Raw genomic sequence first — 441681 nt, 5'->3', positions numbered from 1 at the left:
TTCCACAAAAAGATTTGCCATCTCCTTAGACTAGCAGCTGCTACAGTCATGTGTCTGCCATGTGTCCTTAGACTGTCTAATACCCAGAGCTAGTAGAATAGATTATTTAGGCACAAAAACAAACAGAGGGGTCAGACAGAGAGCTATTTTTCCAATGAAAGAATTTATACATTTTATAATACACAAACATGAAAAATATTGCATTCAGGGGTTGCAAATGAAAGAAAAATCTAGAGAAATGTAGAGAATAATGAAAACTATTTCCAAGGTCAAAACCATCAGATCTCTGCCAGACTCTTTTTTCACTTATATCAAAGTGAGACTTTGTCTCTGTGTGTGTGTGTGTGTGTGTGTGTGTGTGTATGTGTGTGTATGTACTGTGAGGGAGACAATCTTCTATTTGTGTATCTGCATGCATGTTTGTCAGTGTTTGTGTGTCTGTTGGGTCTTAAATGTAGAATACAGAAAGGGGATAATTGTGGTATAAAATGAAGAAGTCCATTTCTGTTGGAGTCTGTCTTCCATTGTATAAGAAAAAAGAAATATATTCTGATTACCAAAAGCTCTGAACAATATGTGAAATAATTGAGTGATTTAATGTCTATATAGGTTTTTAATTTTTATGAAACTATTTTATTACAAAAGAAATATATGTTTACTATTTTGTTTCAAATAAATAAACCCAACCACCCATTGATAATCACTTGATATGTACATTTCCAGATATTTTTATGAATATATGATATATATCCTTCCAGATATTTTTGTGAATATATGCATACATATTTTTGAAAAATGAATTTTTTTTTTACTTTTTTTTTTGAGATGGGCTGTCACTCTGGTTGCCCAGGCTGGAGTGCAGTGGTGCAATCTTGGCCCACTGCAGCCTCCACCTCACAGATTAAAGCAATTCTCCTGCCTCAGCCTCCCAAGTAGCTGGGACTACTGGTGTGTGCCACCAGGCCCAGCTAATTTCTGTATTTTTAGTGGAGACGAGTTTCACCATTTTGGCCAGGCTGGTCTCGAACTCATGACCTCAAGGGATCCACCTGCCTCGGCCTCCAAAAGTGCCGGGATTACAGGCATGAACCACCATGCCTGGCCCTAAATAAACCATTTTTTAAACAATGTAGCATGGAGTCAATAAATACTTTTTCATTCTATCCCTAATACATAGCACAGCATAGAGTACATGGTAGACATTCAGAAAGTATCTGTTAAAGAAACAGAGAAATACTTTGTGATCATCTATATAAGTTCTTTGCCATTTTCCCTAATTTCGAATGTTTTTGTACTTTTTTATGAATTCCGTATGAAGTGAGGATTTTAGCCCTTTGCTAAATATGTTCCAAATACTGTTTTCCCCTGCTTATACTTAAACTTTCCTTTACCAAAATAACAGAAAATAATACTCAAACATATAGTTAGACTTAGTCAAATGAGAAATACTTCAGATTTAATGCAAATGGTACTTTATAAAAAGAAGAGAAATACTTCAGATTTAATGCAAATGGTACTTTATATGAAATTTTAAAGAAATAAATGAAGTAAATGCAAACTACAGCAGTGAAGTGCTGAATGTTCCTCAGTAGAGTTTTTGCTCTATATCTTTTTTATTTTTATTTTTTTGAAGCAGAGTCTTGCTCTATCACCCAGGCTGGAATGTAGTGGTGCAATCATTGCTCACTGCAGCCTCAAACTCATGGGCTCAAGCAAACCTCCTTCCTAAACTTCCAAAGTAACTAGGACTATAGATGTGTGCCACCATGCCCAGTTGATTTATAAAACTTTTTTTTTGGTACGGATGGGGTCTTGCTATATTGCCCAGGCTTGTCTGGAACTTCTGGTCTCGAGTGGTGGTCCTGCCTTGGCCTCTGAAAGTGCTGGGATTACAGGTGTGAGCCACTGTGCCTGGCCTCTGACTATTTAAATAAAGATACAGGAATGACTCGTAGATAGTAATGTAGAATATATCTAAGAGCAGCAAATTTTTTGAGTTAGACAAATTGGTTCTTATTTTATTTCTGCTCCTGGGCAGCTGAGTGATAAAGTCACTTGATGCCTCTGAGCATCTGTAAATTGGGGACACTCAGGCCTCTCTCCCAGAGTTGTGCCTGAAAGTGCTCTGCAAATGGTCTCTGTGTGAATTCTATCCCTTGATGGATATTTCCAAATTAGATACGTATTTTTAAATATGAGGACAAACTACTTTTTGAGCCCCAGGACTTGCTGTGGTTCTCTGCCAAAAATTTGAAGATAACATGAAAAATTGTGCGTGCGTGTGTGTGTGTGTGTTTTGGTTTTGCCATAATTTTTTAACACCTGGGTTTTATACTGTCATGTTTTACTCCTCTTAGTGAGAAGGCTCTTTGTTTTCTTCCTCTACTGACTCTGTTGACTGAAAGCAAGTACCATGTGCTCTTAAGTTTCCCCTTAAGAGAATTTTGGTATCATGAAATGGAAGTACTAGTACAGTTTAAAATGGGAAAAAGCTACTGAACAATCCTTTAAGGATTTAAATATACTCCATTAACTTTTGTTCAGTAAAAGAATATCATCAAATGATGTAATCCACTATTGTTGTTACTGGTTTTTTCTAGAACATTACTGAATTAGAAATCTAGCTTTATGATTACTGTGTATTGCCGTCAGTCTGTAAAACATATGAAGTCTGTCGAGCTCTCAAATGTAACTGTTGTACAAAGTCTACATCTCATGGCAACTTTCACAAAGTGGTGTTTTCTCAGCATGCAAATATCTGTTCTGACACTGATCTTACTTATAGGGATCTTCTAACATTTTGTCTAAGCACAAAAGCTTTCACTATTTTCATGAAATAAATTATAGACCTGTTGGGGGGATCTAGTTTATAAATGATTTTCTTGACAACTAGCTTAATATTATTTTCTTCCTAAACTGAGGATGCTTTCTCTTTGTCTAGCCAAGATCAGAATACTACAGATTTGGATTTAAGTGAGTGGGAATGAAGCTCAATACTAATATACTGTATGCTACCAGTATAGATGTTTTGGTTAAAATATTATTAAAACAATATGATAAAAATATTTTTATTACAAAAATTAGTAGATTTTTTGTTAGAGCAACTATTGATTAGTTTATGTTCTCCTTATCAAAGGTTTACAAAGCCGTCTTGGAGAAGCAGGTTCCTATGGGAACCTGGTTAAATCTCCCAAGCTAGCAGAGTGTTTTTACTACAATAAGACAGTGATTAATTGTGTCCCACTGGGCACTGGCCTGATAAGGTAAGAGACTGACCCTGCCTCCAAAGAATTATTGCAGTTGTCACAATTTTCTGCTTTTTATCAAGAGGTTAAGTGACCTAGGAATTAGAATTCTAGAATTGTAGAATTTCAGAGTTATAAGGGACTTTAGAAATCGTAACTCACATTTTACAGATAAAGTACTGTAAAATAGTGTAAAATACATACGTGTTACTTGTTAATTAACTATTTTAAAAATCTTGGTGGCCTTTGCTATAATGTTTGAACATTAGGGAGTATCAGTAAACTACAAAAATTGTTTTTTCAAATTCTTGTGGTGTGGATTCTTCACCTCATCTAAGTAACTGAAGTGATAAAAAGGAAAATATTTTAAGAAATAAAGATGAAAGTTATATGAATCCATATATGTGATAACATGGCTTAGAACTACACTCATACCACACACTAGCACATGTAAAACTGGTGAAATCTGAATCAAGTCAGTGGTTTACAGCAATGTCAAGTTCCTGGTTTTGATATCATACTATAGTTATATAAGATATAGTTATTGGGGCCGGGCACAGTGGCTCATGCCTGTAATCCCAGCACTTTGGGAGGCCGAGGTGGGCAGATCACTGAGGCCAGGAGTTTGAGACCAGCCTGGCCAACATGGCAAAATCCCATCTCTAAAAAAAATTTTTTGGCCAGGCGCGGTGGCTCAAGTCTGTAATCCCAGCACTTTGGGAGGCTGAGGCGGGCACATCACGAGATCAGGAGATCGAGACCAGCCTGACCAACGTGGTGAATCCCCGTCTCTATGAAAAATATAAAAATTAGCCAGCCATGGTGGCACACGCCTGTAATCTCAGCTACTCTGGAGGCTGAGGCAGGAGAATCACTTGAACCTGGGAGGTGGAGGTTGCAATGAGCTGAGATGGCATTACTGCACTCCAGCCTGGGTGATGGAGTGAGACTCCATCTAAACAAAAAAAAAAAAATTTTTTTAATGTAGTTACTGGGGGAAACTGCATGAAGGGCAAATGGGCACCCCCTACTATCTAAAATAAAATTTAAAAATATAGATAGCTACTATGAAATTGCTTTATTGACATGATTAAATATAAACTATAGGTGGTTAGAATTTAATATAAAAATAATTACAACATGAGACACTGCTTTAGCTTTCACCCCTTTGATCATTCCTCATGACTCCCTAACTGTTAATATTTTTATAAGTTTTTTCTTCTTGACGCTCTTCATAGAAAACTGAGTAATATCCATGGTTTCGGGGGCTGGCTCTATGTTGAAGTCCCCAGATCTTTCTGTCTGGCCCAGATGTCCCATTCAAACTCCAGCTCTTTACTAGATTGCTCTTGCTAGATCTTTGCATGGTGTCTGACACAAAGTAGGCTTTCAAGAAATATTAGATGGATGAATGAATGAATGAATAACTTTTAAAATAACTATATTTGTACTTGAAACTCTCAGAGTCTTCTAAATTCAAAATATAGCAAAACAAAACCAGTATTTCTTCCCACTATGCTCAGCCACCAAACTTGCTCATTCTGGCAATTTCCGTAATTCTCCCATTTCTACTATTTTCCAATCCAACCAAGCCTTTAAAATGTAAGCTGCCTTGGACTCTTCCTTCACTTTTATTTACCATATATGTCTAAGCAGTTATCTCTTATGTCCATTTTCCTCTCAAATATTCTTTATATTTGTCCCTTCTGTTTCATTTCTATGGCTACTGTGTTAGCATTTTTTGTTGTTGTTGCTAAATGTTTCTGATTTTTCTCCCTGCTCTTAGTCTTGATTCCTCTTCAGTCTATTTCGTGCACTAGTTCCTGGTAAATGTTTCCCATTGGCCAAGTCACCACACTAAGAGCATGATCATAATCCTTGATGCGACCTATGGAGTGCTCACTGTATACCAGGCACTGTGATACTTACTGTACATATATTATCTCATTTCCTCTTTATGATAGCCCTGTAAAGTAGGCATAATTTATCCCCATTTTATAGATGAGAAAACTGAGGGTCCAAGAGATTTACAAATGTGCCACATTGTTTAAGTAGCAGAGCCAGGATATGAACTCAAGTTAGCCTGGTTACAATCATTATGAAACACCATTCTCCTAAATATAAATACATTTTGTTCCTTCATTAAAATATACCCAGCAGAACCTCAACCTGGCAAAAATAGAAGCTCAGTGAATCGCCGGCATTGAAAGCACTTTATTAAATGAGTTGAACTGAGCAGGGCGCATGCTGAAAGCTCCCACTGACCTTCAAGCCTGCGCCTTCCGTTTGTTCCAGCTCACAGTGCTCCACTCCCACCCCTTTCAAATCTCAGGGAGATTTTATAGTTATGTTGTTGCATTCAGGTAGTAAATGAATAGCCTTTTCTTTAGTAATTGAGTTGAGTTTGCTGTAATAAATAAATAATGATAATTTTGTTGTTGCTCTCAGGTAATAAGTAGTAGTCTTTTTATTTTTGTAATTGAGTCCAGTTCGATGTAATAAACCAAATGTTAATCTCATTTCATTTAAAACTTCTTCCCATTCCCCGTTGAGTTTTGCTGCAGGCTTGGAATTCTACAGTGGAAGAGTGAGGGAACTTTGGTCAGCTGCTTTTTCTCTCCTCAGCTCCCCTTCTCCCTCATCGGTTTCTGCTTTTGGCCTCTTCAAAGCTGCAAGAGGGAAGGAGAAAAGGTAAGATAGGAAAAGCTCTTACTTAACTGCATGGTTATGACTGACATTGGTGCCCTTAGGAGTGGCAAATAGCCCGAGGTTATTTGTCTCTTGGAAGCCTTCTGGGAACCTTCTACTGCATTTCTGGCCAGATAACAATCTAGTCTCTGAGCCTTTAGGAGTCTGCCTGACACTGCCCCTTCAGATGGAGCCTGCTGTGAGATTTTCAGACTGGCTCCCTTCACAGATGCTTGCATCAAGTCCACAGCTTACTGTGAACTTAGCCTTCCCTCTCTTTACTCTAGACCATAACATGCTCATTTCATTCCAGCCCCACTGTCTGCTTATTTTCCTCTCGCACGTTTCCTCCTCTCTGCCAATCTCCATGTAATTCCCATCTAATCACAGTGCACACCTTTTTCCATGAAACAATGCCTTATTTATTCCTTCCCATAGTGATTTTCCCAAATGAAAGTCCCAAACACTCTAGTATGTACCAAAAGAAAAAAGAAGAAATCAGTTTTACTTAAGAAGCTTGAGTACATATGTTAAATATTGACCCCAGGGTACACATCATTTTTAACATTCCATGTAATTAAATATGAAGTAGTAGGCATAGGCACTTCTGCTGCTTACTGAAACACATGATTGCCTCAAGGAAATGTACTTGTATAATTGTTTGAGCTGTGAGCTGCTTTTTTTTTTTCATGGAATGTCATTTTCATGGAATGTCATTTCATGGAATGTCATTTTCACTTGAAAGAATGACTGACAAAAACACCCAACTATGGTTATAGGGAGCTGGGTATTTGGCAGGTATTTTCTCGAATGTAAAAGAAGCGAGTCTGTCATTTCAAGGAAAACAATTGACAGTGTTTATTGCCAATGATAAATGTGAGCTTTAAAGCAAAAATTAGAACTTGGGAAAACTTGCATCCACAATGATGAGCTTGACAATTTGTGGTGGTTTTGTAGCTGTGGCTACACATTCTTCAATACAGCACTCTACAAGAGGCGGAGGTTACCTTCCCTCCCCTTGATTGTGGAGTTGATTGTCTCTAGTGATGAGCTATCACATTGAGATTAGTTATAAAATGACTGTGGCTCCCATCTTGAGTGGACTATCTTGTTCTCTCTCTGTCTCTCTCTCTCTCTGTGTGTCTCTCCTTGCCACCCCTGTTTCTTTTGAACTGCTCACCATGGGACAATCCGCCAGGTTGTGAGGTGGCCCTGAGAGAGAGAAGCCAGCTGAGGACACACTCAAGCAGTAAGGAACTGAGGGTTCCCAGCAACCATGGGAGTAAACTTGGGAGTACATCTTCTGAAGCAGCCAAAAGGCACACGAGTGAGCTTGGAATTGGACCATCTCTTAGTTGAGTTCTAAGAAGACCATAGCCCAGCCAACAGCTTGACTGCAACCTCTTGAATGATTTCAAGCCAGAACCACCTAGCTAAGCCACTCTTAAATTCCTTACCCAAAGAAACTGTGAGATAATAAAAGTTTATTGTTTTAAGTTGCTGAGTTGGGGTAATTTGCTATGCAATGATATTGAGAGAACCAATATTATTCAAATAATCAATGCATGATGTTATAAAATTATGCATTAGTAAATGAGCCATTCAATGTGGAGGATAGATTTATAAATTTTAATGTAACAGAGCATAAAAAGTTCATTGATACGGTATTTAGGTTGCACCTAATCTTTAAGAAATTACCATTTTGTTTTGTTTTGTTTTGTTTGGAGACAGGGTCTTGCTCTGTCCCCTGGCTTGGAGTGCAGTGGTGCAATCCTAGCTCTTAGTTCACTGCAACTTTGGACTCCTAGACTCAGTGCTGCTCCCATCTCAGCCACCTGCACACCAGATTAATTCTTTTAATTTGTTTTAAAGACTGGGTCTCGCTATGTTGCTCAGGGTGGTCTCGAACTCCTGACCCCAAGCAGTCCTCTTGCCTCGATCTCCCAAAGTGCTGGGATTAGAGGCATGAGCCACCGTGCCGAGGCATCATTTGTTGCGTGTTGCTGTAGGATCAAGGAGTAATGCCCACTGTTATCTGGAAAAATATTACAATACTCCTTTCTTTTACAATTACATATCAGTGTGAAGCAGGATTTTCTTTATGTATTTCACCCGAAACAATGTACTGCAACAGCTTAAATTCAGAAGCAGATATAGAAAACAAATGTTTTCTATGGTACTAGACATTGAAGAGATTTGCAAAAATGCAAACAGTACCACTCAGCTTACTACATTTTTTATTTTAGAAAATAGTTATTTTTCACAGAAAATGTTATTATTTTGTTAGTTTTAAATGAATTGTATTAGTTTTATTTTACTATGTAAAAATTACCACAAGATTTAGCAGCTTAAAACAGTTGATATTTATTATCTTATTGTTTCTGTGGGTCAGGAGTCCAGGTGCAGCTTAGTTGGGTATCTCTGGCTCAGGGTCTCTCAAAAAGCTATAATTAAGTGTCAGTGGGGTGACAGTCATCTTAAGGCTTGACTGGGTGAGGATCTGTTTTTAAGCTCACTATGTGGCTATTGACAGGACCCAGGTCTTCATTGCTGTTGGCCAGAGACATTGGTTCCTTGCCACATGGATCTTTCTATACGACAAGTCTCAACATGGTAGCTGGTTTTCCTTAGAGAGAGATGGGGATTCAGAGAGAGAAAGAGCAAGCAAGACAGAAGCCACAGCCTTTTTGTAACCTAATATCTGAAGTAACATGCCATCATTTCTGCTGTATTCAAGGGAATTAATAACTCTAGCCCACTCTCAAGGGAAGTAGATTACACCAGGGCATGAAGACCAGGAGGCAGGGATCACTGGGCTATCTAAGAAGCTGCATATCATATGATTTAACAAATATTTCATACATTTCTCAGTGTCTGTTTCTAATAAGATAATTATAAATAGATATAACTCACATAAACAGAAGCTATTAGGGAATTCTCAACAATATATAAGAGTGTAAGCGTGTTTGTTTGTTTGTTTTTGAGTCAGGGTCTTACTCCATCGCCCAGGCTGGAGTGCAGTGGTGCGATCTCGGCTCACTGCAACCTCCACCTCCCGGGTCCAAGCAATTCTCCTGCCTCAACCTCCCAAGTAGCTGCGAGTGCAAGTGCGTGCCACCACGCCCAGCTAACTTTTGTATTTGTAGTAGAGATAGGGGTTCACCATGTTGGCCAGGCTGGTCTCAAACTCCTGACCTCAAGTGATCTGCCTGCCTCAGCCTCCCAAAGTGCTGGGATTGCAGGCATGAGCCACTGAGCCTGGCCAAACGTGTTTTTAAGACTAAACATTTGAGAACTACTGCTCTAGAAATACAAATATTGACTTGACATGGTAAAGCTGCAGGACATTATTCAGGAGTTGATAATATGTGCCTTACTTTTATTATTATTCAAAACCATAAACTTTTACCTACAAAATAGTATTTATAATAGCACTATGAGATACAGAAATTCACACTGAAATATAGTAGCCTTTGTCACATGCATGTATACAGTAGATGTGATATAAAGACTTCATACTGTATGTACTGTATATTTTTTCACATCTGAAAACACATCATTTAAATTTTTTTAAATGATGCCTATTCCATATATTAAATGCTTAGATTGGTAGCTTTCAATAATTAGTGATTTTATTATATTATTATTTTGTTGGATTGGTGTGTTATGTAGCTTCCTCTGGTGCCATCTCTGGGCTAAATCTAGAGTTGTCTTGGACAAATAAGAATTATCCTGCCCTCCCTGGTAGAAAGGGGAGGGCAGAGAGCTGTTCTTGTGTCTGTTTGTTTTTAATTGACTTCAGTTCAAAATAATTCTTATGTCAAAGTGACATATTTTGAAGTGGCATATTCTTCAATCCTTCACATGTAAGAATTATTTTTGTACAAAGTAATTGAGAAATCTCTAAGATGATTGGTTGGTATTGGCTGAAAATAAATTTAGTTTCATGGAAAATTTAGATAAATTCACACATAGTGAATTATGTCATGTCTGGGCTCCCTCCTGAAGAGGTATCATCATCAACTTGCTGGCAGTGTTGCGTTTAAAAGAAAGGGTGGGATGCATCCTTTAGCATTTTTATTTTTAGCACTGTTGAGTGAACACGATACTTTTCTTTTTTATAGTTATGTAGATTTACATAAAATGACCAGTTTTCTTTTTCATTATGTTTCAACATTGTTGGTTTGACCAAGGAAATTTGCTTTAGTAGCTAGGTGATTAAGTAATATACTCTATGACCATAGCTGAAGGGATTAAAATACAACATCTATACTTTAAGTCATTCTCTGCAGCGGTTACCATCTAAGTAGATAAATCTAAGACTTCTAACTAAAGATCATAACAATATATGGAGCTTATATATACTTACATATATATACTTAAAATGTATGTAATACTTATTTATTTGCCTTTTTTTTTTTTTGAGACAAGGTCTTGCTCTCTTTCCCAGGCTGGAGTGTAGTGGTGTGAGCATGGGTCACTGCAGCCTTGACCTCCTGGGCTTAAGTGTTCCTCCCACCTCAGCCTCCAGAGTAGCTAGGACTACAGGTGTGTGACACTACACCAGGCTACTTTTTTATGTTTTGAAGACATGGGGTCTCGCTGTGTTACCCAGGCTGGTCTCAGAATCCTGGGCTCAAGCAATCCTCCTGCCTTGGCCTCCCAAAGTTCTGGAATTTACAGGTGTGAGCCACCTGGTCTGGACTTCGCTTTTCTTGAAATGCTTCAATTATATTTTGCCTATTTCCAACATGGAAGATTCTATCAGGAGATACTCAGCTGGACATTGATGACTACAGGTTGTTAAGATCCAAAAAAGAGAGAGATGTCAATTTAAAATATATTTATAACACAAAATTTTCTAAGGCTAAAATAAGACCTATTTTTTTAATCAGGGGAATATTTAATATTATATATAGTTAACTTTTTCAAGTGTTACAGAATGTAGGTATCAAACATTCATCTCAAAATGTGAGCAAGTTACTAATGAAAGAAATGGTTTTTCAAGGTTTTCTTTATAGTTTTACAGCATATGTGTGTACTTCTAACATATTGTTTAGTTTTACATGTTTTTGACCTTCATATAAATAAAATCTTTGCTTTTTTTCTGTACCTTGCTTTTTCTCGTTCAAAATTATTACATCCCTGAAATTTATTCATTATGTTGCATGTAGTTATAATTCATTCATTTTTATTGCTGTACAGCAGCTATTATGGATATATTATGCTTTATTAATTCTACAGTTGATGAATATTTGGGTTGGTTACAATTTCTTAATATTTCAATTGTAGCAGTGAACATTCTCATATCTAGGTCTCCTGGTGTTGGTGGGGATATTTCTAGATTTGGAAGCAGTGATCACAGCTATGGGTATCTTCAGTTGTACTTGATGATACTAATTGTTTTTTAAAGTAAGCATGCCAGTTTACATTCTCACTACCAGTGCATGAGCATTCCTGAGCTCTACATTATTGCTAGCCCTAGATATAATACAAAGATAATGAAGAAAATGAAGAATGCAAGGAAAACTTGATGAAAATACAATTTGTGGAAGATTTTAACATTTCTTTTTCAGTAATATATTTAATAGGCAAAAATTAGTGAGCTATAAAAGAATTGAATAATACAATCAATAAATTCAATGTATCGTATTCTTGCATTATTTGACTAGAGTAATATGTCTCCTTTGTATGATTTAGAACATTTGTGAAAAAATTGGTATGTAGTTGGCTACAAAGAAAACCTTAAAATCAGAAAAAGTGGAGATTTTATAGACCATATTCTCTGATCTAAAAGCCAATCAAGTAGAAAGAAATAATAATATAATATTAAATCTTAATTACTGGGAAGTTATAAAATGTAATTAAGATAGTCCTTGGAGCAAAAAGAAATCAAAGGAAGCATTGAAAAGAACTCTTCTTTCAAAAATAAATGGGATATAGTGAAAGGCATATTTAGAGTACTTTCATTATTAAAGAAGACAAACTAAAAGTAAGGGAACTTTGTACTTAACCTTAAATTCTTCCTGAGCATAGATTAAAGAAAAAGGAAAAAATATACAAGATCAGAAATAATATAGATCCAGAAGACTAAAAATTAAATGCAGTTCTGTGGCAATATATTTGAAATTTTTGCATGAGTATTTCTTAGTAAGACATAAATCACCAAAACCGGTCCCCAAATAAGAAAATTTTAATGTACAAATTGCCACATGTGAAAATTTGAAAGTTGGTGATACTAGCTTCTAAAAAGATATCAGGACCAAATATTTCTACAGCTGAGTTCTAACTAGCATTTTTTAAAAATATGTAAATTATGTCTCCATTTTTAAGAAAGAAAAAGAAATTTGAAATATTCTGATGTTAGTATTTCAGGCACCACTGAAAGATGTAAACCTTTTCAATTCATATTCACAAAAATTTAATACCAATCTGTTAAGTACAAAAAAAAGCCATAGACCAATCTCACTTATGAATATAGTGGCAAAAATTATAAATGAAATCTAGCAAGATATCAAAGGAATACACTGTAATCAAATACAAATTCTTTTTTCCAAAAATGTAAAGATAGTTTAAATATCAGGAAAGCCAGTACATACTTTGCTATGTCAACAAATTGAGGGGCAAAGGTGATCATATTCATAGATTATGAAATGGAAGTTGATAAAATTCGATAATCATTCCCAGCAGAAACAAACAAAACCAAAATCGGCATAGAAAGAAACTAAATATGACAAAGATTATTTAGAATAATGTTTGGTGTTGGCTTCAGTAAACAGTATAATATTGAAGTCATTTCATTTTAATTGAAAACAGGAACAACATAGGTGATCCTGCTGTAATAATTATTCAGAATTGTGGCCGGGCGCGGTGGCTCACGCTTGTAATCCCAGCACTTTGGGAGGCCGAGGCGGGCGGATCACGAGGTCAGGAGATCGAGACCACGGTGAGACCCCGTCTCTACTAAAAATACAAAAAATTAGCCGGGCGTGGTGGCGGGCGCCTGTAGTCCCAGCTACTCGGAGAGGCTGAGGCAGGAGAATGGCGTGAACCCGGGAGGCGGAGCTTGCAGTGAGCCGAGGACGCGCCACTGCACTCCAGCCTGGGCGACAGAGCAAGACTCCGTCTCAAAAAAAAAAAAAAAAAAAATAATAATAATAATAATAATAATAATTATTCAGAATTGTTTTAGAAGTTCTAGCAAACACAATAAAATAGGATAATAAAATAATTGGCATTAACATGGAAAAAGAAGAGATAAAAATATCTTTTTTTAACCCCTTGAAGATACTGAATTTGTAGAAAATCTGAGAAATTAGCAGAAAAACTGGGATTAACATAAGGAAAAAAAACACTACTACAAAGAATGAAAGAGTGAGAATCTTGCCTTAACAGAAAGTAAAACATACTATTAAGCCACGGTCGTCAAATCAGTATTTTAATGACATAGAAGGAGACAAATAGATCAGTGAGACAGCATAGAAATCCCAGAAATGGTTCCCAACATATATGTGTGTATGTGTTTATATATAAATGTATATGACAAAAGTAGTATTTCATATCAATGAGAAAACGGTAGTTTATTTAATCTGTGGTACTAAAACAATTGGATATTCAGATGGATGGAAGTAACAGCCTATTAAAAATAAAGCGTTAATGGAAGGAAATGTTGAAATAATAAATGAATTTTTTTTTTTTTTTTGAGACAGAGTCTTGCTCTGTCGCCCAGGCTGGAGTGCAGTGGCACGATCTCGGCTCACTGCAAGCTCCGCCTCCCGGGTTCACGCCATTCCCCTGCCTCAGCCTCCCAAGTAGCTGGGACTACAGGCGCCCGCCGCCACGCCCAGCTAACTTTTTGTATTTTTAGTAGAGATGGGGTTTCACCAATAAATGAATTTTTAAAGAAAAGAAACAGAAGAAAATTAGAGAGACTACATGTATAACTGAGGGCCTAGAAAAAAACTCCTTAAAAGGAAAATCAGAAGCTTTAAAAAGAAAAGACAGTTTTATTTGACTATATATAGATTTAAAAATAAACCAGAAATATTGTTTGTCTTTTAAAAATGTGTTTCTTAAAAGGTAATTTGCTTTCAATCTATAAAAGTATTGGCTTCACTATAGTTTGAGAAGCTCTTATTTAGGCTATTCATCTATCTCCTATATTTCTGGGAAACTGGAAGATAAATCTAAAAGTTAGATCATGCTGGAACTTTTTTGGCTGGAATATATCATAGATGGTACGTACTTCATATTGCATTACATTAGGAAACCCATAATATCTGTTTGTCCCATATTAGTGATATCAATATTGATCACTAGATTAGCATGATGATGGCCTGATGCTTCCATTGCAAAGCCCAAATCATCACAACCAAGACCAGTAGGAACCAGCTCAAGCTGGCCTGAGTTTCCTTTTAAAAGGACTCCATTAATCTTTTTGGCATAAGATCTCCCTGGCTCACCTTGTGCTCATCCTGCCCCAGACTTGGTATCACATATTTCTTTAAGGAGTCCTGGTTCATTGTACTAACAAGTGGTATTAAAGCCCAGAATTTAGATACCAGGGTCCTCTTTTCTTTTTTTTTTTTGAGACGGAGTCTTGCTCTGTCACCCAGACTGGAGTGCAGTGGCGCAATCTCGGCTCACTGCAAGCTCCGCCTCCTGGGTTCACACCACTCTCCTGCCTCAGCCTCCCCAGTAGCTGGGACTACAGGCGCCAGCCACCACGCCCGGCTAATTTTTTGTATTTTTAGTAGAGACGGGGTTTCACCGTGGTCTCGATCTCCTGACCTTGTGATCCGCCCGCCTCGGCCTCCCAAAGTGCTGGGATTACAAGTGTGAGCCACCGTGCCCGGCCAGGGTCCTCCTTTCTACTGGGTTGGCCATGATTCTAGCCATTTCAGCCTGTACATCTAGGAAAAATATATTCTTAAAAATCATGAGTTTATGATGATATTTCCAATTCTGTTTAACATTATAGCATTTTACATTCTTCTTTGAACTTCTTTTTTTTAACTTTTATTTTAGCGGTTCATATGTAGGTTTGTTATATAGGTAAACCCTTGTCACAGGGGTTTGGTGTACAGATTATTTCATTACCCAGGTATTAAGTATAGTACCCAATATTTTTTCTCATCCTCTCCCTCCTTCCAACTTTCACCCTCAAGAAAGCCCCAGTCTCTCTTGTTCCCCTCTTTGTGTCTATGTATTCTCGTTGTTTAGTGCCAACTTATAAGTGAGAACATGTAAAATTTGGTTTACTCTTCCTGCATTATTTTGCTTAGGATAATGGCCTTCAGCTCTATCCATGCTGCTGCAAAAAAACATTATCTCATTCCTTTTTTATGGCTGCATACTATTCCATGGTGGGTATATACATTTTCTTTATCTGGTACCTCATTGTGTTTTTGATTTGCATTTCTCTAATTATTAGTGATGTTGAACATACTTCCATATGCTTGGTGGCTGCAAGTATGTCTTCTAATTGGGTCTTCTCTTACACTGAAATTTTTTATTCCTAACATTATTAACCCAATAATGTGTTCGTCCTGCACTATAAGAAAAATAATTTCAAATAACAAAACCAATATTAATATAACAAGAAAATGACTGAATGAGACTTAACATGTCTTTTTGGTTTATTGTCCTTGGAATGTCTTGTACTGTGTTTTAAATTCACTCCAAATCCTTTCTAGGTGTTATTATATAACGAATTTGATATACAGCTTTAAAAAAATTTTAGGGATTGCTTTTTAAAAATAAGCATTTTTGAAATTGTTTACATGTATATTCTTTTGATCTCTACTGCATTACATATCTACATTTACCTTACTCATGTATTTATCAATACTACCCCCAGAAACCTGCTACACGTTTATTTTCTAGTCTCAGAGATGTACAATAATAGACTGTCTGCAATTAATTATATACAATAATGGACTGTTTCCAATTAATATAGTCGGTATTATTTACCAGAAAACAGCAGAAAGGGAAATGTTCTTATTGTGTCTGTTTTCTGGTCTTATGGAGCTCATAGCGTGTTGTTGGGATGTGTCACATGAGCCAGTATTCACTATAACGGGTTACAGTTTTTAAAATGTAGTGCTTTGTGGGAGAAAAAGTTTTCTTTCTGTAATGTTTGATAAAACGTGTGTGTCTATGGGTATTTATATATGTGTGTCTTATGTGTCTTAGGTGCTTGCATTTACATATATGTTAATTGACTCCATAATGAATTTTTTAATGATAAAATTTTTCAGCTTGGCTGAGATGTAACTAACAGATTTTATTGTATTCATTCAGGAAGGTTTTTAAAATTATTATTTTTATATATTTAGGGAGTACTAGAGCAGTTTTGTTATATGGATATGTTATGAAGTGGTGAAGGTTAAGCTATGAGTGCAATCATTACCCAAATATTGTACATTGTACCCATTAGTTAATTTCTCATCCCTCACCCCCTTCTACCTTCTCACCTTTCTGAGTCTCCAGTGTCTATTATTCCACTCTCTATGTCCATGTTTATGCATTATTTAGCTCCCACTTATAAGTGAGAACATGCAGTAATTGACTTTCTGCTTTTGAGTTATTTCACTTAATATAATGGCCTCCAGTTCCGTCTACATTGAGTAAAATGCATGATTTCTGGCCAGGTGTGGTCATACCTGTAATCCAAGCACATTAGGAGACCAAGGTGGGAGGACTGCTTGAGGTCAGGAGTTCAACACCAGCCTGGGCAACATAGCCAGACCCCATCTCTATAAAAATTTTAGAAAATTAGCCAGGCATGATGGTACATACCTGTAGTTAGCTACTTAGGAGGCTGAGGTGGGAAGATCATTTGAAACCAGGAGTTTGGGGCTGCAGTGAGTTTTGATCACACCACTGCACCAGCTTGGGTGACAGAGAGAGATACTGTATCACAAAAAATAGACAAGATTTCATTCTTTTTTTTATGGCTGAATAGTATTCTATGGTATATACATGCCATATTTTCTTTATTCAATTACACATTCATGCACACTTAGGATGATGTCTTTGCTATTGTAAAAAGTGCTGCAATAAATGTAAGAATGCAGATATCTTTCTGATATAATAATTTCTTTTTCTTTGGGTGGACACATGGTAGTGGGATTGCCAGATCGAGTAGTGGTTCTATTTTTAGTTCTTTGCGAAATCTCCATACTGTTGACAATAGAAGTTGTACTAATTTACATTACCACCAACCATATGTAAGTGTTCCATTCTCTGCATTCTCACCAACATCTGGAAAGATTTATTGAGTGTCTATCATGTAAAAGCACTGTCTAGGTATTGGAAATACACCCTTGAACAAAACAAAGACCCAGAACTCAGGGAACTTATATTCTGATAGGGGAAACAGACAACAAATAAATCTGGCCATTTTTGCTTCCTACCATCTAACCAACTCTCAGCAACTCCCAAACATGGGTAACAATGCTAATGTTGCCGATTCTCTCTTCTATATAGCCTGTTACTTTACTATAACTATTTGAAGACATCCGTTAGTCTTTCCCATCGCCTGCTCCTTATTAATGGTACCCAACTGGAATTGTAAAATATGGTAATTATTTATGAGCTATGTAGCAGGTATTTATTTTTGCTATTAAAATGATTATTTGCCTTGCAGGAGAATTTTATCTAGGGCTATTTTTAAAGAATATGCTCCCCTAATACATTCTAAATGATTCAATTTACAAATTTCATATTTACACACAAAAGTCTTCAAATTCTTATTAGAATGAGAAGGTCTATACATTTTCTCTTGTGACCCAGGATTTCCCAAGCTTGGCCAACCTATGATTCAAAGTGGGATCACAAGAATAATGATAACCTGGATTTCACTGGCTTCGCCCCACCTGCAAAACTTCAATCTCTACAAAGGTCTGAATCTGCTGTCTCCTAAGTATTTTTGGGAATTCCCACAGGGTGTCTAATTATCAGGAACAAATCTGGTAAGCAGCCTGGCGAGTGGCATCTGCTTGGCCCTTTTAATTATTTCTGTGAATACCATCATGTTTCCTTTGGGATCTGCTTCGGTTTTGGCTATTTTGTGGACACAGTAGGTACCACTACTGATGTAGTAACACTTTCAAAGAGACAGAGTAGGTACGACTACTGATGTAGCAACACTTTCAAAGAGCCAGAGGCAAAGTCCGAGAGAATGCCTCTTTTCCCTTTTTTGTTTTGCTGTCCGTGAAAGGAATACCCTAGTTTTATAGCTAACTTGTGTCCACTGCCTTAGAAAGTTTAGGAAGACTACTTAAGGCTTATCTTTTCCTCCCATCTACTCCTAATCCCTGTGGAATGTGAGATCGAGGATAGCTCTGAGGGACATACCCCAGGCTGTGCTCAGAATCACATCTCTCCTCTGATTATTAAGGCATTGCTACCAGATTGGATTTTTCAGAGTGGGATGCCTTACTGAATCTGAGTTACCCCCCAGGAGGGTCCTGCAGTCTCATGCATGTAGGATTTCATCAGGTTGCCCCATCAGTTCTCCAACATCAGGACCTGTTTGAGTCTTCAATAGTAGATGTTGAGACTTCTTCTGCACACTCGATTGATTTATATAAAACTTTTCACTAGTCTCTAAGGAAGGTGATACACAATCATACTTTCAATTCATGTCATAAACTTGTTATTTAATTAATTAGACATAAGTGAACAATCCTATGGAAATAATATTTCCTAGTTTTTTTTTTAACTTGGAGGTTTTTGGGGGCTTTTTACTACTAGATTCCTTTCTAAGTCTCATTTGTGTACATATAATTTTGGATGGTTATAAACTATATTGTTTTACATAATTTTTTGTAAATTAGTTTTACCTACATAGTTAAATATAGAATCCACATTTTACAAACGTAATGAATAGAAACTTTTCCATAGTCTTGAGGTAGCAACCATTTAATGAATGTTGGGTATTTGAATTATTTCCATTCTATACTATTCAGAATAGCCCTGCATATATCATATAATGACACAACTATCATTATAAAAACTATTATTGACTGGGCACGGTGGCTCACGTCTGTAATACCAGCACTTTGGGAGGCTGAAGTGGGTGGACCACCTGAGATCAGGAGTTAAAGAACAGCCTGGCCAACATGGTTACCTGCCTCTACTAAAAATACAAAAATTAGCCGGGTGTGGTCGTGGGTGCCTGTAGTCCCAGCTACTCAGGAGGCTGAGGCAGGAGAATCACTTGAACCTGGGAGGCAGAAGTTGCAGTGAGCCGAGATCCCGCCACTGCATTTCAGCTTGGGTGACAGAGTGAGACTCCATCTCAAAAGAAACAAACAAACAAATGAAAAAACTATCATTGAGGATTGACAATTGATATTGGTGGATATTGGTAATACCAATGTATTTGTATTGATACTTTTAGATTGTGTTCAAAACATTCCTAACTCACAGGATTGTTAAGTGAATTAAAAAAGATAAATGATGTTAACTTAGCCCCTAGCACAGTTACTAGTACTTAGTTGGACTTTAATCTATATCAGTTCTCTTCCTCCAGATAAAAAGTTTTAAAATTACTTTGACGTGTTTAAGCATTTGCCACTCATTTAGATGTGCATAGTCACAAAGCGTGCTGTGAGCTGGAGGACATAGTACTGGGACCAATAGAACTGATCTGTTTATCAGGTTAACATCCAAAGGGGGTTACTTTGAGTCCAAATCCTTGATCTAAGGCCAACAACAATTCTCAAAGGAGAAGTCTCACGTGGCAGATAGGTTTTGAGGATTGGTAGGTAATACATGAAGTGAGGAGTATGACTTCATCTCTGATGAATTTGAAGTAGGTTTGAGGGAAGGATCCAATTAGGAAGGTTGTCAGTGTTCCAGCCAGTTTGGTGCAAATCAAAATACTGAAACCCAGGTGAATCGGGCAAGTCCAGCGTTGACTTTTACTCAGGTTTTCAAAATTTCCAAAACCAAAAGGTCAGTGCATATTTAATGAAACTTGCCACTTATTGGGTATTTAATGTTCATCAAGTATTGTTTCCTTTTTAAAAGGTAAGAGGCTTATAGAACTTATGTAATTTGCCCATGGCAAAGCCTGGAAAGTGATAGAATTGAAACTCAAACCCAGATCTGACTGCCCCCAGATTTCTATATTTCTATCACTAAGTTTATACTGTCTATATGTGAATTATGTAAAATGTTCATTTTCCTCAAAGCTGTGTGCAAAACAAAGGTTCTGTTCTTCTGTATTAAAGCTTTTTAAGTACAGATAAATCTGTATAGCTGTTATAAAAATTATTTGGAGATATTTTTAATTGTTTCCTAGTTTATTTTATAATTATGGGGTACTCTTATGCACTCTAAAGAATAACATAATGAAGAATTAACAAGAAAAAACAGACATTGTTATTTATTTTTTCTGTTTATTTTTATCTGAAATAACATAAGATGCATAAGGTTATTGGCATAAGAAGATAATTAAACACAAACAAAAATATTATAAGATCATAATGTAAGTGCTGCGGGGTGAGATTTTCTTATTCCATCACCATCTGTCATTTTTCACCACTCTACTTCTGGGGAGAGGGCTCTTAAGTAAGAAAAGACAAAAAGGACGTTGTTAGCAAACACAAAGAGTTGGTTATGCTTTAAGTGTGGTAAACATTAGCCGGAGAAATGCTTTTCCTCTAGATTTGTTAATTTTATAGGATGCCTAGGAGGGAGAGGACTGATGAAAAGAGAAGAAAATTGGGTAAAACCAGTTGGGCAATGACATCGGAATCAGTGGATAAAAAGAACTAGGGGATGATGGAAGGGAGGAGAATGGAGAACAGGGAAGAAGACCAGAAAGAGAAGGATCTGCCAGGTGTTCCTCTGCAGTGGACGCTGATGACCAACTATCTTGCTAGGACAGATAAAGTATTTCATTATCTCATAGACTCCCAGCATGTGTATTCATCATTGTCTAGTATGATTTTCTTTCTACCAATGGATTGCACTTTCCAAATCTTAAGGGCATTGTTATCTTAAGCATGAGAGTCATGAGAGGCAAGCAGGTTCTATTTTGGTTAGGAGAGGTGAATGTGGTATGGTGGAGGGTGTTCTAAGGCAGATTGTGGACTAAGAACACCATGAAAGCTGGGGATTTTCAGGCTTCCCATGCTAGAGGAATCCTGGGATGAAGATTTCTCTTTCCCAAACTGTTCCCACGAAGAAACTTTCAGCAGCCGTGGCTTTATGCTTGCTGAAGAAAGTGGTCTAGCTGCAATTAAATATGAGGGCTTCAAATTAGAATGGGATTCAGGTTAACCAACTATTTCATTCACACTAAAATATAACTAGGCTGTCGGCCGGGCGCGGTGGCTCACGCCTGTAATCCCAGCACTTTGGGAGGCCGAGGCAGGCGGATCACGAGGTCAGGAGATGGAGACCATCCTGGCTAACATGGTGAAACCCCGTCTCTACTAAAAATGCAAAAAATTAGCCGGGCGTGGTGGCAGGCATCTGTAGTCCCAACTACTCGGGAGGCTGAGGCAGGAGAATGGCGTGAACCCAGGAGGCGGAGGTTGCAGTGAGCCGAAATTGTGCCACTGCACTCCAGCCTGGGCGACAGGGCGAGACTCCGTCTCAAAAAAAAAAAAAAAAAAAATATATATATATATATATATATATATATATATGTATGTATATAAAACTAGGCAGTCAATCAAGTCTGCATGGTATCAAGTTCTTCTCGTATTTGGTCAGGGGAGCTAATGGTCATCTGACGTGTGAGGATACTAGGAGGGTAAAAGATGAAGAAAAGAGATTGAGATTATAAAGCAGAGAAACCAAAGACTTTACAGTTTTGCCTGAGTTTGACCTAGTGATCCTCACTGGTGAAGCAAAAACAATCTATTCAGAAGTCTTTCTGAATTCACTGCTGGTGTTTCTTTTCTATTTGGCATTATATATAAAGCATTTCTTTTAAAGCACACACCAGTTTTTTTTCAAATGGACCTTTGTTCTCAGATGATCCATTATTTGTGGTATCACTGCAGAATTTGGGACAAATTTCAACTTATTTCATAGAACTCCTTAGTGTACTTTATTATTCAATCCCCTCACTCCTTCCCTTATGCCTCCAAACACACTCTTCTTCCTCTCACTGCCAGAGTGATGTCAGAAGATTCTGTAACAGGTTCTCCGAAGCCTATTGTGCAGTAACAAAGAATTTCAGCAGTGAGCTGTGAGTTCTGTCCTTGCTGGCTTTCCCAAGTGGAAGGCTACCCTCATCTTTTACTAATGGCAGACTAGGACAAGCATTACCTGGGCCTGCAAGCTTGTTAAGCACTAGGAACCCAACCAAGAACTCACCATGCCAATCAAACCTGTTGGAGGGATATGTGGGCAGGTGTTGAAGAACTTTTCTGGAAGAAGTACACACAATCTTGTTGTAATGGGCGTATGGGTGTGGGAACAACTGGGAATAAGATCCCCTAGGGTTCCTTTACTTTCCCAGTCATCTAGGAATTTGATCAAGTGTTTCATGTTCTTTTGAAACATTTAGGGGACGTTTTCAAAGTTTTCTTTTTCCTAACCTCTTTTTGTCTTAGTTGAGGGGATCCAGAAAGCAATCATGGACTTTGTAGATGAGTTTAAAGATGAATTTCCCACCATCCTAAGATTATCACAGTCTAATCAGGTAATGTGATTTTATAACCTTTAAAAGGAATAGAAAAAATACATTCTATTTTTAGTATCATACCAATTATTTAATGCTTGATTTTGAGATCAGTGCTCAAAACTTTAGAAAACACTAATTTTGCCTCAGAAAAACAAATTTCAAATATTACTCATTAAGAGGGGTCTTTGGGAAGCAGAGAGATTGTGGACCAAGAAGTGAGGTAGATTGAGAATTAAGTTTAAAAACAATAACTATGTTATTAGGGTAAACACCTGGCAGTCTCTCATCACTAGAATTGCAATGCAAAATCAGAAAAATACCTAGATACACTTTAGCAAAAATCTATATCAATTAAATCAGTGCAAAAACTTGAGATAAATTGTAACAATGGAAAGATAAATACAACATGGATGTGTGTTTAATAAGGAAAGAAAACAGTAGTATCAATTTAAATGAGGTATACATGTATATTTTTTAAACCTCTGTTCCAAAAAGGATTTGAAACAGATAAAATATTGGGAGTGAAGGAGGAGGGAGGTGTATATTTTGAAGAGACATAAAGTCAGGAAAAAGTAACAACTTGTTTAGGGAACACATGTAACCTAATTTACTCAAAGGAGTAAATTAAAATTAAATTAAACCTAATTTACTCAAAGGAGCTCTTAATGGAAAAATGTGGTTCGGTCATTTTGATCATAGTTGGAATAGAATATGCTGTGAAGGTACATGGTACAGTAACAATCCACTTATCCAGAAGTCAGACTGTTGGCGATGTCAAACATGAGCTGTATAACCAAAACCTGGCAGTTAACAAAAAGCACTCTAGTAACACAGTAATCACAAAGTATACATATTTCATTGCAAAGGAGGGGTATTAGAGCTAACTTTAACCATGCCTGCAGACAACCAGCCATCAGACATTTACTAAACACCTCACTATTGCTTGGGACTGGAGAGAGGAAATACAGAGATAAACAAGACTCGATCCTTTCCGCCAATCAGCTTAATCTAATGGAGATAGAGTTGTAAATTAGTAATTGCATTAGAATATGGTAAGCGTTACATCTCTATATCTAATTTAGAGGAGTGAATGACTCTACTGAGGAAGGTCAGAGAAGGCTTCATGGAGGAAGGATGCTTTTAAGTTGGGTCCCAAAGGATGAATAGTAGTTTTCAAGGTAAAGAAAAGGGTGGGATCAGTGGGTATGGGCAGGGGAGCATATTCCATTGGCAGTGGGGGTTAGGCCAAAAAATAGGAAACAGCATAGCATGTTTCCAAAATGTCAAATAAATATAAATTAAAGGCATGTAGGATAGAAGGGTTGAGATAGGAAATAGTAGAAAAAGGGGTGGAGGTCTTTGTATGCCATGTGAAAAAGACTGGACTTTCCCTTATATGTAACACAGATATCAGTCACAGAAACATTTTGGGCTTGGAAATGACATTCAGTTTGCACATCGAAAATACTTTTTTAGTGGTAATGAGATCCGAATGGAGGCAGAGCTTCTAGGAAGATTTTGTTGCAAATGACAGCTAAGAACAAGGACATTAACATTGGGAATAGAAAGGGTTGAGCACAAGAGATATTTAGCATATTTTGAAACTGACAGTGTGGGGTGAGAGAGAATGTGTAAAGGTTGAGGAAGATTCTGGATTTTGTGGGTGGCTAGAAGAATAGTGATCCTGTTGACTAGGACCAAAGACAAGATGAGGAAGAGCAGCTTTGGAGATAATGAGTTTGACTGGATCACAGTTTAAGGGGTCATGCCACATCCTGTCCAAGCCTTGGAGTTGAGTTATAAATTGCATATGTAGGTTGGAAGCTCAAGAGAAGTCCGGCTGAAGATGTATATTTGGGAGTCATCAGTGCATAGTGAGTTGTTATAGTGTATAGTTAAACCATGTATTTAACTAACTATAGTGTACATTTAAACCAAAATGGCAATCATCACTGCTCAAGAAGATTGTGTAGTAACATTAGGGCATAGGATAGAACCCCCGACAATGCCATTGTTTAAAGGGTTAGCAGGGCATCAGAGAAAAGAAGAGAATGAAGAGAATGAAATTCTATGAAAGCCATAGAAGTGGAGAGAAAAAGGAGAGAGGAATTAGCAGCAGTCAGCATCCTCAAAGACGTCAAGTATGGGATACATTTTTTAAAGTTATTTTGCATGTCAGTAAAAATTTAGCCAACACTAAGTGGATAAAATTTTAGTTACCCAGAAAATTTACTTATGTGGAACCCCTCATTCACCGATAATGGTTGCTGTGACTTAAATTCTTATTTAGCAAAAATAATTTTCTGTTCTGAATAGAAGGTAATCGTTATATATGCAGATGATTCAAATTACTGAGCCCATACATTTCTAAAAATAAGTTAACTGGGCCAGGCTTGGTGGCTCAGGCCTGTAATCCCAGCACTTTGGGAGGCCAAGGCAGGCGGATCACGAGGTCAGGAGATGGAGACCATCCTGGCTAACATGGTGAAACCCCGTCTCTACTAAAAATACAAAAAATTAGCCGGGCGTGGTGGTGGGTGCCTGTAGTCCCAGCTACGCGGGAGGTTGAGGCAGGAGAATAGCGTGAACCCGGGAGGGGTAGGTTGCAGTGAGCCGAGATTGCGCCACTGCACTCCAGCCTGGGGGACAGAGCAAGACTCCATCTCAAAACAACAACAACAACAACAAAGTTAACTGATAATGCATTCTTATTTACCATTGAGTCGGATGAGTTTTAACTGTCAGGACCTGCTGAACTCCCTTAGCTATAGTAGAGTTCTGGGACTTGTAGAATGGACTCCTAGATGGTATAATAGAAGACAATACTGATTTAGCCTGTAAGATAATAGCCCTGGGGGAAGTGGACATTCCCAGTATCAGTCATCATAGGAAGAGGCGGTCATATTAGATACAGGACACCAGAACTTGGAAGGTTGGTCTTAGTGTCAGGGGAAGCAACTGCTTTCTGCCTTTGGCCGGCCCTCTCTTGGGTCTAGTGTTTGAGGAGGGGTGATACTAAAGTGTAGGAATCTGCAGGCACAGTGCTAAGATGGCATCCAAATGCTGGTCAGATCAGCTAAGCATGAGAGGTAAGGCTTAAGAGTTTCTGAGGGCAAACTGGGTTTTCTAATGCTGTATCTTAGACTTGGCATCCAGTTGCTCCCCCTTTTTGCATTCCCCTAGCCTTGGTATAAAGTCTTTTGAAACACTGGAGACTATTTTGGCTATGCTCTGGAGTAGGAAGGAAAGAGATGGGCAGATATACATGCCTGGTCAATGTCAAATAGCTCAGGCCAGCACAGTAGTAGTTACTTAGAAGGCTCAGGGTGAATCCTAGGAAGCCAGAGACAGGCATGGAAAACCTTGTTATCATTTTCAAGTTTTGATTCTCCCACCATTGCTGAAATCAGAGAAACCGGGGTTTTATTTAATCAAAGAAATGGCAACTTCATTCATTCATTTCTACCTTCTGAATAGCCTCATCATTAGAACCATAAGCATAGTTTATGGTGACATCAATTGAATATTGTGATCCCCAAAGATAAAGCTGTGAGTTCCTATTTCCAACTAATTGAAGTAATTTCCTTATAGAACTTTATCCAACTCAAATAGGAACATAATTAGTTACTTTATTTCTCATTTTCAAAACACTTAATATTGCTGTTTTCCCACTATTTCCTTTGAAGAATGTGTTGCTGAGATTGGCAAGAAACTTGAGTAGTTAGGGGATATTATCACATATTTGAAGTTATTTACCCTTCAAATATAAATTATGTGGAAAACATTACTAATACTCAGTTGTTAAGCAGATTATTTTTAAAAGGTTAGATTGTAAGTGCTGCAAATTTTTTTTATTTCCAGGATGATCCATACTTCCCAAACAGTGAAAGGAATGGTCTTAAAAATTCTTAAAGGGCTTTATTAATTGGGTTGTATCTTAAAATTCTAAATTTTGTGATTAGTATTTAAATCTCCCCCCCCTGCCCCCAGGCATGTATTTATTTAGGAAAAGGCCATCTTGCTGGCCTAGAACAAAAAAGGATTTGATGGGAGTGACGATGGAATTTTTATAGAGGAATATACCTAGAATACAACCAGAATAATGATTACTAAATCGTTCTTCCTGGATAGATTTTGAAGGAAATTTTCTTTTTGAGGCTAGGAAAGTTACTTTTATTTTATTTTACTTATTTTTTTGAGATGGAGTCTCACTCTGTTGCCCAGGATGAAGTGAAATAGTGCAATCTCCACTCACTGCAACCTCTGCCTCCTGGGTTCAAGCTATTCTCCTGCCTCAGCCTCCCACATAGCTGGGATTACAGGTGCCCGCCACCATGCCAGATTAATTTTTGTATTTTTAGTAGAGACAGGGTTTCACCAGGTTGGCCAGGCTGGTCTCAAACTACTGACTTCAAGTGATCTGCCCGCCTTGGCCTCCCAAAGTGCTGGGATTACAGGCGTGAGCCATGATGCCCGGCCAGAAAGTTAATTTTAGAATCTTGGCTTGAGATGATGGCTTCTGGGGTTCAGTTCTTTCCACCCCTTCTGTCCCAATCAGCTCAGACAACAGCCTTAGTATCTACTTCCTTAGTAAAGAGTAATTTTTAAAGTTTTACACTTCAAATTTCAAAAGATTTCCATATGATGTATTTAAAATAGTAAACCTTTAAATTATGTACTACAATTGGGTATCTAAAAAATTTTAATTTAGATGCTCATTCTTGGAATAAGAGAAAAATATTTTAGGATAAATAGGGTCAATTTTTGTGAGTTTTTAAATATGAAGGATGAATATATCTTTTTTCTGTTATCTTGTACTTAACCATATACTACAAAATAGAAGTTGTAGACAGGACATATTAGAATCCATGCCAAAAATTTTGGAGTTTTATGCCCTTAGATGTACTTTTCTGAATTCTCTATGCTTTTTTTTTGTTGTTGGTTACTGTTAATGTGTGAAAAAACTGCCAAGAAGGCACCAATGATGTTTGGAAATTACCTGTGATGGCATTTAGGTTTCTGAAAGTAATGAGACTATGACTGTCACTAGAATGCTAATTCAATTATATTTTTGTCTTTGGTGAGTTGTTTCTTGTGGAGAATTATCATTATTGTGAAAGTTATAGAATTGTGCACTGAAAACTTTCTGTGTGGTTTCTAATATTTGGTATTTTTTTGATGTTTCTTAAGATTGATTTGTTTTATTTTCTGATACTCTTCATTCATTAATTCTGACAAAGATAGAGTGCATATTACATGCCAGACACTACTTTGGCTCTGGAGAAAAAGAAGCAAGCTAAATGGATATAAAACACTTACAATTTATATTCCAGTCAAGTAAAAAACAATGAACAAGGAAAATAAACAATATAGTACATTAGTGTGAGTGTTACGGAGAAGAAAAACTATAGCAGAGAAGAGATGCAAAATCAAGGTGCAGGGATAGAGAGCACAATTGATGATTTGGGTAGAGTGACCAAGAAGGTCTTAGTGGGAAAGCAATTCTTGAATGAAGATGTGAAGGAAGTGAGGGAGTGAACCTTGGGATGCTTAAGGAATCAAATAGCATAGCTAGTGCAAAATCCCAGACACCTAAAAACTTCAACAAGTTGTAGGGAAGGGAAGAAAAGAGAAAAAGATGAGGCTGAACAGGTGAAGAAAAGACAACGTTTGTAGGGCCTTGTGGATCACAGTATGTACTTTGGCTTTTACACTGAGAGCAACTGGAAGCCACTGAAACAGTTGAATAGAAGGAAAATATGATCTGACATAAGTTTTAATTAGATCTCTCTGGCTGGTGTATTGATGAACAGAATGAAAATAGGCAAAGGTGGATGCAGAGAAACCACTTAGGAGGCAAATTCACTAATCTGGAAAATACATGATGGTAGAATTCAAATATAATAGACTGGGTACTGTACTGGGGGTAATGAGAAGTGGTCAAATTCTGGGACAAGGTAGAGAAAGAATTTAGTAAGATTTTCTGACAGGCTAGTTTGACAGATATAGAAGAGTAAAGTTCAGCATTATAATTGCCAATGACAAAGAAATGGGCATGGCTGTAGCAAGAAGAAAATAAAAAAAGAAAAGCAAGATATATATTTAAAGAGTAGAGCTCAAGTGGAGAAATCAGTTAAGAGAATTCTTGTTTACTTAATAGTTCTTTAAAAATTCAGTGTGCATTTGGTACAGTGTACACTGCTCGGGTGATGGGTGCAGCAAAATCTAAGAAATTATCACAAAAGGACGTATTCATGTAATCAAATACCAGCTGTTCCCCAAAAACCTATTGAAATTCAAAAAAAAAATTTTTAAGTAAAAATTCAGTGCACAAAATATGTAAATCTAGGAGGAAAATGAAACATTTGTATCTTCTGGCTGATTACTTCAATTCTTGATATTTATCCCAGGGGGAAATATATATATAAAGATTTAAAGTCTGGGTGTGGTGGCTCACACCTATAATCCCAGTACTTTGGGAGGCTGAAGCAGGCAGATCACCTGAGATCAGGAGTTGGAGACCAGCCTGGCCAGCATGGTGAAACTATATCTCTACTAAAAATATAAAAATTAGCTGGGCGTGGTGGTGCTCGCGTGCATTCCCAGTTACTCGGGAGGCTGAGTCAGGAAAATTGCTTGAACCTGGGAGGCAGAGGTTGCAGTGAGCTGAGATTGTGCCATTGCACTCCAGCCTGGGCCACAAGAATGAAATTCCATTAAAAAACAAAAGATTTAAGTACATGGCAGGGAATTCAAGGAGTTTCACTGGGGGACAGAATTATTGGACGTTGAATATATGCATGACACCATGCACAATGTAGTTATATAGTAGTCAGTCTCTGCCAGAAGTAGTTTTAATAATGCATTGGAGATTACACATCAGTTACTTTTCAAAGGCCTATTTTTTCAGAAAAGAGAACCTGCGCAGAGAACATCCAAAATCAGGATGGCTATTGCTTTAGCTAAGATTAATCGAGCAACATTAATTCGCGGATTAAACAGCATATCCAGATCCTCCAAATCCATGGCCAAACTTCTGCATCCTCAGCTTGCATGCAGACTTTTAGAGCTAAGGGACATATCTGGTCGTCTGCTGAGGGAAGTTAATGCGCCGAGGCAACCCCTATATAACATGCAGGTAAGGGAATACTGCATATGCACAAGGACCCCTTTTTAAGAAACTTTTAAATTTGCAAAATTTGAAAAATAAAATGTGGTGAACTTGATTGTCCTATGTGTAAAACAGATATACTTGGATAAGAGAAATGAATGGTTGGGCCTTTTTAAAATATAATGCAATGTGGACTTTTTTCTACCTTATTGTTTAATTGAACTATATGAAACTGTCCATTTCAAATGGTGCAACTTAAATATATGCATGTAAATTACCATTTATGTTAAATCTAACAGAAATCTTACAACTAGCCTTAAAAATTATTGTGTTTTGTTCCTTTTTCCTCATAACTTTGTTTTGTTTCCAAGGCAACCTTTGTTTGACATAATATATTGAGTATATTTACCTATAAATTCAAATTATGTTTTCTACATTCTTATTGAGACTCTGTTATATTTTGTTGAGGACAACAACTCTTAAAACTTTTTTGGAATCAATTTCTTGCTTTCTAAACTTCACGGCACAGAACTCAGAGTTTTTCAATTTGGGCATTATATAAAGCATCCTAAATGTCACTACAAAAGATTCAGAATTTTGCAATTCTGGCATCTAAACTGCAGGACACATTAATTTGAACTCTTTGTTGAAGGAGAAGAAAATGAGGCTCCAACGGAGTTAAACCAAAAAAGAAGATGTGTTAGCTCCCTTAAGCAACCCAGAGCTGTTAAGATTCCCGACATGGCTGGATACAGGTATTCAAACGATACCTTCCGGATCCTTTCTCGCTTTTGCCCAGTGTCTTGGTTCTGCTTTCTGTCTTGACTCCATTATTAGGCTGACTTTCTCCTCATAGTTGCAAGATAATTTTTGCAGCTGTTCCTTGGCTATATTCTTCCAGGTTCAATTCCAGCAGAAAAAAAAAGAGAGAGAAAACCCCTGACCCCAAAGGCAAAGTCTCCAGGTTCATTCCAAGAGCATGGCTTGTGTTCTCAGTGCTTACCTCTAAACCAAGGACATGAGATGCATTCATTGGCCTAGAACTTGATTACCTGCTTATCCCTAGAACTGGCATTGGAGCTCTGTCACCACACGACCTGAGAGTGGTGTGGAATGGGGGAATCCTCAAACAAAAATCTGGGTTGCTTCAAGAAGGTAAAAAATGGACCCTGGATAGCTGAAATCAATGAATACCCTTTATGTTGGAGTCTATCTTTAATGAAAGATTTTGACATTTCTAGAAAGCCATCATATATTTTAGCTACAAATTGCCTGAAAGCAGCATTTATAAAAGGCTCTTTTATAATTTCTGATGTCTGAGAAAGTAAAAAATGGTTTGTGTTTGCCAACCACTAGATTCTTTATGAACTACAAACCTTAATCCTGTATCTTTAGATCACTGAAAATAAACATAGCTGTGGCTCATGCCTGTAATCCCAGCCCTTTGGGAGGCCGAGGCGGGTGGATCCTTTGAGCTCAGGAGTTTGAGACCAGCCTGGCCAACATGGCAAAACCCTGTCTCTACTAAAAATACAACATTAGCCAGCATGGTGGTGTGCCTGTAATCCCAGCTACTCAGGAGGCTGAGGCAGGAGAATCACTTGAACTGGGAGGCAGAGGTTGTAGTGAGTCAAGATTGTACCACTTCACTTCAGCCTGGGCAACAGAGCAAGACTCTGTCTAAAAAAAAAAAAAAAAAAGAAAGAAAGAAAAACAAAAAAAGGAAAAGAAAAGAAAAAGCAAAAAAGAAACAAAGGTAAACCATATTATCTTAAATCCCCACTGAAATATCTTTCTAAACCTAATGTTTTGACTTCATGTTTCTTTCCTTGCATTGTCAAACCTATAGTTTTTTATAGAGGGTTGGTAGAAGAAATGTCTTTTGAAGAATATTCCTGTATTTAATATGAAATCATGTTTAAAGACACAGGCCATTATGCTATTCAGGGTCTTCCTTTTTGCTTCTCTGCTAAGTCAGAACTGTGAAGGATCTGAGATCTTACACTATCCACAAACTAACAAATTAGCCTGCCACAATTGTACACACACATATGCGCATGCACACACACACACACACAAAACGAGCCTTGGGCCCACGAACACATGGTTTATTATTCACAGCAAAAGCGTCAGCCAGAGCAGTATCTTGTGCTGGTTCCCTAAACTTAAATTCCTTAGGGCAATGTGATGTGGGCCAAATGTTGCCTGTGCACACAGTATGTTGCATCACAGGAGAGAGGAACCTTGAAATCAGGAGACCCTGGGGACTTTTTATAGGGACACTGGCACATCTCCCTAGCCTCCTCTCCAAAAAGATATGCAGATGGAGAGACAGAGAGAGGGAGAAAGAGAGAGAGATTAATTATTCATTACCCTGGAATATAAGTACATGTTTCAGGGAAAAAGGAGTGGGCTTTATTTTTAGTGGCCTATGACATGTTCAGGGAGATACATGTTTCTCTAGAGGGATATACTTTTTTCTACTTTGCAAGGCTGTTTACTATTCAAACATGTCCTTTGCTCAGAAGGGCCAATCTGCACAGGAATGAGAGAAATCCATGGAGACTTATCTCCCAACATTCATGAAAATTCAGTGGCAAGAAAAAAAATCTGTCTTTCCAGTTGAATTTGTGTGTTTTTATCCAGTAATGAGAACTAAGAGATATAATCTGTTTGCCTTTTTACTTTGACTGATAATGAGTTTCTGAGGTAAATTTAGAGATCAAGTGTGATAACTAATTCCAGGAACCTAAGAAAAACAGGCTTAGGGACTAAGTGACTTGTGCAAGGTCAAGATGTTAACTGTGACTATCTTTGCTGACATTAATTTAAAATCCATGACTATGAAATCTCTTCTTTGCCCTTATTCTCTTATGTGATCTATATTGCATCTCACTTATAATTTTCTTATGTTATAATTTTTACTGAAACTTGAAAAGAAAAGAACTTCAGAGTTTTGTTTCTAAAAAATAAAAAACCTCTTTTGGCCTTGGTGGTGAAACTGTCCCTCTAGAGAAATTGTGCTTGTTGCTTCAGGGATACCAGCAACCTGAGACCAATCTTTATGTTTTTTTCAGCTTAGGATTCCCTGCATCACACTGATAGGGTAAATTCAGATCCCTTTATAAGGGGAAAGCTTGGAATTTTAATCTCTCATGGGAGTCCCACATGGAGACCAGCTTCCTTACTTTCTTACTGTACTGGTGGATGCAAGTGTTTGAGTCCCAATTTCACCGAAATTGCAGTTCTGCAAAGGCTTGATCCCCACCTCACATCTATCCAAGTCTCATATCCAGTCTCTGTATTAATACTCAAGCACCCAACCATTACTTTAGGGTCCAGTAACATCTCCAGAGTTCTTGGGATATAAGCTCACACACTTGCTGCTCTGGTTTTTTGTTCCCTTTTTGTTCCTGGCATTGGGGATGGGGGAAAGGTCCCTTTCCTTTTTGTAAGCTCAATTTTGTATTACATCTTTTGAATGTCATTTTTATAGTATTTCTAGGTGTTTTTTTTTTTTTTACTTTTTTTATTATACTTTAAGTTTTAGGGTACATGTACCCTAAAACATTTCTAGGTGTTTTTGTGTGAGATGCTCCACATTAGCTCAGTCTGCCATGTGTATGGAACCAGATGTTTTTCAGCTTTACTTCTTAATATCTTCCAAGTTTTAAGACGATTAAATTTTTTGGAAGTGAAATATAGTTCTACATTTTTATTTAGTCAACAAATAGCAGCCAGGTGCGGTGGCTCATGCCTGTAATCCCAGCACTTTGGGAGGCCGAGGTGGTGGATCACCTGAGGTCAGGAGTTCAAGACCAGCCTGGCTAACATGGTGAAACCCTGTCTCTACTAAAAATACAAACATTAGCTGGGCGTGGTGGCAGGCACCTGTAATCCCAGCTACTCAGGAGGCTGAGGCAGGACAATCGCTTGAACCCTGGAGGTGAGGTTGCAGTGAGCCAAGATCGTGCCACTACATTCCAATCTGGGCAACAAGAGCGAAACTCCATCTCAAAAACAACAACAACAAAAGTTATTGAAAAGCTGATATGCAAAATCACTAGATTAGGTACCAGGGACTCAGAGATGTCTCACCTTTGCCCTATGGATTGTGGGGCTCACAGACAAATAAGCAAACAGTGTCAGTAGGATGTAGCAAGTGGATGATCAAAGTATGCAAAGTGCACTACCGAAGCATCAAGAAGAGACATAGCATTCCAAAGAGTGGTCCATATAGACACTCTAGAGATAGGATACTGAATCTGAGTCTTGAAGGAGGAGGAATTAGCCAGATGAGAAGTAGGAGAATCATTCCAAGAAAAGAGCAGTATATATGAAGACACTGAGGTGAGAGAGAACATGACTTACTTGGAGAACGTAAGTAGTTCCGTATGGCTGGAGTGAGACAAGTGAGAACAGTCCCAGGTCAGAGGTTCCAGGGTCCTTGGAGGCTGGGGGTTAGGAAGAAGCTTTACGTGGGGAGTATACAGTAGCTAGGGTTGATAATCAGAATTGCTAGTGAGGGAAAACTAAGTTGTAGTAAAAGTTTCTCAAATCTCAAAGGCTCAGTGAGGACAGAAGCAGAACTGACTATGAGGACAATGGCCTGGAGAGTCAAAGGTACAACCGGAATGTATGAGATGTGGCAGAGGTCAATGGATTGGTCTGTAAATGGAGTGTATCCATGGCACCACAGTGTGCTGAGAGGAAAGTGCAGTAGTATGAGAAGCCACATTAGACAGAGTTCAGCTTATCCAGAGTGGATTCCAGCATGAATTCTTTTAAGAATTGTCAAACTGCCTGTCTCAGATGGAGCTTTGTGTGGGGAAGTAAAAGGGGTGAAAGCTGGAAGGACTATTCAAGGGGATATGCTTTGTGGTTGCATGAAAGATACTCTAGGAAAACTTAGCTGTAAGAAGGTAAGTGGCCTGGTTAACTTATCTGAAGGTATCTTTCAAATATCTTCTGGATGTGTTCTGTCTGGTCACTGTTTTGTGGATGACAAATGATGAAAAAATGCATTTGTAGCTGGAACACCTTAAATAGCTCTACCAAAACTCTCTGTTATATGGTTGAGAATACCAGTGAGGCAGGTGACTTCTTTTGGAAACAAAGAAATAGAGGAACATTTTCATTAGGACACAAACAATAACTAGAATAGTGTTTCAGCTCTTCGACATGGGGAGTTCTGAGATGCAGCATCCAGTAATGGTCTCCTCAAGGTGAAGAATGGACACTGGCTCAGGAGCTCCCTCTGCCATCCACCTGGGCCTTTCTGCTTGGATGTTCAGCTCTAGAGCATGCTTAATATGTCATAGCGTATTGAAATGTCGTGCCAAATAGAAGCCTCCCAAAGACCCAACTGGCAGGAATGGCCTAAAGCGATTCTAATGGCCTGAGACATGTGCACAGATGATTGGGGTCAAGCCTTTCCAGCTTGCCACCTTGTTAGAAGAGGGTTCTTTTGCACTTGGCTCTATGGATGCTGAATAAAATTATTCCTCAAACCCCTCCAGGTTCTGCAGAAATGAGACTGCAGTGATAGGATTGTGGCTAGTTCTATAAAAAGCCTCAGGAATGGAAAACTCTTAGTAGAGAATTTCCTGGTAGTTTTCAACATCTCCAGTGCCAGTACTTACAGAATGGTGCATCTGCTTAGCCTTGTGAGTTGCCTGCCTGAGTGGAGTCCGCAGCTGCCCTAGGCTGCAGTGACCTAGATAATCGCCTTGAATGCTGACTTCAGCCAAGACACGTCAGCTCCCAGACATCGTTGTTGATTCTGGCAGGCCAATGCAGAGCCACAGGACCAAGAGCTCTTCCTGTGATAGACTCATCCCTATAATGGCATTAGAGTTGACTGTTTCTACTTTGTATACACACTGCAGCATGGTATAGGATAAGATAGGGACTAAAGTGAAGAAAATCCTCAGCGTTTACAATGCCTGGGCTGTAGGTGGATCCCAGTGAACTTGTGTTCTTTTTTCAGGATAAGGATCAGAAACTTACCTATGTAAAGTTTCTTCCTTACACCACCCTCTAAGTTAGACTCCAATTTGGGGTTTAAACTATAAACCTCACAAATATCAGGAAGTTCTGTAGGTCCTACATGGGCCTGCCATGAGGCTAACTTGGCTGGTATAATCTAGACCCGGGGAAAGAGGGTATTTTCTAGATAGTAGAACTCCTGGGCTCTTGAAGACATACAGTACTCGTCCACGTTGGCAAAGGGATTAGGACATTTGAGCCTTTACAGGACCACTGGATTAAAAGCTTGTTTAAGAACAATGTTCTACAGAATGTTAACACTGGGGTTAATAAAGTCAGGTAGCTTTCTTTAAAGTCAGGAGTCTTTCCTGTATTCAAAGGTGTTGTGAGTTGCTAAGCAAAGACACATTCGTGCAGCTTTTCCAAACTTAACAGGAATACTTTTTTTCCTGGACCTCTCTATAAGTAGCAGTCAGTGTTTCCTGCAACATTTGTCTGAGTTAGAATTTCCCCTATGACTCCCCTTGTAACTCTCATCAGGGTGGTTTTGGACAATGTAAACTACACGGGGCCTGGTAATTCTCCAACCTTCAGGTCATGTATAAGTGAATCTTTACTGCTCACTGTTGGGTTTTTTGTGTGATTTATCTTAATGGTGAAAATAAGATGAACACACGTACTTCTTTTATGAGATAAGGCAGTCAAAATTATGTGGAAAAAGTTGAATTAAAGGTTCAAAATGTTTTTACTGCTCAAATATCCATGTATTTTACATGTTTTACATGACCAAATTTAAAAAGAAATATATGAACATAACATTGATACCAAGATATTTTTTAACTCAAATATGCACATAAAGTGAAATTAATATAACAAGGTTGAGATAAAAATTTTGAAATAGGCCAAGATCATCTAAAGACTGCCACTTACCAAATTTCTCCTGTTTTTTATCTTAGCTTTTACCATACACTATTTCTGCTCAAAGCAAGATAAAAATGAAACAGCATGGTTTATAATACGAAAAACATGTTTTTTAGGTGAATCATAAAGTTGAAAAATGGCTACTTGCCAGAAGCCACATATATTTTGGAGGAAATATATTTTCTTGTTACAGGAATAAAAAGTAATTATTAAAAGCATTAAAATAATTAAATATGACCCTTAAACAATATAAAGATTAATTATTCAGAAGCATAACATATATCAAGTACATAATTTATTTTGAAACTAATCAGCTTTAATTACTTTTAGGTGAAGGACAGAACCTGAGAAAGAAAGATGTAATAAAACAGAAAGAGTAATTTCTCATGTAGACACCTGTATTAGTCCATTCTTGCACTTCTATAAAGAAATACCTGAGTCTGGTTAATTTATAAAGAAAAGAGGTTTAATTGGCTCATGGTTCTGTAGGCTGTACAGGAAGCATGGCAGCATCAGCTTCTGGGGAGGCCTCAGGGAACTTACAATCAAGGTGGAAGGCAAAGGGGAAACCAGCACTTCACATGGCTGGAACAGGAGGAAGAGAGAGAGGTGGGAGAGGCCATACACTTTTATACAACCAGATCTCATGAGAACTCACTATCCTGATGACAGTACCAAGGGGAGATGGTGTTAAACCATGAGAAACCGCCCCCATGATCCAATGACCTCCCACCAGGCCCCACCTCCAGTATTTGGTATTACATTTCAACATGAGATTTGGTGGGGACACAGATCCAACCCATACAACACAACTTTTATTTTTATTGTATATGGCCTACCAATGATTGAACATGGACCTCCCACTATGAAATCATATATTCACAAGCTCAAGAACCTTTTCACTCTGCTAGGAGGTATATCTGCTTTTCTTCCTCCTAGAGAGTCTGCTCTCTACTTGTGTATTTGTCTCCGTGTAGCCTAAAAGTGGGATTCAAAGGCATGCTATCAATTTGATTCTTTCTAGAGAGAAAAAGCAGCAGCTGCTTCATTTCCTGGAAACTCTTTCGAGAAGCCAGGAATTCTGGGAAATGCTGCAGGTGACCTATGGAGGGAGTGGGCAGAAACTTTCCCTACCTATCCCTACATCTAGGAGTTAGTACGGCCCGAAGAGAAAGGAAGAAGAAAGAAAACAGCCTTTCCCCAACCCCCAGCACCCCCACCCCCCACTCTTAGCTACTAGGCTAGATCCTATTCTTGGTTTCCTTGTTCTGTAAGTCACTTAAGAGGGAAGAAGGAAATTGCAGTGGGCAATTTTGTTCTGCATTCAGTAGTGGCAGCACTAAGCAAACACTGAGCATAGTAGAACAGGATGTACACGTATTTTAATAATTTCATTTTCAAAATACCATATGTACTTTCAACCTAACATAGAAAATATAGAAAACAAGAAAGAATTTAATTTCTCTGAACCTGTGTTCTTTTTTTTTTTTTTTTTTTTTGTATTTTTAGTAGAGACGGGGTTTCACCGTGGTCTCGATCTCCTGACCTCGTGATCCGCCCGCCTTGGCCTCCCAAAGTGCTGGGATTACAAGCGTGAGCCACCGTGCCCGGCCTGAACCTGTGTTCTTATTTCATAGGTTAGAGGATAAAATGAGACAATGCAAGGAAAGCCAGTAGAATAGAACCTAGCATGTAATGAGTGTTCTACAAATGTTAACTATACAAAGCCACATAACTAAATCATAACAGCAATTAAAATTTTGGTGCATTTCTGTCCAAACTTCTTCTATGCAATGTTGTGTTTATTTTCATCATAAAAACATGGGACGTAGAATTTTTAAGCTTTATACTGAAGTATACAGAATCATGCACAAATTAAGTGTATAGCTCCATAAATTTTCATAGATTGAACACATCTTGGTAAGCAGCACTCAAGAAATCTCATGCTGCCTTACAGTCACTAATTCTCACCCTTGCTAGGATAATTGTTTCCTTTTCTTCCAAGAGCATAGTTTGGCTTGTTTTTGTATGTTATATAAATGGAATCAATCATACTTGTTATGCTTACTATTTTGAACCTTGATCTTTCTCTATTATTATTACTATTATTAATATTCCCTCTCTAATAAGGGACTATTAATGTCCCTTAATACTACCCATGCACAGACATTTTACTAAAAATTTTACAAATATTTTCTTATTTATCTTTACAGCAAATCTATGAGATAAACATTAGCTATTATTCTCAATTTGGAGATGAGGGAAACAAAGCTTAGAGGAAAGAATTAATTTGTCCAAGATTTCATTACTCAAGAACTCTGGGGCTAGAGATTAACTACATCTATTTACTCCAGAGTCCATCGCTGTAATGCAGTCCTTTACCACTCTTCGTGAGCAGTAGTGAATCCCATGGCAGCATAGCTTAACGATCAGGTTAACAACTTGGGCCCTGGAGTACAATTTCCAGTTTAAATCTCACTTTGCTACTTACCAGCTATATTACCAGGGGCAAGTTGCCTACTTTTATTTTTTCTTCTTTCCAGTTGTGGAATGAGGATAATAATAATACCAACTTCATAGGATTGTTTTAAGAATTAAATGTGAATACTTATAAAGTACATTGAACAGGACCTGGTAGACAGTGCCATATAAGTGTTCGTTCAACAAAAAGTTATCACATGTTCTTCAGAAGTACCTTTTATTTATTCATTTTGAGATGGAGTTTTGCTCTGTTGCCCAGGCTGGAGTGTAATGGCATGATTTCAGCTCACTGCAACCTCTGCCTCCCAGATTCAAGCAATTCTCCTGCCTCAGCCTCCCAAGTACCTGGGATTACAGGCATGCGCCACCACGCCTGGCTAATTTTTGTATTTTTAGTAGAGATGGGGTTTCACCATGTTGGTCAGGCTGGTCTCAAACTCCTGACCTCAGGTGATCCACCTGCCTCGGTCTCCCAAAGGGCTGGGATTACAGGTGTGAGCCACTGTGCCCGGCCCAGAGGTACCTTTTAAAAGGCTGCATACTATTCACAATAGCCTAGATATAGAATCAACCTATGTGTCCAACCACAGGTGAATGGATAAAGAAAATGTGGTTTGTATACACAATTGAATACTATTTAACCATCAAAAAGAATTCTGTCATTTGTGATGGCAAGGATGAATCTGGAGATCACGTTAAATGAAATAAGCCAGGTGCAGAAAGACAAATACCACATGATCTCACCCACACGTGAAATTTTAACAACAACAACAAAAAGTTGATACATAGAAGCAGAGAGGAGAACGGTGGTTACCAGAGACTAGGTAGGGAAAGGGGAAAAGGGAAGGATGGTGAGAGGTTGTTAAATGGGTACAAAATTACAATTAGATAGGAAGAATAAATTCTGGTGTTCTACTGCACAGTAGGGTGACTACAGTTAACAGTAAAATATTATGTATTACAAAATAGCTAGAAGAGAGGATCTTTTAATGTTCTTACCACAAAGAAATGATAAATGCACAATGTGATACAGATGCTAACTACCCTGATTGGATCATTAAATAACATAGACTTCTATGGAAACATCAAATTATACTCCTTAAATAGGTACCATTACAATGTGTCAATTAAAAATACATAAAAGGTTTGAAAAAATAAAAAGATTGCATAATATACCACTGAGTGGATATAACATAATTTTCCTAACTATTCTGGAATCATTGTTTTAGTTTTTTCAATGTTATAGCTCTTTAATGAACATTGTCTAATGAATATTATGTGCATGTTTTTACTGTGCATTTATATGATTTTATCAGTTACAGCCTGTACCTTTTGGAAGTTCATCGAAGCCATTAAGTTGCTTGGTTCTTACTTCAGAGGAGCCTGGCTGTCACTTCACTGCTGAATGGAAAGGGAATGTTTTTCCTAAAGTCCTCATTTCATACCTTGCTCAAGGCAACAGAGGTGGCCCATGAGACAGTATAACTGAGTATGTTAAAATGTTATGTTTCAGGCGGGTACATCTACTGCCAGAAACTAGAAACACAGGAGAGGCAACTTCATCATTGGTGTTAAACTTCTCTGTGTTTCATGAGAGCCTATTGCATATGAGCACAGAACATTTTCTGAAGCTTAATGATCATCTAAGTTTAATGCTGGCCTTCAGCAGTCTCATGATTAACATTTCCAAGCAGGTCATTAATCTCTAGGAAAAGCTTATTATTTTGATTGCTGTTTACTTAATTGAGTTTGTGAATAATTAGTAAAGAATGATTACATGAATTTGAACAAAGGAAAGACTGTTTTTCTAATATGCACAGCAGCACCTCCTAGTGTGCACAGTTGGTAATTGGGAAAAATTAGTCATTTAGATCGCAGAAATGCAAGATTTTTATAGATTTGTCACAGGTTTTGATTAGCACAAGAAAGTGTCTTCTTGTTAAAAAAGGAAAAATAAACAATTTTCACAATGCGAAAAAGCCTGGATAGCTCTAAAGTAGAAGACTTTCTTTAGAAAAAAATAAATTCTCATTTTATAGTAACATTGTACAATATGACATTGAAACATTGAAAATGTTTGCTTAATTAAGAAAATCTTTTCTGTTTTTGCAGGTCAGAAAGGGTTCTTTGTTTGAAATCATCTCCTTTCCAGCAAAGACTGCTTTAACTAGCATAATATATGCTTCATATGCAGCACTAATTTATTTGGTAAGTTAATTATTAGAATCTAGAAATAAATCTACTTATGTAATGTTAATAATACTGTGCAATAGTATACTGTACAATATTTAATGTTACCATTCACAGTCTCGTTACACAAAATAATTTTATATTAAAAATTTCCTTTTCTGATGAGCCAGGTCAATCCACCAAAACCCAGTTTGCTTAAATAACTAAAATTTTATTTTTATAAAGTTTATTATTACCACTTGAATATTTTTGATCAAGAATTTTTAGTTTTACTGTTATTTAGCTACAGCTGTTTTGTTTCAGCCATTGTACCATGGTTGGCTAAAGTTCAGTATTCTAACATTTGGGGTCTCTCACTTTGGGGAACACAGGTATTAGTATATTTTGGATTACAAGTGCTATGCATGAGAAAAATATAAAAGATTTTTTAATTATAAGGGTTTTATTTTCTATTAATAGCCACTTAAAAAAACTGTAACACACAAAAAGGAAAGTGTACAGCTTAATGAATTATCACAAAATCTATTAATCTCTATACTACCCACGTCAAGAAACAAAACATCACCATAATTCCAGAAACCTCTTTCTTGCCCCTCACAATCACTACCCTTTCCTATACAGGATGTCACTGTTTTGACTTGTACTACTACTGATAGTTTGACTGCTTGAATTCTATATAAATACAGTCATATATTACGTTCTTTTGTGTTTGTCTTTTGCCCAACACTGTTTTAAGATCATTCACTGCCTGTAGCAGTAGTTTGTTCATTTTCACTGCTGTGTAGTATTCAACTGATTGACTGTATCAGCGTTTATTTATCCATTCTACTGCTGATGGACATTTGGATTATTTCCAGTTTTGGCTACTATGAATAAGGTTGCTATAAATATTCCTGTACATATCTTTTGGTGAAACTGCTAGACCATAAGGTATGCATGTGCTGATACCTAGTAGATATTGCCAAAGAGTTTTCTAAAATGGTTTTTTAACAATTAACACAAATCTCAGATTTTTTAAGTCCAAGTTGCTCCACATCATTACTGACAGTATTGTCAATCTTTTCCATTTTAGGCATTTTTGTGGGCATGTAGTATAATCACATTGTGGTTTTAATTTGCATCTCCTTGACTATTAATGAGATTGAGTACCTCTGCATATATTAGTTGGACATTTGGATATCCTCTTTGTTAATTTCTGTTAAATTCTCTTCTTGCTTTTCTATTGAGAGATGTCTTTCTTAAAACAATTTTTGATTTTTACTTTAAAAAACATATCCTAGGAGCCTGTCCTTTTTTGATTATATATGGACAAATTTCTTCTGTTAATCTGTGACTTGCCTTTTCATTCTTTTAATAATGTCTTTTAAAGAAGAAATTCTTAGCCAGGCATGGTGGTGTGTGCCTATAATCCCTGATACTCAGGAGGCTGATGGGGGAGGCTGAAGCAGGAGGATATCTTGAGCCTAGGAGTTTGAGACCAGCTTGGGCAAAATAGTGAGATCCAGTCAAAATAAATAAAAGCATATCATAATTTTAATGTCATCCAATTCATTAATCTTTTCCTTTATGTTACGTGCTTTCTGTGTCAAACAGAATCTTGACTTACACCTAAGGTCATGAAAATATTCTCCTCTGTTATATTCTAGAAGCTTTATTAGTTTAACTTTCACCTTTAGATTTATAATCCATCTTGAACTAATATGAGGTAAGAGTCAAGTTTTTCCCCATAAGTATCCAATTAATCTATTTTTTTCTTAAAAGAAGCCCCTTTTCTATTGTCCTAGAATACTTTTTTGCATAAATCAAGTGTCCTTTATACATAGGTCTGTTTATAGATTCTCCATTCTATTCAGTTGGTCTATTTGTCTATTCTTGCACCAATTGAGCACTGTATTAATTACAGGAGCTTTATATCTTAATAACTGGGCGAATAAGTCCTCTTTCCAGTTCATGAATATAATATATCCTTCTATTTAGTTTGGTCTTCTTTAATTTCTTTTAATCATTTTTTATGGTTTTTTTTGTTAGCATTCTTACACATTTTTGTTAATATTTTATATCAATATCAAAACGTACAAGAAGTCCCAATTAAGAGCCAAGCAGGTGTGTGTGTGTGTGTATAAGTTGACTAGATAGTTCTAAAATATATAGGGAAGTGCATAGGGTCAAGACTAGCTAAATATCCTTGAAAAAAGGTAGAACTTACTTTTAAACATATTAATTCAGTTTTTTAAAAACTAAATTTATCAACTATTTTGCCATTGTTTTAAATTTTCAAGAAGTGCTCAATATCTTAAATGTGAATCTTATACAAAATTGGCATTCAACTAAGCTAGGATGCAAATACATTGCACAAAATGAATAGGATGTCATGTCTATGGGGAAATAAAAACTAGACTAACACAAAAATTAGATTTCAATTTCTCAAAGGCTGTTGAAATCATCTCACACAATTTATCACGCCATGAACTTTATAAGCAGGTAATAGAAACAAATTTTTGGTGATCTGATAATTGGTCATATATGTATCTAAGGCCTGGGAGAGGTCAGGTTATAATTTTGGTTTTGAAAACAATATATATGTTAGATGTTAATGTCCTATGAGTGGAACCATATCAAAAGAAAAGACAGGTAAGTCAACAGAAATATGAAGAACAGCAATATTTAAGTGAGCTAAAAAAGAATCTATTTGGGAGACAAGCAGCAACAATCAGAAAGGCAGAAAGAAAATCAGGAGAAATAGTGCCAAGGAAATAGAGACTCAGGATGTTGTGACAGTTAAGTGTCAAATACAAGCAGAAAAAGTCAAGTAAAATGAAGATTTGAAGTGTCCATTAGATATAGTAGTAAAGATGTCGAGGTTAACCATCTCAAAAATGATTTCAGTGGCATAACTGGATAAGGAAGACAGAAACAAGCAGGTTTCAGAGTGAACAGAAGGTAATAACATGGAAACAGACTCTGGTTTGACTAAGAAGACAGTGTGTAGCAGTCAATAGAGAAGCAGATTCCCAGAGATTTTTAATTTTTAAATATTAGGATGGAAGATACTCAAGCATGTTATAGATTGCAGGGGAAGATCCAGTCAAGAGTAAAGAGGCTGAAGAGACAAGGAATAATTGATAGAGAAGATGGTAGGATGTAGGTTAAACACAAAGATAGAAGGATATTTACCTTGATCAAGACCGTTCATTTCTGAGACTGGGAAAAAGGTGGTTAGAATGTGCACAGATATAATTTTTTGTTGGTGAGGGAAGAGAGAACGTTTCAAATAGAACTTTCCAACCTTTTTCGCAACATGAATTCATAGAGAATGATTGTATTTTGGATAAATGGATGAGGCTGTTTATAGCTAAAGGTCATGACTTCAAAGGTTTCTAGTGCTGGGTCTGGATACATAAGAGTGCAAGTAACAAAGCATATCTGAATGACAGTACCTTAATCGATAAAGATATTTAAATATCTTAATTAGAAGTTGGGAGTTAGGCAGTTCCCAGGTTTGTACAGTTACATCCGAAATGTTATCAAAGCCCAGGTCTGAATGTCTGTGCTTACCCCAAATTCTTACGTTAAAATCTAACCCCAAGGTGGTGGTATTAGCAAGTGGGGCCTTTGGGAGGTGATTAGATAATGAGAGCAGAGTCCTCATGAATGGGATTAGTGCCCTTAGAAATGAGGCCTGAGACAGCTGCCTTGTTCCTTCCACCATATGAGGACATAGATAGAAGGTACCATCTATGAAACAGAAAACAAGCCCTCACCAGACACTGAATCTGCCAGTGCCTTTATCTCGGATTTCCCACTCTCCAGAACTGTGAGAAATAAATTTCTATTGTTTGTAAGCTACTCAGTTCGTGGTATTTTGTTACAGCAGCCCAAAAAGCCTAAGACAACAGGGTCTTTCCCTCTTTTTCTTCTAAAAACTTTTTAGTCCTTAGGTTTGTTGCCTCATGATCAAGCATCACAATACTATCAGTGTTCAAAGAAGGAAGAGGGAGATAGGTAGAGGGAAAAGACAGTCTATATAGGAGGAAAAACTTTTCCAAAAATCCTTTCTGAGTTCCGTCCCAGCAGACATACCATTTTATTTCATTAGTTACAGGGTAGCTAATGAACTAACCGCAGGGAAGTGAGGGAAAGTGTCTGTGTTCCTCAATTCTATAGCAAGAGGCAGGCAAGAAGGAGGAGGCAGGAGGCAGGAGGGCAAGAGGAAGTTGAGGCTGTTCAAGCCTGAGGACCTCAATCCTTTTGCTGTTACCTCTTTAGGAAAACCTTCTAAGTGTTTATAATCCTTTATATTACCTTGAGGCATTTCTTTGGTGAAATAAACTGGTTTAAGTCTTCTCATATTTCATGAATTTTCTTTTCTCATTGCTTGCCTTAAATACTTAGCATCATGATCATCGTCATTAGTAAACGTACAGAGTAAGTTTAATTAATGCAGTCCTTAGTGGTTCTGAATTTTTGAAGTTATTTTTCTCTGTTTTATTTTTGACACTCCTCTCCTTAAAGTACTGAGTGGCATTTTTGGAAGGGACAGTGGATCACGTATTTGCTCAGAAACCACTGATAGTAGTTTACTAAATTCTGATACGTTGATATCCTTTCATTGTACGTGTAAGTATAAGCAAAGTCTAGGGGGAAGAAAATTAAAGCAAAAAAACTACTTTGAGAAAAACCATGTTTGAGGACAAATTCCATCTCTCAGAAAATGTTTCATTTAATTACATCAGGAGAATAAAGATGTAAAACATCTAATGAACTGGGGGAAAAAGATGTAAAACACATATTTATTGAAGCATACTAGGTTTTAAATTGCTGTCTAGATTGTAATGTATTATTTAGAACAATCTCCCAATGCTTATTATATTATGTACTTGAAAGTCCTGAAAGTGCTTTTATTAGATTATGTAGATTAAATGACTTTATGTGAAACACTATATTGTATGTTTTAAATCTGTGGTTAGTAGCTTAAGAAACTTTACTTTTCAAACTCTTTTTATTGTATAGGCAGTCTGTGTTAATGCTGTGCTGGAGAAGGTAAAGAACATCTTCCAGGAAGAAGAATCCGTAAGGCAAAACAGAGAAGAGAGTGAAAATTGTAGAAAAGCCTTTTCTGAGCCTGTGCTTTCAGAGCCTATGTTTGCTGAAGGTGAAATCAAAGCAAAACCCTATAGGTCATTGCCAGAGACGGCAGACATTTCAGATTACCCCAAGCTTCTTGCTAATAAGCAGAGTAATAACATCCAAGTTTTACATTCTGTGTTTGACCAATCAGCTGAAATGAATGAGCAAATCTGAATACAGATATCACTGAACAGAACTTGAGTTATCTATTTAATGGCACAGTTCATCTGACAAAACTCAGAGTCTAGTTTACATATTCTCTGCTTTCTTAAAATTCTTAAGAATTGCTCTGCTTTCTTAAAAAAAAAAGAGAAGGGGGCTACTATTAAAATGTCATTTTCTAGTATTTACATGATAGAGTAAATAAAATGAATATTGATGTGGAATATATGTACTGACTACATACTTTTAATGAACAAGAAAATCCATCCTCTGGTGGGTTAGACTTTACACTGTGGTTTATAATATAAGCATATTTATAATACATTAATGTTTTTATTAAAGACTTGAGTGTCAAATTCTTTACTTGGGAGAAAAAAAAGCCCCATCAAGATGCTGCATATCAAAATAAAAGAATATTTTTTATATGCAGACTGGAGAGTTTGAGTCTGCCTATTATTATTTTGTAAATCACTTGTAAAGTTATGAAGGATTTGCAATTCACAGATGTCATAAATTTATAAGACAAAATATTATTTACAAATGTGATGAGAAGATTTCTGTATATGAAGACAATACATGATATGATTTTTATTTCTAGATTTAGAGATACAAACTTAGAATGAAAAATCAAGTGCACACTACTCATTATTGCCAGTGGCTCCTATGAGAAAATATTTTTGTAATTATTCCTGCAAACCAGGGCTACAGTTTTTGCCTGAAGAAAGTACTTTGATTTCTTCTATACACTTTATATTCTGGACACGTGTTAAGACCTGACTGGGCATTGAAGGATTATCACATGATAGAATAGACTGGGATGTACCTTCCTGAGAGATAGTACATTTTCTGTACTTAGTGAGTAGCTGCTACCACAAACAGTATCTATAAAAAGCCCAAGGCTGGTTCATTGGTTGTCTGAGAAATGAGGACCAAGTGCTACTCATGCTATCCAAACTCCAACAGAAAAGGAAGTGTAATAATATGTAGTAAAGGTCCCTGTAAGCAGAGTCTTTACTATACAGACCTTACTCATTCACTATTTTTATAATAACCAAGGGAAAGAGTCCAGGTCGGCTCCTTAGAATGTTAAGTATTAGATTTAGATTCTTAATTCTATTCCTCTAAAAATACTACTATGCTTTGAGACTAGGTTCCAATCTTCACAGTTCTTCTCACTCTGAATTCATCATCTACTCATTTTAGCTATTTCTGGTCCCACATAGTGGTGATTTTTGCATGAGTACTGACCATGCAAAAATCACCACTATGTGCTGCTGATTTCTGCATGGTGGGGGTGCTTGGGGTGTTATTTTAAATGCATTACAACTGGTATGGTATGAGCATCAGGCAACTGAACGGTACTGACCATAAATAACTGACATGATAAAACCAGGGTGAACCAACTGAACATCAACCTTGCCTGGGAACTCCAAGGAACAAAACCCTAGATCTCCTCTCTATAATATTTATAGGAGACACTTAGTTGTGCACACATTCACAAAGTTCTAAAACGTTTTTAAAAACCTTTATTTGAAAATTTCATATAGGCATTCAAAGTACATTGGCTCACTGAATAGGAGACTTTACATCTCTCATGGCTGGGCAGCAGCTGTGTCTGGCTTCCTTACTTCAAGATCTGCCTTGATCACAGATCGCTTAACAGTGGTTAAGTTTCTTATTTTCAAGTTCAGCAGGTAAACTTATCTCATTTTTGGAGGCATTTTTTAAGTATAAAAAGTCTGCTATGTTATTTAGGAAAGTTGCACAGTTCAGATGTGAACATTTCAATGTATTTAAACTTTCCTAAAAATGTAAAAATAATAATCAAATAGCAGAGGTAGGGAATCCATAGAGGTATAAATAAAACAAGAATGGAAGAATGCTGATAACTGTTAAAGCTGAGTGATGGAAGTTCATTATATAGTCTGTTTATTTGTATATACTAAAACTTTTCCAGAATTAAGTCTGCTACATCAAACAGGGATTTTTTTTCCTATTTTAAAAATTATATTTTTTAAATTAAAATTTTTCTCACTAAACCTTAATTGTTACCTATTATTTGTTTACTCCAAATTTATTTTCATCCTTCTTAAACAGAACATGCCAAACCTATAACCTTCAGGTTCTAATTAATCCAGAAGATTCGATAAAATGTATTCTATTGATCCTGATGATAATCCTTACATCATACTAAGTATGTGTGCTCTTAAACCTCTCAAATGTATATGATTTTTAAATAGTTGTGCCTACGTTGAAAAATTTCATCACCTTTAAAATTGAAGCAGAGTTATTCTAAAAATGTTTTCAACATACACAATATTTTTCATTTCTATATATTTTTTATCAGGAAGGACTCTTAATTACTTTGAAGTCTCCAGTGGCATAAAAATCAGAGTCACACTTAAAAGGTTCATTAGAAAGAGTCACATAAATATTTCCATTGTCTACTGTCACTGTGTGAATCCTTTGCTTTATTCCTTTGGAGCACCACTTGGGTTTTGCCGATGGATCTTTAGGGTTTATAGACTGGTACAGACCTTCTCCTGTTGCCAAAGTAATTTTGTATTTATGCCAGGGGCAAACTATACACGGTCGTCCATCAAAATCCTGGGGAAGAGAATAACTCATTTAATATTCTGACATGTCAAATGTTCTTGATACACCATAGACTCTGAAGAGAATCTGCTGCAGAAGAACCAGGTTAAAAAACAGGTTAGCTTTGCTTTTTTCCTCCTATGTACAAATTATTCAGCATAAAGCAGATCCTAATCTGAGAAGAGTCATCAAGCTCTTTTACAGTTGATTAGAAAGCCAGTTAGAGCTCTATCAGAAGACTGACATGCTCAGGCAACTAAACCATGTGACTGAAGCTGTGCTGTTATCTATTAGATGTTAATGTCGCCTCCTTGACAGAAATGGGGCAAGAACTTCAAGTGCTTCTATAGGAATTTTCACTAGCTTCTAGAACTGTAAGGTTCAGATATAAATTCAAAAGGAGTTACTAAAGGCATGAGTGCATATGATAATAGGAGAGCAATTTGTGATCCAAAGTAGTTAATTCTCACTTTTTAACTGTCTTGGTGAAGTGCTTCTCAAACTTTAAAAAATATAGGAAGCACCTGGATCTTGTTTCAATGCATATCTCTCTGTTTAAATGTAGTAGGTCTAAGGGGTTGGGGTGACAAGATTCTGCAGTCTAAGAAGCTCCCATGTGATACCAAAGTTGCTGGTTTGTGGACAACAGTTTGAGGAGCAAGGTCTTCAAGCTCTCATGGACTGAAACTGGAGAAAATTCTATGGAACTATTATCAGCTCACAAATGTAAGTGGGTGCTTTCATTTTCCCCTCTGTATCCAAAAGTGCAGGAATACTGATTTGTACTTTCATAAAACTGTCAGCAAAGATTCACATTTTCATAATTTACATTACATAAAACTGTCAGCAAAGATTCACATATGTGGGTTTGGACAACGGGAAAAAATAGAAAAAATAAACACATACGTTCTTTAACATGAGGACAGGTGTGTACACTCATCAAGTGTAGAGAGAGTGGAATGCTAAGTTCAAGCTTGTACTTTGCATCGATTAGAGAGAGAGAGACCAATTTCATGAAGAAACAAGAAATTAGGTGACTAGTTTTGGAATCCCAAGGAAGCAAAGACAACTTCCCGTATTCCTCCTCAGTTAAGACTACAGTGTGGTTTATTTCTTTAAAAATATATTTATACTATATATTTTCATTATAAAAGTAATATATACTCATTGTAAAAATTCAAATTTTGCAGTGTATACAGTAAAAAGTGACTATTCTTTTTGATAAAAAAATGAAATCTCATAAGACTATTATCATCCTATGACTTGCTTTTTTCAGTCACAAATACATTGCTCACATCTCTCCATACCCATATAGATCTGCCTCATTAATTTAATGATTGCATGGTACAGTTATTCCACAGCATGCCTGTATCATAATTTATTTAACCAGTTTCCAATTGTTAAAACATTTAGGTTGCCTTCAATTATTCATTATAATAAATAATGCTACAATGAATCATTCCTATACAAATACTTAAACATCTGTGCAATTATGGCCATAGAATAGATATAGAGTATAATTGCTAGGTCAAAAGATATGCATATTTCTCATATTTATCTTATGAATTCCCAGAATACTTGAAATTATATTCAAAGCATTAAAATATAGTTCAAACCAATTATGAATTATTTTTGAATATATTGGCTGAATTTGCTGAAAATAAATTTAATTTTACATACCTCTATATCTCCCAAATGTAAAGGTCCTCCTGAGTCTGAAAAGGAATTGAATATTACCTGCAGTCACTAAAAAACTGAAATTTTGATAGTTTTATGGTTTAAAGTTTTACAAATGAAAAATAAAATCTTACGGTAACAGCGAATATCCATAGCATGATATTCTCCCTTGTGGTAGAAAATGACCACTTCTCTATCATGGACAACAGCTGTCATTCTTTCGGATTTTTTAATGTCATCTTCTCTGCCCACACAGACAGGAGAATATTCCCTCTTTTCAGGATCTTGTGCAGAGCCATCAAGATTCATGCTAGTTGAACATAAAGAAGGAAAGTTACAAGAAGTATTCACTAATTTGGTTCCAACTTAATGGAGATAACCATAAGAATGAATAGTTTGGACTTTTCAATATTTATGGAGGCACTTTCTGTAGCTATATAAAACATTTATAAATACTGGATTATTATTATTATTTTGAGACAGAGTCTCACTCTGTCACCCAGGCTGGAGTGCAGTAGCATGATCTCAGCTCACTGCATCCTCTGCCTCCCAGGTTCAAGGGATTCTCCTGCCTTGGCCTCCTGAGTAGCTGCGATTACAGGAGCCCACCACCACACCTGGCTAATTTTTGTATTTTTAGTAGAGACAGGTTTTGCTGTGTTGGCCAGGCTGGTCTCAAACTCCTGACCTTAAGTAATCCGCCCACCTCAGTCTCCCAAAGTGCTGGGATTACAGACGTGAGCCACTGCGCCCGGCCATAAATACTGGATTATATTAAGTAGGTAGTCATTACTTTGCGTTAGAGACTCAAAGACTGCCAAAATTAGGGAGGATTCCTCACTCTGAGGCTAGAGTTGTATTACATTCATTTCAAGGTCAAGAAGGAAATTTCAGAACTTGTAAAACATAGAGATTTAAGTTTCACTGTCCCTTTATTTCCTATCAAATCCAACACTAAACAACATTCAGTTATCTGCATTGTTTTCAGCCTTCTGCTGAAGGCAGGATTCTTTGATTGGCTGAATAGTCTTCAGCCTCTAGGCTAAGGTGGTCCACTTGGTTTTGCCTGGAGTACACAGTTGGCTCTTACAGGCACAACCAGATAGCTATTACAGCAAGAGAAGATGGGTATGAATGAAAACCTTTCATTTTCTTACCTCAGATAAAAACTGGTCACTGAGATGACAGCTGAGCTGAAATGCCCAAAATGCAAATGAACTAGACATGCCAACAGCTGGGGGAAGAGAATTCCATACTGAAGGAAGAGCAAATACAAAATCCTGAAGGAAAGAAAAGGCTTGGTGAATGTGTTCCAGAAGACTGGAACATAATATGCAAGATTGGTAAATAGGCAGGAGCCAGGTTGTGCAGTGCTGTGTGTGGATTTTACTCTAAGAGCAAAGGAAAGCCACTAAAGAGTATAAAGCAGGAAAGTGTGACTTGATTTCTTTTTGAAACAACGCCCCAGCTCTGTGGAGAATGGATTATAGCAAAACAACAATGGATGCCCAGAAATCAGAAAGCTAGGGGTCCATGAAAAAGATGGTGGCTTGCCCCAGGGGGTTGACGCTGTAGGGGATAAAAAGTAATAATAACAGTAGCAGTAGTAGCTACAATTATATTGTGTTAACTATGTGCCACGCACTATTCAAAGGCTACATTTATTTATTAACTCCTTTAATCCTCCATGTTACTAAAAAGGTATTATTATTTTAATTTTATAGTACAGAGAAGTTGGGTTGATGAACTAGAATGAAGATGCTACAGAAAAATAAAGAAAGATGACTCCCAAGTTTTAGGTTTGTGCAGCTAGGTGAACTGTAGTGCCAAAGACTGTGAGGAGAAAGGCCAAGAAATGAATGGTATTTTTGCAGGATGGAAAATCAAGAGCTATATACATTTTACACATATTGAGTTTAAGGTATCTCAGAGACATCCAAGTAGAGATGTCAAGTCAGCAACCAGATATATGAGACTAAAGTCGAGAATTTCTAGAGAGAAAAACTGGGGAGTTTCCAGGTTATAGAATTCTATGGACTCACTTGGAGAGGAAGTGTAGATAAGGAAGAAGGTCTAAGACAATTCCTGAAGCACTTCAACATTTAGAGGGCAGGTGGAAGAGAGGTTGTAGAAAGACAAGATCAGTAGAGTGTCCAATCTATTGCTAATCAAATGTAATTCATTCACAGCTTTCTTCTCTATCTTATATTCTCCCTGAATTGCAAATAGGTGGTAACCTAGAAAAAAAAACGCAGGCAATGAGGCCAAATAAATTCCAATGCTGGTCACGTCTGTGTACTAAACAATAAATAATACATGAATAAAACTCGAAGTTCCTAGGAAACTGTCCTGAAACTTTGGTTGTTCTATAAAGAGTTGGCCTACCCTGTATCCTTTTCTCTTTGTAAGTTCACTTACTCCCTATACATCCACCCTCCTAGAAATCAAATACTGATTAGCATCCAAGTAAGACCTTATATTCAGAATACAACCATTACTACTCTCTTTTCCCTGTATTTCTAAAGTTTGTCTCCTATTCCACTCTTTAATATCCTTTTGGCCAAATATAGAAATTAAAAGGTGGGAAAAAAATCAAGACTAAGAAATATCTCAATATTATTTTTAGGAACAGGCTTAAGGGTTATAGGTTTGATCCTGTCCTTGAATCAAAATAATGACTCAGGCCAGTGGCTCACACCTGTAATCCCAGCACTTTGGGAGGCCGGGGTGGGAAGATCAATTGCCAAGAATTCAAGACCAGCCTAGGCAACATATCGAGACCCAGCTCTACATAAAAATGTTTTTTAAAAATTACCCAGGTGGGTTGGTACTTGCCTGTAGGGTTGGCTGCTTGGGAGGCTGAGTCAGGAGGATCACTTGAGCCCAGGAGTTTGAGGCTTCACTGAGCTATGATCATACCACTGTACTCCAGCCTGGGCAACAGAGTGAGACCCTGTCTCTAAAAATATTTTTTTAAAAAAAGAAGTTTGCTGTGGAATGCTCAAGATATTAAACACACACTTGTCTACAAATATTTAACAAAATTACAAATCAGGTGTCAACTTCAAATAAATATTCTAACTTTAGGAAGATACTTCATCATTCACACCTTCTTCAAATATAGTAATATTGTAATATCTCACAGGAAGTTAAACAACATGATAATATACCTTTCCTTGATCAACAGGAATCTGCATTGTAATTCCACCCAAGTCTTAGGTTACCATTTTACATAAAAACACATATATCCAACTTCTTTTTTTTTTTTTTTTTTTTTTTTTTTTTTTGAGATGGAGTCTCGCACTGTAGCCCAGGCTGGAGTGCAGTGGCTCCATCTCAGCTCACTGCAAGCTCCACCTCCCAGGTTCACGCCATTTTCCTGCCTCAGCCTCCCAAGTAGCTGGGACTACAAGCACCCACCACCACACCCAGCTAATTTTTTGTATTTTTAGTAGAGATGGGGTTTCACCGTGTTAGCCAGGATGATCTCGATCTCCTGACCTCATGATCTGCCCGCCTCAGCCTCCTAATGTGATAGGATTACAGGCGCGAGCCACCGCGCCCAGGGCTATCCAGCTTCTTTAAAGAAGGCATTTGTACCTCGGTGTACCTAGCTTAGAATGGTTACACACTATGGGCTAGTCCCTTCCCAAAAAAAGGGAAATTGTTTTCATGGAAGTGCCAAGTGACTTCAGGACTTCTGCAGATAATTTTCCTGATGGCTTCTCTAAATATTTATTTAATCCTGTATAATTGATTGGAAGTTTTAAAATGTTAGCTGAAAAACAGCATGGTTTATTTAAAAAGTAAGTTTATGGCCGGGCGCGGTGGCTCACGCCTGTAATCCCAGCACTTTGGGAGGCCGAGGCGGGCGGATCACGAGGTCAGGAGATCGAGACCATCCTGGCTAACACGGTGAAACCCCGTCTCTACTAAAAATACAAAAAATTAGCCGGGCGAGGTGGCAGGCGCCTGTAGTCCCAGCTACGCGGGAGGCTGAGGCAGGAGAATGGCGTGAACCCGGGGGGCGGAGCCTGCAGTGAGCCGAGATCGCGCCACTGCACTCCAGCCTGGGTGAAAGAGCGAGACTCCCTCTCAAAAAAAAAACAAAAAAAAAAAAACAAAAATTAAAAAAAAATAAAAAAAAAAATAAATAAAAAGTAAGTTTATAAAACAAAAATTATTAAGAGTAAAATCTCTGTTGGTGTGTTAGGAGTGAGCTTTAGAAAAAGAGAATTTATAGGTCACTATTTTGAGATAAATAGTTCTGAGCCACGTAGAAGACAGATATCAGATATCATTGTAAGTATGGGCTCCAAAATTGAGGTGTAGGTAGAGAGGTATATGTGTGCATGTGTGTTGATGGGGAGAGGCAGGGGCTTTGAATTCAATGTATAAAAGAAGGCATTACACACATCAAGCTTAGAAAATTATAGGGATGTCAAATTTGTACTCTGAAGTTTGCATTTTTAATTCTTGCTCTAACTAATAAATTTTTTTTTAAAAAAAGGGGGATAGAAAAGTAATACATATTGTTTTTAAAAATTATGTCACAATAAAAAAGCAAAAGTTTATTATTTTAAAGCAAAGGCAAAGAGGATCATGGCCATGATTTTCTGGGTTAGCTATGGCTGATAGGAGGCAGGAATACTATTTCTGAATGGTCATCTGGTTTTATTTGATTTTGGCAGGTACTCAAAGAACACAAATTGCTCAGGTGGTAGTATCTACCTTCAGAGTTGGGCATGCAGCCTTCATCACATTTTGTGACAGAACAGAGGGGTAATAATAAGAAAAATGGGGACAAAGGAATGAACTAAAAGAAGGGGAAATAGGCTAAAGAAAAAGAAAGAAATGTGGAATTTGCATACATATAACTGACAAAGGCTTGAGATTCAGAATATATGAAAAACTCCTATAGGCCAGTAAAAAAAGAACAAATAATCACAGAAAAGTGGGCAAGACATGAACAAACATGTCACAAATAAAGAAATCTGAATGCCCAATATATGTAAAGACTCAACCTCATTAGTAGGAAAACGCAAAGGAAATGCAAAGCCAAGCCATTAATGTGACACTATTTTCTATCCACCAGGCTTACAAAAAAATTATACCAAGTATTAGTGAAAATATGGAACTGCTAGTGATAACATAAATTAGTGCTACCAGAGTTTGGCATTACCTAGTAAAGTTAAACATAACAATAATAATCCCACTTTGGGTATATGCCACAGAAATGCGCACAGGTACACCAGGAAACATACATAAGAATAGTTATAACAGCAAAAAACAAAAACAACACAAAACCCATCAACAGTAGAATGGAAAATGTGTATGTTCATTCAATGGAATGCTGTACAGCAGTGAAAAATGTATCTCTACATCAAGTTGGCTTAATTTCAAAAAACATAATTGCAAGTGAAAAATTTAAAAAGGAATTCAGAGTATGTTTCTGTTTTTATCACAAAAGTGGCAAAACCAAACAGTATATTATTCATGGATACATGTACTATAGGGTAAATATATAAAGAAAAGCAAGGGGATAATAAACATTTCTTAAATGTCTAAAAATATTTACTTATTTCTTAAAATTAAAATTATTCTTTTCAAGATTTAAGTTGTATCCTAATCTATATTTATGTAGCAAATGACCCCAAACCCAAGAAAAATGGAATAAAATTGCCCTTTCTATCCTCAGAGAATGTGCCTGTGCATAGGTCATGAATGAAATATTTGAGAATTTTGTACAGCTAATTTCAATACTTGGCACCAAAGGAGAAAATAAATGAATAGTTCTTTTTTTTTTCCTCCAGGCAAAAAATAGAAAAGTACTACTATCAAAAAGTAACAAAATACAAGAGATGTAGTATAATATCAATAGTTAATTATGTTTTCCCAACTTCCAAATAAATGAGAACCAAATACAGGTCTTTCTCAAATTTGAGTCACTACAAACTTACAGTCTTTGCAAGGTTTGCCTCCAACCCGAAAAACTGGTGAACTTTTACGGGGCTGATAAGAAAGGAGCAGAGAAGACTGGGGCTAAATGATAAAGGTTTCAGAGAACTATGATTATGGCCTTGCATTTTGCTTAGAAAAGTATTATTTTATATGCCAACAGTTTCCTCTATGTATCTTAAATGGTACTATTTATAATATCTGATGACTTTTTGACTTTTTACATTTAACACCCATATTATTCTTACTATTGTGAATATCATGATCCATTCAGACAACAGGGAAAGCCCATGTGTTCACCTTAATTATCGTTATTTTGATGAACTATTCATAAATTCCCAATATATTTCGATTTTAAGTCTACTTTAAGATAGTAGAATCTTAACTGAATGAAACAGAAAATTAAAGGACTCGTCCAATTTGGGGACTAGATGAAAACATCCCCCTGAAATATTTAGGTGTTGTGTTCCATGTTCTCTTCGAGAAAAATTTTTGGCCTGTCCCTAAAATTGGTTTCTAAAGGTGCTAACTCCATATAAAATTACAAATTAGCTAAATGGATACTCGGTCACTATTAGATCCCTTTCCAACATAAGAAATAAATTCAAGTGGAATTTTTAAAAATATTTAGTGTAACTCAAATTTCCACAAGACACGGGGGACAAAAGAAACATGAAGTGAAACGTACTTACTTGTCACTCTTCTTGAGCCATGACTAAGGTGCTTTTACCAAGTCTGGAAACTTTGCCTACACATTATCAGAATGCTTATCTCAAGTATGACACCCTTGCTTTTATGTGCAGGGAAAAGAAATGCCTTAAAGAGTAGTTTTGGTATCTCTCTGAATGGCAGAATAATAATAGATAAAGCCAGCTGTCCTTCAGTAAATGCCTACTGCTTGGACCCATTGAATATAATAGTTCATTAGTCTTCACAAAACCGCCAAGGGGTAGGCATTAGTTTCATTCAGGTAGCAGCCACGTTTTTATAAGAACATGGGGCTTGCAAGTAAACTACCCTGAAGACACAAAAAACCTTTTAGCAAAGCAAATATGTATATTGGTGATATATATAGTTTGATATTTGTCACCAAAGATGGTCCTGAATTTTTTTTTTAAAAAAGGAACGCTAATGTGCAACAGCTATGTTCACGAATGTTTACAATTGAACGCTTGCCCAATAATTTTATATAAAGTCACAGAGCTGCTCTGGAAATCAGCACCATCGTATGATGTTGAACCGTGATCACGAGTGAGCTAGACCTGGGTTTGCATCCCAGTTCTGCGTGATTTGGGGCAAGTTGCTTAACTTCGCTGTGCTGCAGTTTCTTTTACGGTAAGAAGGGCCCGCCACATATGGGTGTGGGTAAAGCACATAAATGCTTTAACACATGTCAAATGTTTAGAGCAGGCCTAACCGCAGAAAACGCTCACAGCGCGTTAGCTGGCACCTCTATCCAGCTCTGGCAGTTATCCTGCCTAACTTCAAGTTGTGTTTAACATTTCGGTAAAGACCACCTGCAGTTCTGAGACTGCACGTGGCTGTCCAGGTGCTGTAAATTCTCGACACAGACTCCAGGAGACTAGCATCTCCAGGAAGGCCGGGGCTGCGGAAGCCCTGGAGCAGCTTCTATACTTCAGAGCTTTCATGGCACAAATGCCATGAAAGCTTGTTAGAAACGACCCGCGTACCCCCCTGAGGTGGCAGGTCTCAGGTGTGGCCCAAGTTTCAAGGTGAACAAGCTCAGTGGGTATCCTGTGCCTGGGCGGAAGCCTGCTCTGGCGGGTTAACCGTTAACTAACGCTGAACTGAAACCCAGGAGGGCCTCAGGACTCGCAGCGGCCGGGCCATAGCCGGAACGCGGAGTCCACGCCCGCAGCCCGGCCGGAAGCAGCTGGTCCCACCAGCCCGCCCCCTGCGCGGCGAGAACAGAACTTACTGTCCCCGAGTCCTCGCTCCGCCTCCGCGTGACGCTACTGCACGAGCCAGAGCTCCAGACACGCGCGGCGCCTCGACAGGGCGGGGCGAGGCCGTCCACGTGACCCAAGAAGGCCCGTCCCCGGGACCGCCTCCATGGCATTTGCCGGCAGATGACCCTGCTTGATAGAGATCTCTGGCCAACAGCGCCGAGCCAGCACCTTCAAACTGGTAGGCATACTCGTGTGCTTGACAAATGTGGATAGCATCAGCTTGCTTTTTAGTTGTTTGTTGATCTCATTACATTTATTTCAAATTTTAGATGCGCCCAGCGACTTCATTCAGGAATTTACCCTATAAAAATATTCGCAGAAGGTCGTCGCGATGCTGGTAACCCATGTATAAGGATGTTAAGGCCTGGCGCGGTGGCTCACGCCTGTAATCCCAGTACTTTGGGAGGCCGAGGCGGGTGAATCACCTGAGGTCGGGAGTTTGAGACCAGCCTGACCAACATAGAGAAACCCCGTCTCTACTAAAAATACAAAATTAGCCAGGCGTGGTGGCCCATGCCTGTAATTCCAGGTACTCGGGAGGCTGAGGCAGGAGAATCGCTTTGAACCCAGGAGGCAGAGGTTGCGATGAGCCGAGATCGCGCCCTTGCACTCCAGCCTGGACAACACGAGCGAAACTACACTTCAAAAAAAAAAAAAAGAAAGTTTATTGCAGTGAAATAGTGAAAATAGCTAAAGTGATAACACGGAGGAATGGTTCAATAAAACACAGCACAACAGTACAGACATGTGAATTACTTCGTAGCTGTGTACTGTATACTGAAAGGACAGGTCCATGATGTAATGAATATTAAAGGCAAAGCATAGAATACTATATGTGGTGTGCTCTAATGTAAACAAAAATTATTTTTTGAAATACAAACATGCAGGTATGTACATAAACTTTTTCTTGAAAAATCAAAAGAAACAATAGTGGTTGCTTTGGGAGGAGACGGAGAGTTTTCACTTTCATATTATGAACTTTGCAATTTTGCCTTTTTCTCATTATACTTCCCTGAATTGACAACAACAACAACAAAGAAAACCACCAAAACCCTCATATTTGTGTTCCGAGCTGGGAAACTAGATGAGCCTAAGTTTTTAAAAGTTTCCTTGACTACTTTCCAATGCAGTGGTTCTTAACCCTGGCTATGCCTTAGAGTCGCTTGGGAGTTTTGAAAAGTCGTAATGCCCAGTGTGTATGCCAGACCAGCAAAATAAAACACAGATTTATTTGGGGTGGGGAGGGAGTGGGCAGATTCAATATATGTTTTTAACTTCCTGAGTGATTCCAGTGTGAACCCAAGGTTGAACACTACAACTTGTATTTAGTATGGTATCTCAGGCTCTAGGGTGGCCCAATGAACTGGGGCAGCTGAAACCCAGGAACTTTGTCCATTTACCTCAGTGTGCTATATAAATGCCATTTTTTAAATGAGCCTCAACATGTAAGAAGTTGAATAGCTCAGAATAATTTGCCTCCAGTGCTAGTTTCTTCTGATTTTTTTCTCTTCAGTACAGTTTTAGGGTGATCAATAATATTTTATTGGGTCATTTCCCTTTTGGCCATTTTTTTTCACTGACCCAAACACAAATTAACTAGTTTTGATGTATCAGTTATCAAAGAGATAAAATATATTTTGATTTATTATAATTTCCATTATCTGTCAGTCATCCCAAATGATTTTATTGGCACATGGAAGGTGTTAGCAGTCCCCAGCTTGTCATCGAAGGATTAAATAAGGTTTGCCATTTTAGAAATCCTTTTTTGCTTTGTCATATTCTGGGCATTAGAAAAGGACACATCTTAGATCCATCGACCTTAAATTTGATTTTGAATAAACTGAAGACCTCAGTAGTTATACATGCATATGCACACAAGTAGGATGAAAGAAGAGAAACTTTCTTTTATCTCTACCAAAAGTAGTCATATGGTTAGTCACGTGATGTTTGGAAAGCTATAATGGAGGTCAGAGTAAACTACCCTTCTCCACTTCCCAAGTGCATACACACACAAACGCACAAAACCATTCACACGCAGGCATGCACATTAGGTAACAGCAAGAACCCATCCAGTCTATTTGGAAGTCATTATTGTTCAGAATAAAGTTCATGATATCTACTGTTATTTTGCCTTTTTTTTAAATAGAACAATGTGAGCAATGCTACCACTAAGTTTCACCTGTGGCCATCTTAGGGCATGTACTACCTTTTCTTTCTTTCCTTCATTTGTTCTTTTAGCCTTTCCTTTTCCGCGCTTCTAACTTTGGCCTATTAGTGACACCTAGTGGTTCCTGTGGCCAGCTTTCCCCCTGATTTTGGCTCTCAATATCTTCATGTATGGTTTCAATTGAAAGTCGTGAGCCTAGTCCCTCTGCCGTGAGCATCCAGGCTATTTCTAGGCAGACCTTTCAGGCACCAAGACTCCTCTCTTTGAGAAGTTAAAAACTTGCCTTCAATCCTAAGCCAAAATCTGTCTTGACCGCTAGTGAAGGCACCTGTGTGCTACTAGTTTCGCTATGGGGAAGTTTGAAGGGTGTCCACCAATCTGGATTTCCTACTCCTTCACACCAGAAAAGGGTGATAATACTGCCCTTACTAGGCCCTGGAACTCAGATTACATGACAGTGAGTGTGGCTCTAAATACCACCTATGTGCTTATGACTCCTAAATGAATGTCTCCAGACATACGTTTGTTGGGGATGCCTACTTGACATTTCTATGGGGCTATTGTGGCAGAAACAGTGGTGTTCACCAAACATCCCATCAACTACCCCACATTTTCCAGCTCCACTTACAGTTTGTTGCGGCCACATGGCCAGTTTTGAACAATGGGCTGTAGACTGAAGCATAGAAAAGCTGAGATGAGACTTCTCCAGTTGCGTCTTTTTCTGTCATAAGAATTAACAACATTCTGGATGGTGGAGCCTCCACCAGCCTGGGTCCCTGAGTGACTATGCAGAACAGAGACCACATCTCCCCGCCAATTTCCTAACTTCCACTAAGCCGTGAAAGTCATAACTTAAGTGAGAAATAAATTTTTATTATGTTAAGGCCCCTGGAATTTTAAGGTTGTTTATTATTATAACATACAATAGTTTAACCTGATAATTCACAGCTATCTCTAATTTCATTGTGTTCAGAATCGAAATACTAGTTCTCTCCCATAAATCTGCATTTCTTTGTCTTCTCCATCTCTATAAGTGACAACACTGTCCATCTTCAGGCTTAAAGGAGAAATCTGGATGTCTTCCTTGACTCCTCCCTTTTCCTTACTGCACCCCTTCCTGCCCGCCCATACAGAAAGGAGTTCGCATAGCTGACCTGAGACTGCTATCCTTAAAAAGTTCTGCTTGAGCTTGCAGTGAGCCGAGATCGCGCCACTGCACTCCAGCCTGGGCGACAGAGCAAGACTCCGTCTCAAAAAAAAAAAAAAAAAAACAACAACAAAAAAGTTCTGCTTGTAAGGTTGGCCCTTCGCTGACATGTGAGAACTTGGCAGGTAAACAGTCCCTTACTGTTGTGCCAAAGCCCTATTAACCCCAGTAGGAAAGGAACCAGGTTCAAGAGGCCGAAGAAGAGACCTAGAGCCAGCAAACAAAACATGGTGTTTTATTAGGTGCTTACGGAGTCCAGTGGTGGTGGGCTGGGCAGGAAAACTGCAACCGCCTGCAACCATCATGCAGTTTACATGGTATTTTCACTTTATACCCTCCCCCTAACAATCTCCACCTGGCAACCTTCATGTATCCCCAAATTCAGGGCCTCAGTCCCCTGTATTAGATGTTTCTCATAGGTAAAGAATGACTCTCCAGTTTGGCTACTCCCAGATTCCCTAGGTCAGAACAAACATTCAGGTGCATCTGCCATACGGGGTCATTCTGAGGGTATGTATAAATTATTACTATCAGGTGAGTTTACCCAACACCTACACCTACACATATAAAGCTTTCCCTAAAATGATAAAAGTGACTCACTGTGCCTAAGCTATTTGTACAAACAATGTGTTCTATGCTGATCACTTGCTTTCCTTCTGAGATTCTAGAACTTGGTACCTGCTAGGCAGAGGTGCCTGTGACCAACGCCAATTAAAAACTCTGGCTGCTGAGTCTCAGTCTTTCCCGAGCAAAAACATTGCAGGCATGTTTTTACATTTTCATTTCTGGAGGAAGAATGCAGTCTGTGTGACCCCTCGTGAGAGGGAGAACACTTAGGAATCCTGCACACGAAGTCTTCCATGCTCTGCCTGACTCTTTTTCTTTACAATCCAGCTGTGTATCCTTACTACGTTTCTGTAATAGCGTAACTGTAATGAGTCCCAGAATCTAGTGAATCTCTAAATGCGAAGGGGTCTTAGGGACCCCTTGATATCCCCCCATATCTAATCCAGCACTGAGTCCTGACACTTCTTCCTAAAATGTATCTGAAATTACACCGCTTCTTACCTTATCTGCTATCACCACCCTGAAGGTACCATCATCTTTTATTTGTGTTGGACTTTCCTTCAGAGGGCCCAATAACACCTTTCTTTTATTTTCTGCCTGAGTTTGGAACCAGTTGAGAGACACACAAAGAGATCAAGGTGTGAGCTCTATTTAATTATGAACATCTCAATTGGGGTGGCTTAAACATGCAGCCAAAGGGACTAACAGCCTCCTGAATTAAACTTATGTATCAAAACTCTCTTAAAACTTTCCTCTCTAGAGGACAGACTAGATTGTACCCTCTCTACAGGTACACAAATCTGTAGAAAGAAGAAAGGAGCTAAGCTGAGCATACCAGGAGAAGTGAATGAAGGGAGATTTGAATAGCTGAAACACTTCTTGTTCACTCCTGATTTTTATCTTCCTGGTGGGACTCCAAGTCCTGAGTATTAAGCAAATGATACACAGCTGACGTAAGTGGGGGTGTGGAGAAGAGAGTCTGATCAGCAAACACCACCAAACTTGCATTGAGCCTGAAGCAAAACACCAGCCATTTGTACCAAGCCAGGCTTAGCAAATACACACAACAGAGGTATGTGGGCCCAGCAAAGGCAAACCCCAGAGGGCTTTAGGTGATGTGGGCCTTGGGTGCAAGCTGCTGCTCCTTGACCTTGAACAACATTCAGAACATATTCATTCTGCTATGCTGAGTGTTAGCAGAGATAGGGAGGCCACAAAGACCTAAGAAAGCAGGTATAACTAAGACAAGGTCTAAATTATGTCTTTAAGGACTTTGGCCTTTCAGACAGTAGTGGGTAGAGTCAGATTTGCTGCAGTTAGAGGTAGTGATATTGATGAAACTGAAGCTTCAGGTTCCCATACTTGCATGGGGCCTTTCCAAGATCCTAAGGTCCTGAGGGACACTAGTAATGTGTTCACATGGTCATATGCTCTCGCTCTCTCTCTCACCCCTACCCCTCATATATATAATTATATATAATTTGGTAACAAACACAAAAATACAGAAAAGTACAGGGAAACTCTATTCCCAAACACCCATTTGAAAGTATAGTACCAATCTGATGCCCCATCAGTCCCTAATGCTTTAGTATGTATTTTCTCCAAATCTGGACATTCTTCTACATAACCACAATACAACCATCCAAATCAGGAAGTTAACACTGACACACTACCATCTAATCCTCAAATTCAGTTCAGATTCAAGATTGTATGTTTAGTTGTCATGTCTCCAGCTTTCTTCAGTCTGAGATATCTCCTTAGTCTTTCTTTAACATTTATGATATTTGCATTTTTGAAGATTACAGGTCATTCATTTTGTAGAATATCCCTCAGTTTGAGTTCGTCTGATGTTTCCTCCTGATTAGACTTGGGTAATGAAGGCACATCACAGAGACTGGACTTTTAGCCTCGTTAGGCTGCCCCTTGATTCCCTTCCCACTGGGCTCGAGCTGGCCGTGCTATGTCACCACACCATGTTGCCATCTATCCCACTAGGGCTCTGACACTCCTCTGTGAGCCACCTTGGTCACTCCTCCTTCCCATCCCCCTAGCCAGCATGTGTGTCTACCCCGCTGTGTCCTAGCTACTGGCCTTAGCACTGAATTGTTCAGAAAGGAGAAAGAAGACAGGGAGGAATAATGATGATAATGTTTTTGTAAAATGTGTAAAAGCAAGGTAATTTAACTTCTGTGGATCAAGGCCATTGTCTGTTTTCCTGCTGTCACTCAGACATTTTGGGGACCTGGCTAAGGGGCATCTGAGTTGGAAATACATTTAGTTTGGGTTTAGTGGGATATAGTTTTATGGTTTATTGCTTCCAAGAATTCTCCAATTGCCCACCGTGGTGACTTTCCCTGTATGCCCAAATGACAGCGAGGGCGAGGGTTCTCTCAAAATGTGAAGGTGGGACAGTGCCCAACATGGAAGTATGTGAGTCCTAGAGCAGAAGCCACATTTGAAATGGATGGAGCCAGAAATTAGGCTGTCGAAAATTCTATCATCAGATGTTCGGTAATGTAAATATGGGATTCTGTTCTCATTGACAGTACACATGAAATGTGCTTAATAATGACATCATGTAAACTATAAACCCACCACGTCTTTTTTAATGGGAATCACATGAAATAGAATTTATCAGAACTCCTATGTCTAAAGTACACAAACCTGTACCGGGTCTAAAACTAAGTTTGTTTTATGCTTCCTGTCAATTAAAAAAGATTAATACTGTAGGAAAGATTGAATTATCTATCTGTTCCATTTATATAAAATATCATAAAATTATTGCGTGAAGGGATGACTAGAGAGTAAATGGACAAGATTGTAGGCAAAAAGTATTATAGAGGTATGTCTGGCAATTAATGTTTGCTATTATGGTCATTTAAAAATATTTGTATTTTTTGTGATTATTCATTCTTTCTAACGAAATATTTGCTTTTACATATATTTTTAAATGTATTGTTTTGTATCTTTTTCTTAAAGAGAACCCTTCCCCACACTGTCACCTAAATCTATACCCCGCTGCATTTAAAATGTAAGGTGGCTGAGCTCTGCGTGTGCCTACCTGGAAATTGTCTATGTGGGGATGGGGAGGCAGCACTGCTTCAGATTTCATTCTGCATTCTGGGCCAGAGAGGGAACTGTGGAAGGACAAACCCTGGATTCCTGTAGTACGTCCACATGCTCAAAGTCACTCCACATCATCCGTGGAGTCAAGAGAGCTCTGGAGAAAGTGTAGCTCAAGGCAGATTGTTCAGCCTGCCACTGAAAACAGCCACTGAGGCACAGGATTGAAAACACGCTCCCAAGAGAGCTCCATGTCACTAGATAGAGATCTTGCTCAATTAAGTACAAGGGCTCAGAATGGAAATGGCGATGAAGAGAATTTTAATTGGTAAGACATGAAAGACAGTTGGAGACTGGGGCCTCCACCTTTGTAAATTTCTAAACTTGTTGGAAGGCAGAATGACTCTATTGCCTGTGTCTATGAATGGCTCTTCTTCTGCCCACTCTGTCCCCCAGATGTGTTCAGCACGATGCCCGAATTAACCTCTTATGAAAAGATTTCTCCCAATTAGTTTACCTGCACAGAATATAGGTTTGGATTGCCTTCACTGACTGACTGACAGCCACCCTGAGGAAGTTGAGACACAGAGTCTCTCCTCTCAGATTCTAAGCCTATGCTAGAGTTTTTGGGTTCTAGAAGTACATCTTTATTTGGCAATCGCTCCAGGGACAGAGAATGGTTTGTTTCCTAACTTTGGTGGGTAGGTGAGAGGCCAGTGCTACAATAATGTTCTGGCTTCTGCTGAGACTTTTAACACTTTAAAAGAGTGAGTGAGGCTCCTCAGAAAATGGAAAATGAACAAATACAACTTCAGAGCTAGACTGCAGCTGCAGCTGCTTAAGGCTTCAGGAGCCCCCCAGCTGAGGCTGTGCAGAATCAGAAACAGGAAAAGCTCTGATTCTTTCCGTAGAAGTGCAGAAAATTTTGATTTTTGAATTTGACCCTTCAGATTTTGATAGCTTTGGGCTTTACCTTGCAAGAGAATTTAATCTCTGAGCCTCAATTTCCCCCAGACATTAGTTTAGAGCCCAGATATGATGTTTTTGGGTTTTGTTTTTTAGTTGTTGTTGTTTCATTTTCAACTGGGCCCCTGTAGCCCCAAGAGAGGAGAACGTCCAAGAGTGGGAGCCAAATTGAAGTCCTTTCACATGAAACTCAATGGGTAAGGCATGCGTATTTCCATCTGACCCTCTGCTAGGGCTGGTGTTTCTGGCATGTGTGTGCCTCACTGAGTGTGGAAGGTTATTGTGAAGATGGCAGAGGCTGCTAGAAGGTGTCCATTTGGAGAGTAGTTTTGCCCATTGACCTTTAAAGGCTCTGAGAGTTTCTGCTGTAAAGAAACCTGGTTGAGAAGGGAAGAATAAATGAGAAGACGTCATGGGAAGACATTCAGAAAAATCCAGAATGTGGAATATTCTATTAATACAAGATAACTGGCTTGGTCTCATAAAAAACACAGTACTCTTTTTAAAAAGTTCAGGAAGACTTTTAAAATAAAAGGCACTAAACAGACATAACAATCAAATGCAATGTGTGAACTCTAATTAGATTTTAGTTCAAAAGAAAAAGTTATCTATACAAGTAGTATTGAGAAAAAAAGGGAAAATTTGAACATGGACTGGGTATTACATGGTATTATGGAAAATTATTGTTAGTTTTCTTAAGTGTTATAATGCTTCTGTGGTTATGTAAGAATGTCTCAGGAGATGCATGCTCAAGTATTTGGAGGCGAAGTGTAATGTTATCATGAGTCTGCAACTGATTTTCAAGTTATTCACCAGCAACAACTATATACATATATATAAATGAAGATGGAAAAATGCTGAACTTTAGTGGTTAATGTGTGGGTGTTCTTTTATGTTACTCTAAGCTTTTCTGTAACTTTATAATAAGAAGTTAAAGAAAAAGAAGCGTATTTAACCTAGTGTTCCAAACATTTGACTATGAAACTCTTTGTTCCCCTTATAATAACATTAACACATTAAGCATCTTCTGCTTCTTGGAGTACACTCTGTGGCTAGGGCAAGCTCTTAGTAGCTGTATTTAAAAATATACAATAATGATAAATGCTAAGTGAAAAATAAAAATCTTCTTGAAAATTCAAAATGCACTCTAAAATCCCATTTCAATAACTCAGAAAGAGCAGGTCTAATGCTCTTGACATAGTGGTGTGACTTCATTGACCAGACAGATGAAGGTCAAAGCTTGCACAATGATTCCTGAATGTCTAGTAGGCATTACCCAAAATGTCTCTCTTAGTATAACCTCGAGGATGATGATCCAGGCTAAAGTTTTGTTTATTTGTTTGTTTTTGCTTTTGTTTTTGTTTTTGAGATGGAGTCTCGCTCTATCACCCAGGCTGGAGTGCAATGGCATGATCTTGGCTCACTGCAAACTCCACCTCCGGGTTCAAGCAATTCTCCTGCCTCAGCCTCCCAAGTAGCTGGGAGTACAGGTGCACACCACCATACCTGGCTAATTTTTATATTTTTAGTAGAGACTGGGTTTCTCCATGTTGGTCAGGCTGGACTCGAACTCCTGACCTCAGGTGATCCACCCGCCTCAGCCTCCCAAATTGCTGGGATTACAGGCATGAGCCACCACGCCCGGCCCTGAAGTTTTAATCATCTGTATGCTTCTGTGCATAAACGACTACAGGAAATAATAGGTCACTTAGAACACTTTCAGGAAGAGATGTAAAGAAAAATTTGCAGGCATAATTGATGCAAAGTACACAGAATAAGATTAATAAAATTATTATTTATAATTTTAATCTGAATCCATAGCATTTATAAATGTGTATCATTCCTTCAGTGGAGATTTGGGGATGTATAGTTGATTTTGATGTCATCTACTTTCTCTTTTTCTGGTAAAAGTTTTTTTTAGGGAATTCCTCTTGGGCAACACTTCTTCTACATGGTCTAGGTGGGCCACATATACACCCCTGCCCCCACCCTTTCGTATAAAAAGAGTGTACACATAACACAGATCTGACCATGCACCCAATTCAGTGCAGTCAATTATAGATATTTTGCTTAAATTATGTGAAACAAGGCACTTCCTTTCTATTGGCTTCATTAATCTGGTTGTATGTGTTGTTGGAAGCCCCTTCATCACTAGGGAGGTAGGCTGTCTAAGAATGAAGCCAATCCAGAGCAAAGGAGACCTGAGAGATGGGGAGAGACGGATTCCTGATAACATATTTTCTGCACCTGGATCCAGCTCTGCCTGAAGCAATTTTATGTTCTTGGACCTTTTGATTTCAAGAACCTATAAATTTCCTTTTGGTTTAAGTCAGGTTGACTGGATTTTTGTTCGTGACAACTAAAAAGTCCTGAATTTTATTAGGAAAATATAGAAAACTCTCTTTTATTTTCCCCTTAAAGAGTCACTAAATTTGGGCCAGGTGTGAGGGCGCATGCCTGTAATCCCAGCACTTTGGGAAGTTGACGTGGTAGGATCATTTGAACCCAGTAGTTCAAGACCAGCTTATACAACATAGCAAGACTCTGTCTCTATAAAACATTGGAAAATTAGTCAGGCATGATGGTGGATGCATTGGTGACAAGCCAGTTGCAGTGGCTCATGCCTGTAATCCCAGCACTTTGGGAAGCTGAGGCAGGCAGATCCTTTGAGCTCAGAAGTCCCAGACTAGCCTGGGCAACATGCAAAACTCCATCTCTATTTCTTTATTTAGAAAAAAAGTCACTCAATTTGAAATTTTCAATTTCAAAACAAAATTTGAATGTATCAGTCAGTATTTTTTGTGACTTAAAAAAAAAAGCACTGGTTCTTCAAATAGCCAAATATCAGCAATGGTAATAGTAAAAACATTTAAAAGAGCATTTTCCTCATCACTTTTATGAAATAATACAATTAAGAACTGTAATTAATATGACCGCTGTGGGGGAAAAATAGTGTTCTTTCATTATTATTATAACTGCCAACGTAATCTTCATGGAATTTTGCAGCTGTTTATAGGATAAAGTATCCTGCTTTTTGTACTATACAATATAAATTTTAGCTGTAATCCCTGTTTCCTCAGCCCTGTAAGTCTAGCTGCAAAAAAATTATTTTATTAAAGCATCTACTTAGCCATTCCAGCCCAAATTCACCACTCAGGGAATACTAGCTTTCCTTTAAATTCCTCCAACGATAGCTTGATAAACCCAGGTGGAGTCACGTGTGTCTGTGGCTGACTTGTGTGTCTCTAATACTGTTGTCTTGGGGTTCTATAGATATTTTACTGAAACACTCAAGGAAGATACCGTGGTAGATCTGGATGATGACAATTTGACCAACAGACATTGAACTGATTTAGACTCACTCACTCCTCTAACCTTCGGTCCTCGTATTACTGGTCTCTATTTTCTCTTCCCTTAGGATGAAATCTTGACCTGAAGGTCCCTTATGCAAATAACCCCTGGAAGATTGCCCCTTGCCAGTCCCTCAGGCCTGTCTGCCATATTTGAAACCTGCCGTAAAAACTCCTTACAGTCTCAAGGTGAGAAGGGATGGTCAGGAATTACTTTTTAAATAAGCATTTTAATTCTAAGGGTTGATGTGGTAGCGTTAACCTATGATGGCAAATTCTTTGACACTCCTTCTATAAGAAGGTGGGGTGTGTGTTCCCTGCCTTTGAGTCTGAGCTGGTTTGTGCCTGCTTCAACCAAGAAAACAAAGGAGGTCATGCCAGGTGACTTCTGAGTCAAGGTTATACGAAGCCAGGGGGCTTCTAACTTGTTCACTAGGACACCTGCTTTTGGGAACTTGAGCTGCTTTATAAGAAGCTTGACTCCTCCGAGGCCACCCTGCAGTGAGAAAACCAAAGCCACATGGAGGTCCACGTGGAGGTGTTCTGGTCAATAGTTCCTGATAAGCCCAGCTTTTGAATACCCCAGCCCAGGCACCAGACATATGAGTGAAGAAGCTCCTAGGTGATTCCAGCCCCAGCCATTTCAGTCTTCGCTGCCAAGGCCCCATGTATCATGGAACAGAAACAAGCCAGACTTCTGTACTCTGTTTAAACTTCTGCTCCACAGAATCCATCAACATAATAAAATAGTGGTTATTTTATACCGCAAGGTTTGAGATACTATGCTACACAACAGCAGATAACTGAACACGTTGATCCTGAATAAAATCAGGGTTCGTTAGCAGGGCAGGAGACTAATGGCTGCTAACGTGGGCAATATAGAGCCTGCCACATTTCTGATGGCTGCTCCTGAACTGATATCTGTGGACATGAGGTTTCTTTAACACTCCCAGCTTTTAGATGGAAAAAAAGAAAGAAAGAAAGAAAGAAAGAAAGAAAGAAAGAAAGAAAGAAAGAAAGGAATCTCCTGAGGTTAAATAACTTCCTTAGGGGCAAATATAAGATATATCCCACAGGCATGATTTGGCTACAGCCACCTCTCACCTCTGAGAAGTTTCACGTTGTAGACATGGGTTCGCCTGAATTCACACCAACCTGCCCTGGAACACACACAGGGTCCCTGGGACAAAACACTGAGGAAAAAAGCCATACCCTCATTGAATTTAACAACTTAAAATATTATTTGAGATGAAGGCTAATCTGGGGCCTAGCATGATGGTTCTTGCCTGTAATTCTAGCCCTTTGGAAGGTCGAGGAGGGAGGATTACTTGAGCCCAGGGGCTTGAGACCAGCCTGGGCAACATGGCAAAACTCCCTCTCTACAAAAAAATACAAAAAAGTAGCTGCACCTAGTGGCACACGACTGTGGTTCCAGCTACTTGGGAGGCTGAGGCGAGAGAATCACCTGAGCCTGGGAAGTTGAGACTGCAGTGAGCTGAGATGGCACCACTGTACTCCACCCTAAGTGACACTGTCTCAAAAAATAAATAAATAAATAAATCTGTTGTAACGAACAGACCCACAAAAGTCAGTTGGCTTAAAGAAGATATAAAAGCATTTCTTTCTCATGTAATCTTCTTGCCTGTTTAGGCTACCTCCACTCCACAAAATCCTGGAGTAATCCAGACTCCTTTTATGTTGTTACTCTGCTAGCTCCCAGTGTTAGCAGCAGCAAATCTATATGGATCTGCAGCAACTCGATTCTTGCCTCCTCAAAGGAAAGAATTTCGCCAAGAGGCATAAGGCAGAGTGAGAGGCCGAGACAAATTTTAGAGCAGGAATGAAAGTTTATTAAAAAGTTGCAGAGCAGGAACAAAAGGAAGTAAAGTACGCTTGGAAAAGGGCCCAGGGGGCACTTGAGAGATCCAAGTGCCCCCATCAACAAGTGGGTGAAGGATATGAACAGACACTTCTCAAAAGAAGACATTTATGCAGCCAACAGACACATGAAAAAATGCTCATCATCACTGGCCATCAGAGAAATGCAAATCAAAACCACAATGAGATACCATCTCACACCAGTTAGAATGGCAATCATTAAAAAGTCAGGAAACAACAGATGCTGGAGAGGATATGGAGAAATAGGAACACTTTTACACCGTTGGTGGGACTGTAAACTAGTTCAACCATTGTGGAAGTCAGTGTGGCGATTCCTCAAGGATCTAGAACTAGAAATTGACCCAGCCATCCCATTACTGGGTATATACCCAAAGGATTATAAGTCATGCTGCTATAAAGACACATGCACATGTATGTTTATTGCAGCACTATTCACAATAGCAAAGACTTGGAACCAACCCAAATCTCCACCAATGATAGACTGGATTAAGAAAATGTGGCACATAGGCTGGGCGCGATGGCTCACGCCTGTAATCCCAGCACTTTGGGAGGCCAAGGCGGGTGGATCACGGTGTCAGGAGATCAAGACCACGGTGAAACCCCATCTCTACTAAAAATACAAAAAATTAGCTGGGTGTGGTGGCGGGCACCTGTAGTCCCAGCTACTCGGGAGGCTGAGGCAGGAGAATGGCGTGAACTCGGGAGGTGGAGCTTGCAGTGAGCCGAGATCACGCCACTGCACTCCAGCCTGGGCAACACAGTGAGACTCCGTCTCAAAAAAAAAAAAAAAAAAAAAGTGTGGCACATATACACCATGGAATACTATACAGCCATAAAAAAGATGAGTTCATGTCCTTTGTAGGGACATGGATGAAGCTGGAAACCATCATTCTCAGCAAACTATCACAAGGACAAAAAACCAAACACCACATGTTCTCACTCATAGGTGGGAACTGAACAATGAGAACACTTGGACACAGGAAGGGGAACATCACACACCGGGGCCCCTTATGGGGTGGGGGGAGGGGAGAGGGATAGCATTAGGAGATATACCTAATGTAAATGACGAGTTAATGGGTGCAGCACACCAACATGGCACATGTATACATATGTAACAAACATGCATATTGTGCACATGTACCCTAGAACTTAAAGTATAATTAAAGAAAAAAAAAGAGAGAGAGATCCAAGTGCTCTGTTCAACACTTGACTTGGGGTTTCTATACATTGTCATGGTTCTGAGATTTGTGTTTCTTCTTCCTTGATTTTCCCTTGGAGCAGGCTGTCGGCATGTACAGTGTGTTTACTGAAGTTATGCACATGCTCATTTGAGGCATTTTTCCTGTACCAGTCAGGTGTTCCTAGAGGAAGGTCATATACCAGTTCAACTCCCCCATTTTGCCTTAGTGCACATGCTTGAGCCCGCTTGGCCAACTCCTGAGATCTTTTTCAGGAAGCAGCTGATCACGAGTTCAGGTGTTTTCTATCTACTAAGAGCCTGCCTTTCTCTGGTGGCAGGTGTGCCCAATTATTATTTTAGAGAGACAACAAACACCTGACTATCATCTGATGATCACCTGACATTCCTGGCAGGGGGCCTCTCCTGCCCTGTTCTTGTTTGCCTGGCTACTACTCTAGCACTAGCACGCTGTCCTCATCTGCATGGTTGAACCTGAGTCACTGCCACAGTGTGTGACTGTCACATCATGTGTTCTGGCCAACAGGAAAGGGAAAGAGAACATGAAGGAGGCCAAGCCTGGAAGACACACTGGTAACTTTTGCTCATATCCTGTTGCTGAGAACTGAGCCACGCAGCTATAGCTAAGTAAAAAGTAGGCTGGGAAATGTAGTCTCTGGCCAAGCAGTGCATAAGAAAGGGAGAATGGATTTTGGTGGAGAGCTGACATTCTTGTCAATTTCCAGCAAATGAATCATTTACTTGGATTGTTTGGGGGTTGAAATGATGAAAATTCTTAACATAATTGTATACTGTTTTTCTAAAAATGCATTTTGCTCTTCAGGTAGCCATGTTCTATCCAGTACTCTCTCACTGTGTGTCCTGGCTGAGACTTTATAACAGACACATAGGGTTGTAAAGCAAGACCTGTATCTTAAGACACAATTGACTTCTTGGCTATTATCTTTTCAGAGGAGGTGGGGAAGCACATGACACAGGCTGAGCAAGTTATCTTTAGCCCCAATTGTTTATCTGTATCCTTATGTGTAAACTGGAGATGATTATGATACATGCCTTTCAGGTTGCTATGAAGATTAAACTAGTTAATGGTTGTAAAGTGCCAAGCATATACCCGCTTCATAGAAATCATTTAACACATTTTAGCTATCAGGATTATGTTAAAAGATAAACTTTGGCACATTACAATTTTCGAGTTTATTTAGGCAGACAGTGATTCATGAGTCAGGCAGCTCCAAACTGGCAGTGGCTTGGGCTCTTCTGAAAGGGTTCAAGGGGAAGCCCTTTATAGGGTGAATGCAGAAGCAGAGCAAAGAAATTATTTGATTGGTAAAAGTTTAAGCAGTCGTTTCATTTGGATTATACCAGTGGGAAGTTCAAGACAATATGACTAATGCCCAGTCGGCCTCCTGTAATTGGCTGAGCTCAAGTTTCATTTTCTTTTAAATTCTAAGTTAGCTTCTGGTTTGCTTAAGTAGGAACCCAGGGCATCAGAGCCACATCAGTCTAATGGCTTCCTATTTAATTATTTTAACAATTATTATTATTCCTATTGAATATCTTGCTTAATACAACAATACTAGAACTGCCAAAGTATGTCAATAGCAGGAGTTTCATCACAAGAAAAAAAGGGGATTTAGTTAGGGTGTGACTCCATCCCTTGAATTTAACCTTCCCCTTGGAGCTCTCTCATTTCATTATTGGTGTGAAATCTCATCAAATTATATGATAAGCAGTTAAACATCCCAATTTGACATGTTATTGGAGACTAGAATCCAGGTCTTCTGAAATCTGTGTTTTCTGACTCCCTTTTTTAATGCATTCACCAAAATTTTACCAGCCTATCCATTATTTAGTTACCTTTTGCTGTGAAACAAACCACCCTGAAACTTAACGGCTTAAAATGATTTATTATGTCTCACAGTTCTGTGTGTTAGCTCAACAGTTCTTCTGTTGATCTCCCCTGGGCCCACTCATGCGGGTGCATTTATTAATAGCTGGAGAGTCAGTTGGAGGCTATGCCCAGCTGGGATGGCTGAGTGGTTAGCCCTCTGTTTCCACATGATCTTCATAGCATGACAATCTCACATCAGCTTTTCTGAAAGGGCAAGCTGTCATGTATAAATGTTTATTGAGTTCCTACTTGTGAAACATCTGTACACAATGCCCCATTGGGCAAAGAAGGTCACATGACCACATTCAGACTCCATGTGAAGAAAGATTACCCAAGAGTGGACATTAGGAGGAGCTATTCATTGGGGGCCATTACTGCAATAATCTACCTAATATGGTTTGGATCGGTGCCCCCAACAAATCTCATGTTGAATTATATTCCCCAGTGTTGAAGGTGGGGCCCTGTGGGAAGTGATCAGATCATGGAGGTGGAGTTCTTATGAATGGTTTAAAGCCATCCCCCTTGGTATTGTATAGTGTGTGATTTCTCACAAGATCCAGTTGTTTAAAAGTGTGCAGCACCTCCCCACTCTCTCTCTTGCTCCTGCTCCAGCCATGTAAAATGTGCCTGCTTCTCCTTTGCCTCCTGTCATGATTGTAAGTTTCCTGAGGCCTCCCCAGAAAAGAAGTCACTGTGCTTCCTGTATAGCCTGCAGAACCATAGCCAATTAAACCTCTTCTCTTTATAAATTACCCAGTCTCAGGTATTTCTTTTCTTTTTTTTTTGAGACAGAGTTTTGCTCTTGTTGCCCAGGCTGGAGAGCAACAGCACAATCTCTGCTCACTGCAACCTCTGCCTTCTGGGTTCAAGCGATTCTTCTGCCTCAGCCTCCCAAGTAGCTGAGATTACAGGCATGTGCCACCACACTGGCTAATTTTGTATTTTAGTAGAGATGGGATTTCTCTGTGTTGGTCAGGCTGGTCTCAAACTCCCGACCTCAGATGATCCGCCCACCTCAGCTTCCCAAAGTGCTGGGATTATAGGTGTGAGCTACCATGCCCGGCCTCAGGTATTTCTTTATAGCAGTGCAAGAATGGACTAGTACAGAAAATTGGTATCATGAGTCAGGGATTGCTATAAAGATACCTGAAAATGTGGAAACGGCTTTGGAACTGGGTAATGGGCAGAGGTTGAAACAGTTTAGAGGGCTCAGAAGAAGACAGGAAGATGAAGGAAAATTTGGAACTTCCTAGAGACTTTTTGTGACCAAAATGCTGATAGTAATATGGACAATGAAGTCCAGGCTGAAGAGGTCTCAGATGGAAATGAGGAACCTATTGGGAACTGGAGCAAAGGTTACTTTTGTTATGCTTTAGCAAAAAACTTGGAGGCATTGTGCCCCTTCCCTATGGAGCAGTGAAACTTCTAACTTGAGAGTAATGATTTAGGGTATCTAGTGGAAGAAATTTCTAAGCAGCTTAGAAATGTGACCTTGCTGCTTTTAACAACCTATGCTCATATGTATGAGCAAATAAATGACCTGAAACTGGACCTTATATTTAAAAGGGAAGCAGAGTGTAAAAGTTTGGAAAATTTGTAGCCTGACCATGTGATAGATAGAAAAGAAAAGCCCATTTTCAGGGGAGGAATTCAAGCAGCCTGCAGAAATTTACATAACTAAAAGGAAGGCCAGAGCTGATAGCCAAGACAATAGGGAAAAGGCCTCAAAGGCATTTCAGATCTTGTGGCAGCCCTTCCCATTACAGGCCCAGAGGCCTAGGAGTACTGAATGAATTCCTAGGCCAGGTTCAGGGCCCCCCTGCTCTGCACAGCCTAAGGACACTACTCCCTGCATCCTGGCTGCCCCAGCTCTAGTCGTGGCTAAAAGGGGCCCAGATACAGCTCAGGCTGCTGCTTCAGAGGGTGCAAGCTGTAAGCCTTGGTGGCCTCCACTTGGTATTAACCCTGTGAGTGCACAGAATGCAAGAGTTGAGGCTTGGGAACCTCTGCCTAGATTACAGACAATGTATGGAGAAGCCTGGATGTCCAGGAAGAAGCCTGCTGCAGGGGCAGAGCCCTTACTGAGAACCTCTACTAAGGAAGTGCAGAGGGGAAATGTGGGGTCGGAGCCTCCACACAGTCCCCAACAGGGCACTGCTAATGGAGCTTTGAGAAGAGGGCCACCATCCTCCAGACCCCAGGATGGTAAAGCCACTGACTGCTTGTACTCTGTGCCCAGAGAAGCCACAGACACTCAATGTCAGCCCTTAAGAACAGCTGCAGGGGCTGAATCCTGAAAAGCCACAGGGGCAGAGCTGCCCAAGGCCTTGGGAGCCCACCCCTGGCATCAATGTGCTCTGGATGTGGGAAATGGAGTCAGTCAAAGGAGATTATTTTGGAGCTTTAAGATGTAATGACAGCCCTGCTGGCTTTTGGACTTGCATGGGGCTTGTAGCCCTTTTCTTTTGTCTGGTCTCTCCCTTTTGGAAGGGAAATATTTACCCAGTGCTTTTACCAATATTGTATCTTGCTAGTAAGTAACTTGTTTTTGATTTTATAGGCTCATAGGTAGAAGGAACTTGCCTTATCTCAGATGAAACTTTGGACTTTTGAGTTAATGCTTGAAGGAATTAAAACTTTGGGAGAAGTTGGGAAGGCATGATTATATTTTGCAATGTGAGAAGGACATAGGATTTGCAGGGGCGAGAGGTGGAATGATATGGTTTGGATCTGTGTTCCCACCAAATCTCATGTTGAATTGTATTTCCCAATGTTGGAGGCAGGGCCAGCTGGGAGGTTATTGGACCATGGCGGCAGAGTTCTCATGAATGGTTTAGTACCATACCCCATTGGTACTGTGTAGTGAATGAGCTCTCATGAGATCTGGTTGTTTAAAAGTGTGCAGCACCTCCCCCACTCTCTCTCTTGCTCGTGCTCCAGTCATGTAAGATGTGCCTACTTCTCCTTTGCCTTCTTCCATGATTGTAAGTTTCCTGAGGTCTCCCCACTGTGCTTCCTGTACAGCCTGCAGAACTGTGAGCCAATTAAACCTCTTCTTTATAAATTACCAAGCTTCAGGTATTTCTTCACAGTGGTATGAGAATGAACTAATACACTACCCCATCACATTTTATTATTGTCACTTTCCAATCTGGCCATGGAAAAGGGCAGCATAATAGCAATAGTTGGTCCTAAGTTTTCATTCAAAAGCTACTTTTAAATGAAACATGTATCTGTGGTAAGTGATATATATCTATGTATGTAATAAAGGTCATATAGTGCTTTGCATAGAATGAATCTTTATAAGTATCAAATAATTGAATGAGTTAATTAATAAAATTAGCAATAGAAAGAGTTTGCAAATAATATTCTGTAGCATTAATAATTTTAGGTTGAAGCCAGGCACAGTGGCTCATGCTTGCAATCCCAGGTACTCAGGAGGCTGAGGTTGAAGCATTGCTTGAGCCCAGGAGTTCAAGACTGAAGTGTGCTGTGATTGCCCCACCACACTCCAGCTTGAGTGACACAGTGAGACCCTGTCTCTAAAAATAAAAATAGTAATAATTGTAGGTTGATCCATGCTCACCATAAAAATTACAGTTCTTTGTAGAATACATAGCTTTTAAAATGTGAGAGTTGTAACTCTGATTTTCTCTGATTTGCCCCATTGTGCCCAATACAATGTCCAATGTAGTGCCTTGGTACATACTGGTTGATGGACTAAATAAAAGTATACTTGGAATATTCCTATTTTTTGATAAAGAACATAAGCCATTATGCAATAGGCTAAAATGGGACTCTCTTTTTCTTGCCAAACTTCTACTTCAGTTAGAGATTGCTTGGTGCTACAAATAACAAAAAATTCAATTCAACTGCTTTAAGCAATAAGAAATTGTATTGGCTTATTTCCTAGGACATCCAATAGCCAGGCCTCAGTAGCGTTTGATCTTGTCAGCACAGTGAGTTCATTAAGGACCTAAGTTCTTTTCATCTCTCCACTTTGCCATATCCACAATGTTGACTTCCTCTTGTGGCTGGCTTCCCTCTTGGTGAGAAGTGGCTGCCAGCAGCCATTAGGGTTACATGCTCCCTCATTTACCTTTAGTGTGAAGAGACATTGAACATGCTAACTTCTATGGCTTTCCCAGAAGAGTTAAAAGGTTCCTTCCTAGATTCCCTAAAAAACTTCTCTCACTCTCATTGCATCCCATGACCATTCCTGAGCAAGATATGGTGGTGAGAGGGATGAGAAATTACTCCAATGGCATGGCCTAATCAAGTCACAGTCTTGGAGTTGGAGAGCACTGAGGTTTTCTCAAAGTGCTGACTGTTTATAAAAGGTATAGACATTCTAATAAGAATCTGAGAGCTGTCAGAAAAGGAGAAATAAATGCTAGGAAGGCAATGAACAATGCCCACTACTCCTTCTGTAAGGCCCAACTCCCTACTTTTAAGTACTACCATTGCTGCATTAATTTTCCATGACAATTCTCCAAGATCTATTGCTTTCCTTCATGTAATATTATTCAATTGGATTTTTATCCCTCAGAGCCCGGTGTTAGAAAATAACATTAGCTATCATGTATTGAGGGAATCTGAAGAAACAAACCTAGATTCCCCTTACCTCCACCCAATCAAATACTTTGTGTACATTATCCTACGAAGGATATAGTATTAACTCCCATTTTCTTGATGAGAAAACCAAGACTCAAAAATATTCAGCAAACCACCTGAAGTCACACAGCTACCAACTGTACAGATGAAAGTCAAGTTCAGGTCTTTAGACTCTGAATATTCTACTCTTTTCACTATATTATATTGTGTCCCAACTCAGCAAATATATTTTAATTTAAGAAGAACAATTCATTTTTATTATAATATTTTCCCTTTGATCAAGTCAGAACATTTTTAGGAATAGAAGGCAAACTCCTCAAATTTTCTAACATCTTCTGTGTTTCTTAGGACATACCTTAGAAAAAAATGCTTTAAATCTGTCTTCCACAAATGAGCCAGACTATTCTATTTTTTGAATATTGTTTATAACTAATCGCTAGTGTGGTTTATTACTCCTGGGTGTTTTCTGCATTCTTTCCATTTCAAATTACAACATAAGTCACATTTACTTATTATGGCCTTATGTTACTGAGTTTTTTTTTTTAAGGTGTAGAATTCTTTGCATTTAGTCTTTAAAGTTCTATAAAATCAGGCCACCACATTGCTCAATTCTGCTAGTGATGTTCACATCTTCATCTGTATGAAAAGTGCTCCCTGAAGTCCTGTGTGCAGTAGTTTGGTTAAAATCTAACTCCAAAAAATGTACAGAATAGAGGAATGGTTTATCTCTATTTCATAGGGCAACTTTGATTTCTTCCAAACTGCAAGTATGTAGATCTGGTTTCTCTTCTAGTCGTTTCCTATTTGGGTGATAACCTAGAAAAGAGAGCAATTTCAGGGTCAACCTGTGTATTTGCCTTTGCTGTGTGATGTGAATATTATGTTCTACTCTAGCAAGAGTCTAAATCTGAATAACCTTCAGGGGCCTCCTTGACTAGGACACAGCTGAATCTCTGTGTTGCCTATAGAGATGCAGATTAGGGTCAACACTAATAGGATGGCCATCCTGAGGGAATGTCTCAAATTTCCTAACCTACAAGTGCCTCCAGGGATGGGAACCAAGTCATCTAGTTATATATTCAAGTTTCAGATATGGTTAAAATTAGAGGAAATTCCTTACTTATAGAAGAGAAGCATTTCCGTATAAATTGGGCTTAACTAAGTCTACAAAATCTAGGAAAACATCAGTTTAATTGGACTTCAAATTAACTTCTTGAGTTGGTATTCTATATTTCCAACCCAGGTGAAGAATTCTCAAAATTCCTAGGTAGAAATCAGCTGAATTCCCCTGTTGTATTGTAAAAACCAATCCAGATAACACTTTTGCAAAAGTTTAAAAGTTTTAGTCTTGCCTTTTTAACTAGCATTTCCTCTTCTTTCTTTGCTGTAGAGCCTCAGTTTTTTCATCCCTCCCTCGATACAATTCATGTGCTCAGTTCCATGTTCAAGCCAATCCTGGTGGCCCCATTTCTCTTGCAATGATAGGTCGAACTATGGACATGTGATATAGTTCTCGCAAATGATCCATTTAGGAGAGTCTACTGGGGACTTCTGAGACATGTTGTTTCATTTCTATAAAGGGTACAAAAAAGAGAAATCCTTTTTCTTCTGGACATTGTTACATTTGAATGTGATGCCTGGAATTGCAGCAGCCATTTTGTGACCTCAAGGGGAACTGGCCTGAGCGTCAAGTCCACCACTCAAGATGGCAGATTGGAAACAGGAAAAGGATTTGAGCCCTTGTATGAGTGAGGCTGCTCCAGAAAAACAGAACCAATAGCATTTATTTAGATATATAAAAGGAGATGTATTATGGGAATTGGCTCATGTGACCATGAAGGCCAAAAGGTCCTACCATATACTATCTGCAAGTTGGAGAACCAGGAAAGCTGGTGGTAAAATTTAGTCTGAGTCTGAAGGCCTGAGAATGGGGGCTGTGGGGGTTTGTGCTGCTGGTATAAATCCTGGAGTTTGAAGGCCCAAGAACAGGAGTGAACTGTCCAAGGATAAGAGAAGATGGTTGTCGCAGCCCAAGAAGAGAGAGAGAGGATTCAACTTTCCTCTGTCTTTTTGTTCTATTTGGGTGGGCCCTCAACAGATGGGATGATGCTTGCCACCTCTGGTGAGGATTGATCTTCTTCACTCAGTCTACTGATCTGAATGTTAATTTCTTCTGGAAACACCCTCACAGGCACACCCAGAAATGATGTTTTACCAGCTATCTGAGCATCCCTTAACCCAGTCAAGTTGACACATAAAATTAACCATCACAGCCCCTGATTATGAAGTTGAGCTACTTACTTAACCAACCCTGGCACAGCCCTACCACCAGACTTCTTGACATGTGAAATAATAAGTTGAAGCCAGCTGAGTAAGCTTTCCTGTTACGGTAGTCTTAACTGCAGAAAACAGAAAACCTGTCTCAGCTGCTTTAAATTTATTATCTCTGTTGAGAGTATTCGAAGTGGTCCAACTTAGGAATCATATTTTGAAGACTCTCTGAGATTCTGCCTTGACTTCTGCATCTAAGAATTCCCCCCTACCCTTCCATTTGGTGATCTTTCATGCCATCATTGAGATGACCTTTCTAAAGTTCAAATTTGGTCAAATTATAACTGATTAAATTCTTCAAAGGCTACTTTTTGCTTTCTTGGCTTGGCACACAGACCTGTCTTCACTGGCTCCAGGCTGAATTTCTCTGACCACATATCTCATTAGATCAGGCCCCAAAGGCACCCTAAAGCTATTGTCATTACTTGACTATGCTATGTTCTGTCTCCTCTATGCTTTGCAGTGCTATTCCCATTGCCTAGAACACCTTTCCTGACCTGAAGGGTCACCCCCAAACCAGCCTTCAAGAGCTTCTTTTGGCGTGTCTTTCCTAATGTCCACTCATAGTCCCCTAAGATTGTCAGATTCTCTTCAGTGCTTCCGGCACCCTGACTGGATTCCCCTGTTATAACACAGGTGACACTGCAGTGTAATTGTCATTGTTTCCTACACTTGACTATAACGTCTTTGAGGGAAAAATGTGCCTTATTCATCTCAGCATCTCCAATGCCTAGCTTATTAACTGGCACAAAATAAGCAGGTAATAAATGTTTATTAATGAATAAATAATGCTATAATCTAGACTTGGATTCACGAAGGCAACTGTATCCTCTCTTTGGCTGATTTATTCCTGGTATTTTGCAGACCATTGCATCCTCAACAGGGTAAGGAGGAGCAAAGAGAGGAGGGAAAAGCTACAACTCTGTAACATCTGTTGTCAAAATTTTGGAGGAAGGTAAACCAAGCTTAGTAAAGATTTTCTTTCGTATATCTTTTATCTGTTCTATCTCTAACTCACATGATGAATTATTCAACAAATACATATTGAGAGCCTACTACATGTCAAGCATTGTTTAAGCATTTGGAATATATTAGTGAACATAACAGCCCTCAGCATTGGCTCTACAAAGAGCTTTAAACAATCATTTCCCCTTTCTGCATCTTAGGCCTGCATTTGTGCATCAACAAGAAACACTATAATGGAAAGCCTTGGATCCTCATATAAAAATCACTGATAAACACATGGATATATTGTTCATAAGTGCTGCCACTTCTGTCTAGAATCAAGAACAGTTGAGAGGAAGAGGTTATTGATCAAATCTGCTCCTTGACCTTGTTCTCAGCTATCCACACCAAAAGGCATTGAATTCATTTTTTTAACAAGGGAGTTTTAGATACACATGCAGCATTCTGAGGTTTTGACTTCCTTCCTAGCTGCAAATCTCTTTGAGGCTCCATCTGGGACACTGAGCCCCACCCATATGCACCACCTTGAAGCTTCCTTTCTCTGGTTTGCTGGGGACTTTGTACGGAGAGGCTCCATCTGGGCACAGCATTACACCTTTAGAGGCTGCTGGGGGCACAGGGACGATTTCCAACAGAAACCAAGTATATTTGAAAGACACCGAGTCAAGCTTTTGTTTCCTTCCTACAACCTCGGCTTCTGTTGAAGTGGAAACTAGACTGGAAATAAAGGCCACACTGATTTTCTTCTGAGAAAATACATTAGCATGTTAAAAAAAAAAAAAGTCCCAATTGCTCCGTGGGAAAGGCTTTTATTTTACAAATACTCTGTGGCTCTGAAATGACAGCATGATTACATTTCTGACAGCACTGGTATAATTCTCAGACTCCCCAGGGAGAGCAACGTGGGGATTTTCCTCCTGGAAAGAAAAGGCAAACTTGCAGGTGCTGAAGGTACATTTGATTTAAGCACGATTCAAAATAAGTAAATACAGATGATAACACAGCAAATACCGAAAGCTGGGTAATTTAGAAAAAATAAATGGTATTACCCAGAGCACTATAAACGCGTGAAAGAAAACTGCAAAAATAACTGTTTTTGTTTTTATAACTTCCCAGTGGCTCGCTGTCTCCAAATGGGGAGATATGAGAGGAACTGTAGGGAAGAAGAGAAACTGGAAGAGCGTAGGGAAATGTAAACATGAGAAGGGAATAGGAGAGTGGAGGAAGGGGACAACTTCAGTGTCACTCTCTCACAGACTCTCCTGCCCCTTGTGATCTGGACAGACCCTGGCAGGCCTCGAGTTCCCTGGAGGTTGCGCCTCAGCGACAGATGACCCGTCTCTGACCACCGAACACCTAGAAGGCGCTTTCGCAGGAGCAGGGCAGGGGTCTGGGGCGCGGAGGGGGTGGGCGCAAGCCGCCCTCGTCCAGCGCTTCCCGCCGAGCATGGTGATAATGAGGGTGGGGCCAGCGTTGGCGGTAGAGCGCCTGGTGGCCCCAGGGCCCCTCCTCGTCCTCCGCGCCTCCCTGCGGCGCACAGCACAGAGAGCCCAGGCGCCTCCGCAGCTGTCGCCGGAGCCGGCAGTCGCCCGCCTGGAAGAAGAGGTAGACGAACGGATTGAGAGCGCTGTTGGCCACCCCCACGACGCGCAGCGCCGCCGACAGGCCCTCTCCCTCCCAATCTCCCGCGGGCCCGGACGACCACGCGGCCGCCAGCCGGGCGGCAAAGTAGGGCAGCTCGCAGCCCACGAACAGCAGCGCCAGCAGCAGGCTCATCTTCAGGCTCTGCACCTTGGCGCGGGGTAGCGCGCTGGGCGCAGGAGCTCGGCCTGGGCTCGCCCACCAGGGCGCTGCAGCCGCGGGGGCCTGCGGCCGGCGCCGCCACCAGACGGAGAGTAGGTGGCTGCAAGCGACACCCAGGACCGTGACAGGCGCGGCGAAGCCCGCGACGGCCTCGTAGAACGCGTAGACCTGCAGGTGCCAGCGCGGCAGGGGCGCGAAGATCCCGCGGCAGCGACGCTCCCCTGGCCAGGCGCGGGCGGCCGGGGGCGCGCCTGGCTGCGGGGACGTTGGCGGCGGCGGCGGCGGCGGCGGCAGCGGCGAGGGGGAGTCCCCGCGCACCACGAAGGCCGGGGGCAGCGCCAGCAGCAGCGCCAGCAACCAGCCCAGGGCGGCGAGGGCACGCGCGGGCAGCGGTCGGCTCTGCGGACGACGCACGGCGCGCCGGCGCTCAAGGGCGATGAGCACCACGAGGTGGGCTGAGGCGCCCCGCCCGGATGCCTGCAGCAGCTGCAGGAAGCGGCACGCCAGGTCCCCCGTGGCCGCACGGGGCTCGCCCAGCAGTTCCCAGGCCAGCTGCGACAGCGCCGTGCCCCCGCACGCGTACAGGTCCGCCAGGGCCAGCTGCACCAGCAGGAAGTCCATCTTGCGACGCTTGGGGCCCGCCCAGGGCCCGCCGCCGCACAGGCGGCACAGCACTGTGGTGTTGCCTGCCACCGCCACCACCAGGATGACCCCCAGGAACACCAGGCGGACTCGGCGGCTGGGCGGCCCAGAGGCAGGGGCTCCCTGCCCCAAGGTCAGGTTGAGACCCCAGCCCAGCAAGATGGGCACGGAGAGGTTGGGCGCCGGCGGCAGAATTGAGGGGCTAAAGAGATCCTCCATCCGCCCCGGAGGAAGAGGAGGCACCGAAGAGGGCAGGCAGGACGCGGGAAACCAAAGTGGAGGCGAGGCGGCGCGGGGAGCGACGCTGGTTCTACGAGTTCCCAAAGTTAGTTGAAAAGGCACACGCACAGAGAGGGAGAGGGATTCGGGCGGCTTTGCGCTTAGTTGTTTTTGTCGATTGTCCTCGTGATTTGTCACTCAAATGTGGGTTGTACACTCGAGGAACACACATGATTTCTGTTCTCCACCTTCCCCGCGTCTTCCCTCCCATTCCCGGCGGATACTCTTCCAATCTCTGCAGCGGCCCCCGACGCTACCCTCGCGGAAGCCGCGAACCCCTGGGCTCTGAGAACCTCATTCGTTCTCTATTTACGTGTAAAGCACAGCAGGACAGAAGGTCGCTTTGCCTGGCCATTGTATACGGCCAGTGTTATCCCAGCACCCACACGAGAGAGGACCTCTTGACTGAGATTGTACCACACGCCCCCACCACCCCAATGTGATTGCCAGTAGGAAAAAAATAGAAAAGACGTTAGTTTTGATTTTAAAGGTTTGAAATGCCATGGATCTGCACGAGCATGAGAAAAACAGGAACACAAGAAACCTAACAGCGTTTTGAGCAAAGAGGAGACCTATTAGCTGAATTTTGATCAAGATGTGTCTTCTGTGTCCAAGAATGAAAGTGTTAATTAGAGGGTACTAAAGTCAATGATGTTGCTTTTAGGAGTGGCAGTGGTTTGCAGATCGTTCCAAATACTTCTCATTACTAGGAGCAGTGGGTCACAGCTGCTTTCTTGGTGATGTAAAATTCATTTCATTAGTCTCAAGAGGGCGTTAATAGGTTTTATGCAAATGGTAGTGCATTTATTGCTTTTCCCCCAATATTTTCATCCAGTGAAGGATGCGTCATCACACTCCTCATTCTCTTGATTCTGTTTTCTAGCAGATGGGAAGTTGCTAGGAGGGGCTACGCCTCCAATAAGCCTAGAGAAACGGTGACTAAGAAAGTGATAAGGCGGCCAATTTTTTAAAAAAGAAATCCAAGTCACAGGAAATGGTTTAGATTAAATGTTGCTGCTTTCATTTTAGCCTTGCCCCCTCACAAACACATTTTAGTTTCCCTGTTGGAAGCATCAATTTGTCTTTTTCTGCACCCTCCACATTAATCATGGTGAAAGTAGAATTTCCTGTACTTCCTGGCCTGGGGGCCAGGGAGGTATTAGTGTTATCTGGGGTTCACATTCCCATCTGAGGAAACGTTTGGAACTTTAAGATTCATGGCCTAGGAAGATTTGGTGGGTTCCATGATAGTCCTGCCAGCTGCTGTAGGAATCCCATTTCCCAAGCTGTTGTCCTTTGGCCAGAAACCTTGGTTATCTTCATCATCATCTCTGTGGTGCCTCGCTCTGGTCTGACAGGTTGTAGTTATCAGTGGGTATGTGTTGAGTTGATGAATTAGTGGATACATGATGCTTTTCAGATAACTTTGAGCATAAATGCCTGCCTTGACTATAAATCCATCACCTAAAAAAAATTCCTTTTATACTATGCCAGTATTGTCCAGAGGAGCCCAAGGAAGCTCTGTGGAGACATAGGAATAAGTGTTCCTGGTGGGACATTTAAGAAAGAGCTAGAGTGATAGCCTTGGAAAATCTAAAATCCTGATTTGATTTTCATACTCTCCCTTTAGAACTTTTTGTCCAAGGCCTTTTTCTATGCACACACATCATCCCAGTTTATAATGCACTTCTTCCAGGGAGACTTCTCTGAGCAATGCTCATCATTCAGTGATTTTCCTAGCCAATATCGTTTCAGTGTTTCTCAAGATAGTCTATCATTTGTCTCAAATTTGTTGAAATGCTCTTGTATATTAGCATTTCAAAATGACTATAGTGAAATTACATTTCACAGAACTTTAGTGAGATCTGATGAAACATTGATTTTCAACAAATTCTTTTTTTTTCCTTTTTTGAGACAGGGTCTCACTCTGTTGCCCAGGCTGGAGTGAAGTGGCATGATCATAGCTCACTGCAGCCTCGACTTCCTGGGCTCAGGTGATTCTCTCACCTCAGCCTCCCAACTAGCTGGGACTGTAGGCAGACACCACCACACCCAGCTAAGTTTTGTATTTTTTGTAGAGGCTAAGTTTCGCCATGTTGCCCAGGCTAGTTTTAAACTCCTGGGCTCAAGAATCTGCCCACCTCGGTCTCCCAAAGTGTTGGGATTATAGGCATGAGCCACTGGGCCTGGCCTAAACTAATTCTTATTAAAATTATACATCAAATAGTTTTGAAAGTTAAATGGAGCTAGAAGGCTGATAACATAAAGAGTTCCCTCTCCCATACATCTCCACTTCTTTATCCCCTCTTTCTAGTGGGAACCAGTTTAGACTCTATTTGCTCTTTCTTCTGGCATTGACTTAATTCATAATAGTAAATAATATATGTGTAATGCTATTTATTGATTTAGCAAATTGATATATTATCTGTTAACTTCTTATTAAAGACTTACCTCTCGCACCTCTGTCACTACTGTTTCCATTTCCCATGCCATTAGAACAGTACTATAATTTTGGGTTAGGCTTATATTTGGTGTTTATATTATTATTAAATAAAAATATTCACAGTTGAGTTGTATATTGTGAATATTATTTTTTGTTATTTTTAAAGTTAATAACTGCCTTTTCTTACTTTTCATTGTTATCATAGCTAATTCTTCCGGTACCCTCAGTCCCCCCATACAATTTCCGCAAGGTCAGTTTCAAAACGTAATATAGCAGCTCCAATTTGTTTTCATGGAAACCTCTTTACCAGAGACTTTCATTTTTCTCTTATTTGGGCTAATTTCTCCCGAGGCCTACTGCGTAACTACCATCTGTGGACCTCCATTTGTTGTCATCATTGAAACTTTCTGCCTTTCTCTTGGGTTGCAGTTCCTGTTTCTTGGATCTCTGGTCTTTCTCCTTGATTTCTTCCTTTTTGGTAGAACACATCATCTAATATTTCATAAGGTTTACAAGGTCGTACAAAGCCTGAGAACTAAGTGGTAAGAGACCTCACTGTACTCATTATCTGAGTCATGCAGATTCTGTCTGGACATCTTGCCCTCTGGGCCAGCGGTCATCCTGGCATCTCACGTCAGCATCGTCCTAGGGATTCCTTTCACTTATTTCGTGCTGGTTCTCCTGTTTTCTGATTTAATGGATTTTTTTCATTCCTGGTTTATTTTCTTGCTTGGGAAGAAAGCATCTTTCAGTGACTTCTTGAGAGAGGGTAACTATTTAGGATCCTACATGTCTGAAAATTTCTTTATTCTACCCTATTGCCTAACTGATTATTTGGCTGGGTTTGGAATCCTATTTTTGAAAATCTTTTCCTTCTGAATTTTGAAGGCATTGCTCCATTCCCTTCTAGCTTCTAAGTGTTTGTGTTGAGAAGACTGAAGCCATCTGATTCATGTTTTGCTTAGATATGATCACTGTTTTTTCCTTTCTAGAAGCTTATTATTATTCTCTTTTTTCTAACCAATTTTACAAAAATGTTTTTCTATAGGTTTATTGTTATCTAATGTGCTGGGCATAATCAAAGATAATGAATTATATTTAATTGTAATACTTATTTAGTGGCCTTTACCTAAACAGCCTCCCAACCTGTCTTTTTCTTTTTGGGCTGCTGACATTTGAAGAGTCCATGACACATGTTTAGCGGAATATCCTTAAAATTGTATTTGTTTCCACATAATTAAATTTGGATTTGACTTTTCTGGCAGGAACATTACATAGGTAACACTGTCATCAGTGTATCATTTCTGGGGTGCATAATGCCACTTTGTCTCAATATAGATGTTATCTCAATATAGATGATATTAAGTTTGGCATATATGTTTTGAAAATTCAGTAGTTTTTAATTAAATAAGCATACATATTAATTGCAGAAAAATTAGACAATGCATATTCACATACAAAAAAACACTTAACATACTGCTCAGAGAAAACTGTTGTTAATACTCAGTGATATATACTTTAGGCTATAATGACTAGATCTGTATATTACAGAAATAGATTACACTGCATACACCATTTTATATCCTGCTTTCATTTCACCTAAGATTGTATTTGGATCACTTCCCATGTCAGTGAAAATATGATATAATTATCTGTTTAATGTTGAATGGATTACAATTATTTAAACAGCCTCCTATTTTTAGACGAAGTTTTTCTCATTTTCACTTTATAAATAATTCTGTGAAGAACATCTCTTCACCTACATCCTAGCACATGCATTCAATTATTAACTTATGATAAAATCTTGTCATTGGAATTGCTGAGGCTGAGCACACACATTTTTAAAGCATTTTAAATGCATTTTAACATATAGTACTGAGTTATCCTCAACAAGGGACGCAAGCAATGTATGTGTCTTTTTCCCCATAGCCCCAACAATATGAGCATCGTCAGCGTTTGTCATTCTCATAGATGAAAACACTTCATTATCTCTTCATTTTAAAAATTGAGATATACTTTATATATCATAAAGTCTAGAATTTTAAAGTATACAATTCAGTGCTTTTTTGTATATTTACAAGTTTGTGCAACCACCGCCACTATCTAATTCCAGAACTTTTAAATCATCCCCAAAATAAACCCATACACATTATTTTCCTCTTCCAGCGCCTAGAAACCACCAGTCTCCTTTGACTCTATGGATTTGGTTATTCTTGACATTTCACAGAAATGCAATCATATAATGTAGCCTTTTGTTCTTGATTTCTTTTGCTTTGAATAATGTTTTTAAGTTTCATCCACATTGTAGTATGCAATAGTATTTCGTCATTTATGGCTAAATAATATTTCATTATGTGGATACACCAAATTTTGTTTATCCATTTATCAGCTGATGGATATTTGGGTTGTTTCTATTTTAGGCTGTTTCCATTTTGGTTGTTTTCATTATAGTGAACGATTCTGTTATGAATATTTGTGTACAAGTTTTTCTGCGAATGCCTGTTTCACTTCTCTAGAGTATATTCCTAGGAGTGAAATTGCTGAGTCATATGTGAATTTCATGTTTAACTTTTTGAGGAACTGCCAAGCTGTTTTCCATAGAGTTTGGGCCCTTCCCACCATTATTGTATGAGTTTTCCAGTTTCTCCCTTTGTGTAGATGCAGTTTCTCATTTGGGATCGTATTCCTTCTGCTTAAAGAATGTCCTTTAACATTTCTTATAGTTCAGATCTGCTGGCAACACATTCTCTTGGTTTTCTTTTTTTTTTTTTTTTGTCTTATAAAGTTTTTATTTTACCTACATTTTTGAAAGATACTTTTGCTGGGCATATAGGATTCTAGGATGAGTTTTTCTTTCAGTACTTGAAAGAAGTTGCACATTGTCTTCTAGTTTGCATAGTGTTTGATACATTTTGCTCATCTTTGTAATGATGTAATTCTTATCTTTTTGTTTGTTTGTTTGAGACAGAGTCTTGCTCTGTTGCCCAGGCTGGAGTGCAGTGGTGCGATCTTGGCTCACTGCAACTTCTGCCTCCCGGGTTCAAATGATTCTCATGCCTCAGCCTCCCAAGTAGCTGGGATTACAGGTGAGTGCCACCACGCGGCCAGGCTGGTCTCGAACTCCTGGCCTCAGGTGATCTGCCCAGGTATGCCTCCTAAAGTGCTGAGATTACAGGCATGAACCACCGTGCCTGGCTGGTTTCTTTTTTTTGGAGTGTTTCTTTTTTCTGTGGTTGCATTCAAGATTTTCTTCTTATCTTGGCTCACTGCAACCTCTGCCTCCTGGGATCAAGTGATGCCCATGCCTCAGCCTCCCAAGTAGCTGGGACTACAGTCATGCACCACCATGCCCATCTAATTTTTGTATTTTTATTAGAGATGGGGTTTCACCATGTTGGCCAGGCTGATCTCAAACTCTTGACCTCAGGTGATCCACCTGCCTTGGCCTCTCAAAATGTTGGGATTACAGGCATGAGCCACCGGGCCTAGCCCTTTGTATATATTCTGCCTGGGCTTCTCTAAACATTTAGATTGGTAATTTGTTGTCTTTTATTAATTTTGGAAAATTCTCAGCAATTATCTTTTCAATTATTTCTTCTGACATTTTATCTCTTTCTATTCTCCTTCTGTGACTTGAACTACATGTATATTATGCCATTTCATACTGTCCGACAGCTCTTGGATGCTCTACTTTTCTCCACTTTTTCTTTTTCTCTTTTTTCCCCTCTCTGTTTTGGCTCTCCTCAGAGGGGCTTGCCACCTTTTGAAATTCAGGATTTTATTTTGAAAATTTTCTATTCTAACCTGTAGTCAAGTTTACTAATTCTTTCTTCTATTTCTAGTCTGCTGATAAGGCAATTGAAGGAATTCCTCATCCATAATAACATGTTTTTCATGTCTGGTGTATCCAATTTATTCTTTTTTAAATCATTTCCATCTCTGCTGAAATTCTGTATATGTTCATGCATGTTGTCCACATTTTCCACTAAATCCTTTAACATATTAATCATAGCATTTTTAAAGTTACTTTGACAGTTTCAACCTCTGGGCCATCTCTCAGTCTGGTTCTGTTTACTGCTTTATCTCTTGAAAATTGGCTTCTTTTTTTTTTTTTCTTTTTAACTCTTTTGCCTTGTAAGTTTTACTGAATGCCAGACATTATATATAAAAGAATAAGAGGCCGGGCGCGGTGGCTCACGCTTGTAATCCCAGCACTTTGGGAGGCCAAGGCGGGCGGATCACGAGGTCAGGAGATCGAGACCACGGTGAAACCCCGTCTCTACTAAAAATAGAAAAAATTAGCCGGGCGTGGTGGCGGGCGCCTGTAGTCCCAGCTACTCGGAGAGGCTGAGGCAGGAGAATGGCGTGAATCCGGGAGGCGGGGCTTGCAGTGAGCCGAGATTGTGCCACTGCATCCAGCCTGGGCGACAGAGCGAGACTCCGTCTCAAAAAAAAAAAAAAAATAAAAAAAATAAAAAAAAAAATAAAAGAATAAGAGTGACTGATGTAAATAGTGTTTACTTCTGAAAATGGCCATGCCTCTTCACCCATCAGGCTACTAGGGTGGTAAATCTAATCAGTAGTTGAGTTAGGTTTAGATTTTGTTGTTACTATAGTTATCATTATTATACTACTGACTTCATATTCCTCCATACTGACATCTTGCATTTCCTATGAGGTCTGGAATGGTAGAAGGTTTTTCCTCAGTGTTTCTGCTCCATCCCCAACTTTCAGCTGGCCATTCCCACTTGGCCGCCAGAGTAGGGGAGGGAACGGGGATGTTTCTCTCAGGGCTTTGGCCCCTTTCCCAGAAGTTCTGTGCTGTTTGTTGCCCATGATGGGGGCAGGGTGGCTTTCTTGGCCTTCCTGTTTCAACCTTTGTCTTATGCAGGCCCTGGGGGCCTGAGCCTCAAGCGTGGGAGTTTCTCCATAATCCTGTCCCTTCCCTCTATGGCAGCTGAATTCTGTCTTGTAACTTCCAAGAGCAAGTTTCTTGGTTCTGTCCCTTTTGTGAGAAACCTTTGCATTGTAACAAAGATTCTGGGCATGAATAGGTTTCTCCATCTTGCCCAGCAGTGACAGCTTTTGCTGTAACAATATATATGTACACACACAGTGCGTACATACCCCTCCCCAGTGACAGCTGACCTTTTGCTGAGGACTGGGGGTTAGAGTGTTTTCTGATCCTGCCCTGGTGGCAGATGTGTTTTGCTTTGTATGACAAAAAGTCCTGGGTTTTGTGCTTGCCCTCAAGAGGCAGCCACTCTCTGTCTGTACACCCATCCCACTAAGGGGGCTCCATCACGTCTTCTGCTCTGCCCCTAGTCTTTCTCTTTAAGTACCATATTAAGTCCATGAAAGAAATCTGGTTAGTCGGTGGGCACACCGTGTGTGGGGGGTTCCCGGAGTTTCTACTGTTATTTTCACATGCATTTGGCCTTTAAGTATATGTCAAAATATCAGTTGCTTTTTACTCACTTTTTTGGCTGCGAGTTTTTCCTCCCGTGTTCTGTCAAAGGTCTCACCTGTCCTTGGAGATGCTTGCCACCTTTTCAAATTCAGTTCACCTGTTGCCTGGCAATCTCCTTTCTCTGATAGGCTCAAGAAAAGTTTTGATTTTATAGATTTTCTGGCTTTATTTTTTTCTTTTGGTTGTTGTTGTTAACATGGGAGCAGTATTCCCTTGCATCTTTGTCTATCCTAAGTGGAAATACAATTCTCAAACCATTATTTAAGGATATCAAAACTTCACTGTAAATATTGCAAAATTTATGCATATTTTTTTCTAAATTTTAACATTGAAGAGTTTTTAAATTTCCTTTAATAATAAAAAGTTTAAGGCTAAGAATATTATTCTGTGTATACTTTTGGTTGTATCATATATTTTTCTAAATGTTCTTATTTTTGTCTTTAGCCATGCCATCCTGAATGACTGATCTAAATTTTCTCATTTTTATTACTTTTAAAGTAGCATATAATTATAATTTTTTGACCCAAGAATTTTTTAAGACTCGGCTTTTTAATGTTAAAATTAAGAAAAAAAAAATTGGCTTAGGCCAGGCTCTGTGCCTCACACCTGTAGTCTGAGCACTTTGAGAGGCTGAGACAGGAGGATTGCTTGAGTCCTGGAGTTTGAGACAAGCTTGGGCAACATAGGGAGACCCTGTCTCTGAAAAATAAAAAAATTAGTCAGGCATGGTGGCACACACCTATAGTCCTGGCTACTTTGGAGGTTAAGGTGGAAGGATTGCTTGAGCCTGGGAGATTGAAGGCTGCAGTGGGCTATGATTGCACCACTGCACTCTAGCTTGGGTGACAGAGTGAGACCCTGTCTCCAAAAAGATTTTTTTGGCAGTAAAAATTCTACCTAATGAAAGTTTAATATACATAATTGTAAATAATACATACATAATTGTAAACAATATATATGTATACGCACACAAATGCGTATGGCCAGTGTAGAAGGGGGATAATAGTTCTAACACGGGTCTGGATGGTCTGCTTTCCACATGAGCTTCTTCTGCCTAGTTTGTGTTGAGTCATCTCTTTTTTGCTTCATGGCCCCTCATTACCAAGTTCTTAGTTTAATTCAGTGGTTTATAGTATGTTTTAATAGCCAGTAATATTAATCCCACCTCAATATTATTTTCCCATAATTTTATTACTTATTTCAGACATTATTTTTTCCATAAAAACTATAAGACCATTTCATTCAATTTAAAAAATCAAACAAAAATATCTCTTTTCTGGAATAAAATCAGGATTGCACAAAATTTATACATTAATTTTGGGGAAGTGATATTTTGAGATTAGATATTCGCATCCAAGAACATGCTGTCATTGCATATTCATATTTTGTTAATATACTTCAATAGAAGTTTATAGTTTTTGAAATCTAGGTTTGTATACCTCTCATTAAAATTTAAAGTATTTTCCATCCTGACCAACATGGTGAGACCCTCATCTCTAGAAAACAACTTAAAAATTAGCCGGGCATGGTGATACACACCTGTGGTCCCAGCTACTCAGGGGGCTGAGGCAGGAAGATCACTTGAGCCCAGGAGGTTGAGACTGCAGTGAGGGAGCTGCGTTCGCACCACTGCATTCCAAACCTGGGTGACAAAGTAAGATCCCGTACCAAAAAGAAATAAATAAGTAAACAAATAAATAAATATGTATAGGATAACATGAATGTAATATTTTCTCTAATTTCTGTTTTTACCTAGTGATTGCTCTTATAGATACATGTTGAGTCAACATCTTGTTCTTGTTGCTCAGGCTGGAGTGCAGTGGTGTGATCTCGGCTCACTGCAGCCTCTGCCTCAAATGATTCTCTTGCCTCAGGCTCCCAAGTAGCTGGGATTACAGGAGCCCACCACCACACCCAGCTAATTGTTTGTATTTTTAGTAGAGATGGGGTTTCACAATGTTGGCCAGGCTGGTCTTGAAGTGTTGACCTCAGGTGATCCACCTGCCTCAGCCTTTCAAAATGCTGGGATTATAGGCGTGAGCCACCGCGCCTGGCCGTTGATTTTTGTATATGCAGCCATTTAACAAATTCCATCCATTCCAGTAGTTTTTATGAGGATCTCCTGGGTCTAATAAATTGAAAAGCCACAAACAGTAGAAAGAATACAAAATCCATTAAAAAACAAAAACCAAAACAAGATAAGGCTCCTAGTCGATATAGACGCTTCTTTTCTGAGGATGATAGTTTGAATAACAAGGTTCCAGACTAGTGGTTCCCAGATTTTGCTGCACCTTAGAATCACCTGGGAAGCTTTTTTTTTTTTTGCCTTTTTTTCTGTCACCCAGGCTGGAGTGCAATGGCATGATCTCAGCTCACTGCAACCTCTGCATCCTAGTTCAAGGGATTCTCCTGCCTCAGTCTCCCAAGTAGCTGGGATTACAGGCATGCGCCACCATGCCCGGCTAATTTTTGTGTTTTTAGTAGAGATGGGGTTTCACCATGTTGGCCAGGCTAGTCTTGAACTCCTGACCTCAGGTGATCTGCCTGCCTCAGCCTCCAAAAGTTCTGGGATTACAGGCTGGGAAGCTTTAAAACTCCTGCAGCCTGGGGTAGGAGCCAGGCAATAATAGTTTTTAAACATCCTCAGGTGATTCCAATTTGCAGCAAAGTTGCGAACTATTCTAGCCCAGCATTGAGCAAACTATGGCCTACAAGGCAAATCCTGCATTTTTGTAAATAAAGTTATATTGGAACATAGCCACGCTCATTTGTTTACATATTGTCTTGCTGCTTTCACACTTCAGCGGTAGAAATGAGTAGTTGTGAAAGAGACCGTATGGCTCCCAAAGCCTAAAATATTTACTATCTAGCCTTTTTTTTAATAGAAAAAGATAAAATCAGGATGAGGTGTAATCTCACTCCAGTTAGAATGGTTATTATCAAAAGGACAAAAAATAACAAATGCTAGCAAGCATGAGGAGAAAGGGGAACTCTTACACTGTTGGTGGGAACGTAAATTAGTTCAACCATTATGGAAACAGTAAAATGGTTCCTCAAAAAACTAAAAATAGAACTATCATGTGATCCAGCAATGCCACTATTAGGTAAATATCCAAAGGAAAGAAAATCAGTACCTCAAAGGGATACATGCACCCCATGTTTACTGCAGTACTATTCACAATAGCCAAGGTATGGAATCAACCTGTGTCCATCAACAGATGAATGGATAAAGCAAATGTGGCATATATACACAATGGAATACTCTTTAGCCATAAAAAGAATGAAATTCTATCATTTGCAGCAACATGGATGAAATTGAAGAACATTATGTTAAGTGAAATGAGCCAGGCACAGAAAGATAAATACTGGATGTTCTTACAAGTAGAAGCGAAAAAAAGCATTGATCTCATGGAGGTAGAGAGTATAGTAGTGGTTACTAGAGGTGGGGACAGGTAAGGGGAGAGAGGAACAGCTAAAGATTGGTTAACGAATACAAAAGTACAGTAGGATAGGAGGAATACATTCTAGTGTTCTATAGTACTATGGAGTGACTGTAATTAACAATAATTTATTATATATTTTCAAATAGAAGAACAGATTTTGAATGTACACAAAAAATGATCAATGTTTGAGGTAATCGGTATGCTAATTACCCTGATTTGATCATTACACCTTGTATACATGTATGAAGGTGTACTTTAGTCCATAAATAGGTATAATTATATTTATTTATTTATTTATTTAATTATTTTGAGATGGAGTTTCGCTCTTCTGCCCAGGCTGGAGTGCAATGGCGCAATCTCGGCTCACGGCAGCCTCTGCCTTCCGGGTTCAAGAGATTCTCCTGGCTCAGCCTCCTGAGTAGCTGGGACTATAGGCATGCGCCACCACACCTGGCTAATTTTGTATTTTTAGTAGGGACAGGGTTTCTCCATGTCTCTACTAAGACATGGAGAGGCTTGGTCAGGCTGGTCTCGAACTACTGACCTCAGGTGATCCGCCAGCCTTGGCCTCTCAAAGTGCTGGGATTACAGGCGTGAGCCACTGCACCTGGCCAATAGGTAGAATTATTATGTGTCGATTTTAAAAAGATAAAACAAAGGGGGATAGTGTCTATTTGTTAGCTCTTTTGTGCAAGATTTTGCTACAATTTACTGTTTCTAGAAGGCTTTGCTTTATTAAGAAAACTACTCCCTTGGCTGGGCTCAGTGTCTCATGCCTGTAATCCCAGCACTTTGGGAGGCCGAGGTTGGCAGATTGCCTGAGGTCAGGGGTTCAAGACCAGCCTGGCTAACATGGTGAAACCTCATCTCTACTAAAAATACAAAAATTAGCCAGATGTGGTGGTGCACGCCTGTAGTCCCAGCTATTTGGGAGGCTGAGGCAGGAGAATCGCTTGAACCCAGGAGGCGGAGGTTGCAGTGAGCTGAGATGGCACCACTGCACTCCAGCCTGGGTGACACAGCAAGACTCCGTCTCAAAAGAAAAAAAAAGCCTATTCCCTTTTACTTCCCACCCTGCTACAGCCCAAATTTGTTGGTTTTCTAAACTAATGTGATATTTGAAAAGCTGTAATTCCCAGTAAATTAATTCAACAAGTATTTACTAAGCTTCTACTATGTGTTAGGCATTTGAGATACTTTATGGAGAAAAGGGACAAAATGCCATGCCTGTTTGGAGCTTTTATTCTGGTAGCGTCAGGAAGGGTAAAAGACAGCTCAAACACATTAATTATGTAAAACACACACTAAATTAAATGGTAATAATTTCTATGGAGAAAAATAAAGCAGGAAAATCCTTGTGAGATGGTGACATTTGAGCCTTGACCTCAAGGAAATAACAGTGAGCCATGAAAAAATCTGGAGGAAGAACTGCACTCTAGGCAGAAAAAACTGACAAGTGCAAAGAGGTCTTGGTGGTGCATGCCTAGTATGTCTGTCTGGAAAGCCACAGGGACGCATGTGGCTGGAGCACAGTAAATCAGGTAGGAGTATAGGAGGAGAAGTGGTCTTAGAGAGAACATGCTACCAGATTATTTGGGGCCCATAGGCTATTGTAATGACTCTGGCTTTTACAGAAAAAGATGGGAAACCAGTGGGAGCTTTGAGTATCCAGGGGTGTGATCTGTATTTTGACAGGCTCACTCTGGCTGCTGTTGAGAACAGACTAAAGAAGGCCAAGGACAGACTCATGGAGACCTCTTAAGAGTCAACAGCAAAATTCCAAGCACAGATCATGGTGGATTAGAACAAGAAGTTAGCGGTGGAGGTGGTAAAAATGGAAGCCCAAAGGTTATTCTCATTCCGGCTTCTAATTAGTGTCAGTTCCTCTCAGATTCTGGCATTAGATAATTGTCTTGATTTTGTAAGTTTTTCTTAATTTTCGGTTTTCATGATTGTTAGATACCATTCTGAATTAGATATTGTCCTGAATATTCAATTGTACCTAATTATGATCCTACACTTAATATGCTTAAAACATGGCAGATGCTTGGTAAATTCTTAAAATGAATGTGTATCTTAAAGGGTTTGGGTAGAATAAAGTAGATTTATCTTCACAAGCCTGTTTTCAGGACCACATTTCTATTATTATTGCTTTTCTCTCTATTATTAGCATATACCAGAGATGGATGGTGGATTTATGTAGTTTAATTTTAACCTTAATACTCAGCCTTTCTTTTTAAGGGTTTCACTTCAGAACATGTGTGTTTGTGTATGCATGTGTATATACATATGTAATAAAAATCAGATATATTCAAAAGTAAAATTATTTCTCAGAAATTCGTAATTACAAAGGTAAGCTCATATAAATTCACTGAAGAACGATAAACAAATAAATAAAGGAGATGAACTTACTCATGAAGAAAACTTCAAAGACAGTTTGAAAAAGTATTAAGTTGGGTAAAATTATTTGCAGGTAAGATTTTTACTTGGAAAATAATATTTCGCTTGAAAAACCATTACTCACTATGAAGTGATTCAGAATAAAATAAATATGTGGAAATGGAGTGCACATATAAACAAGAAGATCTTCTCTTAGAGGATATAATGGAAGGAAGATTCACTTAAAATCACAATAACTGATAAAACAACTGGAAATAAACCCACCTCTGGCTATACATTAGAATCATGGCTGGAGGGATTGACCAGCAAGACAACAATAATAGCATAGCAGGCCCAGGCTGTCTCAGAAGCTCTAATCAACTGGTGTAGGGTAGGGCCTAGGGGGGTATGTTTTAAAGTCCCTGCTTTTCAAAAATTTTTCTGGAGAAATTGATCTGTATGAAGAAAACTTAGACTACTACTGCGGGATATAAAAGAAGACTTGAATAAAGGGGAAAACATAGTAATTCTTTAGAATAACTATCATAAAGAATTAAATTCTCTTTAAAGTAGGTTATACATTCAATGATTTCATTTAAAAGGCCAACAGGACTTTTCATTTTTGTTTCTAGACAAACTTATTCTAAATTTGTATGGAAAAATCAAGAGTTGCTAGGAAGGACAATTCCGAAAAAAGAAAACTATTGCAAAGGGACTAGTCCTACCAGATACTGTCTACCAGACTAATAAAATAGACTTGTCTGGCTGGGTGTGGTGGCTCATGCCTGTAATCCCAGCACTTTGCGAGGCTGAGGCAGTCAGGTTGCTTGAGTTCAGGAGTTTAAGACCAGTCTGGGCAACACAGAGAAACCCTGTCTCTATAAAAATTTAAAAAATTAGCTGTGTTTTGTGGTGTGTGCCTGCAGTCCCAGCTACTAGGGAGGCTGAGGTGGGAGGATCACCTGAGCCTATGAGATTGAGGCTGCAGTGAGCAGTGATTGTGCCACTGCACTCCAGCCTGAGTGACAAGGCAAGACCCTGTCTCAAAAAAAAAACAAAACAGAAACAAAAAAATAGAATGGTCCAATGCAAAATAAAATGTTCAAGAAATGGCATAAGTATAAATGGGACTTTGGTATAGATAAAAATGGCATTGCAAATCAATGGGGGAAAAGATAACGTATTCAACCAAAGGTATTATATGATGAAGTGACATTTTTACCAAAGGGAGAACAGACAGTTTACTCAATAAAAGATCAATGGGTAGGCATATTTAAAAAAACAACTAAAGTTAGATTTCTAATATGTTTAATACATTCCAGCTAGGTCAAAGATCCAAAGGTTAAAAATAAAATTCTAAAAGAAGATAATTGGAGGCCAGGCGCAGTGGCTCATGCCTGTAATCCCAGCTCTTTGGGAGGCTGAGGTGGGCAGATCACCAGGTCAGGAGATCAAGACCATCCTGGCTAACACGGTGAAACCCTGTCTCTACTAAAAATACAAAAACTTAGCCGGGTGTGGTGGTGGGTGCCTGTAATCCAGCTACTCGGGAGGCTGAGGCAGGAGAATCACTTGAAACCGGAATTGCACCATTGCACTCCAGCCTGGGTGACACAGCGAGACTCCATCTCAAAAAAAAAAAAAAAAAAAGACAAGTGGAGAAGGCCATTCTAAATATAATACAAAATCCCAAAAGCCACAAAAGCAAAGATCTGTAAATTTTGTATTCATATTTTTAATTGGCAAATCGTAATTGTGTATACTTATGGGGTACAAAGATTCACAAATTTGCTTACATGAAAATAAAAATTTCTACATATCAAAAAATACCAGAAAAAAGTCAAAAGACAAATGACAGTGACAAACTGGAAAGAAGATATTTGCAGGATCTCTTACAAAAAGCTAATATCTAAAGCACACCTGTAATACAAAACAAAGACCAACAACCAACAGAAAAACAGGCAAAGAATAGAAATAGGAAAGGCCATGGTAAAGCAGATTCCAGCGGCTGTTAAATACATGAAAATATGATCTACCTTACTCATAATAAGAAAAATAAAAAGAGAATATTTTTATCTGTTAGGTTGGCAAAGGATAAGAAGACATGCATTGATGGTGAGATTATCAGTGTACCTTCTTTAGAGGTAATTTGTAGTATGTGGTGTAATTTTGCTAAATATAGTCTTGACTCAGTAATTTCACCTCTAGATATCTACTGTTAAGTGAAAAAAAAGGAAAAAGAAGCAACATGCAGAACAATGTGTGCAGTATGTTACCGTTTGTGTAGGGGGAAAGGAATATATATACATTTGTTTATGAATCTGTGGCCAATCTCTAAAAATGCGTAAGCAGGTGGTTTCGGTACTTGCTTCTTGTGGGGGGGAACTGGATGGCAGGGAAGAGGGAAAGGACAGAGACTTCATGATCACTGTTAACCCTTTTGTACCATTTGAAGCTTTTACCCTGTATATATATTACCTATTAAAAGAAAACAGTAATAAAATCAGGTACATCCAGGGTTTACATCCCGTTAAATACTCCAAATACTCCCATCAAATACATCCAAACAGTCCCATCAAATACAAATAACTCATCAAGCACCATCAAATGCTCACATACAACTATTTTATGACATGTATTATTATTATTACAATATTTTATATTCTCTATTATTTAAAGGAACATAACTGTTACAGTATTTGCTTCAATCCTTTCGATACTTCCACTAAATTGTTAGAAATTATACAAAGGTCTAAATAATAACCATTTTTGAAAATATGTGATTTTATAATCATTGGCATTTTATCTTAAAATACACTACATTCTTACAAAGTAATGAAAAATTGGAAATTATTATTATTATTTTATTTTTATTTATTTTTTCGAGATGGAGTCTCACTCTGTTGCCAGGCTGGAATACAGTGGCGGGATCTCAGCTCACTGCAACCACTGCCTCCCAGGTTCAAGCGATCCTCCTGCCTCAGCCTCCCGAGTAGCTGAGACTACAGGCGTGTGCCACCATGCCCAGCTAATTTTTGTATTTTTAGTAGAGATGGGGTTTCACCATGTTGGCCAGGATGGTCTCGATCTCTTGACCTTGTGATCTGCCTGCCTCAGCCTCCCAAAGTCCTGAGATTACAGGTGTGAGCCATTGAGCCCGGCCAAAACTTGGTAATTATTAACACTGTTTCATTTAAAATACATAATTATGATCTTGTAATATATTTATATGTATCTCTAGAACATTATTTTTAAACTTTTTTTTCAAACTGCTCTTGGATTCATATGGGTTTTAAGCCACTGATCGATTGCACTTTCATACTTCCTTGGTTCCTTCTGCCAGTCTTGATGCCACCTAAGATTTGCTATAACGTTTGAATAATTCTGTCCTATACTTTGTTTCCACTTGATAAACTGCTCTTTATTATACTGGTGGACAGAAGCAGAAACTTTAGGGTAGTTTATAATGGAACGAAGCTTCTGATCCAAAGAATAAGTAATTTCTGGAAATTTTACAGCAACATTTGTTAATTCATCTGGATCCGAGGAAAGATCTGAAAGAAAAAAATTAAGTATCTGTCAAAATAATGACCTACTAAAAAATTTTTTAGAATGTCCTTATGACAGGTAATGTATTAGATTTTTTTTTTTTTTTTTTTTTTTAGATTTTCAGTTCCTGTTAGTGTAATAAAATGAAGGACAGTATAAATGGTAAAATAACATACCAGGAGTTAAACACCCTATGTTGCATGCCCAAATTCCCTCCTTCCTACCATTGTCCAGCTATCCCACTTTTTTTTTTCTTAAATGCCAGAAAAAGTCAAACTTTTATCATTAGTAAGCTGGTTTAGAACAAGTTCTTCCTGTTTTTTATGTCCTGCCTACTTTGACAGGCAGAAATGAATATAGTAATGCTTACACTGTACCATTTCAACAGCCTCAAACTTTCTACAAATTCTTTATATAGACAAGTCATGTTCCTGCAACTTTACTTAGTCCTAGTTTTCTTTATATATTAGTACTTATGCTTGGAGTTTTGAAAGTTACATTCATCAGTGCTGTGCATTTGAACAAACAGCCATGGAAATACAAACTTCTCAATCACTGCCAGCAAGACAATAATGATAAATATTTCAGATCCATAAACATACTTTTTAGATAGGGTGTGGGAAGACAGGGATATAGCTAGGATACCAATCTAATTGGAAAAACAGCAAGTCAGAGATCTTATGACAATTAACTTCAGATAGTAAATGAACACTGAATGTTGAGGGAAAAACCTCTATGGGCCTACTTAAGTACATTAGCCAAGAGGCCCCTGAAGAGATATGAGACTTTACCAGGTAACTTCAGATGGCATATCTTTAGGAAAGGGAAATCAATAAGCCCTAAAAAGTACAGAAAAGGCTGATTCTCCACTTCTGACATTTTGATAGTCACATCGGTTTTTTGGTAGAACATGGTATAAAAAACAAAATTTCAACAAGTTTAAAGATCAAATTGACTTTTATTTAGTGATTCCTGAATTGGGCAGCAACCCCTCTAAAGATTTAGAAAAGGCGTTCTGATGAGCTGAGCAGAGAAGGTGGGCTTTATAGGCAGAAAAAGGCTGATGAAAAAGTCCCAGAAACATGGAACAAAAAGCAGATTCGTCATTATAGTGTTACTTTCTTTATCCAGTAAAAACAGAGGAGACTTCCTTATGCTGGTTAAGGTAAAATGAGCCCCTTCGGATTGGTTATTGTGATTCTCCTTTTTTTTTTTTCTCCTAAAGTTCAGCTTGATTATGGGGCACCTACTGCCAGTGACCCCATTCTGGTTTGATTTGGTCTGTTGAGCCTGGTGTAGCAACTCAGTTCAAAACAATGGCCTCCCATAAATTTCATTTGACAATGGCCAATGAACAAGCAAGAGATGCCCATTACTCATCAGGATGAAAGTGTAAAGACTTCCTTTTTCAGCCAAGAATCCTCCACTCTTAAAGTGAAGGGAGTTGGCCAGTTTGGCCCCCCAAGTATTATTTTGATAATAATTTTGCTATTTGTAACTGGGAAGGAGCCTTATGGAGAAAGAAATATTACTAATGGCTTTAGCACATATTTTATATACTAAATGGGGACAAAGGATAAGTAAAACCCTAAATCTAAAAATGCTGTTTAAAAATTAATTCATAGAGTAGTGAAGCTGGCAGACATTTTTTAGAAGCTGTAAGAAGCATCAATTTTGCAGTCATAGCTTCATTGAAATCTCAGTTCTGCTACTTCTTAGCTGTGAGACCTCACACAGGTATCCAAATTTCCCTGACTCACAGTCTCCTCTGTAAAATGAGGATAATGGTACTATGTTGTGGGGTTGTGGGGGACGTTAAATAATATATGTAAAATGTCAGGCTTCATAAGATAGGTGTTAATCCTTCAGAACAATGAGGTACAATGAGGTGTTGACTTCAAATTGGGAAAGATAACCATGAGTACTGAAAGATGCCCTGATCGGAGAAAACTGGTTTCAGTCATGAGACCCAGATCAAAAGCCTTAGGACACTTTCTCTGAAATTCAGCTGCTGATCTGCAAAGAGGCTGTTCCTCACCTGGGCAACCTTTTGTAGATCGTCCTAGCATGAGAAGCAGCAGATATTCATTTACTTAACAAGGATTATTGGCTATCTTGAGCAATGCTACATAGGGCAGTTCATTACACATAATATTACACTTAAAAATATATTAACAAATTTACCAAAGAGTTGAGGCAATATTGAAGCGCCATCCGAATAGGCTATATATTTCCAGTGGTTAGTTCGAAGCATGTAGGTGGAGGCATTCACATTACATCCATGGAATTCACTCAGAATCCAGGGTGGATGCAGGTTTTTGACTTTATGTTCATTCTTAAATGTTTCTGATGATAATGGCAACAAAGAGTATCCACTCAGGTTCTGAGGCAGAGGAATTCCAGCAATATCTATGTAACAAAAATAACCAAATATCTTAAAATAGCTCATTCTTTTAGTAGCTGCACATCCACAAATGGCATCATTCACATTTTTTTCATACCAATAAATGCCATGGAGACTGGAGATTGTATATGGATTTTGTAAACAGGCTGCCAAGATTCACATGCTTACCCCACTGGCCATGTGGACTTCAGCAAGTCATTTACTTATCTCAACCTGAGTTTTCTCATCTGTAAGAAGGGGATGACCACAGTACTTGTATTTATTAGGTTCATTTTAGATTTAAATAAGGTACTTTATGTAAAATTCTAAGAACTCTGAGGACAATGCCTGACAGATAGGAGCCTTCAAGAAATAGTTAATATCACTAGTCCTTTTTTCTCTAAATGATTAAATAATCATAGTTGTTTCTCAAAGTTTCTTTCATGGGATATTAACAAGACTTATACAAGGAAGGGGTTTAGTAGTCATACATGTTTGCAAAACAATGGTTAAACAAAATTAAATACATAAATTTGTTGTAGATGTAAATTTATTGCTAATGTATATGATAAACCTTCAGGAGTGGTATATAATATACCATGTGCCCCGAAGTTATTTGATAACAGAGCTTTTTAAACTCTCAGGTAGCATCTTGAGGGACTAGCATCTTGAAAAACATACTTTCAGGAATTGTGGATTATATTTATAAAGGGAAAAATAATTTTTAACTTACCAAATATAGACATATAGAACAATAGCATGAGAAATGTTCAACTGAAAAATATCATATACTTTTAAAAATTGCTTTCAAGGTAATTAGACCTTAAACTTCCCTCTTCCTATAGAAAAATTACCATTAATTATGTCTGGGTAATCAGGGTTGTTCCAAAATGAGTCTGCAGTTGTCTTCCCCAGCCCTTTTCTGGTTTCAATGTTCATATTTTATGTATAAATATTTCCAATGAAAAATAGAATTATATCTGTAATGTTAGAAATGAAACAAAATCGAATAAGAAAATTAATTTAACTTGACTGTCTTTGACAAAAACAGGTTAATTAAAGGACAATAGGGAAGTAGACGAAGACCGCTATAAATCTTCTGAAGGTCGTTGTTTCATATATAACTTGATAAAAAAAAGTTTGTATCTTCCATTTTCCTTGGAAGAAGACTATCACAAGTATTAATTTTCTGCCAACCAATCAAAATTAGTGGCTTTTTTGTTTAGAGATAAGGAAAGTAAGAAGAGAGGAGTATTTCAGAGATGACTGGTTAAAAACAAAAAGAGGAGAAAAGAGGTTAAAGAGGATGTGCCTGGGAGAGAAGTCTTGCCTGGGTGAAACTAACCGTGCTCCAAGACACAGAGACTACCTACTGTTAGCAATGGAAAGAAGGCAGTGAGGGAAGAGGCTGGGTAAGGGTGGTCTGTGTGTCAGCCATTGGGAGGCACCACCAGCAAGGCATGGGAAGAGAGAGAAGTCTTTAAGGAAGGTTGGGAGGCAGGAACCAACTGGCACATACTCATGACTATGGGAAGTTCTTGTATTCAGCACTTTACTAACCTTTAATGCTTAGAAATGCCTTATTTTAGAACCATTCTTAATTTTCCTAAGGAAGCTTGGAAGACTAAGAAGCTTATGTTTCTCCTGTGTTTATGAGAAGTCAGTAGTCAACTGGGTAAGAGTCCATTCAAGGTTCATTTTCAAAATTCATTCAGCAAACCGGGTGCTGTTCTAGCTGTAGGGAAACAGCACTAGACAAGGCAGAAAAGCTCTCCCAGAGTTAACATTCTAATGTGGGCAGACAGAAACAGCTGTGTCAGATGGTGGTAAGTGCAATGAAGAAGAAGAAAGCAGGGTAGGGGAGATAGAGAGTAATGGCAGGCATGTGGGTATGTGCTGTTTTCTATAGGGTGGTCAAGGAAGGCCCCTCTGAGAAGGTCACATTTAGACAGTGTCCTGAGGAGGGGCTAGAGTGAGCCCTACAGTTATCTGGGGAAAGGGCATTCCCCCAGGGGAATAGCAAGTGTACAGTCCCCAAGGCAGGGACCTACTTGGTTTATTCCCCAAACACCAAGCAGGACTGTTTGGCTGGAGCAGAGTAAGTAAGGGATGAAATTATAGGAGATGAGTTGGAGAAGTGAAGAGATCATGGTGGACTCTCAAAGCCTAATTAAAGACACTGAATTTTTACTCTAGGTAAATCAGTAGAGGGTTTTTAGTAGAGGTGTGACAGTCTGACACTAACAACGGAATGGTGAATTGACTAAAAGTGGGTAAGGGCAGGTCAGAGAGAGTTAGGAAGCTATTGCAGGAATCCAGGCAAGAGATAAGGGGAACTTAGGATTCCAGTCTATTATTGATAGAATAAAATACCTTTGTAAATTGATAAAACCCATATGAAATATCCATAAAATTTAATAAATACTTCAAGTATTTATTGGTTTTTCTGTGCCTCAGAAAATTGGGTTTTCATTTTTCATATATTTATCAATAATTTCCTTAAAAGCACTTTAGCTTAGACTGCTTTTCAAAAAGCTGTTTGATTTTTATTTAAAATCATTTTTCGTATTTATTTCTCCTGGCAAACCTGTCATTCTAACTCCATTTTAAATAAGTTTCATCTCTGAAGGGAGTATAAGCACAGACTAGAAGTAACTGCAGGGTTCTTAAGAAAGAGTGACCTAAATGTAAAACAGTAAACAAATGGTAAAAATGCAGGCCTGGATATGTGTGATGATCTCCTGAAGAGAGATGATATTATATTTCTTCCTGACCATATCAGTACATAATGGATTTGAGTGCTTTGGCAATGATGCAAACTAAATACACATTTTTTAGAGCATATCTAAGAAGAATGAAGCATATTAATGATAACCATACCTAACATTTAAATTGTTTACCATGTTCCAGGCATTGTTCTGAGCTATGAAATAGCCACTATTACCCCCATTTTTTTTTTTTTTTTTGAGACAGAGTATCACTCTGTCACCCAGGCTGGAGTGTAGTGGCATAATCTTGGCTCACTGCAACCTCTGCCTCCCAGGTTCAAGTGATTCTCCTGCCTCAGCCTCCTGAGTAGCTGGGATTACAGGCGCACGTCACCATGCCCAGCTGATTTTTGTATTTTTAGTAGAAACGGGGTTTCACCATGTTGGCCAGGCTAGTCTTGAACTCTTGACCTCAAGTGATCTGCCCGCCTTGGCCTCCCAAAGTGCTGGGATTACAGGCATGAGCCACCACGCCTGGCCTATCCCCAGTTTCATTGATGAGAAAATTGAAGACCAGACATGTTGAGTAACCTGCCCAAGGTTACACAGTTGGTAACGAGTAAAGAGGAGTTTGAACTTAGGCAGTCTGTCCTTACAATCTCTGTACTTTTAATACTACACCATAAGCCTTGCCTTACTGTAGTTGGCCAACTTCATAATATTCCTCAGCCAATAAAAACACAAGAATCTATGCAAAACACCTATCAACCCCCAGGCTTCCACTAAGGTCCTGTAACAAGAAGGGTTTTGAAATTTAAATCACTAGCAATGAAATATTCTTTTAACTACAACTGCATTTTTATATAATTACATTCTCAAAATTAAAAAAATCTAGACTTATCTTTCAAGTGGAGAAAGGCAGGTGTTTTACAGAAAGACTATTACAGAAAACAATTCACATGAAAATAAGCTTAAAAATAAAAATCAAAACAATTTTAACTACAAAACGAGACACCTTTAGTTCTTACTGAGCTAAAGGATGCTGATACTAAGTATTAGAGAAGAAAATATTTTGGGAAGTAATTTTTAAAGAATCTCAGAAATAATATCAACTTTAATATTAATATTACAAAGAATTCCTATTCATAAATGTCATTTTCCTGCTGGTATTAGGACATGATAATGTAATAGTATCCTATCACACTAGTGATAGAATTAGTTTATTTGATCCAAAGGCACAAATAAACTAAGCATATTCTTCCTTCTTTATCATAAAATATTTTATTTAAAAAAACACACTTTTAAAATACCTTGTAATGACTTGTAAATTCAAACTTTTAAATAAAGCATTGTTGCATCTTAAATTTCAATAGCCTCTTGATAGTAAGATAGGTTTTTTAAAACAGGAATTCCAGTTGGTTTTTCCTATTCAATATCTTTCTATTGAAGGTAGAATAACCATCTTTTATACATTTCTAAGATCCACAGAATGGAAGTGAGGAGGAAATATTGCTTGAGCTTTTGGCTTGAGATATATATAAATATATATATATATATATATATATATATAGATACAACAAGTGTTTTTTTCTGTTTAACAGACATTTCAGGATTTTAATTTCATTTTTAGTTTCCAGAAGACTCAAATATTGTAAAAGTCAAATACACTATAAGCAAAGTTTATCCTTGAAAAATCAATTTCAAAACAAATTTTTCTCTTTATATCATTTTTCTTTATAAGCGTCTCCTCTGTGTGTGTAAATGGGATTCATACAAAATAATAAAGCTACAGCTAAACTAATAAAGAAAGGACTTTGAGAGCTCTAAGAATAGATACTGGCTTATATCTATTTTAAGCTCCTAATTGTTAGAACAAAATAAGAAGTCCTTTGTAGATGTTTTATCAAAATATGTATAAGTTTGTTTATTAAGCAGAGGTGAAGTAGAACATACTGTCTCACAGGTCTAATTTTAGAGTGAATCACTAATAAAGTAGCTTTAAACTCTTCCAGCACTGAAGAATTTTGTCTTAAAAGGTTGAATGATCCATCAGATTAAACGTAGACCATCAGAATGATCTTTGTTTTGTTGGCTCCTAAGGCTGTTAAATAAAGAACAGCCTCAGTTTCCGCTTGTTAATGCTGGTGTAATTGTTAATAGTACTCTAAAAACCTGCTAATTTGGACAGTAAATTAGATGGACACAATATCTAAAAAGGAAACAAAACAAAACAAAAACATCAATTTGTACAGTTTTAAAGCCTTCATTTTCTTTTTAATACATGGGGGCAATTTTCACACATTTCACTTTTTAAAATTAATTGACTTTTTTTTCAACGTTTTAGATTCAGGGGGTACGTGTGCAGGTTTGTTCCCTGGGTATATTACTTGATGTTGAGGTTTGGGATAGGAATGATTGCATCACCCAGGTACTGGGCATAGTGCCCAACAGTTTTTCAACCTCTGGCCCTCTGGCCTCCTCCCTCCCTTCCTCCCTCCCTCTCCCTTCTAGTAGTCCCCAGTGTTTCTTGTTGGCATTTTTATGTCCATGAGTAACCAATGTTTAGTTCTCACTTATAAGTGAGAACATCCGGTATTTGGTTTTCTGTTATTGTGTTAATCTGCTTAGGATAATGGCCTCCAGCTCCATTCATGTTGCTGCAAAGGCCATTATTTCATTTTTGATGTCTTTGTAGTATTCCATGGTGTATATGTGCCACATTTTCTTTATTCAGTCCACCACTAATGGGCACCTAGGTTGATTCCATGCCTTTACTATTGTGAATAGTGCTGCAAGTGCATGTCTTTTTGGTAGAATGATTTATGTATTTTTTGGTATGTACCCAGTAATGGGATTGCTGGGTCTAATGGTAGCTCTGTTTTAAGTTCTTTGAGAAATCTCCAAACTGCTTCCCACAGTGGCTGAACTAATTTACACTCCTACCAACACTGTAGAAGTGCTCCCTTTTCTCTGCGCCTTCACCAACATCTGTTGCTTTTTGACTTTTTAATAATTGCCATTTTGACTGTTTTGAGATGATATCTCATTGTGGTTTTGATTTGCATTAGAATTGACTATTTTTAATCCAATCCATTACTACTAGATATTCATATTGTTTCTAATTCTAATGGTAATAAATATCCAGGGAGATAAATATTCGTGTATATCTACACGTTATTTCCTAAAATTAGGATTTCCAGCTCAAAACGTATGCACATCTCTAAGAAATTTGAAATGTAATGCCACATTTGCCTACAAAACATTTGTATCAGTTTATATTCCCAGTAGCAGTATATGAGAAGGACTATTTCTTTTTTTTTTTTTTCTTCGAGATGGAGTCTCACTCTGTCACCCAGGCTAGAGTACAGTGGCGCGACCTTGGTTCATTGCAAGCTCTGCCTCCCGGGTTCACGCCATTCTCCTGCCTCAGCCTCCCAAGTAGCTGGGACTATAGGCGCCCACCACCACACCAGCTAATTTTTTGCATTTTTAGTAGAGACGGGGTTTCACCATGTTAGCCAGGATGGTCTCGATCTCCTGACCTCGTGATCCGCCCGCCTCCACCTCCCAAAGTGCTGGGATTACAGGCGTGAGCCACCGTGCCCGGCAAGAAGGACTATTTCTAATATAAGATTTTCTAATTCTTCTTAACCTTTGTAAACTTTATATGTGAAAGAAAAATATTTTTCTGTTTTAATATTTTTATGACCACTGACTTGGATTCTTTAAAAATATATTGGCCATTTGTGTATATTTTCTGTTGTGAATTGCTTATTTCTTTTGATCCATCTGTTAAGGTATTCCTCTTTTTCTTACAGATTTATAAGAGCTCGATGAATATTAAACCTTTATCATTTATAAAAAAGATTAAGTAAATAATTGTGTTACAATGTTGTCTCCTGGCTCCAGCATAAGGCTCTTGTTGCATCGTTCTCTTTCTACCATTACCACTGGTTAACATCTGGTTAATAGAATGTTTCAGTGTTTTATATAAAGATCCATCCACAGGTATTCTCCTCCACTCGCTCTTCCCCAACTAAAAAAATCATTTAAATGTAGCTTTCCCTCTTCTGATAATAAAAATAATATTTAATGTGAAACATATTATAAACTGTGCTAAGCCACGAAGATATTAATTTTTCAGTTTAGAATTGGAGAGATTTATTTTTGACTTTATTTTGTTTACTCTTATTGAGGAGGTCTAATCAACATATGATCTAAATGCTGTTAATAAAACATATTCTGCAGGGAAATGTGACTTAGAAGGAGTCTATTACCAAGAATCTTATGAAAAATAAAAATCTATATAAAACTATAGTTTTAGAAAATTATAATAATTGACAAATTGCAGGAAAAAAACCTACAGTTGCAGGGAATTTACATCATTTACAGAAGAGTTGGGACGGAATTTAAAGGAGTTTTTGAGACAGTATTTTCTTAGCTAGAGAAATTCTTATTAGCAAGTAACATAAATTAGGCAGTGATAGGTAGATGCATGAGAATTTCCCCATTCTAACAAATTTTATTTAGTATTTTCTTATATGACCTGTTAAATACATTATGAAATCTGCTAGTTTGCAGATGACCTTTAACTTTTTTTTTTATTATTATACTTTAGGTTTTAGGGTACATGTGCACAATGTGCAGGTTTGTTACATATGTATCCGTGTGCCATGTTGTTTTGCTGCACCCATTAACTCGTCATTTAGCGTTAGGTATATCTCCTAATGCTGTCCCTCCCCCCTCCCCCCTCCCCCCACCCCACAACAGTCCCCGGAGTGTGATGTTCCCCTTCCTGTGTCCGTGAGTTCTCACTGTTCAATTCCCACCTATGAGTGAGAACATGCGGTGTTTGGTTTTTTGTCCTTGCGATAGTTTACTGAGAATGATGTTTTCCAGTTTCATCCATGTCCCTACAAAGGACATGAACTCATCATTTTTTATGGCTGCATAGTATTCCATGGTGTATATGTGCCACATTTTCTTAATCCAGTCTATTGTTGTTGGACATTTGGGTTGGTTCCAACTCTTTGCTATTGTGAATAGTGCCGCAGTAAACATACGTGTGCATGTGTCTTTATAGCAGCATGATTTATAGTCCTTTGGGTATATACCCAGTAATGGGATGGCTGGGTCAAATGGTATTTCTAGTTCGAGATCCCTGAGGAATCACCACACTGACTTCCACAATGGTTGAACTAGTTTACAGTCCCACCAACAGTGTAAAAGTGTTCCTATTTCTCCACATCCTCTCCAGCACCTGTTGTTTCCTGACTTTTGAATGATGGCCATTCTAACTAACTGGTGTGAGATGGTATCTCACTGTGGTTTTGATTTGCATTTCTCTGATGGCCAGTGATGATGAGCATTTCTTCATGTGTTTTTTGGCTGCATAAATGTCTTCTTTTGAGAAGTGTCTGTTCGTGTCCTTTGCCCACTTTTTGATGGGGTTGTTTGTTTTTTCTTGTAAATTTGTTTGAGTTCATTGTAGATTCTGGATATTAGCCCTTTGTCAGATGAGTAGGTTGCAAAAATTTTCTCCCATTCTGTAGGTTGCCTGTTCACTCTGATGGTAGTTTCTTTTGCTGTGCAGAAGCTCTTTAGTTTAATTAGTCCCATTTGTCAATTCTGGCTTTTGTTGCCATTGCTTTTGGTGTTTTAGACATGAAATCCTTGCCCACGCCCATGTCCTGAATGGTATTGCCTAGGTTTTCTTGTAGGATTTTAATGGTTTTAGGTCTAACATTTAAGTCTTTAATCCATCTTGAATTAATTTTTGTATAAGGTGTAAGGAAGGGATCCAGTTTCAGCTTTCTACATATGGCTAGCCAGTTTTCCCAGCACCATTTATTAAATAGGGAATCCTTTCCCCATTGCTTGTTTTTGTCAGGTTTGTCAAAGATCAGATAGTTGTAGATATGTGGCATTATTTCTGAGGGCTCTGTTCTGTTCCATTGATCTACGTCTCTGTTGTGGTACCAGTACTATGCTGTTTTGGTTACTGTAGCCTTGTAGTATAATTTGAAGTCAGGTAGTGTGATGCCTCCAGCTTTATTCTTTCGGCTTAGGATTGACTTGGCGATGTGGGCTCTTTTTTGGTTCCATATGAACTTTAAAGTAGTTTTTTCCAATTCTGTGAAGAAAGTCATTGGTAGCTTGATGGGGATGGCATTGAATCTATAAATTACCTTGGGCAGTATGGCCATTTTCACGATATTGATTCTTCTAACCCATGAGCATGGAATGTTCTTCCATTTCTTTGTATCCTCTTTTATTTCATTGAGCAGTGGTTTGTAGTTCTCCTTGAAGAGGTCCTTCCCATCCCTTGTAAGTTGGATTCCTAGGTATTTTATTCTCTTTGAAGCAATTGTGAATGGGAGTTCACTCATGATTTGGCTCTCTGTTTGTCTGTGATTGGTGTACAAGAATGCTTGTGTTTTTGTACATTGATAGACCTTTAACTTTTATGATGTATAAAATGGCAAGAAGTAATAATGGTATCTTCTCAAGATTGTAGAGTACAAAATTTGCATTGTGGGCAAATATAAAATAATGTTTAAAGAAAAATGACTTAAACCATGCATTTTAATTAACTAACATATATGATGACAGAATGTCTAACAATTGAATGGGGCTCACTGCAGACAACTTCCTATTGAGGGAAAAATGGAGAAAGAATCACCCCAGCTTTCCATAATCTTTTACAATACCTTTTTGCAGTTCTGGTCACTATACCTCAAGAAAACAGAATGAGGCTAAAAAGTCAAGCAAAGATGACCCAAGGAAGATTTTCTTTGGGAACGGGGAGGGTAGGGAGAGTTCTACATGAAGAAAAATTAAGGAAGGAAATTTTAAAGAATATAGGCATATATTCATAAAACTGTAGATTCATATATATTCATAAAACTCTAAATATGCTAATAACAGAGACCCAAATATACATAATTCTATATAAACTTCTTTAAAAAACACAGAAATGAGGAAATGTAATAGTGATCGGCTAGAAACTAATGGAATGAGAAAGTGGCCAAGATATGGCTGAGTGTGATCATTAATTTGGGATAAAGGGAAACCAGCAAATGGTGACTAAGAAACAGAAGAGATTAAAAATTCAAGGAACTAGCCGGGCACGGTGGCTCACGCCTGTAATCCCAGCACTTTGGGAGGCTGAGGTGGGCAGATCACAAGGTCAGGAGTCTGAGACCAGCCTGGCCAACATGGTGAAATCCCGTCTCTAATAAAAATACAAAAATTAGCTGGGCATGGTGGCAGGTGCCTGTAATCCCAGCTACTCAGGAGGCTGAGGCAGGAGAATCGCTTGAAATTGTTAGGCAGAGGTTGCACTGAGCCGAAATCGCGCCACTGCACTCCAGCCTGGGCAAAAGAACGAAACTCCGTCACAAAAAAAAAAAAAAAAAAAAAAGTTCAAGGAACTGGAAAGAAGTATGTTCAATTATATGAGAAGGGATATGAAATAAAAAAGGAAAGGATGCTGGTTTAAATTAACTCTAAATAAATTTAGTTAAATTAAGGGAAGAACTTTGTGGCAGAAGGAACAAGATAAAAAGAACTCTGATTTCTCTGATTTTAAGATGCATCTTTCTTTCACATTTTAACATTTCTGAAATTAGAGAACATATCTTGTGCTATTTTTTTCTTTCACCAAAATTTATGAATTGATGGTACTTTTTGCAATTGATGGTGCCTTAAAACAGAGAAACTAGTGTTTAAATGCTAATGAATTTAAAGTACTCTGCTAAATTAGATAGAAACTAGAAGTTAGTTCTATGATTTCCTTTGAATTTGATTATGTCGTTATTCTAGTATCTTCAACAAAAACTGCTAACCACCCTTATCCGTATGTTGCTTTTCTAGACATATGGCTATGCTTGTAGACATTAAGACGCTAGTAAAGCAAATAGTACAGAACTATCTAAAGGGTCTGAGGAGGAATATGTTCATACTAGTTTCAAAGCGGATAGAATAATTCGGAAAGAAAATGCTTACATTTTCGGGAGGTGGTGGTAGACAATGAAATGATGTACAAGGCATGTCTGTGAGGTTATGAACCCGGATGCTTACATGGCTTACTTTACAGTTGTATCCTGAATACAAACCTTTTGAGGGAAAATGACTAGAGTAAGTGAAGGTCACAGGGACATGAAAAACAATCTCTTCATTCTTCAGAGTACAGATTTGACTCACGGTTAAATGAGATGCTCAGGGTTATAAACAAGTCAGCAGGGCCTCTGACGACTAACTGAAAGACTGATTAACTGACCTCTTCAGGTGCATTCTCCAGCATTATTACAAATAAATATTTACAGAACTGCATTACTTACCAAGCATGGTAGGGTAAATATCCACAAGAGAAACCACATTTGATACTTGTAGGCCGGCTTTAATTCCCGGTCCCATCATCAGAAGCGGAACATGCGCACTAGCCTCGTACATGCTCATTTTATAAAACTGTCGATGTTCCATGGCCAGCTCTCCATGGTCTGAGGAGTATATGACAATAGTTTTCTGAAGAAGATCTAATTGATGAAGGGCCAAAATAATTTCACCTGCAATAGAAATCATGATAAACTGATTAAAACTTTCAGTTCATGTTTTATTCTATCACATTAAGTTTATAACCACTCTACCCTATAAGCGTTTGTCACTATGCTTCTTAACATCTGAATATTACCTACTGTTCTCAAGTTAAGTCTAAAGTTGACAGTGGTCTGTCTACTGCTTGCTCTTCAGCTGACTAGAGGAAGAAGAAAATATAATACCCATGGGAACTCTTGCTCAAAGCTGCTTATCTGGGGATCATGCCGGCTTGTTTTCTAGGTTTCTACCAGAGAATAGGGGAAAAAATCTTCCCCTTAGTGCCTTGAATGAGAAAAGAAAGATCAGTCGGATATGAGCACTTTACATGTCTCAGATGATAGAAAGATTGGTATCACCTCTGACCCACAGCTTCTGTGCAACAGGAAGTGGTAAGAGCAGTCAGAACTCCTCTTCTCTGCTACTTTTTCTCCCAAATCTCTAAGCAATCACCAGATCATGCTCATTAAGTTGGCTGAGGATTATGGAAATCCCAGCTTTGAAGAAGGGCTGGAAGCAGACAGGTAGTGTACAAGTTTGATTTAGTATCTTCTTGGATAGGGAATAATGGGACAGTAAAATTCCTCTGACCAGTTCCTGTCTCAGTGTTCTCGAACTTTCTCCTACTGTAATTAAGAGAATCACAAGAAAGCACAGGCCAGAGAGAGGGGTCATCCCTATTTTGGCAGTTCCTGAATCTGGGTAGAAGAGTCTATATTAATTTAAAAACCTACAGATTCTGAGGTGTAATCAGGATTGACACTCACTGCTCTATGGAGTTATTCGCAGAGTTGAGACACTCTTGATTTTTCAGCTAGACAACTGGAATTACTTACTAATCGGTCTTGCCCCTACTCCTCTTTCCCCTGCTTGTACTATCCTGGTGTCTATCTTTCTAAATTATCTAATCACTCCATCGTGTCACATCCCTGCTTGAAACTTTTTCATAGCTGCCCACTGTCAAATTCTTTAGCATAACAAGCAAGGCCCCTGTCCACTCTCCACACTCAGCACCCTCGGCTACCTGCTAGACCTTTACCTCTCAACAATCCTAACCTGCTCAGAACCTCCTAAACACGCACCATATTAGTTTATGCTTTCTTGCCTCTGCATATACTCTGCCATCTATGGTGAATGCCCTTTCTCCCACGGTCTACTTGACAAATTCCTCTTCTTCCTTTATGACCCAGCTCAAACATGCATTATCTCTCTGGCAAAGCATCATTCCCTGCTCTTCTAGGTAGAGTAAATCGCTTTGTTCTTCAGGATGCCTACAACTTGCATATTACTGTAGTTACAACAACATATTGTAATTCTTAGCATTTATGCTCATTCAGTAAATGTTTACCGAGTGCTTACTATATGCCAAGCACTACGGATACGATGCTAAGCACCTAGGATGCAATGTTGAATAAGAATGATTAAAGACTTAAATGTAAAACTCAAAACTATAAAAAACCCTAGAAGAAAATCTAGGCGATACCATTCAGGACATAGGCACAGGCAAAGATTTCATGACAAATTCGCTGAAAGCAATTGCAAAAAAAACCAAAAATTGACAAATGGGGTCTAATTAAACGAAAGAGCTTCTGCATAGCAAAAGAAACTATCATCAGAATGAACAAGCAACCTACAAAATGGGAGAACATTTTTGCAATCTATCCATCTGACAAAGGTTTAATATCCAGAATCTACAAGGAACTTAAACAAATGTACAAGAAAAAAACAACCAACTCCATTAAAAAGTTGGCAAAGGACATGAATGGACACTTCTCAAAAGACATTTATGCGGCCAACGAACATATTAAAAAAAAGCTCAGCATCACTGATCATTAGAGAAATGCAAACCAAAACCACAATGAGATACCATCTCATGCCAGTTAGAATGGCAACTATTACAAAGTCCAGAAACAACAGATGTTGGAGAGGTTGTGGAGAAATAGGAACACTTTTACACTGTTGATGGGAATATAAATTAGTTCAGCCATTGTGGAAGACAGTGTGGCAATTCCTCAAAAATTTAGAACCAGAAACACCATTTGACCCAGCAATCCAATTACTGGGTATATACCCAAAGGAATATACATCATTCTATTACAAAGATACATGCACATGTGTGTTCACTGCAGCACCATTCACAATAGCAAAGACATGGAATCAACACAAATGCCCATCAACGATAGACTGGATAAAGAAAATGTGGTACATATACAGCATGCAATACTACGCAGCCATAAAAAGGAATGAGATCATGTCCTTTGCAGGGACATGGATGGAGCTAGAAGCCATTATCTTTAGCAAACTAACACAGGAACAGAAAACCAAACACTGCATATTCTCACTTATAAGTGGGAGCTGAACAATGAGAACACATGAACACAGGGAGGGAACAACACACACTGGGGCCTGTCAGGGAAGGGAGAGCATTAGGAAAAATAGCTAATGCATGCTGGGCTTAATACCTAGGTGATTGGTCGAGAGGTACAGCAAACCACCATGGCACACGTTTACCTATGTAACAAACCTGCACACCCCGCACGTGTACCCTGGAACTTAAAATAAAAATAAAAATAAAAGAATATCCCTGCCCTTATGAAGCTTGTGTTCTTCAAGGGAGACAGATGGTAAACAGACAAAAGAATTAGTACTACTATGTAAACAACATGACAAGGTATAAAATAAGCAGAATGATGGAGCTGGTACACTGAGTTAGAGTGGTTGGGGAAGACATTCCTGAGGTAACAACTGAGCTGAGAGCTAAAGACAGAATAAGCCAGCCATGTAGAAAGCAAAGGGAAGGGTGTTCCAGGCAGGTGAAACAGAAAATATAAGCCCCTGAGGTGGGAAAAGACCCTAGAATGTCTTTAATTTTTTTTTTATTTGTTTTTGAGACGGATTCTCGCTCTTTCACCAGGCTTGAGTGCAGTGGCGCAATCTTGGCTCACTGCAACCTCCGACTCCCAGGTTCAAGCGATTCTCCTGCCTCAGCCTCCCAAGTAGCTGGGACTACAGGTGTGCACTGCCACACCCAGCTAATTTTTGTACTTTTAGTAGAGACAGGGTTTCACCATGTTGGCCAGGATGGTCTTGATCCCTTGACCTTGTGATCCGATTGCCTTGGCCTCCCAAAGTGCTGGGATTATAGGCGTGAGCCACAAATGTCTTTAATTAATGAGTGATTTCTTAATAGTATTCAACATACTATACTCCCCTAGTGCCCAACATAGTGCCTGACAGCTAGTAGGTACTTAATGTTTGTTAACAAACACAATGAACAGTATTAAATACTATTTGGTGACAAGACTGGTGTAGATTTAAAAATTTACAGGCCAGTCGCGGTGGCTCACGCCTGTAATCCCAATACTTTGGGAGGCTGAGGTGGGCGGATCATGAGGTCAGGAGATTGAGACCAGCCTGACTAACATGGTGAAACCCGTCTCTACTAAAAATACAAAAATTAGCTGGGCATGGCGGTGCATGCCTATAATCCCAGCTGCTTGGGAGGATGAGGCAGGAGAATCGCTTGAACCTGAGAGGCAGAGGTTGCAGTGAGCAGAGACCCCGCCACTGCATTCCAGCGTGGAGACAGAGCTAGACTCTATCTCAAAAAAAAAAATAAATAAATAAATAAAGATACAATATATTCCATAAACTTTGTAACTTGTTGTAAGCGAGTTGCTACATATTTTTCTTCTCCGAAAAGACTTCAAGAGTAGTATTCCCACACTCCCTACAGCAACATTCTTTCATTTTAATAGATACGGATGAAGGAATGGCTACAAACTTTCAAATGCAATTTCTAGTGTGCAAATGGGAGGACATTCTCTAACATCAGAGAATATCAATGAAATACAATTTGACAGATGTGCTCATGATTAAAGAAAATTACTTAAGATCTTATTTGCACTGAGTACTTGGAAAGTCCTTATGAGTCCTTAAATATATATATATATATATATATTTTTTTTTTTTTTTTTTTTTTTTTTGAGATGTAGTCTTGCTCTCTCACCCAGGATGGAGTGCAGTGGCACGATCTCCACTCACTGCAACCTCTGCCTCCTGGGTTCCAGCAATTATCCTGCCTCAGTCTCTCAAGTAGCTGGGATCACACGTGTGCACCACCACACCCGGCTAATTTTTGTATTTTAGTAGAGACAGGGTTTCACCATGTTGGCCAGGCTGGTCTCAAACTCCTGACCTCAGGTGATCTGCCTGCCTTGGCCTCCCAAAGTGCTGGGATTATAGGCATGAGCCACTGCACCTGGCCAATACATTTTCATACTTGCTATATTATAAATAAGTTGTCCGTATGGCCCTTTTGCTTCTTGCTGTATACTTTTCTATTTTTACCCAATGAATTTATTTTTTAACAAAAAACATTCACTTGTCACTTCCAAAGTTTACTCTGTACAGAAAAGGTGCTACCTACATTTCACTAGTACAATTATGCTTCATTCCTAAGTGCAGCAAAATAAATGACATTACTTCATGAAAATAACTTTTGTTATAAAACAGATTTTTAAACCAGGGTTTTTCCACACATGAACTAGAAACTTCCATAGCTCTATAAGTGAACAGGCCAAACATTCTTGACAGTCATGTGATGAAGGCAAGTTTAGTTTTGAGCTGGTCTTGAGCTTGAATGAGGGAAGAAAATTCAGTATGATTCTGGACCAGGAATATACATGGAGAAACTTTAGTTAAGCCATGCTCTCCCCATGCCTGGGGAGAATGAATTTGTTTCATGGTTATTATAAGTTTGGGGGAGTCACAAGATTCTACAAGTAAATTTTCTCATCTCTAGAAACCTAAGCTGCCTTACAATTACCCATCACATGTGTACCTGTGTTTGGCTGAATATCGATTCCTGTTTAAGGACAGTAAAACGTTTCAAGTAGATGATAGCCTTCTGTGACCCTTTCTTTATGTATGAATAAATCTGAGCATTTATGAATCTGAGAATTTCTGAATTATTAAGATATAAAGAGCTTTTCATTCTATCAATAACTCAAGTTACCAAGTTTTGATAAGGGTCAAGATTCCCATAGTTATAAGCAACTGTTGTAAGAAATATCTGAGGCCGTTCATGCAAGTCACCAAGCAGCATGATCACAGACTGTTGGAAAAATATTATACTTTTTCTTCATGTAATTGCTTATTAATCATACCACCTACCAAGCATAGCATCTGTCTCAGCACACATAGCATAATAAAATGCTCTAATATTCTTAATTTCTTTTTTTGTAAATCTTCCAGTGCAGTTTTTTGTATAAGAAGAGTAATAATCTACAGGGTGCATTTCTGACAAAGGTGACCACTTTGGGATTTTGATGGCATCATGAGACACCTAAAAAAGGGAGAAAAAACTTAGTTATGCTAGCAAAATAGTGCTATTTCTTTCCTCCAATAAATATGTATGGTGAAATCAACAATGTTTAATTACTTAGAATAGTAGAAAAGAACAGCTGTAAATATGTAAATAAAATAGTAAATCAATACATAAATTAGGAACAAATTGCTAACACTGTCATAACAACAAAAGGTATATATCAATATCTGTATATATACCATGAGATAGTGGTAAAATTTTAAAAAATTATACAGGCCAATGAAAAATATGAGCTATATTAGACAGTACATGCGAATCCAGAAAAGTATCCAAGCACTTTAATATATAGTCATGTGACCAAAACTTCAGAATCAACAACCTAAGAATATAGATTCCTTTTCTCCAATAATTCACTAGTAAAAATGATAATATCTAGTGAGATAGCCAAGCACTTGTCAAAAACAAATATGACTTTTTAACACATATAAATGCTTACGTACAGTGTTGGTAAAAAAAAAACAATTAGAACTAGATCTTTAATTCATATATATTTTAGTCATGTAACTTTCAAAAAGTTCAAACATTTACTTAGTATTTGGTTGAAAGTCATTTAACTCATGTCATTTGGCTAGTACTAACTCCAGACAAATTTTTGAAGATGAAACCACTTAGAACTTTTAAAGAAGATATAAAGTATCTAAAACACTGATATTATTTTCTTTAAAATAGGATGGACTAAATAGTGTTTCTGATTAGTTTTTTTAAACTAACTTTTATTTTTTATTTCCACAAGTTTTTGGGGAACAGGCGTGGTTGCATGAATAAGTTCTTTAGGGTGATTTCTGAGATTTTGGTGCACTCATCACCCAAACAGTATACACTGTACCCAATTTGTAGTCTTTTATCCCTCACCCCTAACCACTAGTCCCCAAAGTCCACTGTATTATTCTTATGCCTCTGCATCCTCATAGCTTAGCTCCCACTTATGAGTGAGAACATACGATGTTTGGTTTTCCATTCCTGAGTCACTTCACTTAGAATAATGGTCTCCAATTTTATCCAGGTTGCTGCAAATGATTCATTCCTTTCTTAAGGCTGAGTAGTATTTCATGGTATATATACCACAATTTCTTTATCCACTGGTTGAGTGATGGGCATTTGGGCCGGTTCTATATTTTTGCGATTGTGAATTGTGCTGCTATAAACACGTGTGTGCAAGTATCTTTTTCGTATAATGACTTCTTTTCCTCTGAGTAGATACCATGTAGTGGGATTGCTGGATCAGAAGGTAGTTCTACTTTTAGCTAAGGAATCTCCACAGTTTTCCATCGTGGTTGTACTAGTTTACATTCCCACCAGCAGTTTAAATTGTTCCCTTTTCACCACATCCCTGCCAACATCTATTATTTTTTGATTTTTTTGATTATGGCCATTCTTGCAGGAGTAAGGTGGTATCACATTATGGTTCTAATTTGCATTTCCCTGATCATTAGTGATGTTGAGCATTTTCTCATATATTTGTTGGCCATTTGTATGTCTTCCTTTGAGAATTGTCTATTCATGTCCTCTTTCTTCTTCGAGATGGAGTTTTGCTCTTGTCGCCCAGGCTGGGGTGCAATGGCGCAATCTCGGCTCACCGTAACCTCCGCCTCCCAGGTTCAAGCGATTCTCCAGCCTCAGCCTCCTGAGTAGCTGGGATTACAGGTACACACCATCACACCTGCTAATTTTCATATCTTTAGTAGAGACGGGGTTTCACCATGTTGGTCTGGCTGGTCTCGAACTCCTGACTTCAGGTGATCCACCCGGCTCAGCTTTCCAAAGTGCTGGGATTACAGGCATGAGCCTATTCATATCCTTAGCCCACTTTTTGATAGGATTTTTTTTTTTTTCTTGCTACTCTGTTTGAGTTTCTTGTAGGTTCTGGATATTAGTCTTTTGTCAGATGTATAGATTGAGAAGATTTTCTCACACTCTGTGGGTTGTTCATTTTGCTGATTATGTTTTATGCTGTGCAGAAGCTTTTTAGCTGAATTAACTGATTAGTTTTTAAAGTAACTTAAAATTGATTTAAGATTACACATTTCAAAATACAGGCAGACCATGCATCATGTGGTTTGATATGCATGAATTTCAGTTATCACAGTGTTGTTAAATAATACCAGTCCCCTAACAAAATTACCCCAGTAGACTTCAGTTACCAGGGTATGTTAACTGTGAATAATTGCAAGAAGTACAAACTTTCACACTGATATGCTGCTAGCTCTTTAGTATAAATCACTGAGTATACAACAGATATGACATTCAGTGACTAATCATATTGTTTCTTTTAAAATGTGTCAGTGATTAGTTATCTGGTACATGCACAGACAACAACGCATGTACTTGTATCCTAGTGATAAATTAATGTGACACTTTATAAAAAGGAGTAATGAAGAGAAGTCAACAAAGATGAACACACAGTAAAAAAAGGAAAAGTGACAAGGCTGGAAGTGAAATTCAAATCAGATGTAAATGAAATTTTAGAAGAAATAGCTGAGCTGGGAATGTTGACACTGCTGTCATTCAAGAGACACTAGAAATGTAGCCAGAGGAACTTAGTGAGGGCACATTTACCAGCATAAATGAGGAAGGTTGTTGTGAAGAAAAGGATAAAGATGTCCCACAGAAAGTGATATTGGCAAAAATTTTTCACATTAAAGGAACTTGGAGATATATCATTACATTGAAAGTGCAAAAGTTAAAATGTTGGAAGGTAATCCAAATTTAGAAAGAAATAATGACAATTTGCCAAGTCTTAGAGAAGATGCTTTCTCTGTATCATAAGTTTTATGATGAGAAGGCAAGCACTCTTCAAGCTACTGGTAAGTTTTTTTAACCAAAAAAATTCCCGCTTTAATTCTCAATGTTTCTAGTGTTTTCATTATAGTGCACTACGTAAATATTAGTTTATTTTTTCTTTTTCAATTTTTAACCAAAAGTAACATAATTCAAAACATTTTGATAAATGTTTTTAAAGGTGCCAGAAAATGGTCATTTTCCCCACTTATTAAGGTTGTTTTATATGGTTTCAGCTTGCATGGACATTTTTACGGTCTGGAACGGTGCAAGGTGAGAACTGCCTACATTTCTAAGAGAATGCCTTTTAGTTTCTCTTTTTATAGACATATCCTTAGCAAAAGTATTCAATCCAGGAGTAGGCTTCTAATTTTTAACACTTATTTCTGTAAAATTGTCCCTTTAGTTTTTATCACACTAGTTATTGGTCAAGTTTGAATGTACAATTTTCAAATTTTTCTTTAAAAGTGATAATAAAAGAAATAATGGGCGAATACCAATAAGCTACATATATAAATCTACTTTTGAGCACACACAATGTAGTTACTTACTTTTTCAAGCCAATAAAGAGATGTGTGAAATGTTGAAGAGCCAAAATTTTCTCCAGAAGATGGTGAAGGGTAAGGGTGCGGTAAATTTAATCCCAAATAAAGAACAAATGGTTCACTGTAATTAATTGCTTCCTTTCTTAGCCAATTTATTGCTTTGTCTGTATTCTGCCAATCCCTTTCCATCACTCTGACTTTAGTCCTGTTATGGATAAGATTAACCATGGGCTTGCCTTCTTGTCTGAGTAAGAAAGCAACATCTCTTGTCCACGCTTCCACACGATTACTGAGGGAGCAAAAAGACACGTATATTGTCAGGCATATTAAAAAGTTTTAAAAACATACTAAGCATACACTAAGAAAACAACATGGAAAACAATTTTTAGACTCAGTTTTGTAAATGTTCAGAATAACTATATTAGATCTCAAAAAGAAAGTTATTGAGCATTACAAATTAAAAAAATAGAAAAAGAGCCAAGAATTGAATATTCACTTACATGTTCTTTAAAACTATGAAAGATTATGTAGAATGGTTAACTTTTCTTACAGCAAGATATTTAAACAAAATGTTTCAGATTTCTAGTATTTCTCCTTATTTACTGAATTTTCTAACATTTTTCTTTTTTTCACTTAGAAGATATTCCTAACCAAAGCTACTGTAAGTTCCTTTTATCACTAAATATTTATAGTTTTAACAATCTACCTACCATGTATACTTCATCTGTTGCTGAAGTTTCAGGTTTTAAATTGTTTCCAGCTCTATCTTTTTTTTATTAAAAGAACAATTTTAACTATAATCTGAGCTATCTAAGCTAATAGTGATACAAATTTCATATCCATTTTAAACCAGAGATATTTTCTTTATTACTGATTTACAAATGAAATAATTCAATTAATTCACTTTCTAAAACAATGAATTCACTTTCTCTAAACCTTTATTTTATCTGACTGCTTGATTTTTCTCAATCAAGCTCTAAGTATATGTAGCTGACATAATTGGTTAGAAAGCAGTGCTGGGCATTTCTAGGAAGCTTGCTTTTTAAGTTTCTATTGAAATACGTATCTCTGAAGTGATCTATCAACTGAGAAAAGTGTTTTAAAAATCCAGATACCAACTCACAAATAAAAAATATTTTATACTAAAACGTAATACTCCACTTAAGAGAAACTGCAATCCATACAAAATGACTAACAACTCATATATAAGCTAAAATAGAAAAATTTTATACCCTGCCTTCTGAATGCAGGTAAATAAATTTAAATAGCTATAATAAGAATTCATTTTTCTTTGTAGATATTCAATATATTTTGATAAAAATAATAAAAATCATAATTTCAGCAGAATTACATCTATCTAACAGATTCTAATTAATTCTAACAGATGGGAAACCCTAAAATAGGAAGTTTTGTATTCATCACACCATCAAAACAATCTGATATTGGCGTCTCATCTTTTGCTTAAATCATAGCTAAACTCTTACTATATGTGACTATTAGTATTGTTGCAGAGGTGGAATTTTAGGGGTTTATAACACCACTAGTATGTGTGATAGAACTCAGATTTTGCGAGAAGGAATAGGACACAGATTTATATAGTATGTTTAGGAACCAAAGTACTTTCTTTTCAATCAGAGAGTATTACATGAGAAAATTGGCTGAGAAACTATTACAACAAGCAGGCTTTTAATACAGCCTAATTAGTTGCCACTCTTTGGATGAACTCGGGTTAGACTGTTGTCCTGATTGTGCTAACTGACCTAACCACTGGACTTCACGATGTAGTCTAGACCATGAGCGAGTCTAGACCATCTCAAGGAAAGATTTTCAAGCCTTGGAAGATGGCTATATTGAACCCAGCTTGCTGCATCTTTTGCTACAACAGTGATTAAGTGTGACATCATTTAAAGTTTCTGGTAATAAATTTATGCCTTCTCCCCATTTTTTTTAACTGTGTTCCTGAGATTCTTTTAACCAAGGTCCCCTTCAGCGTAAAATGGCTCAAATAAAGTTAATTTTGGCCTACTCTAATCATTATGGCCAGATTTCAAACTTGGCTTTATAACTAAATAATATGCGATTGTCCTCTAACTAAATAATATGGGATTCTCTATTATCTTAGTGGTATCCTGTCTTGTCTTTTCATAAGTGTGGCTTTAGCATGATTCCCATAACTGCTGGTACTTAAGTAGAGTTATAACAAATGATTTCAAGCACTGCTAAGGCAGCAGAGACGAGATTATGGTTAAAGGCAAAAGGTATTTTTACCTTTCTCAAACTTTTTCACTTCTTTGATTAGTTGACCCATGTTCACTGTGCCTAAAGTGTAAAATAACAATTTATTTCTTTGCAACTTAGTGAGGAAGAACACGAGTATAAAGTGATGTATTCAGTAGATGAATATACTACAGTACTTTAAAATCATTTAGCACTGTTTAATGTATTCAAAAAAGATTAATAATTATAATCAATGACTCTCCATTCTACTTTCACTACTTCCTGGGCCAGCCCAACCTTCCTGGGCCATCATGAAACACAATAAGAGCAGTAGATGCAGCCTAAGCAGTAGGCTGCTACAGGAGCTGCAATTCTTAGTCCAGAAAGTCCCTCTTTCCGGCCCAAGCTACCTTCCAGTCAGTGAGTCCAACGAGTAAAATACGGAATGAGAATATGAATATGCAACTTCATAATCTATTACAATTACAATAATAAGATAACTCTTTTGACATTATAATTCTCTCTACTAACCAATGTATCCAGCCCCATCTTACAAGAGTGATGGTCTCTTAATCAGGCTAAACTATTGCACCTGGAAATCATATCTTTCACTCATATGCTCAGAGCTACTTCTTTGTCTCATCGTTCTAAGTGTTCTTCCCCTCCACCAGTAATTGCTATAACTTCTTCCAAATATAAGCTTTCTAATTACTTAACCACTGGGGGTATTTTGAACCAATTTTTTACCATTCCATTTCTATGTATTTTGTCCAGAATACCAAGAGTATGGTTTCAATCAGGACAATTGAAAAGGACTTGCATCAATGAGGAGGATCCAAAACTACCTGTGGCTCCGATATTTTATGATTCAATGGCTGTTCTCAATATAAATTTACCCTGCTGCTTGCAGTAGGCACAGCTATACAACGTACAGTTTCCTCTACGCCAGCATCTCTCAAAGTGTAGTACAGGGATCCCTAAGGATTCCCAAGACACTCTCAGTGAGCCCATGAGGTCAAAACTATTGTCATAATAACAGTAAGATGTTATTACCTTTTTCATTCTCGTTCTCTCATTACACACAGTGTGCAGTGGAAGAGACCACTCTAATCTATCCTCCTCAGGTAGGAGCTCAGACATAGAGCATACCTATCTTGAAGAAGATTGTCCTCTATAAACTTAGAGAGGCTTCAGTGTTTCATTATATCATGCCCCTCTTAAGTGGCCCAATGTCTACTTCAACTCTTTATAGAAATATAAGAGGGGCTTTTCCTCTCAAAGGGATACAAATAATCATCACGCATTTCTGATAAAGATATTCACAATTTGTGAATCTTGTCCTACTTTCACCAGAGGTCCAGTTCTTTATATCCTTGCTACTCCAAGTGTGGTCCATGGACCAGCAACATCAGCAGCTCCTGGGAGATCCCATAATTCCCACATGTTGTGGGATGGACCTGGTGGGACTCATCACAATTGAAACATGGGGGCAGTTTCCCCCATACTGTTCTCGTGGTAGTGAATAAGTCTCCCGAGAGCCAATGGTTTTTAAAAGGTTTCCCCTTTCACTTGATTTTTCATTCTCTTTTGCCTGCTGCCATGTAAGACGTGCCTTTCACCTTCCACCATGACTGTGAGGCCTCTCAAGCCACATGGAACTGTGAGTCCATTAAACCTCTTTTTCTTTATAAATTACCCAGTCTTGGGTATGTCTTTATCAGCAGCATGAGAACAGACTAATACACCATCCTAGACTCATCGAATCACAAAGGGCATCTAAGAAGATGCCCAAGTCATTTGTATGTATATTAAGGTTTGAGACGCACAGTTTAAGAATTTTTTTCTGCAAAAATCCTCAAATTTTAATGAAAATTCAATAAAAATGGAGGATAATCAAAGTGGAGCTTCAACAGTAGCCTATAAATAGGAGAATTATTCTACCTTGGTTCAATTCCAGAAAACAGGTGATAGCCAAATATACTAACCAACAATCAGCAGTTAAATTAGTTATTTTTAACAACAAAAACCTCCTCACTAATACAAATGAAAAACAAAACTACGTAACACATCACCAATTATTACATAAATTTGTATATTTGCCATTACTGTGTGGGTTTTCTGTGGCAGTGTGCCAAATTCTACTGCTAAAATATTGGATACAATCAGTTTACAAGTAGCACAGGATTAGTTTACATAGTAACAATTATATCTGAAAAAATATACCTTAAAATTGATGATGAGAATGACAGTTTTCTTTCCACATGAAGTAGGAGCCTAAACATAAACCTTCAGCTTTCTAAGAGTCTACTGAAGATGATTAACTATCTCAGACTTAGAATTCTGTGATCTCTCTCTTTTTATCATGGTTATTGATGGGACTGTAGCAGCTAATGTGTTTCTGGTAAGTCTCACAATCAAAAAATTGGAAAAACGATGATTCTGAAAAACGCCCTTGCAAATTTCTGTATTGACCTAATAAATTCTGTAAGAAAAAAAGCAATCTATATTCATTCCCATTAAATGCTCTTTTCTGGACTTGGTGTGGGGGCTCACACCTGTAATCCCAGGGCTTCGGGAGGCTGAGGTAGGAGGATTGTTTGAGCCCAGAAGTTTGAGACCAGCCAGGGCAACATAGTGAGACCTTGTCTCTACAAAAAAAAAAAAAAAAAATCCTTAGCTGGGCATGGTGGTATGTGCCTGTGGTCCTAGCTACTTGGGAGGCTGACCAGGGAGGATCACTTATGGTCAGGAGTTTGAGGCTGCAGTGAGCTATGATCCTGCCACTTTACTCCAGCCTAGGTGACAAAGTGAGACCTCATCTCTTAAAAAAAATTCTTCTCTCAAATTTGAGAGAAACACACATACAATTTTTAAAAGGATTTACAAGGCTGTCATCCATCTTCTTTACATATGATCACTCCCCAAAACAGTCTGTTTTAGTTGAATGAATAACATCTACCCTGGCAAATTCAGGTTGGAACATCATTTTAAAATATACATTATTTAAACGCTCAAAATATGCATGTTTTTACATTTATTAGTTTTATTAATTCTAACCATTTCATTTTTTGGTAAAAATTATAATAGCTAATGCCCCTTAATCTTTTCTTATTCATGGATTTCTTTGTAAATATGATTAAAATCACAGATTTTTCTCTATTAAAGAGTAATATTAATTATATCACAAATTATATTGGTTATATGATAATAATAATAGTAAATATATTTCAAAGAAAAGTTTTGTTTGCATGTGTGTGTGTGGAGGTGAGTACTCAGGGATTTTATCTTGTGAAATCTCACCTAGCCATTTTCTGGTCTGCTTGTGAATTCATCATTGTGGAAGCACTAATATTTACAACTTTGAATTCCTAGATGACTATAGCCCTTGACAGAGTATACATGTTTATTGTGGTCTGAGCTTAAACAAAGACAGCCTTTTTGATTCAATTAAAGAAATAATGAATACGTACTACATGCAAGACATTTATCCAGGCAGGTGCTTAATGAGACTTGCTAAGCTAACAAATTGGTATTTCCACCTCATAATCACTCAGACATAAAACCCTCCTACTATTGTACTTTTAAAAATAAATGCCAAAGGCTACTTTATGGAAAAAACAACTGTAATAAAATACTTCAGCTATGAATCTAAAAATGGTTTAGATCACATTCACCATTTTATATGCAAAAGGAGATGATTTTTCTTATGCTTTTAAAGTAATTAACATATCAATTTGACTATAACATTTACAATTTTTGTAAACCTTTTTCAATATTATACCGAAAATGTAATCCAGACAAAACGCCATCAAATCTGAAAAAATAAAGTGGGAGGGTTATTCCCAGATTATCTGTTGTTAATAGAATTTACTAAGTAGTCATTGCAGCAAACACATCACCATATCCACAGCTCTTGCTGAAGGAGTGACCTAGCTGGCCATATTATGTAGGATTTAACTCCCTTTCTAGCCTGTCGACTGGCCAGGTGTGGGCACCTAACCTAAGCACTAGCACTTAACGTGGCCAGCACTTAACTTATGATGGAGTCTTGCATGAAATATAAGTTAGGCCTATCATCCCTATTTACAGAATTTAAATTTAGAAAGAAAATAATCCAGTAACTGGCAGTTTTTAAGATGCAGCTATGAGGTAGAGAAAGAGTCACAAGGGAGATGGAACTTGAGCCAAAAAGGGTCTGGCAGGTCAAAGTTGGGATTGGAAGTGATATAGCTGAGACGACCCAGAGTCTGGGTAGTTTTTTGTATTTCTAGTAAAGACAGGGTTTCACCATGTTGGCCAGGCTGGTCTCGAGCTCCTGAGCTCAAGTGATCCGCCCGCCTTGGCCTCCCAAAGTGCTGGGGTTACAGGCATGAGCTACCGCGCCCGGTCCCAATCCAAAAAACTTAATGAAAATGATCACCATGTTGAGAGTACTAAGTGCAAATCTCAGTCAATTTTTAAGTCTCAGAATAGAAGACATGAAAAGTATAGACTTGGCTGGGCGCAATGGCTCACACCTGTAATCCCAGCAATTTGGGAGGCCGAGGCGGGCAGATCACAAGGTCAGCAGATCGAGACCATCCTGGCCAACATTGTGAAACCCCATCTCTACTAAAATACAAAAAATTAGCCAGGTGTAGTGGGGCGCGCCTATAGTTTCAACTACTCAGGAGGCTGAGGTAGGAGAATCGTTTGAACCTGGGAGATGGAGGTTGCAGTGAGCTGAGATCGTGCCACTGCACTCCAGCCTAGTGACAGAGCAAGATTCCATCTCAAAAAAAAAAAAAAGTATACGCTTATGTGAGACATCATATCAACAGAATGAAGGACAAAAACCATATGATCATTTCAACTGATGCTGAAAAAGCTTTTAATAAAATTAAACATCCCTTTATGATTACCGCCCGCCCCACCACAAAAAATACTGGGTATAGAAGGAACATACCTCAACATAAAGACACATACAACAGACCCACGGCTAGTATCATCGTGAACGAGGAAAAACTGAAAGTCCTTCCTCTAAGATCTGGAACACAACAAGAAAGCCCACTGTCACCACTGTTATTCAACATAGTACTGGAAGTCCTAGCTAATAAGAGAAGAAATAAAGGGCATCCAAATTGAAAAGGAAGAAGTCAAAGTATTCTTGTTTGCAGATGATGTAAACTTTCATTTGGAAAAACATAAAGACTCCACCAAAATACTATTAGAGATGATAAGTTCAGTAAAGTTGCAGGACACAAAATCAACAAAGATCAGTAGCATTTCTATATGCCAACAGCAAACAATCTGAAAAAGAAATGAAGAAAGTAATCCTATCCCCATGAAGTAATCCTTCAGAAATGAAGAAAGTAACAGCTGCAAAAAAATACTTAGGAATTAACTAAAGAAGTAAAAGATCTCTACAACGAACACTATAAAACATTGATGAAAGCAATTGAGAGGACACAAAAAACTGAAAAGATATTCCATGTTCATGACTGGAAGAATCAATATTGTTAAAATGTCCATACTACTGAAAGCAATTTACAGATTGAATGCAATCCATATCAAAATACCAATAACATTCTTCTTAGAAATAGAAAAAACAATCCTAAAATTTATATGGAACCACAAAAAAGAAAAAAACAAACAAACAAAAAACAACAAAAACAACCCAGCATAGTCCAAGCTATCCTGAGCAAAAAGAACAAAATTGGAGAAATCATATTACCTGCCTTCAAATTATACTAGAGAGCTTTAGTAACCAAAATGGTATGGTACTGGCATAAAAACAGACACGTAAGACAAATGGAACAGAACAGAGAACCCAGAAACAACTCCATACACCTACAGTGAACTCATTTTTGACAAAGGTGCCAAGAACATACATTGGGGAAGGAACAGTCTCTTCAATAAGTGGTGCTGGGAAATCTGGATATCTATATGCAGAAAAATGAAACTAGATCTCTATCTCTTACCACATTAAAAATCAAATCAAAATGGATTAAAGACTTAAATCTGAGACCTCAAATTATGAAATTACTAAAAGAAAGCATTGGGGAAACTCTCTAGGACACTGGACTGGACAAATATTTCTTGAGTAATATCCCGCAAACATGGACAACTAAAAAGAAAATAGACAAATGGGATCACATCAAGTTAAAAAGCTTCTGCACAACAAGGGAAACAATAAAAAAAAAAGTGAAGAGACAACCCACAGATGGGAGAAAACATTTGAAAACTATCCATCTGACAAGATATTTATAACCAGAATATATAAGGAGCTCAAACAACAGGAAAAAAATCTAATAATCTGATTAAATAATGGGCAAAAGATCTGAACAGACATTTCTTAAAAGAAGACATACAAATGGCAAACAGATATATGAAAAGATGCTCAGCAACATTGATCATTAGAGAAATGCAAATCAAAACTATAATGAGATATCGTCTCAGCTAAAATGGCTTTTATCCAAAAGTCAGGCAATAACAAATGCTGGTGAGGATATGGAGCAAAGGGAACCCTCATACACTGTTGGTGGGAATGTAAATTAGTACAACCACCATGATGAACCATTTGGAGGTTCCTCAAAATACTAAAAATAGAGTTGCCATATGATCCAGCAATCTCACTAGGTATACACCCAAAAGAAAGAAAATCTGTATATCAAAGAGATATCTGCACTTCCACGTTGCTTACAGTACTAGTCACAATAAGCCAAGATTTGGAAGCAACCAAAGTGTCCATCAACAGACAAATGGATAAAGAAAATGTGGTACATATACACAATGGAGTACTATTCAGCTATAAAAAAGAATGAGATCCAGTCATTTGCAACAACATGGATGGAACTGGAGGTCATTATGTTAAGTGAAATAAGCCAGGCACAGAAAGGCAAACATCACATGTTACAACTTCACATGTTCTCACTTATTTGTGGGAGCTGAAAATTAAACAATTGAAGCAGGCCGGGCGCGGTGGCTCACGCTTGTAATCCCAGCACTTTGGGAGGCCGAGGCGGGCGGATCACGAGGTCAGGAGATCGAGACCACGGTGAAACCCCGTCTCTACTAAAAAAAAAAACTACAAAAAAATTAGCCGGGCGTGTTGGCGGGCGCCTGTAGTCCCAGCTACTCGGAGAGGCTGAGGCAGGAGAATGGCGTGAACCCGGGAGGCAGAGCTTGCAGTGAGCCGAGATTGCGCCACTGCACTCCAGCCTGGGCGACAGTGAGACTCCGTCTCAAAAACAAAACAAAACAAAAAACAATTGAAGCAGAATGATGGTTTAACAAAGGCTGGGCAGAATAGTTGGGGTGGGGGCAGTGGGAATGATTTTTTTTGTTTTTTGTTTTTTGTTTTTGTTTTTTTTGTTTTTTTTTTTTTTGAGACGGAGTCTCGCTCTGTCGCCCAGGCTGGAGTGCAGTGGCGCAATCTCTGCTCACTGCAAGCTCTGCCTCCCGGGTTCACGCCATTCTCCTGCCTCAGCCTCTCCGAGTAGCTGGGACTACAGGTGCCCGCCACCACGCCCGGCTAATTGGCAGTGGGAATGATTAATGGGTACAAAAAAAAAGTGGAAAGGATAAGATCTAATATTTGACAATAAAACAGGGTGACTATAGTCAATAATTTAATTGTACATTTTAAAATGACTAAGAGTATAATTGGATTGTTTGTAACACAAAGGACAAATGCTTCAAGGGGAAGGATACTCCACTTACCTTGATGTTTTCATCAGGCCTTATATGCCTGTATCAAAATATCTCCTGTACTCCCTAAGTCTATATACTTACTATGTACATATAACAATTAAAAATATTGCTTATTTTGACTTGGCTTAGAAAAATATTAACCTACATGAGCAGACAACATACATAATTACAATGGTAAGATGAAATGATAGGGAATTTGATTTTAGATTTTCAACAAGACAGAAGCTAGGAAAAACAACACAGCAGCTGTTTAATTTCTCTTCTGGTAGCATTAGAATGTAAGTTCCATGACACTGGAGAATTTTGTGTTGTGATTGCTATTGTATTTGCATCATCTAAAAATAATATCTGGCACATAGTAGCTGGCTCAAAAATATTAGCTTAGTGGATACTACAAATACCTGATTTTACTTTTGTAACTAATATAAGGGTCATCTTCTAGTCTTAGTACTTTAAGGAATTCTACTTAATATTAAATTTTTTATTATACTGATGTTAGAAATTTAGTTTTTAAAATTTTCTGTATAAAATCAATTACCTCCTAATGCTATACACTTTCTACACACAATTCTATATATTTTTTGTTAATTCTAAAAAAAAAGATGTATTAGTGTCAAGTGGATTTGATCCCTTAGAATATGAAATAATAAACAATATTTAAAATGTAGGCAATTATTTTAAGTGTGACATTCCTAAGACCAGGCTGACGAGCATAAAATATCTAGTTTTAGACATGTTTTCTCAATCTCTATACTTAAGACATTTTGGACTTGATGAGTCCTTGTGAGGGAAGGGGATGTTTTCTGCATTATAGACTGTTTAGCAGCAACCTTGGCCTCTACCCACCAGATGCCAGCAAAATAACCCCAGTGTTATCAACAAAAAATGTCTCCAGACATTGTCAAATGTCTTCTTGGCAGCTAAGGGGTGGAGGTGGGGGTGTATGGGGGGGAGGGGTGACTGCCCTCAGTTGAAAACCACTACTTTAGGAATATATAGGCAACAAAATTTTACCTGAAAGCAAAAATAATCAAAATAACCTATGGATTAAATACAAATGTTTTCTTTCAATTGATAAGACAGCAAATTTGAACTTAAACCTGTTATAACACAATACATATAATGTGAAGGGACAGATAAGTATCAGAAATTTATAAACCACTTAACTGTGCTCCATTGGAGTTCTAGAATTTCAGAGTAGAAGAACTTTTAAAGTCACCTAGTGGAAGCTCATCTGACTAAACTGGGATTCTAAGCAGATAAATTACTTGCTCAAGGTCTTATCATCAGTAAATGGCATTTTTATGAGTAATACTACCAGCATCTCTTTAACAACTGTCCGGATGAAACAATTGTGCAGCCCATAGAGATCCTAGTATGGTGTGGTGTGTCATATATAAGGGACACTTAGGCTGGGCGCGGTGGCTCACGCCTGTAATCCCAGCACTTTGGGAGGCCGAGGTGGGCAGATCACGAGGTCAGGAGATCGAGACCATCCTGGCTAATACGGTGAAACCCCGTCTCTACTAAAAATACAAAAAATTAGCCGGGCGAGGTGGCGGGCGCCTGTAGTCCCAGCTACGCAAGAGGCTGAGGCAGGAGAATGGCGTGAACCCCAGGGGGCGGAGCCTGCAGTGAGCCGAGACCGCGCCACTGTACTCCAGCCTGGGTGAAAGAGCGAGACTCCCTCTCAAAAAAAAAAAAAAAAAAAAAAAAAAAAAAAAAAAAAATAATAATAATAATAATAATAATAAGGGACACTTAATTAGTGTTCCTAAACTGGTACAAGAAGGAAGCATCACTGATGCCTAAAAAAGACAGATGAAAATATTATAATAATAAAGAAACTGGTAATTCTGGCTGAAAATATAAGCAGGTTCAAAAATGGCCAATTTCAGTAATAAAGAGTTATAATAACTTGCATTTTGATTTTGAAAGTTAATCTATCAACAAGACTGAATGCTCCTATTTATGAAATTTGATACTGAGAGACCATGTTTTGTTCTGAGACCCATTTTTAAGTTTACACTGAAAAATAATGTGCTGTAATTCATATAACCTTCAGACATGCTATTAACAGCAGCCTTGACCTATTTGTCAGCCAAATGTCTGTGTGGGTACATACAGCGCTCATAAAAATACTCCTGGTGACTTATTTCAATTTCCTAAGCTCTAATGAGAGTGTGAGTAAATGAAAATATGCTTTAAGCAAGTATTGCACTGAAAACTATCTTTGACATCCCAAATATCAACATCTAAGTGGTTTTTTCCTCTACTAATTTTAGAATTCCATACGACTAAGAAAGAACTCCTAAATATTATATTTAAAGAATTCAAAAACCTTAAAAAAAGGATATCTTCTATTAGTTGTAGATATATACAAAATACTAATAATGAACAAGTGATATGATCCTGCGTTACATAGAATATATCAATGTTTATCAAATAATAAACTGTAGGTACTTCAAAATAACTTTTTCATTCATTCATTCATCAAAAATTTAATTGTGAACCTACAATGTACTGGCACTATGCTGGCAAATGGGAATAAAGCAGAGAAGAAGAGATAAGGTCTTTGCTCTGCATGGATAATTATCCTGCTGCAGAATAAACGTCACGTCATATTTTAACCGTGTAACATAGAAGAATAAAAGTTACAAGGAATATATGGCATTCAATCTTAGATTTCTTTTATTATAAACAGTTGTATCTTACTTTAGATTAAGCTTACATTCTAAAAAGGAGAAATATTTTAAAAAGAAATTTGTGAAACTCCATAAAGTAACTAGCAATGCAAAGCACTTCAGAAAAATGATGGTTATGGCCAGGTGCAGTGGCTCACGTCTGTAATCCCAGCACTTTGGGAGGATGAGGTGGGCGGATCATAAGGTCAGGAGTTCGAGAACAGCCTGACCAGCATGGTGAAGCCCTGTCTCTACTGAAAATACAAAAATTAGCTGGGCGTGGTGGCGCATGCCTATGATCCCAGCTACTCAGGAAGCTGAGGCAGGAGAATTGCTGGAACCTGGGAGGCGGAGGTTGCAGTGAGCCGAGATCACGCTATTGCACTCCGGCCTGGGTGACAGAGCGAGACTGTGTCTCAAAAAAAAAATAAATAAATAAAATAATGGTTATATAAATGTTAGACTGCAATTCTGGTTAAGCCATTTTCATAATAATAATCTTTCCATTGAGTAAATGCTTACTCTGTGCCAGGCACTGTTAAATATTTTATATTATTCCGCTTAATCCTTGTATAGTATCTTTTAACTCATATAAAACACAGTCATCCAATGAGGTAGGCATCATAATTCTTACAGATAACTTACAGAACACTGACACTTAATGCCAGGTAACTTGCCCAAGAATTCTTACAGAACACTGACACTCAATATCAAGTAACTTGCCCAAGGTTACAAGGATGGTGAGCAGGGAAGCTGGGCATCTGACTGCTCTGATGGACACAAAGCCTGTGCTCCTCCTCCTACATGTACTTCCTCTCCCTCCTTTTCTTTCTGATATTAGCAGGGAAGAGTAGGTGAACAGGATTTTGCACAGAGAAACTAGCTCATGCAATAGTCCAGATGTAGTAAAAAGCATATTAAGGAAAGTTTTAAAAGACCAGGTGCATACTGAGGGATGGAGAGAGTGGTATGAAATGAGACTGGAGGAAGGCAGGGCCTATATCATGTAGGATCTCATAAATCATGTTGTGGGTTTGGGATTTTAACTAACCTGAAGAGAAAAACCATTGAAAGATCTTAAGCAAGTGTGTCATGTAATCAGACATACATCTAAGAAAGATCATTCTGGTTGCCTATAGAAAATGGGTCAGATAGACTATGAAGACTCCAGGTAGAAGCCCATTTTAATAGTTTAGGCAAGAGATGACAGTAGCTTGGTGGAGAGAGTGAGAAGCGAATAAGTTGGAGAAATAATTCAGAAGTAGAACTGACTACATTTGGCAATGCATTAGAAGACAGAGTAAAGATTAGGAATGTCAGGATTGCTTCTGCATTTCCTGTACTGCTGTCTTTTAGATTTTGGAGGACAGAAAAGGGAAGAAATTAAATAACTAGGAGAGCAATTTTAATGTTCAGATTATTTTAGATTATTTTAGTATCTGTTTACCCGAAACTCAGTGTATTCATCTCCTAGAACTGTCAGAATAAATTATTACAAACTGTGTGGCTTAAAACAACAGGAACCTGTTCTCTCACAGTTCTGGAAGCTGCAAGTCTAAAATCAAGGTGTCAGCAGAGACACATTCCCTCTGAAGACTCTGGCAGAATTTTTCCTTGCCTCTTCCTAACTTATGGTGACTCCTGGTAATCTTTCGTTCTTTGGCTTGTAGCTGCCTCACTACTATCTCTGCCTCTGTCTTCACATTGTTTTCTTCTCTGTGTGTCTATGTCCTTGTTCCTCTTCTAATAAAGACAGCAGTCATGATTTCCTCTGGAGATCCTTACTAATTACATCTGCAAATAGGGTCTATTTTCCAATAAGATCACATTCTGAAGTTCTTTCTAGGTGGTCACGAAATTTGGGGGAACATTATTCAAGTCACTACATTCATCACTATTTTTGTTAATTTTTTCTTACTATTACTTACCATCATCATTAGTATCATCATCATCATCACAACAACCATTACCAATAACCCTCAATTAGCACTTGCCTAGGTAAGAAAGAGGCACTCTAATCCCTAATATGTATTTGTGTTGGGGTTCACAAGTGTTGGGGGATCCCACGATCACACTGAAGTTCAGTAGGAGGAATTGCAGGACCCAGAATACAGCTGAACTCATGGCTATCATTTATTACATAAAAGGATACACAGCAAAATCAGCAAAGGGAAAAGGTGCTTAGGGCAAAGTCCAGAAGAAATTAGGCACAAGCGTCCAGTTGGAGTCACAGAGGACATAATTCTTCCACCATCAAATTGCGACAATACATGTGAAGTGTTGTTTCTGCTCATTAGAGAATCAGTACCCAGGTATTTTAGCTGGGGGTGCTGACTATATAAGCACCCTCTACTTAGCACATACCAAAATTCCAGACTCCTGGAAGGCAAGCTGGTATTCGGCATAAACCACAATGCACAAATGTTCCAGGCACACAATAGACCACTCTTATCAGTTAAGGAATAGTGGGAATACTCCAGAAATCCAAGTTCCCAGATGCCAGATAGGGGCCAACATTCCAAGCAGGCCTTTCTAAGCAGAGCAGTCTCAGGCCTCCTATGTTAGCTCTTTTCTGAACTTATTGATACATTTAATCCTCACAGCAAAGAAATTAAACTACTGTGTCAACATTTAGACAATGTGTCCAAGATCAGACTACTACAATGCTAGTAGTAAACAGAAACTATAATTCAAAAGTAGGCAATCTGATTCTTGACCTCTACTCTTAACCACTATGCTTGGCTGCCTGGTTTTTGAGGACTTAGTAAAATGAAAGAAAAAAAAAAGTTACAATAGACTCAAGTTAGAGAGAACTGACCAAGGAAAGCAGCAAGAAGGCTAAGGTTAATTTTAAAAACAGATTTTAAAATTAATAATACAGTAGCCATTAAAGGAAATTCAATGAAAATAAAGCATGGGCTAAACGAGTTTACAAACACTATTTATAGACCTTTAATGTTTAAGAAAAACAAAATGACTAGTATATTAGCCATTTTAATGTTTTAGGAAGATGAAAGAAAGCTAAAATTTTAGCCTAATTAACCCAATGAAGGGATTAAGAGATTTACTTTCACCTTTGTGGAAAAATAAAAAAATTAAAGTCAAAAAGAGTACATGTACACGCTATGGCAGAGGGCAGTCCATGAAGATTATTTTTGTTTTATTTTTACCTAATGGAGTGATGTCCTGAAGCATAGTCCAGTTTCCCAAATTTCTGTGTTCGGTAGCCATGCCTCTCCATGACATCCATCCATGTTGTATAATTTGGATCCAGACCCTTAAAATTATTCCAAGATTCTGTTAAGTGAGTGAAGAGGCCACTCCACATTGCTGAGAAAAAAAAAAAAGGAATTGGGATTAAGGTAAATCTTAACAATTTAACTATTAGGACAATTACTCTGAGAGAGCAGTCCACTAGTGTAGAGCTCATGCTCTGCAATAAGACGTACCCAGATTAGGTGCTTTACCAAACATTTCTGATTGTTACTTCATTTTATCAGGGTGACACCCTGTGGGGAGTTACTATTTCCATTTTACAGATGAGTTGACTAACACTTAGTGGTTAAGTTACTTAAGGTAAATACAGCTGGAATTAAATACAAAGCATGTGTGACTAGAGGCCTCTTTCAATCATAAAAACAATCCCTAATTATTTATTGGTTAATTTTCTAAATCAGACAATTGAAGTACAGATCTCATTTCCCCAACATCCTTAAGGATCTTCCCTTATTCCCTGTCCTTTTGCTGGCTTTCCACAAAAAAATGTAAGTGTGTTATGCCTTGTCTCTCACTTTCTACAACTATGATTGTTTATTCAATAAATACTTTCTGTGTACATAAATAGAAAGTTAGAATAAGCTTTCTTTTTTCATCTAGCAAGATATTTTGTGAAATATCCCCCAGGGATGGGGGATTACCTGGTTTGAATCCCAATAACACCAGTTACTGAGTGGTCTTTGACAAATTATTTAACCTTGCTTACTCTTCAGAATAGACTTCTTCCAGGAAAAACAACATCTAACATTTTGAGACATCTAGGGTTCATTGGCCACTTTCTCATTCATTATTTAATGTGATGCTCAGAACAACCCCGTGAGGTACACAGTATACACAGCAATTTGCAGATAAGAAGACTGAGTGACTTGCTTGAGGATTAGCATCCAGGTCATTGTATCACCCTAGCCCACTGCTCATTCTACTTTACGGTTAACAAAACTGCTTTTTAATATGCCTGGTCCTTCATTATTGAAATATCATTTACAATATAGTTTAGTTTCTTTTAATCACTGGTAATAATATAGTTGTTAGTGTTGAAAATATAGGTGAAAGAAGTTATAACTCAAATCACAGAGAAAATCATCTCATTTACAGACAAACCAAATCACTGAGTGCCATTTATGGGTTCCAAGGCAATAAACATAAACCAGAAGGCAGAGGAAAAGGAAAACAACCATCAGACAATAGATAGAATTTATAGAAATGGCAGTTTTATCCTATTTGTTAATTATTCATGGCTTAATGTCACTGACATTCTGCCAATAAAACTATGCCTATTTGTTAAATTATTATAATAAAAGTGAACAATTTGACTTGGGATAAAAGTGAATTGAGACTGAAAGAAAGAGGTAAAGTACGTAATCTGAAATAATAAGAAAAAATTCAGGTAAATCTGACTATAAGTTGTAACTACTTTACGGTATACTCTAATGTTCATAGAAGTCCTCCCAAGTACCTATACCGTTGCTGAAAAATTTCCCTGGAAACAGAACTCTTCTAGGAAATATGAGTATTCCCTCATTTTCTTGGATGGTCAAAAGATTCTTAGTCCCCAGTTACAAGGAAATAAAACGGTAACACATGAACTAGACGCCATTCTAAATGATAAAAATTCCTACTCTCGAAAAATACAATTTGAACAACCCCAGTAGCCAATATATACCTTAAAATGCACATCTTTTATATTAAAACAATTTTATTGAGGCCAAATATAACTAACTATTCTACTTTTAGGTATAATCTTTTAAACTGTGAATATATTTTCAGTGTGTAGCCACTTTCTCCCATTCATATTAAGGATGTTCATACCTGCGCGTGATGGGCAACAAATTGGAGAGTTTGTGTAGGCATTCAGAAAGGAAGTCCCACGTGCCTTCATAAAGTTGATAAAAGGAAGTTTCACTACCCGACTTCCTGGATGAAATGTTAACCTTCCATCCTGGAAATAAAGAAATTTAATTAGCATTGGTTACATTACCAAAGAAGAAAACTATTTTCTTCAACCACAAAATTTACAATAGCAGAAGACTTCAACATGATTTTAAGAATCCTCCAAAGATAAAAACAAAACAAGTATAGAAAGTGTTTCCAGTATCTGGTACATAAATAGCTAGAATTCAATGCAGTGTTACACTTGGATTCATTTCACTACAGTAAATAAAGGACTTCCTGGAACGTTCTTTTGGGAGATGACGAACTAAGTATTTATTGAATACTTAACTATGAGCCAGGCACTGTGCAAAATCTGAGGATGCAATGGTGAATAAAACAGAGTCCTAGGCCCCATGAAGCTTACAGTTTAGTGGGAGAGGCAAAAAGTATACTGGCAAATAAACCATGAATAATTACAAATTATGATGTGTACTTTGAAAAAAATCTGAGATACAGAAGGACAAGAGAGACCTACGTTAGACAGTGTGGACAGGGAAGGCTTCTCTGGGATGTATGAGACCTAAAGAATGAACAGGATCCAGCTATTCAAAGAATTTAAGGGACATACAAAGTTTGAGATATCTGTGAGATGGAAGTGGTGATATCAATTAGGCAGCTGGGGTGGGGTGTGGTGGCTCATGCCTGTAATCCCAGCACTTTGGGAGGCTGAGGTGGGAGGATAGCTTGAGCTCAGGGGTCAAGACCAGCCTGGGCAACACAGGGAGACCCTGTTCCTACAAAAAAATTAGGCAGCTTGATAAATGAGTCTGAAGATTAGGAGATGTTTGGGCTGGAGATACGCATTTTGGAGATGAACTGGGAATTGAAGAACTCACCTTGGTAAAGAGCAAGAACAGAAAAAAGAATGTTCCAGTCCTGGAGTTCTATCTATTATATGTTTTCAACATAATTACAAATAAATTCCAGTTTAGAACATGAGCCAACCCAAAACATAGAATATATCTAAACCCTTGAGATAGCTGAGATTCCCAAATAGAGATATAAAGTAAGCTGTTGGATACAGATAGGAATCTGGAGTTGAGAGAAGTCTATCTTGGTGAAATAAAACTTGGGAGTATTTAATATATTCATAGTTTTGAAAACTGTGAGATTAAATAAAACCTTTCAGGGAGAGAGAAGGAGGGGAAAGAAAAAGGTCTAGAAGAAGCTATAAGGAGTCCCAAATAAGAGGGGAAAGCAGCATGGGAAACTGAGAAAGAATGGCCAAGGGAGGAAGATGTGAGGAGACCAAGTGCCATGACAGCTGAGAGAAGACAGTGTGCCAAGAAAGAGGTAACATCTGCTGTGTTGAGAATGCACCTGAAATGAGGCCAGAAAATGCACATTGGAATTGGCAGTATGGAGACAGCTGGTGACCTTGACAAGAGCACTTTCAATGGGTGGTAAAGATGAACAGCTAAACTAGAAAGGGGAAGGAATGGGAGGCAGGAAAGTGAGGCAGCAGGGGGAAAAAAGAAAAGCTCTTCTGAGAAGTTATTTTGCAAAGCAAAACAGAAAAATGGGATGGATGTTAGAGAATGGTGTGTTAGCTGGAAGAAAATGTGGGATTAAAGTCAGTTCTTTTTTTAAGATGGGGAAAATTATGCATGCCTTATGTCAAAATAAATTATCACTTCTAGCAAGGGTAATCATTGAATGCTAAGCAAATAACTACTGATTTCCTCAATGATGAGCTAGAAAGCCGAAGACAAAAGTGCTTAGCAGCCAGGCACAGTGGCTCACACCTGTAATCCCAATGCTTTGGGAGGCTGAGGCAGGCAGATCACCTGAGGTCAGGAGTTCAAGGCCAGTCAGGCCAACATGGTGAAAACTTGTCTCTACTAAAAATACAAAAATTAGCTAGGCGTGGTGGCGGATGCCTGTGATCCCAGCTACTTGGGAGGCTGAGGCAAGAGAATCACTTGAATCCGGGAAGCAGAGGTTGCAGTGAGCTGAGATGGCGCCACTGCACTCAAGCATGAGTGACAGAGCAAGACTCAATCTCAAAAAAAAAAAAAAAAAAAGTGCATAGCCCTCCCTCATGAGAATTTCTTTAAGCCCTTAAATTCAAATTCTCAGAAATTTATCTTCAAAAATTCCAAATGTCTATGTCTCATGCTTACAAACTTTTGAACATGGGGAGATAACAATTTGTGGCCACTGCCTAGAATCCAGACAACCCAGGCTTACCTGGTTGGGGGATGGAGCAGAAGGTCACAAGGTAAAAGAACTGTCTTAAAGGTGCTATATAATTCAAATATTGGGATTTGGACTCCAAGTCCTGCAGGCTAGGTTCAAATTGGTGTAACTACCACTGCAAATGACTACTGCAGCATATCAATAACTAATGTGTCAGATTAAAATCGATGTTAGTGATTTCTTGATTCATCTCTATGACTAGTACAGGGACATTATGTGTATCAAAAGCAGGCTGGAAAGCAGGACTCTTTGAAATATAGTGGCAGAGATAACCAGAAAGGGAGGGGGCGACTGCCCTCATGTGGGAAAGTTCCCAATGATTCCATCAGTGAAAGGTGATCCATGTTAAGATTGCTGTCTGAGATATATATAAGGCAGCGAGCGGTATGCAAATATTTAGTGAATGAATGAAATGAATCTCTAATCCAGAGATTTGTTCAATTTAAAAAAGAAGACAAATTTATGCTCAGAATTCAACAGTGTATTTTTGCAAAGCTTAATAAACTGGATTAAGCATATCAATAGCAAAATTTGGTTCCTACAAAATATTTAAATTACGATATACATATTCTCAATGTCAGAAATATCAATAATACTCTAAACGAAGACCAAAATGTTATTAGAGAAAATATTTAAAAATTTTCTAGAAGTTTTGGTTTTTGACTTCATGTAGTTTTTACACACAACAAATCACTTAAAAACTAGGCTACTACTCGTACTGCTGATAATGGTATCAATGGGACATGGTCTATAGAATATTTCATTCTGAAGTGAAAGGCATCTTAACACAGCCAGTTGATGAAAAACAGAGAAAGTAAGTTTTCCATAATATGTTAATATGGTTGCAATGGATAGCCAGTTATAAGTGAAAACACAGTTCTATCAAATTTAGTTGGGAGAGAAAATCTTGCAGAATGGCTTTGGTATAACTTCTATAATTTACTAATAGCCCATTTCAATTTTCTCAAGGCCATTCCTATGGTTCAAACAAATTAAGCACTCTAAAATTGGGCATTTAAGAAATAAAAATGACCCTTTAATTGGATTTCTGCAAAAGTAACAGAAATGGTACCAACTGCCTTTAGTTGCTGCATTCTGCTCTTGTTAATTAATTCTCATGGGTCCACACATTTTTCCCTCTTAGGGTGGGTGAGCCTTTTGGTAGACATGATTTTGTAATTTTGATTGCTCCTTCTGAACCACGGCTTGTACTTGGTTCCTTATCATTATGGGCCATGCAGAATCAGAGAAGTTTAGATTTGAATGCATCATCCTAATGAAAGAATGTAACAGCAACTTTAATTTGCCACGTCAGCACGGCAAGATTGCTTATAGTGTTCTTCCCAGATCTGTCCATCAGACTGAATGAGATTCTCACTAGACTCTGTAGTAAACACTCCTGTACCTACTCTCCCCCGCCACTCCTGAAACCTCAGCAAAACTAAAACTGATACAGGTGCAGTGGCAGGGAGTAGAGGTAAGAGTAGGAGCGGGGATGCAGAAGATACCTATGCCCTTTAAGACCCAGGCAGAGATGCTTGTTTTCTATTTTCTATTTATTTATTTACTTAATTTTTAAATTTTTATTTATTTTTTTTGAGACAGAGACTCACCCTGTCACCAAGGCTGGAGTCCAGTGGCACAGTCTTGGTTCACTGCAACCTCTGTATGCTAGGTTCAAGCGATTCTCCTGCCTCAGCCTCCTGAGTAGCTGGGCAGGTGCCCACCACCATGCCTGGCTAATTTTTGTATTCTTAGTAGAGATGGGGTTTCATCATGTTGGCCAGGCTGGTCTCGAACTTCTGACCTCAGGTGATCTGCTCGCCCTGGCTTCCCAAAGTGCTGGTATTACAGGTGTGAGCCACTGTGCCTGGCCTGTTTTCTATTTTTCTAAAAATGGGCTTATTAAGGTATAATTAACATTAACAACTCATAAATTTAAAGTGTACAATTCAATGGTTTTTAGTGTATTCAGAAAGCTGTGCAACCATTACCACAGTTGATTTTAGAATGTTCTCATCATCCCCAAAAGACATTCTGCACTCTTTAGCCATTACTGTCTATTTGCCTGAAGCCTAGGCAACCACTAACCTACTTTCTGGCTCTACATATTTGCTTTTTCTGGACATTTCATATGAATGGAATCATACAATATGTGGTCCTTTGTGACTAGCTTCTTTCATTTAGCATAATCTTTTTAGGTTTCATCTACATTGTATCATGTACCATATTTTTTTATTGTTGAATAATATTACCAAATTTTACTTATCCATTTATCAATTGATGGGCATTTGGGTTGTTTATATTTTTGGGCCATTATGTATAATGAACATTATAATGCTATAAACATTCATGTACAGGTTTTTGTGTACACTTATGTTTTCATTTCCCTTGAATATACACCTAGGAGTAAAACTGCTGCATTATACGGCAACTCTATGGTTAACCATTCGAGAAACTGCCAGACTGATTACCAATGGCTGCATGATCCTACCAGCAGTGTGAGTTGTAATTCCTCCACATTGTTGCCAACTCTAGTTATTGTCTTTTTCATTATTACCATCCCAGTGGGTATAACTGGTGTCTCATTGTGGTTTTGATTTACATTTCCCGAATGATTAATGATGTTGAGCATCTTTTCATGTAGTTATTGGTCATCTGCATATCTTCTATGAAGAAATGTCTATCAAGATCTTTTGGCCAGGCATGGTGGCTCATGCTGGTAATCTCAGCACTTTGGGTGGCCTAGGCAGGTGTATCCCAAGGTCAGGAAATCGAGACCATCCTGGCTAATACGGTGAAACCCAATCTCTACTAAAAATTAAAAAAAAAATTATCTGGGCATAGTGGCATGCACCTATAGTCCCAGCTACTTGGAAGACTGAGGCAGGAGAATGGCTTGAACCTGGGAGGCGGAAGTTGCAGTAAGCCGAGATCGCGCCACTGCACTCCGGCCTGGGTGACAGAGTGAGACTCCATCTCAAAAAAAAAAACCAAAAAGATCTTTTGCCCATCTTTTAATTGCCTAATCTGCAATCACAAAGACTTACACCTATGTTTTCTTGTAAGAGTTTTTTAGTTTTACATTTGATTAATCAATCAATTTATTTAAAGTTTTTTTTTTGTATATGGTGCAAGGCAGGGTCCAACTTCATTCATATTTTTTTTCCAGCACCATTTGTTTAAAAGATCCTTCTTTCCCTATTAAATGGTCTTGGCACCCTTGTTGAAAAATCAATTTGCCATAAACATGAGAGTTTATTTCTAGACTTCAGATTCTATTCCATTAATCTGTATGTCACCTATCCTTAAGCCAATAACATACTACATTGATTGGTGTAGTTAAGATGTAAGCTTTAAAATTGGGAGGTGTAAGTCTTTCAACTTTGTTCTTTTTATTTCAAGATTTATTTTTGGCTATTCTGGGTCCCTTGAATTTCCATATGAATTTTAGGATGGGTTTTTCCATCTCTGCAAAAACAAAGTTCTAGGGATTTTGACAGGCATTGAATTGAATCTGTAGATCAATTTGGTGAGTACTGCTATATTACCAATATTAAATCTTCTGATCCATGAAAAGGGGATGTCTGTTCATTTATTTAAATGTTCCTTTATTTCTTTCAACAATGTTTTGTAGTTTTCGGAGTATAAGAACTACATTTCTTTGATTAGATTTATTTTAAGTATTTCATCCATTCTGATGTTACTTTAAATGGAACTGTTTTCTTAATTTGACTGTAAGTGTGTTAATCAAGTATATAAAATGCAATTTATTTTTGTACACTGATCTGGTATACAGCCTTACTAATTTATTAGTTCAATAGTTTTGTAGTGGAGCCGTAGAATCCTACATACAAGATTACTGCAAGTATAGATACTTTCACTTCTTCCTTTCCAATATGAATGCCTTTTATTTAATCTTTTTTCTAATTCTGTGGCTAGAACCCCCAGTACAATGCTGTATAGCAGTGGTGAGAACACACATGCTTGTCTTCTTCCTGATCTTAGTCAGAAAACTGATTTTTTTTTTCTTTTAACCATTCAGTGTAAAGTTCTGGCTTTTTTTGTAGATGCCTTTTGGTTCCCTTCTATTTCTAGCCAGTTGAATGCATAAGGATTGTTAAATCTTGTCAAATGCTTTTTCTGCATCTATTGAGATGATCACATGGGTTTTGTCCTTTATTCAGTCAACATGATGTATTACATTAATTGATTTGCAGATATTAAACTCACTGTACATTTTGGGGATAAATTCCACTTGGTAATGGTGAATAATCCTTCTTACATACTAATGAATTTGGTTTCCTAGTACATTTGTCCCTTGGTATCTGCAGGGGATTGTTTCCAGGACCTCCCAAGGATACCAAATCTTTGCGGGCTCAAATCCCACAGTCAGCCCTGTGGAACCCATGGATAGGAAAAGTCAAGTTCTGTGAGTTCCACATCCCATAAATACCATATATTTTTATCTGAGGTTGGTGGAATCTGCGGATTCAGAACCCGTGAATATGGAGGGCCAAATCCATTTTGTTGAGGATCTTTGCTCTTATATTCCTAAGGGATACTGCTCTGTGGGTTTCTTTCCTTGTGATGTATGCCTGGTTTTGGAATCAGGCACGAACTGTTTTTTTGTTTGTTTGTTTGTTTGTTTTGTTTTTTGAAATGGAGTCTTGCTCTGTCACCCAGGCTAGAGTGCAATGGCACGTCTCGGCTCACTGCAACCTCTGCCTCCGGGGTTCAAGCAATTCTCCCTGCCTCAGCCTCCTGAGCAGCTGGGATTACAGGTGCCTGCCACCACGCCTGGCTAATTTTTGTATTTTTATAGAGACGGGGTTTCGCCATGTTGGCCAGGCTGGTCTCGAACTCCTTATCTCAGGTGATACACCCAGCTCGGTCTCCCAAAGTTCTGGGATTACAGGTGTGAGCCACCGCGCCCGGCCGAACTGGTCTTATAGTTTGAAAGTGTTCTCTTCTAATTTTTGGAAGAGTAGATGAAGAATTAGTATTAATTATTCTTTAAGTATTTGGTAGAATTTATCAGTGAAACCGTTTGGGTCTGTGCTTTTCTTTGTTGATAGTTTTAAAATTACCAGTATACTCTCTTTACTTCTTATAGGTCTATTCAGATTGCCTATTTCTTCTTGAGTCAGTTTCAGTAGTTTCTGCCTTCCTAGCAATTTGTCTATTTCATTTATCTAATTTGATGACATACAGTTGTTATATGTAAGTATTCCCTTGTAATTCTTTTATTTCTTAAGGTAATGTATCCATCCTCTTTCAAGATTTTAGTAATCTAGCTCTTTTGTCTTTTTTCTTGTTCAGTATAGCTAAGGTTTGTCAATTTTGCTGATTTTGTCTAAGAACCAATTTTTGGTCTCATTGATTTTCTCTACTATTTTTCCATCCTCTGTTTCCTTAATTTCTGCTCTAATCCTTATTATTTCCTCCATTCTGCTTGCTTTGCAGAGCTTGTTTGGTCTTCTCAGCTTGTCTCTCCTGGTATGGAACCTCTGTCCTACCAGAGAGCTAGGGCCAGGGCAATTAGGGCCCTAGTATTCTCAACCTTCCGCACCTGGCATAAAGCCTCTGTCCTGTAAGAGGGGGCTGACTGAAGTAGGGGGAGCCCTCAACTTCTCAGCTGCATTCATTAGGAATTTAACCTCTCCAACTTGGATTAGGAGAAGATGAGAAATCCTCACGGCCTGTCTCTTCTGGTGAGATATGATAACCGGTGATTGGGCGCTGCTGGGGAGAAGCAGTCCTATCTTCTTGACCACACCCACCTGTGTGAAACCTCTGCCAAAGCCATAGTTCCCTGCCACAGACTCTTCTTGCTATTCTTACCAAGTTTTAGTAGATTTTCTTGAATAAATGTTTCTTCATTTGGTGTATGCTCTTAGCACAATTTCCAGACACTTTAAGTGTTTCAAATATTTAATAGTTTTTATGTATAGTTTAAAAAAGAGTTTTCATTTGTTTTGCTTGTTTTCTTTTACTTTCAGGATAGCAACGCAAAGCTCTGAAAGTAAAACCAATGTGCTATTTTCTTCCTGCAATTATTATCCAGCTCAACTGCTCTATCTTAGCCTGTAGAGTTTTAGAAATGATAAATCACAGTGTCAAGAATCTAACAGCATACCAAACTGGTATAATCATAGAGAGAGGAATTATTTTAAGTTTAAAGACCAATATTTTTACTATATAGCTGAATATACCTAAAACAAAAACTTCAAAGAAACTGTAAGCTGCACTCAAAACTAGCATTATTTCTAGTAATATTACAGTCTTATTTTCAAACACATTGATATATACATATTATATGTTTGGATAAAGCAAATAAGTAATTGTATTAATGTATTTAGACCAAAATGTTTGGCATAAAACCAAAAAGATATAAGTATAAAAATCAAAGAATAAACTCGTAATCTTAAATTTGAATGGAAAGTATTAGTATGATCTCACAATTTATTTTTCTCGTTCTAAAATATATATACTTTCTAGATTTGTCCACTGGAAAGGTCTAGACGCAATGAACACCCTAACACTCAGATTGTGGTCTCTAAATACAAGATGGGACAGGAAATATGCACTGTGGACATGGAACTCTGTTAAAGCAAGTTGTCAAATACTAATGGGGATGGGTCAAAAGGACTCAGAACCACCTGAAAGGGCTTCCACTGGCCAAAGATAGGACAGTTTGAATAATAACAAGTATGTGAATGCTAAAAAATTTTTTATTTTTATTTTTTTAATTTTTTATTTTTATTTATTTTTTTGAGATGGACTCTCGCTCTGTCGCCCAGGCTGGAGTGCAGTGGTGTGATCTCAGGTCACTGCAAGCTCCGCCTCCCAGGTTCACGCCATTCTCCTGCTTCAGCCTCCCGAGTAGCTGGGACTACAGGCGCCGGAAACCACGCCCGGCTAATTTTTTTGTATTTTTAGTAGAGACAGGGTTTCACCGTGTTAGCCAGGATGGTCTCGACCTATTGACCTCGTGATCCGCCCACCTCGGCCTCCCAAAGTGCTGGGATTACAGGCGTGAGCCACCGCGCCCGGCCGTGAATGCAAAAAATTTAAGCACAAATATAGAAAAATCTATGCATTCATACTATACTAAAAAAAATAACAAACCTATATATCTGTCATCTTTGGAAGTTTCTAGGATGTTGTGATCCACATCCGGATTCCCTTTTAGGAATGAACAATTGCCTCTGCTGAAGACAGCTGCTTTGCCCAACATCATGCTCCATTCTAGGAGCAGCCTACAACCAGTGGCCATCCAACATGCAGGTAGAAAGGTCTGTTCTCCTCACTCCAACTGGAAAGCAGCTCTGAAGCACCATACTAGTTTGAGAACTGTCATTCATAAGATAGCAACAAAATTCAGCTTCTCCTCTGCACAATCCTGCTTCCTTCATTTGCCTTTGATTACAAGAGCACTCTGTAATAAAATGCCATCTAGTCAATTTCCAGTACTGCCCATTCTCTAAGTTTAAATCACAAAGATAACTTTAAGTAATATTTTCAAAAAATCCCATGGGCACATCCAGACTATGTAATTTTAATCATCAGGAATCTACGAGAAAGGAAATACAACATATGATTACAAACACTCTTTAGTGCCGGATATGCTTAACACCAACATCTGTGTGACCACAGTAACACCGAGTGATAATAAACTAATATTACAATTAATAACCAAACAATTGTCTAAGCAGCATTTTTTAAAACATGGATCATCCTAAAAGCATCGGGTAAGGTTGACAGTAGCATCTTTGGCTTGGGAAAGTTTCAAAAACTGTTTAAGTTTGGGATTCAGCCACATTACCAACACACACACATACACACAATTTCTCCGGAATACGGGGGAGTGAATCAAGTTATACCAACGATTCCATTTGAATCAGCACTAACAGGATTATCACAGACCTGGATAATAAAAATAAACTTTCTTCACTTCTCACCCAAACATGAATTCCTGCAAACTTGAGGTGAACTGGAAAATGACTTTTGGAAAGCTAACACGCTTTTATGGAGATGCAGAATGTTATTTTACCACACAATTAAACCAAACGGGGGTATGGACTGAAAGTTCATTAGTAGTGGTAAAATGATTTAGCGAATCGAGGTCAGTAGTAAAAAAAAAAAAAGATCTGCAAAGATGTTTTCCGTGTTTCACTATTGTCTTACATGCTTGCATAGGTATGTAGTGTACGTGTGAGTACACGGGGCCTCACATAAAATGTATTTCTTTCTTTGCATCGGGGTAAAACGTGTTTGAAAATGTCTCAGGTTCTGCTCCCCAAAGCCTGCAGCACAGGCGGCGGCGGGGAGGTCGCCGGTCCCTAGCGGGGCGCCCCTCCCCTGCCTTGCGGTACTTACGAAGGAGTCGCTCACGACCAGCACCACATTGGGCGCTTTGGCTGCTCCCCGCCTCTGCTGCCCTGCTCCGGGGGCCAGTACCGCCAGCGCCGAGGATGCGACCACCGACACCCACAGCAGTAGCATCGCCGGCAGCTGTTCTGAGAGCCTGCCGCCGGGCCAGCCGCCTCCCTCTGGCGTTCTCTCCCTAGCAGAGCAGGGCAGGGACAGCGAACAACTCCCAAAGCTTGCAGTTTGGTTGCTTGATAGTAACGCCGAGCTTCACCCTCAGAACTACAACTCCCATCAGGCGGAAAGCGCGCACATGCGCAACAGAGAACTCCCCGCTTTTACCCACGTTAAGACCTTTTAAACAAATACCGAGCAAATCAGAACCCAGCCACTTCCAGTCACGTGAAGATTCCTGGGAAAAGCGCATGCGCTCTCATTGCAGCCTCGGCGTTTGTACAAGAGGAGCATCTACCCCAGGTGGGTTCGGATCTCTGTTGCTTTTGCACAAGGGATCCTAAAGGCGATTGAAATGGTACTTAGAGAAAGAAAGGATCAGGGCCGGGGCTGTTCATTTTGGGCCGCGCAAGCGTGGCTGAGTGTTCGGCGAGAGCGTGAACTGGGCGGCGATGAGGTGGCGGCGCGGCTGTCACTTAAGTTGAATAGGGCGGTTCCTTGTGGGGCCTCTGGGTGGACCGCCTCAGGTGCGCCGTGAATGCCTTAGAGCCCCCCGAATACCTTCCCAGGGAAATCTCTAGCCTGTCTCATCTTACTGCTTCTCTTACCCTGTGCAATCAGGATTTACTGTGCTCCCATGGGGCGAGGAGCGAGGCCTAGTAAGAAGTTTCCGGCTGTAGGCAGGGGAAAACATAGCTGTTCTTGCCTTCAGAGAGCAAAGGAGATAAGCGAAACTGGAGGGGGAAATGGGCTGTGCGATATGTTCAGTTAGTTGACGTAGGTTCAGAATATCATTGTTTTGCTGCAGAATAAAAACCGGTTTCTTTTGACTGTAGAATTCCTTTGGAGAGTTCTGGAAGAAGCAGATTTCTGTCCCAAAGCCAAATTCCAATTTCAGTATCTAGTTTCGGGTATATAATTTGCACATCACACTAGTAGTTTTAATATTCTGACAGTAAAAAGAGGAGTTATACTACTTACTTAATATAAGTCAACTGAATACTAATATCTGGCAGTTTTTTTGCATAAGATAATTGTAATAAGGAACAGATTTATTTATTTAATACTCACATGGCACTTAGGTGCTGAGCATTATACTAAGCATTTACGGAGCATCTACTGCATGCCAGGTACTTTTATATGGAATATTTTCCATAATCCTCACATTCACCATATTGCAGATAGGAAAACAGGCTTAGAGAGGTTAAATGACTGGCCTGAGTTTACGCAGGGAGCCAGTCAGAGCACGACTGAAAATGGAAGAGTCTGTGCAGTAACTCACTAAATGCTCTGTCTGCAGTTAATTACAAAATTTCATGACAGTCTACTGAGTTTATCTGTTAGTGTGGCAGAATTGTTACTCAAGCAGCATGATAAAGATCTGCGGGAGCATGCAAAAACGTAAACAGTGTTGGGCGCGGTGGCTCACGCCTGTAATCCCAGCCCTTTGGGAGGCCGAGGCGGGCGGATCACCTAAGGTCAGGAGTTCGAGACCAGCCTGGCCAGCACGGTGAAACACCGTCTCTACGAAAAATACACAAAATACCGGGCGTGGTGGCGGGCGCCTGTAATCCCAGCTACTAGGGAGGCTGAGGCAGGAGAATCACTTGAACCCAGGAGATGGAGGTTGCAGTGAGCCGAGATTGCACCATTGCACTCCACCCTGGGCAACAAGAGCAAAACTCAGTCTCAAAAAAAAAAAAAAAACACCTAAACAATAGTCTCAGTTTACACGAGTTTAGATTTCGGGGAAGCAAAACCTAGCATACATGAAATAATAATACAGCATGGAAAGTAATACAAGTGGGCTTTCTCATAAAAACAAATTTGTTTTGAGTTAATTTGGAGTGTAGAACGTATTTTCTACCATAGTGACGATATTGACTGACATTTAAATTCATAAAAGTTATATTTAATTTTGTGTCTGATTCCATAAACTGTGCTTACCCTCTACAGCCTTGTTTCCACAGGACATGTACTCTGATGACAGGCTTACAAGAATACATATTTTTCTTCTTTCTCCCCTTGGCAGTGTCAGTAGGAGCAGGTGCTGCAGTGATTTGGAACAAGACAGATATTTTAGAGCTTTAGAGACATTGTGCTGGAAGAATCTAAGAGGCTTCTAGTCCTACTTCCCATCTAACATTCAGTTTATCCTAAAACATTCCTGCTGAGTGGATTGTCCAGCCTGTGCTTTTTCATCTCCAGTGATGGGAAACACTTCCATTGAGTACCTCATTCCACATTTATATGGGTCTCATCAAAAGTTCCTATTTTAAGTTGAAGTTAATCTTCCTCTATTTTTAACCATTCATCAGTGCATTTTTCTTCACTTTTACATGGATAATCTCTCCCTTTCAACAGTCCTTCCCCCAACTCCCTCGCCACCATTTCTTTTTTTTTCCCTAGTCCCCAGTTTCTTCAGCTAGTTCTCATAATTTCAGGTTTCTTCATTGTTTTGATTACTCTTTTGCGAACATATAACATTTTTGCTAATCAGTAACTCTATGCTATCAGAAAAGGTCCTCAAGAGAATGTAACCATTTGACTCACTGCCTACTTCCCTCCCACCATTTTTCACTCCTGCATGCTCTCCTCTAGAATACTGAATTCCCAAAGCACTCTTTGGAAAGTGCGGGTCACAGATGCTTCTGTGGCTTGTTTTTCCCCAGGCGTGTGCTTAAAGTATGGCTCAATAAACCTCTACTGATTGAGACACTTCCCTCAGTCACTCATTTTTTTGTTAACACTGGTAAGCCTTGGAAGCTGGAAGATCATTAGCTATTTATTGAATATGTATTATCCAGTAAGTGTTGGGTATATAAGAAGCTCTGAAAATGTAAGACTTACATCTAAGAATTTATTGAATTGGGAGACAGGTTATGTCTATATAGGATAATAAAAATAATATTTGTTAAGTTGCAGTTGAATAGCTCAGTTTGGAGGTTTGGAGGAGGGAGTGATCTCTGTTGTAGGCTGTGCTCTAGTATTCATGTAGTGTAGTAACTAATATGAAGAGGATACTCATGTTTGATGATAGCTGTCTTGAGGAATACAGTTGCTTCTTACGGTGGGTTACACCACGATAAACCCATTTTAACTTGAAAATATTGTAGGTCAAAATGCATTTAATACGCTGATAAGCCCATCGTAAAGTCAAAAAATTGTAAGTTCAACCATTTGTAAGTCAGGGGCCATTTGTATAGGTAAGAAGTTTACTTCTTGAGAGAGCAAGGAAGAAGGAGGTTGCAGGAGGGTTGGGGATTTGAATGTGTAGAGAAAATTTTTAACACTGAGTTATCACACTAGTTGTTTTAGGAAAGGCAAGTAGCGAAGTTGATTTAGAGAATACCAGTAGATAGGACATTATTAGTGTAGATTATGTCCAAGTACTCCATCTATGTATATATCAGGTAAGTGACGTAATTCTTACTTTACCAGTGAGTAAATGGGCTTTGAGTAGTGAAGTCATGTACCCAAGGCCTAATGGCTTTGATCCTAGATCCATTTGATTTCCTAAGCTCACTCTCAACTAGGGTAAGCCTTGGTGGGTGGATATGACAGAGTAAAGGGGCTGACAGGATCTAGGGTATTTTGTAAGAACCGAGTTGAAGTGACTGAGTGATAAAACTAGATTGGGTGAGGAGAGCAGCAAAGTGTTAGCAGGGCTAAAGAAGCCAGTGAAATAGTCAAGTTTGTACTTTTTTTTCTTTTTTAACTATTATCTTACTTTCCTAAACATTGTTTGGATTACCATACTTTCTTTTCTTACCAGGAAGACTTTCTACTTTTGGACTGACACTTCTACTTAGGTAGATCACTAAAGAGTGTTTTGGTTAGGGAAACTTTTGATTCCTTGTTCATCCCTACCTGCCTCGCCTAAACATTGTTTACTTCCTAGTTCTGAAGTAGCATGTTTTTTTTCACTTTATTCAATTTTTCAAAACCACCTCCATTCTCTCCAGGGACCATTCTAGATTATTTTTTGTTTGACAGAAGCCACTTCAGGGATGCTATCAAAATATCCTTAGAATTTGTAGATGTGTAGTTGTGTTACTATTTTTAATGACTATTTAAATGCATTATTAATATTAAAAAATTTTCTCTGTTTTCATTAGATTACAAACTAATATAATTGTATTATATTATACTCCTTTTGTTCCTTAGAGAAAAGTTCTATTCTAATATAATTAGGCTGCAAATTGGGTGTAAATAAGTACCTTAGTTGTCTGTGGATGTCCTTGATTCAAAGCAAAGATGGCACAGAAATAGTAGATATTCTTCTTTGGCTCCATTTTTTATATCGACATCAGTGTATTTTGGGTTTCTGAAATGGTTTTTCAAAATCCTTCTGATCTCTTGTAGAAGTTTCCTTTTATCATCTGAGGCCCTAGGAATATAGTTTAGACCAATTCAGAAATTTGGAGATTGAGAATAGTGTCTCTCTGGGAAAGAATAAAAATACTAAAAATTATACATAATTATTTCTCATGTTTTAAATTATGAATTATGAAAATTGAATCTGATGCATTAGAAAGTTTAGAAGGTTTTGGGTTGTGGGTGTCATCCTTTTTATATGACTGGCTCATACTTGTTATTGTTTAATTTAGATGGAAAATGGGTAAGGAACAATCTGAAATTCAATTCGGGAAGAATATAGAGGTGGTAATAATTGGTAAAAGGTAAGTGTCTACAATGCTAAATAATAAATTGGAATCTATTTTTACTTAATGATTGTTTTTACTCATTCCTTTCAGAAGAAAGATTTAATGGCATAGTTTTTTTTTTTTAAATGTCAGACTGTGGGTCATTACAAAATACCTTTTGTTATTAGATTTAAAGTTATCATTTTTTTCCTTTCTATAATTAGGTTCCATTATCATTACTATTTATTATTGTTGTTGTTTTAGCTTTGTGGAATCTTTGTATGAGCATATTGGAATATTATTTAAGGTTTCATAGCCTCAACTGGGGACATATATATCATACCTATATATGTTGTCTTTGAGGAATATCATTGCCTTTATGGCATGACTGTTACTTTCTAACTCAATTTTAAGTGCAATTGTTGCCACTTTTTATACTTGATTTATGTTGGATAAAAATATTTTGGGTTGGTAGTAGAAAAACTTGAGTGAAAACGTACAAAATGAATACTCTTATTTAAAATAAAGTCAGTTGAGATTGAGGAGAATAGTGGAAAGAGAGGTATAAGAGGAAAGAATTAATAGGGAGTTGTATTGTGGAAGAATATTAAAGACATCTCCCTCTCTTGCAAGAGAGCTAGATGTTTCTTTGACATGTTAGAAATCCTTACAATCAAGGGAAATATCCAAAATAGAGGAGTATGGAGTTACGTGGAATCATTTTGGGTAGTAGGTTTTTACCCTTTGAAGGAAAATGGGTTTAAGTGGTACCTAGTAGATGGTTGGATCTCAATAAGGTTAGAAAATTGGTGAATGGACGCTTCCCTTTCCCCTCAAAAATAAAAATTAAAATTAAAAAAACAAAGGAAGTAGTAGATTTTAGGGTTGAAAAGGGTCAGATTATTTTGTCTTTTTAAAAATTAACCTTCTGAAACTTACCTACATATATGTGTGTATGCATGAGTGAGAGAGGACCTCAGTGCTACCGTATTGTGTTAAATGTTGCATCAAATGAAGAAGGAATTGGAAGAGAATAGAGGGTTCCATTGTAGCATGAAGAATTGTAATTACATATGGAGACATACAGATACTGAAGGATATTTAATATTAGAATTGATTACCAAGAGAAAAATGGTGTTTGTTTCTATATAGTGGTCTTTAAAAACAACCTACTTAAAAATTCCTAATGGCTTCCTATTTGCTGCTGTATTTAACTTCACACTTGTCTGTTTGACTTTCAGGATCTATAATCTGAGGCTCTATTTACCTACCCAACCTAATTTTCTTCTCTTTAATAAGTCCCTTCTGATCCATTCAGCCTGGCTTTCTCACTGTTTCCTATACTTGCCACAACTCATTCCCACTTCTCTCACTTTGCTAATGCATTTGCCTCTGAGTAGAGCAATTTTCCTTCTTCGTTCCATTCTAAAGTCTTGTCATCTTCTATTAATAGAAGCCATTAATAACATCACACACCTTTCCTTCTCTAAATTCCTATTGCACTTCCACTCATTACCCTTAGTTTAGCATTTGATTATTGAATGACTTATATGTCTTAAGTCTTTCTCTTGATTTAGATTATATTCTTTATATATTTTTTATATCATGCACAGCAAATAGCTTGCGGGCTGCATGTAGTTTAGTAGTGGTTGGTTCTACCTTGTTTGTATATATACCCTCATGAATGTTGGGTGATAGAAGAGATGGTGAACTTCCTCCTTATGTAATGGTTGTGGTCTTCTGTTTGTTTTTAATTTGAGACTGTTTTTGTTCCTTTTCAACTTGGACATCTTTTGATTTTTTTACTTGAGTGTCTCTTTTTGTCTCTTTTTATTGATCTAGATTAGTTGTCATCATCCTTGATGTTATTTTCTTCTTTTTAGTCTGCAGGTTTTTTTTTAACCAAAGGAAACTGGTTTGAGAAAACTGTGAAATCAGCATTGAAATTTGTTACCTACTCCAATCAAGATTTGCAAACTACAAAAAAACATTCTGAAGCTTTCACCTATAAATATATACCAAGATAATTTCAGATAAGGTAGTCGTTTCTAAAGCAAGAACATATGAAATATGGTGCTTTAAATGATATAATTTTTGTAACTAGGCAAAAAAGTTACTTATCTGCCTATTTAGGGAATCTGGTTCTAGCTGTAGATAAATTGATTTTATGGTATCTTAATTTTTCTATTATTTTGAATCCTAACATTTTTTAAGTCAAAAAGATTAAATAATATATATCTAACTTCTCAAACTTCTTTGGTCTCATACTTCTGTGTTAGCTTCTTCTTTGGATATAAAGGACTGTCAGTGTACCATGTCAGTGATTCATCTTTTTGGTACATTTTACTCCCTTGAGCATCTGAAGCCTATAAATACTTAATATTTACCCCAGCTTTGTTTTACCTTTCTGTGAGATTAGAGGAACTGACAGAAAATACAAATGTTTCTTTTTTTTAACATTGAATTATGATTGAATTAGACTTGTTTACAGGTAAGCCAGAATAAGTTGTGTAATCTTAAAATATGCTAATTTATTTAAAATTAATATATCTTAAGATTAAATGAAGAAATATTTTCTCTACTAATTAAAATATCTTTTTATGGCTGAAATTAGTGTACAACCCTTTTGCATTATCCATTGCTTCCATTCAAGTTTAAACATTGTTTTTCTTTAGAGAATGTACAGGTAATAATCCTACAGTAATCCTTATTGTGAAGAAAGTTAATATCTTGATTTATGTTTCACAGAAACTAGCATTAAAACAATGCTTTCTTAAACTTTCATATCACAGTCACTGAAATTATTTGTGTTAGTGTTTTATCTGTGACTTGGGCTTATTCTACTGGATCTTGCTTTGTACCGAGTGGGAGAGTTGGATTGAGATTGGTATGTTTTGAGTCCTGATCAACAAGATCATTTGTATTTTAGCCAAAATATATAGAGAACGAATGTAAATAAAATATAACTGAATTTCAACACATATTAATTGATCATCTGTAATTTAAGATACTAGGTCCTGGGGATGTGGCAGTGAAAAAAAAAATTCTTGCTTGCATGGAACTTACATTCTTGAGGGGTTGGGACCCAGAAAATAAATAGGATAAATAAGTAGAATATATAGTATATTAAATGTGACAAATGCTTTCAAGAAAAATAAAGCAATGGTAGGGGTTCAGGAAATACTGGGTTGTTGAGAGTAGGGGGATAGCAAGATTAAAATGTTAAATAGCATGTCAAAGGAAGGTTTCATTGAGGAAGTGACATTTGAGTACAGATCTGAAGAGGTGAAGGAATAAACTGTGTATATTCTAGAGGGAAGACTGTTCCAGAGAGAAGGAGTCTTTTCCTTTTCCAGGTTCCCTTATTCAGATGGCTAAGTTTGTTGGAACCTTTACAGTTGGGTAGGTATTACTGTAGATTCACTCAGGCTTTCTGCCTTGACAGAATGTCCAGCAAGGAAGTGAAGACTGCTCTAAAAAGTGCTAGAGATGCAATCAGAAACAAAGAATACAAAGAAGCTTTGAAACACTGTAAGGTAACCAGTATTTTTTTCTTCCACAATGAAAGTATGTTACCCATTTATAAACATTGTTGATTTGTAATACGTGAATTATTTCCTGTCCAAACAACAGAAGTGGTAAGGCCATTTAGTAGAACCATTAGAATGGTTGGACTTTTAACCTCCAGTTAGCAGGATAAACTACCTCTGCCAAACTTAATTTTCTCTGTATTGGTAACTTACCAAAACCAAGTTCTTAAAACCTGAATATCCCATAAATGTCTTTTGATGGTTGTATCGTGGAATGCTACTGTTATCTTAAAGTTTTCATTGTTAAATGGCATGTTAGTGTTCTTTTTCTATTTGGTTTGTGGATGAGAGGACCAAGATTATAAAGCTTATTTTTATGCTGATGGGTATGTTTCCATTCAGAGGGAGAAATTGGACTTGGGGGAGAGACAGAGGATAGTGGTAGGAGTGAAGTCATCAGTAGGTGAGAGACACACTGGGATCTCTCACCTGTCTCCCCCAGGGAGGGAAGAAGGACTGTTTCCTTCAGCACTAGGTTTATCTAATTGATGCACGTTCCAATTATATACAGCACCACCATAGCTGTCTTCTTTCTGTAGGCTTTCTGCAAAATTCAGATATGGATTCCACCAAATAGTTAATAATTTATACTAGAGAGACCCAATTAGAAAATGCAAATGGATAGCTAATCAGTTATAAATGCCTGATTACTAATGTGTAGTAACCCAGAATATTGATTGAGACTAAATGAGTTTTTGAGTAAAGGAATGTTGCATTTGCTGTGGTTTTGTCTGTTCATCACCTTGTCTGCCTGTGGTGCTTTATCACATGGTATGAGTATCCCTTCAGGGAAGCCTTCTCCAGTTTGTGCAGAGTTCGGTACTTTTTTCTCTATGTTCTTTCAGAATCTCATACCTGCTTTCACCACATTGTTGATAATTATTTTCTTAAACATCCGTTTTGGATTCTGAAAACCTGGTCATCAGGCAGATAGTCGGTACTTAACTAATTGCTGGTTGAGTATGGCATTTTGTTCAGCAGTTAAGTGCCAGCCATTGTACCTGGTGTTGGGAACATAAGCATTAATAAGTCCCCAGTGTTTAGAGCTTAACTTTGGTAGTTACATCATTGTTGTGATTTGTTAGGAGGCAGCATTGTTATGTTGTTGTCAAAATAAATAGAGAAACGAATATTTAAATTGAATTTTATTTTGGGAAGCAAGAATTGCAGTTTGGGGCCTACACACACAGGCTAAGTGGTCATTTGTATGTCTGAAGAACAAAGAGAGGGTTGGCCATTTTATTGGAAAGAAAAATGTTATGTATTTGAAAGAAAGCTCACAGGTACTAGAGAAGCTTTTGGGAGCTGGCAGGCTTTGATTGGTGAGTGACAATGGTAGGTATAACTAGACTTAGAGTCATGGCAGCTACTGCAGAAAACTGGTCTTAGGGTTACAGCAGGCCCTCTCAGCAGCTGGGCTTTTGGAAAATTTAAATCTCGGAGCAGGTGCTATGAGGCCTGAGTACCTTTTCCCCTGGTGCTCCCTTTACTCTGACTTAGGTGACAAGAATGACCCAATTTGTGTAATCAGTGTGTTCACAGATAGAATGCAGCTTGTACTGCATATTAGGGACAGATTATTAGAAGTATTATGTGGATGCACTCAAATCTAATAATATGACTGGCTTAACTCATGGTAGTGTTCTTATTTTCTCTAGAATAATGTAAAACCTTAAGAGGCTAATTTCATTTTAGCTACTGGTTTTGTTTTTCTTTCCCTAGAACATACTTGCTAACTGCTTCAAGCTATTTTATTTTACCTTAGCAAGTAGCTGTTATTTCTGAGAGCAATTATCTCTACATGTAATTTTTATTCCAGTTGGCAGGTGTTGTTTAAACATTCATTGCACTATTTATTTTGAACATATTTGGTATAATCACACTGGGGTGAGTCTAGTTTCCTAGTCTATAATCTTGAGAAAAATCCATGTGTCTAATATGGGGAAACTATCATGGTGAAGGAAAATATGAGAGTTGGATTAAGTGAAATGAGATGGAGAACAGCTTTTTGAGTTTGACCAGTAGCAGTATGGAGGCAGGCAGGATGATTGAGTAGTTATTGTTCTTTTTATACCCAGTATTCCCAAAGAGCATGGGAAGGCATTTGGTAGAGGTGTCAGTATCACTTGGGCAGCTTTAAAAAAACCATCTGTTATTTCAAAGCCATTATGGTCACTCATACAGTCCAAGTCCTTCCCCTGAGGAAACTGAAACCAGATAGGTTAAATGGCATTCTGAAGTTTGCTCTGTTAGTGGTAGATACAGATTTCCTGACTCATAGTAGACTTTCTGTTATTGTTAGTTCATTTGCTTCCAAAATTTACTGACCTGCTCTTTTAATTTTTTTTTAAATCAGACAGTGTTAAAACAAGAGAAAAATAACTATAATGCCTGGGTTTTTATTGGTGTTGCTGCAGCTGAACTAGAACAACCTGATCAGGCCCAGAGTGCCTATAAAAAAGCTGCCGAATTAGAGCCAGACCAATTACTAGCTTGGCAGGTATGTAGAAATTTTTTTTTCTGTATTATGGGAATGGATTTTTTTTTGCATTTTTCAAAATACAGGTTTCAACATTAAGCATGTAAACCTACATTTGCCCCATGTAAGAAAAAATTTAAATTTGTGGGTTTTCTAAACCTAAAAGTTAGTTTAGAAAAAAAGTGGTGCAAAGGATGTTTAACACTATTTAACATCCTACCTAATGGATTATTTCTAATGTGAGCACTCAAATATAAATCTCTACCTTAGTTATATGTGCATATAAAAGACTTATCCACAATATTACTCTTTATGCTTACCTGAGGTAAAAGAAATGTTTTTTAATGTTTCCTAAAAATAAAATAATATAAAAATGTTAATGTTTCTATCTTTGAGTGCAAGTTAAATTCTTTTTTCTTGCTTAGTGGCCTTAATGTTTTTACTTAGATTCTCCAACTTTTTCACATTTAGTAACTTTGTTTGGTATCTCAATCACACCTTTGAAACTGATTAATACGATGTAGTAGGCCCTGGAGAGTGTGAACCTGTTTGTCTCAGGTTCATGTGAATAAGAACTTGAGGATATCTGGTAACACACTTAGAGAAATTGCTGCTTTTATAAGGGACTGAGTGGTTTAGGATATCTGATCGTTCTTTAAAGCAAAAATGACGATTTTCACAGACTACTGGATTTTTTTTTGGTTGATCATATCATAAAAGTAGTGTCACACAGATCTTAAAATTAAATCTTCTCACCTCTCCCTTGCCTCCCCCGCCACCAGTGGTAACTACGTAGCATGCTTATGCTAGTTAGCTTGATTATGGTGGTCATTTCACAGTGAATACATATATCAAAACATCAAGTTGTACACCTTAAAAACATACAATTTTTATATGTCAATGATATCACAATAAAACACTTTAAATCACATGCTGAAATTTAAAAAAAAATAGTATCGTATAGTAATCTTAGATGGTAAGATTGTAGAATAGCCATTAAAAGTGTTTATTATTGTGAAGCACTTCAAATGAATTTTCAAAAGAAAAGGGAATGGTATACCTCTTTATTCCTGTCACCCATACTCAACAATATCCACTTTACCTGTGCCCTCCGACCCCCAGCTATTATATTTAGAGGCAAATCCCAGACAGATCATTTCATTTGTAAATTATAATAATCCTTTTTCAGAAATAATCTTTATAGATTATCAGATTATTTAGCAACATAAATGAGTGTGAGAACAGCAAATGTTTTAGGAAAAAGAATAATCATGAGTACTTCTTCTTTTAGGGGTTAGCAAACTTGTATGAGAAATATAATCACATAAATGCTAAGGATGACTTACCTGGTGTTTACCAAAAGCTCCTGGATCTTTATGAAAGGTAAGAAATGTATGAGGAAAGGCCAGTTTCTTTCAAAGCTTGAATTTTAATAAGCTGATTAAAAATCATGTAGAGGTATTCCAGCATTTACTGGGAATTGGGAAGCTTTTTTCTTTCAAACATTTGTCACAGAATCTTTTGTGATTTAAATAGAATCAAAACACTACTAGTAAGAGGATTGACTAATTTTGGAACTTTGATATTATTTTCAGTCAATATAATAGAAGATAATATTTCTTAAACCTTTTTTATGAGGAGCTCATTTTAGAAAATTTTACTGTAGTATGAAAGAAGATATGTTCTAATTTAAAATAGTACCTGAAATTATTATTGGAATACTTAAATTTTAGTGTTTTAAGTCCTTGGTTATTTTTATTAATCAGATTCAAAATCCTTTTGTGTGTGTGTGTTTTGTTTTGTTCTAAGTGTTGACAAACAGAAGTGGTGTGATGTCAGCAAGAAACTTGTGGATCTATATTACCAAGAAAAGAAACACCTAGAGGTTGGTGAATGATTTGCTGACTTCTTTTAATAATAGATGGGCTGGGCACGGTGACTCACACCTATAATCCCACCACTTTGGGAGGCTGAGGCGGGCAGATCACCTGAGGTCAGAGTTCGAAACCAGCAAGACCAACATGGAGAAACCCTGTCTCTACTAAAAATACAACATTAGCTGGGCATGGTGGCGCATGCCTGTAATCCCAGCTACTCAGGAGGCTGAGGCGGGAGAATCGCTTCAACCCAGGAGGCGGAGGTTGTGGTAAGCCGAGATTGTGCCATTGCATTCCAGCCTGGGAAACAAGAGTGAAACTCCGTCTCAAAAAAAAAATAAAATAGATGGGGTTCTATGCTTTTGCTATTTTTATATATTAACCGATTAAAAATGTTCTTATTTGCAGATTTTACGTTTTTATTGGCATTTTTACATTTTGGACAAAATAATTTAAAATCTCCTTCTTTAATAGGTGGCTCGAACATGGCACAAGTTGATAAAAACACGGCAAGAAGAAGGTGCAGACAACCAGGAGCTTCATCAACTATGGAGAAAATTGACTCAGTTCCTGGCTGAAAGTACAGAGGACCAGAATAATGAAACTCAGCAATTGGTATTGACTCATTTATTCTTCAAGTTTGTTCATGAAAATTGATCATTTAATTGAATTTAGAAAATGGAAACATAATTGATCATTGTCATTTTAATTTTCATTTCCCTAGTAATGTTGAGCATCTTTTCATGTGTTTATTTGCACCTGTATCTTTTCTTTGGTGAAGTGTGTGTTCACATCTTTGCTCATTTTTTATTGGGTTTGTTTCTTTTTATGGAGTTTTTTTAATTTTTAATTTTCATAGGTTTTTGAGGAACAGGTGGTATTTGGTCATGAGTAAGTTCTTTAGTAGTGATTTGTGAGATTTTGGTGCATCCTTCACCCGAGTAGTGTACACTGAACCCAATTTATAGTCTTTTATCCCTCACCATCCCCCAAGTTCCCAAAGACCATTGTATTATTCTTATGCCTTTGTGTCCTCATAGCTTAGAGTGAGAATATACAATGTTCTTATCATATGTTCACTTATGAGTGAGAACATATGATGTTTGGTTTTTCATTCCTGAGTTACTTCACTTAGAATTATAGTCTCCAGTTCCATCCAGGTTGCTGCGAATGCCATTAATTCATTCCTTTTTATAGCTGAGTAGTATTCCATTGTGTGTGTATGTGTGTGTCTGTGTGTACATATAAATATATCACAATTTCTTTATCCACTCATTGATTGATGGGCATTTGGGCTAGTTCTGTATTTTTGCAGTTGTGACTTGTGCCGCTATAAACATGCATGTGCAAGTATCTTTTTTGTATAATGACTTCTTTTCCTCTGGATAGATACCTAGTAGAGGGATTGTTGGATCAAATGGTAGTTCTACTTTTAGTTCTTTTTTTTTTTTTTTTTTTTTTTTGAGGCAGAGTGTCACTCTGTCACCCAGGCTGGAGTGCAGTGGTACAATCTTGGCCCACCACAACCTCTGCCTCCTAGGTTCAAGCAATTCTCCTGCCTCAGCCTCACAAGTAGCTGGGATTACAGGCATGTGCCACGATGCCTGGCTAATTTTTGTATTTTCAGTACAGATGGGGTTTCACCATGTTGGCCAGGCTGATCTCAAACTCCTGACCTCAAGTGACCCACCCACTTCAGCCTCCCAAAGTGTTGGGATTACAGGCGTGAGCCACTGAGCCCAGCCTACTTTTAGTTCTTTAAGGAGTCTCCACACTGTTTTCCATAATGGTTGTACTAGTTTACACTCCCACCAGCAGTGTAGAAGTGTTTCATTTTTACTGCATCCACACCAACATCTATTTTTTTTATTTTTTGATTATGGTCATTCTTGGAGGAGTAAGGTGGTATCGCATTGTGGTTTTGATTTGCATTTCCCTGATCATTAGTGATGTTGAGCATTTTTTCATATGTTTGTCAGCCGTTTGTGTATCTTTTGAGAATTTTCTATTGATGTCCTCAGCCAACTTTTTGATGGGATTGTTGTTTTTTTTTCTTGCTAATTTGTTTAAGTTCCTTACAGATTCTGGATATTAGTCCATGAATTACATTGGAAATAGGACATTCAATGATGATTCAATGGATGCTCAAAAAAAAAAAAGAATTGTATGCTAGACTAGGTATTTTGTAAATGTACAATTTTAAATTCATAGAGGCTCTTCTAGATAAAGTCAGAATTATTGGCCTGTAGTCTCATACAGAGTCTGGATGGAATGGAATTGGTACTCATGGTATCAGAATTTCATTCTCTTGTGTTCATAAGAATCTGCAATACATCAGTAACTTAATCACTGTAAAAAAGAAACTAAATTGGCTTTCACAAAACTGCTTATGATGTCTAAAAAGTTATACCTTTAAAGGTGTGTTTCTTTACCCTTCTGAACTGAGTACTGAATTACTTTGAGGTTTAACAATTCCACTGTTTAGAGTATTTATATTTAGTATTTAGGTAAATTTAGTATTTAGTATATTTATATTTAGTATTTTTCACCTAGAAAAAAAGTCTTTATGGTGCAGATTTTAAAGTAATTGAAAAGAATTTTTGAAAGACTAAAAAAAATTTGGTTTTGAACTACATTTGGAAAATATATCTATCATTCTCCTTTTTTTATTTGTAACTTTAAAAGTCAACTTAATTTCTTATTATAGTAAATAGCTACTTAATGTACACTTGTTAAATTGAGTGGAATTTTTAAATAAACAAATACAGACTCTATATAGGATAGGAAGTTCATTTCTTTTTATATATATTCCTTTGTTCACTCATTGATTTGTTTATTCAGAAAGTATTTATTGACTACCTATTATGTCAGGCAGTGTCCTAAGAGCTGGGGATAAAAATGTGAGAATAAGGTTTCTTTTTTGTGTGTGATAACATGATTTATCTGTGCATAGATTCAGTTGTGGAAAAAATTGAGCAGTGACAAAATTAGGTAGCTTAGCAGTTTCTCTTAAATTGTATAATATCATAATATAACGTCATTATTTTCCTTAAAATAGTGTAGGTTACCAGAATATCAAACACATTCCAAAATAAGTAAAATAACTTTTTGGATGGTCTATCCTACCCTCCTCCATGACAGAGAATTAATTGTACTTATGATTTTAAGAATTGATTTCTAACTGTTAGTAATAGATAAAAGGATGGGAGTATTTATTGTTACTTTGAATACTGAGTATTTAGAAAAAAATGTATCACAGATTTTTCATTTGGAATAATTTTATTACTGTTTTAAAAAATCTTTTATGCTAGACTGTTTTGAGCTATGTTCCTTCTTTGTAAGATTGTTAACTTTACCAGGGCAGCAAAATTTTACTTATTTATGTAGATTTTATACCATACTTTCCAAAGAAAATTTGAGATATTGAACTACATTATGGCTTTTTGGTATTAAGTGATGAGTATTCATTTTAAAGTAGAACGTGTAGCCAACTGAGTGGTATGAAGTGCTTTATACCACTTGCCTTGGATTCTAGTATTACTGTTCTTATTCAAGACATATTGACATATTTAGAAGGCCTGTTGGCCTTCAAAGCCAGTTAATACTGCATAAGAGAGGTGATGGAATGTTCTTCAGAGTCAGCTAATACTGCATAAGAGAAGTGATTTCATAACAGTTCAGTCATATCTCTGCTTTTCTTTTACCAAAAGTATCACCCAACTTTATAATGGTTTTTTAAAGGTTGAAGATTTGCTATCATTGAAGATATTTCAAAGAATGTGCTAGTGATTTCAGAATTGTTTTAAAAATGATATGTGAGCAGTAGCAGCTATACTAGCATATAAGACTATACTCTGGTTGACTACTTTGTAGGAGACAGCAGGCACTTGGAAGTACGTTTTGTTAAATTAATGTTGTTAATTATAGTTGTTACTTACCAGTTGAGTGCAGTTTGCTGGCCAGTTGGAGTTAGAATGCATTCCAAAACTTACAAATACATGTTTTTCCTCGTTGAAGTTGTCAGGGTCAGACTGTAGAATACATTTGCAGTTAATTGAAGGTGTAGTTTGTGTAAGAGAGTCTTATACATTTAATCATTTGTCATTTAAGTATGATAGAGATGATAGCTTTTTTATTTGTTTCAGCTTTTAACTGCTTTTGAGAATGCACTGGGATTATCAGATAAGATTCCTAGTGAAGATCACCAAGTACTTTATAGGCATTTCATTCAGAGTTTATCCAAAGTAAGTTGATTTTTTAAATCTCTAATGTGACTTGTATGTATTTCTAATTAGCAAAGTGTTCATAAATACATTTTACTACTACTAGAATATAGTGTATTTTGCTTTTATATTTTCAAGTTTCCTCATGAGACTGCTAGATTGAAGAAGGCCTGTGAAGGAATGATAAACATCTATCCTACTGTACAATATCCATTAGAAGTGCTTTGTTTGCATTTAATTGAATCAGGTAATTTCTTCCTTATTATAGTGTGTGTCCTAGAGGTGTGTGATTATATGAGTGGTGTTATTAATCAAAAAATGTTTTAGTGTCTGCCATGTTTAAGGTGTTGTTTCTGTGTTTCTGGACATAAAAAGAAGTATAATGTGTAGTCTTTGTGTACATGAAAAGATTAATAAATATAGGAAAGTACAGTAATACAGAAGAATTATGAGTTGCCAGATTTATTGTTGATCAGTGAAATCTTTTTAATGGTGGGAATTGGAGGGGGTCTTGAATTTTTTATAGATACTAGATAAACAGGAGTAGGGGAAATGTATTCCAGCTGGCATGAACAGAGATGTGGAGCTAGGTGCATTTTTTAGGAATGGTAAAATAGGTTTGCTTGCTATAGTGGAAGAAATAACTAAGATATATTTTGGCTAAATAGGTCAGGCTATATTACACAGAGCTATGAATATCACAGAAAGGATTTTTGGAAAGTTTAGCTGCCTCAGTGTTGATGTTATGTCACAGTGTCATAAGAACATTGTTATGAATATTGTAATATTATAAAGTAATTAAATTCCTGAATCTCCTTTTTTAATGAAATAGAGCATATTCAAGTGGGGGAATTTGTCTCTGTGTATACTTCATGCTCTTGTATCTTCATGTACTTTGTTTGGGAGGAAGAGAGAAGGGATGACAACTAGCTTGCTGGGAGTTGGCAAACCTGTAGCTGTGGATGTCTTGTGTCCAGGGCTGGTATTCCACCAGTTTACAAGAGGTTGGCTATATTGGTTTTTCCACCAGCCTCTTTCCTTTTGGTCAGTATCTGTGCTGAATAGATTTTTTTTTTTTTTTTTAAATAACCTGAATTTCATGCCTGTATTCTCTTGAGGTGAACAAGTTCACAGAAGTCAGTCACTGAAATAGAAATATTAGTACATACACCAGTGTGGTAGTGATTGTCAATTATTGCAGAGCTTTACTAATCCATTTAATTTTTTTCACTTTGTTGCTAAATGAGTATATACATGAGAATGCTTTGTATGTGAATGACCCTCACATGTGTCATAGTGAAAAAAGGGTTGAAAACTACTGCTAAAGATAACTGTGAAGGAAAATTCCTTGGTAGAAAATGACCATTGCACCTATCTCAGTTCTCCTCATTTTAACTCTCCTTTAAAGTCCTCTTTTACTTTTTTTTTTTTTTTTCCTGGTGTCTGAATAAAATATGCTGTTACCTTCAGCTCTGGTTTTGGTAGAAGCAGATGCCCTTTGCCTTACTTTAACTGAGTCAAAGATAGACTTAGGAGAGTACTTTTTACTACCATAAGAAGAAAGAGAACATAAAAAGTATAGTGAGTGGAGTATAAAGTCTTAAACTAACATGGTGTGCAGGACAGATTGTACAGAAGGTGGACTAGCTCCAGTAGACTAAGTGACACCAGATTTGAATGGACGAGGAGTATGATAGTGAAGATAGAAAGGAACAGATGAATGAAAAAATGAAAGTGATTTCCTAGAGGGAAAGAGAGGCAAAAATCAATTTTAACACCTCTCCTGAAAAATTGGCCCAATAGGGCATGATGATTTGTATGAAATGTAGGTTATTGAGAGGAGGTGTTAATGGGACAGTTAATGGGAAATGCCCATCAGTGGTTTGCAGATGAGAAATCAATACTAAGGGTAGACATATGGTTTGGAAGTCATTTGCATGTAGGTGAAAATGACGTGGAATGGTTGCCATCAGAGGAGGACTAAAGGGAAAAATACTGAGAACTGTACTTTGGGCAATGCTGGCTGGCTTGGAGGGAAAGAGATGAAAAAGAGAAAGGGAGTAAGTGGAGGAAGAGAAGGGATGAGGTCAGAGAAGAAGGTGGACTCTGACGAGAAGCAACACAGATGACAGGGAAAGAGCATTTCAGAAGTGAAATTATTATGGTCTGTCTTGACAGATTGAGCCAACTGAGTTTATGATTATGAGGCTTTTTATTAAGGCTATCCTTTTAAATGAAAGTGATTGAATTAGAGCTTAGATTACAGTGATGGGGAAAGAATAGGAAAAAGCAGGTATACAAAGGAAAGTGGACTTGACTAAGTGCATTAGGTAGTAGGATGAGCAAGTGAAGCCCGCAGAGGGGATAGTAAGCTTTTAGAGGGGTGGGAGAAGAACTGCAATAGCTGCCTGGCAGGAGTGGTGTAAGAAGAAAGAGTAGGTTAGTTAGTTAATATTATGAATGTTGCACTGAGGCTGAGGAGGATGAGGTACACCAAGCACAAGGAGCATGCTTATAAAGTCTTGTGATTTTTTTTTTTCCTGATAGGAAGCTTAGTTCCAAAATCACCCAGATCCTTCCAATTTTAATATAAGACTCAGTGTGTTCCAAAGATAAGTAGGCTGATTTTCTTTCTTGTATGGCCTCTGATACCAATTCTTTTTCCCTATTCTGCTGTTACTGTTGTTATTGAAAAATTAATGGCTGGTGTTCACTCTTTTCTCTTTATTTCCTATTCAGCTATTTATGGTTTGCACTATTACCTCAGTCTTGCCTTGCTCACATGCCAAATGACACAGTGAATACTTTGAAAATTATTTTTGAGGACTGATGGAATGCTTTCTCAATAAGCATAAATGTACCTGTAATGTAGACTTGTCCTTATATTCTAAAAAGCCTACAAAAAAATAGAAAAAAATAGGATCAACAAATAGTCTCCAGAGTTTTGCACATAAATTCAGTGGTTGACAAAGTGCTCTGATAAAGAGATAGTGAAGGGATTATACTGATTGATTAGAAAGTGTCTTGGTTTAAATGAAAAAAATCATTTTTGAATAAGGTTCTAGATTTGTATTATGTAGAATGGAAAGAAAAGAAGGTCTGTATCACAGCAAAAAGAGAGTATATGTGGATATTTACAGATATGGTAAAACCAGGGAAGAGTTCTTTCCCTTCTGAATTGTTGGTTGCAGGAATTTGTGGAATTGAGCAATTTAGGTTTAGGTACATTTCAAGTTAAAGTAATATTCTTGAGGTGGAAGTTCAATAGTTAATGTAGGACAATAGGAATCTATGCTTTTTTCTTTTTACTGCTCCTCTAAACCCGACTTTCAGTGTATTGAGAACTTCTGAGAATCTGTAAGGTCTCTGAAGTCTGAGCCGCCCTCCCACAAAGTACTTCAGTATGTACAGAATTTGCTACTTCACAGCAGTTAATCACTGGGTTCTCCTCCACTGAGAACAAATGTATTTCATTCTTCTTTGTCCTGCTTTGTCTGTTGAGAATTGAAAATTCATTTTCAAAATGACTCAGTTTATAAAGCTTCATATAACAAGTAGTGATTGGCTTTCACAGTTGTCATCTGTTGAAATTTTTTTCCATGCTAAATGACTTTTTTATTTATCTTATTTTGCTTTGTTGCTGAAATGGGGGAGGATAAAAAAGCTTGGTTCTTCATATTCAAGCAGAAAAGAGCTGGTTTAAGATTTTGTGCTTTAAAACTATTAGAAAATCCAGGTGAAAATAAATATGAATGCCACCAAATTGTACATGTTTTTTTCCCCCTCTCAAGCTAAGTTTATTTAAAAGAAAAGTTAGATAGTATTGATCAGCTTTTTTTGGGATGTCAGAAATTAATTTTTTAAAAACTGACTTTTTGTAGTAAACTTTAAGAAACAATTTCATAGTTACTACTTAGAATCCAACATGGACCTCTTCAGAATACCGTCTACCCTTGGAATTTGAGCATTCATTAGCTCCAAATCTGGCTTGCTTTTTTGAGAAATAAAAATAATATTGTCTGACTGTTTTAAAGTTGTTAAATGTGGGACCTTAGAATCCTTTAAATGTTAAAAAGAGCAGATAAGTAAATGATTTTCTATTCATTTGCAATGAATAGAATTCAAAAGCAATGAATTATATTCCCTCTGTTTTTGTCCTCCACCAAGGTATTTATTTAGCTAGTATTCTCAACAAGAGTAAGTATGAAGAAGAGAAGGATTGATAGTTGAAGCTGAAATATTCCTTGTCTCTTTACACAAGGATCATTAGTGTTGTTATTACTGTTGCTAGTTTTGGGAACACTATAGAAAATTCCTCTCAGTGCCACTTGGTCATATGCAGAGAATTGTTACCCAGGGCCGAACATGAACATAGTCTCCCCAAATCTTATTTCGTTTTTATTGTTATGCTCCCAGGCTTTAGCAAAGGAAATATGTTAGGAAGGTTTACCTTGTTTTAAAAGTCGTTTATGTTCATCTCAGCCTTTTGGAAACTATTTTCGTGTACGAACCCACACTTTGATTACCTGTGTGTTGTTTAAGCTACCCTAAATACGGATGTTCATTGGAGAGATGCATGATTTTTCTTTCCTATTTTCATCCCAGGTATATTTCCTGTAATACAGGCAGTTTATGTAGTCAAGGTAGTCTGTCATAAATTATGTTTCTATGGAGGCAGAGTGTTTAGACTCAATGGGTAGAGATAAAAGATAAGAGTTTGGTAGCTATTTTTTTTTTAGGATGGTGAAGATTTTAAATTTTTTATAGTAATTTTCAGCTGTTAACAGACTAAGCCTTTTTGAACATCAGTTCATAATGGTATTTTTAAAGGATTGTCACAAAACTTAATGAACACCTACCATGTATCAGATGCCATGCTGGTCTCTACTCTCCAGAGGTTACCATTAGCCACAGAGGCAATAAGGGCAGAATATACATGTTAGAAGACTAATAGTAAAGGTGGTATATGGTATTAGCAAATATTGTAGACCTGTGGTCTTTAAGTATGATCTCTGGACCAGTAGCATCAGCATCACCTGGTAACTTCTCAGAAATGCAAATTCTTAGGTCTTAAACAGACCTACTGAACCGTAAACTTCAGGGATAGGGCTCAGCAGACTGTGTTTTAACAAGTCTTCCAAGTGATTCTGATAGTGCAGACAATGTCTAGTTTAGACAATACCACTGGATCAAAAGGGAAAAAGCTGCTAGTTTTCTTGGGAGGATATAGGGTGTATGGAACTAGGCATATCTATTTTTGGAATTCATATTTATGGAAGCTATGGTGAGAACATATTGACAAGGAAGTTCATGCCTGGAAGCATAATAGTAGCAGGCTTGTGTCTTTTTCACTGGCTTACTAATCAAAGTAGTATTTCTTCCAATTTGTTTTCATATTTTGCCAAACATACTTAAGTTTTAACTCTTTAGCCATTATGAATTCTTTTCATTTTTAGTGCTAACTTGGATTTCTAAATCAGTATATAACATATTACTACATATTACTAATGGATTATACATTGGTTTGGTTTGCAAATGGTTTTCAAAAATTTGAAATATATGAGCTACATAGTATTATGCAAATAATTTACCTTTGACATCTGTGACTGAAACAGTGGTTCTACATGTGGTTTGGGCTTATATGTTTTATATAGTTATTAAAGCATCAGGTCTTTTTTTTTTTCAGGAATTTTTTTTGTTTCCCATATTTATTGCTTCAAGTTGTAGTCTGTCTTTTTTTTTTTTTTTTTTTTTTTTTTTGCGACGGAGTCTCACTCTTTCGCCCAGGCCGTACTGCGGTGGCGCCATCTCGGCTCACTGCAAGCTCCGCCCTCCCGGGTTCACGCCATTCTCTTGCCTTAGCCTCCCGAGTAGCTGGGACTACAGGCGCCCGCCACGGCGCCCGGCTAATTTTTTGTATTTTTAGTAGAGACGGGGTTTCACTGTGTTAGCCAAGATGGGCTTGATGTCCTGACCTCGTGATCCATCCGCCTCGGCCTCCCAAAGTGCTGGGATTACAGGCGTGAGCCACCGCGCCCGGCCTAGTCTGTCTTTTTAAGAATTCTCCTGTGTGATTAAATGATTTATTAAACTTGTGAATGCTATTCACAATTTATTCTAAAACAGAAATTACAAATTTTTGTTTGTTTTTATGCTTTTCTGGGATTGAGATTGGGGAAAATGGAAATATTAGAAAATATATAATGTTTTCTAAACTATTTTACCAAAATAAATTTGAAAATAAAATAAATGTAGGCATTGGATGACTATTTCATAAGTGTCACAATTCACTTATATAGAAAAAGATAGTTTTAGAAAAATGTGGAAATGTACTGGTAAATTTGTAAACTTAAGAAGAATGTGACTAAGTCTTTGTGCAGTGTGCTGATGAGTAACCCGCCTATCTTGTGATCCTTGGATGCTGGAAGAGTCCGCTGGATCTGACTGCCATGTCTCTAGCAGCGCATGGTTGCCCAGGAAGAGAACTTGAGGAAGACTCTCTGCTTTGACAACGGCCCCTTCATTTAACAACCAAATTGTTACAACTGGCAAGCAGTAGGCTATGTGGCTTAGTCTACTGGCAAGTAGCAGGTTTCTTGTCTGAAATCCTAAAGTGGTTTCTACTTCCAGTATTTAAGAAGATGAAAAAGCATAATTATTTAAATTAAATGTTAATATTTTCTGCATTTGCTGGTCTATTTAAGTTTTGAATTTCTGGAGTCAGCATGTGGTGAAGGATGCATAAGAATATAAAGGCAGATTTTGAGATTTAAGAATATGGGTTTGGGCATTTAGAAACTCAATATATGTATACTAATAACCTTTTCTTTTAATTCCAGGAAATCTTACTGATGAGGGGCAGCAGTATTGTTGCAGATTAGTGGAAATAGATTCAAAAAGTGGTCCAGGCCTCATTGGCTTAGGCATTAAAGCATTACATGACAAAAAGTATGAAGATGCTGTTAGGAACCTAACAGAAGGTAAATGTACAGTGTATGTCATGTAACATGAAGTATAATTATTATTCAGTCAGTAGGCATTTATCTTTGAGCCTTTCTTTAAGGAATGTCTATCTAAGGTAGAAGGGAAAAAAATGTACCTACATACCTTGAACTCTGCTTAGGTTTGAACTCTGATGCCGCTAATCACTAATTTCAAGACCTCAGAAGAGTTAAACTTACTGTGTGTCAGTGTTTTCATTTGTAAAATAGGGATATCGATATAGAAAGAAAAAAGAAAAGAAAAGAAAGAAAGCAAAGTGAAAAGCAAATCGGGAGGGGGAGAGAGGGAGGGAGGGAGGGAGGAAGGCAGACATGTAGATATATATGCATTAGGAACTTAGGCTTTAACTTAGTCTTACTAGGTATGATGTTTCTGGAAAAACCTACATTCAAATTATAGATCTGAATGGTAAATACAAGCCAGGTAGGTGGTAGAAGGGAATGGGAAGAACATTTTAGGCAGAGATGAATCTGTGAAATAGCCTGAGCTAAGAGGAAAACTGTTGTTCAGAGAACCTGCAGGTAGTTCACCAGGGTTTGAGAATGAAGTGTATGTACAGGAGGGGACAAGAAGTGAGATTGTAGAAGGGCCTAGCAAGACCTCGGTAAGGAGTTTGCACAGTATCCTGACAACAGTGGGGAGTCAGTAAAATATTTTTAGCAGGGGAATTTTATAATCTGATTTGTATTTTTAGAGATACTCTAGCTACAGTGTAAAGAATGCGTTGGGGTGGGTGGCAAGCACTTGTAGTGATTTGGGATAAAGATGATGGAGGTTCTGAACTGACGTGGAGATGGAGAAAAATATATGGTGGGGAATGAAATGAGGCAGAGAATCAGTGTGACTTTGCAACTGATAAGATATGAGAGATGAAGAGGGGAGGAGTGGTTTGGAGAGTAGGCATTAGTGCTGTTTATCTATGTAGTCACAGAAACCTTGTTTTTTGTGATTGTGTTTATCCTTTTAGGGTTAAAGGAAAGCCCTGTCTGCACAAGTGGATGGTACCATCTGGCAGAAGCCCAAGTCAAAATGCATAGACCTAAAGAAGCTATTCTTTCATGCAGTCAAGGTATTTTTGATACCTTTTGGGTTGACACATAAGGGTGACCAACCCTGTTTGTTTTTATCTTAAAGGACAAAGATAGTGATTTTAAAAACCAAAATGCTATATTTTGTATTTTAAATTGCTAATTTTAATTTCAATGAGGTTAAATAAAAGTCTGCATGCATGTGTACTAGTGTGTTTATTTTTAAACTGACAATGAATATTTAGCAAAATTTTCCTGCATTTGGAATATTGACATAGTCAGTTTAGGCTTGGGTGTGGAGGTCCTCTGTCTTTGTAACAAGGAAGTTTCTGGTATGTTGAAGACACATGAGTTCTTAATTTCTCTGATATAGAGAGGGGAAACCTTAGGCATCTTGGAGCCTATCTGAATGTGACAGGGTGAGGGGTGGGGAATAGGAAATCATGAAAGTGGTTCACTGTTTCTGACCCACCTGGTAGCTTGCCCCCTGTAACTAAGAAACAGTTCACCTTGGTCCATTCTAATTCAGCTGCTTTCCCCTTCCAGTATCCTTAATTTCTTATATTTGTTACAGGTGCTTTGGTTGTAGGCTAACCTTTATTGTTTAGCAAATATAGATAGCCATTGTCGTTTTTTAGGATATTCAGTTTTATTATATGTTTTGTGAAGATAGAGGTTTTAAATTCAGATATGTTGTGTTTTAAATTCAGGTCTTTCCATAAGGAAGTCAGGGAAGAATTTATATTTAGCTTTGAGTTATTCTTCATGTATATTGTTTTGGAAATTTATGCTTATTGTATCTGCAATTTATTATATGTCATCCTTAAAAAAGAAAAAATAAACAGAAGTGATATGGCTGTCTTCATTTGGATACCCTTAATTTTGTCAGCTCTGAAGATCATAGATAATCTTGGTGCGTCTGGTAACAGTCTTTATCAGAGGAATCTTTGTCTTCGTTTGAAAGCAGAGGCTTTGATTAAACTCTCAGATTATGACTCTTCAGAGGAAGCAATTCGTACGCTTGATCAGGTAGTCTTGTCAAGTTTTTTTCTTCAACTCTAGTTAGTTTCCAATCAACCAGGCAACAACCATTCTCTGCCTACCACAAAATTTACTTACACAGATTTCGTGTTAGAGGTGTGAATTCACCACATCTGCACTTTTATAAGTCATTCATACGTTTGGGAACTTCTAAAGTTATTTGTTTGCTTTTTGATTAAGGACTTACAGTACTCATTATATAAGACTATTTCTTTAGTTCTAGACCTCATTCTCCTTTCTTCTTTTTGCTTAGGTTATTACTACTTGATTATTATTACTTGATTAGGTTATTACTACTTGATTATTATTAATTTGAGATTCCAAATTTTTTCCTTCAGGAAGTGTTCTGCAGATTTGACAAGAATATTAAGGACACTATTAGCTTCATGGTAGAGAATGTTTATTTGCTTCGTTCAAAGAAAGATTGATATTTCATAATGAAACCGATTTCTTAGTGTTTTGAGTTAAAGCAAGTTGAAATTCCATACTGAAAAAAACTATAACTGGTAAATTATGAATTATAGCATTATGCCCTAAAGATTTTTGTCAGGTAAAGACTATTACTGGTCTAAAATTAAAATTGAGTTTTTAAATCAGTTTTATATATTTCAAAGGGCTTTGTATTTCATAATGTTTCTTTAAAATCAGAACTGTTGTCAGCATCCTTCAACAATTAATATTTTCTTGTTTTCTTTTTGCCATCCCACTAATAATGTGTTTTGTGTGAATGCTTTATAAAGGTTTTTCAAATAATGTTTTCACAAAAAAACAAATGACTGCTATTTTGGAGAACTAGCAGAGTCCAGTTCTGAGATAGAAAATGTGCAAGATGAACCAAGAACACCTTGTCATGCTAGAAAGCAAGAAACTATAAAAGGGCTCAGACTGCAAAAGGGCTCAAGAGCTAGCATAAAGAGATTCTTACTGGCTAAAGAGGGCATTACTAATGTGGTATGTTGAAACACATCAAATATTTTAAATCCATGTGTTCATGATGATTCAGAAAACTCAGCAAATGTCCTCAAGAAAACAAATGTTTGGGGGGATGCTAAGAACCCAACTATGAAGAATAAAGGCATTTATCCTGCCTTTTCTATCTGAATCATTCCTCAGGATAATGAAATAATGAAGGTAGGAGAAATTTGCCTTTGTCGAAGTATTCTGTCTCGTAAGAGAAAATGACAGAAAATCACCATTTTGCAATCCCCAGTGAATTAATAGATCTAGGCATCAAGGGTTAATGGCTACTAACATCACACAAAGGCAATCAGGCTGGGCACAGTGGCTCATGCCTCTAATCCCAACACTTTGGGAGGCCGAGGCAGGCGGATCACTTGAGGTCAGGAGTTTGAGACCAGCCTGGCCAATATGGTGAAACCCTGTCTCTACTAAAAATAGGAAAATTAGTCTGGCTTGGTGGTGCACACCTGTAATCCCAGCTACTTGGGAGTCTGAGGCAGGAGAATCACTTGAAGCCAGAAAGCAGAGGTTGCAGTGAGTCAAGATCAGACCATTGCACTCTAGCCTGGGTGTCGAAGCGAGACTCTGTCTCCAAAAAAAAAAAAAAAGACAGTCAGACACAACCAAGTGCAAATGTGCAAATACACCTGAAGACCTGAAGTATCCTTGGGAATCTTCAAACCTCTCAACCCAACTACTAATATACAGAAAATACAGGGAACCAAGGAACGTGTTAAACACCTTGAGAATATGTTTAGCAAAATCCAGACTCTGAGAAACTGTGACAAATAGGCCATATTTTTCAACAGTTAAATTGTAAGGAAGAAAAAAAAAAAGAGAAGGAGGGGGACCTTATTGGTTAAAAGAGACTTAAGGCATTATTAGTCAGTTCAAATGTATGTATCTTATTTAGATTTTGATTTTTAAAATTGTTCAAATATGAGACAACTGAGAAACTTGATAGTGTTAAGGATGTTTGTTGGTTTTGTTTAGGTACAATAATGGTAATGTGGTTATGCAACTTAGAAATGAACTTTTAGATATAGATGCTGAAGTATTACAGGTAAAAAGTTACAATATCTGGGATTTGTGTCAAAATAATCTGAGCAGAAGTGTGGTAAAATTGGTGGAGGTATAGATGAAAAAAATGATTGCTTGTGAGTTTGTGGTTTTGTAGCTGGATGATGGGTACATGTGGGTTTATTATACTAGTTTCTATAATTTTTTTTTATGTATATGAGATTTTCCCTAATAAAAAGGTTATGAAGAGTGAAGATGTGTTATTAGTGATAGAAATCAGGACCTCTATTTCTTTATTCTATTAGGACCCTGCTTTTCTGTGTTCATTCTTTAATTAAAGCAAACATTGCTGTGGTTGTGTTGAAGGAGAGTTATAGCAGTTCTTTACAATTATTTTCTAGATTTCTGATGCAGATAATATCCCAGGACTTTTGGTTCTCAAAAGCTTGGCCTACCGGAACAAAAGTTCATTAGACGAAGCTACAAAGGTTGGCTTTTTTATTCAAACTGAGCATTTTTTGAGTTAAAAGCATTTTTATTTGGGTATAGAATTGACAGGTGTCTACTTTATAGATTATGGAAGACCTTCTCTCTTCTTACCCTGACCTAGCTGAAGTTCATGCCCTTGAGGCTTTGATTCATTTCACCAAAAAGGACTATCTACAAGCAGAAAAATGGTAAGGATATATAGATTGCTCATAGAACCATTTACATCTTAGTTCTTTATATTTCTCAAAAATTCAAAATGAGTAGGCTCGATGAAGATTTGATTTTGTATGAATCTGATCTTTGTAGGCTTTAAGTTTTAGTATTTTAAAGAAATGTATTTAGCATGTAGTACAGTAGCTATAAAAAATTATATGATGGGTTTCAAATCTAATTAGCTGATCTTGGCTGGGCATGGTGGCTCACACCTGTAATCTCAGCACTTTGGGAGGCCAAGGCAGGTGATCTCTTGAGCGCAGGAATTCAAGACCAGCCTGGGCAACATGACAAAACCCCATCTCTACTAAAAATACAAAAAGTAGCTGGGTGTGGTGGCACATGCCTGTAGTCCCTGCTACTCAGGAGGCTGAGGCACGAGAATTGCTTGAACCTGGGAGGTGGAGGTTGCAGTGAGCCAGGACCATTCCACCGTACTCCAGCCTGGATGACAGAGCAAGACTCGGACTCAAAAAAAAAAAAAAAACTAATTAGCTGATCATAATGTTCACTAAGCAGATGTAATGTTCAGTATAGTCTGAACACTTAGCACATGGTAGTGCTAAAAGGCCACTGTGCTTTTTTAAGCTCCTCTTCTTCAAAAACAAATCACTTTTTCCCTTATGATAATATAAATCCTAAAGTGATGATTGGTTTCTAGTTTGGCACCTCTGAATCACTCAAACTTTGATTGTTCCAACTAGGAGTCCTCCTATATTGCTTGTGGGTGTGTGTGTATTTGTTTTACTATTTCTTTTTATTACCCTTTGGTGACTTAGTTTTCAGAGAGCTCTTGAGAAAGATACCGAAGTTGCAGAGTATCATTACCAACTTGGATTAACATACTGGTTCATGGGTGAAGAGACAAGAAAAGATAAAACAAAGGCTCTTACCCACTTTCTGAAGGTAAAGCAAGTGCTACAATTCAATTCCTAGTTGAAATGGCATTATAAAATCATAAATAATAATCATATACATTAGTTACAGTTACTCTTTACTGAACTGTTTTTTGTGCTTTATCTTTCATATGTAAGGTTTTGTGATGGTGGTATATGGGTTTTCAAGGAAAAAATTAAAACATAAAATGTAAAAGTTACTTTTTGCAAAGCATATGTTGTAGAAAACGGACATAATTATCTCTTGTAAACAACACTTTTTAGGTAATTTTCACTGTAGTTTTATGAGCATACAAGTTAGATGTTTAAAATCCTGTTTTTTTAGATGTTTAACATCTATAAGTCCTACATTCTTATCTTGACTTATAAGAGCAGATTAATTCAGTAACAGCTCTAATTTCACATTTCCTTTACCAAAAAAGAAAATATTTTTATACTTCCGTTTACTTTCTATAAGCAGTGAGGGACAGCTTTCCTGTCTGTTTTAAATCTTACATTAAAGGATTTTTTGGCATATTTTTGTATGTTTAATGAAATTATTTCTTTTTTCTTTAATCTGTATATTTTATGTATTTGTAAAGATACTCATTAAATGAACTTTTAATGTTCTGGTATTATCAATATTTATTTCAAAGGCTGCAAGACTGGATACATATATGGGCAAAGTTTTCTGCTATTTAGGTCATTATTATAGAGATGTAGTGGGAGATAAAAACAGAGCCCGTGGATGTTATAGGAAAGCCTTTGAATTAGATGACACTGATGCTGAATCTGGAGCTGCAGCGGTTGACTTAAGTGTGGAGCTTGAAGATATGGTATGTCTGATAACCACTTTTGCTTTTTGTTTTTTTATCCTGAGTATATAAATGAAAATATTTTTATATATGTATACTTGAAAGTTATCATTAGTTTTTTTTCTATAGGTGCAATATAAATATTTTTGCCTCTGTAAGTAAAGTTTTTTTCCATTGGCGGATATTAAATTACTAACCACTTATTGTTGAAATTATAGTTTGATGTATACCAGTGTAAGTTTAAAAAATCAGAAGTGGGAAATGAAAATATATTTGTATACTTTACATGAGCGTTCTGTCTTTTTATAATGTCCAGTATATCTAATATTAGTATTTTCTTATTATTAGGAAACTGCCTTAGCTATCCTAACAACAGTAACTCAAAAGGCAAGTGCTGGAACGGCAAAATGGGCCTGGCTTAGGCGAGGACTATACTATTTGAAAGCTGGTCAGCATTCTCAAGCAGTGGCTGAGTAAGGCACCTTATTGTATTTAAACTATGTTAGACAAGCATAACGATTCCTTAAATTAAGCATTTTAATTATGTCTTACCGGGTTGTGTTTTGAGAGAAGAAATAACAAAATTACTTTATGATTGATTGGTGTTTATTGTCTGCAGGGCAGTGGAATTGCAGAGATGGATTAAATGCTGTCCTGTTGTTGAGGAGATAGCCAGATTAGTGAATTGAAGTCTTAATAAATATGTATAGTAGTTCTCAATAGAAATTTTAGTGATGAGAAGCTGAGGTACATATCTTCGTTGTTCTGCTGACATACATTGTTTTTGGCAAGGGAGACATTTGGCAGCTTAAAGGGCATTGGGAGCAGCTCATATAATCAAATTGAGTCATTTGATTTGAACAGTACTTAAATGTACTTAAATGTATTCGAATCAAGATAAAATTGTTTCTGGTTTATGTTAGTATCTAGAGTAGAGGCGTTTTCACGGAAATGGAATTTGATCAGATATTTAAAGCATACCTATCGTTTCCGTATTTTAACTGTGGTATTTCTGTTTGGTAAAAGGATCGCTGGTGGGGGATTATGGACTGATGTGACAAACTGAGATGGACACCTGTCCTAGTAGGATAGAAAACTCGAGTTCTTCGAGATAATCAAGGAAAAGAAACTTTGTTCAGCACTTTTTCAGAAAAAGCATTTTATTCTTATTTGTTCTGAAATTAAAATAACATTTATTGGTATTAAAAAATTAATCATAAAAGGAACAGATTTACCTGCTTTAAATAGCAGTTTTATAAGTAGAAGGAGCCACAGATATATATGATTACTTGAATTATTTATTTTATATTTTCCTTTCAGATTTGGAGATAGTTCCATAACTTTTAGTTCTCTTACGGCTTTTTAAATTTTAGTTTACAGGCAGCATTAAGAGCAGACCCAAAGGACTTCAATTGTTGGGAATCATTAGGAGAAGCATACTTAAGCAGAGGAGGCTACACAACAGCCTTGAAGTCCTTCACAAAAGCCAGTGAGCTGAACCCAGAATCCACATACAGTGTGTTTAAGGTTGCAGCAATACAGCAAATCCTAGGCAAATATAAGGAGGCTGTAGCTCAATACCAGATGATCATTAAAAAGACAGAAGATTATGTGCCTGCTTTAAAAGGTAATTTATTTTTAGTAGCTCCTTTGACTTTTATGATCCTGAAGTATGAAATCCTTGAGTAGATTTCCTGCCTAAATGTATTGAATAACTTGAAAAGGACTTATTTAGTCAACAGCAAGCATCCATATGAACCTCTTACAGTATAGCTTATATAAATTTGAATATAAAAAGATCAAATCTTGTTTCATAAGTTAATAAATAGTAATGTGATAGAGATTTAACTTTTAGACAAACAGTATGATAACTATTAGATCCAAAAAGCGCTCTCTAAAATGTGTTTCCCCACTCTTACATTTTGATAATTAATTCATTATGTCTCCAGAATATCTTAATACCTTTAATTACTTTGTAAGTTATACAAGCTTATTACATTTTTTTTTAAACTTCGGAGACAACTTGCATTGTTTTGTAGTTTCTAAGTTATTTTTGGTAATATAAAATAAAATACCACCATCCATATATAACCTACATTTGTAATGATTGTATTAAAAAAGCTGAGAGCTCATTGTATATGCTTACTGTCCTCCATTTCCTTCTTCTTTCTCCTTTTTAAAGAAACTTTTTTTTTCTGTTTGTTTTTTTAAGGAACGCGTTATGAATTTTTGTGTCATCCTTGCTCAGTAGCCATGCTAATCTTCTTTTTATCATTCCAGTTTTGGTATATGTGCTGCTGAAGTGAGCACACAAATAGTGTATTGTAAATGACATATAACTTACGGCTTGAAACTTTTTTTTAATTTTGTAAAACTCTTTCCTCAAGAGAACCCACATTTACGAAATCTTTACTAGGCACTTTAGGTAATCACTATTTCATTTAATTCTTATAGTATAGCTTGCTATACAGATTTTAATGTAAAAAGATTGTATCTTCTTTCACAATAGTTAATAAGTAGTAATACGATAGAGAGTAACATATAGATAATATCCGCATTTTTTGTAGCCAAAGTTTTAGCAGGTAAGTAACTTGCCCAAAGTCAAGGAAATTCTTGAGTTCCGTAGACAACTTTTTTATTACTTCTAGTGCATGTTTACTCCAACAGAATTCTTCCATTTGAATTTCTTATTGAATGAATGTAGGATCATGCTTTAAGATAATTTTGTAACATACCATTAAGTTTTATTTTCTGGAAAGTGCTTTAAAATAACACCAATAACTTTATTTGAAGTTCATTTTAAGTGTTTGTTTTATATGTTTTAATAACAGTGACAAACTTACCTGATTTTAGGTTTGGGTGAATGCCATCTTATGATGGCAAAAGCAGCTCTAGTTGATTATCTTGATGGAAAAGCCGTAGACTACATAGAAAAAGCACTGGAATATTTTACTTGGTTCGTATTATTCTTATTATTTATTGTTTATTTTTGTAATATTATAATGAAGCCAAATTTAGAAGATCATTTTATGTATTCTGCTAGATAAAGCAATTACTCAGAATGTCAAACATAAAGAACAACAGACAAGCCAATTCTATAACATACACGTTGTTATTAATTTTGCACTTGGGGAAACAGTTATAATTTCTTCTGCTCTTAGTAGTGCCTGGCATCCTAGATGCATAGGAAAGAATAGGAAGGAAGGAGCAGTCTGCTAGTGGAACAGCAGCTCTGCCACCAGGTGTTAGTGTTCTCTTTCAGTAGGCCTGGAAATGAGTATCTTTAATTGGAACTGATTGGGAAATAGGGCTTCAGGTGCTCAATATGCTGTACATTCAGTGTTAAGAGCCAATTGTAGGATTATTAGTAAGTCTTGAAGGTAAGGGGAAATGACAATCTGATTGCTCCTGAAGAGAAACTGCGAAGGAAAAAAGTGATGTGTCTAATAACAAGAAAGGAATCAGAAAATTTTGAGTAGATTTGGCATTTTATAGAACTGTGAATTCATTGATTAGGTCAGAAAAAGTGTTATCTGTGGTAGATGACTTCCAAAAGTCCACAAGTTAGATGTACATTTGAATTTTTTGTAACTCTTAAACATCTTTCTTCTACTTCCCCTCTTTTCCTTCTTGGTTTCTCCTCTGTTTTCTATTCATTGGTTGTTCCAGAATTGCTTTTCATATGAACCAAATATGAAATGAAAACCTAACCCTTTTTTATCTCACTGAATTTTATTGCTGCTTTTCAAGTCTCACATAATGTAGTTCTTTCTAAAGAGAAAGTTACTGTGTAAAGGGCATGCTTTATTTGAACTGGTATTTAAGAGTAAATGTGAACCTTTGGGTGACAGCACCTTAGCTGTAAATACTGCCTTTCTGAGCCTGGGAAATGTAATTCTGGTAACATGTAACATAACCCATTAGAAGGTGGCATATAAAACAATTATAATCTCCAAATGTATATTTACTTCCAGACTTACAAGGCGTTAATACTATCACAATTATTGTGTAAGGGTGATATAAGTTACTTCAATTTATAGATATTTTATTTCTGTTGGACTTAAAATAAGAATTTAGGCTGTTAAAATCACCTCTGTTTCACTTTTTTGCCTTTCTTCTCATTTTTTGCTGTGAATTTTAGAAATGTTGCTAAGATATTTAGGCAAAGGAACTCCAAATCATATTGCCCTTCCTTTGGATTCTCAGTGGGCTTTTAGTCATGACCACAATAATTAATATTATTTCTTAGGAAGACATTGGAAAATGATTTTTGGCTGGACTCCATGAGTAGAAAAGGCTATGAAAAATGTTCCATCTGCTTTTCCATCTGCCAGTAACATAGCAGCTTGTGATAGCTGATTATTGAGACTTGGCTTAAATGAAATTGCCATGTTTTATTTATAAGATCTTGAGAAGAGAAAAATGAAGAGAAATGTATAGCTAAAGTTTTTCTCATTCTAAAAGGAATTGCCCTCTGTCACCATAATTAATATTTCTCTTTGCTTTTTGAGCTTATTCATTCAGTCTGCTCTTGTTTCGATAAATGTAGTTCTTCAGATTTTCATGTTTAGATTTTTGTTTTTTTTGGTCTCAGGGTATTAATGTTCAACATCACCAATCATCAGGAAAATGCAAATCAAAACCACAGTAAGGTATCATCTCACCCCAGTTAGGATGTCTGTTATTCAAAAGACAAAAAATAAAGGCTGGCAAGGATGTGGAGAAGAGGGAACCTCATATGGTTTATGGGAATGCAAACTAGCATAGCCACTGTGGAGAACAGTATGGAGTTTTCTCAAAAAACTGCAAATAGAACTACCATATGATCCAGCAATCCCACTACTGGGAACTTATCCAAAGGAAAGAAAATCATTATATCAAAGAGACATCTGTACCCTCATGTTTATTGAAGCACTATTCACAATAGTCGAGATATGGAATCAACCTAGATATTCAACAACAGATGAATGGATAAGGAAAATGTGGTATTTATATACAATGGAATACTATTCAGCCATAAAAAAGAATGAAATTCTATCATTTAAGACAACTTGGATAGAACTGGAGGACATTATGTTAAGTGAAATAAGCCAGGAACAGAAAGTTAAGCATCATATGTGCTTATTCATATGTGGAAGCTAAAAAAAATATTGATCTCATAGAAGTAAAAAGTAGGACAGAGGATACCAGAAGCTGGGAAGTGTAGGGGGAAAGGATATATGGGTAATACTTGTTAAAAGACACAAAATTACAGCTAGATAGGAGGAATAAGTTCTAGTGTTCTGTAGCACTGTAGGATGACTGTAGTTAACAATAATATATAGTTTCAAATAGCTAGGAGGAGGATAGTGAACATTCCTGACACAAAGAGATTATAAATGTTTGAGATGATTAATATGCTAATTACCCTGATCTGATCACAATAAATTATATGTATCAAAAAATCTCTGTACCCCATGGATATATATAGTTAGGCCAATTAAAAAATAAAATTTACAAAAATCTTTCAGATCTTACCAAATATATTTGGTACATTTTATTTGAGGTGTCTTCATCGACTTTTTGCTGCCATAACAGAATACCATGGACTGGTTAATTTACAAAGAATAGAAGTTTATTTGACTTGGTTCTGGAGGCTGATAAGTCCAGGAGCATGGTGCTGGCATCTTGGTGAGGGTCATCCTATGGCAGAAGGGCAGAATGCAAGAGAAAAAAAAAGAGACTGAACCTACTCTTTTATCAGGAGCTCACTCCTGTGACAACTAACCCATTCCTACAATAACAGTATTAATCCATTTAGGGGGGGCAGGGCCCTCATGACATAATCACCTCTTAAAGGTCCTACTTCTCAACACCGTTGACCTGGAGATTGAGTTCCCAACTCATGAAATTTGTGGGGACGTAGTCAAAACTACACAGCATGAGAGAAGATCTAAAAGCAAAAACCTGAGTTTACGATTGTCAGTTGTAAGAGAGTTACGAACTTTACTGCCTTGGTCATTGCTTAAACACAAAAAGCGTAGTTTTAACATTTTAATATTAAAAGGAAATTGGTCCTGGAAAACTTATTTATTTATTTGTGTGATTACTGCTACTTCTAATAAAAATGGTGAAGAGTAACAAAAAAAAGTGTCCACAAAATTTCTGGCACTTAAAGTAATCCCTTCCTCCTTCCCTTTCTCCCTTTCTTCTTCCCTTCCTATGACGGAGGTGATATGATATAATTCAGTTAGGAGGAGGCTAGTAAAGCATTTGCAGTGCTTAATGTACAGTTTTTCTGTTTTAAGTAATAATCAGGGAGATAAACTTCATGCTTTTTGTAAATAATTTATAAGAATCATACTGTTTCTTTTTTTAGTGCTCTGCAGCATCGAGCTGATGTGTCCTGCCTCTGGAAGCTAGCTGGGGATGCTTGTACCTGTCTGTATGCTGTCTCACCATCTAAAGTGAATGTTCATGTTTTAGGAGTCCTTCTAGGTCAGAAAGAAGGAAAACAAGTATTAAAGAAAAATGAGCTCCTCCACCTTGGAGGAAGGTAATTTGCAAAGATTGCCAGTTAATAACATTTGAATTGAATTAAGGCATTGTAACAAAAAACATAACATTCACTTTTGTATTCCCATAGGTGTTACGGTCGTGCATTAAAACTGATGTCTACAGCTAATACATGGTGTGACCTTGGAATTAATTATTATCGCCAAGCACAACATCTAGCAGAAACAGGCAGCAACATGAATGATCTTAAGGAGTTGCTGGAGAAATCTTTACATGTATGGTATAAATAAATTTTTTATAAGCTTTTTAAAAAACATAATGCTTTTCTCGAAGATGTTTTGGATGAAGTAAATAGTGTTTTCACATAAAACCACATATATCTTGATATACATGCTGCTATTTCAAGAAATAAAAATTAATCTAATTTAACTTCTTTTCAGTGTCTGAAAAAAGCAGTGAGACTCGACAGTAATAATCACTTATACTGGAATGCTCTTGGTGTGGTTGCATGTTACAGTGGTGAGAATTGAGTAACACTTCTATATTTTTAGAAGATTGTGTATTTCAAACAAAGTTCAGTTTCATCAAGTTTTATATTTTTCAGGTATTGGAAATTATGCCCTTGCTCAGCACTGTTTCATCAAATCAATCCAGTCAGAACAAATTGTGAGTATTCTATGTGTCTATGGTAAAGAACTTCAAAATTTAGTATTACTAATTTTCTGAGACTTTCAAGTAGACAAGGGGCCTATTTTAAGAAAAAAAAAATGTATGTTTTTTAGAATGCTGTTGCATGGACCAACTTGGGAGTGTTATACCTCACAAATGAAAATATTGAGGTAAATATGTTGCCTGTCTGTCATATTTAAAATAAAGAATGTTTTCTATATTATTATCTCCTCAATAGCTCAGCTTCTTGTGGAGAAATGTTTTTGCACCTCGTTATCTAGCCAGTATGCTCTCCAGTATGCTAGTTAATTAATGATATTCAATTTATGTCAATTAATGTATAAGATTTATTTTCCTTTTTATGACCTTCAAGAAACTTCTGGTTTTATGATTATGTTGGTTGTTCATTTAGAGATTAAAACAGTTCGATTCTGAATCAATTTGGCATTTTTTTTTATCTGTACACATGTAAGGGAAGTCCTATGTGGATAGTGTTGGAGGTGGAGGGGATGAGCGCAAGGGAGACATTTAGTACTCTCTAGCAGCTTAAATTTAACCTTTACTTGGATGCTTTACATTTTGGCTTTAGTAGATATTAATCTCTTTAAATAGCAAGTGTAATTTGTCATACTTGAGCAATTATACATTAGGCAATTAGAACTAAAGTGACTGGGAGTATGTTTATAGGTCATGTTTGGAAAGTTTCCACAAATCTATGGGTAATACCATGTCTGAACTGTTTTGTGTTTCAGCCAGTATATTGAATCTCATCCCAAAAAGCTTTTGCAATATTCTCAAGGATACGTTAAATCACTGCAAAAAAGACTGGATTTAGAAAATTGTAAATAGATTGAAGAAAATATTAATTTGGGTTTTAAAATACATGAACACTTTTTTTAAATTTAAATAAAACAATGTCTTAATAAGCTATGGATGTGGTTTTATTGTAGCATGGGATAGTTGTTGCCCATGACCTTACTTTTTAAAAACAGGAAAAATAGGACTGTTTCCTGCCATACATAGATTGTTGAGAAAATGGTATAAAGCAGTATGTAATAAAAAGTTATTTTTTGTAGCAGAAAAAAAAGCATCCGAGTTAATGTGTCCAAATTAGATATTTTTGAAGTTTCCTGATTGCTTAATGCAGAATTATGTTGTTGATCACTCCTTCTCTAGTAGCAGGTATAATACATGTCTAGGACTTCATTGGTTAGGACTTCATTGGTTGTGAGTTCTTATCCTCCCAGTTAAGCTAATGGAAAGGGGAATAGATAGCCTTATTTAATCATTGCCTTCAAACCTATGGCTAGCTAATGGATGGATGATTGGTTGGTTAAAAGTTCTGCAGACTACAAGGTAGAACCCTTTTTTGCTAGGGTTCAGAACTCCTAACCTGGGGAGAAATCTGTTGCACCCAGGAGTGTTCTAGAACTGTGTAGTTAAAACACTGCTTTAAGCATTGCTAATTATGCTTAAACAGTGAAATTTTATGTTCATACATATTTATGATGAGAGGTTTGACTTATGCTTTTTAAACATAAGTGATTTAATAAGTTTATAAAATGACTTGCTGTAATATTTTTTGCCTTTTTTTCCTAGCAAGCTCATGAAGCTTTCAAAATGGCCCAATCCCTTGATCCATCTTATTTAATGTGCTGGATTGGACAAGTAAGAAATATAACATATAGTTACTGATAAGCTTGTTGATATCAGTAACTGACTAATATGCATGACAGTGATAATAATGGTAACGGATAGCATTTGAGGGCTTACTTTGTGCCAGTCACTGTGCTCAGCTCTTTGTATACACTATTTCAGTTAATCTATCATCAGTTCTTTGAGATATGGTTGATGTTATACTCTCTTTAGAGTTGTGGAAATAGAAACTCAGAGCTCCTAAGTGTCATTCCTAAGGCCACAAAACTTGTAAGGATTTAACTCTGATTTGGGGGGCCTTTGAACACTTACCAGTCTGATATTAATTACTGTGCCTAAAAAATAAACCCAGAACTCTATTGTTTAACTCTCATGTACAAGAAAATGCACATTTACAAAGATCATTTTGAATATTATGTTTCTGTAAAATCTTCATATTTGATTGGTCACTTGTTTGTGAGTATTCTTTCCTCCCCAAATTTAGATTTTTGTATTGCCAAATAGGAATCAGGATACTTTGTTACTAGTCTGAGTCTGTTACCTACTGATATTTTTTTCTTTTTTTATCTCAACATATCACTTTTCTGGATTTTAATTTTCTCACCTGAAAAAGAAGGGGATTAGACTGAGTGGCCTCGAAGTTCTTGCCTGGTTGAGAAATTATAATGAATTAGTAAGCAGTCAGTTGCTTTGGTTCAGAGAGTAGGAGCATCACCCATATCAGAAAATTATTAATCAGGGTTTGGAGATCTTTTGTTGTATTTTAGACTCTTGGGCCTAATTCTAGTTAATTGGTGAAGCAAGTAGAGCTAGAAAGGCAAACTCCTGTTCCCATTCACTGTGGTAGCATCTGGGAGCAGTGGCATTACTATGCTAGCCTCTGTGTCGGCCATTGAACCCAGGGAGCCCGAGAATTTGCATTCTAACTGCTCCCAAGTGATGATTATGAGGCTGGTCCAAGGGACCTCACTTCGCGTAGTACTGCTCTAGGTCAGTAGATCTTAGATGATTATCAGAATCACTTTTTAATTTTTATTTTAAAAGTGTTTTTGGTTTTAAAAATAATTTATTGTAGCAGGTAACTGGAAGATTTAGTTAAAATAATAACAATAGAAGTGAAAAACTTAGGTTAACTTTGCTTTTAAGCTCAGCTAGTAAACCTTTGGTTCTTCTAGACAGTTTCATTTTGTATTATTATTGTTATTTTCTTTTAAACACAGTAAGAGTCTGTTTTTTTCCTTTTATAGGCTCTTATTGCTGAGGCAGTTGGAAGTTATGACACCATGGATCTCTTCAGGCACACTACAGAACTAAATATGCATGTAAGAATCTGAACATTCTTCTTGAGGATTCGTTAATGAGAAAAGTATTATCCTTGTTAAGGGAATAAATAGATATTGGGCTAGGCATAGTGGCTTATGCCTGTAACCCCAGTGATTTGGGATGCCAAGGCAGGAGGATTGCTTGAGGCTAGCCTGGACAACATAGCAAGACCCTGTCTCTTAAAAAAAAAAATTAAAAATTAGCCAGGTATGATGGTGTATACCTGTAGTCCTAGCTACTCAGGAGGCTGAGGCAGGAGGATTGTTTGAGTCCTGGAGTTTCAGGATACAATGAGCTATGATCACGCCATTGCACTCCAGCCTAGGCAACAGAGCAAGATTCTATCTCTAAGAAAAGGAAAAAGAAAATGAACAGATAGTGGTATTAGACGTTAATGATGTCAGTTTTTTTTATTCTTTATTCTTTCTTAGAAACAGATTAGTTGTCTTGAATTAAAGAACTACCATTTTTCTTTTTTCTACAACTTTCAAGAGCTGGTGAAGAAATGACATTGAGATTTAATAGATATAGTAGCAATCATATATTAATAGAATAGAAACTGAGACTCTAGGAAAAAGATAGACATGAGATAAGGAGTAGGCGTGGTAGACATTTCTAGATTACTTATGAAAATGTTTTAGAATTCATTTTTTTTTTTTTCTGGTCTGACCTTTGGCAATGGTGCTGGGGAGGGGAAAGCCAACCCATCAGGCAAGGCTCTGTTTTCTGCGTTTTATCCCATTTGATTCTTCTACTTAGGATTGGAGCAAGTAATTTCAATATGTTCTTAGCTGTGTTTTATCATAGCAACCCTTCATTTAAAGGTACTTTTAACACTTAAAGAACACTGAGATGTGATATTTATTGTAATGAAGTGCATCGTTTTATTTCTTACTATAATTTTTATTGGCATATTTATTATCCTATGTCCGCTTGTTAACACTGGTTTTTTTTACCAAGACCGAAGGAGCATTAGGTTATGCTTATTGGGTCTGCACAACATTGCAAGATAAAAGCAACAGAGAAACAGAGCTGTACCAGTACAACATCCTCCAGATGAATGCTATTCCAGCAGCACAAGTTGTTTTGAATAAATATGTAGGTAAGGTACCTGTTATATAATAGCAAGATATTTGAGTAACTATTGAAATAATTTAAATAATTTTTTTTTTCAAATTACGATGATTTTATTGGGAAGTAACTCCATCACAAGTCAAGGAGCATCTGTATTTTTTAAAGGGATTAAGAATTGAGAAAATGTATTTTATTAATCTACAAACATTTGTTATTAATTCCATCCAGTGTATTTTTCGTTTTGTAAGTTTGATTTGGGTCTTTTTTATATCTGCCCTTTATCTTCTCATCATGTTCATCTTTGCTCTACCTTGTTGAATATATAAAGAATATTTATAATAGTATTCTTGTCTGCTAATTCCACCTTTTCATTTCTCAATCTGTTCATTTCCATTGACTTTTCTCCTCTTTATGGGTCATATTTTCTTGAGTCTTGAAAGTACAAATTTAAATAATTTTTAAAATTAATTCATTTCAAATTAAATATTGGTGTTCTTTAAGACATGAATTTGCCTTCTTTTTGCAACGGCGAAGCAATCTTTACTTTGTAAATTTTAATAAAGGCTTTTGAAGAAAGATAAAAATTGTTACCTAATGATGCAAGAAAAAAGTAATTTCCTTGTTATAGTGGAGAGTGTATTAGGCTTTAATACACTCTCCACTATACACTCTACACTAGGACAGTTGCTGCTATTCTTGCTTTGCCTTTAATTTTCTCTGCAGTCTTAGGCCAAGTGTTTTACCACCCTTAACTTCTGTTTACTCCCTGAATAGTGGATATAACAATACCTGGATTGTAGAGTTGTGAGAACTAGATGAGATAATATAAACGAAGTGCCAAACCCAGTGCCTTTAGCTTCCCCACTTAACACCTAATTTTTCTTGAAGATATTGGAAAAATACGTTTAGGTTTAGGAAGTTGACAGAGTGGTGAAATTTTATTAACCATCTATTGTAATAATTTTCTGTCTTTTTAAATAAAACTACCATTGGGTTTTAATCTCTGCTCCACCACTTAGTATCCTTGACTGAAACCTTGGGCATGCTACCAAAATTCTCAACAAGGAAGTATTTATTGCTTAGTGTTTAAACAAGATGATTTGTACAAAATGTTATGCAGAGTGCCTGGCATATCCTAGATGCTCAAGAAATGTTAGTTTCATTAACTTTTGACAAAATACTAATAAAGAAGCAAGGAGTTTAAGCAAGAGTACTGAAAACAGTAGATATTGGCAGTCAAATAATATAAAGAATCAGATAAATTGTGAAAAACAGGAGAGAAAATGCCTCACTGTAGATATTGTGGGGATTGTGGCACTCTGCATGCATTTAGCCTGAGGCACTAGACTAGGCAATTAATTTACAAACATCAGCACTTAGGGTGGGTTTGCCTTAGGATGGGTGTGGCATGTGAAGGCATGGATCTCCTCATGCTTATTTTTTATTTATTTATTTTTTTTTTTGAGACAGAGTCTCGCTCTGTCACCCAGGCTGGAGTGCACTGGTGCAATCTCGGCTCACTGCAACTTTGCCTCCCAGATTCAAGCCATTCTCCTGCCTTAGCCTTCAGATTAGCAGGGAGGAATTACAGGTGCGTGCCACCATGTCTGGCTAATTTTTTGTTTTTAGTAGAGATGGGGTTTCACCGTATTAGCCAGGATGGTCTCAACCTCCTGACCTGGTGATCCACCCACCTCAGCCTCCCAAAGTGCTGGGATTACAGGCGTGGGCCACCATGCCTGGCCTTCATGCTTATTATAACTCAGTTTTGTTGACTCTTTCTTTTGTGACTTTAAGGATTTTTCAAGAATAACTTTGACTATGTGATTTTAACCTTAGTTGTTGATCTTAGAACCTAACAATCACGTAAGATATGGTTACAGTGTACTTTATTAAATAATCTAAAGGATTTGAAGGCTTACTTTCCACTACTACTTTTAAGTACATTAGATCAGATATGTTTCTTTTTCTACATTTTACCTTCATAGATGGGTAATCACCCAATGGGTTCACTTTGCCCGCTGCCTAGACAGAGCCAATTTATCAAGACAGGGGAATTGCAGTAGAATAAGAGTAATTCATGCAGAGCCGGCTGTGCGGAGGACTAGAGTTTTATTATTACCGAAATCAGTCTCCCCAAGCAAGCATTTGGGGATCAGCATTTTTAAGAATAATTTGGTGGATGGTGGTGGGCAGGCAGTGAGTCGGGGATGCTGATTGGTTGGGTCGGAGATGAAATCGTAGGGAATTGAAGCTGTCTTCTTGCACAGAGTCAGTTCCTGGGTGGGGGCCACAAGATCAGATGAGCCAGTTTATCAATCTGGGTGATGCCAGCTGATCCATCAAGTGTAGGCTCTGAATAGTGATGTTATCCCCAGGAGCAATTTGGGGAGGGTCAGAATCTTGTAGCCTCCAGCTGTATGACTCCTAAACCGTAATTAATCTTTTGACTAATTCGTTAGTCCTGCAAAGGCAGGTCTAGTCCCTAGGCAAGAAGGGGGTTTGTTCTGGGAAAGGGCTGTTGTCATCTTTGTTTCAAACTATAAACTATAAACCAAGTTCCTCCCAAAGTTAGTTTAGCCTACGCCCAGGAATGAACGAGGACAGCATGGAGGTTAGAAGCAAGATGGAGTTAGGTTGGATTTCTGTCACTGTCTCAGTTATAATTTTGAAATGGTGGTTTCAGATACATGATGTTTTTTGACATTAAAATTTCAAAATACTTCACCGAAAGTACCAAACTTACCTTCTGTTTCTAGTGTACAATACTGACTTTGTTATTTTTTTTAAATACATACATGTTGGAACAGAACGACCAAGAGAAATTATTGCTAAATTTAATCACAGGGAGGCTTAAGTAATTAGCCAAAGAACTGAATTTCTTTATAAATCTCATGACTGGTTTTAACAAGAACTATAATTTCAAGTTATTATATTTTTGGGCATAAAAATGTTTAAATTCTAAAATACAACTAAAAATCAAATATAACTATTAAACATTATTCAGTAATTAGAAGAGTTAATAAAGTTTTTACTGACATTGTATTCAAGATAAAATCAGGCCACTATTCTTAACAGTGTGAGTGATCTCAAGAGGTAATCTGGTATTTAAGATACTGAAAAAATAAAACTAATATTTTGTTAATATCATCAGTATGCATATGTAAAATGAAGATATTTCTCATTTTCTAGAAAGAATTCAGAATTATGCTCCAGCTTTCACAATGTTGGGTTACTTAAACGAACATCTACAACTGAAAAAGGAAGCAGCAAATGCATACCAAAGGTAAACTACATTTAATTGTGATAGATGCAGGAGGAAGATGAGGGGAAGGGTTCCTGGAGAATCTCTGACTGGCCTGTGCATTGGGAGAAGGGGGTGAAGCCAGGCGAAGTTCACGCCATTTGCAGGCAGGGAGGAGCCTGGCCTCTTCAGTTCTTGGGTGTGTGGCCTGGAATCAATCTGTTAGCAGGAACCCCTCTCGCTAACGGCGACCTGTTAGCAGGAACCCTTCTCGCTTTGCTGAGAGGTTTTTTTTCTTTTTCCCTTTTCACCCAATAAATCCATTCCCCTCACCCTTCAGTGTGTCTGCGTGCCTAACTTTTCCTAGTTGTGTGACAAGGACACGGTTTTAGCTGAACTAAGGAACAAAGTTCTACATCAATTGCAATGTTATCATTGTTTATTGGTTAGCTTTTCAAATGTTATTTTCATTCTCAGGAAGAAGGTACTAAATAATTGTTTTGACTCCTTTCCTGATGTTTCATTGTATACGATTATTACATCTTAGAAGATGAAAAGATGTGGTCCCAAATTTTCAGCTATATTTTGGTTTTTGTTGCTCATCTTAAGGAGGTGGGGTGGAGAAATTGAGAAAGAGAAATCAATAGAAAAGAAAGAAGAAACAAAACAAAAATCTTCTTAGATTTTTAGAAAACTCTGTCTTTTAAGAACTTGTCTAGCTTTATTAGATTTGAACATGTGTTCAATGAGACAAGAAATGAGAACTCTTGATGTGTTTGTTTGAATGACTTTAATATCTACTATGTATTTATTCATTTAATAAGTATTTGTTGACTACTGTGTGCCAAGCAGTGTTCTTGGCACTGGCTATTTTGCAGTAAATTTAAAAAGACGCCCTGTTCTCATGGAGCGTGTGTTCTGTGACTGAAGATACATGATAAGCTAATAAACATCTGTGATGATAGTAATTGCTAAGAAAGAAAATTAAAGTAGGGTAAAGGGCCAGAAAATGCAGGGCAGAAAGTGACATTTCAGGTGAGTTTAAGAATGGATAGATTTACTAAGGAGGCAGTTGAGGCCTGACTTCAGTGAACTGAGGCCACAAGCCACTTGTTTATCTGGCAGGACCATTCTAGGCAGAAGGAACAGCAAGAGAAGTGGAGAAGTGAAGGAGTGGATTTGGCATGTTTACAAAATAAGAAAGCCAGTCTGCCACAATGGAATGACCAGCTGGAGAGTGGTAGGAAATAAATCTACATAAATTTCTATGTAAATTAATGGATAGGTGATAAGAAAATAACTATTGATCTCATGACCAACTACTAGATGAAAAGTAAAAAGACCTGGTTGCCTAATCTCTGAGGCACATTATTGCCCTAAATCTAAATAAATATTTACAAGAAGCTTTGTCAGGTAAAAAATAATTGAGGTGTCCTGAATGCTTTGCCATATGCTTTTATGGATCTCTCCGTAGTTCAAAGGAGTAATCACTAGATGGTACTGGAGCCTGTGTAATCAAGAAGTTATTTTCCCAGGTGTGTATGGAAAGAAGTATATGAAAATAAGTGTATATGAAAAACCACTATTTGGCTTCTTTCAAAGCCAATAAACTTACCAGTAAACTGTATAAATATGACAGACTGCAATAGTGAGCAAGATTTTTAAACAGAGAAAACTAGGCAGCTAGGGTGTTTGCTATTTTTTTTTTTTGGTACATATCGTTCTTATTGCAGATATTGTGAATCTAACATTGGTTACACCTTAGGCTTAAAATGGCATCTCCATAGTCACTTGGGTGTATGTACCACTTTCTTGACTGATCATCACTGCTGTTTTCTGCTTTAAACAAGTATTCGATCGTTGAAACCACAGATTAGGCATACATCTAAATGGGGGTATAGTTTTTCATCTCTATAATACTGTCTTTAGGCTTCTCTAGCAAATTCTTGTTTTTCATGCAACATCAGGGAGATAAAAAGTCTTTCTTGGCTATTTCTCCCTAGCCAGTCCTCTTTAAATAGGAAAGAAAATAAAAACCAAAAATCTTGTTAAATATCCAACTCTTTTTAGTTGTTAAGACATTTCCCTGCCTGCCCATAGGGAACTGAGCATGAGAAGGAAATACACGTTGTCAGCAGGTTATTTATTCCAATCCTTGAGGGACTTCTAGTGACTAGTCCCCTTCCCTCAACTTACTTTTCTTTAAATATTTTTCTGTATGTACAAGCAAGGGCACGTGAAAGCATTCAATTTCCTGGCTTCCTAACTCAAACTACTAATATATAAATAGTTTCAAGAGTGTTTTCTATCAACTCCAAATATGTCAAAACTTTAAGCTGTGACATAGTCATTTCCCATATTTAGATTTTTGAAATATTTAAAACTCAAATGTAATAAATGATTTCACTTACTAAGAGGTCATTTAGGTGTTATTTTCCTGACAGTCTAAAATCTAAATATATATAAGTGCTTTTATGGTACCAACTTAATAAAATATGAATAAGCTATTGTAACTAGCACCAAACAATTAGTAGAATTAATTCGGTTAATTAATTTGGTTAAATGAACAAAAATCTGTGGATTCAGCTAAAGAGGAAGGTAACAGAATGCTATTGCACAGAGATAAATTAAAATACCTTTTTTTTTTTTAAGGGCAATTTTGTTGTTACAGACTGCAGAAGACCAAGATACTTACAATGTTGCAATAAGAAATTACGGCAGATTGTTATGGTAAGCATAGTTTTTCTCCATTAATTCTGTCAATTGATTGTATTTTTCTGGTGAAAGCTATGGGACTGGTGATATGCTGACTAGTTCCCAGAATACTGGGACATGTAGGATACATAATTTCCACAGAAACGGGCTCTGTTAACAGTTTCCTATACCTATAATGATAACCAACGCCAGTGTGCTTTATATGGAGCAGAGTTAGAACTCACGGTTTGCTGACTGGAGATGAGAACATTTGGAAGAGAGGTAGTGGCCGTCTCTAATAGTAGAAGCCTAGTTAATTGGAAGAGGAATTAGATTTATTCTGATTTGCTATCTATTCTTAAACTGGGGATGGACATTAGGGGTCTAGTAACCTTTTTGAAATAGTACACAAAAATTGTTGCGTGGGTACCTTTTGGGGATGGGGAAGGAGCTCTGTATCTTTCCTCAGTTTTTCAGAGACTTCTAACTCTAAAAAAGAATAAAAGAAAGAAACATTAAGAACCAATTGTTTTAGAGAGTAGAACTAGGACCAGAGAATAGAAATATTGTAGGAGGAAGGTTTTTGATTCAAGTTAAGGCAGCATCCTAGAGCTGCCCTAAAGTTGAATGGTACAGTTCGAAAAACAGTGTTAAAACTATACTTTGATGTCTTAGGATTAGTGCTACATCTTTTAAGGAGCTACCTTGTAGACCTTAGGTAGCCAGTTATTTTCTTTCATAATTGTGTACCTGAATTATATCCAAAATTGGAAAATTGCACTGTTCTGACTGCCACTCCTTTGAATTATTTTAAACTGTTAATATTTAAAAGTTGAAAAAAATATTTAAAAGTTGAGAGAGCTGTCAGTTCCAAGATTTTGTTGAAGCAGAGGACAGATATATTGTATGGAATAAAGTATCTGTTCTTTTTAGTTTTGATGTTTTATATAATCTAAATACTAATGTAAGTATTTTAGAAGAAAACGTATACCTTCCATTGAAAACAGATGATGTTTTTTAATTTACTTTTATTGTGAAATGTATGAAATGTGCAAACATGCAGTAAGTAATAGAATGATTTAATGAAAAGTCACCAATCAAATTATATCTTAAAATTCTGTCAGCTTGCTTCAGGTTACTTTCTCTCTCTCTCTCTTTTTTTTTTTTTGGAGATGGAGTCTCACACTGTTGCCCGGGCTGGAGTGCAGTGGCACGATCTCGGCTCACTGCAACCTCCACCTCTGGGGTTCAAGAGATTCTCCTGCCTCAGCCTCCCAAGTAGCTGGGATTACAGGTGCCCACCACCACGCCCAGCTAATTTCTTGTATTTTTAGTAGAGACGGAGTTTCACTGTGTTGGCCAGGCTGGTCTCAAACTCCTGAGCTCGTGATTCGCCCGCCTTGGTCTCCCAAAGTGCTGGAATTACAGGCGTGAGCCACCGAGCCCAGCCTTCAGGTTACTTTTTCCAAAAAAATTTCAGATAAATTTGTTGAAGCACCCACATTCCCTTCTGTAGTTCCATTCTTTTCTCCACAAAAGCACGCACATCTTCTTAGAAGATAGTGTTCATTTAAAGAAATACTTTTAATATATATGTATGTATGTATCCAAAAACAATCAAAGGTAGTTCCCTTTCCTTTATCAAAATTTGAGTATTGATTTTATAAGTCCTTTCACTTTTATAAAACTTATTTAGAAGTGAAGGTTGCTTATATTTTTAGCCCCCATTAATATCCTCAGAGATTAAAAAGATTTTATAAAAAGATTTCCACAACAAATTAAAAATAAAAACAGATTCAGGTTATACTGATGGATACCAGAAAGAAGAATCTCAGATACAGTGTTTCTCTTCAGGTGATGGCAGTTGAGCTTATAGAAGTTCCTTTTATCTGTAAGCAAAAACAAGTTATTTTTCTGTATTAATAAATATTGCACTTTAGTATATATTACAGTTTATATTTTCCTCCCTCTTTTTTTTTTTTTCTTTTAAGATGGAATTTCTCTCTTGTTGCCCAGGCTGGAGTGCAGTGATGTGATCTCGGCTCATTGCAACTTCTGCCTCGTGGGTTCAAGTGATTCTCCTGCCTCAACCTTTACAGTAGCTGGAATTACACGTGCCCACCACCACGCCTGGGTAATTTTTGTATTTTTTTAGTTGAGACGGGGTTTCATCATGTTGGCCAGGCTGGTCTTGAACTCCTGACTTCAAGTGATCCCCCTGTCTTGGCCTCCCAAAGTGCTGGGCTTACAGGTGTGAGCCACTGTGCCCGGCCTCCTCTCACTTAAACATAAAAAGGAATAATATTTTGTTTGTGGAATTTTAGCGTATCTGTATGCCCTCCAAAAAAGAAGAAAGAATGTGCAGGTAAACAGTTTACACAAAAGATAGGTTTGATTCTGACTAGGCATTTTATGACTTCTTAAGCTTCGCAAAGATGCTAGAACCATACTCATAGGGTAATATTTAATTAAGTATTCAGCTTAAAAAAATTAGACATCCGTATAAAAGTCAACTTGAAATTATTTTTATAATTTGGGATTTTAATTAAAGTTTGTTAAAAAAAAAGAGACACTTTGTAATTTAGTAGACCACTATAAAAAAGGAAGTACACATGAAATTATCAAAAGAAACTTAGTGTAAATTTTTTTTTTTTTTTTTTTGAGAGGAGTCTTGCTCTGTTTTGCCCAGGCTGGAGTGCAGTGGCACAATCTCAGCTCACTACAACCTCTGCCTCCTAGGTTCAAGCAATTCAACTGCCTCAGCCTCCTGAGCAGCTAGGATTACAGGCATGTGCCACCACGTCAGGCTAATTTTTGTATTTTTAGTAGAGACAGGGTTTCACCATGTTGGCCAGGCTGGTCTCGAACTCCTGACCTTGTGATCCTCCCCCCGACCCCCGGCCCCGCACTTGGCCTCCCAAAATGCTGGGATTACAGATGTGAGTCACCGCGCCCAGCCCAGCTTAGTGTAATTGTATCTCAGTATTTTGATGATACACACCAGAATTACTTTTGATACTAAAAGTAAGTTGTGTTTTACTTCTTAGTTCCATTGGTGAATATGATAAAGCTATCCAGGCTTTTAAGTCAACACCCCTTGAAGAGTTAGAAGACATCATAGGTTTTGCATTGGCTTTATTCATGAAAGGGCTTTATAAAGAGAGCAGCAAAGGTAAGTACATTGCTCTGAAGCTAAGGACACATCTAGAGTTGAGTTTCCTCATGATGAGCGTACATACAGAAAGATGTAATAACGAGATGGGGTGGGGGTTGCAATGTTTATTAAAATCTGACTAGGAGTCAGGAGCGATACTAGTAGGCACTTTTTATCTGTTACCTCATTTAGAATGTTATTATGATGAATAGTCTTTATAGTAGTGTTATGAGCTGAGTATTCATTATACAGATGAGGGAACTGGGGCCCAAGATCACTTACGGCAGATATGTAACTTAGCATTTGAAAACAAATGTTTACTACTCTACACTGCTTAGATGTTAATTTCTGATAAATGAAGACCTCAACCATTGTTAGTAATAGATTTTGATTTTTCCAAATATGTTAAATGATGCATTTTCACATATATGGGCTTAGCCCACATGTGTATAGAGCATTGAAGTATCTACTGCTTGAAGGAGTTGCTGGGCTGCACGTGGGAATTTTGGTGATATCTCAGTGGATGCAGGCCTCTGCTTCTGGCCCAAGTTGGCTCTTAAAGACAGTGACCTAGATCCCCACATAGATTCTGAAGGTAGAAGTTAGAGATTGTCACATAATAATCCTAATGATACCTCAGAATCACCTTAGAACAGTGAAAACAAGTTAGATTAGTATAAATTTTTATTCTATCTGCTTGAAAACAGGAGAATACAAAGATATAATTGTATTTAGACCTTTCTGAAAAATGGGATTTGGAAAGGAAAAATCCCATGCTTCATCAATCAGGATGGCTTTTATATTGTTTTGTTTGTTTTCAATTCTATGTAACAGCCTATGAGAGAGCCTTGTCTATTGTTGAATCGGAGCAAGACAAAGCCCATATCTTGACAGCTCTGGCAATAACTGAATATAAACAAGGAAAAATGGATGTAGCCAAGACATTGCTATTTAAATGGTATGTATAGTTGACATCAACACTTAACATGACCAGATACTTAGATATTTGGGTTGAGATTTGGAGCAATGTAAAATGAAGTTCTTCATGTTTTAGGAACTTTTGGGTGAACAAAAGGGATTGGGCCTACCTGGTTCTAAATTGATAGTGACAGGTGGAGCTACAGACTGTGATTTAATTCTTATCCCTTAATCTATTGGATTCTCCAAAACTGTCCAATACACTGTTGCATATTATTTGTTTTTTTTAAAAGAGAAACTGATCACCTGATAAGTAGTATCTTAAAATTTTAATGAAGATAGTTGTAATGAAGCCTTACCTTTTGGCTTCTTGGATTCTCAAAGAGATATTTTCTACTTTCCTTTTCAAGATAACCTGTTAAAAGGTTCATTTAAAGGTAAATCTTTTTAAAAATGTGTAACAAAACTTAAAACTATTTCTGTATTTTTGGAGTAAGTTAATAAAATAACGACTTGTGTTATTTGTGGTTACTTATATAATGCTTTTTAACTTCTTGAAGATTAGCTTTTTGAAAAGTGGCCTTAATTCTTTCACAAGCAGTAGTAATTAATGTATGCTATTGAACAGTGGCCTCAGTGAGTGTTTTATTGGCATTTTTGAGTGATACCAATCTTCATGGTACAGAGATATCCTCCCATTGCAAAAAGCTTGTATCTTTGCCTCCCACCCACTAAGTGCTAATATTAGCACTCCTCAGTCATTGTGACAACAAAAAAATTGCCTCTGTAACTACCCCATCTCCAAAGGTGGGGGGATGGAGATGGTTAGATGGTACTGGTTGAGAACGAGGTCTATAGGATACACTTTACATTTGTTTATTTGATGTAATGCCTTTGTCTTATCCTGTGCCATTACAGTCATTTCCTTGTCTAATAAATAAGCATTTTTTTTTCTTCCTCTTTGTTGGTTAGGAAAAACCAACCCATTTAAAAGGAAATCCTGTCACTTTACATGGCTATATCCTTTTAACATGTATCTATGGTTATGTATGACGTGTTCCAAGAACCAATTTGCAAATGGCTTGGTGACAAGAATCATAGATACTAATGATTACTGCACTTATCAAGGGCAAAAGTAACCCCATATTAGAGTCATTAGATTAGTCTTTGGTTACTGCTTAAGACAGGAAATGAAAGTGGGAAAAAATATATATATGGGAAAAAAATATATATATATACAATCTTTTTTTCTTTTTTTCCCCTTCCCCTATGTGAAAGAAAACCTTTACCCCTATGTTTTATGTTGTTGGATCCAAGCCTAGGTTTTTTGTTTTTTATGTTTCTTTCTTTGTTTTTGATTTTCTGCATGTCTTCACCCAAACTTGACACTACCAACTGCTTCCATCTCTACTCGCTGGCATTCTTTTGTTTGATTTTCTTTCTATGAAAAGTTCAGTTACTTAGTCTATATTGCTGTTGTTTGGCATTCATATGTTGGGAACTGAGCAGTGTACTAGACACTGATTTAAGGGGAATAGGATTAAGTTCATTATGGGAAAAAAATCTGGTTACCAACTTTATAGACTTTATGATAATAAGTAACCATGTGTAAAATCCTTAGAACATAGTAAAAGACAACATACAGATATTGAGCATTTAGTCCGTGTTTGCTTAATATTAGAATGTAGTCATTTCAGTCATAATTTAGATTTTGTTTATTATTAAGTATTAAAGTAGGTAGATTTTTTTTCCTTTGAGCAAGGCACAAAGTAGAGTTTCTTTTTTTGTTATCAATATTGAAATTTATATTTTACTATTTGCTTTTTGGCTTTTTTAGTTGTACCCATTAGCCATGTGGTTATTTGCTAGACATGACACTGACTGACATACTTCCATGTTTGGACACATATGTATTCACTCTTATTGTAAAAAGAGTTACTATGGATACTTTAAGCTATTTACTTCACAACTGCCTCAGAAAATTCATGATTTCATACCTGTTTGTCAAAATGAAGTACAAAACTTATAATTTCCCCATTCCAAAAATAGTCCAAAGACGTAATGGTAGCTATGTGACATTTTATAATGTTATAAATATTTCTGTTATATTTCAGTGAGCATTGTTTAAAACTTAGACCTGCTAAATTATTAGTTTATTTTTCATATAAGGTCATTTAAATGAAAAGTGATTAAAATATATCTTTCCTACATTGCCATCTACAAAGCATCCGATATTACAGATGTTAGATTGCATCTCAGTGTTAAATCTTCACCAATAGATGTACTTATGTAAATCATGAAAATTCTACTTATAACTATAGAAGTGAATTGTGGACGTAAAATGGTTATATCATTTGGATAATGGCACTAGGCAGCATTTGTATAATAACTAATGGCAAAAATTCATGGTTAGTGATGTATAAAATAAAATATTCTTTGAGTAAAATATTCCCTTTATTAATGTTGTAGAAGGGGGGATACAACAAGGAACTAACGATTTGTATGACAGTGTTAGATATTATTTTGATTTTAGTATTTCCTGTTTTGGTTTATTTGCATCTTAGAAGAGCATAATAACATTGTTTGATGAAGCCTAATTATGCTGGACTGTTTTGACCTGGTTTAACCCTTCTGGTAGGAATTTAGGGATGAAAACTGAATAGTCTTTGCCCAGAGTGACACTACACTCTAGAATTTCTGCTTTGGAGAATACTCAGTTCTAACTTGTGATTCCTGGTACAACAAACTTTATTTTTCTAGCCTAGCAATGATCTAGAAGCAGAGGAATCCCAGTGCCTTTTAAAAGTTATTATGTAGTTTTCTTTTAAAAAGCTCCTGTTTTTGGAAAGTAGAATTTATGGGTACAACATCTGTTCATTATTTGTACATAAAATAAAACCACTTAAGTAAAAAAAAAAATTTTTTTTAATTCCTTTATTTTTATTACAGTATAAAATTCGTAATAATTCTTATAAGTTTGGTTGTTAGTGGAGAGCTAAGATTTTCTTTATTTAAATTAACTGGGATTCCTAAACATTAATGAATTTTCCTCCATAAGGCTAAGTCAGATTTTACAGTTGAAAGAGGAAAAAAAATGCTAGATGTTTACCTATAAAATGTAAATTATCCTTACATTATAAAAATACTCATTTGGAGTATAGTGGATATAGAGACAATTTGTACTTATTATGTAAAGTGCTGGTTTCAATACCATAGAGCAAATAGGACAAATCTTTATCAGAAAGATAAAAATCATATTTTAATTGAAGAATTTTTTTATTATTTATACCTTCTAAGATTTTATTGGAACTCAACATTTTAGCAAAATTGTGCTAATTACTTACCTGGAACTGAAACTCAAAGAAGCGAATTTATATTTGTTTCTAAAACGTAGTGTATTAGTTAGTTCTCACACTGCTATAAGAAATACCTGAGACTGGGTAATTTACAGAGAAAAGAGGTTAAATTGGCTCAAGGTTCTGCAGGCTGTACAGGAAGTATGGCAGCATTGCTTCTAGGGTGGCCTCAGGAAACTTATAATCATGACAGGAAGTGAAGGGGAAGCAGGCATGTTTTACACAGCCAGAGCAGGAGGAAGAGAAAAGTGCTGCACACTTTTAAACAACCAGATCACGTGAGAATTCACTATACAGTACCAAATGGAGATGGTGCTAAACCATTCATGAGAACTCTGCCTCATGATCCAATCACCTCCCACTAGACCCACCGCCAACACTGGGGATTACAATTCAACATGGAATTTGGGCGGAGACACAGGTCCAAACCATATCACCTATATGTAATGACCAGAAAATAAGTTTGGCTTTTGTTGCTCTGTGAAAAGTCATTGATGCTTTTAACTGCTTCAGTCAGGGAAATTGTGATCTCTAAACACCAAGAAACTTGCTTTTATATTAATCTTAAAGTTGAGTTTAATTTGGTGAATCTTTACGTAAATTGCTTTTTATACTAAATAATGTTTTAATAGTTAGAGATAAAGACTACTCTAGTCATAGGCCGGGCGCGGTGGCTCACGCCTGTAATCCCAGCACTTTGGGAGGCCGAGGCGGGTGGATCACGAGGTCAGGAGATCGAGACCATCCTTGGCTAACATGGTGAAACCCCGTCTCTATTAAAAATACAAAAAATTATCCAGGTGTGGTGGCGGGCGCCTGTAGTCCCAGCTACTCGGGAGGCTAAGGCAGGAGAATGGCGTGAACCCGGGAGGTGGAGCTTGCAGTGAGCCAAGATTGCGCCACTGTACTCCAGCCTGGGCGACAGAGCGAGACTCCATCTCAAAAAAAAAAAAAAAGACTACTCTAGTCATAACTAATAGATAATTTTAAAATATATTTACAGCTCTATCTTAAAGGAACCAACCACAGAAAGCCTTCAAGCCCTGTGTGCTCTAGGGTTGGCAATGCAGGATGCTACACTGTCAAAAGCAGCACTTAATGAGTTACTGAAGCACATCAAACACAAAGACAGTAATTATCAGAGGTGCCTTCTTACATCAGCGATTTATGCACTCCAAGGCCGCAGTGTGGCAGTGCAAAAACAAGTATCTAAAGCTATTCACAGGTAAATTCTGTATTTGTGAACTTGGAACCTAATTATACTTGATATGGTTGCATTTGACATTTGGACTTTATTAATCCTATAAAATAAGGTAAGAATATACATTTGAAAACCAAACCCTGGTTTTATGAAATTTTACACAGGACCAGGTAACTGATGGTATATGTAATTTTACCTATAAGGATTGTGGTTTTTTAATTCAATTGATAAGTTTGGCCCTTAGGTTAAGGCCCAAACTTTGTTTTGCTATTAAAGCTCTTAATTCCCAAGTTTGTACTATTCTTAGTCTGTTGTCTGGTACTGTCTAGATTGATGGTTTTAGTAATTTTTAGCCATGTAAAGATTCATTAATTTCTTCAAAATTTGAAAAAAGGAAAACTGTCATTAGCAGCAGTGGTTAATTATTATATTTTATTTTTAGCAGTAAAGTGTCATGTCTGTAGTCTCTTTTCCTTTCAGAGTTCATTTTCTATTAACAATCTTTGCTGGTTTTTTTTTTAGTTATTTTGATATAAAGCTTATTCCTTATGTCATTTTTATTAGCAGTCATCTTCCTGCCATGTAGTATTACTTATCCTATAATTTTTAATCTCTTTGTGTTTGAACACAAATGTGTTAAATTTCCTTAACTTTTCTTAATTATCTCATGACTTTATAATCATCCATTGTTGATTTTTTCTTCTTATTTTCATAAAGACTGTTGATGTATATAAGTGATATAAAGTATGTTTTCTAAAAATACTTTCAACCAAACATGCACAATTAATATGAACTTGTTTTAGTTGTCTAAAAGGCTTTAAACTTAATAAATTATTGGTTGCTTGTACATTTTGTGGTTAAAGTAACTTGCCCCTAAGCCTGCTACTTTTGATGATCTCTTTAGCAACCCTGGTGACCCTGCTCTTTGGTCTCTGTTGTCTCGAGTTGTTGCACAGTATGCTCAACGAAATGCAAAGGTAAAGTAATGTTTCAAATTCTAGCAAAAAGACAAAATAACTTGTGATATGGTAAATATGATAATTTTAAACTATGGCATTGTTCTTCTGAAAGATAATTTATACAATGAAGAAAGTTATTAATGAAATTTTCCATTAGTCATTCAACGAATACTAGACTGCGTTTTCTCCATGTACGGTTGCACTGCTCTAGATGTTTTGGGAGCTACAAAGAAGTAGGAAGATCTTTTGGAACACATACAGGTTATGTTAATGATATGTGATAAAGTAATGTAACACTGCCATATAGTAAGCATTAGCTATGTGTTTTTGAATCCCAAAAGATAATTTTATTTAAAGTCATCTTAAAGATAAGGCAGTAAGAACTAGAACACTGCTAATATACAAAAATGTAATTATAAATATGAAGTCATTGACATTCTATAAAGGATTATATACTATATTTTAATTTGTAACATCCAGATATTTTCAGGAGTCTGTATTCTTCTGTTAACTTCTGTGGTTAATATATCCTCTCATAGTTCACTTCACTAGTTGGTAAACGTAATGGTAATAGCTAATGTTTTCAACACTTACCATGACTAATAATTCCAATATCTGAAGTCTGCAAGACCCACAGACTTGTTTGACGTCTGTGAATCTTGTTCATTATTCCTACTGATTTTCATTCTTGTTGGCTTTGTTTCTTTGTTTACCCAATTGTGTGTACTTGAAAATTATTTGTAGGAATAATTTGAGGCCTAGAATTAAGGTACCTTTCTACAGAAATAATTTGTACTTGCTTCTGCTGGGTGCTCGGGAGGTCCACCAATCTGGGACTACGTTATGCAAAGTTTAGAACTTGGGGTTTTTGGACAAATCAGGCTACTTTGTGCCTGGGTTGCTAGTTCTTGAGACCTGGAGTAATTCTGATTCATCTTGAACCTTAGGGTGTGGCCTGTTGGGGTCTTAGCTTATTCTGATGTAGGTCTCCTCTGTAATCCCCTCCTTGTGTTAACCTGGGCCTTAATTTTTGTCCTACTAGCCCATACATCCTTCAGGATTAAAATTAAAATTTGTTAGCATTTGGGCCAGGCACAGTGGCTCATGGCTGTAATCCCAGCACTTTGGAAGGCCAAGGAGGGTGGATTACGTGAGGTCAGGAGTTCATGACCAGCCTGGCTAACATGTTGAAACCCCGTCTCTACTAAAAATACAAAAATTAGCTGGGCATGGTGGCGCACGCCTGTAGTCCCAGCTACTTGGGAGGCTGAGGCAGAAGAATCACTTCAACCCGGGAGGCAGTGGTTGCAGTGAGCCGAGACCGTGCCACTGCACTCTAGCCTGGGTGACAGAGCAAGACTCCATCTATATTGAAAAAAAAAAAAAAAAAAAAGAAATTCTTAGCATTTGCAAATGGCAGAAGCGGCTACCCTGCTCATTTGTCTCTGAATTCCAGTTTTCCCTTTCAATTTTGGCCTGGTAAGTCCTTAATATCTTGTCAATCTTTCAGTGCTTTTAAGAATATGTTTTTAAAATCTTTTATCTCAGTGCTTTTCAAACTTTAATGTGCAACTGAAGTCACCTGGTGATCTTGTGAAAATGCAGATTCTAATTCTGTAGGCCTGAGATGGGACCCAATATTCTGCACATCTAACAACCTCTTAGAGAGTGTGGACGCTGCAGATGCACAAGCCACAGTGTGAGCAGCAGGGTTTTATTTCATATTTTTAGTTATTTTTAGTGAATGAGTTGGCTCAAAGAACCTGGAAGACCATTGTTATTCGACTCCAAAATTACCTGAATAAAGTGCTTTATTACGTGTCAGCTATCAGCATTTTTATAATCTCAACAACCATTTGAAGTAGCTGCAATTATTTAAAGTTATAGATTTCAAATTGACCTAATGAAAACACTGTGATGCTACGTGTATTTTTCTTATTTTTAGTATTGAGTTGATTATTGAAGCAATGATGAGCTTCATGGTGCATTGAACTTTATTTGTTTTACTAGAGTATGTAAGTTTTAAAAATACTATGTATTTTCATATAGTAAGCCATGTTAGTTTATCTTTGTGATCTCTTTCAGTCTTTATACATTTTATATTGTTAGAAAATATATGTTTGGTTGGTAAAATTATATGACTTTTGAACCTTCAAATGAATATTTTGAAAGTAGAGTTGGTCACAGTAGAAAAGATTTCCTTTCACAAGATTATTAATCTTTTCAAACAGTAATAATAAATTGATACTTTTAAGAAGTTTAGGAGTTGTGAATGTGATAAAACTGAACCTTTCCAGTGATTCAGTGGAAAGGTCTTATCAATCTTAATTTTTACTTTTTCATGGAAGTTTTTGCATTGTATAAATCATCAATATTTTCTGTTCTAGGGAGGTGTTGTAGCAGGAATTGTGGCTCATATTCTGGACTCAAATCACGGAAAGGTTAGTTTGTCCTAGTACAAAGGAAATGTTGAATTTATTAAATAATATTGATGAAGGAATAATAGTTTTCATAGCCTTAGGGATTATGTCATATCAAATAGAGTCTTCTAGTCAGTTTGAAAGAGAGGGAGCTATCAGGAAAATTGGCTAACATCTTTTCTCTTATTTAGAAGGCATTACTGTACACTGCAGTAAATCAGTTGGCTATGGGAAGCAGTTCAGCAGAAGATGAAAAAAATATTGCACTAAAGACCATTCAGAAGGCAGCTCTCCTTTCTCCAGGTGCATATAATATCTATTTCATTAATTCCAATCCTTTTTTTTCCTAAATACATATTTTGTAAGTGGGGGGAAAAGTCTTGCACACAATATATATTTTATTGGCATTGTTTATACCAGACAAAAATGTGCATAATTTAGATCTTCTACAACAGGAGTTTGGGTGATTAAAGTATTTGCACTATGTAAGTGTTTAATACAATATATAATGCTATCAGAAATGACTTTTTAAATTGATGCATTATAGATTCACATAGTTTCAAGGTGCATGTGATAATTCAGTATATTTATATTATTGAATTTAGATTCTATCAATCTTGCATTTATTTGTGATTTATAGGAGGAAAGTTTATATTTCCATGTAATAAGACAAAAGGGAATTTTAAGAAAATATTTCAAGATTTTGCATATCATTTGATTATCTGCTTTTGGCTACTGATTATTAAGAGAGCATCAATTATTGAAAGAGGCCTAAAGGAATGTTTGCTTAATGATACTTTATTACCTGTTACTGAAAATCTGAACTATACACATATTTTCAAGAAACAGTTTTATTTCCATTTTGCATCAATATGGTTTAAAGAGTTTTACCTATAGTTATTTAATTATTTAACATACATATTTAGATATTTTTATGTGTAGTTAGCTTCTTGAAGGATGGGGATGTATCTTGTGTGGTAACTGTTAGAAATGCCACAGTTATGGCCTCACCTGAGCTAACTGTGTCATATGTAGGCTGTTGATCACAAAGGTACTGAGGAATGTTACTTAAGTGTGTTCCATCACCACTGCTGGAAAAATGTCATAGAAGACTGGAATGTCCAGCAGTATAGGGTTATAAGGTATATTTTTACATAATATAATATTATTTTAAATATGAAATAATGTATTAAATGTATTCCCCTTTAACTCTTCAGATGTATTAGATCAGAATGCTAGTGCTTTTGGCTAAGCACTGTTGGGAAAAAAATTACACCAAGAGCAAGTTCATGTTATCTTCACAATAAATTGTAAAGACCCTCATTAAGCTGCAAAATATCTAACATTTCAGGGATTATTTTGTAAACTAAGTAAAAAAGCAATATTCTGTTGTTTATCTTTTCTTTCATTTTGACATAGAAACAAAAAGAGACTAAACATTTTGATTTGTCTATGTTATATATATATTGGTAGGTTTTTTATTTTTGGAGTTCTCAAGCAGATATTAGACTTACTCTCAATAATTCTTATTGTGGATCCAGAATGATAAAAGATCTATTAGCCTTTGATTGTGTAAGGACATAAACTTTAGAAAGGTGAGATTGCCCAGATTAGGCCCTCTCTAATGATCTCTGATGTTCCCAGATTATCTGGATAAATACATACTCAAGGAAGCAGAGACATCACCATAAGATGCTAAAACAGTGACAGAGTGGCAAAGATGAGTGCCTGTTTGAGACTTGTCCTGTTTGAGACTTGTCCTGTTTGAGACTTGTCCAGTGAAAATGAATACAACTGTAGTTATGTGTAGTGGCTGTGTAGTGTTATGTTTGAGACTTGTCCTGTTTGAGACTTGTCCTGTTTGAGACTTGTCCAGTGAAAATGAATATAACTGTAGTTATGTGTAGTGGCTGTACACCTAGTCCTTGTAGATCTTTAGATGAACAAAGCACAATTTTGATAGATGCTATTCCAGGGAGTCTTGTCAGGAATTTAAAGATAATTCCAAGAATTTAGAATTGAATGGAAAAAAATCCAATTTCTGCTATATTAGTGCTTCTGTGATACTAAAAAGTACTTTAGCAAGCTGTGTTTTAGAATTTTTAGGTTTGTAGTTTATATATTATCTTAGAGTCACTTTATTTTATAGGGAATTTGGGTTGCTGGTTATCTATGGAAGAGTTCATGGAAACAGTAATTATTTTGTGTTGTGATAGAAGAAATTGCTGCCAGCTATTGTCCATTCTCCAATCAGAAATCCAAACTATACAATACTGTAAGATCCCTAAAGTGGCTATCTCCTTAATCTTAGGATTAAGTTAATATTCAGAGATTGAGTCCATTTCAGTTGGAATCATAGAATTTAAGACCCTATGGCACCTCAGCTGTTATCTAGTTTAGTTGTCTTGTTTTATAGGAAAATGAATCCTAAAGAACTACCACACATTCATTAGTGGCATGGCTAGACCCGAAACCCAGATCTAAGGCTGTCATGTGCCTTTCTTTATATAGTAATCAGATTTAATCATAAATTCTAGGAAATAGTCCCCATTTGTTTATTCTGGAATTTGATGATGTCTATGTTCCTTAAAATAAGGTAGTCATTATTTGGAGCAGAAATTGTTTCATAATATTTAACTTTTTGTAAAAGTATTTGATCTGCATAAGCTTTTAATGATTCTTGTAATTTTGTTGATTTTTGTACTTTTAGCAGTAATACTGGTCACCTATAACCGAAGTAGATATATATTTCAGATATATGATAAGAAATATATATTGGGTGGGGTGGTCAGATAAGAAAAAATAGAAAACTAAAGCTGAAAAGTATGATCAAGTGACTATATTGTTAACTAGCACTCCCTTGTGAGATTTTAAAAGCATTCATTTGTTTTTTTAAGAGTAGCAGGACTAAAATATTAACTTGTTGAAGTAAACGGCAAAATAAGATTTATAAAAATAAATGACCAAACAAATGAAAAGAAAAAAAACTTCTAAATTCCAAATCCCCTTCACGTTTCTTTTTTCCACAGCTTTCTTAAAAAGAGAAGTCTTTATGCATAATCTTTTCTATGCATAAAAAGTTCCTTCCAACTCACTGCTGTTGGACTTTTCTCCTTCTGCCTACCCTGAAGCTGCTGTCAAGGGTGAAGGAAAGAAAGAAAGATCAAATGAATGAAGGATATGTAGTCATAGAAATGCTTCACTTGGAATTATGTAGTGACTTTCATGCTTGCCTATTAGAATATAATTAAAATCTTGAGCCTTTCCTTTGGCTTAAACTTTTCTTAAGAACTGAAAAATTGTGTTATCTTCCTTGTCCTAGGACTGAGTCTTTAAAACAACAACTACTAAGTCATGAAGATGAGTGAGACTTGTCCTTGGTGTCCAGTTAAAGTGAATCTAATTGCACTTTCCACAGTAATACAGCACTCTAGGCAGCTGAGCTAACCAGCCATGGAAGAACAGCTTAATAGGATGTTTCTCATCCTCTGATATGTTTGGAAAAATTGGCAAATCTGGAAAGATGAATGTAGCTATGTGTCTCTGAAAACATATGCAATTTAATTTTCCTTTGAGAAAGTGAAATTTTTTTTTGATACCATTTTTTTAACTTGTAAACTCTTAATCTCGTTTTTGATAGTTTTTAAGCAACATGTTGATTTTAACAAGACTTATCACTGTGTATTTCCTGTTTTTAGGTGATCCTGCTGTCTGGGCTGGGCTAATGGCAGCCTGTCATGCTGATGATAAACTGGCCTTAGTGAACAACACTCAGCCAAAGAGGATAGATTTATACTTGGCACTGTTATCTGCTGTTTCTGCTTCAAGTAAGTTTTAAAAAGCATCTTTATACATGATTTAATTCAGATTTCTTGAATGGTTAAATCCAGAATACAAACAGCTTCAGCATATGTTATAAAAAATATATTCATTAGGCCGGGCACGGTGGCTCACGCCTGTAATCCCAGCACTTTGGGAAGCCAAGACGGGCAGATCACGAGGTCAGGAGATTGAGACCATCCTGGCTAACACGGTGAAACCCCGTCTCTACTAAAAAATACAAAAAATTAGCTGGGCGCAGTGGCGGGCACCGGTAGGCCTAGCTACTCCAGAGGCTGAGGCAGGAGAATGGCGTGAACCCGGGAGGCGGAGCTTGCAGTGAGCCGAGATCACACCACTGCACTCCAGCCTGGGTGACAGAGCGAGACTCTGTCTCAAAAATATATATATATATTTTTTTTTATGTATATATATATTTTATGAAAATATATATATTATGAATATATATATTGATGAATATATATATTCATTAAAAATCCATAGTAAAATATTTGTACAGAAGTGTGATAAGCATATGTATTTTCTCTTCCAAATAGCTTAAAAGCCCAATAGGTTCTGTTAGCTGAAATCTTTGTTTTGTAGCATTTACTTACTTTGAGACTTTACCAGCATTTTAGGATGAGGTGACCTGGAAAGAGTCCTTTACTGAAACCAGCATTGAAATTGTCCCATGATTCCTCCTGGGAATCTTGGTCAGAATAAGCTGTTAATCTAATCAGATTTAGTTAGCATTGTTTTGTAAATCTATGAATTTCTTCACTGAAAAGTGACATAGATTAACCTACTTAAATTAATAAATAGATTAGCCTACTTTTGTCTTGGGACTTTAGCTTTTCACTGAATTAATTTTAGGTTATTAATCATTTTTTAGTAAATGTTAAGCATCATTACTGCCTGACTTTTGACTACTAGGGCAAATTAAGAAAAGTAGGCTTTTGTTTAATGTTATTAGATTATATAAGATTGAAATATTTTAATGAAATGAATTTATTAAGTGGTAAATCAGAAATACCTATAACATAGTTATTTTGAAGCCATGCTCTTCAGATTAAAAGAAAGAACAATCTACCTATTTTTATTTTTTATCCACGTTGACAATCTCTGTCTTTCATTGGTATGTTTAGACTATAGGTGTTTGAAGTGATTGTTGATATAATTGGTTTAGTATCTATCATATATTTTACCATTTTCTATTTGTTGCCTTTGTTCTTTGTTTCTATTTTTGTCCAACTATTTTTCTGTGTTTTGTGGTTTTAATTGTGAATTTTGTTTGATGCTATTTTCTCTTCTTTGTTAGCATGTCAGTTATATTTCCTTTTCTACTTTTTTTTTTTTGACTGGTTGCCTTTTTTTACTGGTTGCAATATACATTTACAATTAATCCAACTCCATTTTCAACTAACACTATACTGTTTTATGGATAGTGCAAGTCCTTATAGTAAAACAATCCAAATTATTGTCCTTTATGTCATTGCTCTTTTGCTTACACATAAGCATACGAGTCTGTATACATCCACACACACATAAGCACACATAATCAAATACGTTGTTACTATCATTATTTTAGTTGTTGTTGTTGTTTATGATATCCATCTCTTCGGTAAATTTTTCATTAGTATCCTAAATTGCTTTTTCTAATTTCTTTGTACTGGTTTTTAGTATTCTCTTGTATCTTACTGAGCTGCTTTATTATCAATATTTTGAATTTTTCTCCTAGGATTTCATACATTTCTTTTTGATTCAGATCTGTTGCTGTAGAATTATTATGTTCCTTTGGAAGTGTCATATTTCCTTGCTTTTTCTTGTTTCCTTTGTCCTTACATTGATATATACACATCTAATCTTAACAGTCACTTCCAATTTTGGAATTTTCTTTCGTAGGGGAGCACTTTTTCCTGAAGATGTATCCATGGTGTTGTTTGGGTAGGTCACTTTGGCTCTGATTCTGAATGTAGTCTGATTTCTTTGGCTGTAGACAGCATCAGTGATATTTGTGATTTCTTTGGTTTGTTAGGATGTACTTGTTCGTGGAGGCTTGGTGAAGTTATGCTGGGGCCTGGGATGCCAGATAGGCCAGTCTTTGGGCCCTAATGGTGGCAGCAGTGCCCTAAGCTTGCCTGTCCTTGGATGCCAGAGCAATGTACAGTGGCACTGGTGTTAGTGGGTTTAGGCAGGCCCATTCTTGTGCCTCTATTGATGGATTGCCCAGGTTCCAGGAATGGCAGCATTGGTGTATTAGGGTTCTCCTAGAGGGACAGAACTAATAGGAGATATATATATGGGGAGTTTATTAAGTATTAACTTACACAATCACAAGGTCCCACAATAGGCTGTTTGCAAGCTGAGGAGCAAGGAGAGCCAGTCCCAGCCCCCACACTGAAGAACTTGAAGTCTGATGTTTGAGGGCAGGAAGCATCCAGCATGGGAGAAAGATGTAGGATGGGAGGCTAGGCTGGTCTCGCTTTTTTGTGTTTTTCTGCCTGCTTTATATTTGCTGGAAGCTGATTAGATTGTGCCCACCAGATTAAGGGTGGATCTGCCTTCCTCAGCCCACTGACTCACATGTTAATCTCTTTTGGCAACATCCACACAGACACACCCAGGATTAATACTTTGTATCCCTCAATCCAATCAAGTTGACACTCAGTATTAACCATCACAATTCAGCTGGGTAGGTGGGTGTGTTCTTGAGTCCCTGCGCAGCACACGTGGTGTGGGTGATGGCAGTGGCAGCGGAACCAACCCTCTGGGACCCAAGCAGTCCACACTGGCATTGGTGGTAGCTGCAATGGACTGAGCGCACCAGTCCCCAGGCCCACAATGTGATACATGTAATTGAGTGCCAGTTGCGGTGTTAGCGGCAGATTGCATGCGCCCAACCTCAGACCCCAGAGGAGTGCTCAAATGCCAATGGTGGTGGTCTGAGCTGGGCAATCCCCAGGCCCCAGGAGGGCATGCTTTGGTACTCTGAGGAATGGAGCCAAGCCAGGTAGACTGTCCTTAGGCTCCCTGGTGGTGCATGCAGGCCCTGGCTGTGATAGGCAGGGGCAGAGTGATGCCAGGCTGCCAGCAAATGCTTTGTTGAGAGCAGCAGCTGCTGCACTGTGACCCTGCTACTGGGTAGGGTGGGGTTGCTTTCAGTGTGAGCAGCCATAGGCTTGCAGTCTTCAGTCATGCCTCAGCTCTGCTGTATTCCAATGCAGTGGTAGCTGCAGGGCAGTGGAATTTGTTCTCAGGGCACTTGAATATGCATGGCTGCTCCTTACCAGCAGCTCATGGTGGTTGACAGTGACTCTCACCTCAGCGCCAGCAGCAGTGGCTGTGGGCAGGGAATATCAGTGGGGCTCCAGGACTGTGGAGATACAGGGGCTGTTGGGCTGCATGGCAAGACACAGCCTGGTAGAGGGCTGGGCTCTCAAAATAGTGCCTCACTCTAGCTGCTTAGGATTCAGGGGTTTGTGGGACTCAGCGTGAGCTCCCACTTTGGACCAGTGCCATTATTATGTGCTCCCTGTGTTAGTTTTAGGGCCTGCAAGAGTCACGAGGTTGTCTTATGGCTAGAATTAGCGGAGTCCATGGCAGGAATGTAAACTGTTAGGGGTCTCTTTCCTATCCTTTCCCTGCATTCAGGAGCCTTTGTAGGCTCCCAGCTGATCCCAGCTGAACAGACGACCTCACTTCCCTCTCTTTCCTTGCTTTTGGTGTTTCCTGTCACTTTTCTGTTGAGGTCCAGTGTGCTTTCTTAGGTAATATATCTGAAGTGTGATTATCTACTTGCTATTTTGTTCCTTTCCATGGACGAGGCGAGCACCAAATGCATCTAATCAGCTATCTTGAATAGCTATCTTAAATTCACTTACTAGTGAATTTTACCAAATATTTAAGGAAAAATAATACCAATTCTACTCAAATTCTTTCAGAAAATCCAAGATAGTAACACTTCTAACATCTTCTATGAGGCCAGCATTACCCTAATACCCAAACCAGGCAAAGAACAACATTGCTTGTGAAGGTAGATGGAGAAATTCATAACAAAACTTCAGCAATTCAAATCCAGCAATACATAAAAGTGATAATAATACATTATGATCAATTATGGTTTATCCCAAGAATGCAAGGTTGATGTACCATTTGAAAATGAATGTAATTTGCCATATTAGCACCTGTGAAAGATGCCGAAGAGTTTATACTATATGATTCCACTTATATGAAATTTGTGGAAATGCAAATTGGTCTATGTGACAGAAAACAGATTAGGAGCTGACTGGCGACAGAGGCTAAGGGAGGATGGAGTAGGTTGGGGACAAAAGTAGTTACAAAGGGACAAGAGGAAAATTTTGATAATGCTGAATATGTTCATTATCATGATTGTGGTGATGGTTCACTGATATACATGTCAAATATCAGATTGTATAGTTTGAAAATGTGCAGCTTACTTTACATCAATTATATCACAGTAAATCTTTACATGTTTTCAGCAGATTATTTTATTGTTTCTTTAGAAGTCACAATTATATGAGGCTTTGAGTTATTTAACCACAAGTACTCCTGCCATGAAGCTTTTCAGAAACCTGCCTCTTGTCAGGATAGTCTGTGGTACATGTGGCACATGTAACTTTGAAAAACTGTGTATGGATGATAAGTCTAATGGTAATTTTTTAGCAACCAGTTACTCCTCTGAGAACACATTATAAATTGCAGAAGAAAGTAACATTGACATTTTTTGTTTACAGTTAAAGACAAAAAATTCTTTGAAAATTACAACCAGTCTCTTGAAAAGTGGTCTCTCTCACAAGCTGTCACTGGTCTAATAGACACAGGAAGAATATCTGAAGCTGAAACTCTATGCACAAAGGTATTATTATGGAATGTGCATTGAAACTGATGGATTCTTGTCTTACTGGGAAAATAACTTCAAAAATGGAATGTATGAGGCTAGATGCAGTGGCTCACTCCTATATTCTTGGCACTTTGGGAGACTGAGATGGGAGGATCACTTGAGGCCAGGAGTTTGAGATGAGCCTGGGCAACATAGCGAGAAGCTGTCTCTACAAAAAATTTAAAAATTAGCCGGTCCTGGTGATGCGTGCCTGTACTTCCTGCTACGCGAGAGGCTGAGGCGGAGAATTGCTTGAGCCCAGGAATTTGAGGTTGCAGTGAGCCATGATCACACCACTACACTCCAGCCTGGGCAACAGAACGAGATCCTGTCTGAAAAAAAAAAAAAAAAAAAGAGGAATGCATGTTGTTTAAAGAGCAGGTAGTGGTGGTGATGACAATTATTATGATAACAACTAAAATTTATTGATTACTGTACTTGCCACAAACCAGTCACTGCATTTAGCATTTTGTATTTGAACTTCACAACAATCTTATGATATAGGTATTTATTATTATCCTCATTTTTACAGATGAGAAAAACTGAGGCTTAAAGAGGATGAGTAATGTGCACAGGAGCTTACCATTAGGAATGGATAGAGTTGTGATTTGAACTCACATTTGTCCAACTCTAGGACTCAAGCTCTTATTATAGGTCTTTAAAATTTTTTTATTTGGGTGCCATTAGGCAGTATTTTCCTTTGATTTCTGATTGGTTCCTTCTTAATGCTATATTTTCCAGTATCCCTTCAGTTTTCCAAAGTTCGGGATCACATAGAATGACTGTGGAGATTGTTGAGTGGGTGACTGGAATCTACTCAGTAGTCTGTTTTTACATGCCAGGATTGGAGGGCTCTATGCTTGCAGGCTCTGTGAATAAATGTGTATTACCTTGCCTAGAACATAGTAGGGGCTCAATAAATATTTACTGAATGAATGAATTAGTTTCCAAAGCTTACTTAGAAATAATGTAATGGTTAAAGAGAGTTTTGAACATGACTTTTCCTGAAAACATCATATTTCATAATTGCTTACCATGGAGGTTGTGTAATTTTTTTGGAAAGATCAGTATACATTTTACAGAGAAAGAAGAATGGACTTTTGAAGATTTCTTTGGTTCTTAAATTCTATGAAAAGCAGAGTGATACATTTTTTATTTAAGGAATTCCATCTAAGTTCAGGACAGGGTATTATACAATAAGTGTTTACTAAGCATAAATTGACAGTTGCTATGTGCTGTCTGATAGAATAAGTGATGCCTAATGAACCTTTCCTTGTCAGTTTGTTGTTGTAATCTCTTAGAAGAAAGCAGTCAAGTAAATTTTTGAAATACATTTAAGATCTAATGAGTAAAAAATAGAAAAGTATGCTATTGAGGGACAAGCAATAAAGAAATATTTGAAACAATAGTGGGAGGACTTGTTTACAGAAATTCTTCATATATATAAATATATACACATGCAGAGAATATAAGTATATACAATACATTTATGTATGTATGTAGGTAAGTATTTTAAGATATAAATAGTAGCTTAAGGAAATGGGGAAAATAGGTCATTTTTCTTACTCGCAGTACTCGAAAAGGCTGTGTCTAGAAGAAAGACATGTAGAGGGAATACCTTTGTTAAGAGGTTAAGAAAGAAAAAAATGTATGCCTCTTTTCTTCTTACATAGTATAGTTTATTCCAGTATAGAATAGTGATAGCCTTCCCACTTAATTTTATATTTGTATTTTCTTAGTTCAACTATTTACTTACATTTAGAACCTAAATTTTTCAGGATATCACTTAAGAGTAAACTAAGTCAAAGGGAAATACATGTAGACTACAATAATAGCATTACTGATTTTAAAGGTTATTTAAATGTAAAGTTTGATATTTATAAGCTGTTCATTGTTTTATTTAATTTTTGCAGTTGTTTTCTCTTTAATAAGAAAAGGTATAAACATTCAGAATTTTATTTTCCCAACTTGGAGAATATGCCTTTTACTTTTAACACTTAAGAACCTATTTGATGTATTCCTCTTTGGGATTTGATTTCTAGAATCTAAAAAGTAACCCTGATCAGCCAGCCATTATCTTACTTTTGAGACAAGTTCAGTGTAAACCACTCCTGGAGTCACAAAAGCCACTCCCAGATGCTGTACTTGAAGAACTACAAAAAACAGTCATGTCCAACTCAACCTCTGTTCCAGCTTGGCAGGTAAGTTTTCTCCTTTCTTACTTGAGTCCTCAATTAAAACACTTCATAATATTAGTTAATGTCAGGGCTATGCTCCATCTTTATTTGGCTTGCTGTCACTCTCACCATGTTATCTCTCAGTTTCAAGATCTAAAAGGTATTGTGGTTAGAAGAACTAAGGAAGTTTAATACTAGTTTCAGATCTGCTACAATGGCGATTTAAAGCTTTTTAAGTTATTGATTCTAAATTTCTCACTTTAAAACAGTGATGAAAATACTGTCTTTTATATGGGTTGATATGTTATAGACATTTTATAATAAGGATATCATAATGGTGTTTAACTCTGCTTTTAGAGGAGATGTGTATAGTTTCTCCCTAGCTGCTTTACAGATAACCTGTATTTAGTGCTTTTAGAAATAATTATTTTCAGGATTGGTGCTTGAATCAACAGATCATCTGCTCTTTCAGGCGGCTCTGGTTATCCACAGTGACAAATGCACAATGATCACTGTGTGCTTTGTTCTTATTGATATTAAAATACAAGGAAGCACATAATTATTTTATACAATTTGTTATATTTCGTCTGTGCCCCAGAGAAAGTATCAAAAGGGCTTTTTGATATAGATTTATAGAAGCTTATTATCTTACTATAATTTGTTTTTTATTCCGATCTTTTATTATATCAGCTTTTTTATATCCCTGCTTTAGATAATTTGAAAAAATTATCTGGCATAAAATTACTGGATTATGAAAACTAAGCCTCCCTTTTACTGTAATTCTTTTTTCCCCTTTCTTAGAGTAAGTTTTCCATATGAGATTTAGGATTTAAGATCAACATCTAGATGACCTCAGAACATCTAGTTGACCTTAGATACTTAATCAACAACTAGATGTTGTTGATTTCATATTCATTATTAAAGGGAGAAATACATTGTCAAACTAAAAGGGAAAAATTGAAGGATAAATTATATCATAAGTGTATTAGTCTGTTTTCACACTGCTGATAAAGACACCCGAGACTGGGCAATTTACAGAAGAAAGAGGTTTAATGGACTTACAGTTCTCTGTGGCTGGGGAGGCCTTACAATCGTGATGGAAGGAGGAACACATGTCTCACATGGCGACAGACAAGAGAGAGAGCTTTTGTGGGGAAACTCCCCTTTTTAAAACTGTCAGATCTCCTGATACTTATTCGCTATCATGAGAACAGCACAGGAAAGACCTCCCCTCATGATTCAATTACCTTCTACCAGATCCCTCCCATAACACATGGGAATTCAAGATGAGATTTGGGTGGGGACACAGCCAAACCATATCAGTAAGTAAAGTCTTAAGAGACTGCATGTGTGTATGTATGTGTGTGTTTTCTTTTATATTATAATTCACAAGGAATAAAGTGTAAAAATCTTAAAAGTACTACTCTATATGTGACATACCTGTTTAACACCTCCCATATCAAGATGCAGAACAGTTCTGGCAACCCAACTGCTTCCCCCAGGACTCTGTCAGTTGATCTCCTTGCTTGACTCCCCCCACACCAAAACAAGGAAAATCTCTATTCTGACTTCTATTTAGTTTTTCCTGTTTTTGAACTTCGTATCAATGGAGTAGTACGCTTTTGTATCTGGTTACTTTCATTCAACAGGATGTCTTTGAGATTCATTTGGTGCTTTCATGTAGCCATAATTTTTTTCATTTCATTTTATGAACATACTATAATATTTATTCATTTTACTGTTGATGGGCATTTGGGTGTTTCCAGGTTTTGTCTAGCATGAATAATGCTGCTGTGACCATTCTTGGTCATGCTTTTTGGTGGGACATAGGGTATATGTATGGTTACTTTAGTAGATCCTGCCAAAGAGTTATCTAAAATGGTTATACCAGTTTACACTTGCACCAGCAGTGCATGAGCATTCCAGGTGCTGATATTGCTAGATTGTTGTGTTTTTCTCCCATTTTGGTGAATATGTAGGTAATAATATATTGTAGTGATTTTAACTTGCCTTTGCCTGATATCTAATGACATCAGACAACTTTTCGTATGCTTATTGAGCCTTTGGATATCCTCTGTGTGAAGTGCTTTGCGTAATTTTTAATGGACTTCCCATTTTTTACTTACTGAATTATTGGAATTTATTATATTTCCTGAATCTGAACACGTTTTTGGAAATTTATATTGAAAATATTTTCTTACACCTGTGGCTGCCTTTATTAATGTTATTTTTTGATGAATAGTTCTTAATTCTAATGAAGTCTGATTATGGTTAATGCTTTATTGGGATATTCTATTTAAGAACTTTTTGCTTACTCTAGGTACATGAAGTTTTTTTTAATGTTTTGTTTTAGAAATTTTATTGTTTTACTTTTCATGTTTAGGTCTATAATTTATCCTGGATTAATCTTTGTGAATATTGCAGGAGTTAAGGTTTAATTTTACCCATAATTAATATAGTACCAATCTTTGAAAAGACTATTCAGTCCCCATTGAATTACAGTGATGCCTTTGTCATAAATCAGCTGTGTATGTATGGGTCTTCAGGCCTCCTTATTATTTTCCATTGGTCTATTTGTTTAATCTTTTTTTTATTCTTGAGTATAGCTTTATAATTAGTCTTAATATGTGGTAACATTAAAACCTCCAACTTTTTGTTCTCCTTCAAGTTTGTCTGAGGTCTTTTGCATTTCCAAATGCAATTGTCCTACCTTATCTGCAGGGGAGATGTGCCAACACCCCTAGTAGATGCCCCAACACCCCTAGTAGATGCCTGAAACTGCAAATAGTAGTGAACTATACACACGAACACACACACACACACACACACACACACACACAATGTTTTTTCCTATACATACATACATACCTATGATAAAGTTTAATTTATAAATTAGGTACAATAAGAGATTAGCAACAATAACTAATAATAAAACAGTTATAACACTATATTATAATAAAAGTTATATGAATGTGGTCTCCCTCTTTCTCTCAGAATATTTTATTGTGTTGTACCACAGGTAACTGAAACCACAGTTAAGGAGAGGGTCTACTGTAAATTGTTAATTCTTACCCAAAAAAGCTCTGCTGGGATCTTAATTGAGATTGTTTAGAATCTACAGTTTAATTTGGGGACAGTTGACAAAGTAATACTCTACTGAATATTTTCTGTCCACAAATGTGGTATATTCCTCTATTTAATTTAGTTTGAAATTTCTCACAGCATTGTTTTACAATTTTCAACCTAGAGGTCTTTTATACTTTTGTGTTAAATTTATTTCTAGGTATTTGGTATTTTTTCTTGTTGTTCCATTGTGTGTGTGTGTTTAAATTATCTCCAAACATTTAAAAATGCAGTCGATTTTTATATGTTGACTTTCCAGCACCTTGCTAAATTCACTTATTCTTTGAAAGGTTTTGGATTTTGTATATAGAGAGTTATGCCCCTTTTACCTTTTTCTTCCCAATATTTACATATTAAGGCTTTTTGTTTGTTTTGCTTTATTATACTGTCTAGAACCTTTAATACAATGTTAAAAGTGGTGATAAGTAAACATTTTTGCCTTCTTCTTACCTCAGGTAGAAAGCATTGACTATTTCATTACTAAGTATGGTGTTTGCTATAGGTTTTTATAAATATCCTTATCAGATTGAGAAGATTCTACTTTGAATATGCTAAGAGAGTTTTTTCTTAAAAAATAATGGGTCTTGAATTTTATTAAAACTTTTTTTATGGCATCTGTTAATCTTTTTCTTTATTCTGTTAATGTGGTAGATTACATTGATTTTCAGATATTAAGCCAACTTTGCATTCTTAGAATAAGCCCTAGTTGATCATTATATATTGTTTTTATATATTGCTGGAGTCAATTTGCTAATAGTCAGCTGTTGTTAAAAGAATTGGCAATGTGACAGCCCTTTTTTGACCTGTAATTGTTTTTTGGGCACAGAACTTACCAATAACTAAAAACATTTTTACTGTGACAAAGTCTATTGAATTTGTTGGAAGTAGGGTTAACAGACTGCCTAGTAAACTAAAATCCTTTGCCTCCTTCTCCTTTTTTGTTTCTTAGTGGCTGGCACATGTGTATCAGTCCCAAGGAATGATGAGAGCTGCAGAGATGTGTTACAGAAAGAGTCTACAAGTGGCATCCCAACAGGGCAGTTGGAGTGGGAAGCTCTCAAGTCTGTTGAGACTAGCACTACTTGCATTAAAAGTCTGTATGGTAAGATCATGTTATAATTATGATCATGAAAAATTGATTTTTTATCTTTCTTTGACATGAAGGCTTTTTACATAGTAATATTCGTTTGAATTCCTGTTGTTTCATTGTCTTCTAGTGTGGCGTCTTGATACATTTTGTATTTTGGGTTTGTGATGGACATAGAGCAACATAAATCTATAGACTACTGCAGAATATTATCGATGTTTGGGAAAAAAGATTACAGTTTTAAAAGTTGAATTATATTAGGATATACATTTTTGTTTCTTGGTGAAACAAATTGTATTAGGATTAAATTGAGCTACAACTGTGACAAAAATGTTAATAGTGAACATTTCGGTCATTCTCATTTCAATTCAACATTCTTTAAGAGGGATTTCTAGTAACTTATGACCTAACAAGCTATTTTCTGATACCAATTTACGTATATCAATCTGAAAGTTTTACATACTGGTAGGGAAAATTTGTCAAGATACATGTTTAAGTGGGAGTGAGGGCAAACTGCAGAACAGGATGTATGATATAATTCTAATGGAGTGTTCATATATGTGGTATGAATTTTTAAGAATGTTTATCTCTAAATATACCATGTATGTTTGTGCATATGCTTAAAAGCACAAAGATATAATTATATGGAAAGATGTATAAGAAATATAATGGCAGTTATTTGGAGTAGGGGACTGGGGGTTTTAAAGGATGGTAGAGGAGAATTTTTCATTTTATATCTTTTGATAGTGTTTGGATTTTTTTGTTGTATCCTTATTATTTTTTAATTAAAAGTTAAACTGTTATTCTTTTGGTTTTACATGGTTAGAAGAAATTATCCTAGACAGCCCTAAAGTAAGTCTTGTTTTTACCATAGTAACCCATGAGAATGTTAGTTATTCACTTTAACTAGGCATTTGACAATGAAATGTAGAATTAGGACTTTTTTTTGGCTTTGGTGCCATTACTGTAGAGCACATTTAAGAGATTCTTATGTCAGGGGCTATTTCTGTTCATTTTTGCTTTCTTGCACTGTCAGTCTGCCTTGTCCATAGGGGGTTCTCTATAAATGGTTTTGAGTGAATGGACAAATAATAATAATGTGGCCAACTAATTGTAGTTCGCTATTTTGTTTTGTTTGCCCCATATTTATATATAACAAAGGTCTTTATGACCTTGGTAACTGGTTAGCCATAGAAGCCGCACATAGTACCTATAACATGCCCTTCAATTTGTGAACTGGAGAAGTAGACACTCTTTTAGCATAACTTATTACTTGTTGCTTTTCAATATTATTTATTTATTTTTATTAATGCTGGGAAATTAAATCTGACCTGGAATAGAACAAATTAATAATAGTTTTAATAATAGCAAACTATAGCACTTAGTCTGCGCTAGGTACTGTTGTAAGTGCTTTACTCTTATTAACTTATTTAATAATCACAATACCCCTATTTGACAGATGAAGAAATTAGCTTGCAGTTCAGTAATACCCATGTATACCTGTCCCCCCGACTCCCCCGCCCCACCTTTACCAGTACTACACCACAGAAGTATTTTCTCTTAAGAGCCCATGTTCTGGTTCTGCCATTTACTACCTGTGAAACCTTCAGCCAGTTAAACTGTTTAAAGCCCTTAGTAGTGGAGATCAGAATACCTATTTTACCTTCTTGTGGCATTGTTAGAATAATGAAGGAATGTTTACACGTGCCTTTGTAAACCTTAAAGTGCTATCAGTCCAATTTGTTCTTGAAAAAACATTTGCCATCCAGTAATTACAAAGGAATAAAAGGTATGCCTTATTTCTATGGTAAACAGCTGGCAGTATGGGGATGATGGATATATTAAAATAAGACATTTATAAAAGTCTTTATTTGAAAGTTTTATTATGTGTAATAATATGTGATCTGGATGTAAAACTGACAGGTTGGCTAAGATACTAGATATCAGATTCCAAAGTGAGATACCAGATCAAGATAGATTGCTGTAGCATATGGGCTCCTCCAATATAACCTGAACTCAGCCTTGAGCCATGGGACATTCCAGTGCCCCCAGGGCTGCGGCATGCAACTCAGGAGTACAGAGCTGAGGTCTGTGGCTGGCACTTGAGTTGGGGAGGAGCCCCTACCCTCAAAAGCTAAGAGGGGTGAGACGCATGGGTTCCTAGGCAAGGACAAGAGTGGGGCATGCCTCCCTTTGCAGGGCCAGTCCAGAAAAGTTTTGGTGTATCTCCCTGTCATAGCCCCTGCACAAGGGGACCCCGCATCCCAAATCACCTAAAAAAAGTAATGTGGGCATGGAGTGAATGATCAGAGGGGGCGTCCCCTTAAGGCCCTGGAGCAGAGCTGGTGAGGGGCTCATTTCTATCCTGTCCCCACCATCACCACTGAAGAGCATGCCTGTGAATGTGAAGAAGTACAAAAGAGCCATGTGGCTAAGTGTTAGCCTAGGTACCCATCGTTACTCTTATGCAGTATCTACTGGATTGCAGCCCAAACTACAACACCGAAAATTATCTTGCTAATATATACACCTGTGAAACCAAGTGCAGAAATTCACCTTCACATAAAGATCCTGTACAGAGCCCTGGCTCTTTGGAAGCATCCAGAAATAAGCCAACTGACTATACTCAATTTATACCACCGTTAAAGGAACACCAACTGTATTAGTCTGTTGCATTGCTATAAAGAAATACCTGAGATTGGGTCATTTATAAAGAGAAGAGTTTTAATTGGCTCATGGTTCCACAGGCTGTATAGTAAGCATAGCGGCTTCTGCTTCTCGGGAGACCTCAGGAAACTTAGAATCATGGTGGAAGGCAAAGGGGAAGCAGGCACGTCTTACATGGTCAGAGCAGGAGCAAGAGAGAGAGGGGGGAAGTACCACACACTTTTGAAAACCAGATCTCTTGAGAACTGACTCAGTGTATAGTACCAAGGGGGAATGGTGCTAAACCATTCATGAGAACTCTGCCTCCATGATCCAATCACCTCCCACCAGGCCCCACTTCCAACATTGGGGATTACAGTTCAACGTGAGATTTGGGCTGGGACACAGATCCAAGCCATATCACCAACCCTCCCAGATGAGAAAGAATCAGCACAAGAACTCTGGCAATTCAAGCAGCCAGAGTGTCACTGTACCTCCAAATGTAGCCTACTGGTTTGCCAGCAATGGTTCTTAACCAACCTTAAGTGACTGAAATGGCAGACATAGAATTCAGAATCTGGATGGCAAGGAAGCTTATCAAGATTTGGGGGAAAGTTGAAACTCAATCCAAGGAATCTAGTAAAATAATCCAAGAGCTGAAATGTGAAATAGTCATCTTAAGAAAGAGCCAAACCGAACTTCCAGAGCTGAAAAATTCACTACAAGAATTTCGTAATACACTTGTAAGTGTTAAAAGAAGAATAAATCAAGCTGAGGAAAGAATCTCAGAGCACAAAAACTGGTTCTTTTAATCAATTCAGTCAGACAAAAATAATGAAAAACGAATGTTTTAAAATGAACAAAACCTCTGAGAAATATGGGATTATGTAAAGAGACCAAATCTACAACTCACTGGCATTCTTGAGAGAGGATGAGCAACTTGGAAAATGTGTATTAGTCCACAAAAATTTTCTTAAATTTGCTAAAGAGGTTGACATAGAAATCCAAGAAATACAGAAAACCCCAGCTATGTACTGTACGAGATGATCATTCCTAGGGCACATAGCATGAGATTTACCAAGGTCAATGCAAAAGAAGTCTTAAAGGCAGCTAGAGAGAAGGGTCAAATTACATACAGAGGAATCCCATCAGGCTAGCAGCAGACCTCTCCACAGAAATGTTATGAGCTAGAAGCAGAAGAGTTTGGCGCCTATTTTCAGCATCCTTTTTTTCTGTTTTCTTTTCTTTATTGTTTTGAAGCATCCTTAATGAAAAGAAATTCTGACTAAGAATTTCATATCCCACCAAACTAAACTAAATAAGTGAAGGGCAAGCAAATACTGAGGGAATTCATTGGTGCTAGTACAAAAACAGACACATCGACCAATGGAATAGAATAGAAAACTCAGAAATAAAGCTGTACACCTACAACCATCTGATCTTTGACAAGGCTGACAAAAACAAGCATTGGAGAAAGGACTCCCCTATTCAATAAATTGCATTGGGTCAACTGGCTAGTCGTTTGCAGAAGAATGAAATTAGACCCTTATCTTTCAGCATATATACAAACTAACTCAAGATGGATTAAAGATTTAAATGCAAGACTTCAAACTATTAAAATTCTAAAAGAAAACCTAGGAAATAATACCTTTTCTGACATAGGCCTTGGCAAAGAACTTTTTGACTAAGCCTCCGAAAGCAATTGCAAGAAAAACAAAAATTGACAAGTGGAACCTAATTAAAAGAGCTTCTGCACAGCGAAAGAAACTATGTACAGAGTAAACAGACAACCTACAGTATGGGAAAAAAATACAAACTATGCATCTGACAAAAGTCTAATATCCAGAATCGATAAGGAACTTAAATCAGCAAGCAAAAAACATAACCCCATTAACAGACAGTTAAAGGACATTAACAAACACTTCTCAAAAGAAGACATATAAGTGGCCAACAAACATATGAAAAAATGCTATCCTTATTAATCATCAGAGAAATGCAAATAAAAACCATACTGAAACACCATCTCACACCAGTCAGAATGGCTGTTGTTGAAAAGTCAGAAAATAAGAGGCTGGATGTGGTGGCTTATGCCTGTAATCCCAGCACTTTGGGAGGCCAAAATGGGTGGATCATTTGAGCCCAGGAGTTCAAGACCAGCCTGGACAACTTGGCAAAACTCTATCTCTACAAAAAAAATTAGCCAGGCATAGTGGCATGCTCCTGTAGTCCCAGCTACTTGGGAGGCTGAAGTGGGAGAATCACCTGAGCTTGGGAGGTTGAGACTGCAGTGAGCTGAGATCTTGTCCTCTCACTCTCTCCTGGGCCACAGCGTCAGACCCTGTCTCAAACACACAAGCAAATAAACAAACAATAACAACAAAAATAACAGGTGCTGGTGAAGCTGTAGAGAAAAGGGAATGATTAAATGCTTATATACTGTTGGTGGGGATGTAAATTAGTTCAGCCACTGTGGAAAGCAGTTTGTAGATTTCTCAAAGCTACCATTTGACCCAGCAATCATATTACTGAGTATATACTCAAAGGAAAATAGATCATCATACCATAAAGACACATGCCTTCGTGTGTTTATCACTGCACTATTCACAATGCAGACATGGAATCAACCTTGGTGCCATATAGTGGATTAGATAAAAAAAATGTGGTACATACACACCATGGAAATACTATACAGCCATAAAAAAAGGAACAAAATCATGTCCCTTGCAGCAACATGGATGGAACTGAAGGCCCTAATTCTAAGTGAATTAACACAGGGACAGAAAATCAAATACTGCATGTTCTCACTTGTAAGTGGGAGCTGAACATTGAGCACACGTGAACATAAACATGGGAACAACAGACACTGTGGACCACTGGGGGTGAAGGAGTGGGACAGGGGTTGATAAACTACCTGTTGGGTATTATGCTCCCTAACTGGGTGCAATATACCCATGGAACAAACCTGCACATGTATCCTCTGTATCTAAAGTTAAACTTAAAAAAAAAAAAAAAAAAAGGCATCAGAAGAGTAGAGTTAGAGAAGGATTTGTGAAGACATTTCTTTGGAGAGGGCTGTTGCCTCACCCATTTTCCCCCTGGCATGTTTCTACAGACAGATACACACAAAGTTGAGGAAGGGGGTCCTACCAGAGAGAGGGAGGCTTCAATCTGTGTCCTCTGGGGTCCTGGAAGCACGTGTCTAGAAGCATATAAACAGGTATCTAACATGTTTCAGAGACTGTGGCACCCAGTCTAAGGTGTTAGAGAAGAGGAGAGTGGCTGGCGTTTTAGAAAGTGATCCCATGTTTCTGGGAGAGAATGGTCAACAGTAGATTAATCCCAAGGGTAGGCAGGAGTATCTCCTTGTGCTATAGGGAGGAAGGAATGAAGGAGAGTTGCTGCAGACAGAATTAGCAATACTCTCAGAGTTTGTTAGATCCAGAAATGAGCAATGCCAGTGGTGAGGTTGGGTTGGTGTTGGAGTTATCCTAGATCCTGTTCAGTAAGGCCACCTAGAGGGATGATGGGATGTCAGCAGAAAGGAATCTGAAGTTTCCACATTGCTAGAGGATGTGGAGAGAGTGAGAAGAATAGAATACATTTGCTAGATTAGTGGAACTGCAGATGAGCAGGGCTGGCTTCATGGGCATGCAGCCTCTGCAGTTACACAGGATGTCATACTTGATTTAATGTTCTGTAGTTGCTATCTTGAAACTCTTGGTAATTTTTAAACAAAGGGCCCTGCACTTTATTTTGCACTGGGTCCCACAGCTTGTGTTGCTGGGCCTGCAGATGAGAGACTTCCAGTGAAGTTGGGAGTCTCTGCTAAAGCAAGGTTGAGAAAAAGAGCTTTAAATATCTATCAACCCTGGAGAGCTTGGCACCACCTTACAATGGCACCAGTTAAATGCAAATTTCTAGTATTTCAGTAGGGTCCTGAAGCTACAATTAGCCACAGGAATTGGGAGTACTAGGGAAAAGGAACCAGCCACCCGCTACTGCCTGTAACCATACTCTAGCCTGGGAGCTGAGGGGAATTGGGGCGGGGCAGGGAAGTATGTGCAAATATTACTTTTCAACAAAGACTGAAGTGTTGAAAAAAAAAGAGGACATTCTAATTGAGACTGTATTTGTGGATGAATATAAGAAAAATGGAATAAGACTCATGGGGCCTAATGTAATTTACATCCAGGGACACAGAAAAAGTATCTCTCAAATAAATGTTGAAGAGGTAGTGGGAAAAGAAAATAAAAGTGCATTCTGATCACTTTGTTTAATATGCCAGGTATATATAGTAACTTTTTCCTTATAAAGTCATCTTTGGGCTAACTTTACAGAGTGTTTTATATGATTTCATAGAATTTAGAGAGTATATTATTAAAAGCATCTGGTGAGAGTTTTATGTTACTGGTTTTTAATAAGGTGTTAAGAATAATTGTATTAGAATGTGCTTTGCCTTACTTTCTTTGTCAGATGTACCCAAAGTAGCCACTATTTATAGAAGATGCATCATAACCACTGTTGTCTATTTTCACATTCATTATAGCCTCCTCTTACTTGATTATACAAATTGCTATTGCCTATACTGCACTCAGAGATAATTGCTCTAATTTTTGTTACATAATTTGGTGTTTGAAATAGACTATATATATTGACTCACTGTATTGACTTTATTAAAATACATATTTTAGATACTTGTGGTTATGAAATCTTTGTCAAAATTTGAGATTTTTTTAAATGAAACTTTTTTATGCATTTTTTTCTCTTTACATAATTCAGGAAAGTGTTCATCACTTCAGTTTGTTACTGTTTCTTCATAAATACTTACCTTTGTTATTTCTGAGTCAGTACCTAATATGAGAATAAAGCTTGTAACCCAAGTAATATATAGATACATTAATATCTTAGCCATGAAGTAAAATTTTTAAAAAGTTTTTAGTACTGATTACTTTGATTTAATACCTTTATCTCTGATCTGTTTTGTACTTTTTTATATTGGGAGTTTATTAAAATACTTTATTTCAGCCTTTCCTCTCTCTTTAGATAATTTTTGAAATGTAGAACTCTGTATTTATCACTACCAGTTAAAGAATCAATTATGTTAAATTGAGTTTTGTATATTTGGTAGGCACAAGACTGATAGATTTTATTCACCTATGTGGTATAATAGTGCATTTTCTTTAAACAAATATTTTAGTGTTTTTTAAATATCTCCTCTTTGAAAACCACCTTTATCCCAGTCTACCCCATTCTGTAGCTCCTTTAGAGCAGGGATCAGATCTTAAATCTTTTTGTAGTAATTATACTCCTTGTATTATTTGTATGGTGACTTGCACAAATAGGTACTCAATAAGAATTGAATTATTGGCCGGGCGCGGTGGCTCACGCCTGTAATCCCAGCACTTTGGGAGGCCGAGGCGGGCGGATCACAATGTCAGGAGATTGAGACCATCCTGGCTAACATGGTGAAACCCCGTCTCTACTAAAAATACAAAAAAATTAGCCGGGCGTGGTGGTGGGCGCCTGTAGTCCCAGCTACTTGGGAGACCAAGGCAGGAGAATAGTGTGAACCCGGGAGGCGGAGCTTGCAGTGAGCCGAGATTGCGCCACTGCACTCCAGGCTGGGTGACAGAGCGAGACTCCGTCTCAGAAAAAAAAAAAAAAATAATAATAATAATAATTGAATTGCATACTTTTCAAATAAATATGCCAAATCTTTGAGTTAATGTTTGTCTTACATTTCTATAGGCTAACATTTCCAATGATCACTGGCCATCTTTGGTTCAAGAGGCTACAACTGAGGCCTTGAAGCTTTGCTTTTGTCCACTGGCTGTTCTTTTACAAGCTTTGTTACAATTCAAACGCAAAATGGGGGCAAGGTATGAAGAATCTTCATCGTTTTCTTATAAATGCTTCTTCACTTTAAATCTTTCTAGGAAACAATCAAGGAAAGATTATAAACTTTAAAGTTTGTAACAGACCAATTTAACAAACTTCAGGGGGTATTTATATATCTGTATCTACTTTGGAAGAACTAGTTCCAGAAATCCAGTAAGGGAGAAACAAAGCCTTATATTTGTTTAAAAAGGCAATTTGATACATATTTATAGGGCATGAGGGGTTTGGCATGATAGCATTTCCAGTGAAGAAGGTCTTGGAGTTTTTGTTCTTCACTGTGTTAGGAGGCACCAACAGTGTGATGTGGGTTCTAGAAACAAACAAAACCAAAAGACACCAATTCAAGGCTACGTTATCAGTTCTTGCTATTGTAATAAGCTATGAAAAAAGTAATAAATATTGAAAAGGCAGAGACATGTTGCTTATAAATGATGTGGTTTCCTATCTAGAAAATCCAAAAGCTGCTCTGATTAAAATACAAAAATTCTATAGCAAGGTTTATGTTGGAAGAAGTGTACTTAAATTTGAAGAAAATTACTTAAAGATCACATGGGTAAAAAATACAGGCAAGAATACTTTAATATTTTGAAAATATCTAGTTCTAATATATACTACATATAATGCAAAGCATCTGTAAGTAAAGCAGTGATTGAGGAGCAAACATGACTGGAACAGAATAGGTATGGTAGAAATGGAGGTTAGTACATATAAATATGTAGCGAAAGACACATCACAAAATAGGGATGGTGGAAGATTAAGGCCATATGGCTGATTAGCAACTCCAGCACTATTTATTAACATTTATTTATTTGGGGCCATTTTTATGTGTGACTAATTTCACTAAGAAATGTTTTAGGCTGTAATTTAAACTTCCTAATGAACTACTACTGCTCATGCTCAATGTTGGTAACTTAGAGAGTACTATCTCCCCTTCACCCCCTACCCCAATAATCTTTGTTAACACCTCCCATAATTTTTATCGCCTTCAAATCCTAGCCCAAATAAAGATGCAGTCTAAGAAAAATAGCAACGTGCTTACTACGCGATCCCTCTGCAAAAGCAGCTTCAAGACAAGTTATTTAGTTCCTGCTTCAAACTAATTGCTACTTAGAAGATCTTTCTGTTTAGCAGTTCTGAATATACTAATGGTTTATGTTGTTTTTAGCAGTACAGAAGTTTTGGAGTCGTAGATGTTAGTAAATTAGGAAAGAAAAAATTATAACACACCTGTAAATCAGCCTTTTATTACATGGGTTTACATTATCATACACATCCTTGAAAACATATGCTAAAAGCCTGATATGATATACATAGCCTGTAATGTAGACGTTGAATATTTCTTGTTCCACTCTTTATCACCCTTGCATTATTTAGTGACTTATTTAGTTTCTGCCTACTTTTCAAAAAGATTGGAGGTAGAGGACTCAAAGTAGATTATAAAATAGGGACTGTGTCTCCCTGTTCTCTTTGGAATGAGAATAATTTGGAATAATTTACTTCTCTGCCATATGGGAATAATAACTACCTATGTAATAAGGTTGTGAACGTTAAATACAGCCATATGTATAAACATTTAGCATGATACCTAGTGCATGATAAACACTCAATAGATATTAACCATTATTACCTTTATTGTTATCTGAATTAAAAAATCATAATCAGACACCACATCTGCAAAAATATGAGAAAGATAATGTGTGTGTGAGATTAGTATAGGAAATATCTTATGGTAATTTGCATGCTTTGGACTAAATGTACATTTTTTTTTTCCAGAGAGACACGGCGTCTTTTGGAAAGAGTAGTATATCAGCCTGGGTATCCCAAATCTATTGCATCAACTGCACGTTGGTACCTACTGAGACACTTATATGCCAAAGATGACTATGAGCTGATTGACGTAAGGCATTGATTTTATTTAAAATGTTTGAGGCATTGATTTTATTTAAAATGTTTTGTCTTTGATCTAAGGGTTTTAGAGTTGTTGTTCAAAGTTACTTCACTTTTAAGATTGAATTTTTAAAAACTGAGTGTGTAATTTTTTGGCTAATAAAAGACTACAATGTCTACTGTTACATCTGTTGAAAATGAGAAATATTTACGCACATGGTTTGAAGGTTAAATATATAGTTTGTATCTTACCATGGGTTAGTTATGAAATTCTCCTTTTGATATTAGAACATCAAAAGCTGGGGCTCTTTGGCATAAATAACAGAACTGTTAAAACCTGTGTTTAAAAAAAGTTTAATGTTGATTTAACCTGTATGTGTACAAGATGCCTTTATATGGGGAAACTATACAGATTGAGCATCCCTAATCTAAAAATCCAAAGTCTGAAATGCTCCAAAATCTGACACTTTTTGAGTACCAATAACCTTGGGGTCGTGATCAGTTGTGAAGCTTGTTGTAAGTAATTAGATACTAACCATAGGTGACAAATGGTTTTACTTTTTTATTTTCAGTAATAAAATATAACAGATTCATGGATATTTTTATATATCTCTCTATTAATGCATTCCTATAAGCTTTTTTAAGTGAAAGAGAAGGGTAGAATTTTAAGGAGCTTGTCTAATTGCAGGACTTTATCTTTGAACCAATGAGAACATCACAAGTTTAAAAGTCATCCATTAAATGTACTGAGGTTGTAAAAAGTTGCAAACTGCTGATCTAAAGCCCTTACCTAGTGAAGTTTATAACAGTACAAATATATGACCATCTAAACCCAACCTAAAGCAGTATTAAAAATCAACGTTTTCTTTCCCTTTTTTGGCCAGAAAGGAACGACTTAACTACACTTTCTTTCATATTATTTATTTACCTTTGTTATTTCTTTATGAATTGATGGATAAAATATTTTGTCCAGTTTTTAATAAACATTGGATTATTTTATAGTAAGGAAGGAAAGAAAAAGCCATAAGAATGAAGCAATGAATCAAGACTCTTTCCCAAAGTGACATTTGTTTAAAGCTATAGTTAGTCATTCCTTTTCTTTTTTAAAGAAAGGACTCTAAAGAAGTTGAAGGTTTTAACTGTATTTAAGCAAGAAGCAAGGCTAAGTAAAAATGGCCGGCTGGTAAACCAAAGGAGAGAATGACCATGCATGAATTGTCACTGGTCTTGTATTAACATCACAATGATTATACTGTTTTTGCCTGCCTATATTTCTCTTTTCCTGAAACCAGGATATGATATACCCCTTACAGTCTTTTTAACCCAGAGTTTCTCATCTTCAGAGATCTCAACTCAACCTACTGAGATTGTGGAATGCACAATTTTTTCTTGGGTGTGGGTAGAGGGTGGGTACTGTCCTGTGCAATGTTAGATATTTGGCAGCATCCTTGGTCTGCTAGGTGTTAGTTGTATTTTTGCAGCCATTGCAGTGGAGGCAAATAGGCAGATAGGATGGAGTTAGAGGTAACAGAATCCTAATGGAATGTTCATGTTATCTTTAAAAAATTATTTGCTTTATCCTTGCCTTTACTATAAAATACATGTGACAGTTTCTAGTGTACTTCTCATGGTATGGCTCTGGCATCTAAATATATAAATATATAAGTATATATGTATCCAAAATTATTTTGAATAATGTATAGAATATACAAATGTATTGGGTTAAAATTTTCATATCTTTAGCCAACAATTTTAAAAACACAATGAAAATCACTGAAAAGCTTTTTCAGTACCTACAGCATTTTGAAATACTGTTTGCCTTTTGGTGAAACATAAAAGCTGAAAGAAATAGTGAAGAAAACAATACTTGGAGAAAGGCATTATAAATCAGCATATTCCAAATCAAAAAGGTAGAACATATATGAATGTTGGGAGACAGTTCACCATGGATCTCTTGCATTTCTAAATATCCTGTGAGCAGGAGGCCAGATTACTCTTTGTTCTAGTCTATCTTTTCAAAGATATTCGTATAGTGAACATCCTTGGAAGACAGAGATAGTATCTCCCTCCAGAACAAAGGGTAGATATTCCTGTCCATTATAAAAGATTAAGCATCCTAGGCTTAGGGTTCCCTTCTTGTAATGCAACCGACTGCGTATGTGGGAAACCGTATCAGTCCATCCACGTCACAGGCTGAGAGGACAAGAAGAACAGACGCAAATATGTTGATGCTCATGCTGTTTGCCGTACCTTAAATAATGAAGACTTTTCTCTGTGACCTAAAAATCCTGTATCTTCTGGCAGTATCTATGGAACTGTGACAGGCTAACTTGTTAGCTTCCAAATAGAGCAGAATCTCAGACACTTCACAGTGCTTGACAATGAACAACCAAAAAATGTTTTAGTATGAAGGATCAGCTGAAATTGAATCTTCTAGTTTGTGAAATAGGTAAAATCATGGAAAAGTTCTTGATGAAGCCTAGAACCTATAGCCTAGATCCTGAGCTGTGGTTTCAAAGAAGAGCAATTTCATTTGAACAGTTCTATGCATGAAGTGGTCTTTTTGAGTAAGGGTTTAGAGGTGACAGTCTTATTAACAAAGTCAACACACAAAACCTTTAATTTTATGCAATGCTGATAATGATAGCAATCAGGCTGGGCACAGTGCCTCACGCCTGTAATCCCAGCACTTTGGGATACCAAGGCCAGCAGATCACTTGAGGTCAGAAGTTTGAGACCAGCCTCTGGCCAACATGGTGAAACCCCATCTCTACCAAAAATACAAAAATTAGCCAGGTGTGGTGGTGGGCGCCTGTAATCCCAGCTACTTGGAAGGCTGAGGTGGGAGAATCTCTCGAACCCGGGAGGTGGAGGTTGCAGTAAGCCGCCAAGATCGCACGACTACACTCCAGCCTGGGTGACAGAGTGAGACTGTCTCAAAAAAAAAAAAAAGAAAGGCAATCAGAATGTTGGCATCTATACTAATTTGAATGAATCGTGCATTTCTCTGATGTTAGCTTTGTTTAAACAATTTATATCTGCAAAAGTGACTGAAAGATTGCACAGAGTCACTTATCCTAGTGTAGTTTGATGTTGCCTTTTCAAGACTGCCGCCCTTGGATTACTTGGCTTCAATGAATCAAAATACAGATATTGTTAATAAACAAAATACTAATGTTCCTGTTTGTGATTTCCCATAGGTGCTGGTAAACAATGCCAAAACTCATGGAGATACAAGAGCATTGGAACTGAATCAGAGATTGTCCTCACAATAACATTGGATTATTTTATAGTAAGGAAGCAAAGAAAAAGCTGTAAGAATGAAGCAATGAATCAAGACTTCTACCCAAAGCAACATTTTTTTAAACTATATTTATTCCTTTTCTAAAGGAATCTAAAGAAGTTGAAGTTTTTAAGTTAGGAATGCAATTTTCCATTAACTCCAAACCTGATTTTAATCTGAAAAAAAAAAAAAAATTAATTTTGGAAAACCAGAATGAAAGGAAAACCATTATTGCCTTGGTTGCTTAACATTATTTGTAAACCATTATTTTCTGCATCTTGCGTGGTGCACAATAGAATATCTTTTACTGTAATCCCTTACAATAAAGCCTTAATAGCCATTTTCTATGTAATATGCAAAAGTAGATCAGCACAATGCACAATTTTCTTTTGTTAAAAATCAAATTCAAAGATTTAATTCCTCCTATGAATTCTAAAGTTCAGCAAACCAACTCATCATAAAATCCAAATAATCTTGTAAGCTACTTATCTAGTGATTCATCTCAGATTCTGTTGAAAAAGCATAATATAAATGTTGATGAGTCTAGACTCTAATAGATATGTTTATATAATTCCAAACACTCAGGTGTGTGAATGCATATAAAAACATTAATGGAAAATAATGCTGACAATATTTAATTGATCATGCAAGTCCTTCAATTATGATGGAAAGACTTGAACTTTCTGAAATAAAACAAAAATACAGTGTCTTGTTTTCTTTATAGTGTCAACATCAGACATAATTTCTAAATTTCAAATTTTAAAACTTGAAAGCACAGTTTTCTATTTTTTTAAGCTCTTTACATATTTGAAGAAACTGTCACTTTGGATTTGTGGTTTTAAAAATATTTTCAGACACTTAAATATTTATTGTACAGAAAATATGTGGTTATGTGATTTATGTATGTGGCTTTTCTAAACCAGCAGTGTCAGGATGTTACTTTTTAAGATAAGATAAATTGATAATATCCTATAGTTAAGTTGTACTTTTGAACTGAATTTTCATCTGGTGTTTCCCAAATCTGGCTGAACATTATAATCATTCATACTTATGCAATCAGAATCTTTAAGGATGCGGACAGGCCTAGGACTCTGCATTTTAAGGTATGCCAAAGAAATCCTAATGTTTATTCAGATTTTCAAACTACTATATTACTCCAATGATGATTCTTCCCTTTATTTCTTCAGCAAGGTTCAGCACATGCCATTCTCTGCTCATTTCTTCCTTATCTTCATAACTGTCAAACTGATTCAGTGATTTTAACAACCTGGTCCACAGACTTAGCCATACATGCACTTCAAAAGGCTGCCTGCGTAGCCCTCATCTCCATGCCCCCATTTCCTCAGGAATACACTTCAGCTTTTTCTTCCAGAATGGGTTGGCTCCATCTACCTAAATGCTTTGTATTCAGTTCTTGCCGTCCATCTGTTTTCTGGAGCGTCACTTGCTTCATAAGATTACCCTTTGCTTCGGGACCATAATCAAAGGGTAACCTTTTGACTTCCTTGCCAAATTCTGCCTTCCAGGGACCTCAAACCCAGGTTTTTCTAGACTGGAGGGTTGGAAAAACACCTGAGTTGATACTGTCTCAGGTCATTCTTTTTTGCATTTATGTGCACACGTGCTCTCTTAACTTTCGTTGCCTTCTTCTCAAATTGCCGCCCAGTTACCGTGAGCCTCAGATCATTTCTGCTCACCTAATTTTTATGGAGCTTACTTTGTGCCAGAGCTAGGCTAAGTGTTCTTAACATTGTCATTTAATACTAATTAATAAAGGTGAATGGTGTTAAACAACATGCCTAAAGCAAAGGAAATTCAAGATAAATCGGTGTTATCAGATTCCAGAAATTCTAAAACAGTGGCCAGAATGTCTTTTGGGAGTTTTAAAGTTTGTTTTTTTAGATGGAGTTTCGCTCTTGTTGCTCAGGCTGGAGTGCAATGGTGCAATCTCGGCTCACCGCAATCTCCGCCTCCTGGGTTCAAGTGATTCTCCTGCCTCAGCCTTCTGAGTAGCTAGGATTACAGCCATGCACCACCACACCCAGCTAATTTTTTTTGTATTTTTAGTAGAGACGGGGTTTCTCCATGTTGATCAGGCTGGTCTCGAACTCCCGACCTCAGGTGATCCGCCTGCCTTGGCCTCCCAAAGTGCTGGGATTACAGGCGTGAGCCACCGCGCCTGGCTCTATACATTAATTAGAGAAATTAGATTTAAAATTATTTCCTGAAGTACCAGTATTTAATATTCATATTAGTATTTCATTACTTTTGTTATATTTTGTTTGAGAATTGTAGTGAATTTTCTGCTATTTTTATCCATTTTTTATTATTAATTAGATGTTTATACACTAGTTTGGCATCTGATAATTTCCTATGGGAAAAACATGTTTCAGTTTCCAAGTAAACTTTTGGAACACAGTCTGTTTGTTTGGGGTCACTTGTCATTTTTCATGAAGTGTCCCTGTTAATTTCTGGTCAGGAGAAAACAATCTAAAATGCTGTGCTCTCTTTTCACTTTACAAAAAGGAGCTATTAAACTTCCTTTAATTTAGAATTCTCTACAGAATAGGATTAGATAGAAATACTCATACATTAAGGGAATTAAAATCTGTGGTTATTTAAAACAGTATAAAACATTAGGTAAGTATTTACTAGCTTGTAATGTATGAATATGAAGGTATACATATTTGGTTGCTGCATAAAAAGTTTGAAACCTGCTTTGGGAAAGTTTTATAGGAACACAAAAATGAAGCATATTTTGGAGTATGAGTGAATGTGGCTTGCAGATCCCTTTTTGTCTTGACACATTAAAAAATGTAGAAACTTTGTTTTGGCAAGGTTGACCCTTGTCTCTCTACAGGTCTTCCTTTCATTCACTTTAGTTATTAATGGCTAGAAGATGTCTCAGGCTGCCATCCTGCTTGTTGTAAGGTATAGCACTCAGCTGCAGGTTATAAATTGACTCTCAGTTTGTAGGAGAGGTTTTTTTGTTTTGTTTCTATTTTTGTACATTAAAAAGGTACATTTATGTATCATATACAGGTACAATAATTTTTCCACTTGTGTTTTTAAAGACTTTTTATACAGACAAAATGTAAGTCCAAAAACTCCCTCATTTAGAGTATGTGCCTCATTTTTGGTTTAGAAAATGTAGTTAGTCACATAAGATCTATTGTAACTCCAGACCATTCATGGTGTCTAGCTGTCCCTATGCTACAATAGTGGGTTTTTCATTCTTTTGGATTAGAAACTTTTTGAATAGCAATATTTTAAATCCTGGTATGCCTAAATAAACACCCTATACAAACATAATATTTTTATAAGTGCTAAACTATCTTTAGACCTCAAAATGTTTTGAAGTAGGAAAATAAAGGTTAGTATCTCTTTAACAAGAGCTGTTATGAAACATTTGAAATATTTGTTCTTATTAATTATAAACTTAGAATTGAAAATACCTGTTTGTTTTAGGGAAGGGAAATGGTGCCAATAGAATGATGATTGAAGTTGGAGTATCCGCTAAAACAAGGGTTGGATTTCATATTATATCACTGGAGTGTTGAAATAATTGTCATGTCATGAGGGTTCGAATCAGTATAAAAAAGTTTATTTGGGCTTCATTCTTCACCATAGACTTTCCCTGTATGTAATGCTTATTATAAAAACATATTTACATTAATTTTTCTGGGGATAAGGTGGGTATGAAAAAAATGCTTATCTTGCAGCTTTTTCCTATAGTAAGCGGAATAATGGCCCACAAACATATTCATGCTCTAATTCCTGGTTTGTGAAGATGTGGCAAAAGGAATGTAGTTGTTCATTTGTATAATAGCTGATGTATGAACTACACCCAACATGCTGCTTACAGCACAGTATCACCAACACCATTGTTAAGTACTTCACTCTAATTCTCTTTAAAATAAACCACATTAAATTATACTCACAAAACTTAAGTGGTATGTTTCAAGCTGAGTTTCAATATCGCATGGGTATGAGACTAGGTAAGTCTTGACCTTTAGTTTTTATTTGAATTTGTAAAATAGACCTTGAGCTAGGTTTCTAATGGCAACATTCTGTTGTTCTAAGTCCACCAATGTTTTCCAAGTCAGAAGTGAGCTGAAACAAAGTACTGAAATAAACTGCTTGGTGCAGCACCTGTGAAGCAGCAACCCTGGTTTCCATTGAACAGTGGGACCCCCTGTGCTTGAAGCCCTTCTTAGGGTAGAACCCCTTTGCCAAGAAACCTATACTGTAGAAAGAGATGCATAAACAGGTCTTCGTTCTTGGTGCTAAGACTATGAGAAGGAAGGTTGTTCTACACTCAGAGAATGCTTTAATGGAAGCCAGCATCTATGAATGGCTGAAAGTAATTACATGTGCCTGCTACATGCCAAATAGGTTATACTTCTTACGGAAAGACTACCCACATTAAATACAACATTTGAATTGTTTTATTATCTGACTCCCAGGTGACAAATAACTTGAGTTTCTAAGACCCTGCCTTTTTAATGCCATTTCCTTCCCTTTGATCATATAAAATATGGTCATTAATCTTCAGAGAAGAAATCCTACATACTTTAGTATCAAGCAATCAAGAGTGTTTCTGGAAAACATCTATATAATAGTGGTTTAAAAGTTCTAACCTTAATTTGTTCAATATAATAGATCAAGAAAGGAGTAATACTGCACAAATAGTCTTTATATACACCCTAGCTTCAGAAGTTTGGAAATTAGCCTGTGAAGAAGTTAAGTGGTATGGAATAAAAGACAACTACAGGTTTGATCTTCGCAGAGTGAGTTATGTGTTTTCTTGCCTATACATCTTCCTGGCAGTACTAATTTCTCTTGTGTTGGGGACACAAGTGTCTCTGGGCACAGGAGAAAAGCCAGATGGAGCAGAAGGTTTTTTGTGTGGAAAGAAGGAGGAGTTTAGGCAGAGAGAAAAAGCATTGCTGAGAAGGCAAATTTATATTGTTATAGGCAGCTTCTATTAGGTGGAGATAAATATATTTCTGAATTGCCTGAGGCCAGCCTTCCAGTGCCTCAGAACAAGTGTTATGCATATGGTTGGAAGGTTTTTCTAAGAAATAGATTCAGAGTAAAGAATCAACTCACAGGGCCCAGATTTACATAAACAGTGGTGAATAATTTGTAAATATTGGGAAATATATAGGCAGCATAAAGTTTTTGTGTTAGTCAAGTAGCTTCTAAGAAAGCCCAGATAAAATCTAGTATTACAAAGGATGTTGATACTGCACCAGCCCACCCTTTGCTTCAGGAGAGGAGCTTTTTGTGCTTATGAGGTAGTAATCATTACCCACCAAGGCTTCAGCAACTGGGGATAGATTGAATGCCCACCATGTGCCAAGCTCTTTACACTATTGCCTCATTTAATTTTCATGTTTTTTTTTGTATAGTGGCTAGTATTCTTATTTTACAGACCAAAAAACTTTTATAAAGAAGTCTCAGATTATCTTTTCTAAAATTATCTGTATTCTTAGGCAAGCAGAATCTGGCCCCAAAGATAGTTTCCAATACTGTTGTCAAATGTTGTTCATGATTGCGGTCAACTCAAAGAAATGTAAAAAAGTTGAGGTGTGTATCTTTGAGACTGACTCAGTTATCCTACCAACCTGTATTCTGATGCTGCCATTTACCTTTTGGTACTATCTGAATTCTAGGAGGAAACTTAGGAAGAAGGGAACCTCCTCCTGAGGATTAACTTTGCAAATTTAAGTCTATGTAATGATAGAGAATAGAATACTCCGCTCTTGTTACATTTCGAAGTTGATATAATCCAGCTGAAGTGAGCTTATTGTTTAATTTAATCATTTAATCCTTGATAACATCACAAATGCCAGCCCTTGGTTTTCTCTTTGGCTTTTTCTAACCTGTCTTCCCAGAGTTCAACTTTCTTTTGGCCATCCCATGTTAAGGTACAAAGGACCTTGCTTTATTTTTCTTTATCAACTAATCCCTGCAGAGGAGATAGTTGGTAAAAGCTCATGGATGTGCATATGTTCCTTCATTCGTTCTTTTCTTTCTTCCTTTACCTATCCATCCATCCTGCATTTTTTGAATATTTAATGTTGGTATTATGAATACTTAAAAGCTGTTAAGTGCTAAGTGATAGAATTTTGACCTAGAGACTAGATGGATTCTTTAGTATAAGAGTCATTTTGGGTTGCAGGGGAGGGGGCTTGTCCAGTACCATGTAGGCCCCACTCCATTTGAAGTCTGTCCCTGAATGTTTGCCTTATGAACACAGTGCTTTACTTTTTTGTAGAAGAATCTACTAAATGAGTATTAATGGCTTTTACCTGGCTGTAATGGCAATTGGGTTTGCTTTGATGGCCAGGACTTTTGAAGGAAACATCCTTTACTGGACATTAGCATCAGCATCTTGTGCACCTCCAGTCAATGTCCATAATGTTGCTTCAGCTGTTGGCCTCCTTCTCCAGAGACAATTGAAAGAAATGCTTTTAAAATAGAGGAATAGTTCCACATTATAGTTTGTTCCAGGAAAAATCTATATTTTGCACTTCCCTCTGCTTTTGTCCATTGCTAGAATTATTGCAAGCCAAGGTATTTCTTCTCATACATAGTAGAAGGAACTTTTTAAAGTATTTTTAGATACTAATCTGAATCAAAGTTGTATGACAGTGCACCGTGGAACTTGTTTTTCTTTTCCCATAAAGATAAACTCTGTTTACTTGTATTAATCAACAGCATTTATCAAGTACAGTACCTGTTATGTATCAGGCACTAGTATTAGATGGTTTACATATATTTAGAGAAACAGTGTACATAATGTTTAAGAACAAGTTCTCTGCTCTTGTGAGTTCAAATCCTTACCCTATCTTTTACTGGCAGTATGACCTTACATAAGTTATCTAACCTCTCTGTGCCTTGGTAATAGGCATCTGGTAGATTAGCGTTAATTTATGGAAAGTACTTTGGGTCGTCTCTAATATGATAACTCAATAAATGTTTCTTCTAATTCCTCAGTAGCCTACAAGATCGGTATTGTTAACCCCATTTTAAGATGAGGAAATTGAGATTCTGAAATTAAGGAATATATCCAAAGTCACACTGCTAATGAATGGTGGCACTGGGTTTAAACTCGGGCTTGTTAGACCACAAGACCCTTCAAGACTTCTCAGCATAGAAGTTTGGGTTATTTTTCTGTTTTCTCATGCATCTTTTGAGACTGTTGAAGAAGACCTGGTTTATGACATAGTGCTGAGTTCATCAATGATTTCTGATTTGTAAACATCACATTCGTATTTGTAAATATCTTCTGAAATGAAGTAGCAAAACTCTACAAAAGAATAGTTATGGAAATTTAGTCTATGGCGTCACATTTTTATAACTGTTTATCAAGGGAACGATTTTACATAATATTAAACCCTTAACCACAGGTATGTGTAACTCCAATCTGAAGAGGGAAATGCCTAATTAGGTAGAGGCCAAAACAGCCTAATGTTTTTCCTGGCAACCATCCTTCCTCTCTCAGGGAAGGCTCCCCACCCTCTCTGCATTGGAGAAGATGCAGCATGTTTATTTTATGGCATGGAAGGGGACTCAAGAAAGCATTTGTAACTATTCCTCACTGGGTTGCATAATACACCCTTTCAAGTTGACACTGTAGGTCAAGGTCCTCTTTGATAAATGGAAAACTAATGGTGGGTCTTGAAGTAATACTAGTAGAACTCCAAGTTGATCACTGACACCGTCTGCCAGCAGGAACTCCCAAGGAACACTGAAGCCTTCAAATGATTACACTCCCTCTCCTACTTTACTGCTGCACGTCTCACCATACTCGCCCAGGACTCTTCTGCTGTTCCTTCAGTGTTAGGTATCTTCAGTGTTAGGTGGTTCTCACTGTAGTCTTCATGTCCCCAACCCCTGTCCCACCTAACCAAGGCAATGCCTTTCTCCCCAGTAATTCCAGTAACCATGTCTCTGCTGGTGACTTCCAAAGCTAAATCCCCAGTTCAGATCTTTCTCTCATGCTCCAGGCCCAGCTGTCTCACTAACCACTGGACATATCTCCCTTTGGATGTCCCATAGATGCCTCAAAATCAATTAGTTTAAAACATCTCATTATCCCCTCTCTGCTGTATTATTTCCCTCGTTTCCCACCGAAATTTGCTTCCCACACTGCATCTAATGTATTCTGTACACTGCAGCCAGAGGGATCTTTCTATAAAATGCAAATCTGTCACTCTCCTATTTAAGATCTTTTAAAGGCTACTCTGGACCCTTAAGATAAAGCCCAAGTTTCTCAATATGAGTTACAAAGTCTTTTGTGATTAGGCACCCCACTTTCCCTAACTTCTGCAGCTTTCTGTCTCACTACTCACCTCCCCTAACACACAGCGTAGGCTCTGACCTACACTTAGTGAGCTTCTTGCAATTTCTGGCATATATCCCATTCTCTTTTGGCCTCCAGGCCTTTGCTCAGGCTGATCAATCTGCCTGAGCCCTCACCTCTACCAATCAAGCCTCTTTCCCTTGACTCATGTCTGCTTATACATTGGAGGTCTCAGTTTAGATATTCCTTCTTCTGGAAGACCCGTCTACCTGATTCCCTGTGTTTCTGGTAAACACAGGGAATGTGTTTCCTCTCCCTGGTTCTCCCATTATACTCTACTTTCCCATGTATTTGCAGTTTTAATTGTTGGTCTTTTCCACTAGACTATAAATTCCCTAAGGGCAGGGTTTGTGTTTAGGTTGTTCAATATTGTATCCACAGTGGCTAGCCCATGGATGTATGGAAGCTGGAAAGATAGAAAAAGTAATACTTCACAAAAAGTTTGGAGATCCCCTTTGCAAGGCAACAATGTGCACTGTGTGTGTGTGTGTGGGTGGGTGTACTATAGATCAAATTTTTCCTTTTTGGTGTTTTGGGATGCTACTTGCTGCTACTATGGGTGAAGCCAATGGAAGGGAGTCTATGTTTGGAAAATTAGAAGATGGGAGGGCTGCTGGTGTCTAGAGTACTCTGGGAATGCTGTTTCTTTGACCAAGGTCTTGGGCCTTGCTGCTCTCCTGACTAACAGATGGCGAGCGTATATACCTCACAATGGGGCTGAGAAAGCAGTTACCTGTGTGGCAGAAGGGGAGGGATTTGTCCTTAATTTTTAGTGCAGAAGTAAAACACTTTGAACATGACCATCTAGTCCTCAGTATGAATAATTTCATATGGTTTTTCCCCAAAGAGCAAGTTTAAAATTTTTTATTCTACATATGTTAGATGTACAATGTGAGTTTTAATATACATTGTGATACCTCAGTCAAGCTAATTAACATATCACCTCACATAGTTACCATTTTTGTGTGTGTGGTAAGAACACTGAAGATCTCTCAGCAAATTTCAAATTGACAGTACATTATTAAGTATGATCACCATGCTGTACATTCGATCTCCAGAATTTATTCATTTTAACTTTAAAATTTGTATCCTTTGACTGAAATCTTCCATTTGCCTCAGCTCCCAGCCCCTGGCAACTACTGTTCTATTCTCTGTTTATTTCTATGAGTTCTGGCAACTACCGTTCTATTTCATTTATTTCTAAAGAGATTCCACATATAAGTGAATTTGTGCAGTATTTAGCTTTCTGTACCTAGCTTATTTCACTTAGCATAATGCCCTCTAAGTTCACTCATGTTGTCACAAATGGCAAGATTTCCTTCTTTTGTAAGCTTGAATTATATATATATGTATATACATAGATGACAGTTTATCCATTCATCTGTCAGGTGGTTTCCACATCTTGACTATTGTGAATAATGCTGCAGTGAACATACGGTGCTAATATCTCTTTGACATACTGTTTTCACTTTATTTTCCAGAAGTGGGATTGCAGGATCATGTGATAGTTTTATTTTTAGTTTTTTTGAACAGCCTCCATATCGTTTTCCCTAATGGCTGTGCCAATTTACAGTCCCACATACAGTGCACGAGGGTTCCCTTTTCTCTACATCCTCACCAACACCTGTTATCATTTGAGTTTTTATATATCTGTTGGCTATTTGTATATCTTCTTGGAAAAACATCTATTCAGGTCCTTTGCCCATTTTTTAATCAGGTTATCTGCGTTTTTGGCTATTGAGTTGTTGAGTTCCTTATATGTTTTTGAATACTAGTTCCCCATCAGATATATGGTTTGCAAATATTTTCTCCCATTTCATAGGTTCTTTCATTTTGCTAATTGTTTCCTTTGCTGTGCAGAAACTTTTTAATTTGATGTAATCTCACTTGTTTACTTTTGTTGCCTGTGCTTTTGGTGTTATATCCAAAAAGTCATTGTCAAAACTAATGTCAAGGGGCTTTTCTCCTATGTTTTCTAAGAGCAGGTGTTGATAATAGGAAGGAAACAACAGGAAATTTAAGGACAGCAGGACCCTTAACTATCCAAGACTGTTTAAATGGTGTTTATACTTAAAGTAAAAACTACCTAAGAATGTTTTAACGTATGCCTCAAGTCTGTACCATGGATCTGGATTGCAGATTCTCCAGTGCTCAATCATCCTATATTTGTGGGAAGAGAAGTCTGACATTTCCCAAAGGATTAAGTAATATTGTTTGATAAGGAATAAAGTGCCATGTATATCGAGCTTCTTTAGGAGGATAGTTTTGTTTATCTTTTTGGATTTCTGTCAAAATAAATGCAAGTGGAGGGAGGCCTAGTGCTCCACTGGTTCCTTGAACAGAGGTGAATTTACTGTGAAACAATGGCTCTTAAGCTTCAGGGGCTCCTGCTTGCATGAGCTCTAGCCATGTATTTGCAAGATCATTGTCAAATTTACAGAAGTAAGACATTTTAAACATAACTGATGAATACCACTGATCAAGACCACTGCCTCTTTTCCCTCCCACTTCTCTTGATGTCAGGTGGTGCTGGAGTGGCTGTGGACAAAGAGGAGTTGGGGATACATTTGGATTACAGGGATATATTCATGTTGTTCACAGTCACTTCTGTGTGGAGTTACTACTAGCTGTCCTGATTAGCAGTGGCTTCCAGGAATATTCTTATAGACTTCTGTGCTAACTCATCTGGCATCAGGACAGTACATCAATAACAAACTGAAACATCATAAGCTTTAGACTCTGAGAAACCTGGGTCCACCTGCTCAATGAGCAAAGTTCTTTGACTATCTAGAGTCTGTGCAAACCCGTGAACACCTCAATTTGGCATCCCAAGTAGAAGAGTGGTGATAGAGGATTCTTTGATCCTTTGATCTACTGCCCCACATGTTACTGTCCTGGCCAATGGCAATGAAAGATCTATTCTGGGAAAACTTTTGCCCTGATTTTACACTATTATTTGAACTACAATCTAATTTAGAACATTTTAGAACATTAATTAGTTTAGAACATTTAGAACAAGGAGAAAATATATATTTTTTTCAGTTGCTGTGTATCCTCTCTGCTTTTGTAGCCATGTCTGCATAGCAAAAAGGGAGTGAGACGACTTGACTCTTAGTCTATAGTAATTCCTAATTTAACCCTCCCTACAATCATTTATTTAGTTCATTACAAAGAGTTATTCTTTCAGCCTATTATATTTGTTGTTGTTTTTATAAAATATTTTAGTAGAAACAAAAATATTATACAAAAATATAAAAGCTCTCATAAATCCTTAATGTAGAAAACAGAAGTTTTTTTAAAAATAGAATCTACTAAGTTTGTTGTAAATTCTTACCTTTTTTGGCATACAGTATATGCATATTATGTTTAACTTAGTTAAAACATTTTTTGACAAAAGTGGATCATATCCATATTGCTTTTAAACTTGTCTTTTTCACCTAACAGTGTATCTTGGACATCTTTCTGTGTTCTTTTTAAAGGGCTGTCCAGCATTGGGTGGAGGGGGGAGTGGTCTGGTTAATACCATTTAGTCAATCAATTCCTTATATTTGGGTGTTTTCTGGTTTTGGTGTTTCTTTTCCTTTTTTTTTTTTTACTATAACAAATGATGCTATAATGAGCATTCTTGTTCATATATCTTTGCAAACTTTGGGAGTTTTTTTCCCCCTGTAATATAAATTTTAGCCACGGATTGCAGGATCAAAAGATATTTACATTTAAAAATGTTAACAGATGTTTTCAAATTGCCATCTAAATCATTGTACCAATTTATAGACACACCAATAACGTATGAGAGTGCACTTTTTCTCCACCCTTGCCAGCCCAATATTATCAATCACTTTAATCTTTGCCAGTCTTGAAAATAGTAGCTAAGGGTTTCTTTAATTTTTATTTATTTAACAGTAAAGTTGGACATCTTCTCATACCTTCATATTATTATATTCTTCTGTGGCTTGCCTGTTCATATCCTTTGCCCATTTTGAAAAAAAATTGATTATTTTCTTATTTACTTGTAAGAGTTATTTGGTATTACTTGGGATATTAGCCCTTTGTCTTAGCATGATACTTGGTTACAAAGGACACTTACTATTGCATTATTTTAATATTTATTACTTTTTCATTGGATACCATATCATCACTGGGCATACTGCATTTTAAACTCTTAAATGAAATTCTGCTATGAAAATTCCTTCAATTATAGACTCAATGATGCTGCATGTGGGTTATTAATAGCAATAAAAAGAGATGTTTTATACATTTAAAAAATTACAGAAGTGAGCATTAGTCAAAAATTAACTCAGAAGGTAAACTTGCTCTGTATTAGGGGAGGAAGTTGTCACTTTTCTTCCCTAAGCCAAGGAAGGAGGCTAAGTCGGAAGCAAAGGTCCCATTGCCAAGCTTACAAAAGTTCTGTGATTAGAAATTAGTCCTTGATATAGCAGAGTGCATATCCTGAATAGTTCGTTTTTATTTTTCATGAATTTACTGTTCAATATTAGGCTCTATATTTAATATTTATATCTAGAAAAGTTAGACTATTTTTTTTTGAGACAGAGTTTCGCTCTTGTCGCCCAGACTGGAGTGAAATGGCATGATCTTGGCTCACTGCAACCTCTGCCTCCAGGGTTCAAAATTCTCCTGCCTCAGCCTCCCGAGTAGCTGGTATTACAGGCGCACGCCACCACACCTGGCTAATTTTTGTGTTATTAGTTTCACCATGTTGGCCAGGCTGGTCTCAAACTCCTGACCTCAGGTGATCCACCCACCTCAGCCTCCCAAAGTGCTAGGATTACAAGTGTGAGCCACCGCACCTGGCCGACAATTTTTAATTGTATAGGAAACTAGCATTTTTGAAGTACTTCTGAATTTAGCACCTAGGTCAAATTATGTTGGATAGGTTTTCATGGAAACTGTTGTATTCTCTTATTTTGCATGGTTTGGCTCTGAATTGCTTATAATTCTGGTACATATTGAGTACAAGGGAAACATTTTAAATATGCATAAGTTAGACTTGCTGCAAACATTGAGATTAGAAGTTGCAAACTGACCACTAGGTCATATCTGCTCCACAGGCATGTCTCACATAGTTTGAGAATTATTTTGAACTAGTTGCTAAAGCTTAAAAATGGAGGAATTTCTCTTGAAAAATGGAATTTTGGATAATAATGGATTTTATATATATATATATATATATATATGTTAGTCATGAACTGTCACTACATAGTAGCTATTATTTTTAGACAGTAAGTACTCTCCAATTTGCCAGAGCTCTTGTCATTCTTTAATGTATTACAGCTGACCTACTTCACTCATGTACCTTATGTAGATTCCTCTTTCATTATTTGTAGGTGTATATATATATATATATATATAAAGGCAGATATATAAAGAAATTTCTTAGTTTTTTCATTAATAAATTCAAGACATCCAAAGCTTCTTTGCTTTATTATTTTTCTGGTACATTCGTCTCCTTAAAAGGAGACATTAGAAGCAGTAAACATCCCAGAGACAGTAACTTTCTTTTTCAGAACTTTTTCCAACAAATCACTCCATTGGCTGGTGAAAAAGAAGATGACTGAAAAGGTTTATACTTCCTGGAGTTCCACTATCTTGCGCTGTAATTTCTTTAGGTCTTTCTGTACTTTATATTTCTCTAAATCCATCTTTGTTTTCTGTATTTGTTGGAGGGAGCTGAGAGAGTCATGAATTGATTTAAATCCTGTAAGAGGGTAAAAGAATAGGTACACTTAAACAATGCATTAGAGCTTTTTTAAAAAAAGTTGCTAATCGGCAGTCCTGCCATAATTGATTATCATTTAATTCCAAGCACATTAAATTCTATTAAGACCACCCTAAAATTGTACATAATATATTTCTTGTATGTCATGAAGATCCATTCACAATAGTGTTTCAACTTATATCTGGTTATCTGGTTTCACTGTGAAATTTAATTATTTTTCTCCTCCTCTCCCCAAATATATTGCATAATTCTATATTGTGAGAGAAATTTAAAATATTTTATTCTTTCTGAATGCTTTGACAAGAGACTTGTGTGATTTTTTTTTTTTTTCAGTCTTGTTACCAAATTGAAGGTAAAGATCACAGATGAGATTTTAAAACTTCTCTGAAAGTAGCCTATTTGAGGGACCTAACAGCGGCACCCTGCTGCCCTCCTCCCTCCTGGCACTTTGTATCTCTCTTAGGCAGGTCTAGTCACTCATGACCACAGACCTATAAAACCTCAAGGCCTTAGGGCACAACCCATTTGTTATTCACTGGGGCCTTCCACAGAGTCGTTTCTCAATACATTTTTATTAAAGGCATAAAGCAGCAAACCATTAATTTGAATTTCCCCCTTTCTAGAACTCCTCCTCGTTAGTAAAATGAAAGAACTTGCAGATGGTAAATTCCTTTTCGGTTCACCCTGAAGTTTTACTAATGGAATAAGTAAAATTAAACCTCTGATAGTTAAACAGAAAGCAGAGCCTTTAAAAGAAGGGCCAGTTAAGTTTGGGACATGATTCCTGGCCAGATAATTCATTATTTTGATATGACGGTAGGAGGGGTGTATTGTGAAGGTTGAATTTCCAGGCAGCAAATTCTACTTATATGCCAGGAACATCTGGCAGACTGAGACCATCATGTCCTCCCAAGGCACCTCCAAGGTATCTCTATACAGGACCAAATTTGGTAGAATTTACACATGAATTTTTCTGAGATCTAGAAGACAAAAGAAAAAAAAAATTACTTGGGACTTTCTCTAGTAAAGAAACTCTTCTGAGTCCTGGTAATTCCCTCAGAATTATGACTCAAGGCAGATGGCTGCTCCACAGCACCTATCCCATGTGCTTCCCTTTGAGAAATTAGATGAGCCTTTCAAATTAATCCTTTTTGATGTTAGCTCAGCTTGACACTGCTGCCATTAGCCTCTTTAAAAGAAAAGCAGTCATTATACTGGACTCTGCTAATTCATCCCTCTTTCTCATTTCTAAAGGTCAGGTCTCCAGTCTGACATCTGTCCAAGCTTATTACTTGTAGTTCAATGAGAAGGGCATTTGATTTAGGCTCTTAATTTCATAACATACCCACAAGTCACGTCTTGGGTATGTCCAAGGATTTTCCAAGTCTGACAATTCCATGAATTAGTAAAAATTCCATGATCTTAGTAAAAAAAAAAAAAAAAAAAACTCACACCAATGGCAGGCCTGTGACATTGCCAAGTGTAAGTGAAGAAAGTTAATTTATTTATACGCCTTCCAGTATAATACTCATATTCTATAGGATATTTTAAAAAGTGGATTAAATACATAACGATGTCACTAATGACAAGATTGATCCCTGGCCATTAGCTCAAAGTGGGAGACTGAGGGATTGAACAGGAAAGGACAGATATTCTTTACGTAATAAAAGGTATCTGCTCACCTGATTGATATTCACTCTGCATTGTCTCTAATTCACCCCAGATCTGCTTTTCCATTTGTTCCATCTTTTTGGACAATTTATTTTCTGTATGCTTTACTTTACTTAGTTGTGTTTCCTGTTTCTGTGTGTTAATGAAATTCTCTACTTTGCTTGAAAGCTGCAGCAGTTTTTCTTCCATTTTATTTTCAGACTTTTCCTGTAAAGAGATTATGGGATAAAACTTCAGAAACGTATATGGATTTATCTTTCAGCTTAGAGAAAATATTTTTAACATTCATTTTTCTATGTTAAGCATGAAAATTCAAACCAAGTTCCTTTGTATCTAAAACTGTGTTCATAAGTATAAGAGTTAATCCCTTTGGCCCTGTTCCTTTGTAGTTTCTGGAATTCAACATGTTATGGGATAAAAGAAAAGGTCTGTAGCGTGGCCCAAATGCCTTGAGAATTTGGCGTTTAAGTCTAATATTCAAAAACATTTTAGATACTGCTTTTCCTGAGTTTCTTGGACATATTCCCTCAAATTTCATACCTCCATGTGGACAGACTTCAGCTAGAATAGTGACTCGCCATTCCAGTCGTTTATTAAAATCACCTGGACCATACCCCAGCCCCAGGAATTCTGATTTAATTGGTCTGTGATGGAGCTCAAGCACTGATAGGATTTAAGCACTCTCCAGGTGATTCTAATGTGCAATCAAGGTAGGGACTGCAGAGGCAGCCTTAGGAGAATCAGCCGCTTTTCTCCTCACTTCTCTACAGGGAATCTGGGAGCAGGAACTGGGCATGGCAGGTATGACCCCTTTGGTTCTCCTCTCTTTGGCCCCATTTGCCTCAGGAATAAGAGTTGGTGGATTCCAGTCTCTGTGTTCCTTATGGTGGGAGGTTTCTGCCTGCACAATGACCCCACGGTTACCTAGTGCTGCCTATAACTGGTAAAGGAATCTGCCTAATTCAGGAGTGAAGAGCTAGCAGCCCCACTTGGCAGCTGTGATCTTACCACACATACTTCGATAGCCTTTCCAGTGATAAAGCTTTGTGTTTATCTTCAACTCTTGGACTCCTTTGTAACTCTATCAGCTGTTTACAAACTCAGGTTGGAGCTGGGGACATTATTTCCTGAGCTGCCTCTGCCTAAAGTCTCTCTACCTAAGTTCTCAAAACATCTTAGTCACCTGCAGGACTGGCAACCACTGACCACAGTGATGGCGCTGTGCTGCCCTTCCCATTGGGTAAGATGTGCTGGTTGCAGTGGGAGAGGGGACCCCTGAAATAAGTATATTTCTCATATACCTTGGTAGCCTCGCCCCAAAGCTTGGGGCTGTCTTTACATAGTCTGATCTGAAAAAAGAGTTTTGAAAACCTTTAATCTACTAACAGATCTCCAGAAAAGTCAAATGACTTGTCTGCACATCACCCAGGGAGTGTGCCTTTAACCACTGATTCCCAGGGGTGGCCCCCAGAGAGTCAGACTCCCTGGGTCTGGGTTGGCAATCTATTTTTTTAAAAAAAACCTCTTCAGATTCTTTTGGTACAGGTAGAGCACACTCTGAGAAACACAGGTTTGCAGAGTTGGGGAGTAGCAAACAGGACCAGAAGACAGGCCTCTGGACTCCTATTGTGCTTAAAAAAAAAGTTACTGAAGCAGTGAAGATTACCGTAAATGTTGAAGTGCAAATTCCCAGACCTTTACTCGCTGCTAACAAGGACCATGCAGGTGTTTACCTCACAAAATAACAGAACTCCTCACCAGTTTCTCCTGTAGCACCTTCAGACATTCATTTATATGGCCCAGGTGGTCTTTTCTATATTTGAGAAATTGGTTTTCTGTCCATTTTTTATTATTCTCGACTTCTTCATACAGATTACTTGAAAGTGAATGAAATCTAAGGGAAAAATGTTTTGTTTCATTTTAATAAGTGAATTTAAACATAAAAAATTAGTATTGAAAAAGTCTGCAGTTTTTTGAGGTGATGAGACTCAATGTGCCTAGCCAAGTATTCATGGGGTGATGTGGGAGGTGCCAGAGGCAAGGTAAGTACACTTTGGGTTCCCATCCTGAGCTTGAGTTCAGTCCAGCTACTGTTAATACCCCCTCTACATGCCCTAAAATACATACACACAGTGACAGGAGCACGGCCAGCTAGGAGCTAACCACAGCCACACTGAAATGTAGTGTTATCCATGCAGAATTCCTCTCATGGCCTCGGGCTCACTGGTTGTGTGTGGAGGAAATACTTTGATAAGTTCCCTTGGGGTGGGGATTATTACTCATGCTAGGAGTTGTCTGTCAAAGGCCAGATAGTAAATATTTCAGGCATCGTGGGCCATATAGTCTCTGTTGCAACCACTCAATGCTCCACTGCAGTGGGAAAGCAGCCACAGATAATATGTAAAGAAATGAGTATGGTTATAGTCTAATCAAACTTTATGTAATATTCCACGTCATGAAATAGAACTCTTTAATTATTAGAATGCATAGAAACCATTCTTAGCTGTGGGTAAATGTGGCTAAGGGTGATAGTTTGCTGACTCCTGCTGAGTGCCAGTATGTGGCTGGGAGAGGAGCAGGGGCAGAGAGGACCTGCATTGTCTAGCAGAGGAGAGAAAGGTCAGAGGCAGGAGAGTGGAGGGGAAAAGCCCCCAGAGAACCTAGGGAATGCAACAAGGGGGACTTTAGTTTGCCTTTGTCTCAGGCAAAATCTTCCATAAAGTCCCCATTGCTACCAATGAGTCTGTGTGAGTGGATTTTTTTTTTAGGGGGCGTTTAAAGAGGCCCTGAATTACTCATATGGGGCAAAAGCAGAAGTAATAGAGGTACAGGAAGGTACCTATGGGACCTATCAAGATGATGCACCATAGAAGTATTAAATAACAGAGAATGAAGGATTTTTAAAAATCGAAGTGGATAAAAGGGTTGGAATCATATATCATCAGTTGAGAAGTCACTGTAGAGTGGCCAAGAGTTTGAGGAGAGAGGGGAATCCAATCTGAATTAAATGAGATATGGGACTGGGAAGAGGTAGGATGAGGGATGGGGACTTGTGAGTGGTTTCTGTGTGTGTTTTCTGCATGTGACTTGCTCATGATAAGATGTTGGCTTCAAATTCCCTTTTAGAATAGGTAAAACTGTTAGACTGGCAAGAACAATGTTTGTTATTGAAAATATTCAGACTGTCTTATAATGTATGGTACAGACAGTTAAAGTAATAATTGCTCTGATGTTTTCAGACAAAATTGTATGCATATAATTTAGTTTGTGATGTTTATCATTGGAAATTAATTGATTGAGTCATGCTGGACATACACTCCATGTATATGCCTCTGTTGCTCTTTGGAAAAAGTGTTTGGGCTAATTATTAGAAAATACAAGTTCTGTGAAATCATTATTTTTAGGCTAATAGCTTTAAACTGGGGGCAATTACTCCCTCCCACCTTCTTGCCCCAGGAGACGTTTGGTAACATCTGGAGACAATTTTGGTTGTCACAACTGAGAGGTGTTACTGGCATCTAGTGGGTAGACACTAGAGATGCTGCTAAACATCTTACAATGCATAGGAGAGACCCATAACAAAGAATGATCCAGCCAAACACCAATAGTGCCAACGTTGAGGAAACCTGACTTAGATGATGAAACCAAGGAACGGGAAATGTAAGTTAATTTTCCAATAGTTATATTAGTTACAGTCGAATAGCTAAATTCTGATCTTTATCCTCTGAATTCTCTCATTATTTTTGACACAGAGTGATATTTTTCACATAGATGTGAGGCATATCTTGATTGACTGTTGAGTACCTCAACACTGAAGAAGATGGAGTTGGTTTCTGTTCGTGTTCTTAGTCTAATCATGATTCCCAATCACCTGTGCTATTGGTTCACAGCTGTTAACCAATTTGTCTGAACTGGATCTCAGACAAATAAGCCCACCCACTGGATATGCAGACTCCCTCATTTTAGCCAATTGTTTTCTCTATCTGGAATACTCTTCCTCAGAATATCCATTGGCTCCTGCCCTAATTTCATTCAGATTTACATTCATACACCACCTTAAAAAATGGAAGTCTTTCTCCTTATTTGAAACTTCCTATTCTCTTACCCTACTTAATTTTTCTCCAAAATTCTCATCACCATCTGACGCACACTAATTTGTGTTCTATCTCCTCCACTAAAACTTAAGCTCCATGAAAGCAAGAGTTTTGCATTGTTCATGGCTGACAACAATGCCTGGAATATAGTAAGTGCTCAATAAATAGTTGGCTAAATGAACATTCTTTCTCATTAAGTATCTTTTATTAGCATTGCTGACAAACAACAAATCATAGATTTGTCAAGCTATTTAGAAATCTAATCTGCTTTGGTTTTCATCTTCCTTTCCCTGTCTCTGATGGAAGTATTAATTAATAATTGTAGTTAAGGGGGCCAGTAAATCCCCAGATAATCAAGAGATAGCTTTACAATTGAGAATCCAGCCTTCAGTGCTCACCTTTACTGTATAACAAATAAATGAGAGCATTTACTCTTTTATCACTAATACAATATTAACATCCCTCTGAAAACCAAGGAAACATTAAGTATGCCCATGTAATATCTCTGGAAGGGCATATCGGTAATTGAAATTCTGAAATTAAAGCCATAAAGAATGAATTACTACTTATCCTTTTACTACAAGATTTGCTTGCAGTTGGGGATTAATTTTCCTAGTAACACTCAGAAGTTGGACTCTGTTGGTAGTTTATTAAAATTTGAAAGCATTTTTGAAACAGCAATCTCCTTGAAAGATGAAAAGAATAAGTTAAATAAAGGTTTGTATAACTCTTTTTCTTTGCATAAGCTTTTTCCAGACATAATGGACATGATTTGCCATAATAATTACAGAACTTACAGTAAAAATCTCAGCAGTATGAATCTATCTTAGATTACATTCACATTTTAGATCCCAAATCTTCTGTTTCAATAGGTGTAAGAGCATTTCTATTAGATGTATATAGATAGGTGATGAGATAGAGCTTTTTCTTTGCTTTTCCTCAAAACACAAAAGTCAGACATTTAAATTATAGCTAGAGACCTCACTAGGATGATGAGGGCTATTGGTTGTTTTTATATTTTTAAGTGTTTATGCTGATTTAATCAAATTAAAGTATATACCGAGAGCAATTATAAGGGAGAAAGTTACAAAAGAGTGAAGGAAAGCTGAGTGAAGATCTATAGACATAGCAGAGCACAAGGCAGAGAGCTGCAGTGAGGGATTAGTGGTGAAGGCAGCCAGGGTCTGCCTTCCTTGGTCATGGATGACATACAGAAATGAGGATGTAGCTCTATCCTAGGCCAGTTTTGCCAGTACACTTATGTCCCAAAACCAATGTCTTGTGTTAAAAAAAAAATCTATTGAATGAACTTTTCCAAGATTTTGAATTCTTGGAAACTATTACTGCTAGCAGGCTCTCAAGAACTTAGATAGGGCTTTGACCAAGTGTGAATGTAAAAAGAATTAGTGGCCTTTCATTTGCTGATAAACAGAAGATATTTTTCATTTTTGTAATAGTATTTGAAAAAGAGCTTAAGACAGACCATATGCTGTTATTTCTTTGGAGATTGAGTCTAAGATTCTAAGTTTCACATTAGAAACCAAAAATTATTTCCAAGAAATACTGTTTTTCTACTAACTTTACACCTAGAGGTAGAACTCTCAAACTAATTTCTTCTTAATGTTATGTGATTTCTAATTAGTGACACTAAAAATCAATTCTGCCTCCACTCTGATAGAAAGACTTTTGTTTCTTGGATATTCCAAATTGTTCAAATCCCAATACATTCGCAGCCTGTTTCCCAGCCATCCAAGTCAATGTGGTCTTTCCCTTTTAAAAATTTCTGTGGTAGAATTAGTTTTCAATAGACAGAATTGTGAGATGGAAACATCATGAATTGATCGAAACAATTTGAGCTTTAGAGTCAGACACTTTCTAGCTGTGTGATTTTGGGCAAATTAATCTCCAAGATTTTATATGTCCTAATCTTTAAGATAGGGATAAATAAGACCCACCCTGCAGAGCTGGGTGCATTGAGTATCTTCAGTGCTAGTGGTTGGTAGGCATTCATAAATGACAATTACTATATTTATTATTTCTGCCTATTGATATATCATCTCATTTAACATTGTCTTAACTTTTACTTTTCCTGTGTTTAGCTTTTCACTTATGTTTTTTCCTCCCAACTGTAAGTGGCAAGGATTATGTTTGGATATTCTGAAACACAGTTTACATAATATAGGTGCTCAAAAATCATTCATTCATTCATTGGCTTCTACTTCTGTTTCAATGTGTTGGGTGCTAAAGATACAAAGGTGAATGCAACATATCTCTGTACTGGGTAATTATTAACTTTCTACTGTGGTAGTGTTTTCAAAGTTGGATGATATTATTTGAGTCTATGCATTTGCTTCATTGACCAAACACTTTTTCTTTTCTTATAAATCACTGTCTACTAAACAAGCGTCAGCAGTAAGAGCTATCTAGGGAGTGACTGGTAAGTGCTGCCCCTGCCAAACCCTTGTTAAAAGACAGCTTTATTTCCTGATGGCCAAGACTCTTGCTGTGTAAGAACTAAGTAGTAGGCTTAGGACATTACTTAGCAGAAGATCAGAGGATGATCCTTCTGAGGAGGCGGCACAGTGGAGGGGTTCAATGCATGTCTTTGCCGGATCTAGTGATCAGTGCCAAAATCCCAGCAATTCACTAGAAAACTGTCAGAAAACATTGTAGCTTTTAAGTTCAATATAAGGTTAGTTGACCATTAAACTTGAATTTGTAAACGTTTCTAAATGGGAAGATTGCCTATTTAGCCTTTTTTTTTTTTTTAATTTGCAGACATAGTTTTATTTATTTATATTTATTTATTTATTTAGATACAGAGTCTCACTCTGTCAGCAGGCTGGAGGGCAGTGGCACGATCTCTGCTCACTGCAACCTTCACCTTCCGGGTTCAAGCGATTCTCCTGCCTCAGCCTCCCGAGTAGCTGGGACTACAGGCGCCTGCCACCACGCCCGGCTAATTTTTGTATTTTTAGTAGAGGCGGGGTTTCACTATGTTGGCCAGGATGGTCTCCAACTCTTGACCTCGTAATCTGCCCGCCTTGGCCTCCCAAAGTGCTGGAATTACAGGGGTGAGCCATCGTGCCCGGCCAGATGCATAGTTTTAATTTTGAAAAATGCGCATGTAAAGTTTGAGGTTCCTCGGCTGCTGTTTCTGGTGCTCGGCCGTCAGGAATGGTGGCTATGGAAGCCGAGGCTCTTTGTATGTTTTAGCCACTGGTATCATTTTGACAACCTGTCTTGACAGGTTTTAATTGTATCTTGGCAAGTGAGGTGACATGAAAGCCATCGTCTCTGGTTTCAATTTACTAATGAGGATGGTGATGGAGATGGAATTACCATGGTGTTTTGAAGGCATTTGCTCCTGGATTCCCTGCCAAGACACCTGCGAGTAGGTGTGGCACGGGGAAACTTTTTGAGTATTGCTCTTCTCTTCTCTTCTCTCCCATATTTTCCATGATTGACATCTGGTAACCACAGAGGTATCCTGAGTGAAGGTGGCCCCGGCCTGCAGCAGCTCTGCTCTTCTTTTTCCCCTACTTTCCTAAACCTTATTAAAGAAAAAAGCACTAGAACATAGTCACTTTTCTGGGATTCCTCCCCCTAAAATGTGACGTTTGATTTCCAAACATGCCAGAAGTGTACATGGTTCCCAGTTGTACTAAATAGGTGAGAAGCTGAAGTCCTAAAGTGTTCATCTTCCAACTTTTCCCAGTCTGTGGTCTGTCCTTGGATCAGTAATAATTGTCTGAACAGCTACTATGGCTTCATTAATTTTTGTCTGTAGCTCTCTGAGCTCTTCTATATGCAGGAATTGCAGAATTTGAGCAGCTTCATTAAGAACCGCATCTCCTGTGTCAAAATCAATAATATTTTGTCTAAAGCAGTAGGCAAACCCTCTGTTTGATTTGCCTTAGCAGCTGCACCCTGTCAGGTGCTCCTGAGCCAAAATTCAAATTGCCTTAGGCATTACCAGGTAATCGTCATGACACTGAATCTGAAGCAGGTTAGCCTTCACACCAGCCTTAACATCAAGATTATTTACGTCCAAATTGATCAATGGTTGTGCATTTTTAGTTGCATTGTCAGCAGTTTTTGTATAATCGGGTACTAAGTCCTTGTATTTTTCAGCATTATCTCCATATTCAAGCCTAACAGCTAAACCAAGAAGCCAGTCAATAGCTTCTTGTTGATCTTGAATCTTGAAAGGACAGTCAACATCTCTGAGACACTTTTCAAAGAACTTGTGCCAGTCACTGCTGTGGATGTTTCTTAAATTAGCTGTCTTCAATCTTGTAGTGTCTAATTTTCTGGTCTTCAAGCCAAACAAAGGTTAACCTCAACCTTGGTTAAAAGACTTTTGTAGAGAACAGGTCTTGCTCTGTCATCCAGGCTGGCATGCAGTGGTGCAATGATAGCTCATTGTAACCCGAACTCCTGGGTTCAAGCGATCCTGCTTGCCTCAGCCTCATGGGTAGCTGGCACTACAGGTGTGTGCCATGGTGCCTGACTGAACTTAACCTTTAACGTTATTAAAACACTTTTATTTAAAGTTAATCTCTTTATTCAGAGAAAGTTCTTTCTTTAAAAAAAAAGCAAATTCTATACATTATCTACTTTATTTTTAAATTTATATGTACCTCAAAATCCTAACATTAGCAGCAATTTACTTTTTTTTGAAGTAGTGGAACTACTTATTTTTGTTCAAAGTTAACCTTGTTAAAAACTAAATTCAATACACTAGATTGAAACAGAAGTCCTCTGATTGAAAAAAAAATAACCCTGTCTTACTTTCTCTTTGAGCAAAATATATTTTCAATACATATCTCAGTCAAATGGTTAATATCTCTAATGTGAAAGAATCCTACAAATTGATAAGAAAGTGACAAAAATCCCAATACAAAATTTGATAAATAATAATGGGCAATTCACAGAAAATTCAAATGGTAAAAGGGAATGCAAATTAAAACAGATGCTTTTTTCATCCTTTGGCCAGTATTAAAAAGAGAACACATTCATCGTTGGTTAAAATGTAGAGAAAGGTCTTCTCATACATTGCTGGTGGAAGTATAAAACCCTACAACATTTTAAAAAAGAAATTTATAAAATAAAAAAAATATATATATATACTCTTTAACCTAGCAAGCTTGCCTATAGAAATAAAAGTGCCAGTATTTAAGGATATCTAAGTATACACATAATACTTTTTTTTTTTTGTGGTAGTCCTAAACTAGAAATAATCCATTCAGCAATAAGATAAATGGTTGGATTAATTATGGCACATATATAAGTTAAAAGATTGTACAGCTATAAAAAATTTAGAATATTTACTGATCTGGAGAGATATCCAGGATGTACTAGAAAAATCAAATAATTGAGTAATATGTATAGAAATTATTTTTAAAACCCATGCTTCCTCTATACATATAATATATGTATATTTCTCTGTTATATACTTATATTAACAAGGAGGAAATTGAGGATGGCTACATCCCTGGTGTTAATATTGATTACAACAGAAGGCTGAGATGATGACCTCTTTTTTCACTGTTGTTGGTTTTTTTTTTTTTTTTTTTTTACAATTAATGCATATTTTTAATTTTTTAAATTGGAGAAAATTTAAATATAAAAGTCAGTTGGTAACTAAATGAATTATTAGAATTATTTGCCTGGAGAAAAGCATGGTTTATAGATTCACTGCCACCTACTGTAATACTACTGAAATGTTAAGACTTCATTATTTAAAGTGAGAAAAAGAGTCAAGTTTACATTGTTATAAAAGTGTCCAGATTCAGATTTAACTACTCAGATGACTTTCCATAAGCCAAATTCCCATAATACCAAAGACAGAAAAAATAAGCATCATCAGTAATGCAGCAGTTAGCCCTGGATCTCAAACATTTCCTTTTTCTCTCTTTTCCACTTGTTAATATACCTCATCCCTTTAAGTCAGCCTTCTATTTCAGTTTATAAATCCCATCCCTTCCCTATACAATCAATTCTTAATCTGTATATCTAGAAACAGATTACTTTTCTACTTTTCCTTTGGACAGTTTTCTTTGTCTGAATTCCAAGCTAAAGGTATTAGATCTAGTATCACACAGCTATTCACTGAACACCCTCATTGTGCTAGAATTTAAGAAAGTAGAAATGCTTTCTTAGAGTATGAAGAACATGAGTATTTTCTGTTTACTCAACAACTACTTCTCCAAGTTTTAGTGAGGACAATTGTTTTACATCAACTTGTAAGACACACATATTTCGCATTTTAACATCTCCAAAATCAAGAAATAGCTTAAAATGATGATATGCTATGGTTTAGTTGTTAGCTTCATGTCTTACAGGTACAAAATTATAATGGTGCATGTTATATTCAATGGCACTTAGATTTAATAAAATACAGTAGAGACGGGAAAAAATGGAGAAAGTAGAGTATTATCAGGATACTGGATTTGATCAAGGCATTAAACCCAAATGGTGTGAGACATAGAGGAAAAAGAACAAGAGCATAAGGGACAGTATGATAGTATCCAAGTAACTAGAATTTCCCTCTGCCTGCACCATGACCCTGGGAAATGATGATCATTTTAAAAAAAAAAAAAAAAAGGGAGATTTGATAACAAGGAAGCCAGTAATTTGAACATTTGTGGAGCCGTCTCCTTTACTGCTTTCTCCATTGAGTGGAGGAAAATTCAGTTTAAGATGGGGTAGAGACCAGTCTTAAAAAGAAATAATGTAGGCCGGGCGCGGTGGCTCACGCCTGTAATCCCAGCACTTTGGGAGGCTGAGGTGGGCAGATCACCTGAGGTCAGGAGTTTGAGACCAGCCTCAACATGGAGAAACCCCGTCTCTACTAAAAATACAAAATTAGCCGGGTGTCGTGGTACATGCCTGTAATCCCAGCTACTCAGGAGGCTGAGGCAGGAGAATGGTGTGAACCCGGGAGGCGGAGCTTGCAGTGAGCAGAGATCGCGCCACTGCACTCCAGCCTGGGCAACAGAGCGAGACTCCGTCTCAAAATAATAATAATAGTAATAATAATGTAAAGGAGTAAATAGAGGATATTAGGAAGAATCTTAAAGGAAAAGCTTGTGCATCAAAATCGTTTTTAAAAATATTTGATAATCTTGAGGAATGAAATTATTTTCCATAGTGCTTTACATTGAGACATTTTAATATACAATTGATAATAAGTAAAAATTACAGGAAGGGTAAAAATGATTGTGTCAATTCAGTTGAGATATTGTGCAGTCAGTGAATGACAAGATTAATCTTCATAACTCTTTTTATTATAAATATTGTAGAAGTTACTTTAGTGTAGAATATTCTCTGTGTTAGTTCACTGCTTTATTTCTTGGCCAGGTTCAAATTCCTGGGATAGGTTTTTATTTCATGCCAATGCTTTCATTAGGCAAAACTCTTTGGAATGCACTTAACAGAATTAAAAATCTTCTATTCACTTACTTGAATTCCAAAAGGTTCATTTCGTGGCGATAATCCCCCTGGACCATCTTTAAATTCGAGGTTTGCTCAGAACTGGCAGTTTCTATCTTTCCTAAGAGCTGCATCACCTAGTCAAAGTACAAGAGGGTTTGTGCATATGAACAAAACCACCAGCATTCACATCAATATACTTTATTTCTTTAAGGAGCCAGGAAACAGATTAACATACTTTTTTCCTTTAAGGAGCTGGGAAACAGACTTGAACCTAAAGCATGATTGTACTTGAAAATGCCTTGTGTTCAAATGAGTATTATAGTCACACTATCTTCAAAGAAAGAATAATAGGGAGTGTTCCATTCTGTTGTCTAGAATATTCTGAATATTCTTTTTGATCATAGGCCATCTAATGATATAATAAAAACATGCTATTTCCATTAGTTTGTTTATTAGTCTGTTAATTTGATTATATTTCTACTTCTCTATTATCTCCAGTTACAATACAAGATACGGTATACTATTACCACCATATCCTCAGTGCACATTAGGTGATCAATGGTAAATGCTCAACAAATACTTATTGAATAAATGTTTAAATGCACAATCAGGCTCTGAGGGAAACACACATGACTGGCCCAAGATTTCCAGAAAGTATTCTGACACGAGCACAAGTGAATCCCAAATGAAATGACTTAGGGCATTTAAGGATAAGAAAAAAACGAATTCCAGTTTTAGAATTTAAGATTAGAGCAACTTTCAAATTGCCAGAAACATTGAGAAAATTCCTTTATGTAAAAGAACTGGATTAAAAAATAGATGCATAATTGCAACCCATAATCATGCCTAAACTAGTCACTTCTAAGGAGAATGAAACTACATGATTGGCTTTGGTCAAACAGAATTCAGCTCCTAATAAAGATGGTCATATGGAGGAGAGTGGACATTTAATAAAATGAGTTCTTATGAAAGAAAGAGGGGAGTAATGGAAAGATTTGAATAGGTAAGTGTTGGGTGGGCAACCAACAGCACTTGAGTGGCTATTTACAGGAGAAAGATACACTTAAAGCAGGCTAAAGATAGAAATGTTTGAAATAAAATAATAGGCAATTTATTATAATAATAAGCAATTATAGGTAAAGGCAAAGGAAAATAAAGCAGCAGAGCAATATTAATGTTAGGTAAAATATCACTTAAAGCAAAACACATTTAAAATGGGACAAAGGTGGTCATCTTTATAGATGAAGAGTAAAACTCATTGTGAAAATAGAAAGCTGTGAATATTTATATATTGAGCAAAAAAGCAACAGCTTTTCAGGATAAACAGAGACAATACATTAATGATTTTAAATGACTTTTCTTGACTCTTTACTGGTCAAGTAAGTAAAATATAAATAATGATACAGGAAAATGTATAAACTATAAATGTATTTAATAGATTTATATACCAAACCATGTAACTTGGAAACAGCATTCATTTTTTCCCAGTGCCCACTAAGCATCTGCAACAACTAAGCACATATGCAACATTAAGAAAATCTCAAATTATTCCAAAAAGCAGGAAAAGCACAGGCCATGACTCTACACTGTGTTAAAACTAGAAGTTAGTAAGGAAGCATAAAGGAACAAAAACCCAGTCACCTGAGTAAAAAAAAAAAAAAAAAAGAAAAGCAACAAAAAACCCACTCTTGATTTTAGTGTTTCACATGAAAATGTGCCTCTCAGATGTCCTACTGCAAGGAGCATAATTGGCCAAGGGCTGTGACTACTGTGCTCAAAATCCATCACGAGTGTCCAGACCACGCTTTCTACAGGCTGCTCCTAGCCAATGTCTGAGTAGTCCTTTGATGGGTGACTTCTGTTCAAGGAACAAAGGAACTTACTGAAATAATAGAATGGCACTGCAATCCTAAAGCCTTCTTTCTCCATCTTTTTCACAGAAACCAGACCTGTGTCATAGTCTCCCTCCCAATTTTTCTTCATCAATTTTCCTCTCAATAAATTTCTTGCACATCTAATTCCTTTATGGCATTTGCTTCTCAAAGGATCTGGACTAATACAAGTGCTGAAGAGTAAATCAACACTGCAATTAACAAATTTACTTAGGAGAAGATAATGGAAACATTACATACCAAAAGGACATTGCCAAATATATAATCAGAGGTAAATTTGTGGCATTAAATATTTTCATAATTATACAAGAAAGAATAAGGCAATGTAAGTGAATCATTCATTTCACAAAGTTTAAAAGGAATAAAAAATTCCTAATCAAAGGAAAGCAGGATGAAGAAATTGACAAATTGTGGGAGGCAGAATGGGCTCGCAAAGATGTCCATGCCATCGGTCTGAAACCTGTGAAGGTGCTATGCTGTAGAGCAAAAGGGATTTGCAGGTGTAATTAAAGTAAAAGAGGGAGATTATTCTGGATTATCCAAGTGGGCCTAACTTAATCACAGGGGCTCCTAAAAGCAGAGAAGTTTTTCCAGCTGGTGTGAGAGAGATGCAGCAGAAGGTGAAGTCGGAATGACTTGACGCATGAGATGGACTTGACCTGCTGTTGCTGGAGAAAGGCCACATGGAAAACACAAGAAGGAAGGTAGGCGGCCTCTGGAGCAAGGGCCAATCCCCAGCTAACAGCCTGCAAGGACCTCAGGCCTACAACTGCAAGGAACTGGATTCAAAAGTTTGAATGAACCTGAACAGGATTCATTCCCAAAGCCTCCCCAAAGAAACACAACTCTGCAGACACCTCGATTTCTGCCTTATGAGATCCTGAAGGTCCAGTCTAGCCCCTCCCAAATTTTGACCTACAGAAAGCATGAGATAATGCATTTGTGTTGTTTTAAACTATTATGTTTATGGTAATTTGTTAAGGCAGCAATTGAAACAAAGATTTTAAAAATAAACGAATAAAAACAAAAGGTATGGGGATTGATGTGTAATCCAAGGGCTGGTTTTTTGAAAAGGTAATATGCAAAGTTTGTTCTACTCTACATATGAAGAGAGGAAACTTAAGCATTAAAATTAAGAAAGAAAAAAGAGTAGTTATGAATATCTGTAAGCCAAATAACATAGCAGAAACATTCTCAAAACTGAAATTATAGGTGAAATGGAAGTCTGATAACCAGAGGAGACTTTAATTCACCTCTCAATCCAAGACAGCAGTACACTAAAAAATAAGTAAGGATCAGAAGATTTAACCAGTAAGTTATTCCCTGTAAGTACTGATTGAACTTTGTGCCCTAAAAATACAGAATACACTTTTTTTTAGAACATGTATGAAAATGGACTATCCAGCCACCAAAAACAACCCTCAAAATATTCCAAAAACTAAAACTTATATATATTAAAATTTTTACCTACAATGAAATGAAACTAAAAATGAATACCAGCATAACAAAACAAAAAGTCCTTAACTCAGAGGGTGGGGAAAAAACTTCCTTGATATGGTTTGGCTGTGTCCCCATGCAAATCTCATCTTGAATTGTAATTCCCATAATCCCTACATGTCATGGGAAGGACCCCATGGGAGGTAATTGAATCATGGGGGCAATTACCTGCATGCTGCTATTCTCATGATAGTGAGTGAGTTCTCATGAGATCTGATGGTTTTATATGGGACGTTTCCCCCATTTGCTTGGCACTTCTCTTGTCTGCCACCATGTAAAACATGCCTTTGCTACTCCTTCACCTTTCACCATGGCTGTGAGGCCTCCCCAGCCATGTGGAACTATGAGTCCATTAAACCTCTTTCTTTAAAAAAATAAATTACCCGGTCTTGGGTATGTCTTTATCAGCAGTGTGAGAACAGACTAATACGCTCCTCTTAACTATTTAAGGGAAAATACCACATGCAATTGCAGAATTTCTAGGAAATAATAATGAGAATACTGCATGTTAAACTCTGGGGGATATAAGGAAAAAGAATGAATGCTCAGGAAAAATTCACAGCCGTAAATGCTTATGTCAGCAAAAAAGAATACAAATACATGTGGTTTAAAAAAGTTGAAAAATGAACAACAAAATACCCTGCAGGCAAGTAAAAAAAGAGATAAAAGGTGAAATTGGAGAGTTGGAAAAGACAATAGAAGCAGAAAATAAAAAATAGATAAAAGGATTTGTTAATTGTAAAACAATTGTTAAGGCACACCTAACCTAATCAAGGGGAAAAAAAAAAGAAAAGCACAAATATACAAAATAATAAAATAGAATAAATAAAAGCAGAGAGAATTAAAACCACCCTAAAAGCATTTTGCATAACTTTATGCAAATTCAAAATCTGAAGGAAATACATATTTTTTTCTAAGAAAAAGTAATTTATAAAAGCTAACCTCTGAAGAGATACAAAGTTTAAGCAGACTAATCAACAGAAAGAGACCTTGTCTCAAAAAAATAAATAAAATATAAAAAGTGAAAGCTATCAAAGGGCTTTCTTCCCCATCAAATCATCAGGCTCAGATAATATGTCAGAAGCAAAGCTACCAAATCCTTAAAGAATACTTATAATACTCTCTAAACTGTTTCAGAACATAGAAAAATAAGAAAACTTTCAAATTACTTTTATGAAGTCAGTTCAATGGTGATTCCAAAATCTGAAAACGATGGCACAGAAAATAGGTTAATCTCACTTAAAAGCACTAATGCAAAATTCTTAAGTAAAATGTCTGCAAACATTATCCTGCAGCACAACAAAATACATCATAATGAGTGTAATTTATTTTAGAAAATGCAAGGATGGTTTAATAATAGGAAATAATTACACTAGTATAACAGGAGAGAACACATCATTTCATAAATGCTGAAAAGGTATTTGATAAAATTCAATAATCATTTTTGATTTCTAAAAAATTCAGTAATATAGGAATAGTTGGCTACCAAACATGCTTAATGGAGAAACTTACTTTCCCCATCATAAGGGAAACACAGGACAGTTAAAGTTAGGAAGAAGACCAGGATGTCCACTATTCCCACATACTATCTGACATTGTTTGGGGTTATTAGTCAAAGCAATTAGAAAAGAGAGAGAAATTTTGTATATGAAAATGAAAAAACATGAGCTAAAACTATTACAATTTACAGAGCATATGACTGTGTTCCTGGGGAGGAAGGGAAACTAAAAACTTACTATAATCAAGAAGAGAATACACTGTGGAATATGAAATTAATATTGTCTTCATAATATACAACTAACAATGAATTAGAAGGCATATCGAAGCCCCTGTTACAATAAACTAAAAAAAAAGATTTCAAAATCTCAAAATACATTTAATAAGAAATTATGCCAAATCTACATGAGAAAAATTTGAAAATACTCCTCAAGAACTTAAAAGCAAACTCAGACAAATGGGAAGCACACTACATTCTTGGATAGAACACTCAACATTATGACTATGTCAATTCTAAAATTTATTTACAAATTTAACGTGATTTTAATAAAGATTAAAATAGAGTTTTTGATTTATTTATTGAAATAAGACAGGCTGATTTTAAAATTATAAGCAAAAACAACTAATTATACCAGGAAACTGAAAAAAGAAAGTAATGGAAGAAACTAGCCATACCAGTTATAAAAATACTATAAAGATTCAATAATTAAAACAGTAGTTAAGACACATAATAGGAAAGCTACAAATGGACGAAGGATTTAAGTGTAAACAACAAAGCCATGAAAGTGCCTGAAGAGACATGAGGAATTCTTTCAAGACTTTGTGTAGGGAAGCACTTTCTAACTGACTTGAAATTCCAGCAGCCACAAAAGAACTGATAAATTCAACTACAACTAGAGAACTATTTGTGCATGTCAGAAATCAAAGACCTATGACAAACTGGGGAAATGCATTTGCAATTTGTGTCATAGAGAAAACAGCTCCTCTCCTTACCATATAAAGAGCTCCTAGAGATAGAGAGGAAAAATAGCCCAATAGAGAAGTAGGCAAAAGACATAAACAGATAGTTCACCAAAAAAGAAATACAAATGCCCCTTAAATGTGTGAAAAGATGCTCAACTTCATCCATAATAAAAAAGGCTAATTAAAACAAAAAGATACTGCCTTTTTCCTATAAGAATGGCAAAATTCAGCAGTTGAACAACACTGCATTGGTGAGGCAATGGAGACACACGACGTTTTACATATTGTTGGTGGGTGTGCAATGAGGTGAAAGCCATATAGAAAGCAATTTGGCTAGAGCTTTCAAAACAACACACATGTACTCTCTCTGCTGAATTCTCTCTGCTTTTATTTATTCTATTTTATTTTGATCCAGAAGTCCCACTTCTGGATATTTATTCTACAGATATATCTATATGCATACAAAATGACATATGTGCAAGGTTATTCATTGCAGCATTGTTTGAAAGAGCAAAATATTTAAAAGAACCCAAATGTCCATCTATGCAAGAGCAGTTAACTGAACTATTACATACAAAGGAAGGGTATGCAGTTGTAAAAAAGGATAAGGAAGGTCTCTGTGTATCAATATGGAAAGATCTTCAGGATATATTTGTTTAGTTTTTTTTTTTTTTAAAGGCATAGCTCTCTCTATATATATACTATTATATATATATATATATACTATTTATATATACTATGTATATACACTATTTTTTGTGCAATAAAGGGGGAATAAAAATATGTATTTGCATTTGCTCATATCTGCATGAGGGCATACTGAATGCATCCACAATTGACTAATAAAAATACTTACCTGTGAGGATCATGAAAAAAATGTGATGAATGGTTAAGGGGTGGGAATGAAAATTCTCTGGCTATATTTTCTTACGTAGTTTTGTTTTTGAGCTATGTGTATGCATTATCTTTAAAAATATACTAAACAGAGAGAGAGGAATTACAGTCCAATGTCACTTTTGAATCCTGATGCCAAATTAAATATTGAATTATTATACAATAACTGTATAGTTTTCATTATAGAAATGCAAGAATGTTTCAGTATTGGGAAATGTATTAACACATTAGAAGGCCAAAGAAGTCAACAAACAACACACAAATCCCCAAACCAAAAAACAACCAATATGGTGGTTCTAGATATTTGTTGATATCTAAAAGGCCTTTGATTAAAGTAGATATTCCATCCTGATAAAAACTAAGTAGGACTCACTGGATACTTCCTTAACATGATTAAAAAATATTTCTAACCAATAGCCAGCAGCAAACAGCAAAGACATTTCCAGGATAATCAGGAACCAGATAAGTTGCCTTCTATGACCACTTTTATTTAACAGTATTCCCGAAGTTCTGCTCAAGACTTTAAGAAAAGCAATGAAGTCTTAAATCAGAAAACCAGAGATAAAATTGCCATGTTATTGATATGATTGAGTACCTTGAAAAACAAAGAGAGTTTAAAAATTATTTGGCCTAATAAGATGGGTGAGTAGGAGGTAGATAAGGCGAGCCAGATGGGACTGGAGTAAACTATGTGCTCAGTAACACCCGCTCTGGACTAACTGGTGCCTACCAAAGAATAATCAAACGCCAAACGTTCATATTCCCAATTTCCAGAGGATGTCTACTTTGTTCTGCCCAAACGACTTCAGAGGAGAAGAGAAGTGCTTGTTTTGCATAAGATATGTGACAAAGCAGAGCACAGAAAACTTTGCATTGGGCTCCACTTTAGCGAAACCATTGACTGGAAAGGTGAAAAAGAGACAGACACTAGGCAGAAAAGAGCACAAACTAGGGGAAGATGTGTAATATCTTGGTGTGCGTGGGGACCTACCTACAGGGGGCTCAGTATCACTGGGCATAAAGGGTGAGTCAAGAAGCACAGATGGCCTTTAAAATCCAGACCAACCAAAGGACTTACATGTTATTTTGTAAGAGATACAACCCACTGCAGGGCTTTAAGTGGGATGTAACATGAACAATTCACATTTATGTTGGACTTTTAATAATAATAGCTTCCATGGGAAGTTCTTTTGTTTATATTCCTTGGTTCCATAGTCTTTGAGTAAAAATAATTTTACTACTTCCAGAGAGTAAAAAAATAACAGCAATGGTGGACTCAAGCAGTGTATGCTTAGAGTAGATGGCTGTGTTGGAACACAGCAGACGTTCATTAAACATTTGTTGATTGAATTGACTGTTTCCACGGCGTATATGAGTGAGCTGTCAGAATTACACCCTTTGGAAGAAAAGAGTTCTCTTAAAAAATTACCATCTGATTGGGCATTTTGATAAGCTATAATGATCTTACTTCTGGCAGTAACACATAATATGAGTCCCATCTATTTTCAGTTACCTTCATGTCCAAGTTCTTGGAAAGAGTTTCCAGGGCGGGCACGAATTCTTGAATGGCTTTCTCAATTTGCCGGTACTCTTGCCTGAATAAGTGAATGTCTCCAGAAAGCTTCACAATGCTTGAATCGCATCTATTGGCAAGATGAAAATTGGTGTGAGATCAATACCTTTATAACATTTTTAACACTATAGTAGACACCTGCATATTCATTTGATGGCCAAAGTTCTGAAGTCATTTGAAGAATGAGTTGGTAGATACAGGAGTGTATTCAGGAATCTCTTTCTTCATGTTTCCCTTCTCTTTCTGATGAGAGAGAAACCAGGTTGAATGCATTGGCTCAAACCAGAGCACCAACTTGAAATAGTTTAGATGGGGATATTGTGGTAAACTGAGAGAATTTTTACATTTTCAGCTTGATATTAACTTAGTCATAGGAGTTATAGCAAATTTTGATGTTTTGGAAATACAGGCTGCTGCCTATGGTTAGGCAAATTTAAAATTTGTTCCTCTTATATACCATGTTCTAAATCCACTTTCCTCTCTTTATCCTCTTTTCTTGGCCCCCAGACTATCAATTCTCCGTTGACAAGAAAAGGTGTCCCAGCAAATCAAAATCTTCCAATCCATCTTCTCCAATTTCTCACCCTTTTAGCCTCAAACAAAACTCCTGTTCCTTGAAGGGTCTCAGTCAGGCATTGTCATATTAGGACAAAACCAATTCACACTAACATATGAATGAAGCTTTGGTCCATAAAGTTGCATGTGATAATTTAGGGAAGGAATTCTGGTGAGAAGGAGCTAGTGACGTGAGCTGAAGATTATCTTCCCAGTATGTTAGGAAAGATAACACACAGAGCCACACCCCCACAACCATTACCCGTGACTCTCTTGGGGGAGAGCAGGTTGCACAGTGTATTAATGGTCAGTTTCTGTATACTTTCACATATGCATGAAGGATAGGTTGAAGAGCACTGAAGGACTTTATCTTTTGTATATCTGAGTTATCAAAGATTATTTTGATATTTGTCACTTTTATAAAATAACTGTTTTGACTGTCATCAAATAATATTAATTAGGAAATACAATTTCATATTATTATGCTAAGTGATATATATATTATATATCTATATATAAGTACACATATATTTTAAGTATATATGTATAATGATGAACAGAATGATAATCAATATTAATAATGTTACTTTTTAAAAGGGATTTGGAAAGATCTTGACTTTCCTCTTTGTTCTTTTAGGCATGATATGAAATTTTTTGTAATGGTCATGTACTATTTTAACAGAAACAATAAAATCATTCTAAAGAAGGAGGAGGCACTCTATATTCCTCTGCCTCCTCCTTCTTTAGAATGATTTTATTGTTTCTGTTAAAATAGTACATGACCATTACAAAAAATTTCATATCATGCCTAAAAGAACAAAGAGGAAAGTCAAGATCTTTCCAAATCCCTTTTAAAAAGTAACATTATTAATATTGATTATCATTCTGTTCATCATTATACATATATACTTAAAATATATGTGTACTTATATATATATATATAGATAGATAGGAAGAAAGAAACATAATTTAGAATACTGGGATTATATGCATCAACTTTAAAATATTACATTTAATTTTACTTTAACCTAAGAAAGGGTAAATGTAGTGAGAAAGAAGAAATTGTTGAGTTTCAGATAGGTATTTCTTCACTATGAGAGATATTTCTTTTCTAAAAAAAGGAAGCTATAAAAAGCTATCATAGATTGGAATTGTTATACTTGTCACAGCTACCATCTCAATACCAACTTTAGATATTATCTGTTGACCATATGCCAAAAAAATGAGAAAATAAATAAGTTTATATACTTGTGCCTTCAACATTTAAAAAAATAATTTGCTAATTTTAAAATGTTAAATTTTATGACATTTGTACTGTGTTCTGTCACTAGAATGTCTATGGTTATTTAATGTTCACTTTATATGTAGATTAGATGTTCGTTGATAATCCTTTCAAACCATGATTTCTTTTCTAAGATCCTTATTTTGATTTATTCCATGGTTGGCCAGATTTTGCCATCCAGATTTTAAAAGCAGGGCTCAGGAGTACTAGAATTGTCAAGTTCTTGAGTGCTTGAGAATGCCTGACTTCTCTTGTGATTGAAAGGTAACTTACTTGAGATAACATTTTTTTTCATTGTTTCAGAACATGATAAACATCAATGCATTCTTTTCTAGCTTTGGTTGAGGTGGAGAAGTCTGAGGTGATGACATTTCTTTCCTTTTTTATGAGACTTGCTTTGTCTTCCTGGATGCTCTTTGCAGTCTTTATCCTTATTGTTCAGCAACTTCAACCAGGATATCTTGGTTTCATTGTTCTTATATCATTTTTTCCGTGGTCACAGTTTTTCCTTTTAATCTATAGATTCAATTCTGTATTTCAAGAACACTTTCTTCTCTTATATGCATGATTTTTGTTTGAAGAATTTGTTCTGTTTCTTCTTTAGGGCCTTCTATTAGTTCTATGTTGGATGAGTTTTCCTTGCCTGCCATATGACAATTTTTCTACAATCATTTTTATATTGAAAAGTAACTATCTCTTTTCATTTGGTGTGGTTTACTCATGTTTTTACTTTTTATAACTCATTATTTTTGGTTGCATTTGTTCTATTTTAGGAGTTTCTAAAGTAGATTAATCTTCATAATATCTTGACTTTTTCTTACATCTATCCCTGAGCAATTCCAGTTTATCTATCTCCTTTTGTTATCTGATAGTCTTTTTTGGAGGGAAACGTTTTTATACCTTACTTTTAAAATTATTATTTATTTTATCAAAGTAAAAGATGCCTGTAATTTGAAAGTTAACAATAACTAATAAGCTAATAATAAACTACCGTGGTTTCTGACCCTTCCTCTCACTGCCTCTCTCAGTTCCTCTCCCTAGTGGCAAGGGCCTGAAGCCTTTTGAGAATTCTGTTGCATAAAGTTAGGTTGTTCTCAGCTTATCCTACAACTTGAAAATTGGCCTTCATTCTGCTAAGGCAGTTTTCGTGTTTCCATCTGCTTTCTAGGTTCCAAGACTTCTATGCTGATATCCCCGGTCCTGGTCCTTATGGGTTTATATTTTAAAGAGAAAATCTTTTTACTGTAGATTCAGTGGGGCTTTTGGAAGGGCCAAATTACATGTGACTGTTCATAAGTAATCTTTTTTTTTTTTTTTAATTCTTTGTCTTTTGTTCTTAATTTCTTTGAAACCAGGAGAACTTTTGGCTTGAACTCTTCCTATACTTTTCTGGGTAGTTCCTTCATGAAGTGTATTCACTAGTCTTTTGCTTATGTTTTATGTATCTATTATCCATCTCTCTATCATCTATCTATCTGTCTTCTGTCTATCTGGGGATGATAGCAGAAGTGATTCATATGCATGACTGCATTCTAACAATAACTATTACGTCTTTGAATGTTTCTGCTACCTGCAGAGGATCAGTGAGTGTGTTTGGCGGCACTGATCATATCCTCTATTCAGGCTTGCAGTATCAAATCTCTCTCCTTCCTCAGCCTGTTGCATTTCAGCCAGTTTCTCTCAGATATAAGTGGGCAAGGAAGGAGGTCCTAGATGATAGAAATGATAAAGAACATGGTTGCATCTTTGGCTATACCTCCCGGCTGTTCGGTGTTGCTGACCTGAATCTCTAAGGGGACATGTTGTCTTTCTCCAATGACCCACCCGAGCCTCTAAGTAATGCTGCTTGATTCCATTTTGCCAATGTCTCTCAAAATTATGACTGTTGATTAGTGGGAAATCAGTATGTTTACATCTGAGAAGGACTGTATCAGTCCAAATGTCACAATATTTGGTAAGGGTGCTCTGTTTGTGGTTAGTGGTTACAGCAACTTCCATATTATATTAAAGATGGAGTTTTTTGTTTTCCCTCTTTTATTTTTCACTGGCATTGAGTTGTCTCAAGTAAGAGCAGTGGAATAAAAGGTTTTTATTCTGCCCTCTGTGACCAGGCCTGTCATAATATCCACATTATTATGTTTCTTTAAAGAACATGATTTTGCTTTTGATCACAAATCGACAAAATTTATCTTTTTTTTTTTTTTTTTTTTTTTACCCACATGCAGGTTTGTTCTGGAGTCCTAAAGAGCCAAATGGGGCTAGAGAGTTGGCCTCTGACTACGGCTACAGATTGTAAGTCATGTCCATCCCTAGAGGTGCCCTTCCCATGCTCGCCTTTTCCTTTTTTGCACTTCACCTGAATCTCTATGGGGACATGACCTCTCTTTCTGATGACCCATCCAAGCCTCTAGTCTATTAAATAAAGGACAGGGTGTCAAAAGCAGGCTGGCAACTTTGGGAACCTCATCTCATTGGGAGGACTTACTTTTAAACTGCAGTGTATTGCCGTGGGAAATAAGGTGTAAAATTCAAATCTCATTGTAGTTATTAAATATTGAGACTGATTTATGAAGCAGTAAAATGTTTGCTAGCAATTATGTTAGAACAATCAACTTAATTTTACTTATGCCAAAGTGCTCATTGGAATAGAGGTCCCTCTATGTGGAAAGACAGTAATCAATCTGCCTTAGCTTGTCCATTAGTCATTTGCCTGGCAAAGGCACAGAAAAGAAACAGGAGAGGGAGGGTGAATTTAAGTCTCATGGCCCTTAGCCAAATTCTGTCTCAGATTGCCAAATAGATTTCAGAAATTTTCCATAAAAGGGAGACATTTCAAGGAAAAATAAGACCTCGTCCTAAAATCACTGCTTATGATTGAAGGGGAAGGTAAGCAAAAATCAAGCAGAGCAAAAAGAATTGTGTATCTTGATGTAATTTCATTGATCTCAGTTTCTTTGAGATCCACTTGCTATTTTGTCTTGTAAATAAAACAGGGTTTACAAAAATAAAATAATTGGTTTGTAAGTGGTTTGCAGAAAGAAATAGTTGGTAGGAGTGTCATCAGCATACCACCAAATTGAACCAAATTATATTTCATTTAAAACATGTTTGAAATTAGCCAGTCATGGTGGCATGCACCTGTAATCCCAGGCACTCAGGAGGCTGAGGCATGATAATTGTTTGAACCTGGGAGGCAGAGGTTGCAGTGAGCCAAGATCGCACCACTGCACTCCAGCCTGGGTGACAGAGTGAGACTCTGTCTCAAAAAAGAAACAAACAAAGAAACCATGTTTGGTTTTATCTTCTTTGCAAAATCTTGGCACATCTAAATATGGTTGTGGGTTTGCTGATATTTGTTTTGTTATCTTGTTTCATAACTTATCCAAATATTATAAAACTTCTTTGGTATTGATCAAATATTAATGAAATAAATATTTCTATATATTATTTATATATTATATACAATATAAATTCACCTGTTTATTCTCTGGACTGGCTGACAGTTATTATTTTCTTGGATGAGAGTTTTTCAACCATATGTATTATTTCCAAGACAGCATCTTTTATTTTTAACAGAAACGAAGCCACACTCCAGAACTACAAAGTCTTTCCCAAAGCCACTAAGTCGTTTATGTTGTGGGCCAACCAGAAACTTGGGCACCCCTGACACCTCCTCCCTTCCTCCCTTTTGAGCTCCATGCCCATTCCAGTTAATATGCTAATGGCATCTCATATACAACATGGTGGAAGCCAAACACGTTTTTATGCCCTGTTTCTCTTTCTACTTCCTTGTTATAATTGCTCCTTGTTTCATATTTTCTTCTCTGTGAAATAACATGAGTATCCAACCAGTCTCCAAGCCCAAAAACTTTGGTCATTATCCTTGACCTCCCCCTGCCTAATTCATCCTCCATGTTTATTCATGCACTAATCCTGTAGATTCTATTTCTCTAATATCTGTGTTGTCTGTCCCCTGCTCTGGGCTTTCATGGCTAGTGCCTTGGTTTAGGCCCTGCCACTTCTCACCTGGATTGGTACAATAGCCTTCCTCTGATCTCCACACCCTTTTTTGTATTCTACCAATTCACTACAATTAGAATGTCACAAAATATGATATGCCACCCCCTTACTTAAAATCCCCCCATGGTTATTTATAACCTTCTACATAAAGTTCGAACTCTTTACCTTAGCCTACAAGACCCCTAATCTTCCAGGTCTGGACTGCTTCTCTGGCGTCCTGTCCCAACTTTCTCAAAATGCCTACTCCAAAATACCATAACCAACATGCCATTCTCCCAGGTATGCCCATGAACATGTCACAGTGATCCTTCCCTCAGTTCTTTTGCACATATTATTCTTCCAGGTAAATTGTCTTTCTCACTTTTCTTTGTTTAGTTAACTGTTATAAATCCTTCAAAACTCAGCTCAAGTGTCACCTCCCCTGGGAAGCCTCTCTTCTGTGTGGGTCTGATTTGGACATTTCCGTAGCATCCCAGACTTTTAGTATGGCATTCACTTCATTGGTTATTGATACAGCTTGTTTTCCCTGGTAGACTGTAAACAGCTACAGAAAGGAGACCATGTTGCTGAATTCTAACATTACCCGGCCTGGCATATGATGAGTGCTTAATATATTTTTGTTGAATTAAATGGGTAAATACCCTAGGAGAGCTTTGTCATAGGTAGTAATTATCTAATTCTGAGAGGATTAACCAGATGGAGGCGGGAGTGTTACAGGAGAGAGGAATGAGGTACTGGCAGAAGATGTAGAGATGGAAAGATGTCCACAGTCAGCCATTCACAAGTCACCTTTGATGTGTCCGCCAGAGTGGTCCTGCTGTTCTCAATACCTACACATATTTGCTGAACTGCTTACCATCAATTCTTTTGATTTAGAAATCTTGTACAAAAGATGTTATTCAAAACTTTATCCATTTGGCAGCAAATCCCATTAGACTATTACAATTCTTGTATATTTTAAATGCTTTTCTCATTAGCATTTGACACATATGGGAATTTCGTACATGGTTATGAAGGTGTGTCTATGTATGGATGTCGGCACTTGGACAGTTAAGGCTATAAAGACAGAACTCTGGTCACTTCCGTTGGAATCAAACTGTGTAAGGGGTCTTTACAGAAACTTTGAATCTCATAGGTAGCATGAGGTGTTCAAAGTTCTATGGTACACTTTCTCAACTGCCATCTCATTAGTTTAGCTTAATGTGTAGACAATATCTTTTTTCCACAGCATGGAGCTTGTTTGGGAATGAGAATTCACTGGCCAAGAATTGACTGTTAAGCATTAGTCAATAGGCTTCTTCTCACCTGGCTACTCTTCCTCGAAGATCTCCAACTCCTTGTAGGTGTTTGATGTTTATCTCCTGTACTGCAAAGTTAGTTCCTGTGGCCACCTGATCTCGAGCTCTTATTTGGTCTTCTAAAATCTGTAATTTTGAGTCAAATTTCCCATTAATTTCCCATCACACATGATAAGGAAACATCATTTAAAGCAGGGGTTACCTAAATGAATGCATTTTGTAGTTAGGCTGATGGTGTGAATGAGTGAGAGTCCTATCTCAGAAAGAAGTGATCTCTGCTAATTTATCTGAGGGAAGCAGCAGTGGTTTGATTCCAGCTGATTATTGCCAGGTGGGAAAGATGTCTCAATAGTGTTTTAAAGAAAGCTAGAAATCCAGATTTTATATGAAATTGCTCAAATTAACAATATTGGCATATTATTCAAGATCTTTTATAAACCATATGTGGACCAAACAACATATATTGTGTTGATATGGTCATGGGCTGCCGTTGGCCATCATTGACATAAAAGCTTTTCACAAAAACGTACTTCACAATTGGTGCCATAAGTTTGGAGAAGGATTTTTTTCAATATGGCGTCAGGCAAGATTTTTTATGGATTGAGCCAGAACCACAATGAAGTTAACACAGGGCAAGCAAATCTGAATCAACCTGTTTCATATACAATGAAAAAGAGTTTATCTAGATTTCTTAGAGAATATGAGAGATTTCTGGCTTACTTGTGTCCAGATTTTGTCCATGAGCATTGTTAGTCACGTCTTTATTGTGTTTTGGTGTTCTGGAAATAGAACTGACTTTCTTGTACCACTGGGCTAGTGGTCCCAAGAACCATGGTTTTTAACTTTTTGTACCCATTTATAAGTATTGATTTAAAAAATAAAAAAAATTCTGCTTGTCCATAGAAAAAAATTGTATTATACTTGACATTCAAATAAATTCCAATGTAAAGTGAAGACATATAAGAAATTGGTATTTACTAAGAAAAAAAGTGAGACTTCTGTGTAGGCCTTTGAAAAACACAAATCTGTTACTTGGGGAGACATTCCAGTTTAAGTATTATATTTGACAAAGTCCTAAATTATGTTTAAACTATGATTATGAATTTTACTAGGAAAGGAAGAATTTTTATAGCAAATAAATTATAGGAATTTCAAAGACCACAGACAGACTCTTGCTTATTTTTTAACTGGGATTGAGACAACTCAAGGGCAAATGAAGCCTTAATTGAAGATGTAAAAGTGTCAAAAACACTAACTAGAGTTTGGTTTTGTCTTTTTGCATGTATGCAGGTATTTGTTTTCTGTTTTGGTAAAGATAGTGATGAAAGGAAACTTACTCTACTATATGCTAAAATATTTTCTAAAATAAGGATAAGTAAATCAGTGTAGTAAAGGTATATAGCTACCTGTAATGTCATGAAAACCTTGGTAACTGTAGGAAAGGAATATACTCTATATGCAACTCACAAATCAATGGCGGAGTAATTTCATAAGTGGGTTGGGGTCTCTAATTACTCAGAAAATAATTAATTTAGATCCTTACCTCATGTCATATATCATTATAGATTTCAGAAAAAAAAATCTAAAATATTTTTAAAATTAAACCGTAAAATTCACTGATAATAGAAGAGATTATTTCATCTTTGAATGAGGAACTTTCTAGTCTTAGAAGTATAGTAGTCCCCTCTTATCTAAGGGGGATACATTCTAAGACCTCCAGTGGATGCCCAAAACCTCATACAGTATTGAACCCTATATATATTGTTTCTCCCTGTACATACATACCTATGATAAAGTTATTTATCAGTAAGAGATTAACAATATCTAAAAATAGAATGATTATAACAACGTACTATAATATCATACACACTGTGGCTGTAACTCTTGTAGCTTGAAGTGCAACAGCAAAACTAGCACGAATTTATTTTTCCTTTGTCACAATTTCATGGATAGAAGATTTGTTCTTACCATAGATTTTAGCAAACTCAGCATACAATTTTTTTTTTCCTTATTAAGTCGAGAACTTCAACCTTTTCCCTAAAGAAAGCTCTTTACGGCTTCTCCTTGCCATAGTGGAATTGCCAGCATCACTACTTTTGTGCTTTGGGGGCATTATTAAGTAAAATAAGGGTTACCTGAACATGAGCACTGTGATACCTCATCTGAACAGTTGATCTGGTGACCAACAGGCTACTGAGTGACTAATGGGCAGAGAGTATTGACAGTGTGAATGTGCTGGACAAAGGGATGATTCACACCGTGGGTGGGATGAAACAGGATGTGCAAGATTTCATCCCGCTACTCAGAATAGCGCACGATTGAAAACTTATGAATTACTTGGTTCTGGGATCTTCCATTTAATATTTCTGGAAACTTTTGAAATCACAGAAAGTGAAACCACAGATGAAGGTGGGAGGACTACAATAATGAGAGAAATTACAAAGCAAAATATTTGAATATTTACCTTTGTGTAAAACTTGTAAAGACATTGTAAATACAATTAAGATAGAAAAAGCAAACTGAAAAAACATTTGTAACATATACTATTGCCAAGGGTTTCAGTGATGTACTGCAAGCAGCCTGGAGCTGTATGTGAAAGTGGATTGTATACATCTCTTCTCATCTTTGTGTACAGTGTCATCTTGCTGGTTGTTTGAAATCATAGGAGTATTTATACCATAGAAATAGGCAAATAACTACAAACCAGGCTCTCTTTTCCCTTAGAAAAGAACTGATTGCTGATTGTTAAACACTTACTACCATATTACCAGTTATTATTTCTAATATGTAAAATAAAAGAGCTCGTCAAATCAACAAAAATTTAAAAGTACTAAAACCCAAAAGATAAATTAGCAAAAGACATAAATCATTAGCAGAAGAAATGAAGCTGTCACTTTATTATTAATTTTGTTGTTGTTGTTGTAGAGACAGAGTCTCACTGTCTCAAACTCTTGGCTTCAAGCAATCCTCCCAAGTCAGCCCCCCAAACCACTGGGATCACAGTTGTGAGCCACAGGCACTCAGCCAAAATTGTTACTTTAAATAGTCTCTTTAAAAAAGTGGATTCAACACTTTCACTAAGAAAAAAGATCTTATTTCTGTTCTATGAAGTTAGCAAAAATTAAAGTGATAAATTTCAATTCTGGCACAGGTAAAGTGGAAAAAAACACTCAAATAATGCTAATGGAAGTGTAAATTAGTATAAACTTTCTGGAAAACAATTTGGCAACATGTATCAAGAGCTTTCACAGTATTCATACCTTAGTAATTCCACTTCTAAGAATAGATACTATGGAAATAATCCAAATGCAGATACATATTTATGCACAAAGATATTTCTTTCTTAAATTATTTTTATTCTGAGACAGGGTCTCCGTTGCCCAGGCTGGAGTGCAGTGGCATGATCATGGCTCACTGCAGCCTTCACCTCTTGGGCTCAGGTAATCCTCCCACCTCAGCCTCCCAAGGAGCTGTGTTTATAGGCGTGCACTACCCTACCCAGCTAATTATTTATTTTTTCTTGTAGAGACAGGGTGTCACTATGTTACCCAGGCTGTTCGCAAACTCCTGGGCTCAATTGGTCCTACTGCCTCAGCCCCCCAAAGTGATATTTTGACATTAGGATAATAATTAAGCAAATCATGGTGTATGCACCATGCAAAGAGATTTTAATGAGACATGATAGAGTTTAGGATGAATGTTAGAATAAAAATTGTGCTTACAAACATAGTCTCAGCCTCCTAAATGGAATACTTGGAAGGACTAGAGGGAGATTCATCTGGGTATTTGCAGAGATCACCATTTGGTGGTAGAATTGTGAGATATTTTTTCCCCAAGTTTAAACATTTTTTTCCCTAAACTTTCAAAATAATTATGATGAACAAGTATTGCTTTTGTAAGTTGAGGGGAAAACCCACAGTAAAACAATGCTATATATAAAATTTTCTTTGAGTTAAAAATAAATTAATTCTAAAACTTGTAATCAACTGCCTCTTAAAAAAAGGAATCATTTGATTTTTAAAAAGAAACAAGCACTTTGATGTAATTGTGGTAGATTAAAAATTTTTTTTTTTCATTTCATTTAAGGACCTGTGTCAAGCTTTAGCTCACACTTGAATTGATCTTGTTAGCCAACTTGCAGATGGGCTGACCTGGTTAATGAGGTTAGGTTCTTTTAAAATACTTGAATAGCATCCATTTCTCTATAAAGTGCTTATAGTTATTTACTAAAGGTAGCCGAATAGTTTCTTCTTCATAATGTTTTAACTATGTTATCTACAGCCTTTAAAATATTTTCTAGTTCAATTTTACACAAACTCAATCCAGTCCTTTTCATTTTCCTATATATGCCAAACTCTTAACAGGATTGTAGGTATTTTGAGGTTTTTGTCTTTGTCTTTTGGAAAATGTTTTGGATTTGTCTTTTTTCAGAGAGCTAATCTAAGATAGTAAATTATTATAGGAAAATAAACTGTTCACAAGATTTCTAGAGATTTGAAAGAAAGACTTTCTCCTTATTGCTAATAGTATTTTACTGGGGTATAATTAATATGTACTGAATGCACAAGTCAAAGTGTACATCTGGGTGGATCTTGACTCAATGTAATATAATCAACCATATAACAATCCAGATCAAAATAAAGAATATTCTTAGAAACAGTTCCATGTTTCTAAGAATGTTGTTGGCTTTTTCAATTACCAAGAAGTTTTGACTCCTAAATTGGAATCTTATTTTAGCACTATGCTATACTTACTTGATTTTCTAGTCATTTCAAAGGGCTGCTTGCGTCTTGTCACTTTCGTGATACTTCATTATGCATGGAAATACCTTTAATCACTTTGAGAGTGGCATTGACCTTTGAGGCATTGAGGTCAATTCAAAATGTGCTAAATACCAATAAAGTGCCTTTTAAAAGTTCACTGAGAGTTTTAACTTTTCACACTGCCTCAGATATATTACGGGGTCTGCTAAACCCTGCAGATAGAAAATAAATTGATCGATATCCTTGCCCTTAAGTACAAATTCATAAAGAAGTAATTGCTGGTTCCATCCTATAATTTTAATAAAATCCAGTATTCTCTCTGATAGTAGAAAAGGACAAGTATCGTGAGAGGGCATTGTTGTCAATTCTTATGATAACGCCACAAGTTTTGGGCCAGTTTCCTAAAGCACACTATCTGCAGCCCTTGCATGAAAATTGTTAACCCAGATTCATCACGTACATTCACACCCTAACAACTCTCAAATACCTCTTATACAAGCATGTTTCTCTTGATTTAGACAAGGAATTTTCTTTTTTTTTGATGAGAAACTCTATTTTTACTCTAATGCCTTAAAATTATTTATTCACTCATCAATTTAAGGAATATTTAGAGTGCTGACTACAACACCACTGTTGTCTGGTACGGGATATGGGATTTAGCATGAAGAAAACAAACTCTTTGCCTTTATAGAGATTATATCTTAGAAAGAGAAAACAAACAGGAATCAAATATAGACCATGGTAGTTTGCAATGAGTGCTATGTGACAAAAAAATAAAGTAGGCTTTAAGGGAGATTGAAACCATGTGGGTAGAGGTGCTATTTTATAAAATGTCATGCAAATCCTCTGTTATGAGGCTATATTTGAACAGAGACCTGAAGGAATGAAGAACGTTGCATAGGAATATCTAGGGGAAGATGATCCAGCCAGAGTAAATTATGAGTGCAAAGACCCCAAGGCCAGAATGTGTTTGGAATGTCCTAGGAACAGCTGGGAGGCCAATGTGGCCAGAGTGAAGGAAAGAAGGGTAGAAGATGGGGCCAGAGAAATTGCTGGCATCAGATTGCGATGGCTATGCAATGGAGCATTACTGAGGTGCATTATGAAAACCTCTATTTGAAATTATTGCATTAATAGAATCTTGGAGATTTAGGCTAACATAAGCATCTTAGCATAATGTCTGACATAATGTCTTTGTGGTCACAAAATAAATACACAGTAAATATTTGTTGAATAGAAGTTCCTTCTACTTTTTGGCATAAATGAACAGCTGAAAAATTGAACTGTTTCCCTCTTAGACCACTAAAATGTAATCACCTAAACTTAAGCAATAGTGATATATTTCTGCACTTGAAAAATGACACTGATGGTTGATCATCTTTATCAAGCAATGCTGCCAAAATACAAAACAAAAACAAAATAAAAAAGAGAACTACCTCAATGTTTTGGCTGAGTTTTTTGACGATGCTGGTGATGGTCTGGATGTGGCTTTCCAGTAACTTCCTGGCGAGCGATTCCTCTTTTCGAAAGCCATGGGTCCCCTGCAGGCAAGCAGAGATGTCCTCCTTGATGCGGAAGGCTTGTTCAAGAAGGAAAGCTATGGTACGCTCGTGGTTGTTCAGTCTGTCTTCTAGCTGACCTCTCTGGGTGTTTGGAATGATGGGGAGAAAAGGATGACTCCTGATCAGAAAATGGAAAAGGAAACACCAGGGCATTAAAAGAATGAGCTGGAGGAGCCAGGAACCAGAACTAGAATCCTCACTTCCGACCTTTTATTTTTTTCCCTGTGAGAAGTTTGATAGGATTTTAAGCACCTGCCATGGTTAGAATTTGGTGAAGGTCTCATCTAAGAAGCAGATGCACTTTTCATGCTTCAAGCCAATTGGTGGTAGTTAGGAGTGGGTAGAGGGATTCATGAAAGAAGATATTAGAAGCCTTCTTCCAAGACTGACGCCTTTATATACCCTTTATGAAAATTCTACTTGAATGTAGAAAAAATTAAGTTTTTATAACTATAAAGATGCAAAAGTGACTGTGTTAGAGAGTTTTCCAAGGTATGAGTCCTGGAATAGGAGTCAGGAGGATAGGCCACCACAAAAGAATTCTATGATCAAATACACTTAGAAAACCTTGCATATGATGTCTCTCCCTTAGAGATTCACATTGTACATTTTCATATTGTCTAACAGAATTATTCTAATTTCATAGATAGGGAAATTAGTTCATGAATGGTACCAATCATAATCCCAAAAGACATAATCTCAAACATTGAAATTCCTAAAGTTTAAAATCCCTTCACTGGATTAAGGGATACCTAGAACCTGGTGAGGCAGTGTATCTGTGAGGGTGTTTCCAGAGGTGATTAGTGTGTGAGTCTGAGTGCACAACGTGAGAGAGATCTATCCTCAATGTTTTGAGTGTTTCGAAAATCATAGAAGTAAAAACACAGGTGAAAAATACAACAAATGTCTCCTGTCAAATGATTCAACCATGTATGACTTCTGCCCCTTCACACATAGTGCCATGCTTGCCTTCAAAAAACACTCTTCATCAGAGAATAAAAAGAATTCCACAAGCTGAGCAACATTCTGAACCAAAGATGCTTGCTGATATAGAGGTTCCTCCAGTGTTCTGAAACTCATCGAGTGATGAAATATTCTTAGTTAGGGATCTGACTGTCAAAGAAGATAGACTTCCTATATTTGCCACTAAATCTAACATAGACAAACTAGTGCATGCTTCACTTTGGCTGAGGAATGACACTTTCAAAATCGTCCCCATCTTTCTTATCAACTGTATGCCATCATGCCCCAGTTGGATCCAAACATTCTTGAACTTACCTGCTTCTTTATATATTAATGACTGGAAAAAGTGAAGCATTTTATAAACATTTATTTGAAGATTTGGTGGACTTTGCAGAAGAAAATGGATTTTAGTCAAATCCCCAAACCATGACAGATTTGGGATTAAGTCCCATCAAGGCTTCTAAAAGTGAATCTCAAGATGTCACCAATAAAATTTGATTTTGTCATTCAGCCCAATGCATATGGTGAAAAATTCAGACAAGTGAATTGGCCACCCCATATGGTTTAAAAATATTTCATTTGTTTGCAGTGGCATTCCTCCCAGCTAATGACATTTTAGGAAATTTTAATAAATTAAAGCCATATTTGCCTGAAGAAGTCAGCAAAGTTACCAACTGGTTCAAATATAATTATGCACACAGTAAGATAAGAAGACACACAATAGTGTGACTATTTGATTATCAGTATTGCTTCTGCACATGAGTGCATGTGGAATGAATTTCTGTGTGCCCAAAACAACATAGAAAAATTATGCAAAGATGGAAATATTTAATAGGGAATGCTCATGTATGTTGAATCATAGAAGAATTTCAAAAAGAGCAGTGCTATGTGGAAAATGAATGAAATGTGAACATATTCTCTGATGAGAGCCATGTCTTAAAAGAAAAAAAGAAGCAGCAATTCATTGCCATGCAAGACTTCAAAATATGACTGTGAAAGTTGGCCAGCTCTAATGGACTACCTCCATGTAATTGCCCATAATGTAGCCCTGTAATATACTTTTTCAAATGTTGTATTTTTTCTAGTTTTTTACCACTATCTTAAATTGTCAGCATTGTTATTATTACTTTTCACAATTTGCTATACTATGTATTTCATCTTCACATCATTTGCAATACTGGAGTATAAACTGTATAAAGACTTTCAGAAAGTTCTAATTTGTCTTATGCATATTTTGTCAATTTGACTCCACAAAAGTGCATTATTACAACATTGACTTTGTGTGTAAGCACTGTGTATGTAAAAATGTTGAAACTTCCCCAATAAATGAAGAGATGTCCTTTTTTGTACAACTGCATTTGTGAAAGATAAAATTTCTCAAGATCTCAGCTCTTTGTGCAATTGCATATGCTGTAGTGACTCACTGAAGTTTTGGATCAGTCTTATCAAAAGACTTAGGTTATCGTCATGGTGTTTCAGATGACTACAGTTATAAAGCTGGTTGCACAAAATTACCATCCATAGTATTATGCATTTATACATTTTGAATTTTGACTTATTTCTTTATGAATATGGTTCATCCACTTATAACATTATACCCATATGACTGTTGTTAGTATACCTGTATGCTTATGCTTATAAAAATATAAATGTTACTGTTGCCTATTTTATTATGTAAAGTGGCCTGTGAAATGCTCCATCATGTTTTTATATGCTTCTAAAATAAATCTCCTTTTATAAATATGAAGAAATGTCTTTTAAATTATTTTTTCCAGAATTATATTTTGGGGATTTTGATCTTTTTGGGATTTCCACATTTGGTATTATGACATTCAGGATTGTGCTTTTTTGGGATTATGAAACCCATTAATGGAATAGTTAACTGGTCCTAGGTCATCCAAAGTCCATGTGCTAAAACACTTGATTGTGTAGTCCCCAAATACAGGTTATTTCCAAAGCCCTTATGTGTACTGATTTCTGACCCTATACCAAGTCACATTTTTTATACATGAACATGACAACATTCCTTCAAATCTATATAACTGAGTGAGAGGTTTACTTTAAATTTGTCTTTAACACTATTAAATTTCTTGGGGATTTCTTATTGTCCTATGACCCAGTAGAAGGGGCTGTGGGTTTTCTCTCTTTAATCTTACCTGCTTAGTACATTGAATTTCTGCACGAGTTTTTATTTGAAGAAATGTTTCAATGTCCCAGAACTATCTGTTTGGTAGAGCCAGGATTAGCTCTAGGTCAGCTGTAACTTAGCCTAGGATGTTTTCCATGTTGCTGCCTCTGAATGGTAGCGAATTATGTTGTTAATATCACTGGAAAGAGAAGTCAGCCTTAAGGAAAAGGAGATTTGGCCTTTGTTAGGGCCTGGAAATAAAATGATGAATGAGACAGATAAAGCCCCTGCCCTCTTGGAAATATATATTTGTATCTATATACTTATGTAGATGTATAGATATATAGTATATATCTTTTTAAAATGACTATTATATATGCTGGATCATAAAAAGCCAAGGCCAAATAATTAATGCTTATTCCCATTGCTTGCATGAGCCAAAATAACTATTTGCTTTAGGCCAATAGTGACAAATTTTCTTGGAAGTGAAAATGTCCTCGGGACAGCAGATTTTAGGGCCAGATTGTGAACATTAGCATTTTCTGGACTGCAGGTTTCAGCTGGGGTTGTGTTTAGCTGTGTTTATCAGAAATCCAAAGAGAGTGACTTAAGCAAGTAGGGTTTATTTGGCTCAAGTAACAAGAAGTGGAGAGGTAGAGCAGCTGACTGAGGAAGTCATCAGGTGCCCAGCTCCTTCCGGCTTCCTGGCCCACTCATAGTGTGTGACCTTTACCCTCAGGTCTCAAGGTTGTTGTTCCACCTTGAAGTATTGTGCCCCATTCCCGATAGAAAAGACAGAAGGCAAAAAATAAAACAAAATGTGTGCATCTGTTGAGTTTGTCCCTGCCCGTCCTTTTTTAAATCGAGACAGCCTTTCTAAAAGACTCACCATGACACTTTTGTCTATATTTCATTGGCTGAAGCTATGTCATGTAGCCACCTCTTATACCTTATTTTGTTTTGTTTTTTTGTGCTGGGTACATTGTAGCCTTAAACAAAATTGGGACTTTTATTAGCAAAGAGGAAGGAGAAAACGTCTACTGGATTGACTACTGGTGGTATTTGCCATATGCAATTTTCCTCCAATTTGATATCAAGTATCTCTGCCAAAGGAATTTAAAAAATAAGAAGTTTGTTTCTTCCCTGTTGGTTGTTTGCTGTGTGAGGATTAATCTGTAGCTAAGTTTTTTTGGGCAATGCCAGAAGCTGGCTAAAGTTGGGCCACAGATATAATTTTATTACCCTAGTGATGGATGGTTGTTCACAAGGATCAGTGTGTGCAGACGGCAAGGCTCCAACTGCCCAGTGAAGGTCAACAGAAACTGGTTGGCTCATAAAGGAAGAAGAGGGGCTCATGCTATGCAGATAAATAAAATATAGAAATATATTACTTCTTTTTAATTTAGTAGCTCTGTAATTTCATCCTTATAAAACTGCTCAAAAGAAATATAATGTAAACCTTATAGACAATTTTAAACTTTCTAATAGCCACATTAAGAAAAATTTTTAAAAAACTGATGACAGGCCAGGTGTGGTTGCTCACACCTGTAATCCCAGCACTTTGGGAGGCTGAGGTGGGCAGATCACTTGAGGTCAGGAATTTGAGACCAGCCTGGCCAACATGGTGAAACCGCATCTCTACTAAAAATAGGAAAGTTAGCCGGATGTGGTGGCACATGCTTGCAGTCCCAGCCGCTCAGGAGGCAGAGGCACAAGAATCACTTGAACCCACAAGGTGGAGGTTGCAGTGAGCTGAGACTGAGGTACTGCACTCCAGCCTGGGCGACAGAGCAAGACTCCATCTCAAAAAACAAAATAAAACAAAAACTGATAACATTAATTTTAACAATATAATTTAAACCATTATATCTAAAATGTCATTGTAACATGTAATCTATGTGAACTTTTTAGTGGAATATTTTACATTCTTTTTAAAAATAAGTCTTTGAAGTCCAGTGTGTATTATACACTTATAGCACAACTCCTCAATTTGGACTAGCCACATTTCAAGTGCTCAAAAGGCACATGTGGCCAGTGGCTACTGTTTGGGATAACATAATTCTAGAACCTGAGAATCAGAAGGAGGGAAGTAAATGTCACTGAGCAGTCAAAAGCATTACCACCATGTCCATACACTACTCCTGCACTTTATAAATAGTTACAGCTAGTATCTTTGAGCATTTAATACAAGCCAGACCTTGTGGCTAGCACTTTAAATGAGTCATCTATTGAATCTTCATGATAACACCATGAAGGGTCTATTAATATTACCCTGTTTTTAACGATAATGAAACTGAGGCTTAGAAAGATTGAACAACTTTTGTCCGAGTTTACCCAGCTAACAACGGTGGACCAGTATTCAAGCTTAAGCAGTCTGAAGTTCATACTACGTTACATGCAGACAAGAGATCCCCTCCAAACTCTGCCTCCAAATCACCCCTGGAATGTGCTTCCTCCTCAATTTACCCACTATTCTAACAAACCAAGTTGGATGATTTCCGGATCCATATAAATGTAATACCTGATAATTCTATGTTGAGGAGAGGGCTGCCTACTAATAGATGAAAGAAATCACAGATTAAAGGCAAAGATGAGCGAAAGAGTCAGAAGTTCAACAAAAAGTAAACAAAGTAAATTAGAAATGGGAAAAGACAGAGGCCAGGGCTATTTCATGTACGGGCAAAGAAACTTAAAAATCCTGATACCCTCTCTTGGCATTAATATATTACTCCTTCCCTTCACTGATCAGCTTCTTGAAGAAGCAAGCTAGTTTTGTTGTGCCTTTCAATATATGTGGTTTTCTCCTCACCCTATGATAATCAGATTCTTCTCTTTCTCTCTCTTCCTCCCTCCTTCCCTCCTCTCTCTCTCTCATTTTGGGGGAAGACAACTGCCATATTGAATAGCCCTATGGAGAGATCCACATGGTGAGGAACTGAAAACTCCTGACAACAGCCAGCAAGGGTCTGCAGTGTCGACCAAGAGCTATGTAAGTGAACCATTCTAGAATTCCTGATCCTGAGAAACTGTGAGATAAATATTCGCTGTTTTATGCCGCTGAGTTTTGGGATACTTTGCTACATAGCAATGGATAACTAACATGGACAGTAATCTACATGAAAAAATGAGGAAGGTCTGAGACTCAGATGGTGATCTTGGACATAAAGAAGGAGGATAGATGTTACAGATACTATAAACCTAGAAGTTGTAGAACTTTGAGATAGATTGGAAATGAGCCTGAAGGAGGGAGAGATTCTGATGTTTTGGATTTGAGCTTAATGTATGATGCCACTTTTCATCAAGACTGAAAATTCAAACAAAAAACAGTTAGGTTTTGGGGGAAGAAAACAAATTTGAGATTTTGTATATGACATCTATCTGGAGATTCCCCTTGAACAGTCTGAAATGTGTCTGAAGATAGAGATTTGGATGTTATCAGAGAAGTAAATGGTGGTTGAAGACTTGGGTGAAGAAAATGAGATTGCCTGAGCTGGCAGCTGTGCATGTGTGTGTGTGTGTGTGTGTGTGTGTGTGTGTAAAAGAGAACAGTCATTTTTGGAATCACTTAGGTAGCTTTCAAAAGGAAGAGTTGCACCACCACTGCTCACCTTGGCTCCTACCCCATCCCACATACTACAACTATCTGGTGGGGTGGGGGCCTATGGGACCTGAGAAATGATGGGGGATTCTGTGGGACTCACAGAGCAGACTTTGGTCCCATGGAAAATATTGCCATCCCCCACGCCCAGGGGTCCTGTTGTCTCTGCGGAGCCAGCACACCTCTGCTCGGCTCTGGCTGGGTCTTCAGAGGACTCATTCAGCTTCAGCCTCCTGGGAAAATAAAGCTTTCAGCAAGCAATACAGATTTGAGAGTTAGTGAGAACATGGGAGCTAAAGTAAATCAGCCCCAGAGGGATATGACAGCTCATGTGAGACAAAGTGCAGAAAGAAAGGAAATGAGTTAGACAGTTATTCAGAGGTTAAAAAAAATCCCAGGCTGACTATGGTTTTGACAAAAATGTTGAATTAATGTGGCTTCCCATCCTCTCTCCCTTACAAAATCCTGAAGGACTTGGAGAAAGTGAAAAACCCCTGGGGTGGTGGGGGCTATTTTAAACTGGTGCATGTGTGGGTGGTGCTGTGGATGCCGTGATATGCCACCTAGCTCCCCGTTCAGGAAGGAAGGACTTATACCCCCCAAATGTTGGGAGTGCTGCCAGCTGGCAGACCTCAGCTGTTAGCTTTCTCTGAGAACTGCCTTGTCAAGGTCATGCCCACTTTCTGGGGCAGCTTCATTCAGTGATTGGACAGTGTGTGGCTATAAAGTCCTGGCATGCTTGGTCTAACTCCGGACAACTTTGAAGGGCTGTCCCAGCTCCAGAGCTTCCTGTGAAGTTGGCTGAAGTCTTCTTTGGCTCAACTACTGGAGCCATGGTACCTAATATATATAAAATCCATATATAACTAATTGAAGTTAGTTGGCTCAACTCACTTCATATAATTCAACTATTCCTTCTGTTCAGTTCCATTCCTTTCCCTTCCCTTCCACAGGTGTTGATCCCAGTGTGCTCTGTAATAAGCCTTCTATTCACCAATCTCCATCTCAGAGTCTGTTCCCTGGGCAACCCAACCTGAATCAGATGGCTGCGTTGGCCTGGGACAAGAGACAGCTTGGGAGGGCTGTGGGAAGATAAAATAGGGAAAGGGAACAACGTAAGCCTGATCTTCTTCTCTGTTTCCTTCGGACCAGTTGCTCTGACTCCTGTGAAATGTCAAACTGTTCTAGGTGTCCTCTAAAGAAAGATTAGGCAGGGCAGAGGGACTGTGTTGGTAAGGAGTTGGAGCAGTAACAATAACAAGAAACTTCGAGAACAATTGACTTTGGGGAGTTGCTGCCACCTTGTTTCACTTCTAAATGTCCACAGGGTGGGAAAGCAACTGTCCTCCTAAACCTGCTTCTTCCTGGGGAGCAAAAGGTGAGGACCTGACAGGAGAAGTTATTTTGTGGAATAGGGAGTGGTTTTCTGGTGCCTGGGGCTCATCCACACCCCACCCCTGGACTCACTGGAGCTGACAAGGCTCCGTTGGAGACCAGGAACTGGCTGAAATGCCCAGGGGAAATGAGTTCAAAGGCCAAATTAACAGGACTTTTGAGAAGCACAGCCTTTTTAAAAGTAATTAACCTACAAATAAACAACCTACTAGATTACAGATTCCCGCAGAAGAGAAATATTAAAATGCACACAATAAATTTTTAAAAGGCTAATAAACATATTAAAAGAGAAGACAAAAGAAGATATTAGTAAAATAAGAAAAACTAGAAAATGTAAAAAGTAAGTAGAACCATTAGGTATGGAAAGTATAATTGAAATAAAAAATAAAAGGTAGGATAAATATAACAGAAAAAATAGCTAAAGAATGAATTAGTGATTTGGAAGACCAGACTGAGGAAATTTACCAGACAGAACAAGGAATGGTCACACAACTTGGAGATTCAGGGTCACGATTTGAAACTCACAGATTCTAAAATCAAATGTTAACATTAACTCCCACATTTTCTCATCATTCCAACAATAAGCAGGGGACATTAATGCTAGTCATGTGACCTAATAGGGTAGCTGCAGAAATAACACCCAGAAGTATTCTTAGGCTCCAAACCCACAGTTTTTTTAGTTCTTTCTTCCTTTCTTGATCCTGGCCACCATTATCTTTTCCACTTTTCCTCCTAACAAATAGCACATCCTCCATACAGCAGCTGGAGTGGTCTTTCTAAAGCGTAAATGGTAGCCCTTGACTACTTAAAACCTTCCTATGGCTTATCCATTCTCTCAGAATAAACTCTTATCTCTCCTTTCTAACCTCATCTCCTCCCATTCTTCCCTTCGTTTATCTCATTCAACCACATAGGCCTTCTCTCATAATATCCCATTTTATCTTCTCGAAAGCATTTGTCATTACCTAAAATTATCTTATTTACTTGTTTCTGTTTATTGTCTATCCTCCATCACTAGAATGAGAGCTCCCTATGTGAGGCACTTTTCTAACATGTTCTGCACAGTCCCCCAACATTGAGAAGAATGCGTGGCACATAGTAGGGAGTCAACAAATATTTGTTGATTGACAGACTGATTTCTCTACCTGGACTCTTCCCTTAAGGCTCAGTTGTTGGAAAACTGGCCAAAAATAAAGTGGCTCCACAAAGTCACAGCTTGTTGGAGCCTCAAGACATAGTTTACTCTCTTGAGCAATATAAAATAGTCTCAGCCTGGGTGAGATTCTTCTTTTCTTTTTTTTTTTTCAAATTGAATATTTCATTAACATGGTAGTTTTTGTAACATGTGCACACACACTCACACACTCAGAGAGATTCTTCTTTTCTATCACCTGTAAATCTGAGGTGCAAAGAAAACTTTGCCAAGGGGTTTTGTGAGTCAGATTGCATTTACCACTCATTTGGTTCAAAAATGTTCTTTTGGAAAATCACCAAATGGTACCTATCATATATAAAATCCATTCCCCTAAAACCCTCACCATGCTGTCAGTGCTACCCTGGATTGGATGTATGAGTCAGAGGCAGAAGGGAGGAAGATGCCAGGCTCTGCTGAAGGTGACACATAGCCTAGTGGTGGACTGCAGATTTGCTCATTATTTTCTTTGAGCCAGTGCTGCTTTGTGGCCTCTAGACAATCTATATCCCAGATTTGCCAGCAAAGGTATTTGGTCTCCTGGTTTTCAGTCTTATACAGACACTTATAAATTATGCTTCATTTCCCCCCAAATTTAGAAATTGTTTCTCCTAGATGTTCTCAGCATGGCAGATACCATTGGTTACCCTCCCAACAGCCACCCCCAACTTCTGCCTGACTTGATTCATCCTTCCTGTCCCCCATGTCCTTCTGAGGGGCAAACTAATCATAAGGATTCCATTCTTCTGGGTTGAGATGCAATTGGTTATGGTAAGAGCATGTGAAGCAATTCTGGCCCATGAGATGCAAAGAGAAACCTGCTATGGGGCTTCTGGGTAAAGTGTCTTTGCCTTCAAGAAGGGATACACAGAAGAAACTTCCCTCATCTTCACTGAATGTTGTCCTGTCTGTGCATGATGCTTGGAACTACCAAAGCCATCTCGTGATCATGAGGAAAAAGGAAATGGCAGAGAGAAAGAATAAAAAAAACACGACCTGGCTGCTTAATGATGTTCTGAAGCTACTAAATTTACCAAACTCTGGATTTTTTTTGTTATATGAGCTAATCAGTATTTCTACATTTAAACCATTTTTGGTTAGTGCTTCTATTACATGCAGCTGAAAGCACTGTGTCTATCTAGTTACTTGCCAATAAAAATGTCACTTCAAATAAAGATACATTAAGTACTTACTAAATATTTACTCTAGTTCATATACAATATTCACTCTAGTCCATACACACATTTACTCTAGTCCATAACTGTAATGCTACATATTTACATATAATGGCTCTGTTCCTCAAGGAACTTAGGTTAATTCAGTATTTCTTATACTTGAATTGGTATCACAGGGGAGGGTGAGGGAGGGAAGTTGTTAAAATACAGATCACTCCACTCCAACACAAACCTACTGAATCAAAATTTTAGGGTAGGCGGGGAGAGTAAGAATATGCATTTTAAGCAAGGGCATAGGTGATTCTAATGTATCCTAAAGACTAAATACCACTGATTTGTTTAAGACTGGTCATGTGAATCAGCGAATAATATAAGGCAGGATATATAATGAAGTGCTAAAGTAGTGAACTATGGAATATGAGCTCTCAAGTTCTGTAGACATCCAGAAGCAGCTTGGCAGTTTGGAAAGCAAGGTAGACTGAGGGTAGAACACAGGCTCCATCACTTACCAACCAAGTGTTCTAATTGCTTCTTCTGTAAACAGGGCCAACAAGGCCTATTTTGCTGTGTGGTTGTAAGTTCTGAGATAATAAGTGAGATGCATGCAGTAGAGAGGGTGGTGAAACCAATGCCATACAGCTGTATGTCTGGGGTTAGGAGGGTCCCGGTGCCTCACTCTTGGGGGTGAGGTGCTGTTGGCTAATATCAAGATTATATCCAGAAAGAGCAATGAGGGGGCAGACCCAAGCTAGCAGGTCTGTGGTCCTGTCTGTCAGGGCTGATTTCAATGCTGTGGCTATTTGGCCCATCAAAGGAAGCCTTTTAGGAGGGTATCACCTACTGCTATGCAAAGCTATTTGCCTGCAACCATGGAGACATTAAGTGGGATGCAAATACTGGACTGTAGTTATTTCTTTTCCTAAATTTTTAAAGTTTATTTTTAAAATTTATTTTATGTTTAAGTGGAGAGCTTTCCTTTTGGAAATTTCTTTTCAGGCCTGGGATTTACTATTAACTGCAGTCTTATTATCATTGCTAATTCTTAAGGTTTAATGAAGCACCAAATGATGGCTCTGTTTGGTTTTATTTACATGGTTCCTGAAGATCAACAGACAGCTTATATTTTTTCCCTATTTGCATTGCCACAAGGACAGAGAATATTGTTTTCCAACTGACCTTTCTAAATCAACCATGGAAGAACAAACACATGAGCATGTCTCAATTTTCTAAGAGAGATTCCTGATGAGGCCATTATTCAAATCATTAGGTATTCCTAAGGGATAAAAACTGAGGGCTTTCCCTAGTAGTAAGATGTAAATTTAAGAACCTCACTGCTTTCTGAGTATGTTATGTATGTCAGTGGGACCTAGATCTAAATTTAACTATGAAAGGAAAGAAATAACTGAATATTCCAGACTAGTGCAGATGGAGTCACCAACCACAGGAGGAAAAATTCCTAGGGGGCCTTTTCAGAGATTTGGGCTTCACATAGATCATTGATTATGTAGCTGACAACTGAATCCGAACAGATTTTCCACAAACTCTGAGTTCTATTTTTCTGTAATTCGGTGTGACTTACACCAGCTGTGCTGTAGCTGGCAGATCGGCCGGTACATGGAGCCTCTCATATCCCTGCCTGTTCTGTTCTTGTGAATAGAGCCCTAAATTTACTGAGGAGATTCTGATAACCATTTTGGCAACCTGTAATACTCAGAGAATCAAACTTGAAAATTTAAACCTTTTCCTAGAACACAAAAAGGCATACTGAAGAAAGATTTCTACATTTTTATGAGATCTAATATATGATTAGTTACGGTCTGAGTGCAGAGAGTCCTACAAAAAAAAAAAAAAAAACCTAAAGTGAAATCTCAGAGAATATTTTGATGCCTCACAAAAATAATCTATGAGTGTGTGTGGGGAGTGATGAAAAAGAAAAAAACATTTTCTATATTTTCTGTGTTGCTTGTTTATAACCACCCTGGCAAGTGGATGTTTGTAGCTGGAGAGACTTCCACTGCTGAGTTTTAGGTAGGGCTGAATGCTCTGGGGGGTGAGGCAGGTAATTTGAGTTCTGCTGGGCCCACTGCAGGAGAAAGTACACCAGGCCAACAGGGCTGGGCCAGCACAGAGCACCAGGAAGGGCCCAAAAAGAACTCCATATAGTGGCACGGTCCAGAAGAGACTGGAGAAAGAACTGGTTGTAATTCTTTTCCAGTGAAAAGTGATGCGCTCTATAAGGCAGACTCCTCATGTTCAGCAGAATTTTTAATCAGATTGCAAAATGAGTGATGTGCCTGGTACGATTGGTTTTCCTTCATGTGGAGGCATCAAGGTTGACAAAGTTCCAAACAGAGTCCCTGTGTCAGTGAGGGCAGGGTGGATGTCTGGGTCGTACTTACAGGTAAAGCATATGCAAACTGCAGTAGCAAATTGTTTTGATGATGTTGGGGGTTGCTGTAGCATTTGTGGCCCTCTTGAGATACCTTCCCATATTACCTTGCTCTTTGGGGGTGGGGGTGTGGGAGTGTTTAATGTGAGTCTCCAGGGGAAAGGACGCAGTACTTGGAGTCAGAAGACCTGGGTTCAAGTTCAATCTCTGTCAAAAGCTACCTTCAACCTCTCTGAGGTTGCCCAGAAGAGGGCTCCCTCTCTGTTCTGTGGAGAGAGGGACTCCTGACCCTCCCACCCGGCTGATGAGATCAAGTTAGAGGATGTGTACCTGAAATACTTTGCAATGTCTTGTAAATATGTCTTGTACAATATTGTATATATGTGTTCTTACAATTATTTATAATTATTAAATGGTGTTATGGGTTGAATTGTGTCCCCCCAAAAGAAATGGTGAAGTCTTAAAGCTTAATACCTCAGTATGTGACCTTATTTGGAAATTGGGTCTTGCAGATATAATCAGTTAAGGTGAGGTCCTACTGGAGTAGAGTGGGCCCCTAATGCAGCATGGCTGGTGTCGATGTGAAGATGGCTGTATGTATGTATGTATGTGAAGGTGGCTGTATGAAGACAGAAACACAGGGAGACACCATGTAAAGATGGAGGCAGAGATTGGAGTGACACATCTACAAGCCAAGGAGTGCCAGGGACTCCCAAAAGCCACCAAAAGCTAGGCAGGAGACAAGGAACAGGTTCCCCTTGGAGCCCTCAGAAGGAACCAGTCCTGCTGGCACTTTGATTTCAGACCTCCAACCTCCAGAATTGTGAAGTAATACATTTCTATTGTTTAAAGCCACTCAGTTTGTGGTAGGGAGCTCCTAGCCCAGGAGAAATGTAAGGAATTTGTTATAACACTGTCTTATTTCTATTTAGTGCTTATAGTTAATGTATCATTTTCATTGCATTCCCACCACTACACTGTGGCATGAGTAAAATTTGTCTCTACTTAGGAGGAAACTGAGGCTTGGAGGCTGTGAGTCACTCAGCAGCGAAACATTTTAGTTAGCCTCTCCTCTTTCTCCTACATCACAGCAGCTTTGCTTAGGCCAGTTAGTGGCTCTTCCTGTTACATTTGCACTTTTCTCAGAGGAGAAAGGTGTGTCTTTCCCTCTGCTTCTTAATATGTAACTTGCTGCCAACATCATGTAATTTTTCACCAAGTCACCTTTCCTGCCTGGCTCACATCTCTCCTCGGAGTCCTAAGGGTCTTCTCAGAGGCCCAGAGGTTGGAGGGGGCTCCCTCTGTGCTCTAGAGAACTGAGATCAGCATCAGCCTGACCCCGGTGGAGTTCTCATACTTGAGCAGAAGGTCTTAAATGTGACAAGAATCCAGACAGCCTCCCAGGAGGGACTGAGCATCATTTGGGCAGCCCCTTTCCTTACTAATTGGGGGTCCCTATGGGTAATGCCCAATCCCTGTGACTGTGCCCACTCTCAGCAGAGCCTTGCCCATCACAGGTGGGTGGGTGGGGGCATGAAAAGAAGAAAGAGAAAGAGCAAAAGACTGCACTGTGGCTGATAGCAGCACCATCCAACCTAACATGATCTATCCATAGAAAGTTCAACCAACAGAGTTTTGTCTTCCTTTCTCATGCATTGTAATGTGAAATATCTGTCTTCATCATGTAGTAACAAAAGCAATGCATCACGGAATAATAAAGCGTCTGCCATGGTGCTAAGAAAAACCTTGAAAATGAATACTTTCAGACCCTGAATTCCATATTCTACTCATGAGGGGAAGTCATTAATCATTTATTATTTTGCCCATTTGACTTGTTGAAAGTTTTATGTATCCAGGTTTTAAATATCATTCTTTGGCTGTCAGCCAGACCCTCATCTTCACAAAATGTACTCTTGAGAGAATTCCTGAGTTATACATTGGCTATAGCCCAGCCTGGAAAACTCCTCAGTATAAAACCTCATTTCCTTGGCCTCCTTTTTGTTCAGGAAAGTTGGAATTTGCCTCATGGGCAGCAGAAACTCAGGATTCATTCTCTCTAGAGACTTTCAAATAGAATCCCAGATGCTATCATGGTTCCAATTTGTATTTCCCTCCTTTTCACCCCAGCCATCCTTGCCCCCTTTCTGCTCCTGCTACACCATAAGAATATTCCTGCCTTCGAAACTTTGCTCGTCCCCTAGATGTCCACATGGCCAAATTCCTCACTTCCTGGTCTTTTCTCAAATGTCAGATTCTTAATGAGGCCAACCCCGGCCAGTTATCTAATAATTCATTTCTCTCCTTCCTGCTAGAATGGCTCCAAACGCATTATTAGATAGCTCTCTGAGGGACTGGATTTTTACTTTTTGAATTGTTATTCTTTGCTCATAGTATTACCTGTAAATATACCCATGTAGGTTTTAAGGCCAAACCTCTGAAAACCTGTAATATATATTCAGGCCGTTTAATGAGTTGATAATGACTTTTACTTAAGTTCTCTGTTTGCATGTCAATCCATTTGTTGTCACCCAATGAAAACTATGAGTTGAAGGCTGACGGTTTTTGTTTGTATTTATTTATTTATTTATTTATTTATTTATTTATTTATTTATTTATTATTTAGAGATGGAGTTTCACTCTGTGACCCTGCCAGGAGTGCAGTGGTGCAGTCTCCATTCACTGCAACCTCCACCTCCCGGGTTCAAATGATTCTCCTGCCTCAGCCTTCCGAGTAGCTGGGATTACAGGTGCACGCCACCATACCCGGCTAATTTTTGTATATTTAGTAGAGATGGGGTTTCACCATGTTGGCTAGGCTGGTCTTGAACTCCTGACGTCACGTGATCTGCCCACCTCTGCCTCCCTAAGTGCTGGGATTATAGATGTGAGCCACTGTGCCTGGCCAGTGAAGTTATTTTAAAAACCATTGTTCTTTATTTTTATTTTATTGGATTAAATATGTCAATTCGAAATGTCTGCACTTATTACTGAAATGCCCAAATGCTATTTTGCTTTTCCAGTTAATCAGCTGCTTTAAGCAGAGCTCTAACAATTCAATTGTTCTACCATTACTTTCCATTAAATCTGTCAACTACAGTTCATCAGGTATATTCAGTACATCATGATAGGCTACTGGATGGGTATCAAAAATCATAAGGCCATAGAGTGCCTGCCTTTAGAGAGTTTGCAGCCTGATCTGAGAGATGAGAAGAGACAGACCAAAAGACAATTAACAATGTGAAATCATAAATTGAAAGTTCCAGATATATGGTTATATAGTAAGAGAAGCGATAAGGGAGAGATTAAGGTAGAAATAAATGTTGGAGTCAAGTAATCTTTATCATGCTTTTGCTTTGCATTATAGACTATTTCTTCCTCTTTGTCTTCATTTTAATTTATCTGAAAGCCAAGAAATCCAAAAAAGTTTATCTTCTACTGCTTAAGTTTGTTACCATTTTCCAGGAATTTATTTCTTATCTCCTGGGATGTACATCACCAACTTGAGCTAAAGAAATCCACATAGGTTTGTAATAGAATTTGATGTATCAGAAGAATGATTTTTATTTTCCATTTGTCATGTAGAGAGTCAGGTAGGGACAAGTTTCCCTTTTCTCCTTGGAAGATAAGGTTAGCTAATACGTTTATTTATAATAATTATTTTTGTGCATAATACATTCATTGTCCTTAACTCAGAAAAAAAGTCATCTGTCCAAATATTGCATTTTTTAAACATTTAAAAATATTTTTCCCATGCTTGGTTTTATTTTTTTCTAAATCACAGACTCATAGTCATATAAACAAATACAAGTTATGGGGAACATGAAAAAAGGGGTTAAAATACTGTGATTGAACTATTTGGAATGTATTAAATTTAACTGGCCAAGGGACAGGGAAATTCTTGTGAAAAAAATGCAGTAAAAATTAGTGAAGAAATGTTATCATCTTAATTGTTAAAGATAATTTTTAAAAAATCAAAGTTCAAGGTGTATTTAGATTTTTCTCTTCACATGAACTCATTTCATTCATTTGGCCATTTTTTTCTTCTGTGGTCATGATTATTAAAATCAGAATTATTTTAAAGCTGCAGTGAATTCTACCGAGTTTCTAGTCCAACCTCTTTGTTTTTCAAATGAAAAAACTAAAGCCCAGAGACATTATGGAACTGACTGATGTTATACAGCAAAGTAGTAGAAGGACTGAGACTAAATCCCCAGTGCCCTGAAAACATGAATGACAGCATTAGACCAAATCCTGCTTTGACATATGGAATAGAAAACAACTCAAATTAATATGCATTGCCTCTGCAATGCCACCTTCATCACTGGCATCCTCGGGTATTTTGGACAATGTGCATGTGTTAATAGTGTGTTACTCTATTTCCAAGTGCCTGGAGTTGTCCCTCTGTGGTACACCTTTCCTGGGGGAGCTCCAGGTATGACACTGTAAATAGCAGAAACAATATTTTCTAATGATTAGTGAAATATATTTCAAAATTTCCTGAGTTTTTATCATGAAATGTTAACAGGTTTACTTGGTTTATTTTGAAGTCAATAGTTAGCTATATCTGATATTGTCACAATATGCAATATGTTGTGTTGCTTTTCACATAAATCTACAGGAACCTATGGAGGTCATTTAAAGAAAAGGTAGTTAAATCTGCTTGTTCTGTCAATCAGAAAGGAACAGAATCAGGTTTGTCTTTCTGACATGATTTAGTCTCTCCTGAACGCAGAGAACTTAAAGCTTTCATTCAAGTACATTCATCTCTGACTGAATAATTAAACACAGGATTTTTTCTTTTTTTTGCGTGTGAGATTTGTCACAATAAATGCAGTTAATAGTTAAAACTAGTTGTAATTTACACACTTACTTGTCAACATATTCAACTAGATCTGTAGAATTCTTGGTTGACATTTTGGCTGGAGATAATCTTACCTAAAACAAAGGTTACAGATTCAGAATATATCATCTGCTTCTTTACAGGTTACTTTTATGCAGTTTATCTTTAAAGAGTTTTAATTTTAAACAAAATATATACCATAGACCAGATAATCAGCTCAGTTAATCTTACACATGCCCCCTTTGTATTGCTAATGACTAAAAACAAAATTAAGTTCTACAGAGATACTAAAGAGTTGTATTTCATAGATTTGGTATCACAGTCAAAAAAAACCTTTTTGGAAAAGTCAAAGCCATAGATTATTCTTAGATAATTTTAAAATGAAATATCTAATGATTATTGACTGAGTTACTAAAGAAGTCTTCACAGAATGAATGATTCCTGACATGCTGATTTCTAAGGAGAAACAGCTAATTTTCAAACACAAAGCCCCGAACTAGAAAACTAGCCTATCCAAGTACCTGGATGTCAGATTATTATAGCCAGTGCAGTCATATACATGATTTACTAACATTAAGTATAGCTGGCCATATGTACACTTAACTGGCAACTTCTAATTCAATAAAATGGTACTACTAGAAAGTTCTATTTTCATGAAAGTTGATAATTTGCAGCATTTTTATGACAGGAAAGAAGATACCCAATGTACTCACTGTCTTTCATATCTCAAAAATCCCTTAAATTCTTTTTTTTTTTTTTTTTTTTTTTTTGAGATGGAGTCTTGCTCTGTCGCCCAGGCTGGAGTGCAGTGGCGCAATCTCCGCTCACTGCAAGCTCTGCCTCCCGGGTTCACGTCATTCTCCTGCTTCAGCCTCCCGTGTAGCTGGGACTACAGGCGCCCGACACCACGCCCGGCTAAATTTATTTTGTATTTTTTAATAGAGACGGGGTTTCACCGTGTTAGCCAGGATAGTCTTGATCTCCTGACCTTGTGATCCGCCCGCCTTGGCCTCCCAAAGTGCTAGGATTACAGGCGTGAGCCACCGAGCCTGGCCGAAAATGCCTTAAATTCTAATGTTCTTTTAAGTTTAAAAAATCGAGACAGAGTTATCCTAATTTTAATAGCCTATTGCTGAACTGGATTCAATATGGAGAATATGAGTGGTATTCCACCTCAGTTAAAAACTTTAACAAAATATATTCCTAGGATATTTTTTCTTGCTTTATGTTACCGTGTACTATAATGGTGGGCAGAATATGTTAAGACTCACACACAGAAAGCATTCCTTTTTCAAGTGCCCAAGGAATTACTACTTCTTAAGTTTTAAGAAACTTAATTGGATATCTCCCTCCTTCAAAAAAACTTAAAGAAAAAAATGTTAAGTCCATTAACAAGGATGCTAATAAAGAACGCCTGACAAAGTCTTTCCTGACCCAGCCCTGTTGGTGGTGGGCAGGCAGAACAGGCTCGAGGCTGCTCACGAGGGCGCCTGTGAACCTCCAGGAGAGAGCTTGTACCCTTCCCCCATTGCTGAATGGGGTCTGCAATGGGTCTAATGCTGTTAAGCCACGTCTTCCCCTAGAGAATGGATCTACTGATTCACTGGGCACTCAGGTGCCCACATTATGGAAACTGTCCTAAGTCCCAGAGGGCCTGATGCCTTCTACCGTGGAGCGTGTTTTCACTCCTGTTTCCCACTGAAACAGTACTGAGTCCTGACACCTCACCTACTTCATTGCCAGTTCTTTCCTCCTCACCTTTCCACTGCTCCCTCTGGTCTGTGGGGGGATCTATTTTTGGTATTTCCTCAGCAACCGGTTGGTCCCTCCATATATGTTTGCAAACAGTAGTCCTCTCCAAGTATTTGTGGAATTAAACTGTACGATGAATACAGTGTCCAAGGGCACTAACTTGTCCTCCTTTCTCCTTCTGGAGTGTAACAATTAGATCTATGTTTTATTTTTATTTTATTAATTTTTAAGTCTTATTTGAAAGACCATAAGTAGCATTTTCTTAAAAACACACCTACAATACACACTTTATAAGTGATAAATGTTAAGCACAATGATGAAGGAATATTTGGAAAAGTATAGAAAAGTTAAAGATACAGAATAAAAATTATCGCTTGTAATTTTGCTACCTAGAACAAAAACCATTGATGTTGGCTTTTGGTGCAATTTTTTAAATGTAATTTTTAGGTATCTAAGACAATATTTAAATTTTTATATCTTTGCTGATTGAACATAAGAGTCAGTTCTGTTTTATCCTCATTCCTATAAGCTAGGATGTTATTATATATAAAAATTGTCTCACAAACAACTTGATGGCTACTATGGGAATTTTTTTACGTATATCAGTTTTATCCATTTCATAATAATACTTTAAATGTTATAGCTTTTTGGTTTTATGGGCTATGAAATACATTCTTGTATATGACATAATTTTGACATGATGCCCTATAAAGTGGATATCGTTACCTTCACATTAGTGTAAGGATGACATTAGTTACCTTAAGTAGCTGAAACCCTTATTATGGGAAGAAATTAAGATGATTATTTTTTATAGGTGAGGAGCTTCAGGATCAGAGAAGTACTGGACTTGCCCAAGATCATGTAGATGTTGATGATAATCATACTATAGCCCTTCCTACTTGCTAAGCACTTACTTAAGTGACTCATTCAAACCTACAATAACTTTGTATGATAAGCCTAATTCACCCATTTTACAGAAGAAACAGAGAGGTTAAGTAATCATTCCAAAGTCCCACAGCTAGTATGTGGTACAGCCTACTATATAATACATACCAAAAATCAATGTTTGATATTGTGCTAGTGCTTTACGTAACAAGTGACTGCATCTGCCTCTTGTTATGTAAATTACAAGGTGTTAAGAGAAGTACAAAAAAAAGTCTAAAAACATTGCTTTAAAAAATGTTCTTTAATGGAGAAGATATGACAAGTTCTAATAAAGGAAACATTCTATTTAGCTATACCGGTTTTCATGTTAGAGATAAAGATAAAGTCTGCACCTTGAGTTTATCATGGTTCCTTTTGAATCGTCATGAAACATACATCACGATCAACTTAAAAGAATTTTAGCCCCATATATTAAAAATCAGTCTAATTAATGAAATTCTAAATTAAGGTCATTTTTCTTTTCAGCTTGTGTTGTCAGCAGCCATTTTGCCAAGACAGAACAAACAGGAAATGTGGGAGAACTATTCTTCCAGGACTTCTTAAACTCTCTAGGCACTCTAAGCTTTAAAGAAGCTGAGCAAAGTATTCTAATTTTAATGTGAATATTGAAAAGTACTTGCTTTCTTTTCTTGGTTATTGTCTGAGCCAGGAAGGGAGCCATCAGGTTCAACTGGCTGTTCCTCTGCAGTCGCAGTTGGAGAGGCACTTTTGTTTACATTTGTATCTAGGTAACCAGAATGCTGAATCAGGTCAGGAACTATGACAAGTAAATTTTTGCAGTGCTGCTAACTTTTTTTTTTTTTTTAATTGAGGGCAGTTTCTGTACACATAGCTTAGCTTAAAGGGAGGCTTTCAATTTGTTTTACATTTCCCCTCTCCTCACTTATCCCAATTCTCCCCCATCCCCCCATAACATCTATAGTTAGCTAGAAGGGCATTTCTTTATAGATACTTCTATAAGACCTTTAGAAACTTTGTTAGGATCAGACAGCTCTAAAATAATCAGGAATGTATTTTTTTTAAATTATACTTTAAGTCCTGGGATACATGTGCAGAACGTGCAGGTTTGTTATGTAGGTATACACGTGCCATGGTGGTTTGCTGCACCCATCAGCGCATCATCTACATTAGGTATTTCTCCTAATACTATCCCTCCCCTAGCCCCCCAACCCCCAACAGGCCCTGGTGTGTGATGTTCCCCTCCCTGTGTCCATGTGTTCTCATTGTTCAGCTCCTACTTGGGAGTGAGAACATGTGGTGTTTGCTTTTCTGTTCCTGTGTTAGTTTGCTGAGAATGATGGTTTCCAGCTTCATCCATGTCCCTGCAAAGGGACATGAACTCATCCTTTATAATGGCTGCATAGTATTCCATGGTGTATATGTGCCACATTTTCTTTATCCAGTCTATCATTGATGGGCATTTGGGTTGGTTCCAAGTCTTTGCTATTGTGAACAGTGCTGCAATAAACATACATGTGCATGTGTCTTTATAGTAGAATGATTTATAATCCTTTGGGTATATACCCACTAATGGGATTGCTGTGTCAAATGGTATTTCTAGTTCTAGATCCTTGAGGAATCACCTCACTTTCTTCCACATGGTTGAACTAATTTACACTCCCACCAACGTGTAAAACTGTTCCTATTTCTCCACATCCTCCCCAGCATCTGTTGTTTCCTGACTTTTTAATGGTACTATTCTAACTGGCATGAGATGGTATCTCATTGTAGTTTTGATTTGCATTTCTCTAATGACAAATGATGATGAGATTTTTTTCGTATGTTCTGGCTGCATAAATGTCTTCTTTTGAGAAGTGTCTGTTCATATCCTTTGTCCACTTTTTGATGGGATTGTTTGTTTTTTTCTTGTACATTTGTTTAAGTTATTACCCTGTTGTGCCCAAGCCTTCTGAGGGTCTTCATTGGGATTCATTATTTTGTTTATATGTAATAAGAGATATAAGAAAGATAGTGAAGTAGGAGAAATTTAGAGACCCTGAATAGTCCATAAGTACCTGAACTCATGATGCTTGATTTTCCAGCTTTATTTTTTTGTAGATTTGGTATTTTTGAAAAAAAAAATCTCTGTGATTTTTTTTCTTTTTTCTGAGGAAGCCAGCATACCAAGGAATTGTAATTGCATCCTAACTAAGGTCTTCCTGTTTCTGGGGCCTTTTCCCAAGGATGACTTAATAGCATTGTGACTGCAGGAAGGCTCTATGATGTCAGTGTGGCTGGCCCTCACAACTGAAGTCAGGAAGTCCCTGGGATTTAGAAGCTTTGAATGTTTTCTGTAGTGCGCATTGTCATACAAATCACTAAGCCCTTCACTTCTTTGTCTCATGGGGTGGGAAGTGGCCATTGTTAAACTGATATTTCACACTCTTCTCCTGATTTCATCTTCACAGTTTGAAAAGAGATGAATTATCATCAAGCTAGACAAAGAGGAAATGAAATGCTATGGTATTCCCAACTCTTTCTCCAAGTATGTTAGGGAGGAAGCTAACTCTTCTAGATTACAAGGGGACTTCACAGATAGTGCAGCACTGATGAAAAGTGACATGGGTCGGAGTTTTACAGAAATGAAAATATTGAACTTTGCCTTTGTAGGGGAAATTTTGTTCAGTTATTTAGCTAAAAAGGGGTGGATTGTTTTAGCTGTAAAATGTTTGTTCAAGTTTTAAAATTAGAATTTGCATGTTTGTTAATACTACTTGGCCTCCATATACAGAAATGATGCTTTGGCTAAATTGTCCAAATTATGGTATCAGATTTGCCTTGTTTAAAGGCACACAATGTTCAGGATGCTGAGTGAGAAACTTTGATCCCACAGATAAAGGACACCTATGGGCTTCCATGCATATCCCCTAGTCCTAAGCTAAGCCCTTAAAACTCAAAGATGCAGTAGTTCATGGTTTGCAAGCAGTCCAAAAGGCTCATTATGCTACCCTAATCATCATTTTATCTAGTGCCAAGGCAGACTGACACACAGCAGGGACTAAGAGCAGGTGGCTACAGATTCCGAGAGAGTGGGTTGGAACCCTGACTCCTCAACCTACCATCTATTTACTTTGGACAAAATTACATCACCTCTTTAAGCCTCAACTTTCTCGTCTGTGAAATGAGCTAATAATATCGATCCCATAAGATGGTTGAGAGGATTAAATGTAATAATACACTCAACTGAGGGCGACGCCAGGAATCCACTAAAAGATAACTATTATTAGTGATTATTTCACAAGGTGCCAATTATCCAAGAAATAGACACAAGCAGAGTCTGTGTGAGAAAGAAAAAATAGATTTAACCTTACTTAACAAATTTTTAAGATTCTTTCTCTTCTTAAATTCAGCTTTTAATCCATGGTATTTGGTTAGAAAAATGGGCCCTACTAAAATGGACAATTTTGGTAGGTTTGTTCTCTAAACATAAATGGCTATTCAATTTTAACATAACAATGCACATTATATATATATATATATATTACTAGGACTATAAAAGCTAGGATATAAAGAATGAAAATTTTTTGTACAGCTCTATAATGTGTTTGTGTGTGTGTTTTTTTTTTTTTTTTTTTTTGAGACGGAGTCTCGCTCTATCGCCCAGGCTGGAGTGCAGTGGCGCAATCTCGGCTCACTGCAAGCTCCGCCTCCCGGGTTCACACCATTCTCCTGTCTCAGCCTCTCTGAGTAGCTGGGACTACAGGCGCCCGTCACCATGCTCGGCTAATTTTTTGTATTTTTTAGTAGAGACGGGGTTTCACCGTGGTCTCGATCTCCTGACATCGTGATCCGCCCGCCTCGGCCTCCCAAAGTGCTGGGATTACAAGCGTGAGCCACCGCGCCCGGCCATGTGTTTGTGTTTTAAGCTGTGTGTTATTACGAGAGTTAAAAATTAAAATGTTAAGTAAAAAATTATAGTAAGCTAAGGTTATTATTAAAGAAAGCAAAGGTTTTAAATAAATATAATATAGCCTAAGTGTACAGTGTTTATAAAGCCTACCGTAGTGTATAGTAAAGTCCTAGGCCTTCACATTCACTCATCACTCATACACTGACTCACCCAGAGCAACTTCCAGTCCTGCAGGCTCCATTCATGATATGTGCCCTACACAGGTGGGCCATTTTTTATCTTTTATACCATATTTTTACTCTACCTTTTCAATCTTTAGATACGTACATACTTACCACTGTGTTGCAATTGCCTTCAGTATTTGGTACAGTCACATGCTGTACAGGTTTGTAGCCTAGGAGCAATAGGCTATACCATATAGCCTAGGTGTCTGGTAGACTATACCATGTAGGGTTGTGTAAGTGCACTCTATGACATTCACACAATGATGAAATCGCTTGACACATTTCTCAGAATCTGTCCATTGTTTGACCTTTGTAAAGCAATATGTAACTGTATTTGGGCCACTGACAGCCAGTACCCTGGGTGTCCTCTGTTGAACCGGCCTTAACTAGTCATGGGCCAAAGCAGCCAGTTGTCATTGGCAGGCTGTGTCCTCCTCGACTCTCTTTTCTTTCTTTCTTACTTTTGCCTAACCTCCTACCTGTTGTCTCAAGAGCTCTTAGGGTGTCCTTCGGGTCTCCCTTAGGGCTCCTCACCTTTCCTTGTGCTATTCTGATTTTATCTGCCCTGGCCTTCTAGTAATCTCTAATGTGTTTAGCACTTAATATTTAGGCGATATTCTTCATGTTTCACCTCATCATTCTTACAAGTGAGGCTGCACAGGTGTGAATATCCTGATTTTACAAATAAGAATACAAGGAGGTTCAGAGAAGTCAAGTGACTCACTGAAGAAACTGGAGAAACTCTGACTGAGTAGACTTTGGGCCTGCTGACCCTTAGTCTTGTGTACCATTCCTCCCGGGATGTATCACACCGAATTCCACTCAAGTGTGGGGCTTTGACTTCCATTCTCTTCCATTCTGTGTTTGAACCCAGTGGAGAGACTAGGGTTGCTATTTCAGTGAATGGGTATTTTTGAGGCAGGGTATATTTTCATTCCCCTCAAGCTGAGTGACTGATTTCTCTAGTCTTGAGGGAGATGATATGGATCATCTGGTAAAGTAGTTAGAAACATGTTCTCTGGCAACAGACTACCAAATTCAGCTCCCCTCTCTGCTGCTGACCAGCTGGATAGTCTTTCAAAATGATATAATCCTGCTTTCCACCTATAGAATGGGATGATGATAATAGCACAATATTAATAATTCCATAACAATATAACATAATAGAAATTCATCAGATATGTAAAGCTGTTAAAACATGGGCTAGAGCACAGTAAGCACTCAATAAATCTTAGCTCATGTTCTCTAAGGTCTAACCATGTCTGTTTATTGAATTTTCTAGGTGGGTTTCTTAGTAGGGACTCAATAGCTGTTAAATGAATAAATGAAAGACTTTGTACTTTAGCCGTCAAAGATCCAGCCTGTGGAAGGAGCCAGAGGCCAGTTTCCATGCACTATTTCTGAATGGCCCCAGCCTCTCTCCTAGTGTGTGGATCTGGCCTGTCTCCCATTACCACAAATCTCATTCTAGGAACCTCTACCACTGACTTAGCATCAACGGAATTCTCTAAGATTTCTAGAACCATTTATTTAAGAACAATTCTCAGCACCTCCTAATTTAAGGCATTGATTGTTCTGGGAACACTAAGAAAATGTTGAAAGTCTCCTTTTCTCAAGAAACTTGATTTCTCTGTAGGGGAGAGGGGTGAGCCCACGGCTGACTCTAAATCAAGGCAGCCATGGCTACATTACATGGTCAAACAGTTCCATCATCCTGTGCTTCTCCCGCTTCCTCAAACTTTCTTGGCTAAACCAAACCCAGGCTAAATCCATCTCTCTGCTCACTCTGCCTGTATTTTTGCAGCAGAACATGGCTGGGAGAAAACATGCAACCATGTTGACTGGTCTCAAAATTTATGACCACAAACCTTAAGTGGGTCCTTAATGCTTCCTGGCAATTATAGTATCAGATTTCCTTAGTTCATCACTCTCCTACTCGCCTAGATGACTCTCATGCCTTTTCCTCTGACCTCAAACTGCCATCAACAACCCTGTCACCTGCTGACCTTTCCATTTTACTTCCCCAAGAAAACAGAAATAATCAGAAGGAAATTTTGACAAGCTCCACCCCCACCCCCACGTCTATCCATGACCTACGTCCACCCATGTCCATATATTCTGCCTCCTCCTGTTCAGCAGATGAACCATCTGTGCTCCTCTTTAGGGCCAATGCCCTAGTGGTCCTCAGATCTCACTCCCTCTCAGCTATTCAAGGATATTGCTCCGGGGATTTTCCCCTCTTCCCTCTTTATTGGCCCATTCTCATTGGCATGCAAACATACATTTATTTCTCCCACTCACCTTAAAACAAATAAACAATTTCTTCTTGATCCTATAATATATCCCCTTCCAGCTACCACTCAATTTGTTCCCTTTCTGCACAAGAATATTCCCTGAAGTATTGTTTATGTTTTCCTCTTCATAGTTTCTCTCTTTGCTGTGGTCTGGGTTGTGTCCTGCCCCCTCTGATTCTTATGTGGAAGCCCTAACCCCCAGTGTGAAGATAGGGTCTTTTGGAGGTAATTGCATTTAAATGAGATCATAGGGTGGGGTCCCAGTCTGACAGAATTGTGGCCTGAGGAGGAGGAAGAGGCTGAGCATCGTGGCTCACCCTCATGCCTATAAAATCCTAGCACTTTAGGAGGCTGAGGCAGGAGGATCACTTGAGCCCAGGAGTTCAAGACCAGCCTGGATAACATAGTGAGACCTCATCTCTACAAAAAATTTTAAAAAGTTAGCCAGGCATGGTGGCAGCGAGTGCCTATAGTCCCAGCTGAGGCTGAGGTGGGAAGATTGCTTGAGCCTGGGAGGTCCAAGCTGCAGTGAGCTATGATTGTGCCACTATACTCTCTCCTGCGCAACAGAGCAAGACCCTGTCTCAAAAATATAATAAAAATAAAAAAGAAGGAGGGAGAAAGAGAGATCGCTATCCCTCTGCCATGTGAAGACACAGGGTCTGCAAGCCAGGAAGAGGGCCTCACCAGGAAACAAATCTGCCAGTGCTTTGATTTTGGACTTCTAAGCCTCCAGAACTGTGAGAAAATTAATTTTTGTTGTTTGAGCCAGCCTGTTCGATATTTTGTTAGGGTAACCCAAGTAGACAAAGACACTCTTGAACCACTGTTTTCTCGGCCATGTTCTGCAGTACAGATACGGGCAGGAGTAAGCAGAGAGATGGATTTAATCAGGGTTTGGTTTAGTCAAGAAAGTCTGAGGAAGTGTGAGAAGCACAGGATGATGACACTGTTTGACCACGTAATGTAGCCCTGGTTGCTTTGGTTTAGAGTCAGCTGTGGGCTCACTTTCTCCCCCACAGAGAGATTAAGTTTCTTGAGGACAGGGGCTTTTTTTTTTTTTTTTAATCCCTTATATTTCTCCTTACATTTCTCAATGACATCAGCACAATTGATGCCTTAAATTAAGAGGTGCTCGGAATACTTCTTAAAGAACTCCTAGAGAATCTCTTGATGCTGAGCCACTAGGTAGAGGCTTTCTATCTATCCCTTGTAACTTCCATAGTTGCTGCTCTTGTCAAGATCCCCTCTGACCTGTTTATCAGTAAATCCAGTGGTTAATTCTCAGTCCTCATCTTACTTGCCCCCTTATCAGCATTTGACAGAGCTGACAGCTGTCTTCTCCCTAATACTCTTCCTTTACTTCTCTCCCACTTTTCTGCTACTCCTTTGCATGGATTTCTCGTTCATCTCCCTGACTTCTGAGTGGTTGATCCATCATCTCAGTTGCCTAGACCTTTCCTGAAAATCCTGCATCCTTGGAAACCCCTCCTCTACCTCTGAATGTTGACGTGCCCTAGAGCTCAGTCCTTGGACTTCAGCACTTGCTACCTTGATGATCTCCCCTAACCTAATGGCTATAAGCTGATGTTCCCTCAAATCCCCTTCGCCTAAAAGCTGCTCCCTGTATCGTGTTTTCCATTGCAGTAAATGGCAATAGCCTTTTTCTAGTTTGCTCAAGCCCCAAACCTTGGAATCCTGCTTCACCCCTCTCTTTCTCTCATTTCCTACTTGTTTACCCCACCTTTAAAACATATCCAGAATTGGGAAGTTTCTAGCTGCTTCCTCTGCTAGTTCAAGCCACCATTATGCTAGCCCAAGACATCATTCTTTCTCCCCTGGATGATTGCAATGGCTTTCTAATGCATTTCTTATTGCAATGGCTTTCTAAAACCAATCTTGCCCCTTCTCATAAATTATTCTCAACAAAATAGTCAATGAGGTCAAAGTTAAGACTGAGCATGAAACTCTCTATTCAAAATCCTTCAAGATTTTCCACCTTGCTCAGAGTAAAGGACAAAACTTTTCTAAGATCTGCAAAACCTTCTGAGATGACGTGACAGGGTCCTCCCATAGCTGCTGATGCCATCGCCTGCTACTCTTTCCCTTGCTTACTCTCCTCCAGCCATGGTAGCCCACTTATGATTCTTTGCATACACTGGCAGGCCCTTGCCTCAGGGCCGTTGACCTTGCTGTTGCCTCTGTTTAAATGCACTTTCCCTAGATCTTTCCTCTTTACCCTATTTCTTGCTTCTCAACTTTACTCAAATGTCACTTTCTCAGGCAGCCCTTCCCCAGCTATCTAAAAGCACTGTTTCCTTTCATATGACACATACTTCCTGTTACTATTTCCCTCTGAGTATTTTACCTATCTAATATATGTAAGAGTTAAAGAAAGAGGAAAGAAACACAAAGAGTGGCTCAACAGTCAAAGGCAGATTTATTTTGGAGGATAAGCCTGAGAGGGGCTTCTGGCCAATTTCAGTCAGGAGCGCTCTCACCGACTAAGAGTATTTAAGAGTTCAGGGTGGGAGAACTTATCACAGGCTTGGAATGTTTCTGTGTGGATGAGAAGTTTATTGCAGGGTTGAAATGTCTCTTGTTGGAGGGGAGGTTATCCTAGGGCTGACATCTCTCTCGTCATAGGGGAGGTTATCTTGGGGCTGGCATATCTCTGGTCAGGGAGGGGTTCATCTTAGGGTTGGAATGTTTCTGGTTGGAGATGTCATTTGTGGTTTATGGTTATGCTGACATTAGCCATTAGGCTGATGCCCTTTGGGTTGGATTTAGGCAGTTTTTGATCAAGGGGAATTTTAAAATGGCGGTGCTTGTCCAAGATGGTGATGCTCCAGCTCTGTCAATATACATTTTACTTTTCTTTTTAATTCTTTCCCCCGCTAGAATCTAAGCTTCATAAGAGGAAAAATGTTTGTCTCTTTATTTCACTGCTCTGCCTCAATGCCTAGAGTGGTGTCTGGCACATTGTAGGTGCTCAATAAATATTTTAACAGAATTTGGCACAGTCTGTCACACATATTCACATGTGCAGAGTAAAACAAACAAACAAAAAATGACTAAAAAAGACAAAATCTCATGTGATAGCAAATGCAGTACAAAGATAGGTGAGCTAACAGTTCCAAGACAATGACCACTCCTGTGGCTGTTAATTTATTATGTTGCCACCAGGTATAGGACTCATAGGCCTTTGTGGGGCCAATAAAAGCTGTACTCATTGTTAGTTTACAGAATCTATATATAGTAGGTCTATATGTAGTAGATCTATACTATATGGCAGTAGGAATATTTATTCTAGCTGCAAAAATCTTTTTTCCTGTGGAGAAGTTTCTTGTTCTTCCAAAGAGGCTCTGAGCAAGCCCCTGTGGATCCAGCAGTCTGCTCTGAAAAACCCTTAGTCAGCATCCCTGAAACATCAGCCTACCAGGACCAGGCTGGTGGTGGGCAGCCATCCTAGATTGCTGCTCTAATGATGAAGATCCTATTTTTATTGTGTAGCAAGACTGGTGTCCCCAACTCTCCAGCCTGACACAAGCACCTGTACTTCAAGGTGACCAGAAATATCAGTTTAAAATGCACATAAATAGATTCTAATTCCAAAATCAATGGATGTATTTTTGGCCCTAGACATCTACACATTTAGGCAAATGGCTCAGGACAGAAGTTAATATTGTATCTGTTTTGTCTCATCAATTTAAAGAATAATGAAAGCCATAAGAGAAAAGTTTTCCTGTGCTCTCGGAATACCTTTTTGTCCTACCATTAAAATATATGATTCTATGGAGGAACCCTCTCTTCTGAAGAAAGGCCCATTTCAGTAGAGGCTACATACGCACATCTCCCTATGGCCATGATTACTTACCTTGTAAGAGTTTGGGCATCTTCCATTCATTATTGTTGCTGTCTAGCATGCCTGATCTTTTTAAAAATCAAAGTAAAAATAATTTGTCTAATGCATTTATTTCCCTAGAAATGCGTGATTGGTTTTCATGGATATAGAAACACCTAGGCCAAATTGTAGAGTAAGGAGATAGGAACAAGTCAAACATTTTACTGAATGCCTACTATGTGCAAGGCATTCTACATGTATATTCATATATTTATAATTTGACCATTCTCATAACAACCCAATGAGTATATTATCCCATTTTATAGGTGCAAGCTGAGAAACTTTCTCAAAATGTGACAAATCCATGCTCTTCCGACCTTACCAAGCACCTTATCACTGAGGTCTCTCTCTATCTTGTCTTCTCCTGCCCCCTTCTTTTTGGCACCACTTCTGCCTTTTGCCAGGCACCTTGTGCTTAGATACTCAAGTTCCCCACTGAAGTCATCCAATCGTTCATTCTCTCATTCATTCAGGCATACAAGCATTCAAACATTTATTGGGTATCTTCTATGCACTTTTCTAGGTCTTGGGAATTCAGCAATACCAAACAGAAAAACATCTCTGCCCTTGCCAACATTCTAGAAGGGAACGGTCAATAAGTACACAGATAGCTAAGATGCAGTGTGGTGAGTGCAATTGAAGAGGAAAGTCCTGCAGCTGCAGGAGTGGAGAGGAAGAATACATAGAGGCCTGCAGGGAAGAGGGAGGGAAGAAGACTTCTTGGAAACTGTGACATCTGAGGGGAGTTGTGTGGCCCTGTGAGAATTAGCCTTATGCAGTGGACAAAACATTTCTGCTCAGTGAATGTCCATTCCCATAACAGGTAGTGCAGGGTGGCAGGACCAGAAGGTTGACAATCAGAGATGAGGCTGTACAACTGAGTAGAGGCAAGACTCTGAAAGGCCTTATATCTTTGTAGGCATGATAAAGAGTTTGGAATCTATCCTGCAGGTGATGGGGAGCTGAGTTGTCAAGTAGTGTTTATTGAGTCCTTGAGTCCTGTGGATACACTTATGTGCTACAACAAAGCCTAGGAAGATGCTGATGAAATGCAAACATGGGCAAATGTATGAACTCTGATTCTACTTTGGTGTAAAGGTAAACTTAATACCTCAAGTCAATAATGTAATATATGATGAAAACTTAAGTCCTTGTGGAAAATTCTGTTATATTTCTTCCTTGTGTCTAAAACTGCTGTTATTTTTAACCCCTTCAAACTATTTGGAAACTTGGGACCCTGAGGCCACATTACTGCGGAGGAGTTTCACAGCACTTTGTCAAAGAAATACCTATTAATTACAAGGCAATTTCATTTTTGTGAAATGAAAAAATATACATATGAATTTGAAAAGTCTCTGTGCAAAACAAAAAGACAAAAAATCAACTTTGAAAAATTATTTCCCAGAATTGGGGTGCCTCTGTAATTATTTTTATGTTTTAAGTGTTATGTTCAATTTTCACACATATATAATTTTACATAAAAGCATAAATGTCATATAGCATAGAAATACCAGAAAGGATTAGTATTCTGAATATATAAAAACATATTCCAAAGTTTACAGGAATGGACACCTGTAATTATCCCTTTCGAAATAATCACTGTATACATTTTTATGTGTTTCTTTCTATTTCTGTGAATATGTATGTGTATATATATACATATATACACACATATATAATTGAGATCATATTATATATAATTTTATATCTTGACCTTTTTCACTTAACCTTAATTATAGGCTATATTTTGACTTCTCACTTGTTATTGCATATTTTTGAAAATCTGATTTTATTGGCTGTATAAAGTACATTCTATGGAAAATGTAATTTTGTTTATCTGCTTTTTTATTTCAAGGCCTTTGAATTGTGGTCTTTTTTTTTGTGGATATAGTACTCCAATAATATTGTAAACGAAATCTTTTCATATATTTCTTGTTGTTTTCTAAGGAAATAGTGGACTGATATGGTTTGGCTGTGTCCCCACCGAAATCTCATCTTGAATTGTAGTTCCCATAATCCCCACGTGTTGTGGGGAGAAGCCAGTGGGAGGTAACTGAATCATGGGGATGATGGTTTTATAAGGGGCTTTTCCCCCTTTGCTCGGCTCTCACTCTCCCTCCTGCCACCCTGTGAAGAGGTGCCTTCTGCCATGATTGTAAGTTTCCTGAGGCCTCCTCAGCCTTGTGGAACTGCGAGTCAATTAAACCTCTTTTCTTTATAAATCATCAGTCTTCATAGCAGCATGGGAATGGACTAATACATAGACCTAAGGGTAGAAATATTTGTGAGGATATTGATACATACTGCCAAATTGCTCTAAAAGAGATTATTATATTTTTGCAAAGCAAATTAAAACTATGCAACAAGAAACCAATTTTCATACCCAAATGTGGTAATTACAGGTCTGAAAATGCATCCTAGGGAAATAACCCAAAATACAGAAGAAGACATATATCAATGTGTTCATCACAGTGTTAAAATTACCAAAAAGTGGAACTTGCATAATTGTAGAAAATCTGAACTGTATTGCTTTTGTAGGACTTAATTATAATATGACAACCATGAAAAAGTATTTATTAATAATTACTTATAATATGGAAAATGTATACATTATAATGCTAAGTGGAAACTGGGGATAAAAAATGTTATATACGGTTTATTGTATTTTTATTACTATGTTTTTTTATATTTTAAAAAGTGACTAAAAGACAACTCTTCCTTTGTTGCACAATTATACTTTTTTATTCAAGTTTCCTTACCATTTTCACTTTTTGTGTAAAACTTCAGTCATCTTTTCATTTTCTAATGGTGTACTCCAGTTTTTACGTTTTGCTAAGTCATGATAGAAATCACAAGAACTTCCTAACTGCAGCCTGCCTTGAGGTAAACAGCCTGAAGATTTCTGCTAATTCCAGAATGCTTTCACAGATTCTAGCTGATAGAGATAGATGTTTAGAATCAGGAGTTCCAATTTGATTACTGACTTGCCCAGCTCTCTGCATCTATTAGAAGGCAGCGCAGGGGAAGTTTTGTCTGGTCTATGATTAATCTGTGAAGCATGCAGGAAAGCACTTTCAGAGGAGAGTGTTCAGCTTCAGACTGAGAAAGCACTTTTCACTCCAAATCTCAGCCTTGATTTTCATCAGTCAATAATACATTTTAGGTTTTAGTTTGTTTTTAGTTTTTAAGATAGAAGAGAAAATTATTTGATGTGACATGAGAAATGTTTTGAAGGCTGTTCAGCAGGAGAGTTCTAAAATTTTTGTAAGAATTGGGAGGTTGCTATAATTATTTTTATGTTTTAAGTGTTACATTCAATTTCCATATATAAGCATATAATTTCATATAAATGGTTGAATGTGATTTTTTTTTTCAGTAGAGTCTTTTTTTTTCTTACTATTTTTACTTCCTTTATCTTCTAGCCCTCTTACCCATGTAGCCTTGGTAGGAGACCTTTCTAACTTCAGAACATGTCAAGTAGGTTAAAACACCCCTATTCAACTCAGATTTTTGGGCAGATACTGCACTTCTAATGTTAGCCAGGTCTGGAAGCTCTGTAGCAATGGATTCTCATTAGTAGTCTGCTAAACCTATACTTAGAGAAGTGTTATCTGATTTTACACAAAGAATTGAAGACCTAAAGTTGCTGGCAGGTAAACAGATTCTTTTTTTTTTTAATTTTTATGGTACTTCAGTTTAAAAATGTGGAAATAGGCCAGGTGTGGTGGCTCACACCTGCAATCCCAGCACTTTGGGAGGCCAAGGTGGGTGGATCACCTGAGGTCAAGAGTTCAAAACCAGCCTGACCAACACAGTGAAATCCTGTCTCTACTAAAAATACAAAAATTAGCTGGGCATGGTGGCACATGCCTGTAATCCCAGCTACTCAGGAGGCTGAAGCAGGGGAATTGCTTGAACCCAGGAGGCAGAGGTTGCAGTGAGCCGAGATTATGCCATTGCACCCCAGACTGGGCAACAAGAGTGAAACTCTGTCTCAGAATGAATGAATGAATGAATGAATGAATGAATGAATAAATAAGTAGAAAATAAAAATGCGGAAATAAACGTTATGTGACTTAAAAGATCCTCCTGTGGGCATTGACAGGGAAGGGCACAAGGGGACTTTTTGGGCTGATGGAGATGTTCTAGAGCTTGAACTAGTGGTGGATACATGAGCATAGAGGATTTATCAAACCCAGCCCAACTATGTGCTTAAAATAGATGCAGTTTATTGTAGGTAAATTATACACAAATGAAGGTTATAAGACAAAAGCATTTCTATTCATTTACACTCTCGGTTTTGGAATTTGTTGTGAAATCCTTTCAAAAGAGCTCCAGAGTCTTGATAATAATGTCAAGGATTACCTACGTATTTATTTTCACTACAGTCCTCATCCCTCCGCCACTGGTGGTAACATGAGTTTCAGATGATTTATTCTGTGGAGCCACTTAAGGACTAGGAAGGGAGGGTGTAGCAAAAGTGGCTCTGCGGGTGACCAGGCTCCACTCAAGGAAATGTCAGCGGCTGTGGGCATTGCACCCTCATTCTGCTACAGAAGCGGCTCGGCTCTCTGTTCTTCCACAAACATCTCACAGGTGGTAGCAAAACATGTAGAGAGGCAGTTCTTGATGTGGTATCATGGAGACAGAGTCCAATTCTCTCTCAATTTCTTTTTCTCTCTCTCTTTCATTACTATATCAAATACAGGTCAGGCGGAACAATTGGTACAAGTTAATAAGACATCATTGTTTCTGATGCAAGCCAGTCTCCAACTGCTTGTTACCATTTTGCTTAAGGTGGTTTGGGGCTAAACTTAATTGTGCTTTTTGTTCTGTTGTTTACTTTAATCATGATAACCAATAAGTTATACTTCAAGGAATGATTTCATAGTATGTCCACCCTAAAGTCCCCTTGGTTAGAAACAGTGAAATTTAGACCATGAAATGGGCAAAGCAGGTAATCTCATTTCCCCTAGCCCCCCAACATTTAGACTTTCATTAAACACTGTTCTCCCTGTATGTTTTCAGGGAGACCCTGCCTTACATCTCAATTTTTGTTAAATGCAACAATGCCTATGTTCATGTACGCTCTTCATTTGCTATTACTAAGTCCCAGAGAGGGTCCAGTATTAATTCTGGCTTCAGCCAAAGCAAAGGAGCACAGTACAGTCAGGGAGATTTGGTGGGGCTGGAAAATGCAGAAGGTGTAGGAAAGTGTGGCAGTGAGTGAATCTGATGGGGATCTGGGCTGGGAATTGTAAGAGAGGTGGGGGATCTGGGTGAGCATGTGGCTGGCATGGGAAAACACACTATCTACCCAAATGTCTCCACCACCTCCGATGAAGCCTCTAAACCATGTTTCCCAATTACTTCTTAATATCCACAACTACAGTTCACAAATGTAAAGTTTGAAAATAATGCAAACTTGTAATCTAATATTGGGTGTGTAACATTGAATCAATGAATTTTTTATGCTCATAACACAGAGAAAAACCTAACTAATTCAAATTGGTTGTGTAGAATCTGTGATAGTTTATGGAGTTTAGGTTGAAGTTTTTGATAGCGTTGTTAAGCCTTTTAAGAAAAGCTCTAGAGTCTCGATAATAATGTTAAGGATATACACAAAAGTGAAGAAAGATACTACAGATACTCATGAAGAAAAACTTCAACTACTTCCAAGAAAGTCAGAAAAATGGATTTATGAATATATGTCTGGTGTGTATGTATGTATGTATTTTAAATATCTCAACAAAATCCCTGGGAATTCCACTGAATAATTATTTACTAGCCTAGTTTAAGTAATAAATAACAACACTATATATTTAAGTAATGAAACTATTCAATAATGAAGTTTTCATTTTATCCAAATTGAGAGAAAGAGACCAATAGATATTTATATTATAACACTTAATAGATACAATAATGGCACTGACCATTATTGTAGGAAGTCAATCAATTATCCACCAAGATTCTGTTCTTTAACATTTCTCCAGGTGGCACACCCACAGTAGGAAGGACCTGGAGCTGCTACCACACTTGGTGGGAGGGGTGGGCCAAAGGGGAAAATACTGCCCCTCTCTAGGCCTCTAACCCCTCAGGAGATCTTCCTCATCAGATTGAATATGAGTATGACTAAGATGAAGATAATTGCTTTTTAAAGGAAAATGCCAGTGAGTGCTGTCAGCAAGATGAGAAAATAAGACTTCCCAGCTCTCGCCCTCTTGCAAAAACATCAATTTGAACAACTATCCATGCATGAAAATACCTCCACAAGAGTTCAGGGTTCCAGGTGAGAGATTATAGCACCTGAGTGCAGCACAGAAATAAGGAGCTGCATTGAAAAGGGTAGGAAAGATAGTTTCATATTACCCTCATCACCCTTCACATAAGCTCACACAGTACAGTGCAAAGATACTGTCTACCTGATCCAATTTGGGGCAAGACCAAATTTTTGTCAGCTGTAGGATGACTTCAGTTTTAGGATGACACAAAATGTGAGAGACAGAGCAAAAGATGAAAATAATACAGGATCCTGGGTGACTTTATTGAGCTACTAAGTCAAACATTTCTTGAAAACTTTATTACTTTAGACTTTCAAGTTTTATAAAACGGTATATAATCCCCTTATTGTATAAATCAGCTGCAATAGGATTGTCTGTTACTTGCAATAGAAATACCCTAACTGGGCCGGGCGCGGTGGCTCACGCTTGTAATCCCAGCACTTTGGGAGGCCGAGGTGGGCGGATCACGAGGTCAGGAGATCGAGACCACGGTGAAACCCCGTCTCTACTAAAAATACAAAAAATTAGCCGGGCGTGGTGGCGGGCGCCTGTAGTCCCAGCTACTTGGAGAGGCTGAGGCAGGAGAATGGCGTGAACCCAGGAGGCAGAGCTTGCAGTGAGCCAAGATCATGCCACTGCACTCCAGCCTGGGCGACAGAGTGAGACTCCGCCTCAAAAAAAAAAAAAAAAAAAAAAAGAAATACCCTAACTGATATGTTTTAAAAAAAGAGTATTATTACCACATATATCGGTCATAGTCTTTAGATCTTAGGTATAAACATAAGTAAATGACATGGTTATTTTAAAAAACTTTGGATAACCAAATCAAAGTTGTAAGACAGACCACTGACTTAGTAGTATTTTATTTGTGAGATAGATACTGAATCACTTGATGTAGAACAGTTTTTAATGTTTTTAATATCTTTTTGAAAGGGATTTGAACATTAAAAAATATAAAAATTTTACCTTGTCTTGGCAACATGTTTCGATCTCAACACCAAATTTATGTTTCTGTGTGTATATATATATATATATATATATATATATTCATAGTTTTAAAATACATATTGATAAAACATGATCATTCTAGTCTGGCATAAACAAGTTAACTTCTCTGTTTGCAAAAAGCAAAATTATTTCAGATTATTTCTAATTGCTAATGAACCTGTGGTGCTTAAGGGTATTAGTCAGGGTTTTCTAGAGGGATAGGACTAATAGGATAGGCGTATATACAAAGGGGAGTTTATTAAGGAGTATTGACTCACATGATCACAAGGTAGAGTCCTACAATAGGCTGTCTGCACACTCAGGAGCAAGGTGGCCAGTCCAAGTCCCAAAACCTCAAAAGTAGGGAAACTGACAGTGTAGCCTTCAGTCTGCGACAGAAGGCCCAAGAGCCCCTGGCAAATCCCTGGTATAGATCCAAGAGTCAAAAATCTGAAGAACTTAGAGTCTGATGTTCGAGGGCAGGAAGCATCCTGCACAGGAGAAAGATGTAGGCCAGAAGACTAAACCAGTCTAATCCTTCCATGTTATTCTGCCTGCTTTTATTCTAGCTGCACTGGCAGCTGATTAGATGGTGCCCACCCACATTGGGGGTGGGTCTGCCTCTCCTAGTCCACTGACTCCAATGTTAATCTTCTTTGGCAACACCCTCACAGACACACCCAGGAACAATACTTTGCATCCTTCCTTCCAATGAAGTTGACAATATTAACCATCAGAGATGTGGAACAATTTCTCCAAAGTACAAACTTATGCTTTTTTTCCTCCCTGTACCTTTTATAATAACTCAGGTTTTTCAAGTTTCAGGAATGAAAATATTTCAACTAACCGAAGAGTTATTAAGCTGAGAACATAGATAAAATCTTACTATTTCAAGTAGAGCAATTTAATCATAAACCACTTGAACATTAGCCAGCTTGTAATATTATTAAATATGGCTGAAAGAGCATTTCTTCATGTGTTTTTTGGCTGCATAAATGTCTTCTTTTGAGAAGTGTCTGTTCATGTCCTCTGCCCACTTTTTGATGGGGTTGTTTGTTTTTTTCTTGTAAATTTGTTTGAGTTCATTGTAGATTCTGGATATTAGCCCTTTGTCAGATGAGTAGGTTGCAAAAATTTTCTCCCATTGTGTAGGTTGCCTGTTCACTCTGATGATAGTTTCTTTTGCTGTGCAGAAGCTCTTTAGTTTAATGAGATCCCATTTGTCGATTTTGCCTTTTGTTGCCATTGCTTTTGGTGTTTTAGACATGAAGTCCTTGCCCACGCCTATGTCCTGAATGGTATTGCCTAGGTTTTCTTGTAGGATTTTAATGGTTTTAGGTCTAACATATAAGTCTTTAATCCATCTTGAATTAATTTTTGTATAAGGTGTAAGGAAGGGATCCAGTTGCAGCTTTCTACATATGGCTAGCCAGTTTTCCCAGCACCATTTATTAAATAGGGAATCCTTTCCCCATTTCTTGTTTTTGTCAGGTTTGTCAAAGATCAGATAGTTGTAGCTATGCGGCATCATTTCTGAGGGCTCTGTTCTGTTCCATTGATCTATGTCTCTGTTGTGGTACCAGTACCATGCTGTTTTGGTTACTGTAGCCTTGTAGTATAGTTTAAAGTCAGGTAGCGTGATACCTCCAGCTTTGTTCTTTTGGCTTAGGATTGACTTGGCGATGCGGGCTCTTTTTTGGTTCCATATGAACTTTAAAGTAGTTTTTTCCAATTCTGTGAAGAAAGTCATTGGTAGCTTGATGGGGATGGCATTGAATCTATAAATTACCTTGGGCAGTATGGCCATTTTCACGATATTGATTCTTCCAACCCATGAGCATGGAATGTTCTTCCATTTGTTTGTATCCTCTTTTATTTCATTGAGCAGTGGTTTGTAGTTCTCCTTGAAGAGGTCCTTCACATCCCTTGTAAGTTGGATTCCTAGGTATTTTATTCTCTTTGAAGCAATTGTGAATGGGAGTTCACTCATGATTTGGCTCTCTGTTTGTCTGTTATTGGTGTACAAGAATGCTTGTGATTTTTGTACATTAATTTTGTATCCTGAGACTTTGCTGAAGTTGCTAATCAGCTTAAGGAGATTTTGGGCTGAGACAATGGGGTTTTCTAGATATACAATCATGTCATCTGCAAACAGGGACAATTTGACTTCCTCTTTTCCTAATTGAATACCCTTTATTTCCTTCTCCTGCCTGATTGCTCTGGCCAGAACTTCCAGCACTATGTTGAATAGGAGCGGTGAGAGAGGGCATCCCTGTCTTGTGCCAGTTTTCAGAGGGAATGCTTCCAGTTTTTGCCCATTCAGTATGATATTGGCTGTGGGTTTGTCATAGATAGCTCTTATTATTTTGAGATACGTCCCTTCAATACCTAATTTATTGAGAGTTTTTAGCATGAAGGGTTGTTGAATTTTGTCAAAGGCCTTTTCTGCATCTATTGAGATAATCATGTGGTTTTTGTCTTTGGTTCTGTTTATATGCTGGATTACATTTATTGATTTGTGTATGTTGAACCAGCCTTGCATCCCAGGGATGAAGCCCACTTGGCCATCAGAGAAATGCAAATCAAAACCACAGTGAGATACCATCTCACACCAGTTAGAATGGCCATCATTAAAAAATCAGGAAACAACAGGTGCTGGAGAGGATGTGGAGAAATAGGAACACTTTTACACTGTTGGTGGGACTGTAAACTAGTTCAACCATTGTGGAAGTCAGTGTGGCGATTCCTCAGGGATCTCGAACTAGAAATACCATTTGACCCAGCCATCCCATTACTGGGTATATACCCAAAGGACTATAAATCATGCTGCTATAAAGACACATGCACACATATGTTTATTGCGGCACTATTCACAATAGCAAAGAGTTGGAACCAACCCAAATGTCCAACAACGATAGACTGGATTAAGAAAATGTGGCACATATACACCATGGAATACTATGCAGCCATAAAAAATGATGAGTTCGTGTCCTTTGTAGGGACATGGATGAAACTGGAAAACATCATTCTCAGTAAACTATCGCAAGGACAAAAAACCAAACACCGCATGTTCTCACTCATAGGTGGGAATTGAACAATGAGAACTCATGGACACAGGAAGGGGAACATCACACTCCGGGGACTGTTGTGGGGTGGGGGGAGGGGGGAGGGACAGCTTTAGGAGATACACCTAATGCTAAATGACGAGTTAATGGGTGCAGGAAATCAACATGGCACATGGATACATATGTAACAAAACTGCACATTGTGCACATGTACCCTAAAACCCTAAAGTATAATAAAAAAAAAAGAAAAAAAAAAAAAATAAATAAATAAATAAATAAATAAATAAATATGGCTGAAAGAGCATGCCACAAGTTGTCATGAAAGAAGAAGTTCAGAATATCAGTTCTTTTCATGTAAACTCATCTTTCTTGTCCCTTTGATGTTTTCACCTCCAAACAGGAGAAGCAGTCTTGGGAATCTGAGCCACTTTCCCTCCAGCAACTTTCATTAACCTTTAAGATTGTTTTTCTTGTTTACTGAAGAGCTGTGACTTGTCCTATCGAAATCTTGCTCTTGACTCAAGTCTCTGTTGCTGCTCCTCGTCTGAGAGACTTGCTACAGCGAGAGAGAAAGAAATAGATAGAGAGAAGTTGATATAGATGTGCATTGTGTTTTCTCTACACAGTAAACATCTGTTCATAGAACATAGCTAAGTATTTCTCTGTGTAAATGCGGAAGGGTGGGTTCAGGAAGCTGTGAGACAGCAAGATGGTTCTGGAAGGAACTGTATCAGACTAGGAGGACTTATTGGCCACATTGGCCACAAACAATAATTAGATGAAAAGAGGACCCACAGGAGTTACTCTAAGAAGATGGATGTATCAGCCCACCCTAGGGAGCATCTGACTGTGTTGCATTATGTCCCGACTGCAGGGAGATAAGGTATTTAGGTGACTCTCCTCATTATAATGAGATACTAATAAGGCGTAATGAAGGAAATAGTAAACCCAAGTGGGACATTTGTGACCAAGACTTGGAGGGACCTAGAGATGGAAAGAGGAAGCTTTAGGGGGAAGCTTGGAGGTACTGAACTGGAGGAGGCAGGAAGCGGAAGAGCCGGACTTCTCACCGTGTCACTGAGTCTTAGGCTCCAGCTGGTTACTAGGACAGCTTGAGGCAAGTGCATTCAAGCAGGAATTCACAGGAAAGGAGGTACTGCTACTCTGACTCTGTGCTTTTACTGGAAAGACTGCTGCCAAAGGCTATTTGGCTGAGAACAGGCAGACCAATCCCAGTTTGTACAGGACTTTCCCAGTTTTAGCACTAAAAGTCTTGGGAAACTTTTCAGTGGTTGGCCACTCTAGAACCCTGTGGAGTTGGATTTGTGCCTGGTGCTTAGTGACCTTGCAGGAAGTGGTGCTCTCTTGGATGCCATATTACTGACCAACACAGGTCAAAGGAGAATCAGTGGAAGAAAATTTTAAAAATATAGTTTATATAAGAGATTTACTTTTCTCTGCATTTTAATTTGGATTCCAGGTTCCCTTGATCCAGAGAAAGGGACAGAGTCATTACTATTGAGGTTCCAGATCATACTTCCAATCTTCCTCCAGGCTGGGTAAGGCATCAGTGATCAACAGACCTGCATCCTGAGTTCAGGGGACAGAGAAAAGGTTTAGGACTATGAGGTGGAGGAGGGTGGGAGTAGATGCCTGGCTATGGAGTAGGTTTCTTCTTTTCCTCACCTCTGCCACAGCAAGAAGCTGGCTATTCATTCAATTTTACTCTTTCTCCTGATGGAAAACAAAGTGTATGCCACAGTTCTTGTTGGGAGAAGCCATTACTATTTGAAAATATGGAAGAGGGAATCAAATTATACAAAAAAATCCACTGATTTCAACTAAAAATATGTGTGTATGTGACAAAAACAGCTGGGGAAAATATATAAGATAAAATAGTGCCATGGAACAAAGAAGAGTCATATTAACATGTAGGAGCAGTTACCTGTCCTTTGTGGAAATTAGAAAACAGAACAGTAACACTCTTTCACTCTAGAAAAGGCTGTCCAGCATATGGGTGAGCCTCTGCTGATGTGAATACATGATGGATACAGAGCTGAAGAGCTCCTAGGCAGGTGGAGTGGGACACAGAAGAATGGGTAATTTACCTTTGAAGCCTTTGAAGCTGCTTCAGTGGCTTCAAATTATTCATTGGGATGTAATACTTCTTCCTTGATGGAAGACTTCATGGTCAAATTAGTTTGGAAAACACTTTTCCCTTAGCTGTCTTTACAGTATGTACTTTAGCATGTCAAACTACTTAAATTTGTTTAGCTATTTTCAAAAACCTTATTTTATTATAAATTGGGAAACAATTATTATCATCTCAGGGGTATAGTGACCTATAGAACACAGTTTCAGAAATACTGCCTCAGAAGGTTTGTTTCTAGAATAATACCAGTGAAAATCTTAGAAAGGAATATCCTTGAAATTCTTTTAGAGGTCAATGGCATCTTCACTGGTAAATTTCCAAAATGGAATCTTCTGCAATCAGAGGTGCAGGACCAGTGTCAATACCAACTGCCCAGGAAATTCGGTCCCTCCACTTAAACCCAGGTTTGACATTGGAATGCCTGCATTTTCAGAAAAGAAGCATTATCTTATTTCATTGGAGCTCTGAATCATTGAATCTTTGTGAATTCTCTTGTTGAACAAATATTTTAAGTCCAAAATCTAAAATGAGACATCTTTCAGAAATGTTCTAAACAAGGAAAGGGTTTAAAAGGCAAATATGATAATTGAAGTGGCCATTTCAAGGTCCAAGTGATAATTTAAAAAGAAGATTTATCACTTAAGATAATTGTTGAAATCCTTTCTAAAATTTAGATGGAAGAAAAAATAAAAATTATGTTGAATAAGGGCCCACTCAGAAAAGATTGCTGTTTACTTGGGGAAATAGTTGAACTAGTTAAATACAAATATAATTTCCACTCAAACACTACCCTTACAATTGCAAACTTGTTGAAAGGGCAAAACATAGGAAAATTACTCTATAAATATTTTATAACTAGAGAACATTTTAGCTGAGCAGCCTAAACATAGCCTTTTAGGTTAGAGACAATGTAGTCTCATTTTCATGTGATGTAAATAGGTCATCCATCATTATCCAAGATAATTCTTTTGCATTTAACTAAAAAAAAGGCTTTGTTCCGATGAAACAGTAGGCACTGATTAATAATATTTAGAAACAAGATATATTATCTTTCAAGAATTCTTCTGAAGTTCTGTCTTTATTGAGTTTTCCTAAGATGTATGAAGCTTTGTACAGATTTATTATACTTGACTAAAGTCTTCTTGAAAAGCAGTTTCTCTCTGAGAGTCATGAGACACAGGGAGAAGAGTAGATACATGGGCCTTGGATGACCTTCTGTGTTCTTTCTGGAATTGTCATGTTCATACACTGAACCATGCCTGGGAAAATTTGTGAATGGTGTTTTTCTTGGGGACTTCGACACCCCCCAAGAATATTTGCCCTCCCCGTTTTACAAGCTCCACAGGATCCAGCCCTTTAGTTCCCTGACTGCCCAGAGATCCTTCTTACGTACTCCACCCTGGCCTGCTTAATAATGCACCTTTCCTATATGTCATTGAAACTTCAAATCTTACCCTCCCACCTTATTAACAAGAGCAAAACATTGGAAACAAATGTGAAACAGTAAGAAAATTTAAAAAATGGATTCTTTTTTTTTATTTTTTTATTTTTATTATTATACTTTAGGTTTTAGGGTTCATGTGCACAATGTGCAGGTTTGTTACATATGTATCCATGTGCCATGTTGTTTTGCTGCACCCATTAACTCGTCATTTAGCATTAGGTATATCTCCTAATGCTGTCCCTCCCCCTCCCCCCACCCCACAACAGTCCCCAGAGTGTGATGTTCCCATTCCTGTGTTCATGAGTTCTCATTGTTCAATTCCCACCTATGAGTGAGAACATGCGGTGTTTGGTTTTTTGTCCTTGCGATAGTTTACTAAGAATGATGTTTTCCAGTTTCATCCATGTCCCTACAAAGGATATGAACTCATCATTTTTTATGGCTGCATAGTATTCCATGGTGTATATGTGCCACATTTTCTTAATCCAGTCTATTGTTGTTGGACATTTGGGTTGGTTCCAATTCTTTGCTATTGTGAATAGTGCCACAATAAACATACATGTGCATGTGTCTTTATAGCAGCATGATTTATAGTCCTTTGGGTATATACCCAGTAATGGGATGGCTGGGTCAAATGGTATTTCTAGTTCGAGATCCCTGAGGAATCGCCACACTGACTTCCACAATGGTTGAACTAGTTTACAGTCCCACCAACAGTGTAAAAGTGTTCCTATTTCTCCACATCCTCTCCAGCACCTGTTGTTTCCTGACTTTTGAATGATGTCCATTCTAACTGGTGTGAGATGGTATCTCATTGTGGTTTTGATTTGCATTTCTCTGATGGCCAGTGATGATGAGCATTTTTTCATGTGTTTTTTGGCTGCATAAATGTCTTCTTTTGAGAAGTGTCTGTTCATGTCCTTCGCCCACTTTTTGATGGGGTTGTTTGTTTTTTTCTTGTAAATTTGTTTGAGTTCATTGTAGATGCTGGATATTAGCCCTTTGTCAGATGAGTAGGTTGCAAAAATTTTCTCCCATTCTGTAGGTTGCCTGTTCACTCTGATGGTAGTTTCTTTTGCTGTGCAGAAGAAGAAATGGATAAATTCCTCGACAAATACACCCTCCCAAGACTAAGCCAGGAAGAAGTTGAATCTCTGAATAGACCAATAACAGGTTCTGAAATTGTGGCAATAATCAATAGCTTACCAACCAAAAAGAGTTCAGGACCTGATGGATTCACAGCCAAATTCTACCAGAGGTACAACTGGTACCATTTCTTCTGAAACTATTCCAATCGATAGAAAAAGAGGACATCCTCCCTGACACATTTTATGAAGCCAGCATTGTCCTGATACCAAAGCCTGGCAGAGACATAACCAAAAAGGAGAATTTCAGACCAATATCCTTGATGAACATTGATGCAAAAATCCTCATTAAAATACTGACAAACCGAATCCAGCAGCACATCAAAAAGCTTATACACCATGATCAAGTGGGCTTCATCCCTGGGATGCAAGGCTGGTTCAACATACGCAAATCAATAAATGTAATCCAGCATATAAACAGAACCAAAGACAAAAACCACATGATTATCTCAATAGATGTAGAAAAGGCCTTTGACAAAATTCAACAACCCTTCATGCTTAAAACTCTCAATAAATTAGGTATTGATGGGACATATCTCAAAATAATAAGAGCTATCTATGACAAACCCACAGCCAATATCCTACTGAATGGGCAAAAACTGGAAGCATTCCCTTTGAAAACTGGCACAAGACAGGGATGCCCTCTCTCACCTCTCCTATTCAACATAGTGCTGGAAGTTCTGGCCAGAGCAATCAGGCAGGAGAAGGAAATAAAGGGTATTCAATTAGGAAAAGAGGAAGTCAAATTGTCCCTGTTTGCAGATGACATGATTGTATATCCAGAAAACTCCATCGTCTCAGCCCAAAATCTCCTTAAGCTGATTAGCAACTTCAGCAAAGTCTCAGGATACAAAATCAATGTACAAAAATCACAAGCATTCTTGTACACCAATCACAGACAAACAGAGAGCCAAATCATGAGTGAACTCCAATTCACAATTGCTTCAAAGAGAATAAAATACCTAGGAATCCAACTTACAAGGGATGTGAAGGACCTCTTCAAGGAGAACTACAAACCACTGCTCAATGAAATAAAAGAGGATACAAACAAATGGAAGAACATTCCATGCTCATGGGTTGGAAGAATCAATATCGTGAAAATGGCCATACTGCCCAAGGTAATTTATAGATTCAATGCCATCCCCATCAAGCTACCAATGACTTTCTTCACAGAATTGGAAAAAACTACTTTAAAGTTCATATGGAACCAAAAAAGAGCCCGCATCGCCAAGTCAATCCTAAGCCAATCCTAAGCCAATCCTAAGCTGGAGGCATCACGCTACCTGACTTCAAACTATACTACAAGGCTACAGTAACCAAAACAGCATGGCACTGGTACCACAACAGAGACATAGATCAATGGAACAGAACAGAGCCCTCAGAAATGATGCCGCATATCTACAACTATCTGATCTTTGACAAACCTGACAAAAACAAGAAATGGGGAAAGGATTCCCTATTTAATAAATGGTGCTGGGAAAACTGGCTAGCCATATGTAGAAAGCTGCAACTGGATCCCTTCCTTACACCTTATACAAAAATTAATTCAAGATGGATTAAAGACTTAAATGTTAGACCTAAAACCATAAAAACCCTAGAAGAAAACCTAGGCAATACCATTCAGGACATAGGCGTGGGCAAGGACTTCATGTCTAAAACACCAAAAGCAATGGCAACAAAAGCCAAAATTGACAAATGGGATCTAATTAAACTAAAAAATGGATTCTTATGAAATACTAATAAATAATTAAATGGATATTTCGATTACTAAAGAAATGTTAAGCAAAACAACTCAGACGCGTGAAGACAAATGCCGCATGTTCTCAGTTATAACTGGGAGCTAAATAACATGTACACATGGATGCAGACTGTGGAATGATAGACACTGGAGACTAGGAAGGTGGTGGGGGACAGAAGGTGGGTGGATGATGATAAATTACTTAACAGGTACAATGTGCGTTGTTCTAGCAAGGGATACACTAAAAACTCTGACCACCACTGTGCAATCTATACATGTAACTAAATTACCTTTGTACCCCATATGTGCATACAAAAATATTAAGGAAAAAACAAGATATAAATTCTGTGTATTATATAATCCATATATTAAAATTATTTTTTAATATATTCTACATACGTGTGTATATATGTATATAAAATATATAAATTCTACCTGCTATCCCTATACCCATGTATCTATACATACATGCGCACACACTGTTTATAGCACTTACCTCTTTACAGTTGATTTTTGTCTTCTTTACGTTGTATTAATTCCAATTTCCTACAATGAATGTGTATTACTTTCCTAGAAAGAAAAAATGAAAATGGTTGAAAATAATAGAACTATATTCTCTGTGGTTCATGTATTTGAATCCTTGGTTTTTGCTAGAAGAACTGAATTTATTTCTGTTCCTTCAGCAAACTGATATTACGTTAACATCTGTCATGCAGACCTTGAATTTTGTGTCGAGAAGTCTGGAGAATAGACTTGGCTCTCTGCTGATTGGCTCTGTGACTTTGGGCAAGTTCCCTGGACTCTCTGAGCCTCAGTTTTTTCACCAATAATAGAAGAGGTCTGGGAGGATCATGGCAGATGGGAAGCAGGACTAGATTGCGGCTCCCACTTGGACAGACAGAGCAGTGTGTGGAGGCTCGCATCATGAACTTTTGCTCCAGAATGATTGCAGGAATAAGTCAGGAAAGCCAAGAGAACCCACAGCACTCTGAAGGAAGTGGACTGCTCCTGCAGGACCCAGGGGACACCCCAAATACTGTGAGTGCCCAAACTGTGGAAGTGGGAAAGAGGGATCATCCGTCCCTGAATGCACACTCTCACTGGGGAATCTGAAGGTCTAGATCATGGGAGAAGATTCTGACCTTACCTGGAGCTGAATCAATCTAGAGAGCTGAGCAAAATACAGGGGTAACGCCCTGTGGGCTCGCTGGGTCCCCTAGCAAGCCATTTCTGCCTTGCCTCACAGGGATCCTTGAGGAAAGCTGCCAGAGGCACTGGGAAAAGACCACTGGAGAAGAAAACCTCCAGCTGAAGTTTGTAACAATTTGAACGGATAGAGAAGTCTCCTGGCCAGAACTCGAGGGAGGCCATGAATCCAGTGTGCAGACTTCATAGGTGGGGGAATCACGAAAGCCCTATTTACTTTCACACCTGGGAGGCAGGTAGCCTGGGGCAAGTTCTCAGCCCTGCTCACCCAATGCCTGGAAATAGACTTGCTACTGTTAGGTGGGGCATGGTGGGAGTGAGACCGGCCCTGTGGATTCTGTGGGAGCTGGGTGAGGCCTGTAACTGCTGGCTTTCCTTCACTTCCCTGACAACCTGCATGACACAGTAGAGGCTAGTCATAATCCTCCTAGGAACACAGCTCCATTGACCTAGGAACCACACCCCCATCCCCAACAGCAGCTGCGGCAAGACCTGCCCAAGGAGAGTCTGAGCTCAGACATGACTAACCCTGCCCCTACTTGATGGTCCTTCCCTACCCACCCTGGTAGCTGAAGAAAAGGGGCATATACTTGTGGGAGTTCTAGGGCCCTGCCCACTGCCCCATACTACCACAGCTGATGATCTCTTTTTTTTTTTTTTTTTTTTGAGACGGAGTCTCGCTCTGTCGCCCAGGCTGGAGTGCAGTGGCGCGATCTCGGCTCACTGCAAGCTCCGCCTCCCGGGTTCACGCCATTATCCTGCCTCAGCCTCTCCGAGTAGCTGAGACTACAGGCGCCCGCCACCACGCCCGGCTAATTTTTTGTATTTTTAGTAGAGACGGGGTTTCACCGTGGTCTCGATCTCCTGACCCGCCCGCCTCGGCCTCCCAAAGTGCTGGGATTACAAGCGTGAGCCACCGCGCCCGGCCTAGCTGATGCTCTCTTGAAAGTGCCACCTCCTGGCAGGAGGCCAACCAGCACAAAAATAGTGCATTAAACAACCAAAGCGCAGAATCCATTTCACTCCCCTGCCACTTCCACCAGAGCAGGTTCTGGTGTCCCCAGCTGAGAGACCCACAGACAGTGCATATCACAGGACTCTGTGCAGAGAACCCCCACTAGCCCAGAGCTTGGTAGACTTGCTGGGTGGCTAGATCCAGAAGAGAGATAACAATTACTACAGCTTGGCTGTCAGGAAGCCACATCCCTAGGAAAAGAGGGAGAGTACTACATTAAGGGAACACCCTGTGGGACAAAAGAATCTGAACAACAGCTTTCAGCCCTAGACCTTCCCTCTGACAAAGACTACCCAAATGAGAAGGAACCAGAAAACCAATTCTGGTAATAAACAAAGTTCTTTAACACCCCCCCCAAAATCACACTAGCTCACCAGCAGTGGATCCAAACGAAGAAGAAATCCCTGATTTACCTGAAAAAGGAATTCAGGTTAGTTAATAAGCTAATCAGAGAGGCACCAGAGAAAGGCAAAGCCCAATTTAAGTAAGTCAAAAATTGATACAAGAAACGAGGGGAGAAATTTTCAATGAAATAGATAGCATAAATAAAAAACAATCAAAACTTCAGGAAACAATGAACACATTTATAGAAATGCAAAATGTTCTAGATAGTCTCAGCAATGGAATCGAACAATCAGAAGAAAGAACTTCAGAGCTTGAAGACAAGGTTTTTGAATTAACTCAAACCAATAAAGACAAAGAAAAAAGAATAAGAAAATATGAACAAAGCCTGCAAGAAGTCTGGGTTTATGTTAAATGACCAAACCTAAGAATAATTGGCATTGCTGAGGAGGAAGAGAAATCTAAAAGTTTAGAAAATATATTTGGGGGGATAATTGAGGAAAACTTCCCCAGCCTTGCTAGAGACCTAGACATCCAAATACAAGAAGCTCAAAGAACACCTGAAAAATTCACTGCAAAAAGATCATCGCCTAGGCACACTGTCATCATGTTATCTAAAGTTATAGATGAAGGAAAGAATCTTAAGAGCTGTGAGGCAAAAGCACCAGGTAGCCTATAAAGGAAAACCTATCAGATTAACAGCAGATTTCCCAGCAGAAACCCTACAAGCTAGAAGGGCTTGGGGTCCTATCTTCAGCCCTTAAACAAAACTATTATCAGCCAAGAATTTTGTATTCAGCAAAACTAAGCTTCATAAATGAAGGAAAGATACAGTCATTTTCAGACAAACAAATGCTGAGAGAATGCGCCACTACCAAGCCACCACTACAAGAACTACTAAAAGGAGCTTTAAATCTTGAAACAAATCCTGAAAACATATCAATACAGAATCTCTTTAAAGCGTAAATTTCACAGGACCTATAAAATAAAATACAATTCAAACGAAACAAAACAAAAAAAAAACAAGGTTTACAGGCAACAAACAGCATGATGAATGAAATAATACCTCACATCTCAATACTAATGTTGAATGTAAATGGCCCAAATGCTCCACTTAAAGGATACAGAACTGCAGAATGGATAAGAATTCACTAATGAACCATCTGCTGCCTTCAAGAGACTCACCTAACACATAAGGACTCACATAAACTTAAGGTAGAGGGGTGGAAAAAGACATTCCATACAAATGGACACCAAAAGCGAGCAGGAGTAGCTATTCTTACATGAGACAAAACAAATTTTAAAGCAATGGCAGTTAAAAAAGACAAAGAGGGACATTATATAATGATAAAATGCCTTGCCCAATAGGAAAATATCACAGTCCTAAATATATATGCACCTAACACTGTAGCTCCCAAATTTATATAGCAATTACTATAGACCTAAGAGATAGACAGCAACACAATAATATTGAGGGACTTCAATGCTCCACTGACAGCACTAGACAAGTCATCAAGACGTTCAATAAAGTAACAATGGATTTAAACTATACCCTGGAACAAATGGACTTAACAGATATTTACAGAACACTCTACCTAATAACTGCAGAATATACATTTTATTCATCAGCACATGAAACTTTCTCCAACATAGACCATATGACAGGCCACAAAACAAGCCTCAATAAATTTAAGAAAATTGAAATTATATTACGCACTCTCTTAGACCACAGTGGAATAAAACTGGAAATCAACTCCAAAAGGGACCTTCAAAACCAGCAAATACATGGAAATTAACCTGCTCCTGAATGAGTGTTGGGTCAAAAATGAAATCAAGATTGAAATTAAAAAATTCGTCACACTGAATGACAATAGTGACACAACCTATCAAAACCTCTGGGATACAGCAAAGGTGGTGCTAAGAGGAAAGTCCATAGCCCTAAATGCCTACATCAAAAAATCTGAAAGATCACAAACAGACAATCTAAGGTCACACCTCAAGGAACTAGAGAAACAAGAACAAACCAAACCCAAAACTAGCAGAAGAAAGGAAATAATCAGGGTCAGAGCAGAACTAAGTGAAACTGAAACAAACAAACAAAAAATACAAAAGATAAATGAAACAAAAAGCTGGTTCTTTGAAAAGATAAATAAAATTGATAGACCATTAGCAAGCTTAACCAAGAAAAGAAGAGAGAAAATCCAAATAAGTTCGATTAGAAATGAAACGGGAGATATTACAACTGACACCACAGAAATACAAAAGATTGTTCAAGGCTACTATGAACACCTTTACGTGCATAAACTAGAAAACCTAGAGGAGGGGCATAAATTCCCAGAAAAATACAATCCTCCTAGCTCAAATCAGGAAGAATTAAATACCCTGGATAGACCAATAACAAGCAGTGAGATTGAAATGGTAATTTAAAAATTATCAACAAAAAAAGTCCAGGGCCAGACAGATTCACAGCAGAATTCTACCAGACATTGAAAGAAGAATTGGTACCAATCCTATTGACACCATTCCACATGATAGAGAAAGAGGGAATCCTCCCTAAATCTTCTGTGAAGCCAGTATCACCCAAATACTAAAACCAGGAAAGAACATAATCAAAAAAGAAAACTACAGACCAATATCCCTGATGAACATAGATGCAAAAATCCTTAACAAAATACTAGCTAACCAAATCCAATAACATATCAAAAAGATAACCCACCATGATCAAGTGGGTTTCATACCAGGGATGCAGGGATGGTTTAACATACGCAAGTCAATAAATGTGATACACCACATAAACAGAATTAAAAACAAAAATCTCATGGTCATCTCAATAGATGCAGAAAAAACATTTGACAAATCCAGCATCCCTTTATGATTAAAACTCTCAGCAAAATCGGCATGCAAGGGACATACCTTAATGTAATAAAAGCCATGCATGACAAACCCACAGCCAATATACTGAATGGGGAAAAGTTGAAAGCATTCTCTCTGAAAACTGGAACAAGACAAGGATGCCCATTCTCACTACTTCTCTTCAACATAGTACTGGAAGTCCTAGCCAGAGCAATCAGAAAAGAGAAAGAAATAAAGGGCATCCAAATCAGTAAAGAGAAAGTCAAACTGTTACTGTTTACTGATGATATGATTGTTTATCTAGAAAACCCTAAAGACTCCTCCAGAAAGCTCCTAGAACTGAGAAGATAATTGAGCAAAGTTTCCAGATAGAAAAATGTACACAAATCAGTGTAGCTCTTCTATACACCAACAGCAACCAAGCTGAGAATCAAATTAAGAATTCAGCTACTTTTCAATAGCTGCAAAAAAATTAAAATACTTGGGAATATACCTAACCAAAGAGGTGAAAGACCTCTACAAAGAAAGCAACAAAACATTGCTGAAAGAAATCATAGATGACACAAACAAATGGAAACACATCCTATACTCATGAATGGATAGAATCAATATTGTGAAAATGACCTTACTGCCAAAAGCAATCTACAAATTCAACACAATTCCCATTAAAATACCACCAAAATTCTTCACAGAACTAGAAAAAACAACCCTAAAATTCATATGGAACCAAAAAAGGGCCCATATAGCCAAAGCAAGACTAAGCAAAAAGAACAAATATGGAGGCATCAGATTACCTGATTTCAAACTATACTATAAGGCCATAGTCACCAAAACAGCATGGTACTGGTATAAAAATAGGCACATAGACCAGTGGAACAGTATACATAGCCCAGAAATAAACCCAAATACTTATAACCAGTGATCTTTGACAAAGCAAACAAAAACATAAAATGGGGAAAAGACACCTTTTTCAACAAATGGTGCTGGGGTTACTGGCAAGCCACATATAGGAAAATGAAACTGGATCCTCATCTCTCACCTTATATAAAAATCAACTCAAGATGGATCAAGAACTTAATTCTAAGACCTGAAACTATAAAAATTCTAGAAGATAGCTTTGGAGAAACCCTTCTAGACATTGGCTTAGGCAAGGATTTCATGACCAAGAACTGAAAAGCAAATGCAGTAAAAACAAAGGTAAATAGCTGGGACTTAATTCAACTAAGGAGCTTTTGCACAGCAAGAGGAACAGTCACAGAGTAAACAGACAACCCACAGAGTGGGAGAAAACCTTCACAATCTATACATCTTTTAAAGGACTAATATCCAGAACCTACAACAAACTCAAACAAATTAGCAAGAAAAAGCAATCCCATCAAAAAGTGGGCTAACGACATGAATACACAATTCTCAAAAGAGGATATACAAATGGCCAACATACATATGAAAAAATGCTCAACACTGCTAATGATCAAGGAATTGCAAATCAAAACCACAATGAGATACCACCTTATTCCTGCAAGAATGGCCATAATCAAAAAATAAAAAATTATAGATGTTGGTGTGGATGAGGTGAACAGGGACCACTTCTACACTGCTGGTGGGAATGTAAACTAGCACGACCACTATGGAAAACAGTGTGGAGATTCCTTAAAGAACTAAAAATAGAACTACCATTTGATCCAGCAATCCCACTACTGGGTATCTACCCACAGGAAAAGAAGTCATTATATGAAAAAGATACTTGCACACACATGTTTATAGCAGCACAATTCACAATTGCAAAAACACGGAACCAACCCAAATGCTCACCAATCAACGAGTGGATAAAGAAACTGTGAAATTGTGTATATATATATGCACACACACATATAACACATACACACACATATATACACATATACATACACATACATACATATGTATGTATATATGTATTATAGAATACTACTCAGCCTAAAAAGGAATAAATTAACAACATTTGTAGTGAACTGGATGATACTGAAGACTATCATTTTCAGTAAAGTAACTCAGGAGTAGAAAACCACACATTGTATGTTCTCACTCATAAGTGGGAGCTAAGCTATGAGGATGCAAAGGTGTAACAATGACACAATGGACTTTGGGGACTCAGGAGTAAAAGGTGGGAAGGGGGTGGGGGATAAAAGATTACAAACTGTGTGCAGTGTATACTGCTCAGGTGATGGATGCACCATAATCTCACAAATCACCACTAAATAACTTACTTATGTAACCAAACACCACCTGTTCCCCATAACCTGTGGAAATAAAAAATGGAAAAAATGAGGTTTGGAGGAGACAACCCTTGAGGTGCCCCTCTAGGTCTGTGAGTCGTGGCTGTAACTCCCCCTAGTAAGATATGCCTACTGGAAGAGGCTTGTGCTTTGGTTCCAAGGAATAAATTTAAATGAATAAACATTTTTGGAACATAAATGGAAGTTTTTTTGTGAGAAGTATTTGTGGCCATGTAGGCTGTCCTGGGCCCATATTTATTACTCTAGGAGAATAGTTCTCAAACATATGTGTTTATCAGAATCACCTGGAAGCTTGTTAGAATGCAGATGGCTGGGTTCCAACCCAAGAGTTTCTGGTTCCATGGGTCCGGGGTGGGGCTGGAGAAACAGCATTTTTACAAGTTACCAGGTGATGTTGATGGTCTGGAAGAACCTACCTAAAGAGAATATCCTGCTTAGGGAAAGACATTTCTAAAATCTGCAAGTGTTCTGGATCTCTCTCTCTCTCTCTCTGTCTACCCTCTCCCCTCCCCTCCCCTTCCCTTCCCTTCCCTTCCCCTCCCTTCCTTCCTCCCTTTCTCCCTTCCTTCTTTCCTTCCTCCTTTCCTCCTTTCCTCCTTTCCTCCCTTCCTCCCTTCCTAGAATTCTTGGAAAAGTGTTCTGAGAGTTACTCGAGGATACCTTCAAGAACCTTTTTATTTTAAAATTTTACACTTATTTAAATGTATTTCAAATACATTTTATTTTAAAATGTATTTGAAAACATTCCTCTGAATGCTCTAAGTAGGAACAAAGGAAGGAATTAATGAGAGGCTGGGGTCTGAGGGTGGAATAGGGAAGAGAAAGTTGTTGCAGTTGTGCAGTTACTGCACATAACTGTCACATAATTTCTTTGACTAATTAATTAAACAAGAAAGTGAGATGGCTTTCTCAAAGGTGCGTGTTTAACCTAAACACCAGGATGGTTTCAAGATGTCACAGTTACTTGATCAACACCTGGGTAAGCCCTCATGCACATTTCCTCTTTCTTGTTACTTGACTTACAAAATCCAAGACAGCCTAGAGGTGTGTGCATCAGAGTCAGCAAACTCACACAGGGATGCTGACAAGGCAGCCTCCTCTGCCTATGGAACCAGTTCCCATTCCAGAAATAAATCAGGTATTGTCACCTCCTATATTGTTGCACACACCACTCCCTTTTCCTGGAGTGCCTAAGACTAAACAACTTCTTTTTCTTTATTTTATTCTAAGAGCTCTTTGTAAATCATTTTATTATAGTACTTACCACATCTTACTGCCATTGCTCAATGATGAACTGCAAATATCTTAAGTGCAGGGATGGTCTCTGCATCTCCAGAACCTAATAGAGTATGTAGGAAGCATTTGCTATTGAAAATAGGGCCATGGATATTCATTCGCAGACACAATTTTATCTTTAATATAAGTAAAATGATCAATAAACAAGACCACAACTCAAGAGCAAGCAAAGTGTGAGAGATCAAATATCCTTGTACTATCTTCCTGTTCAAATGAAGCATAACCATAAACTTCTTCTGGTCCCCAGGCACTCTCAGCTCTCAGCCTCTCACAGTCTCTCTCTGCTCCAGTATCTGCCAGTGCTTTTGTGGAAATTGCAGGAATCTCCCTTGGCTTTCTCATCTAACTTTTCCCCAGACATCTCTGAAGGGGATTCCCTTTTTTGCTTCTTAAAGACAAAACAGAGCCCTGATATTTCAAATGAATGAAATGCAGTATAATGTAATTAATGCTTAGAAAGAAGCTTGGATGTATTTAATGCTATTTTCAGTTGTATTCTTGCTTTTAAAAGAAGGAGGAATTTCTCTCCATTTATCTATCTAGGTATTTAAACTAGCTATCTATCATATATTTGTTTGTATGGATAGAACCGTGTCTAAAATGATATTTATCTCCTTTTAATCACAGATATTTTAGATGGTAGAATTCAAGTATTTATTTAAGATGCTGTTCTTTATCTGGGTCAGCATTGGTACTTAATTAGTGAGCATGCATTATTTTTATAATTGCTATTCCAAAAAAAGAACCTACTGCTTCTGTAAATATTTAGAAGACTCCATGCCTCATCTAATGTCGAGCTATGGATTTATCTGCCCTGTTATTTAGAGGGCCCCAAACACAAAGATGCATGGTCTTGAATTACCAAGCTTCAGAATGGAAAGATGTCTTGGATTTATTTATAGCAGTTTTGACTTTTGAAATGCTGCTGAGCTGAACTTGGGTGCCTTTTTAATCTGCAGTACACATGGGGAATGAATCTGACACTATTAACCAGGTAGATTAAGGAGAGGGCTATGTCAGGCAGCCAAGGTGGTTTGTGTTTAGAATGAGTCAAAGCAATGGTGTTCATCAAGCTTTCTCCCCAAAAGATATGTAGCTTCAGAGACTAAAACATAGTGTACAAGGTGGTCATGAAGTGATTGTTCTCCAGATGTGATATTATGGAGGGTTGTTTTCTTAAATGTAGTTGGTAGAGGATCTTTTTTATCTTGCAGACTTTATGGGGTTTTGGTGCTGCTATAAGCTAGCTATTAGTTCTTGCTGGGAACCAAAATTTAAAATGGAAGTTTTGGCTGAATCCTCGGGTGATAAGTATCACATCAAAATATGAGCTGTGAGAGCATCCTATAGGTATTTCCAAGCAAATACCCCAAACGTAGTAATATGATTCTAACACATCTCAGTTACCTCAAGGAAAAAGAAGGTCAGTTGTTGGAGATCAGGGAGAATTTGCGAAAAGGATTTCATCGGACACCAAGTCCTCAAGGAGGAAAGGTTTATATGTGTGTGGGTACTTCCCTTGCAGGCCGAGTCAAGAGAGAGGGGCTTTGATGGGATCTCTTGGAGAATATGACATGTGTCCCCTTAAGTTAGGAGGACACACTGAACTGGTGTCTGACTCCTTCCTACGAAATATTCAGGGTGAGAGATGGGCTGAGGACCTGCTGTGGTCTCATTGAGCCTGTAGGATGGAGTAAAAGACATATATTAGAATAACAGGGAATGAAGGTGGTCTGGGGACAGAGCTCTTCGGCTCCTTTTGGGATAGTGGCAGAATGCACCTACCGCAGAAAGTGAAGTCCCAGAGAAAATAACCCTTTGACTTAGTTATGGCCCAGGGCCAATAGCTACCCTTGTACTGAGATTAAATCTATGCAATGGCCTGCTCCAAAAGGATGACAGGTCAAAGGCGGGAAAAGAAAACATGTCAGTGGAGTCACTAGTTTATAAGCCGTGTTAAGATATACCTGGGATAGAAACCATAAAAACCCTAGAAGAAAACCTAGGCAACACCATTCAGGACATGGGCATTGGCAAGGACTTCATGACTAAAACACCAAAGCAATGGCAACAAAAGCCAAAATTGACAAATGGGATCTAATTAAACTAAACAGCTTCTGCACAGCAAAAGAAACCACCATCAGAGTGTACAGGCAACCTACAGAATGGGAAAAAATTTTTACAATCTACCCATCTGACAAAGGGCTAATATCAAGAATCTACAAAGAACTTAAACAAATTTACAAGAAAAAATCAAACAACCCCATCAAAAATAGGCGAAGGATATAAATAGACACTTCTCGAAAGAAGACATTTATGCAGCCAACAGACACATGAAAAAATGTTCATCATCACTGGCCTTCAGAGAAATGCAAATCAAAACCACAATGAGATACCATCTTACACCAGTTAGAATGGCCATCATTAAAAAGTCAGGAAACAACAGGTGCTGGAGAGGATGTGGAGAAATAAGAACACTTTTACACTGTTGGTGGGACTGTCAGCTAGTTCAACCATTGTGGAAGACAGTGTGGTGATTCCTCAAGGATCTAGAACTAGAAATACCATTTGACCCAGCCATCCCATTACTGGGTATATACCCAAAGGATTATACATCATGATGCTGTAAAGACGTATGCACAGGTATGTTTATTGCGGCACTATTCACAATAGCAAAGACTTGGAACCAACCCAAATGTCCATCAATGATAGACTGGATTAAGAAAATGTGACACATATACATCATGGAATACTATGCAGCCATAAAAAATGATGAGTTCATGTCCTTTGTAGGGACATGGATGAAGCTGGAAACCATCATTCTGAGCAAACTATTGCAAGGACAGAAAACCAAACACCGCATGTTCTCACTCATAGGTGGGAATTGAACAGTGAGAACACTGGGACACAGGATGGGGAACACCACACACCAGGGCCTGCTGGGGGCTTGGGGGAGGGGGGAGAGATTGCATTAGGAGATATACCTAACGTAAATGACAAGTTAATGGGTGCAGCACACCAACATGGTACATGTATATATATGTAACAAGCCTGCACGTTGTGCACATGTACCCTAGAACTTAGAGCATAATAAAAATAAATAAATAAAAAGAAAATACTAACTGTGTTTGTTAGGCTTGTTTAAAAGTAAGAATAAAATATTCTCAGCAACAAGAAAAGGAAAGAATGAAAAAAAAAAGATATACTTGGGATAAGTCAGAAGTATGGCACCAGTTACTTTGGGTTTCCATATGCAAGCTCTTACATAATTCCTGAAACATTAATTGGTCCCATACCTGCTGAGGAAATCATTACCCTCAAGTGGAAATTAACAACAATTACAACATGAAACCAAGCAACCAATAAACAAAAACCGCTTGCTGGTAGTTCACACATCCCTAAATATTGAACACATTTAAGGAGTATCACTTAGGGCACTAGATGATTAGTTTGACCTGGGACACCCACATGTCATGGTTTAGCCTTGTACTTGGGATTTTGGTGACTCATAGCTTGGTCCTAAGCTCATTCCTTCACTCTCTAACACAGGTCTTGCCCCTAACACCATATCCCACACTATCTGCTTCACAGAGAAAACACAAGATTGGGGCATTTTGAGAATAAACCTGTAAAATCAGAAAATTATAAGCCTGATTTTATTTAAGTCAACTTTAATTAAAGAGTATAATTGAACTTCACAGATTATTAGTTCCAAATAGCAATTGTTCATAAAGAACCAGGAAAGAATGGGAGTCTGTTGACGCATGAGATTTGTGAGGATAAGTCTTGTGAGGATAAGTCTTACCTTAGATAAATAAGGTAAGGCGACAAATATCATAATGGTTACTATAAAATTATATTTGAAGATAAACTTATTTTGTGTCTTGTCATCATAAAATTGAATATTGTCTCTGTTTACTATGGAGGACATTCAGCTTTCTTAAAATATTGAGATGCTGATTTGAGTAATTTCAAGGAATGTTGACTTGTAAGTTCCAGACTAGGCTATGATATGTATAGAAACCCAATTTATTAGAGTATTTGTTGCAGACAACTATGTTTTTACTTATATTTGTAAACTGTGTTTTTCATGAGAGGTTGATTTACCATAGAAGGTTGAGTGTTGGTGATTATTAACTAATGGTATGACTAATGTAGCTCAGATTGACTCAGTAAGAATAAAAGGACTGTGGATTTTTAAAAATTAGCAGCATACCTAAATGCATAACTATAACTCTTCTTTGTGATATTTATTTACAATTAAAATGGAGAGTCTAACATATTAACTTGGAAACACTAAGAGAATTTTGAATTCTTTTCTGTATCTTATAGTAACCTTTACCCCTGTCTAACCAACCATGTCTACCTCCAGGGTAGAGGTTGTAACAAGATCTGACCCTGAAATCCAGACAGTTTCCTTGACTCATTTTTGCTTCTCCACTTGCTTATTATTCAGAATTTTTGTTATAAGTTATCAATAATTTAACTCAAAATGACTCAAGCAAAAGAGCTTAACTCACACAACTGTAAAGTCTAGGCAATATGTTAGGCAAGATCCAGTATCACCGGGATTGGCTGTCTCAGTCCAAGCTCTGCTTCCTCATGTTGGCTTTGTTCTCAGGCAACTTCTTCCCTCAGTATGGTCAGATGGCCACTAGCAGCTCGTGTTTCCATTTGAACAACTTAGTGGGAAGAGAATTCTTTCTTAACTCTTCCAATAAAAGCCCTGGAACTGATGGCTATTGGTCCTGACTGGCCCAGTTTGGGTTCACCCCAAACCAATCCCTATTTTAGAGAGATGCAACACTCCAGTTGGCAAGGTCAGGGTCACAGCTCCCCTCCCTGTGAACAAGAGGAGGACCTACCTATTAGGTAGACCTAGAGAGCAGTGTGAAGGGGATATTTTGAGTAAGAAACAGGTCTCTCTGGTTTATGTACAGCCTTGCCAGGCCTGGCTCACTGTTCTTCCTTCTTTGCTGACAAACTGGTGGAGTTTGTCAGTGTGCACACATTGTGCCCTCACACTATGCCTGGCCCCTATCTGCTCCATTTTTTCCTCATCTCTAAGCCCCCATAACCTTAGCCCCGCATTAGAAGCTACATGGGACACTTTAACTTTAAAAGATAATGGTACCCAGGCCCACCTGAGAGATTGTAATTCAGTTGGTCTGCAGTAGAGCCCTCTTGGCTGGGTTTTGTAAAAGCTTCCTAGGTGATTTTAACGAGCAGGGTTGAGAACAGCTTCCTCAAGCTAAACTTGATGCTGGCAAGGAATTGTCCACCATTCACACCGAGGAAAATAGCTGTCCTAGAAATTTTACCAGACCCAATCCTTCAGCTGAAGGAATGAAGCACAAATGGTGACATTACAGTTATTTATCAGGACAGAGAAAATATTTAGAGAAACATACGCCCTTCTTATTACTCTTGAAATGATACCAGAAGCTGTCCCTTATTTTGTCCTTGCATATAGTTTACCCAGTCTATAATTAACCTGGCCAAGATGAGTTACCAAATAGATGTTGTTCATTGATTTTTAGAATGAGAGATGTTTAAAAGTTCAGGCTTTGTGTGTGTGTGCGTTTCCTCCACCAAAAAAAAAAAAAAAAAAAAAAAGATTCACTTAAAGAGGAATAAATCTTATGTATCCTTGTTTTTTTTATACTGATTCTTTTTTCATTTTCCGTCCCAGGATTGAATTGTCATTGCTTGGCTCTCAAGAACCACGTTGTATATTTTCTGCTGCATGAATCATTATAAACAACAGCTTTGGGAAGGCGTTCTAGGGCCAGTAATTACACTGATGAAACAGAAAGACTGTATTCCAAGTGAGGTTAATTTTAGCAGAAGTCAGATAAAAATGTTGTCAACTAACAGCAAACATGCCGGCAATGGAGCCAAAAGCACTGGTAGCAGAATCTGCTTGTTTAGGCTGAGCAATTTCCAGGGTCACCACAGACAGCCAGACCGGACCTTCTGGCAGCCCCAAGTTGCTTAAAAGTTTGAAGTAGATATAATTAGCTGATTATGTAATAATCCTGAGAAATTACAAATGGAAAGTTTTCTAAATTAGAAATGTACCCAAGAGTAAATAATGCTGACCACTTTAATTTATGGGTGTGAGGTGGGGTTGCGGGGTGGGTGGTGAGGCTCATAGATCTCTGTAGTTGAGAACTGATCCAAACTTAAAACGTTTATTTCTCCATGGAATAAGCTATTCTGTGAAGAAAATCCCTGAATAGAGAAAAAGAATGTTGCATCTTATTAGGAAAGACATTTAGATGTCTTTTTTTAAACATCCATGCTTAAACTTTGTTTAACATTATGTTTTCTGCAAGGAATACAGTTTCTTTAAGAAATCACATAGGCTCCTTGTAGCCAGTATCTATCTCAGTTCAGCTTACAGAAATGAGTTACTGGATAATTAAGCAAATGAGTCTTTCCAGAAAAGAAAAAATTAAGGCTAAAAATGCAAAGGCAATTGGTGAAGAAGTCTGCCACAGAAGAGAATTTTGGCATAAGGAGTTCAAAGCATGACTTAAAAAAAGCCTTCAACAAACTCAGAGATTGCCTTTGGAGGATACAAGAATACCAATTCATTTTAAATATAATAAATACAGGGAAAGAATCAAGCATCTACCTTAATTTTCCTGTAAGAACTATAACTGAGGGTAAGCAAGTACTAGATAAAGAGTAGTTCTTCCTTAGAAAATGTTTTATCTAATGAGGAAGGAATGTTAGAATCAGGAGATCACTACTTTACAACCCTCAGTGAATTAACGGATCTGTGAACTGACCATCAACAGCTCCTGACGTGACATTTAAAAAATGCAAACAGAAATCACGTGCCTCCTAATGGATGTATACAGCACCACCAATCAAGTAGTCTTGCCAACAAAAAAGAAAAATATCTTTATCTATCCATCATCTGTATATTTATCTCTATCTATTCATCCATCCTGTTATCTATCTACCCACCTATCTGTCCATCCATCCATCCATCCATTCATCCATCATCCTATCAATCTATTATTTAGCTAGCTAGCTAGCTATCAAACTTCAATGTGATCAAACCTCTAAATATTACTATCAACTTATAGGAAATAAAAGAGACAGGGGAACAAGCTGTTCAAAGACACCTTGAGAATGCAAACAGCAGAAGTTAGAAAGATGGAACCTCCATAAGACAACCAACTTGGTTTCTTCAGTAATAAAATTATAAGGAAAAAATATTAGATATAGTAGAAACATGTAGATTATTAGAAGCATAAGAATAATATTAACTATGTTCCTTTGTTGAATCCTAGTTTTAACAAAAAAAAAAAACTTAAAAAAATTTATAAGCCAATTGTAAAAATATGAGCACAAAATGAATATTTGACAATATTAAATAATTATTGCTACTTATTAAAAGTAAAGTCTAGATTTTAGATATATGGTGAAATATTTACAAATGAAATACTCGAATACTTAGGAGCTACCTCAAAGTAATCTGATGTGAGTGGGGAAGTGGTAAGGAGTTTAGAAGAAACAAAAAATTATATTAAAACATTTGAAGCTTTGTGATGATTACATCATGATAGATTAAAGATACATTCGTCTGCTTTAATATGTGTGATGAGGAATCCAACTTCCTTTTTCGATGTTTGACTGCTGAAAGCTTTTCAGCCTCACCCTTCCCTCATCCCCTTAGACCTCACATCTGGGCAAACTGATAAGAAAGCCTGATGTTCCCTTCCTTGTCACAGGTGGGAGAGTCAAATCTTGCAGGCCCCTTCCCAAATAGGCAAACCCTCCTCCTCTCCCCACCCAGGCCAATCTCCTTTCCTGGCTTTGACAAGCCATCTCAAACCTGCTTTAGAGACCTGCCCCACTCTCCCCAGAGAACTCAATTATGTAGCCAGTTGGTCAAACATGTGGGTGGCCAGGGGACCCCCACTTGCAGCTGGTGTCTGAAATAGTGGCAGTCTTGTTGGAGATGCTGCTCTTTAACTTGTGTGGTCTGCACTAAATCTGGGTGGCTAAGATCAGAATTCTGCTGCAGTCCACAGTATACTAGTTGGTGTCAGATAAATCTTCATTTACTCCTCTCTCAGAAACATCTAGGAGGAAGTCATAAAACCCATCTTCTTTTCTAAGTATACCTCATTGAGCCACTGGGATGTCTCTTTTATACAAAAATAGGAAGGTTTGGGTAGACTGAAAATCATAAAAGCAATTAAATGATTCTAGAAAGCAAGCTGTATCTGAGGAAACAAGAGGCAATTTCTCAGCTATGAGAGAAAACCATTACACTGACTCCACTCAAGCACAGATTACTCTTCTTGGGCCCCGCTTTCTTTCTGACAAGCCTAGAGCTATTTTCTGAAAGCACTAAAGACTTCAATATTAAAAATAACTTCAAGCTGAAGACAGAGGAACATAAATTAATCCATTCATGCAACATATATATTTATTGAATGTCTACATATGCCAGGCATAGTTCTAGACTCCGGGCATCTATGGCCAAAGTAGACACAGTCTCTGCCCTTATAGAGCTTATAGTCTAAAAAGGGCTTGGATGGAGGAGATAGACCAGAAAAGTAGGCAAATAAATAAGTTAATGTTTAAAATTGTGATAAGTGCTTTAAAGACAAATTTAAAAGTTAGCTGGAGGAGAATAGCTGGAAATGATCTCAGTGTTGATGGGCAGTTATGTGAAGAGCAGAAATGAAAGTGGGTCTAGGTCTCCCAGGTGTAAAACCCAGGCATGCACAGGGCCCTGTGCTTAGCAGAGTCTCATGCTTGCTGTAAAGCTCAACTGGCACCATCTTGAAATTCTTAATAATGAAAAAGAACATCCACATTTCAGTTTTGCACTGAGACCTGGAAAGTATGTAGCTAGTCCTGTGGAAAAGCATTACAATTAGAAAGAATAGAATTTGCTCAGACTGAGACAAGGAAGAATCGGTTGTATGAGAAAAATTGAAAGGCAGCCAAAAAGGTTGAAGAGAAAGAATGAGTTGAGTGGCAGGAGGTGAGGCCAGAGGGAGGCAGAAGCTCTGACAGTTGTGGGAGTGTCCTCTCTGCTGTGGCCATAAACTCAAATGAGTCCAGTGGCACCTTATTAGTCTATTTTCATGCTGCTGATAAAGACATACCTGAGACTGAGCAATCTACAAAAGAAAGAGGTTTAATTGGACTTACAATTCCATGTGGCTGGGGAAGCCTCACAATCACGGTGGAAGGCAAGGAGAAGCAAGTCACATCTTACATGGATGGCAGCAGGCAAAGGGAGAGCTTGTGCAGAAAGACTCCCATTTTTAAAACTGTCAGATCTTGTGAGACTTTTTCACTATCGGGACAACAGCACAGGAAAGGCTTGCCCTCATGATTCAGTTACCTCCCACCAGGTCCCTCCCACAACACATGGGAATTCAAGATGAGCTTTGGGTGGGGACACAGCCAAACCATATCAGGCACAAAGACCATGCCCTCCTGGGGAGCCCTTTCGGACAATCCATCCCTAAAGTGGGGCTGAAGCCTTACAGCACAGGCCAATAAGAGACAATAAGCAGCTGGAAGAGAGCCAGCTGACTGGAGGCTTCCTGTCGGTGTTCTCATCTGGAGGCAGAGGGCAGTTGGATCTGGAGGTGGGGACCACTGGGGCCATTGCTGGGGTGATGGGGCTTCTGTCAACCATCATCAGGGATGCAGGAAGGTAGAAGTGCCAAGTAGAGGAATCTTAAAATGCCTGGGAATTATTTTTCTCTATATTCTCACTTTAAAGTAATATCTCAAATCCTGTATTCTTTCTTCGAAGAAAATCTGGCATTTTAAATATAGTCTATTTTGATTTGATGAAACAAAGTCAATTTATAAATCTAGTTGGCTGTTACTAAGTTATGAATAGCAAATAATGCCATCAAGTGGTGAGTAAAACTTAAATCATTTGTAAATTTCAGGTATTTTCTGCAATGTGTAAGGTAGGGCATTCTAGACTTTTTAATTGTGTGAGACAAGCAGTTATTTTTATTTCTCTCAAACCTTGAGATCACTAGATACTCAGGAGACAGGGGTTTAACAGAGCTATCTTCAAGTTGATTGGAGACAGGAAATTGCTACTAGCTACTTTTCTCTCCCATCTGAAAATCCAGGAGACCTTAGGAGAGAAGACATAGCGCAGTACAAAGGTCATGTTGGAACCGTTATTTAAAGTGTCTACAATGTCTACATCTTTTCCTCACCAGTGGGGGCCCTTAGGCCAACAGGTCCTCCTGACCGGGTCATAGTCTTAGACAACGGTGCCAGGGTGGGATGTAGTGATTGAACTGGTACAAGATGGCCTTGGTAGGTAGCTGACTTTATAGACCCTCGATACGCGCCACGTCTGTCCGGGGATGAGAAGATGCTTAGCAGGTAGGCCTTCCTCTACTCATCTGAGGAATGGAGCTTATGAATTAGAATAAAGAAAGCAGTATCTGCGGTTGTTGAACACCTATGATGCGCCACATGCTTTACGTGCATTCTCTCACTTAATTCTCACAACAAATCAAATAAGTAGTTCTTCTGCAGTTGCTAAAAGTGAAGCTTGAAGCAGTTATGTAAGTTACCTAAGGACTGGGGTCTTAATGACCACGAGTGGAACCCTGGAATTTGTGCTTAAAGTCTCCCTGAAGTCAAAGTCCATTCTCCCAACGTTTACCCCATTCCTCCCCAAGGAAGCCTCTTTTCCCATTTGCCACAGAACTGGAGCAGAGCTGGGTCTGCAGTCAGTGTTGTGTCCTTTTCAGACTGGCTGATTCCTGATTGGCCCAGTGCTCGCAAGAAACAGATGGAACAGACACTAGGATGCTGCTGTGCTCAAAAGAGACAATCAAGCCCTGCTCCATAAGACTTTTCTACATGACATTTTGTTAGATAGTTTGAAATGTTACTGAAATCAGGGCACTAAAAAGCAAACATTAGCACAGCGTGGTTCACTGGATGTATGCTGAGATTGGTTGTTATGTTAAAACTGAGATTCATTGTTATTATGTTTTTAAGATACTGCCCAGTTCAGCACAGTGGGTTTTGCTTTAAATACCAGATGGCTCCGAATATCCAGCCAGATTCTCTCAGGGTATAAGAAATTTCTTGGCAGTAAACTGGGCACTTGGGGAGGTGTATTAACTCTTTCTGACTTATAATATGTTGACTATTGAAGTGCATCTTTAGTGTTCTCAAAGTGTTAAAGAGACTCATTCAGAGAACTAAAAACTACCTAATGCATATGAAAAACAAGACATTATTAAAGAGAAATTACTACCAAGAAACTAAACATGATGCATTAGATATAAGCAATACTGTCTCTAAATTGAGTTTAACTATGACCACTGAGATGAGTGAAAAGAATGACCTAGCCACACTGGCCTCCTTTCCCCCTGAATTGGTGAACCCTTTCCAGCCTTTGGACCTTTGCAAATGTGTTCCCTCTGCCTGGAGGGCTTTCCCAACCCAGCTTCATGGTGGGGTTGTCTTTTTCTTATCCTCTTGGCCTCAGCTTAGCTGTTACATCCTCAGAGGGCACTTCCTTAGCAGTTCTCTGTCACTTTGTACCAAGTTTATTCCTTTGGCAGCATTTCTCACAAAGTGGCATTTTTTTGGTCGTCTATGTGTTTATTTCCTACCTCCTCCTCTGGAATCTAATCTCCATGAGCGAAGGATCTAGCATGTTTGCTTTAGTGATGTGTCCCCAGCTCCTAGATCATAATGCCTGGCACTTTCAGAGAATCAATAAGTATTTGTTAAAAGAATTCATGATTAACTGTCCCTTGACATTTGACAATAATTTTGAATGCCAAATTTCTCTAGTAAAAACAAAATCTAAATTTTGCCTTTATAACTGATCTTCCTCTTAATAATTATGAATACCTTATTCCCAAAACGGAAGTTGATATACATGTATTACATTAGAAATAGCAAGCAGATGTATGGGACTATGCATTTTTTTCCTCTTTTTGAAGGAAAAAAATGATAGTACACTCTTACATGGAGATTCAGAGCGCAGATAGTTTTGAAGCAATCAAGATATTGACTGGCCTTCACGTTTGCCTGGGAGAGAAGAGTATGAGCAAAAGATCAGAAACGAACTTAACCTATTACTATATTGAGAATTCATATTGAAGGACTTTTGACCGAATTAATAATAGCAGAGGGGAAAAAGAAAAATAGACTGACAAACATGATGAAACAAAGAGTAATACTGTGGTTTTTATCTAAACTAGGTTTGAAAATTCTTCATTGTCGAATTATTTCTAGAAGATGTATGCTGGCTTACATTTTATGAGACTTTAGCTAGATTTTTAGAAACAGGAAAACAAATGTATCATTCTGGTATAATTAGAAAAAAAGAGACAAAAATGATGGCACAAGACTTTCAAAGGATTTGAAGAGATTATAAGTTCTATAGGACTTGTATTGAAAGCCTAAAACTTTGTACTAAGCTGGGTAATATTTAATTACCTAAAAACCACCAGTTAAGAAGGAGGAAGGGCACTAATTTCAGGAGGGAAAAAATTATGTGGCCTTGATAGTACTAAGTACTAGATGTCTTTATTTTAAGTCTTTTCTCACAGATGGAATGATACTAATTGCATATGAAAATATTATGATATATGGAGAAACCAAGTTTTTAATTATCCCAAATTTATATCATTTTTTCTCATGCTCCTAATAAAAAACAAAGCTCACATTTTAAATTAATAAGCCTGCCTAACCTCCAGAAGTTGGCATCTGCATCTATCTTGGTATGGATGAGAACACATTTTATTTGCAATATGTCGCTTGTTTGATTATTATTCATGTTCCTTTTGATTGTCAAAGTGCTTCACTGCAAACCAATTCCTCTCTCACACTTTTAAAATCCCACTGCAAGGCTGGGCAGAATCCTTGTTTAGTCTTCTGCCACATTATGGTGCCTAACCTATGGCATTACCCTAGGCTACTATGATGTTCTCTACTACTTTGGCCTCATGGAGCTCATTCTCCTTTCTTTGGGTAACAGAACTCTCGTATTTCCCTTGGGGACCCAGCTGTGACTGTGACGCCAACCTGGCCACATGACACATCCTGCCCTCCTGGCTGCAATGTTTGGTTGGGGCTAGGCACTTGACACAAGCTGATCCAATCAGAACTGATCCTGGGACTTTTACAGCAGCCAAAGGAAGAAGGCTTTTCCTCCCCTGAACTTTCAGCTATGACCATGTTAACTTGGAGAAAGGAAGGATTGAGCTTGCTGGAAATAAAGCCACACAGAGGGTGATGGCATAGCCCTGAGATGGAGCAAGGCTCCTACCTGACAACTGTTCTGAGCAGGTGGATTCAGCTTGTGACTTGCCCTCTGATTGGATGGAGAGTTGTCCATCCTAGAGATTCATTGTTAGTTCGTGGGCCAATGACTGTCTATTATAAAGTTATCACTCATTCATGGTGAAAAGAGAAAAATCAGATTAAGACCAAGAGTTTTCAAAGAAGTTAGCTTTTCAAGTTGAAGAACTGCTCCTGTTTCTAAGACTGTAGACTTTGTACATCTTTTAATGTTAAATAGTCCTTCATTTGTGATAGTAGATGGTATTTTTTTAATGTCCATATTTGGAATATAAGTATATGATGACAGCTGCTGTTACCCCAGATATTAATAGATTAACCCAATAAATTAATGTCTTCCTCAAGTAAAATCTGAATATAGGAACTATCCCCCATGTTCACTTAGGGACCCAAATTGGCTTCCATATTGTGGGTCTGCCCTTACCTAGATTCCCCAAGGTCTCGTCTGTCCGGCTGGCAATGTAGGAAGAGAAGGAAGATTGCTACAGGGAAATTTTTATTGGTCAAGCCTGGAAATGTGATATACAATTACTGCTATTCCTATTCCTTTGCTAGAACTCACCATGTGGCCAAACCTAACAGCAAATAAGGCTGGGAATTACAGTTTAGCTGTCCGCCCAGGAGGAAGAGGAAGCAGGATTAGTGACAACTTAGCCAATCCCTCCCACATTTGGCAAAATTAAGTTTCAAGCCTTCTGTTATATATCTTCTTTTGTTCTTTGAAAGTTTAGTAGTCTACAAAATCCAAAAAAACCTGGTAACTACTGATCTAACTTCAATTCCTTTATTCCATAAATGAGAAAACTTAATTCTGAAAGGTAAAATAACTTGCCTAAGATAGCACAGCTGTAAGATTACACATCTGTACTTAAACGAACCGAAGCCAGGATGGACAGCTTCCATTAAGCCAGGGTTACCCAAACTTCAGCCATTCAAGTCATTGCTTTGTTATCAGTTTTAACTGCACCACCCCTATAAGAGATATGTTGAAGTCCCCCAGTATTTCAGAAATGTGACCTTATGTGGAAATAGAGTTCTTGCAAGAGTAATACAATTAAAATGAGGTCATTAGGGTGGGCTCTGATCCATTATCACTGCTGTATTAATAAAAAGGGGGAATTTGGACACAGACACACAAAGAGGAATATGACATGAAGACATAGACAGAACATTATTTACAAGCCAGGCATGTCTGAAGCTACCAGAAACTAGGAGACATGGAACAGATTCTCCCTCACAGGCCTGAGAAGGAATCACCCTGCTGGCACCTTGATTTCAGGCTTCCTAGCTTCCAGAACTATGAGCCAACAAATTTCTGTTGTCCAAGCCACTTGGTTTGTGGCATTTTGTTATGGTGGCCCTAAGCAACTAACACAACCTTCATGATTTTTGCCATATTTTTGAACCTCTTGTGGTTATAAATTATGAGTTATAGGGTTTTGTTCTAAGATGACTCACCATTCAAATTTAAATTTTACTACCCTGAGTCCCTTGGCATACAGCTGGGCCTGTCTACATCTTCATACCCCCATGTCTTCTGCATGGGTTGAGAGCCCTCAGTTGGCCTCTTTCCGAGGCAGTGGGGTAGGAGCTGGGAGGGACCTCCAGTAATAAGAGAAATGCAGTACGGTGGTTGTTCTAATCGTGAGATGGTTTTGTTGCTGCACTCCATCAGAATGTCCTTGGTCTCTGAACTTACTTGGGTGCTGACAGCCCTGCGTGCTGTCTGAGCTAGAGATCACTGCAGAAGGCAGGAGCTGGGGAACAGGATTCCTTATTCCTTATTACTCCCTGTTTGAGATAAGTCTAGCCTCTCCTCACCTGTGTGGTTTTCGACTATTAAAATCTAAAATGATTGTCCTTGTATTAACTGAAATCATATTACATGGTCTACACTTTGGGAAATATTGCCCCAAGCTGACAGCTCTGGCTGCCTTTACTCATACTGACTCTTGTACCTGAGGTGTCCTCACCTCTTTATTCCATTATCCAAATATTTTAATGCCCAATAATATCTCTTCCTTCATGAAACCTTTCCAGATCCCCATGATCGAGTACTTCTTCCTCCTGTTGGCTCACAGCATCTATTTTTCTCTTCACTCATTGACTCTGATGCTTGGACTGCACTGCTTCACACGGAGTTGGATGTCCTTGTCTTCCATTATTATTTACTTTTTCATTGACCCTTGTCATATACATCTCTGTATCCTTATGTACGTTTTCATGATTAAACATTTATTGAGCAAGAGCATGATAGATATGATAAAGTCATGATAAAGTCAAAAGAAAAAAAGCTGTGATATTTCAACCTCGATCTATTTTTTTAAAGAAGCAACACTCATAAAGATGAAAGGTACTATGGAGGTGAGTAATCTGAAAACTGAAATAGGTAAATACCAAACAGATCAAAACTATTCCAGTATCTTAAGACTCTGAACAAATTATAAAATGTTCCAAGAAACAGAGAAGTCAAAGATAGCTGATAGTAGGTTAAGAAAGATTGCATTCATCGTATAGAAAAATTGGAATCAAATTAGAAATATAATAAAGTCAAATGATTCTGTTCATCTTCCCAAATGTGTGGATTATTCAATTTGTAGCTTTGTTGGCCTCGTCCTTTTTCTGGAGCATTTCTTTGCTCATTGGCAGCTCAATCAGGGAATTTATCTTTGTTTCTCAAAGGTGGCTCTAAAAGACAGGTGGAGAGAGGAGGCTAAAGTCAAGCAATGACGTGGCTCAGGATCTGCAGGAGGAGATTTCACCTTGTTCCCTTTCAGGAAGTACAGAGGTGTCTCTGGCTTATTCTCTCATTACTAATGTCCTTTAGTTCACTTTGCCTTTGAAATGGGCCATGTTTTTTAGAACCAGAATCTGTTAAAAGATACAGTATTTTATTTCATCCCAATTGATGCCACAGAAAAATATGGATTTTTTTTAAAAACTGGCAGATTTACTGTTAATTTTATTTCATGTAGGGAACTGAATACTTAAAATGATTGGGTAAATTAGTAAAGGGTTAAAAAATCTATACATTTAGTTTTAAAAATAATTTAGGTGGGGGAGTGAAGAAAGAGAGCTAAGCACTTTTGAGCACATATTTTATGCCAGATACTGTGATTTATGCATTTATTATTCAAATAGGCAATACATTTGATAGTTCACAATTTGAAAGATACAGAATGGTATACAGAGAGTTTCCCTCCCATCTTTTTTCTTCACCACCCCCAGTTTTCCTCTTCAGAGTTCATCAAAATGAAATGATCCTTGTGAGTCCTTACAGATATATTTCATTCATATTGAACCTAATGTTTTTTCCTTTAAAAAATGCACAAGTAGTGATATATTACATACTCTAATGTTTTTTTTTTGAAATGGAATATCGCTCTGTTGCCCAGGCTGGGGTGCAATGGCACGATCTTAGCTTACTGCAACCTCTGCCTCCTGGGTTCAAGTGATTCTCCTGCCTCAGCCTCCTGAGTAGCTGGGATTACAGGCATGTGCCACCATGCCCAGCTAATTTTTGTATTTTTAGTAGAGATGGGGTTTCACCATGTTGGTCAGGCTGATCTCAAACTCCTGACCTCAGGTGATCCACCCGCCTTGGCCTCCCAAAATGCTGGGATTACAAGTGTGAACCACCACGCCCGGCTTACATACTCTGATTTTATACCTTGCTTTTTCGCTGAACAATTTATTTTGAAGATCATTCCATATAAGTATGCAAATAATTCATTTATTTTATAGATTTTTGTCATATGGATGTGAATTTTTTGAACCAGTTTCCTATTTTTGTTTATTTAAGGTTATTCCTAAGCCTCTGTAATTACAATCTTATAATGAAAAACCATGCACATGTTATTTCTTAACTGTGTGAGACTGTATGTGTGATAAATTTTTTGATGCAGAATTTCTTGTTCAAAATATATACCCTTTTTATGTGATAGATGTTGCCACATATCCCTCCATAGTTACTGTACCAGTTTTCATTCCCACTAGCAGAGAGTTATTAGGACCATAATAAAGTAGTTTAATTAATCTTTCCACAACCCTATGAGCCTAGTATGATTATGCTATTTTGCAGGTGAAGAAACTGAGGTTCCAATGAATAAACATACTTGACAAAGGAGGCCTAGCTAATAACAAGCAGTGCCAAGCTTTGAACCCAAGCTTATCTGAACACAAATACATAAATTTACCTTCTTTCTGCCATGCCATCCCCTTGTACCTTATTATTTGTATTTGATTATAGGCACAAATTTTTCCAGAAATGTTTGTTTTCAGTTTCACAAGATTGTAACAAAAATGCTTATGGCAGTATGCATCTTTAGTATAGCACTTAACTTTTAAAAATGCTCTCATGTTTGTAAGTATATACTTATAAAAAGATTCGGGAAGGCAGATTGTATATGTGAGCATTCTGACACTGGTAAATAAATTTTTTAAAAACCTGAACATTTAGTTACTTGCATAAGGTCACACAATGAGTGAGTGGTAAAAGAGGGTCTAGAAACTTGCTTTTCTACTATTTAGCACCATGTTATACACGAGGTGTGCAGGTGGCTGACCCTGCCTCAAGGAAAAAGGAAACAGATGGGAAAACAGGCAAGTGCACCCACCTCTCTCATTAGACAGTGATGATCCCCGGTTCTTTGAACCAGGATAGGCAATCACATGTGAGTTCAAAATGCTCTTTCATCATTCCTTTCTTTTTTCAATTTAGGACTATATAGTTTGATATTTTTCCTAAAAAGATGTGACAGACTTGTAAAAATGGAGGGGGTGGGAGAACATGGTTACAGTGTAAGATACAATAAATAATGAAGTTGTGGAGACCACATAAGACTACAAGCTCAGTAAAGCAGAGATTGGTTGTTCTTTTATAAAATAAATATTTGATATACCAAAAAAATATTTCCAGCATAGTACATTATAAAGCATAACAATAGAACAATCACCTGGGGAAATATCACCCAACCCAGAACTCTGACACTACCCATACCACCGGGGCCACCTGTGTATTCTTCACCCATCCTATCTCCCTACTTCCTCCAAAGGTGGCACTATTCTGAATTTTGTGGGTTTTAAAATCAATTCTATCACATGTGTATATAGTCCCAAATAATATATAATTTAGATTTTGATAGAGTTTCACAAATCCTGGGACATGGCAGAAAGAAAGAAAGAAAAAGAAAGAAAAGAAAAGGAAAGAAAGAAGAGAGAAAGAAAGAAAAGAAAGAGAGAAAGAAGAAAGAAAGAAGAGAAGAAAGAAGAAAAGAAAGAGAAAGGAAGGATAGGAAAGGAAAGGAAGGAAGGAGAGAAGAGAAAAAGAAAAAGAGAGAAAGAAAGAAAAGAAAGAAAGAAAGAGAGAAAAGAGAGAGAAAGAAGAAGAGAAGAGAGAAAGAAAAGAAAGAAAGAAGAGAAGAGAGAAAGAAAAAGAGAGAAAGAAAGAAAGAAGGGAAGGAAAGAAGGGAAAGTAGAAGGAGGGAGGGGGAGGGAGGGAGGAAGGGAGGAAGAAGGAGGGAAGGAGGAAGGGAGGAGGGAGGAAAGGAGGAGGGAGGAAGGAAGGAGGGAGGAAGGAAGGAAGGAGGAAGGAAGGAAGGAAAAGAAAAAAGAAAGGAGAGAGAAAGAAAGGCAAATAAGGAAGCTCAATCCATTCTGTTTCACCAACCATTGAAACAAGCAAAGATGTGGTACATTACTAAAGCCTAAATAATGCTCTTTGGTATTTAATTATGTATATTGCTGTAAGTTATTATGAAAGAAATTCTTCTTATTAATAACGTTTAGGAGAGTGGAACTGTTTAGACTAATGCAAGACCAGCTCTTTTTCATACTTTGCAGGCATGAAGATGGATGCTATTTACATTTGTGATCTCTGGGAGGATTCCAGAACTATTAAAAATAAAGGAACTTTAGGCCAGGCGTGGTGGCTCACACCTGTTATCCCAGCACTTTGGGAGGCCAAGGCAGGCAAATCACAAGGTCAAGAGATTGAGACAATCCTGGCCAACATAGTGAAACCCCATCTCTACTAAAAATACAAAAATTAACTGGGCGTGGTGGCACACACCTGTAGTCCCAGCTACTTGGGAGGCTGAGGCAGGAGAATCACTTGAACCTGGGAGGCGGAGATTGCAGTAAGCCAAGATCGCACCACTGCACTCCAGCCTGGCGACAGAGCAAGACTCCATCTCAAAAAATAATAATGATGATAATCATAATAATAAAATAAAGGGACTTTATGTGTTTTATGTATTTAACAAAAATCCTCTTTTGTGACACATTTTGGAAAAAGTAAATTATTTAGGTTAATTAAGTATTGCAACACCAGTACATTTCCCAAATAAAATAACTAGATGTACTGCAAACATACTGAATATATCAAACACAATAAACTTCAAAAAGAATAAAAGTTTAGGAACTACCAAAATCTCTAATGAATATCAGGTCATTGGCAAGTGTAGTTAATTTTATGCCATTGCCATCGTGCACTCAAGCCGACAAGCTAATCACAGAATGATTTCATTCACTTGTATCAAGAACTGAAATGACTGTGTTTATTTCAAGGTCTTGGTTTCAAATGCAAAGTCATCAACCAGTGGCACTACAATTAAGTCGTCAAGAAGTAAGAAAGTTCTTTTGAAAAACGGTGTCAGCACGGCTTGTTCTAGCAAGTTAGAAACAAGACAAGTTTGCTGTTCATGGCTGAAAACAAAACATTCTAAGAAGGTACTCCAGGCAAGTCAAGCTTTGACATTAAGGCTATTAAACATTTAGTAGATATTTTTCTTGTGCTGTTTAAATGGAAAGAGGAAAACATATATTTGAAGTATATTCTTAGGTAAAATCTGAAGAGAAAATCAAAGAGGAATGTAAGTAAAGAACAGCAATGAAAAATAATGACATTTAACATTTGCTGAACACTTACTAGGTATCCGGCATTATTCTAAGTATTCTGTGTATTACATCATTCAATCCTCAAGTAGATGGTGTTACTAGTCTCATTGTACAGATGAATACATAGAAATAAAAAAGTTAAGTAACTTTCCCAAAGTCCCACAGGTAGTAAATGATGGTCAAGATGGGAACCATGTAGTCTGTATTAGTTTTTGCTGCTACGACAAATGGCTACAAATTTAGTGGCATAAACGACATAAATTTTTAATCTCACATTTCTGTGTTCTGCAGGGCACAAGTCGGACACAGGTTTCATTGAACTAAAATCAGGATTCATCAGGTCTGCATTCATTTCTGGAGGCTCTAGGAGAAAATCCATTTTCTTGCCTTTTCCATCTTCTAGAGCTGCCCATATTCTTTCATTCACGGCCCCCTTCCTCCATCTGTAGAACGAACAAAGGAGAATCGAGTTCTTCTCATCCTGCATTACTCTGACCTTCACTTTGCCTCCTTTGCTTACTTTTAAGGACACTTGTGATTACTATTAATACATTGCCTACACATATCATCTAGAATAATCTCCCTATTTGAAGGGCAGCTAACTAGCAATCTTCATTCCATCTGCAACTTTAATTCCCCTTTGCCATATAAGGTAACGCTTTCACTTTCCAACTTTAAGACATGTTTTAGAGGCCTGGGGGTTACACTTCTGCATAACACACAGTCTTATTCCAAAGCCCACGCTTTTAATTTCACCTACTGGCACTGCAGAAATGTTAACATTTATTATTTTGAAAAACCTAGTTTGCAAATTTTTTGTTATGTGTGATCCAAAGTGAATACATTTTAAGAAAAAAGCATTTGACATAATGAATTTGGCAATGTTACCTCAATATTATTTTATTCAGAAATGTTGACTTGTTGTAGGCATCCATGCATTAACTATTTTCTGGGTGTTGTTTATGAAGTATAGGGATGGAGCCCTCACCACTAGATAGAAAGCCTGGGGCAGCCAGGTTCTTCTGTGGGAGAGGGTCCTGTTTGTCCATCTGAGCAAGAGCAATTGTATGCAACTGAGTTAGAGAGGATCTAACTCTATACCTTCTCCTGGTTGGGCTGTACTGAACCCACCCTCGCCCTGTGGCCCCCCATCGCCCCACGCTTTGGACTTTGCTTATATGGTAGATCCTGCTTACATGGTAGATTTACTCCTGCAGATTTGTCCCCTCCTTGACTCTTCAGTAACTTCTTGGCAATCACCCATCTTCACTTGTTAGTTTTGGCAACTAGACCCTAATTAAATAGGGATCTCCTTCCCCAGTACTCCCTGCTCTATTCCCACATGCATTATTGCCTTGGAACCATGGTGATGAGGTCCTTTTCACCTGGGTTAGTCTGCTACCTGGCTGAGCATTGAATGTGGACATGACATGTGTAGACTGTTCCCAGGAAGTATGAGTTTCACAAGGAAAGAATTAGGGCAATAACTTGAAGCTAAAAGGAAAGGAATTGGAAAGAACCTATTTATCGGCTGAAGAAAGGAGCCAGGGGAGAATGACAGTGACTGAGGATACAGAAAGATCAAAATCTCAAAAGAAGCAAAAAGGGATTAGATTAAGAAGGGTAATTCTAAGAAAGACCAGAAGATCAATGTAGCTATCTATATCACAGAGGAAGTTGAGGTTGAAGCCAATGGAAAAAAATGCTGGAGGGACCAGTTTCTCTGAAGTAAGATACAAGATCACCTGCAAAGAGAGATAAGTAAAGAAATGGGAGAAGAAGTTGAATAGTGCCAAGTAGAAAGTACTTTTGTTTCAGTTCTCTAGTGCTTCATAAAAATCACCCAAAATTTTGTGGCTTAAACAACAGCCACTTATTATTCGTGATTCTGCAATCTGGGCTATGTTCACCTGGTCAGTTCTTCTACAATTGGTGTCCAAGGTAGTTCCTGTCTGGTGCCTCAGCGGGGATGCCTGGAACAACTTGGGCTCCCTCAGAGCCTAACGCTCTCAGGATAGTTAGACTTCTTACATGGTGGCTGGATTCCAAGAGGGAGGAAGCAGAAGCTGCCTCGGGCCTAGAACTGGCACGGTGTCACTTCCAAATCATTCCTTTGGTCACAGCAAGTGATGAGGCCAACCCAGAGTGAAGAGGAAGGAAAATAGTTTCCACCTGTTGAAGGAAAGAGCAGCATGCACATACAGAGAGGGAAGGATTGATAGCAGCCATCTTTGGAGTAGATCTACCACAATCTGAAGACTCCTCTGAGCCTGGAAACCATCTAGTTTCCTATTGCTGCTGTAATGAATTACCACAATCTTAGTACTCACAACAACACAAGTGTATTATCTTACAGTTCTGAAGGATGGCAGTCTGAAATGACTTTTGCAGGACTACAATAAAGGTGTCAGCAGTGCTATGTTCTTTCTGGAGATCCAGGGAGAGAATTTGCTCCTTGCCTTTCCCAGCTTCTAGAGCATGCCTGCTTTACTGGACTCAAGGCCCCTTCCTTCATCCTCAAACTACATCACTGCAACCTCTGCTTCTGTTGTGACTTTTTTTTTTTTCTGATCTTGACCCTTTTGTTTACATTGCACCCACTTGAATGTGAGGATAATCTCTTCATTTAAGAGTGTTAACCTAATCACATCTACAAAGTCCCTTTTTCCATGTAAGGTCACATATTCACAGATTCTGGGAATTAGGGTGTGGGTACGTTTTGGGGGGCATTCTGTTTATGCAAACTTTAATTTGTGATATTGTCAATATATAAAATTCTGAGAGTGTCTCCAATGGTACTCAACTTCCCAGTCTTAAGGGTAGAGAAAATAAATTATTGAATTAATCCAAGTTTAGGGGTTAGTAGAGTAGGATTAAGGTATAAGGCAAAGAGGTAAGTGAATTAAGGAAGCTGATAGAGGTCATTGAGTTGATTGTCTCTAGGGCCGGGTAAGAAGAGAAGAAAACTCAGGAGGTCCTGATAGCTAGGAGAAGACTGAGGGTCGGTAGATCTTGGTGAAGTCCAATAAGATTATTTGGACAAAGACAAAGGAGATGTAGAAGGATAAAAGACTGGTAGTGACTCTTTCCCTTCATTTTGTACGGTGAAGTCCAATAAGATTATTTGGACAAAGACAAAGGAGATGTAGAAGGATAAAATAGTGGTAGTGACTCTTTCCCTTTATTTTGTACCTACCCACATTCCTCTCTCCTTTCATTCCTTCCTTGTTTTTTTTCCCTCCTTCCTTTCCTCCCTCTCTTTATTCTTTCTTTCCTTCTTTTCTTTCTTCTCTTCTTCAAAACAAATCAGGGTGTCTTAATCTTCTTTTAAGAAAATTCAACACCACTAAAAACAAAACTGTATTAGTTCATTTTCACACTGTTATAAAGATGCTACCTGAGACTGGGTGATTTATAAAGGAAAGAAGTTTAATTGACTCACAGTTCAGCATGGCTGGGGAGGCCTCAGGAAACTTACAATCATGGTGGAAGATGAAGGAGAAGCAAGTACCCTCTTCCCAAGGCAGCAGGAAAAAGAGCAAAGGGGGAACTGCCAAACACTTTTTAAACCATCAGCTCTCATGAGAACTCACTCACTCTCATGAGAATGGCATGGGGAAACTGTCCCCATGAACCAATCAGCTGCCACCAGGTCCCTTCCTCGACACCTGGGGATTATAATCTGAGATGAGATTGGGTGGGGACACAGAGCCAAACCATATCAAATACTTTTAGACAGAAAGAACATTTTTTTTCTTTCTAAAATGTAAGCTAATGCATACCTTTGGGTAGGCAGCTCCAGTTGTGTCAGCAATCTGATCTGTAACATTGATACTACCAGACAAATGTTTCAATAGGAAACCTAATGAAAGGGATCAATGGCATTACTGATTTGACAATCAAAAAATGCCAAAATTTATTAGTATTGAGCAAACAGAACAGTTTATGACTAGATAAATGTATTTTTAGCAATATTCCATTTTGACAATATTTTGCTTCCTTTTAATTTTCTAGAGCTCTAGGTTGCAAGGATTTAAGGTGGGATCATCATCATCCCAGAATACTGTTTTAATCTACTGCTTTGATGGAGGCAGAGCTTCTACATTTACGATTTCAGAGGAGAAGTAGTTCTGGGGGATGACCTGGGTAAGATGTGACCATGAGATTGGATAGCTGATGTAGATTGGAGGGGGGAGGTCATTGGAATGAAGGGGACCAAAGAGGGAGCCATTCATGCAGGACTCAGGAGGAGGCAGAAGCTCGGAAAGCAGCAGGCAGTGAGTGCAGGAGCCACACCCTTACTGACTGTCGAGGTTGTTAGAAGGAAACAATGAGGGGAGACTAGGAATGGAACAGTGCCTCAAACAATAGTTTGGAGAGATTAATAAATGATTAATAAAAAAAGTTTTCTAAAAAAAAAAAGGGTTCTGTAGTCCAGCCCATTTGAAAACACTGAGGAAACCCATTTAAGTTGGCCTCTGCCATATGGTCTCTCTGAGCCTTTGGTACAGTCATACGCATTCTGTACCCCAAGGTAGGGGAGTGGGGAGCTCACTCACAGTCTTCAGAATTTATCAAAATGATTTGACCAAAGAACAGCTGCAGAATGTCTTGAGGAATTTGTGCTTCCTGGGAAAATGCTACTGTAGAAATTCTGGGTGAATCCAGAGAGAAACGCCATCTCTCTTCTGTGCTGGCCCACACACTGTGCTGTGCCCATCTGCTGTGTATCTTCCCCATAATTTTTGGAAGAATCTTCTTCAACTTTTCTTTTCTTTTTTTTTCTCTGAGACCGGGTATCGCTCAATTGGTCAGGCTGGAGTGCAGTGGCTTGATTGCGGCTTACTGTAGCCTCGACCTCCTGGACTCAAGCAATCCTCCCACCTCAGCTTCCACTCCAGCCATGCGCCACCCCTGCCCAGCTAATTTTTGTTTATTGGTTTTTTTTTTTTTTTGGTAGAGACAGGATTTTACCATGTTGCCCAGGCTAGTCTAGAACTCCTGGGCTCAAGTGATCTGCCTGCCTTGCCCTTCCAAAGTACTGGGATTATAGGTGGGCTCAGCCACCGACTGAGCCCAACTCCTTCAACTTCTTAGCTCTATTTCCTCTTTGATATGGCTTTTACACTCATTAGTCTCCCCATTTGGAGAGTTGCTAAATTGCTGCAGTGAAAGGGCTTTGATTGCCATCACACAATATTTTCTTCTTTATTGGTATCTTAGATGGCTCAGGCTGCTACAACAAAATACCATGAACTAGGCAGCTTATAAACAACAGAAATGTGTTTCTTATGGTTCTGGAGGCAGGGAAATCCCCAAGGCACCAGCAGATTCAGTGCCTGGTGAGGGCCTGCATCCTGGTTCATAGATGGTGCTTTCTTGCTGTGTCCTCACATGGTGGAAGGGGTGAGTGGCCTCTATTGTAAAGGCACTAACTCCATTCATGTGACCCTCTTTTCTAAAGGCACTAATTCCATTCACAAGAGCTCCACCCTCATTATCTAATCACCTCTCAAAGGCTTCACCCCCGAATACTATCTCATGGGTGATTAGGTTTCAACATACGAAGTTTGGGGAGACACAAACTTTCAGACCATAGCAGTTGGTAACCACTGCAAATCATTGCACAGGTTATAGCAGGCTGTTTTTAAACTCATGGGTAGTTTCTGTGGAAGACTATATGGGATGAGAGATTATATACTCTACCCAGCATAGATTTCACTGTGTCCTAAGAGGACTAATGAGTATTAGACAGGGGAACATAAGCTATTTTGCTGGACATGATGTTAAATCTTTTCAGAAAGTTTTCCTGAAGTAAGTATTTTTATTCCTCTTGGGAGGAAATCCAGTGAAACTAGAACATTTTGACAGATGTCTTATGAATCATAAAAGGTCAGTTTGCTGCCAGTTTCCGATAAATCTTGACCAAAATGGCCCTTACTTTCCCCTCAGTTTGAATAGACTTTAGATAGGCTTCTTTCTGACTCTGGGCCCCAGACCTCCCTTCTCTTAGAGCATTTACTTTAGAAAACTTTTCATTGCAAATCTTTCCTCAGCCCCTATGAGATGTGAATTTTTTAAATAGCCTCTTGCCAGTTTTATAACTCAGGAATGTCTTTTCAAGGACCAAGGAGCAAGCCATCCCCTTGAAATGTAATCATCAGTTAAGGAAGACAGCGCCCCATCTCTGTGTCTGTGAGACAACTGGAGTCTAACTTTGGTGGGCTTCTTTTTCCAAGTTGTAAAATTACCTCCTTGCAGGAAGATATGAAAAAGTTTACTTTTCCTTTGGGGAAGGCAATTAGCATACACGAGTCATCTGTAATCTGCTCACCTCAGCTCTTAGTAACTCTTCAGCCCTTTGTCTCTAGGAAAGGGGTAGAGTCTTGCCCTATACTTTCTCCCTGATGGCTGGCAGTAGCATCAGAATAAAATCAACTTCTGTTTGCTCTTTTCTAATGGGAATTTTTTCTTTAACAATCTGCAGAGAGCCCATGCACGGTGGCTCACGCCTGTAATCCCAGCACTTTGAGAGGCTGAGGCAGGTAGATCACGAGGTCAGGAGTTCGAGACCAGCCTGGCCAACATAGTGAAACCCCATGTCTACTAAAAATACAAAAATTATCCGGGTATGGTGGCGCATGCCTGTAGTCCCACCTATTCGGGAGGCTGAAGGAGGAGAATTGCTTGAACCCAGAAAGTGGAGGTTGCAGTGAGCCAAGATTACACCACTGCACTCCAGCTTGGGTGACAGTGAAACTTCATCTAAAAAAAAAAAAACCAAAAAAAAAGAAAAAACGAAAAACGATCTGTAGAGAAAGCTGATTCAACAACTATAAGGGATGAGGATATAAAGAGAGAAAATGCAGAAACTCTTTAGGTTGCATTTGTCAATATTTGGTTTTCTTGCATTTGCTTTTAGGCTCTTCATCATAAATTCTTTGCCTAACCCAGTGTTCAGAAGAGTTTACCCTAGGTTTTCTTCTAGGACAAGCTTGTTCAACCCATGGCCCATGGGCCGCATGAGGCCCAGGACAGCTTTGAATGCAGCCCAACGTAAATTCATAAACTTTCTTAAAATAGTATGAGACTTTTTTTCAATTTTTAAAAACTCATCAGCTATCATTAGTGTTAGTGTATTTTATGGGTGGCCCAAGACAATTCTTCTTCTTTCAATGTGGCCCAGGGAAGCCAAAAAGATTGGACACCCCTATTCTAGGATTTTTATAATTTCAGGTTTTACATTTATGTATTTGATGCATCTTGAGTTAATTTTTGCATATGGTGAGAGGTAGGGGTCCAGTTTCATTCCTCTGCATGTGGCTAGCCAATTTTCCCAGCACCATTTATTGAATAGGATGTCCTTCCTCATTGTTTATTTTTGTCGACTTTGCCTAAGATCAGTAAGTTAGTTCAATCTCTATGGAAAACAGCATGGAGATTTCTCAAAGAGCTAAAAATAAAACTACTAGTGAACCCAGCAATCCCTTTGCTGGGTATCTGCCCAAAAGAAAACAAATCATTATATAAAAAAGAAACCTGTACACATGTATTCATGGCAGCACTGTTCATACCAGCAGTCATAGAAACAACTTAAGTGTCCATCAGTTGTTGACTGGATGAAGAAAATATGGTACATATACACCATGGAATATTATGCAGCCATAAGAAAGAATGAGATTATGTCCTTTGCAGTAACATACATGGAGCTGGAGGTCATTATCCTAAGTGAAGTAACTCAGAAACAGAAAATCAAATACTGCATGTTCTCACTTATAAGTGGGAGCTAAACAATGGGGACACATGGACATAAAGAGGGAAATAAAAGGCACTGGGGACTCCAAAAGGGGATAGGATGGAAGGAGGGTGAGGGTTGAAAAATTACCTAATGGGTACAATTTTATTATTTGGCTCATGGGGGCCCTAGAAGCCTAATCCCCACCAGTATGCAATTATGCCCATGTAACAAACATGCATGTGTATCCCCTGAATCCAAAATAAATAAAATATTTTAAAAATGGGAAAAAACATGTTCAAAAAAATAAAGAGACCAAGTGGTTGGATTAGTTGTAAGTAGCAACTGAGCAAGGAAAGAGCTGTGATTTCTAGTTCAAGTTGCAGACAACTGCACGTCAATTTACTGCACCCATTAAAAGGGGAGGTGGAATATTGTGCAAATTGATGAGCATAGCCTTTGCTAGGGAAGGAGTAGCTATTTTGGGGAGGTTTTTGAGAAGGGTGGATTTATTTAAAAGCATGGTAACACAGTTAGGACCTTGGTTGCCAGTGACAGAAACCTGACTCCAAATGTCTTAGCCGTAAAAGGAAATTTACTGGTCTATGCAACTGGAAAGTCTAGGGATGATGTGTATCAGGGGATCAAATGATATGTTCAATAATATTTATCAAGTGCCTCCTATGTCTTAGACATTCTTATAGACGCTGGTGATACAAATTTTTGCCAACTGGACATGTAGCATTCTGTGCCCTCACGGAGCTTAGAGTCTAGTGTCAATGTCATCAGGACCTCATCTCTCTCCATATCCTTACGGCTTCATCCGTCTCCATTTGTTGAGTCAGTTCTGCTTCGTTTTCCTGTGTACTGTGGCTGTCACATCAGAACTCATGTGCTGGCAAGATGGCTACAAGAGTCTCAATCTCACATTACCACAGGTTCGAGTCTGGGTAAAAAGAGAGCAAAAGCTTTGCCAATAGCCCCTGAAAAGTTTCTGAGAGTTGCTGTGATTGAACTAGCTTGTGTCATGAGTTGGTCCCTGAACCAATCACTGACCAAAGGGTGAGACTGTATTTTGATGGCCTAGGCCTGGGTCACCAGTTTACCTCCAGTTCTAGAATAGAACCCTACCTTAACCATTTGGACTGAGAGTGGGTAGAGGGTATGGGTCCCCCATATGAAAGTCTTGGCAGTGGTACTATCACCAGAGGGGATATGAATGTGTGAGAAGTAAAATGCAAATAACCCCTATAGGGGCAAAGTGGTTAAAAACACAGAATCTGGAATCAGACTGCCTGAGTTTGAATCTATCACACACTAGTTACATATTCTGGGGTAAGTTACTTAACTAGTTTGTGTGGCAGTTAACTGATCTGTAAAATAATGCCAACCTTATTGGGTTTTTATGAGGACTAAATGAGTTAGAACAATTGACTATTTGAGTTCACAATCTAAATGAGTTCACAGTCTAAAAAGAAGGTGAGTAAAGACCTTCTCTCAAGAATTCTATTTAATAAATGGCAGAGAAGAATAGTTTAACCTGCCTTAGTCATGTGCTCATCCCTGTGGCTTGACTAGGGGAAGGTTTGTGTGTAATAGTCTAGTTTGGCAGCCCTGATACATTTAGGTAGTGGGGAGAACGGAGGATTAGTGCCACCTCAACACTGAAATGGGCTTGAGTTATCAGCAGAAGGAAGGAAGGGACTCTGGACAGGTAAAAACAATAGATGCCTACTCTATTAAGTTATACTAATCTGTTAGCAACTATGCTATGAACTTTAAAAAAACTCGTTGAGTGAACTTGAGGACTGCGTGGGGATGTATTGCAAATAGATTCGGACACCACACCTGGTTTCTGTCTAGACCTGTCCCTCCACTAAACCTCTCTTGGTCATGGTTTCCTTATGAATGAAATAATAAAGTCAGGCAAGGTGATATTTAAGGTAGCTTACTGCTCTAATAGTCATTGAATATCCATATGCATTGTTTTAATTTTTAATTAAAATTTTAAAAATATTTTAGAAATCTAAGTAATGTGTGGATATAGTATAAGTGGTTAAAGGGTCCTACATGGATTGTTAGAAAAAATAGCTTCCTTCTTTCCTCTTCCCATCATTTCTATTCACTAGTGGTAACCAATTTTAACACTTTTACCTGATTATTGTGGTATTTACCTCTATATTTCTAATTAAGCCTGCTAATTTTGCTAATTTATGATATTATAGGTCTATGTGCTATCCACTGATTTCCCACTATGGAAGATGAAGATTTACTCCTCTTTTAGCAATCCCCTCTTCTAAATCCCAAATTATATACACTCAACCCACACATTATTTTTTCTGTTTTCCTATCTTCCCAAGAGTTTATCATACTTTTGGTTAAATCAATATTCAGTATTTATATTACTATGACTAAGTAAATTACATAGTATATTTTGTTTACTTGTCCTTTCTCAGATAACTTTTTGTCTTCTCTAGAATTAATTGTCTTTTTTGTGTTGTTTACTCGCTTAGTTTTCTATGTCTTTTATACTTATTCAAACCCAAACACTCCCTTAATTTTTAAAATATCCTCTTTTTTATTTTTTTGAGACAGTGTCTTGCTCTGTCACCCAGGCTGGAGTACAGTAGCCCAAGTGATCCTCCTACCTCGGCCTCCTGATAGCTGAGACTGCAGGTGTGCAGCACCGTGCCTGGCTAAGGCGCCTGGCTAATTTTTGTATTTTTTGTAGAGATGGGGTCTCCCTGTATTGCCCAGGCTTGTCTTGAACTCCTGGGCTCAAGCGAGACTGCCTCAGCCTTCCAAAGTGTGGTTGTAACAGGTTGTTACAGGCCATTGTGCCCGGCCTGAAATACCCTCTTTATGGCCAGATTCATTAGACATTTTCTCCCCACCAGTCTGAGCAGCTTGCTTTCTCAGCCTGGTTCAGGCCTAACATCCTGTACTCGTTTGCCTCCCTCTTGAGTTTAATTATCTTTTTCCTTTACTTTAAATCTTCCATTCTCTTGAGACACTCCCTTATTTTGATGGAACACAACCTTACTAACTTTCTGAGAAAGGGTGTATGAGAGGAAACTTTTGTAGATATTGCAGACCTGAAAGTTTTACTTTGTTTTTTGTGTGTGGTCTGTTTTTTCTTTCTAGAACAAGAGTGCACAAACTTCTGTGAAGGGTGAGATGTGTGTTTCAGGCTTTGGGGGCCGTAGACTTTCTCATCACTACTCAACTCAACTTGGCTGTTGTAGTGTGAAAAAAAGCCATCAGCAAGGTACAAACAAATGAGCATGGCTGTGTTCTGATACAATGTTATTTACAAAAACAGGTGGTGGGGGTGTGGCCCACTAGCCATGGTTTACTGCCTCCTGCCCTAGAAGCTTACAGGATTTTCTTTCGTGTCCATTGTCTGAGATGTCACTGAATATGTCATAAGATGGGCCTGTTGGGCTGGGCTTTAGTCACCCTATCAGCCTAGTAAGTCATGCCCTTCAGTCCTGCAGAAATTTTTTTGAATTATTTCTTTGATAATTTAGTTTTCTAACTTTCTCTCTCTGTAACTTTTATTATTCGGATGCTGGATTTTCAGGACTATTTTTTTTTCTAATGTTCTTAGGTGTTTTTCTTCTGTTTTCTATGTCTGTTTCTATTTCTACTTTGTGAGAGTTTCCTCAACTTTATCTTCTGCTTCCTCTACTGTACCTTCCATTTCTAAGGACTCTTTTTGTTCTCTAAATAGTCTCTTTGTGTGTGTTTTAAATATCACCTTCCTGTTTAATGGATGCAACATTCTCTTCTATCTCTCAGAGAATCTTAATGATAGTTTAGTAATGATAGTTTAACAATAGTTTTTTAAAAACCTTTCTTTTTAAAAAATTTATTTTATTTTATTTTTATTTGTTATTAGTATTATTATTTTATTTTGAGACGGAGTCTCACTCTGTCATCCAGGCTGCAGTGCAGTGGCGCAATCTTAGCTCACTGCAACCTCCGCCTCTCGGGTTCAAGAGATTCTCCTCCCTCAGCCTTCTGTAGCTGGAATTACAGGCATACACCACCACAACCAGCTAATTTTTGTATTTTTAGTAGAGACAGGGTTTTGTCATGTTGGCCAGGCTGGTCTCGAACTCCTGACCTCAAGTGATCCACCTGCCTCGGCCTCCCTAAGTGCTAGGATGACAGGCGTGAGCCACCACACCCAGCCAAAAAAAACCTTTCTTTACCTTTATGCCTTGGTTTCCTTCAAGCTGCTTTTTTCTCTTTGTTCACTCTAGTTTCAACCTTTGATGTGAGAGGCTTCCCTCAGTTGTCTGTGTCCTTGGCTGTCTGCTCACATCTAGCACTGGAACACAAAAATCTAATTGGAACCCCTGGCAATGCCACACTGTATGGTTCTGTTGCTGGGCTGTTCAACTGGGGAAAATCCCGGCATCAGTAGTTCTTTCTTTTGGGCTGCTCAGAGTCCGCGGAGAATTCTCTATGCCCCTGGCTAACATTGTTCTGTGAGCCTAGTGGAAGAAGCACGCTGGGGAGCTCCTGATGTCACTTCATTCATTCCCTGTTTGTTCAAGTGTAGCCCTACTTTTACCTGTGCCTCTATCTCCCAATCAAGAGACCTAGTTTTACCCTCTCTAGACACTTCACTTCCAGCCTTCTGCTGGTATCAAGGAGAAGAGAAGCTGCACTGTGCAGAATGGGGAAGGAGAGGCTCAGGAGCCCCAACTTCCTAAACAGACTTTCAGGCAGTCTTTCTGTCATTAGGGCCCCCTTCGCCTATTCCAGAGGTGCCTGGTGCATTTAATTCCTGAGACTTTGGGAGTCTCTGTGATGTATAGGTGTCTGCTGTTTGGCTTTCCCCACTGTCGGTTTAGGATTCGGCTTGATCCTTTTAGGTCTGTTACCAATGACTCAGGTGCTTTCCAGCTTCCAAAAGTTTGTGGCTCTTGTCACTTCCCTTGTTTTTCCTTTGCTTTTGTAGGTTTATGCCAAAGCACCCCCTTTTCTGTCATTTTGGTGGGGTCTCAGGAGGGAATGAAATAAAATGCATTTGATAAATGTATTACTGTAATCAGGATGACCACTAATTTATTTTAGTAAAATAAAATGTACGTATTTAACTGATAAAAATCAATAGCTGCTTATTGTAGATAATATAGAAGGGTACAAAGAAAAAGAAAATGATCCCTCTTAGTCCCAGAAATGCCATAGTTATCTGACCACTCACATGCAAGCCTTAGGTTATTTTCAATTTTGTCATATTACTGACAACACGCATTGAACAGATTTATAGGGAAATCTTCGCAACATTCACAAATATTTCTTTAGAACCAATTTCTAGAAAAGAACCGCAGTGTAAAAGAGACTGCATAATTGTATTGCCTTTATTCCCTTTCGGGGAGAAAGATTGTACCACACATTAACTTCTAACGGTGGAATTTTCAAACCAGCAGTGGAGGGGGTTGCATCAAACAACGTGTAAGATCAGTTTTTATTTTTGAATAGCTTTTATAAAACTTTTAATGTGGCTGGTATATTTAAAAATTATACTGACTAGTAAAGAGAAAATTTCAAATGATTATAATTAACTGCAAGAAAGGAAAATATATATTTTAGTAGAAGCAGTTAAAATAGGAACATAAATGAATATTTCAGCTTTTGTATTTTAACTCTTTACTAATTTTTCATATAGTATGAGTTAGGAACATTAAATTAATATGTTAGCTTTTTTTTTTTTTTTGAGATGGATTCTCATTCTATCACCCACTATCACCCAGGCTGGAGTGCAGTGGTGCGATCTCGGCTCACCACAACCTCCATCTCCCGGGTTCAAGCCATTCTGCTGCTTCAGCCACCCGAGTATCTGGGATTACAGGTGCATGCCACCACGACCAGCTAATTTTTGTATTTTGAGTGGAGAAAGGGTTTCACCATGTTGGTCATGCTGGTCTTGAACTCCTGACCTCGTGATCCACCCGCCTTAGCCTCCCAAAGTGCTGAGATTACAGGCGTGAGCCACCGCGCCCGGCCAGCTTTGGTGTTTTAATTCTTTACTATTTAGTATTCATATAGCAAACTTTATCCTACTTTAGAAAGTTATCTTTTGTTTATCTGAGGAGCAAAACTTCTCAACCTAGAGTAAGTACAGGATGGGTGGGATTTGTGCCCCTTGGTGGAATGTGAGTGTCATTTCTGAGAGAGCAGGGGCCGCGATGCTGCTTTCTTCATCAACCCCTCGTTGTCATCATCACTATTTTCAGCATTGCCCCTTACCATTTACTTTCACAGTCACCATCACTTTTTAATCTTCAGCACAGCCTCATGACAGATTATTTTATAATTTCCATTTTATGAATGGGGACCAAGAGGGACAGAGGTTAAATGTTTCATTATCCACCTAGAAAGAAACAGAGGAAAGATTTTCATCTGAACCTTCCAGCTTCAAAACTCATTGCTATTTCTATTATACAGTGCATGTTCTACCTTTCCTAGCACCAGGGCTTCAGATAATTATTTTAAATGAATACATTTGAAAGGTCCTGTCGTCAGAACTGGTGTTGAAAAAGCAATAACCACCAGAAGACAAATGAAAGAGGGCCAAACCATAAACTGTACAATGTTTTTCCTGGCATCTCTGTTCCAGCTGATTGTCTGTATTGGCTCCAGGAATAATATCATATTTCCTAATAAATGGCTAAAGCTGAAATTATTGCAAATTTTATGCAGAACACTATTCCTAATGGTGGGAGGAATGCATATTTTTCTCTTTCAGTTACATTTGTCCTTTTCAATTGTCTGGAAAGAAAATCCATTTTTATAGAGATTAACTACTGTATAGGAGTTGGTATGCCAAGTAATTTTTCTAATTGGTAACAATATCCTAAAAGGTGAAAATATGCCAAGGATGCAATTCTCTTTGGGTTTGCACAGATTACAAAGGGTTTTTCATTCTTTACCACTGATTAATAGATTAATAGATTGGTGGCAAAGGATGAATATCTGAATTGCCACTGTTCACGGTAGGATTGGGCTCCACAATCAGTGTCATGAAGATTCTCAAGGAACATAGATATTAATTGCCCATGTATTACCAGATAGCTGTTGCACCATTATCAAATTAGTTAACATAGTGAACCGTTACTGCTTCAACAGGAATGCCACACTGTCTTCAGTTTGGTAGAAATGTATGCAATTTGAAATATTTCAGACTGTGAGCAGTTCCACACTGAAGACATGGTTAAGCAGGAGGACCACTAGGGCTCCTTCCAGCTCCAGAATTATTTGAGTCTCAGTGGAAATCTTCCTTGAGCTGAGAGCCTCACACAGAAAGAAGTATTTTGTGCTGAAAAACAAACAGACTTGATATAGGACAGACCTGAAATTGAACCCTGTCTATTCATTTACTGATTGTAGCCACACTCAAGTGCCTTCCTTTCTCTGAGCATCAGTTTTCTGTCTTTAAAATGGGTATAATATCCATCTCATTGTTTTGTTGGCAGAATAATTGAGATTATGCATCTAAAGTACATAGCAGAGGGTCTGGCACTTGACTGGTGCAGAGTACATGTACCTCAAAAACACGTAGGCCACCCCAATTTTAGATGAGTGCTTGGGTCATGGTCAGGGAAAGGTCTGTAAGACTAGGAGTGGTCTTGGAATATCCAAAAAGGACACAGGAGAGAAAAGAGAGAGAAAGAACAAGGGAGAAGGAGAAAGAGAGAAGAAGAGAGAAAAAGATGAGAGGAGAGGTGAGGGAAGAGAATAGGGAGGGGAGGGGAGGAAAAAGAAACCTTTGTCTAGAGAGCCTTGGTTGGCTTTGATGAGAGGATACTTGGGAACAAGGAGTAGGCTGATGGGACTTGATTCAAGTTGACCTCCTAGTTTTTGCTTTCAAGTTGGCTCTTAGGAGGTTTTTCATTACCATTAACTCATTTGTCAGCTGAAATAATTTTCAGATGATCTGTAACCAACCTTTGTTTCACTGGGAAATAAAAATCCTTGTAAAACTGTGACGGCAGTTTATTCTCAGAGCAAATATATGATGGCAGGCAATGGATTACAGAAGCGTGTGGCACATAGCTGGGCTCCTGTCCAGCTCTGTTCTCCTCCCTGAGAGAAAGAAGCAAACAACATAAGCGAGATGGAACACCATCCCTTACTGTTGGGGTGGGGGGAGGATATTTTCAGCTCTGGAATGTGAGGATTTGCCTAATATTTCTAACTATGTATTTGCCAGAAAATGTGGCATCTAGGGAGATCAGGAAATGCAGTGACTGTGCCAGAATGTGGTGCCCTCAGCTTCAGCCCGGCATGTAAGCGACTGGCTGTGGCTGTTGGCTAATACTACTCAGTGGTGCTCTTGTTAATTCCCTTTCCAGGAGAAATTTCTTGTGGTTAATATCAGCAGCTACCATGTAGCAAGCGTCATGCTGGCTTTCACATTTACTCTTCAAAACAACTATGTGAGGTAGGTGAGGAAACCAAGGCTCAGATAAATCCATTGGCTTGTACACACATGGCTATTGTCATTGAAAAGATTAAATATTACTCAAAAGGATGACCACAGTCTCCGCATTAACATTCCAAGACAGCAATATAAATCAATTTCATGAGAGGAAATCCTATTTTTGGCTGTGTAAAGGAACCAACAACCAGTCAAGGATGGAGTCTGAGAAACTAAACTGCTATGCATAATGAAGTAAAAGAAACGTTTAGGTTGCCCGCTGGTGACTTGAGCAGAGGACAGGATTTCTGGAAGACTGAGGAAGGAATAGAATGCAGAGTCTTTTACAGGCAGAGTTGGCTGGCCACCTGGTGGCAAGTCCGAGCCTGAGGAACAAAAAGACCCTCCTTTGATTGCAAATGATCTGTGTATTTCCGGGGACAGTGGAAGCTGTGTTCAATTCAAAGCTGGTTTCTGCACTGTGTGGGATTACTCTTAGTTGTAGTCAAAACTTAGTCAAACCTTGTTACATTTGAGAGTCTTGTGTTGTTAGCACTTTGGTTGTGGCCCATGTTTGGGGTAAAGGGAAGAAGAGAAAAAACAGCAGTTACTTCAGAGAAGATATGAGTGGTGATTGAGCATCAATCTGGGAGCAAGAATTTAGAGGGAGGAGAAATGGGAAAATGTATGTCCCTCCTCCTAGAATCCTCAGAAATATTGAGGAGGAGCTGGACTTCTCTCAGCACGTGAGTCATTTCATTTAGATTATGAAAGAAAGGATAAACTCAGAAAGTGAATGATATGGTTTGGCTGTGTTCCCACCCAAATCTGATATTGAATTGTAGTTCCCATAATCCCCATGTGTCATGGGAGGGACCAGGTAGAGATAATTGAATCATGGGGGTGGGTTCCCCCATCCTGTTCTGGTGAGTGACTTCTCAGGAGATCTGATGGTTTTATAAGGGGCTTTTCCCACTTTTGCCCCGCACTTCTCCTTGCTGTTGCCATGTGAAGAAGGGCATGTTTGCTTCCCCTTTAGCCATGATTGTAAGTTTCCTGAGGCCTCCCCAGTCCTGTGGAATCATGAGTTAATTAAACCTCTTTCCTTTAAAAATTACCTAGTCTCTGGCCAGGTGTGGTGGCTCACACCTACAATCCTAGCACTTTGGGAGGCCGAAGCAGGCAGGCTGCCTGAGCTCAGGAGTTGGAGACCAGCCTGAGCAACATAGTGAAACCCCGTCTCTACTAAAAATACAAAAAATTAGCTGGGTGTGGTGGTGCGCATCTGTAGACCCAGCTACTTGGAAGGCTGAGGCATGAGAATTGCTTGAACCCGGGAGATGGAGGTTGCAGTGAGCCGAGCTCGCATCACTGCACTCCAGCTTGGGCGACAGTGCAAGACTCTGTCTCAATAAATAACTAAATAAATAAAATAATAAAAATAAAAGAAAAACCAGTCTTAGGCATGTCCTTATAGCAGCATGAGAATGGACTAATACAGTGAGAGTCTTGGGGCTTTTTGATATTATTGAGTGACAGCAAAGATTTGGGGCCCAGATGTGCCTGACTACAAAGCCCAGCTCCTTTTTAGTTGCTCACTGCTCTGCACTGTGCTGACAGCATAGCACTAGTTCAACTGCACTAGTCTCAGATGCTCTGTGTTGATATCCCAGGCTGAGTGTACCCAACAGTGGGGCCTATCTTTTCCCTCTCAGTGTATAAGCATTATTGACCTTTTATCACCACTCCAGTGTCAGTTTTTATTGGAACAACTTCCTGTTGTCAAAGGAATTTTTAGTGGAGTGTCAAGAAAAACTGAAGAAATAGAGTCAGAACTTAATAGCCACAAACTTTTCAGATGATCTGAAAGTAGGTTTATTAGCTGAAATTACATTTCTTTTCTGTGAGAAAGGCCCACTTTCCCACTGAGTTTGTTCCATCATATTTTTAGTAAAATCCCTACGTCTCAGTCAAATATGAACTGACACTGTGCTGTATAAAGGGGATGGTCCAAGAAGATGGCAATGACTTGACTGATGTGAGTATTGTGTGAATAACTAATAATTTCCCTAAGAGTAGGGTTGATAACAAATATGGGTTGGATACTATGAATTAATGTCACATCTTCATTTTCTTAATAAATAAATATCTCTTACATAGCAATGTTTCTAAGGCAATGCCATTGTAATCATTTCTTTAATTTTACAGATATATTTTAGGATACATGTTGTCCAAGTGACTATTACAGTTATCTCTCACTTATTTTATATTTATATGGAAATAATACCTTTTTACAGCACAGTTGTGACACAGAAAATAAATAAGCAAGGCACGTAGATAGTCAAAATAGATACAACTCAAGCTTTTACTTTATGTGACAGCTCCGAGGGAAACTCAAATACATGTTGGTTGAATAAACAGATGAATGAGTGAATGAATAAGCTTACTTAATAATTTATTTTAAAGATAATAAACTTGGATATTTATTTTTCCCAGTCAATAGGAAATTAGAAGAAACCCTTTACAAGGAATCAAATAAATTAGTAAAGTAAGACTGTTAGGGACAAATATACTCATAAATGGAGTGGCGAGATGGGGCAGTAGGCAGTTAGAACCCAATGGTCAAAAACTAGAAAACGCGACACAAGAACGAAGAAAGGCACAGCTATCTGCGATTACCACTAAGTATAGTGCAGTGCTTCTCAAAGTGTGGTCCCTGCACCAGCAGCAGCAGCAGCATCACTTCAGAATTTAGAAATACAGATACTCAGGCCCCATTCCCTACCTACTGAATCAGGAACTCTGAGAGTGGGGCTTGGCAATCCATTTTAACAAGTCCTTCAGGTGATTCTGATGGCTACTACACTGTGAGGGCCACTGGTCCAGTGGTATAAAATCTTCTAGATCTGGGAGCATCATTGCATTTCAATAGGGTGAAATGAGTGTTCGTGACTTGAATCAGAGTGGAAAAGTTACTTCATATAGAATAGCCCATCTGAGAACACAGGAAAGTTACTGCCGAGTGACCATCCATCTTGTTTTCTGGGACAGTCCTGGTTTAGATACACTGCCCTGGCAATTATAAATAGCATCCCTTTTCTATCTTGAAAGTGTTCCCTTTTGGTTGATAAATTCTATGGTCACTCTATTAGAAGTGTTAGAAAGATTATACTCAAAATCGTTAAAATCATGAGATATATTGGAATTTAAATGAAATAGTTATTTGGTAAATTCCTTCCCCTCGTGCCTTGAAAATGACAGATCATGAGGTTTTAGTGTCTTCATACTTTTTTTGCCCAGAATTATAACCAATGTTCTTTGGCTAAAGGTGGATTTTCACCATTCTTCTACAAGCCAGGTTTTAGGCTATTCTTATCCTTTGCTGAACAGGACCTAGAAACCACCATGATACCCATGCTGTATTCCAGTATTCAAACCTATTGTCAGTGATAGAGAAGGGCTAATAATCAGAACAGCTTGCCCATCTCAGTAAATTCCAGATCCCCACATAGGCATACTTTCTTGCAAATAAATGCAGTCACTTAACTCTCTTGTCTTCGTCCTTCAATCTTTAATTTCCTCCTCAAATCTGATCAGATACATACTTCCTAACATCAAAATAATAGACTAGATTAACATGGGGTTGTTTCACTCAATTAGCTATTAAAATTATTTATTTTAGTGCAATTTTTATAGATAGAAGGGTGGAAATTTGAGAGGATCAAGTTCAATTCTTTCACTTTACAGACTTGGAAACTGAGGCATAGAAGGGTTAAGTGACTTGCTCATGGCCACACAGATGGTTATTTCAAGAAATGAGATAAGAACCCAGGTCTCCCGACATGATTTCTTCTCTTACTCTTACCTGGATGGCCCAAAGGAGTGGGGGAGCAATTTTATGGTTACCTCAATTCCAGTTTAGAACAAGAAATGGGGAGTAAATCGTTGAAAGTGGAGATTGAGGGACAGCTTTTATGGGTAAAGATATGGGAAGACTTTTCTAAAGCCTCTTTTGGAATGACAAAAGTGAAAACACCATTATATAGAAACTTATTTTTAGTAAAAATTTAAAAAATCTGTGACTGTTTTAACAGAATATACTCTGTAGTGCAGTGGTCTTTCATGTTCAAGTGAAACAATAGAATAAGTTTCTTTACACACATTTTTTACATCTCCCTTTATAGTAACAGGAATCCTATTTTAGTCAAAAAAATTTTTTTTTCAAATGAATGAGCAACTCTTCCCACTGCAGGTGAAAGGAAGGCTGCCCATTTCACAGTCAGTGCTGCAAGGAGGCTCTGAAAAGGCAGGATCATTTTGTACTTTACAATAGCGATGCCAAATGGCAGAATTTCTGGGTTTTCTCCACCTGCTGCTGGGTCTGGGAGGAAGGGCAACTGTTCCTCAAGAGAGCTGTCGCTTCTGGTATTTTCTTCCCCAAAGGTAGGAATAGATGGTGCAAGGGCATCATTCTGCACTAATAGAAAACAAAGAACCAAGAGCAAGGATGAAGACATAAATATGGTTCAGGTGTGAAGTTCCTTTTTTAAAAGAATTATTTTATTTTAGGGTCGGGGGTACATGTGCAGGTTTGTTATATGGGCATATCGGATGATGCTGGGGTTCGGGCTTCCAGTGAACCTATCACACAAATCGTGAACATAGTACCCAACAGGAAGTTTGTCAATCCTTCCTCCACTTCCTCCCTCCCCTGCTTTTGGAGTCCCCAGTATCTATTTTTTCTATCTTTATGTCCATGAGTACTCATTGTTTAGCTCCCATTTATAAGAGAGAACATGTGGTATTTGGTTTTCTGTTTCTGCATTAATTCACTTTGGATAATGACCTCTAGCTGCATCTACGTTGCTGCAAAGGACGTGATTTCGTTTTTTTGGTGGCTGTGTAGTATTCCATGGTATATATATACCACACTTCCTTATCTAGTCCACTGTTGATGGACACTTAGGTTGATTCCATGACTTTGCTATTATGAATAATGCTGTGATAAACATATAAGTGCAGGTCTTTTTGATAAAATCATTTATTTTCCTTTGGATAGATACTCAGTAGTAGGACTGCTGGATTAATGTTAATTCTATTTTTAGAATTTATTTGTTTTAAAAATAGAATTAACATTCTACTTAACATTAAATAGAATGTTTAACATTTGTTCTTTGTGCAATCTCCATTCTGTTTTCCATAAGGGTTGAGCTAGTTTCCATTCCCACCAACAGTCTATAAGCTTTCCCTTTTCTCCATGTCCTTGCCAACATCTGTTGTTTGACTTTTTAATAATGGCCATTCTGACTGATGTGAAATTGTATCTCCTTGTGGTTTTAATTTGCATTTCTCTGATAATTAATGATGTGGAACATTTTTTCGTGTTTTTGGACACTTATATGTCTTCTTTTGAGAAGTGTCTTTTCATGTTCCTTGCTCACTTTTTAATGGGGTTGATTTTTTCTTGTTGATTTAAGTTCCTTATAGATTCTAGATATTAATATTTTATCAAATGCCTAGTTTGCAAAAATTTTCTTACAGTGTGGAGTTCTGTATAGCAACATTTTCTATTTAGTTCTATGAGAAAATATAGGTGTTGGATTGAAATGTAATGTATTATAAAATGTATATCCCCATTAATGGATGAAAAGTATAATTATATATAAGTATAAAAATATTAAAGTGCTAATACTTTATTAAGTCTTAAAACATCAACCACCAAACAAAGTATATTTAAATAATTATTTAATGTTAAGGGAGAGAAATGTTTCTTCCAAGGAAGCATATTTTTCAACTAACATTTTTCAATAGAGTAATCACCAGTTAAAGTGTATTCTATTTTATTACTCTATGCTATTTTTATAACTTCTTTCAAATACCACAGCAATATAATTGGTTATGTTTATAGCATATATTCAGTTGAAGACTGAATTTTGAAGACTGAAATTTTGCATCTGCAAGGAAATTGAGAGTTCATTTATTCAACATCTTCTTGTAGAAAACAAAACAATCACCAAGACACAAAACAGTTGAGATTTACATGCCCAGTGTTGGGGAGATCAAGAGAAAACTGGGATACATCCTAAGTTTGTGGCACCCAAAGATATAAATGAAATTTTATTCCTAACTTGGATTGCTAGAGTTCCTTTTGTTCCTATTGTTTTTATTTCCAAAAATTAAGAATAACAATTTATTTAAATTTAACTATAATTCCTCTATTTAAAATACATTATAGAGAAGTATATGAAAACAAGAGTAATAACAAGAGGAAAGAGAGTGAAAAGGCAGGAGAACCAAGAATTTCTCAGGATCTAGGTTACTGGCAAAAAATATAAACAGATTTCTTATTTCTCTCATAAAAATCATTTAATTGTATCAAATGTAGGGGAAAATAGTGAAGATTAGTTCTCGTAGTTACAAATGTTAGAGTAACTCAAAAAACATTTTTTTAAAGATCAGCAAATAGTAAAAAGGGGCCAGGATCGTACAAGTAGTAGGAGAAAGAAATCAGTCCCTAATATCCATTTTGGTAAAGAAAAAGTCAAAGGACAAGAAACTGTCTCTTCAAGGCATCACTCACCGTTGAAAGGTCATTTCTCATTGGAATAAACTTGAAAGGAAAAGAAAACCCTAAGATGTAATATTTATGGCTTTAAAAATACCCTAAAATGTGAATTTAATTTTACTCAAGAGAAGAAAGGCAGTTTTTAGGAGAAATATTTGAAATAGTCCCAAAGTAATAGAAGATTACTCAAAATAAAGATAACTTATGAATCAGTATCATCATATAAACTTTATCTTGCTGACATATATTATGAATCCATCATAAAAATAGCAAAACAGTAACCAAGGAAGAGTAGCCTATGTCAAAATTTTGTATTCTTCAGTTTGATGAAGGTAAATGAACACAGAATTGAATTATATATACCAAAAACCAATCTGAAGAAGACTTGGAAATATAATAAATCAATTAGTATGCTTTGAGATATATCTGCATTATCAACCAAGTTTATTTCCAACAAAGAAGATTGAATATCCTGTTTTAAACCATTTAAAATACTTAGTGAATGGCTAATGTGTATTGAGTATTTATTATATATATTGAACATTTATGATGTATTTATCAAAGGCATTGTGATATATGTTTTGCGTGGACTATCTCATTCAATCCTTCCAACAATTCTTTGAGATAGATACTATTATCATTATTATCCCTATTTTGTTAATGAGGAAACTGAGCCCCAGAGAGCTTCCCTAACTTGTCCAAAGATGACACAACTCATAGTAGTAAACTTGGAATTTCAATTAGGCAGCCTGACTCAAGAATCTAAATGTTGAGCCATTGTTCTACCAACGCTTTGCTAAGTGATTTCTATACAGTGGTGAATAAAACACACATGTGCCCTGGCCTCCTGAAGCTTAAAGTCTAACAGAATTTTTTTGAAAATATTGAATTAGATTTGCCCTTTAAGACAAAAGAGTAGAAATTAAAGCATGGCTCCCTTATAGGCATTTTTCATATTAAGTAGAGTGGAGACTATATCTCAAACTTCATGGAAAGGACAAGTATTAACCCTGATGTCAGTGGAAAAACAAAACCACCCAAAAAACAAGGAAAGAAAATCAATAGTCTACAATCTACAAAGTCCAAGGAACTCAAGTAGCTACAAGTGGTCAACAAGTTGGTATTCCAGGAGATGCATGAGATTAGTATCAGTGAATTACTTCTACTATGGTGTACTGAACTGCAAGGGATGCTAGCTGGAGATTATATTGTCAGGCAGGTACCTTAAGTGAGGCCAGTTGACCTCAGCTGAAGTGGCTCATACCTGCTGTGTGGAAAAAACTCAAACTGCTTTTCTTCTGCTCTCATACCACAACAATCAACACAAAAGACATCTGTAACCAAATGTGTGTGGGTTTTCCCATACACACCAAGCAAGCAATTCTTCAGTAGACACCAGCTGTATGTCCTCCAACCCAGTTTAACTCAGTGATGCTTATCTACCTGGAGCTAGTGTCAGATCCCATAGGTTGAGGGTTCAGTCCCATAAAATCATCCCCTCTGCACTTCCAATGCCAATTGCAAGCCCAGGTTGTTTTACTTGTGCTTCTGACTGATCAGCTATAAATTGGGGTTCCCTCAACCCCCTTTGGGGTTCAATTAATTTGTTAGAATGCTCATAGAACGCAGGAAAACACTTATGTTTACCGGTTTATTATAAAGGATACTACAAAGGATATAGGTGAAGAGATGCAGGGCAGAGCTTCCATGCCCTTCCCTGTTGTGCCAACATCCAGGAATTTCCATGTGTTCAGCTGTCTGGAAGCTCTCCTTACCTCGTCGTCTTGGGCCTTTTATGGAGACTTCATTGGATGGGCATGAGTGAAGCAGGGACGACCATGCAGAAATGTGACTGGACAAAAAGAGTCCGATCTAACCTAATAGGCTGAGTGGGGAAGCCCAGCAAGGCCTGTCTGTTCAGATTCTTCTTGGCCTCTGTGTGCAGCATTCCTTTCTCCAGGGCACAGGGCAGGACCCTTTCCAAAATGGGGGTCTTATGACCTACAAACAGAAAAGATAGGTTATGGCCATCTCCAAGACAGAAAGGCAGGGGAAGATTCAACCGTACTTTTAGTGTCTGTGGCCTCCCTTGGGGAGAAAGGGAGCAGGCGAAAGGAGGGCAGGAGAAGGTCAGAGACAGAGTTTCTATTTTCCGAGGCTCGCTTCTGAGGCCTAATGCACTCCAGCATTATAACAAAAGACTGCCTCCTGCCTTTATCTCTCTGAAGCTGTTCTAAAGCTGCTTCAGGAGCCAAGGACAGAAGGCTAAATACTTCAACAAAAGATATGCTTACTGTTTTAGTCACTTAGGAAATAACGAGGGCTACGGGAGTTATGAGGGACCAGGAACTGTGGACGAAAACCAGTGTACTATAACTCTGATAGCAGCACACCTGCCCATCCTCTCCTTCCTGCTGGGTTCCCTCCCTGAAGTCCCTGTCTTTACCTCCCAGGCACTGGCACTATCCTTTCTTTGTTGCTTTCCTGGTGTCGGAAAGACTTATTTGGAAGACGCTGAACTTTCTCACAGACCTTTGTCCTGTCTCCTCGGGCCTCCCACAAGCCAAACTGGCTTCTTAAAAGTAAAATGATACTAATTTATTAAAGGTAAGAAACAAACCTAAGGGAACTTAGTGATCTTGTAGACACTCGAATATATTAGAAGCTTTGAGTTATTTTCTTCTCATACTTAATTTGACTAAAATGCAATTAGTGTGGAATAAATGCCAAGATTGTGGTGATATATATTTTAGCCTCACTTCTCTGAAGCACTTTCATTGGATTAAAATACTTTGCTGAAGTATTGAGAATCCTAGCTCTTAAGAGCTGGGAGCATTTATTTTCCGTTAGTTGTTTTAGATTATCCAGATAAATTTAGCACTTAATGCTATTTGCTTGGGCAATTGTAACTTACTTGTAAATGTGCTGTGCTTTGTTGGAATCAGGAAAAGCAAAGGGGCAATAATTATCCTCAAAGTGTGAAGCAGACACCAATCATGATTAAGGGCATTTTGTTTTTAATTGAGAGGGAGATGGGGAACTGTGTCTTATATATAATGGGTTCTCGTTTGTTGATTTAGATTGATGGAATTTACATGCCAAAAGAAGGGAATACAACCCAAAGAATTACGCTTACACCAAAACCCTTAAGTCTTCTGATACCCAATTAATATGCCCCAGAAACACTGATCTTATGAGCTCAGAGCACACCTTCAGTCTCAGAGAGACAATTTCCTTAATGAAGCTGTTTTGGCTGGTGATTTTCATGATCTATGGCTGGAAGATACCTTATTATCCTCTTGACTGTACAGAAGAAAACAACAAATAAAATATAAAACTTTATATTTTACTAAATTAACATCTGATCTTTATCAGCATCGACATAAATGTTTTACATAGCTGTCCTTGATTTCTTTTTGTTTTTAATTTTTTCCCTAATTTACATTATCTTGTTATGTGTTATATATCCTTCTGAAAAAAGTGGTCAATTTATTTATATTATTTTAGAGAAAGGGTCATGCTATGTTGCCCAGGCTGGTCTCAAACTCCTGATCTCAAGTGATCCTCCTGCCTCAGTCTCTCAAGTAGCTGGGACTATAGGCACAAACTACCATGTCTAACTGAAGTAGTCAATATTTTTTTAAGAAAGTAGAGCTTAAATAAATTAATTACTAATTTAAGCAGCACGTACATTATATTTTGCAGTTCTTTTATGAACACCATTTTGTATACATATTGTCATTTACAATATTAGCATTATTTACGTATCTGTAATTTTAATGAAAATGCTGTATTTGGCTGGTTGATGTATTGTTATTTGTTTAACCATCTTCCTCCATCTCATGTTAAAGCACATCTGTGTTATACAGATTTGGTGAAAGGAATGACCATCACCACTAAGAGTATTGTGTATCATGTTTTATTTTGAATTATATACTTGAACATTTTCCCATTATGACCTAAAAAGTAGAGCCACTCGGTATAGATCTTTGGCAAGGGAAAATAGAATGCTTCTATGTGCTCCTTTAGACAGGAAAGGTCCCGTTTCAAATTATGAAACGTGGACATGAGTGGTGTAATAGAATTGCAGACAAAAAGAAGTGAAGGATAAAAGTACAATAAAACTCCTGGAACTGTTTCTCAAAAGGAAATTATCACACACTTGTAAAATCAAACTGGGGAACTTGAAGGTCTAAAAGTGAAAGTCTGTTGAATTTATACACTCCTGAGAGAAAGATAAGGCTTATTTATCTTCCCTGAAATGTATTTGAAATTTCTTGATGATCTACAATAAGGAGAGAAAAGATTTCAAAGAAGATGAAAATTATTTGGAAATTTTTACCATTGAGAAATACTTCATTCAGTGTAAGTATGGACTTACATTTTAATTCCACATGGGTTTGTTTCATTAATTGTTTTTATTTTAGCACCCATTCACATTGTCTTTGTGTTGCTATATAGAACTATAACATAGTTCCATTTTATATTAAGGGAAAAGTACTGTCCTGTGCTTAAATAAATGACATACCTCAGGGGCAGAAAGGAGATTTGTGCCGGTTAAAACAACAACTATTGCCAGGTCAGTTCTTAGCTGTGAAATCAACAAAGATGGTTGTCTCCTTTTGAACTGACGTATCTATCATGCTATCAATCAAAGGCTAAGATGTAACCAGAAGGAGACCTGAGAGAGAGATCACTTTTATGCCCAGGAGAAAGGGGATATTTGCTTGTCCTCCATACCAACTATCAGTTTTCATGCCTGGCCATTTTGGCATCAAGGACTGGGAGAGGCTAACATTTTGGTATAAAACAATCCCATATTCCATTACATTAATTTGTTCATTAATGTTCAAAACCTTCTCCAATTTTGAACTCATAAAATTATTTGGTATTAGTTACCTACTTTCTGACCAAACTCTTACTATTAAAAAATAAACAGCTTCTAGAACTTTCCTGTTTGGAGGAAAGACCATCCTTCTCCAGTAGGAGTTAAGAGTGAGTGAGGCCCAGGGGCCTTGAGGGAGAGGATGTTGGGGAGATGTTGGTCAAAGGGTACAAAGTTCCACTTATGCAAGACGAATAAGTTCTGAAAACCTAATGTACAGCACGGTGACTATAGTTAATAACAAAATATTGTATACTTGAAATTTGCTAAGAGGGTAGATCTTAAGTGTTTTTACCACATACACACAAAAAATAGCAACTGTGAAGGTGATAGAGGTGTTAATTAACTCAATTGGGGCCATGATTTCACAATGCATGCATATATCAAAACATCAGTCTGTACCTGCTCAATGTATACGATTTTCATGTATCCAGTATACCTGAAAAAAAAAAAAAAAGTGAGGCCTAGGGACTCAGAATAAGCCCATCCCTTCCCATTCTTCCAGACCTCCATCTGCAGGAGTGAGGAAAGGACTCCATTTTCTTTTATCCCCTTTCTATCCTTATACTCTTGCAACACTCCCAGTCTCACCACTCTCTGCCTTATGACTTGTAGACTGCGTGCAATAGAATCACTTTGGGGGGTTGTTCCAAACAGATGTCCAGGCCCTTCTCCAGACCACTGACAGAATTTCTGGGGAGGAGTCTCTGGTATCTGCAATTTTACCAAGCTCCCCAGGTGATTCTTTGGCCCACTGTGGTTTCAGAACCATTGTCCCCAGAGTCTGAAAGACAGAGAGCGGATTTCTCCTTGTAAGTGTATAGTACTTTACAGTTTGCAAACCACTTTTATACATCATCTCATTAGATCCCTAGGACCATCAAAGGAGATAAGGCAGGTATTGACATTTTTTAAAAAATAAATGAGACAATGGGTATCTGGAATGCCTGATGCCCTGGTCAAGCCATGGCTGAAAGAAAGAACTAGGTTTTCTTAACACAGCATGCTGCCTCCAGATAATATTGACCCTAGAATGAAGAGATTTGTAGTTTACGCTTCTTACATTATTTCATTTATTCTCCCCAATAAGCCTGTGAGGTAGATAAGGCAAATGCTATTAAACCTGTATCTGACAGAAGAGAAAACTGAGACTCAGGGAGTTGAAGTGCGTTACCCAAAGTCATAAGCTAGAAAGTGGCAGAACCTGAAACTCAGGTTTTTTCAAGTACAGATGCTGCCTGCCTGCTACTTTTTACTGCTACTCAAGAGGCCAATAAATGAAGAATTTGCAATGAAGTATAAATATTTTAAGATTTTTTTATTGCTTAATATTTAATAAAGATTGCTTATGCCATAAAATGTTTCTTATGCGTGTTTGGCATTCTCACTTAGCAAATAAAATCTTTTCCTGAGTCCATCGCACTATTTTTATAATTAGGCATCGTAAATCTTTTTATGAGATAATTGCTTTAATAATTATTCTATTGAAGGTCATGGTAGCTTTTGAAATGTAATCACCAAATCCAGTTATCATTTCTCAGTTCTTATCCTCCTCTTTTCTTTACAGCATTTGACACTGTTGAACATCCCCTTTTTTTTTTTTTTGAGACGGAGTCTCGCTCTTTCACCCAGGCTGGAGTGCAGTGGCGCGATTTCGGCTCACTGCAAGCTCCGCCCCCCGGGGTTCACGCCATTCTCCTGCCTCAGCCTCCCGAGTAGCTGGGACTACAGGCGCCCGCCACCTCGCCCGGCTAATTTTTTTGTATTTTTAGTAGAAACGGGGTTTCACCGTGTTAGCCAGGATGGTCTCGATCTCCTGACCTCGTGATCCGCCCACCTCGGCCTCCCAAAGTGCTGGGATTACAGGCGTGAGCCACCGCGCCCGGCCCCTCTTCTTCCTGAAAACCTTCCTTTCTGTGAAGTGGCATGCTTATGATTCTGAGCTCTCCAACAATCCTTTGCATCAACCTTTTTCATTTTCCTTCTACACCCAAGCTTTGTCTGTAATTGCCTTCTTTTGCCTTCATGGATTTCCCCCTGGCAATACATACATATATATTCAGCTATTAGAATTATTCTGATGGCTCCCAAATATAGCTTTAACTTTTCCTCCTAGCTCCAGATTGACTCAGAAATCCTGAATATAGCATACACTCATTAAATATTTCTGAAATTAAATTTCTATCTGTTAAACATCTAATTTCTTCAGCAAATATTTATGGTGAAACTTCTATGTGCCAGGCAATGTTCCAGGAGCTTGGGATATACATCAGTTGCCCAACAAAGTTACCACTCACGTGGACCTTACTATTTATTTATTTATTGATTTATTTTTACTTGATGAAAATTGTATATATTTATTATGTACATTGAGATGTTTTGAAATATGTATATACATTGTGAAATGGGAAATTGACCTAACTGACATATGCTTTACCTCACATACTGTTTTTTGTGGTGCGAACACTTAATATCTACTCTCTTAGTGATTTTCAGCAACACAATGTATTGCTATTAACTATAGTCACCACGTCGTACAATAGATCTCTTGAACTTAGTCTCCTAATTGAAGTTTTGTATCCTTTGACCAATATCTCCCCAAACTCCATGACCCTCCCAGCCCCTACCAGCCCCTGGTAACTGCCATTCTACTCTATTTCCATAAATTCAACTTTTAAGTTGACCCTGTCCTCCAGGGTCATCCATTTTGTTGCAAATGATGCGATTTCCTTCATTTTAAAGACTGAATAGTATTCTATTGTGTATATATGCTGCATTTCTTCACCTATTAATCCACTGATGGACACGTAGGCCGATTTCATATCTTGACAATTGTGAATAATGCTGCAATGAACACGGGAGTGCAGATATCCCTTTGATACTCTGATTTCATTTCCTTTGGATATATACCCAGAAATGGGATTGCTAGAACTTACTTTTTAGTGGCAGAAGGCAGACAAGAAACCATAAACATAAAAAAAGTAAGATTTAGATTTTATGTGAGAAACAGTATGAAAAGGAAAAGAAAAGGAACAGGATGAAGAAGATCAAGAGTGCAGTTAGCAGAGGTGGTGATGGGAGGGGAGTTCTAGTTGCTGTTTTCTATAGAGTGGTCATGGTTGGCCTTGCTGAGAAGAAAACACTTGTGAAAGTCTTAAAGGTTGTAAGGGAGTTGGGCCTGGAGATATCCTGAGGAAATGCACTTTAGATAGAGGAATGGCCATCGCAAAGACCTTAAGGCACAAGTGTGCCTAGTGTATTCAAGGAATAGTGGTAGAGAAGAATCAGAGAAAAAATGAGAGGTCAGATTATGTAGGGTCTTGTCAGCCCTTATAAGGACTTTGACTTTTACACTATGTGAAATAAGGAGCTATTGGGAGTTTTGGGCATAGGCATGACATGATGTATTGTACATCTTTAAAAGATCATTCTAGTTACTGTGCTGAGAATAGGCTCCAGGGCGATAAGAGTGGAACTGGAGAGAGCAATTCCAAAGCTATTGTGAGGCTGGCGTGGTCAGTCATACCTGTAATCCCAGCACTTTGGGAGGCTGATGCAGGAGGATTGCTTGAGCCCAGGAGTTCAAGACCAGCCTGGGCAACATGATAAGACCCCCGTCTCTACAAAACACCATTTTTTTCTAATTAGCCAGATGTGGTGACATGCACCTGTGGTCCCAGCTACCTGAGAGGCTGAGGTGGAAGGATCGCGTAGGCCCAGGAGTTGGAGGCTATAGTGAGCCATGATCACATCACTGCACTCCAGCATGGGTGAACAGAATGAGACCCTGTCTTTAAGAAAAAAAGAAGGAAAAAGCTATTGTAGTAATCTGGGCAAGACATAAGAGTGACTTGGACCAGAGTGGTAGTAATAGAGTTGATGAGAGTTGGGCAGGTTCTAAATATATTTTGAAGATAGAGCCATTGTAATTTTCTTGTGTATTAAATATGCTTAGCCTGAGAAACTAGAAGGATGGAGTTGCCATCAACTGAGATTGGGAAAGCTGCAGACGAATAGATTAGGTGGGAAAGATCAGAAGGTCAGATTTGGACATGTTAAGAAGCAAGTATTTCCCCTCTAGCCCTTAGAACATATATCATTTTTTATTAAATACTTATTTATGCATGTGTCTTAGCTTCCTTTCTAGAATGTATACTCTGTGAGGGCAAAGATTAGGTTTAATTCATTTCTATGTCTGCTTAGCCCCTAGGACAGTTCTCTGCATTTTGAAGTGCTCAGAATGTGTATGCTGAATTGAATTATTGGTTCCTCTTGTTGCATTTTTTTTTTTTTTGCTTGAAAGTTGAAATTATTGCCCTAAAAGTCACTCTTTTTACTTTTTATCTCCTTAGTTGTTTGTTTACATAGTTTGGATCATTCTTGTGATTTATTCTTACAAGAGAGAACAAATCACAAGAATAATCCAAAAACGCTAAAAAGCAATGCCTTGGCTGAAATAAATGCAATCCCTCTTTATCATATCTGTTGCAGTAAAACAGAAGGGTTACCTTTAATTCAAGTTGACCACCTGGTTTCCAAACTGAAATGTTTTTCAGTCATTATATATACGAGTTATACTGATAGTTTTTTTCTGGACAAGGATCTGAAAGCACAGGCAAAAAGCAAAAATAGACAAGTGGGGATTTGATCAAACTAAAAAGCTTCTGCACAGCAAAAAATAAAAAAAAAAACAAAAAACAGAGGAAAAGGAAACCTACAGAACAGGAGAAAATATTTGCAAACAATACATCTGACAAGGAGTTATTCAGAATATATAAGGAACTCAACAGCAAAAAAAAAAAAAAAAAATCTAATTTAAAAATGGGCCGAAGTCCTGAATGAACGTGTCTCAAAAGTAGACCTACAAATGGCCAACAGATATATGAAAAATGCTCAGTATCACTAATCATTAGGGAGATGCAAATCAAAACCACAATAGCTGTCACCTCACTCCAGTTAGAAAGGCTATCATCAAAAAGACAAAATATAACAAATGCTGGTGAGGATGAGGAGAAATGGGAACTCTTACACACTGTTGGTGGGAATGCAAATTAGTACAACGACTGTGGAAAACAGTATGAAGGTTTCTCAAAAAATTAAAAAAAGAACTATCATACGATCCAATAATCCCACTACTGGGTATGTATACAAAAGGAACGAAATCAGTATGCCAAAGAGATATCTGCTATAAACTCCCTTGTTTATTGCAGTACTGTTCACAGTAGCCAAGCTATGGGATTAACTGAGTGTCTATCAACAGATGAATAGATAAAGAAAATGTGGACAATAGGCAAGGGAATACTATTCAGCCATAAAAAGAGGAAAATCCTGTCATTAGCAGAAACATTGATGAAACTGGAGGACATTATGTCAAGTGAAGTGAGCCAGGCACAGAAAGACAAATACCACATGATTTCACTCATACGCAGAATCTTAAAAAGCTGATCTCATAGAAGTAGAGAGTAGAATAGTGATTACCAGAAACTGGGGAAGGGAGAGAGGAATGGGGATGGAGAAAGATTAGTTTAACAGGTACAGGGTCTAAGTTAGCTAGAAGGAACAAATTCTGGTGTGCTGCTGTGCAGAAGAGTGATTATAGTTAACAATATTGTATATTTCATAATAGCTAGAAGAGAGGATTTTGAATGTTCTCACCACAAAGAAACCATGAATGTTTGAGATGGTGAAAATGCTAAATACCGTGATTTGGTCATTACACAAAGTATATATGTATATAAACATCTCACTGTACCCCATTAATATGTACAATTATGATGTGTCAATTTAAAAGAGTTGTATTAATATAAAAGCAATTAACTTTACTGTTCTCAATGAGTTCAACGTAAATATTAGCTATTCTCTCTTCCCCTTCATATTCTTACTGATCTCTTTTCACTGTCAATTTAGTTGAGCAAGTCAACGAAAAATAGATGCTTCAAAATCATTTGCAATCATATCATAAAGATTGTTAGAATACATTTAAAATAAATATTTTAAAATCAAAGTCAGGTTACTCAATATTTGAGCAAAATTATGGAATGCCAATTTTGTCATTTTGCATTTACAGATTCAAGCTGGGAATTCCAGAATGTGAACCTGGCAAATAATGAGCAAATCCGATCACATCTCAAAAGCTTTCGTCTTGTGATGACATATGCCAATTTGATATATCAAAACTATCTTTTGCTCACCAGATCACTGACAAATTCACTCAAATAAAACAGTATTTCTATCTTAGCTGACTCTTAAAAAGGAGCAATATCACCTCGGGGAATGAGTATATGAGTATTGGTATCTATCCATCATTTATTTTGTTTTCTTTTTTTTTTGCAGTTTTTATTTTATTTTATTATTATACTTTAGGTTTTAGGGTACATGTGCACAATGTGCAGGTTTGTTACATATGTATCCATGTGCCATGTTGGTGTGCTGCACCCATTAACTCATCATTTAGCATTAGGTATATCTCCTAATGCTCTCCCTCCCCACCCCCACCCCACAACAGTCCCCGGTGTGTGATGTTCCCCTTCCTGTGTCCATGAGTTCTCATTGTTCAGTTCCCACCTGAGTGAGAACATGCGGTGTTTGGTTTTCTTTCCTTGCAATAGTTTACTGAGAATGATGATTTCCAGTTTCATCCATGTCCCTACAAAGGACATGAACTCATCATTTCTTATGGCTGCATAGTATTCTATGGTGTATATGTGCCACATTTTCTTAATCCAGTCTATCATTGTTGGACATTTGGGTTGGTTCCAAGTCTTTGCTATTGTGAATAGTGCCACAATAAACATACGTGTGCATGTGTCTTTATAGCAGCATGATTTATAATCCTTTGGGTATATACCCAGTAATGGGGTGGCTGGGTCAAATGGTATTTCTAGTTCTAGATCCCTGAGGAATCACCACACTGACTTCCACAATGGTTGAACTAGTTTACAGTCCCACCAACAGTGTAAAAGTGTTCCTATTTCTCCACATCCTCTCTAGCACCTGTTGTTTCCTGACTTTTGAATGATGGCCGTTCTAACTGGTGTGAGATGGTATCTCATTGTGGTTTTGATTTGCATTTCTCTGATGGCCAGTGATGATGAGCATTTTTTCATGTGTTTTTTGGCTGCATAAATGTCTTCTTTTGAGAAGTGTCTGTTCATGTCCTTTGCCCACTTTTTGATGGGGTTGTTTGTTTTTTTCTTGTAAATTTGTTTGAGTTCATTGTAGATTCTGGATATTAGCCCTTTGTTAGATGAGTAGGTTGCAAAAATTTTCTCCCATTCTGTAGGTTGCCTCTTCACTCTGATGGTAGTTTCTTTTGCTGTGCAGAAGCTCTTTAGTTTAATTAGATCCCATTTGTCAATTTTGGCTTTTGTTGCCGTTGCTTTTGGTGTTTTAGACATGAAGTCCTTGCCCATGCCTATGTCCTGAATGGTATTGCCTAGGTTTTCTTCTAGAGTTTTTATGGTTTTAGGTCTAACATTTAAGTCTTTAATCCATCTTGAATTAATTTTTGTATAAGGTGTAAGGAAGGGATCCAGTTGCAGCTTTCTACGTATGGCTAGCCAGTTTTCCCAGCACCATTTATTAAATAGGGAATCCTTTTCCCACTGCTTGTTTTTGTCAGGTTTGTCAAAGATCAGATAGTTGTAGATATGCAGCATTATTTCTGAGGGCTCTGTTCTGTTCCGTTGATCTATGTCTCTGTTGTGGTACCAGTACCATGCTGTTTTGGTTACTTAGCCTTGTAGTATAGTTTGAAGTCAGGTAGCGTGATGCCTCCAGCTTTGTTCTTTTGGCTTAGGATTGACTTGGCGATGCGGGCTCTTTTTTGGTTCCATATGAACTTTAAAGTAGTTTTTTCCAATTCTGTGAAGAAAGTCATTAGTAGCTTGATGGGGATGGCATTGAATCTATAAATTACCTTGGGCAGTATGGCCATTTTCACAATATTGATTCTTCCAACCCATGAGCATGGAATGTTCTTTCATTTGTTTGTATCCTCTTTTATTTCATTGAGCAGTGGTTTGTAGTTCTCCTTGAAGAGGTCCTTCCCATCCCTTGTAAGTTGGATTCCTAGGTATTTTATTCTCTTTGAAGCAATTGTGAATGGGAGTTCACTCATGATTTGGCTCTCTGTTTGTCTGTTATTGGTGTACAAGAATGCTTGTGATTTTTGTACATTGATTTTGTATCCTGAGACTTTGCTGAAGTTGCTAATCAGCTTAAGGAGATTTTGGGCTGAGACAATGGGGTTTTCTAGATATACAATCATGTCATCTGCAAACAGGGACAATTTGACTTCCTCATTTCCTAATTGAATACCCTTTATTTCCTTCTCCTGCCTGATTGCCCTGGCCAGAACTTCCAGCACTATGTTGAATAGGAGTGGTGAAACAAAAGTAGTTTTGTTGTCTTTCAGTTTTCACCAAGAACCCAGAGTAGTGAAGTCAATTGTGACTGTACGTACTTCACATTCAGCAAATATATATTATATGCTTATAATACGCTGAGTACTAGCTTGGTGCTTTCACACATGTTGACTCATTTGATTTTCACAATAATCTGGGAGGTGGTCATTGCCATTTCCATTTTTCAGATAGGGAAATTGCAGTCTAGATAGGGTAAGTGACACACTAGTAAATGGAATTGTTTGCTTCGTGAGGGAAATGTCTGTTCTGTCTCATTCACTGCTAGAATTCCAGGGGTTAGCACGGAGGTACTAGTATCTCAGTAAATATGGGTTTGATGAATGAATAAGAGTAAGTAAGGGTAAAAGCTCAATTTGGACACAGCCCTTCTAATGCCAAGCCTGTGTTTATCCTGCTACATTGTGCTATATAATAAATTCATTCTACATGTTAGCAATGTTAAAGCTTTTCCGTATCATCTTAAAATACAAACAAAAATCCCCCCAGTTTTTAAGAGGTTTTTCTTATAAAGCTAACAAATGGTTGTTATAAAAATCTGACAGCTCAAAATAGTGTGATGTGAGAAGTCCTCTGTGCCCCGTATCAGAGGAAGCCACTAACAAGCTGGTGTGCTTTTTTCCAGATGCCTCAAAGACACACATGGGTTATGTATATATTTTATGTATGTATATAAATTTTAAATTAGTGATGGTTTTCCAGAGAAACAGAGCCAGTGGTTTAAAATTTTTTTAATTTTATGAATTTTAAAGTTTAAAACATTTTTGAAATTTTAAAAAGTTCTAAAATTTCTAGTATTTTGATTGGGATCACATTGATTTAATGGATTCATTAAGTAGAAATGGTGCCGATTCAATATTGAATCTCCCTAACCAGGCATTTTTCATTTACTCAAGTCTTTTTCCATGCCCCACAATACAGTTTTAAACCTTTCCTCATATAGCTCTTGGATTTATCTAAACCTTTTTCACTTGTTTTTTATTTTTTGGTTATTTTTAATGTTTTTTTCTATTTTATTTTATAATCTTTTTATTTATAGGAAGGAAAACTATTGATAAACTATTGACTGACTTTTGTAATTTTGTTGCTGACTCCCCTACTGGCTTTTCTTATTATTTCTATATGTTTTTCTCTGGAGTTTTTCAAGTACACATGATATTATCAATAAATCATGCAAAATTTACCTGTTCTTTCCAACATTTACAAATCTTACTTCAGTTTCTTATGTAAATGCATTGGCTCACTCATGTAGACACTTTTAAGTAGCCATTTCCTTATTTGACATCTAGTCTCCCAAATGATATGTCTTGTTCTTGACATGCACAGGATTGCTTCTGTTATTGCTTTGCCATGAAGGACATTACTGGCTTTGGGGTCTTATACATATATTATCATATTATGTTAAGGAATTATCCATCTCTATCTACAAAGATTTTAAATTTTAAATTAGGAAATAATGTTGAATTTGTTCCATGTCTTCTCAGTATTACTGGATATAATTAGAGCAATTAATAGGGGATATTATTTTAATAAATTTCCTAATGTCGAACTATTATGCCACCATGGAGATGAATCTCAGTGTGTTCTGGTGTATTGTTTTTTGTTGTACCAAAAATTTCTAATTTGCAAATTTATGTATTTATTAATACCAATGGGCTATTACCATGTAAATATCAATTTGTAGCTTGCTTTCTTTGGCTCAACAATGTTTTAGTAAACATTTTTATATAAAAATATCAAACCATCCCTTTCTTTTTGACTGCTACATAGAATTTTGTAAATAAATCCCAATTTGTATCATTTCTGTCTTGAAGAGCATTCATAGTTCTCCCTTCTCTTTTTGTAATTATTAACCCTTGCTGCTATTTCTAACAATGCTGCAATAGAATCCTTATATTTATCTCCTAGTGTTTGTGCAGTGTTACATGGAAAAGATGTCTAGCAGTAGAACTGCAGTCATAAATTATGTGCATTTAAGTAGATGTTGCCAAATTGGCCTATTAAGTGGCTGAACAACTCACGCTTCCATAAGTAATGACTGTGACATCCATTTCTCACCCCTATACCAACAGCTGATGCTAATCAAACTACTTTATATTTTGTTACTCCCTGTGAATAATTTTTTTAAACTATATTTTAGTGGTGTTTAAATTCTCATTTTTTCTTTTTGCTAGTGAGATTTCACTTTTGCAAATTTCTTGTTAATATCCTTTGCCTAATTTTCTGTTATTTGTCTTTTTCTTATCAATTTGAATAGTTCTTTATAATTTCTGTATTTAATCTGCCTGGTATATATTTTGCAAATATTATTCACTGCTTTGTTTTTTACCTTTAAATTTATTTATGGTGCCCTTTGTTGTATATTATTTAAAATTTTGTGTAGTTACACTTACCAGTCTTTCGTTTAATAGCTTTTTCCTACATAATATTAGAAGTCTTCCCTATCTTTAAGGTAATAAACCTATTCTACCCTACTGGCATCTTTTCTTAGTATCAATTTCTAATACAGTAAATATCAACAGATACAACAGACAGAAACAAAAGCACTTTGGGATCTTTGATAGTTTTTAAATGTAAAAGGATTCTGTTGGAGAGAGGACATCTGCCAGGACAGACAGCTCTGAGACAAGGATGCTCCTCTTTGGCAGATCCCAACCTGAAATTGGAGGGTAAGGGAGCTGTTGATGAGGTCCATGCAGGTCTCCCACCCCTGCCAAGAGGAGTCTGGACAAGGATGGGGAGTAAATCTTCCAGGGGCAGATGGAAGATACCCCGGAGCCCTTTAGGCTCAGTTGTTGACATATTAAAGAGAAAATAAAAGCCTGTAAAATCTTCCTAAAATAAGTGGCCTGGTAAGCAAAACTATTTTTCTGGTATGTAATTCTATTTTGCACATCAGCAGCTAAAAGGTAAACTGGTATAAACTGGTATTTTTCTTTCTATTTCCACTATAACAATTTCTAGTCTTCCCTGGCTCTCTAGGCAGTATAAAGAAAAGCTGAAACTATTCGTTTATTAATTCATTAGATATGTCAATAATAAAACCATTACATGTTAACATGAATGCTATTTTTTTTTACAAAGACTCTATTTTTCAAAACAAAAAAATAGAAGATTGGGATTGTTTTATAATTTTACTTTACTGTCTGGTTTATAAAAGACAGCTAGGTTCTCATATCTGCTTCTGCATTCAATCTTTTGTGATATTACATGTGCTGTAGCCTCTGGAAAACTCCCCTGTACACTTATGAGATACTAAAAATAAAAAAGGCAAATGACATCTTAGTATTACTATAAAAATAGTTTTCACCTTGCAGATCCCTGAAAGAGTCTCAGGTCACCAGACAACATTCTGAGAGTTACTGCTCTAAACTTTGTCATACCTTTGAAAATAATTAAACATATCGAGTCTTCTTATTTCAATGTGTTTTATGTTTCCTGCTGTGGCCCTGAATGATAAACCCATCCTGTCTGGATACTAAGACACAGTCTTAGGGGATGGAGGGAAGGTTAGGGATGGGGGATGAGGGGTGAACAGCATGGAGAGATTAAGATAGAGAAGAGCAAGGATTCCAATTATCTGTTCCACCAGGACAGAGCAGTTACAAACCGAGTTAGGATGTAGCTACATGACCAAAAACTAGGTGGTGCTCTATAGGTGGCAGGAAGAGCCCCTGACATTGGATGTTTAGATTTCCTGAGCCTACCTCATTTCTAGTGTTATGGATGCTGAACTGATAGCCAGTAGGCCTGGGTGGCCTTGCAGTAGAGGCTCCGTTATAGGTAATTGTGATGGCGGCAGGGGCAAAATAAGGCAAATGACAGATGTCTGGGGTGACAGACAGTTGGAGCCAAGGAAAGGTTGAATCATTTGGAAGTCCCTGGGCTCTGATCAAGGTGAGAGACCAGATCCTGTGAGTGCAGACTTGCCTATGAATGTTAGCAGTCAAACTGGGTGAGTGGACAAGGGAAAAGGGACATCTCCTCTGGACCAAGAGAGGCAAATGGCATTGTCCTCCTCAGACTCGGGCTCTTTCCTGTTTCCATGAGGGTATGAAAGTCATGTCCTTTCTCCACCCATCCACATAACTTCTTAGAAAGAGAAAGCTATCTGAGAGACAAACATTTTGTCCTGTAAACCAAAAGTATCTGAGAAAGGTCTCAATCAACTTAAAAGTTTATTTTGCCAAGGTTAAGGACATGCCCATGACGTGGCCTCAGCAGGTCCTGAAAACGTGCTCAAGGTAGTTGGGCTACAGCTTAGTTTTATATGTTTTAGGCAGACATAGACATCAATCAATACATATAACATGTACATTGGTTTGGTCTGGAAAGGGGGGCTTTCCAGGTCATAGGTGGATTCAAAGATTTTCTGATTGGCAGTTGATTGAAAGATTTGTCTAGAGACCTGGAATCAACAGAACGGAGTGTCTTGGTTAAGATAAAGGGTTGTTGACTGGGTACAGTGGCTCTTACCTGTAATCCCAGCACTTTTGTGGGAAGGTGGATCACTTGAGGCCAGGAGTTTGAGACTAGCCTGGCCAACATAGTGAAACTCTGACACTACTAAAAATACAAAAATTAGCCAGGCGTGATAGTGCACATCTGTGGTCCCAGCTACTCGGGAGGCTAAGGCACGAAAATTGCCTGAACCTGGGAGGCAGAGGTTGCAGTGAGCAGATATGGCACCACTGCACTCCAACCTGGGCAAAAGAGTGAGACTCTGTTTCAAAAAAAAAAAAAAAGATAAAGGGTCATGGGGACCAAGGTTTTTATTATGCAGATGAAGCCTCCAGGTAACAGGCTTCAGAGCAAATAGATGGTCTTAAGGTCTCTGTTTTAATGTTAATGCTGGTCAATTGTGCCTGAATTACAAAGGGAACAGGGTATGATGAGGCATGTCTGACCACCCATTTCCATCATGGCCTGAACTTGTGTTTCAGGTTAACTTTGAAATGCCCTTAGCTAGCAAGAGGGATCCATTCAGTTGGTTGGGGAGCTTAGAATTTTATTTTTGGTTTACAGTCCCAAGAAGATACTAGGTATTTCCTAAAGAGACTTTCTAAATGATTAAATCTTCATGTTGTTAAAATTGGGTTGGATATTTTGTTAATTTTTCTCTGCTAATCTCTGGTTGAGTGGGGTTACTCTAAAGGAAAACCAGATTAGTGACAGAGAACCTAAAGGAGCTAACTATTTTTTTGCACATCTGCACAAAAATTAGCAGGACTGATTCTTGATCCCAAGACACTGCTATCGCAATATGAAACTGTCCCCACAGGTCTTGCCATATATCAAATATCATTAATGCTCAGAGGTCTTATTTATAGATAACAGTCCCCATAAATGGTGAGTACAATTTTGTTTGTTTATAGCAGCAACTTTATTGCCTAAAATTAGTTTCTTAACCAAATGCTGAGAGAAAAGTGCAGAGTGCCCGTGTGCTCTGTCTAGCCAGAGCCAAGGATGTAAACTTCCAGACCTAATGTCTTTGGAGTTCAGGCTATCATCTGTTATAGCCTCACAGAGGCTAGCCATTCTGTCTCGGAGTGTTTAAATCGCTGCTGGATCCAATCTGCCAAAGTGTAGAATTGAATGAAAAACAGATCTGCAAACACTGAGAGTGGCGGGGAGTAAGGATGGCTTAAGCCTAAGGTCCCCTAAAAGATGGTGCTACCTGTAAACACCTCACTGGTCCCACCACTAACTTCATATAGGCCAAGTCCCCTCATGCCTTGGTTTCCTAGTTGCTCTATCTATCAAAAGTGGAAAACAGTCTCTGTAATGTATACAAACCCTCATGGCCAGAATTTAGAGATTTAACTGTGCATGAAGGCAGAAGTTGAGACTGAGAATAAACCTGGGAGATGGACTTACAGGCTAATCAGGATCCGAGGAAGCTTTTTAGCCAATAACATTTTATCAAAGGTAATTTTCTGCAGAAAAGGCATTTGTACTTCATTCTATTTTTCCAAGAATGTTTGTACACATTTTGCTACTCTTTCTTTGCATTTTCTCTTGTATTTTCTAGGCAAGTATTTTTAAAGTAGGGTTTGCTAGAAGGCAGCTACATTTTTAGGCACTGGTTTGAAATCAATAACATATGTATTTAAAATATGTATTTAACTAGTTTTATCCCTCTTAGAGAAAAAAATGTGTAAATTAGGGGATTGGATTTAAAATAAACAAAAAAACCAATTGCAATCTGGACAGAAAGCATCAGGTTAGGAGAAAATGGAGTAGTATGATTTTAAGCAGCAAAATGGCCAGATTTTGCAAAATAACACAGCAAAGAAGAAAGGTCTCCCCTATTATTTGGGCCAGTTTCCCAGTGTCCTTATTATTTATTAATATTGGTTTGTATTAATTCTGTTACTTGCAACACTGAGCCAGTTCCTTTAAGTTCAATACCCCGTTGTGAATGAGGCAACCTAGGCAGATATATCCTTTCTCTTGGTCTCAATGTGGATGTGTTCATCAGGATGTTTTGGGCCCCAGGAAGGGTAAGCAGATTTCTAAAGCTGTCCCCTAAATATTTCTGTCCTCTAGTGAATCAAATGCTAGTATAAAGAAAGCTGTGAAGCGACATTGTGGATATAATTGTTTCCTAATCAGTTGAACTCAGTATAAAGACACTGTCCTGGATTATCCAGGTGGGCCCAATATAATTCCATGAACCCCCTGATTAGAAGAAGGCAGAAGAGCCAGTAAGAGAGAAGAGGCAGGTGGGGAGGCCTGAGAGATTTGAAGTGTGAGAAGGACTCCATCTGCAATTGTTGGCTTTGAAGATGAGGAAGCCACGAGCCAAGAAATGCGGGCAGTCTCTAGAAACGAAGTATGGAGCAAAGAAATAGAGATTCAATCCTAAAAGGGCGTAGAACAATTTGGCCAATAATCTGAACAAGGCTGGAATCAGATTTGTCTCCAGAGCCTCCAAGAAGGAACACAGCCCTGCCAACACTTGGATTTCAGTCTCGTGAGACCTGAAGCCAAGGAACCAGCAGAGCCACACTGTGCCCAGACTTCTGACCCACAGACACTGTGAGAGAATACATTTTTTTTAAGTTGGACATTATATTTTAGAGCAGTTTTAGGCTCACAGCAAAATTTAGCAGAAGATATAGAGATTTCCTATATACCTCCTGCCTCCACACATGCATTGCCTCCCCAGTTATCAACATTGCCAACCACAGTAGTACATTTGTTACAATTGATGAATCTATACTGACACATCACTATCACCCAGAGTCCCTAGTTTACATTGGGGTTTACTCTTTGTGTTGCACATTCTATGGGTTTAGACAAATGTATGATGACATGCATCCACCATTATAGTATCAAACAGAGTAGTTTCACTGCCCTGGGGGTTGTTTTAAGCAGCTAAGTTTGTGACCATTTGTTTCAACAGCAATAGAAAACTAATATAAAGTCAACAGAAATTTACTGAAAAGCTAGATAAAGTAACTTTCTAATTAATAATAAGTACGTAATAGGATCTGAGTTCAGGAAAGCCTCAGGGTGGATTAATTCTGTAGCACAATGACATCATCAAGAATTGCTGTTGTTTTTCATCTCGCTTCTCTGCAAACTGTGGTGTTTGCTTCATCCTCAGATTTCTAACAAGATGGCTGCAGTAGTTCGAGGCATTGCACCAAACATGTAGATAAGGAAAATAGATCATCTCTTTTGTGCCTCTTCTTTATGAGTGAAGAACTCCCTCAAATGACTATTCTTCTGTGTCTGAGTTGCTTCTTATCCCCCAATATTCATCTTCCCCTTCTTCCTCAAAAACCCCCAATTCTTGGCTGGACACATGACTGCCCAGGATAAAGATGTTGTTTCAGTTAATTTTGAAATCATGGGTAGGAATGGCCGTGTGCCTGAGTTCTAAGCCCTGAGATACAAGAAGACTTGCAGAGTAACTGTAAAGAAAGGGTCACTCTCTTCTTTGCTTTTTCTTCATTTTTGCTGGTTGGCTGGAGCTCCACTGACAATCTTGGAGCATGAGGTGACTTTGGGAATGTGTGGTGGGCCAACAAAACAGAAGGAATACACACAAAGTCTGGGCAATGACCTTCAGACTTCTTTAACATGTTTAAGGTTTATGTGTTACTCGCGGGGGGACCCAGTCCCAATTAATATATCCTCCAGTTAATAGTTTCCTGATTGGTCACATATCTGACAAAAAGGATGGAATGGCTATGATCAGTGGAGACTAACTTTCCAGGGTATAATGGATGCTGAGGAGTCTACCCTATTGTGTATTCTAGGAAGTCAGTGGACTACATCAAGGAAGTAAATCATAGATTAATACTCTGGCTCTCAAGGGGCCTCACTTTTAGGGAATAATTATAGGCTCAGGTAAACTTTGTCTTTATAATTCTCTGTAAAGGCATTGTATGATTCAAAGGACTCTTGCTGGAGAACGCTACTTTTATTCCCATAGAGTGGTGAAGTTGGGAACCTCACTAGCTAGGAATTAAAATGTCCATTTTAATGTGTCTTAGTTTGGATTCCCTCAGAAGCTGACTTAGTGACAAGGACTCAAATGCCAAGCAATTTATTTGGGAATTGCAGAGACCAGCTTTAGTGGAGTGGAGCAAGTGGGAGAGGGAAGGAAAGGAAGCTGATAGAGGGCATGTTACCAAGCCAGTGACCAGGAGGTGCTGGACCTAGGGGAAATACAGAATCCTTTCCCCTTTCTTATCACACCTGGTCCCCTCATTGGGCAGCAGGGAGCTAGAGATACCTCAACTCTCATCAATGCCATCACTCATTGGTTGAAAGCTGTTCCAGGCACTTGGGGGAAAGGGTGCAGTATGAAGCCAGCCCTGAGGAAGAAAGATGAAGATACTCATACTGGAGTGCTGGGGCCTAAGAGATAGGAGTAGGGGGCCCTGATGGCTTCTGCTACATGGTATATATTCAAAGGGGATTATTAGATGACCATCTAGTGCTACTGGCCTTTTTGTACACCATCGAAAGTAGAAAGTCAGATCAGGAATGAGTAGATGGATTATATCATATATTGGAGAATTGCTTCAGAGGGTCACACAATTTTTAAGCTGAAAAAGACCTTAGAGGGTAACTAGTTCTATCTCTTTATTTTCCTAACAAGAAACTGAGGCCCCAAAAGCTTCCTGTAGTTACAGAGCACTTGGGTGCAAAACCAAGGCAAACACCCATGCCTTCTGACTTTTCCAGCACAGAATTGGCATCAAGGTTTGGGTTGGAAGAAGCGTTTGCTGTCTTCTGATCTCCACTTAACTCCTTTCTCTCTTCTTTGACATGGACAATTGATTACAAAAAAAGTGTTTTTTAATGCAACTATAGTTTCAAGTCCCCTCCCTCTCTCCTTCTGGCCACATGAACACTCTTATGTCTCTCTGACATAGAACTAGAACTCAAGAATTTTAAAAAACACTTTGATTTAAAAGAAAATGTGATATGGCTTAGGTTAAACAGAATAAATAGAAATATCTCCTTTGAAGTTACTTAAACATTCAACTGAATTTGAGAGCTCTGCTGGGATATCTTTCAAGAAAGAAATGATAAAAACTAGTTTATAACCAGAATAGGAATTCATTCTCTTGAGTTAATCGTATAGTTAGCAGTCAACTCACTATGGTGAATTGTGATGACTGAGTTCTTGGTTTTGAATGGTTCAAAATGCTTCATTCCACACAGGCAGGGTTTTTCCATGTAAGATGGAATGAATCAGTCTGGTAGGTTTTCTTGTTTTTGGTTACAAAGTGATGCTAATGTCACTCTTTTGGACAGGCTTTACTCATTAAAAATGCTGCTTACATTTGTCTTTGAATTGGGTCCTTGTGAATTGGTCAGGTGGACAAATATTATTATCCCATTTCAGAGACTGGGAGAGAACATGAGGGCCTGGAGATATCTGACCTATTGCTGGGAGCTGGGACAGCAGCCAGGACTGCACCGACAATGGGGCTCCTGAAGTGCCATTTAATTGGCCTTTAACTCAATTAGTTCCAGAAATGTTGTTTTTGTGCTTGCATTTACATCCTTGATCTCATTGAGTGTAAGTTTTGGTTCTGTCCAAGATCGTCTTATTGCTCACCTAAGGCAAGTGCATGGATCAGTTCATCTTTTGAGGCTTCTTTCCATTATTTATTCTATTTATGCATATATTTTAAAATTAAAGAAGCCACGTGGCTTTGGAAGCCCATGGACCTGGCTTCTATTGTTGGATCTGCTAACTACTCAATGCGTGACCTTGCAAGTCTCTTAATATGCCTCAGGGTTGGTTTCTTCATCTATGAAATGGGGTTGCAATGAGAGCGGTGTATGATAAATAATGCAAACAGTTTAACATAATACTTGAGTACCCCATGTCCAAACTATGGTAAATCCTCTCAGCTCTATCTTTAATTTTATGTATTTGTTTGTTTCTGAGATGGGTTCTTGCTCTATCACCCATGTGGAGTACAGTCACACAATCATAGGTCACTGCAGCCTCAAACTCCTTGGATCAAGTGATCATCCCTCCTCAGCCTCTCAAGTAGCTGGGACTACAGGCAAGAGCCACCATGCCCAGCTGTCAGTTCTGTCTTCAAAATGTCCTGTATCTAGAATGTCACTGTGGTCACCACTTCTCGCCTACCACCCCAGTGGAAGCCATCATTGTCCCTTTTGTATGGCTCCTATCTAAACTGTGTTCCCAGAATGGGCTCCTATCTAAACTCTGTTTTCATCCATGCCTCTCTATTGTCAACAAAGAGGCCAGAATGAGTCTTTTAAAATGCAATTTGATTATTAAAAAACTCTACTCAAAGCCCTCTAATGACTTTCTATTTTACCCAAGTCCAAAGTCTTTACTGTCACCTACAGAATCCTGTATCATCTGGCCTTGAGCTTCTCTGCAATATTTTCTCCTCTCATTCCCCTCTTGCTCTCTTTCTTTCAGCTACTTTGCCCTCCTTGCCATTGTTGAAGCTGAGAATGTTCCTGCTCAGCCTCTTTGCACTTCATGTTTCCTGTTCCTGGAAAAATGTTTCCTCAGATTCACTATTTGGCTGCTTCTCTCACTTCCTTTGGGTTTCTGCTCAAATATTATACATTGTATAATTATACATTGTATAAATATCGTATAAGTGGCTTATACATCACTTCAACCTCCTGAATATCAATGTTTGAAGCATATTTAATATTAATCCAAGCAATAAATATCAATATTCGAGACAGTAAATTGTATTAATGAGAATAATAAAAAGAATAGCTAACATTTATTAATGTCTTGGTATATGGCATGAATTTTGCTTTTCCTTGCTGGTGGCAATCCACCTTCTTGTTATACCCTGCCACCTGCGCTAGATCTTAGCTCAGATGCCTCCAACAAGAAGTCCTCCTTGATTAGTCAAGCCAGAAGTAATTCTTCACTTCCTCAGTGATTAATTTGTACCATTCACTTTCTGCTTGTGTTGTAGAGTTTTTATAAGTATCTTCTCTTAAATATAATAAGACATTTGACAGAAGAGACCTTATCTAGTGTAGCTTTATATGATATACAATCTGTAGGACAGTCTCATTTTATAATCCACTTCAGATATTTAGGAAAAGTTACATATGCTTTTTCAAGATATGTAAATGAATTCATATGATGGATGTGTTATTTGGGATTATAGATTTCAGAACTCAAAATCTCAGAGTATTTTAAGACAGGTAGAAGAGAAAAATAATATTAAAAAGTCAATTAAATGCATTAAAGACTAAAGGAATTTAAGGTTGAATTGTGTAGCATTATCTCCAGTCTACAATTATAACAAACTAGAAACAAAATATTTTTCCTCTTGTTCTCTTTAGAGAATAAGATTTCTGGGTAGTGCAGTTTCTTTTCATGCTTTCAGAGTAGCTTTATATTCAGGTAATTTTTTGCGGTCTTGATGCTTTCAGCTTGATTGTCTGGTGTGGAAAATACAGTTTGCCTTGGACTTTTGAAAATGATCTCTATATTGATTTAATAAGGGATTGATGCAGGTTTGGAGCGAAAGCCTCCGAAGATGGTGTGTAGCTCACTTTGTAAGACTAACACTACCTTGAATGGCCAAGTCCTTAATGAAGGTTTCTACTTATTTTGATGGAGATTTTCAGTTTTATAAAGCCCCCATATATAAAGCTCATAAATACTCTAGAGGGAGTTAACACTTAAGCCACCACCAGCTACAGTTAGACTTAGCTATGATATTTATAATTTAGCTGAAGGGTTTTAACTGAAACTTTAAAAGGTTTACCTGAAACTTTGAAAAGTAAGGACTAACACAGAAATAAAATACAGAGAAAGGAAACTGGAGTGAAGAAGAAGGAAAAGCCAGTGAAAAATGCCACCCCTTCTGCTTTCACCGGGGGCGGGGCGGGGGGCGGGGAGGTACCTCCATAAAGGCAAATGCAGTCGGCTTTTCTTATTCTGTGTGGAGAGCGCTTCACAGCCTCTGTGTTTACATTTGCAGTTGAGAGCTTGCCCTAATGTGGACTCTGCCTCACCACTCCTGACTTTTCACTCATTTGCTTCTCAGAGGCTTCCTCAGGAATTAGGTGGGGTTGGTGAGAACAGAGCTACAGAGAAAGGGTAGGCCATCGTAGCTCCAAGACTGTTTCATTCTCTAATGATTAAGGTTCCAAAGAAAAACTTTCAGCAGCACACAATTTTTTCAAAAAAACATGCTTTGTTATTGTTTGCTTTTAGTCATACTTTAGATTTTAAAATAATTATGGACTCACAGGAAGTTGCAAACATACTATATAGAGCTCCTGTGTGACCTTCACCCAATTTCCCCCAATGATATTATCATACATAACTACAGTTCAATATTAAAAGCCAGGAAATCGCCATTGGTACAACTCACTCACCTTATTCAGATGTCACGTGTTTATGTGCGTTCATATATGTATGTAGTTCTATGCAGTTCTATCCTGTGTATAACACAGATTCAAGTAACCACCACCACAATCTAAATTTGCCTCATCATAACAAATAAACTTCTTTATTCTGATCCTTTACATTTGCCCCACCACTAACCCCTGGCAACCACTATCCATCTCTATAATCTTGTCATTTCAATAATATTATTTAAATGCAGCCCAATGTTTATCCATTCACACTGCTTTTTCCAAAGCATAGTATTCATATACTTGGGAAATACTGGGTCTACCAAATAACAATAATATCAACTATATACAGGCACTGAGCTAAGTCCTTTTTCCACTTAATTTTCAAAATAGCCCTGTGAGGCTATTTATTAATACCTGGCATTAGTATTAGTAAATCACATCACATCACCCTCACGATTAAAAAAGACCTCTAATGTCTCCCAATTTCATTTAGAGGAAACATGAACTCTCACTCTGGCTACAGGACCCACTCCCTTAGCTGACCTTTTGTTTCACTGCATCTCTTACCAACCCCACCCACCTTGCTATACTCTATTTGGAGTGGTATCCGTCTGTCCTTGAACATGCCCAGCCAAGCTGCTTCCTGCCTCAGGACCTCTGTATCTGCTGTTCCTTCTACCTGAAATTCTACAGTCAGATCCGTCAATAGCTGGTTCTCTGTCCTCATTAAGTCTTAACTCAAAATTTTATCTTCTCAGAGAGACTCTCCCTGTACACATAATGTGAAAAACCAAAAACCTCTCCATATGGGGTTGCCAGATTTAGCAAACAAAAACATAAGACACCCAGTTAAATTTAACTTTCTGATAAATAATAGTATTTTAGTATAAGTATGTCCCGTGCAATATTTGGGACATACATATACTAACATTATTCATTGTTTATCTGAAAGTCAGTTTAATTGGGTGTCCTGCATTTTGTCTGGAAGCTTTTCCTCTATAGCCACTCTGTTATGTGGTACCCTGCTTAATTGTTTCCATGGGACTTTTCAATATTAGAAATTCTGTTTATTGTCTCACATCACCTCCCAACCCTCACCCTCACAATAAGCTCCATGTGGGTGGGACCCTGATGCCTTGTTCACAGTTGCATCCCCAGAGCCCATCATTGTGCCTGGTACATAGTAGGTGCTTAATAAATATTTGTTATAAAGGTAAGAAAAACAAAACAAAAAACTTAGGTTGGTAACAGCTCCAAAGCATACTGCTAGCTAGACAAGACTGATCAGTGTGCTGCCCCAGCTTAGGGAACTCTCCCGTTTTCCTTATGTAGGAGGACGAAAGAGGCATTGTGTTGCTGGCCTTTCAGAGTCTCTCCTAGCAGAATCAGAAGACCCTGGCTGAGCAGCTTTGGGAGAAGCAAAGTCTGAATGAGCTAAAAAGCCTTTTCCATTTGCCTTGCAACAAGCAAATGAAGTAACCAAAGAAAAAATGCGCTTGAATGAAAAGAACAAGATTCTGTGCGTGCCGAATCGGATCAAAGGCAGTGCGCATCACCCATCTTCGTCCACCGAAACTCCCTGCAACTTAAGGGCTGGCTTTATCGTCAGACTCCGGAAATGCTAGATCCTGATCATAAGAGACCAGTGCAGAGGCAAATAAAGAGAAGGGAGGGGTGGATGGGGATGAAGTCAAGACAGAAGAAATTAAACTCTCGTCTTGGACCCAGGGCGCGCAACGGGGCGGCGGCAGACGTCTTCAGCTTTAGAACTCCGTCGGGTTCATCGCTCAGTGTGGACGATCGGCGCCCCCACGAGACCCATCGAGGGCACACAGTCTCCACTCCAGCTCGCTTCATCGGACCCAGACGATCGCCAGCGCGGCCAGCGGCCAGCGCACAGCGAGCTGCGTGGGCAACTGTGGCCCGATCCTAGGGAGCAAGCTGGCTTTGGGCCCTACCTAGCTCCACCCGGCTCCTACCGGCCCTCCCACCTAGGAGCTGGAGGATGGTCCCGGGGCGCCCCAGGGGGACTGCTGGTCCCCGGAGTCTCCAGCCAGACGCGCCGTGTTGTGTGAGCCGCGTGCGCGCCCAATTTGGAGGCAGCCGCCCCCGCCGCTGACAGGTGCTGCCCAGAGGGCGCCGGGTGCGGTCCCTGGCGCAGCTGGACGCGCACGCCCCGGTGCGTGCAGCTTCCCGAACTCGGCCAGCGAGAAGAGGGAGCCAGGGCGCGGCCTGGGGGACGCCAGTGGACTGGAGCCGCGGAGCTTCGAGCGAAAAACTTTGCAGGCGCCGCGGCCGGGATTCGGTTACGGCGCCAGCCCACCCCAGCAGGTGCGGGAGGAAGAGGCGGCGCCGGAGTCCCGAGGCCAGAGAGCCTCGAAGGCGGCGGCCGCTTCTTTCCCCCGAGCTGGCCTGAAGTCGCTGGGCACTCCCGGTTTCTGCTGCTGCGCCCGCCGCCGCCGCCGCCACCACCGCCACCGCCGCGGGGACCCGGGAGGAGGTGCAGCCGGAGAGGGAGGAGGAGAAGCAGGAGGAGGAGGAGGAGGAGGGGAGAGGAGGAGCAGGGGGTGGAGGATGGAGCCCCGGGCTGCTGCGGCGGGCGAGCCGGAGCCGCCGGCAGCGTCCTCCTCCTTCCAGGCCCGGCTCTGGAAGAACCTGCAGCTGGGGGTGGGCAGAAGCAAGGGCGGCGGGGGCGGGCGCGCTGGGGGTCCGGAGCGCCGCACTGCGGACACCCCGTCGCCCTCCCCGCCACCCCCGGTAGGCACACGGGATGCACCGGCCGGGGGGAGTGGTGCAGGCAGCAGGTGGAGCGGCTTCAAGAAGCGGAAGCAAGTGCTGGACCGAGTCTTCTCCTCCTCGCAGCCCAACCTGTGCTGCTCCTCGCCAGAGCCCCTAGAGCCCAGCGGCGCCGGCAGAGCCGAGCAGGGGTCCACGCTACGCCGCCGGATCCGCGAACATTTGCTCTCGGCCGGAAAAGGGCCCGCGGCGGCCTCGGGAGCAGCGGGAGGGACGCCTCCTGGCGGACGCTCCCCCGACTCAGCTGCTTCCTCTTCCTCCGCCTCCTCCTCCCTGTCCTCCTCGCCCCAGCCTCCCCCGAGGGGGGACCGCGCCCGAGATGAGGGTGCACAGCGTCAGGGCCCCGGGGCGCACTTGTGCCACCAGAAGAGCTCCTCTCTGCCGGGCACCGCCTGCCTGGAGCAGCTGCTGGAGCCGCCGCCTCCTCCTGCAGGGCCGGCGCGGAGTCCCGCGGAGTCTCGGACCCCGGAGACCGGCGAGGAGCGCGGCAGCAGCCAGGTGAGTGCCAGTAGGCGCGGCGGGAGACTAGGTGCGCGAGGCCACGCCTCCCTCTTCGGGTGTTCACCACCCGGGGAGCGGGGGGCGGGGGCCGGGAGGCGGGAGGGGAAATGCTATTAATTCTAAGTAGATGAAACTGTGGAAAGAAAACATCTCGCTCTAGCAAAGATGAAAGAGTTCTGACTTGCACCCGGACTTTACTTTTGGTAGAAATGATACTTGTCACCAGAAGCTTTCTGAGTAGTCAGTGAAAAGTTAGACCTAAAGTGGGTAGTTTTTAGAGTTCTCCTGGAGGGAGATGTCCAGCCAAATCTCATCTTGGCAAAAGAAAAAACTAACCCAATAACTTAAAAACAATTACGATCACGTGTGGTGGTGTGGGGGCGCACCATTGGAAGCAAATGGCTGGCAGGAAGAAACAGAAACGTGGAGAGGTAAATTATGGCACATGTGAGGTCCTGTGCCAGGGAAAGCATCATCTCAGGCCTGCTCATTTTCCGGCACCCCTTTCTTAAACCTTCCTGCTGCAATTGGATCACCGCCCTTTAAGTGGACAGCGGGAGCGTCTCCTCCCAGTTAGTCAGATGCATATGTTCCTATGAACCTTGTGAAGTTTTAATAGTCACCTGAAGCACTTGCTTTTAAAGTATGCTGCTTTATACGTCATCTTGACTACTCAGACAAGAGTCAAGGTTTTTAAAAGTGCTTTTACTAGAAATTTTATGTGTGGGACCCACAATGTGTCCCACTGAATAGCTGTTTTTACGCTCTCAGTTTCGAAGAGGCACTGCTCTTTTTGTAAATGTTTATCAAATCATTTTAATTCTAGAAAATATTTTGGAAGTTTCACTCTGCCAGAGACCTAAAGAACATTTTTCTCCCAATACGTCTTAGTTTACTTAAACTTTCTCATTGTTTTGACTCTGATTAATTATGTTAGATGAATGACACATTAAAACTTTAGTTATTAGTAGATAGAAAGCTTAGCTGCAAAGAAACATCAGGCTGTGTTTTGAAGGGTAAGATACGGGAATAGATAGGCTTTCAGTTGGAAATTTTTATAGTTCATGGACTGATTTCTTAGTGTAGCTCCAGAAAATAAATCAGAATATGAATATGTTTTGTTCCTTAATAAACAAAATTGCTTGCAGTAAGCAAACACCTGATGATCCAGAAAAAGATTTTATTTTCAGAAGAGTAAGTAGAGATAATAGTGACAAAAAGACTAAATACATTTACCTTTCCTGTCATCTTGAAAGTGAACTGGATATAGCCCCTGTTTTTGGTTTTAAAAGTAAAGCGATAAATGGTTTTAGAAGAATGTATTAAATTCAGTGTAGATGAATACTATATATTGAAGGAAGTATTTATTTTTGAGCGTGTACATAATCCTAATGTATAAGAATTTCGGAGTTGGGGAACTTTACATTTTTTTCTTTCACTATCAAGGATAATAGAATAACAAATAATAATTGAATTATTTTGGAAGGTATATATCATATTACTGTGAATGTTAACTTATTAAATCACATTACAGTTCACTGAACGAAGATATTTTTAAAGCAAAAATAGAAAACTCTGAATTTTTATGTTCCTTTTTGCCAAAAAGTTTTCAGAAACTGTCAGTCTTTATTAAAAAAACACTACTATGTAAGTATGAATTTTGTATACAAAAGATATAAACTTATTCTGGAGAAGATACTAAATTAACATTATTATGTACGCCTTCACCATATGCTGGGCATTTTATAGCCCTACATAGTTTAACCCTCACAGCGGACCTATGTGATTGTCACTTTACAGATTAGTAAACCAATGCTCACGTAGGTTAAATAAGCTTTCCAGGGTCACATAGTTAGTAGATGACAGAGAGAAGTTTTGTACTCAAGTCAGTCTCCAGAATCTTTTTCCATTATGACAGCTACCTTTGACAACTTTTAGAACTTGTTCCATTTTTTAGACGACTTTGGTCTTACTGATGAAACTAGAGCCTTGCAAGTTTACGTGTATTCTGGAGATTTTCCCCCATCCCTATATACAATCAATTCTATGATGGATTAGCTATCTTAATTTGTAATTTGTTCTGTGATGTATTGTTGCATATGTATTTTGTCACAAATGAGATTATCGTGATCTATAACTCTGAAGAAGCTTTTCTTTATAGAGAATCAGCATTTTGGCATAGACATAAGAGAAATAAAAAAAAGCTAAAATGTCTTTCAAAAAATAAGAGAAAGATGGGATATAGGCAGACAGAATGGTAAACCCTGAGGGACTTGCCCGATGCCAGACACAGTCTCAGAAAGAGATACCATTTTTGGTCCCTAGAGTTGCTGCTCATGGGGCCTTGTTCTCTGAGAAGTGGAGAGATTTCTCTGTAATGAGTCACAAATAATGGCTTTCAGCAGCACTCTCTGACCAATGTAAAAGAGAGGATTTCTCAGTTCTGGAAATACCTCTCTGCCCAACTCAAAGGAGCCCAGCTCACCTCTGAATGGGAAAGAGGAAGAAATGGAATCGGAACCTGGAACTGGAAGGGGGCTCATTCAGCTGCCCAGGAGTCAGCTTAGCTTTGCAGCACTCTTCCAAGCTTCCTGAATATCTCAGAGATCTTTCCTTACTCTCTCAGCAGCTCATCTCCCAAGCGACCTGGGCATCGGAAAGGGGCGTGTAGCACATACAGATTTCAGCTTTATTCACAGTTCACAAGCACAGTACTCAAGAAAGAAACACAATAAAAGCATTTAATACATCTTTAGAGTGCCTAGATGAAAAGACTTTTCTTTCAAGGCAGAAATAAAATTTCTTGCAAAAATAGGCAAATTGTTTAATTTTTCTCTTGCTCTCTGCTTGATCCTGGCATAAGCCATGTTCTCCAACACACTCTCTACGTCTCCACCTCCCTAGCCCAGCACGAGGCCCCAACAACATATGTGCACGTACTCTGACAGTGGGTGGAGATGTTAAGCAAAAGCAAAGAAAAAAAATCAGTTTGGACGGCTGGGGACAGAGATTTGGGAGTCACTGATATATATGAGTAACAGTGAACAAACCAGGCTACTTTCCATGTGCCTGCTGGTCCTCTTGCTATTGTGTTTTCATTAGCCAAACATACCTTTGCAATATGTACTAACAGACTTAATAATGCCTTGCTTTTGGGGGATGTGCACTATTTCAAATGTTCTGTTTTGAGAATAAGGAAAAAAATATATCCCTTTCTTCCCACTGATTCTAGTTCACGTGTTGGGCCATATTGTCATACCAGATGCATTTCATTTTCTGCAACACAGTTGGAAAAGATGCTTTCTCAATTTGTGTGCATATCAAAAATATGCCAATTTTATGTATTCTGCCTTGACGAGTTACTAAAATTATGTTTTGCTAGGATCAGAAAGTCAGTATTTTAAGATAAAGAGTGAGGAATGAATACGTTGCATTTTTTTAGTATTTTAACAAAAGCATGTAGTGTTTATGAATGCTGAACTTTTATTTTTTCTCTTTAAATAAATTTTGTTAAAATTGCTTTCACAAAGGAGAAACTATTTTTGAAAAGAAGTAGGAAAATTATTCAGTGCATGTTAGATATGTTTTGAAACATAGCAAGAGGAATCTATTCATTGGGATAAGATTCCTAAAACATATCTGTAAGCCCTGATAAAAAGTGGAAAAAAAAAATTTCTACAATTAAGTCTATACATGAAGTGTATCTTGCTTTATTTGAGCTTTTAAATAAAGCACATATTTAACAAAATGATTCAAAAACATGACTTGGGTTGATTTTTGCAATTTTTCAGATGTTTTGACTATAACTTCAAAGAACACAACTCCATCTTAAAGAAGGCACAGATTTAAAAACATAATTCCTATTATAAACGACCAAAGTCACTGGAGAAAACTAATAATACCAAAATCAAGTCCCTAAAACAATGTTAGTAGCTTTATACTGGTCTAGCTTCAGAAATGACCCCTTTCAGATTGAAAGTGAGAGAGGGTGGATGGGACCTTAGGACATTTTGGAGCAGGGTGGAAAGTGGAGTTTGATGTGCGATAGCATTCATGAAAAGTGCTGGGATCATCAGCTTATTCCAAAGAAAGGGAGTGAAGGGGATGACATATTTCCCTTTAACCTTTACTTGCTATAATAAGTGTCTGGCAAATTTGAGTTGAACTATGAATCTTGCATAAATGGAAGTGTTAACATGTAGATGTTATGAGAGATTGGCTTAAACTATAGCAAGTGTTCAATAAACATTAGCAATTGCTGTTGTGCTTGTTATTATTATTGGAGCGTATGCTGAAGTTTTGCAATTGCTGCTATTACAAATAAGTGTGTGGTTGAAAAAAATTAACAGGGTGCTTTGCCAGTCCTTCTTATTTAATTTAGGATATGAACTATGTTACTTGCAGTGTTGGAAAAAGTAGCCCATGACTAATCAAGGTAGTATTGGTGACATTACAATTTTATACAGCAATGAAAAAAAATCTTACATTATTTTTAGCAAGTATGTATGCATTATCATGAAGAATGAATATGTTATGTTGAGGGAAAAAGTGGGATTAGCAGATTCACTTAAAAATAGAACATTCTTCTTCCTCTTTCTTTTACCTCATTGTTTGAAAATGATTTCACAAAATAAAGGTTAATAATATATTTTTGATACCTAAAGGAAACATGTGATATGATTTCTTTGATCATAATGCTTATTAAATCATTTACCAATCCTGGTTAATAGAATATAAATAATATGACTGCATAACTATAAGCATTGACAAAATCTGCAGATTCAGAAGTTAGGTTATATAGATTTTTTCTTCTTGGTCTATATCTATTTATAATATGGTAGCAGGCATCTGCTTTAGGTAAGCAGAAAATTTTTTTTTTTTTTTTTTTTTTGAGACAGAGTTTTGCTCTTGTTGCCCAGGCTGGAGTGCAATGGCGCAATCTCGGCTCACCGCAACCTCTGCTTCCCAGGTTCAAGCAATTCTTCCACCTCAGCCTCCCGAGTAGCTCGGATTACAGGCATGTGCCACCACGCCTGGCTAATTTTTGTATTTTTAGTAGAGACGGGGTTTCTCCATGTTGGTCAGGCTGGTCTCGAACTCCCGACCTCAGGTGATCCTCTCACCTTGGCCTCCCAAATTGCTGGGATTACAGGCATGAGCCACCACGCCTGGCTTAAAAATAATTTTTTGAAACAGAAAGTTCTTTGCTTTAATTTCTTTTTGCTACTGGAAAACTTACTAAAAATCACATATTTCCCTGCCTCAGTAAGTAAGTCAACAAGCATCCTAAATAAGACCGTTTCTTGATAACTGAGGGTTATTATTTGCGTGCTGGGCTTTGTTTTTTGCTTAATGTGAATGAAGTAGATATTATCCTAGAACTTGCTTTATATACATGTGCATATTTTTATAAAACTAGAGTATAAACCAGACCTGTTTATGACATGCTTACCTTTCTGTAAAGCTAATTATTGAATCAAAGAAGAGGCACCCTTTTCTCAAGTCATTTGTTCACTTAACAAATAGCCTTTACAGTTTTTGTAAATTTTGATTTGTCGGCACCATTGAAGATACAGCCTTTTTCTACATCATTAACTTTATGTGCCATTTTAATTTGCTCTTCACCATCAACCTTTTCTTCTAACTCACAGTGCTTTTTATGAATCAGAAGTGAGAATTTTATCCCTAACAATTCAATATTTTATCCAAATACATTTTCCCCTCTAATATGTAGCAGTTTCTTATCATTAGAAACTTTTTTTTTCGGGGGGGTGGCAGAATATCAGGCCACAATGTCCCTGAAGTCTCCAAATATTTGTATTTAACTGTAGTATGGGTGCAATATGGAAAACTGTATTTGTAATATAATGAGATTTAAAAGTCCTGCCTACTGCCTTCTTGAGAGAACAATTTTCTTCTCTTCAGTGACATCTTTTCGAGATATTTTATACCAGCCTTATTTCCTGTTCTCTTGGGTCCTAGCCAATTTGGAAAATTACAACAAATGTAGACAAGTGGACCTCTGGACATCTTAGGATCTTTGTATCCTCCTAATCCCACTGGGTTCATTTAGAGAGGCCCCTTCAGCATTAACAATCTGAAGTTATTTTGCTTAAGCCTGAACCACCTTCACTTGCCTCGCCAGCTCTGCTGGAGTGGAATTTGGCAAGCCCTAGTGCAATTGACCTAGTGATTCAGCATTGTAAAACAGTTGAGGGGAAGACTACTCAATAAATGGTGACTGAACGAATGAAGGGATGAATGGATTGGCTAGAACTGTTCAGAGATAAGGCCTCTGGAAGAGCTTCAAAATCGCTTTATGTTTGTGAAATGATATTGCCTTCTCAATTCCAAGTCCTTTTAAGCCTGGCAGATATATTTGATGTTCCCCTCTTCTCCCAGCTGGTAGCTTGGCTTTTGCCAGCCTAGACTTTAATTCTGGTTCTTGGGCAGACAAGAAACAGAATTAAAGTCTGGTGAAGGGAGGATGTGGTACCTACTAAGTGGCTGCCATATTGTGCTCCCATGGAGGATGGAAAAGCAGCCTATTTCTGAGGTCTCCGGGTCAGGGATGTAGTTCTTGGTATTGGACTCTGACTCTGGGTATCCAGTTTTCGCACCCAAGTCTCCTTTCTGGCCTCTGACATTGCACCCACACATCTGGATTTCTGATTCCTGCCTATACATCCTCACTTAGCTATGCCTCTGAGTCTTGAATTCTGCCTGGATCTTGGCTCAAGATACTCTCCTTCCTTCTTCACTGCAACTTCTCCTTGACCCATCTCCTTGACCTGTTTTTTTTTTTTTTTTTTTTTTGAGACCGAGTCTTGCTCTGTCGCCCAGTCTGGAGTGCAGTGGTATGATCTCGGCTCAATGCAAGCTCCACCTCCCGGGTTCACGCCATTCTCCTGCCTCAGCCTCCCGAGTAGCTGGGACTACAGGCACCCGCCACCACGCCCGGCTAATTTTTTGTATTTTTAGTAGAGACGGGGTTTCACCATGTTAGCCAGGATGGTCTCGATCTCCTGACATTGTGATCCACCTGCCTCAGCCTCCCAAAGTTCTGGGATCATAGGCATGAGGCATCGCCCCTGGCCTGACCTGTTTTTTGTACCTAGCACTTCTCCTGCATCCTAAACCCATTATCTAAGAAAGTCCCTTATCTTCCCTTTACTTCCAGCCATGACTCAGATTAAAATCCCAATATTGGCTGGGCGCAGTGGCTCACGCCTGTAATCCCAGCACTTTGGGAGGCCGAGGCAGTGGATCACCTGAGGTCAGGAGTTCAAGACCAGCCTGGCAACATGGTGAAACCCCATCTCTACTACAAATGCAAAAATTAGCTGGGTGTTGGGTAGGTACCTATAATCCCAGCTAGTCAGGAGGCTGAGACAGGAGAATCGCTTGAACCTGGGATGCAGAGGTTGCAGTGAGCTGAGATAGTGCCACTGCATTCCAGCCTGGGCGACAAGAGTGAAACTCCATAAAAAAAAAAAAAAAAAAATCCCAACATTGACCAAGAATCCCGTCCTCACTAGCCTGGTTCATTCTGCTGCCTCTTAAATACCAACTGTGTGAAGTGGAGTTCACACAAGTGGCCAAGTGATATTTACATTGACCCCTCCTGTCTAGTGCTGAGCCTAGTTAAAAAACCCCAAATCCTCCCTCCAGAAAATCTGCATTGTCCATCAGCTGCATTTGCTTATAAAGGATGTTTTTCTCCCATGGAGGACTAGACTAGAGCAAATTTTTTCACTGAGCATGGTTCATTGTCTCTGTGTCCTTGTCCCTTTCCCTCCTGTTTTTAAACATCTCACATGCCTATTCTTTAACATCCACACCCACTTTCTTAGTCCTGCCAGCTTTCTTCTTTCTCCTTAATATTCTCTCTCATTCCAACTTTCTCTGCTTGCAAGATCTGATTCTTGTAACTAACCATTTAGCATCCAGAGATGTGCTGTCCCATGTGACAACCACTACCCGCATTTTGCTATGGGACTTTGGAAACATGGCTAGTTAGAATTGAGATGGGCTATAAGTGTAAAATGCATACATGCACACTGAATTTTGAAGGCTTGTACAAAGAAAAGGATATGAAATATCCCATTATTAAACTTTTTTTATTGATTGCGTGTTGGGATAACATTTTGGATATATTAGGTTAAATTAAATATAATATTAAAGTTAGTTTTACAAGTAAAATTACATATGTGTCTCATACTTGTATTTTTATTGGCTAACACTGATCTAAAGCAGGGATTTCAAACTCCAAACTCCAATGCCCACAGGGGCCACCAAAGTAAAGACAAGGAGCCAAGAGGGTTTGGTGGGGCCATGGTGGACCAGGGATCCCCTGCCTCCTGGAAGGAGCAGCTGCTTCTCAGCTGAGTACTGGCACCTGGGAAAGAAACCGTGTTGCCAGAGCTTCTAGATTCTTTAATAGAAGCCAAATCCCAGATTTTGGTGTGAAGTCTTTAGATTCCTGAATTTTTGTCAAATAAATAATATATTTTTAAAAGCATCATAGGTTAAATAAATCTCTGGCATGAATTTAGCTATCAGTTAGAACTTCTGACTCAGAGAGGTCATATCTGATTTCTCCTCTCCCCACTTCCCCTTCCCCCAAGTGCTGGGCAAATGCTAGGCATGTGTTGTCTGGGGCGATACATGTAAGCATCAACACGACATGTAGGCATCAGTACATTTTACAAACTAATGGGATGAGTTCACCAGCCAGGAGAAATGAGTAGTGAGATGAAGGTGAGGATGCAGTGGTTGGGGGTGGTGGGTATGTGGAAATTGTGGAGGTGGGGACAGGGAGAGTGGCCAAGCAATTTGGCTCTATACAGATGATAAAACAAAGCAGTAGCCTTTGGGAGGCCAAGGCGGGCGGATCATGAGGTCAGGAGATCGAGACCATCCTGGCTAACATGTTGAAATCCCATCTCTACTAAAAATACAAAAAATTAGCCAGGCATAGTGGTGGGCGCCTGTAGTCCCAGCTACTCAGGAGGCTGAGGCAGGAGAATGGCGTGAACCCGGGAGGCAGAGTTTGCAGTGAGCCAAGATCACACCACTGCACTCCAGCCTGGGTGACAGAGCGAGACTTCGTCTCAAAAAAAAAAAAAAAGAAAGCAGTAGTGGGAGAAGGAGAAAGTGTTGGAAACGGTTCATGGGAAGGTTTTTATAAATGGAGATACCTTGAGTGAGTTGATGGGACAGAGCCTATGGAGAGGGAGAGGTCGAAGATAAAGGAGAAAGGGGGATAATTGATGGGATAAGGTTCCTAAGTACATGGGTCGGGGTGGGTCCCACAGGCCATGGGAGGGAGGTCTCCCTTAGCCTTTAGCCAGAAGAAGCATCCGTTTTCCATTGCAGATGGAAGGAGACAGTGTGGACGTGGATGCAGGGAGGTCTGTAGGCTTGGTGGTAACAGTTTGAGGCTGTTCTGTCTGGTGGCCCCTTCCTAGTTTTGAAATGTGATTAGGATTTGGACATAGGGAGATGTTGAAAGACTGTTGCCTAAGCACAAAGGCAAATAAGTGTCCTGTGTATGCAAAAAATGGGAAGTCAGTAGCGGGACTGAAATCTAGGGTGTGGGCAGAGGGGTAATGCGAATAAAGGTGAGAGTGAAGGTATGGCCAGATACAAGGGCTGAGACGTGTGCTCTCCAACCCTGGAGGCAATTGAGCAGGGTAGTGACTGGGTCAACCTGAGCCTTAGGAGGTTGAAGCTGGTGTGGAAACAGGAGAACAAACACATGGAGGCCACAGTAGTCTCAGCGAGAGCCTGCTGTGAGAGCCTGGGCTGTGCTCTGACCTTGGTGACAGAAAGATGGAAAGATTTGCAGGATCAGGGGTTTGGCTGAATGTCCAGTTAAGGGGGAGTAAAAAGAGTTCATCACAGCGTGTTTTCCCCTTTTCTTATGTTTTTGATTTTTCCTAGTTCTGTTCAGAGATGCTTTTATTGAAATATCTTTTTTTTCTCCCTGGGTGGGGGTTGAGTTTTGGGTTTGCATTTCTGCAGAATGGCTGAGGGTGCCAGGCTCCTAAGTGTCAGATTGTCACCTATGTACTGTAATAGCTCCTATTCTTTAAGTTATTTTGAGTTCTTCAGAACAAAATGGTTCCTTTTTTGTTCAGTGTTAGGCACTGAAAGTAGTGAGTGTTAATAGAGCAAAAGAAAGGGTAAAACATGTTAGTTTAAAAAGTCAGGCAAAACAAGAAAACCTCCTACATATACCTGTTAGCTGAATCTTTACGGTGCTTGATGCCAGAGTGGCTACATATTTGGAGAAATAGTTATAATGAAGGAGGTTGGGATCCAAGGGCTCTGCTGGAAATTTTCATTCTTAATCAAGGTAGTGTGCTGCAAACATATTAAAATATACATCCTCTCTCCTGTGCAAGGCTGATCTGTGCATGGCAAATGGTCCATTTCTGAAAACTGCCAATAGATATTCTCTCAAAATAGAAATGATATTCTATCCATTCCTGTTCTTATATTGAAATGTAAAATTGATTTTGATACAAGAATAATTTAGCTATTTTGATCGTTGCTTTTGAATAGTATTTTCACCACACCACACTGGGACTCCAAATGTTTTCCAAAATATCTTTTGGGATTGGAAGAGATTTTAGAGACAAGCTCTGGGTACCACAGAACAGTTGCCCCCTGCGCCCTGCGGGGCCAAACCCCCAAATCAGCAGGGACCATGCTGTCTCTAGCTGAGAGCAGATGTGGGCTGCACCTTCTCTTTTCTTCTTTGCTTTCCTGTACTTTTAAAGAAAGCTTCAGGTGAGGAACAGTGATGGGGTTTGGCTGTGATCGTGACTTTGCCCGGTCCTGTCTGGCCTTGTATACACACCAGTTCAACTCAATAGAGTTTCAAGTAAAAAAAAAAACTTAACCATTTGGGTCATCCCCTCAGCCTCTCTCTGCTCCCTTTGGCCCACTATGCAGCAAAATGTTCTACACTCAGGCTGGTGCTTTTGTGATTTCCTTGCTTTCTCTGTGGGAATCAGCAGAATAAGACAGAAGGGAATAGTCAGAGATGGGAGGGAGACCTGCAGTTGGCAGAATCTCTCAGGCTGCATGCTCCCTGCCTCTGGGCTTTTCAAGGAAGACAAAGCATTTTAGAGTGTATTTGTACCTATTATTTATCTGACATTTTCACTTTCTTTGACTTCAACTTTTTCCTACTGGGCATTTGCCAGAAATGAGGAAGAACTATATGGAATTTGCTATGAGAGGATCTTTGTGTAACTTGGATGACTTGGATAACTTTGTATAACTTGGATGACTTGGATAACTTTGTATAACTTGGATGACTTGGATAACTTTGTATAACTTGGATGACTTGGATAACTTTGTATAACTTGGATGACTTGGATAACTTGGATGATTAGCCTATGGAACTGTGTTGTCGGACTATCCAGGTGGTATATTATTTAGGTCTTGGCTCTTCCTTCTCTGCCCTGTGGCTTACCTTTCAGCTATAATATCAGTTTTCTTTCTTTGCTTGGAAAATAAGCAGGGAAAATAAAGGACAATCAGGCAACTTTTTTGTTAGTAGCTTTTATAATATATTTTTTCATGACAAAATTTAAGTAATTGACTCCTATGATGTTTGTGACATTTTGTGTTGCTTTGACGTATGTCTTACACACACGTATATACACACACAGAGGATACCTTTACCAGGCATGGTTTATGCACATGCCTACTCTTTCATGCATATCATATTTTTCACTGGAGTCAAAGATAACCAGAAGAATGCCAATATTCTTCCACTTCTAAATTTAATCATCCACTTTAATAGTAATAAAGTAATAGATGGTATTACATTTAAATGATGATATAATCTTTACAAATGGCTTTAGTTTGTCTAGTCTGAATAGATGTACAAAAACTAGTTCAGCAAAAGAGAAAATTATAAAACAATTGGAAGATGGCATTCGTGGTTAGTAAACCACTATGGTGTGTGTTCTACAAAGGAAATGAATAATCTTACTTTGAATTTAAAATATATATAAATATGGAGTGCCATATATAAAAATATATATTATATATAATGTTTTATATGTAATTATAACATATATAAAATCTATGATATATAAGGAATGCCTTTTCTTCAATAGAATAGTCATTCTCCTGTAAGTGTATATCATATTTACAGCCACCATGGAAGAGCACTCATTGAATTAGTCCCTTAATCCTTTCAAATGCAGATGTCACAATGACTATCAATCATTAATGTTTTCAAGCATGGCCTGACTTAACTCTCACAAAATGATCCTTACAGGTAAAAAATACGGATGCATTTTGGTAAGTTTCTCTATTGATATAGTTATTTTTTTTCTAGTTTGAGGAAGGGAAATACTTTTAGGATCATAAAAATATATTCTCATAATCACAAGAATATCATTTTTTGAGATCACCTCAGAATGGGAGCTGGTGAATAACTGAATTAGGAACAAATGGATCTGAGACAGCAGAGCCTTCGTGTGTGGTGAGTGGCTGCCTAGTGTAGTGTCTTATTTTCTGTTAATGTTGCCATGCTGATGCCTCTCAGTGGCTCTATTTGAAAAACATTTCTTACACTATTTTATTACTTTCTTCATCCTCTTAATTATATCTAGATTATATCCTGAATGGTGTATTTACAAATGCCCATTTCATATTTTAAAATCTATTCTTTTTCTAGGAGCATATATCTGATGTGAGTTTCAGACAATTTCTTTTGTATTTGGTACCAGAAATTTGTTGTGTGAGCTGGTTTTGCATAAAGTGTACATGAACATATTTATCGTGTTATCTATTGTGGTAGGGCTTGCTCTTTACTACCCTGTCTTTGAATTAACTTTTGTTAAATCACAATATGCATTTTTTTTTTTTTTTTTTTTTTTTGAGAGAGAGTCTCTCTCTGTTACCCAGGATGGAGTGCAGTGGCGCAATCTTGGCTCACTGCAACCTCCACCTCCTGGGTTCAAGCGATTCTCCTGCCTCAGTCTCCCAAGTGGCTGGAACTACAGGTGCCCACCATCACACCTGGCTAATTTTTGTATTTTTAGTAGAGATGGGGTTTCACCATGTTGGCCAGGTTGGTCTCGAACTCCTGACCTCAAGTAATCCACCCACCTCAGCCTCCCAAAGTACTGGGATTACAGGCATGAGTCAATACGCCCGGCCCGCAGTCTATCTTCTAAAGCTGCATTAGGTGAGGTCTGACTTGCTGACGAGTTCCTCCCCAGCCCACCCCGAGCTGGGCTCTCTTTGCTCAGTTGTGCCATCTCACCTCTGGCCTGAGGCCAACCAACATTTGGAGCTTCTTACCCAGTGCCATTTTAAAACAACACTTCATAACTAATATTAATAATAGCTAAACATATATAACATTTATTATGTATAAGGCACTATTCTAAGTGTTGTATATATATTAACTGTTGTATGTATTTACTGCAACACTTAGGTTGATGTCTTCTGCATTTTACAAATGAGGAAACTGAACCACAGGAGATTAACTGACTTGCCCAAAGTTGTACATCTGTATGATGGACCCAGGTCTATGTCACCAGAGTCTGTGCCTTTAAACACTACAGAATAGGCTGCCCGAAGTAGGTTGTGCCTGAGGAACCCAGTTTAGGAAAATATAATCCCAAGTAACTAGCAACTTTTAAATGACAGTTCTACTTAAAAAAAAATTATGCCTTACCAGGCACCCCACTACATCACCATCATTATTTTTGTTATTGATATTATTATTAGATGCATGTTATACGTTAAAAGACCTATAATTTTTCATTTTCTATATTCTATAGCCTCATCTTATTTCTGTCATTCTGCTTTCTTGTCTCCTGAAAGGCATAGTTTTGGGGGAAATAAATGAAATATATCTATCTCTTAGGCATTCTATATACAGCATCTCAAAGAAACATTTATAGATTATGTACATTGTCTCACTTAAACCTCACAGCAGTTTTGACAGAGATATTGTTAGTTGCATTTTATGTATGGGAAATTCTTAGAGAGGCTAAGTAACTTTTCGGCAGTCCTGGTTTTGTCCATAGTTAGTAAGTGGCAAAGCTAGATATTGACAGACATCTGATTGCTACCAAGGCCATAATTTCCAGGCTACCCACTGCTTCACCATTGGTGAGGCCACATCACCACACCAGTGCTAAATACATGCTTGGTACCCAAACCTTGATTTCTGGTTGAGTCTGACTGTCCCTTATCACCAGCCTTGCTAATAGGTCTCTCCATTGTTTTGGAGAGAAGGCTAGAGGAAGGTGCCACCATTAGTTGGAGATAAGTTTTCAGTGAATGAGAGTGGGTTAGTTTGTTTATTTGCAGGCTCAGTTCTGAGACCTCATAAGTGAATATTTTCAGATCTTTCTTCTTGTGAGTTCTATACATGTATCATGGCTTCAAATCATGTTGTTAAACTCCTCTGAAAAATAATGCTATACATTCTGTATTTAGTCTAGGAGTTATGATCTTTGGACAGGAAAACAAATTCTTTTCTGAACATCTAGTTGTTTTGTAAAGATGTCCATTTGGGGTATATTCCTTTAACAAGGAGAAAGCAAGATATGAGATAATGTCTTCTGAATTTGGCACAACTTCTAATGTTTCTTAATAATACCAGCATGCAAATCTTAGTCTTATGCCAGTTGCTGTCTTAATTGATTTGCAGACATTACTTCATTTAATCTTTGCGACAACAGTAAAGCAGTGGGAATTCTTAGCCTCATTTTATAGATAAATCAGTGGAGTCTTAGAAAAAATGAGGACATTTCTCAAGGTCACACAGCTGGTAAACAGCAGAGCTCAGATTTTATACCTAAGAACTGGCTCCAAACCTCATGAGTCGAACTGCTGTGTTATAGGTGGCTTTCTTCAACATTGAAAAGCTGCTAGGTCTGCTTGCCGGGTCCAACCCACAGACCCTGACCCAGCAATGGATGAAAGGCATACACTGACAGATATTTTGCCTGTCAGTGCAGCTAAGGGGCTCTGCTGCCTGAGTCCGCAGCTTTGGCCCCAATAAGCTGGTGAAGTTCACATTTATTTAGTACAGATTAAATGACAAAGGTCTCCAGTAAACACCACTAGAGGGTGATTAACGTTGCCGACCTCCCTAGTAGAGAGCAGTCATGTGCCCACAGATGATCCCAGGTTGGTCTTAGGACCACATGAGTAAATAAGCTATTTAGATAAACTCCTCTACATTCCTGTGTATCTGTACCCCAAGCTTTTAAGAGAATTCAGCTGCCTTCAGCCAAATCTTTTACTGAAGCTATGCAAACCTCCCGGCCTTCCAAGAAGGTTTGTGTCTATTTCCCTTAACTTTATAATTTCTCTCACCACCTTGATCAATCCCCTACATCTGCTCATGAGTATTGTCTTGTAGCTGTTTTCCAGATGTCTTGGAATGGGGAGAATATTCAGTTAAAATGTTCTATATAATAAACCAACCCCAGGTATGTATGTGTAGCTGGAAGATCTCCTTCCAATTAAGTACCAATGATTTTAGTAACCATCTTTCTCTTTCTCCCTTCCTCAAATATTTACGAAATATCTATGTTGTGGAGACATGGCATCTTGTTAATACCTTGATAATAAGACAGTTCCTGCTCACATAGAGCTTACAGTCTTATAGAAGAAGCATCCATTACATTAAAAAATATGCAAATTGTTACCAATTACAATTGTGATAACTGAATCAGAGGAGTACAGAGAATGGTAGGAATGAATTGTATAATAAGAAGTCCCAACCCAATCTTGAGAGAGGGAGGATCAGATCGGGTTTCCCCGAAGAAGCATTTAGGATCAAATGAAAATAACGAATAGGAGTTGGTCAGATTTTTTCAGGGTGGAGGGAAGTCAGGGATGTGGCAGACAGTTCTGGACAGAGGGAACCACAGCAGGAAGCACTTAGAGGAAGATTGCCTGGGCAGTGGGGATTTGGTGATTAAGAGGGAAGGTGTGTGTGTGTTGGGGGAGATGGGTCTGGGATTAGTGATGGGCCAGATTATTGCAGAACCTTGCAGATCTTGGGGAGATTTTGGACTTTAGCAAGCACTGACGCAATTTTGAGAACCCGGATGCACAGCCTTGAAGGGAAGAACCATCTTCAGGAGACTTCGTGTCGTTGGTCTGGGAATAGCTTTCCTTTGCTTCTATGTGTGGAACCACATTGTACTCACAAAGTTGTCTTGTAAAGAGATAGGGAAGTAGGTTGGACCTATGTTTTCCCTATTAAGATATGATATTTTAAAAATGTCGACAAAAATAGAAATACCTAGAGGATGAAAGTATCTTTCCCCCTGGAAAAACATGCCATTTCATTCATCCAATTGCTGTTTTATTGAGTACTATTGGAAAGTAAATGAAGGCAAGAAATGCAATCTAATGTCTCATTATCAGTGCTCAGGAGAGAGATTTCTCCTAGACAGCACATTTCCGAGCCTAGGTAGAGATGAAAGTTAGATAAAGCTCAGTGATCCAGATGTTACAACTGTAAATTATAAAAAATACATTTTCAGGAGATTTCAACTTCTTTCCTGAAGTTAGGGTGGGAAAAAAATGAAAAACTTTGGAAAGGGTTCTATAAGGAGGTGTACATTTAAAAATCTGTATTGTTTGTTAACATAATCATGGGTTAATTAGGAAGACATTCCGTTGAACAGATCTAAAGCATGGTAAAGGGGATTTAATTTGTTACATATTTTCCTGTATATTTTCTCAGACATAAAATCTAAATTTTATATTTCCATGTATAGCCAATATTCATATTTATGAAACAGATTTGCAGCAATGTTCTCAAGCAAGAAGGAAAAGTTAAAGTGTGTTAAAGCTCACCATTACATTTGTTATACAATGTTATAGGAGGGAAGAGAAGGCAATGTCAAAATATTTCATGGAGACCGTAGTCTGTCACACAATCAAAATTGAAGTGGCAACATAAGCCAGCCTACTTGCTATTCTGTGAATGCTCAGGGTATAGATTTTAGCACATTTGGCAAATGTGAGTGATCAGAAATTGTACCAAGCCCTGCTCGACTGAGGTTTGCCAATCTCTGCTTTGACCTCCCCAGCCAAATACTACAATGACCAATATGAACATGGACTGCTTTAAGCACCCAACCATTACTGCCATCTGGACTAGGAAATAGCATCTAGTACAAATTTTCATGACAGAAGCCATGCCCAAGTCAAAAGGGTATCAAGAACCTATGTATTCTTTTATCTGCTATTATGGAAAAATGTGATGTAGTCTTTTTGTTGTTGTTCTTAATGTAGTATTTTACTGGAGTCATAACCAAGTAAACATACTATTCAAATAGTAAACAGATTTAAACAGTAGTTCTAATTCTATTTGGGTATCATAAACCCTTTTCAGAAACTAACAAAGGTTGTGGTATTTTCCCATAGAAATGTACACAAAACCAGAATTGTGCATTCTTCTTCAAGGAAGGAAACTCATGACTTTCAATCCATGGACTCCAGAACCCTCAGTTAATACCCTTGGGTAAAAGGAAGACTCAGTAAAAATTCTTATGAAAATTAGATGGCTCCATTAGCATTATAAAAGTTAAAACTTGAGTCTCTGAAATTTCAACCATGGCCTGCATGTTTATGTATCCGAGAACCTTGCAGGGCACTTGGATTGATTTTTAGGAGGAAAAATCTGTAGACTGGCCTCCTAAGAGTAGGTCTAGATGTGCCCAGAAATAAAAAGGAAGCTGTAGCCTGCAGCATTTACCAAAGAGACCAGGGTGTGAGGGGAACCCAAATTTGGAGTTTCTTGCTAATATGGGATTCTGTTTCCTAGAAGTTGATTTCTGTTTCCTTCTTATGCATTCTTATATGAGACTCTTCTTTGGGTCTGAGCCTTTGAGAAGCGAGATTCCTTTGCCAGAGGCTGTGATATCTAATAGAAGCTCCCTCTGATTATCCTCCTCAGTTGTCAACATTTGCTGACTGCCGCCTACACACATAAGGAATTGAAAATCTGTTCTAGATTCTGGGAACCCAATACTCCTGCACTCCAGAGATTTTTTCTCTTAGATGGGGAGGTAGCATATATACATAAAAGATAAATGTCACTACCAGGTAGCACAGACATTCCACTTTTAAGTAAATAAAACCATGGGAATCCCTGTGTCTTGGGAGATAAATACAGAGGCTTAATGACCTCATTTGCGACAACTACTTGAACAATTGGTTTGGTTTGCACCAGCAGTAGTGTACTGTCAGCTCTCTGTTCACTTCTTCTCATTGATTTCATGGCCTTCTTATAAATGTGCTGGAAAATGCAGAAGCCCACAGTCTGAAATCACCGTGAAGAAAGAGCTTTGTTAGAGGGCAGTCCTCAAACCTGAGAGGTGGTGGATGATTCAGAGGGATATGGATCTGTGCTTGTGCACTCTGGGCTTTGATAAATGGAAGCACAAACAATTGCTTCCTTTAAAATAAGCCAACCACAGGCCTAACTTATAGCTCCTTGCCTGGAAGCTCGATTCTCTGCTTGCGGCAGCAGCCTATGAAAAGGAAGCTGGGTAGAGCTGAGGGTGGAATGTGAACACCTCTTGGACTGAAGCTTGGTGTACAGAAGGCCAAGGAGACTGAGCTGCTGCTGGGGCTGACTCCTCATGTCCTGCCAGCTGGACCATGCTTGGGAGCTAAAGAGGCACACGGTAGTTCCCCACATGATACTGGGAACATTTGAGGAGTGGTGGGTAGGAATGGAGATGTCTAATAGGATGGATGGAGCAGAGCCCAGGCATCAGGGACGGGCTGTTCATGAGCCTTTCATTGCAAGATACAGGAGCTCAACTCTTCCTGGATTAGGCTTCAAAGGAGAGTGTATTGGTCACACCTGAAAAGACCCAGGACAGGCTGGATCCAGGCCTCAGTCATCAGGTCTCTGTCTTTACCCCACCACCCCCTGCCACCTTTCTTTCTTTCCTTCTCCCAGAATTGCTTGGCTTTGGACATCTCTGTCAGGCAGACTCTCTACTGGTGGCTCTCAGCATCTCTAGGCCCACGTCCTCCTCACAGCTGTGCCTGCCCGTGGGAAAGACCATGCTTCGGAGTGAGTGACATTGGGAGTGATTTGGACCCTCACTCTGTCCACTGTGGCCAGGGGGTGCTTTGAACAGGTCATGTGTGTATTTTGGAACCCAGAAGTGAGGAGCATTCAACCCAAACACTGTGGGCTGAGAGTGGGAGAGAGGTGGGTCTTTAAAGGCAAATCAAATTGCTCTGGGCAGGCAGATATTTCCAGTGCCCACGCGGGATTTGGTCAATAAGCAGCAGTGGGGAAGATGAATAATCAGCCATCCAGAAAATCTGTCTATGAGCTGCTGGACTCAGCTGCTGGTCTGAAACACTGCCTTGGAGAGGGAGACTGTTTTTCTGTGTTTTTAATATAAAATGAGCATAGAGTATAGAATTTTAAAGTGTATATCAACTAGGTTTTTAATGGTTTTCTTCCTGAATGGGTTTTAGTATTTGAAAAGCCATGCTAATGAGATGACTAGTTTTAAAGTTAGCTATGGTAAAAATAACAGCACCTGAGTTAACCTAAAGGCTATTACATTGACGAAGTCCTAGAATTTTAGCAAAGAACTTAGAAAACATACTTTAGAGAGGTAGATACTGACGCTCAAGGGATAAATCCACTTACCATCCTCTTTTTCTGCTTTCAGAGCCTAGAATATGAGCAGTTCCTGATCCGCACTCCACTTACAAGCAGCTTCATTATACAAATATGCTTTAGTAGTGTTTACCCATTGCTGCCTCAGCTTCTTTTACTGTCCCTGTCATCACACTTTGCAAGAAGATGGTTTTTTAAGGGGATCTGTGGTTTCAATACAAAGGAAGTGAAGAAACAGTGCAAGAGAAGAATGGCCTAGTAGAGTTGCCTGCCCCTGGGTGGAGACTGGACTGGTTGACTTTGCCCATGGGGAAGAGAGGTGGAGGCAGACTGTCTTCCAGAGCTTGAGTAAGTCTTAACCTCTCTAAACCTCACATTTCTTTTCTGTAAATCTGGGTGAATAACATACCAATCTGGTGGTGCTGTTATGAGGGTACAATGAAAGTTCCTGGCACATGGCAATGCTCAGTACACATTCTTTATACCCCTCCACTCCATCACTTCTGACAGTCGTTCATCTCCACTTTTGAGGCAGCAGGTATCTTTAAAGGTTATACTGGTGTCTCTTGGAGCCTTCAGGAATGACCATTTATACTTTAGCATGAATTAACTCAGCCAGGTTCTTGCCTTCTAATTTCTGGATAGAACATTGTAAATTTTGAGCAGTGGGCATGGGTGAAAGTGATTTAGCTCAATCTGTAGAATTTGTGGCAGCAACCTGGGCCTGGATGGGTGCCATAGGACTTAGTATGGGGGAGGTGACAAGAGGCTGGAAACTAGTGGAGCTTTGAATGGAGGTGCATGGGAAGGGAGATAGGAGATGCTAACTGCAGACTTGCTTTGATCCATAGCTTGGCTGAAGAATGGCTATGGGTCTGGCAAGGGAATGGGAAAGTGCCATGTTCTCCTCTGCCACCCTCCTGTCCCTCATGATTTCTTGCTCCCAGAACTTGGGCTGGAGCTGCTAGAAGTACATTAGGAGGTCTCATCTGGAAACCAACTCCTATTAGTGACATTGCTTCCCTGGGCAAATGAAGCCAGTAAACATAGCTTCCTAGTGAACTCTGGACCTTTCCCAGTTCAGGAAGCCAGAGGCTGCTTGCACTGCATAGATAATGTTTTCATAAGGCTTAGCCTTCGTTCACTTGCACAATTTTTCTGTCACATCTTAAAATGGAAGGTCTAAGCAGGAGTCACTTGTAGTCACTCCCTTTGCTTCATATATGCTTTGCACATAGTAAATGCCCCATAATGTGAAATCAAATTGAATAACTAATATATGATTTGTCTATTAATTGAAAAAGCTTTTAATTTTTAAAGTAGTATACAGAATAATTAGGGATAGATGACATTGTTTGACATAAATGAACTTTATTTTTAATTTTTTTATATTTATTGAAGAGTTTTGATATTTTGTTAAAATAATATCTCAAGGGGCTAATTAGCCACAATTTTTTGAGTTTTTAGGTTTTTAAATTAAGCTACTTTGTAATCCTACTGAGAATTTCCCACATTGCTACAATTATGTTTACAAGGAATTTGTTTTTCAAGGTTAAATAGAGATAATCACTTTCTCAAATAGAGATACTCTAACTTGATTTCTAATCTTCTAAGCACACAGCTGTCCATGCAGTCCTGTCTCAGATTTTAGTTCTGAGAACTGATTTAGGCATCTTTATCTCATTATTGGTCCTTTTATATTATTTTTATGTCTGATTTCCTCTCATTTCGTAAAAATGGGTGTAATGCTTAAGAATAATAATGCTTTTGGTATCCTTTTAAGGTGTTTACCTTATGGGAGGTACTGTGCTTGGAGCCGTGGGTAGAAGGTGC

General features: G+C 37.9%; 7 protein-coding genes, 1 long non-coding RNA gene, 1 other non-coding gene and 1 pseudogene across 20 annotated transcripts in view; 4 read left to right on the top strand and 6 right to left on the bottom strand.

The window, feature by feature from the left end:
- The first annotated feature begins 22114 nt into the window (after positions 1–22114).
- SPATA9 (spermatogenesis associated 9) lies at positions 22115–46791 on the top strand. Of its 2 annotated transcripts, none has more exons than XM_055233379.2 (5): positions 22115–22314; positions 22517–22605; positions 29498–29725; positions 41201–41296; positions 46289–46791. In XM_055233379.2, exons 1-5 carry the CDS (start codon positions 22305–22307, stop codon positions 46577–46579), a joined length of 714 nt encoding a protein of 237 aa, XP_055089354.1. In that variant the 5' UTR covers positions 22115–22304; the 3' UTR covers positions 46580–46791. The 2 variants fall into 2 exon arrangements, with proteins under 2 accessions (XP_055089354.1, XP_055089352.1); XM_055233377.2 differs by having other exon boundaries at positions 22116–22339.
- A 1282-nt stretch (positions 46792–48073) lies between these two features.
- On the bottom strand, positions 48074–58820 carry RFESD (Rieske Fe-S domain containing). 6 transcript variants are annotated; one of them, XM_055233381.1, is made up of 6 exons: positions 58737–58787; positions 52882–53076; positions 51997–52094; positions 50974–51149; positions 50843–50877; positions 48074–49174 (listed from the first exon to the last, which is right to left on the bottom strand). In XM_055233381.1, exons 2-6 carry the CDS (start codon positions 52939–52941, stop codon positions 48911–48913), a joined length of 633 nt encoding a protein of 210 aa, XP_055089356.1. In that variant the 5' UTR covers positions 52942–53076; positions 58737–58787; the 3' UTR covers positions 48074–48910. The 6 variants fall into 6 exon arrangements, with proteins under 6 accessions (XP_055089356.1, XP_055089355.1, XP_055089357.1 ...); XM_055233380.2 differs by lacking the exon at positions 58737–58787 and adding an exon at positions 57490–58694; XM_055233382.2 differs by lacking the exon at positions 58737–58787 and adding an exon at positions 57490–58685 and having other exon boundaries at positions 51997–52119.
- Positions 58684–70848, top strand: LOC134731746 (uncharacterized). The gene is made up of 2 exons (XR_010114304.1): positions 58684–58945; positions 70156–70848. It is a non-coding gene; the product is annotated as an uncharacterized lncRNA (long non-coding RNA).
- Positions 70849–83775: 12927 nt separating this feature from the next.
- Positions 83776–85835, bottom strand: GPR150 (G protein-coupled receptor 150). Its single transcript, XM_055233376.2, has one exon. The coding sequence runs from the start codon at positions 85648–85650 to the stop codon at positions 84343–84345; it is 1308 nt and encodes a 435-aa protein (XP_055089351.1). The 5' UTR covers positions 85651–85835; the 3' UTR covers positions 83776–84342.
- Positions 85836–102053: 16218 nt separating this feature from the next.
- ARSK (arylsulfatase family member K) lies at positions 102054–154078 on the bottom strand. The gene is made up of 8 exons (XM_055233375.2): positions 153775–154078; positions 143071–143200; positions 141156–141315; positions 125399–125681; positions 121856–122027; positions 116428–116652; positions 105179–105403; positions 102054–102999 (listed from the first exon to the last, which is right to left on the bottom strand). Exons 1-8 carry the CDS (start codon positions 153898–153900, stop codon positions 102710–102712), a joined length of 1611 nt encoding a protein of 536 aa, XP_055089350.1. The 5' UTR covers positions 153901–154078; the 3' UTR covers positions 102054–102709.
- Positions 154079–154137: 59 nt separating this feature from the next.
- On the top strand, positions 154138–242887 carry SKIC3 (SKI3 subunit of superkiller complex). Of its 2 annotated transcripts, XM_055233349.2 has the most exons (43): positions 154138–154242; positions 158550–158621; positions 160469–160623; positions 162031–162121; positions 164532–164675; positions 165946–166037; positions 166464–166539; positions 167006–167146; positions 170677–170775; positions 170893–171001; positions 177594–177734; positions 178724–178825; positions 179674–179813; positions 182207–182293; positions 182379–182482; positions 183287–183413; positions 184039–184218; positions 184546–184670; positions 185571–185824; positions 187051–187153; positions 190556–190732; positions 190823–190967; positions 191133–191211; positions 191297–191358; positions 191475–191531; positions 192961–193029; positions 194265–194339; positions 195301–195442; positions 198607–198700; positions 201311–201388; positions 204400–204524; positions 205341–205464; positions 209784–210005; positions 210886–210958; positions 213328–213381; positions 213552–213663; positions 217059–217187; positions 221934–222055; positions 224122–224280; positions 228329–228481; positions 236861–236991; positions 238784–238907; positions 242098–242887. In XM_055233349.2, the coding sequence occupies exons 4-43, from the start codon at positions 162032–162034 to the stop codon at positions 242170–242172; spliced, it is 4695 nt and encodes a 1564-aa protein (XP_055089324.1). In that variant the 5' UTR covers positions 154138–154242; positions 158550–158621; positions 160469–160623; position 162031; the 3' UTR covers positions 242173–242887. The 2 variants fall into 2 exon arrangements, with proteins under 2 accessions (XP_055089324.1, XP_063468353.1); XM_063612283.1 differs by lacking the exon at positions 192961–193029.
- On the bottom strand, positions 186401–186507 carry LOC129457878 (U6 spliceosomal RNA). Its single transcript, XR_008649425.1, has one exon. It is a non-coding gene; the product is annotated as a U6 spliceosomal RNA (small nuclear RNA).
- Positions 242888–255980: 13093 nt separating the features above from the next.
- Positions 255981–313815, bottom strand: FAM81B (family with sequence similarity 81 member B). The gene is given in 11 exon segments (XM_055298627.1): positions 255981–256273; positions 257977–258172; positions 259724–259859; positions 269527–269633; positions 277756–277885; positions 284978–285096; positions 291170–291413; positions 309006–309070; positions 312293–312396; positions 313688–313724; positions 313726–313815. Coding segments are annotated over 11 exon segments (1362 nt in total). The 3' UTR covers positions 255981–256139.
- Positions 265672–268320, bottom strand: LOC129457628 (RNA transcription, translation and transport factor protein-like; annotated as a pseudogene).
- Positions 313816–419407: 105592 nt separating the features above from the next.
- The window catches only part of MCTP1 (multiple C2 and transmembrane domain containing 1), a 598469-nt gene continuing 576195 nt past the window's right edge, over positions 419408–441681 (top strand). For 3 of the 5 annotated variants that reach the window (XM_063612297.1, XM_055233344.2, XM_055233343.2), the window contains exon 1: positions 419408–420179. In XM_063612297.1, coding sequence (XP_063468367.1) covers positions 419460–420179 — 720 coding nt within the window. In that variant the 5' untranslated portion in view covers positions 419408–419459. The remainder of the gene's footprint in view (positions 420180–441681) is intronic. The other 2 variants (XM_055233346.2, XM_055233345.2) reach the window with 1 other exon arrangement.

Source organism: Symphalangus syndactylus, chromosome 11 (assembly GCF_028878055.3).
Source record: "Symphalangus syndactylus isolate Jambi chromosome 11, NHGRI_mSymSyn1-v2.1_pri, whole genome shotgun sequence".
In the NCBI taxonomy this organism is placed as follows: Eukaryota; Metazoa; Chordata; class Mammalia; order Primates; family Hylobatidae; genus Symphalangus; species Symphalangus syndactylus.
This window is presented reverse-complemented; position numbering and strand designations above follow the sequence as displayed.

What these genes read in the sequence shown, in the direction of transcription:
- SPATA9 (XM_055233377.2), top strand. Translation starts at nt 22,279, where the DNA reads ATGCCAATCAAACCTGTTGGAGGGATATGTGGGCAGGTGTTGAAGAAC. An exon ending in GAAGAACTTTTCTGGAAGAA is followed by an intron (nt 22,340 to 22,516) that starts GTACACACAATC and finishes TTTTTGTCTTAG; the next exon opens with TTGAGGGGATCCAGAAAGCA. An exon ending in ATGCAGCACTAATTTATTTG is followed by an intron (nt 41,297 to 46,288) that starts GTAAGTTAATTA and finishes TTTATTGTATAG; the next exon opens with GCAGTCTGTGTTAATGCTGT.
- RFESD (XM_055233381.1), bottom strand. Translation starts at nt 52,941, where the DNA reads ATGTTGAAGTGCTTCAGGAATTGTCTTAGACCTTCTTCCTTATCTACA. An exon ending in TATCTACACTTCCTCTCCAA is followed by an intron (nt 52,095 to 52,881) that starts GTGAGTCCATAG and finishes CTCTTCCTTCAG; the next exon opens with TATGGAATTCTCTTCCCCCA. An exon ending in GTGACCAGTTTTTATCTGAG is followed by an intron (nt 51,150 to 51,996) that starts GTAAGAAAATGA and finishes ATGTTCAACTAG; the next exon opens with CATGAATCTTGATGGCTCTG.
- GPR150 (XM_055233376.2), bottom strand. Translation starts at nt 85,650, where the DNA reads ATGGAGGATCTCTTTAGCCCCTCAATTCTGCCGCCGGCGCCCAACCTC.
- ARSK (XM_055233375.2), bottom strand. Translation starts at nt 153,900, where the DNA reads ATGCTACTGCTGTGGGTGTCGGTGGTCGCATCCTCGGCGCTGGCGGTA. An exon ending in TCAGGACATCACTCCATTAG is followed by an intron (nt 125,682 to 141,155) that starts GTAAAAATAAAA and finishes TTGCTCCCTCAG; the next exon opens with TAATCGTGTGGAAGCGTGGA. An exon ending in CTCTTTATTGGCTTGAAAAA is followed by an intron (nt 122,028 to 125,398) that starts GTAAGTAACTAC and finishes TCCCTTTTTTAG; the next exon opens with GTGTCTCATGATGCCATCAA.
- SKIC3 (XM_055233349.2), top strand. Translation starts at nt 162,032, where the DNA reads ATGTCCAGCAAGGAAGTGAAGACTGCTCTAAAAAGTGCTAGAGATGCA. An exon ending in AAGAAAAGAAACACCTAGAG is followed by an intron (nt 166,540 to 167,005) that starts GTTGGTGAATGA and finishes CTTCTTTAATAG; the next exon opens with GTGGCTCGAACATGGCACAA. An exon ending in TAATGTGCTGGATTGGACAA is followed by an intron (nt 193,030 to 194,264) that starts GTAAGAAATATA and finishes TTCCTTTTATAG; the next exon opens with GCTCTTATTGCTGAGGCAGT.